We start from the raw sequence: 576,716 nt of genomic DNA on the forward strand, positions 1-576,716 counted from the left end.
TCTTAGATTTAAACTATATCTTCTTGTCCTTGGTACATGTCTGGTTCTAGAAATCTATTTCATTTCTCAAAATATCTAACTAAAAGCATGAGCTCTTCCTTCGATCATTTCTGTTCCCTGATTTAGACAACTGTTATTTGCATTGTATGTCTGGATTGAGATGACTGAAAATTGATGTTTGGAAAAAATCTGAGATCAAGAAATGCAGGTTAGGTGTTCCTTTTTGGAAGTGGAAGCTGTTTCATAAAGCCCGTTTTCAACAAATCCTTATCATACATCATTTCCATTCTTTTGCTTATTTCGGACAATGAAATTCAAAAAGAAAATGTTCAGCTCAAACTTCTTTAGCCCTAGGGTACATTACAAAAATAGATAACTGGAGAAGAGATGTACCTACCACAACAACAACAAAAATCCTTTCTTGGAATAGCACCATTATGCCTGAGGGATTTCAGGTTGGTGGCAGAGGAATTGCAGAATGATCACAAAGAAATATGTTTTTTCATTGTTTTCTCAGTGCTGAGACTGACGGGTATCTCCCAGGGGGTGGGGGTGGTCCTATAACTAGGAAACCTTTCCTACTCCCCATCTTAGGGCTTGATTGACATGTAGGAAGCCCAACTCACCCTGCTACTAACCTATACCCAGAATAGAGAGGTTGCCAGGTTCAAATTGCTGTACAGAGAACCTGGCTGGTTTCTTTAGGCCAGAAATGTCAAGATTAGGAAGCTCTTCAGCAAAGGAAGGTTAAGGAGCTTGAGAAGCCATTAATACACTGGGTGACAATCTGCTGATTGCAAATCAGTCAATCATATTTATTGAGTGCTTACTGTGTGCTAAGCATGTACTAAGCGCTTGGGAGAAGACAATATAATAGACTTGGTAGAAATGTTCCCCGCCCACAGTGAGCTTACAGCCGGGGGCGGTGAGGAGGGAGACAGACATTAATATAAATATATTACTGATATGTACATAAGTGCTGTGAGTCCGAGGGAAGGATGAAGGAGTGCAAATAATAATAATAATGGCATTTATTAAGTGCTTACTATGTGCAAAGCACTGTTCTAAGCACTGGGGAGTTTACAAGGTGATCAGGTTGTCCCACAGGGGGCTCAGAGTCTTAATCCCCATTTTACAGATGAGGTAACTGAGGCCCATAGAAGTTAAGTGACTTGCCCAAAGTCACACAGCTGACAAGTGGAGGAGCTGGAATTTGAACCCATGACCTCTGACTCCAAAGCCTGGGCTCTTTCCACTGAGCCATGCTGTTTCCCTAACCAAGTGCAAGGGTGATGCAAAAGGGAGTGGGCGAAGAGGAAAAGAGGGTTTAATCAGGGAAGACCTTTTAGAGGAGATGGGCTTTTAATAAGGTTCAAAGGTGGAGAAAATGATTATCTGCTGGATAGGAAGAGGAAGGGCTTCCCAGGCCAGAGGCAGGACACAGGTAAGAGGTTGGCGGAACTCACCACATTTGTGGGACCAGTGATCAGCCTACTGGCAATACCAGAAACCTTGTTTTCAAATTCAGAAGATGGGACACGACACTACACAAGACAATGTGCAGTCTGGCTGGGTCTCATATTCCTATGGGGAAGAAGGTTGAACTTTAGATTCCTTTTCCATTAAGATCATCCACAGGAAGCACACTTAATTTGAATGGTATTTGGAAATAATTCAGGTTTGCCCTGTGGCTTTCACACTTCCTGACATACTCCACAGGAAATCTGGATGAGGAACTGTGCTCTGCACATAGTAGGTGGCCAATAAATACTGTGAATATTACTGAATGAAGTTCTGAAGATTTTTGGGTGTGAACAATTAGTCTATGGGGTTCATAGAATTGCAGTCAAGAAGAACCTCTTTAATAGGGCTCTACTCAAATTCTGGAGACACTTCTAGCTAGAAGTCAGAAATTTATTCATCCACAATTCCCATGTTTCTAGGCAAATCCATTTACCGCCTTGTACAGAACTAAGCCATGTGTGCAGAAGGGCACATTTACCCCCCAGTATCCTGCCAGCTTGTAAACTCCTTGAGGGCAGGGATCAGGTCTACTAACTCTATTGTGCTCTTTCAAGTGCTTAGTACAATGCTCAGCACACAGGGCCTAATGGATAGAGCCTGAAGTCAGAAGGATCCCGGCTCCACCACTTGTCTGCTGTGTGACCTTGGGCAAGTCACTTCACTGCTCTGTGATCTGTAAAATGGGGATTAAGACTATGAGCCCCATATGGGACAAAGACTGTGCCCAACCTGATTAGCTTGTATCTACTCCATGCTTAGAATAGTGCTAGACACATTCATTCGATTCATTTGTTCAGTCACATTTATTGAGCACTTACTGTGTGCAGAGCTCTGTACTAAGTGTTTTGGAGAGTGCAACACAAGAATAAACAGACAAATGCCCTGCCCATAACCAGATCATGGTCTAGAGTGGGGGAGAAAGAAAACAATAAAATAAATAAATTTCAGATACGTGCATAACGGTTGGGGGGTTGGGGGAGGGAAAGAGCAAAGGGAGCAAGTCAGGGAGGGAGCAAGTCAGAAGGGAGTGGGAGGTAAGAAAAGGTGAGGCTTAGTCTGGGAAGGCCTCTTGGGGTAGATGTGCTTTCAATAAGGCTTTGAAGAAGGGGAGAGTAATTGTCGGATTTGAGGAATAAGGGTGTTCCAGGCCAAGATTATGCCAAGATTATGGACTTGTGAGACAAAAACGATGGTGGTGCTGACTACAATGATGGGAAAGTCAGGGGGAGGACAGGGTTTGGGTGAGAAGATAAGGAGTTCTGTTTTGGACAAGTTAAGTTTGAGGTGATGGGAAGACATCCAAGTAGAGATGTCTTGAAGGCAGGAGGGGATGAAAGACTGGAGAGAGGGAGAGACATATAGTAAGCACTTAACAAATACCATCATTATTATTTTTATTACTACTAGCACACAGTAGGCACTCAGTAAGTACTATTGATTACTATTGATTGTTGACTATCTGATGTTGCTGAAATTGCTGATCAAGGTTGATACTCTAGATTTCTATGGCCCTTCATCCTTCTCCCCACAATACATGAAACACAGCCTCTTGGTGATGAGTGACCAAATGGGAAATTTTCAGCAGGCTCCACACTGTCATCAACTCACTGCATTCCCTGCCCTAACACCTTTGGTTTATGGTTTTTTGTTTTGTTTTGTTTTTTGTCCCTGGAATGCTTTGGCAGCTGTCTATAATTGGTTAAAGACTCAGTGTTGTAACTGTGGATATGTACTACTGAGGTTAACAGAAATAACTAACTCACTCTCTTTCTTTGGAGGAATAATCTTCCTGCTCTAAACAAACAATAACTAAAGACAGCAGAAAGAATTACTGGAAGAAAAGTTGGTAACAAGAATTCCAGCAAGAATTCTCTCAAGCTATGGTTAAAAGAATAACACCCAAAGCCTCACCTCTTTGGAGGAACTAATGAAATATTAAACACTTATGAAGACAGAAGACCATAATGAATATGGGAACCAGCTTTAATTAAAAACTAAAAAGTATGTGTACTCAGTTTATGTATTAGCACTAGTAGATGTCTGGAAATTGAAAAATGCTAATGGAAAAATGTATAATACACACATTAGAATTGATTATTTTGCACCACTCGGAGAACAGGGCTGGAGGCTAGACACTGCAATAGTTTTAACAGATTTGTCAAAGCCCAATCCAATTCAACATAATCTAAAATTTAACAATAAATCCCCTACACCAAAAATCTTGTCAATAAATAATTCTTTAATAGGCTAGAATTACTTTCAACAATTTACTAAAATCCAATTTTATGCTATTTTGAAATGATGATAAAAAGACATGATGGAGCTTCTGTGGATTCAATCAATGGTATTTATTGAGTTCTTACTGTGTGCAGAGCACTACACTAAGATCTTGGGAGATTACCAGGAATTAAAAGAAACATTAGGGGATTCTGTGACCTATAAAAGAAACAAATAATTGGGGGAATATTCAAATACCTGAAATTGACACCATAAACAATAGGTGACAAACAGGATAAATGAAATAATAATCCAAGGTAATGAATGTGAACAAAACTCAGCAGATTATTCACATACCAATAAAAAATAAATAAATCTTCAGAAAAATAATTGCAGTACGATGTCCAGGAACTAGAGACAAGTAAGGAAACCAAACATAAAGAAACCCTGAATATCAATGAGTCTTCCAAACAGTAGTAAAATAAGGCAGAAATAATAAAATCCTGAGTCTTTCCTGAACTGGGATGGCACTTCAACATTTTAAAATAAGTAAGCAACAGGTATGAATGGCTGTATTGGCAATCTTAGTAACAATTGTTAAATTAATCAGATAGAATTAATAGTGTCCCCTACCTTGAATTTCCTGATGAGGGTGATTGAATAGATGTTCATTAACTAAAAAATCACACATTTTTCCAGACAGAAAATAGCCAGTACTATGCCATATGGCAAAGAGCCCATAAATCTGACAGTACTCACTAGGCTAATTTCTCCTCCAACCATAGCAATACTCATCTACTCAGGATTTAGGAAGACCGATAGAAAGAAGCAAGTTGCATTCACAATAGGCTAGGAACCAGAGTTAGCATCCAAAAGAGTGACACGAAATGCTCTTATCTCTATATACAGAAAAAGGTTTTGACATAGTATATTGCAAATATCAATTATTTGAAATCTCAAAAGTATTATTTTTCCTTTATAATTAGTCTTGGAGACAAACCCCATACCTACAACTAACAGCCGCTACAATTCATTTACTTTATCATTACCCTGGACACTTATCAAGGAAGTTCTCTTTTTCTGTTTGGAGTCTCTACAAAAATTTCTGCAGTCAACAGAAGAGAAATAGAAAGTTCCAGGTAATTAAAGTAGGGGCATTAATTCTGATCTCTTTTTATTCCAAGAATATTTTGCTAAGTGCATTCATTCTAAATAAAAAGCAATTCCAGAAATTTTGAAGGGACAGCAAGTAACCAACCCTTCCCAAAATTGGTCCAAGAAGGTCCAGGCTGGCCTGAGCCGGGCAGAGTCAGCCATGATAATCTGTCCCTTTGAAAGGAATATCATCAAAATGTACAGGTTCTCTCTGGCTGAATAAAGCACAACACCAGTTTGGTGATTTTATCTCTTTTTTTTTAACTACTCATTGAGCTAGACAGGGTGGGGAGAGAAAGGGAAAGAGACTGGTGAACTCTTTTTTTGTGACTGGTACATTTTTTATGAGCTTGAAAACTGACCATTTTCATGCAAAATAAATATCAATATTAGTGGACTATCAAGATTGAAAAGTAGGGAATCTATTTTTGCTTTTTTGAAGATGAGATGCTACTACCCTTCTGTGGTTTATTTTCTTCAGTTTTACTTAATCATAATGGTATTTATCAAGCATTTACTGTGTGCCAAGCACTGTTCTAAGCCCTGAGGGAGATACAAGGAAATTAGGTTATCCCACGAGGGGCTCACAGACTTAATGCCCATTTTAAAGATTAGGTAACAGGCACAAAGAAGCTAAGTGACTTGCCCAAAGTCACACAGCTGACAAGTGGCATAGCTGGGATTAGAACCCACGACCTCTGACTCCCAAGTCTGTGATCTTTCCACTAAACCGCGTGAAAACCCAGTCAATTTAGAATTAGGTAAAAGCCCAAATTGTTTGAAATCTTAGGAAAATATTTTGGGATAAATTATCAATTCACAAGTAGCAGATCCATTCCATAGCAACAATATGATTTCGCTAGTATGAAATGTGGATAAGAAAATAATGGACTTAAGAAAAGGACAACTTGAGTTATTTTCGTTAAAATTATCCTTCCCTACAACACATTTTGCATATCTTTGAGAAGCAGCATAGCCTAGTGGAAAAAGCATTGGCCTGGGAGTCAAAGGACCTGGGTTCTAATCGTGGCTCTGCCAACTGCCTGTTGTGTGACCTTCAGCACTTAACTTCTCTGTGCTTCCTTAACTGTAAAATGGGGATTAAATGTCCGTTCTCTCCCTAAGATTGTGAGCCCCATATGGGACAGGGACTACATCCAATCTGCTAAACGTGTACCTATCTGAGTGCTTTGAACAGTACCTAACACATATTAAACAACTAACAAATGTAGTAGTAGTAATAATAATAATAATAATAATAATAATAATAATAATCTTGCCTTCCCTGAAAAGCGATACTGTAAACACCAGATTTGTTAGTCTCTGAGCTTGGTCTTTTATGTTATTTGTGATTCTTTACTATTTCATCTTTCTTACTGTAGATTTTGCCAAATTCCTCTACACCTTCTTACACTGTGAGCCCCTGAAGATCCAGAGACTATATCTAATTCTCACCAATATATTTTCCCCAGTGCTTGGTAAGGTGCTCTGCTTGTAGTATGTGCTTAATAAATGTTGCTATCAATCAATCATATTTGAGTGCTTACTGTGTACAGAGCACTGTACTAAACAGGGTGGCTTAGTGGAAAGAGCACGGGCTTGGATGTCAGAGATCGTGGGTTCTAATCCCAACTCCACCACTTGTCAGCTGTGTGACTTTGGGCAAATCACTTAACTCTCTGTGCCTCAGTTACCTCATCTGTAATGGGGATTAAGACTGAGAGGTCCCATATGGGACAACCTGATTACCTTGTATCTACCCTAGCACTTAGAACAATGCTTGGCACATAGTAAGCGCTTAACAAATACAATTATAATTGTACAGTATGGTTTGGACTGTAGGTCCCTTATTGGCTTTTTCAGCCACACACCCATAGATGAATTTCACAATCAATCACATCTTCAAACATGAAAGACACCTCTCTACACATAGCAGTGATGGGACCACGAGGTAGAGGTCCCCATTGCCTGCCAAGTTCACTTGGGCTCAGGAGTGTGCTAATGGAGACATGTCTCACAACAGCCAGCTTGAAAATTAAACTGTGCAGTAGAAAAGAATGCTCTTTTTTGAAAAGAAATGGGCAGGTATAAATCTAAACCTAATCCAACTTCCTCTGACACAATACAGTGTTGATTTATCCTTAAAAACTAAGAACAAAGTAAGCATCATTTAATTCAAGTTTAAAACAAAATGTATCATTGTCCCTATTCTGCAGCTTCAAAAGTTGAAATAAATGAGGAAAATCCTTGTCATTACTATTTGAGAAGCAGTGTAGCTCAGTGGAAAGAGGCCGGGCTTAGGAGTCAGAGGTCGTGGGTTCTCATCCCAACTCTGCCACTTGTCAGCTGTGTGACTTTGGGCAAGTCACTTCACTTCTCTGTGCCTCAGTTACCTCACCTGTAAAATGAGGTACATTTTACAGATGTACATCCCTCACATCCAAGCCATCACCAAAACTTGCCGGTCGCAGCTCCGCAACATTGCCAAGATCCGCCCTTTCCTCTCCATCCAAACCGCTACCCTGCTTGTTCAAGCTCTCATCCTATCCCGTCTGGACTACTGTATCAGCCTCCTCTCTGATCTCCCATCCTCGTGTCTCTCCCCATTTCAATCCATACTTCATGCCGCTGCCCAGATTTTCTTTGTCCAGAAATGCTCTGGGCATGTTACTCCCCTCCTCAAAAATCTCCAGTGGCTACCAATCAATCTGCGCATCAGGCAGAAACTCCTCACCCTCGGCTTCAAGTCTCTCCATCACCTCGCCCCCTCCTACTTCACCTCCCTTCTCTCCTTCTATAGCCCAGCCCGCACCCTCCACTCCTCTGCCGCTAATCTCCTCACTATGCCTCATTCTCACCTGTCCCACTGTCAACCCCCAGCCCACGTCATCCCCCTGGCCTGGAATGCCCTCCCTCCCAACATCCACCAAGCTAGCTCTCTTCCTCCCTTCAAGGCCCTACTGAGAGCTCACCTCCTCCAGAAGGCCTTCCCAGACTGAGCCCCCTCCTTCCTCTCCCCCTCCTCCCCATCTCCATCCCCTGTTCTTACCTCCTTCCCTTCCCCACAGCACCTGTATATATGTTTGTACATATTTATTACTCTATTTATTTTACTTGTACATATCTATTCTATTTATTTTATTTTGTTAATATGTTTGGTTTTGTTCTCTGTCTCCCCCTTCTAGACTGTGACCCCACTGTTGGGTAGGGACTGTCTCTATATGTTGCCAACTTGTACTTCCCAAGCACTTAGTACAGTGCTCTGCACACAGTAAGCACTCAATAAATACAATTGCTTGCTTGATTGATTGATTAAAATGGGGATTAAGACTGCGAGCCCCGCATGGGACAACCTGATCACCTTGTATCCCCCCAGTGCTTAGAACAGTGCTTTGCATATAGTAAGGGCACAACAAATGCCATCATTATTATCATCTAAGTTCAAGTTAACCAGTGGAGGAGGTAAAAATAAAATTCTAGACTCTTGCCCTTCAATCTAAGGGAAGCCACAAGCTAACATCTAGCAGTAATAGTAGTAATAATAGCAAAAATATTTAATGAGCACTTACTGTGTGCAGAGCAGTGTACTAATCAGAGAAATAGAAATGAATGATTCTCAGAAACTTGATGGTGCTGATCACTGGTTGACTAACAGTCATTTGTATACTGAGGAACTAAGGGTCCCCAGACCATGTTCTCATGATCTTCGCACCAAGCAGGCACCTTGAGAGTTGGGGGAGAGGGAGGCTCTCACGCTGAGAGTCCTGGGAGGAAAGCTAATATGGAAATTTTTAACATCCTCATTCTTGCCAAACAAAACAGGATTTTACCAGTGTTGATCCTTGGAATACTTGGGAAATGGTATTTACTACTAGACTGTAAGCTCATTGTGGGCACAGAATGTGTCTACCAACTCTATTTTAGTGTCCTCTCCTACGCATTTAAAACAGTGCTCTACAAACAGTAAGTACTCGAAGCCCATTGATTGATTTTTGCCAGGCAAAGTCTTGCCTCTGTTCTGTGCCTCTCCAACTCTTCCCATTAGTGGGGAAGATAGTAATGGGCTAGCACAAAATGTGGCATAGGTTCCAGGAACAGTCGTGGCCTTTTGCTGCTCCTCCTGCAGCCATATTCATTCATCCAATCATATTTATTGAACACTTACTCTCTGTAGAGCACTGTACTAAGCACTTGTACTAAGAGTACAATGTAACAGACACACTCCCCGCTCACAGAGAGCTTACAGGCTGATCTCCAATGGCCACAAGACCTGGAAATTTCCCTATCTGAGAAAGGTCCTACCTTGAGAGTGGGATTTGAGGCCACAGGCACCCAACTTGCCTGTCCAGGAATGTTGGATCTCAACTAAGGAAACATGTGATCAAGCTTTACATTTTTTTTCTCCCTAGCCTGAAAAGCAGAGATTAAAGAAAGCAGGGAGGACAAGAATCCAGAAGGTACTGACTCTGGCTAGATTCCTCTACCCTCCTCTGCTGCAGAGAACCATTTTATGGAAGGCAGGAGTTGAGCATGGTTGTTAAGAGAGATGAAGGAGGAGAAAGCATAGGATAGGAGGAAAAGGGATAGTGGAAAAAGAGAAAGAAGAAGGAGAAGAATGGGATGGGAAGTGGATCAGGGGAAGGAGGGTAAGAAGAAGAAAAAGCAGAAAACAACATAGAAGTGACTGTGAGCCCCATGTGGGACAGGGACTGTGTCCAACCTAATTAATTGGTATCTATCCCAGGGCTTAGAAGAGTTTTTGACACATAGTAAGCTTTTAACAAACACCATCAAAAAAACAACAAAATTAACGTGGGGGCAGAATAAGGGAGAAATAAAATAGAGATAGATGCAGGGCACAAGTAATATAAAGGAAACTAGGATAAGAAAAAAACCAGAACACAGGCAAGAAGGAAGAGAGGAAGAGAAACAGTGTAGCCTGGTGGAAAAAGCACAAGCCTTGGAGTCAGAGGACCTGGGTTCTAATCCCACCTCTGCCACTTGTTGGCTGTGTGATCTTGGACAACTCACTTAAATTCTTTGAACTTCAGTTACCTCATCTGCAAAATGGGGATTAAGACTGCAAGTCCAATGTGGGACAGGGACTGTGTCCAACCTAAATTGTTTCTACCCCAGTGCACATAGTAAGCACTTAAATACCATAAAAAGTATGTGAGAGAGAAGGGAGGGAAAGGAGAGGACAGGAAAGAAATGGGAGTAGACCAGAGGGGTGAGACAAGAGGGGGAGATGAGGGAGGAGGTGGCGAACGGGTGGGGGCGTGGGAAGGGGAGCTGAGAAGAAGGAGGTGAGGAGGTGAAGGGAAAAAGAAGAGGGGGGGATGGGAGGAGGTGACGGGGGAGGAAAAGTTGGGGAAGAGAGGATAGAAGAGAGAGAGAGAGAGAGAGAGAGAGAGGGTGGGAGAGGAGAGGAGAGAGTGAGAGAAAGGAAGAGAGAGAAAGAAAGGGAGAGATTTGGGAGGTAAATACAAAGAAAGCAGGGGACAAAGATGAGGGAAATAGGAGAATCGAGAAGTGGGCTTTTCTGAATTTTAGAATAACTCATTTATCCTCAGTGTGACTGCATTCTATCCCTGTTTGGAATTTCAGCCACTGGAGCCACACCCAGTGAATCTGCCTTCCCAAACCCTTCCATAAACATCAAGCTTCTGATAGTCATTTAAGGTATTAAAACAAGCATCCATGAGTTATACTTATCAAATAAAATCCCTCTTACATTCTCCAGAAACAGGGTCCTCTTGACCTCTGAAATGAGTCACTGAGGCCGCTGCCAATAGTGTGTGCGGGAGCTCTGCTCTGAACGTGCCTTCAGTTCTGAGAACAACCATTTTGCATGAAAAGAGAACAGCAGTTTTCAGGGACAGCCAAGATCACAAAGTGCACTCCTAGGCAGTACTGAAATGGAACAGCAACGAGGAGGGACTCAGCTCCCACCCCTTAGTTTCCTGGGGAAATGTGGACCAGGGCAGGAGAGACAAGGACAGGGACAGAGAATTATGAATGTTCTTGTCTCACCATGAAAGACCTGTGCCGGTTACCTCTTTGAAATAATTCTTGAAACCTGTCTTTTGAATCTATGTTGCTCTTAATAGGGTCAAAATTTATCTGTACTGCATTCCTAATTTTAACAGACATACTAAAAGATGACCTGGAAGGAGGACTGCTTAGATCATACAGAAAAAGTGAGGAAAGGAAGGGACTGAATGAAAGGTAAATTTAGCAAGTGCACAATAGGTACCATTGCAAGTGATTTTGGAAGTGATGACTCCTTTTAAGAAGCTTAAACATGCTATCCTGTCTGAGAAGTGGCATTTTGATAGACAGTTAGACAGTTCCTATTTCTGCAACTATTATAGAGGCTTGTAGTGGATGAAAGAGAATGACTGTCATGAAACATCAACGACACATAGCATAACAATTCCCTACTAATACAACGTCAGTCCAAATCTTCGATTGCTAAACAGAAAGCTAGGAAGACTCTGTGTTCAAAGCAAACCTGGCCCTGAATAACTACTAACAGAGCAGGGATGTGGGAACTAAACAATTTTTGTCTTAAACTTTGTCAAAAAACTGATAACTCAAAGGCAGGGTACAAAGGCAGATATTTGGGCAATCAAGTGAGTTCAAATTGCACATTTGCTTTGGAGATTCAAGTAACTTCTACTGACTGAAATATCTGCATTCTTCCCTGATTACGGAGTGTCTCAGGTCCCTGGTAGTAAGGGTAACATTTCCCTTGCTCATTTACTCTCTTCTCCCTTATTCCTGTTGTCCTTTTTGCAGAATCATTAATGTCCAAGGAGCCAGAGGTCATCAGTCTTCAAGAGTGATACCGATCATGAATGCGAAATGGAGAACAATTGCACTGGTTCATCTTAATGGAAATTTGCTTGAATGATCATGAAAATTAAATGAGATGGTAATTTTTCAGGGATGATATCTCTTCAGAAATGGGCTTCTCTGGGAAAATGGCACCAACAATTTTCTATCTGTTCTCCCACCAAAATTCCTTCGTGATAATCACTACCAATCAACTGTATTAATTGAGCACTTACAGTGTGCAGAGTACTGTACTAAGCTCTTGGGAGAGTACAATATAACAGAGTTGAATGATATGTTCCCTGTACGCAACCAGTTTACAGTCTAGCATAAGAAACCATTGTTATTTTGCCAGAGAGGAGAGCCTTAAAAAAACCCCAGGGGGTTTGCCGGTTTAGAGCTATGAAACATAGATTGAACATCCTCTCAGAGAATCCCCCTTCTGGGCCATTATCATCCAATATTAAATGCTCAATTTTGGGTTAACATTTCCAAGCCAGTCCTGCAGAATGATCACTTTTGCTGCTAGCCCCCATGTTCATACTTGGTCAGGTAGCAGGCCTAAAATTTTCAATATGAATCTGGGTTATTGTGAAATTCATTTTCCCTGAAGGAAGCCCAGCTTTGCTGACCTTCAAGAAACAGTACCTAGTCAGAACTTAAGCTAAGTAGAGTTCGAATGAACTATGGCGAAAAGATTATTTTCGTTTTAAAATAACAACTCTTTGTAGTCCATCTACAGATGCATTCAAGATACTTGCATGATGGGCTATATGAAATTACTAAGAAAAGACAAGTATTGAAACAGATCAATAGTACTGTAATAAAACTCCTATAAAGTCATTCCATTTAGAAGTGGAGAAAAGTTGCAACAAATTCTTTGAAACAAATTAACAAACAGTTGAGCAACCAATTATGTGGACAATACATATATTGAGTTTTTAAGCATACCACAATGTAGGATACATCAAGAGCAGAAAGGGGTCTTACAGTGTCTGTTGCAATGTCTTCATTAAATAATGTGAGGCCAAGGCAAGTGAAAGGAATCTCAGGCAGTTGGAAACAAAAGCTCTTCCAAGAGGACAATCCTCTCATAAAAATTTAAGTTTTTAAGTAAAGAAATGGCCAAGAAGATTAATGATTCAGTGGTGTCTCTGCTTATCGGAGCTTAGGTAATGCAGGACTTACTGCATCAAATGAAATACAATGAGCAGCAAACAACTCAAAAGAACATTAAAGTTGTAAATTTTAAAGGCTGTAGGGTTTAAACACATATAAGTTGCAATCATTCTATAATATGAATCATACGTAAGATGACAGTAATACTGAAAGTGACCCAACTGGAAATTGGTGTGTCTGCAAGTGGTTCACTTTACAATAACGTGTGGCATTTAACCAACTCCTTTTTATAAAGGAGTTCCAATTGACTCACAAGGAACATCACATTAGTCATCATATAGATAAGTGAGGATAATTTTCTTATCTCTGTTTTACCTATGAGGAAACAGATTCAAGAAGTTTAAACAACTTGTCCAAGAGAGCAAAGACAGAATGGAAATGAAAAATATGGACCTCCTTGCTCCCACTCATTATTGTCAACCTATGTTCGAGGGCCTGTGTTTGAGGACCTGCTGCCTTCATCATTGGCCTATTCATGGTGTTCCTTTTATGAAGATACAATGTGTTACTCTTGTTCTTTTGGATTGATTGCTTTAACTTGGCAATTTTACATTTGTATTTGAGGAATTACACCCAATCTTCTTCACCCCCTGCAAGATATTTAAATAAATTATAAAAAAAATCCAAACTGGAGAAAATCATTTTTATTGAAAGTCTGTAGGGAGACATGACAATTTGGGGTTTAATATGCCCCATGGGGTTCATACTCTTAAAACTAAGATTACTAGATATCTTAGTTGGGCAACAGAGATTGGTGCTTCTTTCCTGGAGGGATAAGCATGCACCCCAGTGTAGAAGGAAATTAGAAAACACATAGATCTGAAAGCCAATTTGGTTCCTCACTACCACCATGACGTCCCCCACCCTGTCTCCCAGCCAAGACTCCCCCAGCTGGTGATGAATAAAAGTCATCGGTACTTTCAGCCACCATGGCCTGACTACTTGGGGGTTGCCATAGCTACAGGCTTGCCAAATCACCATGTTGCCCACCAAGTGACATCGTGCCTGCCCACTGGAGGAGAGGAAAATGAACAAGGATGAAGACCTACCAAGATTTGGAAGACTGTGATGGTTTATACTCAAGATGGCTCTGCCTGGTTCAGGGAGGAGCCTGGGGATTTTTCCTCCCAGCAGTGCTATGCTATTGTTCTACTTATTGAGTTGTTGTAAATATTGAATTTATCCTGTTACTATTTCCCTATATATGTCTTTCACTCACCCTCATCACTCCAGATTGTGGCTAATAACACTTTGTCTTCACAGCTTCTTCCATATGGCAAACTCAGCTGGGCCTACCCAACATGCTCCACTTACCAGAGACACTTTACCCCACTTGGAGTCCCTACCCTCTCTTGAAACACAAATCCACACCCTCAACTCCACTTTCTCCAATGGATACAGCTCCCTTTTCCACCGGGCTCCCAGGCTATCCGTCAGGCTCCCCGGTTCTCTGTCAATCTCCCGTGTCTTGGATGACCTCCAGAGTACACTTCTGCTCCTAAACTCGAACATCAGACCACTGTTGCCAGAAAAACAGGCACGAGACCAAGTTCAGCCAATTCAAATTCATCCTTACTTGCTATAACTCTACCAATTCTTCCAGTCAGGAACACTCCTTCTCTTACTCAGTGACTCACAAGCCCATTGCCCCCACACATTATTCAACCTTTAGTTTCCTCCTGAAGGTTCCAGTGCCCTACAAGCCCTTTTCTCATACCTGATGGATAGTTTTGCCAACTACTTTACTGACAACACTAAAAGCAGCAGGGGTAGTCTTTCCCAAATTTCCCTCTCAGAGCTCAGTTTACTCCAACCCCTCTAATTTGTAGGATTTTCCCTTTCAAATGGCCCCCATCCTGGGCCAGACACTTGTGATATTGTGGTTTGACTACTGCACCAGCCTCCGCACTGATCTCCCTGTCTCCAGTCTCTTTCTTTCACTAGTTCATACTTCACTCTGCTGCCCTAATCATTTTTTCAAAAACCTCACTCTGCACACATAGTCCCACTCATAAAAAACCTCCAATCAACAGAGCACAGGCCTGGGAGTCTGAAAGACCAGAGTTCTAATCCCAGCTCTGCCGCTTGTCTGCTGGGTGATCTTGAGCAAGTCATTTAACTTCTCTGTGTTTCAGCTACCTCACTGAAACATGGGAATTAAGACTGTGAGCCCCAGCTGGGGCATAGACTGTGTCCAACCTGATTAACTTCCATTTACTCCAGCTTAGTACAGTGCCTGGCACATAGTAAGCACTTGGCAAATGCCATTAAAAAAATGGTTTCCCATTCCTCAGCACCTTTAGCAAAAAAATTTACTTAACCACTCTCTTCTCCCACTGCTCCAAAACACACTCTTCGTTCCTCTCAATTAACCTACTCATTGCACACTGTTCTCATCTAGCTCACTACCAGCTTCTTCCTCTCTTCCCTGGAACTCCCTCCCCCGAATTTATTCATGGTATTTGTTAAGTGCTTACTGTGTGCCAGGCACTGGACTAAGCTCTGGGGTAAATACAAGCAAACCAGGCTGAACTCATTCCCTGTCCCACATAGGGCTCACAGTCTTAATCCTCATTTTACAGATGAGGTAACAGGCACAGAAGTTAAGTGTCTGGTCCAAGATCACACAGCAGACAAATGGCCAAGCCAGGATTAGAAATACAACGACAGCTAACCTCATTTCCAGAGCCCTTCTGAAATCACATCTCCTCCAGGCCTTTCCTAATTAATTTATATCCCTTAACTCCCACCATAGTAGCAATAGTACTAATATTCCTTAAGTGTTTACTGTGTGCAAAGAATGTAAATTTGATTTGGGCCCTTTCCCTCCAGGGGCTCACAGCAAATCCATCTAAGCACATAAGTTCTCCAACTCCCCAGGGCAGTGAGATTCATATCATATAAATTATTCCTATTTCCTCCCACCGTAATTAAAAATACTGCCTGTGTTCCCTGCTAGACTAAAGGCACCTTGAGGAAAGGAATCACATATACTAATGCTGGTGGGCTCTTGCAAATCCTTAGTACAGTGTTTGGCGCACAGTAGGTATTCAATAAATTATATGGATTGACTTTTTGATGCCAACCCTCTAGGTGGGGAGGTTCTCTAATATGTTCAAGATGGAACAGTTTACTCTTTTAAAGAATGACCAAAAGCTTGGATGAGGACTTCCAGAAATAAGTCCTCTAGGCACCAAGCCCAAAAGATAAAAGTGATGCATTTACCTTCTAGCTTTGATTTTTTTTCCCCCTCAGTGAGCCTGATAACAACTTGACTAGAAAGATTCTAGATTGTGGCTGTTCAACCTCATTAGGTGGACAGAAGATTTTCTTTGCTGTTGTTGTTTTTTCAGCAAGGCACTTTTTCAAAGAAACTCTTTTAAATTTACAGAAATTGCTAGAATCCCTCCTAAAGAGATGAAAGGTCATTTTGAAATCTGAGCAGTGGAACTCTCCTCAGAGATGCAAATTTTAATTTCCACCTTCTTTTGCAACATCAGAAGCCAGACTCCAATTATTTATCTCTATTAAGTAGAAATGTTATGCACGGGAAAGTCTAGAATATTTAATTTATGGCATAGCCAGCACACAGTGTTGAATTTACTATGCCAAAGGTATGAATAACTCATCACTTAAGAAAATATGCTGTCACTTGTTTTTCCGATTAATTTCTTTTAAAGTTATATACACTTTGCTGTTAAACAGCCTTCTCTGGAAAAATTATCCAAGCAAAAATAACATAGAAATCAAGTTCTCTGAAGTTTAGTATGGTACTCTTTATACCCTGGGGAACAGGACTCTTATTAAGAAAGTAGTCAGACGCACCAATTGGCCATCAATTCAAAATTAAACTTCAACCAATAAAACTGCAAGTTACAAATAAACTGATTGATACCTTAATAGTCACTCAATTCTTAAATAAAGCTGTCTTCCAGGTCTGACAGTAATGCTACTGATGCCAGACTTTTTTTTTTATCAGCATGTAGAAGTGTGACTGATAAAAACCATAATGTGAATAAAAATCACTTCCGTCTGAGAGCCACTGAGGCTCGCAAGCAGGAGTTGCGATGGCTACCGCCAAGAGAGGCAGCGAGAAGAAGAAGGGCTGATACACCTTCAAAGAGGTGATGACATGGGAGTACAACATCAACATCTACAAGTGCATCTTCGAGTGGACTTCAAGAAATGCTCATGGCAAGAAGCAGAGTAGCCTAGTGGAAAGAGCAGGAGCCTGGGAGTCAGAAGGACCTGGGTTCCAATCCCAGGCTCTACTACTTGTCTGATGTGTGACCTTGCTCAAGTCACTTAGTTTCTCTGTGCCTCAGTCACCTCATCTGTAAAATGGAAATTAAGACTGAGAGCCCCATGTGGGAGTATGCATCTACTGCAGTGCTTCATACAGCACCAGGAACATAGTAAACGCTTAATAAATACCATTAAAAAAAACCCTCAAGGAGATCTGTAAATTTGCTATGAAGGAGATGAGAAGTCCTGATGCACACATTAACACCAGGCTGAACAAAGCTGTCTGGGCCAAAGGAATAAGGAACATAGCGTACAACATGTAGGTTTCTCTGGCCGGAAAGCAAAATGAAGATGAAGACTCCGCCAACAAGTTGTATACACTGGTCACTTATATACCAGTCTCCATCTTCAAAAACCCAGCTCTTCCACTTGTCTGCTATGTAACTTTGGACAAGTTCACTTTGCTTCTTTGTGCCTCAGTTATTTCATCTGAAAAATGGGGACTAAGACTGTGAGTTCCATGTGGGACATGGATTGTGTCCAACATGAGTAGCTGATATCTATTCCAGCCTTTTAGTGCAGGGCCTGGCACATAATAATGGCTTCATAAGTACCCTTACAAGTACAAGTATTGAAAAAAAAAAAAAACCAACCTGCAGTCAATGCAGATGAAAACTAGCCAAGTTTTTTATTTTTTCCCTAATAAAGTTCTAAAAAAGCCTCAGACTGCTATTTACACATTACTGGTCAGCAAGGGGAATGTGATCATTGCCTCTTGTCATGTTGGATTAATGTTATGGCTAGCCGTCTTGGGGCTGTGGATCTAGAAGTGACCCCCACTAGACTACAAACTCATTGGAAATAGGGAACATATCTGTCAACTCTGTTGTACTCTTCCAAGGGCTAAGTACAGTGCCCTGCACATAATTATAGTTCAATAAATATGATTGATTGATTATGTAGAGAAATGCATACCTACAAACTGGAGGAAGAGTTTACAGACTGATGAACTAGGGAGGGTTGGTAGAAGTAATGCCTTCCTCTCACCACTTTTCCTTTGTCCTCACTGAAGACTCAGAAGGACCTGGGCTCTAATCCTAGCTCTCTCGCTTGCCTGCTGTGTGACCTTGGGCAAATCACTTAACTTCTGTGCCCCAGGTGCATCACCAGTAAAATGGGATTACAACAGTGAGCCCTATGTGAGACAGGGACTATATCCGACCTGATTAACTTGTACCTACCCCAACTATTTGAACAGTGCCTGGCACATAGTAAGCATTTAACAAATACCATAGAAAATGAATAAGGACAGAAATCTAACCATCCTAAAAACATTCCCAGTAGCTTGCTGCTATCTGCCCCAATTTTGAATCACCAATAGCCAGAGCTGAAGCAGAGGGTCACCAGGCTAATGGGGACTGTTGAATGTCCTCCCATCACCTCAAGCTTAACATGTTAATGACAGAACTCCTTACCTTCCCAACCCAACTCTGTCACTGTAGATGGTAATACCACCCTTCCTATCTCACAAGCCCGTAACCTTGGTGCTATTCTTGACTCCTCTCTTTCAACCCATGTATTCAATCCATCACTGAATCCTGTCAGTCCCACCTCCACAACATTGTTAAATCAGCCCTTTCATCTCTACCCAAACTACTACCTTGTTAATATAGCATGAAGTAGCATGACATAGTGGATAGAGCATGGGCCTGGGAGTCAGATGGTCATGGGTTCTAATCCTGGCTCTGCCACTTGCCTGCTGTGTAGCCTTGAGCAAGGTACTTCACTTCTCTGTGCCTCAGTTACCTCATCTGTAAAGCAGGGATGAAGAATGTGAGCCATGTGTGAGACATGGACTATGTCCAACTGGATTTGCTTGTATCCACCCCAGCGCTTAGTACAGTGCCTGGTACATAGTAAGCACTTAATACCGTAATTATTAATACAATCATCCTATCCTGCCTGGATTACTGCATCAGCCTCCTAGCTGATCTCCAGCCTCCTGTCTCTCCCCACTCCAGTCCATACTTCACTCCGCTGCCCGGATCATTTTTCTACAGAAACATTCAGGACATGACACCCTGCTCCTCAAAAACCTCCAGTGGTTGCCCATCCACCTCTGCATCAAACAAAAACTCCTCACCAATGGCTTTAAAGCACTCCATTACCTTGCCTGTTCCTACATCACCTCACTGTTCTCCTTCTATACCCAGCTCACACACTTCTCTCTTTTAATGCTAACCTTCTCACTGTGCTTTGATCTTATCTGTCTCAATACCAACCCCTATTCCATATCCTGCCTCTTGACTGGAACACCCTCCCTCTTCAAATCCAATAGACAATTATTTTCCCCCTCTTCAAAGCCTTACTGAAGAGACATCTCCTCCAAGAGGCCTTCCCAGATTAAGTCCCTTCTCTCCTCTCATTCCCTTCTGCATCACCCTGACTCACTCCTATGTTCTCTTCCCCTCCCAGCCCCACAGTCCTTTGCACATATCTGTAAATTTTTTGTATTGATATCTGTCTCCCCCAGTCTAGACTGTAAGCTCATGGTGGGAGGGGAATGTGTCTGTTTATTGTTGTATTGTACTCTCCCAAGCACTTAGTACAGTGCTCTGCACACAGTAAGCACTCAAATATGACTGAATGAATAAACCCCCCCACAACATGAACCCCACCTGCAAAAACTTCCACCAACAGCCATCCCAAAACATGGATGGATGGCAGACTATGCTGCCTAGGTGCCAGAACTCCCTCCCTCCCTTTCCTCTCCTTCCTATGACTCTGTCCTGGGGACTGTGTATATAGGAACTACCAGGCTTAAGAAGGCCCTAGTGATGTGCTTCGGTAAGCCAGAAAAGGGGGAGAAGCATCATGGGCAAGCAGAATAAGAAACAGCATAATCTAGTGGAAAGGGTTTGAACCTGAAAGCCAGAGTGTCTAGGTTTTAATTCCGGTTCTGCCATGTTTGCCTAATATAAAACTTTGGAAAAAATCACAATTTATCTGAGTCTCAGTTCACTCATCTGCAAAATGGGGGTGAATACTTGTTTTCCCTCCCCATTAGACTGAACCCCATGTGGGACAGAAGGAAAGCAGGAATCAGAATAACCTGGGTTCTAATCCCTGCTCCACCACTTGTTTGCTCTGTGATCTTAGGCAAGTCACTTTACCTCTCTGTGCTTCAGTTACCTCATCTGTAAAATAGGGATTAAGATTATGAACCCCATGTATCTACCCCAACACTCAGAGTAGTGCTTGACACATAGTATGCACTTAAATACCAACAACACCATTATGGGAGACAGGGACTGTGTCCAACCTCACTGTCTTGTATCTTTCCAAGCTGACAGTGACTGCACATAACAATTGGTATTATCACCACCCCCCTCGTTCTTTCCTCCTCTCTTCCCCTTCCTCTCTTTCCCCTTCCTCTCTTTCCCCCACCTTCACCTGCCCCCTCCTACCTTCTTCCTTCCCTCAAAACCCGTGGCTGTGAAGGAAGGGACCAGGATGAAGCCTCTGAAGAAATCCACTGCCCCGAAGCCGAAATACAAAGAACAGTCCCTAAAGATAAGATCTAATAGCTGTTAGCTTCCTCAATGAACGGCAGTGTGATTGTTAATAGGGGCGTAGCCTGGGTCACTCACGTGTAGATGGTCCGTTCCCGCTGGGCTGGAAGCGTGCTGCAAACGGAAAACCAGCTATAATCAATTAAATCCGGGAGGGTCATCACTCACCCCGTGACATATGACGTCACAGTCCAGACCCTCCGCGAAACCCATAGGCCTCATTCAAATAAAGGTGCCAACATAACTTTACCTATGACCTGGGCCTTTGGGGGGGAACTGACCCTAAATACCAATCATTCAATCTATCAGTCAGTTGCATAGAGAAGCAGCGTGGCTTAGTGGAAAGAGCATGGGCTTGGGAGTCAGAGGTCATGGTTTATAATCCCCACTTGGCCACTTGTCAGCTTTGGCCAAGTCACTTTACTCCTCTGTGCCTCAGTTACTTCATCTGTAAAATGGGGAGTAAGACTGTGAACCTCATGTGGGACATCCTGATTACCTTGTATCTACCCCAGTACTTACAACAGTGCTTGGCACATAGTAAGTGCTTAACAAATAACATCATTATTATTATTATTTATTGAGAGCATACTGTTACAGAGCACGGTACTAAGTGCTTATGGAGAGTAAAATAAAACAGAGTTGGTAGACACGTTCCCTGCGCACAGTGAGTGTTCACTGGCATTTGGGCTGCCTACCCTATGTAGAGTACCATACTAAGCCCTTGGGAAAGTATAATATAACAGAGCTGATAGACACACGACATGTCCACAACAAATGATGAATGGTGTTTGAGCTCTTACTGTATGTAGAGCACTGTATTGAGTGCTTGGGAGAGTATCACAGTCGATAACCACATTCCCTGCCCACAATGAGTTTACAGTGTTATCTAGGGAGAGGGTTGGGGAAATCTCCAAGTAGATCCTGAAGCTTTCTTTATTAATAATAATGGTATTTGTTAAGCATTTACTATGTGCCAAGCACTGTTCTAAGTTCTGGGGTAGATACTAGGTATTCAGGTTGTCCCATGTGGGATCACAGTCTTAATACCCATTTTACAGATGAGGTAAATGAGGCACAGAGAAGTGAAGTGACTTGCCCAAAGTCACACAGCTGACAAGTAGTGGAGCGGGGATTAGAACCCACAACCTCTGGCTCCCAAGCCCATGCTCTTCCGACTAAGCCACACCCAGTGCACCACAAAAAGCCAATGACTCATGTTCCATCCAGGAAAAGGTTTTCATCCTGATTGAGGAGGGAATGATTTAATCAGCAGCTGTGCATAAACTGGAATTAAAAAATTACTGAACTGGGGAGAGAGATGTCTAGTTCTGAATTAGAAAGGAACCATCCCTGAAGATCTGTTAAAATGTTCACACACACACTTGTGTTTGTTTGGCACCACTGTTATCATTAGCAGCTGACAGACATGTCAGAAATCCATCTCAAAAGAATTCACCTCAAATGACTTGTAAAGATTCATTTCATGATGAACTTTGAATCTGCACAGCTGAGCTGCTTCACATTTCTCATAAATAACCAAGGGTTAAGTACAGCAATAGCTCCCAGTTGAATGGTATCGCTACTATTGATAATAATGATAAGAATTGTGGTATTTGTTAAGCACTTACTATTTGCCAAGCATTATTCTAAGCACTGGAGTAGACAAAAGGTAATCAGGTCAGACACAGTCCCTGTGCCACATGGGGCTCACGGTCTTAATCTCCATTTTACGGAGGAGGTCACTAAGGTATAAAGAAGTGAAATGAATGGCCCAAGACATGTGGTGGCAGAGCCAGGATTAGAACCCATGTCCTCTGACTTCCAGGCCCGGGCTCTTTCCACTAGGCCATGCTGCTTCAGTGTGATTAGTGGACTCAATTAGTGATTAGCTGAGTTCACCCATCCGGGAAAAATGAACAAGGTGTGGTGCTATTTCTGCTATGAGAAAATTTTGTCTGTCACAAGTAGACAATTGCTTGGTCATTTCAAGAGGACCCTAGATTATCCAATGGGAGATGGACTGTTTCAAAGGTTATAGTGATTTAATCTGGGGATTTGGCAAGAATTATTAAGAGAACCACCAGGGTAATAAAAAGAAAGTTGTTGATATGACACTGGTGACTACTTATGGGACAACCACAAATGAGTAAATCTGATATCTTCGCTCAAGGGAAATGACTTTCAGTGACAAGGTATGGCTCACTACAGGTTTCATGCTATTTGCAGTTGACTAAAATAGGTAGTGGGAATCCAAGGAGAGGAGCACAGCAAGGAATGACAAAATTTTTGACCCATAAATAAATACACAGAGACTGATGGATAGATAAAATATAGAAGAATCTAGTAATATTACATGCTTTCATAAGGTTTTATAATTCTGAATTAGCCACTCTGATTAACCCAGTAAATAAATGAGGGAATTTTGTCCATACCACGTTTCTCAAAAGGTTTCAATGGTTGCTCATTCCCTTCCAAACCAAGCAAAAACTTCTGACCACTTGCTTTAAGGCACTCAGTCTTCTCTTTCCCTTCGAGTTATCCATTCTCTTCTCCCACTACCCCCAGCTTCCTTTCTTTAAAGTTAACATACTAATTGTATCTTTGTTCTAGTGTCACCCATTGCTAATCTCATATATTGCCTCCTCCATGCTACTGCCTTCCTCTTCATGAACAATAAATTACTGCATTCCCCATGTATTTATCTGTTTACCTGGAAATTTCCCATCTCTTCAAATTTCACCCTTTCCAGATCTCACAGGAGGTAGGTGTTCACTATAAGGCAGAGAATTAAGGCTTTTTACCCTAGGCCATTCAAACCACAAAAAAAATCTGCATTTCATCGTCATCAATGGTATTTATTTATGCATTTATTCAAATTGCCTGAGGCCTGCAACATTAGGATGTTGAAGATATATGACAATATATTTCCTCAATTACCCAGGTAATAGATTCAATTTTCCCTATTCCTACATCATCTAAGTACTCGTGTTGATGTTCTGCTTTGTTTTACCAGTGAGGACCTGAACCGAATAGGTGTTATTTTGAAAATATATCTCAGCTATACCCCAGAAGCTGCTGCTAGATTCCTTTCTCTTACTCCTTCAGTCTCAGTCTGCCACATCACAACCCTCTGGTGACAAAACAGCCTATTCAAGTGAAATTGCCCTGAGAATCATAAATTAGGACTCTGGACCTGGCTGTTTGATGTCCTGCTGACTTCTGGACAAGTGTTTAACACACCAGCTAAAGGACAAACAAAATATTTGCTCTCCCCTTATATAGATGCTGAAAGAGATCATGGGGAAAACAATTTTGCCATTTGCAGAAAGGCACCAACAGAATCCAAGGTAACAATAAAGCCTCATTAATTCAGACCCCAATAATTTGAAATTGTGGTAATTTGCCCCTCCTTCTTACTCCCTAGCCTGTCTAGAGTTTTCATGGAAGGGAAAATTTGATGTAAGAAAGTGCTTCATCTCTGGTTAATAAAGCTTTAGTGAACTGTAGGAGATGTACAGAGATAGGAGATAGGGATAAAAGGAAAAAAAGGACATGCACTGAATCTCTAAGTATTCTAGTCTGATGATTCACACCAGTATAGCACATAAAAATGTCTCTGAAAAAATTCCATAATTCAGATTTGGAATTGCCCATCCAATTCAGATTTAACCAGTTAATAAAATTGCAAATTACTTCCAGCCAGGTAGAAATTACCCCTTCTAGATCTGATTGAACTTCAAATTACCATTCTAGTAAATTTGCGAAAGTAGTACTCAATTCATCAGTTGAATTTATGAAGCACTTACTGTAGGCAGAGCACTGAACTAAGCACTTGGGAGAGTATAGTATGACAGAGTTGGTAGAAATGCTTCCTGCCCACAAGGAGTTTGCAGCACACATTAAAATGAATTATGGATAGGTACATAAGTGCTGTGGGGCTGAGAGTGGGATGAATTAAAGAGTATAAATCCAAGTGCAAGAGCAACAGAAGGGGTAGGGAAAGTGAAGGCTTAGTTGGGGAAGACCTCTTGGTGGAGATGTGATTTTAATAAGGTTTTGAAGGTGGGGAAAGTGACAGCCTGTTGGATATGAAGGGGAGGGAGTCACAGGACCTGGGTGAGGTGTCAGCCGCAAGATACATGGGATCGAGGTTCAGTGAGTAGGCTGGCATTAGAGTGAAATGAGTGTGCTAAGTTGTAGTAAGAAATCAGATAGGTCAGAGCAAGGTGATAGAGTGCTTCAAAACTACTGGAAAGTAGTTTTTGTTTGATATGGAAGTGGATGGACCACCACAGGAAGTTCTTGAGGAGCTGGAAAACATGGACTGAAAGATATTTTTAGAAAATTGATCTTGGCAGCAGTGCGAAGTGTGAACTGAAGTGGAGAGAGACAGGAGGCAGAGATGTCAGCAAGGAGACTGATGCAGTAGTTATGGTGGGATAGGTTAAGTGCTTGGATCAACATAGTAGCAGTTTAGGTGGAGAGGAAAGGGTGGATTTTAGCAGTGTTGTGAGCCAATGGGAATTGGTGACAGATTGACTATTTAGGTTGAATGAGAGAGATGTCGAGGACAATGCCAAGGTTATCTGCCTTTGAGACAGGGAGGATGGGGTGCTGTCTATAGTAATGGGAAATAATAATAATAAAAATGGTATTTGTTTTGTTGCCTGTCTACTTGTTTTGTTTTGTTGTCCATCTCCCCCTTCTAGACTGTGAGCCCATTGTTGGGTAGGGATTGTCTCTATCTGCTGCCAAACTGTACTTTCCAAGCACTTAGTACAGTGCTCTTCACACAGTAAGTGCTCAATAAATACGATTGAATGAATGAATGGATGAATGTGCTAAGAACTGTTCTAAGTGCTCACACTTTAAATCTCCATTTTACAGATGAGGAACTCAGGCACAGAGAAGTTAAATGACTTGCCCAATGTCACATAGCAGACAAGTGGCGGAGGCGGGATTAAAACGCACATCGTCTTACTCCCAAGCCCGTGTTCTTTCCACTAAGCCATGCTGATTTGGGTGGGAAGATGAGGAGTTCTGTTTTGGACATGTTAACTTGGATATCCCGCTGACACCTAAGTAGAGATGTTCTGAAGGCAGAAGGAAATAAGACATGGCAGGAAAGTAGAAAGATCAGGGTTGGAGATGGAGATTTGGGAATCATCCACATAAGGGTAGTAGTTGAAGCCATGGAATTGAATGAGTTCTCCAAAGGAGTGAGTATAGGTGGAGAAAAGAAGGGGACCCAGAACTGAGCCTTGAGGGACCCCTATAGTTAGAGGTGGGAGGCAGAGAAGAAGCCCGTAAAAGAGGCTGAGAATAAGTGACCAAAGAGATAGGAGGAGAACCATGAGAGAACAGTGTCAGTGAAACCAAGGTTAGATAATGTTTCCAGGAGAAGGGGGTGGTCCACAGTATCAAAGGCAGCTGAGAGACTGTGGAGGATTAAGATGGAGTAGGAGGTCATTGGATTTGTCAAGAAGGAGATGATTGGTGACTTGAGATTTGTTGTTGTCTTTCCTAGCCTGTCCTTCCTCTTTTGTTCTTGTGAGCAGGCAACAGAGTGAGGAGGGGCTTTACCAGGCTTGGAGGCTTCCCCTCTGTCCTCCCCACTGGAACTGGCAAGTGACCAGGGAGGAACTCTCTGCCCCTGTATTCTGTTGCAGCCCTTACAGCCACTGAGGGGAGGAGGGGACTGGGGAGAAGGTCCAAGCCTGGTTTTGAAGGGTTGGGGAACTCTCCCACCCAACATTCTGTTCCACTTCTACTTGTTCTCTGGCCTGGGTGGAGAAAGGAATTTACAGGATATGAGGGTGTTCCACTTTTTACAGAGGTAGCAGGAAATAAAGGTTGTGGTGGGTTGGGGTCCTTGAAAGTGATGCAGAGAGGATGGAACATATACAGGGTTGGGGTGTGCAATCTGTTCATTGCTCAACAGGAAAGGGGTTGAATACCTAACGACTGAGGCTCCTAGAGGAGTGAAATTCACTCCTTTGACGGCTAACCCAATCATATTGTATCATTGTTTCTCTCTCAGATGAATTGTTATTCCAAAGATTTTTCTTTCTTAGGGAAGTGATGACCTTTACAGCATTAATAACATTGTGATACTGGATTTTATCAGGGGTCATCTATCCCTCACAAGTTTGGAAGCTCAGGGCAACGACTGTCTTCTTCACCATCCATGTGAATGATTTGGGATGAATTTTCTAACATCCCTAGCTTTCCTCTTTAGTACAATATTAAGAATTTACCCATGACTTTATCCCAACCAAATATCAACCTGCTGATATTTTCGGCTTGCATAGTTTCCTGTGGTAATGCATTCAAAATGTTCACTATCCACTGGGTGTAAGCAGTGCTGCCTAGTAGAAAGAGCATGGGCCTGGGAGTCAGAGGACCTGAGTTCTGGCTCCACCACTTGTCTGCTGTGTGACCATGGGCAAGTCATTTTACTTCTCTGTGCTTCAGGTACCTCATCTAAAATGGGGATTAAAGCTGTAAACCCTACAAGGGACATGGACTGTGTCCAATCTGATTATCCTATACTTACCCCAGCACTTAGTACAGTGCCTGGTATATAGTAAACACTTAACAAATACCATTTAAAAATTGTTTTCTTCTTGTTTTGTTTTAAAACTCCTTTTCAAGGCTCAGTGAGTGCTACCTAGTCCTGATATCTGACCTTGGCTTCACAGACTCCGTCCTCTCCTGGTTCTCCTCTTATCTCTCCGGTCGTTCTTTCTCAGTCTCTTTTGCAGGCTCCTCCTCCCCCTCCCATCCTCTTACTGTGGGAGTTCCCCAAGGTTCAGTGCTTGGTCCCCTTCTGTTCTCAATCTACACTCACTCCCTTGGTGACCTCATTCGCTCCCACGGCTTCAACTATCACCTCTACGCTGATGACACCCAGATCTACATCTCTGCCCCTGCTCTCTCCCCCTCCCTCCAGGCTCGCATCTCCTCCTGCCTTCAGGACATCTCCATCTGGATGTCCGCCCGCCACCTAAAGCTCAACATGTCGAAGACTGAGCTCCTTGTCTTCCCTCCCAAACCTTGTCCTCTCCCTGACTTTCCCATCTCTGTTGACGGCACTACCATCCTTCCCGTCTCACAAGCCCGCAACCTTGGTGTCATCCTCGACTCCGCTCTCTCATTCACCCCTCACATCCAAGCCGTCACCAAAACCTGCCGGTCTCAGCTCCGCAACATTGCCAAGATCCGCCCTTTCCTCTCCATCCAAACCGCTACCCTGCTAATTCAAGCTCTCATCCTATCCCGTCTGGACTACTGCACTAGCCTTCTCTCTGATCTCCCATCCTCGTGTCTCTCTCCACTTCAATCCATACTTCATGCTGCTGCCCGGATTATCTTTGTCCAGAAACGCTCTGGACATATCACTCCCCTCCTCAAAAATCTCCAATGGCTACCAATCAATCTGCGCATCAGGCAGAAACTCCTCACCCTGGGCTTCAAGGCTCTCCATCACCTCGCCCCCTCCTACCTCACCTCCCTTCTCTCCTTCTACTGCCCAGCCCGCACCCTCCGCTCCTCCACCACTAATCTCCTCACTGTACCTCGCTCTCGCCTGTCCCGCCATCGACCCCCGGCCCACGTCATCCCCCGGGCCTGGAATGCCCTCCCTCTGCCCATCCGCCAAGCTAGCTCTCTTCCTTCCTTCAAGGCCCTGCTGAGAGCTCACCTCCTCCAGGAGGCCTTCCCAGACTGAGCCCCTTCTTTCCTCTCCCCCTCGTCCCCCTCTCCATCCCCCCGCCTTACCGCCTTCCCCTCCCCACAGCACCTGTATATATGTATATATGGTTGTACATATTTATTACTCTGTTTATTTATTTATTTATTTATTTTACTTGTACATTTCTATCCTACTTATTTTATTTTGTTGGTATGTTTGGTTCTGTTCTCTGTCTCCCCCTTTTAGACTGTGAGCCCACTATCGGGTAGGGACTGTCTCTATGTGATGCCAATTTGTACTTCCCAAGCGCTTAGTACAGTGCTCTGCACATAGTAAGCGCTCAATAAATACGATTGATTGATTGATTGATTGATTGATATCATGAGATTTGTTGAGCAATAATTCTGTGTTCACCATGTCTAGTGCTTTCATGATCTTCTAAAGTTCAGTCCTATCCTCTCTGTCTTCATCTTTCAAGACTGAGATATGCAGATCACCTAAACTGGGAGATTTGGGCAATCATTTCCTGCAGTTATTTATTGAAACAATTTTACCATTGAGTTTCATTCAGTGCTCTATGAGCAAGGAGCTTTGCAGATGACATTTCTTCTTCACTCAAGCCATTACCTCCTTTCATTCATTCATTCAATCGTATTTATTGAGTGCTTACTGTGTGCAGAGCACTGTGCTAAGCACTTGGGAAGTACAAGTTGGCAACATATAGAGACAGTCCTTACCCAACAGCGGGCTCACAGTCTAGAAGGGGGAGACAGACAACAAAACCAAACATATTAACAAAATAAAATAAATAGAATAAATATGTACAAGTAAAATAGAGTAATCAATATGTACAAACATATATACATATATACAGGTGTTGTGGGGAGGGAAGGAGGCAAGGTGGGGGGATGGGGAGGGGGAGGATGGGGAGGAGGGGGAGAGGAAGGAGGGGGCTCAGTCTGGGAAGGCCTCCTGTACATATATATGTTCCCTGTTCTGCACAAAGGAAATGTTCATTAAATACTGACTGACTGCTTCATTGGCTCCTTGGGACCTAATCAACCCAGTGGGGTCCCCAGAGTTTTGAATGGCCCTTATTTAGCTACAACTGCTGTCCGGACAGCTCTCAGAGCCTTAGAGCTTTAGGATTGCTTGCTGGTGAGAAGGGCTTCACTATCAGTGACATATTCCATTTAAATAGAGGCATCTTTGCCTCATAAAACCCTACATTTTCATTAGCAATGTTTATGGAGAAAGAAAAGTCAACAGACTTGGACAATTGGGCTTACTGGGCCTATAGTAAAGAATAAAAATTTATCTCGTCTTTTCTGAACCTGAAACAGTGATTTGCAGCCTGAATAATGGGCAGAGTAGCCAACTTAACAACCTGAATTGATACTCTCAGCCTTGCGAAAGCACTTAAGGTACTCAAGAACACTAAATGACTCCGAATCTTTGCAAGGAAAGGAAAGGCTTTGGTGCTGACTCAAAACACCGAGGGCAGTGTCATTCCTCTCTAGATCCTTCACTGTGTCAGCAGGGTCTCAGGATTGGTGCGGTCAAAAGCAGCTTGACTCTGAACAGTTTCTCCTCCGGGCGACAATTAGAAATGGCAGTTAAAAGGCAGCCTGTGGGTCAGGGATCACTAGGTACAGAATAGATGGCAGTCCATAATGTGATGCTTCCATGGTATAACTGTGTCATATAATCTAAGTCTCAATCCTTTTACATCAATCAGTGGTATTTGCTTAGGGCTTACTGTGGGCAGAACACTGTACTTGGAAGAATATAATTGAGTTTTTTAATGGTATTTGTTAAGCACTTATTATGTGCCAGGCACAGTACTAAGCGCTGGGGTAGATACAAGATTGTCAGATTGGACACATTCCCTGTCCTGCATGGGCTCATAGTATTAATGCCCATTCTACAGATCGTATAACTGAAGCACAGAGAAGTTAAGTGACTTACCCAAGGTCACACAGCAAAGTGGCGGAGCCAGGATGAGAACCGAGATCCTTCTGACTCTTGGGCCAGTGCTCTATCCACTAGGACATGCTGCTTTTCTAGAGTTGTTAGACACATTCCCTGCCCACAAGGAGTTTACATTTCAAAGCCAAACAGTAAAAGAGGATCTCGTACGTAAGAGTTGCTGGAAGGAAAAAAAATTAGGACAGTTTTTATTTTCCTGTCTTTGTCCCAAACTTCCAGTAGCATTACAAATAGTTCAGCCCTGTCCTCTCCTTTTTGCTATTCTTATTTTTCTTATATCATTACTACTCCTGATGCTTTGTGAGTAGCTCTGTACTAAGTTCTGGGAAAAGATGTTAAATATATCATCTCTGGCCCACAGGGAATTCATTATCTAAAGAGGAGCAGCATGATGGAGTGGATAGAGCACTTGCCTGGGAGTAAGAAGGACCGGGTTCTAATCCTGGCTCTGTCACTTGTCCTCTGTGTGATCTTGGACAAGTCACTTCATGTCTCTATGCCTCAGTTACCTCATCTGTAAAATGGGAATTAAAACCTTGGGCCCCATGTGGAATATGGACTGTGTCTAACCTGTTTAGTTTGTATCTACCCCAGGGCTTAGTACAGTGCCTGGCACTTAGTAAGCACTTAACAAATACCATTATTTAAAGTGTGGTGGGTCTGTCAAGCTTCCTGCTCTGTGCTACTCTGGAGCTTTGTTCATGACCTGTTCTGCACCAGTATGGTGGAAAGGACATAACCAGAGGCACAAACCCCACTTCCTCCGCACTCCATTTGAAATGTTGGGAAGGTTGCGGTGGATGCTGTGACTGAGGGACTCAGAACCACAAGGAGCCTGGAGCTCTGCTTCTCTGGCCACCATCCCCTGTTGCTCTTTTTTGCTTATTTTTTCATATTCATCATTGCCCGTGGCATGTAGTTTTTGAGTTGTTTTAGCTCTTTTTATGTGACTGTTACCAGTCCCCTCTCCTGTCATCCTAGATTGTGAGTCCCTTGGGGGACTGGGACCGTGACATTCTCTTGTGTGCATTTTTTTCTCAATGCTTCACTTACAATATGAACTTAATAAATAGTTACTATCACTGCTCCTTTGGGGAGGGCAGACACACTGTAGAGATATAACTGCAGTACAAAAAAGCCCACCAGAAAAACAGGAACAGTAAGTTACCGCTGGAGGAATAGTCCTTAGGCTCCTTTCTGCTTCCTACCTTCGACTAGATTGTAAACTCATCCTCTAGACTCTAAGCTCATTATGGGCAGCAAATATGTCCACTAATTCTGTTGTATTGTTCTCGCCCAAGCACTTAGTATAGTGCTCTGCACATAGTAGCGCACAATAAATACCCTTGATTGATTGATTGATTGCTTCGGTAAAGGCCATTTTTTGTCTTCACAATCACGAGGTGCTCCTGGATCTAACAGACATGGAGGTTGCTTTGGCCAGCCCTGCTCCTGTGGGATGGGTCATATCAGGAGGAGGAATAGGGGAGGTGCTGCAGTCTCAAGTCTCTTGCCAACTCCTGCGTTGAGGAAAACTTATGTTGTCATACTCAACTCTTCCTATGCATCCACAAGTATGCAGCCATTTTCTTCTGACACAACACTCTGAACGGAAACACACTTATGCTAGACAAATGTTCCCAAATTTCTTTTGTGCTAACTGAAACATGTCAACAAAGTGCTCCCTTTTCTAAAAAACCACAAGTAGTTGCCCAACTCCCCCCCCTCCCCCCCCCCCCCCCCCCCCATCAAGTAACGACTCTTTATCTTTGGCTTTAAGACTCTCCACCTTGCTTGATTGGCTAACCTCACCTCCTACTCCCCTATTCCCACTCTTCATTCCTTTCAAGCCCACCTCCAGGTTGTATGCCACTCTCATCTCACTTACCTTGGGCCCCTTACTCACATGGTCCCCAGTGGCCTGAAGCTCCTTCTCTTCTCCCAGCCAATCTTCTCCCTCCCATAACTACAAACTCTCCATGCTTTCTTTCTTCAGATCCCTCTTAAAAACCTCACCTCTTTCTAGAGGCCTTCCTCAACTATCAGTTAATCTATTCTTATGAACAGCCTCCTCCTGCAGTTTGATTTATTTGTGGCCTACCCCAGCTCTTGTCCATATTTGCATTTTGATATTTTTTCATTAATCTCCACCATTAGAATGTAGACTCTTTGTGGTCAGGGGACATATCTTGTGCTTCTATTGTGTCTCCCAAGTTCCAAGTATGGTACACTGACTGCACTGTACTGCCCCTCTAGACTGTAAATTCACTGTGGACAGGGAACATGTCTATCAGCTCTGATATATTGTACTCTTCCAAGTGCTTAGTACAGTGCTCTGCCCACAGTAAGCACTCAATAAATACCACTGATTGATTGTGTTCCATACATACTGTTAAATTTGTAGAACACTTTTATATTTCCTCAGTGCTTTCACATCCATGATCTCATTTTAGCTTAAATAACTACCCCAGGGATTAGTACAGTGCCTGGCACTTAGTAAGCACTTAACAAATACCATTATTTAAATTGTATGTTGTGGAGGGGGCGGGGGGGAGGAATCTGTCAAGCTTCCTGCTCTGTGCTACCCTGGAGCTTTGCTTATGACCTGTTCTGCACCAGTATGGTGTAAAGGACATAACCACAGGCACAAACCCCCACTTCCTCCTCACCACATTTGAAATGTTGGGATATTATTACCCATTAATAATAATGTTAAATAACATTCCTGTGAGATAGATGAGGAAGCTGAGGCACAGAGATATTAGTTTCCCCAAAGATACCCAGCAGGCCAGGGGCAGAGCGGGGACTAGAATGCAGAAACCCAGGCCCAGGCTCTGCCCACTAGACTTGGCAAGGAGACATTGGGAAAAAAAGTAGGGGGAAAGCAGTTAATTAATTAAAGATATTTATTGAGTTCCTAGTGCAGAGCATTGTATTAAGCACTGGGGGAGGGGGAAGGTACACTAAAATAGAGTCGGTAGTCACAATACCTGCTCTCAAGGATCTTACAATTTAGTAGGGGAGAGGGTAAATTACTAGAGGAAAGCAGTCAAATATAAGGCTATGTACATAAGTTCTCTAGCATTGGAGTAAGTATCAAAGGATTTAAGGGATACAGACCCAAGTGCATAGGACTAAGGAAGGACTAATAGGTTGAAGAAATGAAAGATGAATCAAGGATGACTTCTTGGAGGACATGTGATGTTAGCAGGGCTTTGATAATGAGAAAAGCAATGTCCTCTCCAGTATGAATTGGGAGGAAGTTCAAGGTGGGAGTAAAGGCAGTGAGAAAGAGGAGATTGAGCTACAGTAAGTAGGTTAGTATAACAATCAAAGGATGGTGTGTTTTAACCCTGGGTGGGAAGGGACATGATGTGATTGGATGGAAATTCTTTACTTGAGACTGGTAAACTGTTTCAATTGATTTTACGACTCTATTATGAGATTTTTCTGAAACAAATTGCTACTTCCCAGCTTTGACAAATCAATCAATCAATCAATCAATCAATGGTATATATTTTGCATTTACTTTGTCCAGAGCACTATACTAAGCGCTTGGGAGTGTTCAATACAGCAGAGTTGGTAGACATGTTCCCTGCCTGCACTTAGCTTACAGTCTAGAGGGGGAAACAGACATTAATATAAATAAATAATTTATAGATATGTGCATACATGTTGCAGGGCTGAGGGTGGGGTGAATACCAAATGCCCAAAGGGTACAGAGAAAGGACAGGGAGTCAGGGAAAAGTGGGCTTAATCATGGAAAGCTTCTTGGAGGAGATGCAACCTTAATAAGGCTTTGAATCAATCAATCGTATTTATTGAGAGCTTACTGTGTGCAGAGCACTGTACTAAGCGCTTGGGAAGTACAAGTTGGCAACATATAGAGACAGTCCCTACCCAACAGTGGGCTCACAGTCTAGAAGGGGGAGACAGAGAACAAAACAAAACATATTAACAAAATGAAATAAATAGAATAGATACATACAAGTAACATAAATAAATAAATAGAGTAATAAATATGTACAAACATATATACATGTATACAGGTGCTGTGGGGAAGGGAAGGAGGTAAGATGGGGGGATGGAGAGGGGGACGAGGGGGAGAGGAAGGAGGGGGCTCAGTCTGGGAAGGCCTCCTGGAGGAGGTGAGCTCTCAGTAGGGCTTTGAAACGAGGAAGAGAGCTAGCTTGGTGGATGGGCCGAGGGAGGGCATTCCAGGCCAGGAGGATGATGTGGGCCGGGGGTCGACGGCGGGACAGGCGAGAACAAGGCACGGTGAGGAGATAAGCGGCAGAGGAGCAAAGGGTGCAGGCTGGGCTGTAGAAGGAGAGAAGGGAGGTGAGGTAAGAGGGGGCCAGGTGATGGAGAGCCTTGAAGCCCAGGGCGAGGAGTTTCTGCCTGATGCGCAGATTGATTGGTAGCCACTGGAGATTTTTGAGGAGGGGAGTAACATGCCCAGAGCGTTTCTGGACAAAGACAATCCGGGCAGCAGTGTGAAGTATGGATTGAAGTGGGGAGAGACACGAGGATGGGAGATCAGAGAGGAGGCTGATGCAGTAGTCCAGATGGGATAGGATGAGAGCTTGAACGAGCAGGGTAGCAGTTTGGATGGAGAGGAAAGGGCGGATCTTGGCAATGTTGTGGAGCTGAGACCGGCAGGTTTTGGTGATGGCTTGGATGTGAGGGGTGAATGAGAGAGCGGAGTTGAGGATGACACCAAGGTTGCGGGCTTGTGAGACGGGAAGGATGGTTGCCGTCAGCAGTGATGGGAAAGTCAGGGAGAGGGCAGGGTTTGGGAGAGAAGACAAGGAGTTCAGTCTTGGACATGTTGAGTTTTAGGTGGTGGGCAGACATCCAGATGGAGATGTCCTGAAGGCAGGAGGAGATGCGAGTGGTGATCTGGCTTTTATGGAGGGGGAAGGAGTTCCAGGCCAGAGGGAGGATGGGGGAAAGGGGTCAGTGGTGAGATAGATGAGATCGGGGCATGGTGAGCAAGCTAGAACTAAAGGAGCCAAGCATGTAGGAAATCAGTGAGGGAGGGTAGTGGGGAAGGAACTGGTTGACTGCTATAAAGCGGATGGTAAGGAGTTTTTGTTAATTGCAGGGGTGGAAGGGCAACCATTGGAGGTTCTTGAGGAGTGGGGGAAAGTGAACTAAAATTGGGAGAGACAGGAGGCAGGGAGGTCAAGAGGAGGCTGATGCAGTATCCTTGATGAGAAATGATGAGTGTTTCAATCAGTGTGGTATTAGTCTGGATAGAGAGGAAAGGGATGATTCTAGAGACGTTGGAAAGGTAAAACCGACAGCGTTTGGTGACAGATTGAATAAGTGGGTTGAATGAGAAAGATGAGTCTAGAACAATGCCAAGGTCACAGGCTTGTGAGATAGGGAAGATCGTTGTATTGTCTGCAGTGATAGGAAAGACATGGGGAAGTCAGCATTTGCGTGGGAAGATAAGGAAATCTGTTTTGGACATGTTTAGTTTGTGTCAGTGGGACACCTGAGAGATATAAATATGTAGAGAGAAGTAGAGATGTACTGGAGGCAGGAGGAAACTCTAGACTCTTAGCTCATTGTGGGCAGGAAATGTCACTGTTCATTGTTGTCTTGCACTTTCCCAGGCGTTCAGTATAATGCTGTACGCACAGTAAGTGCTCAATAAATACGTTCTGCACAGAGTAACCGCTCAATAAATATGAATGAATGAATGAATGAGGAAATGCAAGACTACAGAGGAGAGAGATTAGTGCTGGAGATAAAGAGATCAGTGCTGGAGGTACAGATTTGGAACTCATCTATGTAGAGATGACAGTTGAAGACATGGGAAGAAATGAGGTCTCCAAGGGAGTGGGTGTAGATGAAGAATAGAAGGGGATCCACTGAACCTTTAGAGTACCCTACTGTCAGAGGGGGAGAGGCAGAGGAGGAGCTTGCCAAAGAGACAGAGAAGAAGTGGTCAGACAGGTAGGAGGAGAACCAAAAATACAGGTATGCACTCTTCATAACTGTAATTTTTCCCTGGTGTGATTATAATATTTCAACAGACCGTTTTAAGGAAGGCAGGTTACTCACTGAATTAGAAAGGAGAGTGACAATCTAGTGGACTAGGTCTAGATCTACTTGCCTCTTATATTAAGCAAGTTTCTGTGCCAACATGCCCAGGTGCCAATCAGAATGCTGTGGGAATAGCTAGTGCCTAAGTGAAATGAAGGCTTAAACTAGATGAAAGCCACAGGATCTGACATAATGTTCTGTCCTTCCTGCTTTTCCTTTCTTCCTCTGTCCAGCTAATTTAGTTGGAATAGCACAGGAACCTTATGCAGGGGTCTTTTAGCCTAGTCATTCACTGAGCTGACTTTCAAATACTCTGGTTCACACACACAAAGCATTCATAGCAATTATTGCGCCATCTGTTATACAATTAATTTTTGCTGTTTTTGAGCCATTTTCCTTATTCAAAATCTGAATCTTTAAGTTTCCTGAAAATGACGTTCTAACCAGCAGCCAGCAATGTTGGAACTGAGGAGAAACAGGGATGCTAGTAGCAACAGCATATACTCTGGAGAGAGAAAAAAAAAACAGAAAGGCAATTTGATCCACCTTGGGAGAGAAAAAAATGAAGCTTTTCAAAAGCTAAACCTGAAAGCCTGCTCTCTAAGTGAGCATCTTTAGTATTTTACAAGATAATGAACCTTTCCCACAGTGAGAACTCTTCTGATTTTGGTCATATGGATAATGGAGGATTCTGGGCCCAGGGTTAAAGATGGCTCTTGACAGTAAAGCTCCTCTAGGGTAGGAACCATGATTCGTACTTCTGTTGAATGTTTCCAAGAGTCTAATACAGTGCTTTGCACACAATATTTCCATCATTCTCAACAGTATTTATTGAGTAGGAAAATTAATTGGGAAAATTTTGTATCCCATTTTCCATCTGGGTCCCCTGGATTGGCAAGAAGTCCTAATATTGTCAGGGACCTACTCAACCCAAAAGAATGAAACAATGTAGTAGCCCAAGACAAAGTACATTTACAGCCAATGTACGAAGGCAAACCATTTGTATTATTGCTGAAGATCCCTCAGGAAGCCCGCTTGAGGAAAGGGCCCTTCTGGAGTAGTTTATTTTCTCCCTTTGGATTCTTCACTTCAGTCCCCCAGCTGTTTCTGCTGTAAAGTGTCCTCTTGAACACAATCTTTTCGGAGTGAAACACATGGTTCCTTGGGGACCAGAGGCACTCTGCTTGAACTGCACGCAGTTCTCCCATAATGTGAGTTTTCACTGTAGCCAGTTACTACTGCATCCGCTCCTTTTGCTGATCTCCATGTCTTCAGTCTTTCCCCTCTTCAGTTCTTATTTCACTCTGCTACCTGGATCATTTTTTTAAAAATGATGTTTTGCATAAGTCCCCTCACGTCTCAAAAACCTCCAGTGGTTGCACATTAATCCCTGCAAAAACTTCTGTTTTTAGGCCTTCAATCAGCTCTCTCCCTCCTACTTATCCCCCCTTTTCTCACAAACTCCAGCTCAGATTCTTTGTTTCTCTCATGTCCCTCTACCCCTTATGCCTTGTTTCTGTCTCTCCCACCACCAACCTCTTGCTCAAGTTCTTTCTTCCCTCTTTATTTCTCTACCTATCTCCATAGCTTTTCTGAAATCACAACTCCTCCAGGCAGCCTTCCATGGTTAATTCCTAATCCTCCCACCCTATACCCCCAAAATGGGAGTTGTGGCATTTTCATACCCTCTAAGTACTCATAACTTCTTCCTTTATCATTTAATATCATATATACAACATAATTAAAAATATTCTGTTTCTTCTCCATCCAAACTGCTACCACATTAATGCAATCACACATCTTATCCCACCTGGACAACTGCATCAGCCTCCTTGCTGGCCTCCCAGCCTCCTGTCTCTCCCTACTCCAGTCTATACTTCACTTTGCTGCCTGGATCATTTTTCTACATAAATTTTCAGGATGTGTCACCCTACTCCTCAAAAAACTCCAGGGGTTGCTCACCCACCTCCACATCAAACATAAACTCCTCACCATTATCTTTAAAGCACCCCACCACCTTGCCCTCTCCTACCTCACCTCACTACTCTCCCTCTACAACCCAGCCAGAACACTTAACTCCTCCAGTGCTAACCTTCTCGTTATGCCTCAATCTCTCTGCCGACCCCTAGTCCACATCCTGCTTCTGGCCTGGAATGCCCTCCCTCCTCAAATCCAACAGACAATTACTCTCCTCCTTTTCAAAGCCTTATTGAAGGCACATCTCCTCCAAGAGGCCTTCCCAGATTCAGCCCTACCTCTTCTCCCACTCCCTCCTGTGTTGTCCTGACTTGCTTCCTTTGCTCTTCTCCCCTCCCAGCCCCACAGCACTTGTGTACATATCTATATCTATTTGTATTGATGTCTGTCTCCCCCACCTCTAGACTGTAAGCTCATTGTGGGCAGGGAATGTGTCTGTTTTTTGTTGTATTGTACTCTTCCAAGTGCTTGGTACAGTGCTCTGCACATAGGAAGCGCTCAATAAAAACCATTGAATGAATGAATAAATGACTTCCATCTATCTGTTACTTACAGTAGATTCCATTATAAGCTTCTTGAAGACAGGGATATCTACTAATTCTGTTGTATTCTCCCAAGTTCTTGGTACAGTGCTCTGCACCCAGTAGGAGCTAAGTTGAAGATTTTGATTGATTAATTGGGAGTCTAGTTTGCCTGGATAGGATGCAATACAGTGTCAGAATAAATGATTGTTTTCATGTGAATGGCCCCATTTAGAAAATAACATAATCATATAGGATTTCCCTAAGGTAGCAACTTTCAAAAATGTGGACCCCCCCCCCTTCTCCACCCCCCCAACACAGACACACACACTCACTCACTGTAGGGGAACCTACTGTATTTCAGTTTGTCTATGTTTCCTCTCTTATTCAGAGAGGCCCACATTTCGTATGCAAGACTGGAGAGGTTGTTTCACCCACATATTGTCACAGACAGCACACAGAGCTTCTTTTTAAGATTCTGATGGATTGTACAAGATGGAACATGTCCAGGTGGTGGCCATATCACCAGGCCAATGCAACCCCATTGAGGAGCACAGCAGGAATCCACTAATAGAGGCACAGTGTTAGCAGAACTGTTTGAATTCAGTAGTGTCTCACAAAACCCGGTCTGTATAATGACAGGCTTGCCTGGGAATAACTTCCTTTCTAACACTAAAATCATTAATATCAAGCAGGATTTTCATGTGAATGGTTTCAGGTGTATGTGTTGGGGTGGGGGGGGAGAATGAACAAGCAAACAACAAAATGACGATCAACTGTGCACATTGTGTAGGTTAGCTGTAAAATAAGAAAGATGGCAAGTGAACAGAAATCCACCAAGAGATGCTTGCTACTGGATTTGCCTGAGTTTTCAGTAAGGTGGCTTTAGTGGCACCATTTCAGCGTATGGTACCTCTAAAAGCTGCACCATGGTTTCAAAAAAATCATGCATGAACACCATCCCTCTCCTTCTCATTGAAATAATAGCTTGCAGGTGCCAGTTTTGCTGAAATTTTTTATGAGCATGTTTGTTGCTAGTGAGAGGGGTGACTATGACATAGGCATAGAAGAAAAAGGATGTGAGAACTAGAATTGACATTGCTCTTTTAATGACACCCAAGGTTGTCTCCACCTGAGGCTGTTACTTCAGTACATGGTATATGAAGCTATTGTAGAAAGGGATAGAGGGAATTATTTCCCCACATCATTCTTAATAATAATAATTATCATACTTAGTCAACATTTACTATGTTCAGAGCACTCTACTAAGTTCTGGGGAATATATAAGATGATCAGGTTGGACACAGTCCCTGTCCAGATGGGTCTCACAGGCTGAGAAGGAGTAGGATTTAATCCCCATTTTACAGCTGAGGAAACTGAGGCACAGAGCTATTAAGTGATTTGCCCTATGTCACACAGCAGACAAGAGGCAGTCCTCTGATTCTCAGCTTCATGCTCTTTCACTAGGCAACACTGCTTCTCTGGTTCAATACTAGACCAGTAAATGATAGTATAGCACTGGGAGATGCAAAAATGGAATAGCAATAGGTGTTCAAAGGGAGGAGAAGATGAAGGAAGACAAAATACAATAGCAGACCAGTTTCAGGAAGCAGTATAGCCTAGTGGAAAGAGCATGGGCCTGGGAGTCAGAAGGACCTGGGTTCTAATCCCAGTTTCACCACTTGTCTGCTGTCTGACCTTGGGCAAACCACTTAACTTCTCTGTGCTTCATTACCTCATTTGTAAAATAAGAATTAAGAAGGTGAGTGGGACATGGACTGAGTCCAACTTGTTTGTTAGATAGTTTGTATCTATCCCAGTGTCAGTGTCAACGTACAGTGCCTGGTATAGAGTCATCACATAACAAATACCATAAAAAAGAGGTAATTTGCTCAGTTGTTTTTGGTTTAATGTGGCATCTGAGTTCTTATCTAACAGTGGGTTGGAACACCCAGTTTTGCTTTTTTTTCTATGTGTTTTGACTAGAATGTTGTTAGGGAACAATGCTCCTAACCCTAATCCTGGTGTCAGAAGGAAACCTTTGCACAGATGCTGGGATATCAGAATGAGAGAATAATACAGCATCAGTTTTCCTTAACATGGGGTTTTGTGAGACTGCAATGCTGACATTTTAGGAGAATGACATTTAACTGTCGTTGAATGATGTGCAGTTTTATGTACCCACTTTGGATTTTGGACACATTCAAATCTATTGGCAGTTCTCTCTGGCTTGGGGCTTTTACATGTACATTACCGATGTTCCCTAACTCTGACTGATACTGGGATAGCCGTATAGTGCTCCTTTGAAGCATGTAAGGAGAAAGAAGTAGTAGTAATAGTATTTATTAAGTGCTTTCAGTGTGCGGAGCAATGTACAAAGAGCTGGGTGAGAATACGCAAGTGGAAAGAGAGCCATACAAAGTCCAGAGTCTAAGCAAGAGGAAAAGCAGGTATTGAATTCTCATTTTACAGATGAGGAAACTAGGACACAGAGAACTTAAATAACATGCCTAAGGTACACAGCACGAGGGAGAGGAGTGGTCTAACTGGCGCAGTGACCTGCCGAGGGGAGGTGCGGTCACCCAGTGCTGCCTCTCATCTCTCCTCATCCCTCACCCTGGAATGATGTCATATCTGTCATTTATTGATTGATGTTGATGCCTGTCTCCCCCTCTAGACTGTAAGCTGGTTGTGGGCAGGAAACATGTCTGTTATATTGCTCTTTTGTATTCTTCCAAGCACTTAGCACACAGCAAGTGCTCAATAAATACGCCTGACTGACAGACTATGGAGGGGCTCGTGCAGGTGTGCTCAAGGCCTGGGATAGTTGCTCTGTCATCCCCTGTGGAAGGTGGGTGAGCTCTAATTCATTCAGTTGAGTACCCATTCATTCATTCATTCATATTTATTGAGTGCTGTGTGTGGAGACTGTATTAAGTGCTTGGGAGAGTACACTATAACAATAAATAGACACATTCCCTGCCCACAATGAGCTCACAGTCTAGAAGGGGAGGATCACACTTTTAGACTGTTGAATTGTACTCTCTCAAGCATTTAGCACAGTGCTCTGCACACAGTACTCAATAAATGATTGAATGAATGAATGAATGAAATGATTCCCACGAGAGATAACCTCTGAAAAAATGACACGTTGTAAACTTCAGCACTTCAAATACATTTCATTTATTTCTTTCTAAAGTTTGTACATATACATATATCATATACATATTTTAAATCCTTCACTGGCTTGCATGATTTCTATTACATAAAAACCATTTTGAATGCAATAAATTCTGTTATTGTAAAGCAACATATCCCCAACCTATAAAAACACAGAGGAACAGTATAGTCATGAACATTTACACAATAGAGAAATGTAATATATTTATCACAGCTTCTATACACATCAGGTGAATCACTGTCTACATACTTTAGGTTTACTTCAACAACAATGAAATATAGGGCAATATTTATGTACAGCAATTTTAATGAAAAATAAAGCAATTGTAAATGTAAACTTAATTTCAAAATATTTTTAAACACTTTAACAATATCCACATTTATCCTTTTCTAGTTGAAAGAGAACAATCAGAAATGCCTTCATTTTCTAGGAAATGGCCTTTCCAGTACCTGTTTCATGGAGGTATCTCAGATTCCAAGAGGAAGGGCACAGTACCTATTGTTGAAGCTTTGTGACTGTAACATTTGGTCACTGAAAAAGAGTAAGCTGCTCTTTTGCCTCGAATTACCCATACCATTTGTTGCAGGCATATGACACTAAACTGGAAATGAGACAGAAATGGGTGGTGGAGAAAATTTTGAAAATAGAGGGGAACAGCCACCCTCTTATTCCCAGAAAAATGTATTTCTAAAATTTGACTTTACTATCCCACCTATACTCTTATGAAATCATACCTCATTACCGACAGCTAGGGTGAGCTGTGAGTAGGAGGGCCCAATTAGAAGGATGGAAAATCTTCACAGAAAAAAATTACACAGTTACCACTCTTTGATGAAAGACATTCTTACTTTGCCAAACTGCAGTGTAGTGGGAATAAAGGCAGCAGGCCTAATGGAAAAGAGCATGGGACTGGGAATCAGGAGACCTGGATTTAAGTCCTGGCTCTGCCTCTTGCCTACCGTGTGACCCCTGAGCAAATCACAACTTCTCTGAGCCTCAATTTCCTTACTTGTAAAATGGGGATCTAAAAAACCTGTTTTTTCTCCCTCCCTCTTAGACTCTGAGCCCTTTATGGGACAGGGATTGGGTCTGACCTGATGATCTTGTATCTACCCCAGGGTTTGGCACAGTGCTTGGTACCTAGTAAGTGCTTCATAAATACCATAATGATGACGATGAGGATGATGATAATTATCATCATGATAGTTGGCCTATCTGTTGGCAACATTCCTGCTGCTGCAAAACAAGTTTTCCTGAAATGAATTTCTAAATTATGTGTCAGGAAAGAAGGATCTCAGGCTGGAGGCCTTGCCATCACAACCTTCGTAGAACCTCTTCTCTCAACTGAACAACTCAGCAATCACTTTGACCCTACCGACAAACTGATATTGCTCCAGGTAGTCTGTCTACAAAATACGGGCTACAAGGGGGAAGGAATCTTTAGTGTCTGGTTTCAGATTTCAACAGACTGCTTTCTCCTGCCTGATTTAAACATCAAATTTGATTTTGATGATTCACTATCATGTCTTTTCACTTCACATGTCCACCCTCCTCGGGGTCGAGGGGCTTCTCTTCAGTCTCCTTTTCCTTCTCACAACCAGGCTTTCCATCTAAAGACCATCCTCACTAGGGAGAGCTTCATTCTCTAAGGGTGCAAGAAGTTTTTTCCATCTGATAGTCTAGTGGGCAGATCGAAATAGGGCTGCGTTTGGAGTCCAGAAAAGGCAGGTGGGGAGAGAGTGTCCTGCTCCCCAGTGTGGTAACTATGGTTGGCTTCACTAAATTGAAAGAATGCTCCCTCGGGGATTCAGAACAGGCAAACCAGAGCTAATAACTGCTACTCTTTCCTTGGGTTCCAGCCAAAGAGCCTTCCCATTCTGGAACATGGTTAACACAAACACCAGCAGCATCTTAAAGGTTGGTTGGAAAATTAAAGGGGAAAAGTGACACTTCAAAATTCTCTCCACTGGCAAACTTTCTGGGCTTTTCTACATTAAAGTGCTTATTTAGTGTATACATCTGTTAATAAGAAGGAATGGCTACACAGGAAGAATGAAATGCCCATTGCTAATATCTTTCTGTGTCTTTGTTGTGAGTGGCCACCCACTAAAGCTATTTTTGTTATTTGTAACACAAATTCCTCCATCTTCAGTTTGAGTGCTTTGTAAATCAGGGTTCCATTCTGAGAGACCATCATGCATTTTTTCTAGAGCCCCGGCCTGACATTTTACACTTTTTTTCAAAGGGACACTCATCACAGTGGCACTGCCTGCCCTGGAAAGATTTTCAGAACTTGGGAGCCTTCCTCTGGGTCCTAGAGAGTGGTGCTAATGTCTTCAGAATATCCCTCTGTTCTGGTACTTGGATGTGAATATGACCATTACTAGGTAAAAGTGCAACATGCACCCAAATAAAAAACATGACAGCTGAAATTATCCTGGACTCTGGGGAACCACCATTTTGTGGGAGCTCATGGGTCCTTGTTCAGCATGTTTAGAAATGCTGCAGTTCAAAACTAAGCCTGATAAGATTGGGTTGCCATAGTGAAATTATTCACAGCATGTGTTTGAGTGCCAGTGGACCTGGGGTGATTAAGGCCCCAGTTATGGTGAACTTTCTAATCTCCTACAACCTTATAAATATGGCAAATTGATTTTTAGACTTTCTATTTTCTTACCATCTTATAAATATGGCAGATTGATTTTTAAGCCTTCTTGGGGCAGGGAATGGAGTAACATGGCTAGTCAAATTAGGAGGCAGGAAAGTCTATTCCCACTTCAAGTTGGTATGTTAACTCATTTCTCAGCTTTAAAAATTCCACTTACCATAATGGCACTTTTGTCAGAAACAAAAAACAAAGCTGACCAAAGGTTCAGCCAATATATACAGGAGATATTAATATAAACACCCAACAGCTGTGTAGGCTTAAAACCTTTACGTTTTCATCAAAAAAAGTGTCATTTAAAATGCTTAAGGCTGAAAGCTAAACCTAACTGCTCTGCCACTCTTTCTTATTATTTAGAACCAAATGGATGTTTATGCAAATCTGTGCCATTATTTAAATAAAATCTTCTCTGGCAGAACAAGTCACCATGCTAGCCTATAGCATGTCAAGTATGAATTTAAGACTATGTTAAATCTGCAAAAATAGTTTGTAGCCATATAGTAAATAACAAACAACTCAACCCACAGTGGCTGTTTCTACCTGTTAAACATTTCTGCCTTCCCAAACCCACCTCTCAGACACAACCCAGAACCCTGCAGTGTGTTAGAACTCAAAGGAAGTCAGACATCCAAACCCCATATGCATGCACGCACACACACATATGTGCACAAAAACATCCAAACATACACACACACACACACACGCACCCTCCCTCTCTATCACAGTTCACATACAGCAAACGAGCCAGTTAATACAAATTTAGTCTCTGATTATATTATCTATTTATACATTATGAGACAAATAGTAAGCTCTAACACTAAGGCCAGTGGCTCTCTGGGGAAAGGCAGAAGGATAAAAGACCCTAAGTACAAAAATATTAAACAAACATTTAACCTAATCCATAGCCAGTTCCAAGACAATTATTTCATTTCCAAAATGTTACGTTGTGCAGGTGTGAACCTAAGAATGCAGCCTCTACATCGGGATGGTCAAACTTACTGGTGAAGTGTTGTGAAATTTCTTTAAACCACAAATAATCCACTAGAGCACTTAAAAGAGATGGTGAAATTATAAAACAGCATTTCAACTCTACAGTTCCAAAAAATTACCTTTCCCTGGATTACTTACAGAAAAAGATGAGTTTTAAGAATCTTATTTTGTAATAAACCCAATAAAAGTGACCAGCTTGGCCTTTTTATAACCCTTTACTTCACTGTCCAAAGTGGATGTATTTTTTTTTCTTCCTGTACTTTCCAAATAACAACAAGGCACCTTCCAAGTACCAGACAGAGAACATGGTGATCATTTGAGATGAATAAATTAAAAGGTCTTTTGCCCTAGCAATTTGAAAGCAGAGTAAATTTTCTCGTGTAAAATATCATAAAAACTCCAATTTCATACTAATATTCTCTCCCAATAACTCAGTTATATTTCGAATTTTTAACATATTTTTCTGATCACACTGGTTGAGAAAACAAAAAATATTAGTCTTGCTGATGTGAACACGTACCATGTATTGAGATACAATCCACACATTGTTACACACATATGAATATATACACATGAATACAGCATTTGCAGATGGCAGAACTTGTCTAACATTTTATATACTGCATTTGTAAATGTTTTTCTCCAAACTTCTGTGTTACTATAGATACACATAAGTTACCATAAATGAGACACAAGGACCCAAGAAACACTATCTACTCTGTATTTATATATCTTGTAATATTTTCTGCCTTGTGTATTAACATTGACTATCAGGCAAGATGGTTCAAGTATATACTGAAATTCTCTCTATGAGAATGGTCCAACTTTCGTGTATAAAAAGAGACAATCCTCATAGCTCAATGATGAGAAAGTTATTAGGGTTGCTCAAATCCTCAGAGAATATGGTCGTCAAGGAAAGGGTAACAGTTAGAGGGCCAGTGTGGAGATCTGAACCTGTCTCTCTGTTTCCATTCACAGCACTGCTAAAAAAAAGTGGGCCATAAAGCTACATGTTTGAATGTACTGGCATTTGAAACTGGGGATGCAGATGGAGCAAGTGTAAAAGGCAATGGGCCAGAAGCAGCTGGGACACAAGGAAGATTTCAAGAAGTCAGTGTCATTTTCATGCCACTTACACCTCATTTTCCCAAATCATTTCTGACTTTTCAGGATTTACTGTCACTGTGAATTAGTGTTCTTTGGATAAGAGAACAACACGAGGAAGTCAAAGTTATATAATTACTATTATCATAACTATTAATAATTTTATTAATAACACTAGCAAACTATTCTGCTTATAATTGTAGAAGCTGATGCCTTCACTTTTGTGGTTCACTTTATAGTAGGGGTTTTGCTCACTTGGAAAAAAAACCCAATCTAATCTCTTTAGAAAACTGCAATCGGGAGCTCCGTGCCCAGGTGAAAAGGAGGTGATCAACTGGCTAGGAAAGCTGGTAATGTGGTCCCAGTAAGCTCCAACTAGTTTCTCTGGAATCCAAGCTAGAGCAGGTCGGGATCTCAGTCCTCACAATCTGGGCAACTCCGGCTTCTGGGAAATCGAGAAAATCAAGATGGGGGTGGAAAAAGTGTTGAGTGTAAAAGCTGTTTAGGAAATTAAGCCCCAAGAAGTATTTTTCTTTGCAGTAATAATGGAGGGAAACTTTTGAAAAGCTTTATCCCTCAGTAGGCAGCTGAAATAACTCAAAAGAAGAAGAAACTACAGATGGAGTTGCTGTGGGTACTTCAAATTTTAAATGGAGACATCCTTCACTCTGATCTTCTCCTTCTTGGTACTCTACAAGCTCTTTTCAAAGAGTGGACGGAGGAAAAGTATGCCTACTCTTTGTGTGCATGTACGGCAGTAAAGAGGGAATAGTGCTTCACCCCACCCTGCATTCATAAGAGTTTCTATACAACTCTGAGGCTTCATCTGACTTTAGAAATTTTTCCATCCTCAGGCTGTCCATGGATGAGAAAAAGAACACCAGATTACCCAAAGAGAATGGACCGTAGTCTCATCTTGGAGAACACTACAATGACTTCAGACAAGCACAGAGTCCTCAACTTACCATCTTGGACTGAGATGTTAAAGTTTAAGCAGAAGTGTGAGAATTACAAGGCCTGGGTTAGCCAGTCTTATTTAGTCGGATTCCTTGGAGTCTAACCCCCTCAATAACCTCCCCTACTTTCAGAGCCTGGGAAAAATTGCGCTTCTGTTTGCTGGCAGAGTCCACCTGCAGCTTACCCACCATAACAAGAAGGGGACACGTTAATTACAACACAGCATACTACAGTACCATCATGGGGACATCCCACCTGTTTTCCATGTTGTTTTATTTGAACAAATGAAAATGTACAAAAGTATCACTTTGTTAAATTGGACATTTATAAAGTTGAGTTAGAATATTAGCCTTGTTTCTGTGTTCTGAAAAATACACAGTATATATGTATTCTCTTTTGGGATTACCAACAAAAGTGAAAACACTTTCCTGTAGATGGAAATCAGTATGTTAAAAGAATCCCTGTGGAGTGGTGGGAAGAAACCCATTTTGCCTGTTTTCACTTCTGAACCATTTTCAATATGGGTTATTTTGAACCAGATCAGTAAAGGAAGATTTGGAGCTTCAAAATCAGTCCTGATTTTACCTAAATTTAACAAATCAAGACTCCCCTTCCCTACAAACTAGAATGAAGGTAAAGACTAAGGTAAAGCCAAAAGCACTGATGGTTTTGGGTAGATGGATCTGGAATACTGTACCTCGAAAACAGAGCAGAAGAAAAGAAGGAGATGAACCTTGTACCGTGAAGTAAGCAGCAGACAGAGGGGAGGTCTGAATTGACTATTTATCCAATATCCTTTGTTTGATTAGAGGGTCAAAGGATCATCGGAAAGATGTAATGGGAGGTAAGACTGGTTCAGATTTTCACCAAGCCTGGACCAAAGTCTCATGCTATGTACCTCTATGGGAAACCATAAAAGGAGAATCTAACCCTGGTGCAATTCAGAGGGTGATGGGAAGAGATGAGGGAAAGGGAGGTCTTGACCCACCCTCAAACAATGGATAAATATGATACCAACTATAACTATGGATCACAAAAGCAATTTCTGTACTCATCCTTTTTCAAAATATACAAAGCAGAGTAAAACAGCAGCCAAAAAGTACAGAAATATGCTGTTCTAATCCAAAAGACTAATTTATCAGTCTATCAAAAGTAAATGTAGATGAAATTGATGATTGAAATATTAAAAATAATGTTATATTTGACTGCTAATGTTAGCCAAACATTTCCAAGACTGTTCTAAATACCAGTATACTGAAACGATGTACCATTAAATGTATAGGTATTATATATTGTACAAAAAAGACACACATACATACTACATTTACAAAGACATACTGTTTGCATACATATTGAAGCAACAGACTAATAAAAGTACATATTCTGTTTTTCAGTTACCGAGACCCATATAAAGTCTAGCCCATGTACCTGTCTCTTTTCAGTTTACTATTTATGGAATACACGTGTGCTCAGAAAACAAGCAGACTACAAATAGACACTTCTAAAAATTCTGTCATTGCCTATGGTGGCCCAGTTTCGTGCATGTGCCAGCATCACCTTGAGAGCTATGCGACTTCAGCCCAAGATTTGAAATCTTGAGCAGAATTGGACTGTGGACACTCTCCAACTAACAGAAGCAGATTAAATGAAGGGGTAGATACAACTCAAAGAGGAGAGATTTTCTCCTCTGTGGTCTAAGTCAAGCTGTGTGATTTTTTTGAATTGGTATAGGAGGTAAATTTTAAATGTTAGGTAACTGCAATTAAAATGTGTTCATAAACTTCAAAATGTTATAGGACCTAATCCTATGCCAGTTTCCCTAATTTTCTGGAACCAAACTGAACACCATATAATTCTTTGGTCAAAGTACCTTCAACTGTTTAAAAAAAAATCAACTAAAAAATATCTTTGGAAAATAATTCAGAGTGACAACTATTTCCAAGGTATTTCCATTTATGGAGCCTAGAACTAGACAAGCAGGTTCTTTCTTAATGTGAAAAGTAGTCAGTCCTAATTCTCACTGGATCCTCCTTAAGCAGCCTCTTCTCCCCTCATTCTGCATATGCTCTTCAGGCCCGCAGCTCTCCTAAATTGTAAAGAGGGGTCCATGCAAAGGAAGAGAGAGAGAGAGTTGAGGCAGGAAGATAGGAATCACTCTGGAGATAGGGAGAAGAATGTGCCTCAATTAATGTTCTAAAGATAACTTCAGCATTACTTCACTGATTCCAAATAAAGTAAAAAACCTGAATACTGATAAAGAAGTGGAGAAATAGGAACAGTATTGAGCTAAGTGATGCATCTAGCTGTTCCCTACCAAACACTGAAATACAAATGAGCTTAAATAAGTTTCCATGGGCAACAGTTCAGCAGCTCGATCTAAACTTGGGTATAAAGGTAGTTTTACAACATTACTTGGATGGGTGCTGGAAATTTAGTGGAAATTACTCACCACTAAGCAGATGACAAAGTGCACTGAAAAAGAACAGATTCCCAGTAGACAGACATGTACATGGACGGAGAGCAAGTCCAGTAAACAAGTATCTCCACTTCGGCTATAGGAGGGTACACTACTTAGGATGACATTAATTATTCTTTATAGATGAAACAAACGTTTGCCAACTTATCTCCCAAACATCCAGTTATCGCCATCACTTTTCACTGGAAAATCAAGCTCATTTTTCCCTTAAAATTAAATTATCACAATCTTCACAGATAAAAATTACTCCCCCTTTCCTTTCTCCTTTTATCCTCAATGAAATGACTGCCCTATGAGGCTAGTTCTCTAAGTCCAACAGTCTTTGCAATCTTCACCTTCACCTGCATTTTCTATTTCCCTGTTACTGGCAGGGTCCAGAACTCTACAGTAAGTGCTAAGGTGTTTGCATTGGTACATCGCTTTGGGAACTCTCTATTCCCAGGGTCAGAACTTTGCCGAACCTCCAACAGTGGTCAGTTCCACTTCTGTGACTGTGCAAGAATTCATTAACAAAGACTTACATAACTCGAGCTAGAATTCACTAAAGCTACAAAGCTCATCCAGCTAATTCTTCCACAAGAAATTACATTAAAAAGTGTAACAGCTGACTTGAAAACTACATAAGACAAGAGCAGTGTGCAATGAAAGAGAACGACAAGGAAAGGGATGTGTGGCTTAGTTTGAAATTACACTCCCTTCCCCTCTCAAAAGGTGCCTTCATTGTTAAACAGCAAATTAAGAAAGCAAAGAAAATGAGGATTAACGATAACTTGACAATCTGAATATAAACAAAATAGAAAATAGAAAAATTACTAACGCACCATTCAGTCACAGACTCATTTTGTTGTTTTTTATGAACCACAGATTATCAGAAAGATCTTGAAAAATAATATTTTGCGGCGTGACCAGTGCTCCTTCTATCAAATGAACTCTAAGTAACCTTCTGCTTAATGCTCGGTGTCTCTGGCCTGTAGTCCTTCCTCTCTGAGACGTTACGTTTGACCTTGGCACAAAGTGGAGATGACTCTTGGTTCAAGGAGGGGCTCGAATGGGATTTCTTCAGCCCTGTTCCATCATTCTCTCCACTACTCAGGAGCAGCTTGCCTCCCTCTTTCAGCAGTTTAACATACATTTCATAACGGGTTTTCTGGAAGAAAGAGATACATAAAAGTATGCATGTATTAATCTGCTAAATCAATCAATCAATCATATTTATTGAGCGCTTACTGTGTGCAGAGCACTGTACTAAGCACTTGGGAAGTACAAGTTGGCAACATATAGAGACGGTCCCTACCCAACAGTGGGCTCACAGTCTAAAAGGGGGAGACAGGGAACAAAACAAAACATATTAACAAATTAAAATAAATAGAATAGATATGTACAAGTAAAATAAATAGAGTAATAAATACGTACAAACATATATACATATATACAGGTGCTGTGGGGAAGGGAAGGAGGTAAGGCGGGGAGGATGGAGACGGGGAGGAGGGGGAGAGGAAGGAGGGGGCTCAGTCTGGGAAGGCCTCCTGGAGGAGGTGAGCTCTCAGTAGGGCCTTGGAGGGAGGAAGAGAGCTAGCTTGGTGGATGGGCAGAGGGAGGGTATTCCAGGCCAGGGGGATGACGTGGGCCAGGGGTCGATGGTGGGACAGGCGAGAACTTGGCACGGTGAGGAGATTAGCGGTGGAGGAGCAGAGGGTGTGGGGTGGGCTGTAGAAGGAGAGAAGGGAGGTGAGGTAGGAGGGGGTGAGGTGATGGAGAGCCTTGAAGCTAAGGGTGAGGAGTTTCTGCCTGATGCGTAGGTTGAATGGTAGCCACTGGAGATTTTTGAGGAGGGGAGTAACATGCCCAGAGCGTTTCTGGACAAAGACAATCTGGGCAGCGGCGTGAAGTATGGATTGAAGTGGGGAGAGACAAGAGGATGGGAGATTGGAGAGAAGGCTGATACAGTAGTCCAGATGGGATAGGATGAGAGCTTGAACGAGCAGGGTAGCGGTTTGGATGGAGACGAAAGGGTGGATCTTAGCAATGTTGCAGAGCTGAGATCGGCAGGTTTTGGTGACGGCTTGGATGTGAGGGGTGAACGAGAGCGGAGTCGAGGATGACACCAAGGTTGTGGGCTCGTGAGATGGGAAGGATGGTAGTGCCGTCAACAGTGATGGGAAAGTCAGGGAGAGGGTAGCGTTTGGGAGGGAAGACAAGGAGTTCAGACAAGTCTATCCATCAACAGCACGTTAACAACTGGGAAATTTGGAAAGGGTAGTGAAGACCCAGTTCCTTTGGTGCTATTTTCAGACATAACCTGGGTGAACACATTTTTTCTTAAGAGAAAAGCAACAAAATGGTATGAAACGAACACTGAAATTAGGATCATTATGATGGCTTGGGAAGGAAAAGAAGGAAAGACACTCAGTTCTGCTAAACTCTGAGTACATATTTAATCCAAGATTTTATAACCCAACAGAGTAGAAGAACAATGATCAGTGTGGAGGATCACATATTGGACTCTGTATGGCATACTCATGTAAGTCAAATCTATCCAGGAAGACCCATTCTCCAGACAAGCTATCCGAAACCCCAAACTCCTCAGTATCTGCTTTAAGGCACTCAATCTGCTCTCCCCCTCCTACCTTACCTTGCTTATCTCTGACAACAACCCAGTCTGCACACTTCTCTCCTCTAACACTAACCTACTCTCTATACCTCCACTAACCTCTTGCCCAGATCCTCCCTCTGGCCTGGAACTCCTCCCACCCCCACCCACATTCATATCTGACAGACTATCATTCTCCCCATCTGAAAATCCAGCCGAAAAATCACAACTCCTCTAAGAGGCCTTCCCTGACTAACCCCTTATTTGCCCTCCCCTCTACACTGCCTATGTTCTTGAGTGTGTATCCTTATATACACTCTGATACCTCATCCGCACAACACTTATGAATATGTACTTTATAGTCTGCCATTTCTCCTACCTGTAATTTATTTTAAAGCCTGTCTCCCCCTCTAGACTGTAAGCTTGTTGTAGGCAGAGAACATGTCTACCAACTCTAATATTGTATTCTCCCAAGATCTTAGTTCAGTAATCTGCACACAGTAAGTGCTCAATAAATATGACTGATGGATAAAATAGACAAAATTCAAAAGGAGAGGTGAATCTGGGTCACATGTTAAACACCTGCTTATTGTAAAGGTCTCAAGATCTAGGTCTAGAACTGATCCTTACTTCCCTACATCCTTCCTCCAAATGGCAGGCAGACCTGCCTTTGGAGTTATCTTTATAGAATCAATCATGGGACCAATCCAAAGAGGTCTCTAATTGGGAACTTTAAGCAAAATTTGCCTTTCCATGAAATATGTAACCCGGTACAGGTAAACCATTTTTTCTTTCTTTCACAGTCTTGTTCGGGTAACTTCGTTGATTCTCCTTTAAAACATTAGTTATCTACTAACCCAAATAAACAACTGGAAGACTACTGAGAGACTTATGCCCTGGGTAAGAAGAGGGAAAGAGAAAACCTGCGGCAGAGTTAATGCATGGGAAACATCACCTGTTGGGTGCTTCCCCCGCCTCACTGGATAAACCTGTCAGATTGGAGGGAAAAGGCATGATAATGCTGTGTTTTTTAGTCAGTGTAAAGTGGCAAAGTTGCACTTACTGCTCAATGTTCCATCAAGTAAAACTCGGGCAGTTGGGCATTAGAAAAAGCAACTATTTTCCTTCCAATTGTTTTTTTGGGTTAGCAGATTCATTCAATTCAATTGTATTTATTGAGCACTTACTGTGTGCATAGCACTATATTAAATCCTTGGAAGAGAACAATACAACAATAAACATACACATTCCCTGCCCACAATGAGCTTACAGTCTAGAAGATTTTGCATCATTACTTATTATTTAAATGAATATTAATATTTCTGAGTGTCAAATTCTTGAAAGAAAACAGCGCTACCAAAGTACATCTTTTTTACATTGTGCTTCCATTGTATTTCCCAAGCCCTTAATGTAGCAGGTGTTCAATAAATGCTATCACTACATCATTTTTTAATCAAAACATAATTGAGAGTTATACAGAATACAAAAATGCAACCAACACGTTATAGGTGAGCTAGGTGTATTTATTTGTGGGATGACAGCATTTAAGAACATGAATCAAAACCAAGAATGGTCCTAGCTTTAACATGATCCTACCCAAAGATAGATATATTGTTCAAGGAAAGACTATTTTATAAACTCTTCTAATGAACTAGAAATGGAAGAATGACCAGCTCTGCTACCGATATTCAGAGAATTTGGCCAGTCCAACTGGTTAATAAAAAGAGTAATCATTATTAGGATGTATTCAATAATCGCCTCTGGGCCACAAACAACACTGTTTGCAAGAAAAATCAACGGCACTATTAAAATTCAATAAAGTTGAATTTTTGCTGGCAGAAATAGGATATGACCCCAAGCAGCTTCTAAAGAGCAAAGGGATACATTTGAAGACTCACTTTTCCAGGTTATTTAGTCATAGTTATTTTTTTAGATGATATTTGTTAAGCCCTTACTATGTGCCAGGCACTGTATTAAGCACCCGGGCAGATACAAAATAATTAGGCTGGATACAGTCCCCGCCCCACATTGAGCTCAAAGTCTTAATCCCATTTTATAGATGAGGTAATTGTGGCACAAAGAACTGAAGTGATTTACGAGACAAGTGGTAGAGACGGCATTAGACCCCAGTTTGTTTTGACTCCCAGGCCCGTGCTCTATTCACTATGCCACACTGCTTCTGTACATTCATTATACATGGGAGTTTAAAAAAATACTTAAAATGGGACAAAAGAGAAGGAAATTATTTGAGGAAATTGATTGTACTGGGAAAAAGAAGAAAAAGCCACCTGAAAAATGCATGTAGAAAAGTTGCCTCATTATTATCCCTTTTGATCTACAATTCGAGCTCAAAATCTGTAGAGGCAAATACTTTATCTCAGTGTGTCAATCAGTAAATAGGAGGCAGAGAAACACCAGCTGAGAATGCATTAATTTTCTGGTAAAAGTAAAACAAACATGAGAACAGCTGAAAAAAGGACCAAAAGCAAGGAGTAATTCTCCTTGCTCCCATAATAAACTAGAGCAAGGAAAAGCACAATCTGCCTGTTGACTACCTGCATGCTTTGAATATCAAACTAAATTTGCTGGCTTAAAAATGGTAAACAGCAGTAACAATAGCTGAGAAACCCTGTCCTTCATCATTTTATACACAGTGGCTAAAGCTTTTCTGGGTCTGCATTAAATCCCACACCAGCTCTTTAAAAAAGGTATGAGGTGAACAATCTGTTTTAATTTCCTCTGATCAATGCACTGTGTGCTATTTTGGCCTGGTAGTGCTATTGGGTTGAAGGACTGGAAGGTGATTCACTCTCAAAGGAGTACATTCTGATAGACACTTCAAACTCTGTAGACATGTAATTAAAGAGAAAAAGCAAATAACTATTTCACAGCTCCCACCATCCTGCTAGTTTCCTGGACATTTTAAATTCCTCTGGGTGTCAGAAAACATCTTTTCTCTTCCTTTCAGACACCTATATCTGTAATTTATATTGATTGCCTCCCCTTCTAGACTGTAAGCTCATTGTGGGTCTGTTGTTATACAGTTATATTGTGCTCTCCCAAGCACTTAGTACTCTGAACACAGTAAGCACTCAATAAATACAATTGACTGACTATATCTTTGCCTTCACTTCCCCCTTCCCAGCTTTCCTTCAACTTCCCTCTTTTCTTCCTTGTACATCAGCCTTCAACTGAAGCACACTGAAAAAACTTGCAATTCTCCTCTGGAACTAGTTCAAGCTGGGGTGGACTCGGAGGTGGGGCATGCCATCTCTCTCCCATTTAGGGGGCCCCCATCTCCCTCCCATTTAGGGGGTCCAAGGGCCAGATACTGCAGCAGTTGGAGTACTGGTGACTAGAATTCTTTTGGAGCTCAAGCGGGACATGAGGTGGAGGTAGAACAGGGCCTGAAAAAGTGAGAAAGAGGCAGAAAGATAGAGGCAGAGATGGAAAATAAACAGAAAGAGATGGAAGAACTGAGGGAGACAGAAAGGGCTGGGTGAATCAGGCCAAGCATTTTTATTATTATTGTTAATAATAATAATGATAATAATAATAATGGTATTTGTTAAGCATTTACCATCTGCCAAGGACTTCACTAAGTATTGAGGTGGATACAAGCAAATCAGGTTAAACACAGGACTCTGTCCCACATGGGGTTCACAGTCTTAATCCTCATTTTACAGATGAAGGAACTGAGGCCTAGAGAAGTAAACTGACCTGCCCAAGGTCACACAGCAGACAAGTGGCAGAGATGGGATTAGAACCCATGACCTTCTGACTCCCAAGCCTGCACTCTATCTTTTATGCTGTCAGACACTAGATGGACCGGGCTTGTTTGAGGATGGATGTCACAGCCTGAACTGTAAGGCAACCCCACCTCAGGTCAGCTGCTTTCACCCCCTACAGGAAGCCTAAAAGCTCTATAATTCTATTTCTGCTTCTCCCAGGGAGTTATCCACTAATTGCTTGGCATCCAAGTTTGCTCGAGCCATTAAAACCTTAAAATGGAGGAGTGAACACCTTCCATACTACTGAAACTTTATGGATGTAAATCAATTCCATATTTTGCTTTCTATGATTGGGAAAATAAAATGAGGACTGGAGATGTCGATATTGCATAGAGGATTCCCAAAACTTTCATATGGGGTACCTGGAGACCTAAATCTGATTTCAAGCGTGGCCTCAGGTGTCTCTTTCTAGAAAAACATAACAAAACAACAAAACTGATCCAAGGTGATGATTGAGAAAGGGTGCTTATACTTAATGTCAATTTTTACTTTTCTTGAATTTTTTATTTTGTAATAGCCAGGAAAACTCCCTGATTCTTTTCATATTTAGCTGAAAAATTATGTGAAGGAATACAACAGCAGGGCCAACATATCCCTTTTGATAATCTCCTGAAGGCTTGTTGACAGTGTAAGTCAAAGGAAAATGTCTTCTCTTTTTTTACAGTAGGGAGTGACTCTTGATTTTGTCTGTCATTGAGGCACCCAGGCATCTGTTCTGGGACTCCGGCCATGAGAGGTGCTTCAAAAGAAAAGATGCATATTAAGTTTCTCTTTGGCCTAGCTTCTGCAGGCACAAAAGGTCATTATAGCAATTTGATTCAGAAGAGCAGTGGCAGAGGCAGGGAGCCAGGAGAGTCAGGTTCAGCATTGTAATGATGAGGGCTGTCAACGCAGCAAAAAAGAAGACTCTTTTATCGCTTTCCACCTTGCCACCACTACCTGGGAAGGACCTGAAAGGAGGAAGGGAGGGGAGGAGAGAGGAGAGGAGAAGGAAGATGGGAAAGAAAAGGGGCAAGCCACAACCAGCTGGTGCAAATGGCTCTACCTTCCTTTTCTACAGTTCTTCTCTTTCAACTCCAGACAAGATTCCAGAACTGCAGCATGAGAAGCAACGTGGTCTAACGGTTAGAAGATGACGGGTCTGGGAGTCAGAAAGACCTGGGTTTGAATTCCAGCTCAACTACCTGTCTGCTGTGTGACCTTGGGCGAGTCACTTTACTTCTCCATGCCTTAGTTACCTCATTTGTAAAATGGAGATTGAGACTGTGAGTTTTATGTGGGACAGGGACTGTGTCCAACCCAATTATATTGTATCTACCTCAGAGCTTAGTACAGTGCCTGGTACATAGAAAGCGCTTAACAATACCACAATAATAATAATTATTATCTTCATCATTATTGTTATTAACTGCAGAGTAAAGAACATTCTATGTCCTCTATCTTCCATATAATACAATCAAAACAGAAACAATCTTTATCCCACTTCGGGCTCAGAGTCTAAGGGAAAAGAAGAACAGGCAATTAACCCATACTTCACAGGTTATGGAACTGAGGCACAGAGAAAACAAGTGACCTTCCTAAGGTCAAAAAGTACGCAAGTGGTGGAGCTGGAATTAGAAGCTAGGTCCTTCTGTCTCCCAGGCCTGTGCTCTTTCTACTAGACTGGCTCTTCACCATTCATCCAGTCAATCATATTTATTAAGCACTTACTATGGGCAGAGCACAGTACTAAACACTGCACAATATGTCCTTTTAGTGAAGAAAAAGGGCTAGGAAACATACCCAGACTGCCAACATGTACAAGCCAACCTGGCATCTTTTTACATCAAGAGCACCCAGACTTATGAATGTGTTGTCATATGACTATTTCACTTAAATTCATTTAAAGGTTCACTTTTTTCAATAGTTTTCCTGGATGACATAGTATTTCCTAAAGGCAATGAAAATGACAATTCCTTTCCTTCCTGTTGCCACTTACTTCTGCTTTAAGTGAATTATTATTCTCCTTTTTTCTATGTTGAGTTTCTTTAGATAACTCAGAAGATATGGCAAAGCTGACCAGCCTTGCATTCATGAATTAGAAATGGGGTGACATAGCAGAGGCTTTGAGTAAACTGTGAAACTATGAAAAGGAAACAAAAACAATGCCAAATACCAGGTATTAAGTCCATCCATTCCATAAAGGGCACTATTTTCTTACTGAGGATTTGCATACACAGATCAATCAGTCAACCAATCAATGGTATCTATTGAGTGCTTACTATGTGCAGAGCACTCTACTAAGCCTAAGGAGAGTACAACAGAATTGGAAGACATGTCCCCTGACCATAACAAGCTTACAGTCTAGGGGGGAAGACAGATATTACTATGAATAAATAATTTATAATATATAATTTAAATAATAATGATGGTATTTGTTCATTCATTCAATCGTATTTATTGAGCACTTACTGTGTGCAGAGCACTGTACTAAGCGCTTGGGAAGTACAAGTTGGCAACACAGAGAAGGTCCCTACCCAACAACGGACTCACGGTCTAGAAGAAGCACTTACTATGTGCCAAGCACTGTTCTAAGTGCTGGAGGGGGGGATACAAGGTAATCAGGTTGTCCCACATGGGGCTCACAGTCTTCATCCCCATTTTACAGATGAGGAAACTGAGGCCCAAAGAAGTGAAGTGGCTTGCCCAAGGTCACACTGCTGATAAGTGGTGGAGCAGGGATTACAACCCATGACCTCTGACTCCCAAGCCCGGGCTCGTTCCACTAAGCCATGTACATAAGTGCTGTGAGTCTGGCAAATACTTAATGTCCACAGGTCACAGATCAAGTGCACAGATGATGCAGAAGGGAGAGAAAGCCAGGGAAAAGAGGGCTTAATGGGGGAAAGCATCTTGGAGGAGATGTGACTTTAATGATGCTTTTTGTGGAGAGAGTGGTGGTCTGGCATATGTGGAGGGGGAGGGAGTTCCAGGTTAGGGTGAGGATGTGGGGAACGGGTAGGCAGTGAGATAGATGAGAACGGGGCACAGTGAGTAAGGTGGTGCTAGAGGAGCAGTGTGTGCAGGCTGTGCTGTAGAAATCAGTGAAGTGGGGTATGATGCAGAGGGATGATTGAGTGCTTTAAAGCCAATGGTAAGGTGTTTCTGTTTGATGGGGAGGTGGATGGGCAGCCATTGGAGGCTCTTGAGGAGTGGAGTGACTTGGACTGAATGTTTTTGTCGAAAAATGATCCATGCAGAGGAGTTAAGTATGGACTGAAGTAGTCAGGGAGGTATAAGATGAGGCAGCTTTGGTTCCCAAAGAAAATACACTTACCTATGAGTTTTCTTCATCTTTGAAATGGACTCCTATGAATGTGTGTATCTACTCACACACACAAGTATATGTATATACACAAAATAATACATTAATCCTACCCAGAGGATGTGATATTTACACTTAGGATACTTATCACATCCTTTGGAAAGGATCAATAGGTGGTCCTATATAGTGTTTAGTGCCTAGAACTTTGCAAGTTTTCAGAGAATTTTCAATGCATGATATTAATAAAAGGCTCTAAAATAGACAGAAAACATTCTTTATTATCAATGTTAAACCCTGGTGTAGGGTCAGAACTCCAATGCATTGTCAGAGCCCCCCAAAAGATCAAACTTGGTGGCTGTTTGAGCCACACCTTGACTGAGCCATTGCTATTAAAAACAGGCCTTTGGCTTTTCAGTAAAATAAATGAAAATGCAATCTCTAAATGCGGTTATTTTTTGAAAAGGACTTTAATGTTATTCATAAACAAATTCAATTATATTTGACCGCATAAACTACTTCCACAACTCTGCCACCACTTCAGATTTCACTTCATGGAAGACTATTTCCATTTGACCTTTTGTTAAGGAATCAGAGGCCTGACTGAAAATGAAATGGCAGTAGTAATTCTGCTTTACAATGCCTACTTTTCATATCTGTATTCAATCCTCTCTAGACTAGAAATAAAGTCTTTATTATATTTCTTATTATTTTGCTAATCCAACAAGTTAACTAAAAGGTCATCTGCAAACCAGGTATAATAAGACTAATAGCAAATACACAAAACACATTGCTTTCAGATTATGCTGATACAATTCTGGAGCTTTGTGCACCATCAGAATAGAGGAGTCTGAAAAATTTTACTATGTATTAATATTGTTTCACATCTTCAATCAGCATTCTTTGGGAAAAAGTGGCTGCCGATCCTTTTCACCTGACTGAGGTTTGATAAGCGCCTATGGCAGCAAGTCATTGTGGACCACATTGTAGACCACTAAGCTTCCTCCTGGTGTCCTAGGGGCTACTCACACTCTGCTATGCGGTATTATCATGAAGTGACAGAAACTGAACATGCAGAATACATTTGAAAGATAATCTCAATATTCCTTCTATTTAAGTCTTAATAGGATGTGAAACTTCTAGACAGTGAGCCCGTTGTTGTGTAAGAATTGTCTCTATCTCTGTTTGCTGCCGAACTGTACTTTCCAAGTGCTTAGTACAGTGCTGTGCTCACAGTAAGCACTCAATAAATATGACCGAATGAGAGTTTGATAATACACACACATACACACACAACATTATTGGCTCACATAATCATTTGTCAGTAACTATTCCCTCTACCATCACCTGCTTCATGCCCTCGAAGGCGTACAGACTACAACCAAGCTCTTTCTAAATGGCAAGATGCTTTTTTCTTTCATAAAAGGACTAACAGGTCCAAATCTGACTGTGAGATTGGGGACAGGGTTGTAAGAATGCTTGGTAATGTGGGTCCCAGAGATTGAAGCTGGAGGAACTTTGAATAGCTGTTTGGTGGTGACAGGTGCAGGACAGCTCTCTACGAAATACTTTTCCTCTGCTTATCTTTTTTTTAGCCTATGGTCAGGCTCCTGCTGTTGACTATTGACACACTAAGCATCCAGTGTGTGGATTTCAACTCCCTCATTAACAGAGGAAATAAATTCTCCTTACATTTTTATTAGCAAAATAACCCAGCTTCTCAAGGGCAGGGGACTGTCTTCAACACCTGTTGTATATTTGCAAGGTCATAATACAGGGTTTCTGCATTCAGAATACTGCAGAGTGCTGCAGACAGAATATCAAGCTCTTATGGAACAGCTAATGAGCAACAGAATAGCAAATAGTAGATAGCCTTGAACAGTCCACTTGACAATAAACATACAGATGTTATGTTGATGTTAGTAGTTTCTGGCAACTATTCATAGAGCGATACTATATGTCACCTCTGGGCAGGATTAGGATGAGACCTTTAGCTGAACTGGAGTTTCATAAGGGTTAAAATGTTGGGGGTGTTGAAGAAAGTCTCAACTCAACTGAAAAAGAAAATCCTAAATTACAAAATGAATAGATAGGCAGAGCATGGACAGAGAAAGAGAGAAAAAGAAAGAGAAGGAGGAGAGAGAGAGAGAGAGAGCAAGCAAGCAATCCCTTCAGCTAAAGGATTCCAACTGCCCAGACACAGGCACTTCTAAATCAAACTCTTTAATGCTTAGGAACTATTTTTGCTGAGGACTAAAGTGTCAGTCTCCTGGCTTCTGTTTTATGTGTAGATGTTGAATACACTCAGCTACCCTATGGCACAGGGGTTAAATTCTTAACATACCCCACATTAAGGAAAACTAGTGTTTTAGTTTGCATGCCTTGACTGACACCCAGCACATTTATGTAACTGCTTCTTCTAATATCACAATGTGCTGTTTTCAAACAGGTGTGGGCTCTTAAAAGAATGTTCCCTATTTCCTTAACAGTGTTCTATTAAACATGTACAGAAAACATATGTTGTGGATGAAGGGAATGCACCTAGCTCTCTTAGCCTTCTCCTCCATTTCCTTGCATAATAATAATAATGATAACAAAAATGGTGGTATTTGTTAAGTGCTTACTATGTGCCAAGCACTGTATTAAGCACTGGGGTAGGTACAAGATAATCAGGTCTCACCAAATGCTCACAATCTAAATGGGAGGGATAACAGGTATTGAATCCCTAATTTGGAAGTGAGGGTACTTAGGCATAGAGAGTTAAGTGACTTGCCCAAGGTCACAGCAGGTATGTGGATGAGATGGAATTGGAACTCAGGTCCTCTGACTCCCAAGCTCTTTCCACCAGGCCACACTTCTGCTTAGGGCCTCTTTCCAAGGCACAATGTCAAAGCTTCCCCACTGAAGGTGGCTTTTTTTAACTTATTATAACCAAAAAATAATTGTGATAGAGCCACAGCTTTCACCAAAACAAGGGTCAATCCCTGAATCCCAGATGTGTCTGGGATAAAATTAACCAGCCATTCCCTTAAGGGCTTAAAAATATGTGCAGACTGAATCTCAAGAAGCAGAAAGTAGATGTAATATACTGGGGGCTCCTGGGAAACACCTATGCCAGGTACAAAAGCAATTTCTAATCTAAAATGAATGTTACTTAAAATGACCTTATTACAAAAACTCTTTTGGTGATTATAGTCCTTCATATTTTTAGATAAATTTTCACTGTGATTGAATCATTAAATATTTGTCCAGTATGTTAGTTGTGCCAAGATAAACATTCCATGTCTATATCAATATAGAACAAGGCTGAAGTGGCTGGCTTCTGGGTCTTTGATTGGTTAGATATGGATCTACCTGCACAGCATCCTTTAATGGGAAAGTCCCAGCCACAAGAGTATGACAGCTGCCTCTCTGACTCCACTGGCACTGCTCCAAGTGAGGAATTCATGGACAGGATTATTGCTGGAGCCTCTGCTTCTGCCATTTTGTTGCCCCATGTTTCCCCACGAAGACTCCCTGCAGCCATATGATGGGGATCTGCCTTTCCCTCTTTGCCTCTTCATCTTGTGCTCACTCTGAGCTTTCTTGTTCTTTCTCACCCACTCCCTGAGACTGCCCATCTGCCTGCCTCGGACTCAGCTTACCCCTTAAATAGAGGGGGAAGGGCAGGAGGAGCTTATAGGGAGGTAGTCAGAGGGGCCCCTTGGTCCATGGGAAGTGGCTGAGAGAGTCTGCCCTGATGGTTAGACAGATAGGTGGTGGAAGCCATTTATATTGAAGCTCACGGCTATGTTTCTGTGAAGTATTTATTAATAACAATAATAATTATGGCATTTGTTAAGCACTTACTATACGCAAGGCACTGTACTAAGCACTGGGGTAGATACAAGCAAATCGGGTTGGACCACAGTCCGGCCCATGTGGGGTTCACAGCCTCAATCCCCATTTTACAGATGAGGTAACTGAGGCACAGAGAAGTGAAGTGACTTGCCCAAGGTCAAACAGCAGACAAGTGGAGGAGACGGAATTAGAACCCATGACCTTCTGACTCCCAGGCACGTATCCTATCCACTATGCCATTCTACTTCTCAGACAGACCCATTGAATAACTTGGGTTTACAACAAAGTCATAGTACTATCTATACGGTATTATCAATAATGTAGTCACCTTTCCTAATCCTGTTCAGATATTACAGCAAACAAGTTTCAGAGGTACTTAGATCAGGCACATCATTTGGTATAGCAAATTACAGAAATGATCCACACAGCATGGACCTCAGAGAAGCAGCGTGGCTAGAGAAGCAGTATTGCTCAGTGGAAAGAGCCTGGGCTTGGGAGTCAGAGGGCATGGGTTTTAATCCCGACTCTGCCAACTTGTCAGCTTTGTGACTTTGGGCAAGTCACTTCTCTGTGCCTCAGTTACCTCATCTGTAAAATGGGGATTAAGACTGTGAGCCTCATATGGGACAACCTGATTACCTTGTAACCCCCCTAGCGCTTAAAACAGCGCTTGGCACATAGTAAGCACTTAACAAATGCCATCATTATTATTATTTGGAATTGTTCATTCTCCCTCAGAGGATGAATACTTGCTCTAAAGGCAGATTTTCCTTTCTCTAATTCACCATAGGATTAAAGCTTAACATAATTATGTTGTGTCATAACAACTGAGTTTTAGGATGGAAAGATCCTGAACAGGAATATCTAGTTAATCATGATTATTTGCATGAATAGGGGCTACCAAGACATATTCTAAAATGAACATTTTAACCAATATCATCATCCACTTATCTTGGTGAACTTTTTAACACCACTGGAAGCCAAGCCAGACCAAATATATCACCCACTGGACTTTACGCTCTTTGAGGGTAAGGATCACATTTACTAACTCACTGTACTCCCAAGAACTTGGTACAGTGACCTGCACAGAATAAGCATTCAATACACATTATTGATTGATCGACTCCAATGGGAATCCAGATAAATCCATGGAGGTCCATAAAGGTTACTAGAGGGAAAGTTAGAAATGTAGAGGATGGATGTGAGGGAAGGCTCTGACATTGCTCTTCTTTCTTCCAACACTCTATAACCATTACTGGGTACAGAATGCCAGGTTGGATAAACCACTGAACCGACCTGCCTCTTATGGAAGAGCTAATGAGCAACAAAATAGCAAATACATATTGAGAGGGAAAAGGAGAAGTCATAGGGTGTGGACAAGTAACAGTTGAATTACAGAGCACCAAAATATGGTGAAATAATTATCTATCCAGTTCTCATTCATCTCCCAAATCTTTCAGATTATCACATGGGCACCCAGCCAAAATGTCCTGTAAAATAATCAGTTCATTCATTCATTCATTCGATCGTATTTATTGAGCGCTTACTGTGTGCACAGCACTGTACTAAGCGCTTGGGAAGTACAAGTTGGCAACATATAGAGACGGTCCCTACCCAGCAGCGGGCTCACAGTCTAGAAGGGGGAGACAGACAACAAAACAAAACATATTAACAAAATAAAATAGAATAATAAATATGTACAAACATATATACATATATACAGGTGCTGTGGGGAGGGGAAGGAGGTAAGGCGGGGGGGATGGGGAGAAGGGGGAGAGAAATGAGGGGGCTCAGTCTGGGAAGGCCTCCTGGAGGAGGTGAGCTCTCAGTAGGGCTTTGAAACGAGGAAGAGAGCTAGCTTGGTGGATGGGCCGAGGGAGGGCATTCCAGGCCAGGAGGATGATGTGGGCCGGGGGTCGACGGCGGGACAGGCGAGAACAAGGCACGGTGAGGAGATAAGCGGCAGAGGAGCAAAGGGTGCAGGCTGGGCTGTAGAAGGAGAGAAGGGAGGTGAGGTAAGAGGGGGCCAGGTGATGGAGAGCCTTGAAGCCCAGGGCGAGGAGTTTCTGCCTGATGCGCAGGTTGATTGGTAGCCACTGGAGATTTTTGAGGAGGGGAGAACAGTTCAGTGAGGACTGCTGTATTCATTTGTCTTGTGTGTAGCTGTTGCTAGGTCTCTTTTCCTTTCAGCTAAGTAGGCCCTAAACTTTGGTTTAAAATTTTTAGTTTCCTAACTTCTACATTGGGAAATAGAAAATTTAAGATTTATTTATTTAAAGCAATAGGAGTTTAGGACTAGAAATGGTGACCTAAGACCTCCAACTCTTCTCTAATTGCCACAGCATTCAGAAATGTTTTCTTGGAAGAATTTCTTAATTTCCCCAAGTACTCCATTAACCTGCTACATCTTAGGTTTCCAGAGACAGATAGCAAATTACCTTTATACTTTTTACTGCATTGGGTTTCAGGCTGAAATAAATCATTTTCATTGGTGAAAAGGCAGTGTGGCCTACTGGAAAGGGAATGGGACTGAAAGTCAGAAGACCCAGATTTTAGACATAGCTCCATCACTTGCCTGCTATGTGATCTTAGGCAAGTCACTTGGCTTCTTTGGGCATCAGTTTTCTCATCTTTAAAATGGGAATAAAATATCTGCTCTCCCTTTCTCCTATACTCTGAACTCTGTATTGCATAAGGACTGTGTTTGATTGGATTATCTAGTATATACCCCAATGTTTGGAACATACTATGCACTTGGAAAGTACCATCATTATTATTGTGCTAATCTCTTTCAGGAAGGTTAACAGTATTTGAATGTTCTTGTTTCTACGGCTCTAATAGGGGAAAAAATAGACATTAAATTTGATTTTTCTCAGACTTAATCAATCAAAATATTCCCCAAATTCCTGTGTGTTTCTAGGATCCAAATATCTGGTGAAATTTGGTCTTGGACTGTGCAGCTCTAGAAAAGTGTAGTTAATAATGGATTGGGAGATGAAAATTCTTATACTTGTCTAAAAGACTTGAAATATCTAGGTTTCCTAACAATAGTAATGGTGGTATTTAAGTTTCTTCTACACTAGCAGGTTTCAGTCACATATAAGACAGGCTGCTGCTATTCAAGCACTCCAACTAATGAGATCTTGTTAATTTCTTGTTGAGCCAGTTTGTGTTCTTGTCAAAGTTTGTAGCCTTGGAGTCTTAATATTTGATTACCCAATTGTCAGCACCTCATTTTACTTAGATTCAATTTGTGGGAGAAAAGATTTCCCCAATTCTATAGAGAAGAGATTAGTGACAGCCTACATTTCACACACTCTCTATCAAGGAGGTGAGTTCTGGGTCAGTATGAATTCTAGGTCATTAACAAAGGAGGATTAACTTTCCAAAATCATTTTCATTCCTCGGTCATGCTGGGACTTTGGTCTCAATTTTAAACACCATTAACTTCCTTAAAACGACATCTTTAACACTAAATATTCTCTGAATTAATCCACACTGTCAGCAATGTGACCACGTAGGATCTAGAAGGGCCTCTTTACATGAAGTAGAATAAATCAGGGCACATTCACATTTTCCTGCAAATTCACATTTTCCTGAGAACCAGAATGTTTTAGTGGAAAGAGCTTGGGCCTGGGAGTTGGAGGACTTGGGTTCTTATCACTGCTCTGCCATTTATTTGGTGCGTGATCTTCTACAGGTCACAACTTCTCTGTGCCTCAGTTCCCTCATCTATAAACAGGGGATTAAGTACCTGTATCCCTCCTGCTTCCACTGTGAGCTCCATATGGGACCTAATTATCTTGTATCTACCCCAGCACTTAGTACAGTGCTGGCACATAGAGCTTATCAAATATCACAATTATTATGATTCCTCTTTCTGCAGAACTCTTCTTCCCATTCCTCTACACACACCTGAACCAAACCGTACAGAATGATTTCTATTGATTTGTTAGCCAGCGTTTGGAACATTTGCCAGAGATGCTTGTGAATTTGGTCCATTATGAATAAATACATATGCTCTATGCAATCTGGTTCCTAAAGTGTGTTATTTTAAACACCCTTAATGTTGTTACGAATAGTTCAATGTTACACAAAAAAGAGGGGCTTTCACCATGGCAACCTATGAGTTTCAGCAGAAACCAACCTCCGCATTTGACTACACTTTTGGCCGAATGTAGTTTGATATAGCCTACGATGGTATAAATAGGGTTGATGAAAGGGCTGACGTAGAATAGTGCTAAAGGGCGTGTCGTCAGCTTTTATTAGAAACCTGATATGCCTGTAGCCTGGTTCCTCCTGTCATTACACAAGGCTTCAAAGTGCGAACTGAAACTTCTTTGGGGCTCACTGTCAAGAGCTCCAGGTTATTCCACATTAGGAAAGACCAACATGGTTTCCCTGACAGATCACTTTCTAGGGAATGAAATGTGTCTGCACAGCTGGCCAGTGGCAAGTACCCATCCCAGTGTCTCATGGTCATTATCACCACTCATGGACAAAAAGATACCCTTTGGAATCTAGCAGATGGAGAATGGCAAGGTGCTGAAAACAAGGGACCCAAGTGTTGTAAGAGTTAATTAATGTGTGTGAAGTTGAAATAGAATCTGTGGATGACAGTCCCCACAGAAGTGTGAACTATTAAGATTGCTTCTTGCCAATGCCAACTCCCATTCCTCAAGAAAGAGCACGCTTGAGAAAAAAAAAAAACTATTTAATGGGAAGGGGCATCTCCTGATTCTTCTAAAAATGCATTGGAATAGCAGATGACTTCCAGATGTGACTTGGATGCAAAAGAATGAGAAGGCATTCCTCCCATATAGCAGGCAAGGGGAAGTTCCCTTGTGTTCACTGCCTCTCAAATGTCCCTTTTGATGATTAAAGTAGTGGAGTTCACCAGTAGGGCTCCTACTTCCTCCCACCTATATCTAACAACTGTGAAAGTGATTTACTAATAGTTATTTATGGGATTTATTGTCCTAATGATAGGACACACACATTGAGAACTCTTTCAGAGCCAAACACTTTCAGAACCAGACTTGTCTGCTGATTTTTTTCAGCGAGAGCCCCATCCAGAGATGGGTCTGGAGTTATGTTGAGTGTGGAAAACTGCAGGGGAAGCCCACACCATGAAAAATGGGCCCCTAAAATCTTAGGGACTCTAGGGCTCTGGCTGCAGCTGCCCCAGTGGGCAGTCCTGCCCCCTAATGCAACCCTATATGCATGGTATTTCTCATCTGCACTATGCATATGAATTGCTCACTTGTGTTACTATCACTAATTTTTCAAAACAGGAAGTCTTGGACTTGCAAGGAATCTAGAAGGCTCCCCAGTGAGGAAAAGAGAGTTTCTACAAAATATGTCTTCCTAAAAATTGGCTCTCCACCACCAACTAAAGGACACACAGAAATAATAACCCACAAATTTTAAGAATGGTATTTGACCACTTGTTCATTAAGCAACATTTGAGATGTTTTGTGGTCACTTAGGAATACCTCTTTGTGGGCTTAAGATTAGGCCTAGCCAAAATACTACAGAGACAAAATTGAACTGGTGATCCTAAATTTTGGGCAAGATCCGCAACATTTGAAAGGGTCACAATATTCCTAAGTCACTTCCCCATTCATGGCTTTATTAAAAAGGGGCAAAAGCCACTGAGTCAAATGCTCCTTTCCTCCCACATATTCTCCATATACTACCTCCCAAGCTTTATTCAAACAAATCTTGATTGCAAAGGAAGAAGAAAATAACTCTAGGAGAGTAAAAAGGTACACAGTGGCTGGATGTGCAAGGATTGGACGCAAAATCTGTTTCCAAAGGAAAATCCTACATGCTTTTAAGGACACAACTGTATCTGACTTCCCTTTTACACCAAACATAATGGAATGGGCCACCGTGAATTTGATTGTAACATTTCAGGAAGTAAGTTGAAGATGTCATCCCATGCTCCCTGGGCCATACAACTATCAATCAGTGGCATTTAGCGAGCGCTTACTGTGTGCAGAGGACTATACTAAACCTCTTGGGAGAGTACAATAGAACAGGGTTCATAGACACGTTCTCTGCCCACAGAGAGTCTGCAGTTTAGAGGGAGCTGTATTTTCATGTGTGCCCACTGATTGACTCAGGAATCCATCTAAATTGAATCCTATTTCCTGGGACTGGGGCCTTCTGCTCTCTGTTCCTGTCTTCCTTCTACTAGTCTAGCTGCACCCCAGGAACTGCCATTCAGCTCCCCAGGACACGAGTAGAGTGACAAGGAAAGACTAGGGGCTGAAATAGCTACCTAGCTAGCTGTCAGTTGAATAGACCCGCTGATTTGTGGTTAATGAGGCAGGTTCTGGGACAGAACTGGAGGCCAGCATTCTTCCCATAACCCTGTCTGGCATGGAGGGCTAGATTTCCTCTGAGAAGATTCAAGTCCTCTCAAAGAGATGGTTGGTTCTCTGCAGTCCCAGCCAATAGATGTGCTATCTGACAATGAGAAGAAAGATATACTCATAGATGAACTTCTAGATAATGGGAAGACTAAGTGCTTAATATAGTGCTCTGCACCCAGTTTGCGCTCAATAAATACTATTGATGATGATGACAAAGACGTCCACCTTTTAACAAAGTAGGTGCTTTATGCCCTAGCCACACTCCAAGTCATCCCTGAATTAGCCTTCACTTTGAAATAAAATAATAAACAGTATGGGCCCCACAACCCAGGCAAAAAAGAGCCACAAATATAAAATGATTCAATAGCCTGATAAAATATCTGGGAGGACTGATCCCTCTTGAGGTACCCTAGCTAATGTTGGATGACACCAGCCATTTCTTTGTCTCGAAGCCACTGATTCTGTAAATCAGTCTTTTAGACTGTGAGCCCACTGTTGGGTAGGGACTGTCTCTATATGTTGCCAATTTGTACTTCCCAAGCGCTTAGTACAGTGCTCTGCACACAGTAAGCGCTCAATAAATACGATTGATGATGATGATGATGATGATGTAAAAATGCACTGCATGGTTCCACATCTTTGACTAGCTTAATGATGCTATGTGTTCTGACTTCTGAGACCAGCACTCATTTCATTTATTCCAATTATTTCAAACGTACCTCAAATTCAAGGTAGTGATCTTTCAGTTTGTATTCATCTATCTCCTTGGCTTTAACTTTCTTGTCGGGTGGATAAGAGCGGTGTTCGGTCAGTTCAGTGGAAATTTGTTTTAGCTTGCCCTCATGGGATTTCAGCTGTTCATCCTGCAGAAAAATATTAGGTAGTTGAGTATTCAAAAAAAAAAAATCAGGAAAGGAAACTCAAAAGGGAAAAATAACCTGCCTGAAAACCTGGCATTGAAGAAGCATTAACTTTGATGGAAATATGACAATAACAATTGTTGCATTTATTAAGTACTTGCTCTGGGCTAATCGCTGCTGTAGATTCAACAGTATGAGATCGGACATGGTCCCTCCCTATCTATCATCTCCATTTTACAGACAAGGGATTTGAAATTTAGAGAGATTACAGGGTATGTCCAAGGTCACACTACCAAGGACAGTCTTGAAAGTCAGGTCTGCTGACTTCCAATCCCTTGCTCTTTCCATGAGGCAAAGCTGCCTCTCTGTGAAGACTTCAATTCATTGAAAAGTTGAGCTTGCTTTGACTCTCCTTTTTTATCTTCCTTCTCCTAACCATACTGCTGCTCCTGACTGCAAGGTTATTTTGACCCCATTTATCACTGGGAAGGGCTCACCCATGGTCTAACAGCTATTTAGTCCTGGCCAAGGCCTCTTAGACCCTTCAATTTACATGTACAAAATGCAGGAGTTAATGTAAGCTGAGTCATTTGGCTGAGATCAACCAGGAGAACAGAATAGCTTATTAAACTGGGAGCTCAATTATTCCAGCATAGTAAATTTAGACAGTGTGTCCTTGAGGCAGGCAGCACTCCACTGAATCATCCAGGTTAATGTTCCTTCCAAAGTACCAAAAGTGCTCAAAGGGAGTTGCTTAAGATCTTTGAAAACTTGGGTTAAATTTCTCAAGGTTTCTGGTTTATTCCTCAATTCTGTGAGCCATGCTGCCCTCCTTTGTCTTTCCCTGTACCACAATGTTTGGCTACGGGCTTTCCACGTTTCCATGCCTTCTTGTGACAGGCACTGCTGCAATCAGGAAATATTCTTCCTGTTCATTTGAGATCTAGGACCACAGCTACCAACTCTGCTAAACTATACTCTCCCAAACTCTTCGTGCAGTGATCAATAAACAAATAAATAAATACTAAGTGCTCAATAAATACCATCTGGTCATGCTATAATGAAGCATGTTTGTTCCTTCTGACTTCCTCATCAGCCTCCCCATTGGACTTCCTGCCTCCACTTTCTCCTCTCTCCAGTCTCTCTCTCTTTATTCTGCCAGACCATTTTTTCTAGTATATCATTCTGTCCCTTTTATCTGTGCCTTTTACCCCCTACCATCACCTACTTCTTGCACACACCCTTTTCTGCCTGAAATCTACCTCCTTCCTTCAAATCTGACAGACCTCTCCTCAACTTCGAAGTCCTTCTAGAATCACTTCCCACAGGAGGTCTTCTCCAATTAATAATCTCCCCAGGTTTTTATCCTACCAAATGACACAACCCCTCCTGAGCCACCTGAGCACCTGTGTTCTCACATACTTCTGCAGGACTCATGTATATATCTTACATGTCTATTAGTAATAATGATGGCATTTGTTAAGCACTTACTATGTGTGAAGCACTGTTCTAAGCGCTTGGGGGGACACAAGGTGATCAGGTTGTCCTACGTGGGGCTCACAGTCTTAATCCCCATTTTACAGATGAGGTAACTGAGGCACAGAGAAGTGAAGTGACTTGCCCAAAGTCACACAGCTGACAAGTGGAGGAGTCGGGATTAGAACCCATGACCTCTGGCTCCCAAGCCCGTGCTCTTTCCACTGAGCCACACTGCTTCTCTATTACTAATTTATGTACATCCTTTTTCTTCTTCCCTCTATCTTTAATTAATTTAATGTCTCTCTCCCTCTTGCTAGATTGTAAACTCTCTGAGGACAGAGATCATGCATACTAACTTCACTGTACTCTCCCAAATGCTTAGTAAAGTGCTCTCAGACAGTAGGCACTCAAATACTATTGACTGACTGATTTCAGGTATTGTCCATTTTATCTCCTTAGTTTTAGAGTTACTCCATTGCCATTTAAATTATAACAATTGTGGTACTTGTTAAGTGTTTACTATGTGCCAAGCATTGTACTTAGCACTAGGGAAGATATAAGATAAGCAGGTTGGATGAATTCCCTGGCCCAGGAGGGGCTCACAGTCTAAGTAGGAGGGAGAACAGGTATTTTATCCCCACTTTACATTTGAGGGAACTGAAGCACAGACAAGTTGTGACTTGCCCAAGGTCATACAGAAGGCCAGTAGTACAGCCAGGATTAGAACCCACATGTTCTTCTTGGTTTTTTTTTATGATATCTGTTAAGTGCTTACTATGTTCCAGGTACTATAATAAGTCCTGGGGTAGATACAAGCTAATCAAGTTGAATACAGTCCTTGTCCCACAAGGGGCTCACGTATTAAGCTCCACTTTAAAGATGAGGTAACTGAGGCACAGAGAAATTAAATGGCTTGTCCAAGGTCACACAGCAGACAAGTAGCAGAGCCGGGATTAGAACCCAGAGTTTTTTTATTCCTAGGCCTGACCTCTTTTCATCTGGCCATGCTGCAGCCAAATCTCCTACCAGCCTCTTGCCTGGACATGCCTGCCTGACCAACAGATGAGAATTCACTTGCCTTGAAAACCTCTGTGAATCTTTCTGCTCTGTGTCATATCGGTCTCATACATTCGAATTGCCTGAATCCACTCTGGGACAATTTTACATGTGCAAATGAGACACCTGAATGAATTACATATGGAAATTATATAAGCCAGATGTTCAACAAATAATTTTTTTCTTGGTTAAGTATGACTATCATGTGATCATAAATTAACAAAATTACCATATAGTTTTTGAATGTAATTTTTCTAATCTACACATATTTTTTCAACAAGCACTAATGCTCTTTTTGTTGTTTTCTGTGCTCTTATCATGTGATCATAAATTAGCAAAATTACCACATAGTTTTTGGATGTAATTTTTCTGATCTACACATTATTTTTTTTAACAAACACTAATGCTTTTTGTTGTTTTCTGTGCTCTTCTTGGTTCTTTAAAATCCTTTTCTTCTTTTGTTACTGAATCAATTACTTATTCAAATGAATAGCAACTACCCAAAATATAATAATAACAATAATAATGGCATTTGTTAAGTGCTTACTATGTGCAAAGCACTGTTGTAAGTGCTAGGGAGGATATAAGGTGATCAGATTGTCCCACGTGGGGCTCGCAGTCTTCATCCCCATTTTACAGATGAGGTAACTGAGGCACAGAGAAGTGAAGTGACTTGCCCAAAGTCACACGGCTGACAATTGGCGGAGCTGGGATTTGAACCCATGACCTCTGACTCCTAAGCCCGGGCTCTTTCCATTGAGCAAAGCTGCTTCTTGCATTAGTCTTGCCTTGGTTTTTGTTTAATGAGCAACTCACTCTAAGAATATTTATAAAGCAATATTTGAGGACAATAGAGAGCCCCTAATCTATGGCCACCAACTTAAGTTACATGTGATTACTTAAATGATTTGGGAAAAAAAAACATACCTGGTATGTTAAAGAGAAATAGAGGCAAATTACATTACTGATTTACATTTTTTCTGGCTAATTTATTTTTATACAATTATTCTATAATATCAAATTAATATTCCTTATTGAATAATCCTGGGGCCCAGATAATTGTTGCAGCATGCTAAGAAATTTCATCCCTACCAAAATGTATACACATTGCATTTTCCACACTTTCTCCCAACATTTAAATATGCATTATACCATTCTCTAAGTTTTACACTAATTTTTTTTAATCAAATGGGTTATTTCTTCATCAGAGCTGAAATTAGTCATTCCAAAATTCCAAGTTAGTCTTTGGGTTTGTATATTCTTGTGGATAGAGATCTTGTTTTTTTGAGGCCTCCACTGTTTTTTGTATTCACCCAAGTCAAGACTCTAACACACATGACTTGTTCAAGATACTTTAATTTCCTAGGTGTTCTGGTCATTTCTATATGTTCATTTCTCCCTAAGCCTAGGTTTTCAATAGGCGGTTTGACTAGAATTAAATAAGGGAATTAGGGGATGTCATCCTGACACCACAAAGTTGATACGAGCTTGGTGTGCTGCAATATTAAATATGTTTCTTGTGTGCTTTGCTCTGGAGTACAGAGTATAGCTGGTTGCAAATACTCCTTTCTGCATCACCTTTGCATTTCGATTTTCACCCTTTATTCACCCCTCCTTGGGGTGAATTAGAGCCCTGGAGCTCTAATTAACATATCCCTCATTTATGTTAATATTTGTATCACCTCTAGATTGTAATCTCACTGAAGGCAGGAAATGTTGTATTGTACATTCCCAAGTGCTTAGTACAGAGCACTGCATACAATAAGTGCTCAATAAATAAAATTGATTGATTCATTGCAATGCAATCTATAGTCTTGGGAAACTACAACAGAGGCATTGCTGTGCAACTTTTCCTTACATGTGAGGTTTTGCAAGAGTGATTATAGGAGAACTTAGTGTATTGGATTTTTGACAGCATCTGCATTGAAGATGGGTCCAGTGGCTGAGTGGTGCCAAAGATTAATCAGTCAGTGGTATTCACTGAGCACTTTCTATGTGTAGAGCACAGTACCTTGAAAGAATACACTAGAGCTGTTGATCTGATCCCTGCCCACAAGGAACTTAAAATTTACTGGGGGAGACAGACACTGCAATAATTTACAGATTTTTATATAAGTGCTGTGGGAGTGGGTCTCAGTTGGAAGCAGCATGGCTGAGTGGAAACAGCACGGGCTTGGGAGTCAGAAGACATGGGTTCTAATCCTGGCTCTGCCCCTTGTCTGCTATGTGACTTTAGGCAAGGCACTTAACTTCTCTGTGCCTCAGTCACCTCATCTGTAAAATGGGGATAAAGACTGTGAGCCCCACGAGGGACAACCTGATTACCTTGTACCTACCCAAGCGCTTAGAATAGAGCTTAGCACATGGTAAGTGCTTAACAAATACCATAATTGTTATTCTTAGTATTATTACCCTCCTAAGTGCTAAGTATAGTGCTTTATACACAGTAGGGGCTCGATGTATACTATTGATTGACTGAAACCTGCCTTGTGAACCCGACAATGGTATACACAAACATGTGAAGAACTCTAAAGGGCACTTTTTATTCTTTTCTTTGTAACCACTGAAAATTAAAATGACATAAAATTGCCTCTTTGGAAGCAGAGATTACTAAAGCATGGAGAGTCACTTGTTAAAATAATCCTGCTAGACTACGAGCTCCTTTTGGGCAGGGAACTTTTTTTACTAACTCTTTTATATTGGCTCAGTGGAAAGAGCATGGGCTTTGGAGTCAGAGGTCATGGGTTCAAACCCCGGCTCCTCCACTTGTCAGCTGTGTGACTTTGGGCAAGTCACTTCACTTCTCTGTGCCTCAGTTACCTCATCTGTAAAATGGGGATTAAGACTGTGAGCCCCACGTGGGACAACCTGATCACCTTCTATCGCCCCGAGAGCTTAGAACAGTGCTTTGCACATAGTAAGCGCTTTAATAAATGCCACTATTATTATATTATATTGTATTCTCCCAAGCGCTTAGCACAGTGCTCTGTACACAGTAAGCACTCAATAAATACTATTGATTGATTGAGACAAGGGTATGACATCACTTTACAAACAACTGAATCTAAGAAATATTGACATATGGGGGATCCTAGAGGAGCCTCAGAGGATCCCTTTAGTCCAGCCTTCTGTTTTCAGACATGTGAATGGTCAAAGCAGTTAGGACAGACACTGTTATTCTCTTGTAGTTCTGCGGGGTTGGAAATGCCACAATCTCCCTTTGTAGCCCTTTACAGTGTTTTATCACTCTGACAATCATGAAGCTAACAGTCTAGTGACACATCTCCAGCTTTAATTTAAGCCCTTGTTCAGCCTCCATGTACAGGGGAAGAGATGGTAAAGATGTCTATAAAAAACACTCATATACTTAAAGGCATTTACTAAGTCACCCCTCAGTCTTTCTTCTACAGTCTAAACAACCTCATAGGCCATATCTTCCAGCCCTTTAATCACTTTCTCTTTGGTGGACCTTACAATTTTCACATTTATTACAGTCCAGAGACCAGAACTGGACACAATAATAACCGTTTTCTTGTAATGTGAGGGTACCTTTCCTGATGAAACCAGAATAAGATAAACTCCCATTAAAATACATACACCTTTAACTGATTCCATGTACATGCACAGAACTGTTTTGATCAATACATTGATTGAATGAGCGATTCACATATCTCTATCAGTTTGTCTTTATCTACTAGGGGCCACAGTCTCTTGAGTCCTCTTTAACCTAATGTGATTGAATAGTTTTTTGGATTTCTTTTATTTCCTTTTACTCTCAGGGTAGTTGCTTCTTTCTAGTAATAACGTTTTTAAATTTTGCCCATCTGCCCTTACATATCCATGCTATCTCATCATACTCTTTGGTGACCTGTGCAAATCACAAGTTTTGTCTCTATTCTTGGGCTATTGTAGACTTCTGGGCTCCACCAAATTGACATTCTTATCATTTCTAATTTGTTCCTCAGCCTCCAAGACTGTCTTTTTGAAGAATAGCCTGTCTCCCTAGAGTCTTTTGCCTCTTTGGTTTTACTTTTTTTTCTAGTGGATCTTCCTTCCTATTGAGTTTTTGAGTACTCAAGTTTAGCAAAATTCAATTTGTAGTAGAAATGACAATGTGAAAGGAGCCTAAAATAATATATGTCTCTGACTAAAAGTTCAGGAGATACATGCAGAAAAAGCAGAATAAAGGATGATGCTTCATGGACAAAAAAGCAGGAGAAAGCCGAGAAGGCATTTGTACACCCCAGAGAATAAGGAAAGGATTAATAAAAAGAACTTGGGTTTTTGAAATCATAACATACATGAGATAGAATTTTTAAACAGATATTCAAAATTAGTAAATTTAAGAAACACCACTGATATATATTTGAAATATAGTTAAATCTTTGCTAAAGTGCCCCTTGAAATTTTATATATGATTCAATGAACCAGTGGTATTTATTTAGCCTTGCAATCAATCAATTGCATTTATTGAGTGTTTACTGTGTGGACAGCACTGAACTAAGCACTTAGGAGAGCACAGTGCAAGAGTTGGTAGACACCCTTCCTGCCCACAAGAAGCTTATGGTCTAGAGGGGGAGACAGGCATTAATATAAATAAATTGAAGATATATACATAAGTGCTGTGGAGATGAGGATGGGATAAATATCAAGTGCTCAAAGGGTATATAGCTTCAACTGCATAAGCAACACAGAAAGGAGAAGTTAAAGAAAAGAGGGCTTAATCAGGGAAGACCTCTGGGAGATGTGACCATAATAAGGCTTTGAAGGTGGGGAAGGGTGGTGGACAGGTTTATTTGGAGTGGGAGGGAAATTCCAAGCCAGAAGAAAGACATGGGAAAGGGATCAGAAGTGAGATAGGTAAGATTGAGGCACAGTGAGCAAGTTGGCACTAAAGGAATCAAGTGTGTGGGCTGGATTGTAGTATGAAATCAGTGAGGTAAGGTAGGTGGGGGTTAGCTGATTGAGTGCTTTACAGTGAATGATAAGGAATTCCTGTTTGATGGAGAAGTGGAAGGCCAACCCCTGGAGGCTCTTGAGGAGTGGAGAGATGTGGATTGAACTTTTTTTAAAAAAAAGATTCAGGCTAGCACAGTAAAGTATGGACTGGAGTGGGAAGAGACAGGAGTTTGGGAGGTCAGTGAAGAGACTGATGCAGTAGTCAAGGTGGGATATAAGTGCTTGGATTAGCATAGTAGGCATTTGGATGGAGAGAAAAGGGTGGATTTTTGCAATGCTCTGAAGGTAGAACTGACAGGATTTGGTGACAGATTGAATATTTGTGTTTTATGAGATAAATGAGTCAAGGAAAATGCCTAGGTTATGTGGGCTTGTGAGATAGGATAGTAGTATTGTCTACGGTGATGGGAAAGATGGGGCAGGCAAGGTTTGGTTGGGAAGATGGTGAGCTCTGTTTTGTACATGTTTAGTTTGAGAAGGAGGAAGAACACAGGAATTTAATCCGCATTTTACAGATGAGGAAACTGAGGCACAGAGAAGTCAAGTGACTTGCCCAAGACCAAACTGCAGACAAGTGGCAGAGGTGTGATTAGAACCCAAGTCCTGTGACTTCTAAGCCCATGCTTTTTCCACTAGGCCATGCTGCTTCCTTTGCTAAGCTAAAGTGCTGAGGGATTTCCCCAAACTCAAAAAATAAATGCTTTTGGGGTCCTGTTACAGTCAGTCAGGCAGTATTTATTGAGCACTTACAGGGTGCAGAGCACTGCATTAAGCACTTGGGAGAGTACACTATAACAATAAACAGAAAAATTCCCTGCTCATACAGGCCTTACCTCTGAGTTATCCAAGGGAAGTAACAGCAGTAGTAGCAAAGGTATTTCCTGAGAACCCACTGGGTGAAATGTACTGTACTATAAACCCTAATGCTACTGCGTTCACCTGACTCACACAGACCTTTTTGGAATTAATCAGTGTCCCACATTGTGGATACTTAACTATTACCTAGAGAAGCTGAGATGAAATTTTACAAGTTGAACTAGAAAGTCCTGCCCCAGGCAGATGTTAGGATAGGGATCTAGCCAAATTCACCGTGTTGCTTTTTTTTCTAGCTCTGCCTCAGTTCTACACTAATATGCAGCACTGCAAATGTTTGGGTTTAACCTTTGTTTTTCCTGGGAAAAAGAAAATGTACTCATGAAAAATAACGAGAAAGTAAATCCAGGTACATAGGACAATTGTTCAGAAATGAATATTGATTGCAGTTTGAACTAAACAGTTCTGACAACAATCATGTTTAATAATTGAAGTTAATGTTTTGGATAGCATTCATGGATGCATTAAGGAAAAATCAGTAAATAACAGGACAGCTGAATATTTGTTTTATTTTTGCTTTACGAAGTGTCTCTCACAATTAAAAAAAAATCAGGATGTTAATTATTTTCCATTACAGTTTTGCATTTTAATGGTGGGGGACTCTTACCGCGATGCATTATTCTATCATTTAGACATGTAGCTGTCCAACTTAGAAGATGATGCTTCTGATGCTGAGATTTTTGTCTGTGTGGGTGGGTGGGGGTGAGAAAACTCATGTGTCTAACTATCCCTGCTGTCGACCGACTGGATGACTGAAACCGTCATGAGCCTTTCCTTTGATATTTTAGAGGTATATTAGCAGCAAATGGTAAACATCCTGGGAATTCATGTTACCAAACGGAAAAAATTCCACATGAACTGAAGAGTTGTGAAACCAGACTGTATATAAAGTTGGGTACTTGTCTACAATGGCTTAATTTAGTAGTAGTACCAGTAGTACCAATTATTGAGTGATCACTGGATGCCATGTCCCGTACTAACCTGGAAAAGCACAACAGAAAGAAGTGATGAGCTCCTCTCCCATAAGGAGCTTAAACTAACGGGGTAGGCAACAATAAAAATATTTCAATTCTTTCCCCCTCTCTCTGGTGTCTAGCATTCATGATCACTCCTCAAATTACAGTCAGAAATTCATATTTTATTCTGTACAAATGGAAAAATCTGCTGGCATCTCCTCTAGCTCACAAAGTGGAAAGCCTGCATGTACTTCTTTAAATCATCTTTGAAAATTTAACCCTATTTTAAGCTCCCTTAACTAAAACCAGTTATCTGATTCTACTCCTGTTTGCATTTCCCCTGGCAGGTGAACTACAAAGCTTGGGGTGTTTTTCCATGCTGTACCATAGGAAGGGAAGATGCATTGATTGCCAGAAAGAATATGCTCTGGGTGAAGAGAGTCTAAATGATTAGGAAAACAAATGAATGAGTAAGGTGGACACACTGATGAAGCCTGGACTGTAAAAGTCCCTATTTCATTAAAAAAAGACAAACAATGCTGATGACATCAATAAATGTGTGGGATACAACCTCAGAGGAACTGAATCAGCAGGTGGAGTTCAGTAATTGTACTAGTAGTGTAGGGAAGATGGATTTATGTAAAGGACCAGTTCATTTTCTATCACAAAGGCCCAGACTTTCAGGACTGGATTGAAATTCAGGGGAACAGACCTCTTTATCAATCAATAGCATTTACTGAGTGTTTACTATATGCAGAGCACTGTACTAAGCACTTGGGAGAGTATAGTACAACAGTTAGCAGTCATGTCTTTCCTTAAAGAGCTAACCCTAAAAAAATTCCCTCTGAGGGAGACTCCAGAATCTTCCTTGATAGCAGTGATTCCTGTACTTCACATAACCATAAACAAACAGCATGACCTTGAAAGAGCATAGGCCTGGGAGTAAGAGGACCGGGGTTCTGATCCTGGCCCTGCTACGTTTCTGCTATGTGATCTTGGGTGAGTCACTTAACTTCTCTGTGCCTCAGTTATCTCATCTGTAAATGGGGATTAAGACTGTGAGCCCTACATGGGACAGGGACTGTGTCCAACCTGATTTGCTTGTATCCACCCCAGTACTTAGTACAGTACCTGACATATAGTAAGCGCTTAACAAATACCACAGTTATCATTATTGTTAATTATTAAATGGTCTGTGTCCAACTTGATTAGCTTGTATCTACCTCCACGCTTAGTACAGTGCATGGCACATAGTAAGGGCTTGTCAAATACTTTTTAAGAAAAAAATAAATTTCAGAGAGGAAATTCATCCTAATAGGCAATTTAGATACCTGCCATTTAAATGTATTCCTTGGATTTCAAGTGAAGCCACCAAGCTCCCAATCATCCCTTCATTAGCCTTTCATTTTTAAAGTGCTGAAATATGTCTCCCTGTCTCTAGTTCACACCTTTAGTTTGTTTTTCTCTAGGCTAAATAAATCCAGTTTCTTCAGTTTTTCCTCAGATAGTGAGGAGGAAAAGATTCAAGAGTAATAATTATTTGGTATTTGTTATGCACTTACTATGTGCCAAACATTATACTAAGAAGAATCATCTTGGAAGCCAACTGATTGATGATGGGATGGAGAGGAGAAGATTTGGGGTGTAGGAGGCCATGGTAATGCCATCTGTGATGAAAAGGTAAAGGGCAACAGCCAAGCAGGGCAGAATAATGTTCGCACAAAGGTTTAAGAAGGTAAGGAAAGGTTTGATAAATAGATCAAAGAAATCAGAATGATTAGAAAAGACTAGTTAAGGGAGAGGCTCCAGAAACTGATGATAACTGTTGGAAATGAGCACTATGAAAAAATCTGTCCCTTGCAAGTAAAATAAGCACATATATACAATTGGGCAATTTAGAAGATATTGTAAAAAAAAAAGAAAAACAAACTCTAATGAACAAAATTAGAGTTATCAAAAATGATGAAAGGTACTTTTGAATTTGACTACAAATTTCAAAATACTCTAAAATTTTAACACAAGTGCAATTTCGATAGAGGTATAAAATAGATGACTGAATTATTAGAGAATTTGACTGAAAGGAAGTGTGAATTAGTTCAAAAACAGCTAGACTGGATTGTGGAGATAAAACATAAGGAGAGAGGTCATTATATTGGGTCAATTGATAGTTACCCTCTTTCCATGGTTGTTTTCACTAATTACCATGAAATGCAAGAAATAGCAAAATATTTCTCAAAGGGCGAAAAATAATACAAAAATGAAGTTGCCTTTTTCAGCAGAGTAGCACAAATAACAATGAAGTTACAGATTTGAAACACCACAGCAGAGGCTATAGAACAAAGGAGGATTTGAAAGGCAGTCTCACTTCCAGCACGAGACTGGTTTCAGATGCTCACCTTGTATAATAATAATAATGATAAGAATAATAATTTTGGCATTTGTTAAGTGCTTACTATGTGCCAGGCACTGTATTCAGCACTGGAGTAGATACACAGTAATTGAGTTGGACAGAGTCCCTGTCCCACATCGGGCTCACTGTCTTAATCTCCATTTTATGGATGAGGTAACTGAGGCACAGAGAAGTGAAGTAACTTGGCCAAGATCACACAGCAGACAAGGGGTGGAGGCAAGATTAGAACCCAGGTCCTTCTGACTCCCAGGCCCATGCTCTATCCACTAGACCACACCACATCTTAAGATCAGGGGCCTCACCATTTAGGTTTTGTAAATCACAGAGCACTTTCCCAAATCCTATTCAAAAAACAAATGTGATGCATTTTCCTACCCTTTATCTCAAAGTCAGTATTTTTAGTTTGGTTGAGTAAGGGGTGTTAGACTCTGCAAACCTATATTGTTTTGTTAGTGCTATCCTACACACCCACTGGATTCTTTGTCTCCTACAGAAAAACGATCCAAGGCAATTTCTTCTCACCAACACTTCAATCACATCTTTGGGAGAACTACTTACCTGAGATAATTTTGTGGTAGTGGCAGGAAGAAGAGGGCGGCTGAACTTCTTCTGAGAGCCAATAGCTGCTGGAAATGGGGGTGCAGAAAACACAGCTGCGACACAATTAATTTTGTTTATCCACGCTTGCATTTCCTCTGGGTTCCTGTGAGAGATGGATGTAGTTAGTCCTGTTAGGATATTGCTTGATTTGCTTAGTTTCACTTGACTGGCAATTTCCCTGGCAACGAAAAGTAGGTAGCTGAAAAGATTTGGAAAGACTTTCAATCTTCACCCTTGCTTAGGTTAAAGGTTCAGTGCAAATCCAAACCCTGTCCTACTTGCTGGGAGGTGAACTCACATACAACAGATCTTCACCTGATCTTGTTTTTGAATGGGGGTAAGGCCACATATCAGCAGCTTGCATGAATAAAGGCTAAAATGGGAGAGGGCAGGCCAGATCAGACTCATCACTCTCAGCCTGGTAAGAATGAGGCACTCAGGATCTTCTTGATATCATTAATCCATAACACTATTCCATGCACAACAATACAATGATACAATGATCCAAATTTGATTATTATTAATAATTAATAATAATAATGGTATTTGTTAAGCGCTTACTATGTGCCAGGCATTGTATAAAGCTCTGAGGTGGATATGAGAAAATTGGGTTGGGAATAATCCCTGTCCCACGTGGGGCTCAATCTCAATCCCCATTTTAATGATGAGGTAACTGAGGCACAGATAAGTGAAGCAAATCATCCAAGGTCACGAAGGAGACAAGTGGCAGAACTGGGATTAGAACCCAGGCCCATGCTCTATCACTACACCATGCAAGACTATTGGTAATTGACAATGACCACAAATTATCTCTCATCAATGAATTCAAACATAGAATTCTGCTTAACTCCCTCTGACTCTGTCATCATTGATTTGATTTCTTTGGAGTGTCTTTTATAGATAACAACACTGGTATTTATTAAGCACTTATTCTGTTCCAAGAGCTGAAGTAGATACAAGACAGTCAAATCAGATACAGACCATGCCCCATATGGGCTACACAATCTAAATGGGAGGGAGAAGAGGTATTTTAACTCATTTTACACATAAGGGAACAGGGAAGGTGTAGAAGTTAAGTGATTTGCCCAAGGACACATGGCAATCAATCAATCAATCAATCACTAGTATTTATTGAGCACTGTACTAAGTGCTTGAGAAAGTACAATACAATAGACTTAGACATGTTCCCTGCCCACAACAAGCTTATAGTCTAGAGGGGGAGACTGACATTAATATAAGTAATTTATAGTATATAATTTACAGATATGTATATAAGTGCTGTAGGGTTGAGGGTAGGGTGATTATCAAATGCCTAAAGGTCACAGATCCAAGTGCATAGATTACACACAGGGAGAGGGAGCTGGAGAAAAGAGGGCTTAATCAGGGAAGGCCTCTTGGAGGAGATGTAACCTTAATAAGACTTTGAAGTCAAGGAGAATGGTGGTCCAGTGTATATGGAAGGGGAGGGAGTTCCAGGCTAGGGGGAGGACATGGGAAAGGGCTGGTGATGAGATAGACAGGATTGGGGCACAGTGGGTAAGCTAGTACTGGAAGAACAAAGTATGTGGACTGGCCTGCAGTGGGAGATCAGTTAAGTGAGGTAAGAGAGCTGATTGAGTGCTTTAAAGCTGATACTATGGAGTTTCTGTTTCATGCAGAGGCATATGGGGAGCCATTGGAGGATCTTGAGGAGTGGAAAGACATGGACTGACCTTTCTTAGAAAAACAATCAGTGCAGCAGAGGAAAGTATGGCCTGGAATGGGGAGAGACAGGAGGCAGGGAAGTCAGCAAGGTGGTAGATGTGGTAGTCAAGTTGGAAGAGGACAAATGCTTGGACCATTGTGATAGTTTGGATGTGGAGGAAACATTCAATCATATCTATTGAGCACTTACTGTGCGCAGAACACTGTACTAAGTGCTTAGGAGATGTTATGGAGATAGAAATGACAGGATTTGGTGACAGACTGACTATGTGGGTGGAATAAGAGAGGTGAGTCAAGGAGAACACCAAGGTTATGGGCTTGTTAGGGAGCCTAGTGGTAGCGTCTACAGATATGGGAAAGATATGAGAAGGAAAAGATTTTGGGTGGGAAAATAAGGAGTTCTGTTTTGGACATATTTTTAGTGTGATGTATTGGTGGGACCTCCAGGTAGAGTTGTCCTGAAGGCAGAAGGAAACACAAGATTGCAGGGAAGGAAAGAGATCAGGGCTGGAAATGTAGATTTGAGAATCACCTGCCTCGAGATGGTAGCTGAACCCATGGGAGTGAATGAGTTCTCCAAGGTAATGGGTGAACATGGAGAATAAAAGGGGAATATAAACTCCCCACTAGATTACAAGCTCACTATAGGCAGGGAACATTTCTGCTAATTCTTTTGTATTGTACTCTCCCAATTGCTTAGAACAGGGCTGTGCATATAGTAAGTGCTTAATAAATACCACTGATTCATTGATTGACTGATTGACCTAGAATTGAGTCTTGAGGGACCCCTACTGTAGAGGGTGGAAGGCAGAGGAAGAGCCAACAAAAGGAACTAAAAAGAAGCACTCAGAGAGATTAGAGGAGAACCAAGAGAAGACAGTGTCAGTGAAGCCAAGGAGAAGTGGGTGGTCTATAGTGTTGAAGGTAGCTGAGAGGTCTAGTAGTATTAGAATGGAGTAGAGGCTGTCACATTTGGCAAGAAGATGGTTATTGGTTTATGTTAGAAAAGACTGTTTCCATGGAATAAAGGGGGTGGGAGCCTGAGTGGAGGAGATCAAGGAGAAAATTGGAGACAAAGAATTGGAGACAGCAGGTGTAAACACCTCTCTCAAGAAGTTTGGAGAGAAATGGTAGGAGAGAGATTGGGAAATAACTGGAGGGAGCCATGAGGTCAAAGGAGTGGTTTTTTTTTAAGGATGGGGATATGTAAACATGTTTGAAAGCTGTGGGGAAGAAGCCTTTGGCAAGTGAAAAGATGGCAGTCAATGAGGGAAGAAGGGAGGGGGTGAGTGTTCTAAAAAGGTATGAAGGGGTGGGGTCAGAAGCATAGGTGGAGTGGGTACATTCAGAAGAGTCAAGTGACTGTGTTGGGACAAGAACATTGGCTTCCTATTGACTTCCAGGCCCCAGCTCTATCCACTAGGCCAGCCTACACTAAAGCTAATAATACTTTTCATTTTTGCTGATAATACTACTCAACAGGCTCAAAAGTATTTCTCTGGTAGTGTAATCTTGGTGCTGTTTCTTGGCAAAATGCTGAAGAAACTGATCAACCCTGGCTTTTCCAAATTCTTCATTCACCAACATTCTTCTCCCATCCCCAGTGGTTTTCCCTCTCTTGGCTGAAACTTAAACTGCCTTATTCAGATGAGTCACTAAATCCTCCTCTTATATGAAACACAGGCCTCACACTTGTTACCAATTTTGAGGCCAAGAGAACAATCTGTACCCTCTTCAGCTTCACCATCCATAAAGGACTAAAAAACTCTGGTTTAGCTTTTGTTTCTTTTGGGATTCTTCACCACTGTTCTCTACAGTTTTGCAGGCATCTCTCTCTTTCACTTTCTTGCAGACCTTCATTCTGCCAAATTGTGCTATTCAAACAGTTGTCTCAACATATTCACTACAACTTCTTTTCTTCTACATCCTTTTTGTAGACTTGGCCTCTTCTAATGGGTGAAGCGCCCGACTCTCAATCTGAAGGACCCCATTGACTCCATTTCTAATCCCACCATCTGCTCCTGTGGTTTAGGCTTTTTTTTTATTCTTCTCTATTCACCAGTGTGGCTTAATGGCCAAAGTGAATGGCAGGGAGTCAGGAGACCTGGGTCTGAATCTCAGCTCTGCCACTTGCCTGCTGTGAGACCTTGGGCAAGTCCCTTAACTTTTCTCTGCCCCAGTTTCCTCATTTATAAAATGGGTATTAAATATCTGTTCTCTCTCCCCTTTAAACTGTGAACCCCTGTGAGCCAGGGGCTGTATTTGATTTGACTGAATTGTATCTACTCCAATGTCTAACACATAGTAACTACTCAAACACTTCCACCAACATCGATATTATGATTATCAGTACCAGTTCTTTTGAGGTTTTCCTCACTCTCCAAAGTGAAGGAATTGCAAGAAAAAATGAAAAAATGACAGAGTAATAACAGCAACCCACCACTCCCATTGCTTTTTCAGATAAGGCTGTTAAAATTTTTCTTGGTGAAAAATGATAAAAACACGTTGCTCCTATCTGCATGAATAGAAAAATGAACAGATCAAAACATACTGGGCTTGAAAAAGCAAGACTCTCCAGTCGGCTGTTTTCAGTTTTAACACATTTGGTCTCTTCTCGTAGTCTGTTGCCTTGGATGCCAGCGCATGGTGCACACTCACTGCGTTTTTCAAATCATCTTCAGACAAAGCTTTTTCTGGTTTGTATTCATCCTGGGTTAAACAGAACAAAGATACATAATTTCACTCTTTTCTTGAGAAAGAAAAAAAAGGCCAAAGATATCCAGTTCCCATAGGTACCATTAATGCCAACACTGATGTCACTAAAAACATCTTACCCTATAAAAGCTTCCCTGTCTGACAACTATTATGTTAAAAATAACATCATAATGAATCAGGAGGGAGACACAAATAGCAATGCATCTTTCTTTAGATCCTTTCTCAGTAAGAAAAAGGGACAAGGTGTTTTGATTATCATGACATATCAATCATGGGTAAAATTTATAAACAAATCAAAACTCAAATATAAATGAAATTGCACCTCTAGACTATACAGATACATAATATTGGAAAATTATCCTAATTCTGTACTGCCCTACACCAGATACAAGAGCAAATTCACAACTAGAAAGGAATAAACAGACTATTAGTGAAAACTATGCTAGTGGAAGTTTTAATATGCTTAAATCCATGCTCTAAATCTGCTCTGAATCTGGGCATATTTTTGGAGCTTTTTTTTGCAGCACTTCTTAAACATTATACTCAGTGGTATAGTTTCAAAGAGCTTCAAGAATAACACTGGTATTCGAATGAGTGCTTAATACGTGCAGAACACTTTACTAAGCACTTGTGAGAGTACAATAGGATAGATAACTGATTGTTTTGAGTGGCAGACCTATCTAGAGCTCGGTCATGACTCTTGCTTCTGCTGTACTCTCTCAAGTGTTCAGTACAGTACTTCAAACCCAGTAGGCACTCAATAAATCCACTCATTACCTCAATGATTGACTGGGGATGAAGTCCTTGACCAGCAATCGACTAGAGCATGTGTCTATTGTTATATTGCATTCTACCAAGCATTTAATACAGTGCTCTGTGAACGGTAAGTGCTCAATAAATACCATTGAATGAATGAATGAATAGAGCACACTGTGACTATTAACTCTACAGTGCTCTGCAAACAGCTAAAGCTCAGAAGATACTATAGATTGATCAGGGCACAGTCTTTGGGAATAGCATGATATGATCAAGAAAAGGAGAAAGAGGGTGAGCAGGAAAAAGTGAAGTCATGAAAAGGGGAGGATGTTCTCTTGTCTGCAACACCCTTAGATTCCTCAAACCACAATGCCCCCTACTCCCCAACCCATTTTTCAAACCTTCTTAAAAAAGTCCTTCTTTCAGAAAGTACTTCTTGATTCATTTTCCCACCTTCTTTAAAGCCATATCACTCATTCACTTATGAATTTGTGTCTATTTGTCTCCATTTATGTCTATCAATTGTCTCAGTCTCAATTATTGTATCTTCATTAATTGATGTCTGCTAACTCCCCCAGTATTTTTTAAGGGCTTCAAAGGCAGGGATTGTCTCTCACTCTTTTTTTTTTTTTTGGTATGCTCTCTAGTAGGAAGCTTTGTAAGACAGAGAGGGCTGCCTTCCAATCTTTACAATGATGGTAAGCCTAAGAAGACTAATGACTGTTAGCCTGAAGCAGTGAGATACCCAAAGATTGTTCCCTCCAAATACTATTTAGCCTGAAGGTTTATTGTTTTGGTGATTTCTTTATTATTGTATTTTAACTTGTTTTTATTATGGTTTACATTATATTCTTATTGTTTAAAATGTCCACCCACCACCACTTAGATTATGAGCTCCTTGTGGATCATGGGCCCATTCTTTTTTTAAATGATTTTTGTGTAAGTATTGTAAATGCCTAATAAATGTTAGTAATAATAAAAATAAGGGTATTAGTTAAGCACTTTCTAGGTACCAAGCACTGTACTAAGTCAATATAAGAAAATCAGGAAGAACACAGTTCCTTTCTCACATGAGGTTCATAATGTAAAGGAGAGGGAGAACTGGTACTGCAGGACACAGAGAAGTTAAGTGACTTGCCCAATATCATAAAGCGGGCAACTGGTAGACCTGGGATTAGAATCTAGGTTCTCCTGTCTCCCAGGCCTGTGCTCCTTCCACCAGGCAACATTATTTCTACTGTTAATACTGAGAAGGATGAAAGGTAGGAAGAGGAGGAAGATGAAGAAAGGCAGGAAAAAAAAGAAAAAAAACAACAGGCCACTGAGGACAGCACAACACATGTTCATTTGGGGAACAGTTTTGCACATTCCAAGCTCTTTGGAAAGTGGTTATTTAATATAAGAAATGAGCATCACTTTCCACACAAAGAGAGCAGAGTTTGCTTGGTTATAGGTATTTGCATCTCATATGCATGACCATTTTACATTACTACCCAGTTCTATACAAAAACCTACAACAACACCATTAGAGGAATATAACTACAAAGAAGGAAATGATAAACTGAGCGATTATTCCCCAGCTACAAATTATCCTGACTTTATAAATTTATTTTCTGGTCTCTTGAGGATCCTTAGAAGTTTACTTTTGTTTCCAAACCCCAGGCTGAAGATGCAATGGAGGAAAGTAAAGACCATTAAATAGACAAAGGCCCGAAGACACAAGAGACAGAAAAAGATCTACTAGCTAAAAGAGCGACACTTCACAGAACAGTTATTTGTTTAGTGTTACTAGGGTTATTATAATTATCCCTTTGGTTTCTGGCAGAGAGTAGAGCAACAAGGAACAGACCTGAAACCCCTAAATAATCCCAATAATAATAAAATATCCCTTGACTATTAGACTTATTGCAATAGCTAAGCCCAGAGGCTTTTAGCAACAAGAACACTTGAAAAATTGAAAAAAGAATACTCAAGCACATTAGTTACCTATTCCTTGTAAAATGACTGTCATTTCAGCTTCCAATGTTTGGATTTCCACATTGCACCTTGAATATGGTATAACTACTGAATGGAAAGTTTGGAGAATGCAGGCCTCAACTACAAATGATCCCTGGAGTGACAACCTCAAAATATACCTGGCTGATACCAGGTTATTTACTCTGAGGGTGAAAATAAACTTCTGTACAATCCAGAAGAGAAAATCAAGAAGATAAAAAACCAAGGACTCTATGGTCCTTTCTACAATAGTATCCTAAAGCAGCACAGACAAGAGACCCAGGTTATAGTCCCAGCCCCACCACCTGCCTTCTGTGTTAACTAGGACAAGTGTTTCTTCTATTATTATTAGTTGTAGTAGGAATGGTAGTAGTAGTAATATTAGTTTAATTTTTATGCTATTTGCTAAGTGTCTACTATGTGCCAGGCACTGTATTAAATGCTGGAGTTGATACAAGTTAATCAGGCAGGCAGTCCATGTCCCACATGGAGCTCATAGTCCTCATCACCATTTTACAGATGAGATAACTGAGGCACAGAGAAATTAAGGAACTTGCCCAAGGTCACACAACATACAAGTGGAAGAGCCAGTATTAGAACCTAGGTCCTTCTGATTCCCAGGCCCATGCTCTATCCACTAGGCTTCGGTGCCTCAGTTTTCTCATCTGTAAAATGGGGATAGGATAACTATTCCACCCCAAGGATGTGAGTCCCATATACAATAATGACCAACATTATCATTATTTCTTGTGTACCTGCCAACTGCAGAACGAAGCAGGCAAACATGGTCTCCATCCAGATCTTTGTGGGAAGGGAATGTGTCTACCACCTCTGTTGTATTGTACTCTCCCAAGTGCTTAGTGCAGTGCTCTGCACACAATAAGTGCTCAGTAAATACGATTGACTGATTCAAGTCCACCAAGAGGAAAATTTGGTCTTTCATCTGTTCATCTGGATTTTCCCTCCAATTTGAAGTTGTGGATGGGAAGAGCAAACTAAGGAATTGGGCCCATATGGGATACTGCTCCCACCCTTACTTCCCTGTCTGCTTTATGACTTCAGGACAACAGTCTTCTTTCTTGTAACATGAGAAAAGATTATTTTACATTCTTTCTAGATCTCAGAACATATTATTAACTTAGAATTCACACTGAATTGCCTGTTTTTATTTTTGGGTAGGGCATTTTATATTTAAAATTTGCTTTTTAAATTGATGCATGAAAGTTAAAAAAACTTTATTCATCTCCAGAAATTTTACACTTTTTTATTACTTTTCAGGTTTGTTCAGTAGCTCTACAATGGTTTTCTTAAATAGTCCAATAAATTAATATTACATTTGAAAAGTTCTTCCCTCTCCCTGCCTTTTAACAATTGTATTCCAAATTTTAAAAGGATAAAGTTCATTATTACAGTGATAAACCACAGTGTTAGTCAGCCTGATTAAACTGCCACTCCTTTTTCAAAAAGGCAATAAAGGTAGTTTCCTTAATAATATTAATGGGCTGATAATAGCATATGCTAGTGTTATATATATAATTAAAATGAGTTCTCTTTAGTGTTGCCTTTCTTAAATTATAATAAAGATTCAGTACATACCGTAGAAGGAGCATTGATTTGGTCATTCCTTATTTTGTCTCTCATTTTTAGTCCAAGCTCCCAATTACCTTGATTACTTTTCTCTACTTCGTTTCTGCCTTTTGTCCAATGACATTTTTATCTATTTTGAGTTGAGCTATTGAAACTCTCCCCCCCAAAAAAACATGCAAAGGGAAGCAATGTGTTCCCACGTGAGAGAATGATGTTATATACCAGCTTTCCAGGGATGATAATGAGGGTATTTATTAAAGCACTTACTATGGGCTAAGCAACAGGTAAACAAGATAATCAATCTGACCGAGTTCCTGTCACAAGCAGGGCTCAGGGCTCACAGTCTAATAAGGAGGGAGAGTAGATAGAGGGAGAGTAAGTATTACATAGATGTAGAACTGAAGCACAGAGAAGTTAAATGACTTTTCCAAGATCACACAGCAGGTGAGTGGAACAGCCAGGACTAGAACCCAGGTCTGGCTCCTACCCTTGAGCTCTTTCCACCAAGTTGTGCTTTGACCCATTGCTGCTCCCTGAGCACATTCTGTCACAAATATGGCTGCAGCCTGCTCTAGGCTGAGAGTGCCTCAGAGTATTTTTGGGTAGGACATCTAATCTTTAATATTTGTTTTTTAAATTGAAGCATGAGAGTAATTTTTTTAAAAAAACCTTTATTAATCTCCAAAAATATTACACTTTTTTAAACTTTTCAGGTTGTTTTGTTTTGAGGGTGCCTAGTTTTTTTTCGTTTGTTTTATTTCTTTGGTATTTGTTACATGCTTACTATGTGCCAGGCACTGTACTAAGCACTGGGATAAATACAATGTTGGACGCAGTCCATGTCCCACATGAGGCTCACAGTCTTAATTCCCATTTCACAGATGAGGTAGCTGAGTTTCATTTGTCTATTTGCCTGAGTGAGAATGTGTGTCTTTTTTAATGGTATTTGTTAAGTGCTTACTATGTGCCAGGCACAATACTAAGCACTGTAGTAGAAACAAAATTATTAGGTTGGACATAATCCTTGTCCCACAAAGTGCTCGGAGTCTTAATACCCATTTTACAAATGAGGAAACCGTGACACGGATAAGTGACTTGCCCAAGGTCACACAACAGACAAATGGAGGAGCCGAATTTAGAACCCAGGTCCTTCTGACTCCCAGGCCTGTGCTCTATCCATTGTCACACTGCTTCTCTCTGTGAGTTTCAGTGTGTGAAACCGTGTGTATGCTCCCTCTAGTGTTTGTTGCCACATGAAGTTGAGTGGGCTGAAAATGTTCACTGTCCCCATCTTCAAAGCCCTACTATAATTATACCTCCTTCAATTTTCCTCTCCTGACTTCCCCTCATTCCCCTGTTCTATTCACCCTCCCCTTTACATCACCAATGCTCTTGGATGTGTATCCCTAAGCACTTTAATACTCCACCCCCAACCCCATAGCATTTATGTACATATTCCTATAGTCTTCCATTTCTCCTATCTGAAATTAATTTTAATGTCTTACTCCTCTAGTCTGTAAGCTTCTTGTGGGCCAGGATCACATCTACCAGCTCTATTGTATTGTACTCTCCCAAGTGCCACATAACAAGTTCCACACTTAGGAGAAGCAGCGTGGCTCAGTGGAAGGAGTGCGGGCTTTGGAGTCGGAGGTCAGGGATTCAAATCCCGGCTCCGCCACTTGTCAGCTGTGTGACTTTGGGCAAGTCACTTCACTTCTCTGGGCCTCAGTTACCTCATCTGGAAAATGGGGATTAAGACTGTGAGCCCCTTGGGACAACCTGATCACTCTGTAACCTCCCCAGCGCTTAGAACAGTGCTTTACACATAGTGAGTGCTTAATAAATACCATTATTATTATTAAGTGTTCAATAAATAACACTGATTGATCAACTGAATGATTGGTTCAAGAAGTCTAGAAAACTTCCACAGAAGATAAGTATCTACTGACTACCAGAGGGTAGTCTAGGGTTAAGGGTGTCGATGGTACAGTCCAGACCAATAAGATGGATGTCAAGGAGGGCACCCGTCACCCTTTTAAGCATCCTAACACTGTGAGAGGTAGTAGGCCAGACCGATCTGACCCCATTATGCTATTTCTCTGGACTGTAAACTCGTCTCTACACTGTAAATCTGTCTCTAAACTGTAAGCTCATCTCTAGACTCTAAGTTCATTGTGAGCAGGGAATGTGTCTACCAACTCTGTTGCATTGTATACCCCAAGTGCTTAGTTCAGTGCCTATTCACAGTAAATGCTCAATAAATACCACTGATGATGATTTCTTATTTGAGGGTTTAGCTGAGGTGCCCCTGAGACAAACAGGTGGAACAAAGTCACAGATTGGCCCTCTGCTTTACTTTGGCAGGGTCAAGATGAGGCCAGGGGGTGCTATGACAGGAACAATCACCTTCCTGGAGAGCCACTGTACGTGTAGCTTTATTTAAGAGTGATCTAACCCACGTTATGGTCGACTGATTGTGCTGATCTGCCTGCTATCATGTGTTTTCAGATCACAGTTTGGCTAGAAAACTACAAGGCAATTAGGGAAAATTCTTCTGACAATGTGGGCATGTTGGGGCTCACCACATCAAGGAAGGAACAGCTTGTGCACCTGTGCATGGTATGGGGACATGTGAGTAGTAGAGCATGTGTTTCCCTTAATGGGAGGTTTTGCACGAATGCAACCCTCTAATTATAGGAGAGTTAACTGTATTTGGGAAGGAAATCTCAAGAGTTTGTTTTCTATTGGACAAAAATAGAAACAATAGTTAATAAGGGGGTGACATTACAAAGCTCCTTTGACAGTACCTAAAATGCAGAAAACTCCAATAGCCGGTTGGGGCTGTTTCTGGTGAATGTCATACCAGTGAACAGCAGTATGCAGTCAGGGAATGCAAGTCATACTGGGCATGAATAAACAGAAACCTAAAAATATACAATAACACTATATACTGAAATGTCATTTATTTTATTTTACCTCATATGCTCATTATGCTTATTTTCTTCAAACCAAGCTAGCCTGTAATGTTGTCTAATACCATTTCATGCTATGTGAGCTCAGCATGCTTTTCTGAGACTTCCAATATGATCTCGTTAGCATTACTCTGAGCGTATTTAGATGTTAAATAAGCTTGGTGCACTCACAGAATGGGGATCTTTGGAAAGGAGAAGGCTTTCTATAGCAAAGCAAAGGTTTGCTGTCTGAAGGTGGCCGGGAATGTGTCTATTGTTATATTGTACTCTCCCAAGAGCTTAGTACAGTGCTTTGCACACAATAAGCGCTCAATAAATAGGACTGAATGAATGAAAGGAGCCTAGTATCTTGTAGCCTTGTGGCTGGTGTCCTCCCTTCAGGACATCTCTACTTGGATGTCCAACCAACACCTCAAATTTAACGTGTCCTCTTCTTCCCACTCAAACCCTGTCCTCCCTGTCTTTCCCATGATTATAAATGACACCAATCTCTCTGTCACATAAGCATGTAACTATGGCATTCGTGTAACCATGGCATTATCCTCAACTCAATGCTCTCATTCAACCTGCATATTCAGTCTCTGTCACCAAATCCTGTAGGTTCTACCTTTACAGAACCTCAAGAATCCACCCCTTCCTCTCCACCTAAACTGCTCCCATGCTGATCCAAGCACTTATCTTACCCTATTTTGACCTCCTGGCTGAACTTTATGCCTCCTATGTGTCCCAACTCAATTCCTTACTTCATTCGACTGCTTAGTCCACATCTCCACACTCCCCCAAAACCTCCAAAGATTCTACATCCACTGCCACATTGAAGAGGAACCCTAACCCTATATCAACTTCAAGGCACTCATTCAGTTCTCCCTTTGTGACCTCACCTCGCTGGATTCCTACTACAATCCAACCTACACACTATGCTCCTCTAATGACAACTTATTCTCTGTTACTCAATCTCATCTGTCTCGCTACCAACCCCTTGCCCACATCCTCCCTCTGGCCTGAAAATCTCTCCCTCTTCCTATCTGACTTTCCCCACATTCAAAGCTCTCCTACATCTCCAATTATCGATGGTGTTTATTGAGTGCTTACTGTGTGCACAGTAAGGGAGACAGACGTTAATATGAATAATTTATAATATATAATTTATAATATATAATTTATAGATATGTACATAACTGCTTTGGGGCTGAGACTGGGGTGAATATCATGCGGTGAGCCCACAATGGGCTGCCTTATAAGTGACTGCTCATGATCCCGTGAACAACAGAAGGAAGAAACTTGTGAAGGCACTGATGGGTAGGGGATTGCTGGCTTATGGGGGCAGAGCATGGAGGGAAATGTGGCTTTCTCTCCCTATTCTACCAAGTAATGGGCCTGGATCAATCAATGACTGCCATGTAGAGACACAGCTGTGATGCCTAGGCCAGATAAAAGGTGGTTGTTTTACATCTCAAGGAGGCACGAGCAGCACAAAAGCACACAGGAGGCACAAAGGGAAGCACCTGGAGCAGATGCATGCAGAGGATATGCAAGAAGGAAGCACGCTGAGAGCAGCAGTAAAGCAGCAGAAGGCAGCAACTCTTGGAAACAGAAAGCAGCAGCAATGGCAGAATGTGCTCCCTTGACCAGAAGACTGGTAACTGGATTCTTGGTGGAGTGGATTGAGTGAGTGTGTGTATGTGTAGCTCTCTTGCACGTTGGTAAAACTAAGTAAAAAATTTTCCACAGTATCCTTTGTGATCAGAGGTGTGGTTTGACTTTACTACGCGTCACCGAGGCTTCCCCGGTCCAGGAAGGTCCTGGTTGGTACGAACCGGGGGCTTGCGACATATCAAATGTCCAAAGGACACAGACTCAAGTGCAAAGATGACACTGAAGGGAGAGGGATCCAAGAAAATGACAGCTCCATTGAGGAAAGCCTCTTGGACGAGATGTGACCTTAATAAGACTTTGAAGGTAGGGAGAGTGGTAGTCTGGTGTACATGGAAGAAGGAGTTCCAGGCAAGGGGGAGGATGTGGGAAAGGGGTTGGCAGTGAGATAGACAAGATCAGGGCTCAGTGAATAAACTGGTGCTAGAGGAGTGACATGTGTGGGCTGGACTGTAGTATAACACACAGGGAAGATACAAGGAGGTGAGTTGATTGAGTGCTTAAAAGACAATGGTGAGGAGTTTCTGTATGATGAAAAGGAGGGTGGGCAACCATTGGAGATTCTTGAGGAATGAGATGTGGACTGAACATTTTCTTAGAAAAATGATCCATGCAGCAGAGTGAAGTATGGACCAGAGTGGGGAGAGACAGGAGGCAGGAAGGTCAGCAGTCATCAAGGTGGGATATAAGTGCTTGGATCAATGTGGTAGCAATTTGGATGGAGAGTAGAGGGCAGATTTTAGCAATGTTGTGAAAATAGAACTGACAGGATTCTATGATGGATTGAAGATGTGGGTTGAATGAGAGAGATGAGTTAAGGATAACATCAAAGTTTCAGGCTTGTGTGATAGTGGTATGTCTACAGTGATGGGAAAGGTGGGGAGGGCAGGGTTTGGGTGGGAAGATAAAGAGTTCTGTTTTGGATATGTTAAGTTTGAGGTAACAGCAGGACATCCAGGTAAAGATGTCCTGAAGGCAGGAGCAAACGTGAGACTGCAGAGAAGTAGAGCAGACAGGGCTGGGTAGATTTGGGAATTCGTGACATAGAGATGGCAGCTGAAGCCATGAGAGTGAATGAATTCTCTGAGAGAGTGGGTGTAGATGGAGAATAAAAGGGAACCCAGAACTGAGCTGTGAGATTTGGAGACAAGGAGGAGTCTGCAAAAGAGACTGAGAAGGAGCCTTTGGAGAGAAAGGAGAACCAAGAGGAGACAGTGTTAGTGAAGCCAAGCTTAGATAAATTTTCAGGGATAAAGGGTTGGTTTACAGTGTTGAAGGCAGCTGAGAGGTCTAGTAGGATTAGGATAGAATACAGGACATCAGACTTGGTGAGAAGAAGGTCACTGGTTTACTTAGAGAGGACTATTTCCTTGGAGTGAAGTGGGAGGAAGTCAGATTGGAGGAGATCAAGGTGATATTTTATGGTATTGGTTAAGTGCTTGTTATGTGCCAGGAACTGAACTAAGTGCTGGGGTAGATTCAAGGCACTCAGGTTGGACACAGTCCAAGCCCCAAATGGAGCTCACAGTATTAATCGCTTTTTCACATAGGAGGTAATTGAGGCATAGAGAGGTGAAGGGACTTGCCCAAGGTCACACAACAGACAAGTAGAGGAGCTGGAATTAGAACCCAGTTCCTTCTTATTCCCAGGTCAAGAATGAAAGGAAGCTTCCCCATGTTGGAGCAGAGGTTCCACAGGCTGCACTTGCTGAGGCTGGCATTGGGCAGTGGTGTGCAGGATAGGGGACATGGTGAGGGGTAAGAGGGTAAGAGGGAGTTGAATATTAGTGAGCTTGTGGGGGCCAAAGGGATGAGGATGAGGGGGCAGTGCTGGGACAGGATGAAAAGGATGTAGCAGGAGAAAAGGTGGCGATGAAAGGGGATGAGAGAAGCAGCATAGCCTAATGGATAGAGCATAGGCCTGGGAGTCAGAAAGACCTGAGTTCTCATCCCAACTCTGACCTTTGTCTGCTGGGAAAATCACCTTGGGCAAGTCACTTCACTTCTCTGTAATTCAGTTACCTCATCTTTAAAATGGTCATTAATACTGTGAGCCCCAGGTGGGAATTGGACCATGCCCAACTGATTAGCTTGCATCTACCCCAGCGCTTAGTATAGTGCTTGGCACATAGGCAGTGCTTAACACATTAAAAAACTGGGGGGGAGGAGTTGGATAGGAATGAGCTGAGTGGGGAAGGAGCTGAGGAGGGGTACTGGGCATGGTGGCAAGTTTGGGGGCATCAATGGGTGGGACCTGAAGGAGTTAGGGTGTAAGAGAAAGTCTGGAGCTGCAGTAGCTGATCTGTAGAGCCCAGAGGCTAAGGCGGGTTCCTCTAGTAGGTGGGGACTCAGCAACTCCAGGCTGGGGGGCTCTGCAGAATGAATGGGCAAGTGTTGACAAGCCCAAGGCTGCTAATTTAGCAAGTCATTATAGCTGCTGTCCCCAGAGTGAATGGGCAAGCCTATCTAGTCGTTAGTTATTCATGGTTAACACATCTCCTTGGTGACTCTGTTCTGTTTCTTTGGCAAGCATAGGGGTCCTGGTGTGCAAAGGGGTGGTGGTGATGAGGGGATTGACGATTCTTTCTTTGTGCAGATCCAAGTCCCCAGAGCACAGATGTGGGGAGACAGGGAGATGAGGGAGGGCTTCCTGACTAACCCTTCATTTCCACTGCCCGCCCTCCCTTTCACATCTCCTAAACACTCAGATCTGTACCGCATAAGCTTGTGATACTCACTCCTTTCTTAGCCCTTATGTACATATCCTTACACTCTACCATTTCCCCTATCTCACTGTGGGCAGGGAATGTGTCTACTAACTCTGTTATATTATCCTCCCCAACAGCTTAGTGCAGTACTCTGCACACAATAAATATTCAATAAATACGACTTATTGATCTGCAGTTCATTTTAAAGTCTTATTTACTTATATTAATGGCTATCTCCTCCTCTAAACTGTAGGCTCCTTGTGGGTACAGAGTGTGTCTGCCAACTCTATTGTACTATATTCTCCTAGGCATTTAGTACAGGTGCTTTGCACACAAAGTGCTCAATAACTAACATTGATTAATAGATGGATTAACTGCTGATTTGTGCTTCACACACAGTAAGCATTTAATAAATCACTGAATCATAAGTAGACATTTTGAGGTGGCAGTGAGACCACCAAGAGTAGATTTCCTGGAAGAAAAAGGAAATGAAGGATTGTAGGTTAGATGAGAACCCTGGGCTGTAGTGGTGGATTTGGAAGACCCCTGCATAGACAGTGAGTGTGGGTAAGAGAGAAGGGTTGGGGTGTGGCAGTGAGTGGATTGTGTATTCCTACCTCTGTGTTTCTGTTTTTAACCTGTCTTGCACCCCTCAATTTTTCTTTTTTCCTTTCTTGCCTTTTTTTCTCTCCCTCCCAATCCTGAAGCACTGCTCCTATCCCTTGAAAACACCCTCCCACCCCCCTCACTAAAATGTTGTACTGCTCTTATCTGCTCACTGTCTTTTGGTTGTGGATTCCTCTCTGCATCAAACAGAAACTCCAAACTGTTTCTTTAAAGCACTCAGTCAGCTCTCTCCTTCCTACCCTCATCCATTCCCACAGTACTTCAGCTCCCGATCTGGGTTCCTCCATCAATCAGTCGATCATTCCATTCATTCAGTTGTATTTATTGAGCACTTACTGTGTCCAGAACACTGTACTAATAGTCTTGGAGAGTACAATACAACAATAGACACATTCCCTGCCCTTAAACAAGTAAGCAGTCAGTCAGGTTTTTCCTTCCTACCCCCATCCATTCCCACTATACTTCAGCTCCCAATCTGGGTTCCTCTCGGGCTAACCATTAATCAATCAATAATTTATTGAGCATTTACTGTATGCAGAGCACTGTATTAAGTGCTTGGGAGAGTATATAACAACAAGAGTTGGTAGCATGTTCCCTTCCCATAATAACCATCTATTCCTTCCCCACAATGACCTTGTGCCTTGTACCATTCTGCCTTGCTTTTATCTCTCCTAGAGCCATGCTACTTCTAATAATAATAATAATGATGATGGTATTTGTTAAGCACTTACTACATGCAAAGCACTGTTCTAAGCGCTGGGGAGGTTACAAGGTGATCAGGTTGTCCCATGGGGGGCTTGCAGTTTTAACCCCGATTTTACAGATTAGGTAACTGAGGCACAGATAAGTTAAATCACACAGCTGACAGTTGGTGGAGCTGGGATTTGAACCCATGACCTCTGACTCCAAAGCCTGGGCTCTTTCCACTGAGCCACACTGCCTTCCCTCCACTTTCACAGTCGACAGACCAGAGTTCTTTCCATTGTCAATGCCCTTCTGAGATCACAACTCCTCTTGGAGGTCTTCCCCAAGTAATCTCCAGACTGCTCCCTTCCATCTCAGCTGAGACCCTAAGTACTCACAACTGTCATCTTATATACTCTATTATTCCTCCTGTGATTTTTTGAAATCTGTCTCCCACATTAGGCTGGAAGATCCTCAAGGGCAGGGGTCATAGCTTCTAACTCTTTTGTACTCTCCCAAATGCTTAGTACAGTGCTCTGCCCACAGTAGGCATTCAATAAATGTTATTGCTGAAGATGAGGATAATCACTAATTTAAGTTACTTTTGTTTCATTTAATAATTACGTATTAATAGTAAGAGCAGCATTTACTTAGCATCTGCTTGGGGTGGTGCTACCTGGAAAGTACTGAATAAGGAGCCCTGCACTCCTCTAAGAGGGGAGGCAAATATAAAATATTTATAACGAAAATCATCAAAATAATGAGTGCTGCATGAATGCTACAGAAGGTGTAAATAAAATCTTAAGTTTTATGGTTGGCTAAAAGCTCCTATGGGCAGAGATCACATCCACTTACTCTTTATTTTTATAGTATTTGTTAAGTGCTTACTATGTGCCAGGCACTGTACTAAGCAATAGGGTAGAAACAAGCTAACCAGGTTTTAATCCCCATTTTATAGATGCGGGAAATTAGGCACAGAGAAGTTAAGTGACTTGCCCAAGGTTACACAGCAGACAAGTAAGTGGTGGTGACTGGATTAGAACCAAGGTCCTTCTGACTCCCAGGTCCGTGCTCTATCCACTAGGCCATGCTGCTTCACTGAATATTTCTCTCCTAAGTGCTTTGTAAGGTATTCTGCACCCAGCAATAACTCGATAAATACCATCAGTTGATTGATGGCACTAGAAATTAATTGGGAAAAGCTTGCTGAAGAAGGTGGGATTTGTATATGGGGAGAGCTGTGATTTGTTTGATGTGGGGATGGAGGGAGCACCAAGCCATGGGGATAGAGTGTTCAAGGGGATGGAGGTAGCAAGAGCAAGGTTCAGCTAGAAGCGAATTGGAGAAGGGCAGGTGATGGTGGAGATAGATGGTAGAGAGCCTTATAACCAAGTGTGAGAAGTTTCTGTTAGAAGTTAAGGGACCCAGGTAGCCAGTGGAAGGTTTGGAGGATAGGAGAGATGTGAGTCAGGTGATGCTATAAGAAGATAGACAAATTCACAATGATTTTTTTTTAGGAATGTGCACCTTTTTGAAAGAGCAGTCCAAGCATGAATATCTTTCCATATATATGGCCCATCCATAGGAACAGGCTTGATCTGCTTGCTAAAGAATAAAGAAAAAGTAAATGCTCGACACATTTATACTTCATTAATAAAAATAAAAGTAGATTTGCACAAAATGCATGATACATAAAGATGTGATGCTGAAGTTTAAAGTATTGCAAAGAAGTGAAGTGGTAACAAGAAATAATGTTCTTCATAAAATCCCAGCAGAATCTGCAATTTTGTCTATGTCTATTTCTCAGCCAATCACAGTAGATGCCAGGCAAGGAGGTTTTCCCTCCTCTCTCTGTTCGAGGAATTTGCCAGGACAAAGTGTTCTCTAACATCTACCTTGAAATCCTCAAACTTAATAAATACAAACTTTAGCTTGTTTAAATTTTTAACTCAGGAATGCCTCAACTCGGGCTACGATATAATTTCTTGCTCATTAGAATCACTGTCAAATAAAGGGGAAAAGGGGGATGTGTTTCTGAACTGTTTGTCATAACCAATGCAGAATTTGTTTCCTCAGTGTGGCTATCTAAGATATCTTTAAGACATTTAATGAGCTGAAACAATTCTTCTGTTCAACTGAATTTTAATGGTGATAGATACGGCTACTGGATCAAAGAGTATTAAAATTGATATCCTCCTCAGCAGCATAGGTTGGGTGGGAGGATTACAGAACAATTTAGAGAACAGCACTGAACTTTGAATTTTAAAGGTTACTAATAACAACAGATCTGTGTTAGCAAGACCAGTCCTTCCAGGTCCAAGAAATGGGAGGCGTCTTGTTCGCCCACTTGATTGATTGATATCCACCAGTTGCTGTACTTTATAATACCAGGTAATTCACATAGATCTTCCTCCTACTTGCCTGTTCCAAAAATTACCTGACAGTTTAACTTCAAGCAAAGCACGACTTACATCTCTGTGGCTACCAGATCTGTGACGAGAATACCAATTGGTGTAGGACGGAAAATCACAAAAGCCAACTTTGGATGAAAAAAAACCAACGGCTTTCCTCCTCCTGCATTTAAAATCTTTTGTTTGCTTTTCATTTGAGCAAAGACTGAGGGGAGGGGGACAGAGAATGGAAGGAAGGAAGGAAGGATGGATGGAAGAAAGGGAGGGAAGGAGGAAGGAAGGGAAGAAAGAAGGAAGGAAGGAGGAAATGAGCAAGGAGGACATAAGGGGGGTGATCAGGAGAGAGGGGAGAGGAAGGGGAACAATTGAAGTTTTGGACCAATGACAGAATTTTTCTCAAAATATCTGGCCAAGAGATGACTCACCAATTGTCGATGAATGGACATGAAGCTAATATTCAGGTCATCTTGTGGTGAGTCATTACCAGGTCCAAGAGATATTCAATTATTTTACCATCAATCCATACCAACTTTAATTTTGGTCTTTGTGAGATGCCAATGTACAGTGGGACCACATGCTAGAAGACCATTCAATCTGCCTCCCCAAATCTGATACTCATCATTCTCCACATTGAACAAGTAGTGACACATCTATAAAACAATCAGCTATCAACAGGCTGTCCTTTACCAATCCATGCCTGGGTGGTACTTCTAGATTATTAGAAAGAAACACAGCAAATAATTACTGCTTTCTACTGCCTACAAAGACCACACTGTTGTGCCTGATTATTCCCAGTGACCAAACCTTTGAACAGTCTTTGACTGAAGATAGATGTTTAAATCAGCCTTTGCTGCCCATTAGTGGGATGGGGGAAGGAAAAGGGGCTGAGATTCAAAATGGAAATGTGATGATTCTTCTTGCTGCTGAACCCTTGCCCACATCATTCCTCTGGGCCTCCAACTTCTATCTGACTCTCCCCAACTTTAAAGTCCCCCTGAAGTCACACCTCCTGCAAGAGGCCTTCCCAACTAACCCTTCATTTCCCCTCTACATCCTCTATACATTCAGATTCCACTTCCCTGAAGGGGCTCCCAGAACTGCTATAATCTACCAATCAATGGTATTTATTGAGTGCTTACTGTGCACAGAGTACTGTACTAAGCACTCCGGAGAGTACACTAACAGCTAATGAGTAAACTGGTGTTTCCTGTTTCTTTTCCTTTTTCCCACCATCCTCATCTCCCAGCAGCAATAGCAGCTCCTCCCATTCTGCCCAGAAACACAAGGGCACAGAACACAAGGGCTCCCTCCTGTTGAGACCTGATAATGCTGCTATTACATTTGACAGACCTGGCAAGGAAGAATGCAATTCATAACACTTCTAAATCTATTATTGAATTTTATCCTTGCAACAACAGCCTTGTTTTTGAGCCTTAGATCGTCTATTTTCCATACATGGCACTTTATATATTGCATGCATTTACTTGGCTTCTTCATGGCAGGAACCATCTCTCCTCTACATTCTGTAAATATGCCACCCCCTTCAGCCCCCTTCTCCCCCACTGCATTTCCCAATAGATCCTGGCACAGAATCTTGTACCATATGGGTGCTCAATAAATATTCATGGACTTGAACCAGTTAAAGAGTTTCTAATTATTTCTTTTGAAAAGACACATAGGATTATCTTGTTAAAAGGGTCCCCTTCCTCTAGTGTGTTTATTTAAAAATGCCTAAGCAGCTTGGCCTAGTGGATAGAGCATGGGCCTGGGAATCAGAAGGACTTGGGTTCTAATATCAGCTCTGCCACTTGTCTGCTGGGTGACCTTGGGCAAGTCACTTCACTTCCGTGACTTAGTTACCTCATATGTAAAATGGAGATTAAGACTGTGAGCCCATGGTGGGATAGAGACTGTGCCCAACTTGATTAGCTTGTATCTATCCCAGCTCTTAGAACAGTGCTTGACACAAAGTAAGCACTTACCAAATACCATTATTATTATCCTTTAATAAGGTAAAGGTAAAACTGACTAAGGACTAAGAGGTACCTGGACTGGTAAAAGAAAACATTGAAAGTAAACTCAAGGAAGGCAGAAGCAGCCCACAGTGATGGTTATTAGGGTGAATGTGACATGGAAAGCAAAGGACATGATGTCAGAGTCTGCCTGGGGGAGCAGAGCTAAAATAGGACATGATATTTTGTGCCAGAAAGAAATCAGTGAAAAGAAGTTAAGTAGATTCAGTAGAACTAAGATGGACTCTGGGGATTGGACATTGTCTCAAGAAAAGGGAGGTAACTGAAGGATCAGAAAAAAAATTCCTGGTACCAATTTTTTTTAAGTGCTGACTAATAACAGATTTATAAAGAAAAACTGAGCAGTAATAAATGAAATATATATTGTTCTGGAAAATGCAAGCTGGTAGTTTAGATAAATCAAAGGAACTATTCAGAAAGAAAAGAGTTCTGTTAAATCTCAGTGACTTGGTGAGTTTGGGAGAATAATACGTTCCGTTTGGAAATTGCTTCAAGAGTTAAACAAAATCTATCACCTTGACTTCAGGAAAACCTATTCATAAACCATGTGAGGTGAGCTGATTATCATATTTTTAATGATCCCTTTTAGAAAAGAACCATTGCCCTCAATAATTCATTCTAATGTTCTCCCTAGCTAAAATACAGCTATTTCCTCTTATGTTGTTCAATCAACTTCAAGGCACTCTCCCAAGAGCTCTAGTACAGTGCTCAACAAACACCTCTGAGTGACTGATTGATTTAAGGTATATTCAGGGATGGGATGTCGACGTCAATGGAGGAAGCAAATATTAAGGATACAGCACCTCAGTAGAGTCTACATCACCTATAAACTCTGTTCAGACTTCCAGCCTTCAAAGCCACCTCTCTTCACAGTTTCCAAGTGAGACAGCAGAGAGTGGGAGCAAGGGTATTTTGAAGGAGGTAAAACCCTTGGCTTAAACCAACTGATGCATGGTTACCTCACTGTGTTACCAACAAGAAAAAGGGACATTTTTGCATTTGCTCTGAACAGTACTTTCATAAACATTTTCTCTGTCAACAAAGCCGTGAAACTCTGGATAAAGTCAATCCAGATTGCTTCATAAAAATGGGGATTTAGGTTCCAGCCCCTTTGAGGTCCAGAGGAAGCTAGGTGAGGTGGAGGTGGGAGGTTTCTGAAAGAGGGGAATATTAGGGGGAAGAAGGTATGAAGGAGAATGGATGGCCAAGAGCAGGGGAATGAAGGCTGTCACTGGGATCAGGGAAAGCGGCAGCAGCCAGAAAGAAAGATGGAGGGGAAAGGCTGTGATCCCATTAGGGAGGGAAGCGTATGGGGCTTAGCCCTTGTTAGAGATCTAGGGGCTGGGAAGGGAGAGTGTGATTCTCTCCATCCTGTAGTCTGGGAAGGTGCCCATCTTACTGGGGAAGAACGTTGGGGTGTCCCTTGTGATTGAGGAAGCATGCTGTGATATATCTCCAAGCTCTTTTAGGTTGACTACGGGACTATAGGGAAATAATAGTATTTGTTAAGCACTTGCTATGTGCCAAGCACTGTTCTAAGTGCTGGGGTAGATTGGCTCAGTGGAAAGAGCCTGGGCTTCGGAGTCAGAGGTCATGGGTTCAAATCCCGGCTCTGCCCCTTGTGAGGTGTGTGGCTTTGGGCAAGTCACTTAACTTCTCTGTGTCTCAGTTACCTCATCTGTAAAATGGGTATTAAGACTGTGAGCCCCACATGGGACAACTTGATCACCTTGTAGCCTCCCCAGCGCTTAGAGCAGTACTTTGCACATAGTAAGTGCTTAACAAATGCTATTATCATTATTATTATTATTACAAGGTTAATCAGGTTGTCCCACGTGGGGCTTGGTCTTAATCCCCATTTGACAGATGAGGTAACTGAGGCATAGAGAAGTGAAATGACTTGCACAAGGTCACACAGCAGACAAGTGGCAGAGCCAGGTTAGAACCCACGAGCTCTGACTCCCAAACTTCTTGCCACTGGGAGATAGTAGGAAGGCCCCTTCTAGGCTCACAGGAAATCCATGGAACATTCTGCCTCTCAGAACTCATGTTCTGCTGTATGATTGTCCAGAATACATACATTTGTGTCAACTTCATCTGGGGCAGAGAATCACAGTGACACTCCAAAGCAAGCCAGGGGGCCTCAACAAAATTACCCCTTTTCCCTAGTATTTTGGGCAAAAGCCTTGCTACAACTGAAATTACAAATGATCACGGAAACAGCATGGCCTAGTGGAAAGGTACTGGGAGTCAGAGGGCTCCCAGTTCTAATCCTGGATCTGCCACTTGCCTGTTGTGTGAACTTGGTCCAGTCACTTTACTTATCCATGCCTCAGTTTCTTCACCTGCAAAAATGGGGATTCCTACTTAGACTGTGAGCCTCATGTGAGAGCTGATTATCTTGTATCTACCTCTGTGCTTAGTACAGTGCTTGGCACATAGTAAGCAATTATGAGAAGTAGTGTGGCTCAGTGGAAAGAGAACGGGCTTTGGAGGCAGAGATCATGGGTTCAAACCCCAGCTCTGCCAACTGTCAGCTGTGTGACTTTGGGCAAGTTACTTCACTTCTCTGTGCCTCAGTTCCCTCATCTGTAAAATGGGGACTATGACTGTGAGCCCCCCATGGGACAACCTGATCACCTTGTAAACTCCCCAGTGCTTAGAACAGTGCTTTGCACACAGTAAGCGCTTAATAAATGCCATTATTATTATTATTAATTAGTGAATACCACAGTCACTAATCCAAGATGACTGAAAAACCTACAGAAGCCAACTTGAAAGGACCAATTTAAGAAAGGAATATTTGCTGAGGAATTATGTAAGTTGACCTTTGAATAATATTCTGCCAATAGGCACTTATTATTTGTATATTCCTTATACAAATAACTTCAGTTCTAAACAAGGCAAAAATGAAAATATTGTCAAGAAAGAAGCACAGGGTCAGAAAAGAAAAATTTCAAATGATGAGGAAAAGAGCCCTCATGGAACTCAAAGGAAAAAATGCCAAGGAACATTGGGCACTTTGAAGGGATGTTAGGAAGATGATTTCTAATAGACCATGAAGAATTTAGGAACAGCAGAAATTAATAAAATTGAAGAGAGTTGAAAATTATATAAGGCTGAAATGGAATATCTTGGTGGAAATGTATAACAAAAATGGAAAGAGCTTGACAAAAAGATTGAGGATGGATGAATTTACACAGTTTTTACAATTTGATACATTTAAAAAGGTGCATCAGTTGCACCCAGCAAAGAGTGAACCCAGAACCAGCCCTGGAAGTAATACAGGAAGGCATCAAATGTGCCAACTGTAGAGATAACATATGGCTGGAATATCTCAAAGCAGGAGGTACACCTATATTTAAAATGCTGGCACAATGATCAACCTCCTGAACAAGCAAACTGCAACTGCATGGAAAAAGACAATGAAAATAGTGTTGATGAAGAAAATAAACTTGAAGATCTCTCAAACTATAGAGCAATAACTCATCTCACAAATTAAAAAAAATATTCACCAGGGTCATTCTAAATCTCATCTTCCCTTAATTTTATTATAATCATTCTAAATCTCGATCCTAATCCTCTTCAGTTTTTGGGCTGCATCACACATGGGGGATCACTCCCTTCCTTCAGAAACACCCTCTAAACTTGTTTTTGTGGACACATGTTGCCCTTTTCTCCTCTTTCTTCTCTGGCCAATCCTGCTCAGGATCTTTGGCAGGCTCATTCTCTGTCTCCCACTCCCTATCTGTAGGTGTTCTTCAAGCTCTGTTCTGGGATGACTCCCAAATCTACCTACCTAGCTCCAACATCTCTCTTTCTGTACAGTCTTGCATGTCCTCTTTATCCCAGGACATCGCTTCACTGTGTCCTGCTGGAACCTCCAACTCACAATGTCCAAAACTGAACTAATTTTCTCTTCCAAATCTAATTTTCCCAATTCAATCATATTTATTGAGCACTTACTGTGCGCAGAACACTGCACTAAGTGCTTGGAAAGTACAATTCTACACAGAGACAATCCCTACCCAACGATGAGTTCACAGTTTAGAAATACAGTGAATCCAACCATCTTCCTCTTCTCTGAAGCCAGGAATCCAGGTACTATCCTTGACTTCTCCCTCTTGTTCAACCTTCATATACCGTCTGTTGCCAAATCCTATCAGTTTTTCTTCCACCATATTTCCAGGATCCATTCCTTCCCCTCCATCCAAATGAGCATGTAAGATGGTCCAGCCCCATCTTACATGCAGCTAGACAATTGCATCAGTCTTCCACAGTTCTCCCTGACTCTATTCTCTCCATTCTTCAGTCCTTCTTTCACTTTGTTGCCTGGGTCATTGTTCCAAAATATCATTCTGCAAATGTCTTTCCAATTTCTTAATTACCTAAAATGACTATTCATTTTTCTTTGCATCAAACAAAATGAATTGACCATTAGCTTCAAGTCAGCTCTCGCCCCCGTAATTTCTGTCTTCTTCCTCTACACCCCAGCTCACAATCTTTGTTCCTCTCTAGCTACCCTCACTGGGCTCAATTTTGTCACTCCAATCACTGACCTCCTCCTCATGCCATTGCCCCTGCCTGGAACTTCCTTCCCCTTCAAATATGATGGACCACAGCATCTCCCCATCTTCTGAAATCCCATTTCCTCCGGGAGAACTTCCCCAATTCATTTCTAATTCTCCCTGATTAGATTTTCCCTAGTACCTCTCCAGCACTTCTGCACTACCTAAACCCCTAAGTACTCATTACCTCCCAGGGCAATTTTGTTCATTCAATCGTATTTATTGAGCACTTACTATGTAAAGAGTACTGTATTAAGTGCTTGGGAAATACGATTCAGGAACAAATAGAGACAATCCCTGCCCACAATGGGTTCACAATCTAAAAGCTCACACATCATTAATATAAACAGAATTATAAATATGTACATATATACACACAAGTATATATATACACAAGTGCTGTGGAAGAGGTAGAGGGTAGAGCAAAGTGAGCGAGTCGGGGTGATGGGGAGGAGAGGAGGAGCAGAGGAAAAGGGGCACTTAGTCTGGGGTGGCCTCCTGGAAGAGATAAGTCTTCAGTAGGGCTTTGAAGGGGGAAAGTGTGATTCTTAGGTGGATTTGAGGAGGAAGGGCATTCCAGGCCAGAGGTAGGAAATGGGCCAAAGGTCGATGGTGGGACAGGTGAGAACGAGACTCAGTGAGAAGGCTAGCACCAGAGGAGAGGAGTGTGCGGGCTGGGATGGAGAAGGAGAAAAGGGTGGTGAGGTAAGAAGGGGCAAGGTGATGGAGAGCTTTGAAGCCAACAGTGAGAAGTGATAGTGATTAGAACCAAGTACTTTCTAATCCCAGGCCCATTCAGCTTCTCATATTAATTCTATTGTAAACTCCCAAGTGCTTAGTGTAGTTATCTCAACACAGTAGGTGTTTAATAGATAGTACTGATGATTGCTCATCAAGAAAGCTCTTCAATGCTAAACAGCAGAGGACATTAGTAATCCACTCAAGACACTCAACTATGGACCACCTCCACTCTCTGCCATCTGTAGCAGTAGTAACGCTACTTATTAAGCCCCTACCAAGTGCAAAGCACTGTACTAAATGCTTAGGAAATGCCGCAGAAGCATGAGATACTCCCCTGCCGATATGGACCTTACAGTCTAATGGGGGAGATAAACAGAAATATTTACAGTGAATTCAGAATAAATTGAAAGTTCAGTCAAAATATTCACATATACCCAAAGACTGAGGATGGGCATAAACGGAAACCTAAAGATGAGAGGCAGCTGCCACTGAATAGAAAAAATGTCAAAAATATTTAGTCCTAGTTTGCTGTAGATTTGATGAGGACATTCGACCTATTGAGTACAATACCAAATTCAATGCTTTCAATTAAACTGAAGACTTTGACATACACAGACCTCCGGGATGAGATAATCTGCAATTACATAATGTAAATCAGGATGTTCAACGGTCCATGTTGCATAAACCAATGCAGAGGGGTGTAGCAGAGGTACACAATTTTATGAAAGCTGTTTACACTCATTCTAGAGTCACTATTCTCCAAACTCAACTGGGAGGAATGAAGAAATATTGATGGCAAGCTACAGAGTGATTTTTCAAAACAATTGCACTGAATTTACAAATGATGGAGCAGAGCTGAAATGAAAAATACTCACACTTTAGAATGTTACATGAGGTTGTACTCCAGTTTAACTGTACATTCAGAGAGAAATGATTACACAGTATTACCCAGAAGAATCCAATCAGATAAATGGTAAAGAAATTGAAAAAGTGAAAAGTTTCATTTACATTTTATAAGAAAATAAACAATAACTCCACACCTCAGACTCCCAGAGGTGGTGAGTGGAACCAAATCATTCCCTAGACTGTAGCCCTTCAATCAATCCTCATGACACAAAAAGCCCCCTACACGTATATTCTGTGCCCCATGGACACTCCAGGTTGCTGAAGAAAGGCTCCTCCAGTGAATGACTGTTCCTTTTGCTCTCTCCCATTAAAATTCACATTTCAGTTCTAGCCCTAGGTCTCCATATCTAGTTCCAACTTTCAGGAATGGGAGTATGGAGGTCATACCAGTTCCCTACCCTCCTGGAACCCAGAGTAACCTATGTGTCTGCCTCACTAATACTTACCAAAATGCAGCAGAAGAGCAGCATGGATCTGTTATATTTCTTCATTTAATCGTATTTATTGAGTGCTTACTGGGTGCAAAGCACTGTACTAAGTGCATGGAAAAGTACACTATAACAATAAACTTAAATGAAATAATCATGCCACTGATATATAATGGGCTGCCCATGAAGGAGAGAGACCTTTTTGACTCTACTATTTTGCCATCAATGCCATACAGATTAGAGCTGGTTGCCCATATGTGCTGCATTAGCGAGTGGCTGTAGGCCAAAAAGCAATGGAACAACATATGACCAAATTCCCACTTCAAGAACACATTCCAAACAAAGAAATTACAAAGTAAACAGGTGGTGCTGGCTAGATACAATGGAGAATGAAGCTCGGGCCCAGGCAGCCCACAGGAGGGATACCAGATGGACCTCCAGCCTAGCAGATTGGACCCCATGGAGTGGAAAATGTCCAGGTAGGAGATTGAGAAAGACAGAACTTCTGGCTGAGAAAGGAAGGCAGAGAGTTATAACAGTGGGGGTGGGGGGTGAAGAGGGGCTGTTATTCCCAAGCATTTGTGGAGGTATGAACAAGTTGTAAGAAAGAATAAAAAATCCTCAGCTCTATCTTCAGTAGTGTAGCTCGCACTGTGGCAGTTGGGTTTTATGAAGGTTTGAAATATTTACTTAGGGAATTCATTTTTGGCAAAACAACTGATTGAGACTTAAATAATACCAAAATCAACATTCACTCATAAGGACATCTTGTAAATACACTGACTAGGCAAACAATTTATAGTTGAACTTCCTGGACTAGATTTACTTCAACTATTTCCTAAGAAATATTTGTTTAATTGGAAAAATGAAATATTAGCTGTAAGTGCAGAGCTTAAGTGCAAAGAAGAGACTGGGACTGTAACTTTTAATGTGCTTTGTCATCACCCAATCAAGCTGCTTACTTAATATTGCTAGACAATTAATTTAGCTGAAACTCATAACAGCACTATGGAGTTGTTTTAATTGTTTTTCTTGCCCCTGGGATCTGGGATCCACAGGAGCTCCCTCCCTCCCCACCATGACCAAAGGGAAGCCTCTCTCCACCCCCGCCCACCTCTCTCTTTGGAGAGCACAATATAACACAGACATGTTCATAGACATATTCCCTCCCCAAAAGTAGCTCACAATCTAGAGGGGGAGACACATATTAAATTATGGATACGTACGTACGTGCTGTGGAGCTAAGGGTGGGATGAATAAAGGGTAAAAATCCAAATGCAAGGATAAAGCAGAAGGGAGAGGTAGTAGGGGAAATGGCTTAGTGGGAGAAGGCCTCGAATTACTCAAAGATTGTCACAAGGCAAATAGTAATGGACTTTTTTATAGATACATATTAAGTTTTATCATAATGACTACTGCTAAGAAATCAGAGAACATTCTTCAGACAACCTGAGCCTGTATTGACAAGATGTGATGTGGTGTTTGAAAAACTGGTTTGCGTGCATGTGTGTGGTGTCAGATTCAGTAAGAGTACTACAGCATATGTTTTCCTAAATACATTTTGCCCTAACACCGCCCTCCCTTGCTTAATGGAGACATGGGTGTATTTTTACCCGTGTCTTCTATTGTATTTTAAGAGGAGTGGCATGGCCTAGTGGCAAGATAATGGGCTTGGGAGTCAGAGGTCATGAGTTCTAATCCCTGTTATGCCATTTGTCTGCTGTGTGACATTGGGCAAGTCACTTAACTTCTCTGTGCCACAGTCACTTCATCTTTAAAATGGGGATTGAGACTGTGAGCCCCACGTGGGACAACCTGATTACCTTCTACTTACTCCAGTGCTTAGAATAGTTCTTGGCACACAGTAAGCGCTTGAAAAATACCATAATTATTATTATCTATTTTTTGCTGTTAAAATTTTTCAATTGTTAACTTTTGTTGTATTTTAAAAATTCATTTGTGCTATTTGTTAAGCGCTTACTATGTGCTAAGCACTGTTCTAAGTGCTGGGGTAATTAGTTTGGACACACTCCCTGCACCACATGGGGCTCAAAGGGTAAATTGGAGGGAGGAGGATTTAATCCCCATTTTACAGATGAGGTAACTGAGGCATAGAGAAATCAAATAACTCACCTAAGGTCACATAGCAGGCAAGTGGTGGGACAGGGATAAGAATCCAGGTCCTCTGACTCCCAGGCCTGCAGTCTTTTCCACTAGGCCATGTGGCTTCTCAATTTCATCTTCACTGATGATTTTCCCCTACGCCTCCCCCAGTGCGATCCTGTAACACACTAGTGCGACTTGGGTAACTTTGATTGATAAATCCTACGGAAGGACAACTTAAACAGTCATTCTCAGGTGGTACAGAGGTCAGGGGTGGGGAGACAAAGCCAAAATCGAAGTAAAGTGTTTTTTTTTTTTTTTAATGGTATTTGTTAAGCACTTACTATGTGCCAGGCAGTGTTCTAAGCATTGGGGTAGATACAAGATTAATAGGTTGGACACAGTCCCTGACACCTATGGAGCTCATAATCTGAATCCTCATTTTACAGGTGAGGTAACTGAGTCACAGAGATGTGAAGTGACTTGCCCAAGGTCACAGAGCAGACAAGTGGCAAAGCCAGGATTAGAAGCCAGGTCCTTCTGACTCCCAAACCCATGCACTTTCCACTAGGCCAAGCTTCTTGTGAGCAGGGATCATGTCTACCAACTCTTGTATTGTATTCTCCCAAGCACTTAGTATGGTGCTCTGCACACAGTAAACATTCAATAAACACCACTTGTTTCTTGGGATTTTCCTGCAAAACCACCACCCTGTCTGAAATCACTGAAAGTCACAGTCACCATTTCCAATTAGGTTCCCCCCACGAGGACAAGGTGCATAGATCAATGCATCCCTTTGCCCTGAAATGTCCAGGCCTCCCCCGTTATTCATTTCTCTGAGCCAACTTATTTTGTTTTGTTGTCTGTCTCCCCCTTCTAGACTGTGAGCCTGCTGTTGGGTAGGAACCGTCTCTATATGTTGCTGATTTGTACTTCCCAAGCACTTAGTGCAGTACTCTGCACACAGTAAGCACTCAATAAATATGACTGAATATATCAATGAATGAAAAGTCAGTCCTGCTCCCTCACTCAGGAGCACCTTGCTGCATCAGTGCAGGGGAAAACCCGGTCCCAGGGCCCACACTGGGATGCCTCATCTGAACGGAGTTAGGAAATATTGATGTAGTGCCCTCACTAGGTTTCCACAGAATTGAGGAAATCATGGCATAGTGGATATCAATCAATCAATCGTATTTATTGAGCGCTTACTGTGTGCAGAGCACTGTACTAAGCGCTTGGGAAGTACAAGTTGGCAATATATAGAGACGGTCCCTACCCAACAGTGGGATCACAGTCTAGAAGGGGGAGATAGAGAACAAAACCAAACATATTAACAAAACAAAATAAATAGAATAGATATGTACAAGTAAAATAAATAAATAGATAGAAAGATAGAGCACAGGCCTGGGAGTCAGAAGGCTGTGGGCTCTAATCACATCTCAGCCACTTGTATGCTGTGTGATCTTGGGCAAGCCACTTAACTTTTCCGGGCCTCAGTTACTTCATCTGTAAAATGGGGGGTTGAGATTGTGAGTCCCATGAGGGACATGAACTGTGTCCAACCCAATTTGCTGGTATCCACTCCAGCTCTTACTACAGTGCCTGACACACAGTAAGAGTTTAACAAATAGCACAATCATTATTATTATTATTATCCCTGGGGACAAGGGCCATGCATTTATGCATTTAATACTACATAGTGAGAATGATGAGGCAGGAAGTATGTATGATAGCCAGAGTCTTTTTTTTTTAATCATGGCACCTTCACAGCCCTCCCCTCCCTTCCTAGTCTTTATAAACTGCTCGAACAGGTTATTGCCTGGGGATGGTTACCATGACCTCTTTCTCCTTGCCTGATTTTATCCTCCGACCTCTGGTCACCTTCCAAGAGTGATCTTGTTCTTAAATTCTGATGACAGCTCACTTCTGACAGTGCCAGTCTTAATTCAGACTGGGCTGCCACATGTGGGTGGATATGTGACCACACCCAAATAACTCTGGAACTGAACCTTGAGAGAGAAAACCCCTAGAAACATTTCTAGCCTGGGAGAGCAACTGCAAATTGCCTCCTTTGCAGTTTCACACAACTGCACCAAATACTGTGCTGAGCTTTAGGATAAATATATTATCAGATTGGACACAATCTCTGTTCCCTATAGGTTCCCTGAGAAGCAGCGTGGCTCAGTGGAAAGAGCACAGGCTTGGAAGTCAGAGGTAGTGGGTTCTAATCCCAGCTCCTCCACTTGCTGCTGTAAGACCTTGGACAATCTGCATAAATTCTCTGTACCTCAATTACCTCATCTGTAAAGTGGAGATTAAGACTGTGAGCTCAACGTGGGACAACCTGATTACCTTGTTTCTGCCCCAGCGCTTAGAACAGTGCCTGACACATAGTAAATGCTTAACAAATTCCATAACTATTATTATTATGTCTCACCATCCTAAACCATCCTAAAGAAGAGCATGTAACGTTTCCCTGTTTTAAAAGTGAGGATACTGAGGCCTAGAGAGGTCGGGTGACCTGCCAAAGTGATAAAGCAGGGAAGTGAGAGCTGGGTCTAAAGCCCAGACCTTTTTGCTCCCAGCTCATCAGTCAGTCCATCAGTCATATTCAGTGAGTGCTTACTGTGTGCACAGTACTGTACTAAGCACTTGAGAGAGTACAGTAAGCAAACACATCCCTTGCCCACAGAGAGCTTACAGTCTGAGCCACTGGGCCAGAAATTGCAATGATCCCAGTAAAAACAACAGGGTTGTGTCCTGTGAAAATCTGGAACTCCTTTACAATTAAGTGCAACTGTTTGAAAACCCTACTGCTTCAGCCAAGAGCCTAACTGTAATGTATTCTGATAACTGCTGAACCCAAACCAGAAATAAACTGAAAAAACAAATGTATTGATTCAACACCGTATGCTGTAGTTTCATAACCTATTTCAGGGCATCCTAGCTCATGTACAGAATTCAGAAATGCAACCAGTGGTACCATTTTCAGAATCAATGGAAAATATGGACTAGGAAAAAATAGAAACCTCGTGCTTATTTGCCATTGGGGAGTTTTATTGATTAGAAAGATAGAGCAATCATATGTTCATCTCTAAGCTCACAAGCCCTCTGGGAACACCACCTACCAGTAGCAAGGGGGCATGCTGAAATGGTCCATTAACAGTAAACAGGAAGAAACTGTACAAAATGAAAAATGGAGGAGGAAAGAATGAAAACATCTCATTACCAATGCAGTCATGTTTACAGTAGGTCCTCAAATAGCATTTGAAAGACATTAGTTGGAGAAGTTGCTTGACAGCTTAAGTACCATTCCTTCCCTCTTAAACCATTCTAATAATGATGTGGAGCAAGTGCCCCCGTGTTTAGCCCTCAAGTGATCCTGTTAGTTTCTTGTTATCTGTAAGGAATCCAGAATCTATAACCTGTTGATTTCACTGAACGTCTGTCAATCAAAAAGTTAGTAACCTTTTACCACTCAGTGCTTTCCACAGAGTAAAGTGCTTAGTGAATTATATTACTACTACAACTACTACTACCAAAAGTGTGTTAGAAGCACAAATAAGCTAATTTTGGTCAGAAGCTATTCACAAATAAGAGGAACACTCATTACACCTTGTGGGCAGGGAATATTTCTACCAACTCTGTTGTATTGTAATCTCCCACACACTTAGTATAGTGCTCTGCACATAATAAGCACTCGGTAAATACCACTGACTGATTACGTTGGTAGCACCTGTCTCCCTTGCACTAGACTACAAACTCTCCACTAGAATGCAAACTCCTTATGGATAGGGATTGTTTACCAACTCTATTGTCTTGTAATTTCTCAAGTGCTTGGTACAGTGCTACCACTAATGGACTGTGAAAACCAATGGTTGCCCGTGTAAATCTCTCTACCAGTTCCAATTGTGATCTCAGTATGAACTCTAAACTGAAAATGAAATGCCCGTCGGCTTCTTTCAAGATCACTGCTGATGCCCCTGAGGAAGAGAACATGATAGCTGAAAGAAAGCATACTGTCTCTGGTAAATTCAGTCATCAAGGACTCTCAATTAAAAACAGTGAATAAACAATGGGAAGCAATTCAATCAGTCAATAAATTGCATTTTTTTGAAGACATTGTGTGCAGAGTATTGTATTAATGGCTTGGGAGAGTACAATATAACAGAGTTGGCAAATACATTTCCTGCACACAACAAGCTTACAGTCTAGAGGGGGAGACAGACATTAATATAAATAAATTGTGGCTATGTACTGAAGGAACAGTATAGTGTGAGAAGTAGCAGCTGTCACCTCTGGTGCATCTCATTTTTTAACATAGGCTGCTGATTCATTCAATCATATTTACTGAGCGCTTGCTATGTGAAGAGCACTGTATTAAGCACCTGGGAGAGTACAACATAACAATAAACATAAACATTCCCTGCCAACAAGGAGCTTACAGTCCAGAAGGAGTTTACAGTCTAGAGGGTTATAATGTAGTGATACTGTTCTGGGGAAAAATGGAGAAATAGCTCTAATCAATCAATTGTAATTACTGAATGCTTACTTTGTGCAGGGCACTGTACTGAGCACTTGGATGAGTACAATATTACAAGATAATAGGAGTTGGTAGACACATTCCCTGCCCAAAATGAGCTTACAGTTTATACTAACAAACACCATTCCAGGAACAATGTGGAGTGCACTGGGAAGCTAGCAGTCTAGGAAAGGATCTGCCTCAGTTTCATCTGTCCACAGTAAAGCACAAGAACTTTTTGCATTCTCCAAATTCCTGAGTCCTGAGCACTCTCACCTATGAAAGTTTTCATTAGAGCTGTAAAGACTCCTGTGTTCCTGCCTTACGAAAACAACTTAAGTTGTCTAGTGGAAAGACCAAAAGCTTGGGTGTCAGGCAACTCCTGGAGTTGTAAGCAGCATGGCTCAGTGGAAAGAGCTCGGGCTTTGGAGTCAGAGGTCATGGGTTCAAATCCTGGCTCCACCACTTGTCAGCTATGTGACTTTGGGAAAGTCACTTAACTTCTCTGTGCCTCAGTTACCTCATCTGTAAAATGGGGATGAAGACTGTGAGCCCCCCGTGGGACAACCTGATCACCTTGTTACCTCCCCAGCTCTTAGAACAGTGCTTTGCACATAGTAAATGCTTAATAAATGCCATTATTATTACCCCAGCGTTTACAACAGTGCTTTGCACATAATAAGTGCTTAATAAATGCCATCATCATCATCATAATCCTGCCTCTGATACTTGTCTGCGATATGACCTTGGGTAAGTCACCTAACTTCCCTGTGCCTCAGATACCTCCATCTGTAAAATGGGGATAAAATACCTGGTCTCCCACACTCCTAGAGTATGAGCCTTTTGAGAGACAGGGACAGTGTCCACTTTGATTATATAGTACATACAATACTCCAGCACTTAGTATAGTGAATGGCACATAGTAAGTACTTAAATACTATTATTAGTATTGATATAAGGAACTTGGGCATGTGCTTTCTTTCTACAGAGATGCAAAATGGCTTAGTGTAAAGAGCCTGGACCTGGGAGTCAGAGGGCCTGGGTTCTACTACCAGCTCTGACACTAAGAGAAGCAGCGTGGCTTAGTGGAAAGATCCTGGCCTTGGGAGTCAGAGGTTGTGGATTCTAATCCCAGCTCTGTCACTTATCAGCTGTGTGACTTTGGGCAAGTCACTTAACTTCTCTGTGCCTCAGTGACCTCATCTGTAAAATGGCGATTAAGTCTGTGGGCCCCATGTGGGACAACCTGATTACCTGGCATCTACCCCAGTGCTCAGAACAGTGCTTGGCACATAGTAAGTGCTTAACAAATACTATCACCATCATTGTTGGCTTTTTGACCTTGGGCAAGTCACTTAACTTCTCTGTGCCTCAGTTACTTCATCTGATAAATGAAGATTAAAACCATGAACCCTATGTGGGACAGGGGATGTGTTCAACCCGATTACCTTGTATCTACCCCAGCACTTAATACAGTGCCTGGAACTGTAATTGCTTATTAAATATAATTTAAAAATTATAAAACCTTTTTAAATGGAAGTGGTGACAACACAATAAGTAGGTGCCCAAAAAACTGTTTAAGGAAGGAGAGCAAACGTAGGTGGAAACTTTATAAAGAGCTGTCATGCTGCTGCCACCCACAAAATGCTGTTCATAACTCTCCACCTTACTACTCTGACCTTTGATCTTCAGGACAAATATTATTAAGGAATCTTAACACCACATTCCTATAGTTATAGGACTTTCCCCCTTCTAGACTGTGAGCCCACTGTTGGGTAGGGACCGTCTCTATATGTTGCCAACTTGTACTTCCCAAGTGCTTAGTACAGTGCTCTGCACACAGTAAGCACTCAATAAATCATCAATCGTATTTATCGTATTTACCTTGCATCTACCCCAGTGCTCAGAACACTGCTTGGCACATAGTAAGTGCTTAACAAATACTATCACAATCATTGTTGGCTTTTTGACCTTGGGCAAGTCACTTAACTTCTCTGTGCCTCAGTTACTTCATCTGATAAATGAAGATTAAAACCATGAACCCTATGTGGGACAGGGGATGTGTTCAACCCGATTACCTTGTACGACTGATTGATTGATTGATTTCTGGATGAAAAAGAACCGGATTAGAGTATTCAGAGGCAGAGGTTGCATTTAAGCTATTACTAAATGACACCTTCAGTGTTATAGTTCAGTAATTTGGAAACTTCACTCATCTATGAAGAGACCATAAGGAGTGTCAACTGAGGGATTAGGGATTTGACAGGATGGATTTATGAGGCTGGTGAATGGTTACCAGAGGATTTTAATGGGCTTGCTTGGTTGGGAAGCCAGCCCACTAAAGTCTGTTGGAAAGAGTAAAAGGCAAGGAGGCAGAAAAGTGGATTCTAGTTCTGGCTTTCTAAAGATTCTCGGTCACATTAGGTAAATCTATACCCAGCTGCTTCATGCAAGAAATGTCAAGAATTTCTGTCACTGCTCCTTTCTATCTCACAGGGCTACTGTGAAGTCAAATATGAAAGGGTTTGGGGTGAAAGGGCACCAATGGCTGAACCCATCCAATCAATCAATCATATCTATTGAGCACTTACTTTGTGAAGAGCACTGTACTAAGTGCTTGAGAGAGTACAATATATCAGAGTTGGTAGACACACTCCCTGGCCATAATGGGCTCACAGTCTAGAGGAGGAGGAAGACATTAATATAAATAAATTATGGATATGTACATAAATGCTGTGGGGCCGAGGGAAGGGTGAATAAAAGGAGCAAGTAAGAGTGATGACAGAGAAGGGAGTGGGAAAAGAGGAAATGAGGGCTTAGTCAGGGAAGGCCTTCTGGAGAAGATGTGCTTTCAAGAAGACTTTGAAGGTGGAGAGATAAATTATTTGTCAGATATGAAGAGGGAGGATGCTCCAGGCCAGAATCAATCAATCAATCAATCAATCAATCAATCGTATTTATTGAGCGCTTACTATGTGCAGAGCACTGTACTAAGCGCTTGGGAAGTACAAATTGGCATCACATAGAGACAGTCCCTACCCAACAGTGGGCTCACAGTCTAAAAGGGGGAGACAGAGAACAGAACCAAACATACCAACAAAATAAAATAAGTAGGATAGAAATGTACAAGTAAAATAAATAAATAAATAGAGTAATAAATATGTACAACCATATATACATATATACAGGTGCTGTGGGGAAGGGAAGGAGGTAAGACGGGGGGATGGAGAGGGGGACGAGGGGAGAGGAAAGAAGGGGCTCAGTCTGGGAAGGCCTCCTGGAGGAGGTGAGCTCTCAGCAGGGCCTTGAAGGGAGTAAGAGAGCTAGCTTGGCGGATGGGCAGAGGGAGGGCATTCCAGGCCCGGGGGATGACGTGGGCCGGGGGTCGACGGCGGGACAGGCGAGAGCGAGGTACAGTGAGGAGATTAGTGGTGGAGGAGCGGAGGGTGCGGGCTGGGCAGTAGAAGGAGAGAAGGGAGGTGAGGTAGGAGGGGGCGAGGTGATGGAGAGCCTTGAAGCCCAGGGTGAGGAGTTTCTGCTTGATGCGCAGATTGATCGGTAGCCATTGGAGGTTTTTGAGGAGGGGAGTAATATGTCCAGAGCGTTTCTGGACAAAGATAATCCGGGCAGCAGCATGAAGTATGGATTGAAGTGGAGAGAGACACGAGGATGGGAGATCAGAGAGAAGGCTAGTGCAGTAGTCCAGACGGGATAGGATGAGAGCTTGAATGAGCAGGGTAGCAGTTTGGATGGAGAGGAAAGGGCGGATCTTGGCAATGTTGCGGAGCTGAGACCGGCAGGTTTTGGTGACGGCTTGGATGTGAGGGGTGAATGAGAGAGCGGAGTCGAGGATGACACCGAGGTTGCGGGCTTGTGAGACGGGAAGGATGGTGTGCCGTCAACAGAGATGGGAAAGTTAGGGCCAGAAGCAGAATGTGGGCGAGAGGTTGGTGGCAAGGTAACTGAGATCAAAGTACATTGAGTAGGTTGGCAATAAAAGGACCAAAGTGTGTGGGCTGGGTTGTAGTAGGAGAGTAGCAAGGTGAGATAGGAGGGGGCAAGGTGATTGAGTTCTTTAAAGCCAATGCTAAGGAGGTTCAGTTTGATGTGGAGGTGGTTGGGCAACCACTGGTGGTTCTTGAGGAGTGGTAAAAATGGACTGAACATTTTTGTAGAGAAATGATCTGGGAAGCAGAGTGAACTTTGGACTGGTGTGAGGGGAGAGAGGAGCCAGGGAGATCAGCAGGTGTAGCCTATTGGCAAGAGTATGGGCTTGGGAGTCAGAGGTGGTCGGTTCTAATCCCAGCACTGCCACTTGTCGGTTGTGTGACTTTGAGCAAGTCACTTAACTTCTCAATGCCTCAGTGCCCTCATCTGTAAAATGGGTATTAAGAGTGTGAGCCTGAGCCTCATGTGGGATAGGGACTGTGTCCAACCTGATTACCTTGAAACTACCCCAGTGCTTAGAACAGTGCTTGGCACATAGTAAGCTCTTAACAGATGCCATTATTATTATTATTATTAATAATAATTATTATAATAATTAAGGTGGGATAGGATAAGTGCTTAGGTTAATGTGGTAGCACTTTGGTTAGAGAGAAAAGGGAAGAATTTAGCGATGTTGTTGTGAAGGTTGAACCGACAGGATTTAGTGATATATTGAGTATGTGGGTTGAATGAAAGAAAAGAGTCAAGGATAACACCAAGGTTATGGCTTGTGAGGCAGGAAAGATGGTGGTGCTGTCCAAAAATTACCCTCACCTTTGGGAAGGACCATGAGGAAAGATCAGTCTGATATTTTGAAATCATTCCAATTCAGAGTCAGAGCAGAAACACTGCTTCTTTAACCTTGGACATTCAAGACCCTGACAAGTAAAGATGTTCACATACCTCAGAATGGGGAACATGACCACTTCAGTTATAAGCAAAGGAAATAATACAAAAACTCACAGTCAATTTACAGCCTCTTTAGTGGGTCCTTCTGACTTTTCAGACTAAACATTAGGTATCATTTAAATTGCCATGGGTTTCATAGACCTGCATACATTCATCAGTCTGCTTCTTCTGTGTTTCTTCCTGCCTCACTTTTTCCCCTCAAATCAATCAGTGGTATTCATTGAGTGCTTACAATTTGCAGAATGGTGTACTAAGCACTTGGGAGAGTACCATACAACAGAATTAGCAGACAAGTTCCCTGCCCATAAGCACACAGACAGTAAGGAGGAACACTGATTTAATTCTGAAATTAGTGTCAACTCCTCTTATCTGGCTCCATCCCATCTTCAACAGATACATTCCAATCATGTTGGCATTTTCATTTATTCAAATTAAACACCAAGCTGACAATTCTGTTTTATTTTGCACTCTCCTACACAGGCATAGCTAGTACTTCCTTAATGTCACAATTTCAACGAAAAAGTTTTATTTTATGAAATCTTCCATAAATGCAATATGGCACCTCTAGGAGGTGCTGCAAATTTGGATAAGAACTGGGAATAAGAAAAAGCAGCAAGACAGTACAGCCCATAGCCCTTGGCACTTCTAGTTCCCTTAGAATGAAATGCAGGAAATAAACACATTTTTGGTAGGTGAGAACGCTGTTGGCTAGGGTGGTGTTTTGGGAACAGCTAGGCTCTCTGGAGAAGCTGTTCCTCCCTGCAGGCCTTATTTGTCTGACAGCCTGAAATGATCCACTCAATGCTGGGCCCAACTTCCTGTCAACCTTGAGATTGGACATCAATTCCCTTTGATCCAGCATTTGTGCAAATGCCTTTGATGCACTGATCACGACTTTCCCCAGGTCAATGGATTTTCTCCAGCTGTCCCCTGGAACTAGCTCCCTCTTCATATATGCCAGACCACAACTTCAAAGCATTATTAAGGTCACATCTCCTCCCAGGAGGCCTTCCCCAATCAAGCCCTCTTTTCCCCAGGACTGTGTCATCTATGCACTTGAATCTGTGACCTTTGGACATTTGATATTCACCCCAACTTCACAGCATTTATTTACAGATCTTTAAATTAGATATTGTATATTATTTATATTGACATTTGTCTCCCTCTCTAGACTGTAAGCTCCTTATGGGCAGGGAACCTTTCTTCTAATTCTGTTGCACTATATGCTTAGTACAGTGCTCTGCACACAGTAAGTGCTCAGTAAATACCACTGATTATCCACCACCTTCCAGGGCCTCTATCCAGATCTCTACCATGACATCATTTTCCTTTTCAGCAACTGGGATAGGAAGAACCTGAGAGGGTAGGAAGTCTGTTGGGTCATCAGGTTTTAATTTAACTGGGCCTTCTAACTGCAGCTGCAGAGCCGAAGTGACCAGTGGGAGTCCTGCTACCCTATCAATCATACTGTTGGAGAAACTTTCAACAATGAGGTTACCTGTGCAGCCCAAGTGGTCTCGGCTTATCCCTGCCACATTATGCTGTTTTTCAGAGCAACACTGGCATTTTAGGTCTAGAAAGAGCTCATTTTTCTCTCTCCAGGTCCTAGCAAAGAGGAGAAAGTTTCCCCTACACCCCTATGGAAATATGGCCTAACCCTTGTTGGAAGGTAGCCCTGATGGCAGAAAGTGTTTGATTCCTTTTTTTTCTAGGGGAGAGCCAACTGCATGTTACTTTGCAAAAGTAAAAATCAAAATTAACCTAAGGAGAAGAATCATGGGAAGAGAGGGGTGGCTATTTTACCACTCCCGCCACCTTCAAAGCCTTAATTAAAATCAAATCTCCAAGAGGTCTTTCCTACTCCCTTCCATATTGCTTATGTACCCAGAGTTGAACCCAAGCCCCACAGCCCTTATGTACATATCCATAATTTATATTAATGTCTGCCTGCCCTTCTGGACTGTAAGCTCCTTGTGGGCAAGGAACATGTCTACCAACTCTTTTGTACTGTACACTCCCAAGAACCTCCAGTGGTTATGCATCCACCTCCTCAAACAGAAACTACTTTAAAGACTAAGCTTGTTGTGTCTGTTTATTGTTGAATTTTACTCTCATTCATTCATTCAATCGCATTTATTGAGTGCTTACTGTGTGCAGAGCACTGTACTAAGTGCTTGGGAAGTACAAGTTGGGAACATATAGAGATGGTCCCTACCCAACAATAGGCTCACAGCCTATAAGGGGGAGACAGACAACAAAGCAAAACATATAGATAGGTGTCAAAATAATCAGAACAAGTAGAATTATAGCTATATGCACATCATTAACAAAATACGTAGAATAGTAAATATGTACAAGTAAAAATGAATAGAGTAGTAAATCTGTACAAATATATACAAGTGCTGTGGGGAGGGGATGAAGGTAGGGCGGGGGGATGGGGAGAAGGAGAGGAAAAAGGAGGCTCAGACTGGGAAGGCCTCTTGGAGGAGGTGAGTTCTCAGTAGGGCTTTGAAGGGAGGAAAAGAGCTAGTTTGGCGGATATGTGGAGGGAGGGCATTCCAGGCCAGAGGAAGGACATGGGCCAGGGGTTGACGGCAGGACGGGCAAGAACGAGGCACAGTGAGGAGGTTAGCGGCAGTGGAGCAGAGGGTGCAGGCTGGGCTGTAGAAGGAGAGAAGGGAGGTGAGGTAGGAGGGGGGCGAGGTGATGGAGAGACTTGAAGCCAAGAGTGAGGAGTTTTTGCTTGATTCGTAGGTTGACAGGCAACCACCGGAGATTTTTGAGGAGGGGAGTGACATTCCCAGAGCCTTTCTGTACAAAGATAATCCGGGCAGCAGAGTGAATGTCAGGTGCTGAAGTCAACACTATCTTTCCCCTTTTTCACCCCACCTCTCTGTAACCCACCCCTAACTCTCCTTAGGAGGTGCTCTGACTTAAGATCCTTGTGGGCAGGGAACATGTCTACCAACTCTGTTGTAATGAACTCTCTTAGCGCTTAGTACCATGCTATGCATAGAGTAAGCACTTCATAAATACCATTGACTGGAGAATGCATCAACCCGGTAACTTCCAAGAATGCAAAAGTCCAGATAACAAATTTCCAAGCCACAACAAGGTGAAGAATGGCTCATGCCAAAAAAAATTTTTTAGTTACTCTGACACAGAAAATTAATCAATCAGATGAAACCTTATTTGCTGAGTTTAAAAATGATAGTCAGGGCCCACACAATAAAAAAAATCTCTCACTTGGAACACATCTTACCAGTACCTGACATCTCTAACTTTAGTTGCATGGAAACAATGCATAACCATAGAAACTCTCGCAAGATTTGCTCAAGGAGAGACTTATTTTTCCCAGTAAAAATAGTTGAGAAATTTGCTATATTGCAATTCTTATCCCTTTTCCTTTCCAGTGCAAGGAAGCTGAAATTAAATACAATCAAATTATAGACAATTCTAAATAAAAGTAACTAAAATCATTAAATCAGACATCTAAACAGTTCATTGGCATGAGAAAATTTAGGAATGTGATTTTTTTAACCTTCACAAGGTGACTTGTACAAAGCATCTTTTTTGTGCGCTTGGTATAATTAAGGTTACATAGAAAGTTATTGTTTTTACCTTTTGTAAGTAAAGAACTGTTCCCTTCAGCACAGCATAAAAGGTTTTCCACCCTCGCTTCCCCCTTGGAGCTAAAACGAAAACAAAATAAACGGAAAAAAATTACTTGAATTCAGTTGGCATTTGAAAAGCAATACCATTGTTAGTATTTCTGTGTTCATTACAGTGCTTAACAATCCAAATTGTACCATTTGTTGCTAGAACAAAAAAACCAAGCAAACCACATTATGGTAAATCAACCAATCAGTCAATGGTGCTTACTGAACACATACTGTGTGCAGAGGATTGTACTCAGCGCTTGGATAAGAAAAACACAGTAGAGTTGGTAGACACGATTGCTTCCCACAAGCACTTACAGGTAGAAACAGATACTAAACTATATGTACAGGAATTAGTAGCATATAAGGATATGTAAGTGTTGCAGGGCTGAGGTGAGTATCAAGTGCTTAAGAGATACACAGTCAAGGACATAGTCAACACAAAGGGGAGGGAGGGAAAAAGAAATAAGGGTTTAGTCAGGGAAGTCCTCAGAGGAGATGTGATTTTAGGAGGGCTTGGTAGTTGGGGAGACTGGTGAACTGTTAGATATGAAGTAGGAAGGAGTTGCAGGCTAGAGGGAGGACGTAGACAAGGGATCTGCGGCAAGACAGATGGGATCAAGGAGTAGTTTGGTGATAGAAGAATAAAGTGTGCAGGTTGGGTTGTAGTAGGAAATCAGGAAAGTAAGGTAGGAGTGGGGAGAGCTGACTGAGTGCCTTAAAACTGAGGGTAAGGAGTTTCCATTTAATGAGGCAATGTACAACTTGTACTTCCCAAGTGCTTAATACAGTGCTCTGCACACAGTAAGCGCTCAATAAATATGACTGAATGAATGAATGAATCCACTGGAGGTAAGACTTGATTTTAAACAATTTTTACGGCAGATAAGAAACCACTGGAAAAGAGAAATAATTCTTCTTGTGATTCACACAGATTCAAGAGGAAAGAGTTTAAGTTGCTCTGAGAAGAACAAAGGCAGGAGTTAAGAAAATAATTAAACTAAATAATGCCAAAAAGGGAAAAAAGAATCTCTGCACAAAAAGGCTCTCTCTGCAGTAATTCTATCCCTAGGCCCTTGTGGGACTTCTTCAAAACACTCCTGAAGGCACAGGGGTACACCTCCAGGCTAACAACTATTGCTTCCTTGCATACCCAGAACCTGTATGTGCAATTCTGGCTACAGTCAAAGATAAAAGTTTCAAACTCTTCCATTTGGCATGCTTTCAGAATTCAGAGAGTCTCTTCCAAAGAGTAAAGCAGAATTCCTTGGTAGACTTCCAACTTCATTTGTTCAAACCCAAATGCACAAGTGCAGCAATTTTTTATGTATTGGAAATTGAGTCCTTGATAAACTTGTTCAAAAGCTGTATATGCTAATTCAGAAATAGTGGCTGTACTATTTCTGTCTCATTTCTGAAAGTGGATTGAAACATTTAGGGTGGGATCATTTTGTTTTCCAGGTCTTTAATAGCAATAATAAATGTAGTATTTGTTAAGGGCTTGCTGTACTGCAAAGTACTGTACTAGGCACTAAGGTACATACAAGGTAATCAGGTCGGACACCCTCCCTGTGTCCTACATAGGACTCACAGCCTACAGAAAAGGGGGAATAGGTATTTTATCCTCACTTTACGGTTGAGGAAATAGAGGCACAGAGAAGTTAAATGACTTACCCAAGGTCGCACATAGGCAATTGGTGGAGCTGGGAAAGAACCCGGGTCCCCCAACTCCCAGGTCCGGGCCCTTTCCATGAGGCCATCATGCTTTTCAGATCTTTAGCAAGCATGCAGGTATGGATGATGTGACATTACTCTGTTATCAACTGAATTTTTACAGCACTTACTATGTGCAGAGAATTGTACTAAGTGCTTGGGAGAGTACAATACAACAGAGTTGGCAGACATGTTCCCTGCCCGCAACAGGCCTTAAATTTAAGAACTCAAGAATCCCTGTGCCTGGAGATGCATGTGCATGACCAGAACACAGATGCTTATTCCATACCACACTGTGATGGCCACCTGTTAAAAAGGAATCAAAATACACACATATGGTTGACTGTCTGAGGAAACCAAAAACATCACGGTGTGTTTGGTCCTCCCCTTGCTAAAAGCTATTAACTATATTCAGTGCTTCTGAAACAATGAAACAAAATGGGGAGGGGGGTGGAGAATTAAATTTACCCAACTCCTGTAAAATAGATCGGGGACAGAAAGAATGAATGAAGTGTTCCACTCAAATCAGGAAATGGAGTAGAAAACCCTTTAAACAGTTTATGCAGCCTGGGGATGATGGAAGCTTTCAATCTTGAATTAATTTAGGAAGCCTCTCAGAAGGGACATGTTTCAAGCCGAATCTTAAAAACAGATAGGTGGAGTTAAGACAATAGGTAGAGGAATAGTATTCCTGTTATAGGTCAGCCAGGGCCCAGAATCTGGAACAGTGAACAACAAGTAGAAATCAGCTGGCTAGAACAGGGAACAATGACTGTAGGTTAAAAATTTAATTATGGTGATTGTTAAGTGCTATGTGGTAAGCACAGTTCTAAGCACTGGGATAAATACAAGGTTATCCAGGTTGGACACAGTCCCCATCCCACATGGGGCTAACAGTCTAGGTAAGAAGGAGTAGGACATAATCCCCATTTTACAGATGGGAAAACTGAGGCATAGAGAAGTTAAGTGACTTGCCCATGTTTATACAGCAGACAAGTGGCAGAAACTGGATTAGAATCTAGGTCGTCTAGCTTTGAGGCCCACACTCTTTCCACTAGGCCATGTTGGTTTTCTAGGTGAAGAGATATAGTTAGGAATGTATTAGTTACATAGTAACTGAAGTTTACAATAGAAAGACTGTTGGGAATCTTTATAACAAAGCAAAACAAACAATTGCTATAATAGCTGAATGAAATGCTATGTGAGCTCATCAAACTGTTTTATAAAATTTTAAGTGTAGGAAGTAACCATTCACTGTGAAAAAAATCCCAACCCATGGCATAACAAAATTATATGTTGTCACAAGATCATACAAAAGTGAAAGGTATGAGGCTCTAAATACTATTTGACGAATCCCTAACATATATACTGCATTTTGTAATTATTTCCACTTTCCCACTGTGTTACCCACTGAATTTAATTAGTCTACACAATATCTTTATTAGCTCATAGATTTACCTTATCTCCATTTTACAATTAAGAAAACAGTAACCCAGTCAATAGTATTTATTGAGTACCCACCGTGTGCAGCAGGAGCACTGAACTTAAGTTAACGGGAGAGCATACTAGAATTAGTGGCCTGACAACTACCCTCCCAGAATTTAGGATCAAGGGAAGGAGACAGGTAGGAAAATAAATTACAGATTGGAGGGAAAGAAGATTAGTACCTGAGTTAATGCTTAAGTAAGAGGGTATGTCAAATACGTACTAAAGTGCTATGAGAGGTTGTGAGTACCTACATGCTAAAGTGGCACAGAAATGCTGCAGAGGCAGTAGGAGGGATAAAAGAAGAGGAAAATAAAAACCAACAAATGAGGAAGGATTACTTTTCATTCTTTTTTCTTCATAACAGTAATAATTATAATTATGATGAGGATATTTACTAAGCAATTACTATGTTTCAAGCACTGTTCTAAGTGCTGGGGTAGATACAAACTAATCAGGTTGGACACAGTCCCTGTTCCATATGGGATTCAATCTAAATCCCCATTTTACAGAGGAAGTAACTGAAGCACAGAGAATTTAAGTGACTTGCCCAAGGTCACATGGCAGGCAACAGGCAGAGCCAGAATTAGAACCCAGGTCCTTCTGACTCCCAGGCCTGTGCTCTATCCACTAGGTCATGTTGCTCTGGATGGTACTTGTAAAGCACTACTCAGTGCTAGTACTGTCTCTGGCCCACATGGGGCTAACAGTTTATAAAGGAGGGACCCCAGGAGAATATAAGATTTCTAAAGGGCTTTGCAGATGGAGAGAGCTGCGTTCTGCTAAATTTGAAAAGAAAAGGGAGTTCAAAGCAGGAGGTAAGATGTGAGCAATAGATTTTTTGGGGGAGAGCCCAGACTCAGACATGAGGAGTAGGAGTACATCTATTAGTTGGGAGGAATGGAGAATGTGTGCTGGGAGCAGTGGGAGAAGACAGTGGAGAAGTGGGAGGGTGCTAATTGCTTGAGTGCCTTAAAGTCAACCTCTTCCCTCTGATCCAGTAGGCTGCATGTTTGATCGAATGAGGCAAAGTCCCCACTCCTTCTAACAAGCGTGGGGAACAGCATGGCCTAGTGGAAAGAGTCTGAGTCTGGGAGTCAGAGGATGTGGGTTCTAATCCCATTCTGCCACTTGTCTGCTATGGGACCCTGGGCAAGTCACTTCACTTCTCTGTGCCTCAGTTACTTCATCTGAAAAATGGGGATTATGACTGTGAGTCCCATGACGGAAATGGACTGTGTAGAACCTGATTAGCTTGTATCTGCCCCAGAGCTTAGTACTGTGTCTGGCATATAATAAGCACATAACAAATACCTCATATCCCTTTCCAGAAGTGGATAAGAATACCCCTACAAGATGCACCAGCTGGAGTGCAAGGAATCCATGCACAGGAGGGCTGAGAACCACTAAATTCATTCTCTCTCTCTCTCTCTCCTCTCCCCTTCTCTCTCTCTCTCTCTCTCTCTCTCTCTCTCTCTCTCTCTCTCTCTCCCTCCCTCCCTCCCTCCCCACACACACACACACACAACCTTCCCCTCCCACCCACTGGCCCTTTGCTCATGCCCTACCTCAATCAAAGATGTTTCCTGACTACTTACTGTTTGCAGAGCACTGTACTAAGCCCCTGAGAGAGTACAACAGAGTTGGTAGATATGATCCCTGTTCACAAGGAGCTTAAAAGTCTAGAGACAGAAATTAAAATAGATTAATTATAAAAGAATTAGTTGAGTATAAAAATATTTACACAAGTATTGTGGAGCTGGGGTGAGTATCTCAGTGTTTAAGTGATACACAGCCAAGGCTTTTCCTGTCTGGATCTCCCGGCCCTTTTACATCTCCCAGACTTCTAAAGCATACAAGATCACATCTTCAGGTAGCCTTCCCTGGCTTCTCATGCCCTGTTTTCCCTCTCTACTGCAGCACCTATGCCTTTGCACTCTGGCACTCACCCCACCCTCTCAGAGCATTTATGGACAGATCTTCATACTCAGTTGCTTATTTATATTAATTTCTGTCTCCCTCTCCTGACTGTAAATTTATTGTGGACAGGGATTGTGTCTATTAACTGTACTCCCCCCAGTGCTTAGTACAGTGCCCTGCACACAGTAAGCATTTAGTAAATATCACTGATTGACTGATTGATTCCCTTACCTGTAATTTATCTTAATATGTGTTGCCCCTTCTGGACTGTAAGATCCTTGAGACGAGGTACTGTGGGTCAATTATCTTTTATTTTAATGGTATTTTTTAAGCACTTACTATCTTCATCAGAGAAGCAGCATGGCTCAGTGGAAAGAGCACGGGCTTTGGAGTCACAGGTCATGGGTTCAAATCCCAACTCCGCCAATTGTCAGCTGTGTGACTTTGGTCAAATCACTTAACTTCTCTGTGCCTCAGTTACCTCATCTGTAAAATGGGGATTAAGGCTGTGAGCCCCCTGTGGGACAACCTGATGACCCTGTAACCTCCCCAGAGCTTAGAATAGTGCTTTGCACATAGTAAGCGCTTAATAAATGCTATTATTATTATTATTATTCAATGACATTTATTGAGCACTTCTGCATGCAGAGCACTATGTGCCAGGCACTGTACTATGTGCTGGGGTAGATACAAAATAATCAGGTTGAACATAGTCCAAATTCCACATGGGGTTCACAGTCTTAATCCTCATTTTAAAGGTGAAGTAACAGGCACAGAGAAATTAAAAGACTTTCCCAAGGTGGCACAGCAGACACGTGGCAGAGCTAGGATTAGAACCCAGATCCTCTGACTCCCAGGCCCATGCTCTACTTTTTTTATTGTACTCTTCTAAACATTTAGTGCAGTGTTCTTCACAAAGTAGGCAATCAGTAAGCACCATTAATGTATATTTCTGATTTGGAGGCAGTAACTGAGAATCTCAGTGACTTACTTGCATTGAACTCAATCAATCAGTCATATTTATTGAGTACTTACTGTGTGCAAGAGAACTGCAGTAAGCACTTGGGAGAGTATGCACTGCAGTAAGAACTTGGGAGAGTACAATGTAACTGCTGGTAGACACATTCTCTGCCCACAGTGAGCTTACAGTTTGATATGTTTGTGGCAACTTAACCTTTGGGATGCAGCATGGCCTAACAGCAGGGGCTGGGAGTCAGAGGATGTAGGTTCTAATCCCGGCTCTGCCACATGTCTGCTGTGTGACCTTGGACAAGTCACTTAACTTCCCTGGGCCTGTTATCTCATCTGTAAAATGGGGACTCAAATTGTGAGCCCCATGTGGGACAGGGACTTTGCCCAACCTGACTACCTTGAAGCAGTGTGGCTTAATGGCAAGAGCACGGGCTTGGGAGTCAGAGGTCATGGGTTCTAATCCCAAGTCTGCCATTTATCAGCTGTGTGACTTTGGGCAAGTCACTTAACTTCTCTATGCTTCAGTTACCACATCTGTAAAATAGGTATGGAAGACTGTGATTCCCACATGGGACAATCTGATTACCTTGTCGCTTAGAACACTGCTTGGCACATAGTAAGTGCTTCACAAATACCACAGTTATTATTCATTCATTCAATCAATCATTAATCACCATGCTGATTGGTAAGCTGATGGCAAATAATGAAGAACTCAAACCACCCTCATGATCCATTACAAATTAGGAGTCCCTAAAAAGCCATCCTTCAACAAGAAAAGGAATAATATGAATCTTTTCAAAAAGGGGGAAAATGGTGATAAAATCTCTCTCTCACTGTATCTCTTCAAATACATATCTTACTAGAAAAAGTAGGTGGAGGAGGATGACTGCTCCCAAAACTCCAGTCTGGTGTGGTGCTTTGGGGTCTTACACTGGTAACATTTTCATCACCTCTTGCTCTGTGTCTTTCTTAAACCCCTGAATGGCCACTTGACTTCAAGTTCTCCATCTGATCTTTATTACAGCTGGTGTGTGAGACCTAACTGGGGAAGACAGCCAACATTATCTATCTGTTTCTGAAGCGTCAGGTATAAATTACTTGTAAGGACAAGATAATATGCTGCAAGGATCAATGGATAGGTTCCAGGGAAAAAAGCAATGTCTATTATTTTAAATCCCCAAATAAGTACTGGCTTTAGGTAGAAGGTAATATTTGTTTGCCCAGTTTTCCATTTCATTTTCTTTTATGCTGAACCAGGAACAGATTGCTTTTAAAATAATTAATGCTTTTCTAGCACTTTGTTTTTATTGAAATGATCAGATATTTTCAAAGCCAAAATTATGTTCTGCCCTCTTCTGATTGTTCCGCCTCCTCTTCCCTCTGGGTTATCCACTTCATCTCAGATTTTTCCACTGAGTTTTAATTTTGGTGTAGCAGAGAGGGCCCACATCCACCAAAGAAGATGATACTTATTTTCCACAGTATTTACTGTAGAGTGCCTCGTTCAGGGCAAATGGACAGAATATGAAAGTAAAGTAAGATACTGTCTCTACAATTGATGATGGTCTAATAGGATGGCATAATGCTTATTTTTTTTTCTGATTACATATACCCCAAGCCTCTATTAATAAGTAATGTAAAGTAATATCTTTCAATTAATATTTTCTGGAAAACACCTCAGAAAATTTTCCATAGCAGAAATAGAGCAAGATTCAACCCGCTATAGAATAGTTTATGGAAGAAAAAAATCTTTTTAGTCATATTCTAAAGACTAGTAATCTGGCAGCACAATCTTTCCTCCCATCATCCTGGCTCAGGACATGAGTTCTCTTTATAATTGAGGATTCTGTCGCATAATAGATGTCCCGTGTCAAGCTGCACACCTTAGTGCCAGTGCTTGGAAAGCCTCAAAGGTCTTGGTGCCTAGGGATATTGTAATCAATCAATGGTATTTACTGAGCACTTGATGTGCCCAGATGACTGTACTAAGAGCTTTGGAGAGTACACCACAACAGAGCTGGTAGAGCAAATTCCCTGACCACAACAAATTTAAAGTCTAGTCGGGAAATCCTGTAAATTTCCCAGGAGTTCCAGGAAGGTTCCTAGTGAGAACAACCCTGAAGACTTGAGGTGTATTTAAGTCCCCCAGTATCCTGAGTGGCTCCAGGGTAGCAGTGTGGCCTAGATGATAAAGCACATGCCTGGGAGTTAGAGGAATTGGGTTTTAATCCCAGCTTTGCAACTTGCCTGCTGTGTGACCCTGGGTAAATCTCTTCACTTCTCTGTGCCTCAGGTTCCTCAAGTGCAAAAAAGGGTTGTAATACTGTTTTCTCTCCTAGTTAGACTGTGAGCCCAATGTGGGACAGAGACTCTGTCTGAACTGAAAAACTTGCATTTACCCCAGCCTTTAAACAATTCTTGACACACAGTAAGCACTTAACAAATGCCATAAAAAGAAGGGTGGCTTGGTGACTCTGGTGTCACTCTCCAAGTACACCAGAACTCTGAGGGTGTACCAGACTATCTTCTGCTATGATCCCTGAACTACGGAAGGAGAAGTCCAGATTCTTTCTGGGTACTTTCTGTCTAGAATGGTTCTTCTGAGATGGCCATGAACCCTTGGGGAAGCTCTGGGTTAACCCCTAAACCATAACTTGGGGTACAGGGGTATTTGTGGGGTCCGTCAGCCAGGAACAGCAGAAGTAGAATTCTCTCAGCAAACTGATATTATGATAAAATAGTAAAAGGTCTGCCCACCTAATCACAAGCAATTCATCTCATTCACAAGCAGCACAGCACTTAGCACAGTGCTCTGTAAAATTCATTCATTCATTCATTCAATCGTATTTATTGAGCACTTACTGTGTTCACAGCACTGTACTAAGTGCTTGGGAAGTACAAGTTGGCACCATATAGAGATGGTCCCTACCCAACAGTGGGTTCACAGTCTAGAAGGGGGAGACAGACAACAAAACACATTAACAAAATAAAATAAATAAAATAAATATGCACAAGTAAAATAGAGTAATAAATATGTACAAACATATATACATATATATAGGTGCTGTGGGGAGGGGAAGGAGGTAAGGTGGGGAGGATGGAAGGGGGGAGGGGGAGAGGAAGGAGGGGGCTCAGTCTGGGAAGGCCTCCTGAAGGGGGTGAGCTCTCAGTAGGGCTTTGAAGGAAGAGAGTAGTGCTTAATTAATATAACTGATTTATTGTTCACAATGAACACTTTACAAATCTTTTTTCCTTACACACACTTGCACCTTTAGTTAAAACATAGAAAAATTCCCAAGTGCAGATCCTTTCCCGTATTTTCAACTCTAAGGTGGGTACACTTCAAAGAGATTATTATTAGTAGTAGTAGTAATGGTGTAGACAGAGCACCCACTGGGTGTAATGTACCATATTAAGTGTTTAGAAAAGTACAAAAGAAGTAGAGTTATTCCCTGGAGCTTAAATTCTAACTGGAGAGAAAGACATGAAATTATTTAGCGTAATCTGTGTAAACAATTGAATGCACTCTCCCAAGTGCTTTGCAGTCTCCCAAAAGCTTAGTACAGTGCTCTGTATATAGTTAGTGCTCAATAAATACCAATGATGATTATAAGTGTACAATATAATAGACATTCATTTACAAAACAGGTGGTCTGTCTCAGTTGAGGTATCCCACAAGTCAAAGCAATGTCCAGTTTAGTCTAGTGCTTTGTCTTCAGAGAAGCAGCATGACCTAGTGGATAGAGCATGGGCCTGGGAGTCTGAAGGTCATGAGTTCTAATACCAGCTCTACCACATGTCTGCTGTGTGACTTCATGTCTCTGTGACTCAGTTTCCTTATCTATAAAATGCTGTGAGCCCATGTGGGACATGGACTTGTCCAACCCGATCGAATATCTTCTATCTACCTCAGTGCTTAGAACAGTTCCTGGTACAAAGTGGTGAACACCACAATTATTATTATGATTATTGTTATTATTAGTCAATTACATATAAGATTGCTTGGAAACAGAGTTTGCTGATTTGCTCTTCTTACCAACCATCTTTGACGTTAGTGATGTATAGTCTAACATTAATAATGTTTCCTTCTACTACTCCAACAAGGACATACTGTCCATGAGAATTTGAATCCTTCATGAAACTTAATATTTTATACTTGCACAATACCCTTTAGAAACAAAATCTAAATGATTTCACCAGCTGTGTAAAAAAGGTTTCTCTGGAATATAAGTGGCTTGAGGGACTGCATTGTTCAAGCCACCAGTACGGTAATCAATTCCTCCATGAAGGATTTCAGTCCTGAAGTCTCATTTCTGAGGGGGGACTCCAACATCTCCACTACCTCAAACCTTCAAATAATGTCCTCTCCAACCAGTACTGTGTGATTGATGAGCACCAACTGCATGTTCATATTGTCCACTTCCTTCATGATTTGTGAGACTAGAGGCTTCCCAGTGAATTCCTTTTTGTCCCTTTATTAGCCCTTTTCATCTTTCCCAATTTCCAAGACAAGTTTCACCAATAGATGGTAGAGAAGCAGTAATGGCCTAGTGGAATGAGCACAGACCTGGGAATCAGAGGACCTGGGTTCCTAATCCTGCCTCAGCCACTTCCCTGCTGTGTGACCTTAGGCAAGTCACATCATTTCTTCATGATTCAGTTTTCTCATCTGTGAAATGGGAATTACATCTTATTCCCTCCTACTTAGACTGTAAGCCCCATGTGGGACAGGGACTGTGTCCAACCTCTTTATAATATATCTACACAAGTGCTTGGTACATTAGAGAAGCAGCATGGCCTAGTGGATAGAACACGGGCCTGGGAGTCAGAAGGCCCATGGGTTCTAATCCACTTGTCTCCTGTGTAACCTTAGGCAGTCACTTAACTTCTCTGTGCCTCAGTTCCCTCATCTGTAAAATGGGGATTAAGACTGTGAACCCCGTGTGGGACAGGGACTATGTACAACCCGATTGCCTTGTATCTACCCCAATGATTAGAATGGTGCCTGGCACACAGTAAGCCCTTAACAAATACTATAATCATTATTATTATTATTATTATTATTATAAGCATTTAACAAGTACCATTAAAAAAAGAAGGATAGTGTAGATTTCAGGAAGCTATTTTCCCCTTCCTAGCTCTGTGGCTAATGTCATTTGGTGATCTTGAACTAACCATTTAGAGTCTGTTCCTCAATTTTTTTTTACCTCTATAAAATAGGAAAGGTAATATCTTGACATTCATCAAGAAGATCTGTGTTCGCTCCTGCCCTTGGTGTACAGAGATAAACTAGAGATGGGGCTCTTTGTTCTTTGCATCTTAAAGGGGAACACGCCTAAAAAATCCTTACAAATCTTGGGCAAAGAATATAAAAATTATAAGAGTCAATTCACAAATGAAAACATCAATTCTCGTAGCAGGCTGGGAACTGCAGATTGCATCCCCGCAACTCACACTAACAGCTACTACTCAGGGCAGCCACAATAAGCAATATAAGGGGTATGCACCAGGAATGGGAAAAGAAAAAAGAAAAAGAAAAACAACAACAAAACAACAATGCACTAGGCATATTGTCTTAGCTAAGCCTTCAAAGGCAAGTCCAAGGAAGCAATATCTACAAAAATGATTCAGAATGCAAAATATTTCTACAAAACTAGAAAGGCTGAAATGGGTTGGTTGTGAAGGTAAACAGACTATAGACACAACATAGTGTAAATTTCCACAAACTGAAATTGGAAGAGGAACGAGAAAAAAACAGAACAATTCTGTAGTAGTTAAAGATTCTGAATGAGGATGCACCGGTGAGGTAAAGAAAATCCCACCAAAATTTATGTATATTAAACAGCAAGTCTAGATGATATGAGACATTGAGTATTGAAAGAATGAACAAAAATTACTACTACACGATTTTTGTGGTTCTTTAGAAAAGCATGACAACAGGAAAGTACTAAGAAAAAATACTTAGCACTGTACTAATCTTAGGATGCTGAATCTGGAAATAGTCTTTGGTTATTTTTCAAATAGACCTTATATGAAAAGGGGGCATCTGTAAACTATTTGCTAGACGAATATAAGAGGAAATGATTAAAATGACCTGAATTCTGCCATATCATTAAAATATATTTTCAATAACCAATGAAGGATGCAGATCTGTTATAAATTATTTCAACTTTTGAAAATACCAACACTAAGGCTTCTGGCAAAATTAATTTCAACTGACTTAGAAAGGCAGACTTTAAAAACTCATAAAGAGATGTCACTAATCCAAGTCACAGTGGAAATAATAATTATGGAATTTATTAAGTGCTGCAATGGATGGTACAATGGACTGTAGACGTTAGGTTCCTTTTAAAAAATGACATTTGTTAAGCACTTATTATGTGCCAGGCACTGTTCTAAGCACTGTGTTAGATACAAAGTAATCAGGTTGGATACAGTTCATGTCCCACATGGGGCTCACAGTCTTAATCTCCATTTTACAGATGAGGTAACAGGCACTTGTAAGTTATGTGACTTGCCCAAGGTCATACAGCAGACGGGGGCAATGTACAGATTATAACTCAGGTACTTCTGACTCTCAGGCCTGTGCTCTATCCACAAGGCCATGCTGTTCTTTGTGGGCAGTGACTGAGTCTACCAATTCTGTTGTATCATACTTTCCCAAACACTTACTACAGTGCTCCACACACAGTAAATGCTCACTAAATACCATTAATTGATTGACTGATGTTAAAATAATCAGACTGGAACCTAGTTTCTGTCTCATACAGCGTTCACAGTCAAAGGGCAGCGGGGAAAGATTGAGGAGGGGCATTGAGAGGAGGTATCATTCCCGTTTTGTAGATGAGAAAATTGAAGCACAGAGAGGTTAACTGACTAATGCAAGGTCACACAGACAGGCAGTAGTACAGCTAGAACTACAGCCCATTAGAAACCTAGCTCTTTGTGTCAGGGAATGAATCTCTTGCTTTTGTTGCATTTTCCCAAGGACTGACTGCAGCACATTTCACCCTTTTAATGCTCAATAACTGGAAGCAGCATGGCTTAGTAGGAAGAGCAAGGGCCTGGGAGTCAGAAGACTTGGGTTCTAATCCCAGCTCCACCAGATACCAGCAGTGTGACCTTGGGCAAATCAATTACCTCCATGTCTCAGTTTTCTCATCTGCAAAATGAAAATTCCAACCTCTTCTCCCTCCTACTTAGACTGTGAGTCCCATAAGGGACCTGATTATCTTGCACTACCCCAGTGCTTATTACAGTGACTGGCACACAGTATGTGCTTAGTAATACCACAATTATCATTATTATGATTACTACTATAAATCAATGGTATTTACTATGTGCAGAGCACTGTAATAAGTACTTGGGAGAGTACAATTCAACAGAGTTGGTAGACATGTTCCCTGGCCACAAGGAGTTTAGACTGTAAAGGGAATATAGAATCTAGGGCTAGAATCTAGATTCTTCTAGAATCTAGGTCTCAGACCCATATTATCCCAGATGCAAGAAATCAAATGAGGGGGTATATGAAATGAAAGATAAGATTATTGATGAATATCAGAAACAATACCCAGCAATAAAACTTAATAACTTCATAGTATCTTTATTGAGCAAGTGATGGATAATCTACTTAGCATGCATTGTGGAAACAGCATGGGCGTGGGAGCCAGAGGACATGGGTTCTAATCCTGCTTCCATCACTTGTCTACTGTGTGACTTTGGGCAAGTCACTTAACTTCTCTGTGCCTCAGTTACCTCATCTGTAAAATGCGGATTAAAAGTGTGAGCCCCAAATGGGACAACCTGATTACCCTGTACCTACCCCAGCACTTTGAACAGTGCTTGGCACATAGTAAGCACTTAAATACCATTTTTATTACTATTATTATGAAATGTAAATAATGCAAACTTTCAGTCCCTAGACAAATGCAGTAATCCCCGAGAGCATTTTCCTGTCTTTTCCATGTCTTTTTATTTTGGAAATTACAATGATTCTTCCATTCCATATATTCTACCCTGAATTTTACACTCATGTGGCTTCCTAAGAATAGCCATGCAAAGAAGTGAACACAATGTGATACCGATGACCACCTACACAGAAAACAGTCTCTACTTCCCCAGAAGTAAGGCAGCAGACAATTAAAAAAGAAACTCTTCCAAGAACACATTGAAGAAACTTAGTCAAGTGGCTTGCTGTCTAGGTCAAAAATGCAAAGATGAGTAAAGTAGGATATATCTTCTCTCTATGCCTTTTTGAAACTTCCTATTTAGAACTCCACATCAAACCAGGAGCAAAAGTTTAGATGTCAGCCATGTAACTGGAAAGGATAATTCCTGCTAAAGGAATAATGTTCCTTTTAAATCCCTTCTCTGCAATATTTTGATTCTTATTCAAGATACAGGTCTGAATGCCTACTCATTGCATCCTTAGAGTGACCCAAAATGAGGCTTCTTCAGTTTCACAAGCACCATCATTCTAGCATCATTCCTGTCAGGAGACACCATCATTCCATTGTCACTGGGTTGCCCGTGCAGCAGAATTCAGTGATGGCATTCATTTCTGGGTCATCGAAGGACGTCTTTTATGCATGTAGGTTTTGCTGAATAAGGCCTGGTAAATGGCCTCAATTATTGCTAGCTAACAGCCAGTGTCTAGTGGTTTGTGATTCTGAAAGCACTATATTTGTGCTAGAGTAAAGCTATAACATGTCCTGATATTACAGTCTCCCATACTAAAAAAAAAAAAAAAATTCACATAGGAAAAAGAAAAATTCTAGCTTTAAAATAATTGGCTTAACTTTGACTATTTTTTGGGGAAAAACATTTTATTTCTCTAGCATGAGACAAATGCTTTGTGACAAAGCAACATAACAGTGTTCTGCACATAAGTATAATTAACATCATTAATGGTATTTTTCATCAGCATTACCAATGTAATGCAATTAGCTATGAATTATGTTGGCACGTTATTATAAACTCTTATTTTCAATGTTTCTTGACACAGAATATTATCCGTAGTCTCAAACTTGACATAAAGGCCTAAATTCTCAAAACTTTCTATACAAATGAATGACACTTTGGACAACACTACATACTTAGTGCTTCCTCTATCTCCAGTCTTAGTTAAAACACATCAACTCAGTTCTTCCATAACGTGTGCTTTCACCACTCATCTAGAAATGTTAGGGAATTAGGAAATGTTTCTGTGACAAGGTGAGCCTGTTTGAATGTGGCTCTCTGGTATCAGAGGAAATAATTTGCGCACATGGATGTGGCATCAGAATGAGTGAATTTTCTGGTGTTCGTTTTTCTTAACTCGGTGTTGCAAGAAAGTGCTCTTGAAGAGAGCTGTCTCGGGGAAGTGGAGACAAAAGTCAGACTGTAGAGTATCAAGAAAGTACTTGGAGGAGAGAAAGTCATGGCAGCAGGCATAAACAGCACTTTTGTGGCATCTGGGGGAGGAGGGAAGATTGGCTGATAGCTGTATGGTGAAGCAAGGTCAACAGAAATATTTTTTAGGATAAGGGAGAGTCAGGGATGGGAAAACGGTGGATGAAAGAGTTTTATGAGGTGTGAAGGGACAGGGAAATGTATCCCTCCATATAATGATGTACAATTACACTCACATTTTGAGGATCAAATTACAGATTAATCCAAGGGAATGCCTACATTTAATGTCAGACAGTCAATCAACCATATTTATTGAGCGCTTACTGTGTGTATAGCACTGTACTAAGTGCTTGGGAGAGTATAATATAATAATAAACAGACACATTCCCTGCCCACAGTGATCTCACAGTCTAGAGGGGGAGACTGACATTAATATAAAAAATAAATTATGGATATATACATAAGTGCTGTGGGGCTGGGAGGGGGATAAATAAAGGGAGCAATTCAAGGAGACATGGAAGGGAGTGAAAGAAAAGGAAAAGGTAAGGCCTCTTAGAGGAGATATACCTTCAATAAGACTTTGAAGGAGGTTAGAGTAATTGTCAGATATGAAGAGAGAGAGGCAGAATGTACTAGAGAGGCTGGTAGTGAGATAGACAAGGTTGTGGTATGGTGAGTAGGTTGGCATTAGAGGAGCAAATATGCAGGATGGTTTAAGAAGCTTTCTCTGGAACGCACTATGCCCTGCAGTTATCAGCCCATATTCCTGCTTCCCTTCAGGTACAAACTCCTCAGATTGGATACATACATTTGCTGCCTTCTTTTTTGACCCTCTAAAATTCAGTTCTTCCCTCCTCCACTGAGACTGTCATCTCCAAAATCACCAATAACCTCCACTTTATGTATCAGTCAACTTGACCAAATACTACAGCTCTGCATACAGTAAGCACTCAAAAAATACCATTGGTTGATATTAGGGCCACATTAACTGAGTTCGGGGTTGATCTGCGGTTCATTGTCTAGTGGGCCTTCATCTCATGTGGACTTTGATTTCATTACATGATGCGCCACCAGCCAGAATGATGGGAGAGATGTGATGAGCTGTTGGTGGCCTCAGCCTAGTCTTGTGGGGAAGAAGGGATTGGGGATTGCATTTTGGGCCCAGATTCTAAATGCATATCATCTTCCTATGTTGGCTTCCAAAAATGTAATTCCCCATCTCAAAGAAAAAACAGTTATATTCAGCTAGTGAGTATGTGAAAATTTCAAGGCAGATATTTTTTATCTGTTATACTGGATTCCACAGATGTCTCAGTCCTCATTTCAAAAGTGCTTGCTGAGGTTAAGGATAAACAGTTTTTTTTACCCTCTGATAGCCCAGTAGACACATTAAGTGTTCCAGATTTAACTTCACAAAGTTTTCCTTTAATGTCAGATTTAATGGGCCTCGCAAACACTGCTATTTTGTAAGAGATATGACCTTTTCCTTTAATCATGATTTCTCTCTCAGTGCTAGAGGGCTTGGGATAAGCAAATTTGAAAAAAACACATGAAGTTCTTTGGCTGTTTTTATAAACAATCATAGCAGCAATTCTGATTTGATTTCTTTCTATTGTAAATTTTAAAGGAGAATCAGATTCTTTAGGTGACTCAGTGCAGGGCTGGCTTCAGGGGATTCAGTGTCAGCCTGCTGTGGCAAGGGAATCAAGCTGAGGTGCAGTGTCAAAGGGGGCATGGGTGGTTGCCTGGGGACCATGGCCCACAAAAATCAGAAAGTCTGCCTCCTCCACCTGAGTCGGACGCCGTACCTATGTTAATGGGGTATTGGCTGGGGAACTTGGTTGTTCTGGAGCAAAGGAGTTGGTTGGCATGGGTGGGTTAGTGGGGAGGGGTGTCCAGTGGTTGCCCCTGGAGAAATGCTGTAGATTCAGGGGCTTGAATAGGCTTCCACATGAGGCCCCCAGGCTATGGCCTCTCTCAGACTGTGAACTCCACGTGGGACAGGGATTATGTCTGTAATTTATTTATTGATATTATATCTGTCTCCCCTCTAGACGGTAAGCTTGTTGTGGGCAGGTACTACCTATTTATTGTTGTATTGTACCCTCTCAAGAGCTTAGTACAGTGCTTTGCACACAGTTAGCACTCAATAAATGATTGACTGACTGACTGTTTGACCTGAGTATCTTTCATCTACCCCAGCACTTATTACAGTGCTTGGCACATAATAAGCACTTAAATACTACTAGTAGCAGTAGTATTATCATCATGTTGTGTGCATTATGCTGCATACAGAACTCATCATACCCACTCACCATAATGCAATGTCAGAAGAAAAAGGAGTGGAAGCACATTTTTCCTTACCTCAAGCTGCCAAATGTCTGAAGCTGGCCCTGGTTTAATGGGTCCTTGTGGCCAGGTTAATCAGGATTTTCTGAGTAAATAACACCCAAGTGGGACTTTGACCTGAATATTCATATATTTGTCAAACATTTTTACAGTTTGTCAGGTAAGCATCTGGCCCCCTTCATATTCAGGTAGCAGATAATATTCCCTCTTTGTAAGCAGCCAAGCAAGGCAATATAACAAAGTGGAAGGTACACTTAGGCTGAGACTCCCTAATGAGATGAGTGTACTCTGTGGGCCGCTATCTTCTAAGCCCTCCCAAAACACCAGAAGATGGTAGGGCCCATCTAAGTAGTACTAGTAGTATTTATTAAGTGCTTACTGTGTGCAAAGCTCTGTACTAAGCACTGGGAGAAAATACAAAGGTGGAAATTAAACATCCATTTTAGGAAATGGGAAGTAGCATTTATAATCTGGGGGTTTTTTAGTGGATTTTTGAGGCAAATACAGAGAAAACCACTCAGATTAATCCCTTCAGATGAAATAGAAAAGAAATATGGACAACGGTGGCAAGAAAGATGGCACATTCTTGGAACCTCCTCATCGAGGATAATGAAAATGCATTCCATCAATTCTTGACGCTCCCAACAACTGGGAGCATTTTCATCATCTAAAAATTAGGTTTCTCCCTCGCAGGAGAGTACTGTTTTAAAATCCAACCCTATTTCACATTCCGCAGCATCTGCAAAAAGTGATGTGGGTTTCTTTAGAGGTAGAGCTGAATTTGACATGTCCCCTGAATGGATCCAGTTAGGCTGCTGATGAAATCCAGGCATGCAGATGTCAGGGTGATTCTGATTTCAGGTTAGTAAACTCCATAATCATTTCATTCCATCACCAGTGAAATGACCTGCTTTGTATTCTGAGAGTGTTTGAGGAGTGACTGGATGCGTGCATGTTTCTATGAGAAGAATGAGAGGGAATGCTGCAAACACGTGTCACCTATTTGTTTCGTACTTCCCAAGTGCTTAGCACTCAGTGGGTGCTCAATAAATATTATTCTACTATTAAAACTAATCCAGAGAAAATGTAAAGTTTTAGTTGAAATGATGAAGATATTTGTGCCAACAACTGACTAGGGCAAATAATAAAAATAGTAGTAAGACTCAGAAAGCTGATAGCAATAATCAAGAATTAACATCCTCTACAAAAACATCAGAAGATGGTAGAGCCCTTTCTAGTAGTAGTGATAGTATTACTGTTCTCCCTCTTACTTAGGCTGTGAGCCCCATGTGGGATAGGGACTGTGTCTGACCTGATTAACTTGTATCTACCCCAGTGCTTAGAAAGGTGCTTGACACATAGTAAATGCTTACCAAATATAATTTTAAAAAAGGAATTTAAATAATACTAAAATTTGGGGGATGTTTGCTATATGAAATACATTTTCTTGTCTCATGGGAAGCTTACTTTAAATCCAGAGTTGTCTTGATTTTAAAGCAGTTGGGTAACTGCTATGTAACTTGATTAATTATCAGAGCCTTTGGAAGTGGTTCCATTATGCTCACAATCACTTAGCCATTATATCAGTCAGATCTCTGTAATAGAAAAATCGATCTAAATTTTACTCTGGCAAAATATATATGGCTACATATCAGGTAACTGTAATATTAGGAATTTGCTACAAATAGGGAATTTCCTGACCTTTAGTAAATTTAGACATTGACTATATTAATGAAACAAAGCAGATAAGAAATAATAGTTGGTTTAGATTTTTAAATGGTTTCCAATTAAGAGTGTAAAAATGAGAGTTATTAAGATGAACTTGTCTTAGATCAAAAATTAAAGTAGGAGAAGAAAATAAGTCTAAAAATTAAAATTTGATTTTCAGAGTTGAAATAACATGGCTGGCCAGGGCCAGCTTCAGACATTTGGCAGCTTGAAGTAAGGAAAAATGTGCTCCCATTTGTTCCAGTGATTAATGACAGTCCTAAGAAAGATTCTGAAAACAATGAAATAATCCAGTTAGAATAAAATAATTTCCCCCACTACTACCAAAGCCTATGGTTTATATTGGACAGGATCTCTGAGGATCTCTGCTCCTGTAACTTATTTTTTGTAGAGTTGGGTAACGTGTATGATTTCACCACCATCTTTGATTTTGTAATGGATACTGAGTCAAAAAGTTAAAACAATCAGTAGCAGAATATACAAAAGGATATAATTAAACTATTATTATTAAATTATTGAATGAACTACTAAACTAGAGAAGTAACATGGTCTAGTGGATAGAAAATGGGCTTGGAGGTTAGAAGGACCTAGGTTCTAATCCCAGCTCCCCCTCTTGTCTTCTGAGTGACCCAGGGCAAGTGACTTAACTTCTCTGTGCCTCGGTTACCTCGTCTGAAAATGGGGATTAAGGCTGTGAGCCCTATGTGGGACAAGGACTGTGTCTAATCTAATCATCTTGTATCAAACTCCAGTGTGTAGTATAGCACCTGAGGCACAGTAAGCAGTTAGTGAATGCCATAAAAAACAAACAACAGCTAAAATATAAAACATGAGGATCACTTGCTTTATATGAAAAAGGATTTCAGTACTTAAAAACTAGAATTTCCCAAAACTTCAGCATTAAATATGTCATTGATTGTTACATAGACATTTAGTGAGCTGTACTATCCTTTTAAATTACCTTATTACTGGGAGCAGTGAGTTTCTTCCACTGACAAGACATTAAATCACATTCCTTAATTTGTGACTTTACATACCCTTGGGTGCACATTAAATCCATGTTCTCATTTAGGTAAAGAGGCAATGACACAAATGAAAGACTGTAAGGAAAAAACCCCCGAAAGACACTTACTTTTCTTTCCATCCATATCAGCATGAATTTTGCGAGCCAAAAATCCAGTTTTATACACAGCAGCATTTGGGTCATGAGGAATGTCCAGGAATGGGTTACTGGTACTGCCAATCCGACTGACTGTCTTTGGCTGGGTTCCATTTGCTTTCTCATCAGTACCCTCTGAGGGAGATTTTTTTTTCTCTTCATCATCTCTGAAAGGAGGGAAACAAATATTTTGTGAAAAAAAGAGTAAAGGAAATACTCTACTACCTTCTACAAAGCCTACTTTTTCTTGGACAGTTCCAATATAGGCAGGAGGTGAGACCTACTAGAAATGTTTGGATAGTCTCCATTTTAGGTATTGAATCAATGAGATAAAAATGAAGAATTCTCAGGAACCACTGAATGAATGGCTTACACTGGAAAATACAAAAGCCACTTGGGGAACTACCTCTACTTCCTCATCCTGAATCTAGCCCCATCTCTTTGAGGTTACTGTTCACTTAGGGATAAACATTACACCTAAAAACAAATGGCTAAATGGAGATGATAGGGACGAGAGTGATACCAGAAGAGGCGGTCCATACTAAATTACCCTTTCTCTCCAGTTCGTGAGACATTCTGGTGCTCTGAGTGTTACTCAAATTAATGTTGAACTTTTGCTTGTGGTCCCCCAAAGATGGATTCTTAGGCACAACATCCAAATTTATTTTTTTCAACTGAATTCAAGGTATGTGCTTCAAATTCAGTTACCTGGGTTGATTTCTATTTCAGAGCTTCTGGTATTATTATTATTAGCATTATTATTATTATTGGTATAATACCCCTACATACATACTATGGGAATTTAGCAGGCATCTATGGCTTTGTTTTATATCTGGGCCTAGAAGAGCTGGCTCCTATCTTTCTAGGGGATATCAGAAATAGATTCGAGGAAAGCAAATAAAGTTATTAAGCAGCACAGAACAACATCTAGCACATTTCTAATTGTTTTCAAAATAGATAATCAGCAGGGAGCCTGCACCAATCATTGGACTTGTTTGGGTCATTTATCTATAAAAGAGATTTTTATTAAGGGCTAAATTACAGATTGCTAAATCTAAAATCATTAATTATCCCTGCAATTGTTTTTAAAAAGACAACAATTTCCAAGTGATTCAGCGACTGCAAAACATCTGCCACAAGGTTTGAAAGGCGGTTGGTTTTTCAGTTTTAAGAAAAATTACACTTCTCATGCTAGATAAATTGTTTAAATTTTAAAACAGCCTGAGCTTTGATTTTCAGACAATTAGAAGACCTCACAATACAAGCCTTGGCTCCCACAGGCTCAGTTAAGTACAAACCTCCAAACCACTCTGTGATCTCAACTTTCCTGCCATTCCCCACAACCCACTACAGGCACCTTTCATCCTCATCATTGTCATCACCAACAACCCTATTGAATGAATGCCTCCTGTACGTAGTGCCCTGCACTAGGAGCTAAGGAACATACAATAGCAGTAAAAGGGCCACCCTTCTACCCTCATTCATTCAATTGTATTTACTGAGCACTTACTGTGTGCAGAGCACTGTACTAAGCACTTGGGAGAGTATAATTCAACAATAAACAAACACATTCCTTGCCCACAATAAACTTACACTCTAGAACGGGGGAGAAAGACATTAATATAAATAAATAAATTATAGATAGGTACGTAAGTGCTATTGAGCTGCGAGGAGGGAAGAACAACAGGGAGCAAGTCAGGGCACTGCAGAGGGAGTGGGAGAAGAGGAAACAGACAATCAGGGAGGGCCTCTTGGAGGAGATATGCCTTCAATAAGGCTTTGAAGGAGGGGGGAGTAATTGTCAGATTTGAGGAGGGAGGGCATTTCAGGCCAGAGACAAGGTGTGGGCGAGAGGATGGCAGTGGGATAGAAGAGGAGGATACTCTCCTTATCGCTCTTCTTCAGAGCCCTACTAAAGCTGCCTCCTCCACCACTTGTCTGCTGTGTAAACTTGGGCAAATCACTTCACTTCTCTGGGCTTCAGTTAACCTCATCTGTAAAATGGGGAATGAGACTGGGAGCCCCACATGGAACAAGTACATACTAAGCACATAAATACCACAACTATTATTATTTGTTGTATTATTATCATTATTATTATTATCATCTTCATCATTACTATTATGACCAAGCAGTAAAAATTTCTTGAGCCCAATTCTCCTCCTTGGACTACGAACAACCAGTGGTAGGAAGATAAAGCAATTCCCCCTGCTCTGCCCTGTTCTGTGGCCATCAATCACTCACTCAGTCAGTAATATCACATTAGCATATCCTGGATGCACAGCACTGGGCTAAGTACCTTGGAGAGTGTGCTTTCTTAAAAAAGCATGGTCTTATCCTCAAGGAAATTACAATTTAATAGAAGAGCGACTGACATATAATTGGGGGAGGGGAAGAAATGAATATCTTTCAACTCAGTTCATTATCAACTGGGCTGCCTGTGGCAAAGGCACTGTGGATCTATTTTCAGCCCTCTTTGTAACTTAGTCACATGATTCTCAAGCTGCATGTCTGCCTATTTGGACTAGTTAAAGGGGTCACAGATCCTTTGGGCTTAAAAATCCCCTGGGCTAAATGGTTAAGTTGGGACACAAGTACGTGCTATCTGTAGAATAAGAGGGGAATGGTGCACATGATATCTGAGAGCCGGGCCATGGGGAGTCTTTGGCTTCCATATGCACTGCCTGCGAGTTATGACCTCATGTAAGCCCTCATTTCCTCTGCTCCCACTCCCTTTTGTGTCACCCTTGCATTTGGATTTCCTCCCTTTATTCATCCCTCCATCAGCACACAGAACATATATATATATCTGTAATTTATTTATATTACTATCTCCCTCTCTAGATGTAAGCTTGTTGTGAGCAGGGCACCTGTCTCCAACTTTATTATATTACAACCACTCAAGAGCTAAGCACAGCCATTCTACACACAGTAAGCACTCAATAATTACAACTGATTGATGGCCCTGTGGAACATCATCAGCTCTGTGCTGCAGCACTTATTCACCCTTCTTTCTGTATCACCTATGCACTCAGGTCTGTGGCCTCTGAGCACTTCGATATTTACCGCACTCTCAGCCCCACATCATTTATGTACATATCCTTTTACTCTTCTGTTTTCCCTAGCTGTAATTCATTATAATGTCTGCCTCCCTCTTTAGACTGTAAGCTCCTTGAGGGCAGGGATTGTGTCTTCCAACTCTTCTGTACTGCACTTTGCCTAGCGCTTAGTTCAGTGTTCTGTACAGAGTAAGCACTCAATAAATACCACTGATCGATGGATTGATTGGCCCTGCTGTTACTGGGTCCTGCCCATGTCCCCTTTGTCATGTGCAGTAGCCCCTCCTGCCTTCTCACTTTTCAATCAATCAGTTGTATTTATTGTGTGTTTACTGTGTGCAGAGCACTGTATTAAGTGCTTGGGAGAGTACAATATAACAGAGTTGGTAGGCATGTTCCCTGCCCACAATGAACTTACAGTCAAATATTCATGGCTCCCAGTCCTGAAGCCTCAGGACCAAGGTTCAGGCATTGCTCTAAACTGCATCATCACTGGACAGGGGTGGTTGAAGGAACAGTCCTTCTCTAAGAGTGATACCTGGCTATCGGACAGGACAAGTTTCTAGGATGTGTCTGGATTAAGGAACAAATGGCCAGGGTATATGAGCAGATTTATGTTGTCAAAATGGCTGAAAGAACTGAAGAAGCCTGAGTAAAAAATATGGTTCCTTTATATAATAATTAAGTGCCATGGTCTCAGTAGGAGTATAATAATAATGATGATAATAATAATTATTGTATTTGTTAAGTGTTTACTATATTCCAAGCACTGTATTAAGTGCTGGATTAGATAGAATTGAATATTCTAATGTTCATGAATATTCTAATGACATAATAATCAGGTCCCACATGGAGCTCATGCTGAGTAGGATAGAGAACTGGTATTGAATCCCCATTTTTCAAATGAGGGAACTGAGGAACAGAGAAGTTAAGTGTCTTGCCCAAGGTCACACAGCAGACAATCAATCAATCAATCAACTGCATTTATTGAGCACTTACTTTGTGCAGAGCACTGTACTAAGCGCTTGGGAAGTACAAGTTGGTAACATATAGAGACAGTCCCTACCCAACAGTGGGCTCACAGTCTAAAAGGGGGAGAAAGAGAACAAAACCAAACATACTAACAAAATAAAATAATAGAATAGATATGTACAAGTAAAATAAATAAATAGAGTAATAAATATGTTCAAACATATATCCATATATACAGGTGCTGTGGGGAAGGGAAGGAGGTAAGATGGGGGGAATGGAGAGGGGGACGAGGGGGAGAGGAAGGAAGGGGCTCAGTCTGGGAAGGCCTCCTGGAGGAGGTGAGCTCTCAGTAGGGCCTTGAAGGGAGGAAGAGAGCTAGCTTGGCGGATGGGCAGAGGGAGGGCATTCCAGGCCCGGGGGATGACGTGGGCCGGGGGTCGAAGGCGGGACAGGCAAGAACGAGGTACGGTGAGGAGATCAGCGGCAGAGGAGCGGAGGGTGTGGGCTGGGCTGGAGAAGGAGAGAAGGGAGGTGAGGTAGGAGGGGGCGAGGTGATGGAGAGCCTTGAAGCCCAGGGTGAGGAGTTTCTGCCTGATGTGCAGATTGATTGGTAGCCACTGGAGATTTTTGAGGAGCAGTGATTCTTGGACTAGAACCCAGGTCCTCTGACTCCCAGGTCTATGCTCTTTCCACAAGGCCATGATGCTTCTACAGAGGTGGTAGATGCAATCCCTGCCCACAAGGGAAGAGATGGCAAACAACATGAGAGGACTCTCAGAGGTTTATCCCCTTCTGAGAAAGGCATCGTACCTGCTCTCAACAGGCTCCAAAATCCCTACAAATGTCTACTCAGCCACACCAATACTGTGGTAAGGTGCATGAGTCAAAAGGCAGTGGAACGCAACTCTCATCACTGCACTTCCCACTAAGAAAGAATGGTAAAACCTCCAGTATTTGTTGAGAATAACTATTACATTTTCCCATTTCTTTTATAATGTCATTGCAACGTGACAATTTTCAGTGTTTTGTGCTTTTAAATTATTTTCTTCCTTAAAATAGGGTAACAATTTACAACATTGAAGACGACGTGACAGCAGAATTTGAATGCTGAAAATAGCAGTCTAACAGTGCTGAAAATAAACAAATGAATATAATCCCACAATTTGCCAAAGAAAATGAAAGCCACTTTTCCATGCTGCATAATTGGAGGGCTACCCCAATTACATCTCTTGCAATCCAATCAGTTCCTGATCAATCAGCTCCTTCCATTAATGTGGATTGAAATACATGCTTCTAGGTTGCTGTTCTACAGATAACTGCGACTAACAGCCAAGAGCTTTCTTTGATGGTACAAAATGTGAGAGCCTCAGGAAACCAGGAAATTAATTAAGAACCAGGCTGCATATACTCAGGAGTTTGTATGTCACAGGTCCACTGAGTATCATTAGCTAAGTAAGCAGAAGAGCAGGTATTCAAGGTGGAAAGGACTTCAGTGTGAATTCCTTTGTCTAAAGGAAGCTGTGTCTTCCTCCTGCTGAAAAGGCAGTCATGTGCTAGATTGTCACATCCTTGATGGCCAAGATCCTATCTGTTAATTTTTTTTAATGGTATCTGTTAAGTGCTTACTATGTGCTAGGTACTGTACTAAACACAGTAAGCGCTCAATAAATACGATTGAATGAATGAATGAATACAAGTGACCAGGTTGGACACAGTTCCTGTCCCACATGGGGCTCACATGCTTAATCCCCATTTTATACATAAGGAAGCTGAGGCACAAAGAAGTTAAGTCACTTGCCCCAGGTTACACAGCAGACAAGTGGCAGAGCTGGGATTAGAACCCAGCTCCTATTACTACTTAGCTACTAATTCTAATGTACTCCACCAAGTGCTTAACACAGTGCTCTGCACAAAGTGAGTGCTCATTGATACTACTGATTGATTTCCTGTAGATTATGTCAGAGTCAAAAGAGCATAAAAAAGGCCAGTGTATCTTCCTATGGCTAGATAACATTACCCAGGAAGTGAGAGTCTTATCCTCGCAATTTTCTGCACAACTTTCTCTCCTCAAACACTGCTCTACTCAGACCAACTCAACTATTAAGTGGCCAAAATTTTTAAATCCAAGGGCTCTACTGGAAAGGTTAAGCATTAGTAACAGGATGGATCTGATAGTTCACTAAAACTCTGCCTCATCTTATACTAATGATTCTATTATAAATAGAACCCAATCCAATGCCCAGGGGCTGCACATAATAACAGCTTAATATATATGACTGATCTATGATTTTGGAGGATACATCTCAAAAGGCCCTTTCAATTACCTCCAGATGTACTAATTCCCAGGCCTCTCCAAACATCTGTGTGAGTGCTCAGTCCTTCAACAACATAGCAGGAGCAAGGTCATCAAATGACAGAGTAGTTTAGGTGGCTGTCAGTAAATTAGTATCATTAATTGAGCCTTTGCAATGCACAGAGAGCACTGTATTAAGTTTTGGGACGGTACAGTACAATAGAGTTGGTAGTCATGTTCCCCGCCCACAACAAGTTTACCATCTAGAGGACTGGCTAGAGAGCAGGCCTTTGTCCCTTACTCTGCAAACAGAGTACTAGGTTGAGAACTCTCAAGAAATTAACCATGCTATGGAGAGTTTTACACTTGTTGACTTCTTGTTTTGCTACAATTACTCCACCATGCTATGCCATACTTACTACCAGTATGGTAAAAATTAAAAATGATGAAGTCTTGAGCACTGCTACATAAATATAAGAAAGACAAAAAAGTTTCAGGGATTGTTGGAGAATCCTTACATGCAGAAGTTCATCTGTTTCTCCATCTTGCTGTTTGCCAGATTGTTACTTTTTCATTCATTCATTCAATCGGATTTATTGAGTGCTTACTGTATGCAGAGCACTGTACTAAGTGCTTGGGAAGTACAAGTTGGCAACATATAGAGATGGTCCCTACCCAACAGTGGGCTCACAGTCTAGAAGGGGGAGACAGAGAACAAAACAAAACATATTAGCAAAATAAAATAAGTAGAATAAATATGTACAAGTAAAATAAATAGATTAATAAATATGTACAAACATATATACATATATACAGGTGCTGTGGGGAAGGGAAGGAGGTAAGGCGGGGGGGATGAAGAGGGGGAGGAGGGGGACAGGAAGGAGGGGGCTCAGTCTGGGAAGGCCTCCTGGAGGAGGTGAGCTCTCAGTAGGGCCTTGAAGGGAGGAAGAGAGCTAGCTTGGTAGATGTGGGGAGGGAGGGCATTCCAGGCCGGGCCAGGGGTAGACGGTGGGACAGGCGAGAACGAGGCACGGTGAGGAGATTAGCGGCAGAGGAGCGGAGGGTGCGGGCTGGGCTGTAGAAGGAGAGAAGGGAGGTGAGGTAGGAGGGGGCGAGGTGATGGAGAGCCTTGAAGCCGAGTGTGAGGAGTTTCTGCCTGATGCGTAGGTTGATTGGTAGCCACTGGAGATTTTTGAGGAGAGGAGTAACATGTCCAGACCATTTCTGGACAAAGACAATCCGGGCAGCGGCGTGAAGTATGGACTGAAGTGGGGAGAGACAGGAGGATGGGAGATCGGAGAGGAGGCTGATACAGTAATCCAGACGGGACAGGATGAGAGCTTGAACGAGCAGGGTAGCAGTTTGGATGGACTTCAAGAGGAAAGTATGGCAGGAAACCAATACAAGGTAAGTGCCCTTGTAAATGAGAGGGTTTAGTTGCTTCTTGAGAAAGGCTGTCATGTCCTTGCAAAGGAAGTTGAACAGGTTTGGGCATTATGATGTTTAAGAAAAAAAAAGGCAGCAGCTAAATCAGCAACACCTTGGCAGCCTCACCAGCTGATGAATGTTCTTGAAAATCTTAAAGGTAGGTTTGCAATGGGCTAACACCTCCAAAAAATTGTTCATCTGCTGGGAATAACTTTTCGTATCACTGATTGCTGCCTAATTAACTTTTCTTTTTCTCACTCCTGCTTCCTGCAATCTCTTCTCTCCTTTTTTCTGTACCTTCCTCTCTCCATCTTCCACACAAGAAAAGGGAAGAGAGGTGGAGTCCAACATTTAATTTATTGCATCATTCTAGTATTTTTCTAAAAATCCAGAGAGCTACTCTTCCAGAGGAGAATATTGAAAAGCCCTTGAACTCTCTGAAGATTTAAGCTCTTTCACACAGATGGGTGGGGATGAAGCTGGGGGTAGGGGGAGCATGGCACCTAGAAGGAGGAGAAAAGAAAGATGACACACCCCAGGGAAAGCTGGTACAGCAACGTGCATGCTTTGAGCTCCACGTGGGACAGGGACTGTGTCCAACCTCCTTAGCTTGTATCTACCTCAGCACTAGTACAGTGCCTGTCAAAAGAAACAACTTACAGTCTAGAAGATGAGTTTACATTCTAGAGGCCAATCTTAGAGTCCACTAAGAACTGTGTGAAATGTTTGTAACTAACAGTATTGATTAATCTAAATGTCCATCAGTTATCAGCCTGGGAGAAAAAAAAAATCTTTCTTCAATTATAAGACCCATAATATTTTTCATCTTGATGATCTTAAAATTGTTTCAGTACCAGTAGGCTACACACACCAGCTTGCATCCATCACCTCATCAACCAGTCTAACCTTTGAAGTTGGAAGTACAAAACAACTTATGGCCAAGACAAAGATTGACAAAAGGTGAGAAAGTGGCTTCTAACTAAAAGCGTGAGCACCATGTGGAACATGGACTGTGTCCAACCTGATTAGCTTGTATCTTCCCCAATGCTTAGTACAGTGCCTGGCACATAGGAAGTGCTTAACAAATACCATTTAAAAAAAGGTAATCTCAATAAATGCTTCTGATTGATTGTGACTGAGGTATTGTTTTATCCTGACAGACCAATAAAAGGTATATTTCTCTGGAAAATTTCAATTCAAATGCTTTTGCCTTCCATGACACATTCAAAAATAGTTTCATAGCTACAGAAGATTGGCTGAATTGTTTTGGTGTTCATGTAATGTCTCATATTCACAATATTTGGATAAAAAAGGAATGTCCTCCAGCCATGCCTTTGTATCTGAAGTCTGCATAGCAACAGGAAATATTTATGTCTTCTGAAAAAATCTTACACTGATTCAGTTGCTTGGCTTTAAAAACTATGCCCAAATGTTGAAGCCTTAAATAAATACTTTAATAAACATAAAACTTTATTGATGATAATTAAGACCAGAATTGGCTTGCAGTTTTTCCATTCAAGGAAAAATCTAGCTACATGTTTAGTGTTTGCACCATTCCCTGACTGGGTAACGAGGTGAAAGGCAGGACATTTCAAAGAAAGTTCAATCATTCATTCATATTTACTGAGTGCTTACTATGTGCAGAGTACTGTACTAGCATTTGGGCGAGTACAATATAACAATAAACAGGCACATTCCCTGCTCACAGTGAGCTTACAGTCAAGAGGGAGAGAGAGACATTAATAGGAAGTGAGGTGCAGGCTGCAGACCACAGGTGTAATAGGCTACATTTGGCACACCAAGTTCTGATGACTCCCATCCATTAGGAACATTCTCAATTCTCTATGGTAAAACACGTGCTACTACCACACTAGCACTGCAGCTACAACACAGAGCTGGCGCATCTCCCAGTGGGCCACTAAAATATTCAGCAAAGTGGGAAAACAAGGGCACTGGGTCAAAGGAGTCAAAGAAGCAGGGAAGCAGCGTGGCCTAGTAGATAAAGCATAGACCTGGGATCCAGAGGAACTAGGTCCTAATCCCAGCTGCACCAGTTATTTGCTGTGTGACATTAGGAAAGACACTTAACTTCTCTGTTGCCTTAGTTTCCTCAACTGCAAAATGGGGTTTCAATATCTGTTCTCCCACCTACTTAAACTGTGAGCCCCATGTGGGTCAGGGACTGTATTTGGCCTAACTTGTACCTATCCTAGTGCTTAGAACAAGTGCCTAATACATAGTAAGTGCTTAACAAACACCATCGAACAAAAAACATGGAATTGGGCTGCTGCTTCTCCTGGTGGCACTGCTACCAGCACAGGTGGACACAGGCATGGGAGAGTCATGCGGGGTAGGAGTGTCTGCTTTGTGGTGTGGATTTTGGAAGATTACATAGTGTTATCGATCAATAAATGAGAGAAGCAGCATGACCTACTGGAAAGAGCATGGGAGGCAGAGGACCTGGGTTCTAATCCCATCTCTGCAAAATGCCTGCTGTAAGATCTTAAGCAAGTCACCTAACTACTCCATGCCCCAGTTTTCCTGTTCTCCCTCCTACTTAGACTGTGACCCATAGGTAGGACAGGTGCAGTGTCCAACCTCATTCACCTGTATCTACCCCAGTGCTAGTGTTTAACACACAATAAGCACTTAAATACCATTAAAAAGGTACTTACTAAGTGCTTTCTGTGTGCAGAGCACTATACTAAAGTGATTGGGAGGTGGTAAACATATAACCCACCCACCAGGAGTCCAGAGGGGTGATGAACATTAAAATAAATTACAGATATGTATATGAGTACTGGAGGCTAAGGGTGGGGTGAATTTCAAGTGTTAAAAGGGTACAGATCCAAGTGCATAGGCAATGCATATGAGAAGGTGTAGGGGAAATGAGGACTTAGGGAAGATCTCTTGGAGGCCAGAGGGAGGACAGAACCAAGGGTCGGCAGCAGGAGAGATGAGATCCAGGTGCACTGCATAGACTAGTGTTCAAGGAGTGAAGAGTGTGGGCCGGGTTGTAGTAAGAAGTCAGTGAGATAGAAGAGGAGAGGGCGATTTGACTGAGTACTTTCAAGCTGATGGTAAGGAGTATCTGTGTGATGCAGAGGTGAATAGGTGACCACTGGAGGTTCTTGAGCAGTTGAGAGACCTGGATAGAATGGGGATTTTTTTTTAGAAAAATGTTCCAAGCAGCAGAGTCAAATAGGGCTGGAGTGGGGACAGTCAGGAGATAGAGAGGTCAGCAAGGATGCTGATGCAGTAATAGGATCAGTACTGTAAGTGCTTGGATCAGCATAGTAACAGTATGAATAGAGAGGAAAGGGTGAATTTTAGAGAGGTAGTTAAAGAAGAACAAACAGGATTTGGTGACAGATTGAATATGGGGGTTGAATGAGAGAGATGAGTTGAGGATAATGCAAAGTTACACGCTGGTGAGATAGAAGACAGTACTGTTGTCTACAGTGATGGGAAAGGCATGGGGAGGACAGGGTTTGAGTGGGAAGATAGGGACCGTCTTTATGTGTTGCCAACTTGTACTTCCCAAGCACTTAGTACAGTGCTCTGCACACAGTAAGTGCTCAATAAATATGATTGAATGATTGAATGAATGAATGAATAGAGTTTTATTTTGGGCATGTTAAGTTTGAGGTACCGGTGGGACATCCTAGTAGAGATGTCCTGAAGGCAGGGAGAAATGTGCAGAGAAAGAGAAAGATCAGGGATGGAGATGTAGGTTTGGAAATCATCTGTAAAGACACTGTACCAGAAGCCTTGGGAGTGAATGAATTCTCCAAGGAAGTGGCTGTAGATGGAGAATAGAAGGAAACCCAGAATTAAGCCTTGAGGGGCTCCCGCAGTTAGAAGGTGGGAGGCAGAAGAGGACTGTGAGCCCATTGATGGGTAGGGACCGTCTCAATATGTTGCCAACTTCCCAAGCGCTTAGTACAGTGCTCTGCACACAGTAACTGCTCAATAAATCCGATTGAATGAATGAATGAACCTACATACTCATTCATCATCCATTCATTAGTATTTATTGAGCACTTACTGTGTGCAGAGCACTGTACTAAGCGCTTGGGAAGTACAAGTTGGCAATATATAGAGACGGTCCCTACCCAACAATGGGCATGAATGAAGGAGAGGAGGGAGAGGTGGAAAAAGTTTTCTGGGTAGGGTTTCTGTGTGTTCATTTGTTTTAAAAGAGGACACCAAATGGGTCCTCTGTTGATGCCTTACCCCACCATTTCTTTCTTCCATCTTCCATCTCCCGCCGAGGTGGAGCCGGAGTCAGTGCGGACCCCGTGGTTGCCCTCCCATCGCGGCCTCTTTGTTGCCCACTAAGGATAGCCAGGTGGAGCAGTGGCTGGTCACCAGGAAGGGAAGGAGGGAGGGTGAGCCCTCGCTGGAGGGTTGTGCCAGGCTGGGCCCCCAGCAACGTCAGAGTGAAAGTGACGGCGGCGGGACACCTCCGAGCAGGGGCGCGCATATGAGAATGAACAGCCAGAGAGATAGGAGATGAATGAGGAGAGGACAGTGTCTGTGAAGTCAAGGGTAGATAATGTTTCAAGGAGGAGGGAGTGGTGCACAGTGTTGTTTCAAGGACAAGGGAGTGGTCCACAGTATCAAGAGCAGAAGAGAGGCTGAAGAGAATTAGAAGACAGAGGATCTGTCAAGAAGATCATTGATGACCTTAAAGAGAGCAGTTTCTGTGGAGAGAAGGGGGCAGAAGCCAGATTGGAGAGGGTCAAGGAGAAAATTGGAGGAGAGGGAGTGGAGGTAGTGGGTGTCGACAACTTGCTCAAGTGTTATGGACATGAAGTCTTCCTAAAACCATATCAGTGACCTCACTGCCCTTTACTAGACTTTCCATCTCTAGGACACACAGTAAGTGCTCAAGAAATACCATTAATTGATTGAACATCATTTTGTCCCTGTGAAATCAAAACCTGCTCTCCTTGGAGTAATGGGAAGACAATGGAGTCAAGCGAACTAAGAGTCTGAAGATATCTCAACCGGGCCATGATGCAGAGACTTCGCCAGCAGCATGGCACAGTGGATAGAGAACGGGTGTGGGAGTCAAAAGGCTGTGGGTTCTAATCCCAGCTCAGCCACTTGTCTGCTGTGTGACTTAGGGCAAGCCACTTCACTTCTCTGGGCCTCAGTTACCTCATCTGTAAAACAGGGATTGAGACTGTGAGCCCAATGTGGGACAGGGACTGTGTCCAACCTGATTTGCTTGTATCCACCCCAGTGCTTAATACAGTACCTGGCACACAGTAAGCGCTTAACAAATACCACAATTATTATTATAATTATTATTAACAATCTAATAAACCACTTATCTGTGGATTAGACAACATTTTCTAGGAAATGATTAATGAACTCTTTATGATGGTTTCACTATGTATTCTTTGCAAATATATTCCAGATAAATTCAAATGGATCACACTATAGGCCCATCACCATTGCAAAAAGTTAAAAACATGGGAGCCTGGTCTTTGCTTCTACTAAATGAATGCCATAAAATATACTTACACAGCCCATTCGAGCTTCTCATTCTTGATTGAGTTGTAGAGCGCCTGCAAGGAGAATAAACAAAACATAATTACTCTTTCAGTCTGTCATACTTTTAGAATTTCATGCTTGCTTTTTATGGTATTTGTTAAGTGCTTACTCTTTACCAGGCAAGGTACTAAGTGCTAGGGTAGGTACAAGGGAATCAGGTTGGACACTGTGCCTGTCCCACATAGACCTCAGTCTTACTCCTCATTTTACGTATGAGGTAGCTGAGGCACAAAGAACCGAAATGACATGCCCAAGGTCACACAGCAGACAAGTGGCAGAGCCGGGAACAGAACCAAAGACCTCTGACTCTCAGGTTTGTGCTCTTTCCCCTGGGCCATAAAATATCTGGAGTGACTGCGGAAGTCAGCAAACTCTGACTCTTCCTTGACACTTCCTGGAGATTGGTCTTGATATACCGGTGCCCACTGCCACCCAGCTCTGAAGCACACAGCTTTCCCAAAAGGCAGTGGGAGATTAGCAAGTAGTGAAGAGAAGTCAGGATACGTGGACCCATTGTATAACAGGAGTCCTGGGAACATTTTTCTATGGCATTAAAAAAACCAAAAACAAAAGGAAACATTGTTTCAAAAGCAGTGTGGCTTAACATAAAAACACAGATCTGGGAATCAGGGGACCTGGGGTGTAATTCTGGCTGTGCCACTTGCCTACTGTGCCCCCTTGGGCAAGTCACTTAACTTCTCTGGGCCTCAGTTTCCTCATCTGTAAAATAGCGATTACATACCTGTTCTCCCTCCCCTTTAGACAGTGAGCTGAGGTAGGATGGGGATTGTACATAACCTGAATATATTGTACCTACTCCAGTGCTTAGCAAAGTGCTTGCCACATAGCAAGTTCTTAACAAAAACCACAATTATTATTATTATTGTGTTTGCTGTTGTTAAAAGCACAACACACAATGAGTTACATATCCTAATAATGGAACCCCAGCCTGATTTAAAGTTTATGCAATATGTCCTAGAATGTGGAGTTTGAAATACTGCAGAAAGCCATGTCAAAGAAAATTTATCTTGCAGGACCCAGCCCAAGTTTGACCCCGAGAACAGTGCTTTGTGCATAGTAAGCATTTAATAAATGCCATTTAAAAAAATACCCAAAAAACACATGCAAACAACCATTTCTTCAGACTCTGCATCTTATTGTGTCCAGACAAATGTGCCGTTGGGAGAACATTTCCTAATTCTGCTGTTGCCAAAATGTATAGAAAGAAAATACATTACGGCAGAACTGACTGTAATTTTCTATCTTTGGACATGTATTTTGGTTCTGTGATAATTCATTCAAATAATTAACCATTCTTAATATGCCATTGTTATTGCTGAAATTAAGAACACTAAAGACGGTGAAAATCAATCCTCGAATAGAAAAGAAATAGAGAATACCTTTGTGGTGAACCCTCTTCATTTTAAAGAATAATGTCCCAATTTGCAGAATGATGTGTTTAAACAATTTGGGATTTTAATTATATTTCACTCTAAATGTAATTCTAAAGTGTTAGGAAAAACATGCCAGTAAGTTTCTCTAGAATCACAGTAAAAGCAGCACAAAAGTTACAGCAATAGCGCAGTTTGGTTCAGAACAGAAGTAGCAATTTAATAAAATAATTGGTTCTGACCAACTTCTAGTTCTGTTTTCATTACATGCAGGTTCTTCCAAAGCCATACCCACTGAAACACATACATATCCACCCTCTTCTTTTACCCAAACTGCTCCCCAAATCCAAGCTTCTTCATGAAGCCTTCCCTAATTAAAAGAAAGGTGTCAAATTTCCTTGATCCTACTCGCCTATATATGAAACTCCATTGATTCCTCCATCACTCACTACCCCATAATATTGGCTTATTCCTTGGCATATAATGAGCCCAATTAATTAGTGTAGGCAAAATGGACACAGCAATACACTAAACAGCCCAGAGGTTTAATTTGCCAAAAAGAGTAAATATAATAGATAATGGGAGATTTGGACTTACTGTTACCGTAAGTTTAGTGTATGCTTTTTATCAGTGATGTCTATTTATTCTTTGGCACTTAGATGTAATTGCCCATTTCACTGCTCACTTTGTTAAATTTCTTAATCCGACTCTTTTTGATGGTGATAGGGTAAGGAAATGCCATACCCCAAACCTCCACTTTATGTTAATTCCTCATTCCAGAACACAACTAAAAGAAAATATACGCAACACTCCATTTGATAGAGAATGAAAACAAATCAAATTTTTGACAGAAAAAAACTCAAGTCCTTTGTAAAAAAATAAAATTCTCTGCTTGGAAGAGTCTTATGATTAGGAACTATTTTTTGCCATGGACGCAATGACTTATTCAAACCCAGGTCTCCAAACAACCCCGTTTATTAAGAGCTAAACTTATTTGTTAGATAGGCAGGATGTCATAATTAATGAAGTGGTAATTCTTGGACAATCAGCCAATGGTCACAAATATGTTGAATAAGAGATAAACATTTCAATAGTAATTGGAAACCTCATGAGAGATAATTATTACTGCTGAGAAACAGAGTACTTATTTGGTCATCAGAAGGGAAACTAACAATGACCAACAAAACCAACATCATATTATCAAAGGAAAAACACAACTCAAAAGAATTGCATGGGTTTAGGAAATGCTAACATGGCTGAATCAATCACATTTATTGAGCGCTAACTGCTTGCAGAGCACTGTACTACGTACTTGGGAGAGTACAATGTAACAGAGTTGGTAGACATATTCCCTATCTGCAAGGAGCTTAGAGCCTAAAGGGGGAGACAGGCACTTATAGAAATAAATGAATTCCACATACATACATAAATGCTATGAGACTGAGTGTGGGGTGCATAAACAGTATAAGCCCCAGATGCAAGGGTGACACAGAAGGGAGTGGGAATACGGTATTGCTCCATTGGCAGAAGGGAAAGAGGCCTTATTGTGTGTTCCCACGTGGAACACTTTATCCCTGCAAAGCACTTTAAGATCAAAAACTGCAATGGGAAAAAGAAACAAGTCAGGGCCCTCAGTCCTAATCTCAGTAATTTAAAATTTCCTGAAGAGCGAAAGCTTGTCCCCGGAGTAAGGTATGTGATATTGAAATCTAGGGAACTCTATATTTCATTATTCACCCTTAGAACAAATTCTACCCTAGCACAACCAAAGGATTGCTTCCAATTATAATTTTTTAAATGACAGAACATATTGTTCACATCAACATCTCAAAGGCATTGTACTCCACACTGATTACTCACTTACACCAGATGGGCCAACACTGGCACAACAACATCTCCTTGTCAGAAGTTCAATTCTAGTGTTCAGTTACTGTAATCAAGATTGGTTATCATTGCCCTAAGGGAGAGCACCATGGAAACATGGAAACAGCATGGGCCTGGAAGTCAAGTCAGAGGACCTGGGTTCTAATCCTGGCTCTGCCACTTGCTGACTGTGAAACATCAGATGCATCACTTAACTTCCTCAACTGTAAAATGGAGATTCAATACTGGTCATCCCTCCTATTTCGATTGTGAGCCCTAACTGGGACAGGGACTTTGTACATCCTAATTAACTGACATTTATCCCAGAGCTTAGAACACTGCTTAACACATAGTAATACTTAACAAATACCATAAAAGTAAAAAAAGAAAGAGGAATATAAAAGTTTTCAGAGCTCCTCAGGAACACAACAAGGTTTAAAAAGTGTGTAGCATGAGCAATAATATCTAGCGGGGTTTAAATAATATGGAAAGCAAATGAGGACAAAAAAGAAAGGGGAGAGCAAAAAAAGGAATAATAGATAGAAAAGAGTAAGCAAGATCAAGTCCTAGTTTTATTAAAAGGATTTATGATGTGACTGGAAAAAAACAGATGAAGTGCCACCGCCTCAGGCCAACTGGTAGAATATGCTGGTAGCGTATTCCTCTGCAGCTAGGAAAATCAATGGCCACTTGATGACAGTTCTGTGAGCTCTCGTTTGAGGCCTGCTATATTGGAGTGGAATGGCTTCAGTAAGGAAACCCAGTGCATAATGAGCCTGGGGATTGAATAACCTCAAGCCCTGAAGTGGATAGGCAACAGGCAATGCTACCATGACCACTGCTGTGTCTTCCTGGGAGATGGAGGATTCAAGCACCTGAGGAAACCAAGGCTCTGCATTTATCAACACTAAGGTGCTGGGAAAAACTAAATGGCACTCTTACATATTTACAGCTTTGAAAAATATATACTATTTTAGTGTACTAGACATGACAGCGATGGCCACACCTCCAATGAACTGTAAACCCCAATCAATCAATCAATCAATCGCATTTACTGAGCGCTTACTGTGTGCAGAGCACTGTACTAAGCGCTTGGGAAGTACAAGCTGGCAACATATAGAGACAGTTCCTACCCAACAGTGGGCTCACAGTCTAGAAGGGGGGGGCAGAGAACAAAACCAAACAGTATACTAACAAAATAAATAGAACAGATATGTACAAGTAAAATAAATAAATAAATAAATAGAGAAATAAATATGTACAAACATATATACATATATACAGGTGCTGTGGGGAAGGGAAGGAGGTAAGATGGGGGGACGGAGAGGGGAACGAGGGGGAGAGGAAGGAAGGGGCTCAGTCTGGGAAGGCCTCCTGGAGGAGGTGAGCTCTCAGTAGGGCCTTGAAGGGAGGAAGAGAGCTAGCTTGGCAGATGGGCAGAGGGAGGGCATTCCAGGCCAGGGGGATGACGAGGGCCAGGGGTCGATGGCGGGACAGGCGAGAACAACGCACGGTGAGGAGATTAGCGGCAGAGGAGCGGAGGGTGTGGGCTGGGCTGTAGAAGGAGAGAAGGGAGGTGAGGTAGGAGGGTGCAAGGTGATGGAGAGCCTTGAAGCCGAGGGTGAGGAGTTTCTGCCTGATGCGCAGATTGATTGGTAGCCACTGGAGATTTTTGAGGAGGGGAGTAACATGCCCAGAGCATTTCTGGACAAAGACAATCTGGGCAGCAGCATGAAGTATGGATTGAAGTGGGGAGAGACACGAGGATGGGAGATCAGAAAGAAGGCTGATGCAGTAGTCCAGACGGGATAGGATGAGAGCTTGAACGAGCAGGGTAGCGGTTTGGATGGAGAGGAAAGGATGGACCTTGGCAATGTTGCGGAGCTGAGACCGGCAGGTTTTGGTCACGGCTTGGATGTGAGGGGTGAATGAGAGAGCGGAGTCGAGGATGACACCAAGGTCATGGGCTTGTGAAACGGGAAGGATGGTAGTGCCATCAACAATGATGGGAAAGTCAGGGAGAGGGAAGGGTTTAGGGGGGAAGACAAGGAGTTCGGTCTTGGACATGTTGAGTTTTAGGTGGCGGGCAGACATCCAGATGGAGATGTCCTGAAGGCAGGAGGAGATGAGAGCCTGGAGAGATGGGGAGAGAGCAGGGGCAGAGATGTAGATCTGGGTGTCATCAGCGTAGAGATGATAGTTGAAGCCGTGGGAGCGAATGACGTCACCAAGGGAGTGAGTGTAGATCGAGAACAGAAGGGGACCAAGCACTGAACCTTGGGGAACCCCCACAGTAAGGGGATGGGAGGGGGAGGAGGAGCCTGCAAAAGAGACTGAGAATGAACGGCTGGAGAGATAAGAGGAGAACCAGGAGAGGATGGAGTCTGTGAAGCCAAGGTCGGATAGCGTGTTGAGGAGAAGGGGGCGGTCCACAGTGTCGAAGGCAGCTGAGAGGTCGAGGAGGATTAGGATAGAGTAGGAGCCGTTGGATTTGGCAAGCAGGAGGTCATTGGTGACCTTTGAGAGGGCAGTTTCCATGGAATGTAGGGGACGGAAGCCAGACTGGAGGGGGTCGAGGAGAGAGTTGGTGTTGAGGAATTCGAGGCAGCGCGTGTAGACAACTCGTTCAAGGAGTTTGGAAAGGAATGATAGGAAGGATATGGGGCGATAACTAGAAGGTGAGGTGGGGTCAAGAGAGGATTTTTTTAGGATGGGGGAGACATGGGCATGTTTGAAGGCAGAGGGGAAGGAACCAGTGGAGAGTGAGCGGTTGAAGATGGAAGTTAACGAGGGGAGAAGGGATGGAGCGAGAGATTTAATGAGATGATAGGGAATGGGGTCAGAAGCACAGGTGGCCGGAGTAGCACTTGAGAGGAGGGAGGAGAGCTCCTCTGAGGATACTGCTGGGAAGGATGCGAGAGTAGCAGAGAGAGAGTAGCAGAGTAACCCCAAACAGGAGAAGGCCAAAAGCTGCAGATGCAAAATGATTCCTTAACCCAGAATGCCAGGCAGGCACTCAGGGTGAGGAGCAAAGTGAGTAATGGTAACAAGCAAAGGGGAGCTGGACCAGAATTGCAGCTGGGGCCAGTCACCACACCTGACCCTGACCAAAGCTGCTCACCACCACAGCAAAGACTTAAATGATAAAGCACTTGTCATCTAGCTTTTCACCATGGGTTGCAAAGCAAGTGAAGAAAGCAGCGAGAAGCAGTGTGACCTGGTGGAAAGAAGATGGGGCTGGGAGTTAAGAAACTGGGGTTCTAATCCCAGTCCCCAAACATGCCTGCCAGGGGACTTTGGGCAAGTCACTTAACTTATATGTGCCTCAGTTTCCTCTCTACATTTGACTGTGAGTCCCATGTGGGACAGAGACAGTGCCTGATATAATTGTAGTAAACTGTAAACTCCAGTGCTTAGCTCAGTGCTTGGCAGTAAGCACTTAAATATCACAATTATTATTGTGCTTCTTTTTCTTTACGATATTTGTTAAGTGCTTACTATGTGTTCTGTTCTAGGCATTGGGTTAGGTATGAGTTAATTAGTTTAGACATAGTTCCTGTCCGGCATGGGGCTCACAGTCTAATATAGGATGGAAAACAAGTATTTAATCCCTTATTACAGTTGCGGAAACTTAGGTCTGGAAAAATCCTCCTTCTCCTTTTCATTCTTCTTCTGAGCCATATTTGGCTCATGAGCCACAGTTTACCCATACCTGTAATATGACATATGACATATGACATATGACAAAGGCACAAAAAAATATGACATATGCAAAGGCACACAGTAGAAAGTCCTTGAATTGATAAAAATGGACACTAATGATCAGTAATGACTGACTTGAAATAGCTCTAATAGTCCAAATATTTTAACATATTTTAACTTCCTTAATGAAAAGCACAGCTCATGAAAAATTCAAACCGTGTTTCTTCAAACAGAAAATTCACCAAGGCAATAGAAAAATTATCTGTTTTTAAGAATCCGTATTTTAAATGTTCTTTTATGTGCAGAATGTGAAAATGGAAAATGGAAATTCTATGCATAGTTACAATGTACAAGATTCTTCACAAACAAGATAGGTGAATTATTAAATATATATTATATTAATATTAACAAATATAAATGATAAATTTATAAACTATAAATGATCTCTGAAAAAGACTGGTAAACAGTTTGTATTATACTTAAATGACAGGAATATGTTCCACAATTCTGCAAGAAATTCATTCTGCTATTAAATATTGTTAGCCATTAATCAATTTTTGTGACTTCTTGCATACATCCGTGATTTCATCTTGAGAAGCAATAGACAATTAGATTCCAGCTAAAAAACCAAAGCTACACATTTCTTCTGCTGGTTTTACCAACAAATTCTTGCAATTACTCATAATTTGACACTTAGTATAAGCAGTGTGCCCTAGTGGAAAGAGCATGGACCAGGGAGATAGAGGACTTGAATCCTTTAATGTGACCATGGGCAAGGCACTTAATTTCTCTGTGTCTCGATTTCTTCATCTGCAAAATGGGGATTCAATACCTGTTCCCCTCCCATTTAGACTGTAAGCACTATGGGGGGACAGGGACCCTGTACAATTAGATTATCTTGTATTCACCTATATGCTTAATACAGAGCTTGACACACAGTGAGCACTTACTATTATGGTTATTATGACAATAAATAATAACCATAATAAAAAGAAAAATACTCAGCCTCAATTCCAACCTACAAATGGTGGTAGTTTCACTGTATACAGAGGAGAACTGTTTCTTTTCTCAAGCAGAGCTATAAATGGAAGACACAGACTCCACACCAACAGCAGAATCGGCAGGCTGGGTCTTTCATCACCAAATGTCAAAACACCTACCCCCGGTGTTGCCCTTTCCTGCTGGATAGAGCCTGGGGGCTCAGGTGGATCTGCATTTTGGAGCATTTGTTCTGAGTGCAGGCTCTATGTCAGGATATGCTTTGTTTCCATTTTGTCAGTCATTATCTGAAGTCATTGGCAGGAGCCATAATTTTTCTTTCATCCTCTTGTAACCATGCCCAGAGGCTAAAAAAGGATAACCACAACATACAGATACAATAAATAAGAATGCTGCCCTTTGAATTTAGCAGGATATTGTGATCAATCGCAGAAAATTTCAGTGATCAGAACCAGTCAATCGTTGAGATCTGGATTGCTTTTGAAATTTGGGATGCCAGCAATACTCCAAACCATTTTTACTTTACCTTTAATCTCTTAGAAAAATCGGAGCAAAAGGCACCAGGGGTTCATTTTTTTTTTTTTTACTAAAAATTTGTCCCTGAGTGACTGTGAAGGTCAATTTACATGAAACATCATAAAATCACTTTAATTTACCTTCTCCTTATTTGGGGTTCATCTCTGAGAGTCTTTTTCATATGAGCTAATAAAAATGCTTTCATCAGTTCCCTTTATTTCAATATGTTAAACAGTGTCTGCTTAAAAATAACTAATTATGTAAAGCTAATAAATATCTACTTAGCTCAATGAGGATCTACTGACCTGCAAACTAAACCTGGATGAACAATCTTTTCTTTTGTGGAACTGTGGATGAGTGCGATTTAAATACTGGCTCCACAATTTGGATCCATTGTGTAGGAGAACTATCCAGGTTAAGTGTATCTGCCTGACATGTAACTGGTAGTGAACGCAACACAGAATGGTCTCGAATGGAAAAACAGAAAAAGACTATACCCCGGATTAAGTGTTGAGGTTTGAATGATTTCGAAGTGGGTGCCTTTTTTTTTTTTTGTCAGGACCCTGGACAGTGAACTCCACAATAGTAGTAGTACTCCCACCTCTAGACTGTGAATTCGTTGTTGGGTAGGGACCGTCTCTATATGTTGCCAACTTGCACTTTCCAAGCGCTTAGTACAGTGCTCTGCACACAGTAAATGCTCAGTAAATACGACTGAATGAATAACTGAATGAATAAATAGTAATAGCATGTATGGTGCACCTATTGGGTGCAATACACTGACACTGTACTAAGCACTTGGGTAATTCAAAACAAGGATGTGATATTTTCCTTGCCCAAAAGAAGCTTACACTCTAATGGGGGAAACAGGAAAAAAATAAAAGTAATCAAAGTAAATAATTTAATGTACAATCAAAAAGTGCACATAATGGATAAGTATAATCGAAGGTATTTATTTATTGAGCACTTACTTTGGGAAGAGCCCAGTACTCAGTGCTTGTATTGTAACTATTGTATTGTAACTACTGTCTAGTTCGTAGACAAGTTCCCTGGCCACAAGGAGATATATGCTAGGGATGGTTGATAAATTTAGGATTTTGGATGCTGGGAATTAATCAGGGAAGGACTGTTGGAGGAGCTGGGCTTTCAGAGGGCTTTGAATGTGGTCTGGAGGAACAGTGTGAGTCACAGGATGGAGGCGGGAGGGCCAAGAAGCAGGTTCAGCTAGAAAGGCTGGACTGTACCCACTGGATTTCATGTGCCATGGTTAATGTAATCCACACAGAGGCCAGAATATTGATAAGACAATGTTTTTGCTCCGACAGTTCTTTTTCAGGGAAATAGATCAGGGATTGGGAACCAGCTCAATTTGAAAAGCTAAGTATTTTAATATATATGTAAACGAATGATACTTTAAGGTGCCACATAAAGGCTGACAATATTATTTTTATTGAAAATTGGATCCCAAGCTGATGAATTCTTCCCCTTCACTCTTTTTATATGGTGCTTGTTCCAGGCACTGCATTAAACACTGGGGTAGTTACAAGCTAATTAGGTTGGACACAGTCCATATCCCACATGGGCTCACAGCTTAAATCCCACTTTACAGATATGGTAACTGATGCACAGAGAAGATAAGTGACTTGTCCAAGGTCACACAGCAGACAAGAGGCAGAACCAGGATTAAAATCCTGGTCCTCTTGACTCCCAGGCCCATGATCTATCCACTAAGGAACACTGCTTTTCTCTTGGCTAATGATGGAAACTGGGACTAAGTTGGGAAGCTAAATTCCACATCCCGCCTTCCAGAACATCTGAACTACAAGTCCAGGAATGCTGTAGGATCTAAATGGAGCATTCTTTGAGCACATTCCAGGTCAGACATGAAAATCCACATGCAAAACAGGCAAGAATCATCAGGAATTGGGGACAATTAGACTGACCAGCTCATCTGGGATAGTTCCAATTCTGATATATTCACATATTTTCCTAAATTTGCCAGAGTAGCCTACAAAAATACATGATGGATCTGACTCAAATTGGACGTATGATGAGGCAACTCTGGGATGAGATGGAGGCAGTAATAATAATAACACTGTGATATTTAATTGCTTACTATATGCCAGGCACTGTACATAGGCATTGGGATAGATACAAGTTAAACAGGTTGGACACAATCTCTGTCCCAAATGGGCTCACAGTCTTAATTACTATTTTACAGTTGAGGTAACCGAGGTACAGAGAAATGAAGTGACTTGTCCAAGGTCACACAGCAGACAAAACACAGAGCCAGGATTAGAATCCAGGTCCGTCTGACTCCCAGGCCTGTGCTTTATCCCCACAGCACTTAGGTATATATCTGTTATTTATTTATGTATATTAATGTGTCTCCCCCTTTAGACCTAGAGCTCATTGTGGGCAGGGAATGTGTCTATTTAATGTTATATTGTACTCTCCCAAGTGATTAGTACAGTGCTTTGCACACAGTAAGTGCTCAATAAATACAATTGAATGAACTGAATGAATGAATGCACTAGGCCATACTGCATATGTTCAAGACGTTTCTCTGGGCAGCCTTCTAACATTAGGATTTGAAATGGGAAGTTTCTAAAATTCTCACAGTTAAGGACTTTTTAAATATTTTTATCTCCAGTGTCTTTGTGGGTAGTTGTGAGGAAGCATGAAAAATGCCTCCCCTGCTGGCATGAGATGTTTAGGCTTAGGATATGGTTTTTTTTCCCCCTCATCCATTGCTTTGAGCGATTAGTGTCCTGTTCACTATAACACCTAGATTAGACTGTCAAGGATGTCAACTGAGGAAAGTTATATTTTCCCTAAAATAGAGTTTGTAAATGACTGGTGTTGAATTGATAGTAAACAGTGATTACGCCTGGAAAAAACATGTTTCAGTGTTTATGAGACTCTTTTGGCAAGAAGCTTATACCTTAACTTAAAATCTACAACAATTTATCTATGAATTTGGCCCTATATGCCTAAAATCCAGCATTTTCCCAAGAAGGATTGAAGAGGAAGAGAGCAAAGGAGACTCTAATCCTGGTAACATTTTACTAAAATTGATTTTTTCCTGGAGTCAATTTACAATTGGTCACTTAAGACATTTTCTTGCAGATAAAGTCTATTATACAAAATTTTCCTTTCCGGATAGATAACCTCTTGCTGCTTGGTCTCAGTGAAGTGCAATTTACTTCATCCAGCCCTTCTGAGAAAGTTTTAGAATGAATGTGACTACTCTTGCATAAATTCTACCCAGAATCCCAGCAGGGTGATTACAGCTTTCTAACAATAGGCTACACAGCACCTTCTAATCCCATCAGAAAAATGTCCTCTGAATGTAAACATAGGCCTTTCCAGGCCTTCCTGTGGATTTGGAAAAGACTTAACCCTTTGTTACTCTTGTTTTATATTCTGGATTGATTTTCTTCTGTCGGAAAGTTGGCAAAAAGGAGAATGTTAACTTACTAGTTTATACTCCCCATAGATTTATATTATGAAAAAACATGGTATTTGCCATTGTAACTACTTTAGAACATTGTTAAATTCAGTATTTAGTCACCATTACTTCAGGGTTAGAAGACCAGTGTGTATTACAAAGAGCCACTGTTGCCACTGTAGAATAAAAAAAATCATAAGAGCTTAAATCAGACAAGTAACCTGGATCGGCTGAAGTGTCTGAAATCAAGTGAACATCCAATAAACATATGAAAAGCTTCTGATATGGCATGACTCTCTTCCTCCCTTCAAAGCCCTACTGAGAGCTCACCTCCTCCAGTAGGCCTTCCCAGACTGAGCCCCCTTTTTCCTCTCCTATTCCCCATCCCCGCCGCCCTACCTCCTTCCTCTCCTCACAACACCTGTATATATGTTTGTACAGATTTATTACTCTATTTATTTTACTTGTACATATTTATATTCTATTTATTTTGTTAATGATGTGCATCTAGCTTTACTTCTATTTATTCTGATGACTTGACACCTGTCCACATGTTTTGTTTTGTTGTCTGTCTCCCCCTTCTAGAATATGAGCCCGTTGTTGGGTAGGGACAGTCTCTATATGTTGCCAACTTGTACTTCCCAAGTGCTTAGTACAGTGTTCTGCACACAGTAATCACTCAATAAATACGATTGAATGAATGACCAGCAATGAGGGCAAATATATTTTGGCAGGTTTGTGTTTTGTGTGTGTGTGTGTTTGTGTGAACCTAAGTTAACATGTAAATGTTTACATTCAAAATCTATTATTAGTACATGATTACCTTGCTATTTGATCATATACCTTGGGTAACTTTAACTTGGATTAATTTTGGGGATTTGGGAAACACACTTTAAACAGTTTATTTCTGATGGGAAACTCTACTTGCTTTAGCTCCCTACTTTAAACTCTATTAACATGAAGCCAATCAGAACACTAACTTGGGTGTTTGTGTGCAAAAAAGTTTGAGGTCTGGAGCCACGAATCTTCAAAATCCAAACCAAGAGTAAAGAGAACACAAATCAGATTCATATTTACAAAATAACATTCTTTAAAGAAAAACGGATTAACTATGATAGAGTTTGGAGCCTGAAGAAATTAATAACTGAAAATAAAAGAAGCCATGGGAAAGGTTTCATTTTAAACTTAAATCAATATTTATGAAGTTAGTGGTATTACATTCTCTATCCATTTTCATGGCCCACAATATGCTTTAAAACTCTTATTATTGCTTTTCTTCCAATAAGCACAGCAGAAACTGTTTGAATAGAAGAGCTTGTCAGATCTTTTACAGTGAATAGAAGTATTACTCCTAACAACTGTGGTGTTCACTTCATCCTACTAAAATTTCATCTTAATTGATTTTTCTTCTGGAGACAATCCACAATTGGTCACTTTAGACATATTATTTCAGACATAGTCTATTGTACAAAATATTCCTTTCCGGATATACATCCCCTCTCTGTTCTGTTTACTATTCCCCATCCTGCACCAACACTCAACCATGTTGGCAAAACTGGAATGGAAAAAGATCTTCTGGTGTATTCGCATTAGCCTGCAATCAATGTGTTGTCATAAAAAACAATATAGCAGATGTCTTCAGAAAGCATTTTTTAAGTGAGTTTAAAAGAGTTAAGGAGTGCTTGGTACAAAGAGGAACCTGGATGAGAAAAGCATCTTTTTCATCGTTTAAAAAATTTGGGTTGGTAGCCGCTTGCCAAAGACTCTGGTTCCTATAACCTATTGTGTTTTATCTTCTTGGTTATCCACAGTGCAAACCTGTCAAACCTGATACATTATTTTTGTGGCAGCCTACTGTAAATATAAGAAAAAACTGTAAGTTGTGTGCATATTGTACGGGATAATAATGATGATGTCTAGTAGCTCAAAATCCCCAATACTTTTAAAATAACTGGGGAAATAAAACTATTGAATTAATTCTTGTTAGCAACAAGGGACATTACAAATGAGGAGTAATGTTTCTAAGTCTGCAGGACAGGACAAGAAGTCTTTTTTGGCCAATAACTAGGGTGGCCACAGATGTTGCTCTTGAAATAACAAATGTTCCACTGCTGATCTGGAAGTAACAGATGTATGTTATGTTCTGTGTGTTTTGCAACCTAACCATGTCAAACAGAAGATTTTGTAGAAATCCACAAAACCTAGAACACGACGCCAGAGGGATCTCTGATTTGTAAGACAGTGGTGTTCCCTGCCCAAGTCCCCTTAAACATGGGTAGCGCTTCTGAACCATGGAACCTGGAAGCAAGAGCCAGGAGCCAAGATGGGAGGCAGCTGGACTTAAAAAAAAAATAATGGGCCTAAAGGAATCAAATAGAACCACATAAATCCTGGAAAAAAATGGCCACCCTGTACATACCCCATTCATTCAAAATTGGACTTTGCAACTCAAACCATGAACATGGTGGATCTCAAGACTTAGAAACAATGGCAGTCACAGCCTTAATACAGGATCATGTTCAAACTTTAAATAAAACAGAAAAGACAAACCACTTGGACTGTTTCAAATGGACTATATCCAAGACAATAGGGAGAGCCCAGAGGGCACACTGATGAATAAATGCGATGCTACCACAGAACAAAATTTAATTGTAGAAAGTTCTTCTTCAAGTGGCAACATAACAGTTTCATTACTGTTTCAGAGACAGCAAGCTTTCCTTTCGATGGTTAAGTCCCTGCAGCACATAAACATCTCCTAATAGCCACCGCTTAAGCAAAACAGACCACAGCAGGCGGTTGATGAACCACAGCACAGCAACTAGAAAACACTGCCTTGTTTTAATGAAAGGACTTTAGGCACGTCTTCAATTTTGAATGATATAAAGAAAGACATGCTCTAAGGAACACGGCAACATGACATAAGATGCTGCTAATTTTCTTCGGCACATTATCACTGAGATTTCAAATGTACTCACCTCAAAGTAATCAGTTCTCCTCTGGCATTTGATTATTAGCACCTCAAGGGCAGAGACTATTATTTTCCTCCAGTGTATATTTCCAAGAGCTTCATATTGTGCTCTACCAATGGTAGGTACTCAAGTGTTGATGGAGAAAATGATTATGATAGAAGAAGGATGCTTCTCTTTTTGCCTGTCTTAGATACTGAGCTCCATGTGGGAAAGGGACTGTGTCTGAACTGATTATCATGTATTTACCCCAGCTCTTAGTGGAATCCTTAGCATATAGTGAGTACTTAAATACCACAATTATTTTTCAGTATTGTTTTCCATCAAGCAATTAGAAATGGTTCTTTCTTGCTTTACTTGTGTTTTAGATTGCTTTTAGACCTGGAAGTTATAAACAACATTTCTAATTTGGGCCTCTCAACTTCTGATTGTCACCTTCCACCTCTCACCCCCGTCATTTCCTTTTGTCTAGGGAGACAAAAATGTCAAGTTGACCCTGTGGAAGACAGCCAGACAGTTAACCTCCTGGGAAAAACTGACGGGGGCCGAGAGCATAACATATTTATCATTCTTTAGGTTAAAACTAGCCCAATGAACTGCACCTGCATGGGAGCAAACTTCCCTGACTTTCAAGTCCCTTTAAAGTTCATTTTCCAACCCAGCCAGGGAAGCCTATGTCCACATTAAAAGACTGAGCCTGTCGATTATAAGCATACTTCTGTTTCTTGCATGGACTTGATGGAGTTCGCATTCCAGGATCCAAAGAACCCTGAATCAACTCCCAAGTATCTGCTGACTCCAAATCTTCCAAGACTAGTAAAATCGAGCGGGGCATTATTCTCAAGATATTACTTTTGGAAATACTTCAATAAGGATTTGGATGAAGAGCTTCATAAAACATATCAGAAACATTCTTAAACCAAATTGGTTATAGGATGGATGGCTACTAGGAGTAGTGATTAGGACAAGAACCCAAGTTTTTTTCCATTAATAAATCAACACTAAACATTTAGTAAGCATTTACAAGGCTGAAGCACTGTTTGAAGGGCTGAGAAGAATACATGGGCTTTAATTCAGACATGATACCATGGCCCACTAGGGAAAAAATGGCAAGCTATACTCAACAGATTAGAAACTACAATGGTAAAAAGTAGGGAAGCAGTGTTGCTTAACAGAAAAAGCATGGGCCTGGGAGTAAAAAGACCTCTGTTCTAATCCCGGCTCTGTCATTTTATCTGTTTTGTGATCTTGGACAAGTTACTTAACTTCTCTGTGCCTCACTTTACTCATTTGTAAAATGGAGATTCAATACCTGTTTTCCCTCCACCTTAGACTGTGAGCCCCATGTGGAACAGGGACAGTGTCCAACCTGATTATCTTGTATCTAGCCTAATGCTTAGGGCATAGGGCAGCGTGACTCAGTGGGAGAAGCAGCATGGTTTAATGGAAAGAGCACAGGCTTTGGAGTCAGAGGTCATGGGTTAAATCCTGGCTCCGCCACTTGTCAGCTGTGTGACTTTGGGCAAGTCACTTAACTTCTCTGTGCCTCAGTTACCGCATCTGTAAAATGGGGATTAAGCCTGTGAGCCCCCCGTGGGACAACCTGATCACCTTGTAACCTCCCCAGTGCTTAGAATAGTGCTTTGCGCATAGTAAGCACTTAATAAATGCCATCATCATTATTATTATTAGGGCTTGACCTATAGTAAGTGCCTAACAAACACCATTTGTATTATTATTTCCTCAACTCCAGGCTTCCTTGTCCACTGCAGTGCTTGGCTGGGGCACCACCATCTACTTATCCAAGTACCTGGAACCTTGCTGGAGGGGAAGTTCAGGACCTTGGGTCACCAGGCTTCACAACTGAATGTCTTGAATTTACAGTGTGTTTTGAATTTTCTAAAGCACTATTACATTCCTTAATGCATTTTACCTGCCAATACCTCTTGGAAGTAGATAGATATTTCTTAACCTGTTGGACTGTAAAATCCTTGAGGACAAGAATCACAATTTTTGCTTCAGTTGAACTCAGCATGGCCCAATGGAAGCAGCATGACCTAGCAGAAACAGGGGATTCAGAAGACCTGGGTGCTAATCCCAGCTCTTCCAGTTGTCTGCTGTTGTGGCTCTGGGCAAGTCACTCAACTTCTCTGTGCCTCAGTTTCCTCAACTGTAAAATTGGGATTATACCTGTTCTCCCTCTTACTTAGACTGTGAGCCCCATGTGGGACAGGAACTGTGTCTGATCTAATAAACGTAAAAAAAAACAAAAAACAACAAGTCTCCTGCAGGTGCTTGGTATGGTGCCCTGCACACAGTTAGTGTTCAATAAATATTATTGATTGACTGACCCCAATTTTACAGATGAAGATTTTCTTGATTGGAATCCTGCATAGATTTCACCTAGGTCTGCATTAGTACTGCCCTTAGCCTGGACACCCCATAACTTTCCCCTGCCCTGATTTCAGCAGTCATACATCATTTGTTTTTATGTAATATTCCCCAGCTGCAGCCTCTACATCACGCATTTTATCATCTAAAACTTGCCACACTGCACTGAAATACAACTACTAAACAGATATTTCTTTACAAAAAGTTTAAAGTACCTTGCTAAGAACTATGGGCAAATTTGGAAATCAGAAAATAGTACAGACTATGGCATTTAACTGAGGACAACCCACAGGGAATTCCACCCAACACTAACAAAATAAAACTGGCATCAAATAAAATAAAGATAGAAATGCAACTTTTACCTTGCCTACACTTAATCTTCAGTAAATTAGAGTTTTGGAACGTCCAAAAGGTTCCTTAGTGACTTCGGTTTCTATGTGATCCTTCTTGCTGATTTTAAATCAGTACACCATTTGTTCTAGCCTGAGGTCCCCTGTTCAATCTACTTTTCATTTGGCCAAATAACCCAATTTCCTATTTGTTCTTTTCTGCTACTGGTGTAACCTCCTAGCTATGCCCAGTTGGTCCAGGCAGATCTCTGGGTGGGTCATCTCAAAAAGGCTAGTTGTCCTAGCAACTGGTATTATTCGGTGTGATTTTTTTTCATGCTTAGGAAAAGAACTGATTTCTCCCAGGACTTCTTTCCTTTATTAATATTGGAAACAAGCCTAGCAGGGCTGCACGTTCACACCTTGCATTGTGTACAGACATGCTTGAGTGAGCCTGCTTGAACAAAGGTAATATCCACCATGGCAGGATGCCATGATTCACAAGATGAGCTCGCCCTCATCTACGTGCATACTGTGGAGCAGAAATTGGGAAGTAGTGGTATTAAGAAACCAGCATAGAAGGCTAGGAAGTTAGGGCCTATATGTGGGCCTAAATTACAGCTTCTGCTTGGGCAAATGCATTCGTTTAAGGGACCGTTACCTTCCTGAATCTCTTTGGTGCCTTATGAGGGACCCAAGAAATTAGACCCAGGTCAAGTCACTGTCTTCCTCTTTCTCTCCTTCCAAAATTCTTACACTTCATCAGGGCCCTTATCTTATATGAATTGTTTTCTCCTCCACTACAGTAATCTCAGTTTGGATGTCATTTTAAGGGGCAAATACTTCAAATATAAAACTTTCAATATGGGCTTTACAGACAAAGGAACAATCAGTTATTGATTGGCTTTTCATGCCTATTTTGGAAGGAATTAGTCTAGACACCCAACTGACTAGCCAATCACTCAATTTGAGCATCATTTACAAAACTGAGGTAAGTAGGAAATAGCTACATATTATGAATTGGTCATTTTGATAAAATTGAAAGTTTAACTAATGTTTTACTGCTATAAAAGCTGTTATAACCTAGAAAATCCATAAAGAAATTCCACTTTAAAGAATACCTATACAATCACAGGGATTAAATGAACCAAATTTTGGACAATTACTTCAAGCCCTTTACTGGTACCTTTATAATTTCAATATAAACATAAATCTCTAGTTTCATGGCATAATCTACACAAATGGGGATTTTCTTCTTATGGTCAAAAATCCTGTGAAATTGGTCTTGCTCACTAAGAGGGCTTTTCACTTCTTTAGATGTAAAATGAAGAAGCTGGTTTACCGACGACCTAAGCTATAGTAGGAAGACTGTGTTCCAGTGAAAATACTCAGCTAAGGATTAGGCTTTCCAAATAGCTATGGGCATTTACTAAGGTTAAAATATATTAAAGTTTAAAGAATGCTGAAATGGGTATTTCTAGGAATATAAAAAATAACCTTGGACCAAAATGCTTAATTTGAGCTTCACTTGAAGCCCTTCATAACCCAGGGACTTTGATGTTCATACACACAGTAATGAATGAGCTACATTCGGCAACCCTCCCCTGAGCTTTATTCTTAGTTTGAGAACCCAGAAGGCAATGAAGTACTAGTAAGGAGTTACACTTTTTTTTTTAAATCTGAAAACCACCCACAAGAACTGCAGGTGCCATCAAGGCATTTTATGGATTTTTTCAGGCTGCCATTGTGTATAGATTTGACTCACTGCGGGAGAATATTAACCTAACAATCTAAAAGAAATAGCAAATAAAATCTATGAGGAATGGAAAGAATTGAATTTGGTAGGACCTTTCATATTCAGCATCCCACATTACTCGAGTATTTTTTTTACAAAGCAAAAAGTAGTTGCTCATCATCTAAGGTCTTGAACCAAAGGCATTTTTAGTTTTATGGAAACAGCTCCCCAGTAACAGAGTGGGCAAACTGAAAACACACACAGTTCATAAAGTATATAATCTATTTCTCAATCCAATATACCTACCACCAGAATCCTTACCGTCCTTAGGCACCATCATTTCATGTGGAGCATGAGGGTAAGCAAGGGATGGGATCTGAAAGGGATGGGGCTGTTATGCGGCATAGATCCAAGGGGCAGAAGATGTTATCCTGGCCCACCACAGTGTGCAAAAATAGCCAAATGATCGTTTCCCCAATCTCACTCTGGAGCCCAGTGGGGGCAAATAGAGTTTCACCCTTGGAGCCCAGTGGGATTGGGCAAGACCTCACTTGGGAAGCTTAACTAGGATAGGACAACCCACCTGCCTGCATTGAGAGGAAAAACTCTCCATTTTTTGGACAACTCCATTTTTTTCAGCCTTTCAGCAGCAGTGTAACTACTTTTTTTCACCAGAAAAAGCTTCACCAATTTGTTCCCAGGATCCTTGAGAATACTCAACCCTCTGCTCCACCCCCAGGCTTCCAGATGTCCTTAAGTGGGGTGAAAGAAACTATAGCCCACTCCCCACATGGAGAGAGGGTTCCTGAAAATCAGTGAGTTGTTGGCAGAGACCTAGAAACTACCCAGCCTCTGAACTCGTTTTGGGCAAGGAATGTGTCTGCTTATTGTTATAATGAACGTTCCCAAGCACTTAGTACAATGCTCTGCACACTGCAAGTGCTCAATAAATACGACTGACTGAATGAATGAAAGGCTCTGTCCCACTCTCCTCACACACAAGAAATGTTGCTAGAGGTGGGTGAGAGACAGAGGGTGTGAGAGTCAGGTCGGGGGTATGCCCTGGAATAGCGATAGCTGCTCTTAATATGAGACAAGAAGTGATAGCATAAAGACTAGCTTCTTCCCTTATAGTTACAATTGAACAGTATAAAGTTACTAGACAATTATGGAACTGTGACAAAGACTTCATAAATGAATCCTCACTATCCTAATACGCTGTTGCCATAGTCTAATATAATACCAAATACAGCTAATAAAATGCTGAGATTGAGAAATCTTTCAAACACAATTACACACCATGATTTACTTCTTCCAATATAGTTTAAAACCACACAAAAATACCCCACTTTGAGTTATCAAATTTAGAATGTGGAATTGATGTAAAAATACGTAAGGGATCTGTTGGTTAGATAAAGGTCATAGGAAATATCAATTTTTTTGCATATCCTAGACCAGAATATTAATCTTATAGAGTCCTTTTCAGTGCCTTATACTCATGGAGAAAATCATAGGACCTGATGATCTACACTGCCACCACATGGCTATTAACTTGTCGACTGGATGTTCCAAAGGGATGGGGCTATTCAAATCAGCACCCTATGATGTAAAGGAAAAATGTAAGTCATTAGGGATTCTCTACCGAATGAAATAAATGTTTATATTGCATTATCTGTGGTCCCTATGTCAGAACAATTTATGGTTTGGGGGGAAAGGGGTCTTTGATATCTAAGAAAAGAGTCTGATTACTCAGGATTAAAAAAAATGGTCCATCTGGACAATTAAGAAATACATTACTTTATATTCATACATGAGTTTTAGTAAATTGCATTATTCACAAATATATCCTGCCAGAGTCTGAGGGTTAGAAAATATAAATTCTCAGCATGAAAGGTCATCCATTAGACAAAGCCTTTTAGGTGGTTAGATTAAGACAAAGGGCATCATAACCTCCAATCTTGGAGAGGTACACAAAATATTACCTTCAGAAAAACAGAATATGAAAACAAAAATGATTTAAATAGGAGAGAATTGTAGTTGTGGTATTTGTTCAGTGTTTACTATGTGCCAGACACTAAAATAAGCACAGGGTAAATATGCAAGATAATCAGATCAGACCTAGAGAAATAACAACCACTAATATGTTACTGTTGAAGAAACCATTTTATGACTAAGAATATCAGAACATAATGACTTCAAAATCTAAATGAAAGCTTTTTATTCCTAAGGACCTCAAGATACTTTACTTTTTAAATACATCATTCAAATGTATGGTTCAAGAAAAACTGATTCACACACACAAAAAATGAAATCAATGCACAAACTAAAGTCCACACTTCTCTTGTGCAGTGCTGCCTCCCCATCCCTCACTGTTGCATTTGGCAGCAAATGAAAAGCCCAAGGTGGCTGCACAGGAGAAAACCAAGGTTTCTTCTAATTAGCAGACCACACTTTCTTCGTTTTAAGAGGCAAAGGGGAAGATGAATAATCAAATATCTTAGTTAATATGAATGCCAGGTATTTAATTTGACCCTAAGTAGATTTCCAAACTCATGCATTTATGTTGGACATGAATATGTTTGCATTCCAATTCCAATTTTAAAAAAAACTGCCAGTGCAAAATTATCACAAATTTAATATCATATGATAATAGAAAAAATACTGTGGCGCTCAGCATTGAGACTGAACTACAAACAAATGATTTGGCTTGCAGGTTCAATACAACATGGCCTTGAATCTGAACTTGAATTTGCAGATCACATGCTCTATCATAAAAATATGTTTTTCACACACAACTCCGCCATTGGCAGGAGTGAGTCCTGCTGCAACAAATGATCTCTGAACTTGCTGCTCACTTGCTATCAGTCACACTCCACCAAAATCCCCCAGTTCTCTCTTGCACAGAGACCATCCCTCACACCCCCTATAGACCACTTTTTATTAGGCAACAGAGTTGACGATGGATTGGGATAAAAAGAAAATTGAAATTGATCTTATTCTCCGGATTTAGATGAGGGTAAAGGACCAGGGAATCATGGAGCACAATCTGATTGCAGGAAGCTCTCATGCTCTCTGTGTCCCAATAATCCAGCATTTAGAAAACCATCTGGGAAATTATTAGATTACAATAGGGGGTGATTGATGCTGGTCTGGGTAGTTTTATATATTACCCAGTATAATCTTATTTGGTGTCATATATATTGAAAAAAAACCCAAAATGTAAAACGCTACAAAGGTGCACTTTGCATGCTACCCAGATGCCTTATTTAACTAGAGTCTTAAGAGCAATTTATTTTTATTTTTACATTTAATATGTCACCTCAGCAGCATGAGATAGTAGTAATCATACCTCAGGTGATCCCCATAAAATGATTTCATCAGAACAGCATGGTATAGCCCTGTCTTATTAAAATAATTAGGAATAAGACTTCTTTTGGCCATAGTATTTGCTAAAAATTGTGAGCTAGAGTATCCTTGTAGAAGAACTACAATCTTAAAGGGATGGATAACTCACAAACATAGGTACTGCATTTCACTTAAGGTTTCAATCACATTGTAAAACTCTTTCAGTAATACAAATGTCACTGAAGGGAGATGAGGGAGGAGGAAACTCATGGGAGACTCCAGCTAAATGTCTATAGAGGTCTACAGAGTGAGTCAGTATTTTTGTACCTGGAAATGCATACATACATACATACTCATACACACACACACACACACACACACACACACACAAATCACATGCCAGAATTGCTCATGTATTAATGTTTTTTCCAGCCCATCTCATTAGAAACAACTGACATCACACTATTGCAAGCCAGTACATTTGATAACATTATACTCTTTTAAATGGAACCCATGTTTCAAGGGATCTGTCAGTTTTGGTGTGTGTGTTGGGCGGTAGAGGGATCTCTGAGCACATTGGTGGAAGTGGGATGAGACTTGGAAATATGCTGTATGGAGTAAATGCCAACTTTTCTATGTAATCACTCCCTTGTGTTCCGTTATATGAACAGTAATGACTGTATTATTCTGGCTTATGGGAACACACTGAAAACAGTTGCAATGGCATGTGCTTAGACACGGGTAAAGCAGGTATGCATATACGTACAGAGAATATTGAAATTGTTCTCATTCGGTATGCTTTGGTTAATATTTAAGTATGGAAAAAAGACACTCTTAATAAAAGTGGTCTACTATTTTAAATCACACCCTTCATACCTAAAAGCACAGGGGTATAATCAGAGACATGTGAAACCCATAGCTGTGTTCTGCACCAGCCCCTCCAAAATCTGATCTCTAAAATGCCAGTCTATTTTCAGACAGGTTTCTCCATTAAAGCCTCTACTAGCTTTTTACTGACTTCAATTAATATTTCCCAGCAATTCTATGCATCCTTCAAATTTCCCAGTCATTCATCTCACCCAAGACACTCGTACAAGATTTTTCTCAATTTTTTTTTCCCCCGCAGAAGAAGTAATAGGAAGGTTTAGTTTATTTGTTTTACCTTGGTTTCTTTAGCAGAAAACTCAGAGGAATTGGAAATTTTCATGGACTTTGACCTGTGGGATTGCCGCCGGATAGAGTCCTCCCGCGAGTATTTCACTGAACCTGAGGTCCTCACCCGCACCTTGCTGGTACTCTGCACACTGTTAACTCCAATCATGGCCAACGTTAGGTGGGGAGGGGGAATAAGATGAAAAAAGGCACTTCCCAAACCTCTGCACAGCTGCAAAGCTGGAGTAAACCTGTAAAGAAGGAGCTGAAGCGGCTCAGAGTGCAGCAATCAGCATTTGCTTATGATGCACCAGGCTGCTTTCCCCAGCATCTTCAACTACACTGTTTTGAGAGTGTCTGATTGTTCCAGGCAAGGCTCACGTCACTGGCTGCAAGGGGGAAAAAATGAGAGAGAGAGAAAAGATCCCACCCCCTCGCTACACTCTCCTCTTTTCCACCCACAAAACACACGATCGCTCTCTCTCTCTCTCCCTCCCTCTATTTCTCTCTCTCCCACTCTGTCTCTCTACTGGAACAAATGGTAATTGGCCAGGCAAGCAATTCATTTACATTCCAAATAGCAACACTATCATTCTTATGACATCGTGCCGCAGGCTCATTAATGTCAGCAATAAAACAAAGATACCACAAATAAAGAGCCTTGAGTAATCTGTTAGGCACCAAGCAGAGTGGGAATTGTAGCTGAATTATCCAAAGGAAAAACAATGTAAAGCTCCAGCATATAAAGTCTATCAAGGAAGGGGGTCTGGAAAATGAGATTGCACAAGGGCATCCGGGGGATCATTCGTCCTTTCCCTACCACATTTTGTTCAGCAGCTACCCACCCTGCGGAACCCCCGGAGATTTCAACAAGGTTCAGTCTTAAAAACTGCTGGCTTTCCACAAATGAATAGATACATAACTACAGGCAAAGGGAATGCCGGCAACAGAGCACTTTGCAACCCGGGTGCGCATACAGTTATGATATGCAATTTATCTTTATTATATTAAAATTAAATAAAAGACACTAGCTATTAGCTTTGAATAGTCTGAAGGTGAGAAAGTAACTCACAAGGCCATAAATGGCAAGGCATGTAGGTTTTCCCAAACTGTGAAGCTCAATAAAATAGAAGTAGTAGTAGTAGTAGTAGTATTAACAGGGGTAGTGGTGGTGGTGGAGGTATTAATTAAGCATCCACTTGGGTCAGCTCATGGTATTAGGTCCTTGGGAAGTATAGGATAATAAAATGACATGTTCCCTGACCACAAGGAATTTTCGATATGACAATTAGCACACAGAAAACTATGTGATCTGAAAGACATAACGTAGGTAATATTCCTAGGATTCATTCCATTCATACCTTGGGCAGTGTACAGTGAGTGGACGCTAATCTGCTCCAAGTAAAATCTCATCTGTGTTGGGCAGCAGCGGCATGGGACAGAGTTGAGGGCAGAGACCCGAGTTTACTGCGCGGAAAGCGGCAATGGTAAACCACTTCCACATTTTTACCAAGAAAACTCTATGGCTACACTACCAGAACAATTGCAGATGGAAGTGGGAAGTTCTGGGAGAGACGTGTCCATGGCGTTACTTTGGGTCGAAGACAACTTGACAGTATAAGACAAGACAATATTCCTAGAAGTATTATACTACATCATTTTAAAAGTAAATACAATAAATGTATCTTCATTGAAATAATTATTTTCAAAGTATTTTACCCATAAAACTCCTCAATCTAGGATTCTATTTCAATTTTGAATGTTAGATTATAAACTCTTAGAAGACAGGTAGTACAAGTCATTAATTATGTACAAGTGAACATGCGTCGTACACATCTGTGCCTGAATAATAAACTAAATTAGCACAATGAGCCTGGATCTAAAAAACACGCTATGAGCGCACCACCAGCCAGGAGCTTATATGCACCACTAACTTATGGATAAACAAATATATTTAAGAGGAGGGTAAATTGGTTATGTTTATTTACATAAATGAAACTGGGTTTAGAATGAAAATGATTGTGCACATGGGCACAATCCTTATTATCATGGTTAGTACTATATATAAGTAGGCTTGATGTTTCTTTTTGGATTCTAAGTACCAAAAAGGTAGGAAGACTACCTTCTCTTAACTGTGTGACAGCTCGAATACAATGGAGGAACACTACTTATATGTCTTATTAATAAAAATGAGAAAATGTAGCCAAAAATGTCAAAAATTGCTGCAGGTGTGGAATAGATGGTGGAACATGGTAAAAAACCAATGCCATATTTCCAGCACTCCCAATGTTTGGGGGTTTTCTTCCTGGAACCTCCATTGGGAGATTCCAGTGAGGAAATGGAATGTTTAATTCGAGGGAACTGGGGAGTGATCACAACACTTTACAAGAATCTTGATGTTTGGTAGTCAAGAAAAAGGTTTGTGCAAGTCTCGTGATTTACTGCCACTAATAAGTTACTTATTCTACAGTCCTCCAGAGTTCAGGGGCATAATACAATATGCTCAATGTAAACCCTTCTTATTTATCTACAAATAGGTCCGTACATAGCTCCCACAAACAGTTAACCACCTTTAGAGGGGCTCTGGGAAAAGATTTAATCAATCAATCACATTTATTGAGCACTCACTGTGTGAATAGCACTGTACTAAGTGCTTGGCAGTACACTATATAACAGAGTTGATAGACGTGTTCCCCACCCACGATCAGCATAGAGTCTAGAGTGGGGAGACAGACATCAATATAAATAAATCATGGATATGTATGTACCTAAGTGCTGATGGAAATGGAGGTTAAAATGCCTGGCTAAAATTAGCTTTTTGGTTATCTGTGGATTTCCATTACTCAGACTGACCCTGAACTTCTTGATCATGTACCATCAAAAGTTGCTGTATTTGCTTACTCCCTTTCATTTCAAAAGGCTACAAAGTTTTTTAAAAATATTATCAGAGAAGCAGCCATTTAAAGTTTCACAGCACACTCTATAGGACACTAAGGCAGAAATTGAAGACAACTTCCACAGCCAATTGAATTTGCAAGAAAAAATCAGTTAGGCAGAGTGGAACTACTGGAATATAGATACCCTGTGCGGCATTTCCAAAAAAGACAACATTTCTAAAAGTGCTACAGTAAAACCTGTTGAAATGTTATTCTGTTGTGACAGATGCAATGCAAGTGTCTAGCACAGAGCAATGCACCAAGTGTGCATTCAATAAATGATTCTACCACAATAACTACTGCATGCCTGGCATGGTCCCTAATGAATCGTCTCACGTGCCACCCCAGATTGCAGTTCCAAGACAAAATGGTGATGTATGTCAGAAAGGGTTGAGTAAGTTAAATCTGCTGCTTCTCCTAGTGACCCTAGGCGCCAATGTGGGAGCAGACTTGGGAGAAGCATGGGGAGAAACTTGGAAGTCCTGGTCAGTGGTGCCAATAGCTACAGCAGCATAGACCAGAAGCCCCTAAAACAAGAAGATTTTTTAAGAAGATGACTCACGGCTTAAATGTATCAATCAATGAATCAGACTGAAAGGTTGTTGTTAGACTGTAAGCAGGTTGTGGGCAGGGAATGTGTCTACCAACTCTGTTAATAATGATGGTAATAATAATGACAGCATTTGTTGAGCACTTACTATGTGCCAAGCACTGTTCTCAGTACTGGGGTAGATACAAGGTGATCAGGTTGTCTCACATGGGGTTCACAGTCTTAATCCCCATTTTACAGATGAGGTAACTGAGGAACAGAGAAGTTAAGTGGCTTGTCCAAGGTCACACAGTAGATAAGTGGCAGAGCCGGAACTACAACCTACATCCTCTGACTCCCAAGTCTACACTCTTTCCACTAATCCACACTGCTTCTCATGCTTCTCGTGTACCCCCAAGCACTTGGTATAGTGCTTTGCACAAGTAAACACTCAATAAATACCACTGATAGATTGATTTGACTGGTATTTGAGTGCTTACTGTGTACAGAGCAGCATTTTCTCCAAAGCATTGCAGGGAAAAAGAGACTAAAGGCTCTCTTCCACCATACATGGTAGCTTAGCAAAATCTCCAAACCACAAGTAGATTTCAGAAGACAGAAGAGAGAATCTGGAACATCTGGTTTAACATTTGGGAAAATACAGAGAACTGAGGAAAGAAACCCTAGAAGATTTAAGACAGGAAGTTTAGGTGGGCAGGAAACGTGTCTACCAACTCATACTCTCCTGAGTACTTAGTACAGTGCTCCTCACCTAGTGAGCACTCAACAAATATGACTGTGTCCAGCTACAGTAGAAATGGCCAAGGGTCCATGGTCAACACAATTGGATGGTCCTAACATGCTAATCAGATGTAATTAAAGCTGGTATCAGCTAGCTTTATCTCAAGTCCTCAACAGACCCAGTTCTTCTATAAAGTGGCTGTTGTATTCTTGGAAAACACCACATTAAAGAAACCTTGCATTGCATACTTGTCTGGTGCCACACACCTAAAATCCACCACCCTTCCAAGTTCTAGTAGAACTGAGTGGACAGCATCCCTCTGCTCCTAAATGACACCTTTCCATACAAAACAAAGGCAAATGTATTTAAACAAAGAAAAACTCTCTCACCTTTGTCTTCAGGTGCCTTTCTACCTGGATATCAGTCACCTGCTGCCCTTTCTCTTCAAATCTGGGTGGAGACTTCATGTTTTCTCACTGAATAACCCAAATACACAAATTCCTGACCACTGACAAGAAGCAGCATGGCTTAGTGGACAGAGCATGGGCTTGGGAATCAGAAGACATGGGTTCTAATTCCAGCTCTGCCATTTGTCTGCTGTGTGGCCTTGGGCAAGTCACTAACCTTTGTGCCTCAGTTACCTCATCTGTAAAATGGGGATTAAGACTGTGAGTCCCACATGGGACAGCCTGATTACCTTACATCTACCCCAGTGCTTAGAACAGTGCTTGGCACATAGTAAGCACTTAACAAATAACATCATTATTATTATTACTGACAACCAAAATCCTCATATCTGACTGGTTCCTGCTTCCTTAAAAGGCTTCTACTTTAAGGACGATCAGGTGAATGAATGTGTGTATTGTTGGCCACCTGATCAGGTTTCTATGGCTATTTTTTAATATAGTGTTTGTTAAGCACTTATTTAAGCTTAAGTGTATTTAAGCTCTTATTATGTGCCAAATACTGTAATAAATGCTGGGGTAGATACAAAACAATCAGGATGGACACAGTCCATGTTCCATATGGACTGGGACACAGTCCATAGTCCATGGACACAGTCCATGTCCTACTCTATCCTAATTCTCCTCGACCTCTCAGCTGCCTTCGACACTGTGGACCACCCCCTTCTCCTCAACACGCTATCCAACCTTGGCTTCACAGACTCCATCCTCTCCTGGATCTCCTCTTATCTCTCTGGCCATTCATTCTCAGTCTCCTTTGCGGGCTCCTCCTCCCCCTCACATCCCCTTACTGTAGGGGTTCCTCAAGGGTCAGTTCTTGGTCCCCTTCTGTTCTCTATCTACACTCACTCCCTTGGTGAACTCATTCGCTCCCACGGCTTCAACTATCACCTCTACACTGATGACACCCAAATCTACATCTCTGCCGCTGCTCGCTCTCCCTCCCTCCCTTCAGGCTCGTGTCTCCTCCTGCCTTCAGGACATCTCCATCTGGATATCTGCCCGCCATCTAAAACTCAATATGTCCAAGACTGAACTCCTTATCTTCCCTCCCAAACCTTGCCCTCTCCCTGACTTTCCCATCACTGTAGACGGCACTACCATCTTTCCCGTCTCACAAGCCCGCAACCTTGGTGTCATCCTCAACTCTGCTTTCTCGTTCACCCCTCACATCCAATCCACCACCAAAACCTGCTGGTCTCACCTCTGCAACATCGCCCAGATCTGCCCTTTCCTCTCCATCCAAACTGCCACCCTGCTGGTTCAATCTCTCATCCTATCCCGACTGGATTACTGCATCAGCCTCCTCTCTGATCTCCCATCCTCCTGTCTCTCCCCACTTCAGTCTATACTTCACACTGCTGCCTGGATCATCTTTGTGCAGAAACGCTTTGGGCATGTTACTCCCCTCCTCAAAAATCTCCAGTGGCTACCAGTCAACCTACGCATCAGGGAAAATCTCCTCACTCTCGGCTTCAAGGCTCTCCATCACCTCGCCCCCTCATACCTCAGCTCCCTTCTCTCCTTCTACAGACCAGCCCGCACCCTCTGCTCCTCCGCCCCTACCCTCCTCACCGTGCCTCGTTCTCGCCTGTCCCGCCGTCGACCCCTGGCCCACGTCCTCCCCCTGGCCTGGAATGTCCTCCCTCTACACATCCACCAAGCTAGCTCTCTTCCTCCCTTCAAAGCCCTACTGAGAACTCACCTCCTCCAGGAGGCCTTCCCAGACTGAGCCCCTTTTTTCCTCTCCCCCTCCCTATCCCCCCTGCCCTACCTCCTTCCCCTCCCCACAGCACCTGTATATATGTTTGTACACATTTATTACTCTATTTTACTTGTACATATTTACTATTCTATTTATTTTGTTACTGATGTGCATCTAGCTTTACTTCTGTTTATTCTGATGATTTGACACCTGTCCACATGTTCTGTTTTGTTGTCTGTCTCCCCCTTCTAGACTGTGAGCCCGTTGTTGGGTAGGGACCGTCTCTATATGTTGCCAACTTGCACTTCCCAAGCGCTTCGTACAGTGCTCTGCACATAGTAAGTGCTCAATAAATTCAATTGAATGAATGAATGAATATGGGGCTCACATTCTTTATTCCCATTTTAAAGATGAAGTAACTGAGGCACAGAGAAATGAAATGATTTGCCCAAGGGTCACAGAGCAGACAAGTGGCAGAGCCGGGATCAGGACCCAGTCCCTTCTGACTCCCACTCAGTTCTACCTACTAGGTCATGCTGCTTCTAATTACGGTTAGAGTAAATTAATCTAAACTCATTCATTCATTTGTATTTATTGAGTGTTTACTGTGTGCAGAGCACTGTACTAAGTGCTAAACTCCTAGCCATGCCCCCTCCTGTGCAATATCTGGGTTCACGTTGTCATTACAGTGAAGAGCTGATGCTTCAGCTCCTCATATCTTGGCTTCTTGGGCCTCCAGACCCCACGGCCTTAATGGCAATTTGAAAATTTATCACCAAAGTTTAGCCACTGGCCATCCCCGGGCTGGGACCTGCAGGAGGGATGCGCCCCAGGGATTTCAGCTGGAATGTCCGCCTATGGCACAGGTGCTGAGGGTTTCCAGACCTTGGTGCTTTTTGGGTCCTGCCACTGTCCAGGATCCTCAATCCCCCTTTCTTACCAGTCAAGTGGAAATAATAATTATGGTATTTGTTAAGCACTTACTATGTCCCAGGAAGTGTACTAAGCACAGAGGTGGATACAAGCAAACTGGGTTGGACAAAGTCCCTGTCCCATGTGGGGATCACAGTCTCAATCCCTATTTTGCAGATGAGGTAACTGAGGCACAGAGAGGTGAAGTGACTTGCCCAAGGTCACACAGCAGACAAGTGGCAGAGCTGGGATTAGAACGCATGACCATCTGCTTCTCAGGCCCATGCTCTAGCTACTATTGCCATGCTGCTCCTCAAAGGAAAGGAATGTGCAATCTGATGTACCAAGGTGGGCACAGATCCCAGGAGCAGTAACACCCCAAGGTAGAAAAGGAATGTAGACTTTGGCAGAAACACAAAAACAAACAAAAAAAAATTCAAAATTACAGCAAAAGAAGTGGCTGCAATGAGGCAGCCAAAAGTTGTAGCTCCAGAAACAGGATGCATCTAAGCCCTTTCCCTGATTATCCATCCTCTCCCTTCACGGATCAGCACAGCAGCCCTATTAGGCTACCCAACCCTGATTACGAAGGATCAGAATTAGGTGTGCAAACCCAGCATCACTGAGAAAGTGTCCTTTCAAACTACAAATTTTAGACTCAAATGCCAGTATCTTCCGCACCAGGAAAGCAGGCTACCTCCCTCTAGAAGCCCTAAAGAAAGCCAGTGGTATCATGTGCCTCTAGTATTTTCAGTTCCTGACACACTTAAAGCAACAGAAGCAGGGAAAAAAAACCTTTAAATAGACCTTTTTAGCCATTTAAAATGAATTTTGAGCAAAAAATAATCATGTGTGAATATAAAACTTTAAAAATAACCGCAAAACCTGGAAAAAACCTTTCTTAAAAAAAATTGAACTTACAGTGGCTTTAAGACACTTTAGAGAACACAAATGCACACTGGGTTTCCTTACTTGGAAAATTTGAATACTATAAATATCCAAGGGCATCCATGGATCCACAATATTTAATCCCTGCTAATACTGATCATTTCCCACCTCTGCTCACACCGTCTCAAAACTTAAGTCTTGGGTGGAAATAAGAAATGCCTACCAATGACAAATTGCTGATTATGAAGAAACTAACAATTTCAGTAAAGCAAATTACCCAAAGCGAAACCTTTGCTTTCTGGAACAAATGAATAAAATAATCTTTTTACTGGATCATTTCTACTCAACGAGTACACAGGGTTTCTAAAATATATTATAGTGTTATAAAACAGAATATAGAATGTTTCTTTATTCTAGTTCCACAAGTATTATTTCTGGATAACACCCAACATGCTGGGAAGTAGAAGCAGTAGCAGATTCTCCAATTGGATACATGGGCTCCAGCCTAAACGTTTTGGAGGGGTGGAAGTTTTCTAAGTTTCCTGAGGGCAGGGATCATGTCTATTAACTCCACAGTAATATTTCAAGTGATTAGAATAGTGTTCTGCAGAGAAAAAGCACTCAATAAATACTACTGATTGAACTGGTAGTTCAAATATTTACACTGCTAATATTAGGTGCTTATGTATATTTTTCCTAGTTCATTTTGTGTCTGACAAAATATCTGAGCAATATGCAATTCAATAGGACTGTAAATCTATCACCTGCAGTATGCTTAAGATAAGCAAAATAAAGAAGCTGTGTGGTCTTGTGGAAAGATCATGGGCCTGAGTCAGAGGACTAGGGTTCTAATCCTAACTGGGCCTGCTGTGTGACCTGGGGCAAGTCATTTAACTTCTCTGTGCCTGTTTCCTCTTCTTAAAATAGGGGTTCAAATGCCTGTTCTCCCTCCTACTAGGACTGGGAACCCCATGTGGGACGGGGACTGTGCCCAACATTATTATCTGGTATCCACCCTAGAGATTAGTACAGTGTTTGGCACATAGTAAGCATTTTTAAAACCCCACAATTAAGGGGGTATATCCCAGTTATTCTAAGAAAGCCTCTTAGCAATTCCACTCCTTGAGAGGCTATGACAGTGCTTCTCAATTTTCTGCATCCAGTTGAAAACAAATTGTTGGTACTTTAGTCAGTAAACCTTGACTTATCTGCCTATGAAAATTTCCAGCAAATTACACACTCATAGAGAAATACCACCTAAGCCTGTGAAAAAGTATCACGCTAACTCCTGCCAACTTTCCAGAAACAACTGCTATCCTACCATGGGAAAAATAGGAGATAACTCATACAAATTGATCCTGATCCTAGGAACAGAAAATGGATTTCAGAAAAATAGAGCATAAATACTCAAGTGGCACTGCTGGGGTTTGTTTATGACTATCCTATACTATGCTGCCTGCACTACGTGTCTTTTCAATTTTGCCCCTTTTTCTCTTCTTTCCCTTTCCAACACCTCTTGCAAATTTTTGCTACTACAATTTTAAGATGTTTCTTGATAAAGTTACTTGAAAAATCTGTTTTGGTGCAGTAACTTGCGTCTCTCAAAGGAAAAGCAATGCAGGACACAGAAACGAAGAAACAAAGTTGTCACTAGTCAAAAGTTTCTTCAGCTGCAGGTTCCCTTGACTTCTTGTAAAAGTAACAGACCAATCCAAATTTTCACACAAGTTATGGTAAGTGAAGAGGGATTCAGGAAGCAGTCTCATGCAAGATTTATGGCCCTCTGGTACTTAGTATCCCAGGGCCACTTGGGCCAGTATAGCACATATAAAACTTAATAAGAAAAGGTTACAACAGGAAAACAAAACCCATAGTTTTAAAAACACTGAAAGTTACAAATTAAAAAGGGATAAAAATGATGAACTATCTAGCTTACAATTTTTGATGGGGAGAAGGTTGTTCTAATCAATCAATGGTATTTATTGAGCACTTAGTGTATGCAGAGTACTATACTAAGTGCTTGGGAGAGTACAATTTAACAGAGTTGACAGACATGTTCCCTGCCCACACTGAGCTTACAGCTCAGAGGAGGAGCTAATAATAAAGGAATGATCTGAAAAAAATCTCTCTCTGAGAGATAACACTTCAATCAATCAATCATATTTATTGAGTGCTTACTGTGTGCACTGTACTAAGTGCTTGGAAGAATACAATATATCAGAATTGGTAGATACCGACTCTGCCTACAAATGAGCTTATAGTGTAAAGGGGGAGGCAGACATTAATATAAATAAATTACAGATATGTACATAAGTGCTGTGGGGCTGAGGCAGGGGTGAATGTGTGCCAATATAAGTGCAAGGGTGACACAGAGGGAATGGGAGAAGAGGAAATGAGTGTTGAATCACGGAAGGCCTCTTGAAGGAGATGTGCTTTTAATAAGGCTTTGAAGTGAAGAGAATGATGGTCTGTCAGATATGAAAAGGGAGGGCATTCCAGGCAGAGGCAGGACGTAGAATAGAGGTTGGTGGTGAGGTAGACGAGATTGAGGTACAGTGAGTAGGTTGGCATGAGAGGAGCGAAGTGTGAAGGCTGGGTTGTAGTAAGAAATGGAAATGAGGTAGGAGGGAGGAAGGTGATTTAGTGCTTTTAATGCCTATAGTAAGGAGTTCTGTTTAATGCAGAGGTGGATGGGTAACCCTTAGATGATCTTGAGGAGTGGGGGTGGGTTGTAGAAAAATGATCTTAACAGCAGAGTGAAGTATGGACTGGAGTGTGGAGAAACAGGAGGCAGGGAGGTCAGCAAGGAGGCTGAGGCAGTAAACACAAGAGTAGACCATATTTACAATAGTCACTGATATCTGACAGTCATTACTGTTTCCTAGTCACAGAATGTAGAAGGTAGGATTCCAGATTTTATGGATATGAGAGTGGTTGATTTAAATGAATTCTTCTGGTTCATTTATACCTTGGAAACTGAGAACATTGGAAAGTCAGTCTTGAGAGGTTAATTTGACTCTTCATTTGTCCTATTCTTCCTCACAGAGGTGACATTTTCAGAGCTTTAGTGTGGAGGTGTATTAGATTCTAACAATCGTTGGTACATTTTAGGCATTTGTTTATAATTTCAATTATTTAGACACTTGGGAAGAAACATGCAATGAGAATCCAAGTCTTCATTTACTATTGTTATTCTCATGTGTTAAGATAGCCTTAATGGATAGTAGCTTCAACTTTCTTTTCCAGTTTCTGGCCTTCAAGTCCCTCTAGCTTACAATGCTTTCATATTCTTTTCTGCTCAGCACCTGTAGATTACTTCATTTTAATGATCAAAGACAACAGTCTTAGTTGCCCCCAAAATTCCTTTCTGCTCTTAATATTCTCCTTCCCACTTAACCACCTTCCTTCCCTTTCATCTGGCCTTAGAAATTATCTCTCTTAAAAAAGCCCCCTAAAACCTGCATCCACTCTTCTCCTCTCTCTCAGAACTGTCTTCAATCACTATTTCTTTTCCAGTTCCTCTACTTTCAAAGTGCCCAATTCTTCCCTGAAAAGAAACAATAGTGATTGAACCTACTTTTACTGCAGCTTCTTCCATCTTTTTTTAATGACATTTATTAAGTACTTACTATGTGCAAAGCACTGTTCTAAGTGCTGGGGAGGTTACACAGTGATCAGGTTGTCCCACGGAGGGCTCACAGTCTTAATCCCCATTTTACAGATGAGGTAACTGAGGCACAGAGAAGTTAAGTAACTTGCCCAAAGTCACACAGCTGACAATTGGTGGAGCCGGAATTTGAACCCATGACCTCTGACTCCAAAGCCCTTGCTCTTTTCCACTGAGCCACGCTGCTTCTCTTGAAAGCCCTCCTAAAATTCCACCTCCTCCATAAAGCCTTTCTTGATTAATTTGCAACATCTAGCTGTATCAATCCAATGCCCATGCCTAGCATTTATGGATCTTATTCCTATCCTCTGCATGTACATTTTATTTGTACATTCAATTATTTATTCAAATATTTTATCCTGATATTTTGTCCTCTTTCTACATCCTTGTCTTCTTTCCACTACCATATTTCTAAATAACATATGCCTGTCTTCCCGTTAGATTGTAAGCTCCCTTGAAGGTAGAGTATTGCTTGTTTTGTATGCTCCTAGGTCACAATACAGTGTTTTGCATTGATTGACTGATTAATTATCCTATCTCTCCTCTTGCTATTACAGAAAGTCCTCAAATTAAATAAATCTACTATCTCCAAATCTTCTCTGTTCTTTTTTGACTTTAGCCCACTTCATTTCATTCGCTGATTCTCATTTTGGTTTCTGAAACCTGCCTCCTGTCCTCTTTTCTATTTTGATCCTCCTGACACTCTCTTGTCTACTTCTAACCCAGTTGGCTACCTTCTGCGCCTCACAACTCCCACTGACCTTAATTTCAGGAACACAACTTTTTTCCTGGCTTTCATTTTCCCACTTTGACTGATCCTTTTCAGTCTTGTTTTTCACATTGGCTTTTAATGTGGATATTCCTTAAGTCTTACTTCTAGGTCTTCTATTCCATTTTTCTCTCACTTTCAGGGAAATCGTCTACTCCCACAGTTTCATGAAGATTCCTCCTAAATCTGTCTCTCTGCCTTACTCCCCTACACTTCAACCTCATATTTCCTCCTCTTTTTGACACCTACTTCTGAATGTTCCAGCACTGCCTTCAGCCTAATATATCTACAGTTTAACTCATTTTCCCTCCTAAACCCTCATAAAATAATAATAATCGGGACATTTGTTAAGCACTTACTATATGCCAAGCACTGTAAAAAGTGCTGGGATAGATACAGGATAATCAGGTTGGACACTGTCCCTGTCCCACATGGGGTCCACAGTCTAAATAGGAGGGTGAACAGATATCAGATCCCCATGTTACCAACGAGAATCCTGAAGTACAGAAGTTAAGTGATTATCCCAAGGTCCCCTAACAGGTAAACTGTAGAGCTGGGATTAGAACCCAGGTCCTCTGACTCCCAGGCCCATATTCTTTCCATTAGGCAATACCGCTTTTCTTCCTAATTTTTCCATACCTATTCTCCATGCCTCTCCCACCCACAACTTTAGAATCATCTGACTCCTCCCTATTGTTTACCTCTCCCCACCCTACCATAAGTCACTTCGTCACAGGCCCTGCTGACTCTCCTTCAATAATATTAAATAGATCCACCCCTTTCCACTCCAAGATGCCCTGGCACAAGTACTGGTTAGTTGTCATAGCCACAAGGCACCATTCTAAATTCTGTAGAAATCAGGTCCTTCTGATTCCTGGGCCCATGCTCTATTCACTAGGCCATGGAATGTCTCCTGCTTCTACTCTTTTTGCTTTGCATCTACTCTCTTGGGAAGCTCATCCACTCACATGACTTCAGCTAACACCTTCACAGGGATGACTCCCAAATCTATCTTTAGCCCTGACCTATAATCTCACATTTCCTTGTGCCACCAGGACAAATCCACTTGGATGTTGCGCTTGCACCTCAAAGTTGAGTCAAAAACCAAACTCTTCATCTTCCTCCCTAAACCCCTTCTCCTCCCTACTGACTTTCCCATCTTGGTCCACAATCCACAAAACCACACCCTACCCATCCCAGAAGTCTGGAACTTTGATATCATCCTGGATTCCTCACTTTTGTTCATCTCTCACACTTCCCAAGCCACCCCTTCTTTTCCCCCAAATTGCTTCCACCATGGTATGAGCTCTAGTCTCGCCATGGCTAGACTATTATATTAGCCTTTACGCTGGTCACCCAGCTTCCAGCCTTTCCCTGCTCTGATCTCTACTACATGCTGCTGCTTGAATAACCTTCCTGAAGCATTTCTCAGCCCACATCTTGCCTCTTTTTAAAACCCTCCTCAAACACTCCTCACAATTGGCTTCAAGGCTTTCCAGTATCTGGCCCTATCTGCTCTTCTCCAACTTACTGTCTTTGTCTTTCAAAGCCAACCGTCCTATAACTTTCTCTCAACTCTCCCACCTCTATCCCCTTGCTTTCCTGTTACCCTAGCTCAGGATTCACTCACTCCCTCACATCACAGATTAGAGCTCTCTGCATATTCAACTTCCTCCTTACATTCCACCTCTCCCAAGAAGCATTCCTTGAGTTAATATCCCTGAACACTAAACCTCATCGTCCCTTCAACCAACTCTAGCATTTATGAACTTGCTTATACCTTCTTTAGCACTCATGTAGGGGTGTGTGTGTGTATACATATATATACACACACACACACACACATATATATATATATATATATATATATATATATATATATAATAGTAATAATAATTCTGGTATTTGTTAAGCGCTATGTGCCAAACACTGTTCTAAGTGCTGGAGTAGATACAAGGTAATTAGATTGTCCCACATGGGGCTCCCAGTCTTAATCCCCATTTTACAGATGAGGTAACTGAGGCACAGAGAAGTGAAGTGACTTGCCCAAAGTCACACAGCTGAGGAGTGGTGGAGGCGGGATTAAAACCCAAGACCTCTGACTCCCAATCCCGGGCTCTTTCCGCTAAACCACACTGCAGCGGGTCAGAGGTCGTGGGTTCTAATCCGACCTCTGCCACTCGTCAGCTGTGTGACTTTGGGCAAGTCACTTCACTTCTCTGTGCCTCAGTTACCTCATCTGTAAAATGGGGATTAAGACTGTAAGCCCCACATAGGACAACCTGATTACCTTGTATATACCCCAGCGCTTAGAACAGTGCTTGGCACATAGTAAGTGCTTAACAAACACCAACATTATTATGCATATGTATACACACACACACACACACACACACACACACACACATGGTATATTTATTTTTGCCACCTCCAGTTGTAAACACTTTTATGTTTGCTTTTTCCCTTTAGAGGGTAAGCTCATTGTTGGTAGGGAACAGTTTATTCTTCGTGATTCCATATCTCCTATTGTCTAGCACAGTGCACCACAGTAAATGGGTACTCCAATACCCCAACTACTACCACTCTAAACAACTGAAATTTGACTATGCCAATAGAAAGTATATAACTTTAGATGAAAGAATCAGTCTGATATCCTTAAAAATGAGCATATGTCAACAGTAGTCTATTATTTTCATTTTAATTTATAGCTTTACAATCTGAGGTACTTAATATACTAAAGATTCTTTCTCTGCATTCAAAATATTCCTGAGTAAAGTGTAACCCTCATTCCAGAGGTTCAATTGAACTGTTTTGAAAGAGCAAAAGAAGTCCTTGATGAAGCTCTGGAAGTGAAGTATGTATCCTATTCACAATTGTTTCTCATATGATTTTCAAAATGCAGCTGTCTATTAAAAGAGGTTTATCATCAGTGAAATAAATGCAAATGAGCTATGAAAATTTCCCATTCTGCTTCAGTAGTTAAATTTGTATATCTGCTCACAATACAAATGCCTTCTAGAATAACACGCCTCTATAGGTTTGTGCATATTTTAGAACTATGTCTACTGAGTTCAATTCTTCACACCTTAAAAAAATTCCTTCTTTTTTGTAATTAACCAGGATAATTCTTAGAGCAGGAGTAGGTCTTTTAACCTGTCTATGGCAATTCATTACATCTTGTTGTAAAATATTTTTTTAAATGTTGATACTTGATGTCTAACAAGTAAAAATTGAAAATATTGAGCATCTTTGCTTGAAAAATAAATCACAGGTGTGGTGGAAACACTGTCAACACAATGAGCACAAAGGCATATTTGGAAAAAAGCACTCGATTCTCCTCCCTGGCCATTCCAAAGACAATTTAGTTTTGGCTCTTGAAGAGAACTGCTCACTTAGCCAAATGCACACAGACTCATTGGGGACATGTAGTAGCAAGCAACCTACAAATCACATTTTCCTGCAAGTCTCAGCCAAAACATGCCTAGCCATGCCCAGGATATGGACAAAAACAATGAAGTATTTATTGGAAATATGAACATGCCAAAATGATAAAGAGTTCAGAATGGGAAAGAAAAATCAATCACCAGGCCACCGAAGGCACAAGTGGGGCAGAATTATTATAGGGTTGAGTACTGTATATAAAATATTGGCCTGTTGGTTCAGTGAGTGGAAAGAGCACAGCTCGGGGAATCAAGAGACCTGGGCTTTTGTCCCGGCTCATGTCTTCCTACACAATTGCCTTGTGCTCTCCCAAGTCCTTAGTACAGTTTTCTGCAACCATTAAGAGCTCGGTAAATACCATTGTTGGGTCAGTGGTGAAGGTTTCTGACCAAAGAGCTGCTTAGGCTGTTCTGCAAGGTGCATGAGCTCCACATCAATCCTAACAGATAGCTGGCTAACATACGCTGAGGACTGCAACAGCTACCAAGGCAACAGCCTGCCAGATCATGTTGCTACGGCCCAGCACTGGCACTCTGCTCTGAGTGCTACTTCAGCAACAAATGGGCCCTGCACGCAAAACGTTTGCATGCACTTCTCAGGGTGCTCTACCCTGCTCCTTGGCTCATTCAGGACACACCATGCTGCAGCAGGAACACTGAATGGTAATGGGCCTAATTTGACAACAACAAGATTAAGCTGATAATAAAAGGGAAATTTACTTGCAAGGGCTTCTTATGCAGGGGTAACCGTAGTTATCAACTGTAAATAACATATAAATATGTTGATACTTGATGTCTGACAAGTAAAAATAAAAAATATTGAGCATCTTTGAAATATAATTATGTATGATTTATAATATAATATTAATAGTTGTGTATTAATTATCCTGATACACTGTATCATGTAATATAATTATAATTTATAATCTATATTCTAAAACATATAATATTTATATATATTTCTGTTCACAACCACAGTTTTCTGTAGAATTTGGGAGTGCCCCAGCTCCAATCTCCCATTTAGTACCAAGAGCAGCATAGTCCAGTGGAAAGAGAACAGGATCTAACTGAAGCAGCATGGCTTAGTGGATACAGCACAGGCCTGGGAATCAGCAGGACCTGGGTTCTAATCCCAGCTAATCCACTTTGCTGTGTTTGTGCATATTTTAGAATTACCGCTACTGAGTTCTACTTTTCACTCCTTAAAATAAATTCTCTTCTGGAAGTTAAAAGGACCAGGATTCTAAGCCCAGCTCTGCCACATATCTGCCATGTGACATTGGGCAAATCACTTACCTTCTCTGTGCCTCAGGTATCTCATCTGTAAAATGGGGATTGAGACTGTGAGCTGCATGGGGGACAGGAACTGTGTCCAACCTGATTAGCTTATATCTACCCCGTCGCTTAGAACAGTGCTTGACACATAGTAAGTGCTTATACCATTATTATTATTATTATTAGACTGCTGTGACTTTAGGCAAGTCACAACTTCCCATGCATCAGTTTTCTTATCTATAAAATAGGGATTCAATACCTTTTCTTTCTTCCACTGAGACTGTGAGCCCTACGAGGAAACAGGACTGTGTTTGATGTGATTGTCATGTATCTATTCCAGTGTTTTGCACAGTGCTTGGCACACAGTATGTGCTTAATAATCACCACAGTTATTGTTAGCACTTTCTCCTTGGTCGTTTGGGGTGTGTGGCAACCCACTTTGAAACATTGAAAATCATGGCTCTATCCTATGTGCCAAATCACTCAGATAAAGCAAAGGGCTCATATTAGCTGCAAATGGAAAGTTATGGCTTAATAGTCTGAATTAAAGTCAGATTTAATGTTATTTTTTTTAAATGTTAGCACATTTTAAGTACTTCGTGAAGGAAAGGAAAACAAAAACGCTTCCAGATAGTTGGCTACAAATTCATTCCAAGAGGTTTGGAGGGCCTACGCATTAGTCAATATGTATTATAATGACATTAACATTATTAGGTAATGGTTGTCATTTGATTTGGGGATATATTTTACTTTTAAAATGGCGTGATTCATCAAATTGAAGAGATTTACAATTGGACAACCGGCAGCTCACCAAGGAAAACCCATTTACACAGCCTAGAAATTCATGGACAACATTTCATTAAAGCCTTTAGTGAGCTGACTACCATTCACAAAAATGTGTACTTTGATGTGAAATTCTCCATCCTTGGGATCATTTATGAATCCTCAAAGCACTCATTTGTTCCATAGGTGCTATGACAATTGAAAAAACAAAAATTCCTCAAGAATATATGATTTGAGTCTTCTACTTCCTCAAAATGTCCATAATTTTAGGGAATTCCAGATATATTGATTTTCCAGTGTTTCCCAGTTATTACAGGATTTTAGAACAAACTAGAATGAAAGGCACCTATCTATAATTGATATTGAGTGTTTACTGTGGCCAGAACACTGTACTAAGCACTTGGGAGGTACAATGAAGCAGTGTGGCTTGGGAGAGTACAAAGAAGCAGCGTGGCTTAGTTGAAAGAGCACAGGCATGGAATCAGAGGTCATGGTTATAATCTCGGCTCCACCACTTGTCAGCTGTGTGACTTTGGACAAGTCACAACTTCTCTGTGCCTCAGTTACGTCATCTGTAAAATGGGGATTAAGACTGTGAGCCCCACGTGGGACAACCTGATAACCTTGTATCTATTCCAGTGCTTAGAACAGTGCTAGGCACATAGCAAGAACTTAAATACCTTACAGTCTAGAGGGAGAGACAGATATTAACATAAATAATTTAAAGATATGTAGATAATTGCTGTGGGGATGAGGATAAGGTGAATACCACATGCCCATAGATGCAAAGGCACCTGTGTGGATGCCTTTACTCAGAATCATTGTCAGATGCAGGGAATAATGTGGAAGAAGCTGACTGAAGCACTTCCAAGAAAGGCAATAACCCAATAAGGAACAATAATTCAAGAAGCTGTTTCACTAGCAGTGGCTATGGAACCTGCATGCGTGGTTCTCCTGAGCAAAGTATATAGGCATGAGCTTCAAGATCAGCAAGGGAGAACAATGTGTGATTGACAGGGAGCTGGCTAGATAGATAATAGATAGGCAGATCCTCTCTCCCTCTGCCTTGGGCACATCTCTGGTCAGAAATTTGTAGCTAGCCCTGTGACAGCTAGCCCTCAGAGCACCCAAGGATTATAAAAGCCAGGGAGGAAAGAGGAAGCTTTCTCACTCCAAAGATAATAATGATGATGGTATTTGTTAAGTGCTTACTATGTGCCAAGCACTGTTCGAAGCACTGAGGTAGATACACGCTATCTACCTGATTAGGTTGTCCCATGTGAGGCTCAGTCTCAATCCCCATTTTACAGATGAGGTAACAGGCACAGAGAAGTGAAGTGACTTGCCCAAAGACACATCTGACAATTGGCGGAGTCGTGATTAGAACCTATGACCTCACTCCCAAGCCTGGGTTCTTTCCACTAAGCCACGCTGCTTCTTGAGGGACAGAATATCTTGATATCACTTTTTAGCCTCTACTTCCTTTCCTGGAAACTTCAATGGTGAAGATAAAGCCCCAGAACTTTTGAGTCAGTTCCAGGATTTCTACAATAGCAGATATAACATCAAAGAAGAAAATGCTATTGCTTACCAAGAACAATACTTTTTAAAATCTTCAGACATCCTCAGTGTGATGATTTTCACATACAGGAGGGGACTTAGGAGGGCTGGGAAAATCACTCTCAAGGATCATAAGGAAAAAGCAAACTTTTGGGGGGGGTCACTAAAATACTAAGTATATGAGAGTATACATTCACACTCAGGCACATCTAGCTGTATCAGAAACACACTGCTAAACAATATGCTAAGAGAGAGAGGAAACACAGACTAAGCCTATTAGAAGCTCGCAATGAAGTACTTGTCCCACTCCAAAGAGTTTTATTAATTCAAGGGCAGTTTTGTCATTAGGGTGTAATGTTTTAGGATGAAATATTAGCTTTTAGGTTTGGTCAGATAAAATTCATAACATTTATTCTGATGTTCCAACTTTTTGGTGATGACAAATGTAAGTGAAATCCTGGCCCAAAACTGCTGCATCATTACATTTAAAGGAATTTCACAGCATCACATTTTAATTATCTAAATATCCCCATTTAATCTACTCTTCTTTTGGAGAGTTTTGTGGGGGTTTGTTTGTTTTGCAACAAAATACATCTTATTCGCCTGGGCAGTGGCACCACCAGTTTGGTGAAAGATCCATCTTGCAAGCTCTCAACCTCTCTTCTTCTTCATCATCATCATCATCAATCGTATTTATTGAGCGCTTACTATGTGCAGAACACTGTACTAAGCGCTTGGGAAGTACAAATTGGCAACATATACAGTCCCTACCCAACAGTGGGCTCACAGCCTAAAAGGGGGAGACAGAGAACAAAACCAAACATACTAACAAAATAAAATAAATAGAATAGATATGTACAAGTAAAATAAATAGAGTAATAAATATGTACAAACATATATACATATATACAGGTGCTGTGGGGAAGGGAAGGAGGTAAGATGGGGGGATGGAGAGGGGGAGAGGGGAGAGGAAGGAAGGGGCTCAGTCTGGGAAGGCCTCCTGGAGGAGGTGAGCTCTCAGCAGGGCCTTGAAGGGAGGAAGAGAGCTAGCTTGGCGGATGGGCAGAGGGAGGGCATTCCAGTCCCGGGGGATGACGTGGGCTGGGGGTCGATGGTGGGACAGGCGAGAACGAGGTACGGTGAGGAGATTAGCGGCAGAGGAGCGGAGGGTGCAGGGTGGGCTGTAGAAGGAGAGAAGGGAGGTGAGGTAGGAGGGGGCGAGGTGATGGAGAGCCTTGAAGCCCAGGGTGAGGAGTTTTGCCTGATGCACAGATTGATTGGTAGCCACTGGAGATTTTTGAGGAGGGGAGTAATATGCCCAGAGCGTTTCTGGACAAAGATAATCTGGGCAGCAGCATGAAGTATGGATTGAAGTGGAGAGAGACATGAGGATGGGAGATCAGAGAGAAGGCTGATGCAGTAGTCCAGACAGGATAGGATGAGAGCTTGAATGAGCAGGGTAGCGGTATGGATGGAGAGGAAAGGGCGGATCTTGGCAATGCTGCGGAGCTGAGACCGGCAGGTTTTGGTGACAGCTTGGATGTGAGGGGTGAATGAGAGAGCGGAGTCGAGGATGACACCAAGTTTGCGGGCTTGTGAGACGGGAAGGATGGTAGTGCCGTCAACAGAGATGGGAAAGTCAGGGAGAGGACAAGGTTTGGGAGGGAAGACAAGGAGTTCAGTCTTCGACATGTTGAGCTTTAGGTGGCGGGCAGACATCCAGATGGAATGTCTTCTTCTTCACACAACAAAAGTCATCCACCCTATCTCTCCTAAAGGGAATTACCTAAAATGAGATCTGATGGAAAATTGAAGTAAAAAGATGTCAAAGAAGCAATGAAATACAAAGAAGTAAAAAAAAAAAAATGTGGAGAGGTAACTCTGCCTAGTTGAAAGAGCAGGGTTCTGGAAGTTAGTAGGACCTGGGTTCTAATCCAGCTCTGCCATTTGCCTGCTGTGTGACCTTAGGCAAGTCACTTAACTTCTGAGCTTCAGTTACCTCATCTGTAAAATGGGGATTAAAACTGATAGCCCCATGGGGGACATGTATAATCTACCCCAGTTCTTTGTACAGTGTCTGGCACATAAGTGCTTAACAAATGTCATAAAAAAAATCAAAAGCAAACTGTAGTCAATGCCAGCCTATACCCATCCTCTCTCCTTTCACTGAGGTAGAAAGAATGAAAATTCTGGTTCAGAATTGAACTATAATTGTTTTATGTCCTGGGCACTGATTAGTGTGCTGCTGCTGCTGCTACTAATGCTCATTAAACATCAGAATAGCCATAATAAATCCCAAGCATCAAATTCTACTTAATTAAAAGCTCTAATTTTAATTTTGTAGTTTATTCCTACCATTCTAGATCCATTTGCTCTCCATCATAAAGAACTTGAATTTCATATCAAGGTCTTTATTTGGACCATATGCTTGTCTCCAGTGAAATGTTTGCTCCTTCTAAATTACCTTTTGCCATTCTCCCTCTTGATTTTTTAATCACTATATTATTTCTAAAACACAATGGGCCACAAAGTTTACTTTATATTATGCACCTCCCTTGTTCTTGTCTGCATCCCTTAAATATTTTGCCTGATTTGGGGTGATTATAAGCCACTCTAATGAAGCAGATTTATTTAGCATGGATGTATGATTTAAGATGTCTAGGTATTAACATAAGATGCTTTTTAACTGAATAAGGTATGAAAATCCTGAAAACTAAGTATTTACATATGTACATGCAAAACACTTATTTAAAAATTGACTACTGGTATATGTTTGCATTACTATTTGATCAGGAAACTAAGTTTTAATCTATTTAAAATACTTTTCTGTTTGGTCTTTTTCAGATCATGAGAACACAGTGCACTCTATACTATTTCTTATGGGAAACTACACTTCATTTAGCATGCTTAACCTTAAGAATATTTTTGTGGAAATAATTAAGATTGCTAAATCAGGGCATAGCAGTGTATTGGCCAATATTTAGCATCCATTGTTTTCAAGATCAGAAAGAAAACTGAAATTTGTACGGGAAAAAGTACCATTTATATCCAGAGGCCAACATTTTCAAGAGACTAGAAAAGACCAGAGGTAGTAGGGTAGCTTGCTCAAATACCTTCTTATTTTTTGAGGCACTCAGGTCTCCTAAAGCGAAGAGGTTACCTTCAGGAAGAACCTAGAATTCAGGAAAATACTCTCTTCAGTATGAAAGGCTTCAATGGCAACCATTCAATCATTTATTGAGCACTTACTGTGTGCAGAGCACTGTTCTAATAGTTTGGGAGAGTACAAAATAGAGTTGGTAGACACAATCCCTGCCCACAATGAGGTTACAGTCTAGACAGGGAGATAGATGTTACTATAAATATATAAATTACAGAAACGTACATAGTGCTTTGAGGCTGAGGATGGGGTGAATAAAGGATGAAAATCCAAGTGCAACAGCTTCACAGCAGAGTAAGGGTTGGCGGCAAGCTAGATGAAATCGAAGTAGAGTGAGTAGGTTGGCATTAGAAGAGCTAAGTGTGCAGACTAGGTTGTAGCAGGAAATTTCAGAGGTAAGGTAGGAAGGGGCAAGGTGATTGCTTCAAAGCTGATGGTAAGGCGTTTCTATTTTGACGCGGAGGTGGATGGGCAACCCCTGGAGGTTCTTGAGGAGTGGAGTGAATGGTCTTGTAGAAAAATGATCCAGTCAGCAGAGTGAAGTGACACTGCACTCATTCACTTTCTTCCAACTTCACATTCTATCCAGAAAGACACTTGTTGAAAGGACATTCCACAATTCCACAACAGCATTTTACCCAAAACATGTAGTGAAAACACAACGTATGGCAGGCCTTATTTTATTCATCTCTGACTCACTGTGTTACTGGTAACCATGAGGAATTGGAGTTTTAGTATGGACTGCAAAGGAGAGAAGAGGGAGAGGTGGGAAATGGGAAGAGAATCAATTATGCTATTGATGCCTGTCTACTTGTTTTGTTGTCTGTCTCCTCCTTCTAGACTGTGACCCGTTGCTGGGTAGGGATTGTCTCTGTTGCCAAACTGTACTTTCTAAGCACTTAGTACAGTGCTCTGCACACAATAAGTGCTCAATAAATACGACTGAATGAATGAAGAGGGGATTGAAGAGAAGGGGCAGGGGATGAGAAGGGGAGATGGGGAGGACAGGAAAGGACCACTTATAGGAAAGATTTTTTTAAAAGGTGTGAGAGTCAGAGATATTAGTCCAAATATTACAACAAGCAACAAGGTAAAGAATGAAGTAAAGTCAAGGTGTTTTAATCATATAAGTCAAGACTCCTGGATTGTTTGGACGCTACTATGAAAATATGCATTCTTAAGAGATTGAATAAATCAGCAGGTGTAGGAATGAGTTACCCAAATATTTGGCAAATAAAGAAAAAGCAGTCAAAGCATATTGTTTTTGTCTGTCCTGTCTTTTAATGTTTAATGATTCCAGATGTATATGTCTAGTCCCTTTCTTTTAAATGGTACTTGTAAAGTGCTTACTAGATGCCATGCACTGTAGTAACTGTTGGGGGTAGACACAAGATAATCAGGTTGGCCTCAGTCCCTGTTCCACAAAGGGCTCACAATCTAGGAATGTGCCTGTTTATTGTCATATTGTACTCTCCCAAGCACTTAGTACAATGCTCTGTGCACTGTAAGCACTCAATAAATTCAGTTGAATGAATGAAGCAGAAGGGAGTAGAATTTAATCCCCATTTTACAGTTAAGTCAGAAGTTAACTGACTTGCCCAAGGGCACACAGCAGAACTTAGGTCTTCTGACTTCCAGGCTTGTGCCTCTTCCACTTGGTCAAGCTCCATCTCCCTATGTGCTTAGACTGTGAGGCCCACAGAAACAGAGGCCATGTCTAATTCCCACTTGTATATTTTCTCACAGCACTTAGTACACTGCTCAGCACTCGATGAGTACTGAAATATTATTACTACTACTATTTGAAGATTAGCTATCAGGGCAGCCTTTGAGACAGATTATAATTGCATATCAGCAACTTCATAATATTTACAGCTATCCTTCATTTTGGGTCATAGGCAATCAGCTTTTTTCTTAGCCAAACACAACACCTGAAGGGCACCTTAGGGGAGAAATGCCCATCACTGCGGAGCTGCACACTGACTGACAGCATTGGAACTATAAAAGCAGAATATCTGGCTAGATGGCAAACCCACATCCTTTTTTCCTCTTACCCACACTGAACTGCATTTGGTTTCCATGACATAATCTTACTCAAGCTCTCACAGAAGACTGAAAATTATCTAAAGTTACCAGTTGATCCTATGCTATTTTAGCCAACCAAAAGGTCATGGTCTATCTGTTTAGTGGGAAACCCTTTGTTTCATCACAGAAAAGACATTAAAAAAAGACTAAAAGCTCTTTCAATTAATTTGAGTCTCTTATTGTGATTTAATAACTTGGATAAAAGTTGGGGGGACCATTACATTATACTAGTTTCAATAACCCCATGCAATTAACACTGAGGGTTAGGATAGTGATAGTTATGCTTCTGAAATAATCTATACTCAGATCCATCTGGGCAGAACACTGCCCAAAGAGATAGGGGATTACAGCCTAGGAGAGGAGAGAGGAAGGCAGATTGACTATAGTGTAATAACCTTTTGTGAAATAGCAGTTGAACAGAGGGGAAAGGGTCAGGTGGAGATTCTCTTGAAAACACTATCAATTTTTCCTTACAATGGAGAAACACTGGGATTCTTTCACCTCTTTTCCTCCCTCTCCTTTCGTATCTGGCAGACCACTCCTCTCTACATTTCTCACCTACTTGGACTATAAGCCTCATGTGGGAATTTGGGCTATTATCTTGTATCTACTCCAGTGCTTATTCTAGACTGTGAGCCTATTGTTGGGGAGGGACAGTCTCTATATGTTGCCTACTTGTACTTCCCAAGTGCTTAGTACAGTGCACACAGTAAGTGCTCAAAAAATACGACTGAACGAATGAATGATTGAATGAATAAAGAGAAGCAGAATGATGCAGTGAATAGAGCACAGGCCTGGGAGTCAGAAGGTCATGGGTTCTAATCCTGACTCTGCCACAGGTCTGCTGTGTAATCTTGGGCACATCACTTCACTTCTCTAGGCCTCAGTTACCTCATTTGTAACAGGCAGGTTGAGACTGTGAGCCCCATGTGGGACAGAGACTGTGTCCAACCTGAATTGCTTGCATCCGCCCCAGCACTTGGGACAGTGTCTGGCACATAGTAAGTGCTTAACAAATCCCACAATTATTATTATCCTACACACACACACACACACAATATCTCTAATGTGCACATTAGTGTTTCATGCCTGCTTAGCTCCTCAGATCCTGCCCATATATCATACATGCTGGACAACACTCCTTGAAAATGACAAATCAGGTTACAATGGGTTATCTAGACCTTGTGAAAGTGCTAACATTTGCTGGATTACAAATTTTGGAAAATGGGCATCTTCAAACACTCAGCCCTTGGATCGCTAATCAGGTTGAATTAGCCTCGTTGATGCTTTATAATTATTATAAGTGAAATTATGCATGGCAATAATGGTGCAAGATTTTAATGTTTACTGAATAAGGCATCTTTTCTGGAAGACATAGAAGAGTTCACAAATTGAAAAAAAAGGTGGATTTCCTGTTCATTTGCTCATGCATGTACACATCTACAAATGGAGTGCAACATGAGCTAAGACATTCAACTATATTCCAAGTGATTTCTATTTTTGCAAAATAGTGAGGATGAAAAGACCTGGAACTTTGTGGACAAGTGAAATAAAAAACAAATACGCATTACATGGATTTGCCCGTAAAATGAATGCAGAATCCTGACTAACCACCCCCACAGAGCTCTGAAAATGGCACACAAATCACAGAAGCAAGCCTGTATATGCGCTCTTAAATGTACTTTAAATTCAAAGATAACAACATTTTTCCCAATGAAAACAAGGCTAAAAGGACAATGAAAAAACAATTATGCTAATATTCTGAAGGTTCAAAGCTTATCCAAATCTCCTCTCTCCTATCTTGCTGCATTTTTCCCAGGATGCAGGGGCTCCTGGCACGTATCTGCTCTACCAGAAAATAATTATTTTTAAGTTTTAAGAGTTTAAGCAGGGAGTTAAATAAAACCTCTAAGCCCACCAACCCAGGGTTGACCTACTGCTGCCTTCCCCTGCCCATCCTCCCTCCCATGGGGTAAAAGTGCTAAACAATTATGGTACAGCCATAGCTCAACCTAGCTCAAGAAGCAGTGTTGCCCAGTGGGTGGAGCATGGGTCTGGGAGTCAGAAGGACCTGAGTTCTATTTGCAGCTCCACCAATTGTCTGCTGTGTGATGTTGGGAAAAGCCACTTAATTTCTTTTGGCCTCAATTACCTCATCTGTAAAATGGGGATTAAGACTGTGAGATCTCTTTCCAACCAGATTAGCTTGTATCTACATCAGCACTTAGTAGAGTCTGTCCATAGTAAGTGCTTAACGAATACCACAAAAAAAAAGGAAAGAAATTAAAAAACCACACCCACTCATGGACAGCTGCCATCCAAGGCACAAAATGTATGAAGGAGGCAAAATGGCCAAGAGTAGTAGGTGTGGCTGTTGTTTCTGCAAATCAGCTGAGTGGTGTGCTTTCCCAACCCAGGCTGTGAAGAAAACTCCAAAGAAAATGCATTAATGTTCAAATGAAGAAATATGTTTGTGAATGTCCGATTAGGCGAAGAAATAACTTCAAACACATTCCAAGGTACCATAACACCATCCAGTCACTACGGAGCAATTTAGTGTACTGGAATAGTAATTTACTAAATGGCTCTCTAGAGACCTGCAGGTATTTTGGTGCCTTTCAACAGGATTTGAAACCAACAGGATTGAAACCAACAGGATTTGTATTATGAATACATATCATGTACATTACATATGAATATGTATATATTCAGAAGGAATAAATCCAGTATCTCCAACCATTTGATTAGGTTGGGGTTGGCTTTCCGGTGACGATGTTGCCGACTTGTACTTCCCAAGCACTTAGTACAGTGCTCTGCGCACAGTAAGCGCTCAATATGATTGAATGAATGAATGACTGGAAAGACAAACACCCCAGCACTGGGTACCTCCTGCTTGTGGCATTTTGAAGAGCTGCAATCAAATTGTCTCTAACTGGGGGCCCTCACCTGCCTCCTGTTGCCCTCCTTATTGCTGACTCAGAGACCTGACCTTCTGGATCAGCCAGTCAGGGAGGGTCGCCAAAGCTGGAAGGACCCGTAAGACCTGCCTTGAGCCATGGTGGCCTTGATGATAGTGGCTGCAATGGGGAACTCTGTACAGACTGGAGAAGCAGCAAGGAATGACAAGTTTCTCTCTTTATCTGCTTGAGTCACCTTCATTTCCACCTCTCCCTCTCAATCTCCTTCCCTTCCACCTGTCCCTCTCCGTCTCCTTCCCTTCCACCTGTCCCTCTCCCTCTCCTTCCCTTCCACCTCTCCCTCTCCTTCCCTTCCACCTCTCCCTCTCCGTCTCCTTCCCTTCCACCTCTCCCTCTCCGTCTCCTTCCCTTCCACCTCTCCCTCTCCGTCTCCTTCCCTTCCACCTCTCCCTCTCCTTCCCTTCCACCTCTCTCTGTTTCTATGTTTCCTTCCCTTCTCCCCACCCCCTCTCTCTTTGCCCTTCCCTTCCAACTCTCTCTGTCCTGCTTCTCATCTCTGTCACAGCAATGTGAAGCTCAAGTCACTAACCTTTTCAGAGTACAAAAATCTAGCCTGAAAACAAAATAAACGATCTTCAACTATAAATTAAAAACTATTAGGAAAACATAGAAATTTGACTACTAGCTGTACGATGAGCCCAGGTTTTTATTTAAAGGATGAGCAAGTTAACGTGGGTCATAGAAAGTAATGTCATGTCATTTTTAAGTATGATGACTAAGAACTCACACAAAAACAGAAACCAATTTGCAGTTAAAAGTATGAAATCACTGCAGACATACAGGTTTTTTAAAATATGGTATAAAATATATTTCTACTCCTCCTCAGCTGCAGAATAGAACTTAAATGTCTCACAGATTAGTGGGAGGAAGATCAAATAACTTTTTTAAAAATTTAACTCTACTACCCACATGTCTGTGGGAGTAATATGTCAGTGGCACTAAAATGTATGTGACAGAGTATTAGAGATTTCCCAGATCTCAATTATTCAGTTGATCAGCTATTAAAGAAGCAACACCAATTCCATTTGCTTATATCCATCTCTATTTATGAACTGGCAAACATAATAAATTAGTCAATTATGGGACAAAAAAATGGTGTGTTCATTTTCCATTGCCACCAGAAATTAATACAAAAATTAAGGCTTGTCTTACATAAAGCAGATCTGTAACAAAGGACATTACTCTTAGGCTTTGAAAATGATAATGCACATTATGTTTGTGAATGTCAAATTAGCATATCACTTCAAGACACTCATATTTCTTTTTATTAATATTAAAATTATATTATATTGTAATTCTAACATATAAATAAATCAATCCAATCATATTTATTGAACACTTACTGTGTGCCAAGCACTGAATTAAGCGCTTAGGAGGGTACAATACAACAGAGTTGGTAAATGCATTCCCTGTACACAATGATATTAAACCAAGGCCACAGGCTCCTCAAGCCTACCACTGAGTGTCCTAAGCAGTAGCAACAGTAGCCAAGATACCACCAGCAGGCTTCAGAATGTGTATCTTATAATTATAATCATGATATCTAGTAAGCACTTTGTGCCAAGCACTGTTCCAAACACTGGGGTAGATACAAGTTAATCAGGGTGGACACCATCCCTGTCCCACATGAGACTCACAGTCTAAATAGGAGGAAATAGGATTTAATCCTCATCTTACAGATGAGACAAGTCAAAGAAAAGCTAAGTGACTTGCCCATGGTCACATAGCCAATATACGACAGAGCCAGGATTAGAATGGATATGAGGCCCAGCTTAACCCTAGCTCTGACCTCAGCAGTCTTCCCGTCCCAAGAGCAGGAATGGCTTGAAGCTGTTGCTCCTCTTCCTTTTGGACTCCTTGGAGTTCTTGCCTCTGTCACCAAAACACAGCAGAAGCAATGAAGAGAAGCAGCACGGCCTAGTGGATACAGCATGGGCCTGGGAGTCAGAAGAACCTGGGTTCCAATCCTGGTTCACCCACTTGTCTGCGTGGACCTAAGTTAACTTGTGCCTTAGTTACCTCATCAGTAAAATGGGGATTAAGTCTGTGAGCCCTACGTGGGACAGGGACTGTGTCCAAACCAATTATCTTCTATCTACCCAGAACCTTAGTACAGTGCCCAGCAAATAATAAATGCTTCACAAATACCACAATTATTATTATCATCATCATCATTATTACTAATCCAGGTCCTCTGACTCCCAGGACCATGTTCTATCCACTAGGCCATGTTGCTTCTCTTCAGTCGCCTTTGCCAGTGCTTGGTCCATGTTGTGGTGATGGAGGCAAGACTTCCGAGGAGATCAAACGGAAGAGGAGCAACAGATTCAAACCACCGCTGCTATTGGGGTGCCATTACCATCAAGACTGCTGAGGTCAGAGCTAGGGTTAAGATGGGCCTTGTTTGATCCAGGTTTGATCAGAGAGGTTATTAGGATGGTTGAAGTTTGCTTTGTTAGGTAATGCAAGTGGAGATTTGTGTGTTTGTGTGTGTGTAAAAAAACTGGATGTGCATGAGTGGCTGAGGAAGTGCTGTACCTCTATCTCTATGTTCCTCCATTCCTTTCCTCCAGTTCCAAGCCCTTGATGATTCTTTCCAACCACAAGCAAAACCCGAATTCTGCTAGCTGCATAATGATATGTGTGCATCCAGACAGGTTAATCCACACTCAAAATCTCAAGGGCTCAGTGATGGAATACCTGCTTGACACTTGGAGAGGATGACAAATGATGACTAAAGAGAACAGAACACAAAGTTGAAGAATACATTTCTTTGCCTGCTATAGCTTGCCCCAAGAGGCTCAATAACGTCCCTGATACTGTACATCAATGGTTAGGGTTCATCCACAGGCTAGGAATGGAGGAATATCAAAGTATAAATGTGAAGCTAAGACTGTCCTTGGGAAATATTTGGGGGGAGAGGGGGCTAAATTTGGTGAGCCCCATTTCACAGAAGGGAAAACCCTATGGCTAGGGAAGTTGAATCTGAGCCTACTCGCAGCTCAGACTTTCTGTTTTGAAACTATTTTTTAAGACCAGCTAGACACAAGTCTGGGTGCCTATTATCTTACTCGTATCACCGAAATCTCTCCTCAAAGAAAAAGCTCACTATAAGGCATTCAGTTTTCAAGTCAGATTACCACTGGCAGTTTCCATCACCCAAATGCATGAAGAAACTGCAGAATGGCTCCCTATGTGTATCAATCAATCCAACCAATACATGGTATTTACTGAGCACTTACTATGTGCTGCACACTGTTCTAATCACTTGGGAGAGTACAAGGGAATTAACAGAAACATTCCCTGTCCATAATGAGCTTACTGGATCAATCTTTCCTCCAACTATATGTTAATGAAACTTTGCCATTTTATATTGCAGTGCTACCTTAGCTTCTTTTAAAAGAAGAGTGCCTTCTCTCTGGTTTAAATTCAAGTTTTTATCACTTCAGAAAGTAGAGTTCACAGCAACAATTCACTTTATGAAATGATCATTTCAAGTCATGCAGATCATTTTTAGACACACAGACTTCATCTTTTTTCTCGAGGACCAAGTCACACATCATTCATTCCATCCCAGTCCTGAGACACATCATGGCAAGGATCATTCTGCCTGCCAGGCTTTAAATCCAATACATCTTCCCATTCTCATGATGGCTAATGGCCAGTGCTGCATGAAGTTGTGTTCAGTGAAATGATGAAACCATGGTTAAAAATGCAAAACGGATCCTTTCTGAATGCTCAAGCACGTTCAAGAGGAATTCTGAAGGGCACGGCCTATTTGATACATTCTGACACACACTGACACATTCCTGTGGAAGTACTAATGACAGGCTGCTTGGAATAAAATAATTTATTGATTTGAATTGTACTCTCATTCCCTGAACCATGGCTTAATTTAACTTAATTAGAGATGGCTGTCGCATTTGGAGCCGATCAAATTGCCAGTGGACACCTGTTGCTGCTGCAATTCTAACCTTTTTCACGAGAATATTATCTCCAAGTCTGTGATGGGCGTGCCTTTCAGGTTTGAAAGAGAGACTTAAAATCAAGCAAGCAGTCAGCCCACAAGTATTCTAATCCTGGCTCTGCAACTTGTTTGCTGTATGACTTTGGGCAAGTCACTTCATTTCTCAGTGCCTCAGTACCTCATCCATAAAATGGGGATTAAAACTGAGCCCCATCTAGGGCAAGGACTGTGTACAACCTGATTAGCTTGTATCTACCCCAGTGCTTAGTACAGCGCCTGGCACATAATAAGTGCTTAAATCACAATTGTTACTATTCAAGAGGCAACCAGAATACCACACAAACCACTGGAGAACTTGTTAGGAAGATGCACCTGCTGAAATACAAAAACACACATGTATACAGAACAAGCAGATAAACGATTGTAAGAATAAGCTGAGAAGTCAGGTCGAAGAATGATTTGGGACCAAGAAATTTCCCCGGCAGGATCAAAGCATCTGTCATGGTTTGCATGTTCATTTAATTGATCCCTTAATAAAAAAACAAGCCAGTAAGGCCGGCTTTTTTCACAGGGCTACTAGGAGAAATCAACAAATAAAGGCTAAAGACAAATTTGACTTGGGATGAGATGAAAGTTATTACTCTAGTGTCAACAAATGAAAAACAATGTCAGAACTGAGGAAGCATCCAGGTTCCAGTTTCCCCACTCCAGTTTCCACTTCTGCCACTGACACAGCCCCGTGCCTCCCTCCTCCTGTCCTTCCCAGCCCCAATACTTCCAGGCCCTAATATCATCTAGTCTGCCCCCTCACTCAACAACTAACTTGGATCAGGCAGCAACAGAATAGAGGTTAGAGAAACCGGACTGTATACACTTCCCCTCACCCCTGCAGATACGAAGCTGGAGGAGGGAACTGGAAGGGGCATCATTCGTCCCAAATTCTCCCTCACGGTGCTGCTTGAGCTGTATCCCTGTGCAGCTACCCATCTAACTTCCACACCATCCCCCTACCCAATCTCCCTACACTCTTGGTCCCTGCTCTTCAGCACTTTGTCTTTCTTGGAGGTATTAAGAGAAGCAGTGTGGCTCAATGGAAAAAGCATGGGCTTTGGAGTCAGAGGTCATGGGTTCAAATCCCAGCTCCGCCACTTGTCAGCTTTGTGACTTTGGGCAAGTCATTTAACTTCTCTGGGCCTCAGTTACCTCATCTGTCAAATGGGGATTAAGGCTGTGAGCCCCCTTGGGACAACCTGATCACCTTGTAACCTCCCCAGCACTTAGAACAGTGCTTTGCACATAGTAAGTGCTTAATAAATGCTATTATTATTATTATTATTATTATTATTATTATTATTATGCACTTACTATGTTTCAGGCACTTTACTCAATACTGGGGTAGATACAAGCTAGACAGGTTAGATCTAATCCATGTCCCACATGGGGCTCACAGTCAATCTCCATTTTCAGATGAGGTAACTGAGGCACAGAAAAGTTAACCAATCGGATTTACTGAGAGTCTACTGTGCAGAGCACTATACTAAGGGCTTGGAAGAGCTCAATATAACAATATAACGGATTTGGTAGACATATTCCCTACCCACAGTGAGCTTAGTATTTACTGAGAGTCTACTGTGCAGAGCACTATACTAAGGGCTTGGAAGAGCTCAATATAACAATATAACGGATTTGGTAGACATATTCCCTACCCACAGTGAGCTTACAGTCTAGAGGAGTGATTTGACCAAGGCCACACAGCAAAGTGGTGGAGCCTGGATTAGAACCTCTGCATCAAGGAGGAGGAAGCTTCTCCACCAACAATTCCTTTTGCATATATCTGCTCTCTTCCCCCTCTGCACACAGGCTCGCAGTCCTCACTCCTCTCAACCTTCACCTCCTTTCTTTGCCTCGCTTTCAACTCTCCAGTCCCCGATACACTGACATGCACCTTTCATGTGGTTAGGAATCCCTCCAGTTGAGAAACCTCCTGAAAGTCTGCAGCATTCAGGGGTCATTCCTCAACTAATTTCCACTGCCCCAGTCATATCATCCTCAGAGCCACCTGACTAAGATTTGAGAATATTTCAGTTTACATACATGTTTGCCCCCTTTCACCCCACCCACAGCCCCCCAGCACTTATATCAAAATCCATAATTTTATAATAATAATAATGACAATAATGGTGTTAAGCACTTATTATGTACTAGGCCTCATACTAAGTGCTGGGGTAAGTACAAGCAAATCAAGTTGGACACAGTCCCCCTCCCCATGTGGGGCTCACAAACTCAATCTCCATTTTATAGATGAGGTAACTGAGGTCCAGAGAAGTGAAATGACTTGCCCAAGGTCACACAGCAGATAAGTGTCAGAGTCAGGATTAGAACCCATGACTTTCTGACTCCCAGGCCCACACTCTATCCACTATGTCATGCGGCTTCTTTTATATGAATCTGTCTACCACTTTAAACTGCAAGCTCTTTGTGGGCTGGGAACATGACTACCAGCTCTGTTATATTTTATTCTCCCAAGTGCTTAGTACAGTGCTCTGCACGCAGTAAGCACTCAATACCATTATTTATTCATTACAGAATTATTTATTTTCCCATACACTTATAATGCATCAAATCTATATAATTTTCCACCTGCTTCCCCTGGTAATATACAATTTCTGTCTGCTTCTCCTTCTCATTAAATTATAAACTCTGGGGCATGAACTACAATTTCGACTTTTCTTGTGTTCTTCCATGCACGAAGTACAATGCCTGGCACCCAGTAGGGGCTCAATGAACACAACTGAATGAAGTTTAACTGGGATCATTCATTTTCCTCTTTGTTGCTGAAGAGGTGAAGCAGCATGGCCTGGTGGGAGAGCACAGGCCTGGGAAATAGAAGGTCCTGGGTTCTAATCCTGACTTCACTGCTTGTCCACTGTGGGACCTTGGGCAAGTCACTTTACTCACCTGTGCCTCAGTTATCTCATCTGTAAAATGGGGATTAAGAGTGGGAGGCCCATGTGGGATAGGGACCGTGTTCAACGTGATTTGCTTGTATCTACCCCAGCACTTGGTAACAGTACCTAACCCATATTAAGCACTTAAATACCAAGATTTTCACTTCTGCATACAGTTCCAAACAGACCTAGTACCAACCAACATTGCAATGGCCAAAATACTAACCAGTTGGTAGACCCGATCCCTGCCACCAAGGAGCTTACAATTTGGTTTGGGAGACAGATATTAAAATAAAGTACAGATTGGGGAGGCAGCAGAGTATAAGAATTTGTATATGTGTGCTGTGGGATTGGGGGTGGAGAATCAAACCACTTAAGGGGAACGGACCCAAATGCATAGGTAATGCAGAGGGGAGCGCAAAAAGGGTGGAGGAAAAGAGAGGTTAGTCAGGGAAGCTTTGAAGATGAGCAAAGTGATGGTCTGTTGCCTAGAAGAGGGAAGATGTCCCAGGACAGAGGGAAAATGTGACCCAGGAGTCGGTGGCATAAGATACAAGATGGTGGAAAAATAAGTAGATACAGTAGACTAAAGTGAGAGTCTAGCAGGCAATGCCAGTAGAGGGGAAATTTCTGCAGAACTACTCTCACCCTTATCACCTCCTGATTTAATCTATTCCACCTACTTTAATTTTTTTTTATTTTTGACATTTTGGGGGCAGGTTCTGTCCTGGGATGATTTCTTCTGAAAAAGGGACATTTTCCAATTTAATGAATGACATTAAATAGGGTTCTGGGGAGGGCGGAAGAACAGTGTTTCTGGAGGCAAGTGCTGCACACCCGGCAAGCTGCAGCCAAGTAATGAAATGCAAGGCATTGCCTAATACACTGCCCACTTCCACCCACGCTGAGAATGCTGTTCCAAGCATGGGAAAACAGCTTGAGAGACAAATAGAGGAATCAACATCAACCTCCTTCCCCATCTCTATGCATTGGCATTTACCTAATGCCTGCTGTTGAATGGGAGGATTATGCAAAGCTAGACACACATGGACCACATTGTTGACTGCATTATGTCCATTTTTTAATGGTATTTGTTTAATGCTGTACTGCAGAAGCAGCATGGCCCCTAGTGGACTGAACACAGGCCTGGGAGTCAAGTGGTCAATCAATCAATCAATCAATCGTATTTATTGAGCGCTTACTATGTGCAGAGCACTGTACTAAGCGCTTGGGAAGTACAAATTGGCATCACATAGAGACAGTCCCTACCCAACAGTGGGCTCACAGTCTAAAAAGGGGAGACAGAGAACAGAACCAAACATACCAACAAAATAAAATAAGTAGGATAGAAATGTACAAGTAAAATAAATAAATAAATAAATAAATAAATAAATGGTCATGGGTTCTAATCCTTGCTCCACCACTTGTCTGCTTTGTGACTTGTGACTTTGTGACTTGTACTTCCCAAGCGCTTAGTACAGTGCTCTGCACACAGTAAGCACTCAATAAATATGATTGATTGATTGTGACCTTGGGCAAGTCATTTCTCTGTGCCTCTGTTCCCTCATCTGTAAAATGGGGATTAAGACAGTAGCCCTATGTGGGACATGGACTGTGTCCAACCTGATTACCTTGTATCTATCCTAGTGCTTAGAACAGTGCCTAGCACATAGTAATTACTTGAAAAATATCATAATAATTATTATTAAGAACTGGAGTATATACAAACTTATCAGGTTGGATACAGTCCATTGTTGAGACATAGGAGGAATCAGAGAGCTCCTGACTGCAGTCAGTAACTTGGAATCAAATCATGGTCACTGACAAGCCACAAATCACTGGACTCTGTCAATAATAATAACTAATAATTGTGGTATTTGTTAAGCATTTACTATGTACCTGGCACTGTACAAAGTGCTGGAGTGGACACAAATAGGGTTGGATTGTGTTCAATCCCTGTCCCACGTGGGGCTCACAGTCTCAGTTCTGGGAGTCAGAGGTCATGGGTTCGAATCCCAGCTCTGCCACTTAGCTGTGTGACTTTGGGCAAGTCACTTAACTTCTCTGTGCCTCAGTTACCACATCTGTAAAATGGGGATTGAGATTGTAAGCCCCATGTGGGACAACCTGATTACCTTGTATTCCCCCCGAGTGCTTAGAACAGTGCTTTGCACATAGTAAGCACTTAACAAATACCATTAAAAAATTCCCATTTTACAGATGCGGTAACTGAGGCACAGAGAAGTGAAGTAACTTGCCCAAAGTCACACAGGAGACAAGTGGCAGAGTCCCGGGCGACTATGGCAGCGCTCTGTGGAGAGGATCCTTCCGGGAGCAGCAAGGCCCCATGGTGAGATGGTGGGCCAGCCTCTTGGGAATGGAATCCCGGGCTCCTATGGCGGAGCTCTGTGGAGAGGATCCTTCCGGGAGCAGCAGTGGCTCTTATCTCCAGTGGCTACCAATCAACCTACACATCAGGCAAAAAGTCCTCACTCTCGGCTTCAAGGGTGTCCATCACCTCGCCCCCTCCTACCTCACCTCCCTTCTTTCCTTCTACAGCCCAGCCCGCACCCCCCGCTCCTCTGTCACTAACCTCCTCACTGTGCCTTGTTCTCGCCTGTCCCACCGTTGACCCCCGACCCATGTCCCTCCCCTAGCCTGGAATGCCCTACCTCCGCACAGCTAGCTCTCTTCCTCCCTTCAAAGCTCTACTGAGAGCTCACCTCCTCCAGGAGGCTTTCCCAGACTGAGCCCCCTCCTCCCTCTCCCCCTACTCCCCCTCCTCATCCCCCCCACCCTACCTCCTTCCCCTCCCCACAGCACCTGTATATATGCTTGCACATATTTATTACTCTATTTTACTTGTACATATTTACTATTCTATTTATTTTATTTTGTTAATGTGTTGTTTTGTTGTCTGTCTCCCCCTTCTAGACTGTGAAACCGCTGCTGGGTAGGGACCATCTCTATATGTTGCCAGCTTGTACTTCCCAAGTGCTTAGTACAGTGCTCTGCACACAGCAAGCGCTCAATAAATACGATTGATTGAATGAATGAATAAAAGAAAATTAGAACCCATGACCTTCTGATTCCCAGGCCTATGCTCTATCCAAATCATCCTACCCAGGCACTCCTGAGCCAAGACAATCTTATCAAACAGATCCTTACCAAAGGAAGAGTACCTGAAGACAGGAAGTAACTGGAAAATGATAGGTCAAATTTAAAGAACAAGCAATATTCACCCCCCACCATATTTTGACAAATTAATCCAGCTGGTTAAAAGAATCCCTGCTTTTATCTCTAATCTCTGCTTCTATTCCAGTATCAGTTGCTATGTGACTGATTTCAACGCCACAAGGTAAAATGATACAACCATTAGAACACACCTCATCAGCAGAATACATGATCCAGAAATCTAAGCCCATTGATAGCCTCAGATCAGAGAATTACAGAACTGCTCCCCTCCAGTTCCAGGCAACAAATTAGAGTTCAGTAAAGGTCATCTATGAGAAGCAGCAGGAGAAGCAAGGTCATCTATGGAAAGCATCATGGTTTAGCAGACAGAGCATGAGTTTGGGAGTCAGAAAGGCCGGGTTTCTAATCCCAGGTCCTCCACATGACTGATGTGTGACCATAGGTAAGTCATTTAACTTCTCTGTGCCTCCATTAACTCATCTGTTAAATGGAGATCAGGAGTGTGAGCCCCATGTGGGACAGGGACCGTGTCCAACCTGATCAACTTGTATTTTTCCCCAGAGCTGAGAACAGTGCTTGGCACATAGTAAGCACTAAACAGGTACCATAATAATTATTATTACTTTTTATTATCTGCCTGGGGCTGTGATCCCCTCGAGGAAACAGTTAACAAATGTAAAACGTAGCTGATGAGCCAAAGAGCTTTAGAGTGCTTGAGGGCAATGGATGTTGTGTTTTTGTAGCACCCTTTCAACAAATGGCAAGACATTTCACCAACAGTGACATTGTGGGATAAAGTCAATCTCCATCCATCAGAGAAATGCCCCCACCCTTGCTGGGAGAAGAGAATGGTGGAAAAAAGAATACCCAAGCAGTCACTGGACACCAGGATAAGCTAGGGCAGACATAGCTAGAAAGGACAGGATGGATATTTCAGAGACACTGTGCACCACAACAAAGGATGAGGCCTAATCCCACCCTGTTAGGGGATGACAGTAGGTAGGCCAGACCAGCATGGGGCAATCAGGAGGGAAGCGTTTATTTTTTAGGCAGAGATACCAGGCCATTGACTGGAGTCGCCCGGGGGTTGGTATGGGGGTACGGCCACGGGCTGGCTAGAGCTGCTGCTGTTCCTCACTCCTCTGCTGCAAATGTGCCGTTTGCTGGGGAGGCCAATGGGTAAATGCCTGAAAGTCTTATGGAGTAGTCATAATCATGGGGTTTTCCTCAAGCAAAAGTTTTAGTAATACAATATATGGGCTTTCATTAAGTTCCAAGCTTTGGGCTATATGCTGGGGTAGAAACAGGATAACCAGATTGGAACAATTCCTTGTCTCCCAAGGGGCTCACAATCTAAGTACACAGTGTCATGAGGCAGAATCAAAAGCAGCACCAGGCACAACAATTACAAATTCAACATACAGCACAACTAAAGGCATGTGTACATGGGGAAGGGATTGTCCAACATGGGGGTTTTCAAACACACCCATATACTCTTTTATGGTATTTGTTTAGTGCTTACTATGAGCCAAGTGCTTAGTAGATACTGGGGTAGATGAAGGTTAATTGGGTTGGACACAGTCCATGTCCCAGAAGAGGCTCAATCTCCATTTTAAATATGAGATAACTGAGAAGAGAAGTGAAGTGACTTACCCAAGGTCACAGAGCAGACAAGTGGCAGAGCCGGGATTAGAACCTAGGTCCTTCTGACTCCCGGGCATGCTCCATCCATTAGGCCATGTTGTAATACTTATAAGTGGATAATATTCCCCTGCCAGTAACATCACATTCATACATGAAGTCCATTTCCTTTTTTTATGGCATTTGGCATGCATTTACTATGTGCTGGGCACTGTACTAAGCACTGGGTGAGATACAAGCTAATCATGTTATAGATATGAGTAGTCCAGGTCCCACATGGGGCTCCCAGTCTTAATTTCCATTTTACAGATGAGGTAACAGGCACAGAGGAGTTAAATGACTTGTCCAAGGTCACAGATCAGACAAATGGTGGAGCCAGGATGATAACCCAGATACTCTGACTCCCAGGACCCTGCTCTATCCACTAGGCCATGCTGCTTAATTTTTCAGGTCGACTGTCTTTGTAAATTAATATAAACTTATTCTGAATTGGATTTTTTTTATGGAAAGCATGATGTTTCTATTTCTCACATTCCATATGCTCTTGATCTGAGTTTAGGAGGTCAGGATCTTTCTGCATATGAATTTACTTTCCTTTTAATTCTCCCAGCTGTTGTGCTGCCTCCTATGTTCAGCATAACACTCTAAGAAAATAGCCTTTGCTTTTAAGTGTCTTTGGGAGAAACACAACCTAGATATTCATGTATCTGTTTGTCAATGCATTAGGAGGACTGCCACCTTATATCATGAAAAATTCACAACTATTGGCACATTACAATCAACTGATTGACATTAAAACCCTGTCCTCTCCCTGACTTTCCTGTCACTGTGGATGGCATTACCATCCTTCCCATCTCACAAGCCCGCAACCTTGGTGTCATCCTTGACTCTGCTGTCTCATTCACCCCACACATCCAATCCATCACCAAAACCTGCCGGTCTCACCTTCACAACATCGCCAAGATCCAGCCTTTCCTCGTCATCCAAACCACTACCTTGTTGGTACAATCTCTTATCATATCCTTAGAGGTTGCCAACTTGTACTTCCCAAGCACTTAGAACAATGCTCTGCACACAGTAAGCGCTCAATAAATATGATTGAATGAATGAGTGTATATCCTGACTGGATTACTGTACCAGCCTTCTTTCTGATCTCCCATTCTTCTGTCTCTTCCCGCTTCAGTCTATACTTCACTCTTCTGCCCAGATTATCTTTTTACAGAAACGCTCTGGGCATGTCACTCCCCTCCTCAAAAATCTCCAGTGGTTGCCTACCAACCTTCGAATCAAGCAAAAACTCCTCACTCTCAGTTTCAAGGCTCTCCATCACCTTGCCCCCTATCTCACCTCCCTTCTCTCCTTCTACAGCCCAGCCCGCACACTACACTCCTCTGCTGCTAACCTCCGCACTGTGCTTTGTTCTTGCCTGTCCAGCCGTCAACCCCTAGCCCACATCCTACCTCTGGCCTGGAACGCCCTCCCTCCTCACAACTGCTGAACTAGCTCTCTTCCCCGGTTCAAAGCCCTACTGAGAGCTCACCTACTCCAAGAGGCCTCCCAAGACTGAGCCCCCTTTTTCCTCTGCTCCTCCTCCCCTCCCCATCGCCTCGACTCCCTCCCTCTGCTCTACCCCCTTCCCTGCCCCACAGCACTTGTGTATATTTGTACATATTTATTATTCTATTAATTTTATTAATGATGTGTATACATCTATAATTCTATTTATCTAGTTTGATGCTATTGATGCCTGTCTACTTGTTTTGTTTTGTTTTCTGTCTCCCCCTTCTACACTGTGAGCCCACTGTTGGGTAGCGAGTGTCTCTATCTGTTGCCGAATTGTACTTTCCAAGCGTTTAGTTACAGTCTTCTGCACACAGTAAGCGCTCAGTAAATGTGATTGACTGAATGAATGAATGTTCAGCATAACACTCTAAGAAAATTGCCTTTGTTTTTAGGTGTCTTTGGGAGAAAAACTTTACCTAGATACTCATGTATCTGTTTGTCAATGCATTGGGAGGACTGCTACCTTATACCATGAAAAATTCACAACTATTGGCACATTACAATCAACTGATTGACAATAAAACCTCTAAGAAATTGGAAGTTTGTCTACACATTTAATTGGAATGCCAAGCACATAAAACATCACTCAATCCCTATCAAAATGATGCACAAGGTTTTCTTTACTGAATTCATAGTTGTGGCTCCCAGTAAGCCCTGCTTCAGAAAGGACACAGAAAGATAGTCAGGTCCACGGCTTCTGCCTCTACATCTTAATCAACCAAATTCCAACATACGCTTCTGGCTACAAGGGTGTGTATGTGTGGATGTCCCAGTGCAAACCCCACAGCAGCAGTGAAAAAAAAAAAAAATTTAAGCATACAGCCCACTGATGGTGAAATACTTAATAAATTGAAAAACTAAATGGCCTAGACTTTAGCAATAATTACTGTATTTAGTAAGTGCTTACTATGTGCCAAGCATTGTACTAAGTGCTGGGCCAGATACAAGATAATCAGGTTGGACACAGTCCCGCCCTATAAAGGACTCAGTTTAAGTAGGAAGGAGTTGTATTCAATCCCCACTTTTCAAATGAAGAAACTAAGGCTAAGAGAAGTTAAACGAATTTGCCCAAAGTCACTCAGCAGGCAAGTGGCAAAGCCAGGAGAATCCAGATCCTGACTCCCAGGTCCTTGTTCTTTCCATTAGGTCGCACTGCTTCCTATGTCAACTTTCATGAAGAAGCAATATAGATAATTGTGCCAAAAATTATTCAAAGCCACCAAAGATTGTTGCACATCCATTGCATATCTGCCTCTGCATCAAACAGAAACTCCTTACCATAGGTTTAAAGCCCTCAATCACCTTGCCCCCTCCTTTCTTACCTTCTTGATATCCTACTACAAACCAGCCCGCGCACTTCACTCCTCTAACTGCAACCTACTCACTGTACTTCGATCTCATCTATTCGACGGCAACTCCTCGCCCACATCCCGCCTCTTTGTCTTGAACTCCCTCTGCCTTCATACCCGACAATCATTCTCTCCACCTTCAAAGCCTTATTAAAAGCACATCTCCTCCAAGAGGCCTTCCTCAGCTAAGTCCTCATTTTCTCTTCTCCCACTAGCGTCTGCATCACCCTTACAATAGATTTGCACCCTTTATTCACCCCTCCCTCAGCCCCAAAGCACTTAAGTAAATGTTGATAATGTATTTATATTACTGTCTGTCTTCCCCTCTAGATTGTAAACTTGTTGCGGGCAGGGAATGCAGAGAAACTGTCTTCCAATTCTGTTACATTCTACAATCCAAAGTGTTTTGTATAGTACTCTGCACAAGGTAAATGCTTAATAAATACAATTGATTGACTGTTTCTGTGCCCCACCACCATACCTGAGGCTAAATCTTCTTAGAAGGATTATTCTTTTAACTCAGTTGTTTGTATTAATAATGTGATAATGTAAAAAATGTTCCCAACCAGCTGCTATTGCTTATCATAACATGTATCATGAATACAAAGAAATAATTTAGATGCTTTATCAACAGCGTGGCCTAGTAGAAAGATCCCAGTCCTGAAAGTCAGGAAACTTGGGTTCTAATCTCAGCTTCCTATTGGCCTCCTATGTGACCCTGGGCAAGACACTGGCTTCTCTGTGCTTCAATTTCCTTGCCTGCAAAATAGGAATTAAATATCTGTTTTCTCTCCTTCTTAGACTTCAAAGCCCATGTTTAACAGGGACTGTTCTTCACCTGATTATCTTGTATTTATCCCCTGGCTTTGTATAGTGCTTGGCATAGAGTTAGCACTAAATAATCAATCAATCAATCGTATTTATTGAGTGCTTACTGTGTGCACAGCACTGTACTAAGCACTTGGGAAGTACAAGTTGGCAACATATAGAGACAGTCCCTACCCAACAGTGGGCTCACAGTCTAGTAGAAGGGGGAGACAGAGAACAAAATCAAACATATTAACAAAATAAAATAAATAGAATAGATATGTACAAGTAAAATAGAGTAATAAATATGTACCTACATATATATATATATATATATATATATATATATATATATATATACAGGTGCTGTGGGGAAGGGAAGGAGGTAAGATGTGGGGGTGGAGAGGGGGACGAGAGGGAGAGGAAGGAAGGGGCTCAGTCTGGGAAGGCCTCCTGGAGGAGGTGAGCTCTCAGTAGGGCCTTGAAGGGAGGAAGAGAGCTAGCTTGGCAGATGGGCAGAGGGAGGGCATTCCAGGCCAGGGGGATGACGTGGGCCGGTGTTGACGGCGGGACAGGCAAGAACGATAATGGTAATAATAATAATAATGATAATAACCATAATAACAGTGGCTTTTGTTAAGTACTTACTATGTGCCAGACACTCCGCTAAGCTCTCGGGGGCATAGCAGCAAATTGGGAATGGACTCAGTTCAGTCCCACGAAGGCCTCAAAATTTTAATCACTGTTTTACAGGTGAGAACTGAGGCACAGAGAAGTGACTTTCCCAAGGTCACCCATCAGAGACATGGCAGAGCCAGGATTAGAACACAGATCTATCTGACTCCCAGACCCATGCTCTATCCATTAGGCAATGCTGCTTCTCTTACTACTACTTCTACTACTACTACAACCAATAATTGTTGGTTGTAGTAAGATCCCCCCATCTTACCTCCTTCCCTTCCCCACAGCACCTGTATATATGTATATATGGTTGTACATATTTATTACTCTATTTATTTATTTATTTATTTATTTTACTTGTACATTTCTATCCTATTTATTTAATTTTGTTGGTATGCTTGGTTCTGTTCTCTGTCTCCCCCTTTTAGACTGTGAGCCCACTGTTGGGTAGGGACTGTCTCTATGTGTTGCCAATTTGTACTTCCCAAGCGCTTAGTACAGTGCTCTGCACATAGTAAGCGCTCAATAAATACGATTGATTGATTGATTGATTGATTGATAATTGTGGTATTTGTTAAGTGCCTACTATGTGTCAGGCACTGAACTAAGTGTTGGGGTAGATACAATAGTATTTAATATTATCCAATAGTCCCTGTCCCACATGGGCTCAGAGTCCTAACCCCCATTTTACAGATAAGGTAACAGGCACAGAGAAGTGAAGTGGCTTACCCAAAGTCACAGAGCAGACAAGTGGTGCAGCTGGGATTAAAACCCAGGTCCTTCTGACTCCTGGGCCCATGCTCTATCCACAAGGCCAAGCTGCATCCCAAATTATCTAAGCAAACTAAACAAATATCATTATCATTACTATTTATGAAATAATAAATACCTTGAAGAGAATTATTTTGTCTAATAATATGCAGCATACTGAGCTTTCCCTTGGTATAACAGGTATAATTTGAGAGGTCATTAAAGCAGAGCTTCACTTTCCAACATCATGCAGTCATGGAAGTGCAGAAAAGAAAGATCATTTGGTGGGTGATCATCACGGTTTCTATCTTGTTCTACTTTATATTTAATACTTTCCTTCTTCAAATAACATTCTGAGTAGCTGCTGGTGGTTGAGCTGGAAAATGCATGAAATGTTTTGGGTGTCAGTCAATACAGAACAATCCACAAGGAATCCCTGGGTTATGAACTTTTATGTTGAACACTGAGTCTGCAATCCACTATGATGACATGACAGTTAGTCTCTTATTGGCCACACAGTCCACCGTTTGCTCCTTAATTCCATCACCTGCCAGAAGACCATAGGGACGGGAAAAAATATTGTCTTCCACAAGACTGAATATCCCATGAACCTAGCATAATCCCAGCTTCCAATTTGTCTGCTGGGTGACCTTAGGCAAGTCATTTCACTTCTTTGGGCCTTAGTCACCTCATCTATAATATGGGGATTAAGATTGTGAGCCCTATGTGGACAGGGACTGAGCCCAACTTGATTATCTTGTATCTACCCCAGAGCTGAGAACAGTGCCTGGCACATATTAAGTGCTTAAATACCATTTAAAAAACAGAAGGAGGTAAGTTAAAGTAGCAGGACAATGTGGCAGTCATGGTCACAAATTCCTTAGAGGTCTTCCTGTTTTCCACATCCCCTGGCCTAATGGAGGACTACCAACTGGCTCCACACTGAGCAGCTGAAATTGGATGACGTTTAGTTGCTGCAGTTTTTTGTTTTTTGGGCGGCTCCTCAAATTGTGAGGGTGTGTGTCGACTTGTGACTGCGTTTCAAAAGCACTATCTCTCCATTTTTGACTCTCTCTGACCCTTTCAATTTCAGTGTCTTTCTTTCCCTTCCTCCTCTTCCCTTCCTCCCCCCAGACCTTGGGTCTTGCCTGAATAAGAAGTCCCTCCTACCTCCTTTTTATGGTATTTGTTATGGGTTTACTATGTGCCAGGAATTTTATTAAGGCCCAGGGTAGAAGGGAATTAATCAAATTGGACACAGTCCATGTCCCACGGGGGTGCTCAGAGTCTTAATCCTCATTTTAGAGAGGCACAGATAAGTTAAGTGATTTCCCCTAGGTCCCACAGCAGACAAATGGCAGAGCCAGAATTGAAACCCAAATCCTTCCAAGTCCCAAGGTCATGCTCTATCCACTAGGTCAGGCTGCTTCCCTTACCCATGTTAAGCTCCAGAACATCTGGACTTTGGGGTAAGAATAGCTTTACCAATCAATCATATTTATTGAGCACTTACTGTGTGCAGAGCACTGTAATAAGCACTTGGGAGAGTACAATACAACAATGTACCTGACACATTTACTGCCAACAATGAGCTTACAGTGAAAGAGGGGAGATAGACAAGTCACATGAATAAATGAATTAAGATGTACGTGTTGTGGCGCTGGGAGGGGGATGAATAAAGGAAACAAGTCATGGAGACACAGAAGGGAGTGGAAGAAAAGAAAAAGAGGGCTTAGTCAGGGAACGCCTCTTGGAAGAGATCTGCCTTCAATAGTGTTTTGAAGGGGGGAAGAAGTAATTGCCTGTCAAATATAAAGTGGGAGGGTGTTCCCAATGAAAAGCAGGGGTCAAGGGGTCTGTGGCAAGACAGATAAGACAGGTGAAACTGAGGTACAGTGAGGAGGTTAGCATTAGAGGAGCAAAGTATGTGGGCTGGTTTGTAGTAGAAAGTTTCTGGGGGTGAAGGGGACAGAAGATGACTGGAGGGGGTCAAGGAGATAATTGGAAGGGAGGAAGTGGAGACAGCAAGTATAGACAACTTGCTCAAGGAGTTTGGAGAGGAATGGTAGGAGGGAGATGGGGCGATAACTGGAGGGAGCTGTGGGGTCAAGGGAGGTTTTTTTTAGGGTGTGGAGACATGGGCATGTTTGAAAGGAGTGGGGAAGAAGCGAATGGAGAGCCAACAGTTGAAGATGGCAGTCAGGGAGGGAAGAAGGAATTATGCAAGTGTTTTGATAAGGTGCAAGGGAATAGGATAGAATACATGGGTGGAAGGGGTGAATTTTGAGGAAAGGCAGGAGATTTCCACTTGAGATAAGGCTGAGAAAGACGGATGAGTTGAAGAAGGAACATGAGGGAGGGACTGGGTTGGGGGGCAGGGGAGATTTTAGGCCAGGTCATTACGGGACAAGATGTGGAGGAAGCAGGGTGGGAGGATGGCTTTTGAGGAGGCAATATGTTTGGAACAACTGGCGAGGGCAGTGGGCATAGGTGTCAATAAAGATGGAGAAATAATTTTTGCAGGGCAGAGGAGAGGAAGGCGTTAAAGCTCATAAGGATTCACTACAGCAGAACTTCTTTGTCTTTATGCTGTTAGAATTTTCATTGGGAGAGGAAAATATACAGTTGGATGACATCCCTTCACCCCTAACCAGGCCCTGTAACTCTTAAGGTGAGGGAGGGAGGATGGATTGCATGAAGGTAACCCAAGGTTTTCCTTTTCTTCTGTTTTCAGCTCAGATATCCCAAAAGCCAATTTAGATGTCCGGCACATGGTCTAAAGCCACTATGCCAACTGATTCCTTCTTATCTTTCAAAGATGTGTCTGACCAGGAAGCTCCAGGACAGAATGGTAAGGAGGAAATCTAATTGATGCTGTTGGCATAGTCGCCTTGGGTGACCCACAGTCACTATTGGGTTATCCCACCTAGAAATAAAGCAATATATGAAAGCCGATATGCTTTAATTTATAACAAGGATAATGATAACTTCAAGAGGAATCTAAGCAAATAAAATGTAACCATTCAACTGTTAATCCAGTTTTCCAAAAAAAAAAAAAGAACTGAAAAATTCAGACTGTTTAAAGACCTAGCAACTCAGGTTATGACTGCTGTTAAATCTCTTTGCCCTATACTACCCAGAAAAAAAAATTGTGTGTATAATAATAATAATAATGGCATTTGGTAAGCTCTTACTATGTGCAAAGCACTGCTCTAAGCGCAGGGGAGGATACAAGGTGATCAGGTTGTCCCACGTGGGACTCACAGTCTTAATCCCCATTTTACAGATGAGGTAACTGAGGAGCAGAGAAGTGAAATGACTTGCCCAAAGTCACAGCTGACAAGTGGAGGAGCCAGGATTAGAACCCACGACCTCTGACTCCCAAGCCCGGGCTCTTTCCACTGAGCCACGCAGTTTGCCATGTGAGTGTTGTGTATGTATCACATGGAAAACCTGATTTCTTCCTCCACAGTTAACGCTTGTGCAGGTAGGTTGACCCCATTAAATTGATACAGTCAATAACCAAGAGCATGGGGCCTGTTGAAGTCATCGGTAAGCCATATGCTTGGCCTGTGATCTAGTACAATTCCTTCAGAGTACACTGTAAGAACAATTTAGCTCGTCCAACCTCAGCCTTTTCTCCATTTGGCATTTGAAATTATAGCACTAGATCAAATGTGATCTCAGTAATTCTTTCTAATTCCCTGTTTGTTTGCAGGACCTAAGCAAAGTCTCTGTCAGCCTGAAAGAAAAGTACTGAAAAGATGAGACTTTAATTAAAGTGCAAAAAACTGACAGTAAAATGAGAAAAATACTACCTTGCAGCTGTAAAGGAAATTGCTGGTAGATGTCAGCATGAGGAAGTTAGAACAAGCACTCATTCCGCTCAGGAAATTAAAAGTTTTAATCTTCAAAATGGTTTAAAATCTGACCCAGAAAACCCCTAACTAAACTAAGTAAACCTACCTCAACTCCTCTCCAGGAATAGGTACATCCACAGCATTCTCCCTCCATCTTATCACAGTTCTCTTTTGTTTTTTGAACACTTGCACTATGTCTTGGCTCTTAAATCCCTCTTGGTTCATATGCTACAATGACCCAACCAATAGACACAAAGCCTAGATTTAAGAGTGAATAACCCATTCAATTCAAGCATGCCACCTGACCCAGGAACAGGAAAGAGAATGTTATTTCAAGACCAAAAGCAGAGGCATGCTTGATTAAGTCTGGACAGTAATGGTTTTCCTCATCGACACTCAGTGGCATGGAACAATTCTAGGATGCATTCCTACAAAATGTAGATGGAAAGAAGCAAAAGGCCTGGCCGAAGGGAAACATGAGAAGCAGGGTAACCTAGAGGAAAAAGCGCAGGACTTGAAGTTTAGCCGGGGTATAATGATTACCTGGAACAGGGTGAGGGCTAAGATGGACAGGAAAGGGAAGATCTGGGAAATGTTATAAATGGCCATTTACTCCCTCAGCCTCTGTGCTGGGGACCAGGACCCTGGGGCCTGGTCTTTCCAGTAGGTGAAACTGCATTTGGTTCCCAGGGGCCAGGACTATTTCAGGACTTGTTCTCTCTTGGTGGACAAGGGTGGCAGCATGTGGATCCCAGCTCTGAGTCATCTGGAGTGTGAGGGCTGAGGACAGGGAAAAAGAGCACTGGAGTCATGGCCCCAGGGCCACCTGCAGCAGGAAGGGGGTGGAATAAGAGTAAGGAAACCCAGGCGCTAGGGCCTCTTTGTAGCAAGGACTTGGGCTGACCCGACAACAGAACCAAGTCCAGAGAGGTTAAAGCCTAGACGACAGTCCCTGGGCCTCAAACTGTGCAACACATGGATTCATTCCGTTTGAGTGGGGGAAAGTCGGGAAAACAGCGTGAGAGCGGGGAGGACAGGAGAGTTCAGAGCATGATATAGTCAGGTTAGCATGATCGCGTCATTTCCTCTTTTCCCATTCCCTTCTGCATTGCCCTGATTTTCTCCCTTTATTCACCCCTCCCCTCAGCCCCACAGAAAGTATGCACCTATCCGAAATGTACTTATTCATATCAATGTCTGTCTCCCCCTCTAGACTGTGAGCTCACTGTGGGCAGGGAATGTATCTACCAACTCTGTTGCATTGTTCTTTTCCCAAGCACTTAGTACAGAGCTCTGCACACTGTTAGTATTCAACAAATATAAATCGAGTGATTGACTTGGGAGTACCAAAATTTATTCATCTACCCTTTTAGCATACATGCATAGTCTCAACTTCCGACTTCCCCTTATTTCTCCATTTCTTCTTCCACACTTCCATATCAACAGCTGTAGCATTGTGTCTTTATTCTTCATGACCTCTTTGAAAATGACTTGGGTCTGTCAGTCTCTCCCCACTAGAATGCAAGCTCCTTGGGCACAGGGATTGGGTCTTAATTAATTGTTACTCTCCCAGGGGCTTTATACAGTGTTCTGCACACACTAGACAATCAATAAATACTACGGTTTGACACATTGGTACATGTATACAAGACAAAAGCTAGGACGTTCTCCTGCTTTAACATATTATGCAGAGAGTCCACGTTCTTAAATTGTGTAACAAATTATTTTTTTGGATGGCATAACCAGTCTGCACCTGATATTAGAAGCTGGAATCCTAAGGTTGGTTGAGCTTCAGTTGCTAATTCACTGAGTGAATCACTACTACATGACCAATGGGCCAAAGAAATAAATCCACTGGCCTCAAGGGGTAATGTAAGGCTCATCTCTTACAGAGAGCTACTCTCATAATAAAAATGAAGAAAAGGGGAAGTCAAGCATGCTTCTCTGCCTGATAGAGACAAATACCCAGGCTCAATCACACAGGTGCTATGGAGAAACCATTTCATTTACCTCTGTTTCTATACATGGACAGACAATTGGAGGAAGATACAGAAGCTCATGCAGGCCAAGGAAACAAATTATCAAATTAAATCAACTATTAAAGTTAACAAAAAGATGCAACGTTTTTTAATGGTATTTGTTAAGAATTTGCGTAGATACAAGTTTATCTGGTTGAACAGAGTCCCTGTCCCACAAGAGGCTCACAGCATTAACCCCCATTTTATAATTGAGGTAACAGGCACAGAGAAGTGAACTGACTTGCCCAAGGTCACATAGCAAACAAGTGAAGGACCCAAGATTAGAACATAGGTCCTTCTGACTCCCAGGCTCATGCTCTATCCACTAGGCCGTGCTGCTTCTCTAATTTATCAATCTGATTTCTGGATGGCATTAAAAAGGTCTTCTGCAGCTAAAAATCACAGGCTCCCACGAAAGTATCAGACCGTGTCAGTGAAGTAAACTTAATCAATGCAGGAAATCTGCTAAGAAGGGGAAAATGTACTCTCCCATCAAAGAGTATCAAAGTTGTTGGGGGTTTTTTTTTTGTGTGTGTGTGTGCATGTGTGTGTGTGTGAGACACACACACACACACACATGCACACACACATACATATTTAGGGGCAGGACCTGTCCTGCCATTTCACAAACCTTTAGACTCATGAGCTAGTAAAACTGATGTCTGGGATACTCACAGTCCAGCATAGAACATTTCTTACCTGCAGAGATGTGGAATGGAAGTGACTGCACAAGAGTGGATGTTAACAACTTTCCTTTATGCCTGAGATTCACGATAAATAAAAACATTTTCTGCAGGAAATCAAGACTACTAACTCCCACCTTGCCTCTTGTTTTCCCATATTGTCATGCAAAATGGCAAATGGCTCTTCACTTCTCTGGGCCTCAGTTACCTCATCTGTGAAATGGCAATTGAGATTGTGAGTCCCACATGCGACAGGGACTGTGTCCAACTCAATTTGCTTATATCCTCCCCAGTGCTTAGCACAGTGCCTGACACACAGAAGGGCTTAATACTATCATTATCATCATCATATGTGTAGACCTCTGTACTAGGGTAGTTTTGAAATAATTTTATCTTATTATTATTTATATTCATTCATTCATTCATTCAATCATATTTATTGAGCACTTACTGTGTGCAGAGCACTGTACTAAGGGCTTGGAAAGTACAATTTGGCAACAAAGACAATCCCTACCCAACAACAGGCTCACAGTCTAGAAGGGGGAGACAGACAACAAAACAAGTAGACATCAACAGCATCAACATAGATAAGTAGAATTACAGATATAAAATATGAGTAGTTTTAAGAGGGGATTGGATTAGTTCATCCATGAAAGTTTCCTGGAGAAAGTTAAGAAAACCACCTTCCCTCTCTCTTACTTTGTGAGCCCTTCATAGGACAGGGACAGGGACTAGGTCTGATCTGATGTTCTAAGATTCGCTTGTACACAGCAGTAATAGTAACAGTAATATTGAGTGCTTCCTGTATGCACAGCACAGTGTGCAAAATGCTGGGAGAAAATACAGAGGTGGGACTGAGACAAGGTCATTTCCTCTCAGAGGACTCATAATCTAAATATATAAATGGGAAATAGGGATGGGGAACAAAGACATCAGGAAAGATGAAACATTAAAACAGAACATGAACAAATATACAAAGTAAAAAAAAAAATCAATAGTAGTAGAGGAGCAGAATTTCAGTCTCCCGGGGCTCAAAGTTCAGAGAACACTCACAGCCCCCAGTTTGTCCTTGGCTTTGCGGAGGTCTCATGCTGTGGGTATACGTGGGAGTAGCTTTTATCCTCACCAGGCAGGCAGGAGCATGCCGGGAAAAGGAACCCTTGGTGAGGGGAGGGAAGGTGGTAGGATTAGAACACAGGTTCTTCTGACTTCAAGGCCCATGTTCTAACTACTAGAGCATCCTCCATCTGTGGTTAATGGTTAATTTTCTAACAAAAACTTACATTTTAGAAGGATCAAAAAGATAGTATTATTAGCTGAGTCCAGATAAACATGCTCTTGCAATCCTTAACAGTAAATGGATACTACTAATATCTGATATCTTGCTCCAGGGAGACTGTGAAGAAACAAAACATATGTTCCTAATGGTGCAAAAGGAAAGGTCTCAAAGCAGGGTGATACCTACAGAAAATAATCTTTAGGACATAGAACAAAGCAGCCAAATCTGCAATCAACATCATTTCTGGAGAAAAGAAAATCCTGAAATCTTCTCAACAAACATGTCTTCATCACCAAGACTGTAAGCTCCTTGAGTTCAGAGATCCTGTCTACATACTCTGTTTTCCCCTCCTGGCACACTATAAGCATTTGGAATACCACTGAATGATTTACTGAAAACAGATCTTTAATTTAGACCCTGAGCTCCATATCAAACTACTTAAATCATACTTGCAAGACCCAAGGACATGAATACAAATAGAGAAGCAGCTTGGCCTAGTGGATAGAGCACATCGTTTGTCTGCTGTGTAACCTTGGGCAAGGCACCTCACTTCTCTGTGCCTCAGTTATCTTGTTAGTAAAATACAGATTAATACTGTAAGCCCCATGTGGTACTTGAACTATGCCTAACCTGATAAGCTTGTATCTACCCCAGCGCTTTGTACAGCACTTAAAAACAAACCATTAAAAACAAATGACATTTCAACTTCTGATTTTTCCAACCAAGTCTGTCACACTGGAGCCAATGGCTGAAATTGTTTTGTCATAATACAGTCTGATGCACCAATGAAATGCCACAAATGACCTTGTTTTTTATAAGATGGTTTCATTACGAGTCAATATGACAACTGAATCATAACCATGGACACATGTATTTTGAACTCTAAAAAGGTTACTGAAGCCTGTCAAGAAAATGAGACTACGTTCCCAGCAGCTGCTGCTAAATTGAAGTGTTAAAGTTGCCCCAGGGAAGAGACATAATGTTAGTCACAGGATGGAGGTGGGAATCATGATGCAGATCCATTAGCCAGACAATTTCCATGCTCTTAAACTAATGTTAATTTTTTCCAAAAATCAAAGAACAGGAATAAAACATTAATTTGGCAAGTAGCCTTTGGAAATAAAAATGATGAAAGAGTAAAGATTAAAATGAGAATAGAAAAAATGAAAATTTTGGATCACAATGTTGAGTCATAGGTTAAAAAAAGAGAAGGGAAGAGAAGATGATACATAAACTTGAGTGCAGGCAACTCCATCCCCCTTCACATCTGGCAAACCACTGCCTTTCCCATCTTAAAACCCCTTCTGAAATCATCCCAGCGCTTAGTACAGTGCTGGCACATACTAAGCACTTAAATACTAAGCACTTATATTTAGATGTCTTCTACATGATTAACGTCTCATCTTCCCATCCAATAAACCGCCTATCGTTCTCAACTTCCACTTCAGAAATTCCTCTTCACCTTATCACCTGACAATCAATAAATGATATTTACGGATCATTTACTGTGTGCAAAGCACTGTATTAAGTATTTCAAAGAGTATGAGAGTACAAAATGATAGTTGGTAGACATTTCCTGACCACAATGAGCTTATAGTCTAGAAGGGGGAGCCAGACATTAAAATGAATTACATACTACTCACACAACCCCATAATACTTATGTACACATCTTCATACTCTATTACTTCCTCCTAGGTATATTTTAGAGTCTGTCTCTCCCACTAGATTATAAAAGCCTTGAGAGAGGAGATCATGTCTAACTTCACTGCACTCCCCCAAATTTCAAAAGTGTTATTTCCACAGTAAGTATTCAAGAAAAACAGCTGAATTAAATGTCCAATTTGCTTTCAAATCCACTCTTCAAAATGATCACATAAATGTTGTACAGCATAATTCCAAGATTGGCATAGTCCCTTCAAAAACTATGTTGCCAATTTCTACTTCTAATCCCAGCTCTGCCACTTATCAGCTGGGTGACTTTGGGCAGGTCACTTAACTTCTCGGTGCCTCAGTTACCTCCTCTGTAAAATTCAGTTACCTCATCTGTAAAATGGGGCTTAAGACTGTGAGCCCCACGTAGGACAAACTGATCACCCTGTATCCCCCAAGTGCTTAGAACAGTGCTTTGCACATAGTAAGCACTTAACAAATACATTATTCTTCTAGACTGTGAGCCCATTGTTGCATAGGGACCGTCTCTATATGTTGCCAACTTGTACTTCCCAAGCGCTTAGTACAGTGCTCTGCAATCAGTAAGCGCTCAGTAAATATGATTGAATGAATGAATAAATACAATTGAATGAATGAATGAAAAACTACTGCTATAGTGTTTTAACATGTGAATCAAAAAATCAAAACAAAAAAACCGACAATTCTTCAATGGGCTTCAAGACTCCTACTAGCTCTCACCATTTCCTTCATATATAGTCTCTTCCCCCACTACTGTCCAGCTTATTCTCTTTCTTTCTCCTAAACTCAGATTCTTATTGTATGCAAAGAACTCCTGACAATTCTGATTCAGTTGTTTCATAACATATGGTTTCACTACACTTTTGGGTAGAATGCTGGTAGAAAATTAGGGATTGTCCTCCTGACCATATGTCTAGATAGAACATGATGTGATATTAGAAAACAGAGTTATGTGTATGCATGCAGGGTCCATCAAACCATGCATACCATAACATTGAGAACATAATTCTTGCATTGGAGAACTGAGTATATTGTGAAAAAAAAGTTAGGATTGGATATCTGATTTTTCAGCATATATTTGGTATTCAGGAAAGGATTCAAAGTGCAAAAATAGCTTACAATTTTCCTGGGCCATGCCAGATAAAGAAAATTTGCCCACTGGTTATCAAGTAATCCTTTTCGCCATTCCAAAGAAAGAAGTCTTTGCAGATAAGCAATGGCCATAGACTTTTTTCACTTCTAAAATAATCACAGTCTGCCTACTTATTCTTGTCTTAGTCTGAAATAATAAGTATAACAAATTCTGTGCAGTAACTAGAGTTTTAGTGAATAATTATGCAAACATATGAGAAAGAAAGTTGGAAAAACATTTAAATAGGGCTAAAGGTGATTTAATCAATAGTAGTTATTGAGCACTTACCTATATGCATATCTTACATACCCTAGTACTTAATACTTACTCAGGTACATATACCCTTTTCCTTCTTCTTCTCTGTAAATTATTGTAATATCTGTCTTTCCTGCTATATTTGTAAACTCCTTGAGGACTGGGATTATGTCTCCATTGTACTCCACTGTACTTTCCCAAGTGCTTAATACAGTGTTTGCATAACAATTAGTGCTAAATAAATACAACTGATTGGCTGATAGAACCTCCCAACTCCTAGTCCAAGACTTTAGAACAGTGCTTTCGATATAACAAAGGCTCAATAAATACTACAGTGAATGAATGGTCAGACAATGTGACAATGAATGAATGGTCAGACAACATAAGGAACAGTTAGTTGCAAGAGCATTCTCCCACTGAACACAGTGATAATGACATTTTACAAATGAAAAATGGGTAAATCCCAAGATTCAAAGAATAAATTAAAATTTGGCTATCATGTAATAAAAATTTCCAAATTTTTTAAAAAAGTGTGTTTGGGCAGGGTCTGTCCCAATCAGCTGGTTGAATGGGGCAAAAAAAACCTATCTTTTCAATTTTTCCTCCCTGTCTCCATTTGTTTCCCAGTGTGAGTTGGGAGCCACTCTGAACCCATATCTCTCTTTGCTTTCTGTCATTTGTTTTTGTTGTAAGGATGTGTTAGAAGACACCATCCTTCCTCTCTCACATGCCTGTAACCTTGGCGTCATTCTTGACTCCTCTCTCATTCAACCCACATATTCAATCACTAAATTCTGTCAGTTCAACCTTCACAACACTGCTAAAATCTGCTCTTTCTTCTCTATCCAAACTTCTACCACATTAATCCAAGCACTTGTCCTATCCTGCCTTATCAGCCTCCTTGCTGACCTCCCTGCTTCCTGACTCTCCCTACTCCAGTCCATACTTCACTTTGCTGCCGGGATCATTTTTCTACAAAAACATTCAGTCCATATTTCCCAACTCTCCAAGAACCTCCAGTGGTTGCCTATCCACCTCTGCAACAAACAGAAACACTTTACCATCAGTTTGAAAGTACTCAATTCATTTTATTCATTCAATTGTATTTATTGAGTGTTTACTGTGTGCAGAGCACTGTACTAAGTGCTTGGGAAAGTACATTGCAACAATAAATAGTGACATTCCCTGCCCACAATGAGCTTTCAGTCTAGAGCTGGGGAAACAGACATGAATACAAATAAATAACATTATAGATATGTACATAAGTGCTGTGGGGCTGGGAGGGGGAATGAGCAAAGGGAGCAAGTCAAGGTGATGCAGAAGGGAATGAGAGATGAAGACAAGTGTGGCTTAGTCTTGAAAGGCCTTTTGGATGCGATATGCCTTCAGTAAGACTTTGCATGGGGGGAAAAGTAATTGTCTGTCAGATTAGAGTTGGGAGGGCATTCCAGGCCAGAGGCAAGATGTGAGCTAGGGGTCGTCGGGCAAGTCAGGTGAGATCTAGGCACAGTGAGAAAGTTAACACTAGAGAAGCAAAATGGGTGGGCTGGGACGTAGAAGGAGAGAAGCGAGGTAAGTTTGGGTGTTGGGGGCTAGGGGGGTGCAAGGTGATGGAGTGCTTTAAAGCCAATGGTGAGGAGTTTTTGTTCAATTACCTTGCCCCCTCCTACACCATCTCGCTACTTTCCTACTCACTGTACCTCGAGTTTGTCTATCTCACCACTGACCTCTCACTCACATCCTGCCTCTGGCCTGAAACACCCTCCCTCCTTATATCTGAAAGAAGAATACTAAGCTCTTAGTACAGTGCTCTGCATACAGTAAGTGCTCAATAAATATGATTGACTGAATGATGAATGTCTCCACCTTCAAACCTTACTGAAGGTACATCTTCTCCAAGAGGCCTTCTGTAAGCCCTGATTTCCTTTTATTCCACTTCCTTCTGCATTGCCCTAACTTTGTTCCCTTTATTCATCCCCCCTCTCCCAGGCCCATAGCACTTATGAAAATATCCCTAATTTATATTGGTATCTGTCTCCCTCTCTAGACTGTGAGTTTGTTATGGACAGAGAGTGTGTCTGTTATACTGTACTCTCCCAAGCACTTCCTACAATGTTCTGCACACATTAAACACTCATTAAATACGACTGATTTGTGTGTGTGGTCCATACACAAAGCTTTGTTCTGTGTCCTTGTGTATGAGTTCCCATCTTAGGGAAGTAGCATGGTGTAGCGGATAGAGCATGGGCCTGGGAGTCAGAAGGTCATGGGTTCTAATCCCGGCTCCACCACTTATCTGCTGTATGACGTTGGGCAAGTCACTTGACTTCTATGTGCCTCAGTTACTTCATCAGCAAAATGGGGATTGAGACTGTGAGCCCCAAGTGGGACAAGGGACTTTGTCCAACCCGAATTGCTTGTATCCATCCCAGCGCTTAGGACAGTGTCTGGTACCTAGTAAATGCTTAACACATACCATAATTATCATTATTATTAAAGGCTCTGGGTTTGAACACCCACTGCATTAATATGCATGGTCCACAATATGCACAGACAGGTATGTCTGTATGTTTGTAATGCTCATCGTGGGCAGGGAATGTGTCTATCATTCCCTGAGAAGCAGCATGGCTCAGTTGAAAGAGCATGGGCTTTGGAGTCGGAGGTTATGGGTTCGAATCCTGGCTCTGCCACATCTGCTGTGTGACCTTGGACAAGTCACTTAACTTCTCTGAGCCTCAGTTACCTCATCTGTAAAAACGGGGATTAAGACTGTGAGCCCCACGTGGGACAACTTGATCACATTGTATCCCCCCAGTGTTTAGAACAGTGCTTTGCACATAGTAAGTGCCAAACAAATGCCATCATTATTATTATTACCAACTCTGTTATATACAGTGCTCTGCATATGGTAAGCGCTCACTGTATGTTACATTGTTATATTGTACTCCCCCACGTGTATAGTACAATATAACAGTGTAACAGACACATTCCCTGCCCACAATGAGTTTACAATATATGTGAAGTGTTCTGAACACAGTAAACACTCAATTAATACTCCTGATGGACCAATGAGTGAAAATATAGGGCTATGGCTAACAGCTTGAATGCAAGTATAAAGCAGCATGGTCTAGTGGAAACAGCAACGGCTGGGAGTCAGAGGACCTGGCTTCTAATCCCAGTTCCACCAATTGTCTGTGGTGTGACCTTGGACAAATCACTTCACTTCTCTGTGCCTCAGTTACCTCATCTGTAAAATGGAGATTAAAACATATGGGTCATGGAATGTGTCCAACCCAATTAGCTTTTATCTACCCCAGAGCTTAGTACAATGCCTGGCAGATAGTAAGCACTTATATACCATTGAAAAAAGTAGCGGTTAGAACAATGTTTGGCACATCGTAAGTGCTTAACAATTACCACAATTATTATTATTATTTATATACATATGTATGTTTATTTGAGTGAATGCAAGTGAATACAAGTGCAAGATAAGCATTTGGGGTGAAATATGGATAGAGGTGCTTTAATAAGATTGGGAGAATGTTTGGGAGGCAAAGGAAAGAATAATATGTATGCATACGAACATGGGGAAACATATCTTTACTGATGGAATTGCGTTTTTTACCAGGCCATCTGCGTTTCTTGTCAATACATTTTTTATATAATGGGAGAATGAAACTCAGCCACACTGTTTTTATGTTCCACATGGGAAGTGAGAGTAGCGATGGCCTGTTCTGACATTATGAATTTCCACATTCAAGCCCCAGGGTGGAAAACCCTGTTTGGCTAGGGAATATTCCCTGCCCTTATCACTGTCTGATCCTGGTGGCCTCCCCTTCAGCTCTGGAGACTGTTCTACCTCTCTCACCAACTTACTAAAGAGCACTGGGTATGAATGTAGTAGGGGTATCTTGGGGAGGGAAGGGAAGTACAAGGGAAGGTTCAGACTTTCCAAGATGGCCAGGGAAGCAGTCTTGTGTAAGACAGGTGCATGTTGCATCCCAACCGTTAGGTGATCCAGCCATCAGTCAGTGGCCAGAAAGTATGCCATGCCAACCATCTGAAGTCATACACTTCTCCATATGAGGAGTGTGTTCTAGTGAATAGATCATGGCCCTGGGAGTCAGAAAAACTTAGATTCTAATCCTGGCTCTGTTACTTGTCTGCTGTGTGACCTTGGGCAGGTCACTTCACTTCTCTGTGCCTGAGTTATCCATAAAATGGGGATTGAGACTGTGAGCCCCATGTGGGACACAAACTGTGTCCAAACTGATTAACGTGTATCTTCCCCAGAGCTTACTACAGTGCCTGACACAAAGTAAGCACTTAACAACTATCGTCTAACACTAACTATACATACATAGTATATATATATATATATATATATATATATATATATATATATATATATATATCATATATGTATATGAAAAGCTCAAGTAGGCAGGATGATACATATATATATATATATATATATATATATATATATATATATGCAAAGTACTCTGTAGTATCCCAGCTCTGTCAATTGTCAGCTGTGTGACTTTGGGCAAGTCACTTAACTTCTCTGTGCCTCAGTTACCTCATCTGTAAAATTGGGATTAAGACTGTGAGCCCCATGTGGAACAACCTGATCACCTTGTATCCTCCCCAGCATTTAGAACAGTGCTTTGCACATAGTAAGTGCTTAACAAATGCCATTATTAATATTATTATTATTAGAAATCATTTCATTTGCAATTAAGGTGCCTCATTACCAGCCTCAAGGCAGATAAGGTTTTTTTGTTTGTTCATTTTTTTTAAGATTTCCCTGGATATGCACTTAACCTCCCCTTGTCTCAGCTTGGCCATATGGAAAGGAACATACACAATATACTAATGCATTAGCCACTTCATGATGGTTTTGTGAAAAGACTTTAAGATATAATTTGCACAAGTCTTGTAAATACTTGGAGTACAAGAATGTTGTTATTAGAGGTTTTTGTTCTCTAGTGCTCACTGGAACACTGCAAAATACACTAATTACTATTTGTTCCTTTTTCTAGTTGATCATTTGTGACCCTACAGGAGACACTTTTCTTCTGAATTACATTCAATAATTACATTATTACATTCAATATTACATTGAATTACATTCAATGTTATTGCCTGCTTTGCTTTGGGCAGAAGATTTAAAAAGGAATCGCTGTGTTTTTTTCCCCTCTTTCCTTCTTCAATCTTCCTCCCCTCCAATGATAACATATTCAGAGGTCATTGCCTTGGCAGGCTAGACATGCTGATTTCTGGACATCTGTATTCAAATTACTGTATCAAACCTATTTATTACACTTTGCACAGCCTGCAGGCTCTGAGCCAATTTGCTATTCTACTGGCAATGTTCATAGCCAATTATTTTTTTCAAATTATATTTGAAGAAACACATGGTTGAATTTTCAGGTCTTGAAATTTTGAAAAAAATACTTAGCACCACTGGAAATAAATGAGTGCCTATTGTGTGCAAAGCAATGTTCTAGACAGAGGCCATCAAGAAGAATTAAAAGTCCTACTTAATGTCACAGCTGAGTTAAAAACCTAATGTGCAAGATAAGCTGATATGAATTGGTAAATGCCCAATAGTTAAAAGAATGAGAGTATATGTATATTTTGGATATGTATACACACACAAGTAGAAAACTCTTATCCGCTTCTGTCTAGAAACTCCCTCCGCTTCATATCTGACTGACCACAGATCTTTCCATCTTCAAAGCTCCAAGTAATGCCAATTCTTTCCATCCACAATTGCCACCTAAGCACTGAATTTACCATAGCTCCTTAGTACTAATTTACATGCCTTATACATTCTACAAATCCACCTATTTGGAATTTATTTGTCTGTCTCTCCTGCTAGACTGTAAGCTCTTCAAAAGCTGGGATGGTGTCTAACTTTCTGTATTTGTTTGAGGGCTTAAAACAATGCTCTGCACACAAGCAGTGCTCAATATATGTTATTGATGTTGACGATGATAAATACAAATCCAAGACAGTACATAAGATTCTTGAGGGCAAGGACTGTAAAGTCAAATCAATCAAACAATGATATGTATTGAGGGCTTACTGTGTGCAAGGCACTGAATTTAGGCTAGGGAGAGTATGCTACAATAGAGTTGGTACACATGTTCCCTTACCACAGTGAGCTTAGAGTCTAGGGGACTATGCCTTTTATTTCTACTGCATTCTTCCAAGCACTTAGTACAGTGGCCACTAAAAGGCTGTTGTTGCTCCTGCTAATGATGGTGCTAAGGTGATGAAGGCATGAACAGGAGGGTGGAGGGATTAATTTGAGGAAGCCTAATTACTTAATATGAATTCTAGAATGGCATTCAGAAGGCAGGTTTTGATTTGAAAAAGCTAAATAAGGATTAATCAGTCAATGGTATTCACTGAGCACTGACTGTATGCTGAGCAGTGTATTCAGCATTTGGGAGAGTACAATACAAAGTAGGGACGGACTTCAGTTGTAGCAGGAGGGGAATGAGGACTGAGCTTGGGGAATGGGTGGAATAATGATTCTGTTAACCATGACTGAAGAGTTAGAAAGAGAAAAGGATTTAGAAGGAAAGAATTGTGAGGAGATTATTGATGCCAATACACTACCATGCAGCTATGATCAGTGTGCAAATAATAATAATAATAATTATAATAATAATGGCATTTATTAAGCACTTACTTTGTGCAAAGCACTAACAACAGGTGTTGTTGACCTCACATTGTGGACACCAAATGACACCTTTTAAAAACTGCCTGAAGAAGTATAAAGTAAAATATATGTCAAGAGTAAATGTAACTGGAACTGGAACCAATAATAGATATGCAGGATAAAGTATTTTCTACACTGTAATCCCCTCAAGACCATGTACTTGTCAAGGCCAGGGAAAATATCTACCAATTCTTTTGTACTGTGTTCTTCCAAATACTTACTCTGTACACAGTAAGTACTCAAATACTGATGAAGGTGATAAAGTATTCGAGTTGAACATCCAAGCACTCTGAGTGTTGATAGTAGCTTTTCAAAACTTAAAAACTAGAAAAGAACTGTAGTTTTGTTGGGGGGGTTTTTGGGGGGGAGGGGGCGGTGGAGCAAATGGGGAAGGGAGAAAAAAAAATCCTGACCTATCTTCCCCAGCTGTTCAGCTAGGAAAAGCCACTGCTGAATTTAAAAATATCCAAAGGAAAAAAAAAATGTCACGCTGAAAATACTCTCAATAACTGGGACCTGCTAGAGTTAGCCAATAAACAGTTGATAATCAAGAGTACGTTGTCACAAAAGCCTACTTAGTTTAGCCAGGTTATCCTCAATTTCCCAGGCTGGCAATATTTAGAAAAGTGAGGATTCTAATCAGTTCAACACTTATAAGTACTTATTGACAAAGAAAAAGACCCATTGGCAAATGTTTGTTTTACTTTGCTTTCCACTGCAATTCAAATAGGCAGTTGGTAAAGATTTCTCAGTACAAGGTTTATATATTGGATCTTCTGTTTCTCAAGCCAACAAAACAGTAAGCCCAAGAGTCTGTATTGCACACAGTGGACTCAAATACACTCTACCATCAATTTATAAGAGAAACAGAACTCTAACCACCTGTTCCAACCTATTTGTTTTTTCATTTATTACAGGGTGAGGCTTGAATTCAATATTTTGGCACATCTAATCTGAACCAGCACTGCATTCTAAAGAAAACAACCCAAAAGTGCTTTTAAATAATTGTGCATAATTTCAGTGGTTTGCGGCCTTCAAGGACCTCATTGCAGAACCCTCTATACTAAGTAAATCCCAGAAAATCTAAACAATTTTCGATTCAAAATAACAAAAGTATGCAACCCTTGACTTCCAGGTCGGGTTGCCCAACATCCACATATTCACAGGGAAGGGGAGCAAGCGACACGTGGTCATGTCCATAAAGCCTGTCCAAACAAGAAGATGCTTATAAACATGAGAGTCCATCATATTGGAGTTCTGGAAGGAAGTATCCCAGGGAGCTCTCCCTGGCTGCCGCTCTAACTGCCTCCTGGCCCATGGGTGGCCCATGTGGCCCATGGGTGGCTAAATGACTGCATTCAAGGAGGGAGCAGGATGTCGGGCAGAGCATTAACCCGCTAAAACATTCTTGCCTGGAATCCCCGTGGAAGGTACTGCAGCCTCCAAATGCCTGACGCTGGGTCTCCATGGAAACCCCATGGGGTAGTGACATCACACTATAGTGTATCACCATGTGAGCCTCAGGGGCACTGTAAGCCCAGGAGCATGCTGAGAGATGAAAACAGCTTTTAAATCATGAGACCAGGCTATTTCTCCCAAGACTGTAAAGCCTGCTTCCTTTTAAATCCCTCACCAATTCTCTGAGTTAAAGAGGAGAGCACTAATTCATCCCATTTCCCAGATGAGGAAGCTGAGGAACAAAATACTGTGTACAAGGAGGAAACAGAGCAAAGCAATGCAGTGCAGATATGGGATTAGGATGGGCAGTTCTCAAGTTTCCCTTCTATTTTCTATTTCCCTTCTACTTGTTTGCTTCAGCCATCGGTAAAATGCATGGTTTTAGAAAGTAAAGGCATCTTATAGCATAGGCAGATTAGTTGTAAAAATAAGTAAAATATTTAATTCTATACATGTGTTTGAGTATGAAATAGTGTGGAGTTTGTTCATGAGATTAAATATAGCAACTCTCTGAGAATCATTAATATTCCATTACAGTACCCTTAACCATTACAACACCCCCTCTCGAATGAAAAATTCTATTTTTTTGCTAAAAATCTGCTTGTACTCTTTAAACAGCATCTGTTCTGTCAAAAAGTTCTAGCAGATTAGGTTTTGATATAGCCAGATATATTTTTAATATCATGATTTTTAGAATTCAAGGTCTTTCAAAGACTAACCAGTACCATCATCAATACTGGTTTACACTAAAGAGCTGATCAGAACTGAACAGGATTTATGATAAATTCATTACTGTATGCATCAGCACATTTGTAAGCATGTTGGATAACATTGTGAGTCCAAACTATTCCTCTGAGGTTGAGAATTTGAGAATGGGAACAATCATGATCTGTTAATCATGCAACTCAGATTTGATTTTCTCCCAAAATAATGTACTTCAGATTTTAAGCCCTAACATCTGAAGTTACTATATGTGCTTAGTACACTAAAAAGAAAGGTGAATCTGCAGTTTAAAGGATAATGTCTTGCAACCCCTTCCCCACTCATAAGGTTGTTACTGAGCTTTCAATGACCTTCTCTTTTAAGGGACGGCTCACCTACTCTAGGCAATAGTTTATGTTCTTTTTTTAGCTACACTTAAATACCACCCATCGGCTCTTGTTCAGAAGTACATACTCAGTTCAGAACAGGCATTTATGATGTCATGTGGATCTTTCATTAGTTCACTGTCCCTTTATAATGCTGTCCTCTGACTAACCCTAGATAATGTCTCAACAGGATTGATTTTCACAGATTAACAGTGGGGTGCTCTCAAATCTCACCTCCTGAGCTTCTTCTCCTTCTAGCCCTTTCAACCACATTTTAAACCATAGCAGTAACATTCTTGGTTTGGTCTTTTCTCCATATTCAAGAGTACTTTTGGAATTCTGAACCAAATCACTCTTTTAATAATGTCTTGTTCCTCACAATCCTTTCTACCTCTTCCAACTCCTTCCCACTCCATATGAGGTGATTAAGGTACTACAAATGGAGACTTGTAGTACAATACAACAAAGGATCACAGCAAAGGACTTTGGGATAAAAGAGCTTAAAAACAGAATAAGGTTTAAGTGTTTTCCTGTGAAATGAAAGTAGCAGTCCTCTCTGCATGTAAGTTTTCTTCCTGGCATTAAGTAAGGCATTTTGAGAAGCATTAACTCATTTGCCACACCTAATATAGAAAGAAGTATGACAGATATAGCCTTTACCTGAGTACAATAATAATAATTGTGATATTTGTTAAACGCTTACTATATGCCAAGCACTGTACTAAGCACTGGGGTGGATTCAGGCAAATAGGGTTGGACAGTCCCTGTCCCATATGGGGGGTGCTCAGTCTCAATTCCCATTTTACAGATGAGGAAACTGAGGCACAGAGAAATGAAGTGACTTGCCCAGGTTCACACAGTAGACAAGTGGTGGAACAGGAATTAGAAGTCACGACTTTCTGACTACAAGGCCCATGCTCTATCCACTACACCAAGTACATTTTCACTCAGCTATGTATTTGTTCTCTCTCTCCCTCCCTCTTCCAAGACTGTTAGTTAACATACTGCTCCCTTAAGCAACCTAGGACCACTCTCCTACTAGGCAGTATTAGCCAGGCCCTGTGAAACATATTAGCTGTCCTAAACACCTGCCAGAGTCACTGCTACCAACATCCATTTGATAAAGTTCAATCATACAAGTCAAATATGTGGGCAGATCCCAAAGCCTACTTTGGCTTTTCTTCTAAAGACAGTATGTAAAAATCCGTTCCTTTTTCCTCAAATGTGTGGACTTATTTTATATGCTCATTTCACTTAAATATAGTAAGAGATAATGCCACAAACTAGTTTTGGCTCCATGAAAAGTAGGGTTATAAAGAAAGGAGATAGGATCCTTCTAAAAATGAACCACTGATAAGTCAAGAGTTTGCTCAACACTTGTCTTTTAGGTGTTTTGTTTCTTGTCCTAGTAAATAAGAGCCCATGGTGAAAAGTCATTAGACATCAAAAATCCATTCCACAGCTTTTCCTCCTAAGGTAACACTAAAGTTTCAGACCAAAACAGATCAGCATCCCCATATGTCGTGCAAAAGTGGCAGAGTTAGAGGATGCTGATTTATTGACCTAAATTTCAAGTCAGAAGCAGTCTCTCTATCCCACTCTGTTCAACCCCAAGACCTCATCAGAAGCCAGAGGTCTGGAGTGGGTGACCTTTCCATGTAGTCAAACTCCTTTGCTCCAGGTCAGAAATGTAAAACCAGTTTCTACAGTTGGTTCACATTTGCAGTTCTAACTTATATGTGGGCATCCTTTAATAAAAATGCTGCAATTTATAAATTTATTGCAATTTGTTAGCAACTCAATATATTATTTTGAATAAAATTGGTGACTAGAATTATATTTTTGTTGTGGATATGGTGTTGGTGAACAGGAATCCCAAGAGGGTAGAGGCTATGGTCCAAGATTAGGGGGGAAAGGATGGCAGGAAACTGAGAAAAGTGATGAGATAGAGACAGATAAGGAAAACTAATAATAATTATTATTTAAATAACAATTTACATGTGCTAAGCTGAAAGCACTGGGGTAGATACAAGGAACAAGGTAGTTCTCAAAATGAGTTTCAAGGCTCTTCAACTCACCCACCTTACTTTTCTGTTCTCTTCACCCACCATTCCCTGGTCACTGTCTTCCTTCCTCCTGAGTTGACCTCCTAGCTATCCCTCCCTATTTTTTTATGGTTTTTATTAAGCACTTATTATGTGCCAGTCACCTTATAAGCTCTAGGGTAGGTATCAGCAAATCAGGATAGACACAGTCACTGTTCCACATGGGACTCACAGTCTTATTCCCCATTTTACAGTTAAGTAACTGAGGCAAGTGGTGGAGCTGGGATAAAAATCCAGGTAGTAAAGCAGCATGGCTTAACAGATAGCGCACAGGCCTGGGAGTCAGAAGGACCTAGATTCTAATACTGGCTCTGCCACTTGTCTGCTGCAAGTGACCTTGTGCAAATCACTTAACCTCTCTCTTGCCTCACTTACCCCATGTATTTAGACTGTAACTGTATTTAGATTGTGAGACCAATGTTTATCTTTCCCAAAGCTTAGTGAAGTGCTTGGTACATAGTAAGTATTGAACACAAAACACTATTATCATTATTTTTGATTATTATTAATTCTTATTAGCATTTATAAGGGGTCAAAAGCAGGGGCAGAGCATGCAGGTCCAGTCAGCTGAGTTGAATTACTCTTCTACTGTATGCAGAACACTGCATTAAGTGCTTGGGAATGTACAATATTAGACATGATCCCTGTCCTCTTACACTCTAGCTTACATTACATATTCACTAAATGGGCCACCTAGACTCCACTGTTCCTAAAAACTCCTAAGAACATGAGAAGTCCATAAATCAATGGTATGTACTGAGCACTTACTGTCTGCTGAGCGCTGTCCTAGGCCCTTGGGAAGGAACAATACCGAGGAGTTGGTAGACATGTTCCCTGCACACATGGAGTTCACAGTCTAGAGGGGGAGCTGGACATTAAAATATATTTCTAACATGGGAAATGGGAGAGTATAAGGATATGAACATAGGTGTTGTGGGTCTAGGGGTAGGGTAATTATTAAGAGCTTAAGAGATACAGAGCCAAGCACACAGACAATGAAGAAGGGAGGGTGAACAGAAATGAGGGAAGAGTCAGGGATGAAGCAGCAAGAAGTATTATTTATTGTCCTTTCTACAAGTGCAGAATCTAAGATATAAACATGTGAAATGATTAAGCCAAGGTCATCTAATAATAATAATGATGGCATTTGTTATGCGCTTACTATGTTCGAAGCGCTGTTCTAAGCGCTGGGGGGAAACAAGGTGATCAGGTTGTCCCACGTGGGGCTCACATTGCCCCCATTTTACAGATGGGGCTCAGAGAAGTTAAGTGACTTGCCCAAGGTCATACAGCAGACATGTGGCGGGGCCAGGATTAGAACCCATGAGCTCTGACTCCCAAGCCTGGGCTCTTTCCACTGAACCATGCTGCTTCTCTAGAGAAGCAGACCTTGTTCTTAGAGAAGCAGCATGGCCTAGTGGAAAGAGCCCAGACCTGGGAGCCAGAGGATCTTGATGTGTATATATCTATAATTCTATTTATTTATACTGATGCCTGCTTACTCGTTTTGAATCTGTCTCCCCCCTTCTAGACTGTAAGCCTGGTGTGGGCAGGGATTGTCTCTATTGTTGAATTGTACTTTCCAAGTGCTTAGAATAGTGCTCTGCACACAGTGAGCATTCAATAAATACAATTGAATGAATTCTTCAGACAGGACTTGTCTTATGAAGGTAATTTTCCACAGTCATCTCAGCTAAAGCTTTGTGTTTTAGAAAGGTGTCCTAAGCCAAGCACTTCAAGGCTAATGGACTGCTTTGTTGATTGAAACTTTCGACACAAAAATAGTACCTTACAGAGCTAATCGATGGTGAATTTGGAGAGCATTTTGTATTTCATAATTTTGCCTCATTCATCACAGTGGGGACATTGTTCTTTATTGAAAATGTCAGTCTTTTTTATGCTGACCTTTTACATCCAATGTTTGCTTTCATTTTTCCCTGCCTCTTCTCAATTTGCCAAAATTTACTCCACTTTAGTAAATTAGTTTTCCCCTGAGAAGACAAAATGAGAAACTCCCTTTTAGGACATCAGAGCATAGGCTCCTTGCAGCCAGCTGAGAGTGAGAGGAGATGAAAATGGCTAGAGCTCTCACAGTTCAGAGTCTGATTTCAAAACTACCACAAATGGGAAGAGACAGACACTGTCCTAAGGAACAAAGAAAAAAACAAGCAAACTTCAGTTGACTTTCTGCATAGTAACGTCACAATAATGAAAAAAAAAAACCCAGAGACAATTTCCTCCTGTTCACTCGGTCCATGGCATGGAAAGACATAACAGAGAGACAGATTTATAAAACAAAATCTTTAGCCAGTGAGGCAGACCCTTACTCAATCCAAAGTTGACGAACTATGAAAGCATATGTCTATTTCCAGTCTCATTCTGACTTCAAATTAGAAAATCTATGCCAACCCAAGTTTCTAGAAAATACAGAAACAGAAACCGTACATAAATGACAATTATGAAAAACTATTTGATTAATTCAAACCAGGCACTAAACTAACGACCTGAAAGATACTCCATGATAGATGAATGCAGAAAGGATTGATTTCATTTTAGCAATTCACTCATATCCACCAAAGGCTTGTGAAGCATGACTGATCAATATAGCTGTTGGTGTGGGATGAAATCAAGGGGTTTTTTTTTAGTTTTAAGACTTATAACCTAGGCAGTATGTAGTGAACCACAGGCATGATGCAAATAAATGACCAAGATTACCATCTCCACTAGTATTGATAGTTCAGTCTCCCTTATTGGCTAAAAATGTTGCAGCCTTTTAGTGAGACATCAACATTTTTTCACCCTTAAAGACAAGGTTTTCATTTATGTAGCCTTCACAGACTTTTTCACCATTGTTATTAAAAGTTAAAATGAAAAAGGACCTCTCTCAGCTCCCAATATTTAAAGAACTACCACCCACCACCTTCCCTTCAGCTGCTCATATTTATTCCGAGTAAGCAAAGCTTTGGCCCATAGAAATAAGACCTATCTGCTTAACGTTGCAAGTGGGGGGTTTTAAACTACATAATCCAAGTCTGAAAATGCTGGGCAACTCTAAAAAATAGAATGGCTTTAATGAAATAAGTTATCAGAGGGAAAAGAAGTCTGGGCAATGAAAATATATCATATTAATAAGGAACTAGAAAACAGATTGATGCATTTTTCACTCCTTGCCACCAAAAGATAGTAAATTTAATCAAATTTTGCACAGCTATCCAGTTCAATCTTATTTATTGAGCACTTACTGTGTACAGAGCACTGTGCTAAGTTCTTAGGAGTTCAGAAACTATCCCTTTCCTTGGTGAGCTAAATGGTGGCCTGCCACTTGCTTATTATTAATTCTCTAGGTCATGAAAAACTTCAGCTAGCCTGACATGATTCTAAAATGTGGAATTGTTTAAAATTAAATTTTCTGAGTCTCAGGAAGGCATCAATGCCTTTGACATTATTTCCTAGCAGGAAGTATTCTTTGTTAGCACTTTCATCTAACAGACAAGATGGTGGCCTTGTCTGTAGTGATGGGACAGTCGACGGGAGGACAGGGCCTGGGTGACGATGAGGAGTTTTGTTTTGGACATGTTAAGTTTGAGGTGTCAACAGGACATCCAATTAGAGATATCCTGAAGGCAGAAGGAAATGCAGAACTACAGAGGAGTGAAGTGTCATGGCTTGAGAGGTAGATTTGGGAATCATCCATGTAGAGATGACAGTTGAAGTTATGGGAATGAATGAGTTCTTCAAGGGAGTGGGTGTGGATGGAGAATAGAAGGGGACCCATAACTGAGCTTTGAGGGACCGCCACAATTGGAAGTTGGGAGGAAGAGGAAGAGCCCATGAAATAGACTGAGAATGAGCTGCCAGAGATAGCAGGAGGACCAGGAGAGGATTGCATCAGTGAAATCAAGGTTACATAATGTTTCCAGGAAAAAGGAATGGATGGTAGGGTCAAAAGCAGCAAGGATGTTGAGGAAAGGTGCCATAAGACTATGAGCGTTGAAGATGGCCATCATGCTGAGAAATAGGGAGGATGCAAGTGTTTCAGTACGGTGTGACCGGATGGGGTGGGAGGCAAAGGTAGATTGGGCAGGTTTTAAAGGGAGGTGAGAGACCTCTTGAGATTCCACAGGCAAGGTTGAGAGAGTATCATAGAGGCAATGGGAAGCTAGGCCTGGAGACATAGCTGCTAAGGAATGAACCAAGATCCCTGTATCCCTGTATCCAAAATAAGAAGAAAAGTATATAAAATGTGCCTCATGACAGTCTAGGACACTGTAAACCATTCCCTTTTCCTGGAAATTTAGCCTAGGTTATTCTGGCCCAGTTCCCTCCTGGTTCACCTCAGATCCTCCTCAGCCTCTTTAGGTCATCCTTTGCCATAATCCCCTTCTCTTTTCAATCTTCACTCACTCGTTTGGGGAGCTCATCCAATCCCACTGCTTTGACTACTTTTTCTGTACAAAGGAATACCAAATCCAGCTCATTAACCCCCTCTCCTTCTCTATAATCTGGCATTTTCTCTGCCTCCATGGCATTTATACACAGCTTCCGCTGGCACCTCAAGCTCATCATGTCTAAAGCTGAACTCATTTTCCCTTTCAAATATTTTCCTGCACCTATCTTTCCCATCACGGTTGAAAAGACCACCATCCTCACATCTCTCAAAGCCATACAGTTGGCATTATTCTTGACACCCCCCATCTCCATCCCCACATTCAGTACGTCACCAAATCCTTGTGGTTCTTCCTCCACAACATTTCCAGGATCTTCCTCTTCCTCTCCATCCAAAAAGCCACCATGCTGCTCCAATCAATCAATTGTATTTATTGAGTGCTCGCTGTGTGCAGAGCATTGCACTAAGCATTTGGAAGGGAACAATATAACAGAGTTCTGGGAAGGAACTTGACTACCAACTCTATTATACTGTACTCAACCAAGCACTTAGTACAATGTTCTGCACACAGTAAGTGCTCAATAAATACAACTGATTGATTGCTTCTGCTAGCCATGTGTCCTTTGCTGGGGACTCTGGAAGCTGTTAAACATTTTACCACCAATCTCATCAGCACATTCACTACCAAAATTCATCCAAAAATAATTGCTGGGCCTGCCCCAAGCCCTGACACAAACTAAACTCTGTTCACTTGACCTCACATTTAGCAATGCCAAAGAGCATGTCACTTAAAAAAATGCGTGCAAGAAAAAATTGATTTTTTAAATTATTGATGATAATAAAAATTAAGGGAGGTGAAGAAATAAAAAACAGGCAAAAAATGCAGTATTGTAAAAAGGAGTGGTCCTGAGAAACCTTATTCTTGTTGCAGTTTAAAACAAAGTGCTGAGTAGTAGTCTGATAGAAGACTCTCATCTTCAAAAAAAAAAATTCAGTTTGCTACTTGGCAGCTCCACGCAAAACATGTCAACATTTTCAGAATACAAATGGGCTTACCAAAACTTCCCTTAAGTGAATGAAGCACAATGTGTGTCCTTTTTTCCTAAAGGCTAGTAAACATGGTTTTCATTACCAGATAGAGGTAATTCTTTGAGAAAATGAGAGGGAAGAACTGGAGTTTACTCATAACATCTAGCCATCATAGACCCCTACATTAGCCATATTTTTTTTCCTAATTATCACAGCAAATGTGCTTCCACGTGCACAGGTATGCAACTCCAGTAACGTGGGTTTCTGCAGACTCACCACTAATAACTGAATGCTACCTAGTGAAAATTAGCCCGTCAATATTAATTTCTGATATTGCTTGATAAAAGCCTTCAGTTCTCTTGAAACAGCACGGTTTTCTGCACCCATGCCAGAGTTAAAATATTTTTATAAGCCACGTCCACATTTTCATTTTTGATTTATGCCAAAATTTTGCATGCTGTTACCCTAACGAATCAGATTTAGTTTATGACCACGCAACACAGTTAGTGTGTAACGACCATAAGCACGTTGGGGTAATGGCTATGTTGCTCAATAATCAATTAAAGAAAGCCTCAACTCATAGAGAAAACTGATGCTATATTTGTTTTTTTTGTAATCTAAACTTATTGCAAAATGTACTGCCAAAAATCTTATGAAACCTAATAGCTAGATGCACGAGAATTATTTCATGTCATTCTTCAGTTTCACAAAACCATAACCACCTCCGATAATATTGCCTTTTTCTTTCTAAAAATAGGGGTTAAAGCAATTGAAGTGTAATAATAATTAATAATAATTATGGTATTTGTTAAGTGCTTTCTGTATGCCAAATACTGTCCCAAATAGAAAGGCACATCTACGATAATTGTGCATTTCCATGCTGTACCATCACCCCGTGAAATACATTTGTCACCTTTACTCAGCAAAAAATAGTCCATAAGAACAGATGCCTTCAAAAATCTTTATGTAAACTGGGTCAGAAGGAAAAATCTTTGGCAAACCACACTCTCAACTGTAAACCCATGCCAAAAGAGAATATAAGTCCTTAGATCATAGCCATCATGCATTTCATCCGATGTATATCATATTGTGTTGTGTTGAATATGTTATGAAATACAGTGTTCACTGTGTTGGTACCTTTAATAAAATCTGGCTACAAGGAAGCATTTTGTAGTTACTAGCTTTAATTTAATTTATTTGCAGAACCGACAAGAGTTCCATTGTGACTAGATGGCAAATACAACCAGAACTATCTATATATACATGGCATAAGCTTTTTGTTTCCATAGTGAATACACATTGGTAACCTTTCTGAGGTTTTGAGACATGGTTTGATAACAAATGAACAAGTACTTCAACACTGCCCATAAACTATGTCAACTTCTCAATTTACTGTAACCATTCAATATCTTAGGCTTGCACTACAACTTTTATACTTCAGTTCTGTGAAATGAATTTTTCCAGGCTGGGTGAGATGGAGAGGTGAGAGATGTGGAGCGGCTGGGGAGAGGAAGATGTTTGTTAGACTACTCTGCAGCTGAAATCAGACCACCTCATGAGTCCTGAGATTCAAGATTGATCAATGATCCCAAAACAAACCCCTTAATTTAAAATTACATCTTCACACTTACCTTCAGCAGCCCTCTGGGAAAATCTTCACCTTCATTCACCCCATGAAGATTGGCGATGAATTCTTGACAGCTCATCTTCTTTCCAATGTTCTGGAATATGGCAGAAAATAAATCACAGTTACATCTTATGACACTAGTACAACTTCATAAAAAAAATAGATCTAATTACATCATGTATGATTTGGCTTCAAACCACCCCACAAAATGAGCACATTACCAATGCCATCTATTTAAAAATAATGGGTAGATACTACACAAACTCAAAGATATAACAGAAGAAAAATGAACCACTATTAAAAACATTAAATGCAGAATGCCCAATCAATTTAGAAAACTTGGTTTCATTTAACTTAATGAAACAATTGGGAAGTCTGTTGTCATTCTTCTTACAATAAAAAGCATACATTCTGAAGGCTTTCACTTTAATAAAATAAGACCTCATTTGAGAAGTCATTCTGAGCATGGGAAGCTAATGAAAGTTCCAGCTGTTATCCCGTTAATAGATTTCACCAACAGTTTTAGTTTGCAAACACAAAAGTTAAAGTCATGGATGTAAATAATCGGAGGTCTTTGACAGAAATGGTACAAAAAGGGCCCTTCCTCAGCCATCCCCTGCTGTCTCAGCACTAATTTTTAAAAGCTCCAGGGAGTGGCCTCACAACAAGATCACAGTTCGGGGAGAGACTTTATGCCACTGTGGGTTGAGGACCCTTCCTTTGGATTTACCTGGGGCCTGCCTCTGGATTTACCTGAGTTTTCATAGAATCAGCCCAAAACACTCACATTAAAATAAATAAAAAACGTGAGGGCAACTACCCACAGGAAGCATTGTTGTCGGTTGCCACAGCAATGCCATAACACCACAGACATGTTACAATCTGAGAAACATGGTTGCAGATAAAGGAAATGATCCTCTTTTAATTTTGTCTTTAAATAAAAATCATTACTTAAAAAGGAGAAAAATTTCTGAAGGTAAGACAGGGGATTTTATAATTCCATGGATCTGAAAATTAAATGTCTTGAAAGTGTGAGTTAAGGATTGTTCTGAAGCTTAATACTTTACAATTTAGGGAAAACAGCATATTTCTCCCAAAGGTTATGATCAGTTCTCCCCATGGCCTTAGATTTGAAACAATATACTGTCAGTCCCATTCCCCTATCATATCTAAGAGTCCTTCAGCCCTCAGGTTATATCAATGAAAAATGGAGTTTTAAAAAAATCAATTAACACAGACTGATGTAAAGGAAAATGACGTTTGTAAATTTCTAAGCCCATAATAAATGTAAGCAATGTTTTTAATGGTATATGTTATGTGCTATAATAATAATAACAATAATGATGGCATTTATTAAGCGCTATGTGCAAATAGCTGTTCTAAGCGCTTGGGGAGGTTACAACAATAATAATAATGATGGCATTTGTTAAGCGCTCACTATGTGCAAAGCACAGTTCTAAGCACTGGGGGGGATACAAGGTGATCAGGTTGTCCCACGGGAGGTTCACAGTCTTAATCCCCATTTTACAGATGAGGTAACTGAGGCACAGAGAAGTTAAGTGACTTGCCCAAAGTCACATAGCTTGTAAGTGGTGGAGCTGGGATTTGAACCCATGACCTCTGACTCCAAAGCTCCTGCTCTTTTCCACTGAGCCACGCTGCTTCTCTATTATGTGTACTGGTTCCTACTATAACCCAGTCCTTCCACTTCACTCTAATGCCAAGCAAGTCTCTATACATTAATTTTGCCTCTTGCCTCTAGACTAGAATGTCCTCTTTCTTCGTATTTGACAATCACTCTCCCCACCATCAAAGCCTTATTAAAGCTCATCTTCCCAACAAAGCCTTTATTTCCTCTTCTCCCACTCCCTTCTTTGTTTCCCTTGAACTTGGATTTGCACTCTTTATAAACTCCTCCTTCTTCACTCATTTCATTCATTCGAATTTCTTGAGTGCTTACTGTGTACACAGCACTGTGCTAAGCACTTGGAAAGTACAATTCGACAAGAGATAGAAACAATCACTACCCAACAACAGGCTCACAGTCTAGATGGGGAGACAGACAACAAAACAAGTAGACAGGCATCAATAGCATCAATACAAATAAATAGAATTAAAGGTATAATAAATAGAATTATAGAATTATAAAAATTGAGCCCTCTGCCTCAAAGCCCTTATGTACACCTCCATAATTTTTTTATATTAGTCACTATCTTCCCTTCTAGACTGTATGCTTGCTGGGGGGAGGGGACATTATATTGTTATACTGTATTCTCCCAAGAGCTTATTACAGTGCTTTGCACACAATAAGCACTCAATAAATATGATTGATTGATTGATTGCCAGGCACCATAATAAGCACTGGGGTAGATACAAGATAATCAGGTTGAATACAGTCCATGCCCCACATGGGGCTCACAGTTATAATCCCCACTGTACACATGAGGTAACTGAGGCAGAGAGTAGTCAGGTGAATTGACCAATGTCACACGGTAGGAAAGTGCTAGATCCAGGATGAGAAGCCAGGTCTTCTGACTCCCAGGCCCAAGCTCTATCCACTAGTCAATGCTCATTCTCAGTGAGAGGCAATGAGAGATATTCTCTTTCTGGGAGTTGATATATTCACTGACTTTCACTTTTCTAAAAAATAGCATTAGCCAAGACAATAAATATATATCACAATTCTGTAATTGTGAAATTACAGATAATTCTGGTTAGTCTTTGGGGGCTAAGTGATAACTGAGTGAAACCAACTCTAAATTCAAGCTTGTTCTTATTATTATCTATACTTCATGTTTGAAGCAGTGTGGCTCAATGGAAAGAGCATGGGCTTTGGAGTCAGAAGTCATGGGTTCAAATCCCATCTCCGCCAACTATCAGCTGTGTGACTTCGGGCAAGTCACTTACCTTCTCTGTGCCTCAGTTACCTCATCTGTAAAATGGGGATTAAGACTGTGAACCCCCGTGGGACAACCTGATCACCTTGTAACCTCCCCAGTGCTTAGAACAGTGCTTTGCATACAGTAAGTGCTGAATAAACACCATTATTATTATTATGCTTTGGGATCCGATTTTCCCTCATGTGGAGAAAGAGGTGCAACCCACCCATCTGAGAATTTCTACATCATGGAAAACATAAAACAGAATACTGGATTCTAGCTAACATACCCTAAAAATTATCAAAATCCCTGTCCCTCTACCTCTCACCCCTAATGACTTGACTATGTTCTTTATTGAGAAAATGGAAACCATAAGGTGTGATTGCCCTAAAACCTCTCCTACTTCTTTCCAACCTCTCCCTCCTCCTGCTCCTTCTTCAACTCTCCCATCTTTCCCATCAGTATTTCAAGAGATCACCTGCCTTCTCTCACCTGTGCCTCCATCCCCATTTCTTCACACCTTATCAAAGGGCTTGTCCATCCTTTCTTCTCTCCCTGACTGCCATCTTCAACTCTTTACTCTTCAATGGCTTCTTCCCGACTGCTTTCAAAAATGCTCACTTCTCCCCTATTCTAAAAAGACCCTCCCTTGACCTCATAGCTCCCTCCAGTTACTGCCCCGTCTCCCTCCTACCATTCCTTTTCAAATTCCTTGAGTGAGCTGTCTACATCTGCTACCTACACTTCCTTTCCTCCAATTCTTTCCTTGATCCCCTCCAATCTGACCTCCACCCCCTTCACTCCACCAAAATATCCCTCTCAAAGGTCTCAGGATCTCCTTCTTGGCAAATTCAACAACTCTACTACATCCTCTCCTCCTCAACCTTTCAGCAGTTTTCGACATTGTCGACTACCCCCTTCTCCTGGAAATATTATCCAATCTTGGCTTCATTTACACTTACCTCTTCTGGTTCTACTCCTATCTCTCTGGCTGCTCATTTCAGTCTCTCACAGGCTTCTCCTCTGCCTCCCACTCACTAACTGTGTGAGTCCCTCAAGGCTCAGTTCTGGGTCCCCTTCTATTCTCCATCTACACAAGCTCCCTGGAAGAACTCATTTACTCCCATGGAGTTAACTACCCTCTCTACAGAGAAGCAGCGTGTTTCAGTGGAAAGAGCATGGGCCTGGGAATCAGAGGTCGTGGATTCTAATCCCGCCTCTGCCACATGTCTGTTGTGTGACTACGGGCAAGTCACTTAAATTATCTGTGCCTCAGTTACCTCATCTGTAAAATGGGGATTAAGATTGTGAGCCCCACGTGGGACAACCTGATTACCTTGTATCCCCCCAGTGCTTAGCACATAGTAAGTGCTTAACAAATACCATCATCATTATTATTATTATTATGAGGATGATTCCCATATCTTTATTTCCAGCCCTGATCCCTCTCCTTCTTTGCAGTATCGTATTTCCTCCAGAATTCAGGAAATCTCTATTTGAATGTCCTGCCAGCACCTCAAAGTTAACATGTCCAAAACAGAACCTTCACATATTCCCACTGTAACCCTGTCTTCCCCTGACTTTCTCACCACTGTAGACAACACTACTATCCTCCCATTTCACAACCCATAACCTTGGAGTTACCCTAGACCCATATATTCAATGTTGCCCAATCCTGTCAGTTCGACCTTCACAACACTGTGAAAATCTGCCCTTTCCTCTCCATCCAAACTGCCACCATATTAATCCAAGCATTTATCCTGTCTGTCTTGATTACTGCATCAGTCTCCTTTCTGACCTCCCTAACCCTCTCTCGATTCCAGTCCACACTTCACTCTACTGCCCACATCATTATTCTACAAAATCATTCAGCCCATATTTCCCCATTCCTAAAAAGCCTCCAGTCGTTGCTCATCCACCTCCAAATCAAACTTCTTACCATCAGTTTTAAAGCAGTCAATCAGTTTGCCCCCTCCTACCTTACTTCACTGCTCTCCCACTACTATCCAGCCAGCACACTTCCTTCTTCCAATGTCAATTTACTCACTGAACCTCGAGCTCTTCTAACCCATTAACCCCTTGCCCACATCCGGCTTCTGGCCTGGAATGCCCTCTATATTTCTACCCAACAAATGATCATTCTCCCCACTTCAAAGCCTTATTAGTAATAACATAATTATAATAATAATCAGAGTGATGGTATTTGTTATGCACTTACTATGTACCAAGAACTGTTCTAAGCGCTGGGGTAGACACAAGGTAATCAGGTTGGACACAGTCCCTGTCCCACATGGGGCTCACAGTCTTAATCTCCATTTTACAGATGAGGTCACTAAGGCCCAGAGAAGTAAAGTGATTTGCCCCACATCACACAGCAGACAAATGGTGGAGCCAGGATTAGAACCTCTAACTCAGAGCCTCTGACTCCCAATTCCATGTTCTTGACACTAGGCCAAGCTGCTTCCCTCCTCCAAGAGGCCTGCCCCAACTAAATCCTCATTTCCTCTTCCACTTCCTTCTGCAATGCCCTTGCACTTGGATTTGCACCCTTTATTCACCCCACTCCCCACAACCCCATACAGCCCTTTGCACAGATCTGTGCATTAAAGATACAGATATGTGCAAATTACAATTACATGCATATGTGCATAAATCAATGGCATTTATTGAATGTTTACTGCATGCAGAGCACTGTACTAAGTGCTTGGGAGAGTACAATAACAGAGTTAGTAGACATGTTCCCTGACAACAGTCAGCACTCTGCTTCCTACTTATCCACTCTTCTCCCCAACTATTCTCCAGTACATATGATATAATTCTTTTGAGATAACCTAATCACTTTGCTCCTCTCATCTCTCCTGCCAAATCCTCTTGCTAATACCCTCCCCTGCCTCAAACTCCCATCTTTACTTTCACTGAAAACACGGGGATTGGTCAGTGAGCTGCTATTCTCTCAGGCCTACCTTCCTGTGTCCTCCCAACTATGGGCTAGGGAATGTGGAACAAGTGAGAAAATGGAATAACTGAGGTCAGGAGTGGTCAACCCATCATCCTGTAAAGTAGACAGAGGATGAAAAACCCACATGCTAAGCACTGAGAATGCTGGGCTGTTACACATGGGATAGGTCCTCATTTCACTGCATTTTCTTGAAAGGTCTCTTGGGAGAGAATGCATACCAGCCCTGAGTTTGCAGGACCTGAGCCAGAGAGACAGTCGTCATCAGAAGAGACAAATCAATGTTGGAAAAGCTGACTGGCCGTAAACAAAGACTGTGACTTGAATCCCCATTCCAAGACCGGTTTTCCTATATTATGTCCTTAATTACTACGTTGTTTACAACTTATTACTGTTTTTCTATACATTTGTCCTCCCCAACCTGGACTGTGAGAAGCCTTTGGCTTGGTGGATAGAGCGTGGGCCTGGGAGTCAGAAGGACCTGGGTTCTAATCCCAGTTATGCCACATATCTTCTGCGTGACCCTTGGGCAAGTCAATTAACTTCTCTGTGCCTCAGTTACCTCATCTGTAAAATAAGGATTAAGAGTGTGAGCTCCATGTGGGTCAAGGACTGTGTCCGGCCTGATTAACTTATACCTACCCCAGGGCTTAGACCAGTATTTGGCACATAGTAAGTGCTTAACAAGTACCATAATTATTATTATTATGAGCTCAATGTAAGACAAGGATTGTGTCTGAACCTATCCCCAGTGTTTAGAACTGCTTAATATCATAATATCTGAATGGGATAAATTCTGACTATTACTAGCAAGGGTGATGAGACATAATATTACACTAGTCTAAGGGATTGGAGTGTGGATGTGTGGGGGTCAAAACAGCAGGAAGAAGAGGACAGACTGAAAGGTCTACTGCCAGTCTGAAAACTTCTTGAGGACAAAGATCATGTCTATTAACTGCATTGTTCTCTCCAAGGGCTTAGGACAGTGCTCTGCATGAGTAAACACTGAATAAATGCCACTGATTGACTGATAGGAGCTGTGAAGGGGGTGATAGCAACTGCCACAAGGGTAAAATAAAAAGTCTGTAAGAGAGGGTGAGCCTAAGGAAGCTTGTAGAAGCAGCAACAGAAGGGCTGGTGACAGACCCAATCAAGGGACCCTGATTTTGTCAATTCCCCATGACCTGACCTCTTGACAAGTTCCACTCACTTTGGAGGTGCAGGGAGAGGCAGTCAGACAGATGGTGATTTCGTAATGCACAGACGGAGCTTCTGGGTGACTAGCATGACCTAGTGGAAAGAGCATCGGCTTGGGAGTCAGAGGACCTCAGTTCTAATCCTAGCTCCGCTACTTGCCTCCTATGTGACCTTGCACAAGTCACTTAACTTCTCTGCGCTTCAGTTTCCTCATCTGCAAAATGGGCGGACAATGCGACGTTCTTAGAATATGTACAACCCGATTATTGTTGTATCTATCTATCCCAGTGCTTAAAACTTAGTAAGCACCTAACAAATACCACAATTATCATTAATATTATTAACCAACATTCTTGTGTTCAAGTCACCTACCATTCGCCTGAACTCGGGAAAAAGTTTCAAAAATTTTTCTATTGTTTTTGTCAGACTATAGGAAATGAGAAGAATTTATTTGACAAAGACTAGAGATGGGTTGCTGCTAGTCCTTCGAGTTGTCAAAATAATCAGTTAAGGACTCCTAACTCCCTATGCAGGGAAGAGACTACAGATTCAAACTGTCTAATCGGTCTCTAACAGTACCACTCCCAAGAGGAGAAAAAAGAAATGCAGTAGTATGTATATTTACCAAGGAGTCTTAGCACAGGTCTCTGCATGGCCCTTTATTATCTATTTATTATCTTTAGACCCAAGAGAATGAAGAGATAGGAAGGGACCCTTCTTGACCAAAAGCACACTGTCCATTCCTGGACAAACTGACCATTGTCACAGTTAGTATTAACAGACTGGACACAGAGGACCTGGGAAATGTTCCCTAACATATTCTAATATATTTTGTTTTGTTGTTCGTCTCCCCCTTCTAGACTGTGAGTCCGTTGCTGGGTAGGGATTCTCTATCTGTTGCCAAACTGTACTTTCCAAGCACTTAGTACAGTGCTCTGCACACAGTAAGTGCTCAATAAATACGACTGAATTGAATGAATGAATGAATGAATGAATGAATGTTTGGTCCTTTCAACAAATATAACACTAATGATATCTTTATGATATCTTTTCCCCTACCTTTACCTCGTCTAAGTAACCAACCTGCCTTGGCTATCCAAGGTTCTAACTTACCTCAGCACCTTACAGTCTACAGACTTTCTCACCAGTACACCTGGCCTACTTCACCACAACTTCAATTAGGGCCAAAGGTCAAGCCTTCAATATCAGAACAACTCTACGTCTTCAAAGGGATATGAAATTGCCTGAGTTCAAATACTGAAAGGACACAAGGCTAAGAGAGGAGCCCAGTTCATCCAGTTAACAAATGGTGTTTCCCATTCTGAGATGCACATGATGTCTTGCCAAGATGCAAACCCAATTTTCCCCATTAGGTGCACATGCCCGTACCACTGCTATTGTTGACAATTCATTCATTCATTCAATCGTATTTATTGAGCACTTACTGTGTGCAGAGCACTGTACTAAGCACTTGGGAAGTACAAGTTGGCAACATATAGAGACGGTCCCTACCCAACAGCGGGCTCACAGTCTAGAAGGGGGAGACAGACAACAAAACAAAACATATTAACAAAATAAAATAAATAGAATAGTAAATATGTACAAGTAAAATAGAGTAATAAATATGTACAAACATATATACAGGTGCTGTGGGAAGGGGAAGGAGGTAGGGCGGGGGGATGGGGAGGGGGAAGGGGGAGAGGAAGGAGGGGACTCAGTCTGGGAAGGCCTCCTGGAGGAGGTGAGCTCTCAGTACAGCTTTGAAGGGAGGAAGAGAGCTAGCTTGGCGGATGTGTGGAGGGAGGGCATTCCAGGACAGGGGGAGGATGTGGACCAGGGATCGATGGCGGGACAGGCGAGAACGAGGCACGGTGAGGAGGTTAGCAGCAGAGGAGCGGAGGGTGCAGGCTGGGCTGTAGAAGGAAAGAAGGGAGGTGAGGTAGGAGGGGGCGAGGTGATGGAGAGCCTTGAAGCCAAGAATGAGGAGTTTTTGCCTGATGTGTAGGTTGATTTGTAGCCACTGGAGATTTTTGAGGAGGGGAGTAACATGCCCAGAGCGTTTCTGCACAGAGATGATCCGCGCAGCAGCGTGAAGTATAGATTGAAGTGGGGAGAGACAGGAGGACAATCACAGAGAGGGATCTTCATAAACAAAATTTTTAAACGGCAGGCAAATAATGCTCTTTCAGGTCTTTCTCTTGGAGGGTATATTTTAAGAATAGCTTGTACCAGCACTTTGCAGTCAGTCATGCTATTGAAATGCTATCAATGATATCTTAGTGAGGAATAAAACAAAAATGGTTTAGTAGTAGTTTGCGGTTCAAGGGGATGAATGCACTGCATCATGAGGATGACAGGAAGAGGGAGGGATGTGCTTTATGAGGGGAGAAGGAGAGCAGTGCTCATGACTGGGAACAATTTCCTCCTCTCCATCTGGAGGGTGGCTTAAACTCATTACAATCATGCTAGTCAGTCAGGGCAGTGTAACTGGAAATTAGGCATTCATGACAGATGCAAAGTAAGTTACATCCATAATTAAAGACAAAAACTTACCACCTATAAGGAAAAGTCATAAAAATCAAAATAGATGATCCAGAGAAGGAAGGACAGGAGAAACACATTTCAACAGAGTTAGTGATTACATTGTGATTTGATCATTCTACTCACTCATGGCAATATGCACAGTCAAGCTAAGGCTAGATAACTATTGGACCTATCAGGAATATTTACCTTAAGGAACAAGACTAAAATGTGGGGTCATAAAACAAAAATGGTGAGGATTCAGCTCAATCTTGGGGGACAGAGGGTGATGCCTAGGGGGTTAGAGGACTTGTGCTTCTTTTTCTCCTTAAAAATTAGGATTATGGGAAGGATCAAATAACTATACCCATCACTATATCCCCATCCTTTTTTGGCCTCCTCTCCTCAGCCACCCAACATCCTATTCCAGAGCCATTAAGAAAGCAATAAATTAACTGATTTGTTTTTCCTTGATCCTTTCAACACCCTGAAGCAGAATAATCAAGATGAGAAGGAAGAAAGACAGACCCTGGATAATCTACAAATGAGATTAAGAGTCTCTGAATCATCAGGTCTTGAATGTGTTCGTTCACAATTTCTGTACTTTAAACTTCAATTATGAACTAAAATATTTGCACCAAACATTTTTCACTTTTTAAATTTATGACCATGGTTTAAAAAACATGATTTTAGAAAATTTGATCTCTAATTTCATCTTCAGAGGAGCATACTCATTGGCTCATTTTGAGATTCTTTAGTGTATAACTAGTTGTGGAAAGACTAGAGAGTTGAAGAGCAAAGAGGAATACAATTCCAAGACCTTTGGATCCCACCTAAAGAAACAGAACATAAAAGTGATTTACACTCAGGGATTTCAGAGTAAATCACAACTCTATCCCAGGAACTAAAACAAATGCTGTGCATTCTCTGCCATCTAGTGGGTAAAGGCAGAAATGAGTTCTCTAATATTTTAAAGATCCACCATTTTGCTTGTGCCATGAAAGCAATTCATGAATCTTGTCTGTACACTGTTAGTGTGTCATAAATGGCTACATATTTTGTTTTTATGGAAAAGCACGTATCCTCTCGTTTAAAAAAGGAGGGTTCAAGGAGTGATTATAGAAAGAGGATTATAGACAGTGAACAATATTTCCACTGACTGCTTCTATACAGGTCCTGCCTTAGCTAGCAACAGAAAACAACATTTGAAATATGAAGTTTATCAACAGAATATGCAGTTCTCAAGCTCTCTACTTACATGGCCATGTAGATCAGTGTTGAGGAGCATCATTGCACAGGTAAGGCAGTGGACTCCATCTGAGGTAAACACAAATATAGAAACACCTACTCAGAATTACCCTGAATTGTCCCAAATTGGATGGAGCGGGGGGCTGAAGGGGTGGGGGGGCTGAGGAATCTAGAAATCTGAGAAAGATTTAGCTTTCTAGGACAGAAACCCAAGTAAAAATCATTTTTTCAAAAGGCAGCTTCTCTTTAGTTTTCCCTTTCCTGAGATGTACTCAACATCATACATGCTCTGCTGGTACAGGGTGTAACACAATGATGTGTCACATGGCCACTATTTTGCAGAAATCAGTTCGAGTTTCCCAGAAGCAACCCAAAACAATGTTCCTTCTCCAAGGGACCCTGAATCTCCAATATTTGCAGAGCCATTTTGTTCCCCTAGTAAACTCATGTTAACTCATGTAACTCATTGCTGAAAGCAAGTATTCAGGATATAAAAGCATCTGGTAGCACACTGGTACTGGCCAAATTAACTGTTGAAAGCTAGATGAATGGCCACCCTATTTTACTAGGGAAAAAAATACCATCACTAAATTCTCTCCCCTTTGTCTTGATTCTGGTACCCTGGTTAAACTCAACCTGAAAACAATCTCTCTTGTCCAGAAAAGTAAGCATCACCTCCAGATTGTATATCAGTATCTGGGATACTATGCACATTTCAAAGGTGAATCCTCATAAAATCTGACCAACTTTCAGAGGTAGACTTTCATATTTTGTCTAAGATTAAACTTGGAGTCCAAATGTGAAAACTGAAGCTAAGGCCTACTGAAAAGGGCAAAGAACTGAAAAACAGGAGCAAGTCATCTTCACTTCTCTGGGTCTCAGTTTCTGCATCGGTAAAATGGGAATTAAATACCAGTTCTCCCTTCCCCACAGACTGCGCAACCCTTGTGGGACTGGGACTGTATCTGATCTGATTATCTTGTACCTATGGCCAGCCCTTAGTACAGTGCTTAGCACAGAATAAGCAGTTAACTAATACCACAATTATCACTCTTTAGAGAACCGGGTTTAAGACCTAATTACACCACTGGCCAACTGTATGGTCTCAGTTTCCACATATATAGTGAGGACAAAATGGACTGTAAGTCCCAAGAGGAATAGAGATTGTCTGATACCATGTACTGGTAGCTACATCAGCACTTATCCCATAGTAAGAACTTAAAAAATGCCATAATTATAAGGAGAGGGCATTTACTTTAAGAATAAACTGGAAATAGTCAATCTCTTCCTTCCCACAAATATTCCACTCATTCTTTTCCCACTCACATTTATCATTTTCTGTCCACCATTAATTACAAATGAAGTAATTTGAAGCCTCACCCTGGGCTTCAAGGCTCTCCATCACCTCGCCCCCTCCTACCTCACCTCCCTTCTCTCCTTCTACTGCCCAGCCCGCACCCTCCGCTCCTCCACCACTAATCTCCTCACTGTACCTCACTCTCGCCTGTCCCGCCATCGACCCCCGGCCCACGTCATCCCCCGGGCCTGGAATGCCCTCCCTCTGCCCATCCGCCAAGCTAGCTCTCTTCCTCCCTTCAAGGCCCTGCTGAGAGCTCACCTCCTCCAGGAGGCCTTCCCAGACTGAGCCCCTTCTTTCCTGTCCCCCTCGTCCCCCTCTCCATCCCCCCATCTTACCTCCTTCCCTTCCCCACAGCACCTGTATATATGTATATATGGTTGTACATATTTATTACTCTATTTATTTATTTATTTATTTATTTTACTTGTACATTTCTAGCCTACTTATTTTATTTTGTTGGTATGTTTGATTCTGTTCTCTGTCTCCCCCTTTTAGACTGTGAGCCCACTGTTGGGCAGGGACTGTCTCTATGTGATGCCAATTTGTACTTCCCAAGCGCTTAGTACAGTGCTCTGCACATAGTAAGCGCTCAATAAATACGATTGATTGATTGATTGATTGATTGAAGTGGAAACTGTTTTCAGTTGTCTGTGTGAGAAAATGCTTGGGCCGGGCAATAAGAGCAGCTACCAAATGAGCAACAGGTGAGATGGTGGTGAGTGGGGGGCATACTTAAAATTAACCAGCAAATTGGGAAATATTTCATGCCTCTGGCATCTCACACTTCGAGACAGGGGAATGAATGGGATGAATCCTGGCCCACAAGTCCTAGGAGATAGCCACAGTCCACTGTAATGTCACCACACTGGATAACACATCTAGCAACTCTATTGTATTGTACTTCTCCAAGTGCTTGGTACAGTGTTCTGCACACAGTAAGCAGTCAATGTATCAGGAAAGCAGAATAGCCTAGTGGAAAGAGCATAGGCCTGGATCATATCCCAGATCTGATGCTTGCCTGCTGCTTGGCCTTGGGTAAGGCACTTAACTTCTCTGTTCCTCAGTTTCTTCATCTTTAAAATCCTCCTCCCTCCAATTTAGACTGTGAGCCCCATGTAAAATAGGTCGATATCTAACCCAGAGCATTGTACAGTGCTTCATATATAGTAAGCACTTAACAAATGCCTGTTTACTTGTTTTGATGTCTGTCTCTCCCTTCTACACTGTAAAGCCAGAGTGGGCAGGGATTATCTCTCTCTCTTGCTGAACTGTACTTTCCAAGCACTTAGTACAGTGCTCTGCACACAGTAAAGGCTCAATAAATACGAATGAATGAATGAATGAATGCCATGATAACCAACAACAATAATAGTACCACCATTGGTTGGGTTGGTTACACTTAAGCAAGAGGATAACAGCATTTTTTTTTAGTTAAAGTTTGAGTCCACCACATTGATACTCCAGGAGAGATTTCTCATTTACACTCATGTCCACAGACACAGAACTACAATGCTGCAAATATCAGCATGTGTAGGTGAATGGAGATTTGCTCCTAATCTTTTAAACAACTGTGGGATGGGTTCATACGTAACGTCTCAAAACTGGAAATACAGCATGAATAATGGACAGAAAAAATAAGCCAAAATTACTTCATTATCACAGGGAAAAGGAAAGTTATTCAGAAACTTGTCTTAGAGAAGCAGATATAAACTTACCTTGAGAAGAAATGGTGTTTGGGTTACACTGAAAGTATCTGTTGGAGAAGTGGATTAAAACTCTCTCACGTTCCTGAGTTTCTCCCATAAGTGAAAATGCTTTAAAAAAACACCTAAAAATGTTTTTAGAAAAATGAAATGTCAAATACTGTATATCTCTAGAGGTTTTAAACCATAAATGTATAACTAACAATACATTTCATATAAGGATAAAGGACCCAATGTCCAACACATAAATTCCATCTTCTCAAGGGAAAACCAATTCACTAAAAGTCTATGCCTTATAGTTACTTAGGAATTCTCCTAAGAAAGAAGGAACAAAAAACTGATAGTGACTCTACACTGTCTATATTGGAAAAATGAGGACAGACTCAATACAAACGCTTTTTGGAGATTCCTTTAGATGTAGAGCTGAATACAGTTTGGGGTCCCGATTTGTCAGAATTGGGGGAAATCTTAGGTATCCCTTTTAATATAATCAAAGGGTATCTTTTCTGTGAAAAACACATTTTTCTTCATTTGGGGGTTTCATAAAATCTAACAACACTAGTACCTTTGAAAGTAACACCTGTGCAGAATGACACGCTCATTTTACTGCACATCATCTACTTCTTAATTTCATTTTTAAAATTTTTATTTCATTTAAGAGCTAAACTCAGAAGTGACAGCCTAAGGTGTTTATTGTTTTGCTCCTGTATACCCATGATTAGAAAAACCACTATTACCTGGAGCTGGGTGTGTCCAAATGCATTGTCTACCCTGTCCCAACCACAGAGTGTCCTCAAGCTTCTCCATCCAAATCTACCCAATTATCTACCTTATATCAAATACCTAGATTAATCCATTTAGCAAATTCAGAAACCACTTTTAGTAGCCAGAATTAGCATCAGTATCTCCACACAAAGGTTTATGAGGTTTTACTCAATCCTGATGATTTCAATGCTTAGTAGTGTCCTGCACATTCCATAAATCTAGTCATATCAAGATTCTCTCCTTGATAATACCAACAGTTACAAAGCAACAAAGAGAAATAAACCTGTAAAAATATTAGAACCTATTTACTGTATTCCTAGCTTCTATGCATTATCTCCAGGGGTGTTTCTTTAGGACTTAGATGTGAAATTAAAGGAAATAGTTAAATGTAACACATACCTGAGAGACTGATCCAGCGTCATTCCTGTAAAATCAAAAAACTTAAGATATTCTTCAGCCACTAGTTTGCTGAACTCGTTGCTACAAAAAAAAAAATCAAGATGACATATTTGGTTATTCAAATAAAAACTAAAGGTAATTTTATTATTTAACAGAGATACCCAAGTACAATAGGAGGTAGTTAAATGCAGTGAGACACCACGTACTTCTTGCCCAGGTGTTTTGCCACGTCGGAACGCCGGAACCGGTCCAACTCGTAGAGGCGCTTGGCCAGTCTTCTGGCGGCTTCCAAGTTACTGCTGGTACCATTGCTGATGTTTTCAGTGTTCTCCTTCTCCAGGAATTCCGTGCTACCCATCTCAACATTGGTCTCCAAAAGGTGGCTTTTTACCCCAGCATTGCTGTTAGTGGAGAGAAAGGCAGGTTTTTTTTAAAAAAAATATTACCTTGTAAAATTTCTCTCTCTCGCTTGCAAAAATGAAATTGGTGGTTTCTGTACTTCTGTATGATCAACTTAGAGGCACATATCTTTCTCAAAAGAAGGTTGGTATTACATTTATATTTAGTCCTATAACCCTAGGATTGCATTCTTGCAAAATCCCATGTTAAGAAATACTCACTGAAGTGCTTGCCCATTTTGACATCCAACACAAACTTAAAGAAGCAGATTCTTTTGATATTATACTACACTCTACTCAAACAAGCAGGATCTTTTGATACAACACTATATTGAGTCCACACATGCTTGCTTTGTTGGATGAATATTCCCTATTCTCTAAAAGAACTTGGTGTAGTTACCTAAACATTTATTTTCAAATCAATGTTACCTTTTGAGTGCTTTCTTTCAGTCATTCAATAGTACTTATTAAGCGCTTACTGTGTGCAGAGCACTGTACAAAGCACTTGGGAGAGACTACTATACAACAGAGTTGATAGACATGATCCCTGACCTCAAGGAGCTTACAATCTAGTGTGGAGATAGGCATTAAAATAAATTGCTGACATGGGAAGGAGGAGAGTATAAGAATCTGCACATAAGTGCTATGGAGCTGAGTGGGAATAGTAGAAAACTAATAAAGGGGTGTGGACCCAAGAGCATAAACAACACGGAAAGGAGGGTGTATAGGGTGAGAAAAAGAGGCTAGTCAGGGAAGGTTTCTTGGAGGAGATGTGATTTTAGTAGGGCTTTGAAGATAGGGAGAGTGTTGGTCTGTCAGATATGAAGGGGGATGGAGTTAAGGGCCATAGGGAGGACATGAGCAAAGAGTCAGCGGCAAGGGAGACAGCAAATATCAAATCCAAAAAAAGGTTTGCAATGTTGCTTAATGGTCAAAAAAGTCGCAACGTTTTCTGAATATGTCTTTTACACTGGGAAGATTTACCATGACCTATTTCCTTATTACTATGCCAGAATCATGCTTGAACATAAAGTTCCTAAAGATATGTTATTGAGCTGGGTCACAGTTAGCATATGGGCTATGAGTGGTGAGTTTTCAAACAATGATCAAGTCTGGCAAAAGAATTGAGGGGAAGAAAACATTAGGCAGTTGCCTAAATTTCCCAGGGTCCATTGAGGCTATCTGGGAGGAGATTCTCTTCACAGCAAGGGATAGAAAGTTACACACAAAACTGGGGCAAAGCAAAGTTTTTATAAGTGATTACTCAGAAGCCAAAACCATTTTTGCTGCCTGCTCTTAACTCTATTGGTGTACAATCCCAGTAGATCATGTCAACCAACTCTGTTGTACTGCACCATTCCAGAACTTAGTACAGTGCTTTGCACACAGTAAGCACTCAAAAAACACCATCAATTAATTGACTGATTGATAGACTGATGCTCCTGTTGCACTTGCACCATGTGGCGAGGCTTTTCCTTTCTCTCTGCTTAACCAATTCCTATGCTAAGATAGGCTAGAGACATAAGGAGTGAGTTAGAGAAGCAGCATGGAAAGAGCATGGGCTGGGGAGTCAGAGGTCATGCGTTCTAATCCTGACTCTGCCACTTATCAGCTGTGTGACTTTCAGCAAGTCACAACTTCTCTGTGCCTCAGTTATCTCATCTGTAAAATCGGGATTAAGACTGTGGGAGAACCTGATTACCTTATATCTACCCCAGCACTTAGAATAGAAGCTTTTAACAAATACCATCATTACTATTATTTGGCAATGTGACTCCACCCCTATCTCAAACAAAAGCCTTAGGTGATCCTGTGCTCTGAAAGTGTAGCCCCCAGCAAATGATAGAAGGCTACTTTATCTTCTGAGGGTGAAGTTTTAATTCCCAGACTGGTGAATCCCCATTTGCTCCTCTGTTTGTATTCTTTCCAACTGTCATATTGATTAAACATTGACTTTGGATACAACTCTTTCAGCCACGTTTAACAAGGCTTTTGCATAGTATACAAACTGGATCTTGGCCTGATTACTTTAACCCCTTTTTCCTTTATTGTGCATTGGGTGCAGAAAGTTTAATTTGTTTAGTCAACTGTGTATATTAGCAAGAGCCAGCCCCAATCTCACAATAAATGTGAGCCTGATAATAACAATAACAACAATAGTGGTATTTATTAAATGCTTACTGTGTGGAGGAGCATGGAGAAGCAGCATGGCCTAGTGGATAGAGCATGGGCCTGGGAGTCAGGAGGACCTGGGTTCTAATCCTGCCTCTGCTACGTGACCTTGGGCAAGTCACTCTACTTCTCTATGCCTCAGTTACCTCATCTGTAAAATGGGCATTAAGACTGTGAGCCCACGTGTGACAGGGACTGTGTCCAACCCGATTTGCTTGTATCCATTCCAGTGCTTAGTAAAGTGCCTGGTACATAGTATGCGCTTAACAAATAACACAGTTGATGTGCTAAACAACCAACGATATTTATTGAGCACTTACTGCATGCAAAGCACCATACTAAGAACTGGGGTAGGTGAGCACTTAGAACAGTGCTTGGCACACAGTAAGCACTCAATAAATACAACTGAATGAATGAATAAATACAACTGAATACTAGATAATCGTGGGACTAACAGTCTAATGAGGAAGAAAAGGCATTCAATTACATTTTATAATGAGGAAACTGAGGAACAGAGAAGTTAAGTGACTAGTCCAAGATCACCCAGTGTTCATGTTCAATTATCACTGTTGGCCTACCAACAAACACACCAACTACTGCCCACAATTCTCGGGTTCTTTACATTTTTTTAAATGGTATTTGTTAAGAACTCACTATGTGTCGCACACTGTTCTAAGCGCTGAGGCAGATACAAGGTAATCAGGTTGGCCACAGTTCCTGTCCCACATGGGGTTTACAGTCTTAATCCCTATTTTAAAGATGAGGTAACAGGCACAGAGAAGTTAAGTGACTTGCCCAAGGTCACAAAGAAGATAAGTGGCAGAGCCAAAATTAAAACCCAGATCTTTCTGACTCCCAGGCTCATACTCTATCCACTGGACCACACTGCTTCTCTACTAGTCCATGCACCTTATACCTTCATCACATACTTTTTCCACAGAAATTTACTTGACAAAATTTGCTGACATACAAACATGAGCTAATAAAATAGAACTTTTTTAGAATAATAAATTCATGAAACAGACCATTCAAATTAAAATAAACATGAATGGTTACAAGTATTAATTGTTCGAACGTAGCTGCAGAGCTAGCTAGTAAGGTATTCACTTAAACACTTGAAAACGTTTGAAGTAAAGTGTGGGTTGGTAAAAGTGACTTGAAAATAGCATATATACTTACCTGTGAACAGAGGAGGGAATAAGTGCATCAGTATTATATTACTAATATACTGATGGAACCATGATATCCCAGGATTAAGTCCCCTTTGCCCAGAAGATGCCGTCACATTTGCATGATATACACATAATAGATTAAAACTGAAGATACTTTGATAAAAAGGATTCTCCTTTTACCTAGACAACCTCTGATAAACCCCAACAAATGTAGTAGTGTGGGGTATATATAATCTCTTATAATTTGTTCCATGTGTAGTCAATTCATTATATCTGTATTTCTATGCTCTTTGCTCTAATTTATTTCAAGTAAAATCTAGTATTTCTAAAAGACAAAGTATATTTACCTTTAGTTAGTAAATACTCTTTCTCCCATTTTTACTCTTTAAAGCCAGAACATCATTATCCCACCTACTCCCTTACCCAGCTACTTTACCCAACTCTTTGATGTCCTCCAGATGAAGCTCCTTGGTATATTAGGCTCAGTCATTCTTCTCTAGAATTATTTGAAGAAAAGCCTCATTGCTGAGTAAAAATGTGTCTCCATTCCTTCCTGGCCTGCAACTGCCCCTTTATCCAAGATTCTTGATTTTATTCAGTACAGTTCCCTGACCAACATGGGGGAGGTTTCCATTTTTCACTTCTGTGATTGAGAAAACTCACCAGCAACAACACAAATTCCAACACTCAGCCATGCCCCAGATAAACACGCCTATATTGCCGTACCCAAGCAAGGCACTTACTGAACTACTGTTCAGTGACTTCTGGGCTTTGCACCCGCTATGAGGTCACATTATTATGACCTCACTTTTTCAACCGATTGTTTATTGTTGGACATTTGGTCATGTTTTCACGGTCACAATGCAAACACAACCTAGAATACAAGGAGTGCTATATATTTAGCACCAACATCACACAACAGCAGCTCACTCTGTGGCGTTCTCAATAAGGCATATTGAATGATCCTTCGCAGCAGGGATCTGCTCCTCAGTTCTTTCTCTGACAAATTCAGCAGTGTTTGTCTCTCAAGCTGAATGCTCTTCATTTTTCAAGATATTTTTCCCCCTTTTTCTTTTGTCTTCCATCCCCACTCACTACTTTTTGTGTACTAATAATGCATAGGTCCCCTTAATCACTAAAACTTCGGGAAAATATTTCCCCACCCCATGGCAATGGGAAAAAATATTTAGGCACAGCATTTCAGTATAAATTAATTAATGTGCAAAGAGATGAAGGTGGGGTCAATTCAAATGGGTTTTGGATCTTCACAGTACACTTCTCACTGAAACACTTTACCGGAACTGTAACTAAATATATACTGTGATGATATCTCTTGCCTGACTTCCTTAGCAGCCTTATTCCACTTTGTTTCCTACAACCTGACCCATTTTTTTTTGTTCCTTGCCCCATGTTCCTTTCCTAATACCTTCCAAGTTTAGGAATAAAATCATTTCATTCATTTACATGTTTCCACTGTTGTGATTGGACTTCTCTCTTCTCCAAACCTTTCCCCCACTGCTATAAAAAATTCGTTTTCTGTAACATCCTAGGTCAGAATCTTAAATCACTTCTTTTTGACTTCCTTTAACCATCTTACTGACTTCCTGTAAACTCATTATGGTCAGGGAACATGTCTGCTTATTCTCTTGTATTGAACTCTACCAAGTGCTTAGAACAGTGCTCTACATATAGGAGGTGCTCAAGAAATACCATTGATTGGTTGATTTCCTATAATGTCCTGTTAATTACGGTGGCCAGAGGCAGCCACATGGAGTTATCTGGGTCTTGTAACTTCACGAGGGCAATAGCGGTAGTAAGGTGGTGATTCCTTATTCACCCTCCAAAGAATTATCTTCATGTGGTGAGTGACTGAGGAGCACCTCCCTCAGGACGCATTGGTTGGGGTGTGGCCTCAGGGCCATTGGAAGTTAAGTTCACTGGAGTTGTAAGGGACGCCTCTGGGAAAAGGGACTTGGAAGAGAACTCAATGCCTCTGGAACAGAGGTCAGCGAGAGAGGGTCCCAGAAAAATGCACTAGGTTCTAGGGCTTGGGGACACCTCAGTATGGATGCACGCCTGGGCCGGAAGGACACATGAAATGTAATGAGATGACATTATCATAATATTAGTGATAAAAATAATAGTACTTGTTAGGCACTTACTTATGCCAGGCACTGCTCTAAGCGTGGGGTAGATACAAGCTAATTGGGTCAGACACAGTCCCTGTCTCACATGGGCTCTCACTCTTAATCCCCATTTTACAGATGAGGTAACTGAGGCCTGGAGAAGTGAAATGACTTGCCCAGGGTCACTCAGCGGACATGTGGTGGAGCTGGGATTGGAACCCAGGTCCTTCTGACTACCAGGGCATGCTCTATCCACTAAGCCACACTGCTTCTCACTGAACAGGAGTCGGCAGCATATCTTTCCCACCCTCAGGAGTGAGAACACCAGTTCCACATGATTTTAAAGCCTTTAACTGTCTTGCTCTGTTTGACTCACCAACTAACTGGACAGAGGTGGTAGACATGAAGGAAACAGGTCGGGGCTGGATGCCAGGAACATGAAGGAAGCAGGAAACTATTTGGCTGGCCAGGGACGCTGCCCACGGCTCTTGGTACCTGGGCTCACAGAAACTCATGGTACATCTGAGAGGCATCATTTACATCCCAATGGCCCTGAAGAACTGAGACTCTACCAAAGAGGGTGTGTGTGTATATGCATGCTCACACATGCATGCTGTGAGGCACAGTGCAAAGACTGTTTTGTATTGGTTGTCAAAAATCATGCCTGGAGTCCTTTTCAATAAGAAAACTGTTCTCACTATGTATCTGTGTTATTTCTTTACTGGGTGCCAACGGCATCATGACCACTTCCGAATTTACTGAAAACAAGAAATAGCTTCTAAGGAAAGTAGCTCCTAGTTCTCCTTCACAAGTATATTATTAATCAATTAATGATATTTATTAAGCTTACTGTGTGCAAAGCACTGTACTGAGCACTTGGGAGAATATAACAGAATTGAGACACTCATTCCCTGACCACAATGAGCTTACAGTCCAGAGGTGAGCATACAGTCTATGCTGTCTTTCAGGTTCAGAATTCATGTTACCAAAGGTCAATCTGGACATTTCTATTGAGTTCCATGAGTGTAATTACTAAGACCACGGCTAGATCAAACACTCCCTTCGACCAGTCTGTATCATCCTATTCCCAGCTCCCAAATAAATGCCCTTCTAACCACTGCCCTGCAGTTTGCAAACTTTATCCCAGTTATTTTCTTTACACAGATACATACCAAAAGACTCATAAAAAACAAGATTTCTTCTGCACCATAAAATCCTGTTGTGTTGGTTCCCCTGCCCAAAAACCAAACCCATAATTGCCACATCCCTGATTGGTGAGGTGTGTCACCCATGTGCGTATATTGCTAGGTAACGCTTACACATATTTTCTTTCATATATTTTAAATAAGACCACTGTGAGCATACGCTAAAGATGCCAAATCCAAACATGACATAGATTTATGTCCTCACTATCATCAAGTGTGATCAGGCAAGGGAATATAAAGAAAATGAAAGGAAACATGTGGATCTGGTTCTCCAAATAATGCAGGGGTTCTGGTCTTGCAGAGTTGAGGAAAACCTTTTAGTAGCACTCATCTCATCAACCAAATCAATGGTATTTATTGACCACTGACTATGGGCAGAGCACTGTACTAAGTGCTTGGGAGAGTACAATACAACAGAATTAGTGCACATGTTCTCTGTCCACAGTGAGCTTACAGTCTGCAAATCTTACAGCATCCCCATGCTGGACGCTTTGTATCTGCACACAATTGTTGCTTCTGACAAGAAGTTATACTTTATCCAGATAGATGAACCCTGCTGAAAGACCTCTGAAAGAGCACTGTACTAAGCGCTTGGGAAATACAAATCAACAACATATAGAGATGGTCCCTACCCAACAATGGGCTCACAGTCTAGAAGGGAGAGACAGACAACAAAACAAAACAAGTAGACAGGTGTCAATACCATCAAAATAAATAGAATTATAGCTATATGCACATCATTAATAAAACAGAGTAATAAATATGTACAAATATACATAAGTGCTGTGGGGAGGGAAAGAGGGTAGGGCAGAGGGAGGGAGGGGGCGATGGGGAGGGGAGGAGGAGGAGAGGAAAAAGGGGGGCTCAGTCTGGGAAGGCCTCCTGGAGGAGGTGAGCTCTCAGTATGGCTTTGAAGGGAGGAAGAGAGCTAGTTTGGCAGATGTGTGGAGGGAGGGCATTCCAGGCCAGAGGGAGGACATGGGCCAGGGGATAATGGTGAGACAGGTGAGAATGAGGCACAGTGAGGAGGTTAGCGGCAGAGGAGTAGATGTGCAGGCTGGGCTGTAGAAAAAGAGAAGGGAGGTGAGGTGGGGTGGGGGGGCAAGGTAATGAAGAGCTTTGAAGCTGAGAGTGAGGAGTTTTTGCTTGATTCAAAGGTTGATAGGCAACCACTGGAGATTCTTGAGGAGGGGTGTGACATGCCCAAAGTGTTTCTATAGAAAGATAATCCAGGTAGCAGAGTATAGACTGAAGCAGGGAGAGACAGGAGGATGGGAGATAAGAAAGGAGGCTGATGCTGTAATCCAGTCGAGATAGGATGAGAGATTGTACCAGGAAGGTAGCGGTTTAGATGGAGAGGAAAGGGCGGATCTGGACAATGTTGTGGAGGTGAGACTGGCAGGTTTTGTTGACGGATTGGATGTGTGGGGTGAATGAGAGAGCAGAGTCAAGGATGACACCAAGGTTGTGGGCTTCTGAGACGGGAAGGATGGTAGTGCCATCCACAGTAATGGGAAAGTCAGGGAGAGGACAGGGTTTGGAAGGGAAGATAAGGAGCTCAGTCTTCGACATGTAGAGTTTTAGATGGCGTGATCTGTTGTACTGTACTTTCCCCAAACACTTAATACATTGTTCTGCATATAGTAAGAACTCAGTAAATACCACTGATGTTATGCGACCCAGAACTCAATCACCTTGCCCTCTCCGACCTCACCTTGCCACTCTCCTACTACAACCCAGCCTACAAACTCACTCCTCTAATGCCAATCTTACTGAGTGCAGAACATTGTACAAAGTGGTTGAAAGAGTATAAAATAACAGAGCGGTAGACACATTCTCTGCCCACAACGAGCCTACAGACATTGATATAAATAAATAACGGATCTGTAACCATAAGAGCTCAATAAATATGACTGATTGATGAACGTGTTAGGCCACACTGGATTCCCTAGCCCTATTAGAAGCTAGACTGAAGCATAGAGCACAGCAACCTCCACCAGGTGGCAACAATGTACTGAGCTGATGAGAGAAATGTCACCAGCCCACAAACATATCTACAGATATACATTAAGTATATCATGCTCACCTATGAGACCGACTCATGGAGTATAAATAAGAATATGCTTATATTTTTTCCCAATGTTTTGAAAACATATGCGATTCTATCCACTACTCTTGAGCAAGGGATGGCCTTCACAATTAACTTGATAGGTCAGTGTGCCACGTTAGCACATTTACTTAATGGAAGAACTGTAGTTGTCAAAAAAAAAAAAAAGAAAAAGACAACAAAATGCTGATGTTCCAAATGTTTCTCTACAGGGTCCTCCCCCTTCCCCGCCCCCGCAGTGTAGTATAGTGCCCTGCACACAGTAACTGTTTAATAAATACCACTGACTGACCAGTGGGTACGATTCATTCAGAAGTCAGTGCTGGCGAGGTGTGAATAACTGCTTGTTTCTGGCCAAGGCAGAGTTAAAAGTCGCCCACTCCTGCTCTTTGCCCAATCAATCAGTGGTACTTATTTAGTGCTTTCTGTGTGCAGAGCACTGTGCTAAGCCCTCAGGAAAGTGCAATACAAGAGAGTTGGCAGGCATTTCCTGCCCAGAACAAGTTTATTATTTATTTGCTCCTCTAGACTGTAAGCTCATTATGGGCTGGGAATGTGCCTGCTAATTCCGTTGTATGCTCCCCAGCTCTTAGTACAGTGTTCAGCACATAGCAAGCACTCAATACAATTGATTGATTGAGTCCCTCAATCAACAAGGAAAGGATCATTGTTGCACATAGTAAGTGCTTAACAAATGCCATTATTATATTATTATTATTATAAGCAGCAATCTTCCAGTTCAAACGCAAACCTGTTGCAGATGGTGAGATTTTGTTCTTCTGTGAATGTGGTCTGAAAGGTCCTCTCTACTGGACTGCGTACTTTTATAGTCACGCATTCCTTATGGAGCATCTTCATTCATTCATTCAACTGTATTTATTGATCACTTACTATGTGCAAAGCACTATGTTAAGCACTTGGGAGAGTACAATATAACAATTAACAAACACATTCTCGGCCCGCTGGGATGTTCAACACCCCTATGCTGTCAGAGACAACTCTGCTAACACACCTGAACCACAGGGGAAAGGGCCCAGCCCACATGATCACATTGCATAATTGTCACCAACCCACAGTGGGGCTGTCAGTAAACAGACTATAACCTCATCATAGGCAGGAAATGTGCCTGTTATCAATCAATCAACGGTATTTACTGAGCACTTACTATGTGCAGAGCACTGTTCTAGTGTTATATAGTTATTGTTATAGTTTATTCTCCCAAGTAGTACACTGCTCTGCACACAGTGAGTGTGCAATAAATGCAATTAAAACAGCCCCAGATAGCCAGCAAGGACAGAACTAGCCTGACCACTGTTCTTGGCCAAGAAAGGTATGTGTCAATGATTTTAGGTCTGTTCCATAGGTCACTTAGCATAATGTCCTTAGGGCACACAAAATTGATCCTTGAAAAAGTATATCAACTGCTCCTCAACACCCTCCATTTCCCTCCCAAGTCCCCTCTGAACACGGGCACCACTTGTGAGCCATAGACGCCGATGATGGTAGCAGAAGCAGAAGGAAGCAACATGGCCTAGTGGATAGAGCATGAGCCTGGGAATTAGAGGATTTGGGTTCTGATCCTGGCTCTGGCTCTTGTCTGCTGTGTGACCCTGGGCAAGTCACTTCACTGGGCCTCAGTTCCCTCATCTGTAAAATGGAGCTTAAGACTGTGAGCCCCATGTGGGACGCGGACAGTGTTCAATCTGGTTAGCTGGTATTTATCCCAGTGCTTAATACAGTTGGCATATAGCAAACATTTAACAAATACAACAAAAAAGTAAAGAGAGAGAGGGCAGGGGTATTAAAATTAAAATATCCTACCTAAAGGTGTCTCATGCCATATCTGTACCAGACGGGACAGATGAGCTGAAAACCAGATGAATAGCCATCCTACCCAGAACCCTAATTAGATGTCAAGAAACTTTCCCTAAATGTATGTTGAGCCATTTACAACCTACATTTTTACAAGAAATATGTGGTTGCACAAGCACCTCATGGCACCACAGTTCTCTCATGCTAGTCTCTTTCTACGTAAAGAGAAATAGTGAATAGAAGCTAACTTTGATCCAATTTTTTTAGACAGATAGCAACTGACCATGTCAGTGATTGGTGGTGAGATAATCTGGAACATATTGTTGGAGTCACAAAGGTTGTAATTTAGAGCACACACACCCTTTGTAAAAATGATCTGTGGGTTTTTGCAGGCCAAGATATCCCACCCCTTCCTGTTTTCCTGACTTCACAACGTAACTAATCTAATCAAAACTATTTCCTTGTTAGGAAAGTACAAAAGGCTAGAGAAAATTAGGAAAGAAATGATCATTCTGTTCTGCTAATTCAAAGGGATATGATCAAAGTCAGTGGCCTTCCTAATGTCTTCTTTCTCCTTCTCCCTCTTCTCCTCCTACATTTACAAGGATTGGGAGTCAGGGTGGGTTGGCGGGGGAGAATCACATCTTTTCTACAGACATTGTGTGAGAGATCCCAAACTTCGGGGCAATTTATCAGAGCGGACTCATAGTCCTAGAGCTCTGGGGAGAACAGCAGTGGGAGAACCGAAGCTGTGGTGGCCTGGTTTGTCTGCCCTCACCATGAGTTTGCTCTCTGGGGTTGTTTGGTGCCCCTTGTGGGATCTAAAGCAGTAGGGACTGTGCCACAGGTGGGGAAAAGATGGTAGTGAGACAAGTCTTGAGGACACTTGCACAGAAGACTGGCTAAACCAAAACCAGGGCTGTCCAAATGCATGGGAGCCTGGGTCAACTGACTTGCCTCAAAATATCTTCACTACCCCTCCTCACAGCCCCCCTTTTAAAAGATGGTATTTGTTGAGCACTTACTATGTGGTAGGCACTGTACTACGCGCTGGGATAGTTACAAGCTAATCAGGTTGGACATAATCCCTGTCCCTCATGGGGCTCACAGACTTAATCCCCATTTCACAGATGAGGGAACTGAGGCAAAGACAAGTGAAGTAACTCGTCTAAGGTCATACAGCAAACAAGTACTTGGAGTCGGAACTAGAACCCAGATCCTACTGACTCCCAGACTCATACTCTATCCACCAGGGCAAGCTGCTTTTCTATGCCCCCCACTTCCTCTGGCCCTGATAAAATTATTCATTCATTCATTCAATCGTATTTATTGAGAGTTTACTGTGTGCACAGCACTGTACTAAGCGCTTGGGAAGTACAAATTATGGTTTGTCACCTTCAGTGGACAAGTTCTCCCAACCACAGACCCTCTGTAAAGACTAACTTCACACAGAAAAGACAAAAATACCGAGAACAGTTGCCATTAAGGGAGTAAAGCATTTATACACAAGGCAACGATACCGTCAGTCACTGAGAGCAGTAGCATTATGGTTCATAACTTTCTTTTAAACACCACCTATACAACATTAATCGTGGAGGGGCACAGGGAAGGCAGAGGAAATGAAGGAGGGAGGGGACTAGGGCTTGCTCTGAATTACCAGGAAAGTGATGGCTTACCGAGGACTTTGAAAATCATTTCTCACAAACCTATTTTTCAACTGTTTAATAACTTATTTCTTCTTAATTATATTACACGCAGAATAAGGAAAGAGAAGCAACAGGTGCATGGTTTCCTGGAACCCTAAAGGGTCCAGTTCAGTCAGTAGGCTGCATTCCTAAATTAGATCGCTCAATGGGTCCCAGAATACAAACACAAATGGAAAGTCCAGTTTGGTGAAGTAAAGGATTTTATATCTGTGTCTCCACAGAGGATTTATGAAAAATGAGGCAGAAAGAATTTGAAAATGTGAAAATTAGCCTTGTTCTGCTCTCTTTATGTTACCCATTCACTTGTTGATGAAGGATGGCACTTAAATTACTTAATGGGGTGGACATTCTTGCTCTGTGCTACTAACAGGCATGGCTCTTTATTGCTACATTCTCTTGAAGAAATGAGGATATATTCAAAGGAAATGAGGATACATCCTCTTTTTAAAACAGTGTGTTCGCACACAGCCATCTAAACACTCAGTACGTAAGTACGGTTCTACTTAATTCTATTGAGGCTCTTAATTAAACAAAAGTACAGCATACTAAATTAAGTAAAAAGCACTAAAGCATGATTTTTAAGGGAAATAAGTTAATGTGCACTAATACAAGATTGAAAAAAATGGCCACAACAATATGTACTGTGTTTCCTCTCCCCCTCGTCCCCCTCTCCATCCCCCCGCCTTACCGCCTTCCCCTCCCCACAGCACCTGTATATATGTATATATGGTTGTACATATTTATTACTCTGTTTATTTATTTATTTATTTATTTTACTTGTACATTTCTATCCTACTTATTTTATTTTGTTGGTATGTTTGGTTCTGTTCTCTGTCTCCCCCTTTTAGACTGTGAGCCCACTATCGGGTAGGGACTGTCTCTATGTGATGCCAATTTGTACTTCCCAAGCGCTTAGTACAGTGCTCTGCACATAGTAAGCGCTCAATAAATACGATTGATTGATTGATTGATGTACTGAAAAACAAAAGATGGTTACAAGATGACCAGGTTCAATGTGCCATAATAAAATATCTTTGGTTGTTATCATGTATAGATACGTAGCTGCTTAAATTTCAAAGTGTCATCTCTCACACCCTATTAACAAACCAAAGATCTGTCATTATCTACACTGAATAGATCTGCTACTATGCAATACAAAAACTGTCTTTACTGTAGTCAGTCAGAATACTTCAACAGTTGAGTAGGGGAGGCAGGGTGATCTAGTAGAAGAAGCTCTGACTGAACAGTCAGGAGACCTGGATTCTAGTGCCAGCAATCCCACGAGCCATCTGCCACTTCCCCATCAGCGCTGAGGGCCCCCTGTTCCCTACGTTCTCTGTGCCCGTGGTTAAAAATCGCAGCCATGTGCTCTCAGCATCCTCCCACTGGCCAGCCAGCCATGCTGCCTACCCAGGAACTGGCGCTGGATCTCCTCTGTACCACTGAAGAGACCCATCCCATCCTGCCTTCCATTGCTGCGATGGGAGAGAGAAAAGCACCCACAGCACAAGGCTGCCACTAAACCTCGGGAAGAACGGCAGCTGTGGTAGCAGTCGCTGGGGCTTTGGACCATGAGAAGCCTGAAATTCTGCTCCTATTGTCACAGCACCCTGTTGATTTTGTTTTTATTTTATGTATTTGTCCTTGGACTTTATTCTTCGATCATTCCTGATGTGTCTGCCTCAGCCCTTTCTCGCAACTTTTATTCTTAGATTGTGAGCCTCTTGAGAGCCAGGAACTCTGCCTAATTCCCACCTATGCCTTCCCTGTGCTTAGTACTGTGCTCTGCACACAATTAGTTTTTAAAAAATACTATTGTTACTATTACTACTAATTACTGCCTTTACTTCATACAGATGTTGTGAGGATACAGTGAGATAATTAATGTGAAAACACTTTGGAAAATAAAAGTGCTATACAAATTCACGGTATTATTAAACAAAGAGAAAACGGGAGGCGTTTAAGCCAAAGTAACTGTGCAGCATAATCTTAAAATGAGAAAGCATTCTAAGAAATGCAGAATTAAAATGCTAAAAGAAGTGTTAGAACAGAGACTGTTCAAGCATCTTCCTATATATGACTGGCAAATGAACATTAATAAGATATTCAGAAAACTTAGTAGACCAGAATGATAAGTCTTAATGGACTCTAATACGGGCAACTGGTTTATTTCATATATTTTGGTAGAACAATTACACTGGTAGCAGGCAATTTCCAGTAACTTTGGAACATAACCCAGCCTCAAGCACACAAAAAACAACCTGAATAAACTCAAGAAATAAAACCCACCACAACAAAAACAAACCAGATAAACCAGAGTTCTGGATAGGCAAGGGCTGGATAAACAAAGATTGTATTGTAAAGCCTGAACATTTTATATCTTTAGTTTATGTAATTTTTTTTCCTACAAAGTACTTGAAATTGAGATCTGTTTCCTCTCTCTATGTCCCTCTGTCATTATTTTAAATGCACTACGTTTCCCTCTGTGGCACTAAGGACTAGGAACTTCAAGAATGATTAGCAAATCAACTTGCCCACATAGTAAGCTTTTGAGGAGTAAACCTTGAAAACGGTTACACTTTCTAAAGGTAGTCACTGCCCTTGGGTCTCCAAAATCCCTTGATTTTTGGAACAGAACCCCCACAAATGTCACCTGCACAAAAGGGTTGATTCACACACCACAGTTTCAGAAAAATCAACAATGACCTGTGTCAAGTAGTTAACATGATACGTGCCAAGATCTAAAAGTCACTGACAGTACTGCTTTAATCTTCCAGAAAATCTCTCTTACCTTTCAAATCATTCAGTTCCCCAAAGTACCAGAATCCAATAACAAAAACGGGTGGTTCCATACGAGTCTCTTCTGTCCAAAGAATAACTCAATTTGGAGCAAAAGGGTGAAAAAAAATCCACCTCTACTACTTGCGTTACTGATCTCCGACCCTGCTTCAGCTTGAAACTTAATATGGTCATCTATCTAACTGAACCAATAGATTTCAGGAGAAAACACACCAAAAGTAACTGCAGGATGCAGCAGTTCATGAACTGAAGAAAATTCCATTCCCCTAGTTATGTGTTTCAACTACCAAAAGCCATCCAAAAAGAACGGACTTCATGCACTGAAGTGTGTTTTCAATTATTCCACTTGTTTCTGTCTCGGAGGTTCTGGCCTGTAAGCTGAGCACCCACTGAGTGCTTCTTTAACTAGCCCTGTGGGCCCAATTCTTTTACCTCAAACTTAAATACCACATGACAGTGCAAATATGCCAGCCACAGGGGAAAACTGAGTGCTTAAACTTCAGTTGTTGGAAAGTAAAATTATATAATAGCTTAAAAAAGGAAAATGTCACTGAACATTATACTAAATTCCCTATACTTCCCAACCCTTTTATTTCCTATCGTTGACCATTAGAAAGATTTACTGCCTTGAACATTTTTATAAATCACTTAATTCTTTTTTATTCAGCATATCCCAGTGTAACATCCACAGTTGCTCATTATCACTACCAGTAGATAAACAACTGACCAAAAATCCTGGAGGATCTCAACGGATGTCACAACTAAAAAGGCAGATACAGGCTCCAAATATACAAAAACAAACCACCAATAAGCAGCACAAAGATGCCCAATTGAATGAAAGGGAGAGGGAGACAAGAGAAATGGTGGGAGATGAAGCGAGATGGGGGAAGGGGAATGAGTGAGCTAAAAAGTTACATTTTGGGAGGAAATCAAACCATTCAATGTTTCAAATGCCAAAAGTATAGAATCAAAGTATCAGCTCCTGCATGAAACCAGGAGTAAAGACTGGTTGGACAAAGAAAGGTTTCATCTGACCACCAGCCTTGTAGCTGATACTTACGAGCAAAGGGTTCCAAAAGAGGAAATGGGTACTGGTAAATATCTACTTCCTTGCTTATTTGTTCAAGACAACATAAATATTGGTTGCTTCCTCTTGCCAGGATAATTTAAATAAGTCTGTTTGCTTAGAATAAATCACAGTCATCCCTAGCATTGGCATTTTTTTCCTCAAAGAAAAATGCATTTCAGTGGGACCACTCCAAAGCGCAAAGGTCATGAAACTTACCCAGGCAACGAAGTCTAGTGGAAAGAGCATGGGCTTGGGAGTCAGACGATTTGGGTTCTAATCCCAGTTTGGCCACCTAACTGCTGTATGACCCTGGGCAAGTCACCTAACTTGTCTGTACTTCAGTTCCTCCTGTGAATATGGAGATTAAAGATCTGTTCTCCCTCTTTCAAACTGTGAGTCCCATGTGGGACAGGGACTGTGCCTGACCTGGTTACCTTGTATCTAACTCAGCACTTACTTCAAGGCTTGCTTGGCACTGGGTGAATGGGCAAAAAATGTTCTCATCTGAAACAGAAAAGCAGTGTGGCCAAGTGGATAGAGCATGGGCCTGGGAGTCAAAAGGATCTGGGTTCTAATCCCAGCTCCATCATTTGTTGATGTGTGACCTTGGGCAAGTCACTTAACTTCCCTTTGACTCAGTCACCACATCTGTAAAATGGGGACTACGACTGTGAGCCCCATGTGGGACAAGAACTGTGTCCAACCTGATTAGCTAGTACCTACCTCAGCACTTAGTACAGTGCCTGGCACATAGAAAGCATTTAAATACCACAAAAAATATTTAGTCTGTCAAGTCTATAAATATTTACTGAGCACTCCTACTACCATCAAGGCAGTTCTTCCCATACTACCCCTCGTCTGTGTGGGATATACGAGAAGACCTGGTGAAACAGGAAACCCAAATAGCTGTTCTTTGGTAAACTGAAATGGGAAAACCATAAACAGGGAAGGAAGAAGAAAGTTTTTAAATACAGACTGAAGGAAAACTTTAGATGATGTGGCACAGCCATGAATAGTTTAGAGGCAGCAGCAGAGGCAGGCAAGTAGCAATCTGAAATAGGATGACTTTTAGAATAGAGGCTCAGGAAGAGCACATCATAAAGTGGGAGAAATGAAAATGGCAGCAGGTGCATCATCATCATCAATCGTATTTATTGAGTGCTTACTATGTGCAGAGCACTGTACTAAGCGCTTGGGAAGTACAAATTGGCAACATACAGAGACAGTCCCTACCCAACAGTGGGCTCACAGTCTAAAAAGCCTGGGCTCTTTCCACTGAGCGACGCTGCTTCTCTATGAGTTTACAGTCTAGAGATGTCTAGGAAAGCAGCGTGGCTCAGTGGAAAGAGCAAGGGTTTGGGAGTCAGAGGTCATGGGTTCTAATTCCGCCTCCACCACTTGTCAGCTGTGTGACTCTGGGCAGGTCACTTCACTTCTCTGTGCCTCAGTTACCTCATCTGTAAAATGGGGATTAAGGCTGTGAGCCCCATGTGGGACAACCTGATTACCTTGTATCTACCCCAGAGTTTAGAACAGTGCTTGGTACATAGTAAGCGCTTAACAAATACCACCATTATTATTATTATTAGGAAAATATATAAAGCACTATATATTAATAGCATGCAAAATATGTAAATATGAGAACCCGTAAATATTATTAATAATAATAATAGTGATTATGGTACTCGTTAAGCACTTACTATGCTCCAACCGCAGTTCTAAGAGTTGGGGTAGACACAAGTTTACCGGTCATGACCTTCTGACTCCGAGGGCTGTGCTCTATCCACTACACCATTCTGCTTCTCTAACTAGATAAGCAAGTTATGACTGGAGGAATTGTACAGATTATGCTGTCAAGACTGAAGTATGAGGAGGGAAAACATTCCTAGAGGAGGTGGGTAAAATGGAGAATCATCTGAATAATTATCTCCATTCTCCATTTCATAAAGAGAGGAGAGCTAGCTCTAGGTCCCAGACAGGGTTTTTCTGAAAGATTAAACTGATTCTTAAATTTGGTTCCTCACATTGGTAGCCTATGATTAAGCTGAAAATTACAGGAGATCCTTTTCGCCAGACTAGGCATCATTTTAAACTTGTTTTCAATTCTGAATGCTTACTGACAATTCCTTAAACAATAATCCAAGATCAGAACATTTTTTACAAGTGCACTTTAAATAATTTGTTTCTTTTAAATGTTGCTAAGTTAAACAAACATTTAAATGACACTACTACAGCAAAATACAGCCTTCACCCTAAATGAAGAATACAAGATCTGGCCAAAAATAATGTAAAAGATTTTCTTACATTATGACCAATCAGTGGTATTTATTGAGTGCATACTGTGTACAGAGCACTATACTGAACACACTATGATTTTGCACAAATGTTATTTTTTATATCTAATGTTGGGGCATCATTTGAGAGAGTGAAAATGTAAGCAAATGCATAATCACAACTTAAGAGAAATTTAAAAGTCAGAATAAGTGAAAGGGGAATGTTAGAAGAAAGTGGAGGTACCTTCATCCATTCTGTCACTTCTAACAGGCCTGGGTTGACTCGTCACCAAGACTCCTAAGTTCTTTCTGAGTAAGTTAACGGCAATAGCTTGACCAAAATCCAAGTAAGAGAAATTATCCTTCCCTACAGTCTTGTCTTCTTGGTCTAAACTGATGACCAAGTTATGCTTAATAACACTTATTAGCATACATCCATCTCTTCTCCCAAAACGATCTATTTCAATGATGAATCTAAGATTTACCCCAGTTAACTGTATAAGCAAAATATATCCAGGATTCAAGAATGCTGTACATTAGGGCTGTTAAAAGTCTCAAGAAAACCTAAATAGCTATAAGGACAATAGGTCTATAGTGTGGTATTAGAGGAATTATTAAGGTCACATCTCTTGCAAGAGAACAGGGGGTCTCACCTACATATTGGTAAAAATGCTCACTTTTCTTATTGTCGGTCTAAAGTGCTGAGCCAACTTGATGGAGATGTTCATATCTGTCAGTATGTATATACGCTTCAAGACCGTAATCCTCAGTTTACAACACTTCCTGTAGAAATGTCTCAAAGACTAGCAAAGGCTAATGTTGGGTAGGGACCATCTCTATATGTTGCCAACTTGTACTTCCCAAGCACTTAGTACAGTGCTCTGCACACAGTAAGCACTCAATAAATACTACTGAATGAATGAATAATAGCCTGGTAAGTTGGAAGCATTTCTCTATGGATTGGAGACCATACTCTGTTGATTATGGCATCCTCAATGAAAACAGCATAGAATAGATTGAACAGACAAGTATCTTCAGTTCTCAGTTGATCAGCTATGCCATTTTGGAGATTTTGGGACTAAAGCCCTGGCTTGTTGATGGTACCATGTGTTTCGGTAACAAGGAAAACGAGTATTGATGTTAATACCCCCTTGCAGCATTCTTGAACTGATGGGTGTCTTTTCCTTACACAATTTCTTGGGGTAACTCCTACATTCATCAATCCTGAGTCATTATTATTATTAATATTATATTGTACTCTTCCAAGCACTTAGTACAGTGCTTTGCAAACAGTAAGTGCTCAAAAAATACGATTGAAGTGAATCATTTTGGGGAGTGAGGTTGTCGGTTTTCTTTTGTTTTTGGTGACCTGAGGGTCATTTTATAAACCAAATAAAATTGGCTGAGATTTTTTTTCCCAAAAATACCACGGGAAGGTTTAATGATCCCAAGTGCAATTTCTTGATGCTTCCATTTTTAACTCCCACCCCACAAAGGAGACTTGGTGGCTTGCTGGAAGTTATCTTGTTCTGAAATATGTAGCATGCAGGTGGAATTTAGTCATTACTGAATCACATCCAGGGTATTAATGGATTTTGCCTTTGGTCTTTTACCAACCAGACTATTCAGTTGCCCTCATTTCCTGTGGGTCTGAATAAACCCTCTCTGAAATGTCTGATGCAAGGCCTGCATTCAGGCCCTGCCCCTCCAGTTGCTTTATCTAGCTAAGAGCCACATCCATTGCCTTCAGGGCCTGCTGCTGTTTGTTAGCAGTCCCTGGTTTAATCAGTTGAGACTTCAATCTGATTAATCACTGCTTAAAGAATAAGATACTTAGGGAGGGTCCTCTAATTTAACTAAATAACCCTGAATGTATTTACTTCAAGAGGATACTTGTGCTTCTTTGCCAAGTGATTGAAGAAACAGTAGAAGGAATTAAATACTACTTAGATGGAGAAAGGGTGTCATCAGTCAACAAGGATGAGGATAATGCAGATTTAGCAGACACTGGAATCAATCAAACCCATTTACTGAGTGCTTACTGTGTGCGGAACACTGTACTAAACCATTGGGAGAGTACAATACAACAATATAGCAGACACAATCCCTGCCCACAGTGAGTTTATAGTCTAGAAGAGAAGACAGGACATTAATATTAAAAAACAAATGGTGGATATGTACATAAATGCTATGGGGTTGGGAGAGGGATGAATGAAGGGAATAAGTCAGGGTAATACAGAAGGGAGTGGAAGTAAGGGAAAAGATGGCTTAGTCAGGGAAGGCCTCTTGGAGGAGATGTGCCTTCAGTAAGGCTTTAAAGGTCGGGAGAGCAATTGTCTGTCAGAAATGAATTATAAAGGCATTCCAGGCCAAAGGCTGGACGTGAGCAAGAGGTCCGCAGTGAGACAGACAAGATCAAGATACAGTGAGTAGGTGAGCATGAGAGGAGCAAAGCGTGTGGGCTGGGTTGTAGTGGGAGGGTAGCAAGGTGAGGTAGAAGGAGGCAAGGTAATTGAGTGCTTTCAAGCCATACCTAAGAAGTTTCTGTTTGATGTAGAGGTGGATGGGGAACCACAGGAGGTTATTGAGGAGTGGAGAAACAGGCCTGAATGTTTTTGCAGAAAAATGATCTGGGCAGCAGAGTCAAGTATGGCCTGCAGTGGGGAGAGACAGGAGGTAGGGAGGTCAGCAAGGAGGCTGACACCATAATCAAAGCAGAATAGCATAAGTGCTTGGAGGAGAGGGAAGGGTGGATTTTAGTGATGTTGTGAAGGCTGAACCGAGATAATTTAGTGATGGATTGATTATATGGATTGAATGAGAGAGAGGAGTAAAGAATAATGCCAAGCTTGTGGGCTTTGTGAGACTGGAAGGATGGTGGTGCTGTCTACAGTGATGGGAAAGTGAGAGGAAGGACAGGGTTTGGATGAGAAGATAAGGAGTTCTGTTTAGACATGTTAAGTTTGAGGTGATGGCAGGACACCCAAGATGACTTGAAGGTAGGAAGAAATGCAAGGAAATGGAATTATGCGAAGAATGATTTTTGACAATTTGCAGGTCAATATAAGTTACATAAAATCAATTAACCAATGATACTTATTGAGCACTTACTATGTGTAGAATGCTATACCAAGTGCTTGGGAAAGTACAATACCGCAGAATTAGCAGACCCTTTTTATGGTATTTTTAAAATGCTTACTATGTGGGGTAGATACAAGTTAATTAGGTTGGACACTGTCTCTGTTCCACATGGGGCTCACAGTCTAGGTAGCAGGGAAATCTTAGGCCCAGAGAAGTTAAGTGACTTCCCCAAGGTCTCACAGCAATTATTTGGCAGAGGCAGGATTAGAACCGTGGTCCTCTAACTCGCAAGCCAGGGCTCTTTCCAGTAGACCATGCTGCTTCTAGGCCTGCCTATAACGAGCTACTCTACTGAGTGCATGCTTTTGAGATGATGCTTTTTTAAGCAGTTACCATTTTAACTTTCACCTATACACTTCCTTCCTTTCTGATATTCACCTCACCCCCACGGCATTTCTACACATATAATGTATTTATCTACAGTAATGTCTGTCTCCTAGACTGTAAGCTCCTTGTAAGCAGTCAATGTGCCTACCAACTCCATTGTCTTGTACTCTCCTAAGCACTTAGTACAGTGCTCTGCACATAAGCACTCAGTAAATACCACTGATTGATTTTAAAGACATTCCTTTGCCTTTAATTTGTCTTTCAAATGTGGGTCAGCCCAAAGTGCAGTACAGTACTAGACATGCTATTGGTCCAATCCAAAGAGCAGGGCCCTGGGAATCAGTAAGCTCCTTCTCTCGGCTGTAAGCTCTTTGTGGGAAGGGAATATGACTACCAACTCTGTTGTACCAAGCGCTTAGTACAGTGCTCTGCACACAGTAAGCGCTCAGTAAATATTATTGATAGATTGACTGAGGCCTAGTTTCAGACCACAGAATCTTCTAAGGCTTTCCACAAGACAGGCAGCAATGACTATAGTACCACAACAGCAGCTTGCTGGTCTACATTGCTATGGCAAAGGATCAGCTTTGTGCTGCGGTGTCTTTGGCCATAAATGGGACCTTCTCATAATAATAATAATGATGGTATTTGTTAAGCACTTACTCTGTGCCAAGCACTGTTCTAAGCACTGGGGAGGTTACAAGGTGATCAGGTTGTCCCACGGGGGGCTCACAGTTTTAATCCCCATTTTACAGAGGAGGTAACTGAGGCCCATGGAAGTTAAGTGACTTACCCAAAGTCACACAGCTGACAGTTGGTGGAGATAGGATTTGAACCCATGACCTCTGACACGAAAGACCGGGCTCATAAAAACCTTCACATGCATTTCACATGCTGCACTTCTTCCCGCTTATTCTCACATTACATTGTGACCCTTTGGGAACATAAATGACAGGGAAGATAAAAGAAAAGTGACCCTGCGCAAGCCACTCTCACAAAAGCAGCAGGATGGTGTAGTGGATAGAGCATGGGCCTAGGAGTTAGGAGGTCATAGGTTCTAATCACGGTTCCACCACTTGTCTGCTATGTGAACTTGGAAAGTCACTTCACTTCTCTGTACCTCAGTTACCTAATCTGGGAAATTCATTCATTCATTCAATTGTATTGAGTGCTTACTATGTGCAGAACATTGTACTGAGCGCTTGGAAAGTACAATCTGGCAGCAAATAGAGACAATCCCTATCCAGCAATGGGCTCATGGTCTAGAATTGAGACTGTGAGCCCCACATGGGACAGGGCCTGTGTCCAACCTGATTTGCTTGTATGTACCTCAAAGCTTGGCACATAGAAAGCGCTTAGAGAAGCAGCATGGCTCAGTGGAAAGAGCATGGGCTTCAGAGTCAGAGGTCATGGGTTCAAATCCCAGCTCCACCACTTACAGGCTGTGTGACTTTGGGCAAGTTACTTGACTTCTCTGTGCCTCAGTTACCTTATCTGTAAAATGGGTATTAAGACTGTGAGCCCCATGTGGGACAACCTGTTCACTCTGTATCCTCCCCAGAGCTTAGAACAGTGCTTTGCACATAGTAAGCGCTTAATATATGCCATCATTATTATTAACAAATACCATAATTATCAATTCCTTCACCCAAGTTCATGGTCCCAAAGTCTCCGGATTGATAGCTGTCCATCATTTTCAACGGGAGACTCCTTCAAGTGCACTTATTTGTTAGGTACGGAATGACTTCTGATGCATTTTTCACTCTCTCAATTCCAAAGATAAAGGTATTTCTTACATTGTCTTTTCAAAAAGTATAATAGCAAATAATTCTGACCCCAACTTTCTTTCATCAATCGTATTTAATTACCTAATTCAATTACCTAATTCAATTACCTTTCAATTACCTAATGAGAACTATAACTACTGGAATCATAAAATATAAGATATAACATAAGATAGATGAGAAGCAGCATGGCCTAATGGATAGAGCACAAGCCTAGAAGTCAGATGTACCTGGGTTCTAATCCCAGCTCTGCCATTTGGCTGTTCTCTGTGCCTCAATTACCTCATCTGTAAAATGGGGATTAAGACCGTGAGCCCCATGCGAGACAGGGACTGTGTCCAAATTGATTTGCTTTTATTCATCCCAGTGCTTAGTACAGTGCCGGCACATAGTAAGCAATGAACAAATACCACAATTATTATCATTATTATTAAGTGGAACAGGGACTGTGTCCAACCTGATTAGCTTCTATCTACCCCAATGCTTAGATCGGTGCCTAGAACATAGTAAGCTCTTAACAACTACCAATAAAAAACAAAACAAACAAAAAGCAAAAACAAAGCTAAATGCTTCATCCAGTCTGCAGGCTTAAATTTCCATAAACTGCCAAATGCCAATCACCCTTGGGCCTCAGTTTTGATTTTACACAGATCTTGAGATTCATAATAAGAATGCCAAGAGAAAGTTCATCTGAAAACCAACCCTGACCGAAATCCATCCTAAACAAAGGAAAGTTCAACATTTCCTTGAAAGGAAATTAGCCTGGCTTGCCCTATCTTGTTGCCTTTGCCCTCCTAAAGCAATCAATCAATCAATCAATCAATCGTATTTATTGAGGGCTTACTGTTTGCAGAGCACTGTACTAAGCGCTTGGGAAGTACAAGTTGGCAACATATAGAGACAGTCCCTACCCAAAAGTGGGCTCACAATGATGGGCAAAACTAAATGAATTTATTTAATAAAATGTGTGAATGCTGTGCTTGTTTTAGTTAAATTAGTAAAGGATATTTACATCAACTCCAGCTATGATTTCAATTAATTAAATACATAAATTTAAAGTTCCCAGGGATAGAAAACCTTTTAACTTCATTGCTCTCTCCTGAACTTTCCTTTACTACTATTTGATTTTCCTTGGAGTACTAGGCTTTCTGGGAGACCTAAATAAAAAGTAGTCCCTGTGTAAAGACAGGGCAGGATGAGGTTATTGGTTGTCAGCTGAATGCTCAGTGGGCTGAGGTCTACAGTGGTTACTCCCCTATGAGTAATCTGCTAGACATCCCATTGCTTGTGGGAGGGTCCTCTTATAAGGCTGAGAGTGTGTGCCCCAGAGGCAATTAAAAGAAAAATAATTCAAATCCTGACTGATGCTGAGCGAGGGAAATCATCACAAATAGAAAGAGCAGGCAAATATAGCGGATATAGGGAAGACAGAATTGCTAACAGGAAGCGACCCTCTCAGTTAAACCAATCAGTGGTATTTATTGTGTACTTACTGTGTGCAGAGCACTGTACTATGCACATGGGAGAGTACAATACAAGAGAGTAAGTAGATCTGGTCCCTGCCCACAAGGAGCTTACAATCTAGAGGATGCATTAAAATATATTAGATAGATATGGACATTTAAGTGGTGGGGGGATTGGGTGGAAAAAAACCAAAGTGCTTCTGGTTTACAGACAGACCTAAGGGCATAAGCAATGCAGAAGGCAGGCAAATAGGGGAAGTAAAGGCTTAAAAATGGTGTATTTATTAAGCGATTACTATGTGCCAGGCACTGTACTACGCACTGGGATCAATACAAGGAAATCGGGTTGGACACAGTCCCTGTCCCATTTGGGGCTCACAGTCGTAATCCCCATTTGACAGACGAGGGAAATGAGGCCCAGAGAATTGAAGTTAATTGCCCAAGATCACACAGCAGACAAAGGGCGGAACCGGGATTAGAATCCAGGTCATTCTGACTCCCGCGTCCATGCCCTACCCACTAGACCACGCTGCTTCTCATGTCAAGGAAGACCTCTTGGAAGAGATGTGATTTGAGAAGGGCTTTAAGTAATCTCTAGGACCCGGCATCTGTCAGACTTGGCCTGCTCCTCCTAAACCCTCTTGACTTTGGCAGGGAACACACTTAACTAGTTAAGGGAGGTGGACCAGCATCCCTGGCATACACCTGTCCCCAGGCAGCAAACCTGAAGTACATCTGTCCTCATGCAACTCATCAAATCCCTTTTACCACACTACAGTAGGCTAGCAGTTTGTAAATCTAGGAACCATAAAAAGCAACCTCAAAGCATTTTTCCAGGTCAAAATGCTTCCTGATTTGCTGATTATGCAATTTCTGGAATTATAAAGTCTTCCGACACATACACATGAGGCTCAGCTGACACACATCTTTCCTTTCAGTGCAAAGTCAGGTAAGTCTTTGTACATATACACACACTCAAGGCTCACAGCTGAGACATATCTTTCCCTTCAATGGAAACTCAGGCCTCCAACAATCACAAGATTATGCTTCATTCACACATGAAGTCAGAATTATTTGGCAAAGCTTTGATGGAAAGGAAATCAGCCCTAAGAACAAAGCTTTCTACTTTTGAGACATATCTGTGGTATCTCACACCTCCCTCCACAACTATTCCCTGAAAGTTACACTTTTTTTATTTAGGTCTAAACAAACTGGCACTGCCATTTCAGTCCTTCGTTGTGGTAGAAAGGAAGGCCACAAAGTTTGTTCATCCACAAGAAAGTCTCATGTCCTTTGGGTCCCAGAGGGCTCCTCCCCAAGTTTCACAAAGGTAACACAGATTTAAACAGGGACAAGTTCATTCAATCATATTACTGAGCACCTACAGAGAACTCTACTAAGCACTCGGGATTCCCCAAAGAAAAACAGCAGTTCCAAATCCCCAAATTCTTGGCAAAACTTTATAGCTTTTAAAGTTACACTCTCCACAAATTCCACTGCTCAACACTTCTAACTGGAATACCAAAAAGTTACTTTACCCATCTCCCATCCAGAATAGAAAGAAGAAAAGCTGTCCTCCTCTGTATCTTGGGAAAGCTACAACTAAGACACATGGGAGACTAATATCAAATCTCCCCTGCCACCCACATCCTCGATGGCAAAGGACAGATAGAGGTGGTGGCCACTTAGTAATACTCTGTGGTTACTTCACCCACATCATTCTCAGGATACACAATGCAAACCCATTATTCCAGAGAAACTTCTCTATCTGCTCTCCCACATACTGTGTAACTACATGTAATCACTCTATTATATAAAAGAGCAAAACAGTGGTTTATGTTCGACAGAAAGTAGTTATTTCACAAGCTATTAAAATTATATTTAGTTTCTCAATGGACTGGCTATAAGCAATTACATCCAATCAGATTGTAGATATATGTGATAACATCATGGCTGGCTCCAGATGAGCTGAGTGAAAACCTTCATTCACTTTGATTTAGCCAGTCAGAAAACATACCCCAATCTCTGAAGTCTCACAGAAAAGCAAAATAAAACAGGTTCATTCATTCAATCATATTTATTGAGCACTTACTGTTGTGAGGAATAATTTAATGAATATCTCTTCACTGTGCACAAAGCACTGTACTGAACGCTTAACACTGTACTAAAGATCTGGGTTCTAATCCCAGCTCTGCCACTTGTCTGCTGTGTGATCTTGGGTATGTCACATCACTTTTCTGGACCTCAGTTCCCTCATCTGTAAAATGAGGATTAAGGCTGTGAGCCCCATATGGGACTGGGACAGTGTCCAACCGGATTACCTTGTATCTACCCCAGTGCTTAGAACAGTTCCTGGCAGATAGTAAGCATATAACAAAGACCTCTTAGTATTATTATTATTTATTGAGTTCATACTTGCTGTGGTGCACTGTACTAGGCACCTGTTAAGTACAGAATAAGTGCATACCTGGAGCTTATACTCTTAACTGTGGAGACAAATATTTTTTTTAAATGTACAATTAGAGCGGCCAGATTGGTTTCTAACTGACCTAAAAGTGTAGGTAGATCCAACACAACTTACAAAGGTCCTGGACCAAATAAAACCCAGAACCCTTCTTAGAATGGACCCCAATCCAAATTAACCTGGCTACCTCAGGGTCCTCTGAGCTAAGTTTTGATTGCTCTACTGTTCTGCTCCAGAACAAGAATGAGAACACAGGAGAGTAAGAGTTTGGACAATGGTACCTATCCATTGTAGTACACAGTCAACTTCTCTTATAGTTTGCCACCACATGAATCCTTAGCATGTCCAAAATCAATCAAATGTATTGAGTGCTTACTGTGTGCAGAATACTGTACTAATCACTTGGAAAAGTACAATATAACAGCATTGGTAGACACATTCGCTGCCCACAATGAGCTCACAGTCCAGTAGTTCACAGATGGACTACTGGAATCACTTCTGTTCCCTGAATCAGACAGGACAGTACTACTGCAGCAGGAGGTATAGAGACGGGCAAGTAAGCTGGTCAGGGAAATGGAGATGACTTTCTCATGAAGAAAAAAGAATCAGGGCTCTTCAGGTTGGAAAAAACTCAGGCAGAGGGGAGACAGGATTGACATGGAGGTCAGAGAGATCGGAGAGGCAAGAGGGCTGACCTGAACTCATGAGCAGCATGGCTGGGAAAAGAAAAGGGCAAGAGGAGTGGGCCAACCAAATGGGATTCCTGAAATGGAGGGTAGGAGAATCAATCAGTGGTAATTATTGAGGGCTTGCTGTGTGCAGAGAATTGTAAATAAGCACTTGGGAGAATACAAGAGACTTTTCTTTGGTTGATAAACACTTTCCTGCCCAAAAGAAGCGTATAGTTTTGAGGGAGAGATGTTGAAATAAATTATGGATATGTACCTAAGTGCTATGGGGCTGAGCATGGTTTGGATATCAAGTGCTTAAAGGATACTGATCCAAGTACATAGGGTGATGCAGAGGGAGAGGAAATAGGGGAAATGAGGCTTAGTCAGGGACTAGGCCCTCATTTCCTCTTCTGCCACTCCCTTCTGCATCACCCTGGCACTCAGATCTGCATCCTTTATTCACCCCTCTGCCTCACAGCGTGGCTCAGTGCAAAGAGCCCAGGCTTTGGAGTCAGAAGCAATGGGTTCAAACCCCGGCTCCGCCAATTGTCAGCTGTGTGACTTTGGGCAAGTTACTTAACTTCTCTGTGCCTCAGTTCCCTAATCTGGAAAATGGAGTCTAAAACTGTGAGCCCCCTGTGGGACGACAACCTGATCATCTGTAACCTCCCCAGCACTTAGAACACTGCTTTGCACATAGTAAGCGCTTAATAAATGCCATCATTACTATTATTCTCTGGGCCTCAGTTACCTCATCTGGAAAATGGGTATTAAGACTGTGAGCCCCACATAGGACAACCTGATCACCTTGTAACCTCCCCAGCGCTTAGAACAGCGCTTTGCGCATAGTAAGCGCTTAATAAATGCCATCATCATTATTATTTCTATATTATTATTATTATGTGAGCAGGGGACATGTCAAACAACTGTTATAACTCGGTTGTACTGTACTCTTCCAAGCACTTAATATAGTGCTCTGTGCACTGATTGATTCTGCACATAGTAAGCACTCAAATTTGATTGATGAAGTACATTTCCAAAATTTATTTATTTATATTATGGTCTCTTGCCCCCTCTAAACTGTAAGCTTGTTGTGGGCAGGGAATGTGTCTACCAACTCTGTTGTACAGTATTCTCCAAACCACTTAGTACAGTACTGCGCACACAGTAAGTAATCAAATATAATTGATTGACTGATTGATTGGAAGGCCTCTTGTAGGAGATGTGATTTTGATGAGGTTTTAAAGGTGGGGGGGCAGGGTAGTAGTCAGTCACATATGAAGGAGGAAGGAGTTCCAGGCCTGAGGAAGGGTGTAGACAAGGAGTCAATGAGGTGAAAAAGTGCATCACAAGTAGCCTGGAAAATCAGATAGGGAACAATGTAGCTCAGGACTGGGTCTGGCTTACTTGAGTAGGTGTGCCTTGTGGAAACTACAATATCAGGGACATAACTCCCCTCTGCAGTAACAGAATTTGCTGTTGTAAATACACACCCTATAACTTCAGAGTATTTTGCACGTCTTTCCAGATGCCCAACCCCCTTTACTGATTTTCTCTAACATGAGACTGCAGGGGACTTCACATGTCAGCCTTGAATGCTGCTAATCTATTCCCTTTAACACATATTGCCAATTATTACAGTGCTGATTTTCCAATTCCTGTACAATCTCAAAACTTTTAACTAACTTTCCTCCTTGCTTACCCTTTCGACCACTTCACTGGTCAAAACCTTGAAGGCTGCTAATCTATTCCCTTTAACACATATTGTCAATTATTACAGTGCTGATTTTCCAATTTCTGTACAATCTCAAACCTTTTAACTAACTTTCCTCCTTGCTTACCCTTTCGACCACTTCACTGATCAAAACCTAAGAGACATGAAATTTAGATGGAATAAGCATCACATTAGCATCACTGGTAAAATGGTTTAGGGGGAATGAAGTTGAAAATTATTTGCTATAATGAAGAACAGGAATGTTTGAGGATTTCATTATCCCTAAATCCACCCCCCTTTATCAAGGATAATTGGGTGATATGCTTAAGAAAGATGAATATTATCCAATCTTTTCTAGAGTCCCACCTCACCCTTGCTTCAAAGAGAGAGATGGGACCTATGAAAACAAATGGTTCGTGAAACATGAAGTACTCTTAGAGCACCAGTTTCTAAAAAAAAATAGGTTGGAACAGTCATCTAACTGTAAGTGTTTTGTTAACAATTTCATGGCATCCTCCCTGGGTCTGCCATCCTTCTTGATTCAAAAGCAATGTCCCGCATCAAGCAAAGGGCAGTAAGGATATCTCTCTCAGAAAGCAGTACAGGCCTCTGACTGCTTTCCTTTTGCTGAGGGCTGGGTTCTAACTCCAGATTTGCCACTTGCCTGCTCTGTGACCTTGGGCAAGTTATTTCATTTCTCTGTGACTCAATTACTTCACCTTTAAAATGGGGATTAAGACTGTGAACCTCACGTGGGATATGGACTGTGTCCAATCTGATTATCTTTTATCATCATCATCATCATCATCAATCGTATTTATTGAGCGCTTACTATGTGCAGAGCACTGTACTAAGCGCTTGGGAAGTACAAATTGGCAATATAAAGAGACAGTCCCTATTCAACAGTGGGCTCACAGTCTAAAAGGGGAGACAGAGAACAAAACCAAACATACTAAGAAAATAAAATAAATAGAATAGATATGTACAAGTAAAATAAATAAATAAATAAATAAATAAATAGAGTAATATTTATCTACCCAGTGCTTAATATAGTGTCTGGCACTGTAAGAGCTTAACAAATACCATTAAAAAAAAGGTAGAAGACCTTTGAGAGGGCAGTTTTCTATGGAGAGAAGGGGATCAAAGCCAGATTGTAGGGGGTAAAGCTAAGAATTGGAGAAGAGGAATTTGAGACAGTGTGTGTAGACAACTCGCTCAAGGGGTTTGGAGAGGAATGGCGGGAAGGAGATGGGGCTATAACTGGAGGGAGCTGTGTGGTCAAGGGAGGGTTCTTTTAGGATACGGGAGACATGGGCATGTTTGAAGGCAGTGGGGAAGAAGTCACTGGAGAGTGAACTGTTGAAGATGACCATCAGGGAAGGGCAAGTGTTTTGATAAGGTGTGAAGGGATGGGGTCTGATGAGCAGGTGAAGGGGGTGGATTTTGAGAGAAGGTAGGAGTTCTCTTGAGATACTGTAGGGAAGGATGGGACTATTGAAGAAGGGGCAGGAGGAGGGAGGGACTAAAGAGAAGCATGGGAGACTTCAGGGAGACCCCATCTGACATTCAATTTTTTCAATAAAAGTAGGTCAATAAAGGCAAGAGATGGGGGACAGGTGTTTGAGGAGGGAGTTAAATGTCTGGAACAACTGATGAAGACAATGGGCATGAGTGTCACTAAGGATGGAGAAATTGTTTGACTGGGCAGAGAAGAGGGGCAGAGTTAAAGCTCACAAGGATTAACTTGACTTGGACGGGTCGTCCTGCTATTTAAATTTCCGCCAGCAGTGCTCTGTGGCTTGTGCACAGGAGTAAAGGAAGCAGACTGTAGAGGTGATCCAGGACTGTGGGTTAGTGATACGAGATCATTGAACAGACAGGGGAATGAAAGAGTTGAGTTCAGTAGAGGGTGGTGTTGAGAGTGTCAATTTTTTCATCAAATGTCCAAGTCCAGTACCAGTTATCGCTTCAGCAGGCATACAGAGACTCTGCCTGTTAGACTGCATTACACGTCAGGATCCAGTTTCAAGGTCCTTTTCTCAAGTTATCCGTAGCCCACGTGGGAAGGACTGCCCTCTGCCAAAGTCTGGATAAGGGAAGAAAATCACTTGGAGGGATTTGGCAGTGGGGAGGACACAGGAAATACTTAGCAAAGGCTGGTTTCATCTTGTGAGGTGGGCTCATTCAGGGGACCCAGGCTAGAACTCCAAGACCAGGACATTGGGTTCAGAGGAACTGAGTATTCCAGTGGGAAAAACCTCAAGGGAAACTACTCTCTGGGATGGAAGGAATCTTCTCTAAGGAACAACAGAGGTGACTAAGTCCTGAGATTTCAAGACCAAGAATCTGAGTGAAGGGTATAGTGGTGTTGGCTTGTTCAACAACACTCACTCTCTCTCTTCCCTCTGCCAATCACATTCCTGCTGGGACATGGAAGATGACCAGCAAACAGGAGGGCAACACATTGAAAAGGGCACCCAATGATTTGTTTAGGTGATGGACCCATTTAGGGGTAGTGGATGCAACATGGTGCCAATCCTGTGCCATGGTGCCATGACAGAGTTGGTGGTTGCCTTTGTTACCAATGTTAGCCATCTATTTTTCAGGATTTCTGCTGAACCTCATAGAATGCCCGAGAATGATTCTTTGGACAGAAACTCCTGCCACTAAGGGAAAAGTCTCAGCAAGCAGAAGCAGAACTAGAACCCAGATCTCTCTAGTTTCAGAGCAGTGCTCTTTTCACTGGACCAACAGTAGCAGAACAAGTGTCACATGGTATTCTGGGTGACAGAGTATAAAAGATTCAAAAGAACTTCTCCCCAGCTGTGGTAATTTCAGGTGCATTTTAAGAAATCCAAAGAAATATATATACTATATATATATATATGTAATATAATATAGAATCTGTTCTAACTAAACCTCCCAATACCAGTTAAGACCATGTATAATGTCCAGGTGGAGTGGAAGCTCATTTACCAATACCCTCATGTAAGAGTATCACCTTAAAAATTATGGGAAGAAATCATTTATAAATGCTCCACATAATCCTCTTTTATGGTACTGTCAAGCACTTACAGATGTCAAGTACTGTTCTAAGCACTGGGGTACAGACAAGTTAATCAGACAGGATACACTCCCTGCCCTACATGGGACTCACAGTCCAAGTAGGAGGAAGAACAGATATTGAATCCTCATTTTGCAGTTGAGGAAACCGAGGCACAGAGAGTGACTTAACCAAGGTCACCCAGCAGGCAAGCGGAAATTGAGAAGTAGCATGGCCCTGTGGGCCTGGGAGTCAGAAGGACCTGGGTTCTAATCCCAGCTTCCAGCGCTTAGAACAGTGCTTTGAAAATAGTAAGCGCTTAACAAATGCCATCATTATTATTATTATTTGCCACTTGTCTGCTGTGTGATTCTGGGAGTCACAACTTCTCCGTGCCTCAGTTACTTCATACATAAAATGGGTGTTAATACTGTGAGTCCCATGTGGAACACTGACTGTGTCCAACCTCATTACCTTATATCTACCCCAGTGCTTAATGTAGTGCCTGGCACATAGTAAGCACTTAAAAACTACTACATGTATAACAAAAAAAGGGGTAAAGTCAGGATTAGAACCTAAGTCCTCTGGCTCCCAGGCCCATACTCTTTCCATTAAGCCATGCTGCTTCCTTGATCACCATGAGAAATGCCTCCACTGTGAAGCTAGAGATTCACCCAGAAAATCATCTCACACCGGTAGTGTGGAGTAGATTTCCCCCAAGGTTCTTGACTTCTCTTTCCAAAAATAGAGTGTTTCCTTGCTTCCCAAAACAGAAAAACAGATGTCAAGGAAGCATTCTCAGAGTATCCTAATTTCTTACTTCCATTTTTATAACAATACATTCTTAGAGTAAGTGAAGATATTTGGGCCTTTGTTCCCAAATGGAAACTCTGACCACGACCACCAGGCAGGTAGGCACCTTTACACCACAAGTAGAGGACCTGAGGTAGTTTCAAGCACTTTAAAATAAGTACAAATAAGCTAAATATGAGTATCCTCCTTCTCCCTGACATTTGCAGCTAAGACTATTCTCATTTTTTGAGCCAAATCGGCTTGAGAATGAGATACCTCTAATTACTGTAGGGATGAAAAAAAGATGACATTCTGGTTGGACTCCAAATTGTTTATATACAGTCTCTGATGAACTGCCTATTGCAAGGACCACCTCAAGCCAAAAGCAGCTTTATCATGGAAGTTAGCAGGTTAAAAATAGGCCTCAGGGTGGAGATGGTTCTAATATGGCTTCAGAATGCTACAGAAGCTTTTAATCAGGAGAAAACCGGCAAAATCAAATCAAGTAAGCTAGCATGCACACAGTTTACTTTGCAGGGATATGGAAAATGACAGTGTAAAAGAACTCGGTTCTGAAATAACTGCTCCATACAGGGCTGTTTATAATGAACAGTTCATTGTGACGTGGAGGAATAAAGCCTCAGACTCACTGCCAAACATGCACTGCACAGAAATGGACTAAAGAATAAACTGGGCCAGGATTGTTAAATGGTTTCAAAATGTCATTAAAAACAGTTCTGGACAAAGGTCAGAGGCTAAGACTGAGGGAGGAAATATGTTGAAGATATGTGATATCTTAAAAAGAGCTTCTCCAAAAATGAGAAGGTAAATGCATTGCCATTAGTAGTCGTCATAAAGCATAGGTTTATTTAAAAATTGATTATTTCCAAAGGGTTGAGCATTCTTTGCAGTGATTCCCCAAATGTCTTCAAAATACTCATTTCGGACAGTGTGGGATGGCACATGGCTAGCTTTCTAATTATATAATCTGTGAGGTTGTAGTATAAGTAGTAGTGGTAATAATAGTAGCAGCAGCATTCACTGAACACCCATTTGCAATGGACTATGTGCTAGGGAAGTTAATGAATCAATTGTACCTACTGAGCACTTACTATGTGCAAAGCAGTATACTAAGGCCTTGGGAGAGTATGATACAACAGAGTTGTTAAACACCTTCCCTGCCCACAATGAGCTAGAATAAAAAGACTTAACATTTCCTGTCCACAAAGAGTTTAGACTCAAATGGGGAAGACAGACAAAGTTATTTATAACTAGAGAGTTTAGAAATGAACAGCTGTACTCAAAAACAAATAGAGTGCACATCGATACATGAGTACTGAGGAGAGCATAAATAAATTGATAATTGATATTGTTAGCTGAAGGGATGATATGATTCATGGAGAAGCAGCATGGCTCAGTGGAAAGAGCCCAGGCTTTGAAGTCAGAGGTCAGGGGTTCAAATCCTGGCTCCACCAATTGTCAGCTGTGTGACTTTGGGCAAGTCACTTAACTTCTCTGTGCCTCAGTTACCTCATATGTAAAATGGAGATTAAGACTGGGAGCCCCCCATGGGACAACCTGATCACCCTGTAACCTCCCCAGCGCTTAGAACAGTGTTTCGCACATAGTAAGCATTAATAAATGCCATCATTATTATTATTCAGGGACCTAGGAAAATATCTGGGGAAGGCTAGTTGGAGGAGGTGAGATTAAGAGAGCCTTGAATGTGGGGATAGCTGTAGTCTGCCTGCTGTAGAAGGGGAGGGAGTTACAAAAATTGGCAACAGATATTCCATTTCCCAGGGAAGAAAAGAGGTTGAGTGGCCCATTTAGCATCTCACAATAAAGCAGGACTCTGAAGAGAGCCAATATTTCCTACGCTTCACCCACGTCATGCTGCCTCACTCGGGAGTTCTGTGTTAGTTTTTGCTGGGGCACAAAAGTCTCTTTGAAACTAAGCATTGACCCTAACCCCTGGAAAGGAAGGAAGAAAAAAGGGCGACAAAACGGGGAAGGCTGAAAAGAAAAAAGACATTAACCACCCCCTCTCCCCACCCGCCAGCCCAGCCACACACTTTTTCCTCTTTCAGGAAATAATCTGCAGCTGAATATGAGTGACACTGCCATGACTTTATGTATGGGCCTAAGAGTCGGAGGACCCAGGTTCTAATCCTGCTTTGCGGCCTTGAGCAAGTCACTTAACTTCTCTGAGCCTCATTTCCTCATCCGTAAAATGATTTAATACCTGCACCCCTTCTACTTACACTGTGAGCCCAATGTGGGGTCAGAGACTGTTTCTGACATGATGATCTTGTATATATCCTAGTGCTTAGCAATAACAATAATAATAATAATGGTATTTGTTGAGTGCTTACTATGTGCTAGGCACTGTACTAAGTGCTGGGGTAGAAACAAGCAAATTGGGTTGGACACAGCCCCTGTCCCAAAGGGGCTCACAGTCTCAATCCCCATTTTACAGATGTAGTAATAGACACAGAGAAGTGAAGTGACTTGCCCGAGGTCACACACCAGACAAATGGAGGAGCTGGGATTAAAACCCATGACCTTTTGATTCCCAGGTCTGTTTTCTATCTACTATGCCATGCTGCTTCCCACAGTTTAGTTCTTCACACATACTAAGTGCTTAACAAATACCACAATTATCATTATTACTATTATAATTTATGACAGGACAGTCACACCAGGCTGAACCCTCCTCCTCTCTTTGCTGGTGGAGATCAACTACAAGAAGTAAGAGTAGGGGCATTTATCCCCATGCTGTTAGCAATAGGGAGAAGCAATAAACAATATCATTCAAATTAGTGTGAAGCCCAGTTCTAAGTGCTTAGGAGAAACAACAGAAGCTAGAAAAACAGGATTCTTGTACTGAGGGAGAAACAGGGTGGCCTTAGTGAACAGAGCACAGGTGGGAATCAGAAAGACCTGGGTTCTAATCCCAGCTCCAGCACTTGTATGCTGTGTGACCTTGGGCAAATCACTTCACTTCTCTGTGCCTCAGTTACTTTACCTGTAAAGAGGGGATTAAGACTATGAGCCCAGTGCGGGACGTGGATTGGTGTCCAACCTGATCAGTTTGTATCTATCCCAGTACTTAGTACAGTGCCTAGCACATAGGAAGCACTTAAATACCTTTAAAAACAAAACAAAAAAAACAGAAAAAACACATGTTCCACAAGGTCAATGGGAAATGGATGGGATCCTCCATACCCTCCATGGCACACATATGGTTCTGTAAGTGTTCATCTGGAACAATTGTGCCAAATTCTAGTGATTTTTCAAAGAGTGTTTGCACTGGAGTCAAGAAAATGGTGATAAATGCTCATCACAGAAAGGCTTTTGTTCCCCATGAAACTACTTCACACTGGAAAATATCCTATCTTTGATTTTTAAAATTTCCATAACAAATGCCAGTGCTTGCCAGCAAGGAATGCATCTACCAACTCTGTTACATTGTACTCTCACGACCACTTGATAGAGTGCTCTGCACATAGTAAGTGCTCAATAAATACCATTGATCAACCTCCATGTGTCCTCTGAGCACAACGCAGCATCCTTTTTACTCACTAAAAGAGAAATAAGAGCACTTTAAAACAGCAAGTTTAAGGGGCCAGTCATGGGCTTGGTAGTTTAACCAACCCAGCCTCAGGAAGGTGAATAGAAGTTGGATAGAAACTTCATTTACCTATGGCTTTACATTTTCACTCTCGTAAAACCATCCCTATACTATAGAGAGTAAAGGGAAGTTTATTTACACTAACAAATTAATCTTTGCTAGGCACCTTGTTTTAACCAAATCAGTTTTAAAATTTTTGATCTTACCCTTTTCCATTTCAGTTCTCAAAATGTCTTTCGATTTGCCTTTTTTATGGTATTTGTTAAGCACTTACTATGTGCCAGACACTGTACTAAGCGCTACAGTTTGTTTTGCTACAGTTCTGTAGGAATAAGAATACGAGGTTCCTTCTTCTGTCCTCTACACCCTTTGAAATGAATTTGTGCAATGCTCATATTAAGCTATCCTTTCTGTTTCTGACTCTTCCTTGACCCAGAGGTGGAGAACAAAAACATTTTTTTTTGCCAGTCTTTTCATTCAATTTGGGGGGAGGAATGAGTTGTCAATAAGAAGTGCAGATACTTGGCTTTCATTTTTTCTTTTTCCTCCTGGTACTGCCATCTGACTTGGACAGGCTGAAAGGGAGGCCCCTTAGCCATGAGGCATAGAGATGCCAGCCACTCTTATGACTAAGCAACTGCCTCAGAGCTTGTCCACAGGAATTTTGTCCAAACGTTGTCAATTAAAGGGAAAGGTTCTCAACTATGGGTGCATAAGGAGAAAAGGAGAACCTAAGAGAAATTACATGAATAAAGAGATCAGCTTGGGTCTTTAACAACTCCTCTAAGGATGGGGGGAGGGGGGAGAGGGAGGTTAACTGAGTGTGTGGGTTGAGGGGGGTCCACCAGGATTCCACAATAAGGCTGACAAGATTTTTCAGTATTGAGCCTGAAAACAATTCTTCTTTTTAGTTTTCTGACTAAGGTAACTTTTGCTCTGTAGTCAATTCTGTTCAATTGCAGCCTAGTGGAAGGCTTCAAGCAGAACAGATAAATTACTGCTGGGCTTGGGGGAGTTATGTCAGTTTAAAATTCAGTCACTCTATACTACTTTGTCACAATCTCTCTGTCACAATTCCTCACTAAGATTGGAGCTGGGAGCAAGTGGCTCATGCCTGAAATGGTTACATCACCATTATGTTTGTTGTTATTACTGACATCATTACTGTAACAAGAGTAATGTCTTTCTTCCAAACACACTTCTCTAGCTTGATGCTGATATAGCCCTATTTCCCAACTCCTCCTCCTTTCATCCTTCCTTCCACCACCAAACACTCCCACACAGGATTTCACAAAGAAAAATAATGGACTGGTTTACCTTTCTGTAATAAAGTGTCAGCCATCAAACTGGGAGGCATACAAGACTTATGAAAATTACTTGAATTTTGGGAGAACAGCTTCCTGAAAGTCTTTTCCAGACAGACAAGCTGATAGAAAAAGCCTTCTGAGACCTGTTCTGGACTATACAAATCAGTCCATTATATGGATTTATGGTGCCCATTTCTTATTAGAGAGAAGAGTTTGAGAGCACCTGGCACCTGGGACAGTGAAATCTTCTCATGGTACAGAGAAGGGCCCCAGCTACAACCCATTTAAGCAGTGATGCTTCTACTGCTTCCTTGATATCCCAACTCCTGGCAAACAGCTCTGTGAATCTCCCGCTGCCGGCCTACAGCTACTCTGTTAAAGTGGGTAGAGCACCGGGCTGGGAGTCAGAAGGATCTGGGTTCTAATCCCAGTTCTGCCACTTGTCTGCTGTGTGACCTTGGGCAAGTCACTTAACTTCTTTGTGCCTCAGTTACCTCATCTGTAAAATGAGGATTAAGACAACCCCATGCAGGACAGGGACTGTGTCCTGCTCGATTAGCTTGGATCATCTACTCCAGTGCTTAGTACAGTGCCTGGCACACAGTAATTATTTAACAAATATTGTTCAAAAAAAAAAAACCCACCAGGCAGGTGACAGACCTGGACAGGCAGCCACTGAATAATGCAGAAGTTGACAGGGACACAAAGGGCTGGAGGAGTGGAGATTGAGAATCAAAGGATTCAGATCAGGGTTTGGTGGTTTGAACATCCCTTCACTTCCTACCCTCTGGTTTATTTTAGATCCTTTTGCTTTCATTTCTGTTTTGGTATGAGGACATGAGCTGCACGGAAGAAGTCAGCTGTGCCTGAGTGTGAAGGGAAATTTTAACCCTATCTGCCTAATCGAAGAAAACTTTTGGGACAAAATGTACTTGGCCCTGGTGCTTGGCTTTAAAGTGATCACCTGAGGTCTTCATTAGTGAGGCTTCAGCAGCCACGGCAATACAAATCAGCCTGGAAAGGGTCAGGGAAATAGAAGAGTCCAAAAAACCCTTTTCCTAATGCTTTATTGCATTTTTTGGTGTTTATTTAGGTGTCCGTGTTATGTTTCTTTTAGATATATTTTTCTTCATTGCTTTTTTCCCCTTTTAGACTGTCAACTCTAGAGGAGACGTAACATATCTAATCACATTGATTTGCACAGGGCCCTGAACAGTACTGTCTAGGCATGTGTGCTTAATAACTCTAGGCTCATGAAACTGAGCATATTTATGAATGTTCTAGAGTTAAGTGAGACAGTTGGAGAGAGAGAGAAAGGACCAAATTAGGCTTTGAGGTAGGAGAGCCTCAGGCAAAGTTGAATGCAGATGGAAGCAAGCTGAAGATTAAACTGAGAATGAAGGCGAGTGAGAGGACTAAAAAGAGTAAGAGCAGGAAGCAGATGGAAAACCACAAGGTCGTGAGGATAGCAGGAGGAGGGGCTGGAGTAGGCTGCAGGACGAGTCTCAGTAATCCTTCCACTTAAAGACTGTGAGCCCCATTTGGGACTGGGACTATGTTCAACCTGAATAACTTTTATCTAATGCAGCGCTTAACAAATATAATAATAATTATAATAATTATTATTATCCCTGAATCAGATAAGATAGAGGGATGTGGGGGAAAATATCTCATAAATGAAAATTTACCAGCTATTCAACATGCTTTTCCCTGGAACTGCCTTTAAAGGGATACAGATTTTTAAGTTACTGTCTTGGTCCCACCCAACTCCTTCCTTTCTGTGGTATTTGTTAAGTACTGACTATGCCAACTTGTACTTCCCAAGCGCTTAGTACAGTGCTCTACACACAGTAAGTGCTCAATAAATACGACTGAAAGAATGAATGAATGTGGCAAACACTGTTCTAAGCATTGGGGTAGGTACAAGTTAATTAGGTCCAACCCAGTTTCTGTCCTGAATGGGGCTCACAGTCGAAGTATAAGGAAAAACAGATATTTAATCCCTATTCTACAGTTGAAGAAACTGAGGCAGAGAGAAGTTAAGTGACTTGCCCAAGGTCACACAGTAAATAATTGGCAGAGCCAGGATTAGAACCAAAGTCCTCCGACTCCCAGGCTTGTGCTCTTTCCACTAGACCACCCTGTTTCTCTAGACTAAGCTCTTCGTGGGTAGAAGACATGTCTACTGACTCTGTTATATTGTACTCTTCCAAGCACTTAGTATAGTGATCTGCACATAGTAAACACTCAATAAATACAATTGCTTGAATGCAAACAACTTATCTCTCCCAATACCTGTTTTTGAGATTCTCTAGAATTAAATGAAACATAGGTTACATTCTACTTCCATACTGGTCAACAACGTGCTTATTTGGATCTTCACAACATGCAGCATGTAACACTCTGTCCTCTAACCCACAATTTTTACTTCTCCAGCACCCAGCAGAGATAATACTCTTGAGTGGTGGCTGGGAGACCCTCGGAGAAGACCAATGAAGCTGCAAGAAGAGAGGTTCCTGACTCAGGGGATTGCCCCTTTTCCTTTTTGAGTCTCCACTGCAGAATCAGGTGATGGAGCTGAAAGCAGCATGTCCTCAGGTTGGAAACACAAACACTGTAATAAGATTGTGGGTCAAGTAAAATTGCTGGCTTCTGCCTCTCTCTGGAATGTTCTTGGAAATAACATGTTTGACTTCAATCCCAGTTTACCAGCAAATATTTTAAGGGAAACTCAAAAAAAGCTTACAGTACTTTAAAAGATCTGTTTTTGCTATTATTTTTCCAAGACTATAAAGAAAACCCTGAATAGCTTTGGTTACTTCATTTAAGTTACCACCACCTTACTGACACACACCATCTGCATAGACTGACACCCATTTATCATAAAAAGAATGGAAGATTAGGGTTTACTCTTACTCTGCGTGAATGGCAGTGCCCCTAGCAAAGGATTCTGTGGCCAGTCATTACTCTGTTCAGCATGGCCTTGTGGAAAGAGCACGGGCCTGTGAATAAAGGACCTGGGTTTTAATCTGGACTCCACAACTTGGGTGCTTGGACCTTGGGCAAGTCACTTAACTTCTCCGTGCCTCAGTTACCTCATCTGTATAATGGAGAGTCAATGCCTGAGAAGCAGAGACTTCTCAGAACAGACCTTTCTTCACAGCAGATATGCTTGCTGGAAGGGTCCAAATTCTGGAGTAGTACATAATCAATCTTGCAAATTCAAAATAAAAAGGTGCATACTCTACTGCAGACATTTTACAATTTCATTCCTTCTTCATAGGAAGACTACTGTAAACACAGGGAAGTACAATGGCCTTTTAAAGTTTATTTTTTCAGGGATCATGTTTATGTTTAACATCCAGAAGATACAGAGAGTAAATCACTAAGCAAAAAATCCCAGACCTGACCCAACCCAGTGCATCCTGCCCAGTTTAAATGGAGCCCCTGGGCCCTCATAATAATGATAATATTATTAACTGTGGTATTTGTTAAGTGCTTACTATGTGCCAGGTTCTGTACTAAGCACTGGGATAGATAAACTAAGCAGGTTGGATTATTATAATCCATTTCCCACATTGGGCTCACAGTCAATGCCAGGTCCTCTAACTTCAAGGCCCAGGTTCTTCCCATTAAGCTTTGCTGCTTCTCAGGTATTGACTCCCCATTTTACAGTTGAGTTAACTAAGGCACAGAGAAATGAAGTGACTTATCCAAGGTCCAAGCACCCAAGTGGTGGTGTCAAATTAGAACCCAGGTCCTCTTACAGGCTCATGCTCTTTCCACAAGGCCATGCTGAGCAGAATACATAGTGGCCCCAAAATTCTTTGCTAGGGGCACTGTCATGCACATAGAGTGTTTTCACACTCTGAGACCAGCTAACAATTATTGTCCCAGCCCCACAGACCTCCTGCATATGCTCAGAAGAGGTCCAGTCAATCTATCTATGGCACTTATTGAGTGCTTACTGTGTGAAGAGCACTGTATTAAGCACTTGGGAATGTAGAGTTCAACAGAGTTGGTATACACATCACTGGCCTCCAAGAGTTTACAGTCTGCCCCCATCCCAATTGCGGGACAGGGCTGAGAGGCATCAGAGAGGCTTCTGCATCCAATCCAAACTTGAAAGGTCTTAGCTTAAAATGGTCCACCTCTACCAAAGAGCTCTGGACTTGGACACTAGCCCTAGTCTGAGCCGGGCTCTAACTCAGGGACACTTCAGGGACCAATCACTGCTGGGAACTCCAAAGATTCCAGCAATTACTTATGTATGCTGTGGCCAAGTGCATCTCAACACACACACACACACACACACACACACACACACACACTCACACACAAAATGTTCCTCCAACTATCCTTTAATCCCACTGTGTCAGACAGGATACTGAGCTGAATGGACAGTTTAAATGACCCAACATGACACTAATTATTGCCTTCTATCTTATAAGTGCCAGTACTGAATTTCTTCTCATTGTGGGCAACTCTATTTTGTTTTACTGTACTCTTCCAGGCACTCATAGAAGCAGCATGGCTCAATGGAAAGAGCATGGGCTTTGGAGTCAGAGGTCATGGGTTCAAATCCCAGCTTTGCCAATTGTCAGCTATGTGACTTTGGGTAAGTCACAACTTCTCTGTGCCTCAGTTACCTCATCTGTAAAATGGGTATGAAGACTGTGAGCCCCACATGGGATAATCTGATCATCTTGTATCCTCCCCAGCACTTAGAACAGTGCTTTGCACATAGTAAGTGCTTAACAAACGCCATCATCATCATCACTTAGTACAGTGATCTGCACACAATAAGCACTCAATAAATATGATTGATTGATCTCATTTATTAGTTGCAATATCCTTCTCCTCAAAAGCCCACTAACTCTGAAAGAAAGCATCTAAGGGACTCTAGGCTTTTGTTCACTGATCCATCTGCTGTAATCTTCAGTTGTTGTACCTTTAGAGAGCTTAATAGGTGACCAGGGACAACAAGTCTCTCCTGATATTCAAGTGGCTCTAAGAGCAGAAAGAGTGAAAATGAACAGCTGAGCAAATAGGATGTTCATTCAACTAATTCCTCCAGAGAGCTCTACAGTCCCGTGGCATCTGGCTTGCATTTGGAACAGAGGTTGTGAGCTCCTTATACCAGGACAAACAAGGAAGGTTTCTCCAGGTCTCCAAGGCATGGGGGAAAATGGATGGAGTGCACAGGGCCAATGGATAAAGACGCTCCAGAGGCCTGGCAACTGCTCTGCTGCTAGGCGGGCCTGCTCTCACGCTTCTGCTGGTCAACCAGCAGACATCCAAGATAACGAAAAGGAAAAATAGAGAGGAGTGATCCTGTGCCTGTTTCTTTCAGGAGCAAAAGGCTCAAGGAATGTACAGTTAGAAATCTGGCCCTCCTGACTTCCCAGTAAATCAGCTGCAAGAGCAGCTGGAGATATTTTCTGTCACTCTAACACCTAAGATATTCTAAAAATCAGGACAAATGTTCCTCCTTTTAAACCTGGTGTGGCAGAGCCAGTATTAGAATCCATGACCTTCTGACTCCCAGGCCTGTGCTCTATCCTCTTCCATGCTGGGAAAGGGGTCAACGGTGAGATACAAGAGGTTGGGGCCTAGTGGGCAAACTGATGCTTGAGGAGTGATCTGTACAGGCTGAGCTGGAGAAGAAAATTAGGGAGGTAAGGTAGGAGAGGAAGACCTGAGTGTTTTAAAGCCACTGGTACGGAGTTTTTTGTTTGATATGGAGGCATGATGTTTGTCATATTCAGAACTAGTTGACCATGAAAGAAAGGGCAGGAGCCTCACCCATGTATTGTTTTCCCTACCCCAGGCTTCCCATACTCCCTGGGTCCAATTCTCCCTTTAATTTAAACAGCACCTCTTCAAGTTGATCATTTGTATCAATTGAGCACTTACTGTGTGGACAGCCTGTGCTTGGGAGAGTACAATTTAACAACAAACAAATTCCCTGCTCACAAAGAGCTTACAGTCTAGGGGGGAGATGGGCATTAATATTAATAAATTAAATTACATATATATATAACTGCTGTGGGTCTGGGTGGGGGATGAATAAAGGGAGCAAGTCAAGGGGGCACAAAAGGAAGTGGGAGAAGGGGAAAGGAGGACTTAGGGAAGGCCTTTTGAAGGTGATGTGCCTTCATAAAGGCTTTGAAGGTGGGGAGAATAATTCTCTGTCAGACAGGAAAATACCTTAGCCTGGGACTCCGGGGATGTAACAATCTTGGAGACTCATCCACTCATAGGGTGGCTAATCACCAGTATCACAAAGTCCCACTTTCAGCGGGTCTGGTCCTTGTGTGGCACAGATAAGCCTTGCCCTACAAAGTCCAATCCACATCTCATGGAGGGGGAGGGGTGAAACAGAGAGAAGTAAGGAGTGCCTCCTGGGGCTCTGCCATCAGTGGTGAAGGTTTCTGACCACAGAACCACACAAGGCATCTCACCTGGTTGACAAGCTCAGGAAGAATTCTGAAACTCACCAGATGAGAAACAAAGGCTGCAGGGGCTACTAAGGTGGCTACCCTGCCAACTGCGTGCTGGTCTCTGATATCGACACTATGCTGTGGTGACTGTGGCCAGAAATGAATACCGAAGTCATGCAAGAATTTTGACTGCAATGTGCTGCACTTGTTGTCCCAGGAAGAAAGCGATGGGTGGGTACCAAACAAGGTGAATGGCATTTTGCAAACCACAAGCACTATGATCATTTCCTTCACACAGGTCCTTGATACCAAAATCTTGGTAGCAGAACTGAGAAATGACCCATCATTTACAGTGGGAATTCAATCATTGACATGGCAACTGATGCCTTTATGCCTTGTATTTTTATTTTAGCCCCCCAGCCTTCCTCCAACCTCAGCACCTATCACTAAATCCAGCAGTGGATCCTTTGTTTATGAGGCCCTAAGGAGGAAACACAACATCCAGGTCTGGGTTAAGAGCAGGGGTCATGGGATTCCTGGAAAGACGGTCCAGGTTCTGGGGATTTCTGAAAAGAACTGTTTAGTGCATTTTATGACACTGCTACAGAAATGCTTTACCACTGGCTTTTAAGCATTCAATCAGCTCTTTCTCCCACCTAACCTCACTCTCCCAATACAACCCAACCAACACAGTTCACTCCTCTAACACCAAACTACTTACTTGTACCCCAATCTCATCTCTCATTCATTCATTCAATAATATTTATTGAGCGCTGTGTGCAGAGCACTGTACTAAGCGCTTGGGAAGTACAACTTGGCAAAAGAGACGGTCCCTACCCAACAACAGGCTCACGGTCTAGAAGACTCTTGCCAACAACCCCTTGCTCGCACCCTCTCTGCTTCCTGGAACTCCCTCCCACTTGGTATCTGACAGACCACCCTCTCCCCAGTTCCAAAGCCCTACTATAAACCTTTCATTTTCCCACTGTTCTCTCTCCCTTCTGCATTGCCTATGCACTTTGGTCCGTATTCACCAGTCCCTCTGCCCCTACGTTTTTTTTTTTTTTAAATAGGATTTGTTATGCCCTTAACTATGTGCCAGGCACTGAACTAAGCACTGGACACAAGTTGGACACACTCTCTCCCACATGAGGTTCACAGTCAATCCCCATTTTACAGAGGTGGTAACTGAGGCACAGATAAGTGAAGTGTCCAAAGTCACATAGCTAACAAGTGGCCAAGTCAGGATTAGAACCCAGGTCCTTCTGACTCCCAGGTCCACGCTCTATCCACTAGACCATGCTGCTTCCTTATATCTTTATACCTCGCTGTTTTCCCAATCTGTGATTTATCTAAATGTCTGTCTCCCCCACTAGATCCTAACTCCTTGAGGGCATGGATCCTGTCTACCAACTTTATTGTATTGTATTTTTCCAAGCACTTAGTACAGTGCTCTGCACACAGTAAGTGTTCAAGAAAGTCAAATAACTTTTCTGCCTGTTACCCCATCTGTAAAATGGGGATCAAGACTGTAAGCCTCACGTACGACATGGACTGTGTCCAACCTGGTTACCTTGTATCTACCCCAGGGCTTTCTACAGTGCCTGGTACATAGTAAGTGCTTAACAAATGCCATCAAAAATAAATATCATTGATTGATTATTAAAACATATTATCTGTTGCTTCTCAGTTGGCAACAGGGGCCTGGTATTTCTCAGTGCTGTCAAGTGGACACTTTATCCATGCATGAATGAGAAAAAGAGTGGATCATAAAGAATAGGAAAAAAAAATATGGAGGAGGAAGAAAAATAAAATGGTCAGAAGGAAGATGAAGGAAGAAAGTGCTAGATCTAAGCAAGAGGAGATTTACCTACAATTTAATCAGTACACAGACTAGAATTCAAGTCCCTCTTCAATTTCAGAACATGGAATCCCCAACTCCTCAGCCACCATATGGACTGGCTTTTTCTTGGGAGACTTCAACAAAGACCAAACAAATACCAGGTGGGGGTATCAGAGAGGGCTCCACAGGAGGTCTAGAGAGGCAAAACTGCATTGGGGTCTGATATAACTTTCCTATATCACTGCTCCATTGCTGTAATTTTCTAGACCACCAAATTTAAAAACCTAACCAATGAATTACTGTATAATTTACTGCTTTTTTTGATGGAAAAATTACATTTTGTTTGTCCCTAGTTGTAATATAATTAAAGCAGCTTGCTAACATTGCCCACGCTACCAACTAAAACAAAAATTCAGATGATGCAGAACAGCTGTGAAATTCTGGGGGGCAATTTTAGCAAAGAGAACAGATGGGCATACTGCAATGGGAAATGGGACAACTCACTCTGAGCAATTGTTCATACAGTTTTCTGTCCTAACAGGCAAAGCAGTCAACAGGAGGTGCAACACAAAGAACAATTTACACCTGTGTGCTCTGTGGAAAGGTCTGAAGATTACCCTAAAAGTTTAGTCACACAGGACATACAGACAACCCCATCTTCAAGATTACTAACCAGTGGAAAGAACACTATAGATAGACAGATGTAAAGTTGAAGTAGCTGAACCACTTCCCTAAGACAGACCTCAAAACAGGATTTAGGACATAAATCTACTATAAGTATATAAATATGACTATGTTTTTCTATTTTTCCTACTGGTAATCTATTTTTTAAGTCTGTCTCCCCCTGTAGACCTCTCCCAGTAGACTGTTAGCACCTTGTAGGCAGGGATCTACCAACTCTGTTGTATTGTACTCTCCCAAACTCTGCACACAGTAAGCACTAAATAATTACTATTGATTGGTTGAGGACATTTTCAATTGAGCTCCAAAATGTTAACTGGGAGAATGTACAGTTAGATTAATGTCACATGTTATTCTCTATGCAGCACAGGCTTCCTATGTCTCATTCCTGACTATGGCTGTTAAATAATCATCCAAGATCAAGTATAAAATTAAAATTCCCTTTTCAGAGGATACATATCTTAAATGTAAGTCTTCATAGAATAATATAGGATACAAAGGGAAAAGGAATTAAGTCCTTTAAAGGCAGACTTACCCAAAAGATCAGACCTGCTGTGAATGACCCAACCACCCTCACATGCATAATGAAGTAGTGAGGGTTTTTCTGCTGACAACAGCTGAACAACTGCTGGGAAATTATCAGCTGGGCCAGCCCAAACCAATAATACCTTAAAGTGAGAATTACTCTAATTTCCATTTTCTTCTCACAGTTCTTCTTAAAGTTTAATCTTTTAAATGTGAAAGGTGGGATTGACACAGAGCATCTAAGAGCTGAAAATGATCAGCTGTGTTAAACCACCACTAATGTTCACCAAGTACTGCAAATCCTTATAAGACCTCTCGGCAATCTCCTAGCAAAAAAGCATCCAAACAGCCAAAGTCTCTCAAACTTCGTAGCAAGCTCCCTGAAAACAAAACTGATTCTTTGTTTTTGTTGAAATATCCTCTTGAATCAATCAATGGTATTTACTGAGTACTTACATGTGTACAGAGCACTGTTGTAAGCGCTTGAACAATATGACAATACAATATGACAGAGGTGGTAGGCAAGGTCCCTATTATTTCAGTGCTAAATACTCCCTAAAACTTGAACACATTTTAACTGAAAGCAGACTCCCCATAAGTCAATGCTCTGCAAACTGCATTTCTGCACATTCCAGCTCTAACATCAAATGATGAAAATCTTATTTAAAAACTTCAGTTACCTCTATCGGCAAATATTCAGTCAAAAACTCTTCCATGGATGGGGGGGCATTATCCCATTCCATCTGGTTGGAAAACTTTTTTCCCCCGATCTCCTCTGTTCTGCCACCAGTCCTGCAGCTCAGCAGGGCAGACCCCACAAGGGACCCATGTGTGACATTCTCCCACAAAGTGGCTGGCTCTCAAGAGAAAGCACAAGAAGTGGAAAGCAGTTTTTTAGTACTTCCCTCACCCTCTTCCCAGCCTCCCTTTTTAAACCACAACTTCCCTCCAAGCGACCGGGTTCAAATGCCCCAAAGCAGTGAAGTCACACATGACCTCACGAGTAATTCGGTTTAACTGTTTGGAGACCAGAGCAAAACTAGGGGAGGGGCGAGAGGGCGGAGGCTGGGAACGGAACAGCTGTTTCAGCTTCTTCGGAGGCTTGCTGGAGTTCTTCGGCAGGGGCGCTGGGGGGTGGCATCTTTAGGAGCAAAATAAAGATACATCCAACTTTTACTATTCTCTTTTTCCCGGACAGGAAGACTGTCTATGGAGTTTCATTTTGCAATCCAGTTTTCCCCCATTAAAGAAAAAAGAATGCTCTTTCCCCCGAGCACATTACAATGATTACAATACACCTAGAGAGGACAAAATATTTTCTTTGCAAACAGACGTCCAGCTCCATTATCTTACAGTCATCCATCGGCAAAGACAATAGTTGGGACAGTTTCAGGGGCGCTGCTCAAACCCTGCTTCAGATAGCAGGGGCAAACAGGCAATACCAGTCACAGCGCTCTCTCTCTCTCCTCCCTTTTCCCTCCCTTTCTCTCTCTCTCCTCCCTCCTTTCTCTCCTCTCTTCCCTCCCTTTCTCTCCTCTCTCTTCCCTCCCTCTCTCTCCTTTCCCTTCTCTCATTCTCTTCTCTCTTTTCTCTCAGTCTCTCCCTTTTCCCTCCCGTTATCTCCCCTCTTTTCTCTCCTTCTCCTCTCTCTTTTCTCTCTCTTCCTCTCCTCTCTCTTTCTGTTTTTATGCCTCTCTAGGTGTTTATGTCTCTCTGGATTTGGCTGTGTCTATCTCTGCTTTTGTGGGGGGGGGGGCGGGTGTGTGTCCCCCCACTTTCTCACGCCCTCCAACTCGGGTGAGATCTGTCCCTAGTCGTAGTGTAAGGAATTGAAGCAGTTTGTGAACATGGGCCATATTACTTATTGAAACAAAAATTCCGATGATGTAGCCCAACTGTGGAATTCAGTGGAGGGGGTGGGCGGGGGGGGGGGAGGAAAGCAGGCACACACGCACACACACACAATCCACATACACAGAGACCCCCCTCACTATCTCCCACTCCCCCTCCCTCCCCCCAATCACTGGGCGGTGTCTCCGCTGACAAGTGACAACCAGACTTGACTAATAGATAACAGAGGCACTGTAGGGGCTGCTGGTGTGTAAATCTATGTGTGTTTCAGCCCTGTCTTCCTTCTTTTTGTGACCGCCTTAGTTTTCAGGAATTGGTCTTCAGGAGGGGGCTAGCAATTCGGACAAAGAGCTGAAAAACCCAAAGTGTCAGTTTTTAATACACCTAAGAGAAACACAAACACACACACGAGGAATTTTTTGATGGGAAGAGATCTGAAAAACATGAGGGTCCCTGAAAAAGTCAGGCCAAACTCTTCACCAAGGAGAAAAAAAATAAATCTCAATTGCCTAAGATAAACATACCTCTCCGAAGTTAAGGTTTTTAATAATTTTGGTATTTGTTAAGCGTTTTCTATGTGTAAAGCACTGTTCTAAGCACTGGGGAGGTTACACAGCGATCAGGTTGTCCCATGTGGGGCTCACAATCTTAATCCCCATTTTACAGATGAGGTAACTGAGGCACAGAGAAGTTAAGTGAATTGTCCAAAGTCACACAGCTGACAAGCAGCAGAGCCGGCATTTTAACCCATGACCTCTGACTCCCAAGCCCGTGATCTTTCCACTGGGCCACGCTGCTTCTCTGAGGTTTTTAATATCAGATGCAGAAATTATTCCTATCATTATTAAGGGACAATCATACAATGACTTTTCTGTCAGTGAGTTTCACCCATCCACAGTCTGCCTGGCGTAAAGGGACCGTCTCTATATGTTGCCAACTTGTACTTCCCAAGTGCTTAGTACAGTGCTCTGCACAAAGTAAGCCCTCCAATAAATACGACTGAATGAATGAATGAATGAAAGTAGACAAGACCCTTCATGGCCCAATAACTCCCTTCTTGATTCCCCACATTCCTGCGGTAGCCACAACACTACATTTGCTCTGGGACGAATGAGAGGCCCAAGTCTTAAAATTACTGCCCAACTAACTTATTTTCCCCATCCCAAACAGTTTACATTTGCACTACGCCAATAACAAGAAACATTTGCTTCAATGCACTGAGACAGTAGCTTTAAAGTTTGCTAATTCTGTAACATTCATAATACTACTATCATGGGTTTTATATTGTTCTCATTTTCCCAAAGTGCTTTCACATTAATTATCTCCTTTCATCTCACAACCCTGAAAGGTAAGGAGCGACAGGTATTATCCTCATTTTACAAATGTGAAAACTGAAGCCCAGAGAGGTTACATGACTTGCCCAAATTCCTTCAGTAGTCCAGGTACAGAACGGGGACTGTAACCCACATCTCCTCACTTCTAGTCCCATGCCTCTTCCACTTCACCACAATGCTTCTCAAGATATTAAATGATATGAAAAGAGAAACACACCGAAACACTATATGCAAGGGAAATTGCTTGTTTAAACAACAAAAAGAAACCCAACCCTGAACTCTCCTAATGGCAACAACACTCTGCATCCTCCTCCATGGGCCTGGATCTCAGGGGAGGAGAAAGGTCAGACAAAGAAACCAAACACCATGCCCTGCCTTTACAAAATAACTATTAATTGACTCCAAAGGCCTGTTGGAAAATATTGCACTAATGAAAATAAATAAATGTCATCACTCAGGAAGTATAGCAAAACATCTAAAGCTTAAAATTTCAAGACTGATAAAGGACAAGAGTCATTTAATAATTTGTGCCTGGATACTCCTCTCCTCATTCCGTTTCTCTCTGTTCACCATACATAGTCATTTCCCAAATTTACTTAAATAGGAGCAGCATGTAATAGCCGGAAAGTCTTTTGCTCTACATGGCCAGATCTGTCAAATCTGATTCACGGCTGGCCGACAGCAGGACAATCGTCCTAAAAACTTGACTTTTGGCCCTGTAGGGATTGGGCAGTTCTGATAAGTTGTTGGCAACCTTGTTTTTCTGCTTTGTCTTTTCAGGAAGGGCTACAGGGACGGAAGATGGTAAGTGCCCAACCAAACTAATTTGTATCTACCCTAGTACTTAGTACAGTGGCTGGCACATAGTAAGCACTTAATAAATACCATAAAAAGTGCCAGTTGCAGAGTGCCAGCTTCTGGCCATAGTTGGCAAGCTGCTGCTTCTCCATTGGCTCCAGGGACCATGTTGTTCCTGCTGCTGCCTAGATAGCTGTCCTGCTTCCTGGACCACCACTCCAGGGTTCTGTCCAATAGGCAGGGGTGGGAGCATAAAAAGGAGGGCAGTAGATATCTCAAGAAGGCGGCTGAGCTCCAGAACCATCCGGGTGGTCAGCAGTAAAAGCCGGGTGAAACCCTGTAGTTGTGAGGATCAGAAAGGCATCGTAGGCCTCCCTCTGGTAAATCACGCTGCAAGTCAATTCATTCATTCAATTGTATTTATTTAGTACTTCCTGTGTGCAGAGCACTGTACTAAGCCCTTGGGAGAGTACATAAAACAATAAACAGACATATTCCCTGCCCACAGTGAGCCAATATAGCAGTGGTATTTGTTAACTGCTTACTCTATGCCAAACACTGTACTTAGTTCTGGGATAGATACAAGGTAATTAGTTTGGACACATTCCCCAACCCATATCCAGCTCACAGTCTAAGTAGAAAGGAGAACAGGTATTGAATTACCATTTTACAGATGAGAAAACTGAGGCCCAGAAAAGTTGTGACTTTCCCTAGGCCACAGCAGGCAGGTGGTGAAACTGGGATTAGAACCCAAGTCCTCCTAGCCCTCTAACTAGCCCATGTTTCGTTATTTCTCATAACTTTTCAAAAAATCTAAAGAGGAGGTTTCCCTTGCTTTCTCTCTTACTCTGTCTGAAACCCTACCTACTCCTTACTGTCTTTTTCTAAAACTGAATTCCCAAGACACCAAACCAGCTTTTTAAATTTATTTTCACAGGCATTCAAGTTTAAAAGCCTTCAGCCATATTAGACAATTTCTCAATCAGAAAAATGGAACATATAGTATTGAGTCAACTTATCAAGTTTAAAAAAAATCCCCAAATCTGGAGAAGACACATGCAGTTTCTCACCCTCTTCTCTAGAGGCGGGTGGGGTTTACTGGTACAGCATTTCAGCAAGGGATATGAAAGGGAAGGACGAAATCCTGTGAGATGGATCTCCCCATGGTGCTCAAAGCCCTCCTGGGATTGGCTTTATCGGCCAAGCCATCCTGCTTCCTGCACATCCTTCATTAACTGAACACCTTTTTTCCAAAGAACTACCTTTGAGGAGAGACCCTTTCCAAGGACATATCACACAGAAACAACCAGTAAAGATGAGGGGAAGAGGGACTGACCCATACACTGAGTATAGATCCAAATCTCTATTTTTGTGCTGAAAATTTGATTTTGACTTGTATGTAGGTTGACTTGTAGGCTTCAAAAGGAAGCACTACTTCTCCTGGAAAGTGCCCCCTTCTCCCAGGAACTACCTATGGTATCAGAGAAGCAGCATGGCCTAGTCGAGAGAGTAGGGGCCTAGAAGTCAGAAAGGCTTGGGTTCTAGTCCCAGCTCTGCCACTTATCTGCTGTGTGACCACAGACAAGTCTCTTAACTTCTCTGTGCCTCAGTTACTTCATCTGTAAAATGAGGGCTAAGCCTGGGAGCCCTATGTGAGAGCAGACTGCACTTAACCTGATTAGCCTGTATCTATTCCAGCACTTATAACAGGACCTGTCACATAGTCAGTGCTTAACAAATAATCTTAAAACAAACAAACAAAAAAACAAGCAGTTGGTCACTCTGCACACAGGACCATTTGATAGATTGCACAATTAAAAAAAAAAGCTGTGGTCCCTGACTTCAAGGAGCTTCCAAACAAAAAGTCAAGGCAGCTCACAGACAACAACTTAAACATCTAGGAGATCCAGATATACAGGCACCCTTGAGTAACTAAATGTTTACTGACAGCACTTTAACTCAGTGTTTTTCAAGCCAAGGCAAGAAATAAGCACATGGGATGCCAGCTCTAGACTCAGTGTTCCCAACTCTTTCTTCTTTGCCACCTAGTTTGCCTCAGAGAATGTTGGGTAGGGACCGTCTCTATATGTTGCCAACTTGTACTTCCCAAGCGCTTAGTACAGTGCTCTGCACACAGTAAGCACTCAATAAATACAACTGAATGGAATGGAAAGTTTGGAAAGTATTTATGGCTGAAACTCTGAGACAAGACAAAAGCTGAGGAAGAGGAGGAGAAAAGATGAAGAGTCAATATTAGAGTTACTGCAACTACGGCTACATTACTGTTATTATTATTCTTATTACAACAACTAGTATTTTATTAAGTATTTACAATGCTTTAAGCATGTTACTAAGCACTGGTCACAGCACTATGGACCCAGCAGGAAAGACAGACTAGTGACATTGCAGCACTTATGTTTTCAGGGTTTTTTTTTTCCATTATTTTCATATCAAATACCTTCCAAGATTTTCCACGGCCTTGACTTCCCCCAGCTACATTCCATGAACACTGAAGACAAATCCGCTCTTCCTTCACCTTAAGGAGGTCCGGCCCACATCAAAACTCCCACCATAATCACCCACACTGACTAATTCAAATCTTTAAAAGCAACTCTTCAGACCTTGAATAACTGCTGAAAACACACGTCTTCCAAGAGGCCTTCCCCGAGTAATTTCTACTCTGCCCTCAAGCAGGTGCATCAGACTCTTGGCTTTCACCCACCAGGTAACAGTGCTGCCTCACTGGTTGCCAACACTGGGTCTCTTTGAATCCCAGGGCCACAATCCCATCCAGTCTTTGCACCAGGATGACCAGGAGGACACAAGCAGCAGCAGCACGGGAGCGCCACAAAGTACATTACCTTGGAGGGTCGTGGCTGCACCTGTAGCCGGACAGTCATTGGAGCAGTGTGGGCAACTATTGGACTCTGAACTGGGAGGAGCCCAAACTCTGTTACTGTAGCCACTGGACCCCATGGCTTTTTAGTTTCTACTGTGTCTTTGTTCTTTTCCTACAAAACCATTCAGTCCATGTTTCCCCACTCCTCAAGAGGTTGCCCGTCCACCTCTGCATCAACAGAAACTCATTAACATAGGTTTTAAAATACTCAACTTGCTCCCTTCTCCCCTACTAAAACCCAGCCTGCACACTGCAGTCCTCTAATGCCAACCTACTCACTGTACCTCTATCTCATTGATCTCACTGCTGGGCCCTCATCTCATCATGCCACTAACCTGGAACACCCTTCCTCTTCATATCCAACACACAGTCACTTTCTCCACCTTCAAAGCCTTATTAAAAGCACATCTCCTCCAAGAGGCCTTCCCCAACTAAGCTCTCATGTCCCCTTCTCCCATTCCCTTCTGTGTTGCCTTTGCACTTGGATTTGAACTCTTTACTCATCCCTCCCTCAGACCCATCTCATTTATATGCATATCTGTAACTCATTTATTTATATTAACGTCTATCTCTCCCCTCCTGTAAGCTCCTGTAGACTGTAAGCTCGCCTATCTCGCCACTGACCCACTGCCTACGTCCTCCCTCTGGCCTGGAATGCCCTCCCTCCTCAAATACTTTCCTACTCCTTCAGAGCATTATTGAAGGCAAATCTTCTCCAAGAGGACTTCCCTGACTAAGCCCCCCCCACACACACCTTCCCTCTTCTCCCACTCCTTTCTGCATCATCCTGACTTGTTCCCTTTCTTCTTCTCCCGTCCCAGCCCCACGGCACTTATGTACATCTGTAAGTTATTTATACATACAATGTGTCTGCTTATTGTTGTATTGTATTCTCCCAAGCGCTTAGTACAGTTTTCTGCACAGAGTAACCACTCCATAAATACAACTGAATGAATCGGCAGTCTACCAGTTTTGTTACATTGTTCTTCCCCAAGTGTTTAGTACTGTGCTATGCACACAGTAAGCACTAGATACACAATTTCTCTCTTTTAAACTGTTTAAGTTTTTTATTAAATCAGCTGTACTCATGTGTCTGTCTCTAGTCCCCCTCCCCACTTTGATTCTTTGATTGTGAGCCCCTTGAGGGCCAAGGCACTTAGCCACCCTGCATACTTTCCCAGTGCGTTGCAAACAATAGGCACTTAAATACTCTTTCTATGCCTACTCCTACTACTAATTGCCTCTTCAGACTTCTATCTGATCACTGTGAATTCATAACCTCTCATAGCAGTTATAAATATATTTTACCTACCCCGCTGGTTAAGCACTATTCATGAGAAGGAGCATGGCTCAGTGGAAAGACCACGGGCTTGGGAGCCAGAGGTCATGGGTTCTAATCCCGCTCTGCCACTTGCAAGCTGTGTGACTTTTGGGCAAGTCACTTAACTTCTCTGTGCCTCAGTTCCCTCATCTGTAAAATGGGGATGAAGACTGTGAGCCCCACATGGGACAACCTGTTCACCTTGTATCCCCTCCAGCGCTTAGAGCAGTGCTTTGCACATAGTGTTTAACAAATGCCATCATCATCATCATCATGTACTTTCCTCCTACCTGCAAATCATTTCCAGGCCTGTCTTCTCTGCTAGACTGTAAGCTTCTTGAGGACAAGGACCAAGTCTACTAATTCTATGGCACTCTCCCAAGTGCTTAGTACAGTGTTCTGCACAGACTACATACTCAATAAATACTGATTGATTATAGAAAAACTTTTTTCCATCCAGTCAGATCTTGAGGTTTCCAGCAATGCAGTTAAGAATGATGCTCCCTGCTCCCTGATTGGATTTAGAAGGAAAAGTTTCCCAGACAGCTTTGGCCCAGGCATTAGAAGCACTGGTTCTTTTCCAGCACAGTATGGTGAGTAAACTCAGCCAAGCTTCAGGGTCAACGTATGGCCAGGGCCAAACTGCATTTCCAACCAAGTCCAGGCTCTGCCTCTATGGAAACACTCTATGGAAAAGAGCAGTGAGTCCCTCTTTTCTCCAGACTCAATGCCAACAACAGTAAATGGGCAGAGGGGAATAGGCAAGAGAAATTGTATGTCTGAAGATCAATATCTCTGAGAAAAAGCAAATGAAAAATAAATAAAAAAACAAGCAAATGCTTGAGATGGGTTCCACACACCTCTTTCTTAATAATAATGGCATTTGTTAAGCGCTTACTATGTGCAAGGCACTGTTCTAAGCGCTGGGGGAGGATACAAGGTGATCAGGTTGTCCCACGTGGGGCTCACAGTCTTCATCCCCATTTTACAGATGAGGAAACTGAGGCTCCGAGAAGTTAAGTGACTTGCCCAAGGTCACACAGCAGACATGTGGTGGAGCTGGGATTCGAACCCATGACCTCTGACTCCAAAGCCCATGCTCTTTCCACTGAGCCACGCTGCTTCACTTATGATGGCACTGGTGAACCAGGAACAATAAGCCTCCAGTTCCTAACTGCTTCAGAAAATTTGGAATCTTTACTGTGTTAAAGAGAGTTGATTTGCACAGGGAAATTTCATGGAGTAAAGTTTGTGAGGACGGATCACACAGTTCTCTGTTGCCCAAAATAAATACATTAACCAAAGTCCTTTAGTATAGCACAGACTTGTACGGTCAAACACATTTCCACTTCTATTCTGTCCACCACACATACAAATCTATTGCTATAGTACCCAGGCATTTTTATATGATTATACAGCAAGACGAATCACTGTAAAATCACTATTTCCCACCACATGATCCTATAATATGGGTCAGATTCACGGGACTTCACAAACTTGTTCCAGAATAAAAACAAGTAACTGAGGGGAGACTGAACAGTTAGAGAGAAGGAAGAGGGTAGAGAGAAGGCAGGAAGAAAAGAGGGGTGAGGGCGAGAGGGAAGGATAATGCAAAAGAAGCTCTATGCTCCAATCCATTTAGGATGGGAAAAAAAGAATGGCAACAGGAGACCACAGGCTAGCAAATTCAGTACAGACAGAAGCCCTGAACATTTTCCTCAGGAGTATCAGTTGCACTCCGATGTAATTCATCTCCTGATCTGTCGTAGTCCGAAGTACTCCGTACGCCAGCTATAAGGAAATCCATGTGGCTGAAGCAGGGGAGCTCATACTCTGCTGGAGGAGGATTGAAAGGAAAAAGCAGTCCCACCCTGCACTTTCCTTAGAGAGGGCCAAAGACCACCTCCTTCCTTAAATGTTCTGTAAACAGGCACAGTACACCCAATTCTCTCCCAATACCTCCCTCCCCGCCCCCAACACCAATCCATTTTCCATGGGTCCCAGTGACAACATTTATGCCCTGCATGTTTCAAGTCAGGACTTACTGAATGGAGTCATGGTCAGCAGCTGGAAAGCTGGCAGGGAAGAAACACCCAGACACAAAGGAGCCCATAGGAACATGTAAAACTGGAAGTCTCTAATTATCCTTTCTAATTTCAGAGCCATGTGACTAGCCTTTACATAGCTCCACTGGCCCCCTGTGAGCCCGAGCACTCCTTATGACTGTACCACAAAGAGATGCTCCCCTTCTGCTCATTCATTAAAATATTGTGTTACAATATTGTGGTGCATTACTTCCTGGCTGATTAGCTGCTTCCCTGGTCAACATTTAGTGTTCCCATCATTCAAAGCACCTGGGACAACATAACCATTACTTCCCAGATTCTTTCAAAGATTTAAAGAAGCGGCTCATCCTTTAAAGAAAAAGTGTCTGACACATTCATTTGTCAGGGAAGTATTTATTAACTCTTGTCTGACAGCATCAAAAAGACCTATTTTTCAATAGTGCTTCCTCTCGTGATTTCTCTTTGCCAGCTTTCCAGCCCTTGCACATGGGTGCCAACTTCTCATTTTGAAAGACGGAGGGGAAGGAGGAGGAGCAAGGCTTTTAGCAGGGATGGGGGCTGGAAGGGAACAGGCTTCAGAGAGCTAAAAGGCCAGGCGGTCACCATTCCACCCTGGCAGTAAACACGCAGATCTGGTCAGATACGTGGGATATGCCTGAGTCTGGGCAGCCAGCTCACACAGCTGTTGGGGCAACTGTTCCCACAGTCCCCGTGGAGTTTCCAGCTGGGCCAGTGAAGCACAGCTTGGAAATGTCTCCCACAAAACCACTTCCCACCCCCCAGCTTGTTCCCCACTCAACAACTTTACCCCTTACCTTGGTTCACTAGAGGAAGCAGCATGGCCTAGTGGATAGAGCACAGGCCTAGGAGTCAGAAGGACCTGGGTTCTAATCCCAGCTCTGCCACTTGTCTGCCCTGTGATCTGGAGCAAGTCACTTCACTTCTCCATGCCCTAATTACTTCATCTGGAAAAAGGGGATTAAGACTGTTATACCCATGGGGGACAGGGACTGTGTTAAACCTGATTAGCATGTGTCTACCCCAGCTCTTAGAACAGTGACTGGCACATAACAAGCGCTTAACAAATACCATAAAAAAATTCACTATCTTACATCCACTAGCTCCCTGAGGGTAGGGACGTTGTCTACTAACTCTATTGCAACGTACTCTCCCAAGGGCTTGTTTCAGAGCTCTGCACACACTAAGAGCTCAATAAATACCATTGATGCATTCATTTCTTTCTCAGATATTAGAGAATATGCCATAATTTCCATTATTAATCATGCCCCAAATGCTACTTGCTAAATGTCCATCTGATCTGGGGAGGACTCTTCCACTGATCTATATGCTGTGAGTGATCTTCCACTCCAAGTAAAATCACATTACTGCCATTTTACCAAACTATTCATATGCTGTTGTCAAATATAGGAAAATCAGCATTTGGATCAATTTAAATGGAAAACTGAAGAGCACGTCTGCAAGTGCCTTATGAAAATTTATATATATGTTAATGTCTTTCACTCCCTCTAGACTGTAAGCTTGCTATGGATGGGGAACATGTCTACCAACTCCATTATATTGTCACACTGTACTCTCCCAAGTGTTTAGTTTAGCTCTGCACACAGTAAGCGCACAGTAACATGTCTACCAACTCTGTTATACTATCACATTGTACTCTCCCAAGTGTTTAGTGTTTAGTTTCTCACACAGTAAGCGCTCAATAAATATAACTGAACGAGTGAAGATCAATCAATTGATGTTATGTATTGAGCACTTACTGTGCAGAGAGCACTGTACTAACTAAGCACTTGGGAGAGTACTGTAGAGTTGGTATACACAATCTCGGCCCTCAGGAAGCTTGTGGATGATCTTGGACTGATCTTTTCGGACTTTTATTTTCAATTCCACCATCATTTCTGACTTAGAAACATTGTGCTCTTTTACCACTGGAGGGTGATGATAACCATGCCCTGGGTGAGATCCTCACTCTCAGAACTGCGATTTTTGCCTTAAAGAGGATTGCCATTACTTTTCCCCATCATGAGCTGAAACCTGATCCCTCCCATGTAGGTGCAGCATGTCATATTGTCTTGCATTTGGAAGCAGCACAACCAGACAGCACCTCTAAAACACGGTCTGGAGGGAGAGAGCAGAAATCAAACAATTTCAAGCAAATCCAGCACCAAATCAGGCTGTTCACCAGGGGACACAAAAAACAAAGGTCACCTAGGGCTAAACATCCAAAGGGCTATTTGTTTTTTTGGTTGAGTTGAAAACTTTTCTGAAAAATCATTTTTTAAAGACTCTCTTTTTCTTTTGGAGGACATTTTTGGCAAGAAAGTTGAGGTGATAGAAAAAGTGACAGAGCAACATTGAGCATCTCTACATCTCTGACTGGCTTGATCTGAGGCCCATTTGCCTTGCTTGGTTTTATGATTCTCTTACTCTGAAATTAGCCTTTGGAATCCAGATTTTTTTTTTAAATCACAGACTCCTTTTCCAAGTCTCCCTCTTCTCCTTTAGATGTGACATATTCTGTAGAGAAGCATTAGCATTTTTTAAAATGCAGGGGATCAGGAAATCACATTCTCATTATTTCCAGGGCTTCCCCTCCTTCAGCGTACAACTCATGGCCACTCCTCAGCTGGCCCTACCTCTTGTCTCTCCCCACTCCAGTCCTTATTTCAATCTATGGCCCAGATCATTTCTCAAAAAAAATATTGAATCCATGTCTCTCCACTACTCAAGAAACTAAAACTCCTTGCCACTCTATCACCTTGCTCTCTCCTACTTTACCTCACTGCTTTCCTACTACAACCAAGCCAGTACTCTTCACTACTCTAATGGCAACTTACTGTACCTCAATCTTATCTATCTCGCTGCCAACTGCTTCCTTCCTCTGACCTGGAACTCCCTCCCCACTCCATTTGTGAAAGGTCACCACTATCCCCACCAAAGCCTTATTAAAATCACATATCCCCTAAGAGGACTTCCCCAACTGAGCCCTCATTTCTCCTACTCCCGGTGCCTTCTTCATTGCCTATGCACTTGGATACTTGGATTTGTACCCTTTAAGTACTTGGTATTTACCCCACTCTCAGGCCTACTGCACTTATATACATATCCATAATGTATTTATTTATATTAATGTTTATCTCTCCCTCTGGAATAAGCTCCTTGTGGGCAGAGAACATGTCTGCCAGCTCTGCCGGGTTGTACTCTCCCAAGCATTTAGTACAGTGCTCTGAGCACATCAAGCTCTCAATAAATACTGCTGATTGATCCTCCCTCTGGTCTGTTCAGCCCAATCACTCCTGCTCCCTCTCTTCTCTCCCAGGGATGTATCGCAAGACTGAAAGACAGAGGAATGATGCCCTCTCACCCACAGGAATCCCCCTGGAGAAACACTCTAGATGTGAGCAACCCCTGTGCACTTCCACAAAATGGCATATAGGACATCATCACATCACCCTGTCTTCACAGTGTAATTCAGGTGACGCCACGTATGTCCCAAAGCCCAGCCATCTCAAGTGCCATCAATGGCCACACAAGAAGTACTTGGTTCCAATTCAGGCACTGCTCTGAGGGTAGCTTAGGTAATTTACTAACTTCTCTGCTTCACTGTCCCCTCTGTAAAATGGGATGGAGACTAGCTGTTCCCTAGGCTACCTCCCTGGATATAAACAAGTGCTTCTAAAGCATTTCTGAGACTGATGCTCTATCAATAACTAGACTGACAGAAAAGCCGCACAGACCCATAACCTCTTTCACATATCTCCTAATAGATCTCTTATGAATTATTGAGTTAATGGTTCTAAGGGTGGATCTGATTCTCCTTGGTCGCTTCTGATACAGAAAAATAAGTAACACCAAGTTAAAGACTATCTGCATTCCTGAGTCTCTTCTTTATGATATTTGTTAAGTGCTTACTATGTACTAGGCACTGTATTAAGCGCTGAGGTAGATACAAGATAATAATAATAATAATAATAATAATAATAATGGTATTTGTTAAGCACTTACTACATGCCAAGCACTGTTCAAAGTGCCGAGGTAGATACAAAGTAATCAGGTTGTCCCACGTGGGGCTCACAGTCTTAATCACCATTTTCCAGATGAGGTAACTGAGGCACAGAGAAGTTAAGTGACTTGCCCAAGGTCACACAGCAAACAAGAGACAGAGCTGGGATTAGAACCTACGTCCTCTGACTCCCAAGCCTGTGCTCTTTCCACTAAGCCAAGCTGAATCATGTTCGACACAGGCCATGGTCCACATGGGGCTCACAGTCTTAATCCCCATTTTACAGATGAGTGAATATAGGCACAGAGAAGTTAAGTGATTTGCCCAAGGTCACACAGCAGAGAAGTGGTGGAGCCAGGATTAGAACCTAGGCCCTTCTGACCCCCAGGCCCATGCTCTATCCACTAGACCATACCGCTTTTCACCTCATCTTCTGGTTCTCCACAGAATTCCACAAACTCAACACATATTCTACACTTTACAACTAGTTTTAATTACATTGCTTGGTGAAGATGGTGGAGGTTAGAGTCTGAGTGTGGTGGCAGAGGGAAAGGGGAGGAGAGGAGAGGATAATCGCATAATAAATCACCCATGATGTCAAAAACGTATTTTGTATTCTGGCTTTCTTAATGCCTCTTCAAGGATTAGAAGTTACTCAGAAATGCTCTTTAAGGGTACTTGGATTTGTACCCTTTGGACCCTTGTTTTGGACCCTTGTTATTCAAAGCCCCATACTACTTATGTGCATAGCTGTAAATTATTTATATTAATGTCTATCTCCCCCTCAAGACTGTTAGTTCATCGTGGGCAGGGAATGCTTCTACTGACTCTGTTATACTGTACTCTTCCAAGTAATTAGTTCAGTGCTGTACACACAGTAAGTGATCAATATTACCACTGATTGATTGATTTAAAGGTTAAACCACCTTTTAACACTTTTAAAAGCCTGCACAAGCCCAGGCTGTGGGGCCTGGTTCTAGCTGAGCTCCACAGGTGCTGACCACTACTAGCTAGCCTGAAGTCCCAGACAAGTGCACAGGACATCAGTCTCTCCACATGACCCTGCCCTGCTCAGCTGCTCTGGCAGCATGCTGGGACTTTGACAAAGAGAGGAATTTTTTACTTTTTTGATAATAAATGTGGCAACGTCTCTGTTGCTGTGTTTCCCAAGAGCCAGCACTACCCACCATACTCCTCTAGACTGTAAGCTTGTTGTGGACAGGGAATGTGTCTACTGTTAAATTGTCCTCTCCCAAGTGCTTAGTAGAGTGCTCTGCACATAGTAAGAGCTCAATAAATACAAATGACTAAGGAAAGGGTGTACCAAGTCCAGACCCCATTCCAGAACCTACACTGGCCTGAACAAGACAGACTGCTTGACACGCTCTCTCTCTGTCTCTCTCTCTCTATCAGGGTCTTTGCTGAGGAAGCCTTGCAAGAAGGTCACTTGGGCATGTACAGCCAAGTGATGGTATAACATATAACTTCAATTTGGGTTCCCAAAGTAAGCTTAAAGAATGGGGCCCCATCTAGGGTAAGAGGGAAGCCTGTTTCGCACATCGGGACAAGCTCACAGCTCCCGACCCAGAGTTCTGAACAAACTGCCGGAAAGCAAAGGTGTGATAAACAAGGAAGGTGATTAATTATCAGTAGGGACCCTCTCTCCCTTCATGAGCCCATTTCTCTGGGCTGCTCTTTTGCCCCTGAGCCAAGTGGGTTGGAAGATTGGGCAATCAGTAGTTGATTTGCTATGTGTGATTTGCTCACCTCGATAGTACAGTCCAAAAAGTTCAATTTAGGATCTGAATAATCGACTTTAAACATGGAACATGTCAACTGGGTCATCATTCTATGCTCCAGCTGGAGCTCAAGTTAGCTGGGGAGATGGAGTCCCTACCTTGACTAGTCACAGAATGGCCTAGTCCTCATTCATTCACTCAATCATATTTCTTTAGCACCTACGGTGTATAGAGCACTGTACTACGTACTTAAATAGTCCTAGTTAACTGGCTTGATGTTTCAGCAGATGAGAGATCTGAAAGAAACCAGACTGGGCCTAACCAAAATCAGGCTGCAAAAAAATTAAAATTTTAAATTTAGCTCATATTATCAGCACTCTAGTTCTCTATTCCCTGAACTCCAAGGCAACTGATATATCATTTCTGTAAAAAATGCTGAGGAAGATGTGGGGTGATTGACTTTGTGACTGCCCTGCAAAGCCTCCCTGAAAAGTCCTTCTGTTGTAGCTTTTCACTCAACAAAGAACTGTGTCACAATACCATATCTTCCCATAATAGAAAATTTGTAAATTTAGCCTTGGGTTTTGTAGTAGAACACATTCAGGTCTGCCTTAACGTGTTTCCTCCATGCATTTTATCTAGGGCACTGTTTGAGAAGTAGGGAGGGTTTCCTCTGACTGCATGAGTTCATTTGGATAAATTGTGATGGGTTGTAAGGCGATGAGTTGGACATGGGTAAAACTTAATTGTCCTTTTCATCTGTGTCCAGTGTCAGTTCCTGTTAGAGAAGCAGGGTGGCTCAGTGGAAAGACCACGGGCTTTGGAATCAGAGGTCATGGGTTCAAATTCCAGCTCCGCCAATTGTCAACTCTGTGACTTTGGGCAAGTCACAACTTCTCTGGGCCTCAGTTCCAAAATGGGGATGAAGACTGTGAGCCCCCCGTGGGACAACCTGATCACCTTGTAACCTCCCCAGCACTTAGAACAGTGTTATGCACATAGTAAGCACTTAATAAATCAACTTGTACTTCCCAAGCACTTAGTACAGTGCTCTGCACACAGTAAGTGCTCAATAAATATGAATGATGGATGGATGAAGTGACTTGTTCAAGATCACATCTGCCCAAGGAGATGTGTCAGAGATTAGAACCCATGTTCTCTGACCCCAAGCCGGTGCTCTTTCCAATAATAATAATAATAATATAATAATAATAATGGCATTTGTTAAACCATGAACTAGACCATGAACACATTCCTTGCCCACAAAGAGATGACAGTTTACAGGGAAAAGCCTTCAGCTACTAGGAGAAATGTTTGTGCCACACGCTTGCCAACTATCAAGCCCACTCAGTCTTGACAACATCAGAGGCTATTTCTTCCCCACTCTCCTGCAAGATCACACCAATCTTGCCCTACTTCACTCCCTGATTCCTCAGGCTTTAAAATAGGCACATTTTCACTCACTCCAGGACAGCAGGTGACTATTTTTTTATATACTTAGTTGTCCTAATCCATGCCCGACTGATTGAGGCAACACCCCAACTCCCCACCGCCTGAAATTGGGCAATTGAAGTCTGGGAACCCCATGTTTCTGGGAGACAATTTTTGTGCTCAGTTTTCTAAGGACTTAGAGACACACTGGGAAGCCCAGGATGTAGGGGCCTGACTGAAGACCTACTGCTACCCCTTTCGAGTGTTCCACACGGCTACTCCCATCTATCCCACCCTCACCTACTCTAATTTCCTTAACTCTGACCTACCCCTGAAAAATAACCAAGCCTACCCATCCATGGCTGTTCAGGAATGGGAGAAAGCCAGGGTAGGGTGTACAAAGGGGGCAGACAGGCAAGAGTTTGTAAATTGGGCCCCAATTCAAAGGATTAGTGGCATTTCATTTGAACCATTAACCACCAAAATAGATTTGGAAAGGAAGAAATCGACATTTGTGCTTCTTCACAAACTGTTTAGCACTCTAAAGTGAATCCAAAATCAACAAACAGGGCTCAGTATGCAATAAAGTTGTAGCAGTAGCATTTATTTAGTGCCCACTTGGTGAGGTGCACTGTACTAGGTGCTTGGAAAGAAGTGACAGCCCCTGACTACAAGGAGCTTGCACTAATACACAAATATTCACAATTAGAATGGTCAACATAATGCACTGCACATATGGACATGAGTGCTAAGGAAGTTCTTAAGTCCTAGAGTTTGGTGAAAGAATAAAATACAGGGTGTTGGGAGATTAAACAGGGAAAGTGGAAATTACTATTATCATTACTATAATACTTCAGCATGTATTACACGTCAACCAGCACTGGGGTAGGTACAAATTAATCAGTTCAGACACAGTGCCTTCTTATCCGATGCAGGGATAGATTTCCCAAGAGACCCCATGGACCCTCATGTAGGGCAACTAATTTGGGGGTGGGGGGGCGTTGGGTCAGGTAGAGGAGGAGAGAGGTGGAGAGAATGACAAGAATTAAAACCTTTATATCTATCCTAAAGGGCACTTAGTACTTTGTCCATTTCCATTTGAGTCCTACAAACATATAAATACAGTACAATACAAAGAGTTTCCATTAGATTGACTGATTAGATTGTAATCAGGGATGGCATCTTTTATCTCCACTGAACTTTCCCAAACACTTAATCATCAATCGTTCATATTTATTGGGTGCTTACTGTGTGAAGTATTAAGCACTTGAGACAGCATATGTAACAATATAACAAACAGATTCGCTGCCTTCAGTGAGTATACAGTCTAGAGGGGGAGAACAATGCTCTCCACACAATGAGGGTTGAGTAAATCTTTGATTGATGGACTTAGGACTCAATGAGAGGCAGGATGGCCTGGTGGATAAAGCACAGGTCTTGGAGTCAGAAGGACCTGGGTTCTAATCCCAGATCGGCCACTTGTTTGCTCTGTGACCTTGGGCAAGTCACTTAAATTCTCTGTGCCTCAGTTACCTCATCTGTAAAATACGGAATGAGACTGTGAGCCCCATATGGGCCATGGACTGTGTCCAACCTGACTACCTTGTATCTGCCCCAGTGTTTAGTACAGTTCCTGGCACACAATAAGCGCTTAACAAATGTCACTAAAAAAAAAAATGAGGCACGATTCCTCATATGACACTGAGCTCAAAAAACATCACCTGTTTTTCCTTCTAACTACAGGGCAGCAATAAGCTTTGAGACCAAAGGCTACACAATATTAAATCCATTCAGCTCAGAGAAAGCCCAAAAGTTGTCCCTTCAGTTCAGTGCAGAGGCTAGTTTGGATATGCTTGGTTCCCTCTTGTGTTTCCTCTGCCTGCCCTCTGGTGGAAACTCTAGTGCAGTTAAATGACTAGCCTGTCACAGAAGGGGCTGATTTTTATTTGTAAGGGATGGGGCAATGAAGAAAAAATTATGAACTACTTTATCACTTGATATAAATATAAATCACTTAATAAAACTGCAGGGCTCCTGAGTGAAAGCTTAATGCCCAAGTAGGTAAAGTACTTCAATATTTCAGGTTCACTTGAACTTCTTTTCCCTTTGCTGTATGAGTTACTTAACCTCTACCATGTTGTCCCTGAGGCTCTTATTGGTCCAGCTCTCAAAGCCCCACTTATGCTGATGCAACTAGATCAAAAAGTTCAAAGGTTAACTGAGTATTCCCTGAATTCATCAATGATCTGGAAATGAGGCAAAGTTCCATGTACCTCAAGAAGCAGAATGGCCTAGAGTTTGGGCCTGGGAGTCAAAAGGACCTAGGTTTTAGATCCAGCTCTGCCACTTGTCTGTTGTGTGACCTTGGACAAGCCAACTGACTTCTCTGTGCCTCAGTTACCTCATCTGTAAAATGGGGATTAAGACTGTGAGTCCTAGGTGGGGCACGGACTGTATCCAACCCAGTGATCTTATATAATAAATAATGATGGCATTTGTTAAGCGCTTACTATGTGCCAAGCACTGTTCTAAGCACCGAGGTAGATGCAAGGTAATCAGGTTGTCCCACCTGGGGCTCACAGTCTTAATCCCCATTTTACAGATGAGGTAACTGAGACACAGAGAAGTTAAGTGACTTGCCCAAAGTCACACAGCTGACAAGTGGCAGAGCTGGGATTAGAACCCATGACCCCTGACTCCCAAGCCCGGGCTCTTTCCACTAAGCCACGCTGCTTCCCCTATCTACCCCAGGGTTTAGAAAAGTGGCTGGCATGTAGAGAGTGCTTAAATACCATAAAAAACAATTAGCCAGTTTTCCTGGGAGCCTCCGAATTATTTTTAAATGTGCATCTTCTCCCCAACATCCAAACTGCTGACTTTCAACTCCAACTGACTTGACTTGTAGAGCTCAACTTGGGGGATGCCTCAAGATTCGTTGAAGAAACAAATGGCCATAAAAGGAAGCAAGAAATCATTACCTTCCCCAGAGCGCGACCTCAGAGATGCCTTTTCTGAAGACTGTTTCACCGGCATCGTTCAACCCGTTGGTGAGCTCGGAGTAACCCATTACTATCCCACCATCGGCGGAAACGCTGAGGATATCTGGTGGTCCTGTTCCCATGGTCCTCTCCAGGAAATGGCTGCCTTCTTTGATTCGCTGTTGAATCATAGGGGTGAGGGGCATTTCTAAGCTGAAATAACTATCAGGTTCTGAGTATAAAGTCTCCAGTGATTCTGCACTGTAGTATAAAGAAGTATTATCCAGAATGTTTTCAAACTGTGAGCTGTACACATCTGTTGAGTCCTCCGTGTACCTATGTACACTGTCATCTTCTTCTCCCTTGGTCATTTTCTCTGCCTGGTTGAGCCTAGGAATTAAACAAGAATGAAAAACTTCACTATTTCATAGTGCCTGTTCATTATTCAAACAGCCCAGGAAGGAAAAAAATCATTAATGCAATATTCGACAAAGTTAAGTCCTGAGTCCACTGGAGACGTTTTGTTCTCCATCAACAGACAGGAAAAAGTTATGTTCTGCATAAAATCAATCAATGGGATTTATTGATTCTCCTCCTGCTTTCAGGACATCTCCATCTGGATGTCTGCCCGCCATCTAAAACTCAATATGTCCAAGACTGAGCTCCTTATCTTCCCTCCCAAATCCTGTCCTCTCCCTGACTTTCCCGTCACTGTACACGGCACTACCATCCTTCCCGTCTCACAAGCCCTCAATCTTCGTGTCATCCTCAACACCGCTCTCTCATTCACCCCACACATCCAATCTGTCACCAAAACCTGCCAGTCTCACCTCCACAACATCGCCAAGATCCGCCCTTTTCTCTCCTTCCAAACTGTTACCTTGCTGGCTCAATTTCTCATCCTATCCCAACTGGATTACTGCATCAACCTCCTCTGATCTCCCATCTTCCTGTCTCTCCCCACTTCAGTCTATACTTCAATCTGCTGCCCGGATTATCTTTGTACAGAAATGCTCTGGGCATGTCACTCCCCTCCTCAAAAATCTCCAGTGGTTGCCTGTCAACCTATGAGTCAAGCAAAAACTACTCACTCTTGGCTTCAAGGCTCTCCATCACCTCACCCCGCTCCTACCTCACCTCCCTTCTCTCCTACAGCCAAGCCCGCACCCTACACTCCTCTGCTGCTAACCTCTTAACTGTGCCTCGTTCTCGCCTGTCCTGCCGTCGACCCCTAGCCCACGTCCTTCCCCTGGCCTGAAATGCCCTCCTTCCACACATCTGCCAAGCTAGCTCTCTTCCTCCCTTCAAGGCCCTACTGAGAGCTCACCTCCTCCAGGAGGCCTTCCCAGACTGAGCCCCCTCCTTCCTCGCCCCCTCGTCCCCCTCTCCATTCCCCCCGTCTTACCTCCTTCCCTTCCCCACAGCACCTGTATATATGTATATATGTTTGTAAATATTACTCTATTTTACTTGTACATATCTATTCTATTTATTTTGTTAATATGCTTGGTTTGTTCTGTGTCTCCCCCTTCTAGACAGTGAGCCCACTGTTGGGTAGGGACTGTCTCTATATGTTGCCAACTTGTACTTCCCAAGCACTTAGTACAGTGCTCTGCACACAGTAAGTGCTCAATAAATACGACTGATTGATTGATTGATATAGAGACGGTCCCTACCCAACAACGGGCTCACAGCCTAGAATACTGTACTCTTCCAAGCACTTAGTACTGTGCTCTGCACACAGTAAGGACTTAATAAATATGATTGACTGACTATTACCGCTACATAAGTGCCAGGTGGCAGACAAGGGGGAGGAGAACTCAACTGCTTAAGGCAGTCAAATGTAAGTGCAGTGGTAATGCAGATAGAGTGAGAAATGGGGTGGGAAGGGAGAGATTAGTCAGGGTAGAATTCCTGGAAAAATATGATTTTAGTAGGGGTCTGGAGATGGGGAGCATACTGGTATGTCAGACAATAAGGAGAAGGGATTGCCAGAAAGGATAGAAAGTGTGAGCAAAAATATTATAGCATGGTATAGTGAGAGGTAAATATTAGAGTGAAGTGAAAACACACATCACATACAAAATTCTGCTCTTTTATTGCTTTTATATTATTCCAGGTAGTTTCCCATTTTACAGATTTGTTTTTAACGCTTGTCTCCCCCTACTGATTGCAAGCTCCTTGGATGGGCAGGATCACATGTCTACCAACTCTGTTATACTGTGGGAATATTATTTTGCACTTTCCTGCTTAGTAGAGTGCTCTGCACAGAGTAAGCACTCGGGTATACAATTGATTGAGAAACAACATAGCCTAGCAGAAAAAAGCATGGGTCTGCAAGTCAGGGGACCAGGATCTAACCCTGATTTTTCCATCTCCATGTTGTATGACCTTGGACCAGTCACTTAACTTCTCTGTGTTTGTTTCCTCATCTGTAAAATGGGAATTGAATACCTACTCTCTCTTCCACTTAAACTGTAGGTCCCACATGCAGCAGGGACTGTGTATGACTTGATTATCTTGTATCTTCCCTTGTGCTGCTTAGTAAGGTACTAGGTACAGAGTAAGCACGTAACAAACACCACAATTAATTATAATTTGCCCTAAGTCCAAACCATCTTGTGCATGTATAAATTAACAAAACTGCTTAGTAACTCCTCCAAAAACTAGGTTCCTTAAGAATACCAGAGAAAGTACAAAAAAGGCATAAAATCTTCAAAATTTACACTTTAATTTGGTATCCTATCAAGCCATCAATCCATTTCAGTAAGGCAAATAGCAGATTCCTTATACAAAGAAAGTGCTGCCACCTTCTGCCAGGAATATAACATTGCACTACATCAAAAATGAATTAAATTTATGGTCTTTGTTTACTCCTGTTATCAATCAATCATATTTTTTGAGTGCTTACTGTGTTCAGAGCACTGTACTAAGCACTTGGGAGAGTTCAATGTAACAGCGTTGGTAGACATGTTGCCTGTCCTCAGTGACCTAACAGTCTAGTGGGGAGACTTTGACATAAATAAATTAGGGATACTTACGTTAAGTGCTGTGGGACTAAGGGAGAGGGTGAATGAATGCTATAAATCCAAGTGCAAGAGTGAAACAGAAAGGAGTGGGAAAAGAAGAAATGAGGGCTTAGTTGGGGAAAACCTCTTGGAGGAGATGTGGTTTTAATAACGCTTGGAAGATGGGGAAAGTGATAGAATGCTGGATATGGAGAAGGAGTGTTTCAGTCCAGAGGCAAGGTCATAGGTGAGTGGTTGAGACCTAGATTTAGTGAGTTAGATTGGCATTAGGGGAGCAAAGTGTGAGGGCTGGGCTGAAGTAGGAAATCAGGGAGGTAAGGTAGGAGGATCGCTTAGTTCAGTGCTCTTCACACAGTAAGGGCTCAATAAATACAACTGAATGAATGAGGAAGCAAGGTGATTGCTTTAAATAATAATAATTTTGGTATTTGTTAAGTGCTTTCTATGTGCAAAGCACTGTTCTAAGCACTGGGGAGGATATAAGGTCATCAGATTGTCTCATGTGGGGCTCACAATCTTAATCCCCATTTTACAGATGAGGTAACTGAGGCACAGAGAAATTAAATGACTTGCCCAGCCACAGAGTTGACAGGTGGTGGAGTGAGGATTTGAACCCATGACCTCTGACTCCCAAGCCCATGCTCCTTCCACTGAGCCACGCTGCTTCTTAATAATAAGGGCATTTGTTAAGCGCTTACTATGTGCCAAACACAGTTCTAAGCACTGGGGTAGCTACAAGGTAATCAGGTTGTCCCACAAGGGGCTCACTTTCTTAATTCCTACTTTACAGATGAAGTAAAATCTGAGCCACACTGCTGTTTTTCAAAGCCAACGGTAAGGAGTTTCTGTTTGATGCGAAAGTGGATGGGCAATCACCGGAGGCTCTTGAGGAGTAAGGAAACATAGACAGAACGTTTTTGCAGAAAAATGATCCAGAAGCAGAGTGAAGTATGGATTGGAGTGAGGAGAGTCAGGAGGCAGAGAGATCAGCAAGGAGGAGGCCTCTTGGTGGAGATATGACCTTAATAATACTTTTAAGGTATAGAGAGTGGTGGTCTGGTGTACATGGAAGGGGAGGGAATGGAGTCAGAGGCAAGACTGATAAGACGGGGGCACAGTGAGTAAGCTGGCACTAGAGGAGCAGAGTGTGCACTGGGATGAAGTAGGAGATCAGTACGTTGAGGTAGGAGGGGGCGAGCTGACAGTGCTTTAAAGCTGATGGTAAGGAGTTTCTGTCTGATGTGGACTGCTTGGATGGGCAGCTATTGAAGGTTCCTGAGTTGGGAGACATAGACTGAACGTTTTTGTTGGAAAGTGATCTGTGCAGCCAAGTTAAGTATAGGCTGAAGTGGTGAGAGCAGGAGCAGGGAGGTCAGCAAGGAGGCAAATGTGGGTAGTCAAGGAGCAATAGGAAAAGTGCTTGAATCCGCATAGCAGCCGTTTGAACAGAGAGGTAAGGGTGCATTCTAGCACTTTTGTGGAGGTTGAACCAACAGGATTTAATGACAGATTGAATATGTGGGTTGAATGTGAGATGAGTTGAGGATAACACCAAGGTTATGGATTTATGAGACAGGAAGGATGGTGGTGCTGTCAATGGTGATAAAGTCAGGGGGAGGACAGGGTTGGGTGGGAAGTTGACGAGTTCTGATTTTGACATGTTATGTTTGAGGTGTCGGTGGGCCATCCAAGTACAGATGTAGATTTGGGGCTCATCTGTATAGAGATGGTAGTTGAAGCTATGGAAGCAAATTAGTTTTCCAGAGGAATAGGTGTAGATGGAGAATAGAAGTGGACCCAGAACTGAGCCCTGAGGATCTCTTACAGTTAGAGAATGGGAGGCACGAAAGAGACAGAGAGATAGGAAGAGAACCAGGAGAGGACAGTGTCAGTGAAGCTAACGTTGGATAGTGTTTCCAGCAGAAGGGAAATCAAATCATCCCACATGGGAATGACAATCTAAGGAGTACGGAAAACAAGTACTTAAACTCCACTTTACAGAAAAGGAAACTGAGGCATAGAGACATCAAGTGACTTGTCCAAGGTCCCACAACAGGTAAGTGTCTTAGAAGCAGCATGGCCTAAGGGACAGAGCACAGACATGGGAGTAAGAAGGACCTGGGTTATATATGTACATATATATAATTCTATTTATTTATATTAATACCTGTTTACTTGTTTTGATGTGTATATGTCTATAATTATATTGATGCTACTGATGCTTGCTTACTTGTTTTGATGTATGTCTCCCCCCTTCTAGACTGTAAGCCTATTTGGGAAGGGACTGCCTCTCTTTATTGCTGAACTGTACTTTCCAAGTGCTTAGTACAGTGCTCTGCACACAGTAAGCGCTCAATAAATACAAATGAAAGAATGAATGAATGAATAATTCCAGCTCCACCACTTGCCTGCTGTGGGACCTTGTCTTCTTAGGGGCATGCAGTCACTTAACTTCTCTGTGCCTCAGTTATCTCATCTGTAAAATGGGGACTTACCATGAGCCCTATGTGGGACATGGACTGTGTCTGATTTAACTGCCTTGTATCTACCCCAGCTCGTAGTACAGTGCCTGGCACATAGTAAGCACTGAATAGCATTAAAAAATAGTGGGAGAGCCGGGATTAGAACTCAGGTTCCCAGACTCCCAGTTCTGTCCTCGCTCCACATGCCACGTGGCTTTATCAGCAGCTCGATCTATTTATTTTTCTCTGAAGTATCAGTTAAGCAACAGGAGATTCCTAGAGGATCCACATCTATAACATGCTCAGGAGAAATTTGGAAAATCTTACGGTATTCTTGAGTTTCTATTTCCATTCATTCATTCATTCAATCATATTTATTGAGCGCTTACTGTGTGCAGAGCACTGTACTACGCGCTTGGGAAGTACAAGGTGGCAACATATAGAGACGGTTCCGCTCCCCGCTCCCACCATTTTGTGCATCCCCTTTGACATTCCACTTTGTTCTCCCTTCTCTCCCTAATCCTCTTCTAAATTTACAAACTCAATTTCTTCTTTCTTCCCTTCCTTTTCCTGTCACTTTTCTCATCCTGCTGTCTACTTTCCCAATTGCCTCTTTTCCAGTCTCCCTTCTTCCTCCCTCACCTCCAAGATTCTCCCTGACCCCCAGCATTTTTCTCTTCTTCTAGATCTCTTTTTCTATCCCCTCTAACTCTTCTCCCTCTGCATCTGAAGTTAGCCTTTCCAACTCCCATCTCCCTTCCTCGATCACACTGCGACTCTCCTCCTTGCTCAAACTGCCTAAACTTGGCCAGTCCCTTTCTCTGGCACACCCTGGCCCTCCCCTACCACCCCCCGCACTTAGCCTAGATCTTGTACTTGCTTTAGCATCCTGTCCCAAATTCCACTCCTCAGCCCTTCTTAAACATTGCTCTCCATAATCCCTAGGTAGCCTCACCACATACTGGAGTGTCCTGGCCCTGTCACCACCACCTCAAGGCTTCGACCTGGGTCCCCACGTTTTCTTTGAGCTTGGTCTCCCCCATATCTGCCTTGGGAATATCAAGACACTCGTCCTCACCCCACCCCAACTGCATAGCCTAGAAATCTGGGAAATTCTGTAGGGAGAAAACATCTGCCAGTTCAAGAGGAATTTGGATAAATTCATGGATGAGTTGTCCATAATGGATTACTACAGGGAAATTTAGAGATATAGAAGGAAGTCATGGGTGTTATCTGATTGGTTCAGGTGGAGGCTGAACAAGGCAAAGCGCTCATGGTTCCCCAACGTACCCTGCCGCTACTGTCAAAGGCAGAATCCCAGACTGGATGAAACATTGATGTGGCCCCAAATTGCCATTTCTGATGCTTTCTACACAATGGTGCATAGAGAAGCAGGATGGTCTAGTGAATACAGCACAGGCCTAGGAATCAGAAGAACCTGTGCTCTCATCCTGGATATGCCACTTGTCTTCTGTGTGACCTTGGGCAAGTAACTTCTCTTCTCTGTGCCTTAGTGTTAGCGCATGTGAAAAATGGGGACTAAAACTGTGAGCACCATGTGGGATATGGACTGTGTCCAACCTGATTAACTTGTATCTACTCCAGCACTTAGTACAGTACATGGCAAATAATAAGCGTTTAATGAGTACCATAAAAAGGTGCTTCCCAAAGCATTTTTCAGGATACTTTCAATCCAGCCCCGTCTAAAAAAGGGAATCCAAGAGGGTCAGAGGGGAAGAACAAAACAGAAGGGCATCCAAATCCAGCCCAATCCAGTCAAATCCAGTTAGCTTTGTCCTGACAAACAGGCCCCAAGCCACTTGAAAAGCCAGGAGCTTTCCTGAGGCCATGCCAAGGTCTATGGCTCCACCATCCATCCTGCTTGCCTGCTCCTCTGTGACACCTCCCTTACCCTGTTGGTTGGACCCCCCCCCCCTTTTTTTTAATGGTATTTGTTAAGTGCTTACTATGTTCCAAGCAATATTCAAAGCACTGGGGGTCAGGTTGGACACAGTACATGTCCAACATGGGGCTCATACTCTTAATCCCTTTTAGCTCAGTTTTTGCCTCTGGTCTGACTCCACACTCTTACTTTCAGCCTCTCCTACAGTGGAGCAGTGTCAACCACACTTAGCATTAATATTGGTTTCACCATATAATCGAGCTAATTTGGTTCCTCAGGGTGTTGCCAACCCCATCACCAGAAAACCTTTTCCAATATGAAAGGGTAAGGTACCCTGAAAACACGAGGATTCTGGTGGGATGCCATATATGCCATATAACCCAGCTGGTGATTGTCTTGGTAGTCCCTGATGTTAAGAAGAAAACAAGGGAAATAAAGGAAAGTAGCAAGAATAAAGTTTCATAAACATAAATTATCAAAAATTCTTAAAATAATTGTCTCCTCTAATAAACATCTTCATTCATCAAGCACTATGGCCCAGTGGAAAGAGCATGGGCCTGGGACTCCTCCACTCCATCTCCTGTCTGTCGTGTAAACTTGGGCAAGTAACTTAACTGCTCTGTGCCTCAGTACCCCCATCTGTAAAATGGGGATTAAATCCTACACCCTTCCACTTATATTGTGAGCCCCATGTGGAACAGGATCTGTGTCCAATTTGATTAATTTATACCTACCCCAGCTCTTAGTATTGCACATGGCACTAATTAAGCAAATACCACAAGTATTATTATAGTATTATTATATTATCAAAGATAAATATTCCAGTTATTCTATTTATCTGAATTTGGTAAATGACATCTTAAATAAGAAGAGGATAATCAGGCTACTAAAATTACATGTATTTTCCCAACCAAATCTATAAGTCCACAAGGGATATTTATTTCTGGGTGAAGGCAAGACAGTTTATTTCAGAAATCATCTGCATTTAATGTTTTGAAAATTGACTGGAGAAATTCCCTTAACATTCCCTGGAAAATTCTAGGAGGACACATGCTCTAACTTTCTGCACACAGTAAAGTGCTCATTAAATATCATTGACTGATTTATTCAGTCTCTGAAATGAGAGAAGAAAGCATTCCAGGAGACCCATAGCAGGTCTAAATTCCTTAGTTCCCCTAATGCTCGGAGACCATTATGGGAAATAGTCCTCCTTCCTGCCCATCGTCTGCCCACCTCCCCACTTGCCAAGCTAGCCGCCGGGGCTGGAGGGGTGGCCTTTGTGGCCCTTTGGACTAGAGCTCCCTCAAAATCTGCTACACATTTGAAGAGTCCTCACTCAGCCCACAGCCAGTGCAAGCGAGATGTCTCACCCACCCTCCACAGCTGTGGCCATCTTGGTGGCATTGGTGGTCAGCAGCCCAGCACATATATGCGGATAATCCACACCCAGCTTTTGCCCACTCTTAGCCATCTTCATAGGTGCAACCCTCGGCATAGAGAGGGGAAACAGGCTGGTATCAGCCCTTGGAGGGGAATCCTGACCCACCTTACTGTGAGTCGCCGCGGGTCAGGGCCCGTGTCTAACTCCTACCTGTGTATCTTCCTCAGTGCTTAATAAAGTTGAGGCAGCTCTTAGTAAATACCATTATTACTACAACAACAGAGAAGTCAGTCACTGGTCAGAGAGCAGCATACTGACCAATTTTTTTTAGCCCCATTATTAAAAAAAAAATTAAGCACTTACTATGCGCCAGGCACTGGACTAAGTGCTGAGGTATATTCAAGATAATCCCACAATGGACTCACAATCTAAGTCAGGTGGAGGAGAATGCAATCTCCACTTTACAGATGAGGTAACTGAGGCCCAAAGAAGTAAAGGTCACACAGCAAACAATGGAAGAGCCAGGATTAGAACACAGGTTCTCTGACTGCCAGGCCCTTGCTCTTTCCACTAGGCCATGCTGCTTCCCATAGTCCTATGTTCTCCATTTTGGAAGGTTAGGACACTTAGCTGGCCATTCATTTTGTTTTTCAACAAGAAGAACAAGACCATGCTCCTTCCAATGTAGTCCTGGATGAATAAACTGATGCAATTCCTCTCTTCTCAGCCACCAGAAAACTAAGACTTCCTTTTAGACCACGGATCCCTTATGAAGAAGGGCCTGTGATTGATCTACTGATACTCCTTATGTTCCAGCACTTGGTATAGTGCCTGGCAAATAGTAGGCACTTAAAAAAATAATACAGTTATTATTAAAGAAAACGTAGCAGTTCAGGGGTGTTCCTCAAAGGCCACTCCATAAAATACATCACCATACAAATTACTTTATGATTTCAAAAACTCCAAGCAGTCCATTAGATAAATTTCTCTGGGAAGCATTGGAGAGTGAAATCCAGATATACTGATTTCTGGGAAGACTGTACTAGTTTGGACATGCAACAGAAGGAACACATTATGTGGAGGCAAAGTTCCAGGCCTTGGGTTAGGAATTCCTAAGACAGACACTATTTCTGGGGAAATGTCTCGCTAGAGAATGCTCAGAAAAGGCAGACAAATGATTTTGCCTCTGATTTTCAGCATCCTTGTGACACAGAAATTGAATTTTGTGATTCTTCAATAACTCTCAGAGAATGCTAATGGGCCTCCAGACTTTTGGCACAGACTTTTATCACATGTCTAAAACGTACCAAAACGCCTGTATTAGTTGTGATTACCTTCATCCGGGACACGAAGAGCAAGAATTCCCCAAACTAACTCTCATTATTAAAATGACATATAGAGAGCATTTATATGCTGAAATAATGGAGTACTATAAATTGGCAGATGCAACGCAATATTAGAAAGTTCCTTTCACAACTTTTTTTTTTGGCAGTAGATTCTCATTTCAAGATTACTAAGCCTGTCACTAAACCCAAAGGCAGCATCACAAAGCAAATAGAGCAGAACAAAATATCCACATTTGTGTGTTCAACTTGTGCTCTGTGTTCATCATGTGACTAGAGAAGATTCTAATTTACCTTTCCATTTCTCTCTCTGGCACAGTCTTTGTCTCAAGATGCTTCTGATTTTCCTTCAGGAAGGCCTCTTCCTCCCCACCTTCAACCAGCAATGATGGAAAAGATTTCCCTGAGCTTGTTCCAGGTCTGTTTGCAGCACCTTGCCAAGGCTCCTCCCAAACAGCCTCCATCACACCAACCGACTCTGGGAAAATTCCATGTGGAATGCAATGGCTGGACCCTTTGGAAAACTCCTTTCTTGCCACAGGAGCTGTCATTCCCTCTGCTGCATTGTGTCTCGTTTCTCCCTTTTCCCCTCCTGTCCTCAGAATCTCCACCCCTTGAAAGCCGACGTGTTTGTTCTTAGTGGGACGACTTGTGGAGACCACGCTCTCAGGAGACCTGTGGGCCCTGCTTGGATGGTGTCCCCGAGGCTCCTTCTTGTACTCGAATCTTCCGTCGCCCACGGCCCCAAAGGTGTCCTCAAGTTTGTGTTCCAGCGTGGCAGTCTCCACGGAGGGCGTCGGACGGATTGTCCTCTTCTCTCTGAGCACCTCCCCGTTCCCATCATTGGTGACCTGCAACAACTTTGGCTGTGTTTCCCCTGTTAACAAGGCGGCCAGATCCTTTTCTATGAGCAAGTAAAAATTTTCCTCAACTGTTACTTCAGCTGGGAGAGGTATTTCTGGTGTTTTTTCTTGGCCAGCAAGAGACGGTTTATTGGCTCCTTGTGTTTCTTTACTGGCAGTTTCCAACTCTTTTTCCATTTGCTTGGCTGGAAAAACAGAAACGGCATCTACATCCAGGATCTTTGTAGCTGGGAACGCTCCTGGAGCTAGGTTTATTTCTGTAGCTTTCAGAGCTGGAGTCAGTGAGTCGGTGGGTTGTAAACTTCGTTTGTTGAGGTGTCTTGGTGAGGCTCCCTCCGGCCCACATTCTGGCCTTTCTGCAACACTGCCAAATTGATGATGGGGGCCAACCAAGAGCTGACCCTCTTCTTGCCCACTAGGACGGCATCGTAGAGTGTCTGTTTCAAACTCAAGTGAAACCCTTAATGCTTCTCCACTTTCTTCCATTGTACCATACTCTGGAAACTCGTTGGTGACATTGGGAGGCAGTAAAGTGCTACCTCCATGATCACCTATGGAAGGAACATACAAGAAAAATTATGAGACTAAACCTCCTTTTCCTTCCCCCACAACCATGAACTTATTCCCAAATACACATTACTGCTTATTCATGAAAAAGTACTCTGAGGAGAACAGAGATGATAGCTTGGGTCCCCCCTCTAGACTGTGAACTCATTGCGGGCAGGGACCCTGTCTACTGACAATGTTATATTGTGACACCGTACTCACCCAAGTGCTTAGTAGAGTGCTCTGCACACAGTATGCTCTCAATAAATATGATTGATTGATTGGGTCACATTCACACTCACTGCCTGGTGATCCCAGGACCTGTGTCGTGAAGAAACCTGAAGTCCCAATACATCATGTTTGCCTCTGGTTGCTACCCTTGTATTCATAACATGGATCCCTCTATTGCTGAGTTGTAACAAAGCTCTCTGTGCTAGTGATGTGAGCAAACATTTCATTCAGGAGCTATGTCAGTGCCGATCAGGTGAAGGAAACTGTTGATGTTCTAAGGAGTACACGCTTTGTCTCAGCATGCTTTGGAATGAGTGTTGTGATTGTGTTGGAATGTGTAATCTATGCAATTATACTGACACCCTCCCTCCTCCAAACATCAAAGAGCACCATGGAGGAACTGCAGGAACCAATTCCATCTCTCTTCAGAGCTCTTATCAAAGGAGGCACTCAGCTGAACTGGAACATATTTTCTTTTCCTGATACTGGAGAACTCTCACATCAGGAAAATCTGGTTTTGTTTTTAGAAACCATCAACAACCACAACACCAGAATGCATCAGTTCCCAGCAACACTGCCCCTGCCCCATACTCCAGCTACAAAGAACACATGTGTACAGTGGTTTATTTTGATGACTGCATGTCAATACATCAGTGCAAGATCTCTTGTGAGTCCTTGGAAGCATTTAAGTACTGATGGTTTCATAATGCCTGCTCTGAGTGTATTGGGCCTGAATGTATTGTCCATGGCAGTAAAACTGTCAAAAGTAGGAACTGTGCGTTTTGAAGACCAGAAAGGACTTGTATAAAATGCAGGCCAAAATGATTTTTTTTAATTGAAAACAAAGGGACTGAAAACCACTGTTAGTGAAGTGCACTGGTTTCAATAGAATACCAGTGATCTGGGGGGAGAAGATACAAAACGTATGAAGGCCGTTTCTATCTTGCTTTTGCTTTTTTAAACACAACAGAAATTGGTAACAATTTTGAATATAATGCTTTAAGTTTATTGCTTTTTTAGAAAGTCATTGAGCATTTGCCTTTACATGCCTACTATAGCCTATCAATAAATTCTCTTTTGACTATGTCTTCATTTTGATTTTGATACTGTAACAGTTATTTTAGTCATTTTAGGACGAAGCTTTAAGGTGATAACTGCAAGAAGTCCAGCATTTAAGTTTAATCAAGCCCAATAAGTACTCGAATGGAAAATTCATTGAAACATCTGAGTCTCCCTCCCCTTCCACCCAAAATAAAACATGTTTTCTGTGCCAGATCCCCAAATAATTCTGGATGAAAATGAAGAGCTTGGGGTTTGCAATTTCTTCCTCTACACTTTAAGCTCATTGTGGGCAGGGAACATGTCTACCAACTCTGTTGCACTACATTCTCCCAGGTGCTTAGTACAGTGCTCTGCACACAGTAAGCATTCATTCATTCAATCGTGTTTATTGAGTGCTTACTGTGTGCAGAGCACTGTACTAAGCGCTTGGGAAGTACAAGTTGGCAACATATAGAGATGGTCCCTACCCAAGAGCAGGCTTTATCACTGATCAATTGACTGATTCATCCCATATGTTTATGTTGACCCATTAATGTTTTTTTCCTCCTCCAGCAGTGAGATCCTAAGTTCGAAGGTTTCCATTCTCCATTGCAGTAAGGATACATTTGAGTTTCCAAATGGATATAATGAAACATTGGTAGCATTTCTTAATTTAGGAACATAGGTCTCAAATATGGACCTACATAAGTGTGCAGGTATATAGACATCCTACCACCATCCCCACCAAGTTAATCCTTTGCCATACAAAGAGTTTGTGGCTTACTAGGAATGGAGAAATGGGCAGGGGAAGGAAAGTAGAGGGAAGAAATGTCTTTTTTATATAGTCACATGGAAAATGACAGAAAATAACCTGGAAAAATCTATTTTCCTGGATGGGCATGCTGAAAATCTTCATCCAAACCATACTATATTTTTGAAGATTTCAGAAGATTTTGGTATCCACAACAGCAGCAATCAATCATATTACTTGAGCGCTTACTGTGAGTAGAGCATTGTACTAGTCCTTGAGAGAGTACAGTATTACAGAGTTGGTAATCTGTACCCTATCCACAAGGAAGTTACAGTCCTGGGAGGGAAAGACATTAATATAAATTACTAATATGTACAAAAGTCCTATGGGGCTGAGTGGTGTGAGTAAAGCAGTGCAAATCCGAGGTCAAGGGTGGCAAAGAAGGGAGAAAGAGAAGACATTACTATCCCAGACACACCCAGCACACTTCCACCTTAGCTGTGAGGTTTGAAGACTTAATTTCAAGCACTATTCTTTCTTTCGACTAGGGGCCTAGGGAATGAACGCCAGAATTTTCTGCCCCTTCCCCCGTGGCCAGGAGGGAGGTAAAGTGGACTGCTGAAAAGGCCCCTTACTGGTAATGTGTATTAGTCCGAGTCGGGACTAAGATAATAATAATAATAATAATAATAATAATAATAATAATAATAATAATGGCATTTTATTAAGCACTTACTATGTGCAAAGCACTGTTCTAAGCGCTGGGGAGGTTACAAGGTGATCAGGTTGTCCCACGGGGGGCTAGGAACACCTGTTTTAAAACCAGAGAGAACCACCCCCTCCTGTCTTGTCTTCATCGTCCAACCTTTCAGAATAAATTAGACACACATACTTTCAGAGGATTATCTGGCATCTGACAATCAGTTGAACACAAACTCACATCTCGCTGATCTGGATCCGGCCTCAAATTCAATAACTACCCTGAGTTTGTCTCCAAGAGAACATAATGCACTGTGTCTCCTGTGATATCGCTTCCTTTCTCAGGGACACAGCAGATCTACTTACCTTGCCTTGAACTGTTGATATATCTATAGGTACTGTAGCAAATCCATGAGATAGGTACATAAATAAAGTGCTCACATGCATACAGGTTCCATAGCAAATCCATGAGGAAGTACATAAATGAAATAATCAATCATATTTATTGAGCTCTTACGGTGAGCAAAACACTTTAATATGTGCTCTGGAGAATACAAAATAACTGAGTTGGTAGACACGTTCCTTGCCCACAATGACCTTACATTAAAACATTTCCAATAAAATCGTCACACAAAATTGTACAGATCACTAGCCATAGGACCTCCAGACTTAGGTTCCACAAGTAAATTAAAAAACTGAACCTGCAGAAAAGTAAAAATTTCAATAAAAACTGAAAATACCAACTATAGTACTCTATTTCTTTCCAGTTAATTCTGTTGCCCACCATGAGAAGCAGTGTGGCTTGCTGGAAAGGGAACAGGCCTGGGAGTCGGAGGACCTGGGTTCTAATACCAACTCCACCACGTACCTGCCATGTGACCTTGAGCAAGTTACTTAACTTATCTGTACCTCAGTTCCCTCATCCACAAAATGGGGATTCTAGCCTCCCTCCTATTTAGATTGTGAGCCTCATGTAGGACCTGAGTATCTTGTATCTACACCAGTTCTGAGTACAGTGGTTAGCACATAGTAAGTGCTTTAACCAATACTAATAGTAGTAGTAGTAGTAGTACTAATCAATCGTATTTATTGAGTGCTTACTGTGTGCAGAGCACACAGTAGTAGTAGTAGTGCATCACTGTTTTGCCTTGGATTCTTTGGGCTGGTTGAAAAAACAGTAGAGTTTTTTTGGATAAAAGCTGCAAGACAAACAAAAGCAATTTTCAATGTGGCCTAGTGGAAAGAGTACATGACAAGGAATCAGGAGACCCAGGTTCTATTCTTAGCTCTGCCTCGTGACTGCCTTGTGGCCTTGGAGGAGTCATACAACTTCTCTGTCCTTGATTTTTCAACTGTAAAATGGGTATATCCACTCTCCCTGCTTCTTATATTTTGCACCCCATGTGGAATAAGGGGCTGAGTCATTCAATCGTATTTATTGAATGCTTACTATGTACAGAGCACCGTACTAATGGCTTTTGAGAGTACAGTACAGCAGACTTGGTAGACATGTTCCCTGCCCACAGGGAGCTTAAAGTCTAGAGGATTGTGACCAATCTGATCCTTTATGATCATCCTCATTTATGAATGATCATCCTCATACGCACCTACTCAGCCCTCCCATGCTACTTGGCTGTTCACTCCTCTCCCTAGGTTTCTCTGCTCCCTGACTCCCCTTAACAGGTCCACCCTACTCCAGCACATAATAGTTTGTATCTGCTCTCGGTGACATCATTATCTGCCTATTTTATTATTACCATGGCATGTTAATCATTAACTACCCTCCGTGATGCCATCGCCTATATATATCATTGCTACTGTTTTATCACTTCTGCATCTCAATTGTTAACCTCCCGCTGTGCTGTAATTTGCCCTGCTGACCTCACCATGAACTATCAGTTCCCTTGCTCCCAACTGCCATTCCCATTCCTCGCCTTCCCCTTCCCCGGCCAGCTTTTTCCCCTCCCTCTCCTCCCACCACCACCACTCCCCCTCATCCCCTACCCAGCATCCCTCTGTACCAGCGCCAATCGTCAACTCCTCCCTCCCAGCCCCCTCCCTCCCCGCCCCCACCCCATCCCAGTTCTCCTTTCCCATCACCACCCCTCTTCCCACTCTCCCTGCCTAGGCCCCCACCAACTCATCCCAATCCAAACCCTCCCCACCCCTAGCACCCTTCCCCCTCCCTCCCCTCCCTCGACAGCTGCTGCCAAGTGAGGCCTCTGGAACCCCCCGCTCCATTATAAGTAAGCTCCCTTTCATCCTGGACCTATTCCTTTCCAGGTCTCTACTACTCCTCGCCCTAACTGAAAAATGGCTGTCTCCGGACGACACGGTCTCTTCTGCTGCTCTCTCCAGTGGAGGTCTCTTCTTCTCCTACTCCCCCAGACTCACGGGAAAAGGCGGAGGTGTCGGGTTCCTTCTCACCCCCCAATGTTGCTTTCACACTATCCCTCCTCCCCCTTCCCTTTCCTTCCCTTCCTTTGAAGCCCACATTATTTGTCTCTACCACCCCCTCCAGATTCTTGTAGCCGTCATCTACCACCCCCCCCCAGCCCCACCTCCAACTTTAACGATTTTGATCCCTTCCTCACTTTCCTTCTCTCCTTTTCCATGCCCACTCTGATCCTCAGAGACTTCAACATCCACATGGATGCCCCTGGTGACTCCTCTGCCACCCGCCTTCTAACTCTCCTTGATGCTGCCAACCTCTTGTTCCACCCCACCTCGCCCACTCACCAACTTGGTCACACCCTCGACCTCATCAGCTCCTACCACTGCACTGTCTCCACCCTCACCAACTCTGAAATCCCTTTCTCTGATCATAATCTTCTCACCTGCCTCCTCACTCACACTCCTTTCCCCGTAAATCCCTATTACTCCCTCGCAGAGATCTCTGCTGTCTTGACCCCAGCCATCTTTCTGAGCGCCTCACACCCCACCACGCCTCCCTTTCCTCTCTACCCAATCTTGATGATCAGATTACTGCTCGCAACTCTACCCTTTCTACTCAGCTAGACTCACTCGCTCCCCTTTCCCTTCACCACTCTCGTACCACTAACCCACAGCCCTGGATCACTGCCACTGTCCACCTCCTTCGCTCTTATGCTCGAGCTGCCGAACGCTGCTGGTGAAAGTCTAAACACCATGCCAACCTCGTTCACTTCAAGTTTATCCTTTCCTGCCTTAACTCAGCCCTCTCCTCTGCCAGACAAAACTATTTCTCCTCCCTTATTGACACCCATGCCCATCATCCCCGTCAGCTCTTCCGTACATTCAACTCCCTTCTCAGGCCCCCGATTGCTCCCCCTCCTCCTTCCCTCACCCGCAACGATCTGGCCTCCTACTTCATTAATACAATTAAATCCATCAGGTCCGACCTCCCCAAAGTCACTCCCCCTCCTTCTGCAACCCCCCAGCTCTCAACGCTCTCTGCTCCTCTCCCATCCTTCCCAGCAGTATCCTCAGAGGAACTCTCCTCCCTCCTCTCAAGTGCTACTCTGGCCACCTGTGCTTCTGACCCCATTCCCTCTCATCTCATGAAATCTTTCGCTCCGTCCCTTCTCCCCTACTTACCTTCCATCTTCAACTGCTCACTCTCCACTGGTTCCTTCCCCTCTGCCTTCAAACATGCCCAAGTCTCTTTCATCCGAAAAAAACCCTCTCTTGACCCCACCTCACCTTCTAGTTATCGCCCTACCTCCCTCCTACCATTCCTTTCCAAACTCCTTGAAAGAGTCGTCTACACGCGCTGCCTCGAATTCCTCAATGCCAACTCTCTCCTTGACCCCCTCCAATCTGGCTTCCGTCCCCTACATTCCACGGAAACTGCCCTCTCAAAGGTCACTAATGACCTCCTGCTTGCCAAATCCAACGGCTCATACTCTATCCTAATCCTCCTCGACCTCTCAGCTGCCTTCGACACTGTGGACCACCCCCTTCTCCTCAACAAGCTATCCAACCTTGGCTTCACAGACTCTGTCCTCTCCTGGTTCTCCTCTTATCTCTCCAGCCATTCATTCTCAGTCTCTTTTGCAGGCTCCTCCTCCCCCTCCCATCCCCTTACTGTACTGTAGGGGTTCTTCAAGGTTCCGTTCTTGGTCCCCTTCTGTTCTCTACACTCACTCCCTTGGTGACCTCATTCATTCCCACGGCTTCAACTATCATCTCTCCACTGATGACACCCAAATCTACATCTCTGCTCCTGCTCTCCCTCCCTCCCTCCAGGCTCACATCTCCTCCTGCCTTCAGGACTTCTCCATCTGGATGTCTGCCCGCCACCTAAAACTCAACATGTCCAAGACTGAACTCCTTGTCTTCCCCCCCAAACCCTGCCCTCTCCCTGACTCTCCCCATCACTGTTGATGGCATTACCATACTTCCCGTCTCACAAGCCCGCAACCTTGGTGTCTTCCTCGACTCCACTCTCTCGTTCACCCCTCACGTACAAGCTGTCACCAAAACCTGCCGATCTCACCTCCGTAACATTGCCAAGATCTGCCCTTTCCTCTCTATCCAAACCACTACTCTGCTCATTCAAGCTCTCATCCTATTCCATCTGGACTACTGTATCAGCCTCCTCTCCGATCTCCCATACTCCTGTCTCTCCCCACTTCAATCCATACTTCACGCTGCTGCCCGGATTGTCTTTGTCCAGAAATGCTCTGGGCATGTTACTCCCCTCCTCAAAAATCTCCAGTGGCTACCAATAAACCTACGCATCAGGCAGAAACTCCTCACCCTCGGCTTCAAGGCTCTCCATCACCTCGCCCCCTCCTACCTCACCTCCCTTCTCTCCTTCTACAGCTGAGCCCGCACCCTCCACTCCTCTGCTGCTAATCTCCTCACCGTGCCTCATTCTCACCTGTCTTGCTGTCGACCCCCGGCCCGCATCATCCCCCTGGCCTAGAGTGCCCTCCCTCTGCACATCCGCCAAGCTAGCTCTCTTCCTCCCTTCAAGGCCCTACTGAGAGCTCACCTCCTCCAGAAGGCCTTCCCAGACTGAGCCCCCTTCTTCCTCTCTCCCTCATCCCCCTCTCCATCTCCCCCATCTTTCCTCCTTCCCTTCCCCACAGCACCTGTATATATGTATATATGTTTGTACATATTTATTACTCTATTTATTTATTTATTTATCTTACTTGTACATATCTATTCTATTTATTTTATTTTGTTAGTATGTTTGGTTTTGTTCTCTGTCTCCCCCTTCTAGACTGTGAGCCCGCTGTTGGGTGGGGACTGTCTCTACGTATTGCCGACTTGTACTTCCCAAGTGCTTAGTACAGTGCTCTGCACACAGTAAGCACTCAATAAATATGATTGATTGATTGATTAATAAATGCGATTGAATGAATGAATAAATACGACTGAATGAATGAATGAATGAATCCTTTATCTACCCCAGAGATGAGCACAATGTTTGGCCCATAGTAAGTCTTTAATAAATATTATCAACATCATTATCGTGGCTTAGTGGAAAGAGAATGGGCTTGGGAGTCAGAGGTCATGGGTTCTATTCCCAGCTCCGCCACTTGTCAGCTGTGTGACTGCACAAGTCCCTTAACTTCACAGTGGCTCAGTTACCCGCTCTAAAATGGGGATTAAGACTATGATTTAAGACTGTGAGCCCCGTGTGGGACAATCTGATTACCTTGTATCTACCCCAGGTCTTAAAACAGTGCTTGGTACATTGTAAGTGCTTAACAAATACCATTATTATTATTATTATTATTATTATTATTATTATTATACAAGTTTTCTCTTGTTTTTGACAGAATTTTAAAGTGGCTTCCCCTTGACGCTAGCTGATACTTTACCCCAGGGCTAGTGGTATTCTGAACTGTTCAATGTGATGAATGATAATAATAAAAATAGTTTAATATCATTTGATCTACAGTCTCCTTCAGCAATTTACAGAAGTAGGAAGCAAATTAATAGCACAACAGGAAAATCACTATAAATTGATCTGTGCCATTTATTTTATTGTCTGTCTCCCCCTCTAGATTGCAAACTCCTTGTGGGTGGGGATTGTGTCTACCAACTCTATCATATTGTATTCTCTCCAGTGCTTAGGGCAGTGCTTGGCAGACAGTAAATTCTCAATAAATACCTCTTATTGCCTACTGAGTACAACCAAAACAAGACACAAGTCCCCTCCCTTGTGAAGCTAGTTAAACCTTACCAGTCAAGGACCATATACAGAACAATCAATGTAATGCAATCTGGGTTACAGTAATAAATACTCCTTAGATAAATAATTTTAGAGAGGTGTACTTCTCGTATTTTAGAATATCCTCCTTATATTATACAAGTTATTTCATTTAGAGGATTAGAAAGAAAAGTGGTTCCCTAAAAGTTGGAATTGTTTCTTCAGTGTCTGCATGTTAGGTAGTGCCCAGATATTTCTAAATACTTAGGAATTAACTCTGAAATGCCCCGTCTTTGAAAGCTGTCATTAAAAAGCAGTTTCCAATGGGTCCATAGAAAGGCCAAATAATCAAATACTGTAATTTGGAAATCCTTCAAACAATTAGGAGCAAGTTCAAATGAAAGGAGCTACTCTGGGCTCTTTCCAATCTTGACCTATTGAACTCTCAAGTGCTTAGTACACTGCTCTGCACACAGCAAACACTCAATAAATACCACTGATTGGTTGTTTGGTTTTGTTCTCTGTCTCCCCCTTTTAGACTGTGAGCCCACTGTTGGGTAGGGACTGTCTCTATATGTTGCCAACTTGTACTTCCCAAGCACTTAGTACAGTGCTCTGAACACAGTAAGCGCTCAATAAATACGATTGATTGATTGATTGTTTCACCCCCTGGACCAAGCACATAACAGCAGGTCAATTCACGAGAAATCTGTTCAATCCAGCCCCCAGAGCAAATGGAGCACTGGCAATTATTATTATGGTATTTATTAAAATGGTAAGCAGTGTGGTCTAATGGATAGACCTCATTCGCTCCCACGGCTTCAACTATCATCTCTACACTGATGACACCCAGATCTACATCTCTGCCCCTGCTCTCTCCCCCTCTCTCCAGGCTCACATCTCCTCCTGCCTTCAGAACATCTCCATCTGGATGTCTGCCTGCCACCTAAAACACAACATGTCCAAGACTAAACTCTTTGTCTTCCCTCCCAAACCCTGCCCTCTCCCAGACTTTCCCATCTCTGTTGACGGCACTACCATCCTTCCCGTCTCACAAGCCCGCAAACTTGGTGTCATCCTCGACTCCGCTCTCTCATTCACCCCTCACATCCAAGCCGTCACCAAAACCTGCCGGTCTCGGCTCCGCAACATTGCCAAGATCCGCCCTTTCCTCTCCATCCAAACCGCTACCCTGCTCGTTCAAGCTCTCATCCTATCCCATCTGGATTACTGCATCAGCCTTCTCTCTGATCTCCCATCCTCGTGTCTCTCCCCACTTCAATCCATACTTCATGCTGCTGCCCGGATTATCTTTGTCCAGAAACGCTCTGGGCATATTACTCCCCTCCTCAAAAATCTCCAGTGGCTACCAATCAATCTGCGCATCAGGCAGAAACTCCTCACCCTGGGCTTCAAGGCTCTCCATCACCTCACCCCCTCCTACCTCACCTCCCTTCTCTCCTTCTACAGCCCACCCCGCACTCTCCACTCCTCTCCAGCTAATCTCCTCACCGTGCCTCATTCTCACCTATCCCGCCATCGACCCCCGGCCCACATCATCCCCCGGGCCTGGAATGCCTTCCCTCTGCCTATCCGCCAAGCTAGCTCTCTTCCTTCTTTCAAGGCCCAACTGAGAGCTCACCTCCTCCAGGCGGCCTTCTCAGACTGAGCCCCTTCCTTCCTCTCCCCCTTGTCCCCCTCTCTATCCCCTCCCACCTTACCTCCTTCCCTTCCCCACAGCACCTGTACATATGTATATATGTTTGTACATATTTATTACTCTATTTTACTTGTACATATCTATTCTATTTATTTTATTTTGTTAGTATGTTTGGTTTTGTTCTCTGTCTCCCCCTTTTAGACTGTGAGCCCACTGTTGGGTAGGGACTGTCTCTATATGTTGCCAACTTGTACTTCCCAAGTGCTTAGTACAGTGCTCTGCACACAGTAAGTGCTCAATAAATATGATTGATGGATGGATGGATGGATGGATGGATGGATAGAGTATGCGCCTGGGAGTCAGAAGGATATGAGTTCTAATCCCGACTCCACTAGTTTTCTGCTGTGTGACCTTGGGCAAGTCTCTTTGCTTCTCTGGGCCTTACCTCATATATAAAATGAGGATCTAGACTGTGATCCCCATATGGGACAGGGACCATGTCCAACCTGATTTGCTTGTATCCACCCCAGCACTAAGTACAGTGCCTGACGCATAAGTGCTTAACAAATACCACCATTATTATTATCATTATCAAAATGTTTACTTTGTGCCACGAAAGGTACTAAGTGCTGGAGTAGATACAAGATCATCAGGTTGGACACAGTCCCCATCCCAGAAGGGGGCTCACAGTCTAAATAGGAGGGAGCAGGATTTAATTCCCATTTTACAGATGAGGAAACTGAGGAACAGAAAATTTAAGTGATAAATCAGGTCAAGGTCAATCAGCATGTAAGTGGTAGAACAGGCAAGACAACAAATAGGCCTCAATTGAAAGCTTTGTCTCCACAGTAGTTTCCTCCCTTCTTTCCTTCTCACCTTGTCCCTGGGAAACCTACAAACATCTTTACCCTTTCCCATCTCCTATTCCTTGATTTTCACTCATTCATGTACCACCAAACCCTACAACTTGATTTCATAGCTATTTGAAGACAAATATTTTAAACTAAATTTATTTTAATAATTCAGGCAAATTTACTCATTCTAAGCAGCCCAAAAATACCATACAAGCTTCCTCAAGTTGAACTATAAATGGCTAAATAGTATTTTTTCTTTTTTCTTAAAATTATCAAATTCCCACTAATATGTAAAAAGAGATTAGTGTGGGGATTTTTTAAAATTTGGGTAAATTTTTCAAGAACTCTGATGGATGAAAAGCAGGCAGCTGGGATCCCTGGCATTCAGAACCGGGTACAGCTTTGGGCTTCCCAAAATACTTTCTTTCAAGCCTGCTGCTTGGTGCAGTAGTAATCTCATATTTTCCTTAATTTATTCCCCAGAAATGTCCCAGTCAATCCACATAAGTACTATACAAGTTTCTCTTTCATTAAAAGACCAATAAGATCCCAGACCAAAGACAATACAAAAATACAGGTTTCACCAAAGACTTAAACTCTGTCTCCCTTGAGGGGCTTAAAGTTTTATACACAAACAGCCTCAAAAGTGCACCCTGTAAAAAAAAAATAATAGAAAAGGCCACTGCTATGCATAATGAAGCAGTCAAATTAATTATGAAGGGCAGTGGTCCTCTCTACCCTGTGTCTTTACAATTTGCAGTAACATTTCTGGTGGCCCAAGACATAGATAACTGATCATTGCGGACAGGGAACATGTCTATCACCTATCACACTGTATTCTCCCAAGCACTTACTACAGTACTCTGTACACAATAAGTGTTCAATAAATATGATTTATTGATTTGATCACCTAAAATGCTTGTGATGCTACTAGTGGAGGGTGAACCCTTACCTCAGAGACCAGAGTGTAACAGAGATTGAGCTCTTTAAGAGAAACTCCTCCCCATTCCCATCCACCACCACACCACTGTATCTCGCCAAAGCCACCGGGATATCCTGTTCCCCCTTTCTTCTAATATAATAGATCCCAAAAAAGGGAAAATAAAAGGGATCATAGAATTGTGTTTTCCAGGGTAGCCAAGCAGAAACAAAAGAACAAAGAAAGGAAACAAGATTTCAGGTAAGAATAATATTCTGTTTTCCATTTAAGGTTACTGCTTTTTGTAAAAGCCAAGACTAAACCCTAAAAGCGGTGTTACCAATTTACAGCAAATTAGGTTCAGGCATAGATGAGGGAATGGATGGCACCTTTCTGATGACTAAGATTTTAAAGAAACCTTGGCTTGGACATGATTGACATAAATGGCAGCATGATCTTTCACACGTAAATGTTCAGCAATAAATTCCAATCAACCCCTAGGGTGCCTCCTAACAGGATGATTTTTTTAAAAAAAAGACAAGATTAGTAAGCAAAAGCAGAAAAGAGACAGACGGATATTTTCACAGCAGCATCTGACACAAGATAGGTATATTTTTGCCTGCAGAAACCTACAAATAGAGGTTACTCACAGAGATTGCTGTAGCTCCAGCAGTTACCCATTGATCAAAGAAAATGACCAGTTCATCAGTTTAACGCTTGAGAAAAGTTAGTTAGAAAGAGACTTGCTAATTCAATTTCTGCTATTCTAGTCAACAGGAAGCAAATTAGTTTCAAATTTTCTGGCAGCCTCTCTTGCCCTGCATCGCACACGGTGATGTAAATGGAAGCATTTTGAGCATGAGGAATGGAGCACAGAAAGCTGCAGTTTCAGTCTCACAAAGGCTAAGAGCAGTCTCTCTCTCTCTCTCTCTCTCTCTCTCTCTCTCTCTCTTTGTCTCTCTCTGCTGCTTGCTCTCTACCTTGGTAGCTTACTGAAAACAGCCACCCAAGGGCTTTTCTCTATTTGAGAAAACTACGTCCAAGGAGATGATTGAGATGCTGGAAGTTATCTTTAATGCAACCGTTTTCACCAGTGCAGTAGCAGGGGAAGCCTAGCGAAGCTCTGAGAGGATTGTACCATCCTCCATGACATCAGAGGTAGAGATGTCATTTTAGTATTATGCAGCATTTTCTTTGATGCAGAAATGATACACATGAAAAAAGACAAAACAGATTTCCCATAAGAGATGTGAATTCCCTATTTCACTTCCTTAAGGAAATGGACTTTAATCCAGAGAAATGAGCAGGAGGCAATTTCTTCTTTGATTAAACATCTTGTTGCCAAATAGCCCTATTTAATTTTATTCTTAACTGCTATTATGAATGCTCATTATAACAACTGATTACATATATTCCGACAAGGTAAAACTTGGGTTGATAGTGATTCTTGGAAATTTGGGGGTATTAAAATATCAGTTATTAAAATATCAGTGCTAAAGATACTGTGGCAGAAAAAATTACCCTCTGTAGTAGATCTTTGAGTTTAACAAAGTCTTTCATCAGAGACTGCAACAAATATTGATGGTAAAAATCATTTCCATTTTTCAGATGAGGAAACTGAGGTACAGGAAGGTTAAGGCACTTTGTAAAATCATACTAGCAGATTGGTGGCAGAAAACACAGGAACCCTCACTCTTGCCAATCTGGGCTGTGCTCCTTTTTAATAAAATGACCTGTCAAAAACTCACAAAAAAAATGGCACTAAAAGGTCTCTAGCTATCCTTTTCCACTTCTAGCAGTTCAAGAGAAAGGGACAAAGGATGTCATTGGACGGGTGATTTCCACTGCAAATTTACATTCGCTTTGAGGAAATTGTTCATTACTGATGTCAAAGGCTGACTATCCCAGAGTGAGTTTTCCAAAGGAGCCTGCTTAATTTGCAGAATGTGATTTTTCAGAAGGTGGCAAGACAACTGAAGCTGCAGGCAAGCATATACAGCACAAAGGATTTAAAGAAAAGGGACAAAGAAGAAGGGACATGGGGATTAGCCTAGTCAATTATCTGGTCTGGGACCACACTATATTCACATTATCAGAAGTTTAGATAACATTACAAAACTGCTTTGGCTCCTTTCATCAAAAGCTCACCCAACTCTGTTTTCTTACCTAAGCTTTTTTTCCTGATTATTTCCACTAATCAAGCCACCAGTGGTATTAACTGAGTGCTTTCTGTGTTCAGAACACTGTTCCTTAGAACTTCGGAAAGCACAATGCAACAGAGTTGGCAGACACGTTCCCTAACCACAGGGAGCTTACCGTCTAGGTAGTAGCCTCAGTTTAAATAGCCAATCAGGTCAGGAAACAAACATTTGTAAGATCAGCTTTCTACTGAGCCAGATTTCTTCTACACCTTTGCTACCTACTGAGTAAAGACTGAGTGCCTCCTCCTTTGGTGGAAAAAGTAGGAGACATGCAGTCTAAGGGTCATCTTCCATGATCAGACTCCCCAAATTCCACCCTGAACCCTGAATTACCCCTAACACAACCCCTAGCAGAGGGCCTGAGTAGAGTACACCTAGAATTGCAAACCTCATGTTACAAAGACATTTCCAGCCTTCCAAAATTCTAATGATCAAACTACAGCATTAGCCCCAAGCTGACCACAGGCCTGCCTTACATCTGCCCAGGTATTCTCACAAATACATGAGCAATCCATTCCCAAAGATGTGCCTGTTCCATGGAAATGGAACGGGGAGATGGGGGATTCAGTTGCCATATTCATACCTTCTTTTTTTATGGTACTTTAAGCCCTTACTATATGCCAGGCACTGTATTAAGTACTGGGGTAGATGCCAGCTAATCAAGTTGCACATAGTCAATGTCCCACATGGGGCTCACAGTCTTAATCCCCATTTTGCAGGTGAGGGAACTCCTATCCCTGCAAACTCTTTCAATATTTACAAAATGAGGAAACTCGATGGTTTCTTCCCCACATTCATCAGAATTCACCAGAATACACACAAAAAGTATTTTGAGTTGAACAATCAAACGAGGCTTTACAATTACTGTTCAGGAGTTTACTATGAAATTTGGGTTCTAGAATATTCCAAGTGTTGGCAGCACCAAATTGCAGTTAAATGCATGTTGATCTTGTTCCTTAGCAACTCAAATTCCAAAGCTGTAATGTGCTCTACAGATGTAATGACACTGTTTCCCTCATTCATCCATCAGGTCCTGAAAGGCCTGGCTGCAGGTGATATGCTGGATTTATTCCATTCAAAAATTTTCGAATATATTTTCACCGTGTCCACATACCCAGACCGTCATTATCCCATCACCCAGCACAATGTAATACAAAACTGACTTGGATAAATAGGGGTTACATCCCCAACAACCTTTCAACAAAGATTGATGTTCAAAAACTCTGGTCTGGGCAACAGAAGTTTCTAACTAATGAGCATCCATCCTGCGGCTCCCCACAAGGACTAGAGGGGTAAAATGACTAGGAGACTCAGAAGTGGGGAGAGAGAGCAGTCCCTGAGGCGTGGGGAGCCCCCAGTTCCAGCCTCTCAATGGTGCCCAGTCTCCAAGAAGAATATAACTTGGGGAAGAGGAAATTAATTCTATCTGTGGGGTTCCTGTGGACTATAAGCTTGTTGTGGCAGGTAACAACTACCAAATCTGTTATATTAAATTCTCCGAAGCACTTAGTACAGTGCTTTACATACAGTAGGAGCTCAATGAGTCCGACATGGGTGACTCACCTCCTCTCCTGCCTCCCTCAGTAAACATAAATTCAACCACCCTTGCTCTGACTGCCACCGCTATCTCAACTTCCACCCTCACAATAGCTCTCCTCTATTCACTGCCTTTACCCCTTGCCTGATGCATCATCTGAGTTGTTTACAATAAAGTCCTAAGAACAAATCTTCGCCCCAGTGAGGATGCATGTAACAGCTGGGAGCATAATTTTCCTGGTATAATTTTTGGAATTTTTCATTTAATGAGCCCCGAAAATTTCCTGTGGGTGACTCTGAGCAAATTCATGAGGAGAAAGGACTAAGAAGTTAAACATTTCATTAAAAATATTAATTTTTCTGTTCAGTGAACAAAGCAGGGATAATAACTGAAAAGAGGCTAGCTTCACTATGCTTTTTTTTCCTTATTATAGTCAAGTTGTTACATTTGGAATAATACTGGATAATGCTGCAGGGCTTTTTTTTCAAGCCTTTGTAAGAGCAGTTTAGAAAACTAAATCAATATTCAAGTTAAGTTACCCTCATTATCTATATTGTAAATATGTATTTTAAAATATGCTAGCAAGTAAGAAACAAAATATAAAATCACAATATGGGAATGCAGCTGAAGGTACTTCACGTCCCTAAGGGAATCAGCATGGCCAAGGGAATAGAGCACAGGCTTGGGAGTCAGAATGACCTGGGTTCTAATCCCTGCTCCACCAATTCTCTGCTATGTGACCTCCAGGAGGCCTTCCCAGACTGAGCCCCCTCCTTCCTCTCCCCGTCCTCCCCCTCCCCATCCCCCTGCCTTACCTCCTTCCCCTCCTCACATCACCTGTATATATGTTTGTACGTATTTATTACTCTATTTTATTTGTACATATTTATTCTATTTATTTTATTTTGTTAATATGTTTTGTTTTGTTGTCTGTCTCCCCCTTCTAGACTGTAAGCCCGCTGTTGGGTAGGGACCGTCTCTATACCTTGCCAACTTGTACTTCCCAAGCACTTAGTACAGTGCTCTGCACACAGTAAGTGCTCAATAAATACAATTGAATGGATGAATGAATGAATGTGACCTTGAGCAAGTCACTTCACTTCTCCATGCCTCAGTTACCTAGTCTGCAAAATAGGGATTAAGACTGTGAGCCCCATGTGGGACAGGGACTGTGTCCAACCTGATTTACTTGTATTCACCCCAGCATGTAGTACAGTGCCTGGAACATAGTAAGCATTGAACAAATACTATAATGATATTATAGTATATTATATTATTATTATTACTAAAGGTAAGAGAGAAGGCTTCCAAGACATGATACTATTGGTAACAGGAGCCAAATGGAGCTCATAACATTACAAGTGGCACTGCAATTCCTGCAGGGGTCAGTGACGCAAGACAAGAAGGCGTCTGGCAGAAGGAATTAAAATCGCTGAGTGCTTTTTGTTAGATGTAATGACTAATGGACTCCATTAGCATCAAATGGAGAGTGGCAGTTGTTGGCTGACTGGCAAGAGTGGGAGTTTCTTATCCATTGGGCCAACATGAAATGGGCACGGGAGTCAGAAGGACCTGGGATTCATTCAATTGTATTTATTGAGCGCTTACTGTGTGCAGAGCACTGTACTAAGCACTTGGGAAGTACAAGTTGGGATGTAATCACAGCTCCACCACTTGCCTGCTGTGTGACCTTGGGCAAGTCACTTCACTTCTCTGTATTGACATCTGTCTCTCCTCCCCACCTCCCTAGTCTCTGAGCTCTTTGTGGGCTGGGATTGTCACTTTTTATTGTTGTATTGTACTTTCCCAAGCACTTCATACAGTGCTCTGCATACAATAAGCACTTAATAAATATGATTGGGACTGGAACTGTGTCCAACTTGATTATCTGGTATTTACCCCAGCGCTTAGTAGAGCCTGGCACATAAGCCCTTTACAAATACCACAAACCACTGCCCCCCATCAAAAAAATAAATAAATAAATAAACGAAACCAAAGACCCAAGAAAACTCCTAAATGACTTCACTTATCCCTATTATCTCCCAATAAGGAAATAGGGTTATTATATGAGATCAAACATGCCTTGAGCAGGTGAGTAATCAAACTATCCACAAACTTCCTCAGGTGACTGAGGCAGCCCTGATCTCAAAAGACTGACCATCTCCAAGACAGAATGGGGCTGGGAGGAACAGCAAAGAGATCCTCTTCTCCCTCTGATATTAACCTCAAGAATCAACCTACTAATCTTTGCCTTTCACCTACAGTCCTAATTGGGGTTTGTGGTAGTATTTTTTTGTCTATGTGTTTTTGTTTTTTCTTTAATCTTCTCTGCAAAGTAGTTTTTAACCTACTGGGCAAGTTACCCTAAACACACCAAAAAAGTCCCTTCAGCATCCTAGGCAGCCCATAAATTGAAAACTTCCTTAGTCTCAAATTAAGCTTCCAGGAAGCGGGAGTTTGTGTTTCAGCACTATATCATAGAGGAGAAAGAATAAATTTATTTCTCAGCAAAGTTCCCTTAGGATGCATTACCCTATTACTGTCCTGCTTGATGTTTGTGTTGGATAAACTCTCCATAATACATCACAGCTGCAAATTCCACTTCTCAGCAATCACACCACTCAAACCAAGACCCATCTCCTGTCACCTGGAGGGAATTTAGGAAAAAACAAAGCTTCCTAAAAGTATTTTCCATCCCCATACCTCCCCTGGTCTTTTGTGCTATAATGCCTCATTCAGTATTGCTCACAAATTGTTGGCATTGATCTCAGTTACATCTCCTCCCCGAGGGGGCCCAGTGAAATAATTGGACTGCCAGGTTCCCTGATTCTCCAGTTGATTCTAGGGTGGGAAGAAATAACCAACTTTCATCCATCTCAAAATTGACCTAGTCAGCCAAAACTTTCCCCTTCTGAGAATACAAAAGCCGAGTTCAATGGTTGTCAACAAGCTTCATATAAGCTTGGTTAAGTCTTATTCTATATTATTAGAGGAGTAGTAGTAGTATTACTACTGTACTAAGTACTTACTGTCTAGACTAAGCCAAAGAAAAATACACAAATGAGAAACAGATTCATTCCCCGGCCCCCAAGGAGTTTCTAAGAGCTGGGGAGAGGGGATGAGGGGGGAGAGCTGGTGACAGACATGTCAGGAAAGATGAAACAAAAATACCAAAGACAGGGTTGAAAATAAATACATGAAGAGCAGCAGTGCATCAGGCTCCTCACGGCTCAGGCCAACAGTCAGAAAAGTCACAGTTACAGAAATTAAGCAGGCCTCAAGCATAGGTGGCATTTAAGGCCTCATGCCACCGACATTTGAGTTCTTCCCGGGCAGGGGCAAGGGCTGATGGGAGCCACAGTGGTGTGGAGGTGGGACAGCTCCCCTCCCTTGCAGTGACCTTGGAGATCGCTGAAAGAGAAGCAGTGAGGGTTCACCCTATTGCTGCTTGTTTGAGTAGAGACGAAAGTAGAAAGAAAAGTGGAGAAGAGCGTGGCCTTGTGGAAAAATCAGAGGACCTAGGTTCTAGTCCCACTCTGCCAGTTGCTTCTTGTGTGACCTTGGGCAGGTCACTTTACTGCTCTCTGCCTGTTACCTCATCTGTAAAATGGAAATTAAATCCTCCTCCCTCCAGCTTCGACGTTGAGCAACGTGTAGGTTACAGACTGCGTTCAACCTGAAAAAAACATATCTAGCCGATCATTTAGAACACTGCTTGACACATAGTAGGCACTTAATAAATAACACACACACACACACACACACACACAAAATAAGTTTGGTTGAGGCTGATCCCATGGCATCAAATAGGTCCTTGTTTCAAAATGAACCACAAAGCCATGTATAAAGCTATTGCTATGTGAAAATCAAAACATCGGTGTCTGTTGCTTTATAGTACAACAGTTCAGTAGTTGAACTTCCTAAAATGATTTCACTTCAAAACATATTGCAAATACGACATAAAGAGAAGCAGCATGGCTCAGTGGAAAGAGCACGGGCTTTGGAGTCAGTGGTCGTGGGTTTGAATCCCGGCTCCACCACAAGTCTGCTGTGTGACCTTGGGCAAGCCACTTAACTTCTCTGAGCCTCAGTTCCCTCATCTGTAAAAATGGGGATTAAGACTGTGAGCCCCATGTGGGACAACTTGATCACACTGTATCCCCCCCAGCGCTTAGAACAGTGCTTTGCACATAGTAAGCGCTTAACAAATGCCATCATTATTCACAGCTGTGGTGTGGGAAAAGTCAAGCAAAGAAGGACCCCAATTAAACTGTTATACACTCCAAAAGGGGCCATAAAATTACTGCATGTTAACATTGGCACAAACATCTGTCATGGTGTAGTTGCATTCAAAGTTCTTTATGATTAGTTGGAAAACGAATGCTTCACATGATGTGTACTTCCCCTTAGACTGTAAGCTCACTGTGAGCAGGGAATGTTTCTGTTTCTGGTTATACTGTACTCTCCCAAGCACTTAGTATGGTGTACACATTGCAGTGCTTTTCACACAGTAAGCACTTAATAAATACAATGAATGACTGAATGAATGAACTTTAAAGATTTGTGTGGCAGCAAAGCTGGGGAGAAAGCTTCTATTTAATCTTATTTTCCTCCTTCCCCTTTCATTCATTCAACCATATTTATTGACTGCATACTGCATGTAAAACAGTGTACTAAGTTGTTTGGGAGAGTACGATTCAATGACAAACAGAAACATTCCCTCCCCACAACGAGCTCACTGTCTAGAGGGGGAGACAGATATTAACATATATAAATAAATAAATTACAGATATATGCATGTAAGTGCTGTGGGGCTGGGAGGGAGGATGAATGATGGGAGCAGGTCAGGATAATGCAGAAGGGAGTGGGAGGAGAGGAGGGCTTGGTCAGGGAAGACTTCTTGGAGGACATGTGCCTTCAATAAGGTTTTGAAGTGGGGGAGAGCAATTACCTGTCTGACATGAGGAGGGAGGGCATTCCTAGCCAGAGGCAGGATGTGGGTGGGAGGGTGGTGGTGAGATAAATAAGATCTACCCCTCCACCCCAACCTATGATGTAGCAGGGCATTTCCAAACACTCCTCACCAAGCTCCTAGTAGGCAGGGAAGTCTGCTAATTGTTGTACTCTCTCAAGGGCTTAAGTACAGTGCTCTGCACACAGTAAGCATTCTATAAATACAATTGAATGAATGAAAGCCCTATCAAACATTAACTTGGCTTCAATAGAAAGTGGAGTATATGCTACCTGCACAGTTGGACTGAAACCCCTGAAAAAAATCCAATGTGAAATCAGAAACATTACAACAGGGTACACACAGTTCCCCATGATGCAAGGGTTGCATTTTTGCCAATCTCGCAGTAAGAAAAATGTACCCTGCAGCCCTCACCCACTCTGATGCTGCATGTGGGCAGATACATCTGGCACAAGCAGTTTCCTCCAAGAAATCAGTCCACCCAGGCTTAGACAGTCAGAAAAGATTTCCCTCATTCCTTAACAGCAGCCTAGCCAAAACAGCTAGTGAAAACAGGCACCACAGCCAAATTGAACATATAGACTGGAAGTCCAGGTGAGCAAGGAACATGTCTACCAGCTGTGTGGTACTGTATTCTCCCAAGAGCTTAGTACACTGCTCTGCTCACAGAAGGAGCAAAATACCACTGATTGATTGGTTGGAATCACCTGGCACTCTTACATCCACTACTTTCTTACAACACAGCATTTTTTTACAAAAAGGCAGTGTTGAAAGCATAATTTTGAGAAGCTTGACATTTGCATTTTAACGAACAGGTAGAAAAGGGGATACAAAAAGAATTCAAGAGCAGAGCCTTGAGAAAGAGAGTAAAATGGAATCTAATTTATGAAAACTGAAAATTTTAAATTTCTCTTAGTAGAAACAAAACCTTAAATGTGTTGTACTACTAGGTACAAAGACAGGATTTCTGCTAAGGTCCTCTAAGCATATTTTTTATTTCTGACAATTATTATTAACAATGATAATGGTGGAATTTAAGCATTTACTATAATAATATATGACGAGCACTGTACTAAGAACTGGGATAGATTTAAGATAATCAGGTTAGACACAGTCCCTATCTCTCACTAGGCTCACAGTCAAAGTAGAAGGGAGAACAGGTACTGAATCCCCATTTTATAGATGAGGAAACTGAAGCAAAGAGAAGTGCTTTCCCTAAGGTCACAAAGAAGGCAAGTGGCATTGCAGGGATTAGAATCCAGGTCCTCTGATTCCTCAGCTCTTTCCACTAGGCCATGTTGTTTCTCTTTTGTTGCAAAGAAGTGTACTAAATGCTGGGGAATCTTACAGAGTTCCATTATAAAACATTTTTGCTGCTCTTTTGCAATAGTGTTGTGGAATTCTAATGCAGGTGGTTCTTTCAGAGCTCCCACATTGCAAGGTAATATCATAAGCATCTCCTTTCCTCAGTCATTGAAATTTGCTTTTTGATTGACCTAAGTAGAGATAAAAGTCCATTTCAATTTAACATTAGATGACAGTTATCTTAGTCTATTAGCACAAACTGTTTCAACTAAACAGGATGTGAAAGATAACACCTTGAAAACTATTTATATAGTATACAAATATGTGTGCATATATACGTGAATATATACATATATATGTAGAGAGTGAGAGAAGAAGCAAGCAGCAAGGCCTAGTAGAACAGAAGCATGGGAACCAGAAGACCTGGGTTTTAATCCAGACTCTCCCTCTTGTCTGCTGTGAGACCTTGGGCAAGTCACTTAACTTCTCTGTGCCTCAGTTACCTCATTTGTAAATTGGGAATTCAATACCTACTCTCCCTCTTACTTACACTGTGAACCCCCTGAGGGACAGGCACTGTGTCCAATCTGATTAACTGATATCTACCACAGCATTTAGAACAGTGTTTGACACTTAATAAATTCTTAACAAATACCATAAATATATCAATACAAACATACAAGAAAATTTAATTCCAAATCTTTGACATACATACTTTGCTATTTGCTCAAGTAATGTATTTTTTAAATACTGATTTTAACCTATTTCTATTGCTTTGGACAATGTTTTTTTAAATCTGAAGATGCAATAATGCACTTTACACTATTGCCTATGAGAAACTATGCTTCATTTACCTCAGTTTCACTTAACACTATTTTCATGGAACCAATTATGGCTGTTAATTGAAGTACAGAAGTACAAGGATATTGAATCAGACATGGTCCCTCCCGGGAACATATTTCAACATCTAGATGATGGGGTGAGGACAAAAACACTGGTAAAGAAAACCAGGGAAGCTCAGTTTAAAAAACAAAAACTAATTTATGCTGGTAGAGAATAGTCCTCAGGGTCCTCACCACTTAAGTCAGTGTTCCTCTGGGCCAAAATTGTCACATTCCTACAGTTGGGATGCTTTGTGACTGCCTGCCCAATGTGCCATGGGATAGGTTTTTGCCCCAGTGGTGGTGGATGGGAAGAGAGGGAGGAGGTGCCATTGAATTTAGAAGATGAGATCTGGGAATAAACACAATGCCTGATTCTGTCTAATGCCCAGCTACTTCAGGTGTGAGAGGCAAAACGCATGCCCTTGTGTTTGTCCCCTTTCACTAAAGAACCAGTGTAAAGCTGGAAAAAGAATCCAGAAAGGCCCAATTTACTAATCACATTGGTCCTGGGACACAGCATGAGCCTGGGAGTCAGAAGGACCTGGGTTCTAATCCCAGCTCCACCACTAATCTGCTGTTTGACCTTGGACAAGGCACTTCACTTCTCTGTGCCTCAGTTACCTCATCTGTAGAATAGGGATTAAAGCTGTGAGCCCCACGTGGGACAGGGACTGTGTCCAATCTGATTAGCTTGTATCTACCCCAGCGCTTAGAACAGTGCTTGACAGAGTAAGCACTTAAATACCATTATCATCATCACTGATCTTTACCAGGAGTCCCTCTCTGAGAAGCAGGGACTGAATGACTCACTTCCCTTTCAGCGTCCGGGGATCATGAGACAAGCCTTGTGACTCTCTGAAGCTCTACATCCTGATCTGTAAAATGGCATTATTAATTGCCCTCTTCCAACCTCCTGCCTAGCTTGAAAGGTTAAAAATGCCATTAATGGAAAAGAAAAGTGTGTTGGAAAAAACACTTCCTATAAGCAAGGTAAAAGTATAAAGAAAGAGGTAGTGGGGTAAAGAGGTAGACTAGGAAAAACAGTAGCTATGGTAATTTTCAGAGTTACAGACTTTGAAAGTTTAAAGATTGAAAGGAATGCAAATGGGTGAAAGTGCAATGCTAAGTTTGATTGAATTTGTGGACCTTCAGGGTATAATGTAAAGATGAAACTTTAAAACATTTTAATTATTTGTGCCACTTCAGTAAAATTATTTTAATTTTTAAAAAGCCTGTAAGGATTCATTCCCAGCACCCTAAGTAAAATAAATGCGTCAGCCTCCTCTAACACTTATGAACTTATCTATAACCCATCGTCGTTTTGCATATAGGTTTTTTTTCCATTGTACATTCAATAAGTTATCTGAATGCTCCTTTTGTAAACATTTTTATGTCAGTCATCCCCATTAGACTATAAGTCCATTTGGGGCAGGGAACATGTGGCTTCTTTGGTACTTCCCAAGCACTAACTACAGTGTGTGGCATGAAGAAACTCTTCTAAAACATTAGTAAAACTTGTGCTTCATAGAGATGGGATGCCATATGCTATGCAGAAAAGGGGTCAAGTCCAGTCTCAATTAGTAAAGGGTATAATTATAATCACCCAATCATTGACATTTGTTGACCATTCACTGTGTGCAGACCACTGAACTAAGCACTTGGGAGAGTTACAATACAGTAAAGTTGGTAGCTAAGATCCCTGTCCGCAAGTAGCTTACAAACTATAACGATTTTTTAATTTCAGTTTTACTAAAGTATGCAAATGACTCTCGGTAGATTGGTGTGTGTGATAGGAGGGAATGATAACAATAATCATATCTGTTAAGCACTTATTATGTGCCAAGCACTGTTCTAAGCACTAGGGTAGATACAAGGTAATCAGGTTATCCCACATGGGGCTCATAGTCTTAATCTCCATTTTAATAATGATGGTATTTGCTAAGTGCTTTCTATGTGCAAAGCACTGTTCTAAGCACTGGGGTAGATACAAGGTAATCAGGTTGTCCCACGTGGAGCTCACAGTCTTAATCCCCATTTTACTGATGAGGTAACTGAGGCACAGAGAAGTTAAGCAACTTACCCAAAATCACACAGCTGATAAGCAGCGGAGCTGGGATTAGAACCCATGACCACTGACTCCCAAGCCCATGCTCTTTCCACTAAGCCATGCTGAATGATGGTCTGGTGAGGAGTGGGAAATATGTGCATACTTGTGGGTGTCTTCCCCAGACAAATCCTTTGGGTATACTATAAGACTAAACCAGTTAAGGGATGCTTTCAGAAGTATAAACTACTTGAAGGCAGGAAGCATGTATACCTACACTGAGTCAATCATATTTACTGAGTGATTACTGTGCACAAAGCACTTTGGAGAATATAATAATATAACAGACACATTCTATGCCCACAACAAACATACAGTCTATAGAGGGAGACATTAAGGTAGTTTCTCAAGTGCTTAGTTCAGTGCCCTGCACACAGTGTGGCCTCGTGGACAGAGCATGTGCCTGGGAGACAGAGGACCTGGGTTCTAATCTCAGCTCTGCTGCTAACCCACTGTGTAACCTTGGGCAAGCCACTCCACTTTTCTGGGCTTCAGTTTCCTCATCTGCAAAATGGGGATTTGATACCTGTTCTCCTTCTGACAGACTGGGAGCCCCAGGTGAGGCAGTAACTGTCTGACTGGATTATCCTGTATCTACCCCAGAGTTTAGTACAGTGCTTTGTTCATAGTGAGTGCTTAACAAATACCAGAATTGTTCTTATTAGTAGGTGCTTATTAAATCATCAGTGATTGAAAGATTGACCCCCAGGTCTGTGCCACTGGCACAAGGATGGAGCATCCCCTCCACTGCCACACATGACCCACTTCTTCGGTGGTCAAGCATAAATCCGCCTACAGCACCTGGAAATTCTAATTCTCTAGCTTCCCTATGTAAGGTGATGATAGTACTTGTTAAGTGCTTATTAAGTTTCAAACACTGTTCTATGCTATGGTATAGATCCAAGTAAATCAGGTCAGACACAGTCCCTGTCCCACATGGGGCTCACAGTCTAAGTAGGAGAGAGGACATGTATTCAATCCCCATTCTGTGGAAGAGGAAACTGAAGCACAGAGAAGTGAAGTGACTTGCCCAAACTCACACAGCAGGCAATTGGCAGAACTGGGATTAGAACCCAGGTCCTCTGACTCCCAGGCCTGTGCTCTTTCCACTAGGCCTCGCTGCTTCCATAAAGCCCCGAATGACTGCAACTTTACAAAGGTTAAATTAACCATAGTATTGATCAAGCACTTCCTGCTTTGGATCAAACCCTGCTTTCCTCTCACAGCAAAAAAAGCCAAGAGAAGAAGTGGGGTTAGAACAGGTCCAAATTACCATATTTTCCTAGCAAGCAGGTTTTGAATTAATGAGGCTGAACTGTATAACTATAATTATTTCAAAACTTTAAAACTTTTAATCCTGTTGGGACTTCTCCATTGTGAGCAAAAACGGACTCTTAAAATGGTTTAATTTCCTACCCTTCTGTGCAGGTTGAAGAGAAAGCCCAAATTAGAAGGGAGGAATGAATCCACTTCAACTGTTCATTAAAATATGACGGCATAGAAAACAAGTCATGTAATGAATTTCATTTTTGTAAAGGCTGGTCAGTGATTTTAATTTGTACATGGCACTGACACCAAGGACTCTGAAAACACTGGAGGGTTTTTAAGACATTAGTTAACACCCGATGCCAATTCTCCCTTTGTCTAACTAATCAACTATAAAAAAAGATCAGTTAAATGGCAGGGAAAAGAGTTTCCCAAACCCTGTTTGAAGGCATCCAATTCTCCTATGTGGTGGGGGTGGGGCGGGGCATGAGGGGGAGGGGTTTGGGTTTCTGCAGAAGGCCATGTTATAGAAAACTTACCTTACAGACAACATTGTGTGCATGCTTGTCCACAAATCATCTGCTCGTTTTGGGCAGGGAATATGTCTGTTTATTGTTGTTACACTGTAATCTCCCAAGCACATAGTATAGTGTTCTGCAAACGGTAAGTGCTCAATACAATTGAATGAAGGAATTTCTGCTAACGTTGCATCTCACTGAACCCAAATCAGTTCACAGATGTTCCCTAATTCTTTTGTCAAGTTCTAGCCAATATGCATAGTGAAAGCACACATTTTGGCAGAATTAAGTGAATACAAAGATGACAGTGAAGTTTTCAAATGGGTGCATGTATAGCAAAGAGGATAATGAGGGATCCACAGGTCCAAAATGAGCACACAAAAGATTGTCCTTTGTCTGGCGACCGTGTTTGCTGTTGGCAGCACCTAGTACTGTTTGCATCTGTTCTTTTTTGTTTATCTAAGTATAAGCACAGACAGCTTGTTTTTCGTGATTCCAGGAATAAATTGCTCACCTGGGGTCAGATAATTCCAGTGTACTGACTGTGAAATTTCTGAAGCTTTGAGTTTAAACAAAAAGGATTAAAATCTGATATTAAGGTCCATTTGAGTTCTTAGCCATCTGCATTACCGTCAACCATCAGGCATTGATTTTATTACATTTTCACAACAGGACAAGTAGACTGCAGAGCTAATGCTAATAAAATGTCAACCCATCAATTTAGACTTTATCGGAATGAATAATGGAGTTGGGCAACCCAGTGACAGTCTTTTATTTTACAGCTAGGGAAAGTCTCAAAGGTGAATTCTGTCCTCTCTTGAATGGATAAAGCATCTTTCACCAGAGCTCCCTGGTACATCAATGTCATTCCTTAGGCTAAGCAGCTTACGCAGTCAGAATTTGTACAAAGTCTGCATTAAAAAATAACTACACATTTCTAATAAATTATTGCAAAATAATTAGCAACCTGATACATTCTTACTGAATAGAGCAAAGGGAAATGAATTCAAATGAAGACTGATCTATTAGTTTCTTAGAGTGACAGGGGGCAGGCTCAAGGGGAGGAGCATGGCCTGGGGGAAAGAGTGCAGGACTGGGAGATAAAGGAACTGGATTCTAATCCTGGCTCTACCACTTCTCTAGTGTGTGACCTTGGGTCACTCACTTCATTTCTCTGGGTCTCCGTTACTTCATCTGTAAAATGGGAATTGAGAGTGTGAACCCTATGTGGGACATAGACTTTGTCCAACGTGATTAGCTTGTATCTACCCCAGTGTTTAGTACAATACTAAGCACATAGTAGGTGCAGCGTGGCCCAGTGGAAAGGGCCCGGGCTTTGGAGTCAGAGGTCATGGGTTCAAATCCCAGCTCTGCCAACTGTCAGCTGAGTGACTTTGGGTAACTTCTCTGTGCCTCAGTTACCTCATCTGTAAAATGGGGATTCAAACTGTGAGGCCCGGTGGGACAAGCTGATCACCTTGTAGCCTCCCCAGCACTTAAAACAGTGCTTTGCACATAGTAAGCGCTTAATAAATGCCATTATTATTATTATTATTAACAAATACCATTAAAATATATTCACATATATGTATATATCCAAGATTAAGGGGAAGAAAAAGCATGAAATAGGAGGCAGTCTCAGAAGATGCCCCTCTCCCAAGTGTGCCCCCTCTCCAAGATCATCTCCTTGGGCAACATGTTAGACATAGGAAGTGACCAATGGAATGGACAGCGTTCCATCCTACACCAACTTGCCAATATAATAACAATAATAATAATGATAACTGTAGTATTTGTTAAACGCTTACTATGTTCCAGGAGCAGTACTAAGCTCTGGGGTGGAAACAAGCAAAGCAACTTGGACACAGTCCCTATTCTATGTGGGGCTCACAGTCTCAATCCCCATTTACAGATGAGGTAACTGAGGACCAGAGAAGTAAACTGACTTGCCCAAGGTCACACATCAGACAAGTAGCAGAGCTGGGATTAGAACACATCATCATCATCAATCATATTTATTGAGCGCTTACTATGTGCAGAGCACTGTACTAAGCACTTTGGAAGTACAAATTGGCAACACATAGAGACAGTCCCTACCCAACAGTGGGCTCATGATCTTCTGACCCCCAGGCCCATGTTCTATCCACTGCTGCTTCTCTAGATCCTCGCTCCATAGTGGAAGATGTGCTTTTTCTACTTCTGTGGCCAGTGCCAGGGGCACTACATGCGTATCAACCCCTGCAGAGCCCCAGAAACTTTTCAGAGTAGACCACCAACACCAGAGCATAATAATAATAATGCTGATGATAATAATAGTAATAATAATAATTGTTGAGCGCATACTACGTGCTTTGCACTGTACTATGCACTGGAGATAATCAAGTTGGACATAGTCTCTATCCACATGGGACTCAAAGTCTGAGAGGGAGACTGGATATTGAATCTCCATTTTACATATGAAGAAGCTGAGACACAGAAGTTAAGTGCCTTGCCCAAGGTCATCCAGCAATCAAGGGACAGAGCTAAGCTTAGAATCTAAGTCCTCTGACTCCAAAGTCTGGGTTCTTTCCACTAGGCCACACTGCTTCTAGCAGCAGCAGTAGCCATGCCTCCAGTTCGAAGGCTCCAGTAGCCCCATCCCAGGAAGGGGGACTGATTGATTGATTCATTTAATCATTGTGGACCATGTGTGTGGACCATGGTACTAAGCACTTGGGAGAGTACAATGTGACAATAAACAGACACATTCACTGCCCACAAAGAGCTTACACTCTAGAAATGGAGACAGACATTAATATAAATAAATGACAGATATGTACATAAGTGCTCTGGGGCTGGGAAAGGGGAAGAACAAAGGGAGCAAGTCAGGGTGACACAGAAGGGAGTGGGGGAAGAGAAAAGGGGAGCTTTGTCAGGAAAGGCCTCAGAGGAGATGTGCCTTCAGTAAAGCTTTGAAAGGTGAGAGAGTAATTGTCTGTCAGATTTGAGGAACAAGGGCATTCTAGGACAGAGGTAGGACATGGGTGAGAGGTTGGTGATGAGATAGATAAGATCAAGGTACAGTGAGAAGATTGGCATTAGAGGAGTGAAGTGTGCAGGCTGGGTGATAAGAGAGCAGTGAGGTGAGGTAAGAGGGGGCGAGGTGATCAAATGCTTTAAAGCCAATGGTGAGGAGTTTTTGTTTGATGTGGAGGTAAATGGACAAACATTGGAGTTTCTTGAGGCATGGGGAAACATGGCTTGAATGTTTTTGCAGAAAAATGATCAGAGCAGCAGATTGAAGTATGGGGAGAGACAGGAGACTGGGAGGTCAGCACGGAGGCTGATTCAGAGAAGCAGCATTGCTTAGTGGATACAGCAGGGACCTGGGAGTCAGAAGGACCTGGGTTCTAATCCCAGCTCCAACACATGTCTTCTGTGTGACCTTGGGCAAGTCACTTAACTTCTCTGGGCCTTAGTTACCTCATCTGTAAAATGGGGATTAAGAATGTGAGCCCAATGTGGGACAGGAACTGTCCAACCTGATTTACTTTTACCTACCCCAAGAACAATGCTTGGCACATAGTAAGCATTTAACAAGTACCATAATTAGCATTATTATTATTATACAGTAATCAGGGCAGGGTAGGATAAGTGCTTGGATTTATGTGGTAGTTTGGATGGAGAGGAAAGGACAGACTTTAGCAATGATATGAAAGTGGAATTCACAGGATTTAGTGATGGACTGAATATGTGGGTTGAATGAGAGAGAGGAGGCAAGGATAATGCCAAGGTTACAGGCTTGTGAAATGGGAAGGAAAAGTTAGGGGGAGGACAGGGTGACACAGAGGGGAGTGGGAGAAGAGGAAAGAAGGACTTAGCTAGGAAAGGCCACTTGGAGAAGATGTGCCTTCAATAACATTTTGAAATGGGGAGAGTAATTGTCTGTGGAATATGAGGATGGTGGGCATTCCAGGCCAGAGACAGGACATGGGCAAGAGATTGGTGAAGAGATAGACGAGACTGAGGTACAGTGAGAAGGTTAGCATTAGAGGAGTGAAGTGTGCGGGCTGGGTTGTAATAGGAGAGTAGTGAGGTGAGGCAGCAGATCTTTTCTTGAGATAATGCTGGGAAAGATGGGAGCACTGAAGGGGGGATAAGGGGGAGAAAGGGCCTGGAGAGGATAAGGGGATATTATAGATAGATCATACCTCATGGCTTCAATTTTCTTAATAAAATACGTGGCCAGGTCATAAGAGACAAGGGACTGGGATGGGGAGCAGGAGGGAGAGAGTTAAATGTCTGAAATGGCTGGTGTGAGCACTGAACGTGGTAGTTGATAAGGATATAGAAATAATGTTGCCAGGTGGAGGAGAACCCCTTCCAGGTCAGGTTGCTATTACAGACAGGAACCACATCCCTGTGCACTGCAACACAGCATAATGCCTGTTCTAAAAGTGCTCAGCACAGGTACCAACCATCACTTGCCTATGGCCTGCAGCAGCCTGAGCAAGAAGGGGATTCTACCGCTCCCAGTTGGTGGGTTGTACACTGCAAAACTGCATGCCCTGACTGATGGTGCTGCAGTGAAGTGACAGAATAATAATAATAATAATAATGGCATTTATTAAGCACTTACTATGTGCAAAGCACTGTGACAGCTTCGCCTACTGCTCACTCAGTGGCAAACCAAGACTCCTGCTTTCAAGTGCACAGCATTGACTACTCTCACCGAGTAGATGTCCGAAAAATGCGACTACTGATTGATGGCTTCCATTCTTACTCATTCAACACATTTTCAAAGGAGAGCAAAGCCAATTTCTGCCGTTAGTGTCAGTCAGGAAGTAAAGATGTGGCTTAGTGGAAAGAATAAGAGTGTAAGCCCTACGTGGGATAACCTGATTACCTCCTATCTACCCTAAAACAGTGCCTGGCACATAGTAAGTGCCTAATACCATGATTATTATTGTTATTATTAAAGATGCAATTCCCCTTTTCTCCATTCAACATTGTCCATATTAATTGAGGATTTCTTGTATGCAGAGCACTGTAATGGTGCTTTTCCAACAAAGGCGAGCACAGCTATCTCCAGTATCACGATATACGGTGGCCAGTCAACAATCAATTGTATCAATTAACCAATCAATAATTGAAGGCTTACTGTGGTGCAGAGCACTGTACTAAAAACTGAGGAAAGTATTATTTAACAGAGCTGGGAGACCCGTTCTCTGCCTGTAAGGGGCTTACAGCCATCATGCTTTATATCACCTCTGCTGTATTATACTCTCCCAAGCACTTGGTACAGTGCCTTGCAATCAATCAATCAATCAGTGGTATTTATTGAGCACTTATTCTGAGCAGAACACTGTACTAAATGCTTGGGAGAATACAACAGAAATAGCAGACACATTCCCTACCCATAATGATGCTATTGATGCCTGTCTACTTGTTTTGTTTTGTCGTCTGTCTCCCCCTTCTAGACTGTGAGCCCGTTGTTGGGCAGGGATTGTCTCTATCTGTTGCCGAACTGTATTTTCCAAGAGCTTAATATAGTGCTCTGCACACAATAAGCACTTAATAAGATTGAATGAATCAATACTACAGATTGATTGATACATGACAGTCTGGTTTTCAGGTGGTCTGTCTGTCAACAGGAACTTTTCTATGGGATATTTTAACTCTGAGCTCCAGCCTCTGTCCCAGAGAGCAGACCCGATCCCCGTGTTAAGAGCACTGTGAGTAGGGCACGTAAAGGCTCCAGAACCAGGGCAAGGGGTCAGGGCCCACCCCAATTATATCATTACCTAGACTCGGTTGTCTTCTGCAGTACTGCATAGAGTAACATGGCCTAGTGGATACAGCACAGTCCTGGGAGTCAGAAGGACCTGGGTTCTAATCCCAACTCTGGCACTTGTCTGCTATCTGACCTTGGGAAAGTCACTTCACTTCTCTGTGCCTCAGTTATCTCATCTGTAAAATGAGGATTAGTACTCATAAGCACAAAGTACAGTGCTCTGCACACAGTAAGTGCTCAATAAATATGACTGAATGAATGAATGAGGATTAAGACTGAGTCCCACATGGGACAGGAACTGTGTCCAACCTGATTACCTTGTATCTACCCCAGCACTTAGAACAGTGCCTGGAATATAGTAAGCGCTTAAACACCATCATCATTATTATGGCATCATCAATCAATGATATTTATTGAGTGCTTACCATGTGCAGAGCACTGTGTTAAGTGCTTGGTCCAGTACAATACAACAGAATTAGCAAACACATTCCCTGCCCATAACGAGGTTATGGTCTAGAGGGGGAGACAGACATTAGTATGAATAAAAAAATTTATATGATTTAAAGATATGTGCATAAGCGGTGTGGGGGGTGAATATAAAATGCCCATAGGTCACATATCCAAGTGTGCACAGACAACGCTGAAGGGAGACTGAGCCAAGGAAAAGAAGGCTCAATCGGCGAAGGCCTCTTGGAGGAGATGTGACCTTAATAATGCTTTGAAGGTGGAGAGGGAGGTGGTCTGGTGCATATGGAGGGTGAGAGAGTTCCACGTTAGAGGAAGGATGTGGGCAAGGGGTCCGCGGCAAGACAGACAAGACTGGAGCACAATGAGTGAGCTGTTGTTAGAGGAGCAGAGTGTATGGGCTGGGCTATAGTCGATCAGTGAACTGTGGTAGGATCCGCCCTTTCCATTCAAACTGCTACCACGTTAATACAATCACTCATCCTATCCCATCTGGATTACTGCATCAGCCTCCTTGCTGACCTCCCGGCCTCCTGTCTCTCCCCACTCCAGTCCATCCTTCACTCTGATGCCCAGATAATTTCTCTACAAAAACATTCAGGATATGTAACCCCACTCCTAAAAACTCCAGTGGTTGCCCATCCAACCTCTGTTTTGCAAACAAAAACTCCTCACCATTGACTTTAAAGCACTCCACCATCTCGCCCCCTCCTACCTCACCTCGCTTCTCTCCTACAACCCAGCCTGCATACTTAGCTGCTCTAATGCTAACTTCACTGTGCCTTGATCTCACCTGTCTTGCTGATGAACCCTGGCCCATGTCCTGCCTCTGGCCTGGAACACCCTCCCAGCTCAAATCCAACAGATATTTACTCTCCTCTTCTTCAAAGCCTTATTGAAGTCACACCTCCTCCAAGAGGCCTTCCCAGACTAAGCCCCACTTTTCCTCATCTCCCACTCCCTTCCGCATCACCCTGACTTGCTCCTTTTGCTCTTCCTCTCTCCCAGCCCCACAGTACTTATGTATGTATCTGTAATTTTATTTTATTTATTAATATTGCTGTCTGCCTCCCCTCACTAGATTATAAACTCATTGTGGGCAGAGCACATGACTGTTTATTGTTGTATATACTCTGCCAAATGCTTAGTACAGTGCTTCGCACACAGTAAGCACTCAATAAGTACAAATGAATGAATGAATAGGATGGGGCAAGCTGACTGACTGAAACAATCAGCACACAGTACTGCACAAAGCAAGCAGTCAATAAATACAACTGACTGGCTGACTCCTTTCATCACTTACACTGCATGCTGGGTAGAAGGCATGTGCTGTCACTTGTGTCTGGATGCCCCTTGCTTTAGGGAGCCTTTCCTCCCTGCTATTTGTTCATGAGAGATGGGTAATTTCCCTGAGTTGCTGAGCAACTGCCGGGTGGTGAGGCTCAATGCCTCGGAAATCACTTCCTCCAGCAAGGTCATGCGATCCAAGCCAGGGAGCTTTAAGGACATTATCTGCTTGCTTAAGGAGTTTCCTGTTTTAATGGTCCTCTTATCAGTGTCTGCCTACTGTAATTTAATAGGGCAATGCACCCTGGGAGCTAAGTGGGGCTTAGAGAGCACCACTTATATCATCTCAAGTCAAACTCCTGTACAACACAAGGGATAATCTGAAGGAGGCCACATCCTCATTTTATCTCACAAATAAGCACGTCTCCAGCCCTCCCCAGAAGCCTGTTTATGCTATCACATGATTTATAAGGATTGCCTGCTGTGTGTGACCATGGACGTGTGATTTTACTTCTCTGTGCCTCAGTTACCTCATCTGTAAAATGGAGATTAAGACTGTAAGCGACAAGGGACTGTGTCCAACCTGATTAGCTTGTATCTACCCCATCGCTTAGTACAGTGTCTGGGACGTAGGCGCTTAACAAATATCACAATTATTTTTATTATCATTATTATTATTGTTAAAGACATGACTTCTCCTCATAAGGTTAGGTAGCCACATGGAACTGAACATGTCAAGTCCAACATAATTTAGCCTTTCAGCTATTTAGCCTCCTGCCATTTTGAGGATGTTTTTGCTTTGTAGGACTGGCTGAGAGTTCTACAAAGGACTGATCCCTCTAGACTGTAAGCTTGGTGTGGGCAGGGGATGTGTCTATTATATTGCACTTTCCCAAACACTTAGTACAGTGCTTTGCATATAGTAAGCACTCAATAAATACAATTGAATGAATACAGTGCTCTGCACACAGTAAGCACTCAAATTCATTCATTCAATCGTATTTATTGAGCGCTGACTGTGTGCAGAGCACTGTACTAAGCGCTTGGGAAGTACAAGTTGGTAGCATATAGAGAGGGTCCCTACCCAACAGCGGGCTCACAATCTATAAGGGGAATACAACAAATACAATTAATGAATTGTGGGTGGCTGTCGGAAGCACTATCAAAGCACATGGAGAGATTCAGTTTGTTCCTGGAAATATCGGGCACCTTTTGTCCACGTTCCTGCCACCGGGGGTTTAGCTCAGGGTTTTGGAAGCCAGGCAATATCTCTGAGACCTCCAGGCTGAACTGGCTTCCAAACCTGACAAACAATAACTGGCCCAACCAAGCCCAAAGGACTGACAGGCAGAGATTCCTTGATGAGTCCCAGGTCAGAGTGACCTAAACCTAAACTAAAGGGGTTTGGAAAAAAATCAATCCATGATACTTACTGAGCTCTCCAAGTACGCAGAGCACTGTACTAAGCGCTTGGGGGAGTACAATACAACAATGTTGGAAGTCTCGTTCCCTGCCCATAAGGAGAAGTAGAATGGCCTAGCAGAAAGAGCACATGACTGGAAGTCAGAGGACCTGAATTCTAATCCCAGCTCTGCCACATATCTGTTGTGTGACCTTGGGCAAGTCACTTGACCACTCTGTGCCTCAGATACGACATCTGTAAAATTGGGATTAAATCCTACTCAGACAGTGAGCCCCATTCATTTGACCGTATTTATTGAGCCCTTACTATGTGACACAGGGACTGTGTCCAACCTAATTAACATATCTGCCCCAGCGCTTAGTACATTCATTCACTCAGTCATATTTATTAAGTGCTTACTGTGAGCAAAGCACTGTACTAAGCACTCAGGAGAGTACAATATAACAATAAATAGACATTTCCTGCCCACAACGAGCACGTAGTAAGTGCCTTAACAGGTTGCCTAATTGTTAAGGAGTGTACAGTCTAGAGAAGGAGCTTACAACCCAGACAGACCTCAAGTAACTGAACAATAGGTTGAGACCTGACTGACTCATTGCATTCATCAGCTTGAGGAACTCTAAAGGGTTCCCTGATTTTCCTCCCTATACCCCAAACTCACCACCCCGTAACCCCAGCCCTCTGCAGCCCTCTCTGCTGTGTATCTATTCTGATAACTTTTATCCGCTCTTTCTATTGCTTCCATTTAATGGGGAGCAGGCTGAAGGGTTGTGGGGGAGCGGGAGAGTGGTAGGTGGCAAAGAAGGAGAAGGTGGGCTGCAGGAGAGCACCACACCTTTTCGCCCAGCATCCATGCCCTCCTCCTCCTCTTCCTTCTCTTCCTGTATCTCACCCCACAAAACAGCGGCTTTCAAACACAGAAGGGGTATGGGTGGCAGACACAACATGTTGGAGCTATAGGAAAAAACCCTCAAAAACCCAAAAGTCACAAAAAGAGAGATGGAACTGGGGAGTTTGAGGGACAGAGAGAAGGGGAAGGTAAATCCAGTGTGTAGGAAGGAGGATCAAGAAAGTTTCAGGAATGTGGAGGAAGCTGAGCCAGGAAGGAAAGGTCAGGCCTGCTTCCCTGGTGAATTCTGGAAGCAGAGATTTAAATGAGTCATCACTTTGAGAGGAAGTGATCTCCATCACACTGATGTGGGCCCTTCTTTTAAATTCCAGCCAGCTCCCTTCGAGCAAATGTCCAGCCCAGTAGGGTCTTCTCACTTTTCCTTCTTTATATTTTTTAATATTTGCCATTTACCAATTCCTGCCCTTCCTATTAGATGGCTAAACAATTCATAAATTCTACAATTTGTAACTGAAATTTTACACTCAGTTCCCCTCATACCATAGGTGTGGCAACATTGTTGTAGAACCTGGCATTAAGGAAAGCTCATGCTGTTGTACAGCATGACCGAGTGGATATAGCTCTGGCCTTGGAGTCAGAAGGACCAGTGTTCTAATCCCGGCCACACCACTAGCCTGCTGTGTGATCTTGGGCAAGTCACTTAACTTCTCTGGGACTCAGTTACCTCATCTGAAAATTGGGACTAAGACTATGACATGGACTGTAGGACACGGACTGTGCCCAACCTGATTACCTTGCATCTACCCCAGAGCTTAGAATAGTGCCTGGCACATAGTAAGCACTTAAATACCATTAAGAAAAAGTCCACGCCCAATGACATGTGTGCATCTAATAATAATCATGCTAATAGTAATGGCATTTGTTTAGCACTTACCATGTGCCGAGCACTGTTCTAAGAACTGAGGCAGCTATAAGGTCATCAGGATGGACACAGTGCCTGTCCCGCATGGGGCTCACAGTCTACGTACAACATGGGCCTGGGAGCCAGGAGATCCCAACTCTGCCACTTGTCTGCTGTGGGACTTTAGGTAAGTCACTTCAATTCTCTGGGCCTCAGCTACCTCATCTGTAAAATGGGGATGGAGACTGTGAGCTCTACATGGGACAGGGTCTGTATCCAACCCAATATACTTGTATCCATCCCAGTGCTTAGTACAGTAAGCACATAATAAGCACTTAAATTCCACAATTATTATTGTTATTAGGAGGAAATAGGATTTAATCCCCATTTTACATAGGAGGAACCTGAGGCTCGGAGAAGTGAAGTGACTAGCCCAAGGTCACACAGCAGACAAGTGGCAGGGCTTTGACTAGAACTGGCATCTGATGAACTTTCTTCTATATTGCCCAAGGGATCAGCAAATTCCAGACAAACTGTGGCTAACTCTACTGTATAACTGTGTATACACTGTAAATGCAACATATCCCTCAAGGGAATGCAGGGGCCAAAGATGAGCAGCACAGGTTCCTAAGCTCCCACACCTTGGCAGACTGGTAAATAACTCAAAAGCAATATCATGGGAGCTTAGTTGACCTTAACCATTGACCTGGGAAACCGTCCTCCCTCTTCTCTGTCCACTACCATAGAAAGACCAAAATCAGTGATGGAAAGAAGGCTAGGAGGTGCTCAGGTCATCAATGAACATTCCCAGATTCTTCTTTAACCGCTGAAACCACTGCATCATCCGACTTTACTGGCTTCTTTGCTCTTTTAAAAAAAAAAATTAATGGTATGTGTTAAGTGCTTACTATGTGTCATGCACTGTACTAAGTTCTGCGGTAGATACAAGCTAATCATGTTGGACACAGGGAATGTCCCACATGGGACTCACAGTCTCAATGCCCATTTTACAGATGAGGTAACAGGCACAGAGAAGTTAAGTGACTCACCCAAGGTCACGCAGCAGCCAAATGGAGGAGCCAGGAGTAGGACTCCAGTGTTCCTTACTTTCAGCCCCATGCTCTTTCCACTAGCCCATGCTGCTTCTGAATACCTCCTGCTCTCCTCATTCTCTTTCCAACATCTCCAAGCAGAGGTGTGTTATCAGAATGGGAGAAAACTCAGTGGAACTGAAAGTCAATCAGTCAGTCAATCATATTTGTTGAGCATTAACTGTGGGCAGAGCCCTGAACTAAGCATGTGGGAGAGTACAATATAACAATATAACAGAAACATTCCCTGCCCACAGAGAGCTTACAGTCTAGAGGGTGCCACTGGCATACAGCATGGGCCTGGGTTCTAAACCCAGCTCTGCCTTTTATCTGCTGTGTGACCTGGGGCAAGTCACTTCACTTCTCTGTGCCTCAATTACCTCGTCCATAAAATGGGGATTGAGTGATTTGCTGGTATCCATCCCAGCACTTAGTACAGTGTCAAGCACATAAGGGCTTAACAAACATCACAATTATTATTATTATTATTATTATTATTATTAATAGTCCACCACCACCAAGAGATATGCCTACTGGGGAACTGGGAAGATATCACTACAGCTTTCTTCTCCCACACAACTCATTCTCTACCTTTCCTCCTTTTCCTCTCACCCAGCATGGGTGTCCATCCACAACAACTCAGATCCATTCTCCATGCACTACACTACTGGTGAACGGTTAAAATATTAACTACCTTGATGCCTTGTGGCTTGAAATGTAGAAAATGGTCCATTTAGAAAATTGCTTAAAGGAGGTACTTCAAACTTAGTTCCAGGAACCCCTGTGAGCCGGGGATAGGGAAGCCATTGTGGGAGAAGAGAGACAGAAAGAAAACAAAAAGGACAAAAGTGGATGAGTCATGGAAAACTAAAATCGTCCCAAGTGGGCTGCAAGAAGAAAAGAAAGACGAGCTTGGCACTGTAACACCTCTTGCCACTAGAGGGTAATACTGCTCTATACTAAACAGAACCTGGCAGGTTTCCTCAGCAACCAAGAGGAATATATTTTTCAGTTTACTTAATTCCTTGTCTACTCTGGCTCCTTGAATAAAAATTCCAAGTTTTTCTTCAAGTAAACCAAAGGTTTAAATCGCACAGAAGTAATACTGAAAGATGGCAGTCCTCCTGCATTAAAAATCTATTTCCCCATTTAAAAACTCTTAAGAAAATTACAACCAAAACAAGGGATGTCTGGCTCTCTTTTTCTTTCTCTCTCTCTAATACACACGCTAAACTTATGACAAATGAAGCACCATAAACCTTATAATAATAATAATAAAATTGTGGTATGTATTAAGCAGTTACTATACATCAAACATTGTGCTAACCATTATGGTGGATAGAAGGTAATCAGGTCAGACACAGTCCCTGTCCCTCTTGGGTCAGAAGACTTTAAACATCACTTCCCAGAACAGGTAAGTTAACGTGACTCTATAAATATCATCTTAGGATCAGAGAGGAGTGGGGAGGAAGAGAAAGAAGGGGTGAGGGAAGTGGTAGGGAGAGGGGGCAAAGAGGAGAAAGGGTATTTGGAAGAGGGGAAGAGAGAAAGAGGAAGAAAAGCAGTAGAGGGAAAGGGACAAGGGACAGCAGGGCCCGGGAAAGAAGGGGTCAGGGAAGTGGTAGGGAAAGGGGGCAAAGAGGAGAAAGGGTATTCGGAAGAGGGGAAGAAAGAGGAGAAAAGCAGTAGAGGGAAGGGGACAAGGGACAGCAGGGCCCGGGGCAGAGGAGGCAGCCTGGCTGGGCTGGGGACAGTTCACGGTAGAGGCTGACAGGCCGAGCCAGTTGACCCCAAATGTGTGGCGCTGCCCCTCTCTGATTGGCTTGGCCCTGGGTGAACTGGCTGACTCCGGGACAGACACCCTGACAGCTCTGGTATTCTGGTAGCCTCGGCACCTGCCAAATTCCAAAGCAGCTTGCATGATCACCACAGTTGCTAGAAGCACTTAGTCTGGACTGACTGATCATGCTCGGGGACAGCAACAAAGTAATCAAAAAATAATTTTTTAAAAAATGGAAAAAGTCAAATCCTTGGAGTTAAACCTCAACATAAGGAGAGCTCCAAGTCTTCCAACTCATAGTTTGGGTGCATCTTTACACCCACACACATCAGAGACACACCAAAAGGAAGACACAAACATAGAAATGGAAGGAGACAGTCACTCACTCCTAATTCACTCAAGGAAAGATGCTATGTTTCTCACGACTAACAATACAAAGTCAACAAGATCGGCCACAATTTACTATGTAGAAGTAAATATGACCACACCAAAAAAAAAAAATTCAGTGACTGTTCATTAAATCTGCTACTTTTCAGCAGCAAAACATCACAATCATTGCTAAAAACAGAGCTATTCTAAGATAATTACTCAACTCGCAAAAGTGAGATTCTCTATGTTGGCTTCGTATTACATGGCCCACCAATTGGGCAGTTTTGTGAAGATATTAATATCCATTCCCATTAGCTGCTCATAATGTTGAGGAGAGGTAAGGGCTGATTTACAGCCCTCTCTACTACACCAAAGACCCTGACCAAGAATTCTTACTCCTACCGCAATTATTACTATGATTATTATTATTATCATTATAATATTTGTTAAACACATACTTTGTGGTAGATGGAAGTTAATCAGGTTGGACACAGTCCCTAGCCCACGTGGGGTTTCCATTCTTAGTAAGGGGGGGTTGAGGTATTAATTCCCATTTTACAGGTGAGGAAACAGGCACAGAGAAGTAAAGTGTCTTGCCCAATATCACACAGCTGACAAGTGGCAGTCGGAATTAGAACCCAGGTCCTTCTGAGTCCCAAATCTATGCTCTTTCCACTAGGCCATGCTGCTTCTCCAACTAGGTCCACTTACTCTAAGCAGAGCACTAAACATTAGCACAAATCAAGGACTTCTTGTGGTATGGCTAAAATAATGTATAACTTCTTTAAGTAACTACAAAAAATCAAAGATCTACTTTTCATTTGGTTTAAATATTAAACTAAAAACAAAGCTGTAGGACAGGATTTGCCATTCACAGAGCCTGTAAAGTTACAAAGCAATGGATGACACAGAACACAGATATTAAGAAAGTAGATTATAATGCCATTCTTCCAACAGATATTAAAGTGACGAGCTTATGAAAAAGATTCTATGAGGCTTCTTGAAAAATCAAGCCCGAGAAAATAGTTTTGTTTTTCTCATTTCTCTGTGCATTGCTCTTTGGTCTTAACAGTCGTGACTTAAATTGGCCCTACAGTTTGGATGTATAATTCTGCTTGTAATTTCCTTATTGTTTTATCACCAAGACTTTCAGCCAAATTTGCCCTGGCAAAAGCAACCTTTGCAGAATTGCTAAATCCTATTTCAAGACAGAGAGATTGCAGGATATTTTTTGTTACTCTGCTTTCCTTTTCCGCACATAGGTGTGTTACCAATGGAATCAATTCCAAAGCTCTAGTCAATCAATGGTATTCACTGAGCACTTACAGTAGAAAAATTGTGTTTGCTAAGTGCTTACTATGTGCCAAGCACTGTACTAAGTGCTGGGATAGATACTAGATAATCAGATTGGTCACAGTCCCACGCGTGGCTCAGTCTCCATCCCCATTTTATAGATGAGGTAACTGAGGCCCCCAAGAAGTGAAGTGACTTGCCCAAGGTCACACAGTAAACAACTAGAAGAGCCAGGATTAGAACCCATGACCTTCTGACTCGAGGCCTGGGGTCTATCCACTATGCCGTGCTGCTTCTCTAGTAGCAGAGCCTTGTACTAATCACTAGGGTGAGAATAATACAGCAGAGTTGATAGACTTGTTTGCTTCCCACAACAAGCCTACAGTCCAGAGGGGGATTGTCCAGACTCAGCTAAAAATACAGCCTCACAAGAATGATATTCGCCATACAACTCAGTCAATCGATCAACCAATGGAATTTATTGAGCATTCACTGTCTGCAGAACACTGTACTAAGCACGTGGGAGAGTACACTATGACAGAATTGATAGACACATTCCCTGCCCAGAGTAAAAGTACATGATGAAACTGCAGAAAAAATTGCCTCCACCAAAGATGGACGTACTGCTTGTCCTTCAAACTAGGCAGGACCTTGGCATACCAGCTCTTTTATTCCTCAAACTCTTGTCTGACAAATGAAGGTCAGTCAGACACTTAGCTCTCTGATTTCTATCTCCCTAGTCAGATCTCAAAGATTTCTACTGAAATCCTTGAGAATCTCTCCATTCCTCCACTTTGTTCCAACCCTCAGTTCCACTGTAATCTCCAAATGATTTCAGGCTTAGAGAGCTGACTTGTTTTTCCCCCACACTAACTGCTGGTGAAGGACTAGAAAGACAATATGAAATGTCCAACTAACTCTTCTATACTGTGGGTAGGGAACGTGTCTACCAACTCTGATATATTGTCCTCTCCCAAGCACTTAGTACAGTGCTCTGCACACAGTAAGTGTTCAATAAATACCAATACTTGACTGAGAATGAACAAGTAAACTAGTGATCAACACCAATGCCACTGACTCCCATCTGCTGTTAATCTTGGGATTGGTAACTTTTCTGTTCCCACACTTCAAAGCCTCACTACTGCTGTCATGATACAGAGAAGCAGCGTGGCTTAGTGGAAAGAGCATGGGCTTGGGAGTCAGAGGACATGGGATCTAATCCCAGCTCTGCCATTTGTCTGCTGTGCGGCCTTGGGCAAGTCACTAACCTTCTCTGTGCCTCAGTTCCCTCATCTGTAAAATGGGAATTAAGACTGTGAGCCCCACGTGGGACAACCTGATTACCTTGTAAACCCCCCCCCCCAGTGCTTAGAACAGTGCTTGGCACATAGTAAGAGCTTAACAAAAGCCATCACTATTATTATATAGTAGGGCTGACAAGTACAGTGAGGTTCAAATGGTAACAGTTTAGTACAGTGCCTGGCACATAATAAGTGCTTAACAAATACCACAGGAACACCCTCCCCTGCCCCACCCCCCCTCCAAAAAAACTAAAAACATAAAAGGGAAACTTGCTCTCTGGAAGCCTCAACAGATTCTCCTAGTTTCTACCAACAATTACTTCTTGCTGGGCTGGGCAGAGGCTAAGAAGAGGATGAGTGACACAGGCCTCCAATTCTGATCCCCTTCTCATTGGGAGTTCTCCTTCATATCAAGTCTATCCTGTCCCCTTACACAGGCAAGTCTACCTTCAAACGGTTGTGTTATATGGAAAACGTTGTAGTCATCTACACCATATCAACCCATCAATGGCATTTATGAACACATACTGTGTGTAGGGCACTTTGATTCTCTTCTTTCGTTCTGTGTTTTTCAAGTCTGTTTTGTGCTTCTCTCCCAATATCATGCGACTGCTTTCAAAGTTACATGCTTTGATGAATCTAAACCATACAGCTTCATTTCTGTGCAAGAAGAATGTACTACATATCATTTGAAAGAGGAAGTGGGCAGATTTGGCAAGATTTACTGATGACACTAAATTGTGTCTTGTTAAAACTGTCTTGTTAAAACACTGACAAGCTCAGAACCCACAGATTTAAATACAAAGGTCAGTTGGACAATCAGGAGACATATATAATTCTACACTGATAGGTGAAAGTGATAATATATCGAGGAAACTGCCATGAAAATTGTAAAAATCCTCCCAGTTTGTTACATTTGAAAGGAAATGAAGATCCCAAACGGCCAATATGTAGTACTATATTGTTTCTGTTGGATTTATGCTATGTAATGCCTTTCCCCTGAAAATCCTCCATGAATTTATTTGGAATTATGATGGAGTTATCTGCTGACAAGTGTATATGGTCAAGGAAGACAAAAAAATAAAATAGACAGCTTGAAAGAAGACAGTGCCAAAGAGTAAAGTAAGAAAGAGGTAGGGTAAGTTAGGGAAATTGTCCATAATGCATTGTGCATATAGACTCTAGGCTAACAAGTACGGATCTTAATTAAAATTAAATTTGAATCAATTTAATTAAAATTGTATCACATTGCCCTGATGCAAGAGAGTTGGGAGTAGGGTGGTGAGTCAAGTTAAAACTTACCCAATTAAAACAATGAGGAAATAAACTTTTTTTGGATACCTCTGAACTTTCACCACTATCTAATGGCACCAAATACTGGACCCATTTATAGTTGGGTTTTTTTCAGTGTTTCTTCTTTAAACCCAACAATGCTCTTTATGCACCATTAATAATATTAACTGTGTAACTTACAGGTAATATTAATTCAATTTCAAAGACAAACCTCCTGGCCAATACCTCAAAGACAGTTAATATGATAAGTTTACATTTTGTACCCCAGGAAGAATCTCTTGAAGAATGAATTTGACTAGTCAAACAGTTTTTTAAAAAGTCATTATTACAGTAATCCTTGTTCTAAGAAAAATAAATGTCACTTCCTGAAAGCAGACAGTCAAAATACTAATTCCTCTTTATACTTCTTTACCAGATTAATTTTGGTAGGGAATGAATTTTTCTGTTCATTCTACACAATTAGCAGATGGATTATCTTTTACAATTCCTGTCTGAAATTTGCCAATTAAACCAAACAAAATAATTACATTAAAATTAATGTTAATGCCAAGGTGCTATATCCCCTTAGGACAAGAATAAAAACTCTAGGGCCTGGAAAGGGTTATCTGTGAATGGAAAGAATAATAAAAATAATCTTTGTTAAGTGCTTACTATGTACCATACATTGTGCTAAATACAGGAGGAGATACAGGACAATCAGATCAGACACAGTCCCTGCCCAACATGGAGCCCATATTTTTAGGGGAAGAAAGAACAGGTATTTAATCCCCATTTTACAGTGAGAAAACGGACAGGTTAAACGACTTGCCCAAGATCACACCCAGGAGGCCAGTAGCACAGCTCAAAGGTCAACCTGATCGCCTCATAACCTCCCCAGTACTTAGAATGGTGCTTTGCACATAGTAAATGCGTAATAAATTCCATTATTATTAATGAGGTGCCATTATTATAATCACACTCCCCCCCTTCAAATCCCTAATGAAGGGTCACCTCCTCCAGGAGGCCTTCCCAGACTAATCCTCTCTTTTCCTCTGCTCCCCCTCGCCCCGACTAGCTCCCTTTGCTCCATCCCCTCCCCTCCCCACAGCACATATTTGATTCTATTTATTTATATTAACGATGCGTATAGATCTATAACTCTATTTATTTATATTGATGCTAACGATGCCTGTTTGCTTTTTTAATGCCTGTCTACCCCCTTCTAGACTGTGAGCCCTTTGTGGTCAGGGATTGTCTCTGTTGGTGAACTGAACCTTCCAAGCACTTAGTACAGTGCTCTGCACATAGTAAGCGCTCAATAAATACTATTGAATGAATGAACCCAGGTCTCCTGATTCAATCAATCAGTGGTATTTGCTGAGTGCTTACTGTGTGCAGAACACTGTACTAAGTTCTTGGGAGTGTATTTCCTGGAGGCTAGGTTGCTTCTCGTGAGCAGAGAAGGAAGGGGTGGCCTCCCCCAGTACTCTCTGACACTCCGAAGGGTCCCAACCAATCCAGGAGCAGCTTGCTTGGGAAAGGAACTAGGCTCTACCCAATGGAAAGGTGCAGAAGGAAAGAGACAGACCTTGCCCTCTCAGGGGTAAGGAATTCTTACTAGGTAACTACCAGACTTGGACACTGGATCAGCTATCGATATCCTGGGAATGAAAACTCCAGCCATTGATTTTTTTCCTTTCCAATCATTCTGTTTTGTTTTCAAATGGAATTTGTTAAATGCTTACCATGTGCAAGGCACTGTAATAAGCACTGGGTTAGATACGAGATGATTGGATTGGACATGGTCCATGTCCCCTATAAGGTTCTCAGCCTTAAATCCCATTTTACAGATGAGGTAACAAGCACAGTGAAGGAAACTGACTTGCCCAAGGTCAAACAGCAGACAAGTGGCAGAGCTGGGATTAAAATCCAGGTCTTCTGACTCCCAGTACTGTGCTCTTTCCACTAGACTGTACTGTTCCTCTTCCCCTCTTAACCAGTTTGTGCTCAGCACAGGCGGCCATGCGATTAACCCCTACAAGCAGTTGTCTGGGAAGAAGACTTGCAGTAAAATATGAGAGAGCCCAGGACTGGGGACTGCCAGTCAACGCTCTCAACCATCATGGCCTAGTGGAAGGAGCATGGGCCTGGGAGTCGGAGAACCCGGGTTCTAATCCTGGCTTTGCCACCTGTCTGCTGTGTGACTTCGGGTAAGTCACTTAACTTCTTTGGGCCTCAGTTCACTTGTCTGCAAAATGGGGATCTAATACCTGTACTACCTCCTACTTGGACTGTGATCCCCATGTGGAAAGTACATCTTGTATGTACCCCATCGCTGGGTACGGAGCTTGCTGCATAAGTAATTGCTTTACAAATACCACAGTTATTCTTAGTTTATTAGTAACCACCACCTTCTCCAGTCATTTCCTCATCTCCCCACTGATTGCAGCACCAGCAAAGTACAGAGAGTTGAAGTCTCTAGCCACCCACTAATAAGAGGAAAAGCTAAGGAGAAAATCCCAATGGTCCTGGATTTTGACTAGTACTTTTAAGAACGGACCATGATTGGAATTGCTCCGAATTCAGGCAATGTCAGGGAGTGAAGCTAGGGAAGGAAAGACTGCATTTGAAAGAACTGTCCAGAACTAAGGCAGTCTATGCTGGTGCTTGAATTCCACCTAAGCAGCTCCTTCAAGGCAGACACACCCAACATAGACCCTTGCTCTACACTGTAAGCTCTTTCTGGGCAGGGAATGTGTCTGTTTATTGTTATATTATACTCTCCCACTTAGTACAGTCCTCTGCAAACAGTAAGCACTCAATAAATATGACTGACTGATCTGCTCTGCACTCGTTCTGCCTTGGTTGGGGGCTGAGTTTAAGAGAAAGGGGAAGTGGAAGAAAAGGAAGAGAGGAGAGGGAAAGAGACAGGCTGAGTAGAGCGACAGAACTATGGATGTGATTTTAAAAAGGCTTTGGAAGTAGGAAGAGTGGTGGTCTGTGTGGATGTACTAATAATCGTATTAATTATTGTGGTATCTGTTAAACACTTCCCCACAGCACCTGTATATATGTATGTTTGTACATATTTATTACTCTATTTTACTTGTACATATCTATTCTATTTATTTTATTAGTATGTTTGGTTTTGTTCTCTGTCTCCCCCTTCTAGACTGTGAGCCCACTGTTGGGTAGGGACTGTCTCTATATGTTGCCAATTTGTACTTCCCAAGCGCTTAGTACAGTGCTCTGCACACAGTAAGCGCTCAATAAATACGATTGATTGATTGACTGATTGAACTATGACTTCCCACCCTCTAAATCAACCAATCAATCAATCCACATGTGCTTACTAGGTGCAGAGCACTGTACTAATCGCTTAGCACTGTACTAAAGCAAACACCCATGAGGAAAGGGTAATTGCAGAGGCTGGAACTGCCTTCCCTTTTTGGAGCAGAATTGTAGAATGAAGATCTTGTCAGTAGAGTGAAATATGGACTAGAGTGGAGAGAGAGAAGAGGCAGGGAGGTCATCAAGGAGGCTGATGCCATAAACAACGCAGGATAGGATAAATGCTTAGATTAATATGGTAGCAATTTCAATGGAGAGGAAAGGGCAGATTTTAGCAATGCCGTGAATGTTGAACTGATAGGATTTGGTGACACTGAATGTGTGGGTTGAGAGAGAGCAATGAATCAAGGATACCGACAGAGTTATGGGCTTGTGAGGCAGGGAGGATGGTGGTGCTGTCTACTGTGAGGGGAAAGTCAGGAAGAGGACAGGGTTTGGGTGGGATGATAAGGAGTTCTGTTTTGGACATGTTAAGTCTGAGATATTGGAGGGACAACCACACAGATATGTCCTGAAGGCAAGAGGAAATTCAAGACTGCAGAGAGGGAGAGAGATCAGGGCTGGAGACATAGATCTGGTAATCATTCACAAAGAGATGGTAGTTAAAGTCAGGGGAGCAAATACGTTCTCCAAGGGAGTGGGTGTAGATGGAGAATAGAAGGGGACCCAGAACTGAACCTTGTGGGACACCGACACTAAGTGGATGGGAGGAAGAGGAGGAGCTCCAAAAGACACTGAGAATGAGCAGCTAGAGATATTGGAGGAGAACCCGGAGAGGACAGTGTCAATGAAGTCAAGGTTGGATAATGTTTCCAGGAAAAGGAGATGGTTGACAGCAGCAAAGGTAGCTGAGAGGTTCAGGAGGACTAGGATAAAATAGAGCCTGTTGGATTTGGCAAGAAGGTGATCATTGGTGATCTCTGAGAGAGCAGTTTCTATGGTGTGAATGGGGCGAAAGCCATATTGGAGGGGGTCAAGGAGAGAACTGGAAGAGAGGAAGTGGAGACAGCAGTTGTAGGCAACAAGCTCAAGGAGTTTGGAGAGGAATGGTAAGAGGGAGATGGGGCAATAACTGGAGGAAGCCACAAGGTCAAGGGAGGATTTTTTCAGTATAAGGGATACAGGAGCATGTTTGAAAGCAGTGGGGAAAAAGCCACTGGAGAGTGAACATTCAACTATGAACAGAACAGTGAACAGAGTGAACAGTCATCTTCAAAGATGGCAGTCAGGAAGGGAAGAAGAGAGGGGGCAAGAGCTTTGATACGGTGTGACAGAATGGGGTCGGAGGCACAGAAGGAAGGGGTGGATTTTGAGAGGAAGCAGAAGATTAAACAGACTAAGCATGAGGAGCAGCATGGCCTAGTGGAAAGAGCCCAGGCCTAGTAGCCAGAGGACTTGGATTCTAATGCCACCTCTGCCACTTGCCTGTTGTACTTCTCTGGACAAGTCACTGAGCTTTTTGATGCATCAGTTTCCTCATCTGTAAAATGTGGAATCGATGCCTGTTCTCCCTCCTGTTTTCACTATGAGTCCCTTGTGAGAAAGGAATCTGTCCCCTCTGATTAATTTACATATACCCCAGTACTTACAATATGTGACACAAAGTAATCACTTAAACACTATAATATTAAGAACAACTTTCTTCTTGTGGTAACAGGTATGGCTGGTTTGTAGCTCCCCAATCAATTCAAATAAATTCCTTTCTTGCTGCAGCAATTGAGAAGCAGCATGGCCTAATGGATAGAGCACGAGCCTGGGAGTCAGACAGTTATGGGTTCTAATCCCGGCCCCTCCACTTGTCTGCTGTGTGACCTTGTGCAAGTCACTTCACTTCTCTGTGCCTCAGTTCCCTTATCTGTAAAATGTGGATTGAGACTGTGAGCCCTACATGGGACAGGGACTGTGTCCAACCCAATTTGCTTGTAACCACCCCAGCATTTAGTTCAGTGCCTGGCATATAGTAAGCACTTAACAAATAGCATAATTACTATTATTGTTTTTCTAGTGATGAGAAACCTTAGATACATAAACTAGGTTATACATGATCTATCTTAAGAAACCTCTATGATCAAACAAATAAGGCTTGGTGGGAACCAAAGGGAAATTTGCTACCTCAAAGTAGAGCTGACAAACAGGAAAGAGTCAAACCCTCCCTAAATGTTCTTTTTGACAGCATGGTGAAGGCTTTGTTTCAAAGTGAACCATAGTTTTCATATTTAATCATCATGTTATTTGTCATGTCTATGAAAAAGTTGTTCATTAGAATAGGAGACCACACTGATTTGGATAAGGTAGGGTTAATGGACATGTGAAAAGTGGCAGCTGGAATTTAAACAAGGTAGGAAGAAGTGAGGCATGGGAGAGGTAAGGTGAAGCAGTTCCCAAAGCTTCCAGCTCCTTGACCAAAAAATAACCCTATGAGGCCAAAAGGGACAAGTGGTATAATCCTCCTAATTGCAGCTGGGGAGACTGAGGCCCAGAAGAATTAAAGGACTTTTCCAAAGACTGCAGGAAGTCACAGATGTTGCCAGCACAACAGAACATCCCTGACCACAACCATAATCGCCACATCACCATTTCAGTAGCTGATCCTGGAATATGGGGACAGAGAAAAGCTCCAGTTTTTTTTGTTTTTTGTTTCTTAAGTTTCTTCTTGCCAACCCTTGTTGGGTAGTTAGCCTGGAGAGTTTAACAAAGCCACGGAGGGCTAAAGACAGCATTAGCCCCAGTAAGCCAGCCAACCCCTTTCCAATCACCGGTCGCCCCTTCTCCCCCCACCCACCAGGGATGCTTTCTGGCTCCATGGGCATTGTCTGTACTAAGGGAGAGCAGGGGGTGAGGCCTGAACCTTTCACCTCATAGCTCTTGGTCCTATGATCCCGTAGTCCTTTCGTGCCCGATGGACCCAAGGAGACCCTAACGTGGTACAATCACCCAATTGCACAGCCCTTCGAGAATTGGCACTTGGCTCTGGCCTCTTATTTATGAGCTACCCCCGACTGCTCCCTTCCATCAGCTTGCCAGGGTGGCCTCTCCTTCTATTGATTTTTTCTTTATTTTGGTATTTAAGTGCTTATTATGTGTCAAGTGTGTGAGAAGCAGCGTGGCTTAGTGGAAAGGGCATGAGCTTGGGAGTCAGAGGTCGTGGGTTCTAATTCTGGCTCCGCCACTTAGCAGCTGTGTGACTTTGGGCAAGCCACTTAACTTCTCTGTGTCTCAGTAACCTCATCTGCAAAATGGGGATTAAGACTGTGAGCCCCACATGGGACAACCTGATTACTTTGTATCTACCCCAGTGATTAGAACAGTGCTTGGCACACAGTAAGTTCTTAAATTCCATCATTATTACTATGATTATTATTATTAAGTACTGTTCTAAGCACTAGGGTAGATTCAAGTTAATCATGTTGGACAATCCCTTCCCACGTGGAGCTCACAGTCTAAATAGGAGGGAGAACAGGCATTGAATCGCTATTTTCCAGATGAGGGAACTGGAGCACAAGAAAGTTATGTGACTTGTCCAAGGTTACCCAGCAGACAACTAGCAGAGATGGAATGAGAACCCAGGCAGGTCCTCTGACTCCAAGGCCTGTGCTCCTTTCTCTAAGCCACAGTCCTTCCCACTAGGCCACGTTCCTTCCCACTAGGCCATGCTGCTTCCCTCAATTTTCACCAATGACTTAAGTCACTTTCAAGAAAAAAAGGGGAGTACCAGGACACAGGGCAGTTATAGCACTAGAAAGGCAGTCTGGTTAGCCAGCTTCCAGATAAGCAACTGAAAGCTTAACTCTCACATTAGAACAAGTTTTGAAAATTTCTTCTTTAAGCTATGTGCCCACTTTTAACAAGCAAAATCTGGCCCTCCCAGCAGACCCCAGGCGAACATGCTGGCTCACCTTTCAGTTTGGAAACCTCTCACTCAGGACCCCTCACCTGGGAGGAGACTACAGATTTCAGCCTTGCACAGGACTACCTCCAGATCCACAGCAGACCCTTGTATCCTTTCTAACCCCCCTGGAGCTTTATGGAAGTTCTTCCCTGGCCTGCAGTCTCCTTCTGGGATCATCTCTAGCCTGTGAGCTTGTTGTGTGAAGGGAATGTGGATGCCAATTTCTATATTGTACTCTCTCAAGTTCTTAGCTCAGTGTTCTGAACACAGTAAGTGCTCAATAAATACCATTCATTAATTGCTCAAGGACACAGCTGACAAGCGGCAGAGCCAGGATGGAAATCCAGATCTCCTGACTCCCAATCCTGCGCTCTTGCCACTAGGCCACACTGCTTTCAGTGAAATTTAAATTTAAGTAGAAAACCTGGTGCAAATGGCCTGGGGTTGTAGACAAGGCTCAAAAAGAAGATATAATTTATCTAAAGACTCCCAAGGTAAGCCCAGGGGCCTGAGAGCCAATGAGGATGTTACATTTTCATTTTGAAGGTTTGGGGCTGACAAGGCTTCCGCCACCTCGAGAAGGCTGGTGTGGGAACCACATCCTTTATTTCTTGGCTCCACATCCTGGGCAGACAGTCCTGTGGTCTCGGAAGAGTTACGTCCCACTCATGCAACTACAGCTCACTGAAGTGAAGCTGGTCCAGCGCCCAGGACCACAGGCATCAGAGGTACAAGTGCTTGATCTCAAATGAAGAAGGAACACTTACTGGTTTCCGGGGTTTTCTCATCAGGTCGGCCAAACAAAAACTCGTACTTGGCTTTGGCAACACTCTGGGAATGAGTTGATGCGTTGTTAAGCCAAACAAACGTCTCTGCCTGAAAAATTAGAACAAAACACAAGATCATGTTTCAGTCTTGAACGACTTAGCATTCTGCAAGAAAATCATCCATGAAGACAGTTAACCCAACCCAAATAGATTAATCTATAGATTGTGTTCTTTCTACATTCAGTAATGCCACTGACCACCAGAGGCACAGAAATAAACATAAAAATCATCATAAACAGCCACAGTATTATCGTGGGAGGTAGGCTGTGGGGTGGGGGGTGACTCCTTTTAAAGGGAAAGGCTGATGATTATTGCTAAAGATATTGCTTAATATATTGTTTGTATAGGTCAATAACCTATAGTCTTGCTGGCTGGCTTTTCTCGAAAATGTCCAGGAATTTAGTGGTAAATCCAAGGCTAAAATGGAAAAAAAAGCCACTCCCACACCAATATACACCATCCCTGGGTAATTTGGCTGCTAACTTGATGGGAAGGGGGAGGGAGGGGAACAGAGAGCGAAGGCGGCGGCAAGATGGAGGGGAGGGGGATATGGCAAGGAAGAAAATGGAAAGAACCTGAGCCTGGGAGTCAGAAGACCTAGGTTCTAATCCCAGCTCTGCCACTTGCCTGCTGTGTGACCTTGCGCAAGTCACTTCACTTCTCTTTGCCTCAGTTCCCTTACCTGCAAAATAGGGATTCAGTACCTTTTCTCTCTCTTTCTTAGACGGTGAGCCCCACATGGGCCTGACTATTTTGTATCTTCAGCTATACGTAGAATGTTTGGCACATAAGTAAGCACTTAACAAAAACCACTGTTATTATTATTAGTCAGTCAAATTATTAAACACTCACTGTGTGCAATGCACTGTACTAAGTGCTTGGGAGAGTAAATACAAGAATATAACAGACATTCTCTAACCACAACAAACTTACAGACTAGAGGAGGGGGCAGACATTATTATAAATAAAATTACAAATAGGCACATAAGTGCTGTGCGTCTGGGAGGGGGCAAAGAATAAAGGGAACAAGTCAGGGTGACATAGAAGGGAGTGGAATAAATGGAAAAGAGGGCTTACATGTAAGTTCCGCAAGGTTGAAAACTGTTCCATGTGCCACATGGTTTCAGTTAATGATAGGCATCACATGGTCTAGAAAAATCTCTTTTCAAAATTAGATGACCACTAAAGCCTGCCCAATGAAGAATTCAAGCCCAAAGCCTAAGCACAACTGAGGTAAGGCCTAGACCTCGAAGTTTTTCTAACTTGATGATGGAGTCTTCACTAGATTTAACTCTTTGTGGAAGCACAAAATAAAAGCACTGATCCTCAAGTGGTATATGCCCAGAATTTAAAATAGCTTCAAATGACAGAGCCCTATACAACTGAATTCAAAACTAGGAAAATTAATTTTCATGAGGAACAGCACTGAAACCCAAAACCCCTGCATACTCTCTCTCTCTCACGCACATGTACACGCGCGCGTGCGCACACACACACACACACGCACTTTACCCAGTTCTATCCAATCTGTTTCTTGTCCCAGCCAGGGGCAGGTTCACTTGCAAAGTTCAGCCCCAGAAGTGACAACAGTGAATTCACCAGTGGGAGAGGGATGGCAAGGCAAACCTGGGATCCAGAAGGCATAAAGGGAGCTAGGACTGAGCCTGTCCTAATTAAGGAACTGATTTTTCTTTCCTTTTTTTTTTCTTTCAGTCCAGAAAAAACTGCTTTTAGGATTGGGGAAATGTAGGGTGATATAGAATCAGCGAACCAATTCCACACATATAACACTTCCATAGAGAGGATTAGAGGATTTGCTCCCCTGTAAGAGCAAAGGGCAAGGATGTTGACAACTGAAAACTCACTTGCTTATGGACAAGGATATAATGTAAACAGAAATAATGGAGTATTAATTTCCATGGATTGAAAAGGGTAGTTCAGCCACTCACCTGCTGTGTGACCTTGGGTAAATAACTTCTCTGTACCTCAGTTTCCCCAAGTGTAAAATAGGAATGAAATACCTATTCACCCTCTATAGTAGACTGCTAACCCCAAGTGGGTTAGTGATTGCGTCCGTTCTCATTTCACTGTATCTACCCCTGCACTTAGTACAGTGTTTGTCACATTAAAAAGTGCTAAACAAGTACCACAGTTACTACTCTAGCAGAGAAAGTGCACTCCTTCCCCAAGCACTGAGTACAGCACTCAGAACATAGAGGTGCTACAGTAAATATTAGTGGCTTAGTAAAAGTGTTGGATTTTTGTCAAGGGTCACGGGGACTCAGACTTGGTGTTAGTAGATAGGGCTCTGGCACCTGAAAGGCTCACCAGGGCACCTAATCCGCTGAACACTTCTATATCAATCAGTCAATCAATGGTATTTATTGAGTGCTTATAATGCACAGAGCACTGTACTAAGTGCTTGGAATAATATGATTCAGCAGAATTAGTGAACACATTCCCTGCCCACAATAACTTTAGAGTCTAGAAGACTATATCAAGGAGGCCTGCTTTTGGGAGTGAGTGCTATATCAGTGCTGCAACAGGATATCTTGGTTCCAGAAGGAGAGAGGCTTGGCTTCTCAAATGCCCCTCCCACTTGATGGCTTAATAATAGCAGAGTTTGTTAATCAATCAGTCAGTACTATTTACTGAGCACTTACTGTATGCAGGGAGCACTGTTTAAAGCACTTGGGAAAGAACAATATGAACAAAATTAGACATGTTCCCTACCCATAATGAGCTTACAATCTATGTGCTAAGCACTGGAGGAGATACAAGTTAATCAGGTTAGTCAGTCCCTGTTCCCCACGGGGTTCACAGGCTAAACAGGAGGGAGAACAGGCTTACTTGATTATAGATCTGCTGAGGGCAGGGGCCATGTTTTACCTCTGGTATGGTCTCCTAAATACTTAATTCAGTGCTCTACCACAGAGGAGGAGTTCAATAAGTGCCAATTAAGAGGAGAATTGATTCCACCAAGGTGGCTGGAGGGATGCCTTATTCTCACCACTATTCCCAGTACAAATTAAGGCCAGCCAAGCTGGAACTCAGGTGTGAACAGGTTGATTTCAATAAATACGATTGATTGATTGATGGATTGATTTGAGGGTGTTATCCTATCCAGGCCCTCCAAACAAAACCTCACAAAGGAAGCAAAACGTGGGGTCCATCCTGACAAACCTGAATTTTTCTTTTTCTCTAAAGTTTTACTACTGCAACCTGGGCCCAGCACCAAGAGCCAGGAAAGGTAGGCTGATATGGAAGCATGGCCTTTGAGTGGGCCAAAGCTGGGACAAAAGGGAAATTTAAATATGCATTTGTCTTCTCCTCCTTTCCTCCTCCTTTTCACTGCTTAGTCTATGGTAGGATTGAGGAAGCAGGAGGAGGGGAGGTTACCAGACCCTAGCAGCCTCAGCTTGACTGGGCAGAAGCATAACTGGAGCTGGCTCACTGCCAACCCAAATCAGCCCCATGGCATTATGGGGCCCACGGGCCAGACATGGTTCATTCAGAGTTAAAGCAGCATTTTTAAACCTTCGTGTTCAACTGTGTCTTTCAATTTTTCACTTTCCTGATGATGATTTCCCAAAGGACAGGAGGGGGCTGTGAAGATAATCAGCAGAAGCCACTAATAGGGAGGCTGGAGAACATCAGCTACAGTGAAAAAAAAAATCTGTCCCTATCTCTTCCTGTATCCTTGAGGGCAGGGATCACATCTACCAACTCTATTGTACCCTAATCTTCCAAGTGCTTAGTACAATGCTTGGGATACAATATGCTCTTAATGAATACCATTAACTGATCTCTCTGCCAATTCCAGCATGCCTGGCCTCTCTACCCCAACCTTTCCTTACCTTGTCCTCTCACCTTTCCTCCTCTCTGAGCTTAATAGCATCAGCAATTCCCCTCTGCTACTGGGAAAAATGAAGACACCCAACTAAAAGGGAACCAAAAGATTTCCTCCCTCTAATCTAACCTCACTACAGTTATGCATTTATGCAACCGAATCAACACTTGTCCACTAAGATTAGTCATTTGAAGTAATGAGGCACCAAAAATGTGACTTCCTAGTTATTTCATACAGTAAGGTGAGCAAAATTTGTTTTCATTTGAACTGAAGCAAAACGGGAGTACCATAATTCTAATGTCCTATTGAAATTAGAAGTATTAGAAATATTCCCCTCTTCCAAACATCCCTCATTTTACTTCTGATTCTGTTCAACAATGTCCACAGGAAGTCCTCATCCTGATAGGCTGAAGCATCTCTTCTGGTTCAAAATATACAGGAAACCCACCTGCATGTACTAACAAGCAGAATGACAAAGCTGAATGGATATAAATCACCACCGCTTTATAATAACTCACCCCTAAAACTGGCTGTTGTTTCCTTGACAAGTTAATTGGTTGCACACAGAGCAAAGCCAATCACATCATAAAGGAAAGTAATCACAGGGGCCTTTTCTTTCTGCCAAGAAGGATGCAGGTGTTGAGTATGAATCAAAGAGCTCAATATTCTACAAGCTAAAAGCAAAAATGACAAAGTCAGGCAAAACACAAGGTGATCACTGACAGGTTAAAAGTAAGGAAGGGCAAGGCAGTGTGGCCTATTGGATAGAGCATGGGCCTGGGAGTCAGCAAGACCTGGGTTCTAATCCCAGCTTAACCACGTCTGCTGTGTGAGCTCGGGCAAGTCACAACTTCTCTGGGTCTCAGTTACCTCATCTATAAAATGGGGATTAAGAGTGTGAGCTCCAGTTCCCAAAATGTGTCCAACCTGATTATCCCAGCGCTTCAGAGTGCTTGGCACATAGCAAGGGCTTAACAAGTATCATAATTATTTCCCTCTCAACTGCAAGCTCGTTGTGGATAGTGAATGTGTCTGTTTACTGTTATAATGTACTCTCCCAAGCACTTGGTGCAGTGCTCTGCACAAAATAAGCACTCAATAAATGACTGACTGACTAAACAGCAGACAGGAGGTGACCGTCGGGTGCTTGGGGAGTCTCAGAGAGGACAATACCCTTTGGCATCTCTCCTAACTACTCTGTACACTGCCTGTTCCATTTAATTGGGTGAGCACCAGAGGCAAGAGTTGAATTTATGGCTTTTGAAAAGCCCCTGGAGGCTACTTTCTCATTCTCCCACCAGCTGCTGCCTGCTCACCTCTTGTCATTTTCCTGAAAGTGGATTCTCTGCAAAGAATAGGGAAGGCTGCTGCTAGAGGGACAGTGTCAAACCAAGTCAAATCAACTGGAGCTGCCTCATAGTGAGGACAGCAGGTGCCAAAGGTAAAGCTGACAGCAAACTGCAGGGGTTTCCCAAAAATTATAAATATGGTGGCAGTGACACGGGGGAGAGTCGAGGGCAGAGACTCAAGTTTACTGCACGGAAGAAGGAAATGATAAACCACTTCCATATTTTCACCAAGAAAACTCTATGGATACAGTATCAGAATGTTTACAGATGAAAGTGGGGTGTTCTGGGAGAGATTTAACCATGGAGTTACTATGGGTCGGAGACGACTTAGCATAAGACAAGACAATGGCAGAGGGAGAATTAATAAGGCAAATCTCTAACACACTCCTAAGGTTAAACTAACAACCTTCAATCTGGGAAAGCCTCCTGGAGGAGGTGAACTCTCAGTAGGTCTTTGAAGGGAAGAAGAGAGCTAGCTTGGCAGATGTGCTGAGGGAGGGCATTCCAGGCCAGGGGGATGACGTGGGCCGGGGGTCGATGGTGGGACAGTCGAGAAGGAGGCCCAGTGAGGAGATTAGCAGCAGATGAGCAGAGGGTGCGGGCTGGGCTGTAGAAAGAGAGAAGGGAGGTGAGGTAAGAGGGGGTGAGGTGATGGAGAGCCTTGAAGCCGAGGGTGAGGAGTTTTTGCCTGATGCGTAGGTTGACTGGTAGCTACTGGAGATTTTTGAGAAGGGAAGTAACATGCCCAGAGCATTTCTGCACAAAGACGATCCAGGCAGCAAAGTGAAGTATGGGTTGAAGTGAGGAGAGACAGGAGGATGGGAGATCAGAGAGGAGGTTGATGCAGTAATTCAGTTGGGATGGGATGAGAGATGAGATGAGCAGGTAGCGGTTTGGATGGAGAGGAAAGGTGGATCTTGGCAATGTTGTGGAGGTGAGACCGGCAGGTTTTGGTGACAGATCGGATGTGAGGGGTGAACAAGAGAGCGGAATCGAGGATGACACCAAGGTTGCGGGCTTGTGAGACGGGAAGGATGGTATTGCCATCAACAGTGATGGGAAAGTCAGGGACAGGGCAGGGTTTTGGAGGGAAGATAAGGAGTTCAGTCTTGGACATGTTGAGTTTTAGACGGCAGGCAGACATCCAGATGGAGATGTCCTGAAGGCAGGAGGAGATGCGAGCCTGGAGGGAGGGAGACAGAGCAGGGGAAGAGATGTAGATTTGGGTGTCATCAGCGTAGAGATGATAGTTGAAGCCGTGGGAGCGAATGAGTTCACCAAGGGAGTGAGTGTAGAGAACAGAAGGGGACCAAGAACTGACTCTTGAGGAACCCCTACAGTAAGGGGATGGGAGGGGCAGGAGGAGACCACAAAAGAGATTGAGAATGAGCGGCCGGAGAGATAAGAGGAGAACCAGGAGAGGACAGAGTCTGTGAAACCAAGGTTGGATAGCGTGTTGAGGAGAAGGGGGTGGTCCACAGTGTTGAAGGCAGCTGAGAGGTCGAGGAGGATTAGGATAGAGTAGGAACCGTTGGATTTGGCAAGCAGGAAGTCATTGGGGACATTTGAGAGGGAAATCCACCTCCTCTGACTCCTAGGCCTGTGCTCTTACGATTGGAGCATGATGCTTCTTATATTTGGGCAAAACACGCAAACATGAATTTTCCTTATTGTTTTAGGGGCAGTGTACAGCAGTTAATTTGTTCAGGGAAATCATGTTAATTTATTGACTGTAAGCATGTTGTGGGCCAGGAATGTGTCTGTTTATTGTTGTACTCTCTAAGCGCTTAGTACAGTGCTCTGCGCACAGTAATCACTCAGTAAACACAACTGAATTAATTGAATGAATATAAAGATGGGAATTCTAGTACTCTGGTTTGCTTTGTCCGAAGGACAATGAACCAGGGCTAGCTTTCTGGCATACTGAATTCCTTTTTCTTTTGGACCCCATGACTATTTCTTTTCATAAGCTTATGACCGGTATCTTTCCAAGAGCTCCAATACTTAAATTTACCACCAACCCAAAGAACCAATGGGGAACAAAAATAAATTTGAAAAAATAATTTTTTTAACTGTAATTTGGCAGGGTTTGGAATTTGGGGGAAAGGACTTTGAGCACAATACACCAAACACCAATTGATAAAACAGTCACTCTATATTCAAAGCCACATTTACTGTAAACTATACATGCTCTGCCTATAAGTATAAAGCTTTTCAGTCAGTCAATGGTATTTACTGAGCACTTACTGTGTGCAGAGCACTGAACTAAGCACATAGAAGAGTACAATCCAACAGGGTTAGTAGACCCTATCCCTTCCCTTTGAATCTGGGAACCTAAGACATGAAATAAATTAAATCAACCTTCTTGACTACTTGCCCAGCCTAAATCACTACTCATTCCGAGTAGGCAAGACACTACGTGCAAGACTGTTGCAAACCATAACTGAACAACATCAAAATCAAGGTACCATTTAAGCCAAAATGTCATAGAGTTGAATTACTAGGGATAAAATATTCTTCAAACCAACATACGTAATAATTTATGGTTCACTAACGCTTTACCACAGCAGAAACAAACCTCTAACAATGTGGAATGCCAATCCTTCCCCCAATTTAACAAGAATTCCATCCACAAGCTGAGACATCTGATAGACTTTCATTTGAATACACCTTCATGTTAGGATGAAAGACGCCACAAATATAAATATAGACAAAAAGTCAGACAGGCACACAGAAGGAGGCGTTAAAGAAAAGAATGTGACAATTTAATAGAATGTGCTAAAACTTCCAAACTACCTTCAAGTAAACACAGTTCTAATTGCAGCTCTGGATGGATACACATTAGTCTTCATCTAAATATGAATTGTCTATCAATAAATGGTACAGTCCCCTCTAGAATGTAAACTTGTTGTGAGCAGGGAACATGTTTACCAACTCTATTATATTTTACTCTCCCCTGGACTTAGTACAGTGCTCTGCACACACTGCTCAATAAATACGGTTGGTCGATTGATTGGTATTTATCAAGTGCTTACTGTGTGCAGAATACTATCGTCATCATCATCAATCGTATTTATTGAGCACTTACTGTGTGCAGAGCACTGTACTAAGCGCTTGGGAAAATACAATGCAACAGACAGGTTCCCTGCCCACAAGGGGCTTACATTCTATATTTTAAAAGTAACATTTACACTCTGGGTTTGTAACATCACGTAAACTGCTGATAAAGACAAACCTCCCCCTCTAGACCGTAAGCTCTTTGTGGCTAGGGAACATATCTACCAACTCTGCTGTATTGTACTCTCCCACGTGCTTAGTAGAGTGTTCTGCACAGAGAAAGTGCTCAATAAATATCTCAAGAACTTCCAACAACTAAAGAACGTTCAGACATTAAGAAGCTTATTTTCTACTAATATACCTTCTATATACTAAAAGACCCTCTACTAATAATACCTTCATCACCAATACATAGCGTGAGTCCAAAAATCAAAGTATTTAAGTTTAGCCGTCAAAAAAAAGTTCTACACGAATTATCCACAGATGTGCATGAATTTCAGAGTAAGAATTTTCTTTTCTAAAACAACCTCTAACAATGTGGAATGACAATCCCTCCTCTAATTTACCAAGAATTCCCATTCCCCCACCTAGTTATACCATGAACCCCAAGTGGGTCCTGATTATCTTGTGTCTATCCCAGTACTTAATTCAGTGCTTGGCACATAGCAAGTACTTAATAAATACTACAATTAGTATTATTGTGAAAATTAGCTAGGTCATTTTTTCTGCTTGTTATACTCAAAGGAGGCATGTATTCTTGATCATTACTATTTATTCATTCATTTTATATGCTAAACTTTCATAGAGCTGAGCTGAGTAACTCTTCTTTAAATTTAAACTGTGTATGCACGTTAAATGGTAAAGGAACTCTTAGGGAACCAGTCTCCCATCTGGCCATTAACCTGTTCTGGGACATCAAATGGTATGCAGTTCCTTAACACCATTTTCATAAGCACCAATCAAATATATTTATTAAGCACTTATTGTAGGCAGATCACTGTCTTAAGGGCTTGGGAGAGTACAATACGAAATTGTTGGTAGATACAAGTCCCCACCCACAACGAGCTTACAGTCTAAAGTTCCAAAATACATTCACAATAATTATGGTATTAAGCTCTTACTATGGGTCAAGCACTAATCTAAGCACTAGGGTACATTCATTCATTAATTCAATCGTATTTATTGAGTACTTACTGTATACAGAGCACTGAACTTAGCACTTGGGAAACTACAATACAACAATAAACAGATATATTTCCTGCCCACAATGAGTTTACAGTCTAGAGAAGGGAGACAGGACAAAGGGAGCAAGTCAGGGTGATGCAGAAGAGGGTGGGAGAAGAGGAAAGGGTGGGGGGGACCAGTTTGGGAAGGCCTTTTGGAGGAGATGTGCCTTCAATAAGGCTTTGAAAGGGGAGAGAGTAACTGTCTGTCGTATTTGAGGATGGAGGGCATTCCAGGCCAGAGGTATGATGTGGGCCAGGGGTTGGCAGCGAGACAGACGAGACTGAAACAGTGAGAAGCTTAGCAGTAGAGGAGCGAAGTGTGCAGGCTGGGTTGTAGAAGGTGAGTAGTGAGGCAAGGTAGGAGGAGGCAAGGTGGTGGAATGCTTTAAAGCCAATGGTGAGAGCGCAACCTGCCACAGGTGAGAGAAAAAAAAAATCTGAAGCCAATTCTGCCTCAATCCATACTTCCATTTTCTCACTTCATCTATACTGAACCCACAAAACACACATTAGACATGTATATGAGACAACAACAAATGCTGACTTTCCCCACCGCACCAGCTACTCCTTTCCTGACAGTGAGAAATTTGAAAGATATTTGGGCAGGTTCACAAATCCTCACCAAATACCTGATGCATGAATTTCCTCCCACAAGTGCCTCTCCCACCTATTTCTGCTCTCAACTTATGAACTCAGGAAACTTATTACCTGGTATTATCCAGAGATGTTGAACTCAGAGGGCTTTCTCATTCCCAAATTCAAATGAGGATCCCTGATGGTGCACTCCTGCTTCCTCCAGCCATAAAGGCAACTTCCTAATCCTCCCCAACCCCCCAAAACACATTTTCAGTCACTTTCACTTCAGAGGTGACATTCGAGATTTGGAGTCTCCCCTGAGGCAGGGCCTGGAAGAGAACAGAACCATGCCAAGCCAGTTCCATACAGGAGCCAGCGAAGCTGGGACTTTGAACCCAAGCAAAGCTTTACCCTGGCACTTCCAATCTAGCCTAGATATGATAGAGTACACAAGGTTATTAGCATAAGAAGGTCAAAAACAGACGTACACATGTGTGGCAAGAAAATGACAATCTAAGGTCTGTAGACATAGTTCTTTCTTGGGAAAATGGAGCAGACTAGATCTGGGGTCAGGGAGCTATGAGTCTTCTTGGGATCAAACGTACCTCATGAAGTTACCCCGCTGTAGACTCAACACAGTGAAGACGATTACTGTTATACTGTTATATTGTACTCTCCCAAGCACTTAGTACAGTGCTCTGCACACAGTAAGTGCTCAATAAATAGGACTGAATGAATAAATGATTCATTTATTTATGAATAAATAAATGAGGGAGGAGGGAGATGGGTAGGAGAGGGAAGTGGGAGGGGAGCAGGAGAAGGGATAGAACACCACCCCTCCCTCTCCAGCCAGCGCCTCCTCGTCCCTCCCCCCACCATCCCCGGGACTAGCAGTTGTCCAGAGGCTGGAGATTGAGGTGTGGATTCAGACCAGCTTCTGGCAGGCTGAACAGCATCCTAACATGGATATAGATCCACACTGACACCATGGGCAGAAGCTCCCTCCCTGGGAGAATCAGAAAAGCAGTATGGCCTAGTGGATAGAGCACGGGCTTGTGGGTCAGAAGAACATGGGTTCTAAAGCCGGCACCATCACTTGTATGATCTGTGACCTTGGACAAATCACTTCTCTGTGCCTCAGTTACCTCATCTGTAAAAGTGGGGATTAAGACAGTGAACCCCATGTGGGACAGGGACTGTGTTCAACCTGATTAGCTTGAATCTCCCCCAGCGCTTAGTACAGTGCCTGGCACATAATAAATACTTAATGAAGACATAAAAAAAAAGACTGGGGAGAGGACTCCCCGGTTACAGTAGTTTGCATTCAGGCTCTTGTGAGAATAGAATAAAGTAGAGATGACCCTTGCCCTTGACAGTATTTGATGAACAATTATTCTTTGCAGAGCACTATATTACAGTAAGGTAGACATGATCCCTTGCCCCCAAGGTGCTTATAGTCTAGCAGGGAGAGACAGACCCTAAAATAAATTGCATGAATTAATTTTTCTTCATAAGCCCAGACATGTCAGGTGGTCCTCAGGTGACTGATCAACAAGCCCACAGAAAACATTTCACCAGTGTCCAGAGGCATTCGACACAAAGGGTTCCTGCCTCCAAGGTTAGGCAGCAATTCACTGGAAGAGCGAAGAGAGGCTGCCTTGTAAGGGAGGGGGCAGGAAAGTGGAAAACAGAAGGTAAATTGAAGAGGATCAAGGAATCTTTGTTACCAAGGAACCTAGTGGGAAAAGGAGGCTGTTTCAAGAGTTTGGCAGCAGCTGAGTGACTGGGGAATGCACAATGCATCAGAAGGAAAAAGAAAGCGTCTGAGGAAATAGGAAAACTGATGCTAAGGAGACTCAGCCAAGGGGCATGACTGTGCAGAGCCCACTGAGAAGTCTTGGCAGATCCAGCCACCATTGGGAGGGAACAACCTGCCTCAGCTACAAAAGGAAGCATTTTCTTCCGGAGAAACCTGGCATTCTGGGTGGCTGAAATCTGGGACTGGGGCTCTGGCCTAGTCACTTAAGCCTCACACACTTTTGCATGCTCCTGATAGTTCCACCACAGGACAAGGCCACCTCAAAGGGGAAACTTAACACTTAGCACTTAACAAATATCACAATTAATAGGGAAAGGGAGAGGAAGCAATAGGAACTCACTTGTGCATCTCCTTTTTCTCCCCCTCCTCTCTTCCAGGAATTGGGGCTGGAAGGGAGTGGTTCCTCTAGCACCCTCCCTCAAGCCTCAGGAAGAGGAGACGGCCCAGCCTGCCTCACCACCAGTGGCTCTGCTCAGACAACTTGAGTTCTGCTGGGAAGGGGGCTCTAGAGCCACTGTGGCAGCAGCAGATACCCAACATGGCTGCTCAAGCACCAGGCTGTTGAGGCCCGCATCCACAACTGCAGCAAAGGCACTGGGCTGTTTCCACAGTGACAGGAGCCACTGTCACTTATCCAGTGAATGCTGCTGAAGCAGCATGGCCTAATTGAAGAGCACGGGCCTCAATGTCAGAGGCTGTGGGTTCTAATCCTTTGTCTGCCCCATGTCTGTTCTGTGATTAACTTCTCTGTGTCTCAGTTACCACACCTATGTCCAACCTGATTACCTCTTATCGACCCCAGGACTTAGAACAGTGCTTGGAATATAGTAAGCACTTAAATACCACAATTATTATTATTATTATCCCGGATGTGGTGTTTCCCCATCCCAAACTGAGTGGGTACCCCAGGTTGTCTGAATGAACCAAGAGAGGATGAGGCAAGCAAATGGCTCCTTCTCCCAAGGTTTCAGAGTGGAGATGTGAGGACTTGCGGGTGCCCAGCCACCAACCCTAATGAGGGCCAGAAAAGTAGCACTAGTGGCTTCTTCCCCTTGCTCCACCCACAAATGGGAGGCAAGAGGCAGAAGCAGCGTGACCTAGTGGACAGAGCACAGGCCTGGGAGTAAGAAGGACCTGGGTTCTAATCCCACTCTGTCACTTATTTGCTGTGTGATCTTGGGCAAGTCACTGCAGTTCTCTGTGCCTCAGTTATCTCATCTTTAAAATGGGAATTAAGACTGTGAGCCCCATGCAGGACATTGACTGTGTCCAGCCTGATTAGCTTGCCTCTACCCCAGCACTTAGTACAGTGCCTGGCACTTAGAAAGCAATTAACAAATACCATTTAAAAATAAAAAGAGAGGAGAAGCTGCCACCCCTCTAGACTGTAAGCTCCTCATGGGCAGGGAACACGTCTGCTAACTCTGTTGTATTGTACTCTCCCAAGTGCTTATTACAGTGCAATGCACATACTAGGTGCTCAGTAAACACCAATAATTGATTGATTTTGGCTTGGTTACACCTCTGATTCCCTACCAGATCCAAAGGGTTGGGCAGAATGGCTATGCTGCCCAAAAAGCTATGGAGTTGGAATTAATGGCTCCCCCCTATCAGTGCTGCTCCTGGGAACTCAGCATTGCACTTCCAAACACTGTACACAGTGGAGCCCCCTTTCAGAGCCTCCCTGGGAATCCAGAGTGCAGAGGGGAGGGAGAGCATATGGGAGGGAATGGCCCAGTACAGGAGGAGCAGAGAACCAGATGAGAAAAGCAGCCTAGGAGCAGATGGTGAGAGCCAGCTAATTGATCCCACAGGGGGAAAGAACCATCTAAATGGTCTTGGCTCGGTGGAGATACAGCAGGCAGGGAGGGCAGGGATCAGAACTGGGGGCGGGGAATCCCGACAAGATACAGATGGGGCTAGAGACCAGGGCAGAAGGGCAAGGGGAAATGGAAGAAAAGAACGAGTGGGGAGAAGGGAGACTGGGGAGAAAGGGGAAACAGAGAGGGAGAGTAAGGAGGAATTGGGGTGAAGACAGGAAACATTCTTAGACTTTTAGCACTTGATATCTTTTAAGCAGTTGATATTCGGCCCACCCTCAACCCAACAGCACTTATGTACATATAATAATAATAATATTGGTATTTGTTAAGCGCTTACTATGTGCCAAGCAATGTTCTACGCACTGGGGTACATAGAAGGTAATCAGGTCGTCCCACGTGGGGCTCACAGTCTTCATCCCCATTTTACAGATGAGATAACTGATGCACAGAGAAGTTTAGTAACTTGCCCAAGGTCAAACAACTGACAAGTGGCAGAGTCGGCATTAGAACCCATGACCTCCGACTCCCAAGCCTGTGCTCTTTCTACAAGCCATGCTGCTTCTATCCATATCCATAATCTACTTTAATTCATTCATTCATTTATTCATTCAATTGTATTTATTGAGCACTTACTCTATGCAGAGCACTGTACTAAGCGCTTGGGAAGTACAAGTTGGCAACATATAGAAACAGTCCCTACCGAACAGTAGGTTCACAGTCTAGAAGGGGGAGAAAGACTGTGAACAAAACATATTAACAAAATAAAATAAATAGAATGAATATGTACAAGTAAAATAGAGTAATAAATATGTACAAACATATATACATATATATAGGTGCTGTGGGGAGGGGAAGGAGGTAAGGCGGGGGGATGGGGAGGAGGAAGAGGGGGAGAGGAAGGAGGGGGCTCAGTCTGGGAAGGCCTGCTGGAGGAGGTGAGCTCTCAGTAGGGCTTTGAAGGAAGGAAGACAGCTAGCTTGGCGGATGTGCGGAGGGAGGGCATTCCAGGCCAGGGGGAGGACGTGGGCCGGGGGTAGACTACGGGACAGGCAAGAACAAGGCACAGTGAGGAGGTTGGCGGCAGAGGAGCGGAGGGTGCAGGCTGGGCTGTAGAAGGAAAGAAGAGATATGAGGTAGGAGGGAGCGAGATGATGGAGAGCCTTGAAGCTGGGGGAGAGGTGATGGAGAGCCTTGAAGCCGAGAGTGAGGAGTTTTTGCCTGATGTGTAGGTTGATTGGTAGCCACTGGAGATTTTTGAGGAGGGGAGTAACATGCCCAGAGCATTTCTGCACAAAGATGATCCGGGCAGCAGCATGAAGTATAGACTGAAGTGGGGAGAGACAGAAGGATGGGAGATCAGAGAGGAGGCTGATGCAGTAATCCAGTCGGGATAGGATGAGAGATTGAACCAGCAGGGTAGCAGTTTGGATGGAGAGGAAAGGGCGGATCTTGGCGATATTACGGAGGTGAGACTGGCAGGTTTAATTCTGTCACATCCTCTAGACTGTAAGTTCCTGTGGACAGAGAACATTTCTACCAACTCTGTTGTATTATACTCTCTCAAAGCAGCATGGTGCAGTGGATAGAGCACAGGCCCAGGAGTCAGAAGGTTATGGGTTCTAATTCTGGCTCTGCTACTTGTATACTGTGTGCCTCAGTTACCTTATCTGTAGAATGGGGATTTCGACTGTGAGCCCCATGTGGGACAGGGGCTGTGTCCAACCTGATTTGCTTGTATCCACCCCAGTGCTTAGTACAATGCCTGACACATAGTAAGGACTTAACAAATACCACAATTATTATTATTACAGTACTCTAGAGAGTAGGCACTCAATAAATACCTTTGATAGATATTTCATTAGATTGTTTTAACAGAGATTCTACAGTTCTTTCAAAGAAAACTAAAATGTAGACTGTAGGTCCTGTGGACTGTAAGCACCCTCTAGACTGTAAACTCTTTGTGGGCAGGGAATATGTCTACCAACTCTGTTGTACTGCACTTAGTACAGTGCTTTGCACACAGTAAATACTCAACAAATACCACTGATTGAACATATTTTATGGCATTAGATTTTAGACTGTCCTCATGAGTGCAAGTGCTGTGCATTCTTGTCCTCTTCCTTTACCCATTAGCACCAATCTCCTCCAAATACGAAGACAGGAAACCACAGGCAGCAAAGGATAGTAGCAAGCACAAGTGCTTAATACAGTGCTCTGCACACAGTAAGCACTCAATAAATATGACTGAATGAATGAAGCATCAAGGGGGGCTGGTAGCTGTTGTCGTAGCCACCCACCTGCTCCCAAACGTACCTGTCCAGTTCAAAGATGCAGTGTGAAGCAGAGTGGCCTAGTGAAAAAAGCACAGGCCTGGGAGTCAGAGGACATGGGTTCTAATCCTGGCTCTGCCACTTGTCTGCTGTGTGACCTTGGGCAAGTCACTTTACTTCTCAGTGCCTCAGTTACCCCATCTGTAAAATGGGGATTAAGACTGTGACCCCTACATTGGATGTGGACTGTGTCCAACCTGATTATCTGTGTCCAACCTGCCTGCAACTATACTCCCCTTATAGACTGTAAGCTCGTTTATGGGCAGGGAATGTGTCTGCTAATTCTGTTGTATTGTACTCTCCCAAGTGCTTAGTACAGTGCTCTGCACATAGTAAGCACTCAATAAATGTCACTGATGGATTGGTTGCCACAGAGTAAACTCTTTACAAATATCATTAAAAGAAATGGGAGTTTCTCTAAAGGCTGGAGGATGCATTTCTGGCTGCATTGGAACCTCCCATCCCCAGGATGGAGGAAACAGTTCAGCTTTTGGGGGTGTGGGGGTAGGTCGGATGGTGAAGACAAAGGCAGCAGCTGTGGATGTGACAGCAGCAGCAGCAGATGCTGCCATTGTTACTGCAACCCTCCAGCTCGAGCCAAAAGTGAAGCCCTTCTGGGGTCTTACGCTGGTGAGTGGCAGGATGGATTAATGTTCTCTATGTATTAATTCCCTTCTTCTATTCATCTCTTTCATGCTCTTGCTATGAGTACCTGTTATATCTTTGTTATTTCTCATGATTTCACTCTGTGAAAGTAATTTGGGATTGCCTGTTTACCCCAATAGTTTGTAAGCAGAAACCATGTCTTTTACTTCTATGATATTCTTCCAAGAGCTTAAATAGAGACGGGTCCCAAAGGGGACAAGCACGTGGCTTAGTGGGAAGAGCACAGGCTTGGGAGTCAGAGGTCGTGGGATCTAATCCCGTTTCCGCCACCTTGTCTGCTGTGTGACCTTGGACAAGTCACTTAACTTCTGGGGATTAAGACTGTCAGCCCCATGTAGGACATAGACTGTGTCCAACCTGATTAGCATGCATCTATGCCAGTGCTCAGAACAGTGCTGGACACTTAGTAGGCACTTAAATACCATCATTATCATTGTCTGCCCTCAATAACAGTTTTGTAATACAAACTGACATTCACTTAAGGCCTTCCTCGTGGCCCCAGCAATGGACCACATTATCATGATTAGAAACCATGAACTCTCAGATTCTAAACCCCATTCTGCTACTGAGTCACTCATCTGACTTCCAACACAGCATTTCTCCCACCCCGTCAGAGTTTCAATTTCTAAATTTCAAAAATGGTGCCCCCATGCCTGATACACCACAAAGGGAGGTCACTGGCAATCAAGCAATCAAAGGTATTTATTGAGACCTTACTGTGTGCACAGCATTGTACTAAGAACTTGGGAGAATACATCACAACAGAGTTAGGAGACACATTCCTTGCCCACAAGGAGTTTACAGTCTAGAGGAGGAGCTTACCATTGGAGCATTTATTGAATGAAGAGCAATGTATTAGGAAGGGCTTGGGGGAAGATAAATATGAAGATTAAATAATTACCTCATTTTCTTGCACAAACAATTTTATATCTCTAATGACTACCATTAAGTCCATTTTAAATCTTACTTTTAAAACCCTTGTTTTGCTTTCGTGATCTCAATTCTCTGCCCTTGAACATTTTAAGTATATACTCAAGCCGTCACAGGCTTTTTTCATTCAAATATTCTGTTTTAAAATGGACCATTACTGCTTAGACTATGTTTCCGGCAACCTAAAGCATTTCAAAGATTCTGCTTTAAAGTGGACCAAACTCATTGTTTAAAATGTTTCCAGGAACCTAAGGCATTATGACTTTATGAAACAACAGAATGAAAATTCATACTGCTCAAACCTTCCGGCCTCCCAACCCCACTCTAATCTTCTGAAAATCAACTTTATTTTAAACACTGTCACTTTCTAGGACAGTATACATTCATTACCCAGTCATTTAGAAATGTCTTCCTGAAAACATGGACATCTGACTTTCAAGCCAAAAAGAAATGTTTTCTGAATGTGTACACAAAAGGGTTGACTGCCTAAAGATATATAGTCACATCCTGCCTCAAAATTGCCTGGGAAGTTTCAAAAATCAAAATCACTGGGGACTTCTGCATAATAATCACTGACGGTATCTGACCCTACATAACTGGCATAAACTCCACTCCTTAGAATGTGACAAACCATGAGAAGGGTCTCATATTGCTGTTCTTTATTGCCAGGACCATGCCTCTCCCTCTTGGGTCTCCAGGACACAGATCCGCTGGGGTAAAGTGCCAGTCAGCCATATTTATTGAGCTCTTACTGTGTGCAGAACACTGTATTATGAGATTGGAATACTTTGATATACCAATAAAAAGACACATTTCCTGCTCACAATGACCTTACAGTCTAGAAGAAATGTGCACCCTGTTGCGCTCATGAACAATATGCATGTTTGGTTTGGACTGGGGTTGAGCCACGAAAGGTTAATGGAAGGTGCCAAGAGGCTAAGACGCTGCAGGGTAAGAACAGAAGCTCTACGGTATGGGTTAGACTCAAGGTGCAACTTACACAAATCTGCAGACTGATATTGCCACTCTAAACAGGAAAAACTGACAAACCTACTCTGTCTTGACGCATAGATACTATCACACCCAGTAGATAAGCCCAAACTGAATAGAGTTACTTTACAGTTGAGAAACAGCATGTGAACCAAAGAAATGGGTATTGAATACCAAGTGTTAAAACCACTGACAGTGGTGGGGCTCGAGTAATATGACATTTTGCATTTAAAGAACACCTTCCAAAGAGCTTAAAATTGAGGAGATGGAGATTATAATAGTGGTTGCCCAACTACCTCATCAATCCCCTCAACACCTGATAAGGTAGGTGGGCAACCACTATTATAATCTCCATTTTACAGAGGTTAAGTGACTTAACTCAGAGCCTTGGAGCAAGTCAGAGGGTGAGATGGGAAAGGGGTTGGTTTGGGCTGAATCCATCTTGCATTTTACTAAACTTAAAAGTCACGTTCCCCATATAAAAATCAACATCTGTAAAAAAAGTGTGCGAAAGAAGCCCCAGTTTTTTTCAAGCAGACCTCTCTTCTTATTTTTGCAGGCAAAAGGCGTCATTCGATTACACACATCGATCTCCAGTTCAACAGCAAAACAAATGATGAAGGGCCACAGCTGTGTCTGGAGCCCGGCTGCTTTTCAAAGGACAAAGCAGAGATGAAGCCAGAGTCCTAAAGGGCGAGTTAGGGAATGGTCAATCTCAGTGGCTCTTCCCTGCCTGAGTGGTGAAAAGCCAGGTAGCCTGTGGTCTGGAGTTTGCCAGTGGTGGTGGCAGCAAGGTGCAGTGGTAGTGCCCCTACCTACATGGGCCCAGACTGGAGCAGGGAGAGGTGGTGGTTGGCCTTTCTCTGGCCCATGCCAGAGCTGTGTGATAGGCAACTGGGAGACCGTAAGCCTGTTGTGGATAGGGAATGTGTCTGTTTATTGTTATATTGTACTCTCCCAAACGCTTAGTATAGGGCTCTGCACACAGTAAGCACTCAAATACAGTTGGATGAATGAAATTTGAGAATGGAGCAGTTTAACAAGACAGAGAAAGCTGAACCTGGTGGTGGCCGTAGCACCACACCAGGGCACCAGTGGGAGACTCCCAAGAGCAGCATTGCCACATTGACCCCCACAACCAATGCGGTATCCGCTTTGCACCATCTAATCATTTAGAGCCCCATCTCCCGTGTGGCCACCACCATGCTTTGTCCCAAGCGATGAGGCAGGGAGCAAAAATCACCCCCCTCCCCTGTCTCAGGTTTATGTGCAATCAGATCTGAAGGCTTTTTCCACAGAAGATCAAGGGTGGGACCTGGGAACTGGAGAAGCAGCAGTGGCCTAGTGGAGACAGCATGGACCCTGGAATCAAAGCAACTGGGTTCTAATCCCAGCTCTGCCAATTGCCTGCTGCGTGACCTTGGGTAAGTCATTTGGTTTCTTTGTGCCTCAGTTTCCTCAACTGTAAAATGGGGATTTAATACCTGTTCTCCCTCCTACCTAGACTGTGAACCCCACGTGGGGCAGGGACTGTGTCTGACCTAGCTGACCTGTACCTACCCCAACACTTAGAACAATGTTTGACATTTAGTAAGTGCTTAACAAATACCATAAAAAAGACTGCATAACCCTAAATAAGGACCACAATCAGGAATTAGAAGTTCCAGCTTGGACCCACTTGATAAAGATTTCAGCAACTGGGGTCAAACCAGATTCCCAGACTAAACCAGTTCAAACTTGGGGTTTAATCGGTACCACAAACTGGAAGGGACTACAACAAAAAACACTGAAGTTGAGTTTTTCCAAATTAATATTTAAAGGCACTGAGCTGCCTGGGCCAAGCTGGTAAGATTCATTCATTCATTCAATCGTATTTACTGAGTGCTTACTGTGTTCAGAGTACTGTACTAAGCACTTGATGATAGTGTATTCTCCCAAGTGCTTAATACAATGCTACATATTCAGTAAGTACTCAATAAATACAACTGATTGGTACACAAGGCAGACACTATGTTTTCCATTCATTCAATCATATTTATCGAGTGCTTACTGTGTGCAAAGCACTGTACTAAGTGCTTAGGAGAGAACAACAATGATACGGCTGGCTGCCTGAGAGCTTGCTTGGGGAACTGACTGACCACAGGATTTAGTCTCAAATTAACTCACCATTGGACCCCAGGTAGCGCTTAAGATGAGAGGGATTTCCAAATGCCACCTTCTTCTGGCTAGGTCTCAGAGAAGCAGTCCGTCAGTCAATCATATTTATTGAGTGCATACTGTGTCTAGAGCACTGTACTAAGCACTTGAGAGGGTACAGTATAACAATAAACAGACACATAATAATAATAATGATGGCATTTATTAAGTGCTTACTATGAGCAAAGCACTGTTCTAAGCACTGGGGGGGATACAAGGTGATCAGGTTGCTCCACAGGGGGCTCACAGTCTTCATCCCCATTTTACAGATGAGGGAACTGAGTGACTTGCCCAAAGTCACGCAGCTGACATTTGGTGGAGCCGGCATTTGAACCCATGACCTCTGACTCCAAAGCCCGTGCTCTTTCCACTGAGCCACGCTGTTTCTCCCGATAAAATGCCACATTCCTTTCCTACAATGAGCTTCCAGTCTAGAAGGGAAGACAGACATTAATATAAATTACAAATATGTACCTTAGTGCTATGGGGCTGCAGTACACCCCAGTAAAGCCAAAAATTGACTGCTTTTCCTTAGTTGCTCTGAAAGTCGGGGATACCTCCTCACAGAGGACACATAAGACCCCAGTAAATTCTGGGAAATATAGGCCAAGCCAGAAGCTTTGCACCAGGGGGTCTGTAGTCTGTGATTCTTTCCCTGCTGTTAATTCTTCTGCCAGGCCTCCTTAGGACTTTAAAGCACCCTGCTCTGGTTGAGGGCTTGCTCTTTAACACACCTCATCAGGCCCCACCCGGCACACTGAGCCCCAGAAGGAGCAGCAACCTGAGATGGCCAAGGCACCTAGTTACCCGATAAAATGCCCCAGCCCTCCATCTCTGCCGGAGCCAAGCCATCCGGCCGAATGTCGAGTCTGAGGCCAGCTGTTACCATGTGAACAACTGCCATCAAGCAGGTTTTTAATTATGAGTTTTTTCAGTCAGTTATATTTATTGAGCATTTACTCTTTGCAGAGCACTGTACTAAGCACTTGGGAGAGTACAATATAACAGACACAGTCCCTTGCCCCCAACAGGCTTACCATCCAAGGGAGAGACAGACATTAATATGAATAAACGAATTACAGATATATACATAAGTACTGTAGGGCTCTGTGGGGGATTGAATAAAGGGAGCAAGTCAGAAGAATGCAGAAGGGAGTGGGAGAAGAAGTTGGGGGGGCTTATTCAGAGAAGGCCTCTTGGAGGAGATGTGGTTTCAATATGGCTTTTACGGTGGAGACAGTAATTATCTGTGGGATATGAGGAGGGAGGGAGGCCATTCCAGGCCAGAGGCAAGGAGGTCAGCGGTGAGATAGACAAGATCGAGGTACAGTGAGAACACTGGCATTAAAGGAGCAGTGCTGCAGGGAAGTAGGGAATGTTCTACCAACAGCTCCAGTCTATCTAGACAGAGCACAACTGCACTGCCACAAGAATTTGTTGTGTGTGGGCATACAGCACCAATCAAGGTGCTCATCCTCAATGCTGGCTTCAGTCAATCAATCAATGGTATTTACTGAATGCTTACTATATGTAGAGCATTGTACTAAGCGCTTGGAAGAGTACAATACAATAAAGAGTTAGCAGACATGTTCCCTGCCCACACGAGCTTACAATATAGAGGCTTTGTCAGGAACCTAACCCTCATTCTGAAGAAGAAATGAGCGCATGAGGCTGAAGAGGCCCGAATGCTAATAACACCTTGAATTTTATGTGACACTTTGATTTTCCAAAGTCCTTTTGAACTGCTTATCTTATTTTCCCCTTCACAACATCCTTTTTTATGGTATTTGTTAGGTACTTACTATGTGTCAAACTGTTCTAATCACTAGTATAGGTCCAGTCATTTATGTCAGAAACAGTCCCTGTTCCACATGGGGCTCACAATCTATGCAGGAGTGAGAACAGGTATTTAATTCTCATTTTACAGTTGAGGAAATTGAGGCACAGAGAAGTGACTTGCCTCAAGACTTTAAGCTCCCTCATGACTATAAGCTCACTGTGGGAAGGGAACATATCTATCAATTCCCAAGCACTTAGTACAGTGCTCTACACATACTAAGTGCTCAATAAATACAATCAATAGATTGATTTACTTGCCCAAGGTCACACAGCAAGCAATTGGCAGAGCCCGGAGGTAAGGGGAGCCAGGTATTTTTATCCCAATTTCACAAATGATGAAATCAAGGGAGAGAGAGATTAAAAGTAACTCTCCTACAGTTACCCAGGAAAGCAGTGTGCCCTACTGAAAAAGGCATGGGGTTGGGAGGTTCAAGGTCTTAGACTCTGGTTCTAGTCGTGACAACATCGCTTGTCTGCTGTGTGAAGTTTAGCATGCCTCAACCTCTTTATTCATTCATTTGCACTTATTGAATGCTTACTGCGTGCAGAGCATTGTACTAAGCACTTGGGAGAGTAGAATATAACAATAAACAAACATTCCCTGCCTATAAGCTTACAGTCTATGGGGCAGGGGAGGGAAGGCAGTCATCAATACAAATCAGCCCTGGTTTCATCAACTGCGAAACAGGGATGAAAGTTCTCCCTCCCTCATAATAAATAATAATAATAGCATAACATTTGTGGTATATGAAACTGGACAAATGGCCACCCAGTCACCAAATATTCTGACTTGGAGAACAGGGAAGACGGTGAAAATGCGAGGAAAATTTTGGGAGTAGTACCCCAGCTGGAAATCCAGGACTCTAGGACTGACATGGTCGTCTAGACTCTGAGCTCATGGTGGGCAGGGCATGTGTCTCTTTATTGCTGTAATGCACTCTCCCAAGCACTTGGTACAGTGCTCTGCACAAGTAAGCACTAAACAAATATGACTGAATAACCCTGGATTTGTACTCTTAAAGCCCTTGATATTCACCCCACCTTCAACCCCACAGCACTTACCCACACAACCATATTTTATTTTCATGCTCTGCATACAGTAAGCATTCAATAAATTCCATTGATTGACCACTGATTGACTCTAGCCCCACCTGGCACACTGCAGCCTCACGGGGCCCAGCTCAATGGCCCCTTACCACAACTGGGGTCAACTAACTTTTCTGCACAGTAGCCTGGGACACCCCTCTGACAAGTCAGATGTGCTAATCAGAGCCCTGGAATTCTTCAACGTTCTTTTCGGGCATTCTTTCTACAGATATCTTTGGACAACTCTCTAAGAGTCCCACAGGGGGGAAGGTGTTTAATTAGCTTCTAAATTGAAATGGTGAAGATTAAAAAGAGGAATTGACCTACTTTAGCAAAAATTCCATGAGGAATGCCTGGGACCAGATGCATGCAACCTTTGGTTCTCTGTAATAACAACTACTGATTATTTTAGTTCTTTAAACATGGTGTCAGTAAGGGCTTCCTGTCCCTCCAGGTAAGCTCTCCGACCCCTGGGCCTCATGCGGGAGGGAAAAAAGTGTGCCAGTTAAACATGGCAAGGATCTTCAAAACCAACATCTATTCCTGCCAAATTTTCCAGCTCTGGTAGATTTGGTTTCAAAGCCTTCTAGCTCTGCTGCTTAAAGCCTCACATTTCTAACTTAGCAGGTCCAACTTTGGCCAGTCAGCTAGACCTGCTTCATTTCTGACTTCCTAGGCCTCTCTACCCTGGGTATACAAGGCATCCTTTCTCCATTCGTCTGCCTTGAAGATCAAAAACTGAATCTATCCCTGAAAGGTCCTCTAAAATGTACCCTCACATACACCCCCCTCACACTGTTGCTGAAGTGGCAATTGCATGCAAGAAGGTTGGCCTGGGACTTGGAATATGTTCCTTCATGGATTGTTAAATGTCCCATTCCACCCTTAAAATGTCAGGTCAGTAAACAGACTATGAATAACTGCAAAGCTGGGGAAAATCATTCACCATTTTGCCCACCTTCTATAGTGGGGAAGGGTAGCCCCCTCCACACCTAGGTTCAATTCTTTGGGCAGGAAAATTTCCAAAGTCATCACGTCTCCAACCCAGTCCCACCAAATTGACCTGGCAGAGTCAACTGTGACCACGTGTTGGGGCCACTCTGCCCTGCCCATTCATCAAGAGAACCACATGTTCTGGAAGGCACCATGCCCAGCACTGAATGGCACAATGGACAGAGCACGGGCCTAGGAGTCAGAAGATCATGGGTTCTAATCCTGGCTCTGCCATTTGTCTGCTGTGTGACCTTGGGCAAGTCACTTTACTTCTCTGGGCCTTAGTTACCTCAACTGTAAAATGGGGATTGAGACTGAGTCCCACGTGGGACAGGGACTGTGTCCAACCCAGAGCTTAGTACAGAGCCTGGCACATAGTAAGCTTTTAAACAAACAGAATTATTATTAGTATTATTATTGTTATTAATACTTATAAAAAATTAAAAGATAATTGTGATAATTATTAAGCACTTACTCTTCAGACTTCTGGCCCAGTCAGGAGCAGCTGCTTCCCTCCTCCTGCCTCCCCACTGCTGACTGCTGCCATGCTGCCTAAGGCCTCATTTCCCCTTACCCTCTCTCCCTTTGCACATGGATCTGTACCCCTTAAACACTTGTTATTTACCCCACCTTAAGGTTTACAGCTCTTTGTACATACCCTTCTGCCATTTTCCTTATTTCTAATTTACTTCAATGTACCCCTCTAGACTGTGGGGTCCTGATTATTATGGTATTTGCTAAGTGCTTACTACGTACCAGGCACTGTTCTAAGCACCGGAGGGGATACAAGCAAATTGGGTTGGACGCAGTCCCTGTTCCACGTGGCGCACACAGTCTTGATCCCCATTTCACAGATGAGGGAACTGGGGCCTATAGAAGTTAAGTGACTTGTTCAAGATCACACAGCAGACAAGTGACAGAGCCAGGATTAAAAACATGACCTTCTTACTCCCAGGCCTGTGCTCTAATCCACTATGCCATGTCTTCCAATTCTGTTGTATTGTACTCTCCCGTGCACTTAGTACAGTGCTCTGCACCTAGGAATCTCTCAGTAAATACCACTGACGGATTGATTGCCCCTGGCTTACTGGCCCAGTAGATTGAGCCAGCAGATCAGCAGTGAGTTCTCTCACCCTGGTCGAGTGGAGGGAGAAGGGGCTGGAATGAACTGCAGTGCTCCCTTGCAAGGATGGCCAGGAGATCTCTAACAATGGCACAGCTACAGGTCACTGGGAATCTTTCCCCCAACAATATGGCAGTGCAGAGACAGGACCCCTCCGCCTACCCTAACTTACACATCAACCCTTATCCACCTTCCCCACGGTCACCCAACCATCAACGGTATTTATTGAGCACTTACTGTGTGCAGAGCACTGGACTAAGCACGAGGAGTTTTGTTGTCTGTCTCCTCCTTCTAGACTGTGAGCCCGTTGTTGGGTAGAGATTGAACTATGACCCAATATATGTTACCGATTTATACTTCCCAAGTACTTAGTACAGTGCTCTGCACACAGTAAGTACTCAATAAATACAATTGAATGAATGAATGAACACAACAGAGTTGGCAGATGCTATTCCTGCCCTCAAAGAGCTTATGGTCTAGTAGAAGAGAGAGACATGAAAACCCTTGGCTCCAGCAAGGAAATTTGGTCCATTCCTGCAGTGAGAGCTGAGCTTTCAGGAGAAGGGACCCTGGTGTGCCCCCCACCAATTCTGTCTACCTTCCCCCCCGGCAATCTGACCCATCCACTTTCCAATGAGGGGAGAAACAGAAGAGTGAGAAGCAGTGTGGCCTAGTGGATAGGGCTTAGGCCTGGGAGTCAGAAGGACCTGGATTCTAATCCCAGCTCTGCCACTTGTCTGCTGTGTGACCTAAGGGCAAGTCACTTCATTTCTCTGTGCTTCAGCTACCCCATCTGCAAAATGGGGATTAAGATTGTGAGCTCCATGTCTGGACAGGGACTATAGCCACCCTGTTTACCTTGTATCTACCAGTGTTTAAAATAGTGCTTGGCACATAGTAAGGCTCAGGTGAACCTGCAGACGGTGAAAAAAACTTACATATACAACTGAGATTCCCGAGTCACAGCTTGCCAAGTTCAAACACTTTGGGGACCTTTATGCTAATTAAATAGCTTGTATTGGATTGAGAGAAGAGAGTACAGGGATGGGTTTTTTTATTCTTATTTTTTTATTTAGCGGCACATTACTAGCAAGTCTACAGCACTCACCACTGCTGCGGATCTAACAGGACAAAGACTGAGAAAAGGTCTTCAGACTTGGAATCTCTACATGGTGTGCACAGCACCATACTAAGCATTTGGAAGAAAGAAGTCACTGGAAATGTCAAGAAGAGTGGTTTCTATGGCATGGAAAGAACAGAAGGTATATTAAAGCAGGATTTGCGGAGGGGATTCGAGAAAAGAAAACACACACTGGGAGCACACAGCATGCTCTGAGGGCTTGAGAGCAGAGAAGACGGGGGAAGAGTGGCTAGAGGAGACAATTCAATCATACAAAACTTTCTTGGGTTAGCCATTTCCAAGTACAGGAGAGAGGATCGTTCATCATATCAAAAATGGGAGGTATAATTACAGAGGAGACAGTGATAAGGAGTAGGAAAAAAAGTTTATCTGCCATGACCGGGAAAAGCGGTGATGAGAGCAAGTGGGATCAAAGGTGCATAGGATCGGGGAAGGGCCTAAGAGAGGATAGGGAAGCAGCTGGATTTGGGAAGAGGTGAAAGTTCAAAATAGTCACCAAAGAATGAGATCAAAAGAGGAGCATTATCTTACCACATCATGTGACGAACAATAAATACTGGACTAAAATGGGTGCTGCAACAGGGGTCTGGCTTACATTAGAAGTGTTTGTTTAGATTCCAACTGCCTGTGGGCCCTATCAAATCTACCAATTCCTAATAAAAGGGGTTGAACTATGACCCAAAAGGGTGCCTCCTCCCCTGTGACTGACATCCACCGGTCATATGACATATGATGCAATATGACTGAGGCCTGGAGCCCACCTACCATACAGATCCATACAGCTGTGCTGGAAGACACAGGGAGGGGACCGGTGTTGACATCAGAGGGGATAGCAATGCCACCGGGCCCCAAGGTGTGGGCTTAGCCTCGGCAGAGTCAGTTCTGGCCAGAACCAGGGGCAGTCGAGGCCAATCTGGATGAAGGAACAGCCCGCCTCACCCCCGCTATGCCAGGCAGTGGACACAGGAGTCACTCATGGGAAACTGCATGGCTTAGTGGAAAGATCACAGGCTTGGGAGTCAGAAGACAGGGGTTCTAATCCCAGATCTGCCACTTGTCTGCAGTGTGGCCTTGGGCAAGCCATTTAACTTCTCTGTGCCTCAGTTACCTCATCTATAAAATGGGGATTAAGACTGGGAGCCCCACATGGGACAACCTGATTACCTGCACCCCAGTGCTTAGAAAAGTGCTTGGCACATAGTAAGCACTTAAATACCATAATTATTACTATTATTCCAGCCCCAGATCGCTGTTCTCACCCCCTAAAATAGCATACATATACATCCAGAGACAGTCCAATGTTTAGTGCAATGCCCGGTGTTTAGTAAAGTGATCTGCACACAATAAATACTCAATAAATAAAACAGATTAATTGGTGAAGGTGATATATTCCAGGCATCTCCCTCACCCTTAGAAAATTCTATTTCACCCCTTTTCACTTATTCAACAGGGCACTCTAAATTGGAAGAAGGGAATTTATAGCTACAATGTGCAAGAAGGGCACAGTGCATATTTAATAAATATTGGTGCCTGACTCAGACGATCCCTATCTCTAGCTGATGTCTATCCATTGCCACTTGTAACTGCTGGATGCAACACACCCTAGCAGACATCTTGAACTCTGACTTGGTTAAATTTGGATATGTCAATCTTGAGCAAAGTTTTAAGTCCACAATTTTTTCATGCATAAATTAGAATCATTCTCCATGGTGCATCAAATTAATCCCCTCCATAGCTCCAGGTAACACATTCGTACTGAATGAGAGTATTCATTGAGATTAACAGAATCATTAGATTATCTCATTCCTCATCACAGATTTTTATTTTTCAAATATTCTATATCTATCTTTTCTTTCAGCCAAAAGATGTCTGTTCTTTTACCTCACCCACTTCATTGCAGCCTTAAAAGTTAAAAGCCAGGCTTTTTAAACTATTAAAATATTTTTTAGCAGCAGAAAAGCAAAAACAGAGACTTGAGTCCTTGGGTCCTATATTTCATAAATGTGTGTCATCGTTACAGAGGGAAACTTCAAAACACTGAAAAATAGGCTGATGTTCTAATACGGAACATAAAATTTTACCTTGACTGAACTCAGTTTATATGCAAGTGACTTATAAACTCGACTATTCCCATATAAAAACACTCCCTGTTGTACAGTAGATGTTTGGGAAGGATGCACCAAGAAAAAGTTAGTGACTTCTTTCAAGGACCTAATGTATTACCAGGAAGTGAAACTCAAGCATGAGAGGAAAAAAAAAGTGACTTGAAATAAGGTTCTGGTTTGGCTCTTCTCCCAGAAACACAATGATGGTCCATTTGAAATGGTCTGTAGAACCACTAGCTTTTATTTTCCAAGAAGGGGCTCTTCCCCTTCTCCAGGGAAATCCCACTGATTTTAGAAGCATTTTTTTTCCACTGAATGAGAGACGGGCAATCTCATTGTTCCTTCCACTCCACCCCTTCCAGGGAAATAATGTCAATACAAAACACAAATTCATTCATTCATTCATTCATTCATTCAATCGTATTTATTGAGCACTTACTGTGTGCAGAGCACTGTACTAAGTGCTCAGGAAGTGTAAGTTGGCAACATATGGAGATAGTCCTTACCCAACAACGGGTTCAAATACATTTAGGGGTGAGTAGCCCCTTCCCCTTTTTCAACCCAAATAATCCAGGCTATTTTAGCATCTTAGTGTTCAGTGCTTAGAACAGTGCTTTGCACATAATAAGCGCTTAACAAATGCCATTATTATTATTATCTTTAAACTGGGTAGTGTTCACAAATGCCAATAAAGATTAGTTCTACAGACAGCAGTCAAGCAATCAAATGTCTTCAGGCCCTCCAAAATGTGTAGGTAATGTATAAGCCCAGTCTTGCATATGGGTCGGTGAATAATACAATCACCATTTTACAAGTAAAGATGCTAACAGAGAGGTGTATGGTACCCAGCGACAGTCTAACATCCATTTCTTCTCTCCCACTGAAGTTGTATGCTCTACAAATCTCATCAATGTGTGATTTCCAAAATGTTCTTTTCTCCAGAACACTGGGCAGCTGGCCTGATTTTTCATACCCTTGGTAAAATACAGGCCTTAGTCACTCCCCCCGCTCTACCCTGGACGCGCCATCATGCACTCAGGCTGCACTCTTCTAGTTCCTTCACCTCATCCCAACTTTTCCTGACCTCTCAGTGACATCCCAGCCACGAAGGTGATGGAATTCACAAGCAGCTACGAGGCAGGAGAGGAGGAGGAGGCTGAGAAGAGCTAGGACAGTTGGTCATCCTGTGCCATGCCATTGGTGGAACCCAGATTACAAAGCTGCACCAACTCACAAAGCCTTTCAGCTAATGCAACTGTCTTCAAGCCGAAGATCATAAAATACAGTGATTGGAAAGAAAACTACTCAAACACAAGGAAAACCCAAAGTAAATGAGTTAACTGTAACCAACCGAAGCATGAAACAGTAGGGAAAAATGGGCACCACATGAAAGGAGAGTCCGGGAAGATTTCTACTCAGACACTTGGCAGTCTGACAGGGGGAGATGCATGAAACCAAGCAAGCAATGTAACTGCCATCAAGATCTGTATTCTTTGGCTCTCGTGGCTGGGCGTGGACTAAGTCATCAAATTTAATTCTGAATAATGAAGACAGGCAATGGCAAAAGTTCACTTCCATCAGGTGAGCTGTGTAAATATATATTTTTTTAGTTTTATCAGTTTATGTGTTGTTGGTACACTTTAAAACCTTAAGCACGTTAAGGTAAATTCACATTGTAGCAATCAGCACCATTCTTCCGACCTCATGCCTTGTAGTATCCTGACGGACAGCTGGGCATTTTCAGAAGAACATTCCCTAATTCTGCCGACAAGTTCTATCCAAAGCACCTAGTGAAAACAGGTGACTTCTTAGAGCTGCCCATACTTAAGAACCAGATCTTTCATAGACTAGCACTGATGAAACAAAAGCTGGTAACTGTCACCTAACAAGGACAGAAAAAAGCAATTCTAAAGGCAAGCTCAAAATTTCCTTCTCTCAAAATACTGTGCCAGATGTCCTGTACCACATGGAAAGGCCTAAGGGTCAGCTCACATCAACTATCTTCCTGAATTTTATTGACATTTGGCTGGGAGAGATTTACATTTACCTATTAGCACACCAAATGCTTCCCACTCATTCAGGAGATAATGTTCCAAAACTCATTTTTATTTTAGATAAGCATGCACTACATAGTAACCAATCACTACAAATCAAATGAGTAAAATACATTCATACTACATTCATAAATATACATTTGCCTTTTGAATGCAGTCTACAATGACAGCAAAGCTTTGTTTATAGGGAAATGTGTCTGTTTACGGTTATATTGTACTCTCCCAAGCACTTAGTACTGTGCTCTGCGCACAGTAAGCACTCAATAAATACGATTGAATGAATGAAATAAACCAGTGTTTTTACTTATCTTTTACTTTATTGATGCAGCAAGGATGTAGGTGATCAGAATCCCCTTGCTTCCACTGGCAAGTATAAGAACAGAAGGAAATCTTCAGACTTGGAGCTCGTTTGGGCAGGGAATGTGTCCACCCAAGTGCTTTAGTACAGTGACTTTCACACAGTAAGTGTTCAATAAATGACTGAACGAATGAATAAATGATTGAAAGAAACTATCCATCCCCCAGCTCCTTATGGCCACATCTCTCCCCAGCCCTTCTGTCTCTCTTCCCCCTAGGCTGGCTCTTTCTAGCCAATTGTCCATGACCTCACCCCATTCCCACCTCTGCTACTGTTGCCTCTCCTCACAGCTGCTGCCATGCCCAGGGCTAAGCTGGACACTGCTAACCCTACTCAAGAAGATCAGATACCAATTTGCCAACACTCCCTCCCCAACCCAACACACAGCACTGGACAAAGGACTGACCAGCTGAAAACCAGTCTGTCCAGAATAAAACCAGATGAATGGCTACCCTTCCCATGGCTAAATGGCTTCCCATTATTTGGCTAGTGTAATACAAACACATATTAATTCATGTGCATAGCTACTAACCAAAAACTGTTTGAATGACACATATTGAGACATAAAATAAATACAGGAATCCTGTGTGACTACTGGCACTTGTTCTTAAACATACTATAAAACTAAAGAATAATGAACCAGACTGCAAGCTCGTTACATGCAGGGAACATGTCTGTGTGTCTGCTAATTGTGTTGCACTGTACTTTCCCAAGTACAATTGATTGATTGACTGAATCAGGGAGAGGGACAATAGCAGTGCTCTAAACCCCAGCTAGTCAGTCTGGATCTCTGTCACCCCTGAAGGACCCGTATATGCACCTTACACAATAATTTTAATTATTTTCCTTTCACTTTCCAATTAATTTTCTATAAAACAATTCCCTAGCTAATCAGAACACTGGTGGAAAGACAAAACAAAGTGAAATCTCAGTACCAAAAAGATAAAGGAGACCTAAATGGGGTAAGCCCATATTATACTGACAATGTCTTTAATCCACCACTTACCCAAAATAGTATGTAGTTTTAATCATCAAAACAAAATAGAATTAATAACAGTGAATTTAGAAAGAAGTAAAATAGCATCTGCAGACAATTCAGACTCTCACCATATGAACTTTAATCCACAATGAACAAAATGGGTATAATTTTCCTTGATTAATACTACATATTAACCCAATATACTGAATACCTGTCTATATGTTTTGTTTTGTTGTCTCCCCCTTCTAGACTGCGAGCCCTTCTAGACTGTAGAGAACATCTCTATATGTTAGGCCAACTTGTACTTTCCAAGTGCTTAGTACAGTGCTCTGCACACAGTGAGCGCTCAATACAATTGAATGAATAAAACCACAGCAGAATGTTCAAATTCCTGAACACTAAACACAGTGGACTAGAGGAAAGTGCCCAGTCTTGGGAGTCAGGGGGCCTGGGTTCTAATCCCAGTTTTGCTACTTTGCTGCTACTGGACCTTGGGTAAATCACTTAACTGAGTGCCTCAATCTACTCATCCTGTAAAATGGAGACTGAATACCTGTTCTCTATTCTGCTTATATTGTGGACCCCACTGGGACAGAGACTTTGTCCAACCTGATTATCTTCTATCTACTCCAGTGCTTAATTTATTGCTCAGAACATAGTAGGGGGCTTAGCCAATACCACAATTATTATTATCCCTCTTAAAGGATGAAATGAAAGAATCAGAATCAAAAAGTTCCCAAAGTTCTGATATCAAATCTTTGGATGCTTCCTATTTGTGTGTGGGGGGCGGGGGGGAGAGCAAAAAATTTGCAATTAACAAAGATGGCCCACAGTCACAACTACCCCTCAATTACAGAATAAACCTGTTGCTGCAAGTTAATTTATGAAAAACTTACTACAGTAAAATAAAAAATGCCTGTTCCCAAAAGAAAAAAAGCCCATGAAATGTTTTTCTACACTCCGTCATCTATAGATTGCATGGCTGGAGATTAAAACATTTTAAAACCTTAGGTCATTGGAGACTACAGAGTCCATGAAAAGTCTGCACTTTGGTGTTGAATGGAGGTGATTATCACTAGGTGAAGCTTTAGTTCTGAAACTTGAGAGAAAACTTGCATAGCTTTTTTTGGGTTTTTTTAATGGCATTTATTAAGCACTTACTATGTGCAAAGCACTGTTCTAAGCACTGGGGAGGTTACAAGGCAATCAGGTTGTCCCACAGGGGGCTCACAGTCTTAATCCCCATTTTACAGATGAGGTAACAGGCACAGAGACGTTAAGTGGCTTGCTCAAAGTCACACAGCTGACAAGTGGCAGAGCTGGGGTTTGAACCCATGACCTCTGACTTCAAGGCCCGTGCTCTTTCCACTGAGCCATGCTGCTTCTCATGCTTCTCACAGTTCAGGGATGATGCATTACTCGAACCAGGTCCAGCTCAGTTTTATGTTTTTTTGTGTGTCCACTTGGTCTGCAAGGAACCCAAAGAATTTTCCAGCTTTCTACGATCTTTGGATACCAACAGATTGCAAGGGAATGAACAAGTTATTATCTGAATAAGGTATTCTGGACAAAATTTGCTTCTTGGCAACCACAAGCAAAAAATGTGATGGATGGCGATGGCAGAGGCCACACCCCACATAATTCTCAAATTCCCATGCTCAATAGATTTCCCTAATACCAAAATGGTTTTGAGTTTCAGGGCTTATTGCAAGTCATGCTATGTTCATTCAGTTCTCCTGTAACACAGGGGTTGTGTTCTTAGCAAGCCGTGGATTACAGAAAATATCTGTCACAGTGTGGGTGCCCTGACTGACATTGTGCATTTGGGCCCAAATCACATCTTCCAGCATGTACTTTTGATTCATTCAATCATATTTATAAAGTTCTTACTGTGTGCAGAGCACTGTACTAAGCGCTTGAGAAAGTACAACAGCACTTAGAACAGTGCTTTGCACATAGTAAGCACTTAATAAATGCCATCAATATACAACACAACAATAGACAGCGACAATCCCTGCCCATAAAGAGCTTCATGTTGGGGGTGTGGGGGGGAGAACAGATATCAATACAATAAATAAAATTACAAATAAAGACATAAGGGCTATGGAGCTGGGAGGGTGTAAGAACAAAGGGAGCAAGTCTGAGTGATGCAGAGGGAGTGACAGATGAGGAAAAGTAGGGCTTAGTCTGGAAAGGCCTCTTGAAGGCCTCTTTCCCTTCAAAGCCCTACTGAGAGCTCACCTCCTCCAGGAGGCCTTCCCAGACTGAGCGCCCCCATTCCTCTCCCTCCCATCCCCGCCGCCCTACCTCCTTCCCCTCCCCACAGCACCTGTATATATGTTTGTACAGATTTATTACTCTATTTTACTTGTACATATTTACTATTCTATTTTGTTAATATGTTTTGTTTTGTTGTCTGTCTCCCCATTCTAGACTGTGAGCCCACTGTTGGGTAGGGACCGTCTGTATATGTTGCCAACTTGTACTTCCCAAGTGCTTAGTACAGTGCTCTGCACACAGTAAGTGCTCAATAAATATGATTGAATGAATGAATGAATGAATGTATGAAGGAGATGTGCCTTCAATAAGGCTTTGAAGTGGGGGAGAGCAATTGTCTGTTGGATTTGAGTAGGGAGGGCATTCCAGGCCAGAGGCAGGATGAGGTCCAAGGGTTGGCAGCAAGGCAGGTGAGATTGAGGTACAGTGAGAAGGTTAGCACCAGGGGAGTGTACAGGCTGGGTTTTAGGAAAGAAGCAAGGTGAGGAAGGAGGGGTCAAGGTGATGGAATGCTTTAAAGCCAATGGTGAGGAGATTGATGAGCACCTTCTGATTAATTCTGTGTTTTATCCAAAACACACAGTGAAAACATGTGCAGTGATAAAAGTATATGAGATCAGAAATGTAGATAGACAAGAAAATAGGGACAGAAGAGTTCTTGCTATTGAACGCCATTAGAAATTGATGTGGCAAGAGTTTAGTGCACTGTGACCCAGAAGTGGAAGATTGATAACAGAAGAAACTACTAAGCTGTCAATAGAAATTTAGATTTGGTAGGACATTCCCAGGTCAGAAGCTTTCCTCATGTTCTCTCTGTAGCACCAGAATGATTCTGCTAGTCAACCAGAAGCCTTAACAGGTAAAAAACAATGTTGTAAAATCTCTCTTTTTTTAAAATGGTATTTAAGCACCTATGATGTGCCAGGCACTGTTCTAGGCACTGGGGTGACCTAGCGGCAAGAACATGAGTTTGGGATTAGGAAGACGTGGATTCTAATCCCGGCTCCGACACTTGTCTGCCACGTGACCTGGGGCAAGTAACTTAACTACTCTGAGCCTCAGTTACCTCATCTGTAAAAGGGGATTAAAAGTGTGAGCCCCACGTGGGACAACCTGATTATCCTGTATCTACCCAAGTGCTTAGAACAGTGCTCAGCACATAGGAGGCGCTTAACAAATACCATAATTATTATTATTATTAAGCTAATCAGGTTGGACACAGGCCATGTACCACTCACAGGTTTAATCCCTATTTTATAGATGAAGTAACTGGAGCACAGAGAAGTTAAATAACTTGCCCAAGTTCACACAGCAGTCAAGTAACAGATCTGGCATTCGAACGCAGGTCCTTCTAATTCCCAACACTGTGCTCTATCTACTAGACCCCATTTCTCAAACCTTCTACCAAAGTGCAATAATAATAATAGTATTTGTTAAGTACTTACTAAGTGCCAAGTACTGTACTAAACACTGGGGTTAATACAAGATAATAAGGTACCACATGGGGCTCACATTCTAAGTAGGAGGCAGAATGAAGACTGAATCCCCATTTTACAGTGAGGGAACTGAGGTATACAGAAGTAAAGTGACTTGACCAAGGTCATACAGCAGACAAGTGGTGGAGCTGGTATTAGGACCCAGGATCTCTGACTTCCAAACCCAGGCTCTTTTCACTAGGCCACGTTACTTCAATGTTATGTGGTCAGAGTAACTCGAACTCTGCTTCCCAAGGGTTTGATTCTTCTTGAGCAATCTAACACTGCTCATTTCAAGGAAACTGTTTTGTGATAACATGGAAGGTTCTTGGAGAAGAGGCCTGGATGGGGAAATCAGTAAAAGGAAAGAATTCTAAGCTGAAGACCAATCAACGGTATTTATTAAGCATTTACTGTGTGCAGAGGGCTGTACTAAGCGCTTGGGAGAGTACAATACAACAGAGTTGGGTGACCCAACCCCTGCCCCTAAGGTGCTTAGAGTCTTGAGGGGGAGAGAAAACATGAACAGGCCTTACTACTCAAGAAGTTCCAGGAGGATCCCTAACCCTCAGTGGCAATGCTAGCCCACTTCCTCTGCTCACAGAGGAGGTGGAAGGGAGAACAGAAAGGCAACCTGAACTTCCAGGACTACCAGGAACCTTCAGAGCTATTTCAACACTAGACTGTAAGCTCACTGTGGGCAGGGAATGTGACCATTAATTATATTGTTGCATTCCATTACCCCAAGAGCTTAGCTCAATAAATATGACTGACTGGCTGACTGACAACACTAAGGAGGCTGAGGTGGTTTGGAATCCAAACCTTCCAGGAGACCTGAGGAATGTAATCACTCCTCCCACCAAGAACTCTGTTTGGCTTCTTCCTTTTACAGTGATATCTTGCATTGTTAATTAGTGTTGTTTTGTATTTCACTTGCTATTCTTCTAGATGTCTGTTTGCCCCCCCATTAGTTAGGAGGCCACCTTGTGGTAGACACTCATTTGGCTTTGTTTACTTTGTAATTCTTTTTACAGTGTTATCTTGAATCTTTAATTATTGTTGTTTTGTATTTCACTTGTTAATCTTCTAAGTGTTTGTTTACCCCACTTAGTTGGGAGGTCCCCTTGTGGTAAACGCTCAATCAGATTTGTTTACCTTGTAATTAACTCAGTTAAGTAGGGGGATTCTCAGGAACTTAGAAGGTGCTTACTGAAAACCATTACTACTACACTGAAATGATGGACCAACTGCTACCCTCTGAAAAAAACAGGCAAGGGGACAGAGGAGAAATAGCAGAAAAAGGAACATTACTAATATCTAAGCCTCTCCCTACTGGAGCCACCCCTGACATCCTTTAAGAAGCATCCTTTAAAAACCCAGAGAAAAATGAGCTCTTAGGAAGAGCAGAGGTATGGCCAAACGTTTGTGATTACCACCCTTTCACTAACGGGCTCTTTCTTCCAGGAACTCTGCCACCCTTTCTAACTTCCTAACTTTTTCCTTACATGAGGCATAACTGGCCTGAGCCACAGTCCAGCCTATTTAACCTTTGAGCAGTACTAGCTGCTTCCTCCCAGCCCAGAAGAGGCAGGTGAGGGCAGAACAGAGCTGCTCTATCGAGTGTATAAATAGGATCTTGCCCTTACCCATGTAGAGACCCACTGTTCGGGTCAAATGCAGGACTCATGGCAATTCATAAGTTGTGGTCCCAGACTGACTGCAATGAGTCTGGCCACAAGGCAGTGTTTGTTGCCTCCTGAAAGAGACAACCTTATATTAAATAAAGAGGTGAAAAGTAGCCTACTGAATTGATTTCATTAGGCTGAAATTGGGAAAAGCCTGTAATTTGAGTTCAGGAACCCTTAAATTAAGAACCTGGAATAAGTCATTCAGCCTCTTGTGTCCAGAGAAGTCTTACCTCTTTTAATACAGGTGTTATGGAAGGTAAATATAATTTCGATTGAAAACCAAATTCTGAACCTGTTTTTCAGCTATGCTAAATAAAGCAGGAAAGAGGCCACTACCCCTGAGTCTATCGCTACTTATGAAATGGCTAAACTAATTAGTTTAATCAGACTCTTCTGATCCATGTGGCTATAGCTTCCTAATTAAAGAGCCCAAAATATTCATCATTCTTTAAGTCTCTGGACATTACTCAATGCCCCTTCTAAACCACTTCCTAAATGAGCATAATTTGGAAATGCCACTCTGAACACTGAAGTTTCAACCTTATGCTTTTAAAACATAATAAAAACAATGACTTTTCAGAAATAAAAATAAAGGTATTCCAGAAAAATACTTTAAAATGACAGAATAGAAAACACTGAAAAAATAAAGGAAATAATTTAACCACTGATTCAAAAGCAGCAGAAAGCTGACACCCAAAAAACATGCCACTAAAAGCTAATTAAAACTGAAATCCTTATCTTCCCACCCAAATCCTGTCTTCCCCATGTCTTTCCCATCACAGTAGACAAGACCACTATCTCCCTTGTCTCACAAGCCCATAAATTAGCATTGTCCTCAACTCATCTCTCTCATTCCACCCACATATTGAATCTGTCACTAAACCCTGTTGGTTCTACCTTCACGACATGCCTAAAATCCACCCTTTCCTCCCCATCCAAAGAGTTACCATGCTGATCCAAGCACTTATGCTATCCTGCCTTGACTATTTTGCATCTGCCTCCTCGCTGACCTCCCTGCCTCCTGTCTATCCCTGCTCCAGTCCATACTTCACTTTGCTGCACTAATCAATTTTCAACAAAAACATTCAGTCCATGTCTCCTCACACCTCAAGAACCTCCAATGGCTGCGCACCCACCTCTGCATCTAACAGTAGCTCCTTACCATTGACTTTAAAGCACTCTATCATCTTGCCTGACCCTATCTCACCTCATTAATCTCCTACTACAGCTGAGCCATTACACTCCGCTCCTCTAGTGTCACCTTATTCACTGTGGCCCGATCTTGTCAGTATCAATGCCAACCCCATTCCCCTGATCTCCCCCTAGCCTGGAACTCCCTCCCCTCCATATATGCCATACCACCACTCTGTCCACCTTCAAATCATTACTAAGGTTACTAAGGTCCCATCTCCCCCAAGAAAACTTCTCCTCTTTTCCCCAACTCACTCTCCCTTCTGTGCTCTCCATTCACTTGGATCTGTGACCTTTGGACATTTGATATTCATCCCATCCCAATACTACAGCACTTATGAATACATCTTTAAATTATATATTACAAATTACTTATTTATATTAATATCTGTCTCCTCTTCTGCACTGAAAGCTCATTATGGGCAGGGAATGTGTCTGATAATTCTGTTGTATTGTACTCTCCTAAGCGCTTAGGACAGTGCTTTGCACACAGTAAGCACTCACATACCATGGACTGATTCTGCATTCAAGTAGCTATTCTAACAACTGGATGAAAAGTGGGGCATGTCAGAACCTGGATCAATGTTAAATAGCCAACACAAGTATATCATCACTGCACTAATGAGTATCCTTGTGCCCAACACTGCCATAGGGACTCTCTCTCCCTCTCTGCAGACTCACATTTCCTCTTTCCTCCAGGACATCTCTACTTGGATGTTCTGAAGGCACCTCAAACTTTACATATCTGAAACCAAACTTCTCATCTTCCCACCCAAACCCTGTCCTCTCCATCTTCCTCATCACTATAGTCCACACAGTTATCCTCCCTGCCTCACAGGCCCATAACCCTGGCATTATACTCAACTCATCTCTCCCATTCAACCCACACATTCAATGTGTCACCAAATCCTGGTTGGTTAAACCTTCACAACATTGCTAGAATCTGCCCTTTCCTCTTCAGTTCTGCACACAGTTAGCACTCAATAAATGCAATCGGTTGATTGATCCCAAATGCTATGAAGCTGGTCCAGGCACTTAACAGATCCCTTCTTGACTACTGCATCAACTTCCTTGCTGACTTCCCTGCCTCCTCCTCTCCAGTCCAGTCTTTACTTTCATTCTGCTGCCCATATCATTTTACTAGAAAACCATTCAGCTCAAGTATTCCCACTTTTCCAGACCTCCAAAAACCTCCAAAGTTGCCCAACTATCCCACATCCAACAGACACTCCTTACTATTGACTTTAAAGCACTCAGTCTGCTCCTCCCTCCTACCTTACCGCACTGTCTTCCTACTAGTACCCAGCCCACGTTTCACTCCTCCAAAGCCAACATACTCAACGTACCTCACTGCCGACCCTAACGCTTGCCCACATCATCCTCCTATCCTAGAACTCCCTCCTCCTTCGTATACAACAAACTACCACTAACCCCACCTTCAAAGCCTTATTAAAATCACATCTCCTCCAAGAGGCCTTTCCCAACTAAACCCTCATTTTGGGTGCCCACCATAGGTGTGAACTGGCTAAGCTATGTCTGATTGAATTATGGCCATCCTGGGTGCCTCCATGTGACCTTCCTTCACTCAGCTGAATGAGTTAATCTATGGCACATTCATAAATCACATTTTGATCGGTTCTTGCCAACATGAGCTGTATCATTTTTTATGGTATTAAGTGCTTACTATGTGCCAAGCTCTGCACTCAGCACTGGGATAAATACCAGATAATCAGGATGGAATTTTATGTTATTGGTTGCTGCCAACAGGATCTAAAACTTCATTAAAACTTTATTAAGGATCGAAAGAATGTTTCTGACAAATCAAAAGCAGTATCCTTCCCTGTCTCCAGCCCCATTGCCCCTGCTGTGGGAAGGCTTTGGGGCCAATTCAATTCAATCGTATTTATTGAGTGCTTACTGTGTGGAAAGCACTGTACTAAGCGCTTGCACTGCTCTAAGGGCCAGGGTCACTGCGTCTCAGCAGATGGTGGAGGAGGAGCTTTGAAGCTTTAAGATTCCCCCCCACCCCCATTTCTAGGTAATAGTGAGAATAAAATCCCTCCCTTCCCCGGTAAGTAGTGAGATTAAAGTTTCCCCAATTCCGCAATAATGGTGCCCCAAGTAAGACAGAGAGAATGTTTTGGAAAAAATCAAAATCAGTATCCTTGCCAGCCTCCAGCCCGACTGCCACTGCTACGGGATGGGTCTAGAGTAAGGGCTGCAGCTTGTCCGGCTCCTTGTTGTGCAGAGCCGCAGAGGGAGATGGAGATGAGGTTGAGGGATGGTGGGCCCAGGAGGGGAAGAAGTCAGGATTACCAAATGTCTCACCAAAGCTAAGGCCGCCCACAGCCATTCCAACTCCTTGGGGTGTAGAGTCCAGGAAGGGAGCAAGAGCAGTAGGAAAATGGAGCCTGGGAGGAGTAGAAGCTGGACTCACCAGTGTTGGGGGATTTAGCTTTTATTTTTGAAATAAAAAGAATGTACACCACCGCCTCTCCTGGTCAGTTCTATCCATAGACCCCACAGGGATTTAGGGAAGCACTAATGCAGCTCTCCTGCTTGCTTCCTTCCTTCCCCTCCTGCAGCTCCAAGAGGCTCAGCAGTGGCAACGGCTGCAGGAGCAGCAGCTCAGCATGACCAGCCAGGAAACCTGCAGCTGCAGTGGGGGTAAGCTCCAGGTTCACCCACACACTCTTCAGTTTCAGAGGATTCCTGGATTCCTTCCCCCCAAGCTTCACTGAAAATCAACCGATCAAGCAATGGTATTTACTGAGTGCCCACTATGTGCAGACCATTCATTCATTCATTCAGTTGTATTTATTGAGCGCTTATGGTGTGCAGAGCACAGTACTAAGCGCTTGGGAAGTACAAGTCGGCAACATATAGAGACGGTCCCTACCCAACAACGGGCTCACGGTCTAGAAGGGGGAGACAGACAACAAAACAAAACATGTAGACAGGTGTCAAAATCATCAGAACAAATAGAATTATAGCTATATGATCATTAACAAAATAAATAAAATAGTAAATATGTACAAGTAAAATAAAAATCTGTAAAAATATATACAAGTGCTGTGGGGCGGGGAAGGGGGTATGGTGGGGGGAATGGGGAGGAGGAGAGGAAAAAGGGGGCTCAGTCTGGGAAGGCCTCCTGGAGGAGGTGAGCTCTCATTAGGGCTTTGAAGAGAGGAAGAGAGCTAGCTTGGCAGACATGTGGAGGGAGGGCTAAACGATTGGAACAGTACAACACATAAGAATGAGCAGACCTGTTCCCTGCCTATAAAGAGTTTACAGACTAGACTTGCCTCATCTTCAGCTCCTCCCCCTGCTTGCAAATTGGGCGATCTAGTACTTCGAACTGAGAGATGGATCATAAAACATCGACTGATATCTCATTTTGAAGTATTTCGCCTGTATAATGTATGATAGTAAAAAATATACCACCCTGCTCTGGAACCCTCATTTCCCCACTCCCTCTCCCTTCTCACCTCTGTACTTGGATCTGTACCCATTGAGCTGTCGATATTCACCCCACAGCACAGATGTACATACCTGTAATTAATTTTAATGTCTGTATCCCCCTCTAGCCTGTAAGCTCCTTGTACCGTACTCTCCCAAATGCGTAGTACAGTGCTCTGCACAGTGTGCAAATACCACTGACTGATTGATACTGAGAATCATTCTCAAACATCTCTCCCACCCCTCACTCTTCATGGTTTTAAAAGCCAGTGCAAGAAAATGGCCACAAACATTGGGGTGGAAAAAAATGAAGTGAACTCATTTCACTGTTGCCAATACTAAGTCACATCAATTTTGGCCACACTGCAGAAAGCCCCTCCAGCAACAAGCACATTGAGAGAGGAGAAAGAAAAGTAAAGAATATAATTGTCACATGCACACATCTGTGTAGGGTCAGGTGAGTAAAAGAGGGCTCAAAAAAAATCTTAAAAAAAAAAGACCAGCTAGGAGAAAAGTGGGGGAAAAAGTGCAATCTGTCAGAAGAGAAAAAGAAATTTCCAGGAACGGCTGAAGTGAAGCCAGTAGGAAAGGTAGCATAGTTTAACAATACTGACCATAAACTGGAAGACTTGAATTCTAGACCCAGTTCTGCTCCTAGAGTCATGATCACATCGGCCAACAGCAAATATAATGAAGGGGACGTATGGCCCATGTGATTGTGACCTCCTGCTTGCTGGACTGCAAATTCACATAACTAATGGCTATCTCCCAACTGTCCCCATCCACCAGCTCCTCTCACTCTTCCCCAACCAGGGGGAGGGGGAGGAGGGCAAGGGGGAGGAGAAAGAGAAGAAGGAGAAGAGCAAGAAGAATAAGAAGAATTCCACTATGCCACTAACCTCCTTACTGTACCTCGTTCTCACCTGTCCTGCCGTCAACCCCTGGGCCCACATCCTACCTCTGGCCTGGAATGCCTTCCCTCCACACATTGTGGCTCAGAAGCAGCGTGGCTCAGAGGAAAGAGCCCAGGCTTTGGAGTCAGAGGTCATGGGTTCGAATCCCAACTCCACCAACTGTCAGCTGTGTGACTTTGGGCAAGTCACTTAACTTCTCTGTGCCTCAGTTACATCATCTGTAAAACGGGAATTAAAACTGAGAGGCCCCCCACCCCCGGGACAACCTGATCACCTTGTAACCTCCCCAGTGCTTAGAACAGTGCTTTGCACATAGTAAGTGCTTAACAAATATTATTATTATTATTATCATCCACCAAACTAACTCTCTTCCTCCCTTCAAAGCCCTATTGAGAGCTCACCTCCTCCAGGAGGCCTTCCCAGACTAAGGCCCCCATCCTCTCCTCCTCCTCTCCTCCCCACTTCCCCCACTTCCTCCCTCTGCTATACCCCCCACAGGATTTGTGTATATTTGTACATATTTATTATGCTATTTATTTTATTAATAATGTGTATGTCTATAATTCTATTTTGATGGTACTGACACCTACTTGCTCTGTTTTGCTGTCTGTCTCCCCCTTCTGAAAAAAAATAATAATGGCATTAAGCGCTTACTATTTGCCAATCACTGTTCTAAGCACTGGGGTAGATACAAGGTCATCAGGTTGTCCCACATGGGGCTCACAGTCTTAATCCCCATTTTACAGATGAGGTAACTGAGGCACAGTGACTTGCCCAAAGTCACATAGCTGACAAGTGGTGGAGCTGGGATTAGAACCCATGACCTCTGACTCTGAAGCCTGTGCTCTTTCCACTAAATCATGCTGCTACTAGACTGTGAGTCCATTGTTGCGTAGGGACTGTCTCTATATGTTGCCGAATTGCACTTTCCAAGACTTAGGACAGTGCTCTGCACACAGTAAGCACTCAATAAATACAACTGAATGAATGAATGAATTATGGTATTTAAGCACTTACTATGTGCCAGGCACTACTGTACTAAGCACTGAGGTGGATAAAAGCAAATCAGGTTGGACACAGTCCCTGTCATTCATTCAACTGTATTTATTGAGCACTTACTGTGTGCAGATCACTGTACTAAGCACTTGGGAAGTACAAGTCGGCAACATATAGAGACGGTCCCTACCCAACAACAGGCTCACAGTCTAGAAGCGGGAGACAACAAAACATGTAGACAGGTGTCAAAATCGTCAGAACAAATAGAATTAAAGCTATATGCACATCATTAACAAAATAAATAGAATAGTAAATATGTACAAGTAAAATACATAGAGTAATAAATCTGTACAAATATATATACAAGTGCTGTGGGGAGGGGAAGGAGGTGGGGGGGGGGGGATGGGGAAGAGGAGAGGAAAAAGGGAGCTCAGTCTGGGAAGGCCTCCTAGAGGAGCTGAGTTCTCAGTAGGGTTTTGAAGGGAGGAGGAGAGCCAGCTTGACGGATGTGCGGAGGGAGGGCATTCCAGGCCAGGGGAAGGACGTGGGCCGGGGGTCGACATCCAGACAGGCAAGAAAGAGGTACAGTGAGAAGGTTAGTGGCAGAGGAGTGGAGGGTGCGGGCTGGGCTGTAGAAGGACAGAAGGGAGGTGAGGTAAGAGGGGGCGAGGTGATGGAGAGCCTTGAAGCTGAGGGTGAGGAGTTTTTGCTTGATGTGTAGGTTGGCTGGCAGCCACTGGAGATTTTTGAGGAGGGGAGTAACATGTCCATACGTTTCTGCACACAGATGATCCGGGCAGCAGAGTGAAGTATAGACTGAAGTGGGGAGAGACAGGAGGATGGGCAATCAGAGAGGAGGCTGATGCAGTAATCCAGTTGGGATAGGATGAGAGATTGAAGCAGCAAGGTAGCGGTTTGGATGGAGAGGAAAGGGCTTATCTTGGCGATGTGGAGGTGAGACCGGCAGGCTTAGGTGACAGATTGGATGTGTAGGGTGAACGAGACAGCGGAGTTGAGGATGACACCAAGGTTGTGGGCTTGTAAGACCAGAAGGATGGAAGTGCCATCTACAGTGATGGGAAAGTCAGGGAGAGGGCAGGGTTTGGGAGGGAAGATAAGGAGTTCAGTCCCATGTAGGGCTCACAGTCTCCATCCCCATTTTACAGATGAGGTAACTGAGGCTCAGAGAAATAAAGTGACTTGCCCAAGGTCATACAGCAGACAAGTAGCAGAGCTGGGATGAGAACTCATGACCTTCTGACTCCTAGGCCTGTGCTCTATCCACTATGTCATGCTGCTTCTCATGGGTCTGGACTGTGGACTCCTCACCTTTGGCTTTAAAGCAATCACTCTGCCTCCTCCGACCTCACCTCATTACTCTCCTACACAACCCAGCCTGCACACTTTGCTCCTCTAACGCTAACCTTCTCAATGAACCTCGATCTCATCTATCTTGCCACCTATCTCTCCCCGACGTCCTGCCTCTGGCCTGAAACGCCCTCCCTTCTCATATTCAGATGCGTACTCTCCCCACTTCAAAGCCTTATTGAAGGCACATCTCCTCCAAGAGTTCTTCCCTGACTAAGCCCTCTTTTCCTCTTCTCCCACTCCCTTCAGCATCACCCTGACTTGCTCCCTTTATTCATTTCCCCTCCCCAGCCCCACAGCACTGTATACTACTATTTATTTAGTTATATTAATGTCTGTCTCCCCCTCCAGACTGAAGCTCGTTGTGAGCAGGGAATGTGCCCATTTGTTACACTGTACTCTCTCAAGCGCTTAGTACAGGGCTCTGCACACAGTAAGCACTAAATATGAATGTCTGACTCACCAATTGGCCTAAACTCTGGAGTCTGTCAGACTCACCAGGGTGATCACCTTGTGGAGGTAATTGGGCTCTACCATCATTAAACAGAGCAAACTTACTTCTCATAGTAGACACAGCATTTTGAGCATTCTTCCACTTGTCTTGGTAAACTGGACTATTAAGTAGTGGAATTGCTTCATTCTCCCCTTTAAAATGTAAAGGGGTAACACTTTCCATAGCCCCTCTGCCTCCAAGTCAAAATTGGAATTAAAGAGCTAAACTGCAGGAAGCAAAACCTAAACGAGAGCTTTTCCTTCTCTCAGAAATTGTTATAGTGCCTTAGCTACACCCTGGTGCAAATTTCTGATTAATTCAGAGCAATTACAGTCAGATCACAAACAACTAACCAGGAAAAGCTTGAACATTTAATCCTGTGACCAGGGATTACATTTGTAACTTGACTTGTTTATCCAAGCCTGATGCACAAGCAACAAAAAACTAGGTCCCAACCAAAAATGTAATTAACCACTGCTTCCAAACTGACATGATAGCATTTAACTGCACACAGATCTTTTTTATAGCCCCTATATAGGTGTGAAAATTACCTCCAAACGTTTTGGGAAAAAAACCATCAAGGACACCAAAGAGTGAGTTAAAGGAAATGCATTTCACTCCTGAAACAACTGATATTATAGTTCAAATGCAATGGAGTTCCTAAAATTCATACTACCACTTGGAACAAAAGTGAAATTACACATTCCATTGTTCTAATTAGAAACAAGTGGAAAGAAGCAAATGATGAATCTTATTTGCCTCCTCTGGAAAGGGCCCTGAGGGACACTTTAAATAAAGCTTGCTCTGTTGGCTTTTGAGCAAAATTCTTCCCTCTTAGAATCTCAAAACACCTCTGACTCCAAGAACTCTGTAACTGCCTAAAGTGGGAGCCCAGTATATAAAGGGAGTTCAATATATAAGGGAGTTCAATATAATATATATCAGTGTCATCTATCCTAAGATCAATTCAATTAAAACCACATTGCCATAAATAAGCCCAGGTATGTAACTTTATTTTAATATCCTTGAGCTGAAATTTTATTTTAATTCCAGTACAGAAAGGTTTATTTTTCTAGCTAAAACAATCCCTAATGTACAGCAAGCTTTAATGGACCAAATTTTGCTAATAAATTATTTTTTTGAATTTCCAGCCCAAAACTTTTATTTCCACTTTAAGAGAGTGAAAAACAATCAATGTGCAGTATAAACACCATTTACAGCTTTGCTCTATTATTTGGCCATCTAACCAATATCATGGATGTTTACAGACCTAGTGATTGCTACAGTTTTAATCAATATATCAATTCTTTAAAAATCTACTGAATGCATAATCACAGTTGCTTATAGAACAAGTACTACTATCTGTTCTTTCACTTCATTACATTTTAAAGGTCAGCAAACTGTTCAAGGGGTAGAAACAGGGTTAGCTTAATTTTGCAATCAGATTTTAATATAAAAAAAGCTATTCTCTCACTATTTAATGTTTTGAATCTCGTTTGGGGTAAAATATTTCCACCTATAAATATACAGATAGACTCTTTCTAGTTTTCATACCTCTTTCCTGAGAATATATTTGCTTTGCATTTTGATTAATTATCCAAACTGGGCTACATTCTAGAGCTAGAATTTTTGTACTTTGAGATGTTCAGCAAACACTGCTGTGTAACTTCACAAAGTCATTTCAGCGCAAGTGCTGCTGTGTTTTGCAAGTAGCACAGCAAAATGTATATGACAGTTATGTCACAAAAACAGAGCCCAGGCTTTTATCTAGGGGATGATTTTGCCAGCAGGGCCGGTCCATATGCTGACATAAATAGTATAGCTATCCTTATCTATCGTACCCGAGGTTGTCATTTACACACAGTAGCCTGTACTCACCATCATTCATACCTAGAGAACCAAAAGCAGAGGCAAAGAACCCCAATAAGCAATTAGGAAAGAAAAAAAAAAACAAACATTTAAGAATTCTGCAAACAGCAGAGGCCCAGTGGAAGCTAGACATTGGAAAGGGTTAAAAAGCAGGAAACAAAGCTAACTGGGGCTGATCAAGCCACCCAGCTTGGCTGGAGAAGCAGCGTGGCTCAGTAGAAAAAGCACAGGCTGGGGAGTCGGAGGTCATGGGTTCTAATTCCTGCTCCACCAACTGTCAGCTGTGTGACTTTGGGCAAGTCATTTAACTTCGCTATGCCTCAGTTACCTCATCTGTAAAATGGGGATTAAGACTATGAGCCCCATGTGGGTCAACCTGATTACCTTTTATCACCCCCCAGAGTTTAGAACAGTGCTTGGCACACAGTAAGGGCTTAATACCATCACCATCACCCCCCTGCCTCCGAGCAAGACTGTCCCTAAACTAGTCCAGAATGAGAATGATCCCTAACCATAATGTTCCATGAACAGAAATCTCATGACCTGCTATAGGATGCCATAAACTCAGCTCTTTAAGATGTCAGATAATTAACACACCCCGCCCCCAGCCAGGAGATGGATCACAGGAACAGCTGTCTTTCTCTCTCCACCTGACCCAAAAAGTTGAGAACCCAGGCTGATCCAATTTTATAATTCCCATGTTCTTAGCAGAGGGGAGAGAAAAATGGAGCAGCTGCTGCCCAGGTCCTCTGCTAATGTTTCAGTTCCCTCCCTATCACTTAGTTTTGAGACCCCTCCCCTTAATCATTGTCCCTCCCCACCAACTCCCAGTTCTCTAGAGACCTAAATGAGCTGTGGTAGGGAGGGACTGGGAAGAAAAGATGGAAAGTAGTCATTTCCCATCAGATATGGAGACCCTAACAATGTAATAAGCTGTAAAGTCACATTATCGTGATATTAAATGACAAGTTGCTAGTGACCTTTGTGTCTTTTCAATGATCATTTTGCACTAGGTTCTGGACACCAACACTGTCATGGGGTGATTCTGTGATAGCAATGAGATCTTTTGGTTCACTTAGCATGCTGGAAGCAGATGTTGATACCTTTTGAGCCAGACTACAGCTCTTAGCCTCATGCCTCATTGGGAAAAGTGCTCCAACTATTCCTTTTGTTCCTGAATTTACCCCTCTCCCCTATTTCAGGATCAAAAGTCACTAAAAGCCCAAACAGAGCCCAGCAAGAAATGGGACTCAAAAGGCCTGGTTGGCTATTTGTCAAGATGCCTTTAAAATAAAAGGCATTGAAAAATTGGGGGCCCTTAGAATTTGGTAACAGAATTTGCAAATTAATTCTATCAATTCATATTCAAATTTGGGGAAGTCACTTAACCTCTCACGCCTCAGTTTCTCTATTGGCAAACTGGAGGTGAAACTGGTCCCATCCAAACTGCTACTATGTTAATCCAAGCAGTCAATAAATATAAACGCCTCCTGTCTCTCCCCTACGAGTCCATACTTGACTATGCTGCCCTGATCACTTTTCTATAAAAACATTCAGTCCATGCTTCCCCTCTTCAAGAAACTCCAGTCACTGCCCATCCACCTCCACAAACAGAAAGTCCTTTACAATCAGGTTTAAAGCACTCAATCACCTTGCCCACTCCTACTCCATTTCACCTTGCTGCTCTCATGCTACAACCCAACCCGCACACTCTGCTCCTCATAATTCTAACCTTCTCACTGCATCTGATCTCATCTACCTCTGCCTTCCTCTCACCCACACCCTCCCTGTTCATATCCAACAGACAATTACTCTCCCCACTTCAAAGCCTTATTGAAGGCATATCTCCTCCAAGAGGCCTCCCAGGACTACACGCTGCTCGGTGTGTTTTAAAAAGTCCCTGGACTGTGGACTGAAAATAGTAACTTGCTTATTTGTCTCCAAGACTTTAACTCCAAAGTATGTAAAATGAAACTGAAAAATGTGTTCACCTTTACTTCCCTCTGTTCAGGTGAAGGAGGCTTTAATTATGATGGCAAGGGCAGTAATATCCAGTTATCCAGGATCAGCACCATGGTCGATTGGAAATAACTTGGCCCTAGGAGTCAGAGGATCCAGGTTCTAAACCCAGCTATGTCACTTAATATTCATTAATTCAATCATATTTATTGCTCAGTGTGCAAAGCACTATATTAAGCACTTGGGAGAGTACAATATAACAACAGATACATTCCCACCCACAGTGAGCTCATAGTCTACAGGGCGAGCCAGACATTAATATAAATGAATATATAAATTAATAAATAAATTACAGATATATATATATATATATATATATATATGCATATGTGCTATGGGGATGAGAGGAAGGATGAATGAAGGAGAAAGTAAGTGTGGCACAGAAAGGAGTGGGAGAAAAGGAGAGGAAAGCTAAGTCAGGGAAGGCTTCTTGGAGGACATGGACCTTCATTAAGGTTTTGAGGTGGGAGAGAGCAATTATCTGTCTGATATGAGGAGGGAGGGCATTCCAGGCCAGAGGTAGGTTGTGGGCTAGAGGTCAGTGGTGAGATTACGGTACAATGAGAAGTTTAGCATTAGCGGAATGTAGTGTGCGGGTTGGGTTGTAGTAGGAGAGTAGCAAGGTGAGGTAGGAGAGGGCAAGGTGGTTAAATGCTTTAAAGCCAATAGCGAGGAGTTTTTGTTTGATGCAGAAGTGGATGGGCAACCACTGGAGTTTCTTGAGGAGTGGGGAAACATGGTCTGAATGTTTCTGAAGGAAAATGACTCACGCAGCAGAATGCAGTATGGACTGGAGTGGGGAAAGACAGAAGGCAGGGAGATCAGCAAGGAGTCTAATACAATAATCAAGGCAGTACAAGGTAGAACTCGCTACCCAATCTGGCCCTAAGCTGTTGAACTTCTAGGCACGGTGATCATTTTAACTGACATAAAGGGGATGTGGTGTAAAGTGGTGGTGGTCCTTTGGAATGGGTATTTTCCTAAGCAAATTTGCTTTAAGATAGTGAAATGGAACACTTATTTTCAATGTGCCACAGGATGGGGGGGGAGTCAATATTCTTAATAATTACTGATAATCATTTGATTGGTTTACACTATGGTCTAGCCCCATCATTCATTTAATCATATTTGAGCACTTACTCCATGCAGAGCACTGTACTAAGCACTTGGGAGACATGCCCTGCGCACAGTGAGCTTTTTGCATCACTAGGTTGACACCTTACCACACTGTCAAGTATATTAGTACTGCTAAATTGGCAAGACTGGCAACTTGGATGCTAGAAAATAACTTTTGAAAAGTTGGCTGAAGAAAGGCCTGGTAACAGCCTTGCACACTGAGGCTCTTTGTTTATGGCTACAGTGTGTGCTTTACCCATTCTGGGGGTGAAGTCCCCAAGCGCTTCAGTCCTGATTCATCCACTCCTAAAGCTAGTCTGTGGACACTGAGGAGGGCAGAAGTGTTTTTAGAAGGAAATCCCATAGCAGGGGAAATGTCTTAGTGACCTCTACCTGTCCCCTCCCTCTTCCAAAAGCTAGCTCTTTCTAGTTGAGCCTAAGGTGTTGCTTCAGGAGTGAAGCTAGAGTGTCTGGCTTGGCCCCATTTTAGGGCCATTTCAGGAGTTCCAGTTTTCCATCATCAAGCTTAGGGAACCTGCTTTGGTCCATGTCCTCTCCACACCTACCCTGGAGTAAATCAATCTCCATCATCAGCCTCTGCCCTCCCAAGCTTCTTGCCAGTCCTCCAAACTAGTCATAACTTACACATGCCTTGGGACCTCTACATGATGGACCTTTGTGCCTGACCCAAATCCCTGGAACTAGGTCAGCCCAAACTGGCCTCCTGGAGAGGGGAAGCACACACCATTTCCCAGGACAGTAACACTTCACTTTCGGGTTTGGCTGGCTATCATCTTTGCAAGCACAGATGAGATCACCAGATGATTTCTAATACATAACTGAACCTTCAGCTATCAGCCATGTCTGATCCATCGCTAATCCATTCTGTCCCTCGACAGAACTTTTAAAGTAATTACCACCTGCTTGCCCTAACATGGGCCTCTCAACAACTAACCATAGGCACCCAATTAATATTGACAACTATCCCCCCTGCTCCTTCCTCTGTGGCACAGCTGAAACCAGGCAATTACCACACCTGTATATTTAGTTACTAAATAATGGATGACAAAATCACCTTAATGCTTCTCAGATAAATATGGATTCAAAGACACATTTTGTAACACTGTATTGCTCTGGACACTTATTTTCTCATACTAGACTATGTCACAAATTAGTGTTTTCCTCCATAGCAAGAAAGCAGGATACAAAAGGCATAACTTTAAATGGGAACTCAATTACCAAGGAGAAACACTGAGGGAACATTGTTTTTGTTTAAAAACAAACAGTTGAACTTTTCTTTATAGTTTAATTTGCTTTTCAATCCCAAAGCCAAGCTTAAACTAGAATGGGGATATTAATGATTTTTTCTTTGCTTTTTTATGACTAGTATTGAGTTTTAGTTGCTCCAAGCAATACTTTGCCAAAGCATCATTGTAGGGGATGGTAATTATCCTACAGTACAATAAAAGGGAAATAGGTCAAACTGTGTGGCAACAAAACATTTTCAAAAAGTAAAATACCAACCCACAGAGAACATTCCAATTTTGCACATACTTTTGGCTTTTTCCTTTTAACACAAGACCAGAAAACTCTACCTCCTAAATAAAATTATAGTAGCCTTATTTACCACCAAAACAGAAAGGCAAACCATAATTTTTTTTTAAAGGGATCTGTTAAGCACTTACTATGTGCCAGGCACTGGACTAAGCACAGAACTGGATATAAGCTAACCAGCTTGGGCACAGTTCACGAGGCTCACAGTCTTAATTCCCACTTTACTGATGAGTTAACTGAGGCACAGAGAAGTTAAGTGACTTGCCCAAGGGCACAAAGCAGATGAGTGGAGGAGACTGAGCTAGAACACAGGTCCTCTTCCATTACACTTTAAAATTCAACTAAGAGTTCTGATTATTTGAATTAAGTACAAGGTCACAGGTAACAAAACTAGCAGATGAGTGGAGGAGACTGAGCTAGAACACAGGTCCTCTTCCATTACACTTTAAAATTCAACTAAGAGTTCTGATTATTTGAATTAAGTACAAGGTCACAGGTAACAAAACTAGCATCTGCATGAAAACAGACAATTAGAATGCACACTTCCGAACAGAGCAGACACTCAATTACATCTCATTTGGGCGTGTCTGAATGGAAAGAGCACGGGTTTTGAAGAAAGGAAAAATGATTGGGGTTTCTCTTTCTAACAGACTACGGTTGAAATCGGGCTCGGTGGAGGTGGGAGGGAAGAAAAAAGGAAAGAAAAAAACATCCGTGGACGCTGCCACCCCAAAGGTAATCCGTCCGTGGACGCTGCCACCCCAAGGGTAATCCGTCCGTGGGTCTCGCCCCGCTCCGCCTCTAGTCTGCTGTATGACCTTGGGCAACTTCTATGTGCCTCAGTTACCTTATCTGTAAAAATGGGGATTAAGACTCTACATCCCACGTGGGACAACCTGATTACCTTGTAACTACCCCAGCACTCACAACAGTGCTTGGCACATAGTAAATGCTTAATAAATACCATAATCATAATAATTATCATTATTATTCTCAAGTAAATGTCTTTGTTGAATTGTCTTTGGCATATCACCTCCTGGTCTAGAGATCATATAAACAAGACAGCAGATTTTTTTAATATAATGAGAAAAAGTAAAATGAGATCATTCATATTTAAAGGGTGGGCAGGTGTTAAGAGAACGAATGCATCATTTGTCCTCATTCAAAGTGCACTAGTAAGGTGCGGTGCTTTCTCATGAGCACTATCAGGCCTCTCTGAACGTTACAAAAGGTTAGTATTCCATCATACCTCAGTCATTACTGTACTCTACCAAGTGCTTAGTAAAGCGTTCTGCACACGGCAAATACTCAATGACTGACGGATTGATCCACTTAAGCCACCAAATCAAAGGAGTGGGGCAATGGGGAGGAAGGAAAACGTACTATTTGATATGACATGTATCCAGAACAAGTCTCCGCGAAAGAAAAACGCAAGGAATCAATCATTCACTGTTAACCACTTTCATTTTTATCGCAGTTACTTTTAACAGCTTTAAGCCTGGAAAGCAAGATACATCGATTCATAAAATCCAAAACTGAATGCTTTTTGGTGGGTCTGGGGGTTTGAATCTCAGGATATTCGGAGCCGGACAGAAGTACTAAAAGCAGTGGATGAAGAGTGGGCTCACCTTGGCTACAGAACGAGAGAAAACAATTCACAGAATAAAATTCATTCAATTTCTGGAACAGTTATTCCACGTTTGGCATCTAGGCTAATCATCCCCTGGCTGGGTGCTCAATCCAAAATTCTTTCCACCGACAGGGAAACTTGACTTTGTGTTTCGGGACGGTAAATCGCCCGGAAAATGTCCCTCCCTCGAACCCACACTTTTGAAGAAAGGAGGAATGATTGGGGTTTCCCTTCCTAATAGAGGGTGGTTGAAATCGGGCACGGTGGAGATGGGAGGGAAGAAAAAAAGGAAAAAAAAATCAGTGGACGTTGCCACCCCAAAGATAATCTTTCCGTGCGTCTCGCCCCGCTCCCCAGTAGGCAGAAAGAACTAAGCAGCTTAAAGGCAAAGAGTTTCTAAGGCTGGCATGGTCAAGCGAGCACAACTCGGGTTCATTCATTTGTATTTATTGAGCGCTTACTGTGTGCAGAGCACTGTACTAAGCGCTTGGGAAGTACAAGTTGGCAATATATAGAAACGGCCCCTATCATCATCATCATCAATCGTATTTATTGAGCGCTCACTGTGTGCAGAGCACTGTACTAAGCGCTTGGGAAGTCCAAGTTGGCAACATATAGAGACAGTCCCTACCCAACGGTGGGCTCACATGGCTCAGTGGAAAGAGCCCGGGCTTTGGAGTCGGAGGCCGTGGGTTCAAATCCCGACTCTGCCATTTGACAGCTGTATGACTTTGGGCAAGTCACTTCACTGGGCCTCAGTTCCCTCATCTGTAAAACGGGGGTGAAGACTGTGAGCCCCTCGTGGGACAACCTGATTACCTTGTATCTACCCCAGCGCTTAGAACAGTGCTTTGCACATAGTAAGCGCTTAACAAATACCAACGTTATTATTATTATTATTATTATTATTATTATTATTATTAAAAGACGGGCAGGAATGAAGGAGAGGAGAGGTGGGGAAAGTTTTCTGGGAAGGGTCTCTGTGCGTTTATTTGTTTTAAAAGGTGATGCCTTACCCCACCGTGTCTTTCTTCCATCTTCCATCTCCCGCCGAGGTGGGGCCGGAGTCAGTGCGGACCCCGCGGATGCCCTCCCATCGCGGCCTCTTTGTTGCCCACGAAGGATGGGCCGGGAGGGATGGAGGGAGGACGAGCCCCCAACCAATCAATCAATCGTATTCACTGAGCGCCTACAGTGTGCAGGGCACTGTACTGAGCGCTTGGGAAGTACCAGTCGGCAACAGTCCCTACCCAACAGCGGACTCACAGTCTAGAACCCTCGCTGGAGGGGTTGTGCCAGGCTGGGCCCCTAGCAACATCACGGTGAAAGCGGCCAGACCCCTCCGAGCGGGGGCGCGCAGGGCGCGCGGGCACGAGTCGGAGGAGGGAAAGGGAGAGGGAGGAGGAGCGGGCGGGAGCGCGCCGGCCGCGGGAGGACCCATCGGACGGGGGGGGGGGGGAGAAGGAGGCTGAAGGGATGAGGAAGGGGGATGAGGATGGGGAGGGTGGCAGCTGCTGCTGCTGCACGGGATGAACCAGGATTTATCGCTATCCCTTCTGGAGATGGACTGCTCCCGTGGGCCGCGGCCCCTCCTCCCGGGCTGTCTCCCTGTCCCCGTCCCCCCCCCCATCCCGGCCGCACTTGGTAGCTCCCACCGCCGCCGCGCTCTGAACCAACCAGGCCCGCGCGGCCCGGAGCTCATTCATTCATCCCTTCGTTCAGTCGTATTCACAGAGCGCGTGCTGTGTGCAGAGCGCTGCACTACTACTACTACTAATAATGATGGTATTTATTAAGCGCTTACTATGCGCAAAGCACTGTTCTAAGCGCCTGGGAGGTTACAAGGCGATCAGGTAGTCCCATGGGGGGGGCTCACAGTCTTCATCCCCATTTGACAGATGCGGTAACTGAGGCCCAGAGAAGTGAAGTGACTTGCCCAAAGTCACACAGCTGCTAAGCGCTTGGGAAGGCCAAGTCGGCAACAGACAAGTCCAAGTCCTACGCAACAACGGGCTCACGGTCTAGACAGACAACAAGTAGACAGGCATCAAGCAAGCGTGGCTCAGTGGAAAGAGCCCGGGCTTGGGAGTCAGAGGTCATGGGTTCAAATCCCGCCTCCGCCACTTCATCATCATCATCAGTCGTATTTATTGAGCGCTTACTGTGTGCAGAGCACTGTACTAAGCGCTTGGGAAGTACAAGTAGGCAACATATAGAGACGGTCCCTACCCAACAGTGGGCTCACAGTCTAAAAGGGGGAGACAGAGAACAAAACCAAACATACTAACAAAATAAAATAAATAGAGTCATTATCATCAATCGTATTTATTGAGCACTTACTGTGTGCAGAGCACTGTACTAAGCGCTTGGGAAGTACAAGTTGGCAACATATAGAGATGGTCCCTACCCAACAGTGGGCTCACAGTCTAAAAGGGGGAGACAGAGAACAAAACCAAACATACTAACAAAATAAAATAGAGTCATCATCATCAATCGTATTTATTGAGCGCTTACTGTGTGCAGAGCACTGTACTAAGCGCTTGGGAAGTACAAGTTGGCAACCTATAGAGACAGTCCCTACCCGACAGTGGGCTCACAGTCTAAAAGGGGGAGACAGAGAACAAAACCAAACATACTAACAAAATAAAATAGAGTCATCATCATCAATCGTATTTATTGAGCGATTACTGTGTGCAGAGCACTGTACTAAGCGCTTGGGAAGTACAAGTTGGCAACCTATAGAGACAGTCCCTACCCGACAGTGGGCTCACAGTCTAAAAGGGGGAGACAGAGAACAAAACCAAACATACTAACAAAATAAAATAGAGTCATCATCATCAATCGTATTTATTGAGCGATTACTGTGTGCAGAGCACTGTACTAAGCGCTTGGGAAGTACAAGTTGGCAACCTATAGAGACAGTCCCTACCCGACAGTGGGCTCACAGTCTAAAAGGGGGAGACAGAGAACAAAACCAAACATACTAACAAAATAAAATAGAGTCATCATCATCAATCGTATTTATTGAGCACTTACTGTGTGCAGAGCACTGTATTATGCGCTTGGGAAGTACAAGTTGGCAACCTATAGAGACAGTCCCTACCCAACAGTGGGCTCACAGTCTAAAAGGGGGAGACAGAACAAAACCAAACATACTAACAAAATAAAATAGAATAGATATGTACAAGTAAAATAAATAAATAAATAAATAAATAAATAAATAGAATAACAAATATGTACAAACATATATACATATATACAGGTGCTGTGGGGAAGGGAAGGACGTAAGATGGGGGGAGGGAGAGGGGGACGAGGGGGAGAGGAAGGAAGGGGCTCAGTCTGGGAAGGCCTCCTGGAGGAGGTGAGCTCTCAGTAGGGCCTTGAAGGGAGGAAGAGAGATTGGCGGATGGGGAGAGGGAGGGCATTCCAGGCCCGGGGGATGACGTGGGCCGGGGGTCGATGGCGGGACAGGCGAGAACGAGGAATGGTGAGGAGATTAGCAGCAGAGGAGCGGAGGGTGCGGGGTGGGCTGTAGAAGGAGTACTGAGCGTGTGCTGTGTGCAGAACGCTGTACTACTACTACTAATAATAATGATGGTATTTATTAAGCGCTTACTATGTGCAAAGCACTGTTCTAAGCGCTTGGGAGGTTCCAAGGCAATCAGTTTGTCCCATGGGGGTCTCACAGTCTTCATCCCCATTTTACAGATGCGGTAACTGAGGCCCAGAGAAGTGAAGTGACTTGCCCAAAGTCACACAGCTACTAAGCGCTTGGGAAGTCCAGGTCGGCACCAGAGACCATCCCTACGCAACAACGGGGCGCCCAGTCTAGACAGACAACAAGTAGACAGGCATCAAGCAAGCGTGGCTCAGTGGAAAGAGCCCGGGCTTGGGAGTCAGAGGTCATGGGTTCAAATCCCGCTCCGCCACTTGTCAGCTGGGTGACTTTGGGCAAGTCACTTCACTTCTCTGGGCCTCAGTTCCCTCAGCTGGAAAATGGGGATTAAAATTGGGAGCCCCCCGTGGGGCGACCTGATCACCTTGTGACCTCCCCAGCGCTTAGAACAGTGCTTTGCACATAGTAAGCGCTTAACAAATACCATCATCATCATCATCATTATCATCATCATAAACAGAATAATAATAATGGCATTTATTAAGCGCTTGCTATGTGCAAAGCACTGTTCTAAGCGCTGGGGAGGTTACAAGGTGATCAGGTTGTCCCACGGGGGGTTCACAGTCTTGGGAAGTACAAGTCGGCAACAGAGACAATCCCTACCCAACAATGGGCTCACAGTCTAGAAGGGGGGAGACAGACAACAAGTAGGCATCAATATACATAAACAGAATAATAATAATGGCATTTATTAAGCGTTTACTATGTGAAAAGCACTGTTCTAAGCGCTGGGGAGGTTACAAGGTGATCAGGTTGTCCCACGGGGGGTTCACAGTCTTGGGAAGTGCAAATCGGCAACAGAGACAATCCCTACCCAACAACGGGCTCACAATCTAGAAGTGGGGAGACAGACAACAAGTAGACAGGCATCAATATACATAAACAGAATAATAATAATGGCATTTATTAAGCGCTTACTATGTGCAAAGCACTGTTCCAAGCGCTGGGGAGGTTACAAGATGATCAGGTTGTCCCACGGGGGGTTCACAGTCTAGGGAAGTGCAAATTGGCAACAGAGACAATCCCTACCCAACAATGGGCTCACAGTCTAGAAGTGGGGAGACAGACAACAAGTAGACAGGCATCAATATACATGAATAGAATAATAATAATGGCATTTATTAAGCGCTTACTATGTGCAAAGCACTGTTCTAAGCGCTGGGGAGGTTACAAGGTGATCAGGTTGTCCCACGGGCGGTTCACAGTCTTAATCCCCATTTTACAGATGAGGGACTGAGGCCCAAAGTCACACAGCTGACAATTGGCAGAGGTGGGATTTGAACCCATGACCTCTAACTCCAAAGCCCAGGCTCTTTCCACGGAGCCACTATGCTTCTCTAATATAGAACTGTGCACATCATTAATAAAATAAATAGAATAATAAAGATGTATAAATATACACAAGTGTCATGGGGTGGGGAAGGGGGTAGAGCAGAGGGAGGGAGTCGGGGCGGTGAGGAGGGGAGGAAGAGCAGAGGAAAAGGGGGTCAGTCTGGGAAGGCCTCCTGGAGGAGGTGAGCTCTCAATAGGGCTTTGAAGGGGGGAAGTGGGCTAGTTTGGCGGATGTGAGGAGGTAGGACGTGCCGGATCGTCCGGCCTCAAAGCCTGTTGCTTCGGTGGGTCTCAATGTCTCTGTTCTATTGTACGTTGATATTTATTAAGCGCTTATTATGTGCGAAACACTGTTCTAAGTGCTGGGGTAGATACAAGGTAATCAAGTTGTCCCACTTGGGGCTCACAGTCTTCATCCCCATTTTACAGATGCGGCGTGGCTCAGTGAAAAGAGCCCGGGCTTTGGAGTCAGAGGTCATGGGTTCAAATTCCGACTCCACCACTTGTCATCTGAGCTTGGGCAAGTCATTTAACTTCTCTGTGCCTCAGTTACCTTATCTGTAAAATGGGGATTAAGACTGTGAGCCCCACATGGGACAGCAGCGTGGCTCAGTGGAAAGAGCCCGAGCTTGGGAGTCAGAGATCATGGGTTCAAATCCCAGCTTCGCCAACTGTCAGCTGTGTGACTTTGGGCAAGTCACTTGACTTCTCTGGGCCTCAGTTTCCTCATCTGGAAAATGGGGATTAAAACTGTGAGCCCCCCGTGGGACAAGCTGATCACCCTGTAACCTTCCCAGCGCTTAGAACAGTGCTTTGCACATAATAAGCGCTTAACAAATGCCATCATTATTATTATTATTCTCCTCCCAGCGCTTAGAACAGTGCTTGGCACATAGTAAGCGCTTAACAAATGCCATTATTATTATTAGAGAAGCAGCGTGGCTCAGTGGAAAGAGCACGGGCTTGGGAGTCAGAGGTCATGGGTTCAAATCTCGGCTCTGCCCCTTGTCAGCTGTGTGACTCTGGGCAAGTCACTTAACTTCTCTGTGCCTCAGTTACCTCATCTGTTAAATGGGGTTTAAGATTGTGAGTCCCACATGGGACAACCTGATCACCCTGTATCCTCCCCAGCGCTTAGAACAGTGCTTTGCACATAGTAAGCGCTTAACAAATACCAAAATTATTATTATTATTATTAACTGAGGCACAGAGAAGTTAAGTGATTTACCCAAGTTCACACAGCTGACAAGCGGCAGAGGCGGCATTAGAACCCACGACCTCTGACTCCCAAGCCCGTGCTCTTTCCACTCAGCCACGCTGCTATTGTACTCTTCCAAGCGCTTACTACAGTGCTCTGCCCGCAGTAAGCGTGCAATAAATACATTGATGGATTTGAACTTGGGGCTGGGGAGCGCGCCGGCCGGGAAACTTTCAGCTTGGCTACCTTGGGTGGGCGACCGGGCGACCCCGGGGCTCAGGCGACTGCAGGGCCTAGGTGTCCTGTCCTCCTGCCCATCTTCGCCCACACCTAGTGTCCCCTGGGGCTCGCCCGGTGCCCAGTGCCCCTTGTGGGTTCTGCCCAAATCCAGCCCCCTCGCCACCGCCTAGCTCGCCCCGAGCAGGTATTTCTCACGGTACCCAGGAAGCCCCAGCCACCGAACCGTGGACCAAATTCAGAAAGATTTCACATATCAAGCAGCAGCATGGCTCACTTGCAAGAGCCCGGACTTGGGAGTCAGAGGTAGTGGGTTCTAATACTGTCTCCACCGCTTGTCAGCTGTGTGACTTTGGGCAAGTCGCTTAACTTCTCTGGGCCTCAGTTCCCTCATCTGTAAAATGGGGATGAAGACTGTGAGCCCCATATTGGACAACCTGATTACCTTGTATACCCCCCGGCGCTTAGAACAGTGCTTGGCAGTGTAAGCGCTTAATAAATGCCATCATCATCATTTCACAGGATCTCAGGTCGGGTGGGATTTGGTTTTTGAGACTCGACTGGCAAGTTGGATGGGTGGTGAGTGTCCGGGGAAATTTGCCCTCCACTGAAAACGGTGGGTATTGCCCTCATCCGCCCAGTAAAGTGCTGTTATCAATCAATCGTATTTATTGAGTGCTTATTGTGTGCAGAGCACTGTACTAAGCACTTGGGAAGTACAAGTTGGCACCTATAATAATAATGGTATTTGTGAAGCGCTTACGATGTGCCAAGCACTGTTCTAAGCGCTGGGGTAGATTCAAGGAAATCAGGTTGTCCCATGCTTTCAATCCCCATTTTGCAGATGAGGTAACTAAGGCACAGAGAAGTTATTTGTCCAAGGTCACCCAGCAGACAAGTGGCAGAGCTGGAAATAAAACCCACGTTCTCTGTCTCCCAAGCCCGGGCTGTTTCCACTATGCCCTGCTGCTTCTAACTGCATCGGGCGCTCTGTCAGGTAGGCACGCAGTGACATCTGCGAGGTTAACCATCTCTCAGGTCTAAACGTTTGAGGAAACCACAAGAGCCCAGGTGAAAATCACAAAACCTCCAACCGCTCCACTAGGCTACTTGAAAACGGAAGCAACCCAACCTACGACAGCAGCGATAGCAGAACTATTCTGGAGGTGTCCGAAAAGTAGTAAAAATATTAACTGAGAACTTAAATTGGGTGCACTGTGCCATACTAAGTGCTGGAGAGGAATACACCTTTGGGAAGTGAACACGGTCCCTGTTCCAGGGTGTGTGGGAGGGCACACAGTCTAACAGAAGTCCAAATGAAACAACAAAGCAACTCAACAAGCAGCCACCTACACACAGCACAAACCCAAAATGTAAAGTCTTCTCCATTCGAAGTACAAAACATGCGTTTGAACTCCTGGAAGGCAGTGTCAGTGTCAATTTGCATTGAATATTTCCCACAGCGAAGCATACAGAGGTTTGCAAAGAATGGGGGTCCTGCAAGTAATACCATGAATGGAAAATATTATCCCTGTTTTCAGACCAAATTCTTGAGGTACAGAGAAAGTAACTAAGATCATTAACAGTAGAGCCATGTCAAAAAGTCTGTGTTCTCAGTGATTCTTGACCCATGTGCGGCTCATCAGGCTGTGAATCCCGTATGGCACAGGGACTGTGCCCAACCTAACTTGTATCTACTCCAGGGCTTGGAACAGGGCTTGCCACATAGGAAGAGCTTAAATATCATAATAAATTTATTGAATGTCTGTCATGTTTAGACCACTAGTTTATGCAGTTGGAAACCATGCACAAAATTTATAAAATAAGGTCACCAATCACATAATCTGATAATGAACACTTGGATTTTTTTTACCACCCTGAAATTATTTTCCCAAATTTTAACTATTGAAATTAAATGTAAAAGCTGTACCCAGATTTGGTTGTGGTTTAAAATATATGCCCCATTTCTCTTGCTTCCTTCTTAGACATCTAGGGCAAAGGTACAAAGAAGAGTCTTTGAGTTGTGCTTAGGATGGAGCAAGTGGGGCAGCAGGCGTACCAATGCTTCATTTCCAGAGCTTTGAGAGGTCGGAGGAGAAAGGACAAGAGGAGATCAGAGAGACAAGTCTGCTGCTTTTCCGATCCTCACTGGGCATCGGGGCTGGACACAAATGGATCTTCTTGTCACAAAGTCCTAAGAAGTCCACGATGTCCACCTGCCTCACCCCTGGCTGCTCCACCCAGGAAGATTTGGGGGAATGAATCATAGAGAACAGGGAGGCATCAGGTTGTACCTGAGAAAGTGGCCCCAATGAGCTGCTTGTGGGGCAAACAGTCATGCATTGGATTGGGGCTCTGTTAGGCCAGAGGTAGTGGAAACTCTTTTCCCAGCCCTCCCTGGAGTATGTACGGACCCCTTGCTCCTGAGCCAGCTCAGGCACTGCTGGGTGATTTTTCACCAGAAACCTCGTAGGACCAAAGAAGAGGAGAAAGGAGCTACTTTGGATTTGGTGAAGGGGGGAGTTGACAAGTCACCCTTATGCCAGTTTATAGCAAACCTGCAGATGACGTGGTTGGGGGCAGGGGAACTGATCTCTACTGACATTGCTGGCCTCTTACTCGATAGTTTCTGGGGGAAAAACTGATAAACAGCATAGCATAGTGGAAAGATCTCAGGCCTGGGAATCAGAGAATCTGGGTTCTAATCCTGGCTCTGCCACGTGTCTGCTGTGTGACCTTGGACAAGTCACTTCATTTCTCTGTCCCTCAGTTACCCCATCTGTAAAATGGGGATTAAGACTGTGAGCCCTATGTGGGACAGAGACTGTGTCCAGCCCTATTATCTTGTATAGATCCCAGCGCTTAGTACAGTGCCTAGCACATAGTAAGTGCTTAATAAATACCATGAAAAAATAAACAACTATAAGAGAAGGGGAGTTGTCATGGTACAGCATGGTATTGGGTTTAGTAATACCAGTCAATGGTATTAATTGAGCTCTTACTGTGTGCAGGGCACTGTACTAAGCGCTTGGGAGAGAACAATATAACATGCATTCCCTGACCACGAGTAATACCAGGTGGGGCCTGAGAACAGGAGTTCCTCAAATTGGCAATCCTAAGCAACCACCTTCTTTGCCCATGTAAACTCCAACTCTAGAAAAGGTATAGGAGAATGTCTCTTAGTCAACCTTTACAAAAGTATCCTCACCAATCAGTTGCTGGGATTTATTGAATGCTTACTGCATGCAAAGCACTGTACTAAACCCTTAGGACAATTCAGCAGAAGCAAGACATGTGTATCCTGCCCTCAAAGAGATTACAATCTAATGGAGAGAAATAGTGGGAGCATAAGGAAGAACACAGATATATCAGGTAGTAGTACAAGTATGTCAGCATGAAACAGTCCAATAAGTATATGTGTTTACAAACACAGAAATGCTAAGAGTCTGTTGGGTTGATGTGATTAAGGAGGAGGTGTGGGTTTTAGGAGGGTTTAATAATAAAGTTATGACCAGGTGGATTTTGAGGGTAAAGGAGGCCAGGCTGAGGGAACTGTGTGTGAACAATGGGTCAGAGGCAGGAGTGAGGCCCAATGAGAAAGTGAAGAGAACCAAAGAAGACATGGGTTCTAATCCTGTCTCTATCATGTACCTGCTGTGTGATCTTGAGCAAGTCATTTAACATTTCTGTGCCTCAGTTTCCTCATCTATAAAATGGGGAGTCAATATCAGTTCCCTCCTACTTACTCTGAACCCCATGTGGGACCTGATTTTCTTGCATCTGCCCCAGCACTCAGTACAGTTCTGGGCTCATAGTAAGCACTTTATAAATACCACAATTATTATAACTATCACTAGTAAGCCTCAATAACTACTGTTAACATTGATTTATAAGTGGCACCGAAGAGGAAGCTGCATCTGTGCAGAGATTTTGTGAACTTGGCCAAAATTGCCTGATGAATTCCACCTGGTGATGTCACATGTGCAACTCTTTGGAATTCTTCAGACACTTGCATTTAGTTACATCCCAAAGTTGGACAGTACATTATCATACCGATGCTGTTGGGAAAAGCTTTCACTCTTTAGGAAGAGAGTGGGAAAGGAGGGGCTGGTGGACAGAAGGGGCCTCCAGGCTCATGACTTCTGCCCTGTTACAGTGGGTTGGAGAAGCAGCCTCTAGAACTGGAACCTTCCTTGATGGAGCCCCCACCACTGGGGATAGAGGAGATCTAAATTTTGAAGGACATTCAAACCTTATCTTCTCTGACCAGTGCTTTTGCATTTTATACACAAAATCTTCATTTCATTCAGCCTTGCCACTTGTTACGATGGCAAACACTTGTATGAGGAAAGATATATCAATATTGCTACAGTTAAAACTGTTTCTTTGCAACCTCAAACATTTCCACCAGTTACTTTCTGAGGGGAAAGAGTCCCCTTGATAGATTCAGTTGTGCAAAATATTTACGATGTTAAGACAGTGCAATTTTGAAAACAATTTCTTCACAAACAAAACAGATTGTTTAAGATGCATCAGACTAAACTTTTTTAAAAATAACATTATTTCTCTTCCACCATTTCAGCTGCAAAAGTAGACATGGTTTATATGTGTCCCAGAACATTAATTCTTAGGTGCATGTGTTCAGCTCATTAATATCTGGAATGGAATCAGACTTTTGAAATCAAAGCAGATTCATACAGAAATTTAATCTGCCATGTCACTTCAAATAGAAAGCTAAGAAAACAATTTTTTTTAAATCAAAGGAAGCATCCAGCTGGGTTTCAGAGGCCAGCTAGATTTGTGACTAAAAATGACCCAGCAGTAGAAGGAAAACAAAGAACACTGAAGCGATTTCTTCGTGAATAGGATTACAAGAGGTTGTTATTATTGTTAGGGAATCACTGTTATGAAAGTGTCCACTTTAAGAAATGAGGCCAAATGTTTTTCAATTTGTCACCACTGGAACTGATGGAATAATTTTTGAAGCCACAAGAATAAAAAAATATAGCAGCTCATCAACCTTATTTAAAATATTCTGAGAACACTATGTTTTACTCTTTTGAACCAAAACATCCAAAGTGAAAAACCCTATTCACTTATTGTCCTGCACTTCCTTTTTAATTAATCAAGTGTATTTATTGAGCACCTTTGTGCACAGTACTCTACTAAGCATTTGGGAGAATTCAAAAGAGAGAAATGATCCCTGTCCTTAAATCTTAACTTATGCTGTCAAGTCATCTCCGACCCACAGCAACGCCATCAACACATCTCTCCCAGAATGCCCCACCTCCACCTGCAATTGTTCTGGTAGTGTCCCTGTCCTTAATAGACATTACTTTTACTGTGCTTTTTTTTTCCTTGTATCTAGTTTCCTATAATAAAAGAGATCCTATGCTGGACTTGTAGACTGACTACCTAAATATGCCCACAAAGATATAATGATTCAAGTTAATGATTGAAGGAGGACTACCTTCAAAAAGAAGCATGCTTTTCTTCTATCATTTATATTCATTTGTGTGAATATAGAGGGGCCATGTTCAGTCAGAGGGGAAGAAAATTCAGGCCCATCAACTCTTGGTCTTCTTGGTTTAGCCTTCCTTCTTTGTCCACCTCTCACTCGTCCCATTCTCCTGTTTGCTCCTTGGCCTGGATATTCTCCCTCTGCTGTAAGTTGCAAGACTGCACGTTTGTTGTGGGCAGGGAACATATCTACCTACTCTGTTATATCATTTAATTGTACTCTCCCAAGAGTAATAATAATAATAATTGTGGCATTTTTAAGTGCTTTCTATGTGCCAGTCAGTGTATTCAGAACTGGGGTGGATATAAGGAAATTGGGCTGGACACAGTCCCTGTCCCTCCTGGGGCTCACAGTCTTAATCCCCATTTTACAGATGAGGGAAAGGAGGCACAGGGAAGTAAAGTGACTTGCCCTAGGTCACACAGCAGACAAGTGGAGGAGCAGGGATTAGAACCCAGGTCCTTCTGATTCCCAGGTCTATGTTCTACCCACTAGGCCACATTGCTTCTCAAGTGCTTAGTATTGTGTTATGCACACAGTAACTGCTCAATAAATATGTTTGATTGATGGATTAGCTTCTTTTCTCTTGGCTCAGTGCAGCTCTCTATAGCTCTTTCTGCTGATGACTATTATTTTCAGGCTATTACCATAGTGATAGCAGGCACCACAGAGACCCACCTTCTCTTCAACAGGAAGGGACTGATACTGTTCTCACACCCAAAACAAACCTTTAATTGATTAGGTTTGCATGCAGGTACAGAACACAGCAACTCTGGTCACATATGGTTGTTGTTACTACAGTTTAAAAAATGTAAACTTGGGAAACAAAAAGATATGTTGTGTGTAACAGGGTTAGGGCACAAGTATGGATTGTAATTATCTCAAGAAGAAAGGATTTCTCAGAATGTCTAAAAGAAAACTAAAGACTATTAATTTAAGGAGAATATTTTCAGACTTAAAGGACTCCAAGAGAATTCTAACTTCAGGAGCTCCATGAGAAGGAGATACATGGAGTGAAGGAATGAAACAGAGAAGTCTGACCTTGAACAATGAAAAGTAAGACAAACACACCATTCACCCAATAGTCTTACCCCCAACTTGCTCTTGCAGGGCAAGTCTGAGGGCTTTGTTCTGGTCCCCAGTGACTCAGACGATACAAACCAAAGAACTCCAGTGGGATTGGATCCAGGGGCCTCTTGGAGATCCAGGTTGGTTCTGGGTAAAGCAGCTAGATTTCCTGGAATTCCAACTGGGTCACAGGTGAGGTCAACAATCTAGTTTATTTTGAAGGGGTGAGAGAAAAGGTAGAAACAAACTACTTGCCCGCATTTGACTTTGAGAAAGTCACTTAACACCTCTGTGCCTCAGTTTCCTCATCTGCAAAGTTGATATTCAATACCTGTTCTCACTTTTAGTTAGACATTGAACCCTATGTGGGACAGGGATTGTGTCTAAACTGATTAACTTGTCTCTATCCCAGCACTTAACACAATGCTTGGCATATAGTTAGCACTTAATACCATAATGATGAGAATCCAAATAATAGTGGTAATAATAATGATAAGGACCTTAGTTTTAATTTCTTAATGGTGAAGGAATCATTAAGAAAATCAAGTCATTAAATCTATGGAAAATATCCTAATTAAATTATCTATACACAAGCAGAAAAATTGGAAATTCATTATTTTAAATGAATCAGAAATGTAAACAGAGCCTTGAGCAAATATAGTCATGTAAATCTGATGGTTTAAGTGGTCAGTGCTTCCCACAACAGTTATGTTTTCATTATGACTTCTTTAAGCTGTTACCCAATAGAAACCTCAGAAGAAAATGCAGTTAACCCTACATTTTCATCTAGGCATTAGCCTATCTTCAGTTACAACAATGAAAAATTCTTTATGCTTTTCCCCAAAAACTATTCTCAGTGTGCTCCAGTTGGAAACATAATATGCAGAATAATTATGAGAGGTATATTAAGGAAAGAATTCTAAGCAAGAGTTGTCTCATGGGAAAAAAGAACACACCATGAAAGAAAAAGGATCATTCATAGGTAACTAATCAATCAAGGGCATTTATTGAGTGCTATGTGCAGAACACTGCATTAAGCGCTTGAAAGAGTACGATTCAACAGAGTTGGATGACACGATCCCTGCTCACAACGAGCTAACAGTTTAGAGGGAGAGAAAGACATTCATATAAATAAATATTTTATAAAGATAATAAATTATGGATATAATTCAGCATAATCAAGGCAGAACCAGCATCTCTGCAACTTCCAACAAAGACTTATAATCACATAATACAGTGATAGTTTTGCTTTGAATGATTTGAACAATAATTAATTCTTCAATAGTATTTATCATTCCACTATATAATGTGGAAAATACTTTTCTATCATTTTTCAATAGGTTCTGGAAGGAGGTCCCCATTTGCATCAGATAAATCTATGGGGAAACATACTCGGTAATCCAGCCATTCACCAAAATAAAAACATATTTTCAAGGAACACAGCCACAGGGCTGTGGGACAGACATGTGCTTTTCTGCCTCGTTTCTGTAATTAGATTGTAAACATCTTCCAGGTAGAGGTTATATCTATTCCCCAGTTAGGATTCCAGGAAATTAAGTACAATGCTATCCATAGACTGGACCCTGGCTAAATTTTTGTTGTCTGACTAACTGATGTGTGGCTGGGAGGAAGAGGAGGGAGGGGGTGGTGAGAATCTGGATAGAAGCAATTGATTTTAACCAACTGGGGACCTACAGCAGATCAGAATTCAAATCACCAGTAAATTAAACAGAATGCAATATTTACCTTTTGCCATTTGATCGTTCAAAGCTCCATAAATCACATCAAGTAGGTATTTTCTACAGGATTCATTTTCAGTCTATTTTTTTCACTGCATGTGTGTTTTTAATATAAAAGGCAAAACAAAACCAACAAGAAGCAGCTGAATGAACATGTGGTTTCAGAAACATTACATAATAAAAGTGAGGGGAAAGATACAGATTCCCATATGGGATTTGACATATGGTATTTCATCCCTGTGGGCTCCTTTTGCATATCTTGACTTCCAAAGTGATATAGCAGGAGACCCAACTCTCATGAAAATCTTCTGTAAAGTTGCTTCTTTGGCCCATACTTACTACAACTTTTGGCTGATGGCTACCATATGACAGTAACCTCCCAAAATGTACTCAGACCAATATCTTCAAAAGGTACTATAAATATGCACCAATAACATGTAATAAGCATTAAATCAGTGCCCAACAGCATAATAACCAAAGCAGAACACTATCAGTAATATGTATCTAAGGGGTGATCCTTTTTTAATTTTTTTACAGCTTTTAAACAACAGAATAAAAATATGTTGTAGTTCACAATCAATCACTCAATAGTATTTATTGTGAACTTACTGCATGCATATTGTTTGAGAAAGTAAAATAAAACAGTTTATAGACATGTCCCCTGCCCACAAGGAGCTTACAGTTCCATTGGGGAGATAAACAATTAAATTACAGAATTGCTGTGGGACTGAGGGTAGGGTGAATATCAAAATGCTTAAAGTGTTCAGATCTAGGTGCATCGATGATGTAGAAGGGAGAGGGAGCAGGGGGAATGAGGGCTTAGTTGGGGAAGGCTTTTGGAGGAAATGCAATTTCCATAAGATTCTGGGAAGTGGGGAGAGTGGCGTCATATATGAATGGGGAGAGAGTTACAGGACAGAGGGAAGATGTGGACAAGGGCTCGGCAGTGAGATAGAAGAAGTCAAGGTACAGTTAGTAGGTTGGTGTTGGAGGAGCAAAGATTGTGGGATGGGTTGTTAGTAGGAAATCAGTGAGGTAAGATTAGAAGGGGTGTGCTGATTGAGTGCTTTAAAGCCAAGGGTAAGGGGTGTCTGTTTGATGTGGAGGTAGGTGGGCAACCACAAGAGGTTTTCGAGGAGTGAAGTACTTGAGTCAGGAGAGATAGGAGGCAGGGATGTCAGCAAGGAGGCTGGTGCAGAAGTCAAGGCTGAATATGATTATTATCATCATTATTATTCTTGTTATTGTATTTGTTAAGCACTTATTATATGTCAAGCACTTTTCTAAGCTGGGGTTAGATACAAGTTAATCAGGTTGGACATAGTCCCTGTCCCAGATGGGGCTCACCATCTAAGTAGGAGAGAGAACAGGCATTGAATTCCTTTTTTACAGACAAGGATACTGAGGCACAGAGCGGTTAAGTGACTAGCCTAAGGAGACATGGTAGAGGAATGGCAGAGCCAGGATTAGAACCTATGTCCACTGACTCCCAAGTTTATTTCACTAGGCCTCGCTGCTATTACTTGGATCAGCATAGTAGCACTTGCGATGGAAAAGGAAGGGCAGCATGGCTTAGTGGCAAGAGCTTGGGCTTGGGAGTCAGAGGTTGTGGGTTCTAATCCTGGCTCCATCACGTGTCTGCTGTGTGACTTTGGGCAAGTCACATCACTTCTCTGTGCCTCAGTTCCCTCATATGTAAAATGGGAATGAAGGCTGTGAGCCCCACGTGGGACAACCTGATTACCTTGTACCTACCCCAGTGCTTAGAACAGTGCTTGGCACATAGTAGGCATTTAACAAATAATAATAATAAAGGCAGATTTTAGTGACATTGTGAAGATAGAGCCGACAGGACTTGGTGACAGAATAAACCTGTGGATTTAATGAGAGCATTCTCCTTTTAATAGCACAAATGATTCAGGAGCAAGATTAGACCTGCCCAAATTATTTTATCCAGGTGCCACTGGGGGTCTAAATAGATGGATTCATGGGGACCTGGAAGGAATGTCATAAATCCACATAATGTGCTTGCGTGGTACGCGAGGCACTTGAATTTCATTTGCAGTGCTTGGGTTTGCAGCACTTGGGTTTATAGCCAAAGTGCAATTCCTCTTTTTAATTGAACTAAGTGCTGGTGAATGAATCACACTTTCTAAAGAGAAAGAAGAATGCAGACAAAAAAGAAAAAGTAAATGTCTTCTCCTTTGAAAAATGGGCGGTGGAATCACTGCTTAAACCTACCAGAGGAATAGTCAGGTCAGCATAGCTCTCATCATACAATTAAATCAAAGATCTACTCTTCAGTCAATCAATCAGTGGTATTTATTGAGCACTTACTGTGTGCAGAGCACTATACTCATTGGTGCCATACATAAATAATCAAACATTCATCACCTTGGTCCAGGCTTTCATCATATCAATCAATCAGTCAAGCTACACAGCATGGTATAGTGGATAGAGCATGGGCCTGGGAATCAGAAGGTCATGGGTTCTAATTCAGAATCCTCCTTTTGTCTGCTGTGTGACCTTGGGCAAATCACTTTACTCCTCTGGGCTGCAGATACCTCACATGGGACAGGGACTGTGCCTAACCTGATTTGCTTGTATCCACTCCAGTGCTTAGTACAGTATCTGGCAGATAGTAAGTGCTTAATAAATACCATAATCATTATTATTATTATTTGGGCATTTCATGTGTGAAAAGTACTGTATTAAGTGTTTGGGAGAGTGTGCCATAGTGCCAAGAGCATGGACTTGGGAGTCAGAGGGCATGGGTTCTAATCCCGGCTCCGCCACTAGTCTGCTGTGTGACCTTGGGCAAGCCACTTAACTTCTCTTTGCTTCAGGTACCTCGTCTGTGAAATGGGGATTTTGACTGTGAGACCCATGTGGGACAACCTGATTACCTTGTACCTACCCAGGCACTTAGAACAGTGCTTAACAAATGCCAGAATTATTATTATTATTATTATTAACAATAATAATAATAATAAAATGTAACAGAGTTGGTAGACATATTCCTTGCCTACAGTCATTTTACAATCTAGAAAGGGAGACAGATATTAATATAAATAATTAATAGATATATACTTTCCTCTCCACCTAAACTGCTACCATGTTAATTCAAGCTTTTATCCTATCCTACCCAGCCTTGATGACTTTATCAGCTTACTTGCTGACCTCCTTGCCTCCTATCACTCCCTACTTCAGTCCATACTTCATTTTGCTGCCCAGATCATTTTTTCTACAAAACCTTTCAGTCTGCATTTCTCCATTCCTCAAGAACCTCCAGTGGTTGCCCACCCACCTCCATATTCATTCATTCATTAATTCAATCATATTTATTGAGTGCTTACTGTGTGCAGAGCACTGTACTAAGCTCTTGGGAAGTAAATGTTGACAACATATAGAGACGGTCCCTACCCAACAGCGGGCTCACAGTCTAGAAGGGGGAGAAAGACAACAAAACAAAACATATTAACAAAATAAAATAAATAGAATATGTAAATATGTACAAGTAAAACAAATAGAGTAATAACTCTGTACAAACATTCATTCATTCATTCAATTGTATTTATTGAGCACTTACTGTGTGCAGAGCACTGTTCTAAGCGCTTGGGAAGGACAAATTGGCAACATAGGGAGACAGTCCCTACCCAACAGTGGGCTCACAGTCTAGAAGGGGGAGACAGAGAACTAAACAAAACATATTAACAGAATAAAATAAATAGAATAAATATGTACAAGGAAAATAAATCAATAAATAGAGTAATAAATCCTTACAAACATATATACATATATACAGGTGCTGTGGCGAAGGGAAGGAGGTAAGGCAGGGGGATGGAGAGGGGGACGAGGGGGAGAGGAAGGAGGGGGCTCAGTCTGGGAAGGCCTCCTGGAGGAGGTGAGCTCTCAGTAGGGCTTTGAAGGGAGGAAGAGAGCTAGCTTGGTGGATGTGTGGAGGGAGGGCATTCCAGGCCAGGGGGATGACGTGGGCTGGGGGTCGATGGCAGGACAGGTGAGAACGAGGCACAGTGAGGAGGTTAGCGGCAGAGGAGCGGAGGGTGCGGGTTGGGCTGTAGAAGGAAAGAAGGGAGGTGAGGTAGGAGGGGGTGAGGTGATGGAGAGCCTTGAAGCCAAGAGTGAGGAGTTTTTGCCTGATGTGTAGGTTGATTTGTAGCCACTGGAGATTTTTGAGGTGGGGAGTAACATGTCCAGAGCGTTTCTGCACAAAGATGATCCAGGCAGTGGTATGAAGTATAGATTGAAGTGGGGAGAGACAGGAGGATGGGAGATCAGAGAGGAGGCTGATGGAGTAATCCAGTCGGGATAGGATGAGAGATTGAACCAGCAGGGTAGTGGTTTGGATGGAGAGGAAAGGGCAGATCTTGGTGATGTTGCGGAGGTGAGACCGGCAGTTTTTTGTGACGGACTGGATGTGGGGGTGAACGAGAGAGCAGAGTCAAGGATGACATCAAGATTGTGGGCTTGTGAGACGGGAAGGATGGTAGTGCCATCAACAGTGATGGGAAAGTCAGGGAGAGGGTAGGGTTTGGGAGGGAAAATAAGGAGTTCAGTCTTGGACATATATCAAACAGAAAATCCATGTCATAGGTTTTAAGGCACTCAGTCACCTTGCCCCTTCCTAATTTGCCATCCTGATTTCCTACTACAACCCAGCCTGCACATTTCAGTCCTCTAATCCCAGCCTATTCACTGTACCTTAGTCTCATTTATCTCACTGCTGACCACTCACCCACATCCTGCTTCTGGCCTGGAACACCCTCTCTCTTAATAGCCAAAATACATTCATTCTCCCCAATTTTAAAGCCTTATCAAAAACATGTCTCTTTCAGTAGGCCTTCCCCAACTAAGCCTTCATTTCCTCCTCTTCTACTCCCTTCTGCATCACCCTGGCACTAGGACTTGCACCTTTATTTCACCCCTCCCTCAGCCCAATAGCAATTACGTGCATATGCATAATTTAATCTGTATTAATGTCTGTCTCTCTCCCTAGACTGTAAGCTCATTGTGGGCAGGAAATATGTTTTCAAACTCCACTGTATTGTACTTTCCCAACTGCTTAGTACAGTGCTCTAAGCACAGTAAGTGCTCAATAAATCTGATTGAGTCATTGATTGATTTAAATGTTGTGGGGCTGAGAGTGGATTGAATACTAAATGCTTTAAGGTTACAGATCCAAGCACACGCATGACACAAAAGGGAGAGGGATTCAGGGAAAAGAGAGCTTAATTGGGAATCATATCCCAGCATTAGTCTATTAGTCTATTGACTACTACATTAGTATATTAGACTACTACACTGGTCTCCTCACCTCTAGCCTTTCTCTTAACCAGTCTACACTGCTCAGTTCATCTTTCGAACATATCATTCTGCCCACATCTCTCCACTACTCACAAACTTCCAATATCCACCCATTCATCTTAAAATCAAACAGAAACTCCTGACCATTAGCCTTAAAGTGCTCAATCCGCTCGCTCCCTCCTACCTGTCCACTCTCATCTCCTACTACACCCCACTCTTCACACTCCATTCCTCCAAACTTTCTTCCTTGCTGTGCCTTATTCTCAATTCTCCCACTTTCACCATCTGGCTCATATCCTCCTTCCTGACTGGAACCTTCTCCCATTTTATATCCACCAGTTCCCAGCAATCCTCATCTTCCAAACCCTTCTGAAATCACGCCTCCTCCAGGACGCCTTTTCCAAGTACTTTTTCTCTGCATCAGGTCACATCTTCCCTACTCTATTCTCAGAACTTCTGCACTCACTACTTCTCATTGCACTTTGGTAAAAATCATTTTATATACTTTACTATTTGAACACATACTAGTATTCATAATTAAAATGTCATTTGTTAAGTACTTACTCTGTACCAAGCACTGTATTAAGAACCGGGATACATATACAATAATCAAGGTAGATACACTCCCTCTTCCCCATGGGGCTCACCGTCTAGGTGCAAGAGAGAATAGGGATTTATTTAATCCCTATTTTACAGATGAGGAAACCAAGGCACAGAGAAGTTAAGTGACTTGGCCAGCAAGGTAACTGGCAGAACTGGAATTATTATTATTATTTTCAATAATGAATAATAGTAAACATAGTACTTATTAAGTACTTATTGTGTGCCAAGCTCTGAACTAAGTACTGGGGCAGTTACAAGATGATCAAGTTAGAAACAGCCCCTGTCCCATTTCAGGCCCATGGTCTTTTCCACTAAGCCACTGCTTCTCTTCATCCTCTTTCTTGTACATTATTTTATGTATGTCTCCCCCTACTAGATTATAAAGTGTGGCTTCCCCACTTCAGAGCTCTCTCAAGCCAATTCATGTGGAAGAACAGAAATTAAGTTGCTAATTTTGCCTCTATCTGTGAATTTACAATCGAGACATATTTGAAAAAGAAATGTAGTGAAGGGCTTTCTGTGTCTTCTCCAGCAGAATCCATTACCCAGGAAACTGGGCAGGCTGTAACTACCAGGTGGCTCTACAAATGTGTGAATCAATTCAGGGATGAGCTGTCCAAAATGGATTACTAGATTAGTAATAATAATAATGGTACTATTTGTTAAGAGCTTAGTATGTGCCAATCACTGTACTTAGCACTGAGATTGATACCAGATAATCAGAATGGACAGAACCCCTGTCCCACATGGGGCTTGCAGTCTAAGTAGGAAGGAGAACAGGTATTGCATCCCCATTTTACAGATGAGGAAACTGAGATGTGGAGAGTTAAGTAACTTCCCCAAGATCCCTCGGCAGCCACATGGAGGAGCCAGGATCAGAACCCAGATCTTCTGACCCCCAGGCCTGTGCTCTTTCCATTACATCATACTGCCTCCCAGATTTGGGTGTAGAAACAAAGACTGAGGATTTACACTATATATCATTAAACATTAAGATCAATATCAAAAAGGATAAGCATCTTGTTGCCATTGTCAGAGACAGAATTCTGGGCAGGATTGATTATTGACCCAATAATGGCAATGCTTATGTTTTAATATACTACTGGAAACCCCAGAAAAATATGAGTCCAGGGCCTAAACACGAAGTGTATCAGTGTATCTGCCTTGCTCTGACCCCAGTTAGCAAGAAATATTTCCTCAAGACCAACAAATTTTTACTTGAACTCTTTCATGTGTCGCAGAACTGGGTTAAGGAACAAAGTTTCAAGGGACCTCCTTGTAGGCAGGGAATGTCTTCCAAATCTGTTTTGCTGTCCTCTCCCAAGTGGTTAGTAGTGCTCTGCACACTGTAAGAGCTCAATAACTACCACTGATTGATAGACCTTGGGTTAGACAAAGTTCCTGCCCTCAATAATTTACAATCTAGTGCTTATTAGGTTGACCTCTGGGTGGCACCCTTCCCACCTTTCTTCAAGAGGAAAATCTGGGAGAAGCAAAGGCATCATTACCATGGGGGCAGCTTGGACAATTGCTCCAAAATTTAAGGGAGTCCGTTTTAAGCTTTCAGAGGAGCCAAGATCATTCTTCTGGCGGAAGTGTGAAGGTTTTTGGATCAGCTAATCCTCTGGAGAAGACAGTAATGCAAGGAAAAGTCCAGGAAAAACATGGAAGAGGCAGACCTTCCATTCAATCATATTTATTGAGTGCTTACTCTGTGCACAGCACAGTACTAAGCGATTGGGAAAGTACAATACAGAAGTAAAGAGAGACAATAGCTGCCCAAAACGAGCTCACAGTCCAGAGGGAGCTCTAGATGGATAGAAACTATAACAATGATAACGGAAGAACCATTAGCAAGGTTATAGATGATGGCAGAAGATAGGACGTTCTGGAGAAAATATATTCATAGAGTCGCTATGAATCGGAAATCACTTGACGGCATTTGATAATAACCAACAGTTTGGAGCTTGCTCAGCTGCACCATAGCTAGTTCTCAATGCACTTGCTCTAGTCGTTCTTGGATTCAGGCCCTAGTCAATCCTTCTCTCCCGTTCATCAGTGGAACTAAGAGAAGTTGAGAGAGGTTCAACATTTACGTCCTGACCTCAGGTTCTTGAAGCAATTTGTTCCCTGCTCCCTTCCCAATCTCAAACTGTAAACTTGGAGACATTTGGGGAACACTTCCCCATTGTAAGGACATGCACTGGGATTGCCCTACCCAAAACCTTTCATTCCTGCCCTCATTTACAAGCACAAGTTCAGTACTCAATATGATTTGCCAAAAACTGACTTTCTAAGGATAATATCCCCAAATCTTCATCCCACCCCCAGCACCAAAGCTTTTAAAGATATTACGACCAACATTAACCAAAGTGGATGGCACCTAGCCAGGAGTTCCTGCCCAGCAAATGGGAATGTCTCAGTATTTGCTCTGAGCTCCTTATGATAGCAATTCTCAAGAGATATCTGAAAAATCGCCTGGGAAAGGTTGTCCAGTGATACCAGAACAACTTATTCTGGCAAAGATACCCTTTACAGAAAGTAAAATGGTGAGCATCTCTGACTTGTTCTCAATATCTTCTGAAAAGACAGAAAAAAATATAGAGATTGAGCATAAAATCTATCATAGGTGTCTCTTGCCTGGGAAGGTGACACAATTAGCCTAAGAGCCACGCCACAGGAAGGTTGAACTTTACTACATTCTCTGAAGCCGTAATAGAAGGAACAGAATGATTGATTAATAAGCTAGCTCCTTGAGGCTTGATCGTAGTTTCCTAAGCACTTAATACACCCAGTGAGTAAGCACCCAGATTGACTGAGTGAGTGAACTGGAATAGCCAATGCTAACATGAGGAAAAGGCCTTTTTAGACAAGAGGGAATAAAGTCAGCACAAAAGGAAAATAGAGTTCTATTGTTCTGGTTTTGGGTGGTGCATTACGAACCTATTAAATAATAGCACATTATCATTATTTACATCTGAAGTGGAAATAGGCCTCCCTTAGTAATTATGACCAGCTTCTAAAGATACTATTAATGCCATTCATGAAAACTTCCCTGTAAGCTTGTTGTGGGCAGGGAAAATGTCTCCGAACTCTGCTGTATTGTACTCTCCCAAGCACTTAGTACAGTATTCTGCACAGAGTGAACGCTCAATAAATATGACTGATTGAAAGGGGCTAAGTCTTGTGATACCCAAATTTCAAAGTCACACAGCAAACACATGCACTGTGCAAAGCCCTGTGCAACACACTGAGGTGAGGATGTAGTTACTAGGCATGGTCCCTAACCCACATAGGTGACAGTCTAAATGAAGGAAGGCAGAGACAGAAAAAATACATAATTACAGGATTGCAGACTAAATTTAAAAATGTGATAGTAAATGAAAAAAATAAAAGGAAAAGCAATTGGGCAGTTTTATTCTACTTGATCTTTTGACTCCTCACTGCCCTAATTAGGGCCAGCCATGACCTTCCATGGCTTTTAACATTCTGACTACCATGTGGAGTCTGGCCTCTTCTCCTATGGGGGCCATGGCTTGGACTCTCTTGTTTTCTTAGAAGTAATTTTATTCTGATGTATTTTTGCACCTATTACCTCAATCAGTCAATTGTATTGAGTGCTTACTATGTGCAGAGTGTTGTACTTCATTACTTCATCTTGTCTTAATTAAAAAGCATTTCTGGGATGGCATGTAAGTGTATAGAAGAGCATGTAATTTAAAACTGATATCCAGGTTCATTTCCTATTTACTTGCATTACCATTCTAATCTATATCTGATTTGTTCACTCATCTACCATTCTTCCTTTTAAACAATAGCATCAAAGAAAACGGTCCCCAGTACAATAAAGGTTGCTCAGCCTATTTCCTTCATCAGAATCCATGGACCCATCTTTCTTTCCATTTCCCCTTGGCCAAGGTTATTTTCTCCCTTTCCCCTAGGAACAGCATTCTTTGCTCCCCCCTACCTTTTTAAATTACTATTACTGCAAAAGTGAATCACAACTCTAGGGACTTTGAATAGACGAAAAAGCCGATTTTCTTTAACATTCAGAACAATGTTTGATTATCCTCATGAGACTTCAGATACTAAGCCTTTTCATCAAAACTGACAGGGACTTTAAAAAGTTTCACTGTAAAGTCCTTCGTCTTTATAATAATTGATCATCAATTTCTGGCAAGTGAAGTGCTTTGTTGTTGCCAGAGGTCAGAGACAGATTTATATGAGGTGCCTGTTAGAAATGTGCTTGGTGCCTACTTTGCCTCAGAGATCCACTTTCCACTAGTAACAGAGTCAGTGAACCTCTCCTGATAGACTTGGCAAGCCAGAGGTTAAAAAGATCTTGCCACATGCAGACTCAAGAAACATAGCTGCCAGCAATTACATTTGCCTCTATCACTCTTGGCCTTCTGGGGCTGATTGCCAGAAAGCATTGGGTTCCTGGAGAGATGGGAGATAAATCCACCAGGAAGAGGCTTGGCAGAGTCTGAGCTATGCACTCGTGAAAAAAAGGCATTTAAAAGTTTCACCTGGTTGGTATTCAACTAGTGGCAAGTCACATAACTTCTCTGTGCCTCAATTCCCTCATCTGTAAAATGGGGATTAAGACTGTGAGCCCCATGTGAGACAGGGAACTTGTCCAAGAAGCAGCATGACACTGTGCATAGAGCATGGGCCTGGGAGTCAGAAGGTCATGGGTTCTAATCCTGACTTTGCCACTTGCCTTCTGTGACCTTGGGCAAGTCACTTCACCTCTCTGTGCCCCAGAGTACAAATTGGCAACATATAGAGACAGTCCCTACCCAACAGTGGGCTTACAGTCTAAAAGGGGGGAGACAGACATCAAAACAAGTAAACAGGCATCAGTATAAAAGAATTATAGATATATACACATCGGTCCTTTGGGGAGCAGCAAAAAGCACTGCAAGTGCTGTGGCAAGGGACATTCTTTATAGCCTACTATGCAATGAATTAGATGTGCACAAGTCTTTACAGCCACATGAGCATGTAGGGTTCCAATTTTACTGTCACTGGCATTAACTATCACAAATGACAACCCTGAATTTCAGTTTGCAGCCAGTAACCAGCAGTGTGGTCTAATGGATAGAGCATGGGACTGGTACCCAGAAGGACCTTGTTTTTAATCCTGGTTCTACCACTTGCCTGCTGTGTGACCTTGGACAAGTGATTTCACTTTACTGTGCACTGTGCCTCAGTTCCCTCTGCAAAATGAGGATTCAATACCCGTTTTCCCTCCTACTTTGACTGTGAGCCCCATGTGGGACCTGACTATCTGTTATCTACCCCAGTGCTTAGTACAGTGCTTGGCACGTAGTAAGAGCTTAAGTACCACAATTATTATTACTATTATTATTAAATGATGCTGCTGCTCAGAGCCACAAATTAGAAGCAAAAACATACTTGGTTCCCATGTTGTCCCAATTCATCTCAAGACCTCAAAGCATTTTTTAAAGGCAGGATCTCGCATTCATACTCTAGACTGTAAGCTCGTTGTGGGTAGGGAAGGTGTCTACCCACTCTAATATATTGTACTCTTCCAAGTGCTTGGTACAGTGCTCTGCACACAGTAAGCTCTCAATAAATATGATTGATTGATTGATCCATAGAACATCCCTGCTGAGATCAGGATCTGGGGTGTTTCTTAAGAATGGATGCTGGTTTCCTCATAGAAAGCTGCCTTGGACTGAAGAAAATGATTTAAAATAAAAAATTCCCTCTGACAGGGAAGGCCAAGTGAGAAATGGAACAAGTCAGAGCAACCCAGTGCCCTCGCACACTTTGGCCCCAGCCTCATCGGCTGGCAACTGCACCGCAGAAATCCAGTTGACCTGCCAAAAAGTCTGGCAGGACAGGGCCGCCACATAACTGGGATTTTATTATAGGACTGCTTTATAAGGGTGGAATGCACTTCATCTCCATATAAAAAGACACACACACCTTTCTAAGGGATCTGGTGAGTCAAATTTCTTTTGTCTACACTGTGGTTGGCAGCCCCAGCTGGAATAAGCAGCTTTGTTAATGTAACAATTTAAATATCATGGCTATGGAGGTAAATAATCAATCCTGCTTGGCTGTGCACTATGAGTAGATTTCCTTGCCAAGTAGCTGTGTTTAAGTCTTGGGGGCAGGAAGAGAGAGCATGTCTCAAAGTGTCAAGAGTGCCAAAATAAAAATAGTGGTGCCAGACATCCTATTTCAGGAGGCAGAGGTGTCTTTCAACAGATTTTATCAATAAACTATCAGACAAGCTGCATGGAAAGGGCACCTGTCTGGGAGTCATGAGTCCTGGGTTAAAACCTGGCTCTGCCACTAGCCTGCTGATGACTTTGGGCAAATTACCTTCTCCATGCTTCAATTTCTTCACCTATAAAATGGGGATTAAAATCCTGTTCTCTCTCCCCTCTAGACTGTGAGTCTTGTGTGGGACAGGAACTGTGTCTGACCTACTTGCATTGTAGCTACCCCAGAGCTTAGTATAGTTCTTGTCACATAATAAATGCTCAACAAATACCACAATGATCAGCATCAGTTTCAGTATTTATTAATATTTGCTATGTCTAGCGCTCTGTACTAGGCATGGCATAGTGGATAGAGCACGGGCCTAAGAGTCAGAAGGACTTGGGTTCTAATCCTGGCTCTACCTCTTTTCTGCTGAATGGCCTTGGGCCAGTCATTTCATTTCTCTGTACCTGTGTTACATCATCTGTAAAATGGGGATTGAGACTGTGAGCCCCATGTGGGAAGGGGTCGGGGACCAACTTGATTTGCTTATATCCACCCCAGCACTTAGTACAGTGCCTGGCACACAGTAAGCCCTTAACAAATACCAGAATTATTATTATAACTAGATCTAAAATTCAATCCCTGCCTTTGAGCAACTTACAAATGAATGAGAGAGACAAGCAGACATGAAGTGAAGAAACTACAATAGTTGAAAAAATTTGAAAACAGATATATAAGTAGATAGATAAATGAAGCAATAACAAATGAATAAGCAGTACAAATGAGGGATGAGATGGTGACTTTGGGGTGTGATCTGCCATGACACATGGCAAAGGTGGTCAGAGTCCTCCCCAGATCACTGGGCCTAGGGAAATTGCCCCACTTGGCCCACAGGTATCATCCCTAAAGTAAGGCCATCATGAGACCATAAAGCAAATGAGAGTGCGCAGCTAGAGAGGTAGATTTGGAAGTTTTTTGAACAGTAGTTGGAACCAGGTGTTGGGGGGGAGGGCAGGATGTGGGGCCGGGGGGCGGGGGGGGGCACTTGGGTGTGAGACTATGGTCAGAAGGGTAAGGCCAGAACTGAACCTTAAGGGATGAACTCACTTAAGCACTGAAAGAGCAAGGAAGAGCTAGCAAAAGAAAGCAAAAAGAAGTGGTCAGAGAAGTAGGACCTGTCTACTTGTTTTGTTGTCTGTCTACCCGTTCTAGACTGTAAGCCCGCTGTTAGGTAGGGACCGTCTTTACATGTTGCCGATTTGTACTTCCCAAATGCTTAGTACTGTGCTCCGCACACAGTAAGTGCTCAATAAATACCATTGAATGAATGAATGAATGAATGGATGAAAATAGAGTACGGAATAGGGTGCAGGAAGGTCAACTTTTCACTCAGCACAAAGGTGAACTTGGAGAGGAGCATTGAGGAAGCAGGAAGAGAGGGAAGAAGATGGAAAAGAGAAGAAAGAAGGATAGGAGAAGGGAAGAGAGATAAAGGCAAGAGGGCACTTCTACTCTACTATCCTGACTGCCTAGTACAGTTCTCTGTACTCAGTAGACCCTCGGTGAATTAATCTTCCCTTGCTACTGCATGTGGGCATAGTGTCTTCTATCTCTGATTCTCTTCTTGACTCTTTTCTTTCTCCTCTCTGGGGCTTCCACTATATTGCTCGTTCTCACCAGGCTGAAAGGGTCAGACAATAGCCTGCTCTCACCTGTGATTCCAAAGCCCATGGGGATAAGCTTAGTAGCATGGCTTAGTGGAAAGAGTTCGGGCATGGGAATCAGAGGTCATAAATTCTAATCCCGGCTCTGCCATTTGTCAGCTGTGTGACTTTGGGCAAGTCACTTAACTTCTCTGTGCCTCAGTTACCTCATCTGTAAAATGGGAATCAAGACTGTGAGCCCCACGTGAGACAAGCTGATTACCTTGTATCTGCCCCAGTGCTTAGAAAAGTGCTTGGCACATAGAAGGCATTTAACAAATACCAACATTATTATTATTATTATCAGCTACCCAGAGCTGTTCTCCTCCTTCCTTGTTATAGCAGCAGACTTCAGCAGCAGCTCTGGCCCATCCTTGGCATTGCTCCTGCTTATTGACAATGGCAGGGGCAGGTGGCATTGACATTGGATGGGATAGGGGGCAGCTGTTAACAGCTCATCCTCACTGGCCCTGGGGCCTTGGGCAAGAGTAATAGACTTGAATTATTTGTTAAGTATTTACTATGTACTTACAGCTGGGGAAGATACAATATAATCAGCCCCTGTCCTACATAGAGCTCATAGTCAAGTGGGAAGGAGACCGGCTCCACCACTTGTCTGTTATTTGACCTTGGGCAAGTCACTTTACTTCTTTTGCCTTAGTTACCTCAACTATAAAATGGAGACTAAAATTACGAGCCCTACACAGTTGTATCTATGACAGCATTTAGTGTAGTGTCTGACACGTAGTAAGTGCTTAAGTACCATAAAAAAATAACTGGATCATCACTGAACTAAAGGACCCCAGATTCTGCTGTAATGCCTTGGTGTGAAACCAAAACTCCAAGGTATCCCCAAACACCAACTTCCTGAAGGACCACTCCCCCTCACCCTGCCCGACTGCATGGTGGGGAACGTCTGCGATGGGGATTAACAAGGTCACTCTGGCTTCATGAAGTCACCATGTGCTAGAAACCTTACCCTGGCACTGAACACTGAGCTTGGCTGATTTACTGGGATGAGTGAGGAAGTGTTGGCCCAAGCATAGGCCTTAGAACACCAGGAGCAGATCTTAAGCTTTTTCACCTCTATCTAGGAGGAAGAATTAGCATTAGAGGTAGGTAATGGACTTTGTCTGGAAAGCACTTCCTTGCACCAGAGTTAAACCAATTAGCCAAGGTGATTCTAAAGAGTGAGGGTTTTTCTTGAGTCCCTTCTGAAGGATAAATAAGCCTTCAAAGAGCAGAACACTTCCATGTAGTCAATGATCTTTAGAGGTTGTTCCGAAAGTCAAGGTCATCAAATGAAACCAGATTAGGATCCAGGTAAATTACCAGCCCTGGGATAGAAGGTTCTCTGGGAATCAATCAATCACTCATATTTATTGAGTGCTTACTGTGTGCAGAGCAATCATATTTATTGAGCGCTTACTGTGTGCAGAGCACTGTACTAAGTGCTTGGAAAAGTACAATATAACAATGTAACAGACATATTCCCTGCCCACAACAATCTTACAGTCTAGAGGGATTGGGGATTTTTTCAGCAGAGGCAGTGGCCACAAAAAAGAATTTTAAACTGCCACCCACTGCGTGAATTTTTCTCACAGAGGCCACTGAGATTGTTTTCCCTCCTACTGAGACTGAGAGCCCAGTGTGGGACTGAGACTGTGTCTGATTAACTTGTATCTACCCCAGTGCTTAGAACAGTGCTTGACATGTAGCAAGTACTTAACAAGTAGCATTATTACTATTATTAAATCTAGGTTTATAAAAAAGTCTCACAGAACTCCAAAGGGAAGGTGTTGCTTGAGGATGGTAGCTCAGAGGATGTCCCACTGAAGAGCCTTTCATCACATCACAGCTTCAGAGTTCCTTGTGACAGAGGTCTAGGTAGTTATGGTTTCTGGAGTCAGAGGATTTCCTAAATCCCAGGTTTCCATAGAACCAATGGGGGTAAGCAATGCAGAGCTGCTCTAGCCTGCTCCATTCCTTTCGCGCTGCTCTGAATGAAACCCCCACTCCTTCAATTCCCTCTACTTGCAACTAGAAACCATTGCCTGAACTTTTAGAACCCCACTTCCTACTCCCCACTGCCCAACACTCTGTAATTAACCATCAGGTGATGAGGAAAACATTTTCACTCTCCGGCACTCAATCACAAGCCTGGTGAGAATGGTTTGCCATTTTTATTTGGCACATAACAATACTATCTATTAAGCCCTTACTATGTCCCACTGTGCTATAGCTCTGGGATAGATGACATAAGCAGATCAGACATAATTCCTCTATCACATGGAGCTCACAGTCTAAAAGTAGGGAGATCAGGGATCTTATTACCATATAACAGAGAGGAAACAGAGGCTCAGAGAGGTTAAGTGACTTCCCTGAAGTCACACCGCAGGCAAGAGGCAGAGTTGGGACAAGAACTCAGGTCTTCTGACTCCCAGTTCCATGGTCTTTCCTCCAGGCTTCACTGTCTATATAGTACAAGCACACCCAAAGAGAAAAGCTGAATAACTGAATGAACAGTTCATTTTACATTTGTACAGAATGGTTGCCAAACTTTTCCAATCCTTTCCAATTGACCATATTCCCCAATTCCAAAAGAAAAATATTTCTGCTTGCTTTGATGGCTTCCTGAGATTCCCCACTTGATCCCTACTCCAGCCCAGTCTTGCCTCTCTTTAACTCAACACCTGAAAATGCATAGACCCCAAAGAAACCCAAGAAGAGTTAATTGATTAAGTCACTCAGCTTTAGAAGGAATACTAAAGTCGCTCTCTATATTAAAGCCTCTGTATCTTGGCATTGTTTCAGGTACTGGGTTGCTATTTTGTTTATATACACCAATGACTATAATTGTCACCAACTGGCAGAAAAGATCTTACCATCTTGATACATGTCTCAAAGCAATTAGAAAAAATATAGCCATTATTTTTAGTGTGTGCCCTACTCGACATAATGTTTAACTTTTCCCTCTCTTCGTCCTGACCTCCTTTAAAGTCACGGATGGTACCCACCATTCAGATTACTTTTAGTAGACATTCAATTTCTGCCCTGCCCGCTAACTGCCTTTTTGATGGTTCCAGTTTTTTGTTGTTTTTTTTAAATGGTACTTGTTAAGTGTTTGGTATGTGCCAAGCACTGTTCTGAGCACTTGGGTATGTTCAAGTTAATCAGATTGGACATGATTTCTGTTCCACTTGGGGCTCACAGCCTAAGTAGAAGAGACTAGGATTTAATCCCTAGTTTACAGATGGGATAACTGAGGCAGAGATAATTTAAGAGACTTGCCTAAGGTCATGCAGCAGCCACATGGCAGAGCTGGGATTAGAACCCAGGTCCTCTGACTCCCAGGCCTGTGCTCTACCCACTAGACTCCACTGCTTCCCACATAGAGCTCACAGTCTAAGTGGGAAGCATATCAGCTCCACCACTTGTCTGCTGTGTGACCCTGAGCAAGTCATTTAGCTTCTCTGTGCTTTAGTTACCTCAGCTATAAAATGGGGAGTAAGACTGTGAGTCCCACATGGAACATGGACTGTGTCCAACGTGATTAGCTTGTATCTATCCCAGAGCTTAGTGCAGTGCCTGGCACATAGTACGTGCTTAATAAATACCATAAAAAAATAACTGGATCCAGTAGGCCCTGCTGCTTCCCAGTTTCAGTGGTGTCAATAGCAAGTACATCCTCTGTCCTTCAGCTAACCCGGTAATCACCTACACAGCAGTGATGGGCATGATCTGAAGTGAAGCAGCTCATTCAATCACCTCATGACCAGGAGACATCTGCTGATATCCCTGAAAATCTGCCTCCATCACAGCACAGATGTGATTCCTTCCTTGGCTCTATCTATACCCATCTCTTTCCAACTGCACTGCCTGGGTGACATGCATCTGGAATCTTCACTTGGACAGCTGCCAGAAAATAAACACATGGGATTTACTCTAGCTGCTAAACTTTAGTTTCAATATGTATGCCCTAATTAGACTAGGAAATCATTTAGTGAAAAATGGATTCAGAAAAATTAATTTCCAGGCTTATGCTAAGATTTCATTGAAATAATTTTCAGTGACAATTATTTAACCTCGATTTCTTGCATCTTTGAACATGTTCAGAGCCAGAATACCAAGGAGTGAACAGCCTCACCTCTTGCCAACTTAATAGCAGAGAAAAATATTAGTAGCTAGATAGGGTTACCAAAAAATAAAAAGCACAGTTTATAAAGATTGACAGCATATTTCATTCCCAGATGTCAAAAAATATTTTTGCCTTTTGAAATCAATACCAGTGAGTACTGAATTCATTCATTCATTCAATCGTATTTATGGAGTGCTTACTGTGTGTAGAGCACTGTACTAAGTGCTTGGGAAGTACAAGTCGGCAACATATAGAGACAGTACCTACCCAACAATGGGCTCACAGTCTAAAAGGGGGAGACAGACAACAAAGTAAAACATGTAGACAAGTAGGAAGCTCATCAGTAATGATGATGATGGTGATAATAAGATGTATTAAACTCTTACTATGTTCTAAGCACTGGGGTAGATAGAGATTATTAACAATTTCAAGACTACACAAGAAACAAAAGGTCTTGGAAATGCTCAGTGCAGACTGTTCACTCAGGAAGTGGAGAACGCAGAGACCTGACAAAGCAAAACCAAACTACTATTGAGGAATATAATGAAATACCGGGATTTAACTTCAATCCATAACTCTCTCCACCCCCACTGTCACAGAGATTTAATGTTCCGAATAGTGCTGTCTCCCATATGCATACTGTATTAAATCTGACTGACAAATCATTCCTTCACAAAGACATGGAACATTTTTATAAATGGTCTTCATTCTGATGCATAAGGCAAAGGGAAAACAGTATTTTTCAAAATTGTGACTGCTGTGTTCAGTGACACATTGCATGTGCTTTGTAAAGATAAACCATAATTCTAGTTTTTAAAGTATCATCTTAATCAGTTTATTATTATATTAATTGCAGTGTCCTTTTTATTTTATGATTTTCTCTATAATTAGTATTTTCTGATATTTTTATTTTGTTTTGAATGGTGCAATGACATTCCTTGTCTTTAAATCTCTTCAAATACAATAAGTGAAAAAAAATAATTCCCACATGTGTTGTAAATTCTCAGAGGCCACAGAAAAGTCTCTACAAGACTTTGCGGTAAAATTAAGATATGTCCTGGTTTAGCAGGAACCATTGGCATAATCCAGCCTTGCAAGTGGTTCTCTAAAAATGAAGGGGTATGTTACCTGAGCATTGGCCCCTTTGTTGGCCCTTGCCACTCTTACTCACTTAGCTGTTCCCCCTCCTTTTACTCCTCCCTTTACCACTTGTAACCTGCCTAGAAAGTTTCCCCCACAAAAACCCATTCCTATGAAACCCTAACAACAATAGAACATAAAGAAATGGAGAATCCATTTATTTTAAGCCCACTGTCTATTTTATAAAACGTCCTCAGATTAGCCAGGAATTAGGGCCAGGAAAAGCACACTCAAGTTTCTTTTCATGACATGGTAAAATAAAGCTTCTGCCTAGAAATAGAAGGTGCCTGCCTCAGAACTTCAAGCTTTCTCATGCACTGTCACCACACCCACCCAACATCTGTCTGTGATGGCTCTTTTCAAGCATAATAAGAAAACAGGCAAAACTCTTTGGCCAAAACTGATGAAACAAAGGGCCTAGAAGAGGCAAAAACAGCTAAGTATGGACATATGTATATTAACTGGGCCAAAATTTTGGAAATGTGTTACCTTAAAAGCCAGACGATTCTGGGTGGGAATGTGAGAAGAGGAAAGTACTATTTTACCTTAATGTCAGCTGGTTCCAGAGTTTTCTCCTTACTGAGATTAGAGTAGTAGTCCAAAATGAATCAGGCATCATGGAAAGAGCTATTGAAAATGCCATTTTTTCCTTGCCCCTGTACTCCCCAACCCTTTTCTTTAGGTTCAAAACTAGATGAGGAAAATTCCATGGTTGGGGCAGTACCATTGGCCTCTCAGGGTCAGAAGTGGCAACTACCTTTATTTATGGCAACATTCTCTTGAGTCAACCTCAGCCCACCATGGCCCAAGAGATTAAGAGTGAACTGAGATGGAACGTGTGGGACATGCAGGATTGCCAACTGCTGTCTATGATTTTTACAAGCAATATCAATAAAAACAATTGACTTTCTTACTCACACATCAAAAGTAATGGAGAACAGGCATTGGGGAGGGTGGCTAGTGGCTGGACTCGTGACAGGCTCTGTTGGTAAAAATCACTCTCAGCAGCTGGAAACCCCAGCCATGAGGCAGGCAGTGTGCTTTGCTCCCAAACTGGAATTTCTGGCTCTGCCTCAGCCTTTCCATCTGCCTGATGGCTTTGCTCCCAAAGGGCACCTTGTTGATCTTCTCACCTCTCCTGGGCAACCTGGGGTCCAGGGTCAGAGGTGCCAGGGTTCTATCAGAGTTAGGGGTGGACAGAAGGAAACCAAGAGAAGAATTACCAGGACTCAGGTTCTGATTGCTAGCATGCTCGTGGGTTCACAGCATGGTGATGCACTGCAGCATGATGTCACTGCTCCATGGGGACTGAGCCCCCTTTTTCCTCTCCTCCTCCCCATCCCCCCGGCTCTACCTCCTTCCCTTCCCCACAGCACTTGTATATATTTGTACAGATTTATTACTCTATTTATTTTACTTGTACATATTTACTATTCTATTTTGTTAATGATGTGCATATAGCTTTAATTCTATTTATTCTGACGATTTTGACACCTGTCTACATGTTTTGTTTTCTTGTCTGTCTCCCCCTTTTAGACTGTGAGCCCATTGTTGGGTAGGGACCGTCTCTATATGTTTCCGACGTACTTCCCAAGCACTTAATACAGGCTCTGCACACAGTAAGCGCTCAATAAATATGATTGATTGAATGAATGAATGAATGGGGATGACAGTAAAGAGGAGCAGTGACTAGAATAAGATGAGGTCAAGGAAGAAGGAAGTTTGCTCAAGATGAAGTGGGGGTTCCACAGGCAAGCATTTGGATGTGGTTATATGGAGGGGGACAGGAGAGGCGTTGAGCTCAGTTTGGATGAGAGTGAGCTGAGGTATTGGTGATTCGTAGTTTGGGATGGTGATAAGAGAGGAGGGCAATGACATGGTGAGCGGAGGGTGTGGTGGGGGAATGGAGAGTGTGGTCAAGGTGAAATGCAGGAACCTCAGTGGTCAAGGTGAAATGCTGGAACCTCAGGGACCACAGCTTCAGGTCCAGGGTCTAGAAGGCCCACAGTAACCAGAACCACAGAGAGACGACACATTAACTGTACCTGGGAAGGCTGTGGTAGGCCTGTAGAAACAGAAGAGGAAGTAGACAAGTCATAGAATTTACTCAGCTGCTAAAGGACATAGTTCAATGCTCTACACACTTTGAGCACTCAAATACTATTGACTTATTGAAAAAATTTGACTTAAAATTATAAGGATGCATACACTTGATCAAATTTTGCAGGGTCTAAAGAGTTAAGGGTATAAGGTTATTTTGGTTATTCCTAGGGAAAAGGGAGTAGGAGAGCACTATTTTGAAATTACAGAGATCATCAGGACCCAAGACCTGTTTCAGTCATTCAAATGAAGATCCTAGAATGCAAATAGCAGAACGTTGTCATGCCCCGGCCATTGCCCCAGTTCAAAATTGAAGTGTCTTGAGTTTCTGAGAATAATAAAGTGTCTAACAAACGACTGTAACTGTGCTGCTGCTGCTTCTATCTCCTTTGAAGTGAAGCCTATGGAACATATTAAAAACAATAGGAAAAATATTGCGAACAAGCTAAGCAACCTCATATGTTTCAAGACCTCATTAAGGAAATCCCTTTAAAAAGATGCACATTCCATCACATTTTGACAACGAAATTGGTGAGTGCAGTGGAGGTGCAGCTGCAGTTTTCTGCTGTTCTAATTTGGGGGTGTTACAGAGGGGGCTGAATTTTTTTTTCTGGGATTATGAGCCTGAGCTATTTTTAAATTCCCCATTAAAAACTCCTCAGAAAGTGAGGAATTACATCTTCAGACAAGTACAAAAAAACTTTAATAGCTTTTCCAGGAAAATCTGGTTTTAATTTTGAAAAGACAGAGGGCAGTCAGAAAGGGTGGAAAAATAATAATCTTTCATAAATTTTTAGAACTACATCATTTCATTTTAGTGTTCAGTTGAAGAGACCAGGCTTTTCTATATTATGTCTAATTCTTATTAATTTTACCATTTATCACTCTCAGCCATTTTTTAAATTCAGAATCAGAAAACTAACATAATAATAATAATGATGGTATTTGTTAAGCACTTACAATGTGCCATGCACTGTTCTAAACACTGATGAGAGCTGTTTCTCTTTGTAAAGGGCTTTCTTGCTTAATGCCATCTATTTTTTTCTTCTTCTTCTCTTGTTCCTGCTGCTCTCATTAATAAAAGTGATTGGTGAGGAAAATCTTCACTAGTTGCTTAGGTGGTTTTCCTGGCATCCTATATTTTTGTTCTTTCAGAGATCATGTATAATAAAAATATCCAGCTCCATACATGACCTGTGTCTTTTAAAAACCAAACATTAATGCTAGTGACAAATGACTCATTTTAAGTTGCTTTCTATTTCACAACTAATGCTTAAATTGTTGCTGTTGAGTTGACAGATTGATTGTTCAATGTAAGGACTGTGAAAAATGACTCATTTCAAGTTGCTCTCTATATCACAACTATTGCTTTTAATTATAGCTGTTGAGCTGAAAGGTTAATCGTGTTGAGACCCGCCAGTGTTATTAAAATCATACTGCCAGTTAATTTTGATATTTAAAATTTTTCCATTTGCTCCTACCTTAAATTCACATTTAATTTTGAATCTGGTTAAGTCAATTCACCCGAGTTGAATCAAATCTGTATCAGGCTATCTTATTAAAACTAAATGAAATTAGACGAGTCAGTTTCTTAAGGAACCAAATAAAACTGTGTTTGGAGTCTGGATCTCTCTCATTGATTGCTGGGGTTCTCAAGGAAAGCCTCTTACATTTCCAAGCTTATGCATTCGTTCTCCAAAGTTGGGTGTTCTAAAAGTCATATCTATATCAATGAAACTATGAGTTCACCAGGTAGGCAGAATTGTCCTTTGAAGGGCAAGATTGATGAGGGAAGAAGGGGAAAATGTGTGTGAGGTAGTTGAAGGCAAAGATCAGTTCCATCAATTCACTTGTGTCTGTCTTTGCCCTACTGATGATGATGATGATGGCATTTATTAACCACTTACTATGTGCAAAGCACTGTTCTAAGCACTGGGAGGTTACAAGGTGATCAGGTTGTCCCATGGGGGGCTCCCAGTCTTAATCCCCATTTTACAGATGAGGGAACTGAGGCCCAGAGAAGTTAAGTGACTTGCCCAAAGTCACACAGCTGACAAGTGGCAGAGCCAGGATTTGAACCCATGACCTCTGACTCCAAAGCTCATGCTCTTCCCACTGAGCCACGCTGCTTCTCTACTGGGTGCAGAAGGGAGGAAAAAGAGTCATCATACATTGCTGTTCCCATCAGCTCCTCCCCAACCTCCTTCCATAAGTAACAGTGTAAGGGGCACGAAAGAGGAGGGGCACCCCTACAGACTCAAATACATCCACATATATGGCTCCTTCTCTTCCAATTGAGATGATGGGGGTGAGCTGAAAACTGTAGATAATATTTGACATTCACTAAAAGCAGCTTCTTTCTCCAATACACTTTATCAGCCTAGCCCCACTCAATCCCCCTATAACGTAGATAAGGAGCAAGCATTAGCAGTGCTTTTGTCCAGGTGGGTAAACTGAGGTTAAAATGTCAGCCCTTTAATTATAGAACACACACACACACACACACACACACACACACACACACACACACACACATATGCACATAGGCGCTTCCAGCCTTGAGGTCTCAAACCAGAGAATCTACTAGCTGCTGCTGCCAGGAAAGTGATCTCATTCCTTCATATGCCCAACCATCCCCCAGGTCCCATTCCCAATTACTCTGCCTGCCATTCTCTCAACTTGCTGTCTCCATGGCACTGGGGAGACCTTTCCCATCTCTGTTATCCTCCAACATATCCCTTATCATGACAGATTTCAACTCCAAATCCTTAAAACAATAAAGCTTCCCCACTCCCATTCTTACAATCTTCATCTCCATCCCAACAAATGCTATGGGATGCCAAAGATGGGGGTCAGCAGGAATGGGAGGGTGAGGGGGAACTGGGGTCACTAGGGCAGAGGAAAGGGGGAAGGGTGGGGAGGGTAGTTGCTCCACAGTGAGAAATGAGAAGTAGTGTGGGGGCCTGGGAGTAAGAAGGTCCTGGGTTCTAATCCCACTTCTCCACTTGTCTGCTGTGTGACTTTGGGAAAGTCACTTAACTTCTCTGTGTCTCAGTTACCTCATCTATACAATGGGGATTAAGACTGAGTCTTATGTGGGACAGAGACTGTGTCCAACCTGATTAACTTGTATATACCTTAGTGCTTAGGACTGTGACTACCATAAAAAAAAAATAAAAAAAGTTAGCAAGGGAAATACATCTTGGAGCTTCTAATAGTCATGAGAGTCAGCCATGCAAAGTCAGAGGGTGGTTCCTTCTAGAACAAAGTGCCATCATCTTCGGTGAAGTCAGATTGGGGCCATTCTTGAACATTAGAATTTTATGCCATCTCCAGTACTTTAATCTTCCTAAAGAGAGCTTAGAAAGTTATTTTTAATATTTTTAATATTTAATATTTGAATAAGCATAACTAATCTAAAAACTGAGTTTCCACTTTTCTTTTAAGTGGTATTTGTTAAACATTTACTGTGTGTCAAGCACTGTTCTAAGCAATAGGGTAGATATAAGATCATAAGTTTGGACACAATCCATGTCCCACATGAGGCTCACAGTCCTAATCCTCACTTTACAGATGAGGGAACTGAGGCACAGAGAAGTTAACTGACTTGCCCAAGATCCTCTTGAGTTATTACATGAATATGTAGGGTAACACTAATTCCACATTCCTCTTCGGCAAAACACTTTCCTCTTTGCCATGATTGAGATGGAGCAGTTGACAGAACACTGTGCATATCCTGTCACATTTGAGACAGCAAATGCCCACTGGCTATTATCCTCTAGCTTCCCATATGGATTTTTCTTTATGCATCTTTGAGCAAACTCTGAGAAGGCAAAACCCAGCTCCACCACTTGTCTGCTGTGTGACCTTGGGTAAGCCATTTAGCTTCTCTATGCCTCAATTACTACAGCTGTTAAATGGGGATTAAGACTGTGATCCCCATGTGGTACATGGACTGTGTCCAACCTGATTATCTTGTATAAACTCCAGCATTTAGTACAGTGTCTGGCATATAGTAAATACATGAAAAATACTATAAAAGTTTTCAAAAGAGGCAGGCGAGAAGACAGGGGAATGGGTTGGGGATTACTATGTGCCAGGCACTGAACTAAGCACTAAGGTGGATACAAGTTAATTATGTTAGATACAGTTCCTGTCTTTCAAAAATTAAGTTTAAAAAGAAGCTCACCTGGCATCAGCTTACTGCCATGGAACACGTCTTGTGGTCAGCAGACACTCCAATCTGACACGGTGCTCTCCCAAGCCATTCTTTGGGGGGTGAGGGGATCTCGACATCATTTCTATGTGCAGAAGTGTGGCTATGACCTCAAACCTTCCTACATTCCCATTCCACACTGCTCCCAACTTCTGTCATAGGTCAGAGCTGTACGTGCCCATAGGGCAAAGAGGCCGTTTCATGGGAGTCCTTCAGAGAAATGGGCCTTAGTTCCAATAAGCACTTCCCCCTTTCAACACTCAGTGTTGCTCAACTCAATGCCTTCACTTTAAACTAAAACTAGATGAAGTCTGGATTTTTGAATATCCAAGGTATGGTGTTTCCTAGGCAGGCTGGATTTAGCCCACAAGGACCTTTCCGAATCTCCAGATGCCTCTTTCCCTGGAAAAATGGCATCCAACTTTCAGCAGACAATATGTTCACAGAGGGAAAGAGCCAAGTATTTTAGAAGTAGTCCAAAGCACCTCCCAATTGCACAAACTTAGGAAATACCAAATCCACCTGAACTATATGAACCCCTATGCCATGTTGGAAAGAGAAGGGATAGTGTAGAACCAGAGGGTCCTGGTGGTGGGGACATCTCCATGCTCCACTATCACCAAGGAGAAAACCCATCCCAGCAGGCTGAAACTATCTCCCCCAATTTGAGAACACTGGAAAGGTTGTAAGATTTGGACATTAGAAGAACTTTGCTTGGAGGATGAGAAGCTCAAGAACTACTTCTCCTGTTTTCATTTTTTTCTGAAAAAATATTTCTTGCTGAATTTACGTTGTTTGATTTTCCCCCATCCTCTCCCCTTCTAGACTGGGAGGCACTTGAGGGACTCAGTCAATATCCTTGGACCGTTCCCCAGTGCTTAGTTCAGAGCTTTGCACTTTGAAAGCATTCAATATATGCCAAAAATCAATCAGTCAAAAAGGGATAGGAAAGAGATTTTATGAGTAGCAAGAGGAGAGAGAGCCAGGAAAGAAACAACATGAATTGGAAAAGAAACTGACCCCAAGAATCAGAAATATGCGAGAAATTTATCCCATTTAAAGGAGTCTTTTCTTTCATTTGAGAGGGAAATCAGAATCCAGGAAACCAAACAGGGTGTTTGGAGATGACACAAGCAGCATGAACACTCTAACCACCTTCCTCAAATAACATGGATGTGCTTCAGATTTTAACAATTCAAATCCTTTTTGAGGACTGCTAAGGTTCCATTTGCCCATATTCCCTGACTATTTAAAAGGAATTGAAATTTATTGTGTGCCTCCTATGTGCTAGGTCTTTGGAAGCAAATATCAGAAGTTAAAGACACAGTTCCTGCACCTGAGGGTCTCACAATTTAATGGGGTCACAAAAGATCATGAAGCACAAAATGATGGTGCCTCCCATCATAAAGAATGGATGAGCCTCTATCTAGTCACTAAGACTTCAGGACCAAGAACCTGTACAATTTTAGGTATATTGCAAAATATATAGTATAATTGTAGGTATATTGCAAAATATATAGTAGGTAAAAGGAGTAAATAATATAAGGAAACATAAGCAATTAAATAATGAAATAATGAGATAAATTAACATATTGATATTATGTGAATGGGTAAGGGTGGCTAATGGGATGGAATGATCAGAAAGATGGGGTAAATTGGGGAATGTATCTTGGAGCCAGTGGTTTTTAGGAAAGCTTTGACAATGGGGAGGACAGAGTTTGATGAATTCAAGTTGGGTGGGGAGTAGATTCATGCATGAGGATGAGCACGAGCATTGAGTTGAAGATAGAGTTGTGAGCGAGGTATAATTAAAGCGTGAACTTTGAAAGAGTAACAAATTTAAGGTGGGGTATAGTAGGAGAAGAGAGCAGGCTGGCAAAGAGGAAATAAGTGGTAGAAGTCCCTGAAGCCAGTGGATAGGAGTTTTTGATAGTTTGAATTTACTGTCAAAATGCCCTCCCTCAACTTCATATAATGAATATGCAGCTCAGTCTTATTAACACTGAAATAACATAGTAATGATGTTTATTGGGTGCCTACTTAATGCAACATACTGTACTGAGCACTTGGGTATAACAAAAGAAGCACACGTCATGTTTCTTGCCCTCAGGAGCTTTCATTGTAAGGGAAGAAAAGAATCATAGTAAATAAAACTGAATGTTCAATTAATATACACATATACAACCAAGAGTGACCAATGACATGGCCCCACTGAAATAACAGTCATGCTACCTTTCAATGAACTGAAGCACCAGTGGGGATTCTGTATGGTGGTTCTCCAACCTAACTTTCTAAAATCCACCCTTTCCTCTCCATCCAAATTGCTACCACATTAATCCAAGCACTTATCGTTGATTACTTTATCAGCCTCCTTGCTGACTTCCCTGCCTGCTGTCACTCCCCTCTCCAGAGCATACTTCCCTCTGCTACCCAGATCATTTTTCTAGAAAAATGTTCAGATCATTTTCCTTCATTCCTTTAGAACCTATCATGGTTGCCCATCCTCCTCCGCATCAAACAGAAAAGCCATACCATCAGCTTTAAAGCAATCACCTTGCCCCCTTCTACTTCACCTCACTGCTCTCCTACTATAACCCAGTCACACACTTCACTCCTCTAATGCCAACCTACTCACTGTACCTCAATCTTGTCTATTTCACAGCCGACGCCCCTCACCTATATCTTGACTCTAGCCTGAAATGTCCTCCCTCTTCATATCCTATGGACAATTACTCTCCTCACCTTCAAAGCCTTAATGAAGACACATCTCCTCCAAGAGGCCTTTCCTAAGTCCTCATTTCCTCTTTTTCCTATTCCCTTCTGCTACACCTTGATTTGAACCCTTTATTCACCACCCCCATCAGCCCCTCAGCACTTATGTACATATATTCATTCAATCATATTTACTGAGCACTTACTGTGTTCAGAGCACTGTACTAAGCACTTGGGAAGTACAAGTCAGCAACATATAGAGACAGTCCCCACCCAACAACAGGCTCACAGTCTAAAAGGGGGACAGACAACAAAACAAAACAGTGGGATAGTTTATATGCAATAAACTATCCTACAGAAAAAGTTGTCCTTGGACTGTAACCTAAATACTAGAGTAGAATTACATCAAAAGCTGTAGAGAAATTAACCAACATATGTGTATTTTTATGACCAACAGGAGGTGTAATTTCAGCATGGTGCTTATATTACAAAATATATAGTCCACTTTACTATTCCTCCTGTATTGTTTTAGTTACAATATTCCTGCTGGGTTCAGAAAGTTTTCAGTCAGTATAAAATCTTCTAGAATCAAACTCTGATTTAAGTTGAAACATTCCATAAGCAAAGACAATGCTGGCAGAAGACAAAAATCGGTATATTGAGTCTTAATCTTCTGTCCTGGGTCCTTTTGCTTTTCACTAGCCAGTATAAAGAGTCTCATCTCACAAGAATAATAATTATGGTATTTTGTTAAGTGCTTATTATATGCCAAGCACTGTTCTAAGCGCTGAGGTAGATACAAGGTGATCAGGTTGTCCCACGTGGGGCTCACAGTCTCAATCCCCATTTTACAGATGAAGTAACTGAGGCACAGAGAAGTTAAGTGACTTGCCCAAGGTCACACAGCAGACAAATGGCAGAGGCAGGATTAGAACCCACGACCTTTGGCTCCCAAGCCCATTCTCTTGCCACTGGCCATGCTGCTTCTCTAACCCACAAGAAGATGGGTTACATCTGTTAATACTGTTTATCTGTGTCCTCCATTAAAATTTAAACTCTTTGAGGATGATTCTGTAACCGCCCTGAGAGCGGATTCGTAACTATCAAATCTATAATATTGTAGTCTCCCAGATTCTAGTGCAGTACTCTGCATATAGCCAGCACTCAATAAATATAGTAGATTGATTCTGTGTGTCTGGCTATTGTACTCTCCCCCGCTTTTGGTGCAGTGCCTAGCACTTAATATGGGCTCAGCAAATGCCATTGATTAAAGATTGAAATTCAACAAAGAACATCTTGTAAGAGTGGAAGAAATTACAAAAAAGTCATGGATAATCAAAACGGTGGTATTTATTAAGTGCTTACTATGTGCCAAACACTGCATTATGCACTGGGGTAGATACAAAAAAATCAGTTTGGACAAAGTCCTTGTCCCACAGGGGCCTCACAGTCTAAGTAGGAGAAAAAGCCGTTATTTGATCCCCATTTTATAGATGAGGAAACAGGGAAAGAGAAGTGAAGTGACCTGTCCAAGTTCACACAACTGACAAGTGACAGGATCAGGATTAGAACCCAGGTCCTCTGATTCCCAGAACTGCAGTTTTTCCAATAGACCACATTGTTTCTCATGTATGGGTATACTCTTACTCCTAAAGCCGTTTCTCACTGAAGAACTATATGTAGGACTCTAAAAAGAAAAATTATTATTTTATTAACTCAGAGATAAAGCCATATTCATATGCCTTGTGGTACACAGGCGCAGGATACATTTGAGATATCTGAAAATTTGGCTGGAAAAGAAGCCCTTTTTTAAACAAATTACCATTAATCAACATGTTAAATATAGATCATCCAAGCTTAATTAAAAGTTAACCCAATGATGAGCTTTCCCAACCCCTTCGAGGATTTTAATAGTATTTCCTGGCAGGGAGTTCTTTTTTTGAGGAAATAATATTTGTTAAGTGCTTACTGTCTGCCAGGCACTGGTCTTAGTACTCAGGTAAATACAAGTTAATCAGGTTAGACACAGTCCCTGTCCCAAATGAGGCTCACAGTCTTAATCCCCATTTTACAGATGAGGTAACTGAGGCACCGAGAAGTGAGGTGACTTGCCCATGGTCACACAGCAGACAAGTGGTGGATCTGGGATTAGGAACCAAGTCCTTCCGACTCCACTAGGACACACTGCTTTCTCATACCTAACTGGTGTGCCTTTTGCTCCAATTTAAGTCCTCTGTCTCATGCTGTGATGGGAGAGGAGGCCAGAAACAACTATCCACCATCCTGTATGGGAGATTGAAAAAAGGATATATTCTGTTCTACATCTGATTAGTTTACGCCCTGCTGTATAAGGATCTCCCTTTACCATTTTACCTCAGCATAAGAGTAAATGTAAGTCCATTATGCTGATGGATTAAATTACTGCTGACCATTTATGTGCAAAATCTTTTCTTGCTCGTGGCCATATTCATCCACCTTGAGTTAATTGTTGTGAAGTCTACAAAATCAAAGAACATTCATCTGAGGTGGGAGTTTGTACCTGGAGGAACAGATGATGGCTCTAAGCAGGAATCAAGCTAACACAAGTAATCATATTAAGGAATGAATTTGGTTGCAGCGGTCAGAACCACAAAATAATGATGGAGTCTGAGGTAGCTCTGGAGTCTTCCCAGCCAAGCAGCATATGGTGAAAGTCATGGACAGGATGTGGGAACCAACTTATGTGGGAGCCAACTTCCTTGAGAAACGGTCAACTCCAGCCCAAAGGCACAGAATCATGAGCAGAATCAACAGGAGTCACTACAGTTACTTATGCATGATTAACTTCCCTCCAAGTTTTCTAGGCTCATCAAGAGCTACCTTCCTTAGCATATGTGACTATAGGAAAGTAGTTCGGCTTACTGGAAAGAGCACAGGCCTAGGAGTCAAGGGACCTGTGTTTGAATCCTGACTCTGCCACTTGCCTGCTCTGTGACCTTGAGCAAGGCACTTTTTTGGGCCTCAATTTCCTCATCTGCAAAATTAGATTAAAGATTAAATGATCATTCTCCATCATACTTAGACTGTGAACCCCATGTGGGACAGGGACTGTGCTGACAATTATCTTAAATCTACGATAGTGCTTGGCACACAGGAAACACTCAATTTCCACTATTATTATAATAGATCTTCAAAGTCTCCTGGAGTCAGTGTATTCTTCTGCCTTGGCAACTGGCTGAAGATCAATACCCTAAATGGAAGGATGAAAATTCAGAAAGATTATCTTCGCCAACAAACCTACTGCCTATTCTCTGGTTATATTGTTCCTTCAAAGGAACAGTCAGTAGAGCCTGGTGTCAATAGCATAAGCCATACAGCCTGAATAGAGCAGCAATGAATAGGCGATACTTGAGAACAACTGCAAAAAAAAAAAAAAAAGATCTGTTCTCCATTTTTATAAAAGGATCAGCTCTGATTGGACTCTCACTTAGACTGTGAGCTCCCATGTAGGACAGGGACTGTGAACAACTTGATTATTTAATAACTATTCCAGTACTTAGTATTATGCTTGGCACACAGTAAGCACTTAGGAAATGCCACAATCATTATTTAATCTTCACCTTTAAAAATAAAATTGTAAATATTTGCAGAGAAATATAAATATCTGATCGTCAAGTCAATTATGGGTTGGTATTGCAGAAAAAGGTCTGGCTAAAAAGACAAAAATTATTGGAACAAAAGAGGAAAGAAAGACCATGTTAACCTAAATTCCTTTAAAAAATGTTTAAGACAGGCTTAGGCACTCCAGGACTAGGGTGACCACTGACATCCCTCAACAATACCAGTCGCTCCTGGATCATGGATCACTGAAGCAATGAACACAAAACTGGCAGCGGTGGCTACCCCATGGCCACAGCCCCCTCTGGAGCATAACACCCAAGCCCCCTTTGGCAGGGTGGCCATTTTTGGTTTCCGGTGTTCAATTAAACAATCAAATTCAACCGTTCAACCAAGACAGTGTATCACCCTTATTTACTTCTAACAGCAGAACATAAATAGTGGGAAGTCATCAACACAAAGTCATTGAAAGCCATCCAATTTTACTTTAATTATAAAGAACTACCTTAGGGAGCTTTTCAGCTTATAACAAGCTATAAATCTTGTCCCAGTTATTGGATCCATTAGTTTAGATAATATTGATGAGGCAGCCTCCCCTCAGTTCAACTTGCTTTATGAAATACCTCAAGATGAACAGCATTTTTCCTGTTCAAATAAACAGGGTGGGGCGAGTATGAAGCAGCAATTGAAGGTGAGGGAAGTGTCAATGTGGGAGAAGCTGCCATGTCTGCAGCCAGGCCCTGGGTGGATGGGAGTAGGCACCCCAAAGGAGATGATCTGCAGTGCTCAGCACATAGTAAGCATTTAATGAATACCACTGATGATGATCTCATAGCTCTTCTGTGGTCACCAGCTCTGAGGACAGACTCCTGAAAAGGACTCATTGCAGGTCTGAACACTTTAAACTAACTCCCTCCCTTCCTCTCCTGACTCCAAATCAACAATGATCTCTATACTACTTTGAAAAACACAAAGTAAACTCCCTGCAGAAGAGGTATAGATAAATTTTCCTGGTTGCCCCCTTTCACCTAAAACCCTACATTCTTAAGGCCAAAACAAGGCTGTTCCTTTATCTATGGATGAGGGCCTACTAGGCACCCAATGTGAATCTTCCCCACTCCTTTCAAATAATCCCATCACTGCCATACTGAGAGAGTCATTCCAATCAATCAATGGTATTTTTTAAGGACTTGAGTGCAGAGCACACTAAGTGCGTGGGAGGGTACAATAAAAGAGAGTTGGTAGATACAATCCCTGCCCACAAGAACCTTACAACCTAGAGTTTACAGTCTAGTCTACAGTCTATAGGGTCAAGAGTATTTGTTGAGCACCTGCCATGAATCATATAGATGGTGACACTGATGGTCAAATATTTTCCATGTGTGCAGGGGGGTTTTAGCAGATTGATGCAAGACCAACACACCTTGCTGCATTGTCTGGAATGTTACATTTAAGGATAGATTCCCCAGTGTGCTAATAATAATGTTGGTATTTGTTAAGCGCTTACTCTGTGCCAAGCACTGTTCTAAGCGCTGGGGTAAATACAAAGTAATCAGTTTGTCCCACGTGGGGCTCAAAGTCTTTATCCCCATTTTACAGATGAGGTAACTGAGGCACAGGGAAGTTAAGTGACTTTCAAAAGGTCATACAGCTGACAAGTGGCGGGACAGGGATTAGAACTCACAACCTCTGACTCCCAAGCCTGTGCTCTTTCCACTAAGCCACGCATTTGTCCCCTATGGGACCTGTCTCTATTTAAGCTCTGGGAAGAATACCATAGAAGTAAAAGACACTCATTCATTCAATCATATTTATTGAGCGCTTACTGTGTGCAGAGCACTGTACTAAGCACTTGGGAAGTACAAGTCGGCAACATATAGAGACGGTCTCTGCCCAACAATGGGCTCACAGTCTAGAATGGTTTCTGCTTACAAACTAATGGGGCACACGGGCAATCCAAAATTATTTTCAGAGTGAGATCATGAGAAAGAACAAAGATAAAACAGGTACTAATAGCAAGAGCATGAAAGAGATGACTAGAAGAAGAGAATTAATACATAGAGAACATAAATCTATGAATACATAAGTGCTAAAAATGGGATTATTGTGATGACACAATCTTGCAAGGAGGAAATTAATCAGGGAGTGCTTCCTGGAGGAGGTGGAATTTCTGGATGGCTTGAAGATAGGGAGACCTATGGTCTGCTGAGTTAGAAAGGGAAAGGAGTACCAGAAAGAGCAAGTCTCAAGATTCTATCTCAAAAGCAGGGGTCCAGTGATTATTTCACTGTACATTTAATTGCTTACTTTTGTTTCTAGCATTGTTAGCTAGACATATAATGTCTGTCTCCCTTTCTAGACGGTAAACTCGTTGTGGGCAGAGAATGTGTCTGTTTGTTGTTATACTGTACTCTCTCAAGCACTTAGTACAGTGCTCTTTACACAGTAAGCGCTTAATAAATATGATTGATTGAATGAATGAATGAACACACGCACTCTTTCACACACCTAAACTGTAAGCTACTTGTGGGCAGGGAATATGCTTCTCTGGTACTTCTCAAGCCTTAGAATAGTGTACTGCACACATAAGGTATCAACAAATATCATTATTACTATTACTACTATAGTTGGCAATGTATAGTCTCTATTACATTGTAAACTCTTTAGGAAGAGACCTTTTTAACTTTTGTTCTATGTTCCCAATTTCTTAGCATAGTGATCTTGCATACAGTAGGTTTTGTTCTTGGGGAAAAAAAATCATTAGTACTGGTCCTCAATTCAACTTTACTTTGGTTATGTAGACCTGTCCTTAGGAGGTCAGTTGGCAGCATGGTCTAGTGGAAAGAATCCAGGTCTGGAGAAAGGAGATGTGGATTCTAGTCCCTGCTCTACCACTGGCCTGCTGGATGATCTCAGGCAAGTCACTTAACCTCTCTGTGCCTCCGTGTCCTTAACTGGAGTATGGGGATAATGATATCTCCCTATCTCATAGTAATGTTGCAAAGATAAATTTAGAACTTTGATGTGATGATGTGGTCGTGGGTTTGAATCCCATCTCTGCCACTTGTCACCTGTGTGACTTTGGGCAAGTCACTTAACTTCTCTGTGCCTCAGTTACCTCATCTGTCAACTGGGGACTAAGACTGTGAGCCCCATGTGGGACAATCTGATAACCTTGTATCTATCCCAATGCTTAGAACAGTGCTTGGCACATAGTAAGTGCTTAACAAATACTATTATTATTATTATTATTATTATTATTATGTCAGGGAAATGGCATGGGGAACCCACTTTGGTTCTTTCCAGGAAATGCCTCTTGGCCACAGAGACCAGAAGTGAGGGGGGGGGGGGGAGAGGGAGAGGGGGAGGGAAAGGGGGAGGGGGGGGAGGGGGAGAGAGAGAGAGAGAGAGACAGAGACAGAGAGAGAGAGAGATCAAGAGAGAGATAAAGAGAGCTGTGGGTGAGGTGGGGGCCGGGGGAAATCAATCATACCTGATCCCCAGAAGCTCCTGAGGAAAAACAGGATCCTCTTATGGACCACTCAGCACCCTACTACAGGGCCCTCCCACCTCCACTCTGCAGCTCGATCCACCTCCAGGAGTTCATGAGACAGAGCTGGCTGGGGTGGGCTCTGTGTGCTATTCATTCATTCAATCGCATTTATTGAGTGCTTACTGTGGGCAGAGCACACTCCCAGAGCTGTGCTCAGCTGGGAGGATGTAGGGTGGAGGTGATTGCAGCAAGAGAGGTGGCATCACGACAAGGAAGCACCTGGAGGCTAGAGCAAAACCCCAAGCCAGGGCCTTCCAGGGTCTCCCCCAACTTCTTCATCAGCTGTCCTCCCGCCCACTGGAGCTGAGCTACTGTCTCTCTCTTGGTCGCCTTCCCCAACTCCATCACTTCTCCCACATTCCTTCCTCTCCCCCTCACTCCTCTTTGCAAAATAAGACTTCCTGAACCCCACTTTCCCTTCACTGAACAGAAAATTGCTGGAGAAATAAAAGATGGCTGCCACATATGTGCAGCAACTGAGGAAACTGGAAGGGGGAGGGTGATGGTGGCTGCATGTGAACTCCATCCCTGCCTCCTCTAACATTGTAGCTGCATGAAAGCCATTTTAGGAAGGTCTGGACCAAGCTCCTTCTTGGAAATTCCCAGTGGTAGTCACCTTGGTATGGTCAGGCAGTGTACAATTACCAACTGAAGCAGTGGAGACTTAAATCAGGCAACTCTGAAGGCCTGGAACTGTTGCTCCTAAAGCCTCTGCATTAAATTACGGTAAAGGAAATAACCATATTCTCAAAGAATGTACCCTGGTTGTACTGTGGGGCTCACCTGCATTTTAAACAGGGGAAGCAGCATGGACTAGTGGAAAAGAGCACCAGACTGAGAATCTGACTGTCTGGGTTCTAATCCTGGCTCTACCACTGTGTGCTGTGTGACCTTGGGCAAGTCACATAATTTCTCTGGGCCTCAGTTACCTCATCTGTAAAATGGGGATTAAGACTGGGAACCCTATGTGGAACAGTGACTGTGTCCAACCGAAGTAGCTTGTATCTTCCCCTGGGGCTTAGAACTCTATTTTAGACATATAATAAGCATTTCCCAAATATGTTGAAGGCAAAGTCACAAGTCTCCTTTGTGCTTGGCACACAGTAAGGGCTTAACTAGTATCAAAACTTTCATTATTTTATACTGTACATAAATATTTTTAAGGTTGCATTATTGGAAAGGAAATGCTATTACTGCCATAGAATATACTATTTCTTGCCAAAATCAAATTGTATTTTCTGTGCTAGGGTTTTTTTTTTCTTTTAAGGGAAGTTTTGAAGGGGTTAGTAACAAAGGCTTTTCTGTCTTGTTTCTCTTCAGTACTTTTTGTGGTAGTGGTTAAATGCTTACTATTGCAAAGCATTCATTCATTTAATCATATTTATTGAGTGCTTACTGACTGTGAGCCCACTCTTTTAGACTGTGATCCCACTGTTGGGTAGGGACTGTCTCTATATGTTGCCAACTTGTACTTCCCAAGAGCTTAGTACAGTGCTCTGCCCACAGTAAGCACTCAATACGATTGATTGATTGATTGCAGAGCACTGTACTAAGCACTTAACTAAGCATTCAGATTGATACAATATAAACAGATCAGACATAGTCCCTATCCCACATGGGACTCAAAGTCTTAAGAGGAAGAGAAAACAGGTATTAAATCTCCATTTTATAAATGGGGAAAGTGAGGCTTAGAGAAGTTAAATGACTTGCCTAAGGTCACAGAGCAAACAAGTGGCAGAACCAGGATTAGAAACCAGCCCCCCTGATTTCCATGTCCATGCTCTTTCCACGAGGCCATGCTACTTCTCAGGATTATATCTTTAACTAACTTTGATCTTGGCCACTTTGGTTTGCTGACAAAATTAGTCTGGTCACTTAAGTAGCTTACTGTAGCCCTATGCTGGCTACCTACAATGGACAATAGTTATGGCTATTGGTTAATGGTAATGGGGCCTGCCCCTGGAAAAGGCTGCTTTTTAAAGAAAAGTTAATAGCCAAAAATAGGCAAAAGTCTTCTCAAAATGAAATATTCTTGCAGTTTCCCTTCTCTAGTTTGAGAGCTAATTCTTTTCCTGTTTATAAGACAATGGCAAATTTGACTTAGGAAGTTCAAGTCTTCTATCCTTCTATGCTTCTATCTTCTATCCTAGGGTTTGCTACACTTTGGCTACACTTCTAGACTGTGAGCCCACTGTTGGGTAGGGACCGTCTCTATATGTTGCCAACTTGTACTTCTCAAGCGCTTAGTACAGTGCTCTGCACACAGTAAGCCCTCAATAAATATGATTGATTGATTGATTTGGCTAACTCCTAAGGAATCTTTGCTTTGAAGTTAGCGAGATCTTTGAAAATCACTTTGAGCCTGGGTTAGGGAAAATGGCAACACCCAAGAAGAGAGTAACTGAACATTTGGAGTGGGCAAGGCACTTCAGTCACCCTGCTAATGGAATACTATTCTCATGGAATGGCCACGAGAAGCAACATGGCCTAGTGAATAGAACACAGGTCTGGGAGTCTGAAGGACCTAGGTTCTAATCTCAGCTTCTCCACTTGTGTGCTGTGTGGCCTCCTGGCAGGTCACTTCACTTCTCTGTGCTTCAATTACCTTGTCTGTAAAATGGGCATTAAGACTGTGAGCCCTATGTGGGACATGGATTGTGTCCAACCTGATTAGCTTGTATAATAATAATAATAATGGCATTTGTTAAGCGTTTCCTATGTGCCCTTCTAGACTGTGAGCCCGTTGTTGGGTAGGGACCGTCTCTATATGCTGCCGACTTGTACTTCCCAGGTGCTTAGTACAGTGCTCTGCACACAGTAAGTGCTCAATAAATATGATTGAATGAAAGAATGAATGCTAAGCACTGTCCTAAGCGCTGCGGGGAAACAAGGTAATCAGGTTGTCCCACACTGGGCTCACAGTATTTATCCCCATTTTACAGAAGAAGTAACTGGGGCACAGAGAAGTTAAGTGACTTGCCCAAAGTCACACAGCTGTCAGCTGAGAAATAGCGTGGCTCAGTGGAAAGAGCACGGGCTTTGGAGTAAGAGATCTTGGGTTCAAATCCCAGCTCCGCCAACTGTGAGCTGTGTGACTTTCGGCAAGTCACAACTTCTCTGTGCCTGTTACCTCATCTGTAAAATGGAGATTAAAACTGTGAGCCCCCCGTGGGACAACCTAATCACCTTGTAACCTCCCCAGCACTTAGAACAGTGCTTTGCACATAGTAAGCACTTAAATACCATTATTATTATTATTATTATTATTATTATTATTAAGTGGCAGAGTATTATCATTATTATAAAGTGGCAGAGCCTAGATTAGAACCCATGACCTCTGACTCTCAGGCTTGTGCTCTTTCCACTTAGCCATGCTGCTTCTCTACCTGTATCTACCCCAGCACTTAGTACAGTGCCTGGAACATAGTAGGCACTTAACAAATACCATTTAAAAAATACTAGGATACTGAACGTCTGAATTCTAATCCCAATCAGGCCTTTATTTCTGTGCTTCTGTAAAATGGGCATAGTAAGAATTGTCACCCTTACAGTTGTGAGAAAAGGAGAAACAGTGGGAAAACTGCTCAAAGATAAAGGGGGCGTGCAAATTAATAATGATCACTGGATATTACTAAAGGAAGTTCTCTGTACTGCATCAGCCTCCTCTCTGATCTCCCATCCTCCTGTCTCTCCCCACTTCAATCCATACTTCACGCCACTACCCAGATCGTCTTTGTGCAGAAATGCTCTGGGCATGTTACTCCCCTCCTCAAAAATCTCCAGTGGCTACCAATAAACCTATGCATCAGGCAAAAACTCCTCACCCTTGGCTTCAAGGCTCTCCATCACCTCGCCACCTCCTACCTCACCTCCCTTCTCTCCTTCTACAGCACGGCCCGCACCCTCCACTCCTCTGCCGCTAATCTCCTCACTGTGCCTCGTTCTCACCTGTCCCACCGTCGACCCCCGGCCCACGTCATCCCCCTGGCCTGGAATGCCCTCCCTCCGCAGATCCGCCAAGCTAGCTCTCTTCCTCCCTTCAAAGCCCTACTGAGAGCTCACCTCCTCCAGAAGGCCTTCCCAGACTGAGCCCCCTCCTTCCTTTCCCCTTCCTCCCCCTTCCCCCGCCTTACCTCCTTCCCCTCCCCACAGCACCTGTATATATGTATATATGTTTGTATGTATTTATTACTCTATTTCTTTAATTAATTTGTACATATTTATTCTATTTATTTTACTTTGTTAATATGTTTTGTTTTGTTGTCTGTCTCCCGCTTCTAGACTCTATATGTTGCCAACTTGTACTTCCCAAGCGCTTAGTACAGTGCTCTGAACACAGTAAGCACTCAATAAATACGATTGAATGAATGAATGAATGAATGTACAATCTGCTTGAATTGGTAGCTGAAAGGTTAAGGCAAAGTCCAACATAAATGCAATGTCCTGAAAAATGAAAGTAGAATTCCAAATAAATTGACTAAATATAATCACAGGAAATATGTGCAACCGAAAGGGCAGCCAGAAAAAGGGTCAGCAGAGGCTGCTGATTACTTTACAGTGAAGAAAAACTGACATCAGAAAAATGAAGACTGGTAACTGCCAGATGGAGCTAAATATATATAATGTCCACCCGGTATTCCTCTATTATTTCTAAGATTCTGTTCTGTTGATGCAGGCTTTCAGCACTGGAAATCAAGTCCTACTTATCTACAAGTGCAGTTGATCTCAAACCCCAGCTGCTCTTCTGACAGAACTCTGGAGCCTTCAGAGGCTGACTGGTAGCCTACACTTACTCTCAGCCAAGGACCCAAGAAATTTGTGTCTACACTCACTAGATGTAATGTTCTAATGAAACATTCTTCAACTACAGTACTACTGACTTTGAGAAACTTTTTTATGTTATATTATCAGAAAAGATGCTCTTCTAGAGATTACTAGAGATCTGAGGTCCTCTTCATTTGATCTAGTTGTTTTTTTTTTTAGAAGTTCAGAACTACTCACCGACAGACTAATTGAAAGAGGTAAGTTCATGAAGCACTTTTTTATCCATAGTCTCAGCCTAATCCTTGAGGGCAGGGATCATATCTACTGAATTTCTGGTAGTCTATCAAGTGTTTACTATGCCTTACAGACCCTACTTGACTGCTAGTCTTCCTACTTTCTAAATTAATAACAATAATCACTGTGGTATTGTTAAGTACTTACTATGTTCTCAGCTCTGCACTAAGCATGGCATTTTGATACCATATAATCACACAGGACACAGTCTCTTTCCCACATGGAGCTCACACTCTAAGAGGGAGGGAAAACAGGTATTTTATCCCCATTTTACAGATAACAGCCACACAGAATTTAGGTGACTTTCCCAAAGTCACAGAGCAGGCAATAGTATTCATTCATTCATTCACTCAATCGTATTTATTGAGCACTCACTGTGTGCAGAGCACTGTACTAAGCGCTTGGGAAGTACAAATAGGCAACATATAGAGACGGTCCCTACCCAACAACGGGCTCACAGTCTAGAAGGGGGAGACAGACAACAAAACAAGTAGACAGGCATCAATAACGTCAGAATAAATAGAATTATAGCTATATACACATCATTTAATAAAACAGAGTAATAAATATGTACAAATATACACAATTGCTTTGGGGAGGAGAAGGGGATAGGGCTGGGAGGTGATGGGGAGGAGGAGGAGAGGAAAAGGGGGGGCTCAGTCTGGGAAGACCTCCTGGAGGAGGTGAGCTCTCAGTATGGCTCTGAGGGGAGGAAGAGAGCTAGTTTGGCAGATGTTTGGAGGGAGGGCATTCCAGTCCAGAGGTAGGACGTGGGCCGGGGGTCGACAGCAGGACAGGCGAGAATGAGGCACAGTGAGGAGGTTAGCGGCAGAGGAGCAGAGAGTAAGGGCTGGGCTGTATAAGGAGAGGAGGGAGGTGAAGTAGAAGGGGGCAAGGTGATGCCGAGAGGGAGGAGTTTTTGCTCCATTCGAAGGTTGACAGGCAACCACTAGAGATTTTTGAGGAGGGGAGTGACATGCCCAGAGTGTTTCTGTACAAAGATAATCCAGGCAGCAGAGTGAATTTTAGACTGAAGTGGGGAGAGACAGGACGATGGAAGGTCAGAAAGGAGGCTGATGCAATAATCCAATTGGAATAGGATGAGAGATTGAACCAGCAAGGTGGAGGTTTGGATGGAGAGGAAAGGGCGGATCTTGGCGATGTTATGGAGGTGAGACTGGCAGGTTCTGATGATGGATTGGATGTGTGGGGTGAATGAAAGAGCGGGCTTGTGAGACAGGAAGGATGATAGTGCCATCCACAGTGACAGGAAAGTCAGGGAGAGGACAGAGTTTGGGAGGGAAGATGAGTTCAGTCTTGGACATGTTGAGTTTTAAATGGTGGGAAGACATCCAGATGGAGATGTCCTGAAGGCAGGAGGAGATATAAGCCTAGAAGGAGGGAGAGAGAACAGGGATGGAGATGTAGATTTGGGTGTCATTAGGGTAGAGATGATAGTTGAAGCCATCGAAGTGAATAAGTTCACCAAGGGAGTGAGTATAGATGGAGAACAGAAGGTGACCAAGAATTGACCCTTGAGGAGCCCCTACAGTAAGAGGATGGCAAGGAGCCCGCGAAGGAGACTGAGAATGAATGGCCAGAGAGATAAGAGAGCCAGGATTAGAAACAAGGTCCTCTGACTCACGGGCCTGGGCTCTTTCCATTGAGTAACACTATCCTCTCTTCCCACCCTCAGTGCTTAGAAGTTGGATGTGAAATAGCTAGTCATGGAGAGGAAATTAAAAGAGAGGAGGCAGAGGACCATGAGCAGAGACAACTTAAACCTTGGGCTCTTGGGGCTGAAGCCGAGGGAACTGGTGTAGTCCCCACCCCTACAGACGATCCTCTTCAAGAGATAGCGTTGATAATCCCATGCCTCTTGACTCTACCAATATGGCCACCAGTTGAAACATGAAGATGGTGCATGTGGGCAGGGAACGTTTCTGCTAATTCTCTTATATTGTACTTTTGCAAGCACTGAGTACAGTGTTCTGCATATAGTAAGTGCTCAATAAATACTACTGATAGATGACATAGACATTACTAAAATGGCCACTGCCATGCTCAGTGTCACCATGGGCAAGGAAGGGCTGGAGATGACCTGCAATCCTTGCCACCCAACACCACCCCGACCCCATTTCCTCTGTTGCTGCACCTGCATGGTGGCCAATTTAAGTTTCTTTTCCCTGAAAAGGAGAGGGCTGCTGATGGAGGGCTGTGGGGAGGGAATTCCATGGGGACTGGGCACTTTGAGCTTGACTCCAGTGTTCAAAGGGAGGAGGAATAACAGCTCAGAAAGCATTGCCATGTCACAGAAAGGATAAGATGGAGCCCGAGCTTCTCCCTTCACCTCTTGACATAGTGGTGACCCCTCCCCACTCCCCTGCCCCGCTGGCTCCTGCCCACCAACAACACCAGACAAAAAGACAACTAGCCTGGGCTGCACAGATGGGCATGCATGGAAATCTGGAACTGCCCACAGCTTCCTTGTATCTCTGCTGCCCCTTTGGCCAGAGAGACAAGGCACTGCTGTGACATCATTATGTCATGCTAAATAAGACACCATTATATCCCACTGCACATGAAACCATCTGCTCATGTGTTATTTGAGAGGCCCTGCAAAACTTACTAACCCCAAGCCTAGAGATCTTTTGACCCAGTGCTGGCCATGGGAACTGAGACTTGAGAGTTTTAGGGAAGGTTTCTGTCCCAAGCAACAGTGGCAGTCACTGGGTCACAACCTCCTTCATCCTGGTTCACGAGCGGCCAACCACTTACAGTCCACTGATCACACATGACTAAGTTGGTCTTGTGGGTCTCTCAAACCCTTTCACTGAATCAAATGAGTGGACTCAGTGCAGGTCCACATATTGTGCTTACTCTGCAGTTTGCTCAGAAAGAAACAACCCAACTTTGACTGATCTACACCAACATCTGTCGAATGAAGAGTAGCATATGAAAGATAAAAATGAGAACAGAACAGGTCTTTCACTTGAAATTGGCTTTGAGGCTTTAGGTTTCCCTAAATTGATATAGAAGGAAAAAAAAAAGATTGTCTCTGCTTGTGCTACAATTTCATTTCAGCAACACATTCTCCCTGCTCTGGCCATAAGAGGAAAAGACATGACAAATCTGCCTATCTCATCACAAAGAAGCTCTGGCAGAGGGACCAGGGGAGGAAGGGCTGGAGGAGGAAGGGCTGGGTCAACTACCACGGGTTCTTGAGCTCTCATGCCCTCGGATGTGTGTGTTGGGTGAATACATCCCCCCTCCACTCATGACAAGAAGTTTCTAAATAGCAAGCAGGAGGGGGATTTGGCCTTTTAACAACTTTGCTGTGACTCACATTGCAAAACTCCGGAACACTGGAGTATGAAGGATATGCAACTCACCCAAACTCATCTCCTCTCCCCATGGATGTTTTGCTAACAGTCATGACTGAGATCAGAACTCCCCAAAGGAGAACTCTCACCAGATTGTGGAGTTCCAGGATCAGTCCCTGCCACTGTGTGGCTTGGTAGGGAGTGGATTCCCTACTCTGGCCTCATTGTCTAAAACCTGATCCTCCAGACCTGAGCTCCACAGATTCATTACTGGTGACCAACTGCTAGTGCTGAGGGAACTAGAGGACTCCTACATTCCCAACTATCTTCCATTTCCCTGCCCCATCCTTTCCCACTGTATCAGTTAGACTAATGCCACTCGCCAACAAACAGACTCTCTGATTTACTCCACCTGACAACTCTCCTGGTGTATCCTAAAATAAGAGTGAAGAGGAGGAGGAGGAGGAAATCCAGGGCATCCTTGAAGCCCTGAGTGCTCAGAGGTATCAGGACAGCTCTCAAGTGTACAGATATACTGGGGACCCCAGGTAAAGTGTCTCATTCTCACTCTATTCCTCAAAAATCTCCACTCCTGCCCCATATCCACTCCCTTCAAGTTCCACATTCCAAGTAACATCTTGAAGAGTTCACCCACATCCTCTCTTCTTTCTGCCCTTCAGGAAACTGGAGGACTCACAAGTGTCCATTTCACCTCAAAGAAGGGGTGGCAGAGGGAGGTGGGAAGAGGAGGTGGGCTGATGGGAGCCTGAGCCAGCAGGCAGCATGAAGAACAGGGTCCCATGCAGCCAGGTAAGGGCCAGAGGAAAGACAAGGAGGTGACAAGCAAAATCAACACACAGGCAGGCACAGGTGGAGATAGCGGGCAGTGGGAAGATCAAGAAATGGAAGAAGCTGGGGAGGGGCTCCACATGACCTTAGGAGTGGCTGCCTGAATGCTGACTCCCCTCAACCAAGACATCTGCCCATGGTCACAGAGCAGACAAGCGGCAGAGCAGGGATTATAACGCAGGCCCGTGCTCTTTCCACTAGGCCACGCTGCTTCTCACAGTGTTAAGAAATAAGTGCCGAGGGTCAGGGAGGAGTGACAAGAGATGAGAAAGACTCCTCTTCCATACCTGCAGTGCTAAGTACTTAGTACAGTGCTCAGCACACAGTAAGCACTCAAGAAATAGTATTGATTGATTATCTTAGAAGCTCTTACCTTGAGTCGGGGAGCAGCAGGTGGGGCAGGGTAGCACTTGCTCTTCTGGACCCTGGGGTGGTACCGGTACTGCTGGGCTCTTCTTGCCCCACTGAGAGTCCCAGGTCTCTCTCTGCCATTCCTCAGATCCTCAGGGCCTAAGCTTCTTCCTGTCCCCAGAGGTGCTGGCAGTTGCGGTGGGAGAGAGGAGGGTGATGCCCAGCATCTCTTGGCTCCCCCCTGCGAAGCCCTCTTCCACCCACCAGACGGGGTAGGGGGCAGAGCTTGTGGCATTACCAAAGGCCTCAGGTCAGTCCTAGGCCAGTGGGCTAGCCCCTGTTGGTCTCGAGCGTAAGCAGTGGCCGAAGGGAGGCTCCAGCCTGCAGAGGGGCCGCTGCCATCGCCCATTGCCTGAACTGGATTATGAAGGTTGCATGGTAGTGCCAGTGACTGCCCAAGGCCCTGACAAACAGGAGGAGAGTGCTGGGCAGCACAAGACCCACGGCCCACCCCTGAAACCAGATCCTTGGCTTTCTCCTCCTCCTTCAGTTCTGGGCAACGGAAAACAGCTGCCTTTTCCGTCCTGTCCGACAGCAGCAGCAACAGCCGAAGGGGAGAATCCACGTCCCTCCGTGCCTCTCCGAGCCCCGGCCCTGCCGTGGAGTGGGTCCTGGGAGCCAGGGACTTCTTCTCTGTGGCTCTCCCCAAAGCTGCCGTCTGAACAGAGGGGATGGCTTTGGCGGCTGGAAACTGGGCGTGGGACGTTCGGGCAGGGGAGGGCTGCAGCTGGATAAAGAGGAAGGAAGTTTTCATCTGCTGCTGCTGCTGTGGCTGCTGTGGCTGCTGCGGCTGCTCAGCCATTTCCTCCAAGGGGCTGGGCTGCTCCTTGTCTCGGTCTGGGCTCAGGGCAGCAGGGTCCGGGATGTGGACATCTCGGGGAGCCCAGCCTGGGTACTCCTCGGGCTCACCCACACCATCCCATTGTCAACCTGAAAGGAACAAAACAAGCAAGTGAGGTTTTCTTACTCAGTGACTAACTTTTCCTGGTGGGTCACGGTGATAATTTGTGTTGTGTGGAAGGAGACTACTTGCAACTGTAATACTAAGCATGACAAGATCAATTCCTGGGGAATGCAACAGACTTTGGACAGAGGTGTTTGCACAAACAATAAACTGAGCCAAAATTTGGTTATCTCTCTCCCTTGTTTCTCTTTCATACACTTTCCTTTCTTTGTTTACGCTGCTTTGTCGGGGAAGAATTATTCTCCTGAAACCTTCTTTTTTTAAAATGGTATTTGTGAATTGCTTACTATGCACTTGGCAATGTATTAAGTGCTGGTGTAGATATAAGTTCATCAGGTTGGACACAGTCCCTGTCCCATTTGGGGCTCTCAGTCTTAATCCCCTTTTGAGAGTTGAAGTAACTAAGGCGAGAAATGAAGTGACTTGCCAGGGTTACACATCAGACAAGTGTCCCTATCTCACCCCTTCAGTAATGCCACCCCTTTTTTGTGAATATTATGCCATCTCCTAAGCGAGACACCTACAACGGGGTGTGTGCCCCGTAAAGTCAGCATTTTATCATTTACAGGTTAAGCAGAGGATGAATACTTTACAAAACAAAAGAATGCTTGGACTTGTCTTCCTTGTGTTTATTTGCACATAACATTTTAATTCCTCTCTGTAAGAGAAAAGAGACATGAAAAATAAGCAGTGGAACCAACAAAACTCAATGACGCTTCAGGTAAGTTGCACATCTAAGACTGTCCCTAAGGCAGGGTCATAATGCAGTGGTTTATTTCACCATAAAAACAGCTAACAGTGAAGCATGAATCAGACTAACTGGGACTGTGATATTTCAGCCTTTAGACAAAAAGGATGATGCAAATTTGGACTTACAAATGGGTATCATTTACCTCCACAGGACTTTACACTGACTCCTCACAAAGAAAGCAAGAAGGAAAGGGAGACAAAAAGAACTTAGACATTATGAATAAATCACCCTAAATTTAATTGAATGGTCAAAACACAGAATCCTTAACAGAGGAATCAAGTTCCTCAAAGTGAGAAATCAGTTTTAGCTGAGGGAGGCATACAGGAGCCCCAGCGTAGAAACTGAAATGGCCTAGGAACCCTCCACCTCAAAAAAAAAAAATGCCCCTCCGGCTTCACCAATCTACAGGAAATGCAATAGAAAAGAGCAAGGGAAAAGTCAGCCCATGGCACGGAAAGTCTGGCACTCTGGTTGCTAAGCACAGACGTCTACGTACAGTTCTGTCATTTCCTCCCTGGACTCCTTGTCATTAATTCCCATTTACAGTAATCTCAGATTATTTAGAGATTAAAGATGCTGACAGCCACATGTGCTGTAACTGGAGAATCACTTCACACGCATTTCTTGGCTGGGAGGTGGGATCCTGTTGAAAAATTAATTTTGGAATATTTTTGTGGCTCTCACTGCCAACAATCAATCAATCAATCAATCATATTCATTGAGTGCTTACTGTGTGCAGAGCACTGTACTAAGTGCTTGGGAAGTACAAGTTGGCAACATATAGAGACAGTCCCTACCCAACAGTGGGCTCACAGTCTAGAAGGGGGAGACAGAGAACAAAACAAAACCCATTAACAAAATAAAATAAATAGAATAAATATGTACAAGCAAAATAAATAAATAAATAAACAAATACATGCAAACATATATACATATATACAGGTGCTGTGGGGAAGGGAAGGAGGTAAAGCAGGGGGGATGGAGAGGGGGAGGAGGGGGAGAGGAAGGAGAGGGCTCAGTCTGGGAAGGCCTCCTCAAGGAGGTGAGCTCTCAGTAGGGCCTTGAAGGGAGGAAGAGAGCTAGCTTGGCGGATGTGGGGAGGAAGGGCATTCCAGGCCAGGGGGAGGACATGGGCTGGGGGTCGACAGCGGGACAGGCGAGAACGAGGCACGGTGAGGAGATTAGCAACAGAGGAGTGGAGGTTGCAGGCTGGGCTGTAGAAGGAGAGAAGGGAGGAGAGGTAGGAGGGGGAAGGTGATGGAGAGCCTTGAAGCCGAGGGTGAGGAGTTTCTGCCTGACGCATAGGTTGATTGGTAGCCACTGGAGATTTTTGAGAAGGGGAGTAACATGCCCAGAACATTTCTGGACAAAGACAATCCGGGCAGCGGCGTGAAGTATGGATTGAAGTGGGGAGAGACAAGAGGATGGGAGATCGGAAAGGAGGCTGATACAGTAGTACGAACGGGATAGGATGAGAGCTTGAACTAGCAGGGTAGCGGTTTGGATGGAGAGGAAAGGGCGGATCTTGGCAATGTTGCGGAGCTGAGACCGGCAGGTTTTGGTGACGGCTTGGATGTGAGGGTGAACGAGAGAGCGGAGTCAAGGATGACACCAAGGTCTTGCTTGCTGTTGGGAAGCAGGTAGGAGAACAGTGCAAGAAGTCTTCAAACCCCCTACCATTTCTGCTCTCATGTCTCCTAATAGGACTTCCTGGGAGGAATTTTAACCAGTCTGACTCTCAGGTTTAGGTGACCAGATGTTGGGAAACTCTAGGTGGATTGGGTGGGGAAAGGAAATCATCATGGCCAGAAACAGGCATATATCTGAAAAAAAAAACAGAAAGAGAGAAACAGAGAGGAATAAATCAAAAGACAGACACAGAAGTTGAAAGAAAAATTGAGGAGGAAAGAAGTAGAAAGAGTAAGAGATGGGGGAAACAGACGAGAAATCTGGTCACTCTAGTTGGGACCAAAGCATCAAAAAAGCAGAAAGGAACAGCTTCAGGGAAAAGAAGAAGGGATGGCAAAGAGGAAAAGGGGAGAAGGAAGAAAGGAGAAAGGGTAGAAGAAATGAGAAAAGGAGGGAGAAGGAGAAGCAGCATTGCCTAGTGGATAGAAGTTGGGCCTGAGTGTCAGTAGAACCTGGATTCTAATCCTGCCTCCACCACTTGTCTGCTGTGTGATCTTGGACAAGTCAGTTAACTGAGGCACAGAGAAGTTATCTCATCTGTAAAATGGGAATTAATATTATGACCTTCAAGTGGGACATACCTGGGTCCAACCTGATTGACTTGTATCTACTCCAGTACTTAGAACAGTGTTCTGCACATTGCAGGCACTCAACAAATACTATTGATTAACAAATACTATTTTAAAAAAAGGAGAAGCCCTGAGAGCCAGGCCTGAAGAGTTCCTAGCTCAGAGGGCCATAGTTTCCTCCCTCTTCTCTCTTCTCCCTCCCTTCTCTTCCTCCTCTTTCCCTCTTCCCTGAAATTAATAAGGTGGAAGAGACGGGTCCATGGGTCACCCCCAATATAACCCATCCATCCAGTTGAAGTGCACACCCATTTCAGCTGATCTTTTCTTCCCCTTTGGGTTTGGGGGACACAAACACATCTGAAAGTGGAAGGCAGGTCAGACTTCCAAGTCTCAGAACTGTCCTGCTTAAATTGGAAAATTTGAACACTTTATCCCACGGGACCTCCCAAAATACCTGTCCTGAATTTCCAAGACACTTAATTTGGCCCTGCCAACCAGGGAACCTCAAAACCTACCCAAGTTTCCAGACTAGAGACAAATAGTGTCCTGCGCTAGCTGGGGAGGCAGCCGTGAGACATAAGCATATGAAGACAAAACCTAAAAGCTGGGAAGTTGAGGGGGTGAGGACCTCTCACTTCTTAATCTAAGCCTACCTGCCTAGATGATGCTTTACTCTGGTGATGAAATGGACCCTGTGACTGAGGACTAGGGTTATATCTTCTGGCTTTGACCTTATTTGAGTCTAAACTAACTTCAGGTATCTCCCTTCCCTGAGGCAGGTCTGGGAGTGGAAAATCTAGAGTTCTCACTCTGCTGGGGATAGTTCTCACTCTAGAGTTCTGCTGTTTCACTTCCTGGACATTTGTAGAAAGAACCAAATCAGCTTCTGCATTTCCAGGGGACCAACAACAGAAGAATCCAATGGAAACCCACTCTTTTTGGATCTCCCATCCTGCTCCCAGGGATCTGTGAAGGCCCCACACAGTTCCAGGTCACTCCAACTGAGCAGCAAACTAATTCACTGAGGAGAAGTAGTCCGGTGTACTGGGAAGAACATGGGACAGAGTTAGGGGACCTAGGTTCTAGTCCCAGCTCTGCCACTGGCCTGCTATGTGACCTCTGGCTAGTCACTTAACCTTTCTGGGCCTCAGTTTCCTACTCGGCAAAATGGATGCGATATCTGCTCACTTAGACTCTTATGGAACAGGGACTCTGATCTGAATGTCATATCTATCCCAGTGCTTAGAACATAGTGTTTAATAAATATCACAATCAATACACAACAATAGGTTTCACTAATATTCTTAAGGATTTCAATAGCTCTGTGGCAAAAAGTGGATCTCATCAGATGCTGCCAGACCTTGGGTTCATATCTGAATTGAAGGGCGGTGCTTCCTGAAGGATAGTGACACGTAGTGCTTGAGCACTGGACACAATTCAGCAGAAGTATAGTTTCCAGGCTTCACGCGGGCCCCAAGATCCCTTTAAATTACACATCCCAAATCGTAATCCAACCCAACCTGGCTTCTGGCGTCATCTCCTCTCAGCATTATTCATTTACTTATTATTTTATTATAGTATTTGTTAAGTGCTTACTGTGTGTCAAACACTGATTTAATTGCTGGAGTAGATAAGTTAATCAAGTTGGACACAGTCCCTGCCCTACATGAGGTTGCCAGTATAAGGAGGGAGAATAGGTATTGAATCCTCATTTTACAGTTGAGGTAACTGAGGCAGAGAAAAGTTAGGTGACTTGCCCAAGGTCACCCAGGAGTCAATTGGTAGAGCCAGGATTAGAACCCAGGTCCTCTGACTCCCAGGTCCATTCTCTCTCCACTAGGCCATGCTGCTTCCTTATAGTGAACCCACCACCAGTGCCTGTTCTACCCTATCTATCCATTATCCTTTAGTGTTTCCGAGAAAGCCAGCCCCTTTGTCCCAGGAGCCTGGACCATTCCAGCACTCAGTTACCATTAATATTCAACAGAGGTTACAGCAAAGGGCATCTAAATTACTTCTCCTGGCAACAGGAGGCTCAGAACTTTCATTTCTCTAACCAGAGAGAAAACAAAATCCAAGGCCCAGAGAGATGAGACGATTGAGCCACAACCATGGCTTCAACTATCATCTCTACACTGATGACACCCAAATCTACATCTCTGCCCCTGCTCTCCCTCCCTCCCTTCAGGCCTGTGTCTCCTCCTGTCTTCAAGACATCTCCACCTGGATGTCTGCCCGCCATCTAAAACTCAATATGTCCAAGACTTAACTCCTTATCTTCCCTCCCAAACCCTGCCCTTTCCCTGACTTTCCCATCACTGTTGATGGCACTACCATCCTTCCCGTCTCACAAGCCCGCAACCTTGGTGTCGTCATCGACTCTGCTCTCTCGTTCACCCCACACATCCAATCCATCACCAAGAACTGCCAGTCTCACCTCTGCAACATTGCCAAGATCCACCCTTTCCTCTCCATCCAAACCACTACCCTCCTCGTTCAATCTCTCATCCTATCCCGACTGGATTACTGCATCAGCCTCCTCTCTGATCTCCCATCCTCCTGTCTCTCCCCACTTCAATCTGTACTTCATGCTGCTGCCCAGCTCGTCTTTGTGCAGAAACGTTCTGGGCATGTTACTCCCCTCCTCAAAAATCTCCAGTGGCTACCAATCAACCTACACATCAGGCAAAAACTCCTCACTCTCGGCTTCAAGGCTCTCCATCACCTCGCCCCTCCTACCTCACCTTCCTTCTTTCCTTCTACAGCCTAGCCCACAACCTCCGCTCCTCTCCCGCTAACCTCCTCACTGTGCTTCATTCTCGCCTGTCCCACCATTGACCCCCGGCCCATATCCTTCCCCTGGCCTGGAATGCCCTCCCTCTGCAAATCCGCCAAGCTAGCTCTCTTCCTCCCTTCAAAGCCCTTCTGAGAGCTCACCTCCTCCAGGAGGCCTTCCCAGACTGAGCCCCCTCTCAATCCCCCCCACCTTACCTCCTTCCCCTCCCCACAGCACCTATATATATGTATATATGTTTGTACATATTTATTACTCTATTTATTTTACTTGTACATATTTACTATTCTATTTATTTTATTTTGTTAATTTATTTTGTTTTGTTTTCCATCTCCCCCTTCTAGACTGTGAACCCGCTATAGGGACCATCCCTATATGTTGCCAACTTGCACTCCCCAAGTGCTTAGTACAGTGCTCTGCACACAGTAAGCACTCAATAAATACAATTGAATGAATGAATGAATGAACCACCAGATGAATAGCAGAGCTGGGGTTATAATTTAAGGTGTGTTTCACCCAATCTGCCTACCTCTCTCTCGACTCCAGCTGTTCCAAGTCCCACCCCACCTCTCTTTACAAGGCAGCCTGGCTCACTTCCACAGTAGGAAGCCACACAGCCCCAGTTCTTCCTAGTTGTCATTATTCCTTGCAGAACTAGCTGGAAAAGCTCAGACATCATTTTAATTAGAAACAATCTTCAATGTCCACCATCGGATATCTTGCCTTTTCTAGTGTCTTGTCTTTTTTTTAAAATGGCATTTATTAAGCGCTTACTATGTGCAAAGCACTGTTCTAAGCGCTGGGGAGGTTACAAGGTGATCAGATTGTCCCACGGGGGGCTCACAGTCTACATCCCATTTTACAGATGAGGGAACTGAGGCTCAGAGAAGTGAAGCGACTTGCCCAAAATCACACAGCTGACAATTGGCAGAGCCGGGATTTGAACCCATGACCTCTGACTCCAAAGCCCCTGCTCTTGCCACTGAGCCACGCTGCTTTCTCTTTATACTCTACATTTCTCAAAGCACAAATGTGTTCATTTTTATTTCAAGATGATCTGTTCTTGAAGGAGCATAGCCCATTGCAAAGAACATGGGCTTGGGATTTAATCCCCATTTGGCTACTTGTCTGCTTCTGTGACTTTGGGCAAGTCACAACTTTTCTATTGCTTCAGTTTCTTATTTGCAAAATGGAAACTAAATCTTACTCCCTCCTATTTAGACTGTGAACTCCATGTGAGGCAGAGACTGTGTCCACCCTGATTATCTTGTATCTACCCCATGATTTAGTATAGTGTTTGGCACATAGTAAACACTTAACATGTGCCTTAATTACTATCCTTTGTTTATATTATTATCTGTTTCCCCTTCTAAACTGTAAGCTCAATGTGGGCAGGGAATATGTCTTTTTATGCTATAGAGTACTCTCCCAAGTGCTTGTACAGTGCTTTGCAAACAGTAAGCGCTCAATATGATTGAATGAATGAGTGAACCTGATTGCTCAGGTAGACTCCTTTTGACATAAATGTGAATGGGCCTAGGAAAGGTGTCATTTCTTATCATCCTTGAGATGGTCACATATTCTGCCTTTTCATAGCTCCTTCTGTAATTTCCTGATGCTTGGACAAGAGGTGGTTAGTTCATCCTATACCCTAACACATCATGGCAGCCTTCATTTCACAGTTGGAGAATTTAAGACCCAGAGAAGCAGACATTTAGCTTAGGTCACACAGCAACTTAGTGGTAGAAGTGGAACTAAAACCTGGGGTTCCTGAATAGATTCAATACTGCCAAAATAGGTGTCTTCACTAGAGTTCTTTTTAACTAGAACATGGTTAGGAATTTATGGAATGTTCTTCTGATGATGCAAGCCTATTTGGGCTCAGTGTGATGATAATGATAATAATAATTGTATTTGTTAGTTGTTTACTATGTGCCAAGCACTGTGCTAAGTGCTGAGGTAGCTAACAATACAGTCAAATCAGACATGGTCCCTGTCCCACATGGGGCTCACACTCTAAGGGGGTGGAAAAACAGCTATTCAATCTTCATTTTACAGATGAGAAAACTGAGGTACAGAGAAGTGATCAGAAGAAACTGCTGGGGCACATGCTCACAGTGTCAGACTGTGTGAGTACTACAGAGTGAGTTTGACATAATGTCAGGTTTTTTCAAGGATGCAACCCTCACTTTTTTCTTGGTCCACAGTCAGGTAGGTTCTAGTTGTCCCAAACTAGTGTCACAGGAGGACAAAATGACTGGGAATAAAGTGCAGATTTTAGAATGTAAGCAACTAGAGGGCAGAAGCTTTACTTTAAGCTTGTACTCCCAAGTAGAAAACACAGCACCACCCCAGTGGGAAGAGAATACTAGAAGGCAGAGCCTTTATTTTAAGCTTGTACTCCCAAGTAGAAAACACAGCACCACCCCAGTGGGAAGAGAATAAATACTAATGGGAAAGAAATGGAGGCTCTAAAAGTATCCCTCCTCTTCTCTAAACCTGTTCCCCCACCCAAACCCACCCAAGATGTTTCAGCACTCCAATTTTTTTAAGATAATTAACTCATGTCAGGTTACAGTTACATGTTTGGGTTTATTATCTTAGATTTGCACTTGCATAATAGCAAAAAAAAAGAAAAAGAAAAGAACATCTTACCTAATGTGCTAGCTAGAGGCCATAACTCACTAGAACTCCACCAAGATATTCAACATTTAGAAAGATAGACACCTGACCCAGTGACTTCAAAGAGAGGTGTGGTTTGAATAGAAAGAGTTCTGTCTCATTGTTCTTCATCTTTCTGGCTGAAAATAGTGCTTAGGTAGTCCATTTTCAAAACCTAGTTACAAGATTAGTGGTTTTCACTGTTAGAATCCATGGCTCAGGGAGGATGTCAGAATCAAAATACACCACCCAGAAACTAGCAGAATAATCATGTTTTTAAACCAGCCCTCCTCTACTGGATAAAACAGTCTAAAAAACATCTGTTATCTCTTAAGTTTAACTAGTACAAAGACAAGAGCTAACTCCAGAACTTTGGGATATGATAGAAATATCTGTCATGCTTTAGGGAAACTCTTGAATAGAACATTTTCACCATTAAGAAAGGAAATCCACAAAAATTTTGCCAAAAGCCAAGAATCTTTCACTGCAACAGAGGCCAACACTTTGAGCCATTTATCCTTATCTATGACCTGAAAGACAAAAAACATCAAGAACATGCTCAGCAAATTTACTGATGATATTTAACCAGATGGGAATGCTAAAACCTTGGGAGGGAGCAATAAAAGTGGCCATTACACACTTGAAAAAATAATCCCACAAAATTAGGATTAAAATTAGTAAAACAAATATGAAATACAAGACTTTGGGGTAAAAAATCAGTATAGGATGAGGAAAGTTAATGGAGGCACAAGGGAAGAAGATTAAGGCCTGGGATTCATAGTAGCCCTAGAAATTAAATGATTCTGTAATAGAGCACAAGTATTAATAAAGCCAACAACATAGTGGAACGCAACAATAGAAATATGACATGCAAGGAGGAATAGTTATCTGTCTGCTCCGCTATGTATCATTTAGATATTTTTAGATTATTCTGACCAGATCGGATGACTACACTTAAAAAATATGAAGAAATTGAAGACAGTTTAGAGAACAGCAACAAAAATGAAAAAGGAAGGAAAACCATCTGAAGAGGAAAGGTTAAAGTAATTCACATGAAGGTTATGCAAGGTTTTTTTTAATTGTTTTGCTATTTTTACTGGGAGGGTGTTAGCCAAAACAGGGAGGATATGGGCTTAAATAAAAGCAGGAGAGATTTTGGTGCCCCTAAGTAAGAATTTAACTTCCTCCGCTTACCCAGACAAAACAATCATTTAGTGTATTTTTATTGTCACTAAGTTATTGGTATTTAAATGATGATATTCAATTACTATAATATGCAGTAGACCTTTCTAACCGATACATTCCCTCATGATAAAGTATTCCATCCCTTACTATATAAATATCTAGGGGTGGATATTATTCTTCTACCTCAGGAATGAAGTTGGAAATTATTCAGTGATTTCCACAGAAATAAACATCAATTCATTCTGCATTAGTTTATGGCTTTGTGCCAAGCAATCCAAACCAAGAAATGGTGTTCTATGAGTTGAAGGGAACAGTACGGCCTTGTGTATATAAAGCATGAGCCTGGGAGTCAGAAGGACTCTGGGTTCTAATCCCAGCTCGGCCACTTGTCTTTTGTGTGACCTTGGGCAAGTCAATTAACTTCTCTGTGCCTCAGTTACCTCATTGAGACAATCTGATTAGCTTGCATTTACCCCAGCACTTAGTACAATGCCTGACACATATTAAGCACTTTACAAATACCATTAAAAAAAGTGAAGGAATACGTCTAAACCACCTAAACCTTCTGAACAAGCCTCTATTAGAACAGGAAATGGATTGCCCTTCCTACAAACTCTTTCACCTATAAATAAGGCTTTGGGCAGCTTCCCCTGCCCCCCATCTTGAACTAAATATGTCCTTTCTGAATTTGTTTTGATCCCAGGAGAATATTTGCCTTTAGGAATAATCTGTAATTTGGGGCTTCTGCTCAGCATAATCATTACAAAACTCATCTTTCCTGGGGCCCAAAGCAGGGTGGAAGGTTTTTTTTTTTGTTTAGGCAAGTCTATTTAGCTTTGTTGGAAGTAACAAATTGTGCAGAACATTTATCCACTAGTTAAGAGATTTTTTTTTCAGGCCACTCTTGGGCTTGGTTAGCACAAAATGTCCAAGATTTAAAGGCTCAGATTTAGCTTAATCTTGATGAAAGGTCTGGCCTGCCTGCCAGGTTCAGATCAGACTGCTCACAAGGAACGATTATGGAAGCTTAAAGACAGCAGACAACATGGCACACTTTTTCCAATTTGGGCAGAAAGTTACATTCAGTTGGACTGACTCCAAGAACTAGAAGCAGCATGGCATAGTGGATTGAGCATGGGCCTGGGAGTCAGAAGGTCATGGGTTCTAATCCTGACTCCACTTCTTGTCTGCTGTGTGACACTGGGTAAGTCACTTCACTCCTCTGTTCCTTCCGCTACCTCAGTGAAATGGGGATTGAGACTGTGAGCCCCATGTTGGACAGGGACTGTGTCCAAACCAATTTGCTTGTAGCCAACCCAGCACTAAGAACAGTGTGAGGCACATAGTAAGCACTTAATACCATCATTATTTTTATTATTGTTATTTCCATAGTTGTTGGAACCAATAATGGATCCTGCCTATAGTCTGGTGCTACCTCTCAAGTAAGGGCTTAATATTCTTTTTGACATTATGAATAGGTGCAGAACTTCCTCATGACAAGATCCCACCATCAGTGATGACCTGTCCTGGGGAAACCAGGTCAGTGCAAGGATTTTTCCAACTCCCAGGTAAGGAAGAGTTCATCCAGGGCACAAATTGTTCCACATAATACTCTAGGACATCTTCAACTGCTTCCCCTTTGGATAAGATAGCAAAGGTAAAACCTTGGGTAATTAGAAGGAAGCCCCATGACATTAAAGGCTAAATAATAATAATAATAATAATGGTATTTATTAAGCACTTACTATGTGCAAAGCACTTTTCTAAGCGCTGGGGAGGTTACAAGGTGACCAGGTTGTCCCACGGGGGGCTCACAGTCTTCATCCCCATTTTACAGATGAGGTAACTGAGGCACAGAGAAGTTAAGTGACTTGCCCAAAGTCACACAGCTGACAGTTGGTGGAGCCAGGATTTGAACCCATGACCTTTGACTCCAAAGCCCGGGCTCTTTCCACTGAGCCACTGAGCTCTTTCCACTAAGCCACTGACAACTCATTGATGCAGACTGCATGGGTCAGTCTGATCCTTTCTTTGCGGGTGCATATCACTGTGGTCCAGTTGAGAGAAGATAGAATCTTATTCCAGGACTCAGCTTTCCTCTTTAACAGTTAATGGACCTGGGAAGGAGAGCTGAATTAATATAAGCGGCAATGTTGTCTGGGACAAGGACAGAGGACTACAGTTTCCTGAAAGGTTGAAGGTGACTCCAACATTCACAGATTAGACAAACGGGGAAATGGTTGAGTGACTCAATTGTCAAAGAAGTTGCTTTTTCTGGAAAGAAATGGAAACCCAGCCCTACCCCATCCTATACAAATCACTCAATGAGAGGAACAACCAGAACTGTTGAACCCTAGCTGGATAAGATTATCTGTCAAATGCTGACTCTGCTTTGGTAAAACTGCCTCCCGAGTCAGAAAAGTCCATCATCCGGGCCCCAAGAAAATTTGATTTTGCTGAACAACTCCAGAGGAAAAAGATCAGATTGAAGGTTTGGGAGACAAAAATAGATCAATCTGGCAGTTGGATGAGTGGCCAGATTTCGTCTCTGTGGAATGTGGCTATGGCAGGCAGTGGAGGAAACATGTGGGAAACCTACTTAGAGCCAAAACGCATTAATAAAGCAAACAAACAATCTCAAGGAAACACTGTGCCTGCTACACATAGCAAATGATGTCAGTAATTACATAACTGGTTGGGTGACAGTCAGGAGATTCGAGCCCACATTGCTAAATCACAGAGTCCCATTAGGACTCATACAGTCCCTCTAGATTTTTAACCCCTTGGGCAAGGAATGCATCTACCAACTCTGCATACTGTAGTCTCCCAAACGTTTAGTACAATGCTCTGCACACAGTAAGCACTCAATAAATATGACTGATTGATTAAGATGCGGGAATGAAACCTTTATTCAACTGAAAGAGGCAGTGTAACCTAGTAGAAAGACAATGGGCCCGGGAGTAAGAGGACTTGGGTTTTAATCCCAGCTCTGCCAACTGCTTGCTGTGTGACCTTGGACAAGTAACTAGATTTCTATGTGTCTGTTTCCTCTACTGTAAAATGGGAATAAATACCTGTTTCTCTTCCTACTTAGACTGTAAGTCCCACATGGGACAGGGACTCTGTTCGACCTAATTAACGTGTACCTACCCTTAGTGCTTAGAACAGTATTTGACACATAATAAGCACTTAACAAATACCATTAGAAAAACAAAAACAAAACAAAACTGGAATTGAAGATAGTGCTGCCAGTTAACCTACCACTGTTTTCCAATTTGTTTCCATATATTATTCCTTAAAGAGTGAGGGACACAGAACCCCTCTGCCTCAGTGTAACTAAGTTCACAAGTGACATTCCTTTCTAGACTCTTAGCTCTTTGCCTTAGGTAGAATTGCTGGTCCTTTTGGGTTGAATCATCACTCTGAAAAAGAGTGATGCTATCACCTGGAGAAGAGCATGTGCTAATCAATCAATCATTGGTATTTGCTGAGCACTTGCTAGATTCAGAACACTATACTAAGCGCTTGGGAGAGTACAGTACAATAGAGTTGGTAGACACAATCCCTGTCTATAAGGATCTTACAGTCTAGAGGGTAGACATCACTTGAAGGAGTAATCTGCCATTTTTTTTCATTCAAGCTCATGCTTCAGATAGACTCATGGATTGCAAATCAGAAGTCCCCTTTTCTGTCTAATTCTGGCAAACAAGTTACCTTTTTTCTCTGATAAGCTGCAGTCCTCTCCAAACATCCAAAGCTAATTTCAGGGAGTTAAAATACAGCTGAAAATATGGTAACCTGGAAGACCACCCAGAAGCTTCAAGTGAACAAAGTAGTGTATAGGCAGCAAAACACCTGCTCTTTGCCCTGAGAATCTGCATTTGCACATCATTCAGACTATATACACTCAGTTCTGCCAGAATATGCATTTTCACAATGCATTTTAGCAAGAACCTAACAGCAGAATTAAAGACCATTCTTCTGACAAACCTCGTCTGTCCAGATAAACCCAGTGCCACTCTTGCACCATCCCATTCACTCCATCCATCCCTCTCTTTCTCTTCCTTTGAAGCCCATGTAGAAGTGTCTCAATTTCTGTTCCCACCTACACATTCTCCTTTGGAGAATTCATTTGCTCTCTGGCTTCAACTACCATCTCTGCGTGGATAATTTCCAAATCTCCATAACCAGACCTATGACTGATTCAACTCAAGAAGCAGTGTGGCTCAGTGGAAAGAGCACGGGCTTTGGAGTCAGAGGTCATGGGTTCAAATCCCAGCTCTACCAGTTGTCAGCTGTGTGACTTTGATCAAGTCACTTAACTTCTCTGTGCCTCAGTTACCTCATCTGTAAAATGGGGATTAAGACTGTGAACCTCCCATAGGACAACCTGATCACCTTGTAACCTCTCCAGCACTTAGAACAGTGCTTTGCACATAGTAAGTGCTTAATTAATGCCATTATTATTATTATTACTACTACTTTGCCTGGGGCTCCCAACTCCAATTTTCTGATCATTTGATGCCTCTTTCATCTTCCTTCTACCCATCTCTGTCCCTGCTCCTCAGGAACTTTAATATCCACGTGGATGTCCCTGATGACCTCTGGGCTGCCCACTTCCTCACAGTCCTCTACTCTGGTGATCTACTAGTCCACCTCACTGCACTCATTCACCAACTTGCGCTTTCATCTTCCTTCTACCCATCTCTGTCCCTGCTCCTCAGGAACTTTAATATCCACATGGATGTCCCTGATGACCTCTGGGCTGCCCACTTCCTCACAGTCCTCTACTCTGGTGATCTACTAGTCCACCTCACTGCACTCATTCACCAACTTGCGCGCGCGCGCACACACACACACACACACACACACACACACACACACACACAGGATCTCACCATTCATCACTGTGCAAACCCTAACCTCATTAACTCTGAAATCCTACTCTTTGACTACAACCTTGCCCTTACCATATCTCCCAGATGCTATCTGGGAGAAACTATCCTCTCCCCCAACAAAGATCTGTGATGTCTTGACCCTCTCTACTCATCCCATGCCATCATGTCCCATTCAGATTCTCTAGCCAACTTCTCCTCTCAATGCACAAATCCACACCTTCAACTCCATCATCAATCAGTCAGTGACATTTACTGAGTGCTTACTCTGTACAGAGCACTGTACTAAGTTCTTGGGAAAGTATAATATGACAGAGTTAATAATAATAATAATGATGGCATTTATTAAGCACTTACTATGTGCTAAGCACTGGGGAGGTTACAAGGTGATCAGGTTGTCCCACGGGGGTCTCACAGTCTTAATCCCCATTTTACAGATGAGGTAACTGAGGCACAGAGAAGTTAAGTGACTTGCCCAAAGTCACACAGCTGACAACTGGTGGAGCCGGGATTTGAACCCCTGACCTCTGACTCCAAAGCCCGTGCTCTTTCTACTGAGCCATGCTGCTTCCACAGTTGGTAGATTGGTAGAGTTGTAGATGCAATCCCATCCCACAAGAAGCTTACAGTCTATGGGGGAGACAGACATTAAAATAAATTAGGGATAGGGGAAATAGTAGAGTATAAGAATATTTACCTAAATATTGTGGGGCTAAGGCTATGGTGAGTGTCAGAGTAAGAGGTACACTGTTGCTGTTGTTAATGATATTTGTTAAGCACTTACTATGTGCCAGGAACTGTTCTAAACACTGGAGTAGATACAAGGTAATCAGATTGGACATGGTCCCTGTCACATGGGCTCACAGTCTTAATCTCCATTTTACAGAAGAGGTAACAGGCTCAGAGAAGGGAAGTGAGCTGCCCAAGGTCACACAGTAGACAAGTGGAGGAGCTGAGATTAGAACCCAGGTCCCAGGACTCCCAGGTCCGTCCTCTATCCACTAGGTCACACTGCTTCTCTGCAATTTCATTGTTGGCGCATGGGGCAGGGAGGATAGGGGAAATAAAGGGCTTAGTCTGGGAAGGCCTCTTGGAGGAGATATTTTTGAAGGTAGGGAGAGTGGTGGACTGTGAGATATGAAGGGAGAGAAAGAGAGTTCTAGGCCCAAAGGAGGACACAGGCAAGGGATTGGTGGCAGGATAAGTGAGATTGAGATCTAGAGAGTAGATTGGTGTTAGAAAATGGGAGAGTGTGTGTTGTGTTGTAGTAGATCATCATCATCATCATCATCAATTGTATTTATTGAGCGCTTACTATGTGCAGAGCACTGTACTAAGCGCTTGGGAAGTACAAATTGGCAACATATAGAGACAGTCCCTACCCAACAGTGGGCTCACAGTCTAAAAGGGGGAGACAGAGAACAAAACCAAACATACTAACAAAATAAAATAGAATAGATATGTACAAATAAATTAAATAAATAAATAAATAGAGTAAAAAAAAGTAGATCAACGAGCTTAGTTCAGAGGGAGAGAGCTGATTAAGTGCTTTAAAGACAGTGGTAAGGAGTTTGGTGTGGAGGTGGATGGGCAACCATTGGAGCGTTTTGAGGAGTGGGGAGATATGGACTGAATGTTGTATTTGTTTTGTGTTTGTTTGTTTTTTTTAAGAAAAATGACCTGGGCAGCAGAGTGAAGTATGGATTGGAGAGGGGACAGAAAGAATGCAGGGGAGGTCAGTGAAAAGACAGATGAAATAGTCAAGGAGGGAAACAAATACTTGGATCAATGTGGTATCAGTTTGGATCAAGACGAATGGGCAGAATCTAAATTTGTTTTAAAGTAAGAACTGATGGAATTTTGAGATAGTTTGAATGTATGGGTTGAATGAGAGATGACTAGAGGATAATGCCAAGGTTACAGGCTTGTAAAACAGGGAGAATGTTGTCAATGTATCAATAGTGACAGGAAAGCAGCAGGAGGACAGGGTTTGGGAAGAAAGATGAGGAGTTCTCTTTTGGGCAATTGAGTCTGAGGTGTTAGCAAGAAACCCAAGCAGAGATGCTCTGAAGGCAGGAGAAAATTTGAGCATGCACAAAAGGAGAGAGGTCAGGGCCGGGGATGTATTCATTCATTCATTCAATCAATCGTATTTATTGAGCACTTACTGTGTGCAGAGCACTCTACTAAGTGCTTGGGAAGTACAAGTTGGCAACACAGAGACTGTCCCTACCCAACAATGGGCTCGCAGTCTATAGCGGGGAGACAGACAACAAAGCAAAACATGGAGACAGGTGTCAAGTCATCAGAATAAATAGAAGTAAAGCTAGATGCACATCATTAACAAAATAGAATAGTAAATATGTACAAGTAAAATAAATAGATTAATAAATCTGTACAAACATATATACAGGTGCTGTGGGAAGGGGATGGAGGTAAGGCAGGGAGGATGGGGAGGGGGAGAGGAAAGAGGGGGCTCAGTCTGGGAAGGCCTCCTGGAGGAGGTGAGCTCTCAGTAGGGCTTTGAAGGGAGGCAGAGAGCTAGCTTGGCGGATGTGCAGAGGGAGGGCATTCCAGGCCAGGGGGAGGACGTGGGCTGGGGGTCGACGGCAGGACAGGCGAGAACGAGGCACAGTGAGGAGGTTAGTGGCAGAGGAGTGGAGGGTGCGGGCTGGGCTGTAGAAGGAAAGAAGAGAGGTGAGGTAGGAGGGGGTGAGGTGATGAAGAGCCTTGAAGCCGAGAGTGAGTGTAGATTTCAGAACATCTATATAAAGATGATAGTTGAAGCCACTGCAGCAAATGAGTTCTCCAAGGAAGTGGGTGTACATGGAGAATATAAGGGGTTCCAGCATTGAACCGAAACACCCCCATGGTTACATGGTGGGAGGCAGAGGAGAAACCAGTGAAACAGACTGAGATGGAGTGGCCAGAGACATAGGAGGAGAATAAGGAGAAGAGAACTTAAGTGAAGCCAAGGTTAGATCATTTTTTCAGAAGTGGGTCATTCACAGTGTGGAAGGTAGCCCTCTCCACTAAACTCAACTCGCTTCCACCCTGTCCCTCCAACCATTTTGAACAACTAACAAACAATCCTAGATCACAACCAAAGTATGCTTCCTTCACTCATATGTTCTTGAAGCATAATGGAATTGATGAAAGTTCAGGCAGCAGGCAGCCTCATCCATTTTAATTAATAATAATAATAATAATAATAATAATAGCATTTATTAAGCACTTACTATGTGCAATGCACTGTCCTAAGCCCTGGGGAGGTTATAAGGTGATCAGGTTGTCCCACAGGGTGTTCACACTCTTAATCCCCATTTTACAGATGAGGTAACTGAGGTCCAGAGAAGTTGTGACTCACCCAAAGTCACACAGCTGACAGTTGGCCGAGCAGGGATTTGAACCCATGATCGCTGACTCCACAGCCCGTGCTCTTTCCACTGAGTCATGCTGCTTCTTATCCTTACCTGCTATATACCTCTACCCCCTCATCTACCCAGCAGCACTTCTTCTCTTCCCATATTGAATTCCACACTCGCTGTACACACTAAGCATACTAGACATTTGACACCCTCATCAAACCTCCAGTTCTCCCACCTCCCCACTCCCTTGTTCCTGATGACCTTGGCAACTACTCTGCAAGTAAAATCCAATCTAATCCAACTTGCAAAATCTTCCCCTCACCTCATTCTCTCATGATTCCCTGACATCTCTCAAGAGGAGATTATCCATCTGCTTTCTAAATTTACCACCTATTTGGAATCATGTATATAAATATATACAGTTGTCCTTCATATTCAAAGAAGGTGCCCTTAACAACATGGTGCACTTAAGGGTGTGTATGTGTGAAAAGGTCATTGTGGGATGCACAGATCCAACACTATCATGCCCACAACAGGACTTTCTCTTGCTGTCTACCATATTTATCACTTCTACCACCTGGTCCTTGATTTTTGAAGATGATGTTACTAATGGGGAGAACCCATCCACACAGGTGAGAGCAGCTGACAAGACAGATGCATGACCAACATTAAAGGGTCTGCCTCTGTTTTAAAGCCAGCCTCTTCATATCCTGTCCTGTGCAAGGCCTCCACTCAAGGAGGGCATCTCCCTGCTTCCAATTTCTTCTCACCAACTGGTATGTTGCAGCAATCTCCCAACAGTTCACAGCTGGGAGGTGTTTGAGACTGTGCTTTACTAAGCCTTCACAGTCCACTTCAGCTGATGGTTGCCAGAATTAGCTTTATGAATCAGGGTACTCTTGACTGAAGGCAACACTGGCTAGTACACTTTGTAGTAAGTAGTTTTAGGGGAAATTTTCTAGAGACAAGACAGGGCTTGTTGTCCCTGAGGCTCCCTTCATGCACTGAGTCTTTGATTAGAAGGAATCAGGAAAGAAATACTGCTCCCACAACGCTAATAAAATGGGCACATTACATATTTTCTTATGGTATTTCTTAAGCACTTACTATGCAAGTAGTACAGCTCCTATATATCCTAATCCTCCTCGACCTCTCAGTTGCCTTCGACACTGTGGACCACCCCCTTCTCCTCAACACGCTATCCAACCTTGGCTTCACAGATTCTGTCCTCTCCTGGTTCTCCTCTTATCTCTCTGGCCATTCATTCTCAGTCTCCTTTGCAGGCTCCTCCTCCCCCTCCCATCCCCTTACTGTAGGGGTTCCTCAAGGGTCAGTTCTTGGTCCCCTTCTGTTCTCTATCTACACTCACTCCCTTGGTGAACTCATTCACTCCCACGGCTTCAACTATCATCTCTATGCTGATGACACCCAAATCTACATCTCTGCCCCTGCTCTCTCTCCCTCCCTTCAGGCTCGTGTCTCCTCCTGCCTTCAAGACATCTCCATCTGGATGTCTGCCCACCATCTAAAACTCAATATGTCCAAGACTGAACTCCTTATCTTCCCTCCCAAACCCTGCCCTCTCCCTGACTTTCCCATCACTGTTGATGGCACTACCATCCTTCCCATCTCACAAGCCCACAACCTTGGTGTCATCCTTGACTCTGCTCTCTCGTTCACCCCTCACATCCAATCTGTCACCAAAACCTGCCGGTCTCACCTCTGCAACATCACCAAGATCCGCCTTTTCCTCTCCATCCAAACTGCTACCCTGCTGGCTCAATCTCTCATCCTATCCTGACTGGATTACTGCATCAGTCTCCTCTCTGATCTCCCATCCTCCTGTCTCTCCCCACTTTAGTCTACACTTCACGCTGCTGCCTGGATCATCTTTGTATAGAAACGCTCTGGGCACGTTACTCCCCTTCTCAAAGATCTCCAGTGGCTACCAGTCAACCTACACATCAGGCAAAAACTCACTCTCGGCTTCAAGGCTCTCAATCACCTTGCCCCCTCCTACCTCACCTCCCTTCTTTCCTTCTACAGCCCAGACCACACCCTCCACTGCTAACCTCCTCACTGTGCCTCGTTCTCGCCTGTCCCACCGTTGACCCCCAGCCCACGTCCTCCCCCTGGCCTGGAATGCCCTCCCTCCGCACACCCACCAAGCTAGCTCTCTTCCTCCCTTCAAAGCCCTACTGAGAGCTCACCTCCTCCAGGAGGCCTTCCCAGACTGAGCCCCCTCCTTCCTCTCCCCCTCCCCATCCCCCCCGCCCTACCTCCTTCCCCTACCCACAGGACCTGTATATATGTTTGTACAGATTTATTACTCTATTTTACTTGTACATATTTACTATTCTATTTATTTTATTTTGTTAATATGTTTTGTTTTGTTGTCTGTCTCCCCCTTCTAGACTGAGCCCATTGTTGACTAGGGACCATCTCAATATGTTTCCTACTTGTACTTCCCAAGTGCTTAGTACAGTGCTCTGCACACAGTAAGTGCTCAATAAATACGATTGAATGAATGAATATGTGCCAGGCACTGTTCTAAGTGCTGCGGTAGATACAAGATAGCCAGGTTGGACACAGTTCCTGTCCCACTTGGGGCTCAAAATCTTAATCCCATGTTAGAGTTGAGGTAACTGAGGCACTGAGAAGTGAGGTGAGTTGCCCAGTGTTACACCACAGATAAGTGGAGGAGCCAGAGTTAGAACCCAAGTGGTCCCTCTGACTCCCAGGGCCATGTTTTATCCACTTTGCCATGCTGCCTCTTTAATTCCTATCAATCATATTCATTGAGCACTTACTGTGTGCAGATCACTGAACTAAGCGATTGGGAGAGTACAATACAACAGAGTTGGTAGACACATTCCCTGCCCACAGTGAGCTCTCTGTAATCATAGTGATTACTCTAGTTACAATAAATACTCACAGGACTAATCAGTGCAAGGAGTACCTCTTAATTAGGTATGATCCTTTACGAGTCAGTGGGCTCATAAACGACATGTTACCCTGCTGTGGTCAGGGATTGTCTCTATTGCTGAATTGTACTTTCAAATGCTTAGTACAGTGCTCTGAGTGCTCTGCACACTGTAAGCACTCAATAAATATGATTGAATGAATGAATGAATATTCTGGGATCCTGCTAGTGGACTAACTGGCAGGAAAAAAGGAGAATTTACAGCTGGCTCTATATATGGCATGGTGGTGAAATTAGTGTGGGGGTGTCTGTTCTCTGACATTGTACCTTCATTTGAAAATGGAAATGCTATGAGACACATCCATGTTTAGGATTAGTAAAATGCAATGTGCTGGAAAACCAATTGATGGGGAACAGTTATATTTTATGCAACCACTTCCTTTTTTTATTTTTAGAAAATAGTCTCATACTCCTCAAATCTGCTACAAAGTCAAAACCCTTTCTGGGCATGGCATTTGTGAGCCCAGATGGTCATAGGATTTTTGTGCAGATATGAAACGGTATTCTGGGAATCTCTTCTATAGGGAGAGGCTTTTCAGGGAATCCTTCCTGTGAGTTTTCCTCCCCTTAAAACTGCCACACCCACACATTCGTGAGCACACCCACATTTTCTTTTCTCCCTCTTCTGCTCCTCTTTCCTTCTTGCTGCAATTTCCACCCGAAGAGAGAGCTTGTGGCCTGCCAGAGAGTTAGGAAGCAGTGGGACCTGTTCTCTCTCCCTGTAGCAAAGGAAAGCAAGATTACAGCAGCAGTGCTGTCCCACATTAACTGGGCATCTAATTTTCTAAGTCGAATTTTAATAGTATGCTGCCTTACTCCACCCCAAAACTTTCCCTTGCTTTTATTCCTTTTCTCTCCAATGCCTTTACCATGTGATCCTCTGTCCAGGCAAAACCAAGATTAAACAAAGCATGGCTCAGCCTGGAAAGAGCATGGGCTTTGGAGTCAGAGGTCATGGGTTCAAATCCCAGCTCTGCCATTTGTCAGCTGTGTGACTTTGGGCAAGTCACTTAACTTCTCCATGCCTCAGTTACCTCATCTGTAAAATGGGGATTAAGACTGTGAGCCCCCTGTGGGACAAACTGATCACCTTACAACTTCCCCAGTGCTTAGAACAGTGCTCTGCACAATGTAAGCACTTAATAAACACCATCATTATTATTAAAGCCCCATATCTCAAAATACTGCACATACAACCAACTTTACAGAGGTTATTATCCAATGGTGCCAAATTGGCAGTTCCATTTAACTCATGACTATACTTTGGGAGAGTGTCAGAGAATAGTGCTTACATGGCATCAATACTGGGACCAAACTGAAGCTCTATAGAGCAATTATAGTGCCCAACTTTCTTTTTAATTGAACCTACTATAGATGTGAGCAGGGAATGTATCTACCAATTCTGTTATATTTTCCTCTCCTAAGCATTAAGTACAGTGTTCTGCACACATTAAGCACTCAGTAAATATGATTGGTTGAATGATCCAGGACATCACCTGCTGATCCCTATCAGTGATTGAATGATGAATATCCTCAGCTGCATAAGTGTATAGGACTTTTGTTTAAAGGTAAGAGGAGGAAGGATCCCAATGTTAATTGTTTGTCCAGTCATTCATTCATTTATCCAGTCTGCTCAAAGCCCTCCACACTCTCTTCCCTGGTCTCCCTGTGATTAGCTGAAGTTACTGCAAGACTGCTGACAGGGTTTAGGGGTGCAACCTATAGCTAAATCATGGAAGATTTCTGCATGCTCTGTGCAGGAACAGATTCTGCCGTGCCCTCTCCAGTGTTATACACTGTTATTAAGGATGGCATTCACATCCACTGTGCAAAATATGGGATCTTTACTTGTTTATTGAAACTTGGTTTCACTCTTTTAACCCCTTACCAGAGAACTGCTGCAATAGTCATTCATTCAATCATACTTAGTGAGAGCTTACTGGGTGCAGAGCACTGTACTAAGCACTTGGGAGAGTACGATACAACAATAAACAGACACATTCCCTGCCCACAACAAACTTACAGTCTGGGGGGGTGGAACAGATATTAATACAAATAAATAAATTACAGAAATGTACATAAGTGCTGCAGGGCTGGGGGAGGCAAGGATGAACAAAGGAAGCAAGTCAGGGTGAAGAAGAAGGGGGTGGGAGAAGAGGATGAGGGGGCTTAGGGAAGTCCTCTTGAAGGAGATGTGCCTTCAGAAAGGCTTAGAAGCAGGGGAGAGTCCCCCTTTTGGGCTTGAGGAGGAAAGGCATTCTATGTCAGAGGTAGGATGTGGGCTAGAGGTTGACGGCGAGGTAGGTGAGATTGAGGCACAGTGATAAGGTTAGCATTAAATGAGCAAAGTGTGCGGGCTGGATTGTAGTAGGAGAGTAGTGAGGTGAGGTAGGAGGGGGCAAGGTGATTGAATGCTTTGAAACCAGTGGCAAGGAGTTTGTGTTTGATGCGGAGGTGAACGGGCAACCACTGCAGTTCAAGGAATGGAGAAACACGTCCTGAATGTTTTTATAGAAAAATGATCCAGGCAGCTGAGTGAAGTATGGAGTGGGGAGAGACAGAAGGCTGGGAGGTCAGCAAGGAGGCTGATGCAGTACTCCAGGCAGGATAGGTTGAGTGATTATATTAACGTGGTAGCAGTTTGGATGGAGAGGAAAGGGCAGATTTTAGCAATGTCGTGAAGGTGGGACTGACAGGATTTACTGATGGACTGAATATGTGGGTTGAAGGAGAGAGAGGAGTTGAGGATAAAGTCAAGGTTATGAGGTTGTGAGACAGGAAAGATGGTGGTGCCATCTACATGATGGGAAAGTCAGGGGGAGGACAGGGTTTGGGTGGCAGATAAGGAGTTCTGTTTTGAACATGTTAAGCCTGAGGTGATGGGGGGAGATGTCTCGAAGGCAGGAGGAAATGCGAGACTGCAGAGAGGGAAAGAGGTCAGGGCTGGAGATGTAGATTTGGGCATCACTGAAGTAGAGGTCATAGTTGAAGCCATAGGAGTGAATTAATTCTCCAAGGGAATGGGTGTAGATGGAGATTAGAAGAGGACTCTGAACTGAACCTTGAAGGACACCTATAGTTAAAGGGTGGGAGGCAGAAGAAGAAGCCATGAAGATGACCGAGAATCAATGGCCAGAGATATAAAAGGAAGAACCAGAAGAGGATGGTATCAGTGAGGCCAAGGTTGCATAATGTTTCCAGGAGAAAGGGGTGGTCGACAGTGTTGAAGGTAGCTGAGAGGTCGAGGAAGATTAAGATGGAATAGAGGCCACTGGATTTGGCAAGAAGGAGACCACTGGTGACCTTTGAGAGGGTAGTTTCTGTGGAGTGAAGGGGATGGAAGCCAGATTGGAGGGGGTCAAGGAGGAGGAGAGGAATTTGAGACAGCGGGTTTAGATAACTCACTGAAGAAGCGAACCATTAGAGAAGCCTGTTGAAGCTCAAGGTCACACAGCAGATAAGTAGTTGAGCTGAGATTAGAACCCAGGTCCTCTGAGTGCCAGGCCCATGATCATTCTACTATGTCACCCTGCTTTACAATTTTTGCCAGCAGTTGTATAGTTATAGGACTACATTAAATTATTCAAAGCTAAATTGAATTGCAGTTACAGCTTGGCCATCTCTGAGCACTAGCATTAACCTCTGAAGTTTGTTTATTTGTTTGGTATTACTTCCTATCCCAACTATACCTCCCTTTGTTAGGATAATGTAAACTATACTGTAATTGTGCTCTTTAGCCCACAGAAGGGAAGGCAGATGAATGGAATCATTGTTGTCAATTTTACAGTTTCAGCGAAAGGCCGAGCTGAACACAGAAACAGGCACACAGAAGCACTGAGACAGAGAAGTAGCGGCAAAGGCAGAAAAGAAGAGATTAAAGAGCAAGAGAGAGGCATGCAAGGAGACTCACGCACACACAGGCTTATCAACAATTATCTCATTTCCTTCCCCCACTTCAAATCCCCAAAGTTCATACATATTGCCAAATTGTACTGAGTCAATAAATACCATTAATTGATTGATTCGTCAGCCAGATGAATTCTCCTCACAAAAGAGAATACACTGTCCTGTTATTCATTGAGCTGTTGTGCACCTGGCCCCCTACTGAACTGTCAACTCTTCGAGGGCCCAAACCATGTACACATCATGCCTACTTACTCCACTGCGTTCTCCCAAGCACTTAGTACAGTGCTCTGCACACAGTATGTGCTCAATACCATTCATTCTTCCAATCATATTTGAGCACTTATTATGTGCAGAGCACTGTACTGTGTCACTGATTGATTGATTGACCTGAGCTCTACAAGAGTTCTGCAGTTCCTGTAATCTCCCTGCAGCAAATTCCCTCTCCCTCTTTTTTCTCCTTCTGTAAGTGCCCAGAACTAAATGCTGATTTGCTTGTAACCAACAATAAAACATTGGGAAGGAAACTGTTTGTGCCCAACTAGTCAATTATAATAACCAAAACTGTGATATGTGCTAAGCACTTACTATGAGCCGAGCACTGAGGTCAATACAATACAACCAGATTTGTCATAGAGAAGCAACGTGGCTCAGTGAAAGGAGCCCAGGTTTTGGAGTCAGAGGTTGTGGGTTCAAATCCCAGCTCTGCCACTTGTCAGCTGTGTGACTTTGGGCAAGTTACTTAACTTCTCTGGGCCTCAATTACCTTATCTGTAAAATGGGGATTAAGACTGTGAGCCCCACATGGGACAACCTGATCACCTCGTAACCTCCCCAGCGCTTAGAACAGTGTTTTGCACATAGGAAGCACTTAATAAATGCCATCATTATTATTATAGTCCCGGTCCCAGTTGGGACTCTCAGCCTAAGAGGAAGGGAAAACAGGTATTTAATCCCTCTAGACTGTATACATAGCACTGTACTGAATACTTACAGAGATTGCAGCCAAGTTGAGAGACATATGGGATGGTGAAAAGAGAAGCAGCAGCTCCCTAAAATGTGGTCACTTTAGCCAGACTCTTGCTCCTTAAAGACCCCAAGGGGACCTGTTGCAGAGAGGGAAGATCTTTGTCCAAGGTTTGGGCTTCTTGAATCATCCTGCTGGACGTGAGTTCTGAATAAGAGAAGAAGCCTTGGATAGAGGATTGACTCCAGTAGTCACAGGAAATGGGTTCCTGTCCCAGATGGAACCTACTAAAGTACAAAGAACCATGTGACTCAACCAACAAGCACTAGATTGGAAACACAGGAGCTGTGCACGCCAGTCATCTCTGCAAGTCACTTGAGCTCTCAAACTGAAAAGTGAAATAATGAAGCAAGACTCCCAGAGAAAGTAACAATAACCGCTAGAAGTAAAATGCTCAGTAATCTTAAAATGTCCTGGGGATAGTTAGTATTTCATTTCAATGATTCTTTTAAAATTGATAAATGAACCACCAGAATACTTATCACATTTCCTGCCAACTTTTTATGCCATTTTTATGCCAGTACACAGCTACAGTTTATTTATTTTTTGTTCTGGTGTAAAATTTAAATACTAAGCCATAATGGAATTTCCTTGGCTACCATTTACATTGTAGTGCAAATGATCACAGCACACATTTGTTTCTGAACACAAGGCAGCCCTATATCCCTGATTCTTTCCTCAGAGAGGCTGTGAACTCTCAGTTATAGCCAGGCTGACCAATTCCCTGAATAACCTTGATTCCAGTCAGAAGCCCTTTCCTCACTACAGTCTAACCTGTTCCCACCCCTACAGTACCTCGGCAATTTCTTTTTGAGCCTCCATTATGTGCCTAGCACAACTGGCAGTTAAAGTTTAGGTCTGAATTCTAACAGATTCCCAGTTTTGCAAGTGACTTGACAAGTGCAAAGCTGATAAAATCGTCCCTTCTGATTGCCCATTTTTCTCCCTTGCTTATGAATTCACTTTGTGAAACCTGGCAGACTGTGCCCTGATGATGCTACTTACCATATACTCCAATCTGCTGCTTGCATATCCTACTTCAGCCCAGCGTATTCTGAAAGGTTGCTAGATGTCGAAGAAAAACAACTCTCGGCTAGTGCTAGACCTCTCTGCATCCTACCAAGAGCTTTCTGCTCATGTTAACACAATTACTAGGAAATGACAACCGCAAGTGAGACTCGTCCTCTCCTCTCTGGCAGAATCGCCCCAATCAGAGTTTGGTTGCCAAATGGTGTGCTGTAGGAAATTTTTCCAGCTAGTCATCTCATGCTACCATTAGCCCTCGCCCCGACTCCTCCCCACAGCAAGCCCTGACAGTCGCTTTGCTCTAATGGGTGTGGGGGCAGGAGGAGGTCACAGCCAATCTATCCAGTCAACAGCTCCAGCATTTCAATGTTAAAAAATTGGTCCCCAGCCAAAAGGATGATCTTTTGCTTTTTCGGTCTAGGATTTCCGTTGGAAGGGATGCAAGTCATTTAACAACCAAGAATAAAGTCTTTTCTACTCCTACTAACCCTCTCAGTGACAAAATGTTTGGGGGAGATGTTTTAATTAATCAGCTTTATGGTCCTGTCAGAACTATAAAAATCTTGTTTGGCCCTCTACGGGCGGAGCCAGAAAATAGAAAACTGAGATAGCTTACACATGGTATAGTTTTTCTGATGATAGAAATGAATTCTCTTCTGTTCCAGAGATGGATTTCATAATAAAACCATTACAAGAAAGGCAGTAGAGTTGAGACCTCATTGAATTTACTCAGTTTTCCTATAATGTAGGGGTTACATTCCTGATGAACCCCACATTATAGTACAGTAATAGTACACATGCCTTGACAGACACTGAACACACGCATCCAACTGTTTCTTACAACATATGCTCGGTCCAGATCCGAGCATATTATTGGAAGAATATTCTCTGATTCCCCAACAATGTTTTATTCAAGAATGTAGTGAAAATATGCATTTTACAAAAGAGCATACATGTCTGCTAAAATGTAGTTATGCTGCTACAATGTAGTTGTGATTAAAAAAACCCACTGAGCAGACCTTACTGTCAGTTTGGGAAAATAGGCAATTTGGTGAAAAAAGGATCTTCCTAGGAACAGATAACACCAGCCCCACTTCCAATAGCCGAACACATTTTGCCCACAAATTCTGATGCTGGTGAAGGGAGACAGTTGATACTGTCAGACTGAATCAAAGGTTAGCAGGGGGTTCCCTAATTATCCCATGAATAACAGAATCACCTAGACAGCTAGAGTGGATCTTTTAGATGCAGGTGGAATGTCAGCAGAACGTTTTAGGATGGAAAGATCTAAAGTAAGTTCCAAATTCACTGGATTACATTGGTTCTGAAGACACAGATAGTCCACTGCTCCATTACCTTCCTTCTCGCCTTAACCATTTCTATCTGTCACCTGATGACCACTTTAAGAGGCCCAGATCTCACGAGAAATACATTTACCTTTACAAATAGTCAAGGCCAGTCACAGCTCCAGTGTTCCCCAAGAAGAGATTTTTGAAGACAGTTCAGTGGCTGTAATGGGTTCCACAGTGAGCAAACCATGGCTTTAAGTAAAAACTTGCAATTTTTCCTTTGGAAGGGCTACTCGGGTACTTGCTTTATTCCTTCCAGTTTATTATCTCAACTACCTCACTGCCAACCCATTACCCATTCTCTGCCCCCCAGCCTGGAACACCCTCCCTCCCTAAATCTGATAGACAATTCTTTCCCCCTGCTTCAAAGCTTCATTTAAGGCAAATCTCCTCCAAGAGGCCTTCCTTGACTAAGTCCCGCCTTTCCCCTTCTCCCACTCCCTTCTGCCTTGTCCTGACTTGCTCCTTTTATTCTTCCCCTCTCCCAGATCCACAGCACTTATTTACATATTTGTAATTTATTTATATTACTATCTGTCCCCCTCAACCCCAGACTGTAAGCTTGTTGTGGGCAGGGAATGTGTCGGTTGTTGTATCGTATTCTCCCAAGCACTTAGTACAGTGTTCTGCACACAGTAAGTGCTTGATAAATATGACTGAATGAAAGAATAATCAGTGACAAAAGAAACAAGCAAAATCATCACTGTTATTTGATGTCTTAACTTGAATATGGACAAATTTGAATAGTTGGCCCAGAGAGCTTAATAACCAAAGAGAGTCTGAGGGTCAGGGTTGCCTCTCCTCCATAGACCATTTCAATAGGTCACAGACAAAATTGGAGGTGGGATTAGTGGACTCGATGATGCTCCACTGATCTGGGGTTCAGATTGCACCTTTGAAGGTCCCCCAGTTCCGCTCCAGAGATTAGGTCATAGATGACCCGAGAGACCAGAGCTTGCCGGGGGCTGGAGAGCCCCTGTTTCTAGGCTCCCCCTCCAGGGGCCAGCCCAAGGGTTGCTGCATCTATTCAAAAAACCTGGACTATTTTATGCTGTGATCAGGCTCTGACACCCCCAAATTCCCTAAGAACTTCAGGACTGGGATGGTGGTCCAGCCCAGAGTGAACCACACAAGGCAGCAGAGAATTAGTATGTCCAAATCCTCTGGGCACCAGGGGCTCCCTAAAAGTTCCCAGGATTCAGGAACTTGGACTGACCAGGGCTGGTCTGTTTCCAATCAAGAGTAGATTGTGATGTAGTAGGCCTAGGTGGTCACTCTACTAGGATGATGGGAGCGATCGCCCAATTGTTTTCTGAGCTAAATGTCTTCACTTACTCATCCCAGGACTCCAATAAGACCTGAGAGTTCCCAAGCAAGGCTGAAAGGACCTGAAATGATGGCTTTCTGATTTAGCTCTTTGAAGATTGTCCCTGCCCAAACCTCATCCTCCCCACGCTCCAACCCTAAACTCCATGGCCCCTTGCCACCACAGCACTCAGAATGAAAAAGCTGGCACTTCTGTTAGAAGTGCCAGAGAAAGGGGGAAAAAATAGAGACACCCCTCCATTCATTCATCCATTCATTCAATCGTATTTATTGAGTGCTTACTGTGTGCAGAGCACTGTACTAAGCATTTGGGAAGTACAAGTCGGCAACATATAGAGACAGTCACTACCCAACGATGGGCTCACAGTCTAGAAGGGGGAGAACTCCAAGCAAATAAATGATAACGGAACTGATCATTTCACTACTGGCTCTTCCCTGACTAGTTGGTGACCTGAGGAAATCTGCTTTTCCATACTTCAGTTTCCTCATATAAATGATCCTGACCCCCCACACAGCAAGAGATTAAGTTAATGAATTAAATGAACAGAAATCTGTTTTCTCCTTTAGGCTCAGGAACATGTATTTCCCAGTCAGAGAGAAGAAAGAGGAAAGAAGACTTTTCCATATCCCTTTCCCAGATAACCTTCTTCATCCAGCTTTAACCCCAGAAGGAGAGGGAAATTATCTGGTTGCTTCAGGGAAAAGCACCCATGGCTACATGTAGTGGTCAATAAAAACTTCCTTCTCCCTCATCTTCTGTCAGGCACACATTTTCTGTGTGTAAGAACCTACCTTATAAGTGAAGAGATCTGAAAAGTTTGCCCTGGAGATTCCAGGGATAAAGCACTTTTCTGCCTTGCCTGACCTGATTTCCATGCCCTCATTTAATAATGATAATGACAATAATAATAACAACAATTGTGGTATTTGTTAAGTATCAAGCACTGTTCTAAATGCTGGGGTAGATACAAAGTAATCAGGTTGGATGCAGTTCCTGTCCTACATGGGGCTCACGGTGTAAGTAGGAAGGAGAATAGGTACAGAGAAGTTAAGTGACTTATCCAAGGTCACACAGCAGACAGGTGGAAGAGGTAGGATTAGAAACAAGTTTCTCTGACTCCCAGGCCTATGCTCTTTCCACTAGGCTAAGCTGCTTCTCTTTTGGCAAGAATCTCCTCACTACCTCCATCAAAGTGAGCACTGGCCCCAAAAGTGGTTTCCACTAGCCTGCACCTAGGAGGAGAAAAAAACAGGATTCGAGACAGTAAAGTTGTTGTAAATGCACAGGGTTAATCACACTTTTAATAGCTTACTTTCTTTTGGTAGCATGTTAATAGTGAACAATAAAGGAAAATGCTGTTCTTCATGATTACTAAATAGACAACATCTTATTGATTACTTACTAAGAAAAACAAGAAAGTTTAAAGGTTTGGCAGGGACACAGATTATTCATTCATTCTTCAGTAGCATTTACTGAGCAACTACTTAGTACCATCCATTGTACTCAGTGTTTGTCGGAGGAGATATGAGAATGATAATTCATTCCTGTTCCCTGGCCCCCAATCTAAGAATATGGGTGAGGGAAAGCAAAAGAGGAGGACTTGATGACAGATACATAATGAAAATAAAATGAAAATGACCAAAATTGAAAAACAAATAAGGAAAAAGGACACCAATAAAACCAATATGAGCTACAGCACATTCTGTAGTTTCCAAGTTTCTTCTCTGTCTTAACTCATTGTGGACAGAGAATCTGTTTACCAATTCCATTGTATGTTATTCTCCCAAGGGCTTGGTACAGAGCTCTTCACAAAATAAGCGCTCAATAAATACCAATGATTGATTGATTGATTGCTGTAGTAATCTGGTCCAAAATCCAACAGTTCCAACCTTTTGAATTTTTCTGGCAGTCTTTGCTATCATCCTGTGCCTGTTCCATGACAGAGGGGCAAGACAGTTGTTGGGAGTGGGGAGTCTCTCCCAGGATGCTGGGCTTTGAGGCTCAGATGCAGGAGGAGCTGCTAAGGCCACACACTGCTGCTTCTCCTTCCAGCCCCACTAGCTCAGAACAGAACTGCTCAAGTGGCACAGTGGAATGGGGTGGGATGGTCTGGGATGGGCAGTGTCCCTCTTGGACAGTATCACTTTTTAAAAAAAAAAATGGTATTTGTTAGGCACTTACTATGTGTCAAACACTAATCCCGGACTGCCGCATGTCTATTGTGTGACCTTGGGCAAGTCGCTTAAATTCTCTGGGCCTCAGTTTCCTCATCTATGAAATGGGAATTAAGAGAGTGAGCCCCATGTGGGACAGGGACTGTGTCCAGCCTAATTGACTTGAATCTATCCTGGTCTTAGAACAGTGTTTGGCACATAGTAAGCACTTAACAAGCACCAAAATAATAATAATTATTATTCTAAGCACCAGGGTAGGTACAAGTTAATGAGGTCAGATACAGTCACTGTCCTGCATGGGGCTCACAGTCTAAGTAGGAGGGAACACAGGTATTAAATCCACATTTTACAGTTGAGGAAACTGAGGTACAGAGAATTGAAGTGACTTGCTCAAGGTCACACAGCAAGCAATTGGCAGAGCCAGAATTGGAACCCAGGTTCTTCCAACTCCCAAGTCCATGCTCTCTCCATTAGGCCATGCTGCTTCTCAATCTCTTTCCCACGGGGCCTTGGTGCAAAGACGGAGAAATGGCTGCCAAGATCATGTTTTCTTTCGCCCGCCCCGCCTGAGTAGGGCCGAACAGAGCCCCTCCCTCGGGGCAGCGTTTCTCCTGTGGATCTCATGCTCAGATTCATAATTCAAAGATCATGAAGTATTTTTAGAAATTGTGCCCATTCTAATCTTCTTACAGAGAAACATTGTTCTCGATAATTCCCTCTTATTCAAGTGTCTTCAGGATTTGGAGCAGAGATAAACATGCACATTTAACTACATTTAAACTTCTATGATAAACACAAATGAAAAGAGTATCTAACACTGCTCCTTTAACAACATTTCTAGTCATCTGCCTTTGGTGAAAGCTATTAAGATTTCTTCCTTGGCAATGTTTCCTTAGTAACTATTCATACAGCACCCCAGATGGATTTGAATTTCTGTTAACTGTTTATTACCCTTTAAACCAAAGCTTCTTCCTATTGCTGTATCTAAACAAAAAAAAATCAGGTAGGATTTATCTTTTTATTTCTTCAATCAATTAATGATATTTATTGAGTGCTTACTATTTGCAGAGCACTGTACTAAAGAACTTGGGAGAATACAACATAATTTGTAGACGTGATCCCTGCCCACAAGGAGCTTACAGTCTACAGGAGGAGGGTGACAATAAAATAAATTCAGATAGGAGAAATAATACAGAATAAGAATATTTACATAAATGTGTAGGGCTGGGGTGAGCATCAAAGTTTTTAAAGCAAATAATCGACAAAGAGTGGAGGGCAGAAGAGAAAATAAAGGGCTTAGTCTGGGATGATTTCTTGAAGATGTGATGTTAGGAAGGTTTTCTTCGCCTTTCTCTCAAAACTTATTTCCCATATTCAGTCTTAACTAAGCATTTTTCTCTACAGCATTTCCCCAAATGTTTATACTTTCATATAGACCTGGGTGTTTGTATATTTAAGCAGTGGCATTTCAAATTATTGCTTTATGAGCTTGATTTTCCCCTTCCTCTTTGGGATTGCATGGAGACAAAGTAAGGTAAGCAGATACAAGGCATCTTTGTACAGGGGTACCTGGGTGACGACCACACCACCATAAGTGAACCCCAGAAATATGTTCAATACTATTTGCTGCTTTACCTCAGTATAAGAATGTCCAGCTTCTGTTATGTGAAATCACTGAGGTTCAGTAAGTTCTGTCCTTTCTCCCTCTTCCCTTAGCCCTGCTCCCTTCCAGCCCACCCCCATCATCACTGCCCTCTCTGGACCCCAAATTTGCCCTACTCCTTATCTTCCCAGTTTCCCTCAATCATACACCAATACTTATTTTTGAACTTTAGTGGAAATAACAGCTACAATAAGAATAATTACTGCCACCACTACCACCCATTTCCCCCATCCCCTCCGATTTTCCTGATGGTATTTGTCTAAGTACTTACTATGTAATAATAATAATAATACTAATGGTATTTGTTAAGTGCTCACTCTGTGCAAAGCACTGTTCTAAGTGCTGGGGGGATACAAGGTGATCAGATTGTCCCACTTGGGGCTCACAGTCTTAATCCCCATTTGACAGATGAGGGAACTGAGGCACAGAGAAGTTAAGTGACTTGCCCAAAGTCACACAGCTGACAAGTGGCAGAGCTGGGATTTGAACCCATGAACTCTGACTCCAAAGCCCATGCCCGTTCCACTGAGCCACGCTACTTCTCCAATGCCAGGCACTGTACTAAGCACTGGGGTAGAGATGAGCTAATTAGGTTAGATAAATTCCCTGTCCCACAAAGGGCTCACGGTCTTAATCCCCATTTTACAGATCAGGAAACTGAGGCATAGAGAAGTAAAGTGTCTTGCCCAAAGTCACACAGCAGACTAGTGGTGCAGCTGGGATTAGAACCCAGGTCCTTCTGACTTCCACTTCCAGGCTCTATCTACCAGGCTATGCTGCTCGTAATCCTGCCTCCCTGCCCAGGCCAAAGTCACAGGAACAAGGGGAGGAAAAGACTAGGGTTGGGTGTGGGGTGTAGAGGGAGGAGGGGATGGCTTGCCAGACTTAGCTCTTTATTTCCATATTTATTCTATTTATTTTATTTTGTTAATCTGTTTTGTTTTGTTGTCTGTCTCCCCCTTCTAGACTGTCAGCCCACTGTTGGGTAGGGACCGTCTCTATATGTTGCCAACTTGTACTTCCCAAGCACTAAGTACAGTGCTCTGCACACAGTAAGCGCTCAAGAAATATGATTGAATGAATGAATGAATGAATATCCCCTATCTACTCTCCCTTCTGCATCAGCTACACACTTGGTTGTGTTCTCTTCAAGCACTTTGATACTCATTCCAGGCCCACAATACTTACATAAAATTCTTATCCTGTACTGTTTCCTCCTCCATAATTTATTTTAACGTCAGTCTCTCCCTGCAGACTATAAGCTACCTCCCAAGCCTCCGTCATTACCACTGCCCCTGACCTCCAACCCCAACTGTTCCTGTGGCTTTGGCAACAGGAGGAAGAAGCAGGCAAAAGAACAGTGCTCTGAACAAAGTTAGTATTCAATAAATTCTATTGATTGCTTTACTGATCAGGCAGGAAGGGGATTTGGGGTTGGGAGTTGTGGGATGGAGGAGGGGTTGCTGCTGTACCCATAGCAATGGATGATGTTATGACTGAATTTACACAAAGAAAAAGATATCAGAGCATTGGGGAAGATAATTCAATCTTCCATTCAATCATATTTATTGAGTGCTGTGTGCAAAGCACAGTACTAAGCACTTGGGAGAGTACAATATAACAATAAACAGACACATTCCCTGTCCAAAATGAGCTTACAGACTAGAGGGGGAGACAGACATTAATATAAAGAAATAAATTACAGATATTTACATAAGTGCTGTGGCGCTGGGAGGGGGGATGAACAAAGGGAGCAAGTCAGGGTAATGCAGAAGGGAGTGGGAGAAGAGAAAGGAGGCCTTAGTAGGGAAGGCCTCTTGAAGGAGATGTGCCTTCAACAAAACTTTGAATGGAGGAAGATCGGGGAGGGAGGGACATCATCATCATCATCAATCGTATTTATTGAGTGCTTACTGTGTGCAGAGCACTGTACTAAGCGCTTGGGAAGTACAAGTTGGCAACATATAGAGACAGTCCCTACCCAACAGTGGGCTCACAGTCTAAAAGGGGGAGACAGAGAACAAAACCAAACATACTAACAAAATAAAATAAATAGAATAGATATGTACAAGTAAAATAAATAAATAAATAGAGTAACAAACATGTACAAACATATATACATATATACAGGTGCTGTGGGGAAGGGAAGGAAGTAAGATGGAGGGTGGAGAGGGGGAGATGGGACAGAGATCAGACTTCCTGGAGTGGGGATAGAAAAGCTGCTGAACGGGGAGGAAAGAAGGTGGGTACTGCAAGGGGAAGAAAGGGCAGGGAGAAATGTACTGTATCATTTTTTACTTCCCCAAAAGTGGTTAAGATTGTTTCTGGGATAGATCCTAACTATTGGCATGTAAGTCTATGGGAAAAACCCACCTCTCACTTCACATTTTCAAAGAACAAAATCCCGTTGTATCATGGAGTAAGCCTGTATTCTAGTTCATTCATTCATTCATTCAATCAAATTTATTAAGTGCTTACTGTGTGCAGAGCACTGTACTAAGTGCTTGGGAAAGAACAATACAACAATAAATAGTGACAATCCCTGCCTACAAGGAGCTCACAATCTAGAAAGAGGAAACAGCCATCAATACAAATGAATACAATTACAGATGAGTGCATAAGTGCTGAGGAGCTGAGAAGTGGGGGGAACAGCAAAGGGAGCAAATCAGGGTGATGCAGAAGGGAGTGGGAGATGAGCAAAAGTGGTGCTTAGTCTGGGAAGGCCTCTTGGAAGAGGTGTGCCTTTAATAAGGCTTTGAAGGCAGGAAAAGTAATTGTCTGGCAGATTTGAAGAGGTCATAGCTAACTCTAGCCCTCATAATCCCCTGTACCTGAATTCATTCAATCGTATTTACTGAGTGCTTACTGTGTGCAGAGCACTGTACTAAGCGCTTGGTAAGTACAAGTTGGCAACATAATGTATCCATGCTTCCAGCTACAAATAATTGTCTGTTTCTAATTCACAGCTATGATGAAATTAATCTTTGCATTGCTAAAATCCACCTTTTCTTCTACATCCAAACTGCTACCATGATAATCCAAGCACTTACTCTACCCAGTCTAGACTACTGCATCAGCTTGCTTACTGACCTTCTTGCCTCCTGTCTCTCCCCACTTCAGTCCATACTTCACTCTGCTGCCCAGATCATTTTTCTACAAAACCATTCAGGCCTTATTTCTCCACTCCTCAAGAGCCTCCAGTGATTGCCCACCCAACTCCACATCAAACAGAAGCTCCTTACCACTGGCTTTAAAGCATCTTGCCCCTTCCTACCTCTCTGATTTCCTACTAATAATGATAGCATTTATTAAGTGCTTACTATGTACAAAGCACTGTTCTAAGTGCTGGGGAGGTTACAAGGTGATCAGGTTGTCTCAAGGGGGGCTCACAGTCTTAATCCCCATTTTACAGATGAGGTACTGAGGTGCAGAGAAGTTAAGTGACTTGCCCAAAGTCACACAGCTGACAAGTGGCAGAGCCAGGATTTGAACCCATGACCTCTGACTCCAAAGTCCGTGCTCTTTCCACTGAGCTACGCTGCTTCTCAGTGTGCTACAACCCAGCCTGCACACTTGGCTCCTCTAATGCCACCCTAAATGTCTGCTAACTCTGTTGTATTGTACTGTCCCAGGCACTTAGTACAGTGCTCTGTACATAGTAAATGTTCAATAAATACTATTGATTGATTGATTCCTCTTCTACAAACTCCCTTCTGCATCATCCTTGAAGTTGGATTGGCATTCTTTTCTCACTCCATTCTCAGTCCCACAGTATTTACGTACCTAGCCATAATTTATTTATATTAATGTCTGTCTCCCCTTCTGTACTGTAAGCTCCTTGTGGGCAGGGAACATATCTATCATCTGTTATATTGCACTCTTCAGAGCACTTAGCATAATGCTCTGCAAACAGCGTGTGCTTAATAACTATGATTGACTAATTGATAGATATAGATCAAGATTTATTTGGAACTCCTCTCTTCCTCTTACCTTTCCCCCACAAACCATCACTTGAGACAGCAAACTCCCACTGGCAGCTTTCCTCTTCTTTCCCAAACAGATTTTTCTTTATGCGTCTTTGAGCAATCTCTGAGAAAGCAAATCCCACCTCCACCATTTCATTCATTCAATCATATTTATTGAGTTCATACTGTGTGCAGAGCACTATAGTGAAGTGCTTAGCACTGTACTAAGCATTTTTCTACTGTGTGACCCTGGGCAAGTCATTTAAGGTCTCTGTGCCTGTCACCTCATCTGTAAAATGGGGACTATGACTGTGAGCTCCATGGGTGACATGGACTCTGTCCAACCTGATTTTAGCTTGTATCTACCCCCACAACCTGGCACATAGTAAGTGCTTAACAAACACCATAAAAAAGCACCACCTGCTGTCTCTTTCCTGGGCTTATGCTCCACTGCTGCTCCCTTGGTCTGTGGGCCTGGTACCTTTTCTCAAAGACCTTGGTAGAAATTGTTGGGTAATAAATTCTTTAGTAGCCATAAATGACCCAATGCCTTTTTTCTCCTAAACAATCCCTATTTCCTTCTCTTTGTTTTCTACTTTGGGGAATGAAATGATGTGAGATGTGATCTAACTCTGAGATCTGGCCTAAGGAATTCTCTGAGTGCTTATATATATATTCATACACACACACACACACACACACACACACACACACACACACACACACACACACACACACACACCCCACACATTTAGACTTCATATTTTCTTTATGGACTGCACATGGGCTGCTCCTTGTGGAGATAATTAAGTTGATGTTTCCTCATCAGGACATTTTCAGAGGTTTTCTGTGTGCTACTGAGCAGAAGCAGCATGGTGTAGTGGATAGAGCGCAGGCCTGGGAGTTAAAAAGTTGTGGGTTCCAATCCCAGCTCTGCCGCTTGTCTGCTGTGTGACCCTGTGCAAGTCACTTCACTTCTCTGTGCCTCAGTTACCTCATCTGCAAAATGAGGATTGAGACTCTGAGCCCTTTGTAGGACAGGGACTGTGTCCATCCTGATTTGCCTGTATCCACCCCAGTGCCTAGTACAGTGCTTGGCACATAGTAAGTGCTTAAAACCATAATTATTATTTTATTATTATCATTATTATAAGACACACCATTCCCAAGGCTTACTCACATTCACCATCTCATTAGAAGAGGCTTCCCCACCCACCAACTTTTAGATGTCTACAAGAGAGGTGAGCATGGATTCTGGGACACTCCAACCACCTCCATGGCTTAACAACCCATGACAGCTTGTTAAAAAACATTCATGGCTACACCCCTCCCCAACCCTTTCTTACTAACAGAATTTAAAGCTCAAGTCCAAGATGAAAGAAAGCAGTCATCAGTCAATCAACAGTACTTATGTGCAAAGCACTGTATTAAGTTTTTGAGAAAGTACAATACAATAGAGCTGGTAGACTTGACACTACTCTCCTACTACAACTCAGCAGGCAAACTTTGCTCTTCTAATGCTAACCTTCTAAACTGTACCTCAGTCTCCTCTATCTCACCTCTGACCTCTTGCCCATGTCCTGCCTCTGGCCTGGAATGCCCTCCCTCTTCATATCCAACAGACAATTACTCAACCCCTTTAAATAAGGCACATCTCCCCCAAGAGGCTTTCCCTAAGACCTGCTTTCCTCTTCTCCCACTCCCTTCTGCATCACCCTGACTAGCTCCCTGAATTCATCCCCCCTCCCAGCCCCACAGCACTTATGTACATATGTTCATATCTGTAATTTATTTATGTTATTATTAATAATGACAATTATGGTACTTGATAAGTGCTTACTATGTGCCAAGGACTGTTTTAAGCACTGGGGTAAATTCAGGTTAATCAGGTTGGACACAGTTCCTGTCCCACTAGGGGCTCATTTTAATTCACATTTTACAGATGAGGGAACAGAGACACAGAGGAAGTGAAATGACTTGCCCAAGGTCACAAATCACATATGTGGCAGAGCCGGGGTTAGAACCCAGGTCCTTCTATAACATTAATGTCTGTCTCCCCCTCTAGACTGTAATTTCATTGTGGGCAGGAAATGTGTCTATTATTATACCCTCCCAAGTGTTTAGTACACTGCTTTGCACACAGTAAGCACTCAATAACTATGATCGACTGACTGACATGATCCCTGTCCACAAGGAATTTACAAATTACAGGAGGATTTATAAACTATAGGATGACTAAACCTGGATGGGGTGCCTATAAAAGGGATTGAAAAATGTTACCCAGCATTGGGTAACAATGGTTTCTTTGTGTGGGAGCTGCAAATCCAGGAATTCCTGTTTTCAAGCACTTTCTGAGTGACCAGCCCAGAATAAAGTAGAAGTACAACCTGGATACTTTCCTCCATCCTGTTGGAGAAAATTTACCCTTCTCCTCCCACCCTCACAAGATCAAGTGAACCTCCTCCAGAGGTTCAAACATTATTAAGTCTTCAAACAAATAAAGCAAAGAAAGACATTCAGTAGAATGGGAGGAAGGTTGTGGCAAAAATGAGAGAGAGAGAGAGAGAGAGAGAGAGAGAGAGAGAGAGAGAGAGAGAGAGAGAGAGCAGCAGTAGACATGGTATTTACTGAGTGTCCACTGGATGTAACATACGGTACTATCAATCAATCAATCGTATTTATTGAGTGCTTACTGTGTGCAGAGCACTGTACTAAGCGCTTGGGAAGTACAAGTTGGCAACATATAGAGACAGTCCCTACCCAACAGTGGGCTCACAGTCTAGGCACTTAGGAAAGAAGAGGAGACATGGTCCCTTCCACAAGGAGCTCGTGCTATATTGGGAGAGACAGACATAAAAATATCTACAATTAGAATAATAAGAATAAATAATTGAGTAAGTGCTAAAGATGAGTATGAATAATCAATGAATCCAAGAAAACGTGGGACAGGTCAATGTACTAATTATGCAAAACTTCTAAGATTTTTTCCAATTTAACCCTATCCCCCCATATATACATTCAATTGTATTTATTAAGCACTTACTATGTGCTGAGTACTGTACTAAGCACTTATATTATGTGTGTGTACACACACACTAAAAATAATAATAATAATAATAATAATAATAATAATAATAATGGTATTTGTTAAGCATTTACTGTGTGCAAAGATCTGTTCTAAGCACTAGGGTAGATACAAGGTGATCAGGTTGTCCCATGTGGGGCTCACAGTCTTAATCCCAATTTTACAGATGGGTAACTGAGGCCCAGAGAAGTTAAGCAACTTGCCCAGAGTCACACAGCTGACAAGTGGTGGAGCTAGGATTAGAACTTGTGACCTCTGACTCCCAAGTCCGGGCTCTTTCCACTGAGCCACACTGCTTCTCTGTAGCCACACATCTACACTTGTAGATATAGCCACACATCTACATGTGTATACATACACTAGGTTTAATTTGACTGGGAGGAGGACTCAATTTTTTTGATATGCAAAGTTTTCTTTACCTTTTCAATAGCACAATGTAGTTGTTAATAAAACCATTCAATTTGGCCATGGTTGGCATCATTCATTTTAAGGCATTTATGTGATGAATTGTTAACATCAACATTGTTGTTGGCAGAATCACTGTGTGTTTGGCAGTGTGAGATAAGAAAGGTTGGCTACTCAGTAGAGTAAGGGGAAATAAAGTCCTTGAATGAGGCTTCAAAAACTGGCAACACCTCAGAGATTTAGATTAGCCCAGCCTGCCACCTTCCAGTTTGTTGCTGGGTTGCTCTTCACAGCCATCCAACAAGGGCACAAGTTGCAGCCACTATTTGGACATTATTCTTCCCTCTCCAGAGAAAAGAACATTGGAGATTGGGAGGGAGAAGCATAAAGGGTTTTCTCTCTCCTCTATACCCCAAATTTTGGGGTTAGAGAACCTCCTCATGTACTGTGAAGGACAATTGGGATTAAGGTATACCATAATATTAGTCAGTAACTGGTGGGATTAAATAATCCAGAAAATTACCTCAAAAGTGTTCAGTTGCATTGTGAAGACCTGGTTACTGGCTGTGCCTCCACAATGAAAGATAATGAGAAAGTCACACAATTATCTGGATACTTACAACAAACAGTCCATTTGCAAATATCAGGCCTTTTTCCTGATTACCTGAGGGTTGCTTCAGTCCTCTTCAATTGTGGCTGTGGAAGCTTGACCTTAAGTACTGTTAAATATGGAAAAAAGATAAGAGCTCATTCTGCTAACCTGTTCTATTTTCCTAGGGTTTTGGCTTTCAGGGGCAGAGATGAGGGAACAGGCCTGAAAAAAAAAAAGGAGATGCTTGTACAGCACTTGGACAAAGGACAAAGCATTTTATCTTATTACGCCTTGACTACTGCAACAGCCTTCTCGCTGACCTCTGTCTCCTGTCTCTCCCCATTCCAGCCCATACTTCACTCCGCTGCCCAAATTATTTTCCTAAATAATTGGAGTCCATGTTTCTCCATTCCTCAAGAACCTCCAGTGAATGCTCATCTACCTCTGCATCAAACAAAAGCTCTTTTAAAGCACTCGATCACCCTACCCCTTCCTATCTTACCTCACTGATTTTCTACTATGGCTTAGCACATTCACTTCACCCCTCTAATGCCAACCTGTTCACTGTACCTCAGTCCTATCTACCTCATTTCAGACCCCTTGCCCAAACCCTTCCTCTGAACTGAAACTCCACTCCATAGATGATAGATGATCACTCTTCCCACCTTTAAACCCTTATTGAAAAAACACATCTTCTCCAAGAGGCCTTCCCTCACCAAGCCCTCAATATCCTTCTCCCTTTTGCATCACCTATGCCCTTGGATTGGTACCCTTTAAGCACTCGATATTCACTCAACCTTCAGCCCCACAACTTATGTACACATCCATAATTTATTTTAATGTCTGTCTCCCCCTATAGTCTGTAAGATCCTTGCAGGCCAGGAACATGCCTACCAACTCCCTGGAGTTCTGTGCTCAAATATGATTGATTAATTGATTGAATAATCCAAGAGGGAGCTACGCTATTATGTTTCATGCTTTTAACCAAGGTATTTAAACTTCTTCTAAAGATAGCCTATTTTCGAATGACAAAGAAATTGAGGTGCTAAAAATATTCTCATTCAATTCCTTCATGTGAAAACTAAAATGGTATTGTAATAAGTGCACCACCTACTAGCAACTAGGAAATTATTCTCTTCAAGAAACAAAGCAAACATTTTTGCCCAGACTCATTTTAGTTTGAAATTTTCATGAAATGTTGTGGATATTACATTAGCCAAAGGAAAGCCCACTGTCACTATCGAGATGCTTCTAGTATAAAGTAAAATGGGAACGGTCATTATGTAACATTTATATTAAGGAAATAAACTAAAAATTAAAACAAGGTAATTTTTGAAGATATGACAAAAGCAGAAAAATAAATATAACTACAACATTATTTATTTCAAAGCTTTGCCACCTTAGCATGTTAAATAGGAAGCATAACTGCTCATATTGGGATGAGGTTTCACAATGGATTGGCACATTTTGCACTTCAGCATGTTAATCAGGGGAAATCCTTCAGGATGATCTGATAAATAAGTGGTTTATAGCAGCTCCTAGGCGGTTGTCTTCAAAGTTTAAATTATGAGGTTGCCCGATCTTCTGATGAGTAGAGGGATGAGGGAGGTGGGACTTTCTGTGAAGCTTGGAAGGAAGGGCCCAAGACTGACAGTTGGTGCATAGCTCAGGGGACACGGCCTGACCACTAGGGATACACAGCTTCCTCTGCTGGACCTGGGGGTGGGCACCAACCAAAGCGGCTCTGTCCCGGTTCCTCAGGAGGGATCGTGCCCATCTGGGGCATTCCCCTCTATGTACCCTGGACCCTCGGGCTGCCTGCCCTCCAGGGGACAGAAAGGAGGCAGAGGGGCTGTGTGGGTGGAGGGAAATGTGCATATGCACGTTTTCTCCACTGGACCCAGGGTGCTGGGTATGAACTGAGGCAGTTCAGTCCTGGCTCCTCAGGAGGGTTTGGGCCTCTCCTCCAAATAATAATGATAATAATGATGGCATTTGTTAAGCGCTTACTATGTGCCAAGCACTGTTCTAAGCACTGATGACATAGAGGCTGCTCTGGCAGGGTCAGGGTGGGAGGAGAATCCAAGAAGACTATTGTTTGTTTTCTTTCTATTTGAAAAACTGAGAAAGACTAAATCCCCTGAGGCCAGCAGGGGTTGGGGGCAGGGATGACCCCCGGGCCAGGGTGACCTGCAGCCACTGCCAGGCCCACAGGACAGAGTCAGCTTATTCTCTGTCCCTCTGGCCTCAGCTGCCCCCAGTACAAACAGAGCTGACCCCAGTGAGTCCCAGCCCCCTTCTCAGGGCCCAGTGGCCACAGCATGCACCCCCTCCAACCTTTTCTTGCTGATTTCCTACTACCTAATTTGCTCCCCTAACATGAACATACTCATTGTTCCTCAATCTTGTCAATCACACCACCGACCCCTCTCCCACATCATCTCCCTGGCCTGGAACTCCCTCCCTTTTCATATACAACAGACCACAACTCTCCCCACATGCAAAGTCTTACTAAAATCCCACCTCCTTCAAGTAGCCTTCTTTGATGACGTCCTCATTTCCCCTATACCCTCTCCCTTCTGCATCATCTATGTTCTTGGATCTGTATCCTTTAAGCACTTGATATTCACCCCACCCTCAGCTGCACAAACCTTATTTACATTTCCCTACTTTATTTCAATGTTCATCTCTCCCTCTAGACTCTAAACTTCTTGTGAGCAGGGAACATGTCTACCATCTCTGCTGTACTGCACTCCCTAAGTGCTTAGTATAGTGCTCTGCACACAGTAAGCATTCAACAAATACAATTGATTGACTAATTGATAGATACACAGAGGGTGCTTCTGGGAGAGAATGCACACCAGCTTCTGAGGAGTGACAGGTTTTCAGGCCTCAGTTCAATACTTTGGGCAACTGTTGGAAGTCTCAATGAGAAAAAACAAACAAAAAAACAAAAAACTTATTCTGATGGATAAGGAAAATTCTGTGAGGACAGTTTCTTCTTCTAAATCTAAGAATAAAATAACAGCAAAAAAGGGAAAAAAATTGTTCATATTTTTGATGTGTACTTTCCAAGTGCTTAGTACAGTGCTCTGCACACAATAGGCACACAATAAATACATGGATGAATGTGATCCAATCACAGACCTTTCTTTTAATTTTTCTTAAACTGAAAATATTTATGAATCACTATACAAAAAACACAATTCAACATAGAGTTTGTAGGCTAGGAAACATTTGCATGATAATTGCTTGTAATTATGGCATCTTGTGGGAAAAATAAATGCTTCTGCTGTCAGTATACTAATGGAGAGCTTTCATTTGTTCTATTGCAATTCTGGGAAGTGTCATTGTTGCAGATCTTTGCTTTTAACATCTTGGATTATGTCCAGTGGATTCAGAGTTCTGTTGCCATTTCAGGGAGGGCCTGAATATGATACCAATCTTAAGTAATAACATCCACTAAGTATTTTTATTGAGTCTGATCCATAATCAGTCATCTAATATATTTTAAATCCTGTCATTCTTTTTCATTTGGAACAGAGGAAGGAAATTTTTGCATGACTATCAACATATTACTCTTTTAAAGATGTTTGTGAAGCACTTATTATGTATTAAGCACTGTTCTAAGCACTAGGGTTAATCAGTTAACAAGTTAATCAGATTAGACAAAGTCCCTGTCCCTCATAGGGACTCTAAGCCTAAAATGGGTGAAAGACAGGTATTTAATCCCCATTTTTCAAACGAGACAACTGAGAGACAGAGATGTCACACAGCAGGCAATTGGCAGAGCTGGGATTACAACCCAGATCCTCTGATTCCCAGGCTGGGGCTCTTTCCACTAGGCCATGCTGCTTCTCCATGGCAGGTTGGCTGTAGTCTGAACTGAGGGAAACACTTTCCACTTGGAATTCACAAGTGGTCTTACACCTGAAGATGAAACAGTACAGCTTAACACATGATTATGTGATCCAACCCTGACTGTTGGCAAAGATCAGAAACTTAATTGCTGTAATAACCCACAAGAGAATGTGCCTCCTTGGAAACTCATTGATCTCCTTCAAGATATTAAGGTTCGAGTCTACATCCTTATATCCTGCTTCTTATAACACTGCTTTATAGATAGCAAAGTAAAAACCATCACAACAACTAAATCAATCAATCAATCAATCGTATTTATTGAGCACTTACTATGTGCAGAGCACTGTACTAAGCGCTTGGGAAGTACAAATTGGCAACATATAGAGACAGTCCCTACCCAACAGTGGGCTCACAGTCTAAAAGAGGGAGACAGAGAACAAAACCAAACATACTAACAAAGTAAAATAAACAGAATAGATATGTACAAGTAAAATAAATAAATAAATAAATAGAGTAATAAATATGTACAAACATATATACATATATACAGGTGCTGTGGGGAAGGGAAGGAGGTAAGATGGGGGGGATGGAGAGGGGGACGAGGGGGAGAGGAAGGAAGGGGCTCAGTCTGGGAAGGCCTCTTGGAGGAGGTGAGCTCTCAGCAGGGCCTTGAGTGCATGTCCGGCTGGTAGTAGGGCATATACTCTTCCCCTCTTAACCACTGTTTAAACAATGCTCATCCAAAATAATAATAATAATAATAATGGCATTTGTTAAATGCTTACTATGTGCCAAGCACTGTTCTAAGCACTGGGGGGATACAGTGTAATCAGGTTGACCCACGTGGGGCTCACAGTCTTAATACCCATTTTATAGATGAGGTAACTGAGGCACAGAGAAGTGAAGTGACTTGCCCGAAGTCACACAGCTGACAAGTGGCAGAGGCAGGATTAGAACCCATGACCTCTGACTCCCAAGCACGTGCTCTTTCCACTGAGCCACGTGGCAGGAGATCAGAAATAGGCACTGCTGTGTGCATTCAGGGTGCCAGTGTGCAAGACATTTTCTCTTTCCTTTCTGTCTCAACACACCCATGGATACAGTCTCACTTTTAACAGTATTGTCTTTAACCTGAAGGGCCACCCTATTGTTTCTACACTGATTCAAGGGCACCATGGAACACAAGCAGTCACAGAAGCTCACCATGTCTCCCTCTTTCTTCCTCCTCTTGGAGTACTGGAGAGAGAAAAGGCAGGCCCCAGAACAGATGGGGTGGGAGAGGAAGAGGAGCAGGAGGAGAGGTGGACAACAGAAACAAAGAAAGGGAGGGAACTGCTGGGAGGGAGATAGGAAAGTATGATATTTAAATCAACTGGCAGGAGAACAGAGACATCTCTGCATATGTTTGCTTTCCAAACAATGATAGGAACGTACTTGGAAGGCAGGTGCTGTGGTGGGAGCTTATTAATTCCCACCAGTGTAGTCTTTCCCAATGCTTAATATGGTGCTCTGCACACTGTAAGTGCTTAATAAATATTATTACTACTACCACTAAAGTGGTTAACCCTAACTATATAACAAAGTTTCCAGTTGCACCTCATATGGGATCAGACCCTCTACATCCTGGAAGGTAATTAGCCTTTTAACTTCTCCAGCAGCCTTGGTTGTATTCCACTCAGCATGTTCCTTGATTATGTTTAGCTTTTCTCCCTAAAGATCCCCACAACGAGGCAGCAGTTTTAGTCTGGTACCATAAGATCTATATTTTCTTCCTTGCACATTATCTTGCATTCAGAGTTTGCAGAGGTGATTTGAACAACAGCAATAACTGAGATAGAAACTCACTTTTGCAAGTTTGCAGTTTTTCTGCTATTTTGCGGACTCCTCTAATGGCTTTATCCTTTTAATAACATTTAAATCAAACTCCATTGTGGCTACCACTTTCTACTGTGCAATTATCTCACAATAACTGTTTCAGTCTTTTCTACCTCTGCAAATTCAGGCAGAAGCTCATGCTGCAGTCAGGCAGCCCTGGAGGCACCTGGAAACTGTGCTCCTTCCCCTTCCCCTCTATGCTTGTCATCCTTGAGGAAAGCTGTTAGGGAGCCAGAAGCCATCTTCCCAACTGTCAGAACAAGGAAGGACACAGCAGGGCAGTTTGCCTGGAGGGCAGACCCCTACACTCACAACTTCCCTCCTTCCTGGAACTACCTCCCCCTTCATAACCAACACTTCCCTCTACTCTCCCCTTATAATGTCCTAAAAAACCCCAAAAACCCTCCTCCAGATAGTCTTTCCTGACTCACCTCTCATCTCCCCACTATATCACTTAAATCACTTGAATCCCTACCCACTAACACTTAGCTATTCCCCTTTCCCTGTCACAGCACTTTTTTTACTTCTCTTACCTGAAATTGATTTATTTATTATATTTGCTTCTCTTACCTGTAAATTGTTAAAGTGCCTGTCTCCTCTGCTAGATTGTAAGCTCTTTGAAGGTAGGGATCATGACTACTTACTCTAATATCTTCTCCTAAGTTCTTAGAACACTGCTCTGCATAGAGTAAATGTTCAATAAATACCACTGATTGACTGACTGGTAAGAGGCCTGAAGACCGTCACATCCCAGCAGTGAAATACTATGCATCTGCTTTTCTGGTGACTATTTATTGCATTGTTTGTTTGTTTTTTGTGAAAGTGCCTCATTATTTCTGTTATGTGTGTATGTGTCTTTCTTTACCCTTGTTTGCGGTCAGTGAGCTGCTAATGACTGCATCTCATTCTACATCCTTGTAACTTAACCTATTAAGACAGTGCTTTGTATAAAATGAGCACTAACAAAACATCATAAATAGTAAGTAATAATAATGAGTGTTGTGTCAATAATCCCAGAACATCCAATCATGAAATACAGTAATTTCTATTATGTGTATTTTTATTATACAATTTGGATAGAATATGCTGGACGTACAGTAAGTTCTATCAGAAGGCTTGCTCTCATTATATGATTTTAGGTAGAATAAGATGGCGGAATTAGGGAATATTCTTCCAATAATGCACATTTTTCTGGATGTGGTGTCATAAGAAGTGTCTGAGCATGTGCATGTAACACCAGAAGAGGGTAGCAGAATTGCAACACAAGTTTTGTTTTAATGAGGGGAACCTCTGGGTTTTAGGAGAACTGAATGAATTTGGGAATGTACTTCCCACATCATAAATCTGTGAATCAATCATAGATCATAAATCATAAATCTTCCCACACCATGACTGATCAATCAAAGGTATTTACTGAGCACTTACTGTGTGCAAAGCACAGTACTAGGCACCTGCGGGAGTACAATATGATAGAGTAGGTAGACATGTTCCATATCCCCAAGGAGCTTATAGACTAGAAGAATCAGCATGGCCTAGTGGAAGGAGCATGTGTCTAGGAGGCAGAGGACCTGAGTTCTAATTCTACCTCTGCCAATTGTTTGCTGTGCGACCTTGGACAAGTCTCTTAACTTTTTTGTGGCTGCTAGCTCATCTGTAAAATGGGGATTAAATCTTCCCTCAAATTAGTCTGTGAGTCCCATAGGAGAAGCAGTGTGGCTCAGTGGAAAGAGCCCGGGCTTTGGAATCAGAGGTCATGTGTTCAAATCCCAACTCCACCAGTTGTCAGCTGTGTGACTTTGGGCAAGTCACTTCACTTCTCTGGGCCTCAGTGCCCTCATCTGTAAAATGGAGATGAAGCCTGTGAGCCCCCTGTGGGACAACCTGATTACCTTGTACCCCCCCCCCAGTGCTTAGAACAGTGCTTTGCACATAGTAAGTGCTTAATAAATGCCATTATTATTATTGCTATTATTATTATATGGGACAGGGACTGTATCCAACCTGATAAATTCGTATCTGCATCAGCCCTTAGAAAAAAATAAAAGGGGAGACAGGCATTAAAATAAATTACAGATGGACATGTATGTATGTAAGTGCTGTGGGGCTGTGGAGAGGTGACAATCAAAGTACTTTAGGGAAACAGACCCAAGTGCAGAAGCAACACCAAAGGAAGGGCTTAGGCAGGGATGTGAGGACTTTAGTCAGAGAAAGCCTCTTGGAAGAGATATAATTTTAGCAGAACTTTGAGGGTTGTAGGAAGGACTTCCACAAGATAGTGCAAGTCAATTCAGGGTAGAAAGAAACAACTGCGCTAAAAAAAAAACAGCTGTGCCTGAGCAACTTGCATCAGTCAAGCTATGTTACTGCTATGATTCCCAGGCCTCTGCCTCAGATTTGCTGCACTCCACAATACTTTGCATTTCTTTGTGATTTTCCTACAGTATGGTATATAATAGAGAGAAATCACAATGGAGGGCAAGGGACAAAGCATTCTTCTAAAGGTGTATATAACAACAATATAGAAACTTGCATCTAAATATGGCAGTGACTGTGGTATCTCTGAACCATCTACATTACTATATCACACTTTTCCCCCTTAGTATAAGGTTCTTTAAGAATACTCCTTCCACAATATTGCAAAAATAACACTTTCAGCCTTTCCCACTCCGAGAATAATATCTTTTTCAGGTCTTTGGGGTTTTTTTTTTTTTCAAATCAAGACTTTTACCTCACACTGTGATGGCATTCTTTGCCTGAGTGATATCTTCTCAATGGGATTAAAAGACCCATAATTGAAACAGATGCTTACCACCCACAGCAGAAAATCATTCAGGCTGGATTCCAAAGCTGATTTGTAACTAACTGTGCTAGACAGATCAAAAGTTAGCAGGGGGAATACCTCTCAGAGCTTCTAATGGTCATGGGAGTCAACCATACAGGACATAAAAGAATGTTTCCTTCTGGAACAAAGGGCTATCTTCCTCTGACATGTCAGTTCGGGGCCATTTTTGAACACAGAATTTTATGCCATCTCTACTACAGTAGTTTCATCTTCCTAAAATTAGCTGAGAAAGTCAGGTTTAATAAACATAGCTAATATAGAGACTGTTTCCCCCTTTTTGTAATTGTAAGTGTTTGCTATATGTTAAGCACTGTTATACGTACTGGGGTAGATATCATTATTCAATATTATCATTATTATATTTGGTAAGTCCTTACTATGTGCCCAGCACTGTTCTAAATCCTGAAATAGATACGAGGTTCTCAAGTTGGACTCAGTCCTTGTCCCACATGGGGCTAACAGTTTAGTTGGGAGGGAGTAGGATCGTTTTACAGATGATGAAACTGAAACACAGAGAAATTAAGTGACTTGCCCAAGGTCCTCTTGAGATACATATATGAGTATATGTGGGGTTACACTAGTTCCTTTTTGTCAAAACACTTTCCTCCTCCTCTCTGCCATTATTGAGATTGAACAGTTGACAGAATGTGTGCATGCCCTCTCACACTTCTGGTGTTTGTCCCTACTTGGTTGAATTAATGGAGAAAAGAATATAAGCAAAGGGTACCAGAGTTCCCTCGGATGTGTTCTGAGGACTAAATAGGGCACAATAAAAATGGAAAATAGTACTTGCTTTGGTGCACTCATATCCTCAATTAAAGAAACCTGATAGAGAATTTGGATAATCACACTGTGGCAACCTATTTACGATGACATTTAGGTATTATAATTTTTAGATATACTCATCACATATTTTCCTGTTGACATATTTCTTGGATTCATATAGAAGCAGCATTATCTAGTGGAAAGAACACAAGCTTGGGAGTTAGAAGTCCTGGGTTCTACTCCCAGCTCCACCACTTGTCTGCTGTGACTTGGATAATTCACTTAACTTTTCTGTGCCTCAGTTTCCTCATCTGTAAAATGGGGATTAAATCCTACTCCCTCCCACTTAGATTGTGAGCCCTATATGGGACGGGGACTGTGTCCAACGTGATTATCTTGTATCTACCCCAGTGCTTGGTATAGTGGTTGGCACACAATAAGCACTTAACAAGAACCACAGTTTTTGAAAAAAGAGTTTCTGCTATTTCATCTCGAAGGTTATAATTATCAATAAGAAAGAGATAGCCTTAGGTCTACATGTAGAAAAACAGCCTATTCACTCACAGAATTCTGAAAGTGGCCACTTGCAAGGTTATTCTTCAAGCATTCATTCAGTTGTATTTACTGTGTGCAGAGCAATGTACTAAGTGCTTGGGAAAGAACAATACAATAAACAGATGCATTCCCTGCCCACAATGAGCTGAGACTCCAGAGGGGGAAGACAGACATCAATACAAATAAATAAATTACGAGATATGTACACAAGTGCAGTGGAGCTGGGAGGGGGAGAAGAACAAAAGGAGCAAGTCAGGGGGATGCAGAAGGGAGTGGGAGAATAGGAAGGGCAGCAGGGGGAGGCTAGACTGGGAAGGCCTCTTGGAGAAGATGTACCTTTAATTAGGCTTTGAAGTCAGGGAGAGTAATTGTCTGTAGGATTTGAGGAGGGAGGGCGCTCCAGACCAGAGGCAGGACATGGTCCAGGGGTCATTGGTGAGACTGAGGAACAATAAGAAGGTTAGCCCTCAGTTGAACTCCCTGCTGGAAGCAAAGAAGTGCCGGTGCCAGGTGTTGACTTTCTGAAGCCAGGCGTAACACAGCCTGAATTCTGAATCAAGGTTCAGTCTTGGCCTTAATCCCCCTTCTGAGGTTCAAGAAGAGATTGTGAAAGTGATGTAATAGTGTTATATTTCCAAAATGACTCAAACCTGAATCAAAGCGCCCATTGTAATTCTGCTCCTGGGTGGAAGGGGAAACTGACTCACTGATATGGCTCACCATACACCATAAAGTTGTTTAGGAGCCAGGTTGCCTGAAATGAAAAGAGTAAAGAAAAGCAGGGATGGTGGTCACAATGAGGGCTAGAAGTTAAGTTCAGGGTGACAGTTTCGGTTCCAACTCATTTTTGATCAATCATACTTACTGAGCACTTACTATGTGTAGTACACTGTGCTAAGCGCTTGAGAGAGTACTCATTTTCATCTATAGAATGTGGCTGAAGTTAACTACATTAATCAATCAGTGATTATGAGCCCCATTGGGGACAGGGTTGGTGTCCAACCTGATTACCGGGGACCTACCCCAGAGCTTAGTAAAGTGGTTGGTCCATAATAAGCATTTAACAAATATCACAGTTATTTATTGAACACCTATCAAGTGCAGAGCACTGTGCTAAGAATTTGGGAGTGTATAACAAAGGTAAAAGGTAAAATTTCAGCCGCAAGAAATTTACAATCTAAGGTCAATAATGACCTCCTTCTTACCAATTCAGTGGTCTCTATGCCTTTATCTTCCTTGACCTCTTAGCTACCTTCAAAACTGAATTCAACCCCCTTCTCCTGGAAACACTATCTAACTTTGGCTTCAGTGACACTATCTTCTCCTGATTCTTCTCCTACTTCTCTGGCCACTCTTTTCAAGTATTTTTCACAGGCTCTACTTCTGCCTCCCACCCCCAAAACTCAGTTCTGGATTCCCTTCTATTCTCCATCTACACACTCCCTTGAAGAATTCATTCACTCTCAGAGTTGCAACTACCACCCCTGTGTGGATGATTCCCAAATCTACCTCTCCAACCTGGACCTCTCTGCTTCTCAGCAGTCTCATATTTCCTCCTGCCCTCAAGATATCTCTAGTTAGATACCCTGCCAACACTTCAAATTTAGCATGTCCTAAACAGAACTAATCTTCCCATCCAAATCCTAACCTCACCCAAGCTTTCCCATCACTGTAGACAAGACTCCATCTTCCCTGTCCAACAAGCATGTACCCTTGCTATTATCCTCGACTCATCTCTCACCTTCAACAGGGATATTCATACTGTCACTAAATCTTGTCAGTTCTACCTTCTCCAGATATCTAGAATACACTCCTTCCTCCCCACCCCTCTACCTTGATACCAAACAGGAACTCCTTGCACCAGTTTTAAAACACTCAGTCAGCTCTCCCCATTCTACCTTACCTTGTTGATGTTCTACAACCCAGCCCTCAAACTTTGCTTCTGTAATGCCAACCTACTTACTATATCTTGAGCTCATCTGTCTCACCATTGACTCCATGCCCAGATTCTCTCTGGCCTGAAACTCCCTCCCCATTCATATCCAACAGGGCACCATTCTCCCTATCATTCTCCCTACTAAAATTGTATCTCCTCGAAAAGGCCTTCCCCACCTAAACCCTCATTGCCCAACCCTATTCATCTTCTCTGCTGCACTGCCTATGCACTTGGGTCTTTTCCCCTTAAGCACTTTGATACTTATCCCTCTCCCCAGCCCCAAAGCACTTATGTACCTATCCATCTGTAATCTATTTCAATGTCTGTTTTTCCCTCTAAACTGTAAGGAACCTTCTTGGGATCAGAGTTCATGTCTTCCAACTCTACTGAATTGTACGCTCCCAATTGCTTAGAACAGTGCTCTGCCCTCAGTGTTCAATAAAGATCGTGGATTGATTAATCAATGGGTGAAGAAACACAAA

The 576,716-nt window shown here is 42.4% G+C and overlaps 1 protein-coding gene and 1 long non-coding RNA gene across 3 annotated transcripts; one reads left to right on the forward strand and one right to left on the reverse strand.

Moving 5' to 3' along the window:
- Positions 1–46,309: 46,309 nt before the first annotated feature.
- PSD3 (pleckstrin and Sec7 domain containing 3) lies at positions 46,310–463,445 on the reverse strand. 2 transcript variants are annotated; one of them, XM_038746336.1, is made up of 17 exons: positions 463,300–463,445; positions 407,685–407,793; positions 353,668–354,787; positions 343,256–343,645; positions 274,353–274,547; positions 274,147–274,227; positions 272,995–273,107; positions 269,930–269,988; positions 259,124–259,213; positions 161,109–161,152; positions 147,795–147,988; positions 127,068–127,138; positions 102,366–102,443; positions 87,693–87,850; positions 83,396–83,540; positions 70,964–71,107; positions 46,310–51,489 (listed from the first exon to the last, which is right to left on the reverse strand). In XM_038746336.1, exons 1-17 carry the CDS (start codon positions 463,318–463,320, stop codon positions 51,274–51,276), a joined length of 3,228 nt encoding a protein of 1,075 aa, XP_038602264.1. In that variant the 5' UTR covers positions 463,321–463,445; the 3' UTR covers positions 46,310–51,273. The 2 variants fall into 2 exon arrangements, with proteins under 2 accessions (XP_038602264.1, XP_038602265.1); XM_038746337.1 differs by lacking the exon at positions 102,366–102,443.
- On the forward strand, positions 427,747–449,532 carry LOC119928246. The gene is made up of 5 exons (XR_005451060.1): positions 427,747–427,784; positions 434,674–434,859; positions 437,786–438,424; positions 439,226–439,358; positions 449,451–449,532. It is a non-coding gene; the product is annotated as an uncharacterized LOC119928246 (long non-coding RNA).
- Positions 463,446–576,716: the final 113,271 nt, after the last annotated feature.

The sequence above is a fragment of the Tachyglossus aculeatus genome, chromosome 5 (assembly GCF_015852505.1).
Source record: "Tachyglossus aculeatus isolate mTacAcu1 chromosome 5, mTacAcu1.pri, whole genome shotgun sequence".
Classification (NCBI taxonomy): domain Eukaryota; kingdom Metazoa; phylum Chordata; class Mammalia; order Monotremata; family Tachyglossidae; genus Tachyglossus; species Tachyglossus aculeatus.

Coding starts and splice junctions, on each gene's coding strand:
- PSD3 (XM_038746336.1), bottom strand. CDS start 463,320: ATGGAAGAAAGACACGGTGGG. Junction 83,541..87,692: donor GTCTTGCTTTTTCAAGCCCA/GTATGTTTTGAT, acceptor CATCTCTCACAG/GAACCCAGAGGAAATGCAAG. Junction 51,490..70,963: donor ATCACTACCTTGAATTTGAG/GTACGTTTGAAA, acceptor TCTTTCTTCCAG/AAAACCCGTTATGAAATGTA.